This window comes from Euprymna scolopes, chromosome 1, assembly GCF_053919585.1.
Source record: "Euprymna scolopes isolate OS-2025 chromosome 1, ASM5391958v1, whole genome shotgun sequence".
Classification (NCBI taxonomy): domain Eukaryota; kingdom Metazoa; phylum Mollusca; class Cephalopoda; order Sepiida; family Sepiolidae; genus Euprymna; species Euprymna scolopes.
Window position 1 is genome coordinate 179,803,743 of NC_136482.1, and position 405,000 is coordinate 180,208,742.

Sequence of the window (405,000 nt, forward strand, 5' to 3'; positions counted from 1 at the left end):
TATTCGCCATTATTATTCACCATTATTATTCGCCGCCAGGATATGTTTTATTTATGTGAATAAAAATTTTCCTCATATGATCGTCTTTATTCTTATTATGTAATTGCAAAAAGGCTTTATAAGTAAAAAAATATTCACGTTTTGTAATAGGTGTGCCACGAAAATTTAAAGAATTCAATATCATGCTACTATGTAAAAAAGGTTTGGAACCACTATTTTATATTCCTATTCAATTCCTATGTTGGTACGTGTGCAGAATTTGAACCAGACATAACTAACTGACCGCCCGGCTTTTCTCAGAACATAATTTCATGCGCTTGGGTTTGACTGTAATTTGACGTAAGACTTCGATCAAGGCTCAGCAAAGGAGACGATCGTTGAAAAAGAAATCAACGGGACCAGATGGAAGCTTTTTGACAGTTATCTTTTCGGCGAAGACAGAAATTTGGTAATGATCCTTTTGTTCCAATCTTAAACCATATATCAGAAAGCTACCAGGTTGGGTTGGCAAAGTTTCTTCTGCGTCCACTGTCTCTTCTCACCCAACTTTGGCACCATCAGATGCAACCATAGAAAAATCTACCTAATTCTAAGGGAATATCCCGACTATCTTAATTTTATTAAATTTTTTTTTTTAATCAGTTGCCCAGCCCCACCGCCATCCTACAGGTGAAAAAATGTTTATGAAAAGAAAAAAAAATAACAAAAAGTAAAGTTTATTTTAGACTAGCATTTCAGCTCAGCGTTGCCCGGGTGTTTGGAGGTGTATGTTGAGCAAAATAAAAAAAAAAGTGGTCAATTTTTTTAACTTTGACCTCTATTATGACCCCTTAAAATTTATGATTTTGGACTCAAATCAAGTTATTAAGTTAGATCCATATCCAAGGAACCTATATCTAAAATTTTAAGTGTTTAAACCCAAAATTGACGGAGGAGTTTGGTAGAGTTCTCAAAGGTCAAATCGTTGAACTTTAACCCCTTAACAGCCGAATTTCTAGCCGAAAACGGAGTACAAAGATTTTCCCAAATCTCAGTACCCTGTATATCAAATTTCGAGTCTGTAGATTGAAAATTGAGTTATTTCGTAGGGAAATGTACACAGACACACTGACACACACACACTTTCATTTCTATAGATATACTAGCATGTGTGCCCGAGTATTTGGAGGTGTATGTTGAGTAAAAAACAAAAAAAAACGGTAAATTTTTTTTAACTTTGACCCCTATTATATGATCCCTTAAAATTTATTGTTTTGGGCTCAACTCAATTTATTAAGTTAGATCCATGCCCAAGAAACCTATATCTAAAATTTCAAGTGTTTAGACCCAAATTGGCGGAGGAGTTTGGTAGAGTTCTCAAAGGTCAAATCGTTGAACTTTGACCCCTTAACAGCCAAATTTCTGGCCGAAAACTGATCACATAGATTTTCCCAAATCTCAGTACCCTGTATATCAAATTTTGAGTCTGTAGACTTAAAATTGACAGTTATTGCGTAGGGAAATGTAAACACGCAGATACACAGACACGTTAACTTTTATAGATATATAGATAGATTAGTTACAAAATAAAGAAAAAAATGAAAAAAATATGTATATATTTGAAAAACGTATAAAAAAAAGTGCTTTTTTTTTTTTTTAAACGTTTGTTGAAAAAATATGAAAAACCAAAAGAAATTTGATTTTCTTATTAGTTTTGTTCAATGGTTTGACTAAAAACAATTGATTGCAAAAAAAATACTTGTAACAAATTTTTACACTAAAAAAATTTGTTACAAGATTAAAACAGAAATTGTTACGGTAGGTCGTTCCTTTTTTTTTTTTCATTGTATATTTGTTTTTTTTTCTAGTGATTTAATATATTTAAATTTTTTCTTCAGTATTTTCCTTGAGTAGCGTTTTTATGCTTTGATAATCGGTGAAACTCAACAAAAGCTGGTGGCTGAAGTCATGTTCCGAGATAAGCTGAGTGGACAGTTAGTCAAATTCTGGACAAATATCCTTATATTTTATGTAGTTTGTTGAAGTCAGTATGTAACGAGTTTGTGAGCAGAAAAAATCTTACATTTTTATATTTGTATTCCAGGCCTTAAAATGGAAGATCAAGCAGAACACTACCGACATCTGATGCTTTTTTACTACAGGAAAGGAAAGAAAGCAACCGAAACCTGCACAAAGATATGCCAAGTGTATGGGGAGAATGCTGTTACAGAACGAGTGTGCCAGAAATGGTTTGCTCGATTTCGAAAAGGAAATTTTTCAATGAGAGATGCTCCTCGTTCTGGCCGGCCAAAGATTATCAACAGTGACCAAGTGAAAGCTGTAGTTGAACAAGATTGCCATTTGACAACCAGACAAATTGCAGACATTCTCAAGATTTCCAAATCGAGCGTGGAAACTGAATTGCATAAACTCGGTTATGTTTCTAAACTTGACGTTTGGGTTCTTCCTTCCTAAAAAAAAAAATAAAACTTTTAGCCAATCCAATATAATGTATTAACAAAAAAATAAAAAAAACATATACATTTTTTTGTATAGAAAACAAATTCAGATTCAGAGTTTATTTAAGAATTGAGATTCCTTTGTCTTTTTACTGTTCTCATCTACATATCTGTAAAAGTGAGAATTGTGCGAGGATACCTTTATACTCAACAATTTTTTTTATCTACAGACTTGAAATTTAGTATATAGGGTATTCAGTCATGTGGAAAACTTTTTAATCTGTTTTTATCCAGAAAAAAGGGCTGCATAAGAGTCAAAATTGAAAAATTCGTACAGTAGGGGTTGGCCATCGGATTTTTATCTGTTTGTCAACAGTTTTATGGAATTTGAAAACACTTTTCAAAGATCACGACAAGTTGGTGGAATTGTTATCATACTTGACTTACTATCTTTAGGCTTTGGTCTTCACCTTAGCTCAAGTATTTTTTTTTTACTTACTAGAAGTGAACTGTTTTTTTTTACTTACTAGAAGTGAACTGTTTTTTTTTACTTACTAGAAGTGAACTGTTTTTTTTACTTACTAGAAGTGAACTGTTTTTTTTTACTTACTAGAAGTGAACTGTTTTTTTTTACTTACTAGAAGTGAACTGTTTTTTTTTTACTTACTAGAAGTGAACTGTTTTTTTTTACTTACTAGAAGTGAACTGTTTTTTTTTACTTACTAGAAGTGAACTGTTTTTTTTTACTTACTAGAAGTGAACTGTTTTTTTTTTACTTACTAGAAGTGAACTGTTTTTTTTTTTTTTTACTTACTAGAAGTGAACTGTTTTTTTTTACTTACTAGAAGTGAACTGTTTTTTTTTACTTACTAGAAGTGAACTGTTTTTTTTTTACTTACTAGAAGTGAACTGTTTTTTTTTTTACTTACTAGAAGTGAACTGTTTTTTTTTTTTTTTACTTACTAGAAGTGAACTGCTTGAAAAAAAAAAAATACTCACATGCACATGTCTCAGATTTTTCTGTTTTTTTGTTTTCATCATTTTTTTTTTTTAGGACTTTAACATTACGTTTAATACCGAGTACATCTTTTTGTATTCTTGTATCCATATAATATATCATTTTTGGTCCTATTCTCAAACTGGCTGTTATTTTCACAATATTTTGGCCGAGGTAATCTCCAGCTATCTTCAGTTGAATCTTTTTAAACTTGTGAATCTTTGACTCGAGAATAAAGATCATAAATTATGCATCCATGTTACATAAATTACAAAACAAATGCATTGATATTGCAACATTTGAAAACTGCACACGTGATATGTTTTAAGTTGTAAACCATTTTAGTTTCAAAAGAGAAATATTGTTTCAAACAAAATGGCAGCATCAATCCAGAGGAGGTTTGAATTGTAAAAACTTACAGACTGAGTGGTTAAGTCCAAAAATTAAGTAAACAAAGTTAAGACACCAGAAGTGGACTCAGTATAGATAAAATATGGAACAGAATGGAAGTCAGTAAACATAAAAGGAAATACAAAACCATGTAGAAATAATTTATTTAAAAAAATTATTTTAGTTTTAACAATTCTTGTCCTATCATGAAACAATAAAAAATAATAGACTTTGATTTCGGTTTTGTAATTCAATTGAAGTTAACTCCCTTGTTTTATGATAAATTATTTATGATAAAATTTGTGAAGTATTTTTTAAAATATATGAAAAAAAACTTTGTTTACTGAAATGTAAAAAAAAATAAAATTTAGCAAACTCTAACAGCACAAGGAAAAAATGGCTTCCTGTTTGTTTTTTTTTTGCTTTTTGTTTACATGATCATTATTTTTAAGGTGTGCATAAATTAAAATTGACTTCTTTTTACTTTTATTTTATGCACATATACTCTCTTTAACATTTGAAGAAAATTAGACAAGAGTTTTCTATTTTGGTTTTTATTTTGTTTTAATTTTATTTAACAAAAAAAAATACTATGGCATATTGAAAATTGATCGGTGTTACTGTTTTTTTGTTGTTTTTTTTTTAAGTTTGAAGAGTTGTCTCCCTTTGACTCTTATTTCAGCAATGTAAGGACTTAGGTAACTTGGAGTTGCCTCCCTTTGTCTGTTAAATGATGGCATATGTTTTTAGAGTTGGGTAATTTGGCCTTCGCGACAAGATCACAGTGTAGTATCTGTTCTTCAGATGCTGCACTTCAATTTCTTGTTCTCTGTCAATGGAGGAGAAATCCTTCACGACTGAGACAATTTTTATTTTTGTTCCTTTTCTCCGCGTTAAAAAAACCACCCTGGTGTTTAACTCAGTCCCGTGGGGATGCATTGTAAATAGGAACTTGGAGTTATCTCCTCTTTGACTGTATTTATAAAGACTTGTATGCGACATTTCTTTCCCTCTTCGTGTTGTAAATAAGTGAATAAACAGACGTGTCTTTCTGCGTATCACTGTGTGTAAAAGGCTAAAAAACGTTACATTTGTTTTCTTTTGTCATCATCAATATAGCTTCTAACATGAAGTCATTTTGTTGGAATTTTTTGTACCAATAATTATGCATATCCCTGCTTACTTTTATTATGTTTTTATTCTGGTTCTTATATTTGATTTTCTGTATTTCGTATCTTTTATGATTCTTAGTTTCGTATATTTTCGGTTCGTACGAAACTCTCTTTAATTTAAAGAAAAAGAGCCATGCTAGCTCCTTGATAACATCATGAGTCCAGCATGAAATTCAGCCTCTTTTGGATTCCAGCGACGTGGATATTGGACATCGTTTCATTGCCCGGCGCTGATACGGAACTTCCAGAGCCCTCCTTCAAAGAAGTAAACCTGGCAAAAATACCCGGACGCGACAAAAGTGAACTTCTGAAAACTTATTTACGTGGCTACAGTTTGCACGTAATTGGAAGGAGAGAAATTTTAAAGGACTTTAAATTGAGAAAAAAAGAAAAAGGCACGTGCCTGACCGCCATCAATTTGTGAGTACGTTCCTAAAATTTATTTCATATGAGAGTGTGATTAGGAACTACTATTTGAATCATAATGTATTGGTTCATTGATACGACATTTTCAATATAAGAACCAGCGGGGTTTTTTTCTTTGCATTATATGTTGTTACTTTGGCGTTCTTTGTTTTTGTATTTAATGCTCGCAAAGGGAAAAATTTGCAACCAACTTTATTGTAAATAAAATCTCCACTTAGTTTTGAAACAAGACCTTTATATTTTATTCTTTACCCCCACCCCCACCCCTGCCTTTTTATTTCATCCTTTTATTTTTTTTCTTTGCAGGCTAGTTATTTTCGCGTCGAATTTATCTGAAAGAGGATAAATTTCCAACAATTTTAGGAAGAAAAGTATGTTTTCGTAATTAACTTAACAAATTAATTAACCCAACATGGCTTTCAATTCAAAATGTATGTGTACAGTAAACATACATGAAATCTTTTCTCGTCAAACAAAGTTTTTGCTTTTGTCCATATTTATGGATTTATTCTATTACTAACGTTTACATTCTTCCTTTATTAACACGTTAGCAAAGATGATTCAGTAAAGTTATTTTTAATGTGACTTTTCACCATGCACTTCCACATCATATATTTACTTCCACAATATTAGCTGGACAATATTCACCTCGTGAAGCTCAACATTTGGACTTTATTTCACAATTTTCCAACAACATAAGGCATACGAGGTGCCTTCAGTAAGTTTCCAGACATTTTTGTACAGGCATTGAAAATTCAGTATGTTATTGCTATACATCTTATGAGATGATTGACCAATTTTTATAGCTATAGCAGGAATTGGAATACACCCTACTAAAGCCTAAATGTCACAGCTGGTGAATTTCAAAAATGCAATCTGGACCTGAGGATAATTTAGAAGAACGATATACAATAAAATTCTGTTTTAAACTTGAAAAAAATGCCACAATATGGAATGCTTCAGACTACTTTTGGGCCATCTTGTGTGAATCGAGCATCAGTTTTTGAGTGGCATAAGAGATTCAAGGAAGACAGGAGTCTGTGAGGGATGATGAGAGGTGTGGGAGGAGTAAGGAAGTTAGAATACCAGAGTTGATTGGTCAAATAAAGAATTTCATGTATAAGGACCGTCGTGTGTCTATAGAGACAATAAGATTGAAGATGCGGAAGATTTGCACAAAGTTTACCCCATGGGTGCTCCATCTTTGTCACAGACTATTTGACCAAGATGGGCATTAAGATCGTTCCTCACTCTCCCTATAGTCCAAACCTTGCTCCCTGTGACATTTGGTTATTCTCGTTATTCCCTAAGTTTAGAGGCTGTCGGTATGAAACAATTGAGAATATGAAAGAGGCTGTGACGAGGGTCATCGACACACTCATACAAAAGAACTTCCATGGGGCGTTCCAAAAGTTGTCAGAATGGTACCACAAGTGCATTGCAGCTGGAGAAGATTACTTCGAAGGAGACTAGAGTTTAATGTGTGTGCTATCAATAAAAGTTTCATGTGTGTACTTTCAATAAAAGTTTCATGTGTGTATTATCAATAAAAGTTTCATGCGTGTACTATCAATAAAAGTTTCATGCGTGTACTATCAATAAAAGTTTCATGCGTGTACTATCAATAAAAGTTTCATGCGTGTACTATCAATAAAAGTTTCATGTGTGTACTATCAATAAAAGTGACCATATGAAAAAAGTTTGGAAACTTATTTAAGGCTGCTCATATATTCAATTCACAGAATACTACAACAGACTCATTATCATACCCCGGCATCAGTGCTATTTCTTCTACCAAGGAAATTGACCATCTTTCTTCATATTTACCTTAAACATTGTTCAAATTACATTTAAATTTTTGCATGCTACAGCTGGGAAGCAGGAAACAGGGAGAGAATTCCAAAGTCTAGCAGTTTGAGATAAGAAGTTATTTAAAGTAAAAGGCATTTGAGGGCCTCTATAGTGAAGGTGTGGGATTTTTCTGCTTGTCTGGTTAGTTGGTGGTATGTACATCAAGAAGATACAAGTTCGGAGCAAAAAAAAAAAACAAGCACAAAGATGCTTGATTGATAATATGGGACCTATTAGATTGGAGACTTTTTCTTGGACCTTGTCTAAATGTGAAAAAATGATGGTAGATTGACCAGCTCTAATGTAGCAAAAACTCTATGCATAGGCAAATGATGTCTTTTTAAAATATGAGTAATTTTTTCGAGTACTTAATCATTCAAATGCAAATGCAGCAAGTGAAAAACATATCCATTTTGAAAGATTTCAGTTTTGCTAAGGGATAAATGTGTTTGGCTTACTACTCAAAGCTTGTCACATCGTACCATGGAAACGATTACATAGCAAAAGCTGGGTGGGAAAACCTTATTACTCCTACAGCGACCAATTTGTAGAATACTCTAGATGTCGTCTAAAGAACCTGCCAACAGTGATGTTTGGAGGAAACAAGTCAGAAGAGTTCGAAAGAATTCTTGACCAGATTGGGTTTAGATTTGGTTTGACAGCATTGAACGAGCCTGTCATCAACAGAATTTGTAACTTGCAAGTTTCAGGACGTTCCCATCCCGACAATGGATACACAAATCCTTTTCAAAACTTTAATGAATTTACCTTTTGTTCCTGAGACTAATGGCAAAGTTATCATGTTCATTTTTGTAAAATCAGGTACATTTCTACCATGGGAATCTCCCAAAGTATGGTTCTGCTAACAAAGCACAACTCCCTCAGCATATGCAAATTCCCAGAAAAAGGGATGATCCTTACTTGTGAAAGAGAATTCTATTCACAACAGGTGACATTATAAGATACAGAGTGCAGGCTGATTGTGACGGACATTTCCATACAAGATTTTGTGTTTTGTGTCATCGAAATTAATACTCTCAGCACCATTCAAGATAGGGTCTCTCTTTATTAGGATCTGGAAGCATTTGTCATGTGTCCAAAGCATGTGGTTTTAATAGGAGATTGGAATGCCATCCTTGATCCCAAAATTGACAAGGTCAGTGGAAGAGGGTAAGCGAGAAGGACAGAGAGGTGTGAGACAAGTCTGCTTGACCTGATGGCCAGATGTGATCATGCAGATAAATTTTGTTTCAATCATCCAGGGCAGAAGATGTGGACACGGACAAATAATATGACTTCCTACCCAAACGCTTATTTGAATATGATGCTTGTTAGAAGAGGTGGCAAAGATTTTATATCGTTCTACTTTCCAGATGATCTAGTTGAACTTAAGAAATACGCCCAAATCAGAGTACTATATGTAGCACAATGAAGAAGCTCCCTTTTGAGGGAGCTAGGGCTTCTCCATTCATAAACCTTGTAAAAAAACCTGTGCCTGACTGTGCTCATGGGGAGGTGAGAAAGAAAGGCGTTATTATTGAAAAAACATGACAGCTTCAGTAACTGTCATCAATCAGATATAATTCAAGGCCACAGTAACAGATATTTATGTAACTGGGTGCGCAATAGCAAAGATCAAATCTGGCTGCTGTCATCAGAATTTGACAATGACAATATTTAAGTGGCTTTGTTTTTAGCGTGTATGCATATTTCTCTCTTTCTCTCTTTATTTAGTTCTTCTCTCTTTCTTTCTGTTTTAAAGAGAGAAAAATTGCATTAAACAGTTGAAGTCGGAATAGTGAACGAGACGGGTCGCGTTCCAACAACGTTCATAGCAGTTTGGGTCCGATATTTTTTGCGACAGACATGGTTCTACAATCATCAAATTTCAAATGCTCTTTAAATGTAAAATAAAATAATTCTATTTTTTATGCAAAAAAAAAATGTCTTTGTTTGCTGTTTTGTACAAACATTCAACGTCAGCAAATGTTCTGCTATCAATGATGCCGATAAAGCTCTGCCATTAATAACAATAACCATGCTGACCATAATGACCAAAAAGACCAGAAACAAGATCCACTAGCAGATGTAGCCGACATCAAAGCAACCCTAGTTGATCCTATTTGATCCTTGAGATAATGAATGTTCATCATCTATATGCACACCATTTATTTCCGGGGGGAAGCTGGTTGTTGTGTCAAGGATCTAACAATCATTCCAGAGACGTCCTCACGACATGAACAAACCAAGTAAATCTCCTCAGCAAACGTTAAAAATGTTACATTGTAAGTTAAATACCGCCTTCCTGTAAATACAAGAGTTCCAAGAAAAGCTGTCATTATTTATCTAGTGGGTTTCAATGGGGGTAATTCCTGGGAGTAAGTGGTGGGTCAGCTTGAGAACTAAGTTAAGAAGCTTGTAGAATAAGTGATATTGAACATCCATTCTAACATTTAAAAGTAGTAATTTATTGATTATCTTCGTTAATAAGAATTAATAGAGGGATTTGTTGAAGACTTCCATATACTGCTACAACAATAATAATTTTATTTATAGTAAAATAACTCACTTAACGTTTAAATTTACTTGAGAATATAAGGTTATGAATATGAAACGAAATATAAGAAAAACATTTTAGTAAAATATATTTTCAATTATTATTATTTTTTTTAAGTACGCACTTACATTTTTGTTGGCAGACACATTTTCAGTCTCCATCTGTGTATTTGCGTCTGTCTTATGTGGAAATAATATAAACTTAACTGATAAAATTGCTTCAATTATAACCATGAATCATTTATTACTCCATTCAGTTTATGGCCTTTATCAGTATATTGAAAATTTGCTTTTATGACAAGTAAAAAGAAACGGTGTTGCCCAAATGTGTCTAGCGCATAAGTGTGAAAAACCTTGAGGTCCACTAATTTTTTTTTTTTTTTTTTTTTTTTTTTACATAGGCATCACCACTTATCGAGGCCAAGAGACCACTCGAGGATAAGGGTTAAAGAGTATACAATAGAAATTGGACAATATAGTAATCGATAGTAATGGAAATTCAGTAAATTTGTTAACAAGTGGAACGGCTAATCAAGAACTTGTTTATGTTAGACTTGAAGACAACCATATTGTAGTCAGCTGGAAAGCAGGAAAACTGAAGACGATTCCACAGGCGTGCAATTCTAAGAAAGAAGCTTTGTTCATGGAATCTACGTTTAGGTTTAGACACAGATAACGAGTGGGGGGAATTATTGATAGTGTTTTCAGATAGACGAGTGTTTCTTGTGAAAGTTTGGTGAGGGGGGACCATAATGAATTCTTTGTCTCCTCATCGACCCAGGGTGGTACATTAGGATTTTCTGAGGGTTTTAAAGCTAAAACTGACAGAACTATTAACAAGATATTGAAATAATTTATGAATAAACGGAAACGCGTTTTTTTTTTTTTTTTAATTGTTCCAGACAAGGCATGAAGCCACTTTTCATAATTAAACTATTTTATTAAATAGGATTCGATATGCCAGCAATTAAAAAGCTTAACTCATTGTTCGAAGAGAGGTAACTCTATTTTACTAAGAATTGTAAGAAAAGATGATTTTTTTCAAGGGAGGAGTGTGTTGTCAACAGTACTGAGAGTCAGAAAGGAAGAAGAAAGTTGTTGCCAGTATAGCGTGCTGACCAAGAAAAACAAAGTTGCTGTTTGGTTCACCATTATATAAACTTTGTCACATGCTCAGCTCGCCAGAGAGATGGCCTATAATTAGATAAACCCAAAAAAAAGTTGATTGCTAACACCTATCACCAAAGATATTCGAGATCTCAAATGATGAAGTGTCATTGCTGATACAAGATTCTCTGTTAAATATGCCCAGTATCTCGTATTAGATAAGGTTATGGCAAAGAAACATTTAGCAGAGAAACTGGCTGAGGGAATACTGTAACTATATAACTAGATAAGCAGGACATACAAGAGTGTAGAAACATTATGAGGACCAAGTAATTAGGAATGTATCCAACAAAATCATGATGCAGGTGAACATAAAAGTGGCTCGGATAAGTAGTAAATTCGAAAAGTCAAACACCTGGCTGAACATACCTTGAAATCAACTCAGGAGATTTGCAAGGAACTTGGGGAGTGTTTCAAGGAGCACTTCACCCAACTGCCCAATTTCCTGGTCCAGGAGTTTAACAACTATTTGGTTGACTCTTCCCTTCTTGATACAGCAAGAGAAGTTAGTTACATAGGCAGGGTTACAGCATGCAAGTCAGTTGCAACAAATTCCTGGACTTGCATTTGTTTGTATCTCCTCTAACATTGGTGATGAGGGTTCTATCCTGGGTCTAGTCACTAACTGAAGAAGTTGGACTGGCATGGTAGGGACGAACTAGACAATTACAGACTCATAACTTTACTAAACACAGTTCGAGATTTTTAACCAAGATCGAATAAGTTGTGAAGTTTTATCAGAAGTGTTGATTGAATTCAAACCAATCTGCAAAGAGGAAATCGATCTAGAATAACTTGTATCTGATTCATACAATCCTAGGGGGGATAGAAGATTACACAGAGGATGATCAAGTTGGATCAGTCCAAAGCTCAAAGTTGGGTGCTTGGAGCTATAATGCTACACTTTCGACTCCTTTCTGCTGTATTAACAGTTGGTATGAATCCCCAGCATGTAGTTTCTCGGCTCAAGAAAAATTAGAGTTATAATCAAAACTCGAAGCATCAGTTAAAACTTGCATTTAAAGAAACTCTTTTAAAAAAAAAAAATAGTTGCAAGTTATATGCTTCTTAGGTCTTTCCTCTCATCCTTTACCAACTTTCTGTACTTCCTCTATCTGCGAACTACCTAAACATCCTATAGCGCCTTCTATCCTCAGTTCTCTGAGACAGCGAGAAGCACTGGGCTTGTAGACAGGTTAGTATTTAACATCCTTGTGAGGAAGGCTTGGAGATGCCCAACTTGTCATCAACACAGCGAGACTGGTTTTCTTGATTCTAAGTTCTGTCCCTTGGTCAAGAGCCATCATAGGCTGAGGGGCAAATTGTAGTTCTTCAGAGAGTTTCAGACCAAACTCAAAAAAACTTCCTTAGTCCAGTGACCTTCCTCAGTCTTTGAGAAAGAAATTCCATGGAGGTTAGTTAGGGGGAGAGCTTGGAATTCATTCATTTTGTAAATCCCTGTAAGCAGTGGTCAAACAGGGCATAAATGTATCCTAATCTCTCTGTCGGGTGTGCACCCAGACAAGCACAATGTACACCCTTAGTCCCAGTAGCTACACGTTTAACTTTGTCTAGTAATGGACTCCTCAAAATGTAACCAGACACTTTTTCAATATAACCAGGTGGTCGATTTAGCAGATAATTCGGCCAAGTTCGTCCAAACTGTCATTTTCATTTAATATTGAGAGATTTACTTTTCTGATATTGAGAAATTTGGGACATCTGGAATTCTTAGCAAGCGTCAAACACACCTGACTCCTAGTTTACCAGCAAAGCAATCAGATGTCATCCGGTACTAGAAATAGTGTCTCGGATTACACCGGCATGTTGAAAATTGTGATTTTGCTGTGAAGGTTAGTTAGTACAAAAATAATTCAAGACGTAGGTCAAACTCTGTAGTTGATGTCGACGATACCACCTGAAATAGGTAATTCGGTTTGTGTGAAAGAAAGAAAGAAAGAAAAAAAGAGGGAGAGCATGAAAGAAAGAAAGAAAAAAGAAAGAGAGGTAGATATCTTTTCTTTTGCATGCAAATCAGTTGGTTTTCAATTTTGGGTGGAATGGACAAATTGAGATTGGTGCAAAAATGCGTCGGAAAAAGAAACGCAAAAAAGCTTGAGTCAATGTGGGAGGTCCCCCAGTTCACTTGTAGACGAAATAAAGTGATCTTTGCCAGAAAATCAGCGTTGCGTTTTCATCTTAGATGCTCTTTATAGCTCATCAACCAGTGATGGTAAGAATCGCATCCCAGAAGACCAAGATGACAAAAACAAGGTATGGTGGACTTTAATACGTATATATGCACATACAGACAAAGAAACACATGTGATGAGTAGGGCTATGACAACAGCATATTCTTATCATTGTTTTGACTCTCGAGTATATATCCGACACAGTTAATCAACTGAAAACCACATCACTCTGTATAAAAGCATATCATATCAATGAATATATACTCAAGAGTCAAAAAAATGAAAAGAATATACTGTCGTCCTAGTCCTAGTGAGGAGATGTATGCGCAACAGACAAAAATCCCCCCCACCGCCCCACGCTACAATACAGTTTTACAGTTGAATGGTTCAGATGATTGGAGAGAGAAATCCACTCCCAATGAAGTTGGGCACCAAAAATGAGTCATCTCAACAACCTGGTGATTAACTCGGAACATATTAGCCATCAACGCCATTTGACAATCCCAGAATGGAGGACTCGTCCGAGTATCCTTGCTGTTATATGTTCAAAGAAATAAAACAGCACATCATACTTTGTTCAAATACCCTAAACTCTGGCAGTTCTGGATGTGTGGTTCATATCGATCTCAAGCAACCTCTGCTAAGAAATGTTTTACACGTAATCGACAATGTCAGGCAGGTGTGGGACAGGATGAAGTGAATGGTGTTTCTCGCGATCCTGGCTATAACATGAATAGTATTTGAGAGAAATCAATAGGGTTTAATCTTTTGCGGATCGTGTTCTTTAAGCAACAGCTGAAGGTCAATATCAGATGTGGTAGAAAGAGATCGCATTTATTGAAATTTAAAAATGGATGGATATAAGTAGTAAACGTGTGTACGAAAAGGAGTCAAGTATGAGAATGTGTTCCTTCCCCAGCTTTTTGGATTAGTTTAGCCTTTTAACTAGTCGGGTGAATTTTTTTTTTTTTTTCTCAGACTCTCCCAAATCATATCTATCTTTAAAGGATCCCACTCATTATCCAAACTCCATCCCCAGTTATTTTTTTCTCCCACTTATATCCAACTACTATTTAGAGATTGCCTCACTTTTTTTTCGGTTCTAAACAAACTAGATAACAGTGGGCAGTCTATTATTTAGAAAATGTTGGATGGGTATTACCAAACGCGTTTTTTTTTAATATAATATTTTTAGACACAGTCTTTTCTACACATATTATAACGCCATGTGTTCCTCAGAATTGTCTCATCTATTCTGTGCTTCCTTTGTTCCAGCTCATTTGACTCGTTGGTCTAGTGGTCTCCATAAATTGTTTTAATACCTCATTTTATTATTCTTATTCCAGTAGTTTCTTCCTGCTCACTGTTTTCCTTCCACCTACAGCCTTGTTTTTTTTTGTTTTTTTTTTCAAGACTAGGCATCTCCTGTCTTTGCAATAATCAGATTTTGTTATTGTTAGCTCCTTACATCAAGTGGCTTCATGCTTTGTCTGGATCGATTTTCATTAAAAAAAAGTCTTAGATAGATCCTTAGAACAAATGTGGTATTAAAGTGACTAAGATTAGTCATAAACATTAGTCATAAAGAGGCCAGACATTTTTTTCACTTTTTAAAAAATGTTTTTTTTTTAATTCAATTTTCACCCCAAACAAGACACAGTGCCACTTTGATGCAGAGGGCTACTATCAGGGACATAAGTTGCAGGGATACTATGTAGGGAGTTGAGCAGCAAGATGTCTGTTCACATTACACTTGAACTTCTGCATGTCAGTACAATTGGGAAAGCAGGAACCCAGAAGGGAGTTCCAAAGTCTAGCAGTTCTGGGGAGGAAACTATTAGAGTAGAAGGCTTTCTTATATCTAGGAATCTCTGCGTAGGGGTGGGAAAAGTTGAGAAAGCTGTAAGACAGCTTTCTTGTGGCAAAGCTGCAGGCTCTGATGGCATCAGTTTAAGGCATTAAAATAGTCGGTTTGCATTTGCTAATGTCTAAGATGGCATTGGCATCTGGTTGTCATGAATAAAGTAAAGCTGTAAAAATTAAACAATTTTAAGAAATAAATTGCTTAACCGCAGAAAGAATGTAACTATTTTTTTTTTTATTAAGGGTTTCTACTGCTGAATATGGTGTCTGGTGTAGTGGAAATGGCACCTGGAAGGAATAAATACGAAAACGCATCTGATTGAAAGAAACAAATCTTCCAAAAATAAAATATCTAATCACTGGATAAAAAAAAAAAAAATCAGCAAAGGTCATCTCCAAAGACAAATACGACTGTCACTAAATAAAGGTCGTAGTGGTGTGGCTATATTCACAGTGAAGTTAATATCCCAGAATGGGCGGTTGCTGATGGATGCATGAGCGTTATGAATCATTGTATAAACTATCCGAAATAGAGATTGATAAAGTCTATAGGTAACCAGGTTAAAAAAATCATCAATCTTTAGCAATTCGACTTCTTCTTCCACCCTTCTCACTAGCCCAACTTGTTCATCATTGTAGTGTAATATGCATTGATTTGAATATCAATGAGGCTTTGCGTCCAAAAAGACGATATGAAAAGACTAAAATCAAGAGGGTAGAGGAGTTTAGTTCTTGGAACCGAATTGAACAGGTCAGAATTTAGAATTTTGTATGTATGCTAACAAAATCCTTTTCTTTTAATTACAATCACCACAGACAATAAAGATAAATAATTACATTTTAATTAGTGTTGGGATCGTTAATTGGAATCAGAATTGTAAAAAAAAAAATTAAAAAAAAAAAAAAAAAAAATTAATTAAAAAAAAATTTTTTTTGACTGTCAAAATTGAAAAATTTTGCGACTATTTTGCAATGCCTAAAACGATTATTTAAGTGTTTATTTATTTTTTGTTTTTGTTTAAAATAATTTTCCATTGCTCATACTAATAGAAAAAATTATAAACATTCATTGATTTTAAACTAAGACCAAAAATAAAGCTTATATAAACGTTTTATCTGAGCTGATGTTATACACCTGATAGTCAGGGACTCGAACCTTGGATTAACCGCTAAAGGGGCTGTTCTATCAGCAGGTGTAAAGTACTGGGGCTGCTGTGTTGCCATTTGGTGAATGGATTCTGGGCCATGCAGTAATTTCTGGTGGGGCTTTACCTTCTCATATGCTAAAAAAAGAATTCTTCCTTTCTTTTTCTCACTTACTTTCCCTCTCTACCCTGCTCTAACGAACTCTGTCAAGGTGTTCCACAAATCCCAAAACTTCATCATGAAAAGTCTCCAGAAAAAATACACGAATAAACCCAGAACTTCATCTTCCAATATAGACCTCCACTACCATGTCTCCTTCTCCAACATCAGGGGTCTACATTCCAACCTTCCAGAGGTTGAAATCCAATTACAGGAGACTAAACTGGACCTATTATTCCTAAGCGAAACTGGCATTAGATCGACTATTTCCCTAGATGAGTTTGTAATTAAAGGTTACTCTAACTTAACATTCAACTCTGACCCCCCACCCCCACCCCACCCCAAGATCGCCATGGGCATTGAATATGTGCCTACATTAAAGATGGCTTTCCGTGTGGTAGGAACATCTCCAGAGAAGACCTTAATTTACCTTATATGTGCTTCCCGGTTGCACTTGCTTACACCACTGTGTTTATATTTGCTCTCTATCGTCCCCACAACAGCGGAGTTACTACCTTGAGGAGAATATCTGAAAAAATTGACCAACTCCTGTCTACTCATCCTTCGGCTAACATTCATATCTATGGAGGCTTCAATGTCCACAATGTAGAATGGTTGACCCACTCAAACAAGACAGATGATGAGGGGAGGTTCGGTCACAATTTCTCCATTGCTTATGACCTAACTCAGATTGTTCATGAACCCACTCGTGTGTCCGACATTGATAGTCAGTATGCAAGTCTTCTAGACTTTTTTCTCACAACTTTCCCTGAGCTATGTTCATCTCCCATTCTGTCTCCACTGGGATTTTCTGACCACTCGGTTGTATCAATTAAGATAAAAACAAAATGTAATAAGTCCTCCGACATACCTCTCCATTGTACAGTATATCGATACTCTATGGCTGACTGAGATAGCTTCCTTATATTTATATCAGATCTACCTCTGCGTTCCATGTTTAAAAAGAATGTGTCCTTTATAATATCAGACCTGACAGAATGGTTAATTGTAGGTAGAGACCGCTTCATACCCTAAAAAAAATTCCAACAAAAACCTAACAGCCGTGGTTCTCTCCAGAATGTGCTGCTGCCATTGCACACAGAAATCACTTTTTTTCATTGCTTCCAACATAATAGATGTACTGAGATGAAATCAGTAATTGTATTGCACTAATTTTTATACATCTGTCACAAGAGGGTCAACTCATAGTGGACAAAGGTGGTTATATCTTTTTCTGGAGTGGACGTAGTGTTGGGGAATGTCAAGAGGAAGGAGTTGGGTTCGCAATTAAAAATTTGATTTCCCTATCATGATCAACATGATAATGCGCTTACCCATGGAGGTCCTAGATATGACCTTAAACTATATCCAATAGTGAGGTCTCAGCTTGCAGGCTACGGGGAGTGTGGAGCCATCCTTTAATTGCTATTGCTCCCAGGTCCACTCTGACCCGGAGTAGTAGTGCCTGTTAGGGTCCCAACTATGGGTTAAATAGAAACCGACATGAAAAAAAAAACAACAAAAAAATATATTCTATTAAAAATTAATTCAAAATCACTGGATTTGGCATTAAATAACCTGAAAAGGGTTGATATGCCATAAAACAAAACCAACCAACCAACCTTACCCATGGAAAAGACGAATCATGCCATAGTAGGCAACACATACTCCAACAATGACCAAGCTGGATCAGTTGAAAGACACGTTCTACTGAAAACTAGAAACCCTTTTGACAATAGTCTCCAAAGGAAACAAATTATTACTTCTTGGTGACTTCAATGCCAGAACTGGTGCAGACTACCAAATCTGGGAAGGAAGTATTTGTAGAGATGGAGTTGGCAAATGCAACAGTTACGGATTGCTGCTCCTAAAAAACTCCGAAACGGCTGAACAGATTTTCTTTAAAATTTACAGAACTTTAGTGTATAAATATGGGAGTAATCTTAGTTAAGTTTTGTCTCAGAATACCCCCGATAATTACTGATAATCGTTATTTTAATTTATGTATCGTTAGTAAAGCCATTTTTTTTCATGTCGTCACTTAGCAACAATAATAGAACAACAGGCCGTGAAAATTCTACTGAAGGTAAGTTGATAGCATCTTTTTTTTGTTTTTTTTTTTGCATGACGTGGTCTGTAGGTTCAAACTCTGCACGTAAATTTCTTAATTTTATTTCATTAACTGCAAATAATTTTATAAGAAAATCTACGTGCAGATAAATTATATTTTTTTTTTTTTTTCGTTAACTGGAAAGAAGTTTATATAAAAGAAACAGTATGTTCTCTAGGGTGCAATGTAGAATAACATATTTTGGACTAAGTTACTGCGTGGAGGCATATGAAACTTCCTCCCAGGTGATTTCACGGATTTTGATGACAATAAAAATATAGGAGTGTGAAATATTCGTTGATCTTCATTCAATCCTGGGCAACGTCGGGTCTCCTTGTTAGTTTGATTATATATTTTGTTACTAATTTTAATGCCATACCCCGGGGTTCTACTATACAGAAATATGCAAATATACATGGCTCAAAGAGATTCTATGATGCTCTCAAAGCAATATATGGACTGCAGGCTTCTGATATATCTCCACTGTTAAATACTGATAAGACAAGACTGATAACAGTGTGTACCAGTATATTTGAAAGATGGGATAGGCATTTCAACTCTGTACTGAACAAGTCTTTTTCAATCAATGATGCGGTGATTTCACAAATCGAAGCAAACCAGACCCTTAATGAGTCGCTCACTATCTAGAAAGTTGAGAAAGCTGTAAAATGGCTTTTTTAATGTTCCAGGATCTGATCATTTACTCTTAGAGATATATAAGACAGGTGGTCCTGCACTGACAAAAAAAAAAAAAAAAGCTATAAAAGTCCTTTATTTCATTCTTGGTGATGATAGAATGATGGCTTGTGTTATAGATGATGGAAAGGCTTTCAATAACTTTTTAGTTAACGGCATTAAAAAGGACTGCATACTGGCCCTAACGCTTTTAAGCATATTTTGATAGATACAGTCAATGCAGAAGACCCAGGAGGAAAGCATCAATTCCTGGATAGACAGAAAGTTGTTGAACTCAAAAGGACTTAATGCTGTCACCAGAGTTATAACCACCATCATACGAGATGTATTTATTGATTGTACCAACAGAGCCAAACAGGCAACATATTGCTGATCGTTTTTCTGAGGTGTGTGACATCTCTGGGCTGACTATTAACATAAAAAAGACCAAGGGTAACGTACCAGCCTGCTCTGGGAAAAGATGCTGAACCTCATATCTTATTTTGTGGAACAAATCTAAAAGCCGTGGACAAGTTCACTTACATGGACAGTACCCTGTCAAAGCTAGTACGCATAGATAATGAAGTCGATTGCAGGATAACCAAGGCGTTTGGATGTCACTGATAAACTCGAGAAAAAAAAAAAAATGCAATGATCTTTATTTTTATAAAAAGAATTTGTTAAGAATTTTAAAGCCATTTCTTATTCGGCAGTTTAAAAACTTTTGAGAAGTCACAAAGTAATTAACAAACGATTATAATTGCTTTGATCACAAAAAACAAATGAAATACGTAAAGGCTTTAAACTGTGGAATAAAAACATCATGGCTTTAAAATTCTTAGCAAATTTTCATTAAATTAGAACATTGAAAGTTTTGGGAACTTTTTATTCATTGGCCTTCGTGCCAAGATCACATAATTCTTGTTTATTATTTGTCGTGTTATTTGACCAATAACGTTGTGTTATTAATTTCTTTCATTTTCAGTGATTTTTTTTACAGGTACGCATGGAAAAAATAAAAGAATTAATAATTGTTTCATTTTAGTAAAAAAAATAATGAATTAGTAATTCGTTACTACTAAAATATTAATAGCGAAAATGCATCTATTCTGGTAATAATAAAAATAAAGTTTGTTGCATTTAGTTTTCGAGTTTCCAATTTGATGTTTAAGTTCCATGAACATGGACGATTTTTTAGTGGTGATTTGGCCAGGGTATTCCGATATCGACATTTAACCATACCTGCTAGATTTGCACTCACACGCACAATACAAAAATCCACTTCTCTCCTATTGACACTGTCACCAACCATATCATTTGCGGGTAGGTATGCTGCCTACAATTTACATGGTTAAATTTGGGTGGGGGGGATTTATTTATCTACCACCCCCAGTGTCTTCCGAAAGCCATTCTTAACATGGGGAGTTTCCATCAATCTAAACAGTCCATATACAGTGAGAATCCCTAAATTCTAAAAAATCTGGGTATATTTTCTATTTTTATGCTAATGGACCATTTTTCTAATTTTATTATTGCATACGGTTATACGCATTCCCTTATTTGCTTTTTTTTCAGATTCAAACAGTACCTGCAGGTTATCAACAATCGTAGTTTACTTTTTTTGCAAGGGAGGGGAAAGGCTTCCACCAGGCAATGCCGGTTAACAGGTCCTGCTAGTATATTATATAAAAAAAATAATTTTAGACTATCTTATTTTTGAAAGGAATAATCTTTGTGTCTACCCGTTTTTGAAAAAGCAAAAAAAAAACTTTCAAAATCTTTAAATTGTCAACAAGCCTCTTGTGTTTTCATGTGTGAAGATTATTTGTCTCAAGTACCAGAGATCAAGCCACTGGACAATCAGTGATACAAAACAGCGGCCATACCTAAGAGAAGTGATAATGCAAAGGAAATCAGACACACGTATATAGAAAGACTTTATTTAGTGGCAATAATCCACAAGTGCAGTGAGTACGTATTATTGAACACGCCAGCAGCACGTGTGTGTGTGTGTGTGTGTGAAACAAGTACATGCTACCACCATGTGTTCGCATATATTTCCTGTCATTGAACGTTGTCTCAACTGCTATGAAAATACAACACTATTTTTCACTTTCACTATTTCTTCTGCTCAATATTTCATTTTGCTTATTTAAAAGAAATTTTCACCTCATTTCCATCTACTCTCCCTGTAACTCATTTCATGGGTAGTGAATATTAAATAAGAGACATATTTTCTGTTTCACTGCTTTCAGAAAAAAAAAAAGCTTATGCCATTACAAAAACAAAAAAAATATCTAGAAGAAATATTTCATTAGTTTTTTAATTTACTTGTGTATCATCTATATCTATCTATAAAAGTGAAATTATCTGTGTGTGTGTGCGTACATTTTTCTACCAAATTACTTTGTCAAATTTCAGTCTACAAACTCAAGATTTGACATAAGGGGTATTGAGATTTGGAAAAATCTTTTTAATCGGTTTTCGGACAGAAATCAGGCTGTCAAAGGGTCAAAGTTCAACGATTTGACCTTTGAAAACTCTACCAAACTCTTCCGCCAATTTTGGGTCTAAACACTTGAAATTTATTATTTTTACAAACCTTAAAAATATGGATATCTGAATCAAGTCTCCATATGTTAGATGGATTACTGTTTGGGCCTGATAAGATATATATATATATTAGATAATCTGGAAAGAAATGTCTATGGTGATCTATAAATTACACCTACATCGTTATTAGCACACATCTCAGCATTAAAAAAGTTTTTACTGATTCATAAAATAATGTTACCACAAAAAATATACTTTGATTTCAGTATTGAAAGTATCTTTTTTTTTTACTAGCATTTCAGCCCGGCGTTGTCCGGGTGTTTGGAGGTGTATATTGAGCCAAAAAAAAAAATAAACAAAACAAAAAGCGGTCAATTTTTTTAAACTTTGACCCCTATTATGACCCCTTAAAATTTATTGGTTGGGGCTCAAATCAAGTTATTAAGTTAGATCCATGTCCAAGGAACCTATATCTAAAATTTCAAGTGTTTAGACCCAAAATTGTCGGAGGAGTTTGGTAGAGTTCTCAAAGGTCAAATCGTTGAACTTTGACCCCTTAACAGCCAAATTTCTGGCCGAAAACCGATTACAAAGATTTTCCCAAACCCCAGTACCGTGTCTATCAAATTTCGAGTCTATAGACTTAAAATTGACAGAGTTATTGCGTAGGGAAATGTACACAGACACGTTCACTTTTATAGATATATAGATATGTTTTACCAAACATTACGTTGGATGTCAAAAAACTGGAAACCATTAACGGCTTCAACAATCCGAGCATGCTGTTGACTGATCTGAACCCATACTTTGTGCCAGGATTGTTGTTTTGTATTTGTAAATGTTCGAGATGGCATTGGGAGATGCCGTTGTCATGAATAAAATAAGACCTTAAAAATATCCACATGTGAGTTAGAATGAAAAATATTTCACTCAGTATTATGATAAACAATTAAATCGCAAACTATAACATTCTCAATTTAAAATACATTTCAAGTCGAGTTGACACAAGGAAGAGTATAATTAGAGAAACGTAAAAATGGAAGCAGGAGTTTATTGGGTTCCTAAACTTTTCCAGGCAATTTCTGGACATGTGCTCTACTTGTAACCAATATTTCTCCATTTTTATTTTTATTAATATCTTATCTCGACTATTATATAAAAGTCTTGTAACCAATATTTCTCCATTTTTATTTTTATTAATATCTTATCTCGACTATTATATAAAAGTCTTGTAACCAATATTTCTCCATTTTTATTTTTATTAATATCTTATCTCGACTATTATATAAAAGTCTTGTAACCAATATTTCTCCATTTTCATTTTTATTAATATCTTATCTCGACTATTATATAAAAGTCTTGTAACCAATATTTCTCCATTTTTATTTTTATTAATATCTTATCTCGACTATTATATAAAAGTCTTGTAACCAATATTTCTCCATTTTTATTTTTATTAATATCTTATCTCGACTATTATATAAAAGTCTTGTAACCAATATTTCTCCATTTTTATTTTTATTAATATCTTATCTCGACTATTATATAAAAGTCTTGTAACCAATATTTCTCCATTTTTATTTTTATTAATATCTTATCTCGACTATTATATAAAAGTCTTGTAACCAATATTTCTCCATTTTTATTTTTATTAATATCTTATCTCGACTATTATATAAAAGTCTTGTAACCAATATTTCTCCATTTTTATTTTTATTAATATCTTATCTCGACTATTATATAAAAGTCTTGTAACCAATATTTCTCCATTTTTATTTTTATTAATATCTTATCTCGACTATTATATAAAAGTCTTGTAACCAATATTTCTCCATTTTTATTTTTATTAATATCTTATCTCGACTATTATATAAAAGTCTTGTAACCAATATTTCTCCATTTTTATTTTTATTAATATCTTATCTCGACTATTATATAAAAGTCTTGTAACCAATATTTCTCCATTTTTATTTTTATTAATATCTTATCTCGACTATTATATAAAAGTCTTGTAACCAATATTTCTCCATTTTTATTTTTATTAATATCTTATCTCGACTATTATATAAAAGTCTTGTAACCAATATTTCTCCATTTTTATTTTTATTAATATCTTATCTCGACTATTATATAAAAGTCTTGTAACCAATATTTCTCCATTTTTATTTTTATTAATATCTTATCTCGACTATTATATAAAAGTCTTGTAACCAATATTTCTCCATTTTTATTTTTATTAATATCTTATCTCGACTATTATATAAAAGTCTTGTAACCAATATTTCTCCATTTTTATTTTTATTAATATCTTATCTCGACTATTATATAAAAGTCTTGTAACCAATATTTCTCCATTTTTATTTTTATTAATATCTTATCTCGACTATTATATAAAAGTCTTGTAACCAATATTTCTCCATTTTTATTTTTATTAATATCTTATCTCGACTATTATATAAAAGTCTTGTAACCAATATTTCTCCATTTTCATTTTTATTAATATCTTATCTCGACTATTATATAAAAGTCTTGTAACCAATATTTCTCCATTTTTATTTTTATTAATATCTTATCTCGACTATTATATAAAAGTTTTGTAACCAATATTTCTCCATTTTTATTAATATCTTATCTCGACTATTATATAAAAGTCTTGTAACCAATATTTCTCCATTTTTATTTTTATTAATATCTTATCTCGACTATTATATAAAAGTCACTCGTGTGTATGGGAGTTACTTCCTCATAAGTGCCGAAACGGCTGAGCCTATCTTTTGCAAATTTCACAAAGCTAATTTATATGTCTGGCAGTGTTCTTAGATATGTTTTGTACAGAAATTCTTCCGATAAGTATTGAAAATCGAAAAATTCTCTCTTATAGATTAAAAAAAAAAAAAAAAAGAATTTTTACAGGAGAATATTTTACGTTACACCAGCAAGGGAGATAATAAAATTTTAACAAATCATTTCTTCTTAAAAAGATTTATTATAATCTGGAGATATAGCTTCGTGTTAGAACATTCAACTACAGATCGAATGATCCCCTGTTCAAGCCCAGGTGTACCTCTCACCATTTTATTTTAACTTTTGCTTATTGAGGAGTTCAATTTACGATAAAAGAGGTACCATTTAAAATCGCAGTAAACCATTTTTTCGTTTGCATATTTTAAAACTAAACATTAATCAGAAGTGACTTTTCCTGGGGAATCATCGTCAAGCCCAAATATCAGCTGACATGATATTGTAGACAAACACAGACGGAATTTGATGAACATTATTATTATTATATAAAAAATTCTTTTTGCAAATTAGTTCTCCGGGCAAATCATTCTTCATAATATATATAATAATCAATAGAGGATTGATTCTATAATAATACATACGCAATCTGCATTAATTAAAATATCATGTTTAAGCGTATTGTATGACCGGGCAATGCTGGGCTGCCAGCTAGTTTCAGCTAAAGTTTAATATGCTGTCTTTATATCGAATTACATTAACTTCTGTTCTATTCAAAAATGTGATCAAAACAAAAAAAATGGCAAATATTTCAAAATATATTCAAGCAGTTGTTTGTCTTTATTTTATTAGTAATAATTAGGGGAGAAAAAAAAGGAATAGATTTATTAAAAAAATAAAAATAATGGTTCCACAAGAGAAAAGAAAAAAAATGATGGAAAAATAATGCCAATTTTTGTATTGTAATTTCCCGCTCAATTTTTATCAGGTTGGTACAAAAGCTGATGCTGATTTGCAATTTATTTTATTCCTTATTACTTAAACATCATGATTAATTTAGAACTTTTTTCTTTAAATTTATTAAGACAGCATTCATATTCTTCTGCAATATTCTCACCCATGTTAATCCAAAAACGACTTTCTTTAGTCAACAGAAAGGGAGTCATCTCCTACGACGATAATGCCCATCCTCATACAACACTGCTGATCAAACATCTAGAAAAATTTGATTGGGAAATTTTTCCCCAATCTTGCATATTCTCCTGATCTAGCTCCCTCAGATTATCAATTATTTCGAGGACTAAAAAACCATTTAGATGACCCTAGGTTAATGTCACGATTGAACAGGAGTTAAGATTAATATTTCACATGAAAACCAAAAGAATTTTACAAGCAAGGCATTTATAAGCTCATTGACAGATGGAATTCAATTATAAAGAGCAAAGGTCGTTATTGTGATGAATAAAGATTTTCAAAAATACAATTTTTCATTTTCAAGATGAAATTTTAAATCAGCGAAAACTTTTGTACCAACCTAATGAATAGAAATTTATTAGAATTTGTTAGTGTTATATACCAGTTTAAAATGCACAATTCTCTCTGCATTCTGGGAATTACCAGGGTCATTCTAAACTCAAAACCTACTTTTTTTTAATTCAAAAAGTTGAAGAGCTATGGAGACGGGAGTGATACAATTAAAATGAGTGACCTTTTATTGTTATACATAATAAATCCCCATTCTAAATGCACTTTTGCCAGAAATTCCAGAACGCATCTCTGCTTCTGATGTACGTCCACGACAAGCCTTGTCTTCTTAGAGTCTCATACTGTCAATATCTGCAACAGAGTGATGAAACTTTCAAGTCATGAATGTACGAGTTCAGTCATCATAACAATGCAGTCTACAATCCTACTGATCCATTTAGGTGAGATAAAAAAAACTAGGAGGCATTACTTTTGGAACGCCCCTTTGTAGATTTACTTAGAATATTGTAAATTTAGGTTAGTAAAAAAAATGATGAAAAAAAAAAAAAAAGATGTTAATCTGAGCAATTTTTTTGTAGTTCAAATTTGCTTGCGACGAACAGAGGCAGATCACAACATCAACGAGGGATGGTCAAACAACATTGGTCAAAAATCTCTTTACATTATAGAGATTACAACTTTGAGAATGAGGAACGCAATATTCACCTTTCTTTACATAACGACAAATTAAAAACAGAAGTCGAAGAAGAACCACGCAAAGCTGCGAGAGAATGTAAAAGTGTTTGTCAGAAGTCAGACAGTTCTTAAGTATAAATTTAAACATCAAAGGAAACTTTATCAACGTTTCTTCTGCAGAAAAAAAATGCATTCCATTTCACAATTTTGTCATGTATGATGAAATTACTGAACATTAAGAGAGCATTATCGAAAGGAAAACCCAAAATTATCTCTTCTATTATATAAATCTCACTTGCCTGTTTAAATGTCTGCCTAAAACTTTCGACAGAGGCGACAGATTTTCACAAGATCGGCATCGTTTTGAAGCTCGACCGTTCTGACGACAAATCTAAAAAAAATTGGACCAAAACATTAATTCCTTCACTCTCAACTGGGCACTTTTCTACAGGGAGGAGCCGCTTTTTTCACCGATATTCTAGAAAGTCATCCCCTCTTTTTGATTGTCTAGCCTTAATTTAAACCTACGTCACTTCTGGTTTAGCGATGGACACAATAGCGAAGACGTCATGTTTTTTTTATTTCACATTCTTTTCCTCCTTCACGGTACAGGTTCAAGCCTGTCTGCCTGCCTACTACCACTTTTTTTTTGCGCAACATGACTTGTAGTGAAGTCAAGGTAGCACTAAGGAGCTACGAAGAAAATGATTAGAGAAAATAACAAATCCATAAGTATCATGAAATTCAAAACTACCCAACTAAAAACACAAATTCAAAAGGTTACGATCAGCTCAGCAGTCGAGCATGAAAACATTTCTTTAAAACTCCATAACATCAAAAGAATGTAAAGGTACTGGTAGTAAACATGTGGAAGGATTAATACACTACAGCTTCACTGAGTATCACAGAAATGAAGACGGCAAATGAATATTTAGAATAGAACTTTGTGAAAAACTTGAATTGAAATTTCACCTCAACTAAACAAATATTTTTTGCAGGAGAAAATCTTCAGAACTAATAAATTTTACCGAAAATTAGGGACCATTCCAATATTTTTCTCCCCGATTCCAATACAATTACTAATTCTGATTCTTTATAAAACTCTAAATATTTAATTGTAGAGTTATTTTTCCCCTCGATTACTGTAAAAACCACGGTAAATGTGCAGATATTTTGCTCAAATGTAAAATCAATCAGCTGGCAGTGCACATTGATTCCATCTGTCACCTAAAGAACTTCTTTAACTCCTTTGGAAATCATGGTCATTCAGCAGAGAGAATTTTGCAAGCATCAAAGAAAGACCTCACTCCTCTCTTTTGTGGACACTCCAGCATAGACAATCTTCATCTGAAGATGCCGACTTGTGACACACAAAGAATCTTCTTCTCTTCCTGTAGTTTCAAAACCTAGAATTTTATGCAACCTTGTGTACCTGTACCCAATACGGCATTTATCCTGGGCAGTTTGAGTATATTTCCAAAAAGGAGGAAGTTTCTAGGGAATATAATTCACAAACATTCCCTGGTAGGACATATTCCGATCAGGAGAGATAACATTAGTTTTTGCAGTTTGCGGCAGGAAGGGGCTGATGTTCTTAAACATACATCTTCTGGTATTCTCTAATGGTAATCAATAGAAGTAAACATTTTAGGGGAAATCATTGAAAAGTATAAAATCCCCCCCCCCCTCCTAATTGGCCAACTTTTATAGAAAAGCGAATATGGTTTTAAATGTAGTTTATTTGTTCAGTTTATGCAAGCAATTTTTGTCCTCGTCTAACAGTGCATATGAGTGTGTGGAAAAATATCAGCAGTGAAGTATGGCTGGCTTGCGAAGATAGCAGCAGTTGGTTGGAGGAAAGAGAAATGTGAACCAGGCTAGATGGACATGTGGCAGCGAAAAACTTTTCAAGTTGTGTTGAGATGAGAGAGTAACGTGTAATAAAAACTTTCAAAATTTTACCTTTTCTTCTCCCCATTTGCTGAAAACCAGAGAAAAAAAAGGGGATCACCTACTAGGTTTAAAAACCGGCTTTGAAACCTAGTAGGTGATCCCCTTTTTTTCCTCCCTGCAACCTCTTTTCCCACAGAAGCACTAGTCTAGCTATAACCACTATCAACAATTTCCTCCCACTATCTGTGCCAAAATCTAAACACAAATTCCATTAAAAAGTTTCTTTACTAATACTGCCTTCTTCCCAGCTAATTACAATATAGTTGTCTCCAAGTCCAATGTAAACAAGTTCTTGTTGAGCAGTCTTCTTAAATAATCAAATTTTACCCAATTTCCACCACTAACGATCACCACGCTGTTGTCTCAATAACCACTCTACATTCATTAACCCTTATCCTCGAGTAGCCTTTGAAACTAAAGAAAAAAAACCAAAAAAAATACCTGTAAATTGATCAACCCATGTGGCTGAGATCAATGACAACTGAAATCGACAATAATCAAATAAAAATAAAAATCTTTTTTTATAGTTTCTCTAAGATGTAGCACTGTGCAACTAAGTCACATAATTAAAGTAAAAGTTTATTTAATTTATGTCCTCTCAATAATTATATATGGCCCTGATTGTATCACATGGACTAAACTAGCCAATCGCATTGAGGTGTTTCAAAATAACATGATACATTTCATTATGGGTCATCACCTGATCAAAAAAAAAAAAAAAATATCCACCCTTCATCAAACTGTTTCCCTACCCTTCTGTTTCATAAAATCAAAAGTAAAACCCTTAAACTTTTTGGCCATGTCAAACGATCAACCACTGGTCTGTCAAAGTTATGCTTTGAGGGCATGTTAGAAGGCAAAAGAGGCAGAGGAAAGCCAAGGAGAAGATGGAGAGAAAATGTTTTTGATTGGAAATCTCTAAATAGTTGGGCGTCCATCAACCAACTTGCTCTGGATTTGAAGGAATGATGAAAAATAAGTCATATGGGTTCATAATCCGCATCAAGCGGAAGATGCGCCTCATGATGAAATCACATAGTATACGAGTGAGAATGTGCAACCTTTTAATTATCGCTTATCAAAATAAGACAGTTTAGTGAAATCACCAAGCAACGAGATGGAATACTCCAAGGGATGTTCGAAAAGTAATGCCTTGTATTTTTTATTCCACTCAAATGGATCATAGGAGATTGCAAGTTGCATTGCTATGATGACTGAGCTTATGCATTTATCACCTGAAAGTTTCATCTCTCTGTTGCAGATATTGGCAGTATGAGACTAAGAAAGCAACCCCTGTCATGGATGCATGTCAGAAGCAAAGATGTACTATTGAATTCCTGCATGCAGAAAAAAAAAATTGAATTGATCACCATTTCCTGGCGCCTGTTGAACGTTGATGCAGTTGATGTTAGCACGATTAGGAGATGAGTTCGTCGATCTCAGAGTGGCAACAGAGATGTGAGCGACAAAATGTGCCCCAGATTTTTAAGCCGAAGGCATCAAAAGAGGCAAAAATGTATTAAATATGGTGATGACTATGTAGAAAAATTAATTCTGGAGCACAAAATGTTATTCAGTTTAATGGTACCACTCTTGCCTTCATAGCTCTCCAACGTTTTAGTTTTTGAGCTAAAAAATAAGGAGGCCTTACTTTTGGAACGACCCTCATATAAGATGTATTACTGCACAGTTAAGTCACATACTACATTAATAGGAATGTGTTATTTTAACTTTGACTTTTATTAAAATAAAACTAGTTAAATCATGACGCAACGTGGTGAAGTATTACAAGAGACATTTCATAAGTAATTTTTTTTATTCTATCTAAAGAGGGGATTGCAAGTTGCATTGTTATGATGACTGAATTTATGCATTTATGAGCTGAAAGTTTCATCTCTTACTTGCAGATATTGGCAGTGTTAAACTCTAAAAAAGCAAGCCCTGTCATGGACATATGTCAGAAGCAAAGATGTGTCCTTGAACTCCTGGCAAAAGTGCATCAGGGCTTTACATTATAAGTGAAACAGTCGCATTTGTGGGTGATTTTTTTGCAGGTGATGACTAGAAATCATAAAATGCTTATCTTTTGGCAACTGCTTTTTTCACCAACAATCTTTCAAAGCTTATTTGCTAAGTAAAAAATATCTTTTCGACCTTTGTTTAAATAAAATGAGCAAAGTCAAATTATTTAAACAATAAAAGTTTAATAAAACAATATACAATGTTTTAAAAAAAAAACATCTGAAGAAATTCAAATGTTCATCCCTTCAAATCTTAATATAAAATTCAGTGCATATTTAGAATTACAATTATTTAAAAAAAAAAAATACAGAAAAATCTTTATAATGTACATACTTGCCATGGAACAAAGATGTCATATTCCAAAAATCACACGAGTTTCGCTAGTAACTTTTCTATTTAGCTATTAAACAAAAATCTTTAGTTGTCAAAGGTCAACTAAAGATAAATTTGTAGAGCCCTGTGCATTGAGAATGGTGGTGACTATGTAGAAAAATAAATTAGGAAAATAAGACTGTTTAGGCAAATCATCATGCAATGAGACGAAGTACTATATTGAGCTGTGAACATGTTCGAATATCTTCATAATCTCAGTAGGCCTCTGAAATTGATACAATTTTAAAAATTTCTTTGGAAGCTGAGAGCAGCTTCCCATTTATTGCTCTGACTAGAATAATAGCTATTGAGTTTAAATGACCTTTTAGATGTGTGACATTCAAACATGATTAAGTCTGGAAAATAGGGGAAAATATGTAGCAGTTACAAATCAAATAAAGATCTGTTTTTTGTCGTGTATCAATTTCCATGCTAAGTGATTCAGCCACACACTGACCAATCAGCTGGCAGTGCACATTGATTCCATCCGTCACCTAAAGAACTTCTTTAACTCCTTTGGAAATCATGGTCATTCAGCAGAGAGAATTTTGCAAGCATCAAAGAAAGACCTCACTCCTCTCTTTTGTTCCTATCTAGTGGACACTCCAGCATAGACAATCTTCATCTGAAGATGCCGACTTGCGACACACAAAGAATCTTCTACTCTTCCTTTTTCTCACAATCCAACTTTCTGCCACCGACAAAAGCCTTCCGTAGTTGTTTTTAAGAGCTCTGTTTTTTTCTACCATGCTACATTTTTAATAATTAATTTATAGAGGTGAAAACTTGCATCCTTAAAAGGAACCTGGACACAATATTTTGTTTTTATATTCACATGTTTTAGGAAGCTTCTAGATTTGTATTCATATGGCAATAAATATTAGTAGAACTTGAAAAATAATTTTTAAGTTTTTTTTTTATTTTGAAATATTTCTCATAAGAAAGCAAGTAAGATGACAAGACATAAAATCAACGTTTAACTATTTTACATTAGAATTGCAATCGTTCGCTATTGAGAAAAGGAAAATTACAAGAATTTCAACCTTTCTGCCAAACAAAGAAATCAGATTATGAAGAAACGTACAAAATCAATTTTCTTTACATCTGTTAAGATATATATATGTCACTTTGTGTGTGTGTGTGTGTGTGTGTGTGTGTGTCTGATATCCTTCCTAATATGTTCCAAAACAGATGAGCCCAGTTTTTGCACATTTCATACAAAGCTAATTTATATATCTGGCAGTGTTCTTACATAAGTTATTTTTAAGATCAGATTTTTATTGATTTTCGATAATTATCTAATAAATTTCTGTACAAAACTTCTCTCTTATAGATAAAGAATTTTTACATTTGGCTACAGATCAAATGATCCCCCTCTTCAAGCCCGGGTATACCTCACCATTTTATTTTGATAAGTTCAATTTATGATAAAAGAGGTACCATTTAAAATGGCTGTAAATCATTTCTTTGTTTGCATGTTTTAAAATTAAACATTAATCAGAAGTGACTTTTCCAAGGCATTCTTCGCCAAGCCCAAATATCAGTTGACATGATATTGTAAACAGACAGAATTTGATGAACAACATTATCATTATTTAATTTCTTTTTGCGAATTAATCCACCAGGCAAATTATTCCTCGTAATATATAATAATCAATAGAAGATTGATTCTATAATACATATGCAATTTGCATAAATTAAAATTTAATGCTTAAGCATATTGTACAACCGGGCAATGCCGGGCTGCTAGCTAGTGTGTGTGTGTGTTTAATATATATATATATATATACACATACATACATATACACACACACACAACACTCATTCCAAAAGTAAAGCCTCCTATTTTTTAAGTAAAAAACTTGAAGAGCTATGAAGATAGGAATGAATAAAATTAATAACTTTTAGAGATTAAGAATTTGTTTTTCTAAATAGTCACCACCATTTTGCAATGCACTTCTGTCAGGAATTCAATGACACATCTCTGCTTCTGGCACATGCACATGACAGGGGCTGCTTTACTTAGAGTCTCACACTATCAATATCTGCAGCAAGGAGATGAAACTTAAGTGACAGATGTGTAATTTCAGTTATCATAACAATACAATTTGTAATCTCCTCTGATCCATTCTGACAGAATAAAAAATAGGAAGTATTACTTTTGGAACACCACGTGTGTGTGTGTGTGTGTGTGTGTGTGTGTGTGTGAATAATCACAAACTTACATCGACACACTATTCAAGCATCAGAAATAGAAATGACTTGAAGTTTATGTACAGGCCAATCAACTATTTTTGTACAATGAATAATTGAAATTAATCATCACAAAATCGCTTCTCTTTATTTTACCACGTACAAATTAAACAATACGAAATTGGTGACAACCATAAACTTTCACAGCAAGAGAATGGCTTTTTGGCAAAGGCAATGAAATGCAACACATGACACTGGCACAGAATGACAAGGGTGTAAAACGTAGCTGCAGCTTCATGATGCTTATGTTTGAAGGTGCAACAGTAAAACCAGCTCATCAAATGTATATATTAGGAGTAACAACTTTTTTGTTGTTTATTTTTCTTTTAAGCATCTCAAAAAATTGTGATTATTAACTTCCATAATGCATATTATTAAAAACAGTTGATTGACCTGCGGTCAAATGGTGAATTAAATTTCAAGTTAAAAAAAAAAAATTAAATAAAAAAATTTTTTTTTTAAATTCAAGTCTAAATAAGAATTTACAAAAAGGAAAGAAAACCAGCTACAATTTTTATGTTTTCTCATTTCTTCTGTCAAAGAAATATCTCAAAATATTACATTGCTGAAAATGAATTCACTCATCCTTCGATAGGGTAAAAGCTGAAACCTGGTAACAGTTTATTATTATCATCATTATTCAATAAACATAATTAATTTGAAGAAGAAACTGACATAGGCTGTCTGTAACAGAGTTTGTGTATGGGGTTGGGAATGATGTGGCTATGGGGTTGGGGGGGTCATGTGGCTTACATCCATCAAGCAAATATGAATAAAAAACATTTTTATAAAAATAAACAATGAAAAATTACCTTTATGGAATAAAAACAATTTTTTTTTTTCACATTTTTGTTCTGGTCTTTTTGCACCTTATAATTTGTCCCTATTCAAATCCTTTGAATCAAATGTCCCTATTAAAATCAAAAGTTTTAGAAAAGGGATGAAAACTAGGTTTACTGAGTTGTGAAATCCTCTGGGCGTTTTTGAATAAAAGCGGACACATTATTCAATATTCTGTTTACTTTAAATTATCACTTCAAGACAAAGCTAGAAAACCTCAATCTTGCATAGATTTTATTAAATATACTTTCAGTTAAAGAATATTCAATTAAGACATTTATTTCTCTCTCACTGCAAGAAATGTGACAAAGGTTGGAAAGTGGGATTGAAAAGTCAGCGCCCCTGAGGAGCAGTCTGATCCTACCAAAGACGCCTGGACAGCCCTATTGGCATTCCTAGGTAAAGGCGACTCGGGTGATTAGCAATAAACTAACCCCTTCTCAAAGACACAGGCCAAAGCCTGGACCTGCGCAGGATTAGCAACATACTGTGGTCAACATGGAAAAGGTCATTACAGGAATGGTCTAAACTGTTGATTTTGGGGCCGAGGGGAAAAATTCCCAGTAAAACTGGGAAGAATATTTAATTAAGATCATTGTTCTTTTTCAGATGCCCACAGACTGACTGACAGTAAATCTAAGTTTGAAATTGCATTTTTATTGTGAAACATTGTGCAGTTTGGATGCATTTTAAATACATCATAGCATCTTGATAAAAAGGCTCATTCAGTCAATGTCAACCTGCAAGTGTCTTTCAGATGCATATGAGCAACTCTATAAAAGAAAGTGTCCACACAGAGTTACACTTAAGTTAGAAATTATATCTTCATTGCGAAATGCATAAATTGAAGAATGGATCCATGCTTTTTTAAAATTGATTTTATATAAGGAACATTTTTATTTTAGTAAAACGCCATTTAAATATCAAAAGGAAAAAATAAAAACAAAACAATTTTCAGTCTATAATGCAAATAGACCATATTTTTGAGTCCTCACTATGATCATGATAATGAATATGAAAACCAGTCAACCGAATTCCTAGATAAAAAAAAAAAAAGAACAAGGTCTATGAATACCAAACAATCAATAAAATTTAGAAGCAATAGTCAACAATTCTTAGCTGCAGAAAATAACCTGGAATTAAGAGAAAATAAAAATTCAGTTTTCAACATTTCATCAACTTGCAACTCATTTAAAATTCATACAAACATCCCTTCCTTTGTTTCCATCACAATGCTTGGATCAGTGTAGCAATCATTCATCTTAGCACATATATAGCAAAACTCATCACAAACAATTAGTTTTCTTAGAAACAATAACTGGTTCATTGATACTGCTGTATAAGTAAATTATCTCCCTTGGTCATAAACTCTCGAGTCAATGTTGGCTATACATTTGACCAGTTTTTTTGTTTTGTTTTTTCACTTTTTTTATGTTTTTTAAATATAAAAGCTATTTAATTATATTTAATCTGAGTTCTTTTGTTTAGCAGTATATATGCATTATAAAACTTGACTGTTATTCAAACTTTAATATTAGCCAGAAATAACCGACTTGCAATTTGATGACTTGAAAATTATTTTTAATTGTTTAAGATTAAAAAGTAAATACCGTTTCCAACCAGCTTTATCTCTTTATTATGGATAAAAAAAAAAAAAAAAGAAATTAGGTCATGTTGGTTTCTCCATTGGAGAAGCAATTTCCAAAGCGATTGACTTTCAATTTTATAGTAACTTTTGATTAGTATTAAAGCTTAAAAGCAAAAGTTGAATATTATGGTTCATTTGAACACGAAACAAAAGAGAAAAAAAAAGGAGATTCTCTGACCACAAATGATTTTATCAATGAACCCAGAAAACTATATTTTTACTGAAATTAATCTAATTTACTATATATATATATATATATATATATATATATATATTTTGTTTTGAAGGGACATTTTAAATAACATTGGAAAACAGAAACATTTATACGTTTTTTTTTTTTTTAACACCAAAATGAGAAAAAAATGTAAAATTCTTTCTAACACTTTTTGTAGCTTTGAAAGTTAAACACATTTTTTTTCTTGTTTTAATGAATTTAATACTTTGTTTTGGATAAGTTAACATTTATCAACATAAAAAATATTGTTTTCATACAATTCATAGCTAATTTAATTTTGTATCAAATGTCAAATGAAAGGAATTTTTTGGAAAAAATATATGTTGCTCCTTTTCAATTTAAGCTTTAAGAATAAACATCATTAATAGAAATATTTGAACATCTATAATCACAAAATCGGATTATTTGACCAATTCTTTGATTTGAAAGCTTTTTTAGTCCTAAAAAGATTGAGTTGGAAGCATTTTAAATTCTTATCAAGTTAAATTAAAATGAGTTAACAATGGCCAGAAGAAGAAAAAAATACAGAAGAATTCAATAAATTTAGAGTTATTTCCATATATTTAATGTTCAATATCCAAGATCAAAATTCTTTAGGTTTGGCTTTACAGAAGAAACGTATATTTGGATCTAAAGAATTTGCTTTTAGAAAACTTTCAACACTCATTAGATAAGTTTAATTTAAAATGCTCAAACAAAATAGGAAACTCGTTCATAACTTAAAACTAAAAATAACCAACATTCAAATGTTTTCTTTCTCTCTCAAAAATATGTAAATATATATATTTAGTAAAAAAAAAAATGTTTAGAACCTGATATACTTCATTCTTTCCATGTTCATCATCTGGCATAAAAACATTTACTATCTTGGAGACTTTTATAGCCATCAACCAGTCATATTCCATGTATAACATTTTTTTTCCAGAACTGCCTCTATATTAAAAAACAAAAATAAAGAAAAATCTTCATGGTGTACATATCTGTGACAAAACGAAAATATTATACTCCAAAAATCATGTAAATTGATCAATTAGTTTTATTTTTGAATGAAAAAATTAAATTTTATGAGTATCAGAGAAGTGACTGTCTTTCATACCATTTTGAAAAAAAAAATCTGAAAAGGGGAGATGACTCAACAATAATTCCAAACTTGCAAGATTTATGCTATGTCTATGAATTCCCATTAATTGCTTAAAAATGATTTTCTTTATAAAAATATAAACTACTTGGTCAATTTATGTGATTTTTGGAGTATGATATTTTTATTTTGTCATGTACATAATGCAGATTTTTTCCTCAAGTTTGTTTTTTAGTTTCGGGGAAATTCAGGACAAGATGCAAAACTTTTTTTTCTATGTACAATAAAATCTGCTCATGAAAAGAATTAAATATGTCAGACTCTAAAATTTAATTTGTTAAACACACACGCACACATACATATATATACATACACATAGATACATATATGTATACAAAAACACACACAGAAATGTAAAATTAGGCACTACCAAAAAATGTTATGAATTCAACAAAGATGAGGAAGTTGGCATAAATAAATCACTGAGTTGCAAGATTTTAATTACATGATTTCAGGTGAATCTATAACAATAAACCATAATAGAAAATTGTAGAGCCAATCACACTTAAAAAAAAATATATATAATAAATTGATTAAAAAACAAAAAGAAAAAAACAAAAAAAAAAATCAAGACACAAATGTTAACTTGTACCCAGGCACACTATTTTTCTGGTTTCTTGCAAAATAACAAATAGAAAAAAAAAAAAAACAATGTAACATGTGCCCCCCCCCCCCCTCCGAGTTAACATTCTCTCACGTGACCACATCAATTGAAATTAGAGGATTTTTTTTTCAAGTGATCCCCCCTCCCATCCTCCACATTTTTTTCTTCCCTATTTCTGTTCAGCTTTCTTTAAAAACCGCTATTCAATAATTGTTACATCAAACTAGTGTTCATTGAAAAATATATCATTTTAAAATCATGGAATTTTGATAGCAAAAGAAAAAAAATGTCCATTTATTTATTGTGTTAAGTCAGGTGTCTTTTTTTTTATTATTATTTTTTTTAAATTTTTTTTCTTTGTCCAATGATGACAGTAGAAGAATCCACCCCTTTAAGAAATGGGGTGAGGAAATTCATTGAGCAGCTACATGCATCAACAGTTATCCACTATCAGCGTTCATTGATTAGGGCTATAAGTCTGCCTCCAAGAAATTTCTCAAACATCTGCAACTCCGTACATTTTATGACCAATTTTTTTTTTTCTTTCTTTCTTTTCAAACAAGCTTTTTTTCTTTCCCTTACTCCAATTCCTCTCCAAGATTTTTTTTTTTTTTGCTTTTTTATGCAAGATAGCATAAAAATATTTTTGGCAGTTGCTACAAATGTCAATATGCATATTTGAAAATACTAAGCTGATATCGGAATTGCTTTTATTTATTTTTTTTAGTGTGGAATTTTCCAAGTTTGTCCGCTGTATTTTCCGATGCCAAGGAGTAATAAAAAGTCTAAAGTTATGTGAGGAACCTAGAGAGAATGATTGGATTTGTAAGAAATATGATGCGGCTGTGCATAACAATTAGGATTCTTTCCAGTGATGTATCATTTTTTATATTCGTCATTTTGAAGGGGGGGGGGCATTGATCAGAAATCATTTTTTTTTTCTTGATATCAAATCACTTTTTAAGGTGTAACAATATAAATAAATTTTTAGTAGATTTAAAAAAAAAATTTTTATTTATTTTTTTTTTTATTTAAAAAAATTTTTTTTTTTTACTACCCATTTTTATTTTCCCAACAATTCCCCAACCTTTTTTATTGTCAAGGATTGTTTTCTCCATTTTGAACAATTATGAAAGAAAAAATATATAGTGTATACATTTGTTTTGAATTCTTATTTTGACATTTTTTTTTTTTTTTTTTTTTTTTAATTCTTTCTCTCTCTCTCTCTCTATATATATATATAAATTTGAACATAAAAGGGGGTGGGAGAGAGAAAAAAAAAGGAAAAAAAAATCAAAAAGAAAGTTAAAACATTTTATTTTCTTTTTTTCTTTTCTTTGATTTTTTTTCCTTTCTTATGCTTTTTTTTTTTGGTTTTTGTTTATTAAAATTTAAAAAAAAAGAAGTTTTTTTTTTAACAATTTCCTTTTTAAGGAAAAATATTTGTTAAAGGACAGGAAATTATAACAGCTTATTGATAATATCATTATTAACATCATTTATCCAAGAATTCAGTATGAAAAGCGAGGTTGAAGAGGTGAGAAGAACTTTGTTAGGTTTTATTTTTTTAACATGTTTCCATCTGTCAGTAACAACAACGGCAAAACTGTCGGTAACAGTGACAATCAAAGTGTCAATAATAACAGCAGCTGAACTGTCGGCAGCCAGGCGGTATAACTGTCGGTAACGGTAAGAACTTATACAATGATACTGTACATCTTTGGGGAGGAGAGGTTAGATTTATATATATATATATATATATATATATATGCATGGATGTGTGTGTATGTGAAACAAAAAAATTTTAATGCAATTTTTTTTGGCATGTTTTTTTTTTCTCACTGACGAGCAACAAAAAGTTAAAGATTTTGACAATCACTCAATGGTGACTTCTTGCTGAAATGGTGGCCGTCGCTTGCCACTGTCTGTCCTTTTCAGACTGCCCGATCGTGTGACTTTGTTGGAAACATTATTGGCTGACATATGTCGTATGCGACTGCCATTATTGAGAGAAGAAGAGCCCGAGAGACTGTGGCTGTCGGCAGGGTCCTTATCTGTTGGAGAATGCATGCTACTGACACTCAGACTAGACATAGAACTGGACAAATTCAAATTTGATGCTATGCCCAAGCTGTTAGGGTAGGGGTTCTGGAGGTCAAGGTCATCGCCAGGGAGACACGTTTCAACCATCAGTTTCAAACCTTTCACGAACAACTCTGCATTGTCGCTGGGTTGTGTTGTCTATAATAGAAAGAAAGAAATTAAATTAGCCAGAAATTAAAAACAAAAAAAAAATGTAACAATCAAGAAATACTGACAATGAAGAAGGCAATAAAATATTCTGAAATGTGTTGCGAGAAATATGTTTAATCATCAAGCAACCAATACATCTGGATTCTATTATTTAGTTTGTTAGTAGCATGATTGAACATTACAATGTTAGAAATACCATTTACATCAGCAATAAGTTAGACAACCTGTTGCCTGCAATGGTATCACCCCCACCCTCCCAAGAAAAAATGCTATACAGATTTGGATAAAAGAAAATGACTGAAAGGATGTTCAAATTCCTCAAAACTTTAATTGCAGAAAAGTAATCAGTTGGACTTTGTTTCCATTTTTTGGCATCATCTCAAAAGAAAGCAACCATCCTAAACCAATATTATCTCATCCCCACAAAGATGAGACAGCATTAATCTCAAGCTCTGATTCAAACAAAATCATTTTCAATATAATTACAATGAGAAAACATTTTTTAAATAGATGTGCTTGACAGAAACAACATTTAGAAACAGATTTTGATTTAATAGAAGGCTGATTGTGTTATCGATGTGTTCAGTTGGCACATAATGGACATTGAATGTGATGACAGACGCTGAAATTATGTTAGCAGACAATTTGCAATATAAATACAAGACAAAGGCATACTATAAATATAATGAAGGGACAAGAAGCCTTATTTTACTCTCAAAGAGATAATGAATATCCCCTGTAAGAATATTGGCCTAAGCAGTTGATAGTGAAGCAAGGGTTGCACAATCATAAACCTCACCTGATCTTACATGGTATCGCTAGAGGCTTAGTGGCAAACAGAAAAAAATTATGTTATTGACATTTTCCTTCTATTAGATTAGTTGTACAACCAAAGTCATGTCTACCCTACCATATATAGAGGGAGGCTATATATGAATTCATACTTTTCTTGAGATTATTGGGGAAAATATATAGAGGGAGGCTATATATGAATTCATACTTTTCTTGAGATTATTGGGGAAAATATATAGAGGGAGGCTATATATGAATTCATACTTTTCTTGAGATTATTGGGGAAAATGAGGTAAATTTTTACATACGTTGTTCAGCATAGCTTACCCCTTAGAAAAAAAAAAATCCAATTTCTAATTTTTTTTGTTCTATATATTTAAAACAGACTGAACAAAGGATCCAGAAAAAAAGGAATTAAAAAAAGATTTTAAAATATTTGAGATATTAGTGTGGGGGGGACCACTTTTATACATAAATTAAATGCAAAATGAGCACCCACTTATAGATAAACAAAACATGCAATCGCTAGAGAGTTCCGATTGTAGGGTGGGAAGAAAGTGTTAATTTTTCTCTGTGATGTTTTAGTAATTCTGCAGGTTTTGAACCTTGCTGAAATAACATTTAGAAATCCATTCTTAACATAATAGAGCTTTGTTAAATATTCTGTACTTTAATTGACCAAAGTGTGCCAGAGCAGGGGTTGACAACTTATGGTACGCATGCTACACTTGGCACACTAAGCAATTTTCAATGGCATGCAGATGCTTCAAGTATTCTCCCTTGTGGTAAAGAGACATTACTAATTGGATGTCTCTTTATAAATGCACAAAAAATATTCTTTTTGTATTTTACAAGTTTTCTAAAAAATATATTTTCTTTTTTGAAATGAAGTCTGTGGTTTGTTCATGTTATTAGAAATTGTATTTCATAGTTAATTTATGTAAATATACTTTAATTATATGTAAATATCAGCATGAATGTTTGATTTGATATTTTCAGAAAATCAGTTTTTGTTAATCATGACTGTAAAAAAAGGAAATTTGATCTTAGACTCTTTCAAGAAAATTGAACAAAAGAATATTGATTTTGAAAACACAAAAATCGTGCTTTTTGTTGTGAACATGTGTTGCACATCTAGTGTACAAAGATACTTTCAACCGAAACACCAGTCTAAGTTTAAAACTTCGAAAAATGAAAGTGAAGCCATCAAAAAAGCTATTTCTGGTTTCAAAAATCAAACTTAGATTTTGAGGCAAGTAACCGGAATGAACAATAAAGCAACTGAGTCGAGTTGTAAAATCGCTGAATTTGTGGCTTTGAAAGGAAAACCATTTACAGATGGAGAATACATCAAACAAACTTTTTTGAGAAGTGCCGAGATTTTATTCAGTGATTTACCAAATAAGATTATATTCTCTCAAATTAGATAAATACTTGTTTCTGCAAGATCAGTTGAGAGGCACATAACTTATTTAGTTAAAAATTTAATAACTAAACAAATATTTGGATTAAAATAATCTCATGACGTTTTTGAATTTTGGAGATGAGGATTGGTTATTTGTATTATTTGGATTCATCGGACTACCGTTCTCATCTTGAGTGTGATTTTCACAACGTTTTGGTCGATGTAACCTCTAACCTTCTTCAGGTGTATCTTATCAAACTCGGGAATGTTTCTGTTGAACTCTGAAATTTAGACAGAATTTCAAGCGGAATCCTTTATTTACTTCACAGGGGTAGCGTGTGTCTTGTTCCATCAACCATGACTGGATAGGGGTAACACACTATCCCTGTAAAATAAATAAAGGGTTCCGCTGGAAATTCTGTCCAAATTCCCAAGTTCAACAGAAACATTCCTGAGTTTGACAAGATACACCTGAAGAAGGTTGGAGGTTACATCGACCAAAACATTGTGAAAATCACACTCCAGATGAGAACAGTATTCCGATGAATCCAAATAACACAAAACAATCTCAAGTATTCAGTGTTGCTCTTGAAAAAAAAAAAAGTACAGATTTAGATGATTTATCCTGCCTAGCCGTGGTTGCAATCATGAAAATAATCACATTTATGAAAAGTTGTGTTTATTATCCCTTTATAATACACTTAAAGCAGAAAACATTTTGACTGCATTTATTAGTTATTTTGCTAAACATAAGATCGGCTTAAATCATTCTGTATGACAACCGATAGTGCTGCTGTGATGATTGGCAAGAAGAAAGGATTTGTAAAATTTCTTGAAAATCATATTGGCAGCAAACTTTGGAATTCTTATTGTATTTTACAACAGTAGAGCTTATGTGTAAATCTTTGAATTTGGCCTCTGTGATGACTACTGTTGTTGGAATAGTCAACTTTATTGTTTCTCATCTTTTACTGGTGCACAGGCAGTTTAAGTCTCCTCTACAAGAAATTGAGTGCAAATCTGGAGATCTTCTGCTGCACAGCAATGTTTAGTTGAGGCGAAGTTTTAATTAGATGTATTAGCTGTCTTGAGGTTATTTAGGTGTTTCTTGAGGAGGGGGAAAAACACCTTCCTCAACTGAACGATGAAAACTGGTTGTTGAAGTTGATGTTTCTGACTAACATAAGCACACATTTAAATTAATTTAATCAGAAATTACAAGGACAGGGTCTAACAGCACTTCATCTGTTTTAGCTATTGGAATGCATTTACAATAAAAATAGAAATTTTTTTTCGATTATCAATACTTATTGGAGACATTCCAAAACAAAACCTATCTAAGAACACTCCCAGACACGAAGAACATTTATGTGAAATTTCAAGAAAATCGGTTCAGCCTTTTCAGAGTCCATAAGGAATAAACTCACACACACACAAAGTGCCTTTTATATATAGAGATGAAGATTCTCTTTCTCTTCACTGACTTCATGCAACACAAGCAGACAAAACTTTTATACTAGTAACAACCAAAAAAGGCATTTTAAAAAGCCTAAAAATGTTTCATGGTAAAAAACGAATGTAAAGAACAAATCCATTCTAAAAATGCACTCATTCAATCTGAAAATTGAAATTTTGGAAAAGTTTTTTTTTCTCCAAATTAAGTGTAACACTAACAGACTCTTCTAGACATGTTGACAAGTCAAAAATCAGGAATCAATTTTCAACAAAACAGCACTTTCCATTATTCTGAGTAAAACAAAATGAAAAATGTAGAGGGGGGGGGGGAAAGCACATCCAGTCATGTGTGACAGCTAAAATTGTGAGGTAACAACGAATGTCAAAGTAAAACTAAGATTGAATTGTAAAATTTAAAAAACAAATAAAGCTGAAGATGCAAAAGTTAAATCATTTTTTGATTAAAAAAAAACCCCTAACAAAGTCTTATTCGAAATTGAGAAAGAGAGAAGAAGAAAGAGCAACACTTGTGAAAGTATAATTTGCACGCAAATTAAAATAAAACTTTCAAATGAGCAAAGAGCACACCAGTAACAAAAATATGTAAATGTGAATTTATATTCAACAAAAACGTTACTGTTGCAACATCTGGTGAAGAGCTGTTCTGAGAACCCTTTCCTGCCTCAACAGGGTTCAAAACTGACTTCAAAACCGAGTAGGTGATGCTCTTTTTTTTCCTCGCTGCTGTCTCTTTCTCATAGAAGAGACGTTGGGAGTCTACCTTTTATTATTTTCATTGTAAGTGCTTGACTGAGCTTCAATTTACGCTCCCCCCACCCCACCCTGGTAAGACTGTCACAGCAAGCACTCGTCTAGCTACAACTACTGTCAATAATTTTCCCCCACTCTCTATCTGCTTAAATTTAAATGCAAATTCCATGATCAAAGTCTTTTCCTAGAACTGCCTGCCTGTGGAACTCTATACCATAGGGTTACTTTCCAACTGACTATAACATGGTTGTTTTCAAGTCCAATGTAAACAAGTTTTTGTTGAGCAGCCCTCTTGAATAATCAAATTCTACCCAATTTTCACCACTACCAATCACTCTGCCATTGTCTCAGCGACCACCATATACTCATTAACCCTTGAGTAGCCTTCAGGCTTTGATAAGTGGTGACTCCCATGTAAAAAAACAAGCCGAGCTTGCAAAGTTCCCCTCCACAAGTGAAAAATTTACTTTCACCATGACTAATGTTTGTGCAAAAATTTTTTATTGAGAAAAATCTGAACAAATCGAAGTGAATTACTAGATCCAATCTCTAGTAAATAATCCACTTCATGTTTCGTTACGTGATGATAATTAGACATTAAAAAAAATAAAAATTAATTTTAAGTGTTTCATAAAGTTCGAACATTGCCCCACTCAAAAGCTAAGGTTCCACATTTTTGTATTAAAAGGTTAAAAAAAGTTATTGCATTATGTTTTAAATATCTACTACATTTATAAATATGAACAGTTAGATTAGGTACTATTTGGCTTCTATTTCACTCATTTCAGCCTTATTAAAACATTTAATGAGTTGTTTTGATAGGTGTTAGAACGGATTAGACGATTTACATATACTTTCAGGATAAAAAATTTTTCAAAATACAAAAGTCGAGCCGGAACCAATTAATTTTGTATCTAGACGTTTCACAAATTTTTAATAAAAAAGGCTAATCTGCATAGCTTACTTCACCATTATATAACTTAATTTGCATAGCTAATTTCGCCATTATATAACTTAATCTGCATAGCTTATTTCACCATTATATAACTTAATCTGCATAGCTTATTTCACCATTATATAACTTAATTTGCTTCATTTTGTGTCTATCTGTTATATCTCTGCATTGTATTGCCTTCTATAAATTAAAATTTCATTTATATACATATTAAACAATGTTTCTAGCAAACTATATTAACCTTTTTAATAATGTATTATTCTTACCAATTTATAAATTTGTTTTTTAATACTTGAAAATTAGATTTACTGCAAACATTAATGGTGGTTATAATACAAATATTCTGAGCAGAAGACAGATTAGTTGTTTCTGTACATAAAAAAAAATCATCCTATCTTTTGTTAATGCTGAAAAATTTTTTAAATATCAACCCGGATAAAGCGTGTTTTGGATAGAGTTGAATTAAAATGCAACATTTCTAGCTTTTAAAAACATGGCATGATGTCCAACAGTTATTCATGTCTGAACAGAATTAAATATTGAGCTTCTATGAGCATTTACAGAGCCACAATGTTTTATGTTACTTATATATATGTAAAAGTAAGAAAGATGATGCAATTGACCTGTTCACTATTCTACTCCGTTAAAATATAAAATATAGGTCCCCACCCACCCCAAAAAACCCATAAACAAATTTTTTTAATAAAAACTTTTAATTTTTTTTTCTCCTTTCATAATAGTCAACCTAGTGCACAACATATTGGAAAAAATATTCCAACAGGTCATGGTGAACAAAGAAGAAAACGTTTTGTGTGGATACCTATTTTACCAACAAATCAGTGTAGTGCAAGCCAAATTTTGGAGAAAGTTTCAATATCACTATGTGCCATCAAAAAGCAGGAAAAAAGTTCAGACAGTTTGGAACTGCAAAATCTAGGTCTAAGAGGCACTTAATTGAGTAGAAGAATCAGTGTTAAAACATTGATGATGTATGGGCTTCAGTGGCACAGAGCCCTAAGAAATCACTTTGACAACGTAGTCAAGAGCTGAGAATCTCAAAAATTGGGTTATCATGTGTTCTTATATCAGGTGTTCATTTGTATCATTACAAGATGCGAATAAAGCAAAACCTTACGCATGCGCACATGGAAAAATGCATAACCACGTGTAAATGGTTTGTGACACAATCACAACCAATCCAAACTTTGTGGATCATGTTTGGTTCTCTGACAAAGCAGACAAGACATGTAAACAGCAAAATTATTATTTACTGGGGTACAATGATGCCAGAAGATGTAACAAAGAGGCTGTTACCTTCAAGAAAATGCAATTTGTAAGGATGGCATCATTGGTCGATATTGGTTTGAAGACGAATGTGAAAAATCTGAGACTGAATATAGAGCGCTTTGTGGCAAGTCTAGAAAAATTTTGAGCATCATTGTTACAATGCAGAGCGATTAGTCAAGATGAGCAACAAGACGGTGCCAAAACCCACACATCAAAAAAAAATTCCTTAGCCTGGCTTAGTAAGCAATTTTAGGAGAGACTAATCAGCAGGAAATGTGACATTGAGCAAGCATTACACTTACCAGACTTGAATAAGCAGATTTTTATCGTGGTTGGGGGTCACCAAAATACCCCTATCAAAGAAATCCCAAAAGAGGAATGGGTTAGAGTGATTGACAATTTTGCATGATGTGCATAAGTTTGCCTCCAACACAGCAGTACCCATCTTAAGTATAGTTTAGACAAAAAATGACTTATGAAAAGCGATCAAGTTAACTGAAACTTTGAAGAATGATCATATGAACATTAAAGCTTTTAAAATTTTGTACAATTTAATAAACCTTGATAACATTTAATAAAGTTTATGTGGTATGGGTGGGGGGTGGGGCATATCACAATTGTTTATTTCCTAAGAAATTAATGTCATTATATTCTTTCAAATTTCTTTATAATGCAATTTGAGTTTTTAGTTCTCTTATGATATGTGGATATTTTTTCTATGATATTGAAATTTTGAGTGTGTGAATCAATTAGAGGTGCGTTCCGAAAGTAACAAGATGGAACATTTGTTGACCAACGAAAGAGAAGTTTTAAAAGATATTATCCCTATTTACTTTCATGAGGTTGGTTTTTCGTGTGCAAAAATCCAGCACCCCCAATATAGTGGCACTCTGGATAGGAAGAAAAATATTGGTTCTTATTTAGAATTCCACTTATCAAAAAATAAATGCAAAAATACAGAAAAATCTTTATGATGTACGTAGCAATCACAAAACGAAATATCATATTCCAAAAATTATGTAATTTGATCAAGTAGTTTTATTTTTAACTAAGAAAATCAAATTTTCTGAGTATCTGAAAGGTGACTGAGTGACATTTTGGATTCAGGAGATAGCATTGGCAAACATAACATAACTGATTGGAATTCGATGAACCAATTCCATTATCCATTCTAGTGTAGTGATATTTAGCATGGGATGCTAGATGGCGTAAAAAGTTGATGAGTTAAGGAAATGATGTCATGAATGAGAAGCTTTTATTTGGGTTTTTGGTTTGAAAGAAAAAACTTTTTTTTTGTGAACTCTTTTTCACTCCCCACAAAGACATTACAACTTGGACATAAGGGCCTACTATATAAAATCCTATATAACAGAAGACTGTGGGGAGGTCGAGCAGCGAAATGCTTGTTTACATTACATTTAAACTTTTGTATGTTAGTGGTCATGGAAGCAGGAAACTGAGTGAATTCTGAAGTCTAGCAGTCTGAGGAAAGAAACTGTGAGAGCAGGTTTTCTACAGTGAAGCGGTGGGATTTTGTTGTCAGGTTAGTCAGGAGTATGCATGTCAAGGAACCACAAGTGCTATGAGTTCATCAGATCACATCCCATTAAAGTACTTGCAAAATGCAGAGAAATGCAACATTGCGGTGATGAGACAGAGTCTAGAGCTTGGATGATAGTGCAGGATCTGTTAGATTTGAGACTCTTTTTTGACTCTGTCTAAAAGTGAGAGACTAGTGGTAGATTCATCAGCCGAAACGTGGCAACAACACTTGATGCATAGGCAAATGATGGCTTTGTAGAAATATAGGAAACTCTCAGGTGCGAGTAATTGTTTTTTTTTTTCAGATAACTTAATCATTCAAATGCAAATGCAGCAAGTGAAAAACATATCCATTTTGAAAGATTTCAGTTTTGCTAAGGGATAAATGTGTTTGGCTTACTACTCAAAGCTTGTCACATCGTACCATGGAAACGATTACATAGCAAAAGCTGGGTGGGAAGACCTTATTACTCCTACAGCGACCAATTTGTAGAATACTCTAGATGTCGTCTAAAGAACCTGCCAACAGTGATGTTTGGAGAAGAATCCAAAATAATTTTTGACCGAGTTGATTCTTAGGATTATTTATGGAGAAGATTCATTTATTTCATAAAAATAATGATTAACAACAACAAACAAAAATTTAAAGCAATAACAAACTGCATCTTACATAGATTTATAAGAACAAAAAACCTTAAATGCTGAAAGTAAATTTCAAGTCAATTTACAAAATGAATAGGAAAATGGACAAGAATTTTCATTCAATCGACACATGAAGCAATAAAAATGCTATTTTAAAACTGAAATCGGACAAACATAACTTTTTCGTGATGTGTGACCTTATCTAAAACTTTTTTTATGGAAATTGCTCCAGACATGGTGTAAAGCCATTTGATGTAAGGAGCTAGCAAGAATGAAAGATGATTATCGCAAAGACAGGAGATGCCTATTGATCTAAAATTTGAAAAGACTAATGTTAAAAGTAGGAGGAAAACAGTTAGCAGAGCAGAGCAGAGTTTCAAAGATTGCAGTTCTTGGAAAGAAGTTACTGGAATAGGAAGCTGGATTACAATGAAATATTAAAACGGTGAATTAGTGGAGACCATTAGACCAAGGAGTCAAACAGGTTAGAACAAAAAGAAGCAGGAAATTCTGAACAACCCATGCCATAATAGTATTCATAGAAAAGACTGAGACTAGCAAGATTATGTGAAAAAAGAGAGTTGCAGAGAAGAATAAAGGGTGAGGCTAATCAAATACATTTTGAACATTACCAAGAAGCCTCAAATGAGACAGAGTTTCACCAAGTTAAATATGATGACAGCACTTCATACATGGTCTGAGAATAGATTTTGTAGAGAATAGCCAAACAGACTTTACAAGAAGAGATTAATTTTAATTCTAAATGAATCATGCAAAGAAAGAAAAGTCAATCTATTCCAACTGGCCTTGTGCATCATAAGAACAAGAATAAACTATACCAATTAGAAAATTCTAGTTATTAAATGTATTATTAATTAATAGTATTAATTTAAAATTCTATTAACATTTTATGTATGACCTTATTGAAATTGTGTTTATAACTGCCAATATACTTTCCTTTTCTCATAATAGATCCAGGCTTTTTTAAAAAAAAAAGTCTATTTTTCACCTCGATATGTTATTGTTTTGAGTTGTGTTGTTATTGTCAAATCATAGCAACTGTTCATATTGTCCAATGTCTTTAACTCATCCTCAACAACGTCTATGTTATTACCATGCACTAGATGCATGACCATTTTGTCAGGTGACGTATGTAAACTGTGGTCCCAGTGGCCTTGCAATCTGAGGGTAAACAGAACATACAGTCCTGAACCATCTGCACTGACCAAATACTGGCTGGTGACATCTAATCAAATTCAGAATTTCAATTATAAAAAAAAAATCCTGGATACGAGAAGTATTTAACATATTTTTTATGCAATAAAAAGCAGCGTTAATTGCATAACAACATGCAGTACATATTATTTTGACTACTGTTATTCTCGCAACATTTCGCTTGATACAACCTCCAATCTTCTTCTGGTGTATTGTGTCAAACTTTTGAATGGCACCATTGATTCAACCTTTTTTTGTTTTCATTCCAAACAAGGCATATTGCCACTTGGAACATAAGACGCTAGTGTTTGGGATTGTATCTAGCAAGGGACTAAGGGGAGTTGAGCAGTGATATGTTTGTTCACATTACATTAAAACTTCTGCAAATTAGTACAGTCAGGGAAGCAGGAAATGGAGGGAATTTTAAAGTCTAGCAGTCCAACGAAAGAAACTATTAGAATAGAAAGCTTTCCGGATCTAGGGACCTCAACAGTAAAAAAGGGGTGGGATTTTATCGTTTGTCAAGTTAGTCAGGAATATGTACATCAAAGAAGCACGTGCTGAGAGTTCATCAGAACACATTTCATTAAAGTACTTGTTGAACAGGTACGAGGATGTGACATTGTGGTAATGGAACAGAGGCACCAGCCCACATGTGGCAATAATACTTCACGTATGGGCGAATTGTGGCTTTGTAAATAATTTCCTTGCACGATAGGAGCTCACCTTCCTTGCAGTGGCCTTGGCAACATCCTCATTGAATTTGTTCCAATTCATGCTGTCTATCGTAAATGCATGCTCTCATTCTGTCAGCCATGACTAGTTACGAGTCCTAAATAATTTTCTATTGTATTTTAGATGTTACCTGCACGGAGGACTGAACCTTCAACTCCAGGAGAGTGCAACTTACCAAGTACTTTATTCACAGGTAATTCTAGTATGAATTTTGGAATCCTTAAACATATTTTGGTTTTTAGAAGTACAATCTTACTACTTATTGTAGACAAGCCTGGGTGACCAATGTTGCCCGGGTGTTTGGAGGTGTGTGTTGAGAAAAGAAAAAAAAAAAAAATGGTAGTAGGCAGGCAGGCTCGAACCTGTACTGCGAAGGAGGAAAAGAACATAAAAAAAAATATTGCAAACCGGAAATGGCGAAGGTTTAAATTAAGTCTAGTCAATCGAAAAGAGATGATTTTCGAAAACATTGGTGAAAAAAGCGACCCCCTCCTTGTAGAAAAGTGCCTACTTGAGGGTGAAGGAATTAATGGTTTTAGCCAATTTTTTTATATTTGTCATCAGAAATGTCGAACTTCAAAACGATACCAATCTCGTGAAAATCCATTGTCTTTATCAAAATTTTTAGGCAAACATACATACATACATTGAAACAGACAGGTGAGATTTATATTATAGACTAGCGGGGGGGGGGGTATATCCGGCATTGCCCAGGTGTTTGGAGGGGTGTTGTAGATCAAAACATGGCCGGGTGCTTGGAGGTGTAAAATAAAAAAAAGTTTTAGTAGGAAGGTAGGCTCGAACCCGAAACCTTAACGCAAAGGTGAAAACGAAAGGGAAAAAAAGCCAGACACCTAACCATCTCGGCCATCAGGGGAGAGGAATTGATAAGCATGTTAAGTTAACGTTTATAAAGTGAAATTGACAGGTGCGAGGAAGTTAAGTCGCGTAATGTTTGACCTTGAAACATGACATAAGCAATGGCTGTTCAGCAGTTAAGATTTTGTGCAGGACAGTTTTTACCGAACTTTGGGGAAGGAAAAGCAGCTCCCCCGTTTATTAGGGGAGTGTCTCGAAATGAAAGCAACTGTCTGATATGATGGTGAAAAGGCAACATTGACGAAACGTTTACATCACTTTCTGCAGACCACCAACCATGGGCCAGGGAGGTAGCTATTCAAATCGAGTTTCGCTTTTTTTTATACCGAAAAACGAAAGCAACATGCAGCGATCCAAAAATCTGAAATATTTAACTTTTAAAAGTCAGGCAAATTAAATAGACAGGCGACCCCTGTTGTTAACTCGTATATATTATGATTTAGACATGATAAAAATGTTTTAAGAACGAGGGAGCCAAGCGAGAATTGGCAGGTGCCTGTACTTGACTTAATGAGGTCAACTTTCAGTGCGGGGCAGTACTGCGGTCTGTTCGCTTCTTTTTTATACGAAAAAGTCGAATCCACATGCTGCGATCGAAAAATGTTGAATATTTAACTTTTGAAAGTTGGGCAATATAAATAGACAGGCGACCCTCGTTAACTCGTAGATATGATTTCAACATGATATAAAAAGTTTTAAGAAGTTGTGAGCCGACCGATCGCTTCTCGGAGAAAAGCCTTTCTTGGACATACACGAAAACGCACACACAAACATTTTCGCTTTTATATATATACTGGGGGGGGGGGGGTACCCAGCGATGCCCGGGTGTTTTGAGGTAAATCAAAACTCCGGGGGGTGTTAAATAATAAAAAAATGTTTTGGTAGGCGAGTATGAGAATCGAACCCGTACCCTTGAGTTGGAAATTAATGTGAAAAAAACCGTGCTACATTAACCATTGAGCCACGGTGACAGACAACGTTGGTTAGAATTTATTTATTTATTTAACTATAAAAACAGGCGTGCGCAATAAAAGTTAACTCTGCTGCTCCCATTTGACCTAATTAAGAAGGTCAAATAGAAGTCACGCAGCGTTTGGGTTTGTTTATCCAAATTTGACTGTTTCTTCCCCCAACAGATGTTGGGGAGGGGAAAGCAGCTCCCAATTGTCCGGATTGAATCTGATATACAAGATTGATCAAAGCTGATTGCTTCTGGACGTTTTTCCCGGCGCAATGCCAAGAATACGTCGTTTGAGTTTAGTTTCACTTTATACTAAAAAGCCCGATCAACACGCGAGAAGCCAAAATAGCAATAATTTTGTCAAAATCGACGTGAATAAATCTATACGCTACGCGCTTTCCTAATTCCTAGATATTATTATATAGGACCTACATAAACAGTTTTAAGCGATAGTAACGACCCCGGGAGCGTGTGCGAGAAAAGCCTTTTGAAGACATACACGAAATGGTCACACACATTTTGCCTTTTATATATATAGATAGATAGATTACTACAGATTATATACTTGTATAACTCTGCAGCAAGTTGTTATCTAGAACTGTCTAGTTGAACATGACCGAGCCCCCCCCCAAGTGTGACTAACCCCATTCTAATGCACACACGGAAAATATAAGTTATTCCTCACAAGAACAGAAACAAAAATATATACATTTAGAAAATGTCAGATCAATTTAGAGTCAGCTGAATTGCATTTGTATTAATCAAAATTGCATAATTGGAGAAACAAAATTGTTTTAATTTTCAGAGTAACAGCTTGTTTTGTGTGCTTTTTATGAAGATACATCATAACGGAAAACTTCTTAAAAAATTTATTTCAGAATAAATGTTTCAACTTAACAACTTTCCAAAGAAATAAGAAAAATTTGAACAAATGATTTAACTGGCAATCTAGTGTGGAACTTGTAGATTTCTGTTTTCAAGTGATTTTCGAATATTTTGCTTTGAAACTGTGCATAGTGAAAATAGCTAGTGTGGAAAATATTAAAATTTTAACATGTTTTTAAAGATAAGAAATGGAAAAACAAATATAGAAAGGAGAATGAGAGGAAGACTTAAAAGCCAGTTGCTAATAGAAAAGTGAATAAGGAATTCATTGAGAGAAAGAAAGAGAGCAGGGCTGCAAAGGAGACAGAGAGAGAGAGAGCAGTGCTGCAAAGGAGACAAAGAGAGAGAGGGAGAGCAGTGCTGCAAAGGAGACAAAGAGAGAGAGGGAGAGCAGTGCTGCAAAGGAGACAAAGAGAGAGAGGGAGAGCAGTGCTGCAAAGGAGACAAAGAGAGAGAGGGAGAGAAGTGCTGCAAAGGAGACAAAGAGAGAGAGGGAGAGCAGGGCTGCAAAGGAGACAAAGAGAGAGAGGGAGAGCAGGGCTGCAAAGGAGACAAAGAGAGAGAAGGAGAGCAGGGCTGCAAAGGAGACAAAGAGAGAGAGGGAGAGCAGGGCTGCAAAGGAGACAAAGAGAGAGAGGGAGAGCAGGGCTACAAAGGAGACAAAGAGAGAGAGGGAGAGCAGGGCTACAAAGGAGACAAAGAGAGAGAGAGAGAGAGAGCAGGGCTGCAAAAGAAAGCGAGAGAGAGCAGGGCTGCAAAAGAAAGAGAGAGAGACCAAGACTGCAAAAGAAAGAGAGAGAGAGAGACCAAGACTGCAAAAGAAAGAGAGAGAGAGACCAAGACTGCAAAAGAAAGAGAGAGAGAGACCAAGACTGCAAAAGAAAGAGAGAGAGAGAGACCAAGACTGCAAAAGAAAGAGAGAGAGAGACCAAGACTGCAAAAGAAAGAGAGAGAGAGACCAAGACTGCAAAAGAAAGAGAGAGAGAGACCAAGACTGCAAAAGAAAGAGAGAGAGAGACCAAGACTGCAAAAGAAAGAGAGAGAGAGAGACCAAGACTGCAAAAGAGAGAGAGAGACCAACACTGCAAAAGAAAGAGAGAGAGAGACCAAGACTGCAAAAGAAAGAGAGAGAGAGACCAAGACTGCAAAAGAAAGAGAGAGAGAGACCAAGACTGCAAAAGAAAGAGAGAGAGAGAGACCAAGACTGCAAAAGAAAGAGAGAGAGAGACCAAGACTGCAAAAGAAAGAGAGAGAAAGAGAGAGAGACCAAGACTGCAAAAGAAAGAGAGAGAGAGAGAGAGAGACAGACCAAGACTGCAAAAGAGAGAGAGAGAGAGAGAGACCAAGACTGCAAAAGAGAGAGAGAGAGAGACCAAGACTGCAACAGAGAGAAAGAGAGAGACCAAGACTGCAAGAGAGAGAAAGAGAGAGACCAAGACTGCAAGAGAGAGAAAGAGAGAGACCAAGACTGCAAGAGAGAGAGACCAAGACTGCAAGAGAGAGAGACCAAGACTGCAAAAGAAAGAGAGAGAGAGAGAGAGACCAAGACTGCAAAAGAGAGAGAGAGAGAGAGAGAGAGACCAAGACTGCAAAAGAGAGAGAGAGAGAGAGAGAGACCAAGACTGCAACAGAGAGACCAAGACTGCAACAGAGAGAGAGACCAAGACTGCAAGAGAGAGAGAGACCAAGACTGCAAGAGAGAGAGACCAAGACTGCAAGAGAGAGAGACCAAGACTGCAAGAGAGAGAGACCAAGACTGCAAGAGAGAGAGAGAGAGAGACCAAGACTGCAAGAGAGAGAGAGAGAGACCAAGACTGCAAGAGAGAGAGAGAGAGACCAAAACTGCAAGAGAGAGAGAGAGACCAAGACTGCAAGAGAGAGAGAGAGACCAAGACTGCAAGAGAGAGAGAGAGAGAGACCAAGACTGCAAGAGAGAGAGAGAGAGAGACCAAGACTGCAAGAGAGAGAGAGAGACCAAGACTGCAAGAGAGAGAGAGAGACCAAGACTGCAAGAGAGAGAGAGAGACCAAGACTGCAAGAGAGAGAGAGACCAAGACTGCAAGAGAGAGAGAGAGAGAGACCAAGACTGCAAGAGAGAGAGAGAGAGACCAAGACTGCAAGAGAGAGAGAGAGAGACCAAGACTGCAAGAGAGAGAGAGACCAAGACTGCAAGAGAGAGAGAGACCAAGACTGCAAGAGAGAGAGAGACCAAGACTGCAAGAGAGAGAGAGACCAAGACTGCAAGAGAGAGAGAGAGAGACCAAGACTGCAAGAGAGAGAGACCAAGACTGCAAGAGAGAGAGACCAAGACTGCAAGAGAGAGAGACCAAGACTGCAAGAGAGAGAGACCAAGACTGCAAGAGAGAGAGACCAAGACTGCAAGAGAGAGAGACCAAGACTGCAAGAGAGAGAGCAAGACTGCAAGAGAGAGAGCAAGACTGCAAGAGAGAGAGAGACCAAGACTGCAGGAGAGAGAGACCAAGACTGCAGGAGAGAGAGACCAAGACTGCAAGAGAGAGAGACCAAGACTGCAAGAGAGAGAGACCAAGACTGCAAGAGAGAGAGACCAAGACTGCAAGAGAGAGAGACCAAGACTGTAAGAGAGAGAGACCAAGACTGCAAGAGAGAGAGAGACCAAGACTGCAAGAGAGAGAGACCAAGACTGCAAGAGAGAGAGAGACCAAGACTGCAAGAGAGAGAGAGACCAAGACTGCAAGAGAGAGAGAGAGACCAAGACTGCAAGAGAGAGAGAGAGACCAAGACTGCAAGAGAGAGAGAGAGACCAAGACTGCAAGAGAGAGAGACCAAGACTGCAAGAGAAAGAGAGACCAAGACTGCAAAAGAAAGAGAGAGAGAGACCAAGACTGCAAAAGAAAGAGAGAGAGAGACCAAGACTGCAAAAGAAAGAGAGAGAGAGAGACCAAGACTGCAAAAGAAAGAGAGAGAGAGACCAAGACTGCAAAAGAAAGAGAGAGAGAGACCAAGACTGCAAAAGAAAGAGAGAGAGAGACCAAGACTGCAAAAGAAAGAGAGAGAGAGACCAAGACTGCAAAAGAGAGAGAGAGACCAACACTGCAAAAGAAAGAGAGAGAGAGACCAAGACTGCAAAAGAAAGAGAGAGAGAGACCAAGACTGCAAAAGAAAGAGAGAGAGAGACCAAGACTGCAAAAGAAAGAGAGAGAGAGAGACCAAGACTGCAAAAGAAAGAGAGAGAGAGACCAAGACTGCAAAAGAAAGAGAGAGAAAGAGAGAGAGACCAAGACTGCAAAAGAAAGAGAGAGAGAGAGAGAGAGACAGACCAAGACTGCAAAAGAGAGAGAGAGAGAGAGACCAAGACTGCAAAAGAGAGAGAGAGAGAGACCAAGACTGCAACAGAGAGAAAGAGAGAGACCAAGACTGCAAGAGAGAGAAAGAGAGAGACCAAGACTGCAAGAGAGAGAAAGAGAGAGACCAAGACTGCAAGAGAGAGAGACCAAGACTGCAAGAGAGAGAGACCAAGACTGCAAAAGAAAGAGAGAGAGAGAGAGACCAAGACTGCAAAAGAGAGAGAGAGAGAGAGAGAGAGACCAAGACTGCAAAAGAGAGAGAGAGAGAGAGAGAGACCAAGACTGCAACAGAGAGACCAAGACTGCAACAGAGAGAGAGACCAAGACTGCAAGAGAGAGAGAGACCAAGACTGCAAGAGAGAGAGACCAAGACTGCAAGAGAGAGAGAGAGACCAAGACTGCAAGAGAGAGAGAGAGACCAAGACTGCAAGAGAGAGAGAGAGAGACCAAGACTGCAAGAGAGAGAGAGAGACCAAGACTGCAAGAGAGAGAGAGAGACCAAGACTGCAAGAGAGAGAGAGAGAGACCAAGACTGCAAGAGAGAGAGAGAGAGACCAAGACTGCAAGAGAGAGAGAGAGAGACCAAGACTGCAAGAGAGAGAGAGAGAGACCAAGACTGCAAGAGAGAGAGAGAGACCAAAACTGCAAGAGAGAGAGAGAGACCAAGACTGCAAGAGAGAGAGAGAGACCAAGACTGCAAGAGAGAGAGAGAGAGAGACCAAGACTGCAAAAGAGAGAGAGAGAGAGAGACCAAGACTGCAAGAGAGAGAGAGAGAGAGACCAAGACTGCAAGAGAGAGAGAGAGACCAAGACTGCAAGAGAGAGAGAGAGACCAAGACTGCAAGAGAGAGAGAGAGACCAAGACTGCAAGAGAGAGAGAGAGAGAGACCAAGACTGCAAGAGAGAGAGAGAGAGAGACCAAGACTGCAAGAGAGAGAGAGAGAGAGACCAAGACTGCAAGAGAGAGAGAGAGACCAAGACTGCAAGAGAGAGAGAGACCAAGACTGCAAGAGAGAGAGAGACCAAGACTGCAAGAGAGAGAGAGACCAAGACTGCAAGAGAGAGAGAGAGACCAAGACTGCAAGAGAGAGAGAGAGAGACCAAGACTGCAAGAGAGAGAGACCAAGACTGCAAGAGAGAGAGACCAAGACTGCAAGAGAGAGAGACCAAGACTGCAAGAGAGAGAGACCAAGACTGCAAGAGAGAGAGACCAAGACTGCAAGAGAGAGAGACCAAGACTGCAAGAGAGAGAGACCAAGACTGCAAGAGAGAGAGACCAAGACTGCAAGAGAGAGAGACCAAGACTGCAAGAGAGAGAGCAAGACTGCAAGAGAGAGAGCAAGACTGCAAGAGAGAGAGAGACCAAGACTGCAGGAGAGAGAGACCAAGACTGCAAGAGAGAGAGACCAAGACTGCAAGAGAGAGAGACCAAGACTGCAAGAGAGAGAGACCAAGACTGCAAGAGAGAGAGACCAAGACTGTAAGAGAGAGAGAGACCAAGACTGCAAGAGAGAGAGAGACCAAGACTGCAAGAGAGAGAGACCAAGACTGCAAGAGAGAGAGAGACCTAGACTGCAAGAGAGAGAGAGAGACCAAGACTGCAAGAGAGAGAGAGAGACCAAGACTGCAAGAGAGAGAGAGAGACCAAGACTGCAAGAGAGAGAGAGAGACCAAGACTGCAAGAGAGAGAGAGAGACCAAGACTGCAAGAGAGAGAGAGAGACCAAGACTGCAAGAGAGAGAGAGAGACCAAGACTGCAAGAGAGAGAGATCAAGACTGCAAGAGAGAGAGATCAAGACTGCAAGAGAGAGAGACCAAGACTGCAAGAGAGAGAGACCAAGACTGCAAGAGAGAGAGACCAAGACTGCAAGAGAGAGAGACCAAGACTGCAAGAGAGAGAGAGAGAGAGAGAGACCAAGGCTGCAATAGAGAGAGAGAGAGACCAAGGCTGCAATAGAGAGAGAGAGAGAGAGAGACCAAGGCTGCAATAGAGAGACCAAGGCTGCAATAGAGAGAGAGAGAGACCAAGGCTGCGAGAAAGAGAGAGAGAAGAGATAGAGAGAGAACAAGTCTGCAAAAGGGAGAGAGAGAGAGAGAGAGAACAAGTCTGCAAAAGGGAGAGAGAGAGAGAGAGACCAAGGCTGCAATAGAGAGAGAGAGAGAGACCAAGGCTGCAATAGAGAGAGAGAGAGACCAAGGCTGCAAGAGAGAGAGAGAGAGACCAAGGCTGCAAGAGAGAGAGAGAGACCAAGGCTGCAAGAGAGAGAGAGAGAGAGACCAATACTGCAAAAGAGAGAGAGAGAGAGACCAAGGCTGCAAGAGAGAGAGGGAGAGACCAAGACTGCAAGAGAGAGAGACCAAGGCTGCAAGAGAGAGAGAGAGAGAGAGAGAGAGAGAGAGAGAGAGACCAAGGCTGCAAGAGAGAGAGAGAGAGAGACTAAGGTTGCAAGAGAGAGAGAGAGACCAAGGCTGCAAGAGAGAGAGAGAGAGAGACCAAGGCTGCAAGAGAGAGAGAGAGACCAAGGCTGCAAGAGAGAGAGAGAGACCAAGGCTGCAAGAGAGAGAGAGAGACCAAGGCTGCAAGAGAGAGAGAGAGAGACCAAGGCTGCAAGAGAGAGAGAGAGAGAGACCAAGGCTGCAAGAGAGAGAGAGAGAGACCAAGGCTGCAAGAGAGAGAGAGAGAGAGACCAAGGCTGCAAGAGAGAGAGAGAGAGAGACCAAGGCTGCAAGAGAGAGAGAGAGAGACCAAGGCTGCAAGAGAGAGAGAGAGACCAAGGCTGCAAGAGAGAGAGAGAGACCAAGGCTGCAAGAGAGAGAGAGAGACCAAGGCTGCAAGAGAGAGAGAGAGACCAAGGCTGCAAGAGAGAGAGAGAGAGACCAAGGCTGCAAGAGAGAGAGAGAGAGACCAAGGCTGCAAGAGAGAGAGAGAGAGACCAAGGCTGCAAGAGAGAGAGAGACCAAGGCTGCAAGAGAGAGAGAGAGAGACCAAGGCTGCAAGAGAGAGAGAGACCAAGGCTGCAGGAGAGAGAGAGACCAAGGCTGCAAGAGAGAGAGAGAGACCAAGGCTGCAAGAGAGAGAGAGAGAGAGACCAAGGCTGCAAGAGAGAGAGAGAGAGAGACCAAGGCTGCAAGAGAGAGAGAGAGACCAAGGCTGCAAGAGAGAGAGAGAGACCAAGGCTGCAAGAGAGAGAGAGAGAGAGACCACGGCTGCAAGAGAGAGAGAGAGAGAGGCTAGCCAGCAAAGGAGAGAGAGAGAGAGTGAATGAGACTAGCCAGCAAGGGGGAGAGAGAGAGAGAGAGAGAGAGAGAGTGAATGAGACTAGCCAGCAAGGGGGAGAGAGAGAAAGAGTGAATGAGGCTAGCAGCAAAGGAGAGAGAGAGAGAGAGTGAATGAGACTAGCCAGCAAGGGGGAGAGAGAGAGAGTGAATGAGACTAGCCAGCAAGGGGGAGAGAGAGAGAGAGAGAGTGAATGAGACTAGCCAGCAAGGGGGAGAGAGAGAGAGAGAGAGAGAGAGAGAGTGAATGAGACTAGCCAGCAAGGGGGAGAGAGAGAGAGAGAGAGTGAATGAGACTAGCCAGCAAGGGGGAGAGAGAGAGAGAGAGAGAGAGAGAGAGAGAGAGAGAGAGAGAGAGTGAATGAGACTAGCCAGCAAGGGGGAGAGAGAGAGAGAGAGAGAGAGAGAGAGAGAGAGTGAATGAGACTAGCCAGCAAGGGGGAGAGAGAGAGAGAGAGAGTGAATGAGACTAGCCAGCAAGGGAGAGAGAGAGTGAATGAGACTAGCCAGCATGGGAGAGAGAGAGTGAGTGTAACTAGCCAGCAAGGGAGAGAGAGAGTGAGTGAGACTAGCCAGCAAGGGAGAGAGAGAGTGAGTGAGACTAGCCAGCAAGGGAGAGAGAGAGTGAGTGAGACTAGTCAGCAAGGGAGAGAGAGAGTGAGTGAGACTAGCCAGCAAGGGGGAGAGAGAGAGAGAGAGAGAGAGAGAGAGAGAGAGAGAGAGAGAGAGTGAGACTAGCCAGCAAGGGAGAGAGAGAGTGAGACTAGCCAGCAAGGGAGAGAGAGAGAGAGAGAGAGAGAGAGAGAGAGTGAGACTAGCCAGCAAGGGAGAGAGAGAGAGTGAGACTAGCCAGCAAGGGAGAGAGAGAGAGTGAGACTAGCCAGCAAGGGAGAGAGAGAGAGTGAGACTAGCCAGCAAGGGAGAGAGAGAGAGTGAGACTAGCCAGCAAGGGAGAGAGAGAGAGTGAGACTAGCCAGCAAGGGAGAGAGAGAGAGAGTGAGAATAGCCAGCAAGGGAGAGAGAGAGAGTGAGAATAGCCAGCAAGGGAGAGAGAGAGAGTGAGAATAGCCAGCAAGGGAGAGAGAGAGAGTGAGAATAGCCAGCAAGGGAGAGAGAGAGAGTGAGAATAGCCAGCAAGGGAGAGAGAGAGAGTGAGACTAGCCAGCAAGGGAGAGAGAGAGAGAGAGTGAGACTAGCCAGCAAGGGGGAGAGAGAGAGTGAGACTAGCCAGCAATGGGGAGAGAGAGAGTGAGACTAGCCAGCAAGGGAGAGAGAGAGAGAGAGAGAGTGAGACTAGCCAGCAAGGGAGAGAGAGAGAGAGAGAGTGAGACTAGCCAGCAAGGGAGAGAGAGAGAGAGAGAGAGAGAGAGAGAGTGAGACTAGCCAGCAAGGGAGAGAGAGAGAGAGAGAGAGTGAGACTAGCCAGCAAGGGAGAGAGAGAGAGAGAGTGAGACTAGCCAGCAAGGGAGAGAGAGAGAGTGAGACTAGCCAGCAAGGGAGAGAGAGAGAGTGAGACTAGCCAGCAAGGGAGAGAGAGAGAGAGAGTGAGACTAGCCAGCAAGGGAGAGAGAGAGAGAGAGTGAGACTAGCCAGCAAGGGAGAGAGAGAGAGAGAGAGAGAGAGAGAGAGAGAGAGAGAGAGAGAGAGAGAGAGATTAGCCAGCAAGGGAGAGAGAGACTAGCCAGGAAGGGAGAGAGAGTGAGTGAGAATGAGACTAGCCAGCAAGGGAGAAGAGAGAGAGAGAGTGTGAGACTAGTCAGCAAGGGAGAGAGAGAGTGTGAGACTAGCCAGCAAGGGAGAGAGTGACTAGCCAGGAAGGGAGAGAGTGACTAGCCAGGAAGGGAGAGAGTGACTAGCCAGGAAGGGAGAGAGAGAGAGAGAGAGAGAGAGTGAGACTAGCCAGCAAGAGAGAAAGCGAGAGAGAGTGAGACTAGCCAGCAAGAGAGAGAGAGTGTGAGAGACAAGATAGCAAGGTAGAGAATGAGCAAGAAAACGAATAGGAGAAAAAAGATCTTGAAATCATTTAATGCACAATATATATTACATACATTTCAATGTATAATTAGCAATACCACACCATTTTTTCCTTTAGATCGAATAAACTCAAATCAAGCATTATTGAAAAAAGCATAACACACAAAGTAATATCTTTAGTTTTTTTAAAATTAGCCCATTAGAACTGGAGTTATGAACATTCAAAGTATCGAAAAATGTGTGGTTCACTGGACATTTTACGTTAAGTCAGTCCTATTCAAATGCATATAGGCTTGTGACTGAAAATGGTAAGATATTTGCACAAATTTACAGGCTAACCCATCTTTAAAATGTTGTATCTTCAGATCTTTTTAAGATATGATGAAATTTTGAACATATAATGCCACAAAGGTTCAGTTGACGCTATTTACAACCATCTCTCTTGGTAACTTGGATACTAATAAGCATATTCTAGGTTCCTTTTTATAGCTTTAAGTAGAAACATCATAAAAACAGCTAAGAAAAATGGTAAGTAAGGCTTTATCATTATAGGAAGTATTCTGATGGACATTAACATTTGCCATTATAAGATCATTAAAAATCCAAGATGGCGACCGGGAAATCCAAAATGGCCACCATGACATGATTCAAAGAAATTATTAACAAAATATGGCTTGTAGCATATCAAATTAAAGGAAATTTTGTACAAATCCAAATAGTTTTCAAGTACATTAAACTAATTAATATAATTAAGTTTCATTTTAAGGGCTTTAAGTAGAAACATCATAATAACAGTTAAAAAATAGGAGGTAAGGCTTTATCATCATGCAAAATATTATTCTGATGGACATTTGTCATCATTACACCATGAAAAATCCAAGATGGTAACCAGGAAATCCAAGATGGCTTCCACGACATGATTCAAAGAAATTATTAACAAAAAAATATGGCTTGTAGCTTATCAAATAAAAGGAAATTTGTACAGATTACAATTGTTTTCAAGTACATTAAACTAATTAGTATAATTACATTTCATTTTAACGGCTTCAAGTTAACGTGACAATTTGCGGGTGAGTTTCTACCAGTATTATTTTTTCTTTTAAAGTCATTGTCGAGACTTCAAGCAACATTGTGCCCATTTTTTTTTGTTCTCATGTAATGCTCGACACTACTTGTTTTTTTAACAGAATAAACATTTACAACACCAAAAATTTATCGAGGTAAATAGAAGAGTAACTTGCCTTTGGTAACATTTATTTGTTGTTTTTTGACCACTTTTTCATACCTCTGTGGATTGTAAAACAAACCCAATAAATGTTATTCTTTTACTTAACTGGATAAGTGGTTTGTGTGTTTTGACTCATTTAAAAGCGTGGTCATTGTCGGCCATTCTTTTTCAAACAATTTTTTTTTTTTTAAATATTCTTTTCCTTTCCATAATTAAAAAATTATATTTAAATAACAAAAAAAATGAATACTTTATGTTCATAAGTTAACAAACGATTTGTTAACAGATTTTTTGTGCACATCTTGGCACACAAAAATTCTCATGTTTACATTTATGTCACTTATCTACTTGTGCATAAAAAGTTTTTATCCAATTCTTTTCCAATTTTAGGACAAAAGAAATTAATATTTTCGCCATTAAATAGCGTTTGAACACAGTTTCTATCTTTACTTATCTTTGTACTACAAAGCGTCAACTTTGAGATATTCTAACTTTTGACTGGAAAGACGTATGTGTTTTGTTCAAATTCCATAGCAAAGACAGTTGTTTTCTCTAATTAGCTAAAACAATTAGAAACGTTGATGTGTACAACTTCTGCTTCAAGTGTTCATGTGAAGACACCCCACCTGCTAATTTGCAAAAAGTCATCTACCGCGAGCGGGCATGCTATGCTGGCATGTTTTGTCGTTAATAGTCAGATTTTAATAGCGATTTCTTCGAATATAAAAATCACAACAAAAATATTAAAATACCATTTTAAAGTAAATTTTATTGTGAATTCAGTTATATAAGTTTTATTTTGATGGAGGTAGGAGAAATGTACTTATTACTGATTTAAAGACTATGAGTGTCAAATTAAGTAGCAGTGTGCGCCTTGTCCAGCGCTGAATGTTCTGGTGTCTAGTATTGATAGTATAATTATGGCTAATTATTAACATCTGAAGAAAGAGAAATGTAGGCTCATACCTTTCCCAAGAGTTTTATTAGTTTAACAAAATAGATCTGCAAAAACTTTAAATTATCTAAACAAATTCAATGAGGAAATACATTAAACTAATTGCACGACACTTGTCATTTGTCAGTAGAGTATTATTAGCAATAACTAGATTAGCAAACAGATTGTTAATAGAACAAGTAAAATGACAAAAACATTTTATTTAATCCAACAAGTGTGTGTGGAGGGAGAGAAAGGATTAGGATTTTTGATGGTGAACATGCCTTAACCACAATGGATCTAGAGGCAAAGTCCCAAGTAATCACTTTAGTTTATCATTGAATAAAAAGCTCAAAGCAATGATCACTGCCATCATAGATGAGCATTAGAAGATCTTTTCAATAAAAATTTTACAAACAATTATAGTAAATAGTTTAACAATTTTGTACATGGCATTCTTCTTGCAATGAACATTCAATAGGGAAACATAAAAGTTTGAATATTTCTACAGTTAAACAAAATCATATTCGGAAAAAAGTTTCTATTTTTATTGGCAACCGACAAGCTGCATCAATTTGATAGTTTTATGGCAAAAGTTATAGAAATGTGAAAAATGAATAAAAAGATACACATTAAAAACATTTTTTAGCTGTTCTCACTAAATTTTATTTGAATGAATTGCATCTAATAAATTATCTGCTTTGCCATGGACCCAGGAGAGAAGAAAAATTCCCCCATGGATTAGGTTGCTAAAATTTAAATTTTTAATTTCATGGCTATATTAGGTTTCCTTCTACTGAATGCTTTTTTTTTTATGCAACATAAAACTTGTCCAGAATTCCTCCTATATTGAAAAACACAAAGAAAAATCTGTGTGATGTACATAGTTGTGACGAAATAAAAATATATTCCAAAAATCCTGTAATTGATCAAGTAGTTTCATTTTTAAATAAAATTTTATGAGAAACTGAAGAGTGACTGTCTCTTATCTGCCATTTAAAAAATAATCTTTAAAAAAGGAGATAACTCGATAATTCAAATTTACGAGATTTAATGCCTACGACTTCCCATTAATTGCTTACAAATTTTCTTTATAAAAACAATTAACTTGATTAATTTATATGAATTTTGGAATATGACATCTCCGTTTCATCACAACTATATACAGCACAAAGATTTTTCTTTATTTTTGTTTTTTTTAATGTAAGGCAAATTCTGGACAAGAATCACCACATGCAATAAATACTAAAGCATCTTTAGTCTAGATCAGAGGTTCCCAACCCCAGGGGTTATGAGCCCAAATGAGGTCAGCAAGTAATTTTCTTTAAGTTACAACATAAAAAAAATCATTTGTGTTGAAAACTATCCATTTGAATTTGAGAAGGTACAAGTCAAAAACAGAAATGAGTTAAGAGATTGCTTAAAATAAAAGTACATAACCCTTACTAGCAGTTCCACTAAATGAAAAATAGAATGGAAGGTATTTTTTTTCTTGGTGGGTAACCACTTATCAAGGCCCAGAGGCCACTCAAGGATAACGATTAAATGTTAGGTAGATGAGACAAGATAAGACACGGTGGAGCTGTGGTAGGATTAGATTATCTAAATGGATAACTCAAGAGGAATTTATTCACATTAGACTTGAAGATTATGTTATAGTCAGCCGGGAAGCAGGCAAATGGTACTGAGTTCCACAGATGGATAGCTCTGGGAAAGAAACTCTTATGGAATTTACATTCAGTTTTCAGCACAGATAGGGAGTGAGGAAAGTTGGGGGTTGTTTTAGCTAGGCAAGTATTTGTTGTGAACGTTTTATGAGGGGCCATAGATTAGAGCTCAGTCGAACACCTACCATAAAAGTATATCGTGTGCTAGTTGTACAAATTCACTTTTATCTTTTCATTTTTCTTTCAAATATAATCTACTTATTTTAGATTTGCTTATATTTTCATAGTCTTACAAGTCGTGTTCTGAGTTAAGGTTACAAAGGGTATGCTGAAATGAAAGCAGTGGGGAGGTTGAAAAAGGGAACCAGTGATCTAGATATTTAGATGGTATTTCGAACTAATGAGCCATTATTGGGGTGGGGTGGAAAGAAACCTTCACACAACTTAAAAAATAGATAAATAAATAAAAAATAGGTAAATAAATAAATAAAAAAACTCCACCCAGCAGTCACACATCTTCAAACACCACTTTCTTGTGAGTCAAATTTTTTTTTTTAATTAAAAAATAAAAATGAAAATATGAAATGAAAGAAGAAAAAAAAAAAAGACAAAAATTAATATCTTTCCTTCTTACTTTGTTCTTGTGTTTCAATCAAACTTGTGAGAGATAGTTGAAGTCAAATCAACTTACTGCTAACGTCTCCATCTTAGTCTTCTCAATTCACGCTCAAGTTTTGTCCTAAGAAAAAGAAAAACAGACGTGAGGCGTAATATTTTGGAAGTCCAAGAGGATGCTTTTGGTCATTGCATGTTCCTCAAACGTCACTAACACTTTTAGTGACATGTCGTGGAACACGCTGAATGCTTCAGGAAAAGGGGCAGAGCTGATGACAGCTGAAACTGATCAGCAGCAGCACACTGCCAAAGAAACTTATCAGACAAATAGCAGCAGCAGCAGTATAGGATGGTATTAAAAGACGTGCTAGGAGGAGGAAAATGGAGATGGAGAATATATGGACAGAAAAAAAGAAGAGCAGCGTGCAGTGACCCCCAGAAAAAGTGAGGGAAGGATTAATAGACTGGATAATAACAAAAGTGTCTTGTGAGTGAGGGGAAAAGAAAGAGCAAGAAGATAAAAAAAAAGTGCGAGGATTCAGTAGGTCGTAGTGTTATTAGACAAAAGTGCAGTGTCATGCAATTAACCAAGTATAATAATAAAATATGAAACTTCAAACTAAGAAGAATAGAAAAGTAAATGAGAATATCTTTCATGGAAACAAAGTCGACTAAAAACCATGTGGGAATAATGGAAGGGCTGTCAAAATATTAAAATATCTAGCAAGACATCACCCAGTGAGTATTAAAGATGAAAGGAAAAAAAATGAATTTTGAAAATAATTATACCAAACGAGAACTATTGAGAGATAGAGAGAGGTTGAAAGCCAAGAGAATTGTGCCAAGAAAGAGAGATAGAAAAAATAAAACAAGCTTGACAGATATCTATATCTATGTTCATAGAATTAGTGTAATTTTTGGTGGGAAAAGTGGCTATCAAGTTTTTAAAAATCGTTCTGTTGTAAAATAAGTTCTACCTAAATAATTTATTATTTATTAGGATTTTGTGATATCAGACATTGATAATAAGATGACTAAGAGTGAAACTGATAGAGATAATTTATGATAACATCCTTCCTCCTTAACATGGACACTCATCACAAATACAATTTATCCAACATTGTCAATACCAAAATAAAAAAAATAAACAAAACGTTTTACTTTCAGATTTTATCAACACTTGTTCAACCAAAGAACTGCATGGAGACGATTTTGATAAAATAAAAAGTAAATAAATAAAAACTGATTTTAGCTAATTTTTATTAAAAAAAAAAAAAAAATTAAAAAAAATGTAATAAACCAATTTAAATGGATTCTTTTTTATAAGCTTTAGATTTTATATGAAAGATAATCTATGAAGAAAAAGCTAATCCAAATATTTTTTAATTATTTGATTAAAATCGTTTCTCTTTTGGTGTCAATGTTTAAAAAATAATTTAAAAATTGCTTTAGAACTTTTTAGATGCAGATTGATAATCTGTTTGATTTGGATTATTCTGACTAGTGTTTTCATCTTGGATGTTATCCGTATGTTTTTAAACCTTCAGGTGTATTTTATTAAACTCAGAAATCTTTGTCTCTACAATCTGTACAGTATTTCAAACTGAATCCTTTATTTAAATATTTGTTCTAATTCCATCAGCAATGAACGTGTAGAAGTTTTTTCCGTAATTTCTATTCTTAGTATTGCCTGGAATGAGAATTGAACCTTCAGAAGACTGTTACTTAAAATTGATTATTACATAACATGTGTCCTTGTGTATAGATTCCAGAATTTCAAAGATTACCGAATTGAAAGAGATATTCCCAGAGATTGGAGGTTACATCAGCTGAAATGTGAGAATAATATGCTGACAAAGTTTGACGATTATATTGGTCAAAACATAATAAACGTCCAAGATGAGAACAATAGTCTGAGTAATCTAAGTACAAATTATCCTTCATCTAAAAAGAATTCCAAAATAATTTTTTTTTAAACATTGGAACAGTTTTTCATCATTAATTCTGTTGGCAGAAAAATTTTTAGTCCTTAAAAAAAAACTCAAGCATTAAAGTCTACCCTTAATAAGAAGTAGTAAATTTATGCATTAATTAACTGAATTAAACCACCAAGAGAAACAAGTGTGCACAAACAGCTGTGTGGAAGATCGAAATGATTAGAATCCAAAAATGTTAATCTAAATAAAATAAAAATAAATAAATAAAAATCCCCTTTTTTTAAAACTTGCATAATGCATAGGAATTTTTTTTATTCCATAAATATTTATATAACTTTCTGGAATAAGTTATTCTTAATAATAAAAGATCTGATAACCTCCTCCTACCTTTTTATTTAAAAAAAGAAAAAAAAAAATGCTAGGGTTTCTGAATTGATATTGTTAATTTTCATTTTTGTCTGCTTCCAATGTCATAAATAGTCAATGCCTCTAAACTTTATTAACACTTTCTAAAAAACAATGGAAACGTCCCTCTCCCATAAAAACACACACACACGCGCACATATATATATATGCATATTTTTCAGTATTAAATAAAGATTTAACACTAAACTTTTAAATTCTTCAAACACATTTTTAAAAAATACTTTATTTATTAAAAAAAACTTTTTTCAACACGTTTCATTTTGATATCGCATAATTTTATACTTTCAGTGAAATTTCCTTATATAACTGTAAAAATATTGAATTTGGCTCGAAAATCTTTATCCTTATCCCAAATACATTTACACAAGGATTTATAATGAAAATATAAAATTCAATTATATCATTGAATCAACAACTGATCCCATCAGTGTATATATCTATAAAAGTGAAATTGTCTGTATGTACATTTCCCTACAAAACTACTGTCAATTTTAAGTCTACAGACTCGAGATTTGACATAAAGGGTATTGAGATTTGGGAAAATCTTTTTAATCGGTTTTTGGCCAGAAATTTGGCTGTTGATGGGTCAAAGTTCAATGATTTGACTCTACCTAACTCCTCCACAAATTTTGGGTCTAAACACTTGAAATTTTAGATGTAAGTTACTTGGGCAGGGATCAAACTTTTTAATTTGATTCGAGCCAAAAACAATAAATATTAAGACGCCAAAACTGGGGTCAAAGTTTTAAAAAATTTGACCTCTGCAGTCTCTACCAAATTACTCAGCCAATTTTTGGTCTAAACATTAGAAATTTTACATAAAGTGTATTCAGACATAGGGCAAGCTTTTTAATTGGTTTATGGCCGAAAATTTGGCTACGAAGAGGTCAAAGTTCAAAAGATGTGACCTTTGCGGTCTCTAGCAAACTATTCAGCAAATTTTGGGTCTAAACATTTGAAATTCTACATAAAGGGTATTCAGACATGCAGCAAGCTTTTTAATCAGTTTTTGGAAGAAAATTTGGCTGCCAAGAAGTCAAAATTGAAAGAATTGACATTTGCAAACTCTACCAAACTCCTCTGCCAATTTTAGGTCAAAACACTTGAAATTTTAGATGTACGTTAGCTGGACAAGAGTCAAACTTTTTAATATATATATATATATATATATATATATATATATATAGTAAGTTATAAAATATATATGGCGATTAAGATACACTAAATATTCCGCGTTTCATTCACTCTAGGACTCTTCAGGCTTATGCGCGAATTTTGTGGTTGTCTGTTGTTTTTATATACGCACCTTCTATTGAGATTTTAGTTAGCCAATCAGCTTTCTAGTATTCAACGCGCCCTTCCTATCAGCCAATGAACATGCACTTACCGGACAAAGGCCTATTTGATCTCTATTTGACCTGTTCCTTTGTGTGTGCTCTATTTAGCCTGGATATCTAGTTTCTTGACCTGTTTTACATCTAGGTTAGGGTTTTTTTCTTTTTTATGTTAGTTTATATATAGAGATGTACATATACATACATATATATATATATACATATACGCACATAGTGTGATAGTTTATGTATATTCATGTTTATTTAATTTATTTATTTCCTATTGCTTTTGTTAGTTTTAAAATTATTTTGTATCGCTACCCTAGAGTAAATTTTATCTTGTGAACACAGTTGTTTGCTATTTCTCTTCTACAGTTTAATAGATGTTGGGGTTCTTTAAAGTAAAGGATAGCAAATTTTTCATGAAGGCATAATCTACATGGGCCGTCTAGGTCTCTACATGTGGTAGCCTGTTCTTCCATTCGACTACTGGCGAATGTCCGCTTTCCTTGAGTTCCCAGTATTTATTTGCTAGCATTGTTTTCATATGGTGTTTTTTTATTGTTCAATGTACTTTCGTGGTCATAATATCGAGTTTTGAAATCTAAGGAAGTCATACCTACGTAATATTTCTTGTTATTTGGGTTTTCTTTCGCAAATATTATGGCCTGGTAAACTACGCTTTTGGTTAGACATTTATTTTGAAGTGGGCAAAGTGTGCGGTGTCTACGGTTGCATTTATCTTGTTCGTTATTAGTATTTTTATTTCTAGTATCGTTGTTGTTGTCCGGGGTTGGTTCATTATTATTATTATTATTTCTGCTAGTGTTAGTTTTATTTTTGTCATGGTGTCTACTTTTTTATTGTTTATTTTTTTGTTGTTTACATTGTTTTTATTTTATATTTTGTTATGTGCTTTAATTATCATCTCTAAATTTTCGCAGCAGTTGTAGGATAACTTTAAGGCATTTTTATTGAAAATTTTATGTAAGGGGTTGGTTGCGGGAAAGTGTTTTTCAATAAGATCTAGAAATTTCTTGCCAAATTTTGTTTTTAACATTTGATTGCATGGGTCCGTATACCAAATTATAGTTCTTTTTCTTCTATTTTTAATTTTATTATAGTTCTTGGTGTTTTGTTGCTTATATTTGATATCAATATTTTTGTATCCACTATTTTTTAGAACTGTTTCATAGATATTGGTTGACCTGTTAAATGCATTTTCATCGCTTGAGTTATTGCTGAGTCTACTTACAATCGAGTTAGGAATCTGTTTTATAATTGATAGTGGGTGGTTGGATTTAGGGTTTACGTATATTGGAGTAGCATTATCTTTTAAGTAAGGTTCATATGTGTTTTTATCTAAGTTTAACGTGACGTCCAGGAAGTTTGTTATTTTTATGTTGGCTAGTACGTCTACTTTTAGGCCTAATTTTTTCATTTCCTTGTGTATGATTTTCTTAAAGTTATCTCCCTTGACTTTGTTGGAGTCTTTTCTTATAGCTAGTCCATCATCTCTATATAGGTCGATATGCGTAGTATCAAATATGCTTGTGAGGGTATATAGAATGAATAATCCCACAAGATCTGATGCCTCTGCAGAATCCCTGGCACCCATCGCCAAATCAAACGAATTTGTCATTTTAGTTTTTATCCATTGGTTATTATTTATTAGAACTGATTTTCTACATTTTTTAATGATGTTGATTTCTTCCGAGGATATATCAGTGTATGCCTCGGCAAATTCTAGGGCAATGTTAAAAAGTTCTTCGGATATCGAGGGATAGAAGTCTATGATGTCGGACTGTATAAACGTACATTTATCTTTGTTTTCTATATTTTTAAACCAGGTGATTGTTTCGGCAGTATTTGCCCACTGGTTTAATTCTAGGTCTTGTTTGATTTGTTTGTTTACTCTAGAAAGTATTGTTTTTCTAATTCTACCTATTTCTGGCTTAGTTGGGTTTATCAAGCGGGTGCTGGGATTATTATTAAAGTCCCATTTGTGGTCTTTCAGCAGAATGTATGCCTCTCTAGGTTTCAATTTGCCAACTTTATTGCTAATTTTTAATTTATCGGTAATTTGTTTAATTTCAGTATTTATTATATCTATGTAGCCGCATTCATTTGTATCTAGTTTTTGTGTAGTTTTTTGCAATGTTTGCTGTGATTAGTTTGTTATATTCTTGTGTATCTATTTTATAAAAGTTTCTAGTTTTATCTGCTTTTACAAAGATTTTATTAGAGTTGTTTGTTTCTAACGATTTTGTGTAGTTTCCGTTAGAAACTGTTAGGTTGATTGTGAAATTCTAAGTTTTTAATTACATTTAAAAGGTCATTGTCAAAGTTTATTAAAAAGGTCTGCTATTTTCGCATTTTTAAGGGTTTTAAAACCATAGGATTCTTTTTTGTTTACGTTTTCATTTTTAAGGAAGAAATTTGCTCGCCATCACATTTGGCGTATTAGTACATCTATTTTTTTTAAATTAATTTAATATTTATAAAGTTATAAATGAAGTAGTTATATATATATATATATATATATATATACACACATATGCACATAAAGTTATGAAAAGTACATAGGGCCCGAGCAAAGCCAGGCTGAACTGCTAGTTTGCAATAAATTAAATATATGCATTTCATGTCTAGTTTTGTTCATAAAGATTGCACAATTCCATGAACTTTACTGTGTGGTGAATAAGTAGAGCTGTATATTGTTTTAACATCAATTTTTATTTATATAAACGTTGTTATACATATGCAAATATGTTTCTATTAGAGCTAAAAATGGCTAAGTCTCAGCTGGCAAAGGATTATACTAACATAATACAAAATAAAGAAGAATTCTTCCACTAAAGGCCATCAAATGATCAAAATTATAAGTCCACCCCACTTCACTATTTTTTCTTTTTCCAGCTCAGACTCATTAAACTTTATCCCTATTTTTATTGATAGAAAATGTAGAACCAAAGTTTCGAAAGGCTATGCCTGATCCATTAAAACCCAGGCAAGCTTACAAAAAAAAACAAAAAAAAAAAAACAACAAAGTTAGGTGCTCTAATAAATATGCTCATGTGATGTTATTCTTCCAAAGAATCTGAATTTCTCCATTTTCTAACATTTTCTCAACCTACTTTGACTGTAGTAAGATATGTGTGTTAACATTAAACTATATGTTAGAGAAGACGCTTGTGTAGATATTTGATCTGATGGTCATTTTTATGATGATTGCGTTATGATAAAACACAAGAGTCCTTGATATAAATCAGTTAAGCTGCGTGTGTAAAATCGTTTATGTAGCGTAGAAAAAGGAACCCTAAATGTTATCCTTCACTAGCTGTCTGGTCATGTCATTTCCCAGCAATTTTCTTCTCGGCCTGATTTACTCTTGCCCAGTTTTAATTAATGTCTCTAAGGGGACCTACAAGCCACCAACTATCCCAAACTGGACACTATCCTCAACTATTGCAAACTTAAAACTGTAAATGGTCCCGAATTGTTGTAAACTGTTGCAAAATTCACCGCCACTCTTAAAACTTTTATCCCGGTAACACTTTAATTAACAATCCTATTTGAACTTCCTTGCCATTGTCTTTCTACGAAGCTCACTTCCTGTAACGTTTGTTCTGCTGATCAACCTTTTTTCCTCCTCTGTTATAATTTCGCTTTTATCTTCTTTATTTTGAGAAGAGGGGAGAACGTTGATCACAAATAAACTTTAGGACATTTTCAGCAACAGTGATGTACAGATGTTCCCTTCAAAATCTCCATTGCCATAATCAACCGTAAAGTAAGAAAAGCTAACAATGTATGTAATGGGTATGGAACTTTTCTGTTGCTTATTTGGAGTTTTAGGGAAATTTTGGCCGCCATATCAGCTTTTTTATTTCCACAGAAACTATAGTGACTAGAAAATTCAACAGAAGAAAGTTTTGTGTTGCATGATAAAATGGATCCTCTGTAACAGTTTGATTAGTAAGGGATTGTTTAATTTTTTATTTTTTTATGATTCTAGTACTAGTAATGAGTCTACAAATATTATGAATTTCTTGGAGTTTTGGTTGGTGATAATATCTAGAGCCAAGTTTATGGCTGTCATTTCTGCACTATAGATTGAGGAGTTATTTGGTAACCTTTTCTGATGAATAGTGTTTTCTGAAATAGCGGCATATCCCACTTTGTTTTGATCTTTGGAACCATCCGTGTAAATGTGAGTCCAATTTGGGTAAGTATCTAGAATATTGTTTAGTTTTTCTCTATAGTCTGCGGGGTGAGTATTGGATTTAGAATATATTGTCAAATCTAGTGTGACTTTAGGTTGATTTAACAGCCAGAATATGAGTTCTGTGAAATTTTCCTCGATGCTGGTTTGATCTATGAAGTTGTCTGTAAGTGGTTTTATTGTTTCTTCCATGTAAAGACCACAGGGTTTAATTGCATTTTTTTTTTTTTTAATAGATGTGTGTGGTTGGGATTGAAAGTGCACTAATAGGCAGAAGTTTTTGGGTTTGATTGGAGCTTTAGATAATATTGTAAACATTTTTTCATGTCTCAATTTTAGTGGAAATTCATAGGCTTCAGCATATAAGCTTTCTATTGGGGAGGTTTTGAATGCATCCCAAGGCAAGTTTTAATCCTGTGTGATGGATAGGATCCAGAGTTTTAAGATAACCATTTCTTATAAAGCTTCCATAGTCTAGTTTGGTTCTTACCAGGATTCTATATAATTTTAGAGGAGTGATGAGCAATCTGATCTTCATTTAGCATTTGCTATAACCCTTAATAGTTGAAGGGTTTTGAAACATTTTTGTTTTAAATATTTTAAGTGAGGGATGAAAGAGTTTTTTGTCAAAAAACAAGTCCCAGAAATTAATGTTGGTCAGCTATTTCAATTTTTTTTCCATTTAGGTTGAGCATAGGGTCATTGTGCATTTTCCTATAATTACAGAAATGGACACATTTAGTTTTGGTTGTTGAAAATTTAAAGCCATTTTCTGTAGTCCATTGTGTTAGTTTGTTTATGCACATCTCTAGTTGGTATTCTGAAGTATAAATATTTTTTGATCTATAGCAGATTACAAGGTCATCCATATATAAGGAGTGATTTATCTTATTGTTTAGATAATTTACAATATTATTAATTTTTTATATTGAAGAGCATAACTGATAAAATACATCCTTGTAGGACTCCTTCTTCCTGTATTTTTGTGTCTGATAAGATTGGTCGGATTCTTACTTTAAAACTTCTATCAGATAGAAAATCTTCTATCAGGATTGGTAGTCTGTCCTTTAATCCAAGATTGTAAGGGTCTTTTATTATACCTTGTCATCATGTATCATAAGCCTTTTCTAAATAATAAAAAAAAAAAATAGCTATTGCATGTTCTTTTTTAATGAAAACTTATTTGTTAAAAGGTCTCCAATCTAATTATATCGTCCATCGTTCCTTTTGTTTCTAAAACCACTTTGTATGTTGACAATTGAGCTGTTGGTATCCAGATACCAGTTCAGTCGTCTATTTATCATTCTTTCAAATGATTTGCAAAGACAACTTGTCAATGTAATTGGTCTAAAATTTTGTGGATTTGAACTGTCTTTCTCTGGCTTAGGGGTGGGGATCACATTAGCATGTTTCTAGTTATTGGGTGGCTTTCACTTGAACCATATTTTGTTGAGCATGTTTAAAAGGTGTTATCGATTTGGGAGGAAGTTGTTTCAGAAACTCATAGAAACTCAGAAACGCACCAGTAGCTGTATTATGTGCTTCGTTTATGGCTTTTAAGAGTTCATTTTTAGTAAAAGGATAGTTGTATTCTTCTTTGTTGTTTGAGTTGAAATTTAATTTGTTTATCTTTTTTTCTGTATCTCGTTTTGTTTTTAGAAGGATTGACTGTAATTTTTACCGGAGGAATTGTTTTGAAAAGTTTTAACAAGAAGATTTGCTATATTTTTTCTCTTATTTTTATGTTGTTTTGTAGATGATTTAAAGGTGAGGGTGAGTTTTTGCCCAAAATTTTCCTTACCACGTTCCACACATATTTGGGGTTTGTTTTTGAGTTTATTTTATTTATATAATCTTTCCATATCCTTTTTGCTTCTCAGATAACTTTACGGGCTATTTCTCTTTTTTGCTTAAAAAGGTTTAGATTGTACTTCGTTGGTTGGGAGTTGAATTTTCATAAAGCAGCTTTACATTGGCAAATTGCTTTTTGGCATTCATCGTTAAACCAGGATTTTTGTTGTTTGTTAGTTCTGCTACTTTTAAGTATACGTTCATGTGCAATGGCTAGTAATGTTTTAGAAAAGTATTCTATGGATTTATTTGGGTTTTCCTCCTCTGAGAAGTTTTGTTGGCATTTTTTTTTGTATTCCTCCCAATTCGCTTTTTTTATTTTCCATTGGGAGAGATGTTTCTTTCAGATTTGTCAAAACCATTGGGAAATGGTTGCTATCACAGTAATCTTCTGGAACCTTCCAGTTGTAGTCCATGAAGATAGTGGGGTCACACAATAATAGATCTTGTACTGAGTAGGTGCCCAAAGTAGGATGAAGGTATGTGTTGAATTTATTGTTTACTATGCACAAGTCATTGTTGTTAATTCTTTCAAGTTTTTTTCCTTTCTCATCCAAGTATGCAGATCCCCATATATGTTGTGATTATTAAAATCACCTAACAGTAAGAAGGTTTGGGTAACTGATTTATTATTTTGTCCAGCTCTGTTTCTTTTATTGGATCCTGGGGTGGAATGTAGATAGAGTATATATTTATAGTTCTGTTTAGCATGGCTTCTGTAGCAATGGCTTGAATATTAGTTTTTAGATCTATTTTGCCTTGTGGGATGGATAGGATAAGGATAGATACTCCTCCAGAGGCTCTCTGTTGGGTATTGTGGATGTGATTATACTGTTTGTAGTTTTTTATATTTACTTTATCTTTGACTTTTAAAAAAGTTTCTTCGAGATATAATGGCTGGTTGATGGTTTGTTATAAAGAAGTAATTGGTCATTTATGTAAGGTTTTAGGCCTCGGCAGTTCAATTGGATGATTTTTGGGGTTATGGTTTGATTTTATGTATTTATTTTTAACTTTTATTAGTCGTTGGTGACTAATCTTCAATCTTCCGTGTCCACTTCCTCAAATCTGTTTTGGACCGAGTCTCTTGGTTTGGAAGTTGAGCTTTATTGGTTGATGGTTCGTTTCCTTTTCCTTCATGGGAGGTTTTTGGTGTTTGTTTTTTTTCTTTTTGGTGAGGGGTTGTTTCTATGAATGTTGTAGCACTTTGGAGTTTTGTAAGTCTTGAGTTGAGTTTTGTTCAGTTTTGTAATCTTTATTTTCGATGTTGATTTGTTTTATAGTTTTTTTTTTATGCTTCCATTAGTTCCCTTATTCCATCGAGCAATTTCATAATATCTTCAGGTTTGATGTTGGATGAATTTTGCTGTTTGATTATTTAGTTTGGTGGTATGCTGTATTTTTTTTTTTTTTTTTTTTGTTATTTCAGAGTATCTTGTATTTTCAGCTAGGTTATGAGCTTCTTGGAAGTTTATGTTTTTAGTATATTTTATTTTAGTAATTCTTTTTCTTCCTTCTATTTGTTGCATTCTTCTGAGTTTGCACTATGGCCTTTTTGGCAGTTAGTACATTTTGGCTCTTTTTGGCAATTTGTATGGGTTTCATTTTCTCCACACCTCATGCACACTGGAGAGCGTGTATACTGGTCTCAATGGTGTCCCTACCTTTGGCAGTTGTAGCATCTGAGGAAATTTGGTATGTATTGGCGATGTTCATTTTTCCATATCCTATTTTGATGTTACTTGGGATTTGGTGAGTGTTAAAAAGTTAGAATGTAGGAGTTTGTAGCGATAGTTTCACCATATCTTTTAATTAAGATTCTTTTTAAATCAATAACATTTTGGTTTCTCAAGTTAGTCTTGATTTCTTCCAAGGAGCACAAGCATAATTCTGAACTCTTGATCACTCTTTACTGATATTCAGCGTTTTGTTGAAAAGTCTCCATTTGAAGATTTTTATTATGTTTTTAGCTTTATACTTCCACTAGTAGTGTGCTGTTATTTAGTTTCTTCATCATGTTTGAAAATATGATCTCTATTTTGAAGACAATTTTGATATCGGTTCTCCTTCAGTTGCTACTATAATTATAAAATTAGAAAAATTTTGATTTAGATTTCGGTTTTAGGATTCCGTTTCTGAATCTGAACTAGATTTATCTGAAACTTCAGTGGTTTCTTTTTTTATGCTTTTTATTTGACATTTACATATTTTGGATTTTTCATTTCTCCTACTCCCCACCCATTTCCGAACCCTGTGTGGAAAGTGTTTAGGAGGAGAGGGGAACCCATTTGCCACAATGCAACAAGGATACAGGAGAAATATACTCATCCTGCTGATGGACTCAAGCACCCATGTTTCCTTTGTCTTTTTTAATGGCCTCATTTCAAGAAAAGATGTTAGTTTTCCAGCCATGTTTTATACATTCTTCAGCAAGTTGATTGACCCTTCAATCACCGCTTATTAAATCAATTTATTTAGTAATGTGGGGAGCGTGAGCGTATTTTCTTGTTTTGTTTATCTGATTTAATGCTAGTTATAATCAACCAACTGAATGGATCGGGCTTATCCAACCGCCTGTCTTAGCCCAAGTGGCATGTTGCATCTCATACCTAATAGGACCTTGAACATGATCTGCTCAATCACCATGATCTTGTCAACAGGTAGCCCCACTGAGGGACTTTTACTCTCTGCGGATGGGGGGGGGGACAGATGGTGGAGTATAATGCTTCACCAACATAGCCACCTAATACTTGAGAGGAGTGAGGATAGTATCATAAAAAAACTTGAGGGCATTTTCAACAGCAGTGATGTATATTCCCTTTAAAATCTCCATCACCATAATCAACTGTAAAGCAAGAAAACCTAATGTTTAACAAGTGTAATTAATTACCAAGGAATTTAAGCAAATAATGAAATTGAATTGTTATTTTTCAAGAATAAATTCCAATCAGAGCAAAATCTAAAATGCTTTTGGATATACATGGAATTTTAAGATGAAAAATTATTATATTAAGAGATGATCTAGATATAATATTAAAAGCCTAATATTTCAAATATATGAGATTTGAAAGTGAAATTCCTAAATTTGTATGTAATTGAAAACAATTAAGTATAAACACAAAGGAATTTTGGTACATATGCAGTGAAGTTACTGTGCTGAAATAAAAACAATTATTTAGAAACCTATTCTTAACATGGGGAAGGTGTTTTGTAACTATTTTATACTTTCAGCTAACAATTTAATAAACAAAAGATAGTGTAAAAACTTGAATCAAAAAAATAAAAATAACACAGTATTTTCTTTGCATAAGTACCAGAATTTGTTATTGAGCAAATTATTGCAGAATTCAAACAATAGAATTCACTTTGAAATTAAAGACTTAAAAAAAAATTTGATAAAATAAAAATACAACTATGGTCTAAGTAATAATGTATATATTATAACATTTTGGTTTTAAGATCTGAAATTGAAAGCATTGTTTGTTTTGTTATTTAATGAAAAAAAAAAAAAAAAAAAAATAGATGAAAAATACTCCAAAAAAAATGTTAAAAACTTTAAGCTTTTTTTTTTTAAATGTTAACTTTTTATTTGATTTTATGCATTTTGCATCAAGTATAACTTTTTTCACCAACTCCTAAAACAATGTTCTTCCATTTCTGGCATTTAGTAATGAAAATATCATTTCAAACTTTATCATGACAAACTGACAAACAGCCTCTACTAGAAATACTTGGATGCATTTAAAATAAAATGCATCCATTGAATTTGCACATTTAGCAATGAAAATACTATTTTGAACTGAAGCATGACCAACAGACGAAGCCTCACAGATACAAGGATGCATATAAAAATTAGATATGGAACATTTTGTAATAAAAATTTACTCTTGAAATAACTCTAATTATTAATGTTTAAATTTAAGTAAAAAAAAAAAAAAAAAAAGATAAAAAAAACTGTTGCTATGGTTTCAGTAGAAACATTATCAGATTATTTTATAAAGAAAATATATTTACCTGGAAAATTGGATTTGTCAGTAATAAATATCCAGGTAAGAAAAAAAAAAAAAAAACACAAAAAACTTACCTCCAAAGCAATCAACACATTTGCCCAATCTTAAAATGGAGAAAACATTTAAAAAAAAATTAAAAAAAAAAAATTTATTTTCTAACCATGAAATATGTTATAGAAACTATGTGCATAAATATTGTTTGGTGTGCTTCCTGTACCCTAGAGGTCCCCTGACTTATACAAATCTAAAAGGACGTAGTAAGCTCCCTATCTCTACATTCCTAAAAACCACTTCAATTTTACCCATGAAGCGGTTCTGGGAGGGGGAAAAAATACTTTACAACTTGCCAATTTTGGTTGAAGTATTTCTAACAAAAAAGAAATAAGAGAGAAACAGAAAAGACGATACTGGAAATTTTGCAGTCTAGAAACAAAGTGACCGTTGATTTTAAGTTTTTTGTAAAAACAGAAATTGAATGAAACTGAAATAAAATACGAAACCAGCACACTCCTAAAAAACTGAGTGAAACTCCGTTTTTGAACATAAAAAAAAAGTATTTTATTCAAAATCTTTAAATTATAGGAATATTTTGAAAAATATATTAGAAAGTATGGTAATGTATTAGAGCAGTACCAATTTGTAAGACAAATTTGGGATGCTAAAATCTAGGAAAACAAAAAACAAAAAAATTGAAAAATGGTTTCCAATTCACCATTTGTGTTTGCTTTCTTTGTGCATATCATAATCATTTTTGAGAAAACAATGTTTTCTACTGTCATTGATTTTATATAAATAAAAACTAGAAAAATTATATTATAAATTAATTCCAATTAATGTATATGAAGTTGGTACCACTCTAATATATTAGTACCAATATAAACACCATACTTTTTAACATTTTCTAAAATATTTTTTATTCCAATTAAAAACTTAAATTTTGAATAATAATAACACAAGATTTGGGGGGGGGGGGGACAAAAAAAAAAAAAAAAAAAAAAAAACAATTACATAACACTTTCATTTTTTCATTTAATTTCCGTTTCATCTAGTTTCCATTTTCACATAAAACTCAAAATCAGGTGAGCATTTTCTTTTTAGGCTGCTACATCAACATCACAAAGGCATTTTTCCTAAAATTAAATCCTTTTATTTCACAGACATAAAAAACAAAATTGAATTTCAATTTATTCCAAGCTACAAATTATAAATTTAGCTCTTATAAAATTTTATTGAACGTTAAGCTTAGATTGTATACATAAACATAATTAACTTATTTCTAAACAAAAAAATTCTGATTATTTAAATATTGATTACAGTATAAAACATTGTCCAAATATAACTGCGTGTAAGTTGCACAAGCTGTCAGTGAATTTCCCCACTAACGTTAATATTTAAATTGCTCTCCGGCTTTCTCAAAATTCACTCATCTATGCAATGTTTTTTTTTTCTTCTGTAGCTTAATGATGTATGCTAAGTTTTCATTATTAGCGGTATTTCTTACATATTTAAATTACACAACAAATTACCAATATAAGTAACAGTGTGATGTTAATGACCTTAAATTTAGGTTGAGAATTGATTTTCCATTTAGACAGTTTCTTCAAAAATCAAAGAAATAATCAACTCATGAAATGTTTAGAACAAAGCATTAATCTTAGTAAAAGTTAATATTAATATATTTTTTCTTGCAAGGTAAATTCTTAGAATCTGGAGGTTGACAGTCTTGCAGCATCCTCATTTTTACCATAGTATGTTTCAGTTCTTATTTAGAATACTACTTTATATATATATATATATATATATATTATATATATATATATAGAGAGAGAGAGAGAGAGAGATAGAAAAACCCTTATGATGTACATACCCATCACAGAATGAAAATATATTCCAAAAATCAAGTAAATTGATCAAGTTAAAAAAAAAAAAAAGAAAAAAAAGAAAATCAAATTTATTATGAAGCGAGACACTATATTTTGATTCACCATTTCTTTTTATAAGAGGGAGACAACTCATTTTGAACTATCAAGGAGCCTTGTAATGGTACATATTTACTATTAAAATTGCTAAAAATCCTAAAATATTTTCTATACAAAAAAACTTAATTCACTTAATTTTTCGAATATGACATCTTTGTTATGTGATAAGTACATACCATCAGAGACTTTTCTGTATTTTCGTTTTTTAAAGTCAAATTCTTAAATAAAAACCTACGTTTTATCTAAAGGAAACTTCAGAAGAATTTGAAACACAAACTTGAACTGCGAAAGCAAAATTGCTGTAGCGATTATGACGATTATTTGTAAACCTCTAAATGTGCTTATTATAATTGATTGCCATGAACACCATGATCCAACCCCGAGAAACATGTAGTTGCAAACTGGAAGAAAAAATCTTATCATTCATCAGAAACTCAAAGTATGCCACATCTAGGCTGGTGTATCTCTCACTCTTGGAGCCAAATCTAATAGATTCCGCACTATCAGCGAAATACCAACCTCTGCCCCATCACCTAGCTGGTTTTTTTAAGCACTTTAATGGAATGTGCTCTGATGAACTATCACTTATATCACCTTGACATACATACCTCCGACTAACCCCTTCTCTGTTGAGGTCCTTAAATGCCTGAAAACCTAGTGTCTTCCTTCGACAGACTATTGACCCCCCCACCTACTGTTTCCTGCTTCCTTGACTGTACTGACAAGCAAAAGATTAAATGTAATGTGAACAGACGTCTTACTAACCAACTCCCCACAGTCCCCTATTAGACAGGATTTCAAATAGTAGCCCTTTACATTTCAAGTGACTATATACCTTATTTGGAGTAAAATAAAATTAAAAAAACGATGCCTTGCTCAGTATGTCAAGTGGTTTGATCATAAACAGTGTGCTACCTTTTGTATCAACTCCACAACGTATTGGGATATCCTGGACACAAGGGAGTATAACAGACTGACGAACACTTTGCTTGAGTACATAAGTGATACGACTACATGCACCTTGACTGATGTTAACCTTTGAGGCTCAATTGCATGGATTTTGGCTTGTGTTGCTCACTCCAGAGTCTGAAACACTCATAGCATGTTAAATACCAAAACTGGAGAAGGACTCAGTTTTTATTTATATATTTTTTTTAATAAGAACAACTAAGTTTATATTAAATTTTTCACTTTCTGACAATGCTTTTATATAGTAGACTGAGAAAATACTCCTCCCTTCCTCCTCATTTCTGTAAAAGATATGCTTTTTTTTTTTAAATTTTATTAGAATTTTATTAGAATTATATATATATATATATATATATATATATATATATATATATATATGTATGTAAAAGGCAAAACGTGCGCAAGAGTTTTTGTATGTCCAAGAAAGGCTTTTTATGCTGGGTTTACCGGGGGGGGGGGGGTAATATCGCTTTGAAGTGTTTATATACCCACTAGATAATAATTAATATCTACGATTTGTGAACGCATGTGTCGCCTAGATTTATTTACAGCGACTTTTACAAAATTATTGCTATTTTGGCTTCTAACGTGTTGATTCGGCTTTTTTGTATAAAAGCGAAACTGATGTGAAACTAACGAGCTGTTCTTGGCTAGCCAAGGAACAACGTCCAGAAAGCGATGATGTTTCGTCAATGTCGGTTTTCACCGTCATATCAGATAATTGCTTTTATTAGGACACTCCCTTAATAAACGGGGGAGCTGATTTTCCCCAAAACGTTGGGGAAACAAAACCAGACAAAGTTTGGGAAAAAAAAAAAAAAAAAAAAAAAAAAAAAAAAAAAAAAAAAAACCTCAAAAGAACTATTCCGCAGTAAAATTAAGTGCGGATTTGACCGCTTAAAAACTGCCTCGCAGAAATAGTTAACTGCGGAATAGCGCAATGTTTTACCTCAATTTGAACTCATTCACCTTTTAATCGCTAAATTTAACATCTTACATTGCTTCCGTCTGCGTAGCGCAGGTGTATGTTGTCAGCCTATTGGCCTCAAGGTTCCGGGTTCGAGCCTACCTGCTCCCCCCCCTTTTTTCTTTTATACCTAAAAAACTTTTTTTTTTATTTTTTTTTTTTTTTAAGTTTAACATCTTTTTTTTAATATTTAAACAGGGTTAAGTTTCCTTTTTGTTCTGCTTTATCGCCCCCCCCCCCTCCCAACACACACACACCTACAAACACCTGGGCAATGTCGGGTACTCCCACTAGTATAATCTATAAATATAAAAGCGAAAATGTATGCATGTTTGTATGTGTGTTCACTTTTTCTGTATGTCTACAAAAGGCTTTTTTCAGAGAAGCGGTCGTTCGCCTAACAACCTTTTCAAACTTTTTATATCACATATAAATCATAATATCTCACAGTTAACAACGAAGCTCGCCTGTCTATTTAATTTGCTCGACTTTGGGAAGATAAATATTCAACATTTGTTGCTCGCCACATGTGGGTTAGTCTTTTTCCTATAGCATCTTGGGAAGCGTTCCTGCAGTAAATGAAATACTATTCCGCAGTCAAACTTGACCTCATTAACTCATTAAAACGGGCACCTGCCAAATCCAAGTAATTAAATAAATTCAAACGTGTTTTCGTTAGCATCTCGCGGTGGGGCAATCGTTAACGTCGCACTTTTTTTTTCACACTTTAATTTACAACTTTGCCTCAAGGATTCGGGTTCGATCCTCTTACTTACCTACCAAAACATTTTTACCCCCCCAGCCCCGGAGTTTCCACACACACCTCCAAACACCCGGGCAACGCCGGGTACCCCTCGCTAGTCTATAATATAAATCTCACTGGCTGTTTAAATGTATGTAAGTATGTCTCTCAAAAACTTTTGACAGCAGCGACGGATTTTCATGAGATTAGTATCATTTTGAAGCGCGACCCTTCAGATGACAAATATCGAAAAATTGGCTAAAAACATTAATTCATTCACCCTCAACTGGACACTTTTCTACAGGGAGAGGTCGCTTTTTCGATTATATTTTCGAAAGTTATCCCCTCTTTTCGACTGACTAGCCTTAATTTAAACATTTGTCACTTCCGGTTTAGCGATGAGTGCAACAGCAAAGACGTCACATTTTTTTTTTTTTTTTACATTCTTTTCCTCCTTTATGGTATGGGTTTGAGCCTGCCTGCCTGCTAATACTACTGTTTTTTTTTTTGTGTTTTTGCTCAACACACACTTCCAAACACCTGGGCAACACCAGGCACCCAGGCTAGTAGGAAGGAAAATTCAGTGCTTGTCCACGATATTTAAATTTCAAATAAATGCATTTTAGATAAAAACACTGTTACATACTTGCATGGCATGCAGAAATTATCAACAATTCCAAAAAATACCAATTATTTTGTCAAAATAAAAATGCAGTTTCCTCCCATGGATCTTAAGTCTGCATCAATAATTATGATAAAAATATGTAATTCTATAAATTTTATTTTTACTTTATTTTTTTCTACTTAATTTTTTGTAACTTGGTGAATTTTTACTAATTTCAACAGGACACCTAAAGTATGTAATAGTGTTTTTACCTAAAATGCATTTTTTTGAAATTTAACTTCAAATCACCAAGCATTTTACTTATTCATAAAATGTTTTAGCAAAATGTTTGTTTAAATCGTGAGAAGAAATCGCAAAAAAGATGATATAAATAGAAAGAATGATAATGAATGAAATATATAAAAGCACAGTTTATGGTTTCATTAAAATAATTGTGTTTTACTACCATGTTTGGCTTTTCACTGATTACATCAATTGATTCGGAATTTACATAGTGATAAGAAAACATAGTCAAATGTAAAAATACTTGGGATAATCTTAATTTTTAATTCAAGACAAAAATATCAGTAAATATATTTTAAAGATTGGGAGGGTGTCATTTTATAAATTGTTGGTGATTATTTTTTGTTTACTTTGAAAAACTATCAATTAAAAACTAATTTTTTCAGATTATGTTTTTTTTTTTGTTGAAATGTTGGAAATCTGTTTGCCAGTGTAATTTAATATAGATAGGCGCAGCTCTTTTGACCATTTTCAGTTCATAGTTTGTGGAGAAGGAGGGTAATCTTTTTTTGAACCTCATGAAATGGCAAGAATCAAAACTGACTTTCATCTTCTTCCATTTACAAATCATAAAAGGAAAGAGTTTTATTTTCAAACATTTTTCTGGGAGTTGTCCAATGTCAGCTATGTAAAAAGAGATGTTAAACCAAATACGATGATAATGCTTATAAAAGCAATCCTTTTTTTTTTTTTTTTTTTTTTTTTTTTTTTTTTAGTTATTACATTAAACCATGAAAAAATATGCTAACTATATCTAAGAAAAGAAAACTATATAAACAGTTAAAGAAAAAAAGTCATCTCTTTTCTGCAAAATAGTTACAGCCATGGCGGTTAAGGAGATTGTAAAATTAATGATAAACAAATAAACAACTTAGACATTGAGGAAAGGGAAATAATCCTGTATAATTTACCTGGCCTCAACTAATGAATAACTCAATGTGTATGAATCAAGTGTTTACTTATGTGTTGAAGAAAACATATCTGTATTATATTAGTAACTTGTGTTAGTATTATTGGATCAATGAAATTAAAAAATATTCAGGTGTAAATATATTTCTATTATATTATCTTAAACATTGTGAAAATTATTTGCTTCTAAAATTACATGAAACTGGACCTAAAATAAAAGCTGGCCATTAAGCAGGTTATTTTTTTGCTACTATACATATATGTGTGCGTATGTTAATAGATATTTATTCAAAACAATAATAATCATACAATAAATGTGGAAGTATTTTTTTTATATTTTACCTTATAAATGAATATTATATATATATATATATATATATATATATATATATATATATATATGTATGTATGTATGATACAGCAAAAATATTTTAAATTATCCAAATCAGTTTAAGCATAGAGCATCAGCAAAATAAAATTGAGGAGGGGGGGTCATTAATTTCTAAAGTAAGGCATGTGAAATATATGAAGCAAAAATTAAATTGAAGCAAAAAAAAAAAAAAAAAAAAAAAAAAAAAAAGAAATGAAAAGTTTAATCAGAAACAAAAAGCAAGTAGTTCAGTGTGAAAAGGGCGTATTTTTACTTATGTGCTTATGAGGAAAAAATATGGTCTGTTTTATTGTATGAATATATATATATATATATATATAAAAGGCATACACGGTATGTTAATAAAATTCAAGCTGTTAAACAGAATTAAAAAACACATTTTACTCATCTCTAAAAGTCAATAAAAAGAATGCATCTACATAAAAAAAAAAAAACGTTACGCCAGGCAAAGAAGACAGCGAAGATTGGAGGCAAGCATGATTACTGTACATTTTCTTCAATGAAATAAAACTCCTCCCTCCACTAATCCATTCCTCCTACTCAATAAATAAATTAAAAAAAAAATACTATTTTTTAGCCATCTATATAATAATAATCTTGCTAGATATAATCTGTTATTCCTGATTAAACTCACCAGATTTCATTAAAATTTATCTGATGCTGCTATAGATTTTCTGTTACAGTTTTGTTTTCAAACATTTTTTGTTGGTATTAGTTTACGTTTGTCCAACATAAACCTGCGTGTAAACTGGACCTTAAACCGAATGTGATGATCATGTTTTAAAAAATAATTTTTTTAATCATTATATTAAACCATAAAAAAATATGCTACATATATCTGAGAAAAAGTAAAAACAGTTAAAGAAAAAGATCTCTTTTCTGTGAAATAGTTACGTCCATGGCGGATAAGGAGATCATAAAATTAATAATGAACAAATAAACAACTTAGACATTGAGGAAAGGGAAATAATCCTGTATAATTTATATGGCATCAGCTAATCATGATTCAATTAGTATGAATCAAGTGTTTACTGATGTGTTTAATTATATTAGTAACTTGTGTTAACGCTATCGGATCAGTGAAATTAAAAAATATTCAGGTGTAAATATATTTCTATTATATTATTATCTTAAATACAATATTATCATACATCACTTGAAATAAATTATAAAACAACAGATTACATGGACAGAAACCTATACATTATAACACAATGGTTATCCTGAAGAATAGACCTATATTTTTTCTGCCTCTAAAATAAAATTACACATTTTTTCAATGCTAAAAAATTTGGTTTACAAACATGTCCGGCACATCTAAAAACGGATCAATGTTTCTTTGCAATTCAGTAATCATATTAAAGAGCGTCACAAAATACTGCCTTGCTACAAATTCATTTATAATGATTCATATTTAACATTCGACCATTCATCAGCATTGCTTACTTAGCCATCAAAAAAGTGAGTTAATATATGAATATTTCCAGGCAGAAAGGTGGCACTTTTAAGAGATTCAATTGTAGAACTGAACATAAAAGCATCCATTTTTCACCGGATACACCAACTACAAAAGGAAGAAAACCGCCTAATTTCTTAAATTTGAAACATACTTTTGCTATTAGTAAGCACTTACTAGACAGATCTAAATGCTGAAACCTTTTGGAAAGGATTGTTTTAAAATTAACATTAACTCAAACTTCTTTTCACTTGTTGAGGAGGCCATTCGCATTAACAACTGTACGTAAGCAAACGTCTGTGCTCAAGTTACTTAGCAAACTAGCATGCCCATTTTCTTGCAGTCAAATTCTCTTGCATATTTCTTTTCAAACTTATTTTTACATATTTCAAAAGTTGACAGATGAAAATAGTTATTCCGGAATATTTCTTATTTAACTCTTATGATTTTCACACACAGAAAGACAATTTAGAACTATACTTTAACACAAAAATTGTTTTAGAAATATGTGCAAGTGTTGTACTAGTATGCATGTCATTTACTTTAAAATCATATTTAACAGTTTTGAAAATCTATTATTAATACATATTATTTGGATTTTTTGGACTGCTATTCTCATCTTAAACGATATTTTCATGTTTCGGTTAATATAACCTCTGACCTTTTTAACATGTATCTTGTTGAACTCGGGAATCTTTCTGTCGAACCTTTAGCATAGTGAATAAAGAACTTGGTAAAATTCAGTGTAAAAGTTACACTTCTGGAAGTTGAAGGTTTAATCCTCAGTGCAGGCACCACTCAAAATGCAATTGCCAAGTGCTTATGACTTCTACCCAGTTGTGGCTGACGGAAATTCTTCATTTGTTTTTTTAACACAAATCAAAATATAAAAACAGATAAAAGGTTATTTGAGCCAGAGAATCAGATACTGTTTAGTTATAATCAAATTACAATTCCACATTCATTTTTTTTCTAAAAATTTTCTAAAATATTATTAAGCACAAACATTTCAGATTACAAACATTTTTAAAAGAGAAATTTCAATTTTTAGCAGGAGAGATTCCTGGAATGGATTTTTCAACTCATCTTTACCCCCCTCCCCCCATCAACCCTTCTAAAAACTGAACAGTAAAACTTGTATTGTGAAAAACTGTGGCACTTACATACATAGACAGTTTTATTAGGCACTCTTATATCTTGTTAAACTCCTTCCGTTTTTATTATAAAATCTGTCTTTCAAGAAAATCATTTAGGATTTTGATCACCATCTTATGCAAACATTGCCTGTACAGATAAATCAAAGCCATTCTGTAGAATGAAATATAAGGGGAAAGAAAAACTTTTTAAAAGAAATCAACACAAAGAAAATGCTTAAGTTATTTTGCAATACAAAATCATCCCTACTTTTAAAAAAAAAAAACAAAAAAAAAACTATTCATCAATTAGATCAAATATGAGAATGCAATTTTCATACAATTGAAATGGGATTTTCTTTTTCAGTCCATGCAACTTTTACGCATTTGTATAGTAAAGACTGCAGAGAACAATTGTAAAAAGGAGAGCAAATAATATGTTCTGCTCCAAAAATAAATAAACATGCAACGTTGGCGAAAAGAATTTTATGGGAAGTTTCAAGCTCAGAGAGAACAGTAAGAACAACACATAAGAGAAAAACATTCACACAGATATTTGAAGGAATTTTCAAGCAAATTATCTTAATTGTTTCTTGCTAGTTTAATATTCAACACAGGGAAAAACAAATATGGCTCAATTTATTTCTGATTAATTTCACGTTTAATAAGAATTTGATGCCAATAAAATGAATGCTGTAGAGAATATAAAGGTGCTTTATTCAGCTAAGTTCTAGCACAGAATATGGCAACAGATAAGACAAATGCCTTTTAATAAATGTGTAGAGTTTAAGACATGTTTAAGATGTAATTAAGGCAGTCTTTAATAACAAAGACATTCAACCAAAAATGGGAGATATCCCCCTCACCTTAAATTAAAAAATTAAAAAAACATGGAGAATTACATTATTTTTACTCCAATCAAATTCCAATTTTCTAAAATTGCTTTCAATAAAATATGGTAACAAGCCTGAAAAAAACCCAAAAAACTACCAAATATGGATTCATGTAAAAAAAATATTTAAATAGAGAGCGTTCCATAATTTTTAGGCTAACTTCTAATAATAAAAAAAAAAATATATATATATACATATGTATATATATGAATATATATGAATGACAAATTTGTAAGGCAGATGATGTGTCTCCCATAAGGTGACATATTTCTGTGCCCACAGGATGCTGGGATCAAGGCTGGAAGTGACACATACTGAACAATGACAATAGCAGTGCTCAAGGCTAGTATCCATTCCTCACAGCTTACCTTGGAAAAGCCACCAGCAAACCTCCACAGTCCACCAAATCCTATACCTGAAATAAAAGTGAATACTGTATCTGGTGGTCAGGTAAAAAAATAAATAAAATAGAATATATTCAGAATTAAATTCACGAAGAAATGATTCTTCATCATTATTGAGATTTGAGACAAAGCGTGAAATAACTTGGTCTTTTTCTTTAATGCTTTAAAAAACAAAAAAACAAAACAAAAAAAAAAACCCTCGATAAAGTTAATGAGGTGTTTTCAGACATTGGAGTATTTATCATTACCAATTAACAAGTAATGTTTACTAATAAAATATTTTTTCTTGCATGAATAAAAACTACAATAAAATAAAAATATTAGTTATTTGTTATTTTCCTGTAAATAGAAACATCTGTGTTATGAGTCTGAAAATAAAATCTATAGAAGAACAGAACTGGATAGTAAGAAAAGACAACACCAATGACATTCATATTATTTGACTTATTATAACTGCTGTTCTCATCTTCAGTGTTATTCACACGTAGCCTGCAACCTTCTTTAAGGATCTTATTGAATTCTGGAATTTTTCTGTCAAACTTGGGAATCTGCACAGAATTTCAAACAGAACCCTTTATTTAATCTCTCGGGGTAGCATACTCTCATAGAAATCTTAATTCGTAATTGTATATTGTTTGTTGCCAACACTTAGGATTGAACCTTCAACCTCCAGAAAAGTGTAACTTACAACTGAATTTTACCAAGTATTTTATCTACTATGCCACGGATTCTTGCAGATCAATCCTTTGCAACTCTTTAAATACAATTGTGAATTACTTAGGATGTCTACCCTCTCATGGTTGATGGAACAGGAGCATACTACCCTTGTGAATTAAATAAATGGGTCCATTCAAAATTCCGTGTAGATTCCCGAATCAGACAAAGATTCCCAAGTTCGACCAGATAAACCTAAAGAAAATCAGAAGCTACATCGACCAAAACGTGTGAATAACACTCAAGATGAAAACAGTAGCCTGAATAATCCAAATGATATGAATTATCAAATTCCTCTAAAAGATTCAGAAACACCAATAACAGTTTGATTGTATAGAAATGGAGAAAAGCTTTTCTTGAAAGAACCAGAAATCCAAAATGTAGATATAGTATGCGTATACAACAGTGTTCTCAAGACCATCTGAAATAATATAACACTCGACTCAAAGATTAGATTTTGTATACATGTGAATCATGGTCCCTAACAGTAGGACCTATAAAGGATATGGGTTACAGAGATGTGTTACTTTTGTAAACACCTCAATATCTGCTACAGAAATCATGTGATCAATGAGAAAGTGTGAAACAGAGTTTGACAGACAATTAGGCTCCTACAACAACTGTTTGACCACAGAGTAAAGAGACAAACTAAAGTAATGAGTCGCATGATTGACAGGACTTGCTGAGACAATCCTGCAAGGCATAATGCAGGATGGGAAAAGAGAGCAGACAGGGAATAACATGACAGGAGAAAGATATTTAGTCAACAAACGAAGAAAAAAAAAAGGGTAAATTTGAATAAATAAATATTACCGTAGCCAATAAAAGTGACTTTTATACCTACCTGGCTCTTTGTTTTTTTTGTTTTTTTTTGTTTTGTTTTTTTAAAAGTACTTTCAAATGCTTTTTTTTTTTTTTTTACATCTGAAATATTTACTATTCACAAGGCCTAGCCAACAAAGATGGCTGCCAATACATGAAAACTGCAGCGGCCATGCCTGTTAACTTAGATCTTGTGAAAAGTAAATATTTCAAATGAAAAAGAAAAAAAGAACATTTAAAACTACTTAAGAATAAAAGAATAAAACCGAGTCAGGCAGGTAGAAAATAACTTATTAGCTATGGTAACATTTATTTATCGTATATTTGTTGGTTTTTTTTCCTTTGTCGTTTGGTTTTTCTGCTAAATCCCAGAGTAGAATATCTTGAAAATGGACTGGTCTAAAGCTGAGCGACACGCTGAGGCAATCAGAAATGAAAAGAGTGGATATCCAAGTCATCTGTAGTGTACTAACAGTCAAACTATAGGATAGATGAAAGAGTATAAAAGTAGGCAATGTTGATACTAATTTAATCTAACAAAGAATACCTGTTTGTTTCTTCTGCCGAAAAGAGAAAATTTTCTTAAAATTTCATATTAAAAAATATTTAAAAATTAACAATTTAATTTGAAACATACAAGATTATGTTGACACTCGATTTTTATATTCTTATCTAATCATGAGAGAAACCTCTACAGTGGTGAACAGAGAAGCACAAATGGTAAACTCACCATTATTTTTGTCGAACAACCTGATAAGACATAAATTAAAATGCTGATTAAAAAGACATTTCAATCTAATAAAAAATGTTAAACAGGAGAAGCTTTAGAAAAGCAGAAGCGGCCAAAAAGACAGTAACTTAATTCTATGTTAAGATTACATGCTTTGCCAATAGAGGAAAATATCAAATTGTAAATTAAATTTCATTTTTTATTGTTCAATACTTTAAAATTTTCAATGAAAATTTTAAGCTCTTAATAAATAGAAAAAAATCAGGCACTAATTGAATGTTTGATAAAAACCAATGGCTTTTAAATCATTTTTCAGTTATTGTGCCTTATATTAAAAATCAAAAATAAAGAAAAAAAACGGATGATGTACATAAGTCATGAAACAAAACTACATTCCAAATATTGTGTAAACTGATCAAGTAGTTTTATTTTTATAAAGGAAATCATTTTAAATAGAATTTGTAGGCATTACAACATAAATCTATGAATTATTGTTATCTTTCTTTGCTTCTCATCGTTTTTTCTTTTTTCTTTTTGTTGTTTTTTTGGGTTTTTTTTCAAAATGGCAGGTGAGACAGTCAGAAAATTTGATTTTCTTATTTAAAAATAAAACTACTAGATATATTTACATGATTTTTGAAATACGATATTTTCGTTTTGTCATGGGTATGTACACCATGCAGATTTTTCTTGATTTTGGCTTTTTTAATATGGGGGAATTCTGGACAAAAACCGATTGTTCTAACTTGTGTCCATATTTTTAAATTGGAATCTAAAACAGGATACATTACGAAAAAAGTGAAATATACTTAAATACAACTACAGCTTCAGTCAATGAACAAATGTTTTTGTTTAGGCAATCACAATGACAAAACCTTTGTAGGACACAGCATGAAGATCAAAATGTTGTGAAAACCAAACTGATGCTTAGCAACATCAATGGCTCAAATACTGACATCAAGAAGGTGAATGACAAAAACTGGAAAATATGAAAACCTACAATACTCTCCAGGATTTTTTTTATGAAGCCACTTGATGTAAAGAGCCAACAACAATGAAAGCTGATTATGGCAAAATCATAAAATGTTTATTAGCTCAATCTTGAAAAGAAGCTACTGGAATACGCAATATTATAATGAAGTATCAGAACTGAATTGATGAAGACAACTAAACTGATGAGTCAAATGAGTTGGAACAAAGGAAGCAGAGAATAGATCAGTTCTATTAGAATTCAGAAGAACACGTTATAATAGTATTTATAAAAAAAGTCTGAGACTAGCAACATCACATCTGTGAGAGAGGTTGCAGTAAAGAAGAAAGTGTGGGGGCCAATCAAATTACAGATACATTTCAAATGGGACATAGATTCACCAGCCCAAATATGACAATACTCCATGAATGGTGATAGTATATTTGTAGAGATCGAGAATAGTCTCAATGTGAGAAATAAACGATATAGAGAACTGATTTTATGAGAGGCAGAAAGAGCAATGGATCTAATATGAACTCCAAGAAAGATTTGATGAGGTATTAGAATCATTTTCTCATCAAAAGCAGAACTTCCTATGAGAATCTGCAGAAGAAAAGGGACACGCTTACGATCGAAAGACATGGATTAAACAAAACAAGCCATTTCCTACCTCAATCCATAACTGAACCCAAATCGACTCTTCTAGATCAGCTGCATATTTCAACAAATCCGAGAGAGTTGGGTAAATAATAATAGCAATAGCAGAATGGTGAGGGTTATCACCAGCGTGAGATGCAATTGTTGCTGGTTGTTTTCAGATTTTTTTGTTTTTGTCCGTGAATCATGGACATGAGAATACCAGATGAGATTTGTTGCTTTCGTAAACTCATTGGCATCTTCTACAGAAATTATCTTACCAATCAAGTATAGAAAAAGATATAGCAAACATTGGGTTCTACAAAAACTACACTAGACAAACTAAAATCATATTATCATGTAAAAAAAACAAAAAAAAAAAAACAGGACTTGTCAAGATAATCCAGCAAAGAAAAGAAAAGCAAATAACACAATAGACAGGTTGAGTGACCAGGTCATTTGTGTTACCCTGTATGGTCAGTCAAGTAAAAGCGAAGAAAATGAGGTACTCCAAACATTCTCCAAGATTTTCCAAATCACAAGGTGTTCACCAAACTTAATACAATCTGGAATGACAGGAACATCAACTCAGCTTAAAGATTATACCAATACACTGCCTGGTCATCTCCATATTTTTGTACACCAATGAACTGTGGGAACTGGCAGATCTGGAGGGACGGATACAGACCATAGATGTGCTACTTTCTTAGACAGGATAGAGGAAACAATTGGATGATACAGACACCTTTTAAACCACAGTGAAAAGATGTAAACTGAAGTGGTGCTGGCAGATTTGAGAAAAATCAACAGGATTTGCCAAGACAATCTAGCAAGGCACAATGGAGAAGTGATAAGCGAAGAGGCAGACAGCGAATGAGATGGAAGGATAACATATCAAAATGAATAGGACTAAAGCTGAGCGACATTCTGAAGTACTCATAGAGAGGGAGAAATGAAAAGGGTTGGTTGACAGGTTAAGGGATAGGTAAAGATGATCCCAATAAAGGATGTAAGAGAATTAAGACATATTCAAAGGATAAATCTAACCCTTACAATCTCCAAATTAAAACAGTGCCATATGATTTTGGCAAAAAAAAAAAAAAAAATCTTAATCTTATAAAAATCAGAGGACGAAAGTAAAAACAAACATCATAAAAGAAAAATGCTTAGTGAGAAAATACTTAAAAAACAAACGGTTTTATAAACAAACGAATATTCAAAAGTCATTGTTTGAAAAGGAAAATGTCCACAGTATTTAATGATTTGGAGATTTCTATATTGAATAATTCTTCATATAGCAAAACAAAAATTTAAAAAAAAAATTTGAACAAGATCCGAGTTTCAAAAATATTGCAATATTTAGATCACAAGTTTTCCCTACCATTTGAAAATTGAAAACTATTTGGCTCTTATTTAAACTTTATTACCTAATTTAAAAAATAAATAAAGTCTATGTTAATATTTTTCTTTTGTATCTACTTCGAAGATGTGATTGGTTGCCGATGATAAAATATGACTTCCATAAAAATGAGCAGAAACTCTAGTCATGTTTGTCTGTGTCGATAAGTTTAACATGCGCTAAGAATTTAGTAGGTTTAGATAGAATATGAAACAAAGAATTAAAAAAGTTAGATTTTGGAAGTTGATAGTAAAAAAAAAAATTTGTTATAGAATGTGCAGAGATTGGAAAATAAAAAAAAAAGATTAACAATGGAAAGTGTTTTATGAGTTCATTGGAAAGAAAACATGTGCAAAAGAAAAATGCTGAATCTGCCATTCATTGCTGTGTTTAGAAAAGACAACTGAAAGGATTGAATAGCTTTAATTAGTAAAGAAAATATATATAAAAATCGAAGTGGTTCAAATCAGCTAAGCTATAAAAAGATTGAAATTAGATTGCAGTTGAAAATTGAAAACAAAAAAAAATGCAGAGAAATTTTGATTACAAATAATTCTAGATGAAAATTTGGTGCTTATTTAGAATTACACACAAAAAAAAACACAGACAAATCTTCATGACATACTTACTCATCACGAAACAAAGATGTCATATTCCAAAAATCATGCAAGTTGATCAAGAAGATTTATTTTTATGCAGAAAATCATTTTTAGTTATTTTAAGATTAAAACGTATTTATTACAAGACTGATTTTAATCTCAAATTGAGTTGTCTCCCTTTATTTATAAACAATGGCTGCCAAAAATTATTAATCTTTAAAAATGGTAAAATTTGATTTTTTTTTTAAATAAAAAAAAAAATAAAAAAATAAAAAAAAAGCTACTGGATCAAATTATGTGTTTTTTGGAATATGACATCTTTTTCCGTGACAGGTATGTAAATCAAAGATCTGTCTGTATTTTTGCGTTTAAAAAAAATTTTTTTTTTTTTTAATTAAGTGTAATTCTAAATTAATACTGGAAATTGAAAATCGTTTGCTTTAAATATAAATCATTTAATCAACAAAATGATAAATATAAATTGCCTTAATTTCAGGAGTTATTTTCAAATCTTTATGAAATAAAATTCATTTCCTAAGATTATAATAAATCCATCTTTTAATCCAAAAGTTGTATAGAATGACTCAAGGAACCAATTTGCAAGATGAAAATGCCCAGCAGAGATTGAACCCATGATAGAGAAAGAAAATCAAAATGCAAGCGAATGCTTCAAATGAGCCGAGAGCAGCAATTAATATAGAATAAACTACAAGTGTAGGGGTGATGGAAGGGGTCATGCAATAAATAAAATGCTTACTTTGTAAATAAGATAACTGCTGTTGTGATGAATCTTCACAGGCTATCATATTCTGGATGATACTTTGAACTGCATTCAGGATAGCTTGGTCCTGACTTAACGATAACACAGAGTTGATTTTCGCATCTAAAAGGCTATGTCTGCAATAGAAAAGAAGAGTTTACGTAGGAATTGGTTGTTTTGTTTTACAGTATATCAACCTTTTTCAAGTGATTTTCTGTCAAATCGAGTTATTTAAAAAAATGTTTTCATGCTTTGTGTATTTTATATCTTGAAATATTTATTCATTGTGTTTGGTTTGGTTGATTTGTAAAAGATCACGTAAATTAATCAAGTAATATTTATTTTATAAAGAAAATTATTTTTAAGCCATCAATGCAACTTCATCAGCATTATAACAAATCTAAAAATTACAAATTATTATTCAGTTATCTCCCTTTCTTTCAAATACTCATATTTGATTTTTTTTTTATCTATATAATTTATTCTCCATTTTTTAATACACCTTTCTTAAAAAACATTCGTACATTTTCTTCTACATTACCAACATAAATAAATAACCCAGATGTTTTTTTTTAATTTGCGTTACAAATAATCAACGCGACAATAAAACGTAGTGTTTTACTGTGTACGTTTTCAGCATCCCAATTGTTTTTTTTTTCCGTGTTTAAATTAAAAGATATATCAAAATTTGAATTAAACTATAAGTATTATGATATCTGTTCACTGCACATTTACATATAAGTATGGTAAACCACTTATAATTCAATGGCTGTAAATTTTTTTTTCCAAAATAAACAATTATAAACAAAATGACTCATAGAAATGTTTCTATTATGTCACAAAAAACTATTTTCTTTACGTCACAAGTGTCACGCTCATACATTAATTTCATAGCTAATATAACATACTGACCCAACGGGTCATGGGTAGTCTAGTTATAAATAAAACTACTTGATCATTTTACATTATTTTTTAGAATACCACATCTTCCTTCTGTGATGGGTATATACAAAGATATTTCTGCTTTTTTTTTTTTAATTAAGTTGAATTTTAAATAAGAATCATAACATCAAATACATTTAATTAGAATCTGTCCATATTTTTAATCTTAACTTGTTATGCTGAACCTAGCATTTTGAGATCATTCATTGATACAATTCAATTTTGTTCAATTGATCAATCGATGCAAAATCATGGACGTCCGTGAGATTTACTAATGCCGATTACACATAATTTATTGTGATCGGCATAATCACGTTGACACACAAGTTCCCGTTAGATCACCGAAGTTAAGCAACATTGAACCTGGTCAGTACTAAATGGGTGACCATTTGGAAATTCCAGGTGCTTATGTGTTTATCTTGACATTATTTCCAATCGTCCTGGACTTCTTTGCCACTAGACTTGAGCAGTGCAGATTTAGGAGAGGTGCGGTTGGAGATTGTGCAACCCTTGCCTCACATTTACACATGCATGCAGCTACTTTTACAGGAAGTATCCATTGTCTTTCGAGACTGAATGGAAGCTTCCATTTTTTTTTTTATTGTGATCGGAAACTGTAGCATTTAGAAGTTAGATGAAATTTCACTGAAAATAATTCAAATTTTTGGAATGAATAATACATCTTTTACAACAGCTCTTAGTCACCAACTCTTGAAGAGGCTTGTGCCATTGCAAGGACAATCTACCCAAATCTTTATTTCTTCAACATATTTATCTACTTGAACCTTTCCTGTGACAAAAGTTCAATTTTTAATGTGGGGCAAATCCATTTCTCAAAGAAAGGATCATCTTTTGTTACAAGAGGATAAAGCAAGTACTACAATTTGCACCTAGCTCAAATGTTAGGAAAGTCTACAAAATGACACGCATAAGGTGGCTTAAAACTGTTAAGCTCATAATAGTTTTAAGTGGCTAAAATTTTTTTCTCTTTTTTACACAGGACTGTATGTATGTGTGTGAGGAGGGTAATTTATATATAGATTTTCAAAAACTTGATAAAATCTTATTGCATTGGTAACAAATCAAAGTTGTCTACTTACATCACAGGAAAGACGCGGGGAAACACTACCGAGGCCTCTGCCAAGTATTCGTATAATATTCTAGCTTCATTTTCATCCGTCGTGTTCCTCACTAATGTTGCCTGAAAAAAAAGGTAAGAAATATGAATACCAATCACCCACAACTGCAAAGAAGGTGGGCTCCTTTTACCATGCTAGAAAATTACTCACATCTGAGAGTATTCTATATGTCTACAAAGCCACCATTCGCCCATGCATAGAGTATTGTTGTCACATCTGGCCTGATGCATATACCAAAAGTTTCTAACTCTTATACAAGGCCCAAAAAAGAGTTTCAAATCTGATAGATCCCACACTATCAACCAAGTTTCAACTTCTGTCTCATAACCAGAATGCTGTATCCCCATGTCTGTTTTACAAGTATTTTAATAGAATGTGTTCTGATGAACTAGTACTTGTGCTCTCTCAATGTACCTACTCCCAACTAACCTGACAAGCAGCAAAATCATACCCCTTCACTGTTGAGGTTACTAGATGCTGGAAAAAATTCTACTCTAATAGTTTTTTTCGCTTGGATTGATAGATTTCAGAATTCCCTCCCTGTTTCCTGCTTCTGATTGTACTAATATACTGAAGTTTAAATGTAATGTGAACAGATATTTTTCTGATTAACTTCCTGCAGTCCCTTGTTAGACATGATCCAAAATAGTATTCCCTTATGTTCAAGTGTGTAGGGTGGTATGTGTGTATACGTGAATGAATCTTAAATGTTAGCACCATTTGCATCTATTAATCATTCGTTGACATCTATGCTGATGACACGGCCATTTAGAAATTATTTGTTAACATCTATGCTGATGACATGACCTTCAAAGGCCGTAAATGACATAGTTCTCTCTGGTTCTCTCTCCTCTGATCTTGAGCGTGTGGTACAATGGGGGAAGAGGTGGCTTGTTACTTTTAATGGATCTAAAACCAAGCTCCTATCTTTACATCATCAACACTTTGATCCCCATCTGGCATCAATTGAAATGGATGGCTCTCGTCTTGGGGAGGCTCCATGTTTTGACAAGCTTCTGGGATTGACCTTTACTCCCGATCTGAAATGGAACACGTACATCAAATCTGTTGCCAAGGTCACTGGGAAAATGGTGGGATCCTTCTACCGCTCCAGTAGATATCTCACTGCTGATGCAATTCTCTATCTATATAAAAAGCCAAGTATGTCCAAGGATGCAGTACTGCTGCCATATCTGGGCAGGAGCTGCTACAAACAGCCTATCCTGCCTTGACAGTACAAAATAGACTTCGTAGCCTAGTGGGGGATGCTCTTTTCTCTTCCCTGCAACCTCTCTCCCACAGAAAGGACGTTACGAGCCTGTTGTTTTATCGTTATTCCCATGGGAAGTGCTCATCTGAGTTCCAATCTCTGGTCCCCCCTCGCCAATCTTTCATGAAAAACACCTGTCTAGCTGAAACCACTGTCAGTAATTTTCCGCACTCTTTATCTGTGCCTAAATGAAAATGTAGATTCCATGAACAAAGCTTCTTTCTTAGAAATGCACGCCTGTGGAACTCTCTTCCGTTTGCCTGTTTCCCACCTGACTACAACTTTGATGTCTTCAAGTCCAACAAACAAATTCCTGATGAACCGCCCCCTTAAAGACACTTTATCAGATCTCCATTACTAACGATTAGTACGATATTGTTCCATTGATTACTGTACACGCAATAACCCTTATCCCCGAGTGGCCTCCGGGCCTTGATAAGTGGTGACTTCCATGTAAAAAAAAAAAAAAATCTTAGCAGTTCAATCCATGTACAAACTTTTCACTGTAGCTTAATCCTCTCTATTAATCAGAATATCTGAACTTTGTCTCATTAAATATAATTAGTGATGGGATGATCCTCTCCCACACCGGATTCGGATACAATAACGAATTCCAGTTTTTTTTTTTTTCTTTTTTTGCGGATTATAGTAAATAAAACGTAATATGTGGATAAATTTTCAGAAATGTAAAAAATACATTTACATGGGGAAGAGAAATCTTTAGATTTTAATTTTACTGGTAGTTTTAAAATCAATGAAAATTTATCATTTTATCTCTAGTACCAGCAATGGAAAATTAAGTTTTTAATATGAAAAAAAAAAACTAAATCATTTTTAGCATCAGAAAATAAATAGGCACAATTTTTTTTCAATTTCATTACTTCAAAAAGTTCAGATGCTTCCAGATTACAATTAATCATCCAATACTAAGAATAACCCTCCACTACATTATTCACTCCATAACCTGTCCCTCTTCCTGAACAGATCATACCCAAGTGCCACCATTCTGAACATTAGACTTTTCTTTGAGGACGCAATTCTTCAAGTGAAGATACCTCAGCTTTCTTAATACCATGCAACTTATCTTTTGTCATCCACTCCCGACAGGTGAATACTTTAGAAGTTTTTTTTAATGCTGCCATATTGTTCCTTATCAACGTTGAATAATTGTCTTGCTAGTTTTCATCATGCCTTCAGCTTGAGTCGGCACAAAGCTTTTCGACTCTTTCTTTGATTTAATAACCTCTCACAAAAATTACACGTTTATTTTTGTTATTCGGCACAAGACATTTTGTTTTCACCTGCTGCAATTACAAATGCTCTCCAAGTTTGTAAGGTAAAATGAATTGTAAACACTGAACACATCAATCTATATATCTATAAAAGTGAAAATGTGTGTGTGGACACTTCTCAGCCTATATACTTGACAAATTTTTGATCTACAGACTTGAAATTTGGTATATAGGGTATTCAGACATGTGGAAAACTTTAATCGATTTTCATCCGGAAAAAAGGCTGCTAAGGGATTAAAATTGAAAAAAAATGGTACTTGGGAGTCCTCAGATATTCATCTGTTTGTCACGTATGCGTAGCCATGAAACATAACAGCTTCTTTATGTTAAAAAAAGCACTCTGTGAAGACCACGTCAAGCTGTTCTAATGGTTATGATACCTGACTCACTTTCTTTAGATTTTGGTTTTGATCTCAGTTTGATTATTTTTTTTTTTTTTTTTTTTTTACAAATGAAGTGAAGTGTTTAGAAAAAAAAAACAATACTCACATGCACACATTTCAATTTCTGTATATAATAATTATGAATATTTACGACCGAGCAACACTGGGCAGCCTGCTAGTTTTTAATATTATTATTTTATATTTTCTGAAGTAGTAATCAACTTTTTTTCTGAAAATTCTATGTGTAGGAATAATATTCCTATAGTTCTAAAATATTAATCCATACCACATCAGGGCTGGTGCATCTACCACTAGTTTCTCCCTCTTAGACCCCCCCCCAAAAAAAAATGTTAATTCTAATAGGTTCCACACTTTCGACCAAGCTCCAATCTCTGTCCGATCCCCACAATGTTACATTCCTGTGCCTGTTTTACATAATAGCACTTGTCCCCCATGATGTCCTGACCAACCTGACAGGCATCAAAATCCCACCACTTCACTGCTGAGGTCCCTAATTGCCAGAAAACCTTCTACTCTAATAGTTTCTGCCCTCAGATTGCTAGACTTTGGAATTCTCTCCCTATTTCCTTCTCTGAATGTACTAACATGCAGTAGTTTAAATGTAATGTGAACAGACATGCTTAACTCCCAACAGTCCCCTATTAGACATGATCCCATATAGTAATCCCTTACATCCAAGGTGAAAAGAAAAAGTTCCAGTATGAATAGAGCAACCATTTCCTACCAGCTGACAAAAAATGCATGTTTTACTCAACAACTCGTTTTAGACTTGCTTTTAATACGCAAATGAAGCAAATCAACAATGCATAGCCATTATCAAAAATGCATGAAGCATACCATGCTAATGTTTCCTTAAACAGAAAATAGCATATCATATTTACAGCGGAATCATTTGTTAAGTTTTATATCTAAAAACCTTATTCCATCTGATATCTTGCAGTTTTCCAAACTAACATTATTATTACACTATAAATTCGACATAAATTTCTCTACAATTTTTAATAATTAATTTTAAAAATATTAAACACTTTGTAGATTAATATCTAAAACACATCTAAAATAATTAAGCACACATTTTCAAGGATAGGTTCATAATAATGTTATGGCAGCCTTGGTATCATTTAATAAATACACAAGGGTAAAGCCAAAAGTATGTCACAGTAATTTGGAAATTATACTGCAATAAACTAAATTCATTGAAAATAAAACTTAGACGATTGGATTTGGTAGCCAAGATGAAGTTTATAATTTTATGATGTTCAGGTGTTATTAGGTTTTTAAATGATCAAAATTTACTCAGATTTTCAGACTCAAATTATTTTCTATTTAAACTATATTTTAAACCATTAAAATCAGAAATAAAATTTCTTTTTAATTTTAGAATATTTAAAATGACCTTAAGATTTTTAATGAAAAGTTACTTCACTATTTGGTGTTGTTATAGATGAACTAGAAGAATATTCATTTCAAGATGGGTAAAATTAATTGCCCGAACAGAACAGTTTTGAACCACTTTTATCACTTTACAAAGATTAAAATGAAATGATATACTAAAGTTTTAGAATCTTTATTTCGATTTTAATCAAAATTCATCATGATTTTGATTCTAAAAAATGTTTTAGATTTAAGGTTTAAATTTAAGGGGTCAAAACTGAAATTCATGGAATCTTACAATCGACTGGTTTTCTAATGACTATGGATCAAATTTAATGCCAATCTGAAATATTTAAATTTTCAACTGGGAGCTTGTGCCTATACGCCCCCTAAATACTATTTAAAATACTCCAAAGGGACTGAAATTTGCAAAATATTAATTGATGTTAAATATCTATTATTAACAATTTCACGAAAATTGTAGGTCTGGATTTTCACAAAAGGCTTCCGACTATTTTTAATCTTTACATAAAAGTAAATTAAATAAATATAGCCCACATTATGCACCTGTATAACTAGTAGTTGTGTTCAAAAATTCATAATAATCAACTAAATAGTTTATGAATGAATTCCATAGATACACACACATAAATATATAAATGTAACTGTATATAGAGATAAATACAAACTGCATTACATATATATATAAGGTGATTAACATTTAAATGTATAAAAAACATAAGAAATTTCATGTTATGCAAAAGAAAATATTGGATTCAGAATTTTTAGTGCTGGTATAACATTAACAGTGGTCAATCCAACAAAAAACTAAAAAAAAAAAAAAAAATTAATAGAATTCCCCTACATTAAAAACAAAAATAAAAGAAAAATCTGTATGATGTATGTCCCATGATGATACAAAAATATATTCCAAAAATCACTAAATGAATCAAGTAGTTTTATTTATAAGAAAATCAAATTTCATGAATAAGGACTGTTTTATCCATTTTGAAAAAAAATCAAAAAACAAGGGAGATAATTCAACAATTCAAACTTGCATGGTTTTTTTTTTCTTTTTTCTTTTTTTTTTTTTTTTTTTTGCAATGCCAACGAATTTCAATTAATCGTTTAAAAATGATTTTCTTTATAAAATAAAACTTCATCAATTTATATAATTTTTGGAATATATTTTTGTTTAGTCACAGGTACGTTTTTTTAATATGGGTGAATTCCAGAATTCACAAGAATAATTTTTTAAAGATTGAATTGAGAAGATAATTAAATTGGCATAACAAACAGGTGTCCAAATTTCTAACAATACTCACTGAGAGCAGTACTAGAATTTATACTTTAACCTACAGAAAAGCTTATTTTAAAATAGAGAAGTACAATTTCTATTCAAATAAATGGAAAATGAAATTTCTTACCAGTACAGTTAAGACCAACACTTGTGTTGAATAATCTGTCAACACTTCAGGATCAAGTAGAACATTGTTTTCATTAGACACCGAGCCACGACCACTGCGAGGCAGATTGAGCCCTGACTTACTGTTGTCTAGTTTCTTAGAACCTGGTGTTGGCATGGAACTGCTTCTGGTCTTGAACAATGGTGGCCGAGTAGAGGAATCTGCATCAAAACTGCGCCAAACCTTTGGACTGTTCACCTAAATGGAAAAGGTAGAGAAATCTGTTAGAGATCATTTCGTCTTAGAGGTTTGAAAATAATGATAATGCTGCAATAAAAAAGTTTTAATTTTGTTTGTGTTTTTGTATTTTCGATCAAAGGATTTAGTTGAAACTAAAAAAGAAATGAAATATATACATTAGACATTACTAAGAACATGAACATACTAAAAATAAGACATTTAAAAAACAAATGAAATATTTTGTATAAGTCATGCAATTTTGAGTCAATTTGTTTTGACTTTCCTTAAAAATGAAGACATTTTCACAAAAACATTTACACACAACTTATAGGAACTATGAGTATTCTTATACAGTCAATAGAAAATGTTCAATGATTTTAATAAAAAATATTGGCTGATTTTTTGTTTCTGGTATAATAAAGAATGCATTGTATGAAGAATATTAGCAGTTTTCAAATAGTTAAAAAAAAAAAAAAAAAACTGTAGTAGGAGTTATACCAAAGTTACAAAGAAAATGTATATTGAAAATAGGATATAATTTTAAAGTTTTATTAATCTTAAAATGAGATTTTACAAGATTTTCTTTTATTTTTTTTACAGAAACAATAATGAAGAACGGCATAACAGAAATACTACACACAAGACACTTCTTTATTAAGTTTGAAACCAGTTTTTTTTTATTTAATTTTTTTAATTATATTTCATATTGAATACTTTACAGCATTTAAAAATTTTAAAGAAATTGGGAAGCATTTAACATGATGTAAAAAATCATTTCTGGCTTTACAATTCTTAGAAAATCGTCATGTATTAAAAGATTCAAAGTTTTTAAAGCCATTTAAATTCAGTAATGTTATCAATAGGGATTAAATATCACTGTAACAAAATTAGTTTCCCAAGAATTTGCTTCAATTTGTAATTAAATGACTAAATACAATAATTTAATTTGCAAAATCCTACATAATTTTTTTTTGTAAAAACTCCATCTCATCAGCAACATTGGGTAATTACAGCTAGTTTATAAAAATAAATCAAAGAATTAAAAACGAAAAAATTCTAGTAAACACAAGAAAAAACAAAATGCTTGACAACTGAATATATATTATAAAAAAATTATTTTTCCAGAATTTCTTCTATATCAAAAAACAAAAGAAAAATCTGTATGATGTATGTATCCATCACAAAATGAAAATATATTTCAAAAGTTACATTGATCCAGTAGTTTTTTTAAAATAAAATTTTAAAACAAGAAAAAAACAAAAAAATACTTTTGAAAATTTCAAATCAAGATAAAAGACCAAATAAGAAATTATTGGGGGGGGGGGGCTATGGGCAATTGATGAAAACATCAACACATAAAATTAATATTAAAAATATAAATTTAAAAATCTGTATTTGTCAGTTTCTATAAAAATATTTGTAAATAAGATGTTTGTTTTACAATCACATCAACCTAAAATCTGTAAATTATTCATGTGGCTCCTTAAATAGTAAAACTTGTAGAATCTCGATGCATTTACATAATTTGATTTTATTTCTATTTTATTCCACACATGAAAACATTACGAGTTTTTACTAAGTTTTTAAACTACATTTGGGTACTATATTTTTTTACAGATTGTTAAATTTCAATTATTATTATTTAACAAAATAAATTTAATATTTTATTTTTACTGATGATTTTCTAATTAATTTTTAAACAGATCATTTAAAACTTTCATTTGTTTTAATACTTATTTCCAAAATTGGAGAAGCCTTGAAAAAAATCAATTCACAAAGCAGCAAGATATCTATAAAAAAAAAAAAGTTACGTTTTGTAATGATGTAGCCCAATATAGGTACAAAAACTTAGCTAGAAACCTGTAATATGATATAGATAAAATTTAAATATCTATATAATACTCTGCCTGTTCCTTCCTTAGTTCGTATGTTATGCTTTGAAAAAAGCCAAATACAATTTTTGAAGGCCAAACTGCTTTAAAAAAGGCCAAATCCACAAAATTGGGCTTTAAAAAAGGCCAATCTTGCAACCTTCATTTGGAATATGAGAGTGACCTCTCTTCCATGTAGCCTCATTTTTGAATATCATAAAATATATATGATCATTGTTGTAATGGTTTGAGAAAGGAACTTAGTAATTTTGACATGCAACAATTCTTCACTAAAGAAAGAAATTGGCTGAAAAAGGAAACAGAAAAAAAAAAAACAGGATAAAAAAAAGAATGTTGTTTGCCAAAGTGTTGGACTGAAGGAGTAAATCAAAGATTATCTCTTACAATATGATTTTATTATTTGTGTTGAACTATGTAGCACAAAATTACTTTCTGATTATTATTAATTTATTTCATTTGGGTCAGTTCTACATTTAAAATACAGTGGACACTATATTCATAGAACTGTTAATAAATTCATATTTGCTGCATATTATTGGTTTTTCTGTCTAAAAAATTAATTTTTTGTGCTAATCAGAAAAATATCAGCTTTATCAAAACAGTTGTTGATTAAATACTTTCTCATTCTGTGGAGTTTCCACATGTTCTGCTAGTTTATAAATATTTGATGAAAATAAAAAGTACATTAAACAGAAGTTAATTTGTAGAAACTAATAAAGTGACTGTTTCTTTACAATCACTCCATGTAAAAATCGGATTAGTTTTTAAGATTGGATATTCCAACAATCATAGTCTCTTAGAAGTTTTGCACATTTTTTAACTAGCTGTAACTATTCTGTATTGCCTGTGAGACTTAAAATTATTTTTTTTAAAAGATTACATTTTTTTTTTACCTAGTTATTAAAAAAACGAAAAAGAAAAAACAAAAACAAAAAAAAACACAATTTTTAAGTTAAATTAAATTATTACAATGTTGTTTGTTTATAAAATTATTAATTGAACAAAATTGTTATAAAACTAATTATTGTTTATGTTTTAATCTATTTGTAAAAATACCAGAAGAATATTCGTCCCAGAATGGGTAAAATTCCTCAAACAGAAATTTGGCACCACTTTTATCTCCTTTTATAAAGATAATCTCTCAAATTTACACCTTAAAGGGTCTTAAGAAAAAAAAAAAATGTAATCCATAGAATCTAATGACTATTAATCAAATTTAACAAAAATATGAAGAGTGTGCCAATAATTAAACTTAATATTCTTGAATAAACTTGAAAATACTCTAAAAGGGACTTAAATTTGGAGACTATAATTTCTAATGTTAAAATTTCACAAAAAAATTAATGGCTGATAAAGCCTATCTTTCAATCAATGAGAAAACCCACCTCCAGGGCAGCATTTGTTAAAATCATGAAAAATACATTTATTTTCTTTTAAGTGTTTAACAAACATGCAAAAATATTTAAACAATTACTCTTAAGAACATGGAGATGCAAAACGTCATGGAAACAATTTTTTTCTATTTTTTTCAAACTTTTGTATTTTTCACTTTCAATTTACTCCAATTGTGTCAAGAATGGTTCCCATTAATGTAAATGTAGAATATATACAAGATATTAATGTAAATGCAATAGTAAACATTTGTGTGTGTGTGTGTGTATGTATATATATATATATATATACATACACACACAGTGAATGAATGATAAAATTCTATATTTTAAAATTCATGATGTTGACTATCTTATAATTTATTCCTTTAAATCAGTTGACATTTACAATTCTTGACAGTATTTGTTTCGTAGCACAAAATCAATCAATTATTATATCAATTAGTGAATCTACTTTGCCCTTATCTCATCAGAAGAAATAACAAAAATCAATACATCAAAAGGAAATAAAGTGTGTGTTGACATGATTAAAATCCAAAAATGATGAGTTACGGCAAAGTAGATTCACTAATTGATATAATAATTAAGTGATTGATTTTGTGCTATGAAACAGATACTGTCAAGAATTGTAAATGTCAACTGAATTAAAGGAATAAATTGTAAGATGGCCAACATCATGAATTTTGGCATGTAGACTTGTCATTCATTCACTATATTGTTCTGTAATTACATTGAGCTTCTTAAATAAGGATTGATATATATTATAAGGAAATAAAGTATATTTCCACAGAAATATATATATATATATATATATATATATATATATATATATATATATATATAAATGAATATATCTGAAAAGCAATATACAGTAAGAAAAGAGAAAATGGAAATCTTTGGAACTTGATACATTTCGTTCTTTTCAGACCTTCATCAAATGACAAAATGAAAAAAAATAAAAAACGTTTTATAATATGCTTTTATCTTTTTCATATGATAAACTTTTTGTTTACAAACAATGTATTAATAAATAAATTTTAATTCTAGCATAGATGATGAATGCCACTGCACTGTGACTTTAATATTCATTAGAAACTTCATTCTTTGGAGGAGGTTAATTAATGCATCTAGGCAAATAATAATGACAAGACAGATAATATAAACTTTCTAATTAAACTTATTTTTCATGAATAGTTATGAAATTATCAAAAATATACATCAATTTTTTTTTCCTTGTTAGAATCTTTCATTTTCTTCCTTACTTCTCTATCTTTTTTCTTGCATGAATTTTGTGTTGGTATTAAAAACTCTTGCCATCTTGAAGACTCGACTACTCATACATAGCCACTAATTAATCTTACCTAACCCGAACTGGTTTTACCCAGTGTAAAAGAATGAAACACACAAAGCTCTAAAGTTATCCATTTTGTCTATTACTAAAGAAACAATGATATTGGATAGTGGAAAAAATGGGTTTATGTGAAAGTGGGCCCAAAACAGGCTAGATCAGTGCATGCATGGTGCAGAAGGGAATAAAATTGAGAAATTTTGAAACATTGAGTGCAAATTAAACATGCAAAATTCTACAAAGAGTTTTTTCTGTTCAGTCAAAACGAAAAAGTTTATCCAGACGTTTTAAGAATTATATTCAACTTGAATTTGAGATTATGAAATTTCAAGCAATGTACAATTGTACATGAATACCTGATAAGGGTGAAAAATAAAATGAATGCCTGAAAATTGTCAAATATATTTCCCATTTTAAATCTTAGGGTTATTCAAGAACTTATTAATATTTATCCCTACAAGTAATTTTTTTAATGAAAATCAAACTTTTGTGAATATTAAAATTGTCCTTAATTATTATTATTAATGCAAAAGAGACAATCATGTTTCTTACTATCTTTTGTCAGTTGGAAGTAATTCCTCTAGACTTCAGGTTCTTTTGTTGTTTAAAACAAAAACACACACAAAGCAAATGTGATGCTGGTCGTAATACAAATGAAATATTTTTTATTGATTTATTTACCACCAGAAAAAAAAAAGCGTTTTCTTATATTTCATTGATTAATTACCTTTTTTTTTCAACTCCAAATCAATTCCAGCAGTCATGTGTATTAGGTGCCAGCGTTTATCTGGCTTATTTTGTGCTAGACATGTGCATCATATCCTAGAGACATGATCTTTCTGTCTTGTGTTTTCAGTGTTTATGGTACTTAACATATTATAAGGATGGAGTTATCAGAATCATCTGTGCATTTTATGGAAAGTGCCAAATGAAAGTTCCATGATTTTTTTTTTTTTTTGCACAAATGCTGGTCAATTTTTTTTTTTTTCAATAAAAAAATTATTTTCTGAGGGTACAAAGTTAATTCAATGAAAAATTAATTGAAAAATGAAAATACTCTTGAATAATTATTGGACAGTTTTTATGAAACTTTTAGAAAACTAAAATTTCATTAAAAAAAAAAAGAAAAAGAAACGTTAACTTTTATGAATATTTATTTTTGGAATAACAATAGATAGTAAACAGCTGTTGTTCAAATCACAGTAAATATTTAGATTTTTTATGATGAACAAATGATAGCAAACAAATGTTTTTTCATAATTTTTTGTGTTAGAGTTAAGGCGTTCAGTATTTTGGCACCTCCTAGCATATTTCATAAATCACTGTAAATGTTAGTTTGTTTTCAATCTTAATGCAATATTTTCAATTTAAATTACTTGACTCACTTTCAGAATTATTAAATTCATTTCATTGCCCATTGTCCAATGACTAACACTATATGAAGGAACGTTGCATATCACAATTTCTACATCCTACTGCATTTCAAATAATTTGACTTTTTATTTCCCATTACATTGTTTTGATTAGAGACACTTTTATCATCCTAAGCTGTTTGTTTCCTTATTACACTTTTATATACGACTTTTATATATGACTCCAACAAACTATAATCTTATGCATTGCTCCATCTCTTATGGACAGTAATCCAATCTAATACTAAACCAGCAGTGATAATGAGGGTATAGGCATAGAATATAAATTTAAAGAAGTAATATTAAGGGAGGCATCCACAAAAACAAATGCTTAGCTATCAGAAGAAGGAATAAAGAGAAAAACAGTATGAAAGTGAAAAGATTGAAATAAACCATTCAGTTGATATTTTTTGTCACTGTTGGTTTAATATTATTAAAATAGATTAGCGGAGAAGCATGATTACAGCCTTCCACAACAAAAATAAAAGTCTGATTTTCTTAAACGTTTGTATTGCGTCTGTGACAAGTTTTGAAATAAGACATAAGAAAAAAACCCAAAAAACTATAAGGTTTTTTTATGCTTTGCGTCCTTCAAACAGTAAATCAAACTGACTGCATTATTTAAAAACGGAGACTAATTCAAGAAATATTATTAAACAAATTTTTCTCTCAATTAAATTGAGTTTGTCTTTTATTATATAAAAGCAATTATTGCTAAAAATCTTATTTTATTTCTAATGTAAATGAGAAAAATACAAATATTCATATGAAAAAAAAAAAAAAGTACATTTAAAATTTTGTTTGGTTATTTGAAAACTTCAACTTGGAAAACAATTGCCATGATCAAAAGCAGGATACAAATTCATTAGGAATATTATCTAAGTTATCATCACTGGAATAAATATAAAAGTTATGCACCAAACCTGGGGAATTCCAGTTTGCAATAATAGATGAAAATATTTAGGCTTTCAAAAATACAGTCATTATATATTCGTTTTTACATATAATACATGATAATCAGGAATTGAAGATGAAACACAAAACTGATAAGATTTTCAAGCATCTATAATTAATAATATTAATAGTTAAATGGATACAATGTGATATCAAAGTAATAAAATCTTATGTTGAAAATATGAGTGGCGTGAGATATAAATATTTGCATGCACGAAAGATAACATGCAATGAAATTTAGAAAGCGCGCATGTCTGCAAGAAATCTACCAGAGGCCTCAACAGATTATCAGCTTTTATTAAAAATGGAGAAAGTTTTGGAGGAACAAAAAAAAAAATAAAAATAAACACAGCAAAATCTAAAAACAAACACTTAAAAGGATAATATCTAATAAACAGTCATACAAGATCTTTAAGAGAAAATGCCTTATATTTAAAAAAAAAAAATATTGACAAATATTTTTTTAAAAATCTTATATTTGAATAGACAGCTAATAATTTTCAAGAAACAGTCTATTGTATTAAAAAATGTAGAATTAAGAAATATTACTTTTAACAATGATTAAAACAAAATATCCACAAGTAAAAATATTCAATATCTAAATATTTTTAGTCTTATTTCAAATCACAAAATACCAAGATCTGGCTCTACAGCTGATGTTCTGAGCACTATTTCTGTATGTCATGCAACAAAAGGAGTATGTCCACTCTGCTGTCTTTGTATTACATAGTATTCCAAAGAACCTTATTTAGAATAAATGTGAGCAGGTCTTGGCTTCATTTAAGAGATTTCAATAAAAGCGATTTAATGCTTTAGAAATTGAGCTGAGTAAAATTGCAATTCTGATTATTTTAAAATCTCTAAATATTTAGCTATCGAGTGGTTTCCTTTTTAATTTTTGGATTACCATAAAAATCCATGTAATATGTGCAAATATTTTCGCAAATGTAAAAATACACTTGTGAGGAGATAGATTTTAGTTTTACTGTTAGTTTGAAATCAATAAATATTTACCATTAGTACCAACAAGAGAAAATTGAGTTTTAATCAAGAACAAACAAAATAAAGACGATTAAAAGATTTTTGGCATCAGAAAATAAGCAAATTTTTTTTCCGATTCCAATAACCCAAAATGTTCCAATTTTTCCAATTCTGATTAATCATCTTAACTCTAGCAGAAATGGAGTGAGATAGGATATGAAACTGTGGCAGATAGAAGATGTGGACAAAACTAGAGTTTGAACAATATAAGAATTTTCAGTTCTGACAACTGCTTTAGTTTGTAATGATAGTTTGTAGTGATTTTGCAGAGACAGAAATGAGGCGAAACTTGTAGACGTGATCCAAACGAAAATATAACAATGGTTCCCTCAATTATTGACAATCAAAATACTAAAATCTGCACTTAACATGTATCTGCCAAATTTTATATAGTGTTTTATAGTGATCATCCAACAAAGTTAGCTTCCCTGATTGCACCATAGTTATTATGCTGTGTCAATCAATGTGTATGATATATCAAAAACATTGTAAACACAAGCCTGATTTTTGGAAAAAACTTTTGGCACAAAAAATTCAAACAACATAGAATCAAAGAATTGAGTTAAAATCCGAAGAGAAATGTTTTACTTTATAAATGCATGCGTTTTGTGAAATTCTTCCAATCTAAATCAGGATTTATCAGGTATTTATTTGGAAGATCCTTTTCTATGGCTGCAACATCTGGATGATCAGATGTGGATCTCAAAAGGTTGGTAGTGTTTGACCTATACTGCCTCCACTGAATTCTACAGGTTTGTTTGTACCATTTTGTCCCTAATACACAAATCTGGATGCAATGCAGGAACCTCCCCACTTTCTGTAACCAAATGTTTTTAAAGAGTAAGCTTTGTTGGTTTGGTCACGATGCATGCCTCAATATAGGAGAGTTCATTTACAAAACAATAGCTCCAGAACCACTCCAAGATTGGCAAAGATACCCGTGAGGCTAACTGAAAACATAGTAACACACCACCAAAACTAAGATCAAACCTACATTTGGTCCACAGGTCTACAGTGTTCGCCACTGGTCTCAGTATTGGCTGGCCATAACTATCTTGGCCGCTGCACACTGTCGTGTGTGGTTTTGTTTGCATTCATCCGGGACATGGTGTATTCAATTGATAAAGTATTTTTTTTAAATTAAGAAAATCAAATTTTACAATTTTTAGCGCTTAATAATTTTTAGCAGTCATTGATATCTAACATGATCCGTAAATCTCAGTATTTGAATTTAAGTTGTCTGCCCTTGAATTTTAACAGATTCTAAAAAACATGGCGGCTCCTGGCTCACCAGTCTCACTCCTCATAAAATTTGATTTTCTTATTAAAAAAAAGAAAAAAAAGAAAAAAAGAAAAAGAAAAGGAAAAAGGAAAAAAAGGAAAAAGGAAAAAAAGGAAGAAAAAAAAGGAAAAAAAAGGGAAAAAAAAGAAAAAGGAAAAAAGAAAAAGGAAAAAAAAAGGAAAAAAAAGAAAAAGGAAAAAAAAGGAAAAAAAAGAAAAAGGAAAAAAAAGGAAAAAAAAGAAAAAGGAAAAAAAGGAAAAAAAAGAAAAAGGAAAAAAAGAAAAAAAAAGAAAAAGGAAAAAAAGAAAAAGGAAAAAAAGAAAAAGGAAAAAAAGAAAAAGGAAAAAAAGAAAAAGGAAAAAAAGAAAAAGGAAAAAAGAAAAAGGAAAAAAGAAAAAGGAAAAAAAGAAAAAGGAAAAAAAAGAAAAAGGAAAAAAAAAGAAAAAGGAAAAAAAAAGAAAAAGGAAAAAAAAAGAAAAAGGAAAAAAAAGAAAAAGGAAAAAAAAGAAAAAGGAAAAAAAAGAAAAGGAAAAAAAGAAAAAGGAAAAAAAGAAAAAGGAAAAAAGAAAAAGGAAAAAAGAAAAAGGAAAAAGGGAAAAAGAAAAAGGGAAAAAGAAAAAGGGAAAAAGAAAAAGGGGAAAAAAAGGGGAAAAAAAAGAAAACTACTTTATCAGTTTACATGATTTTTGGAATATGGCATTTTCATTCTATGACAGGTATGTATATCATAAAAATCTGTTTGAATTTTCTGTATTCTTTTTTAAATAAGTCTAATTTAAAATATCAACAACTCTAACGGAAGAGACATTAAACATCTAGTTTCAAGAAATCTGCACCTTATCAAAATAGTTTCCATGCAGATTAGCATCTGGCAAGAGAAGCAGAAGAACAGGCTCCACCAGCATCTAACACATCACCATGGTATCAAAAGATGTCGACTTCGACAATTTATAAAGACAAAGGATCCACGAGTTAAAGAAACCTCTGACGAATGCAAATCAAAATCAGCACCACTGCTTGTCCACAGAGTATCTTGACAAAAAATAAAAGTTGATTCTGACGTAAAAGTTACAAAAAAAAAAAAAAAAAAAAAATTTTACATTAGATTACAAAATATGAATTTTTCTATTTTATGTTTCCTCTAATGATGAGCTAAAATTCTATAAGAATTATAAATCAACAAGGATTGTTTAGAGCAAAGACTAGGACTAACATGCTGCTCATCACTACACTAATAGCTTTTAAATCTAAACAGTGGGCCTTTTTTTTTTTTAACTATACAAAAAATTTTTTTAATTTTTTTTGATCATTTAACAAATACTTGATTTTTCATATAAAAATTTGCAAATTTATTATACAGTTCAATTGAATGAGGAAAAAAAGTCAAAATAGAAAAAAAAAAAATGTTTGATTCTGCACAAGCCATTTATTTGCAAAATTTTCAAAACCTGTCTCAAATAAGTAGACAACATTATATTGATAACTGGGTTTTAATATTCGGAAACCTGATGTAGACGTGGGGTTGTGGAGTTGGATTTTTAATCTTCCAAGAATTACTAGACAATCTGAATATTGGAAGATTTGAAAATAAGGAGTTGGAGTCAGAAATTTTAGAATCTTAGGCATTGGACATTAAACCTTCTGACTTTTCAATCCTGCTAAACAGGTACTTCAGCTGGTTACTCACATATCACACGTGTAATACATGGGGAAGTACTCGCACATTTTAGTTTGAGCCCTAGTATAAAGAAATGATAATTTTTTTTTAAAGTATTTAAACATAATCCCAATAAATGTACCTCACTGTATTCTACCATTACCGAATTCTAACTTGAATTCTTTGCTCCATCGATTTGATTGGTTCTGTCAATATTAAGAAATTCATAAAATGAAATTTCCTTTAAGAGCAATCTCTTCTTGCTTAATTTCTCATTTAGCATAACACTATTTTTTTTTCAATTATTTTTATGGAAATTGCTCCAGACAGGCCATAAAACCACTTGATGTAGAGAACAAGAACAAAAGATAATTATCACAAAGACAGGAGATACCTTTGCCTTGAAAAGTTGAAGACAATAGGTAGGTCAGCTGGGAGAGAGCTTCACAACCTTACAGTTTTTGGAAAGAAGCTACTGGAATAGGAAGTTGTATTACAATGAGATAACAGTGAATTGATGGAGATCACTACACCAACATGTCAAATGAGCTAGAACAAAGCACTTTATTGGTTCTTTTATGTCTAATTGAAGTTTTAATAATTCAATTATCAGAATAAATAAAAATAAAAAAACAGTTGATCAATCTCAAGAATGTGACTATATTTATGGAATAGAAAATGTAATGAAATTAAAGTTGCTATCTTTGAATAAATTAGAATTACCAAGTGTTAATCAGTTTTGAAACACAACCTGGAAATTTAGATGTAAATTGTCCAGGCTTTCAGTGGTGTTTTTACCAATATATCATGGAAAAAAAAATAATGCCTAATAAAATTTAACTCAAGAAACATATAGCACATAGAAAACAAGATATGAGTTTGTTGGGTCAAATTAAGCTGAGTAATCTGGCAAAAAGTATACAATGTTAAAGACAAAATGAAAAAGGATGTCAGCACTGGGTAGACACTTTCTAGCATGAAAATGTTTTATGAATAGACAAAAATAAGTAGACTCTCTCCAAATCATAAAAACCTTATACTTGTATATTAATCATTAATTATAAATTACCTCACAAAATGCATGTTGATGAAACTGTAATAATTTTTATGATAAATTTAATCAGTTATTAAAAGATTAAGCTTTAGTTAGAATGTTCATGTAATGCTTAAAAAATAAAATAAACAAATCACCCTTGGCTAAAGAGAAATGACCGCTGACATATTGAAAGAAATTTTAGAAATTAAACAAGTGAAAAAAAAAAATTAAATACAAACAGTTCTGACCTGCAAAAATTTAATTAGAAAAATAAAGGGGGGGACAACGCTGAAATAATAGGAACGAGCTCATCCAATAAATTTCAATCACAAGTTATCAAATATTACAACTGAAACATGAAGTCGCCATGAATATAAATATAATTTTTTTAATATGAAATTAAAAGTCATTGTATGGTCACATAAAAGTAGATTAAAAACTAATATTTTCATGAGAGATCAGAAATAATATTTTATCTTTGAAATTTAAATAAGATTTTGTTACTAAAATTAGTAAATACGTTATCCAAGACTGATTCCCAACATGGCGCACAAGGAAACAATTTGAAGATTTAAGTTAATTTAAAAATTTTACTAAGAATAAACGGTTCTTATTTAGAATATGACTTAATTTAAAAAAAAAAAAAAATACACACAAAACAATCTTCATGGTGCATGTATCCGTCACGGAATGAAGATGTCATATTCCAAAAATCACATGAATTGATTAAGTACAGTAAAACCCTGGGATACGGTGGCCCTGGAATACAGTTTTTTCAGGTTACAATGTGGAACACGTTTTTCCGGCCCCTGGTTATGGTATTTGCCCCCACCTTATGGTGTTATTTATAATGTTATTTGATTATATACATCTGTATTATATACTGTAATGTATTTTGTTACTAATTTTTAATATGTACTGTATAAAATTTTGCTTAGGCCCACCATATGGCGATTTCACCTTACGATCCCAACCCTTGGAACAGATTAATGCCATATACTGGGGTTCTACTGTAGTTTTTTTTTTTTTTTTTTGCTTTTAAGCAAGAAAATCAAATTTTGAGGACTGAGATGAGACCCGCTATATTATTTTAGAATGTGTGAAAATTTAAGGGTGATAATTACATTAGATTGTTATGTACTATATTGATCACTAAAAATCATAAATTTGGATTTTCTTAAAAAGCAAAAAACTTCTTTATCAATTTATGTGATTTTTGGAATATGACATCTTCATTCCATGGCAGGTATGTATATAAAAAATATATTTTTTATTTTAAATAAAGTTGAGTTCTAAATAAGAACCGAATAAATTTGCACCTTTTACCACATTTTACACATACAAAACTTTACTTTCAGAAACACCTATTTCATGGCTGCCATGTTTTCGAACATGTGGCATCATTACAATGCCAATTTGTTTGCATTTTGACATTAATTTTATGAAAATCCTTAAAAAAAATAAAAACTAAAATAAAAATATACTCTGCATTATTTCAAAGCAACTTATTTCATAAAGCCATTATATTTAATGTTTTTTTTTTGTTTTGTCTTTAAGAGGTGATATGAAATTAGGTGTAATACCTTTATAAAGTTAGGTATGAATATATGCTCATATAGTTGTACGTAGAGGATTCATTACTGAATGAATTAACTGAAAGCTGTTAGGAATACAAGGCCCAATCGTAGGTGATATTCAGTTTTATGGAAAAGAGGTAAACGGGGTGGGATTTTTGTAAAATTTTAATGTACATTAGAACATTAATACCTTCAAATTTCAATTTTAAAAAAATATTTTAAAAGGGTTTTTAAGTGGTATAAAATTGGCTCACATTTGATAATTCAAATATCAAATCTGACCCATAATTATTAGACAATAAGCAAGATTTCATGAATTTCAACATTTTCTCAAGATGTTTGAAGCTTGAGCCTTAGATGTGAGATTTTCCAAAATCAAAATTATGTAATGGATTTTAATTGAAAATAGAATAAGGATTCTAGACATAGGATTTAGTATCATTATATTTTGATTTTCACAAGGAGATAAATGATATTCTTTTAATAATTGAATAAACGAATTACAATTCATATTGGTCACACAAAATGGGAGCCATTTTCAAAATGGAGATGTTTTGTTTATATTTTGACATACGCATTATGGGCTTGATGTTTGAATATTGATTTATTTTTGAGGACAGAACATTTTGGTTTTAGTTGCTTTTATGTGCAATAAAAATTTTAAATGTTTACTTTTTGTGCCCAGTATTTTTTTTAAGCAAAGTAAAAAATTCATGGGCATAGAGAAAACACAGCAAATCTGTGAGTAAATCTTCACAAGTCCTGCTATTCCATGGTTAATAATAGTTTTAGTTTCACCCCTTGACAAACTGTTGAGCTGGTTCTAAAATGACCATATATAATAGATAATGGGAAAGCATAGTGCCATGGACTATATACAGGTTTGACGTGCCAAATATGCAGTTATTTAGATAAAATATAATGAAGTTCAATAACAGCACAAAGAGCCTCTTCAGATTGGAGCTTCTGGCTCAATGAGTGAACAAACATTGTGATCCATAAACTTGTTGTCAAAAACAGCTGACTCCAGTCAATCAACTAGGAGGACACACAATACATCTATGAAGACCTGCTTGATGAGATGAAAGGATGAGGTGAGATGGTGAAAGGATGAGGTGAGATGGTGAAAGGATGAGGTGAGATGGTGAAAGGATGAGGTGAGATGGTGAAAGGATGAGGTGAGATGGTGAAAGGATGAGGTGAGATGGTGAAAGGATGAGGTGAGATGATGAAAGGATGAGGTGAGATGATGAAAGGATGAGGTGAGATGATGAAAGGATGAGGTGAGATGATGAAAGGATGAGGTGAGATGATGAAAGGATGAGGTGAGATGATGAAAGGATGAGGTGAGATGATGAAAGGATGAGGTGAGATGATGAAAGGATGAGGTGAGATGATGAAAGGATGAGGTGAGATGATGAAAGGATGAGGTGAAATGATGAAAGGATGAGGTGAAATGATGAAAGGATGAGGTGAAATGATGAAAGGATGAGGTGAGATGGTGTGAGAAAGTCAAAAAGATCCATGTCATTCACACATGATGCAGATGCTTATTTTTCGTCTCCAAAAAAAACAATTTTCTAGAATAGGTATTTTTGAAAGAATGCCAAGTAGGATTTTTTTAGATTCCCTTAAAATTAATATTAATCTAGTAGTTGATCGTCGCTAGTAAAGAACTCATAGGGGTAGGTTTCCAATGAATATAAATAATCTTTTTGAAATGTATTTCTGCCATACATCATATTTCTGTATAGTTTGAAAAGTGATAAAAGATAACATTTTTTAAAGCTCTTTATAATAAATGAAGCTATGTGGCTCGTGAGAGACAAAATACCCAACGTCACTGAGTTTGTCAACAAAACTATGATCACCATTCCATTTCTTATATTTGGTAGAAGGCTATTTTTTTCTTTTAGTGCAATGAGTGACTAATTAGTGAAGAGTAAGAATAGACTAGTTATCACTGAACAATGAGATGTGAGATTAAAACTGACTTAACTGTGCTTCAAATAAAACATTTTACAGTGAATCACAGGTCACTAAATTATTTTATCTTAAGCTCAAATTAAATATATTTTTATCATCTATACATATAAAGGCAAAATGGGTGCATGTGTTTTTGTATGTACATGAAAGACTTTTTGGCTGGGGTTCTCAAGTCAGATTCCGGGAGAAGTTTTCTTATACTTCCTAGATCGTAATATCTCAGATTCGCAAACAGACATCTCTATCTTTTGTTTTTGATAGCGTTTAAAAAAATTTCCACTGTGCGGTCGTCTCTGCTGTCTGTCTTTTTCATATAAATAAAACGAAACTAATCAAACGCTGGTGCCAACTCCCGGCGTTCACCCAGGTAGTATTTGTTCTGTAATTGGTCCTTGGTCAATGTAGGGAAAACCCTTCATACTGAGAAAATTACTATTTATTTGGATACTGCAAGAGTGCCCACTTTTTGGGGGAGCTGTTTTTCCTACCCCGACATTAAAAACGACCTCTATGGGAGGTTTAAAAGCAACAACATTTCTGCAAGTCATCGTTTTGATTGACTATGTTTAATTTGAATATTTTACACTTCCGGTCGCATCATGGCATAGTGGTAAGATGTCAGGTTTTCTTTCATTTTCTTTTCCGCCTTTGTGTTACAGGTTTGAGTCTGCTTACCCACTACTACTAGTTTTTTTGTTTTTTTTATCAACACACACCAACAAACACCTGGGCAATGCCGGGCACCCCTGCTAGTTTTTAATAACGCTAAGTAATTTATTAATTTTAGTTGAAGGATTTAATTTTATAATATACTTATAGAAGCTCAATTTTGTTTTCATATCAGAGTGAAAGGACATAATATTTGAGATACTGGAAGTAAGGTATGATGTACGAAACCATTTTAGATTCTGTGAAATAATGAGCTATCAAAAATAGTCTGATGAAGTCTGGGTTTTATTTGCAAATTTTAATTAAAAAAAAAAAAAAAAAACATTGCATTCAGTTATGTATACAACAAATGTCAGTCTTATTTGATTGGTGTCCAATTTCAAGTAAAAGAGATCGATACGTGATGATTGACCAGCATTTTACATTCTAATGAGAAAGGAACAAGTGGATCAAATAGGAAAAACAAATGAAACAGTGAAGACTTTGAACGGAAAGGCCAATTGGTTTTATATCACTGCATTTAATTAACAAAAAAAACTTCTCATAAATTTGTCAAAGGTAACTGATGAAAGTGTTTAAAAACACCATCAGCAATTATTTTAATATGTAAAAATTAGACCGCAAAAACTCGTTAAAATTATTCATAATCAATTTAGTTTTTGTTTTTTTATATATAATTAAGGTGAATAAATCGATTTTAAATTAAAATTTGAATTTTCTTAACTGGCAACAAAGCTGATTGCTGCAGTGTCAAACTGCATACTTTTTGAAAAACATTTAGAAGAGAGATAACTTTCTTTAATGTTGTATTTTCCGATAGGTTTTATACGTCTAGCACCAGACTCAAAACAAGTTGTTTCTATACAATAACTTCATGAAAAAATTTTATTTTGAATGTTTATTATAGAATAGCATTATGGATTTCAGCCATCTTGTTTTTTCTATAATTTACTGCAATGTCACTTTGTGAACCTATTTTCAAGCCTTCTCTAATTTTAAGAAATTATTTAAAAATCATTTTTTATTGGAGTTTGAGGAATAGAATTCAACAAAATTTGCTAAAAAAATCAATTCTCTAAGCAGCCGAATGTCAAAATGGTGTCCATTTTTGTGCTGCTGCAGTCAAATACAAACAAGCATACAAAATAGGCAGATGAGTGTAATGCGTATCACAAATTAAAAAAAATTAACTGAATTTTTTTTGGCTCTAAACATCAGATAAGTTTTTATAAACTGAAAATTTGGTGCTTATATTCCAAAGAATTGAAATGGATTTTGTTTAGAATTGGAGGGGCAAATACTGTACATTTAATCTTAGACATGGGTTCTTCAAGAATAAGCAACAGTCTTGATGATCAACAATCTTTTATAGGCATTCAAATTTACAACAGAATTTGCTTGCATTTAGCTTTGTTGCTTCAACTGATTAAGATAAAGATTGTGAAAGAAAAACAAATTCCTTGGATTAGAGTTTGACAAAAATTATTTTTCAACAACTAAATAAATGGATTTTCAATGAATTAGGCTTGACAATTGTGCAAACAAATTCACAGATGCAAAAAAGATATGGATTAAAATGTGAAACATGAATATGACGGCTGTAATAAGGCAAATAATTCAGCTGAAACCCTGGAGATTTTCATACAAATAATTCAAGCATGACCAGCCAACATGAAGAGACTAGAACTACAGCCACGACAAAAGTGTATGGAAAAAATCAGGTAGACAAAATGGTGTTGAGAAAAAAGAAAGATCCAATGTATACATGAAGGACAAATGTGCAGCTAGCTGATATGGGGCCGGGTGGTTGTGGGAGGAGTGACAAGTGGCGATAGTGGGTGGACAGGGGATCATATAACTGTGTTACCTGAAGTTGGGCCCTCTTGTTGGTCGAGCCATCAAATGAGGGTTCTCTTGGTAATAACCAAAAACTCTAAAAAGCAAATCAATAAAGCTCAATGATAGTTTCCACAGGTACACACATACTGCCCAACATTACAGTTGAGCGAATGGACAAAAAAGGGAATGAGGAGTAATTTCTCATCAAACCTTTCAGCAAACACAGGATTTTCTTTTATCATTTTGTAACATTTAATAATTAATGGCTATTACATAATTATTTCCCAATTTTAAATTCAACTTAAGAGATAATATCAAAATTGCATGATAGAAAAAGAAAAGGACCTCTAAACATGGTCACTATGTGATGTGTCACTTTAAAAAGTGATACTTCTTATGGTATCTTTCAGAGAAAGACGTCAAGGCAGAGGAAGAGAAAGAGAGAGGGTGTGAGAGAGAGAGAGAGAGAGAGAGTAAGACGGAGAGAGAGAGAGAGTAAGATGGAGAGAGAGAGAGAGTAAGACGGAGAGAGAGAGAGAGAGTAAGACGGAGAGAGAGAGAGAGAGTAAGACGGAGAGAGAGAGAGTAAGACGGAGAGAGAGAGAGTAAGACGGAGAGAGAGAGTAAGACGGAGAGAGAGAGTAAGACGGAGAGAGAGAGAGTAAGACGGAGAGAGAGAGTAAGACGGAGAGAGAGAGTAAGACGGAGAGAGTAAGACGGAGAGAGAGAGTAAGTAAGAGAGAGAGAGAGAGTAAGTAAGAGAGAGAGAGAGAGAGTAAGTAAGAGAGAGTAAGACAGAGAGAGAGAGTAAGTAAGAGAGAGAAAGTAAGAGAGAGTAAGACAGAGAGAGAGTAAGACAGAGAGAGAGTAAGACAGAGAGAGAGAGTAAGTAAGAGAGAGAGAGTAAGTAAGAGAGAGTAAGACAGAGAGAGAGTAAGTAAGAGAGAGTAAGACAGAGAGAGAGTAAGTAAGAGAGTAAGACAGAGAGAGAGAGAGTAAGACAGAGAGAGAGAGAGTAAGACAGAGAGAGAGAGAGTAAGACAGAGAGAGAGAGAGTAAGACGGAGAGAGAGAGTAAGACGGAGAGAGAGAGTAAGACGGAGAGAGAGAGTAAGACGGAGAGAGAGAGTAAGACAGAGAGAGAGAGTAAGACAGAGAGAGAGAGTAAGACAGAGAGAGAGAGTAAGACAGAGAGAGAGAGTAAGACAGAGAGAGAGAGTAAGACAGAGAGAGAGAGTAAGTAAGAGAGAGAGAGTAAGTAAGAGAGAGAAAGTAAGTAAGAGAGAGAAAGTAAGTAAGAGAGAGAAAGTAAGACAGAGAGAGAGAGTAAGTAAGAGAGAGTAAGACGGAGAGAGAAAGTAAGTAAGAGAGAGTAAGACGGAGAGAGAGAGTAAGTAAGAGAGAGTAAGACGGAGTAAGACGGAGAGATAGAGAGTAAGTAAGAGAGAATAAGACGAAGAGATAGAGCGTGTGTAAGACAGAGAGAGAGAGAGAGAGAGAGAGTGTAAGACAGAGAGAGAGAGAGAGAGAGAGAGAGTGTAAGACAGAGAGAGAGAGAGAGAGAGAGAGAGTGTAAGACAGAGAGAGAGAGTGTAAGACAGAGAGAGAGAGAGAGAGTGTAAGACAGAGAGAGAGAGAGAGAGTGTAAGACAGAGAGAGAGAGAGAGAGAGAGAGAGAGAGAGTGTAAGACAGAGAGAGAGAGAGAGAGTGTAAGACAGAGAGAGAGAGAGAGAGTGTAAGACAGAGAGAGAGAGAGAGTGTAAGACAGAGAGAGAGAGAGAGTGTAAGACAGAGAGAGAGAGAGAGTGTAAGACAGAGAGAGAGAGAGAGAGAGTGTAAGACAGAGAGAGAGAGAGAGAGAGTGTAAGACAGAGAGAGAGAGAGAGAGAGAGTGTAAGACAGAGAGAGAGAGAGAGAGTGTAAGACAGAGAGAGAGAGAGTGTAAGACAGAGAGAGAGAGAGAGTGTAAGACAGAGAGAGAGAGAGAGAGTGTAAGACAGAGAGAGAGAGAGAGAGTGTAAGACAGAGAGAGAGAGAGAGTGTAAGACAGAGAGAGAGAGAGAGAGAGAGTGTAAGACAGAGAGAGAGAGAGAGAGAGAGTGTAAGACAGAGAGAGAGAGAGAGAGAGAGAGAGAGAGTGTAAGACAGAGAGAGAGAGAGAGAGAGAGTGTAAGACAGAGAGAGAGAGAGAGAGAGAGTGTAAGACAGAGAGAGAGAGAGAGAGTGTAAGACAGAGAGAGAGAGAGAGTGTAAGACAGAGAGAGAGAGAGAGTGTAAGACAGACAGAGCGAGAGAGAGTAAGACAGACAGAGCGAGAGAGAGTAAGACAGACAGAGCGAGAGAGAGTAAGACAGACAGAGCGAGAGAGAGTAAGACAGACAGAGCGAGAGAGAGTAAGACAGACAGAGCGAGAGAGAGTAAGACAGACAGAGCGAGAGAGAGTAAGACAGACAGAGCGAGAGAGAGTAAGACAGACAGAGCGAGAGAGAGTAAGACAGACAGAGCGAGAGAGAGTAAGACAGACAGAGCGAGAGAGAGTAAGACAGACAGAGCGAGAGAGAGTAAGACAGACAGAGCGAGAGAGAGTAAGACAGACAGAGCGAGAGAGAGTAAGACAGACAGAGCGAGAGAGAGTAAGACAGACAGAGCGAGAGAGAGTAAGACAGACAGAGCGAGAGAGAGTAAGACAGACAGAGCGAGAGAGAGTAAGACAGACAGAGCGAGAGAGAGTAAGACAGACAGAGCGAGAGAGAGTAAGACAGACAGAGCGAGAGAGAGTAAGACAGACAGAGCGAGAGAGAGTAAGACAGACAGAGCGAGAGAGAGTAAGACAGACAGAGCGAGAGAGAGTAAGACAGACAGAGCGAGAGAGAGTAAGACAGACAGAGCGAGAGAGAGTAAGACAGACAGAGCGAGAGAGAGTAAGACAGACAGAGCGAGAGAGAGTAAGACAGACAGAGCGAGAGAGAGTAAGACAGACAGAGCGAGAGAGAGTAAGACAGACAGAGCGAGAGAGAGTAAGACAGACAGAGCGAGAGAGAGTAAGACAGACAGAGCGAGAGAGAGTAAGACAGACAGAGCGTAAGAGAGTAAGACAGAGAGAGCGTAAGAGAGTAAGACAGAGAGAGCGTAAGAGAGTAAGAAAGAGAGAGAGTGTAAGAGAGAGAGAGAGTGTAAGAGAGTAAGGGAGAGAGAGAGTGTAAAAGGGAGAGAGAGAGTGTAAAAGGGAGAGAGAGAGTGTAAAAGGGAGAGAGAGAGTGTAAAAGGGAGAGAGAGAGTGTAAAAGGGAGAGAGAGAGGACAAGATAGATTAGAAAAGAGGAAGCCAAGAAAAGAAACAAAATGTGAGGGAAAGCGAGATATATATTTATTTTTTCCAGATGTTCAATAAAAACTAAGGACATTAAATTTTTCAGACACTCAATGACACTATTTTGTAATATCACTATGAAAAACATTAACACTAACATTTCATAATCAGCATTTATTTGGGGTTGCCAAAATAGTTGGTGGCAGGGCTTCTGTGAGTGATGTTCTCTTATTTGGAAAACAATTTTATTTAAGAAATTTTAATACTTAAAAAAGACAAAAAAAAAAAGTGTGTGTGTGGGGGTGGGGGTCTAAAACTTTCCAAAACTTGCACAAAAAATATAATTCTGACAATAAGATATTTCTGCATAAGAAAAGCTTTTAGTGCTAATACTGATGACCTCTACATCAATAATATGGAAGACAGAAAGAGACTCCTTAGAATCTCTATAAAGGATTCCAACAATACCCTGTACGATATTACCATGTTAGAATATGGTAAATGGATTTCAATTTGACAATGACATACAATTTTAAAATATTCATATTTTCTAGATTTGTCCAATATTAAAATACTGATTACATGTACTGGTTTCATATTAATTACTTTATTTAATATATGTTTAAAAAAAAAAATAAACTTTTAAATATTGGTCTTATATTCATTACTTATTTTTTTTTCATTTGACAAAATGTTTTATCAGAAAAAAATTAGAGGCATTAAGTAATTTCTTGGAATAATTATGATTTAGATTTTTAAATGAAATTGAATTTTTATTTATTTTACTGTGGTGTAAAAATATGAACGTCTACAGCACATGATGCTATATTGGTATTCTCTTATATATGAGGAAACAGAAATCAGTGTTAGTATGAGATTTGGTTATATACGCATATGCAAGCAATGTGATGTAATAGCGACTAAAATTAAATCTGCTCAAATGCCCCCCCCCCCCATCTATACTAAAATGTTTCAAATTGTTGTTTTTATCTTGATGATTATTAATTTTATATTTTGGTTGTTACATGCTATGTTTTGGGCTTTTTTTTTTTCCAGATCCATAACCTTAAACCCCTGCAGGGGCATAGGCCATCTACAACTTTGTAGATGCTTTTGTAGTGAGCAGTTCTTTTTTCAGGGTGAGGGTGCTGGCCTCATGCCCAACCTTTCCAGAAGGTACATACAGCGCCTAGCCTCCCCAAATGGTCACCCATCTGGTACTGGCCAGACACAATGTTGCTTTAACTTTGGTGTCAACATGATTGTGCCGTACACAGATACCTTGCCATAATAACCAACTTCACATTTAGAAACTGAATTCTTTATTTAATCCACTAGATTTATTGCTTTTTAGGTATATAACATCAATTTTTGTTTCATTAAATTCCTTTACCAGAGGGTTAGCTTACAACCACTAGGTAAAATTCACTCTAGAGTATTTCTTAAAACCTTCATCCATGTGATCTATTAAAACATTTTAAAAATAGAAATCAATATAAAGAGAAATGTTTGAAAATTAATGTCAAATTCTTGTATTGTAATTCAAAGCAACAGGAAAACTTAATTTAACAAAACAATCGAATATCAATATTCCGACCATAAAGGAAGTCAGAGAAAATGATGCAAAAAGACTTGAGAGAAATCCTTATGTTGTCAAGTTATAAAACATTTAAACTGTCAAAATTATAGAAGACAAAAAAACGTCGCAAATTTTCAATCCAATGAATCAACTGTTGAATGTGAAAATATATTGTCATAAATAAGGTGTGTATCATGACATTCCTTTATGAAATTCAAATTTGTTTACAGTCTCCAATTTTTAGTCAGTCATATTCAGAGATATCTATTGTATGTGCGATTCTAACTCTACTGAAGAAAGCTTTGATCAACTTCTCTTCCAAATCTCAGTCTTTATTCTTGATTCAGCAAAATATCTAATAACCTCCATTTCAAAGCCTGTGTCAAGTTTGCGCTAGAAATCTAAAGCATTACATATCAACCCAAATTTGACATGCCGTCAGAGAATGGTGAGATTGGTGTAGCATTTTGATCAATTATTTTGATGACTATAAGGACAGAATTCCCATAAATCGTATAGAGTTATATAATATTTTAATTCATAGAATTCTGTGAAGATATCCAATCAGCATTAAATCAGCTGGATAAATTTATATAAAAACGTATTTGCTTGTCACCAACTAGCCACATGGAAGCAAAGATAACAGGAGTTAACTGTTTTTTTTTTCCAAGTCATTCAAAGGTGAGACTACAATACTAAAAACAGAATAACCTAAGTTGCCAAATGAATGAAGCCAATTAAGAACTCCTAGCACCACTACTTAAAAATTAGAGTCTAAAAATGAATGAGGAATGTTTGTTTACTATGTTAAATGGATCCCTGAATTCTGAAAAAATAAAATCCTTAATGAAGGCATCTAAGGCTTTTAATAGATTGAAATCTAAACTAAAGCGACTTTATCGGCCATTTAGTTAGACTGCAAGGTTTCAGATTATGCTGTATGTGCCATAGTCAAATTGAAAAGGCCATAACATTCATGTTAAGAATACTCCAGCAAGTGAAAGGGGATATATTATTGAAAAAGAAAAAAAAAAAAAAAGCTCTAGGGATAATAGAAATTGTACAGAAACAGAAGCATTTTTTGTTTCCACCTCAGTTCCAAACTACACACACGAGATGTTTAGCATTTATGTACAATAACAGAAAATACGAAATTAAAGAATGCAAAAATCAATGAGTGGGGAATGAAACTGAATTCTACCTTGAGTATCAACCAGGAAGAAATAATGTTTTTGTAGACCCCTTTCAAAAATAAAGTTATTTAGATCCTTTCAGTCACACTAATTGTACAATGTTAAGTTTTCAAACCATTGTCCTGGTGAAATGTCATCCAAGTGTCAAGACTTATGTTTTGTGTGTTAAAAAAGCTTTTTCAACCAAACTTGTCAAAAAACTTGATTCTATCGATCTATTGAAGTTCGGTTGATCAAAACCATTGATCAAAGGATTAGTATTGACTTTAAGAGGCCTCTATCAAAGGTTTCTTGCGATCCATATATTTTGGTCATTATTGATAAAGACTCATGATTTTTATTTTATTCATGTCTAAACAGACACTTCCAATCGCAAATTGCCTAGAACTTCTTTTTACAAAAATTCAGATTGAAGACATCATTTTATATCTAGAGAGCTAAAACAATATTTACTTAAAGAGATTGCTACAAGTTGATGCCATATTACTCGCAGCATAATGGTCAAGCTGAACAGTGTGTTAGTGTTGACCAATTCAATTCATCCTTAAATTACTCAAGGTGGCAGATAAACATTAACAACAGGTCCTACTGCAGGGTCTTCATTCTATGCAGTCCCTGTTATTTACTGAAACAAATTGTATACCACATAAGTATTTTTTTTTTTTTTTTTTTAATTTCAAATGCAACCCTGTCTCATCCTGATAGATGAACCTGGGAGTGGTGGTATTGTAGCAATTCATCTGGACTACAAAAAATGACTTGTATCAGATATTAAGAGGAGAGAGAATCAACTGTTGATACAAGACTTGGCATCATATCCTGCTGATTTCAAATCATGTTCATCTCAGCAATCCTCATGCGAGATTTCTTCTGAACTAACTATATAAAATGAGTCTTTGATAAGCCTAGAGAGATATCTTGATACAGAAGACCATGATTCATCATACATACCGATGACTTATTTCAAACATTCCCGACATATACTGATTATTTATTTAAAATATTTTTGTCAGTTAAAGGGTTTTACAGATTAAATTTCTTACCAAATATCTGAAAATGGATCTAAACTGGGAGATTATGTTAAATTGTCTGATAGACATAAAAGACAATATTCTAATAGAAAATGAAACTTTATCAAAGATTTGCTTTAAAAAACATTACATGTGCAATCTTTATTAGTTTCATTTATTGACAATATTCCTTGTTGCAAAATCAATCGTGTTCTGACTTGTATGATTGTTTATACGTAAAAGCAAGTTATAAAAACAAAGAATCTGCATGCTGAAATAGTTAATCAACTATTTCTGCAGATTAAAGTGATTTTCATGGAATCAGTTTTCAAAGATTTTTGAATTTGTATGGTTTAGAATTAGAAAACATGATTATGTTTCATGCAATAAATTGCTGAAGTAAAAATTTTATTTTTATCTGGATGACCTCTACTCAAAATTTGTTTTGCTTCAAAATCATTTAACCTCTACTCAAAATTTGTTTTGCTTCAGAATCATTTGACCTCTACTCAAAATTTGAGTTGCTACAAAATCATTTGACCTCTACTCAAAATTTGTTTTGCTTCAGAATCATTTGCAAATGTGTCATTCCCTTTTAATCTCAAACAATTTTGCCAAATTTTCATAAGATATTCAATATTTAAATTGTGATTTTTGATGATGCACTTCAGATATAGTGTAGATCTACAACTGAAAATCAACAAAAAATGAATTACAGAAAATGTTTTGGAGAGTTCCTTTTAAAACATGCCGACAAGATTATTTCAAGTTCCAGTATTTTATAAGTAAATATCTGATTTATTTTTTTTCTTCTGTTTATTCATACTTCAACAACACAAAGATTCTTAAAGTGCAGTCATTCAATCAGCACATTTGTGACAAGTATGATAGACAGAAAAAACATTTTAAAGAGATCTGTGGATGCAACTAAAAACCAGATTATTTTAAATACGAAAATGTGTACAAAAGTCTTTTACTTTAGCACTCCTTATTCTGTAAGAATTTAGCCATGTAAATACAATTTTAACAAACTTGAAAGACAACACTGACGCTAAGAAATCATCGCTTGATGCACAACAACTAAAACATCACATTAAAAATAAATTTTAAAAGTTTACTTTTAGTTCAGTATTAAAAAAACAATTATTTCCTTAGTTTTTACAATAACATAACCATTATTTGAAAATCTTTTATAAAATAGAGTTTAAAAAGTATTTGTCAGCAGAATATCCATGCAGGGAAAAGAATGGATCTCTGAAGTTTGATGGTATCAGTGAAGTGCTTGCTGAGGTAAAAAGTTTGGCAACCCCCTGTTTAGATTCATAAAAGATATTTTAAGAGCGTTAGTGAGTTAATTAAACATCGGAAAAAAAAAAAAAAAAAAAATCACCAATGCAAATTTGAAACAACAATGTAACGATGCAACTTTCTGACAAACTAACCTGATTTTGCATTAAATGTGTATTGTTCCTGGCTACAGAGATGGCACTTTTGTCTAAAATGTCACAACTCTTCTGTCGGCGGGTAACGGGGGTCATGGAGGCAGTGGCATTGGATGGAGTCTGGATGGGTGGTGATGACATGGAGTGAGCTGAAGCACTGGTGCCAATGGTAATGCCTGGGGTGTTCAATTCTGCATTGATGCTGTCTGATGATGGGGAATCTGTCATCACATATTGACTGACCCTGTGTTTTAGATGGCACCGACTGCGCACCTCTTCAGAAACAGAAACTAATGCTGCAAAACAACAGACAAGTATAACCAACAGTCATAAAAAAATATCATGACCTTAGATGAAAGGCATAAAAAAAACAAAACAATGAAAATATAACGAAACTAAGTTTATGAATTTTTTAGATGATTATTTGCATTCATTCGACTACGGTTCTCATCTTCAGTATTATGTTCACAACATTTTGGTTGATCTAACCTCAGACTTTCTTCAATTGCATTTTGTTGAACTCTGGTTTATGCACAGAATTTAAAATAGAACCCTTTATTTAAACCAAGGGGGTGGCATGCTCTCATTTCATCAACCATAGCTGATAGAAGTCCTAAGTAGTTCACAAATGTATTTTGAGTGCCACCCGCACTTAGGAATGAACCTTCAACTTCCAGAAGAATAACTTTACAACTGAATTTTACGAAATACTTTATCCACTATGCCAGTAAAGTCAGAGATTACATCAACCGAATCGTTGTGAATATAACACTCAAGATGAGAAGAGTAGTTTGAAGAATAAAAACAATATGATGAAACAGTGTTTAGAATTTTGTAAATTGCGAACAAAAAGAAAAATCAAAAGCAACAGAATTTAGCAGAAATGAAAATGAAATTAGGGAAAATTTGAGACATAAAATTAGTGTCGCTATAATGTAAGACTGTACAATAATATCGAACGATTGAAAAGTACAAGATTATTTTTTTTTATAGCAAACTTTAAATTGACAATTATTTTCTCCAATTGCATATTTTGCAACTATCATTTTTTTTTTAGTTCAGCTTAATTTGACAATTCATCATAAAGAGACTAACATTCGAGCACCATTTACAAATTGTGCAAATGTCATTTTGATGAACGAATAATTTCATGAAATGGACCTATCAACTGACCACCTTGTTTGTATGATTTAACCTCATTAAATTATTTTTTGGGGGGAGATATGTAAAGTCCTATATGTTGATAAACCAGACACAAACCATTTGGAAGAAAACACTTGACATATTACTGCCAAAATGCAGCCCAATTCAATGCATAGAGTTTGTGAAAATTGAACCTCTAGGTTACGCCATATACATGAGAGTCGGGAGGTATATGCCCAAAATTGTATTTAAATTATAAATGCAAAAAGTTAATCTTTAGAACAAACCACATATTTGTATAATAAAAATATTTTTCTGTGATTTATATTAATTTAAAGTTTGCTGCCTCTATATATATAAAAAAAAAAAGAAAGACCTTTTACAAGTCTTACCTGCCAAATATGGAACTGTTTGAGGTGTTACTTCAAATTTATCTCTGCAAATAAAAATAAAATTCATTAAAAAAAAAAAAAAAAGGGTTATTATATAAGACAAGTTAATACAGCTTTTTTATTAACAAGGACTGACAAAGAAAATTGGTTTTCATTAAAATCATTACCAACAACATTATTTTAAATTATTAAGAAACAATTACTCCAAAAATATCAAACTTCAATTTTATGTAATTAAAAATATTAAATGATAAAAAAATGTGTAGCCGAAAATTTCTATGGCTTCAATGAATAAGAAAACAATAAAATGCACATTAAGTAATAGACTGGATAGAATTATAGTGTAAAAATTTATTTACTAACCTGTTTAATGGTTTGACTGTGATGACTAACAATTGGTTGAGTACTCTGATCGTGCGAGAGACTGTTGTAGGGGAAGGATGCCGGAAACCTAATAGATAAACAGAATTTATCATTTCAAAAGCAAACACGAAATGAAAAAGTTTACATTCATTAGTACAACTGAGAGACAACCACTATTTTGGTTTAAAAAAGTATTGCATCTTATATTTTTGCATGATAGAATGGTGTGGCAGCAACAATTACCAACGCATAACTGATAGTCATAGCCTTTTTGGTTTGTTACTTCAGCAGCCATTATAATGACAAATCTAAATGCTTTTAAGATGAGTGGTCTCAGCAACGACAACAAGTACCGGTTCTGCCACACAGAAGTGTACCAGTACAATATTTAAAAATATTGTATTCTACTCTATTTTCAAATATTATGCTGGTATTTTATTTTCTTCAAGTTAATCATTCTGAGAAAGTCTTGAAATAAAGACAAAACATTCAACATATAATTTAGGTTTGTTCTTTTGTATCTCTCCATATATAACGAGTTTTGCCAAATATTTGGAAACATCATTTCATAAAGTTAATGTGAAAATATTGGAAAACTAATATTATGGAATATTTTATTGAATGATTAAAATCATTTTTTTTTCTGAGACTTTCAATGTAATACCCCTTATTCAAAGAAGATTTGTTTTGTTTTTTTTTAGTTTTTTTCATTTTTCTGGTGATATTAATATCACCAGAAAAATGAAGAGGAATAACAATCCTTAAAAATACATTTTTCTTTGAAATGTGTCTACACCAAAAGTCTCAGAAAAAAATTTTTTTTTTAATCATTTAATAAAATATTCCATAACATTTGGTTTTCCAATATTTTCTGATTTTTTGTGTGTACAATTAAGAAAACATTTTTTTTTATTAAAAATTGAAATAAGATAATTGATATGAGATGTTCAGTCACCTACAATTATTGAGAAAAAAAATTAGCAAAAACTTTTGGTAACGATTGAAGAAAAAGAGAATCTTTGTTACTTACCTTTGAGCAAATGACCAACTAATGCAAAGTTGAAGTTGTTTTTAAAGCTAAGACCCATCGAATGGTCGAGTTGTTTGAAGTGCCATTCCAACGGTTCTCTTGCTTCCATCATGATATCTTCTAAGGACTGAAATTTGAAGGAAATTAAAATCTCAATCTCATATAATGTATTAACATCAGAAAAATTTAGTTATGACTTTCTACAATGGTAAATAATATCTTTCGGCAATATTTATTCATATAAATTTTTATATGTTTAGGAAGTAGTTGTTCAATAAATATTCATCCTTTTTCTACTGTTACGCATAGTATTTATAAAGCTTATTGTAACCAATCTATATATCTATAAAAGTGAGAATATATGTGTGTGTGAGAACAATTCTCAACCTATATACTCAATAAATTTTTGATCTACAGACTCGAAATTTAGTATATAAGATATTCAAAAATGTGGAAAACTTCCAGATCTGTTTTCATCCAGGACAAAAAAAAAAAAAAAAAAAAAAAAAAAAAGAGCTGCTAAGGGGTCAAAATTTTAAAAAATGTATGTGTGTGTGTGGGGGGGGGGTCAACTGTTTTACAAATGCACATGCATGAATCGTTCACATGACAGATTCTTTATGTTAATAAATAGATTTGAAAATACTTTTTATAACCTGACTCACTATCTTTGAGTATTTTTTTCTTTTTACTTACAAGAAATGAACTGTTTAGAAAAAACAATACTCGCATGCACATCTCAGTTTCTGTATGAATTAAAATATAACATTTATGCTTATTTTATGACTGGGCAACGCCAGGCGGCCTGCTAGTATAATATGTAGTGAAAGATAAAGTATGAAATTGTGAAAGTTAACTGAAAACAAGGGAGATAAGTCAGTTTGTCAGAATTGGCTGCAACAGAAGAAACCGATAAAACTGCATTGCTCGATAAATTTTTTTTCTTTTTCTTGTAATTATTTTTCTATCTTTTTTTAAATTTTTGTAATTTTCATTTATTTGGACATGAAATGTAATTACATAATAGCATTTTTACATAAATGCATTTTTAAAAAAATCCAATTATAATGCACAAGTAGTGAATAAATTGTGATAATTAAATTCTTTAAATCAGATACTGAAGAACTGTTTCTTTTATACGGCAGAGATGTGAGAAAATTCAATTCCTTTTAATCTTTAAACAAAGGAAAGAAAATACTAAACTTCTGCCATTAAGCTCAAATTCAAGCCGTAAACTACTTTTTATTTAACAGTTTAAATTCTTCAAAAATACTTTGGAATAGACGACTGCCACGACAGTAGACAATGTCAGCCATTAATAATAAATTAAAAACGTGTCTGTCATGGAGTACTATCATGATACTTATTTATTTGAAAGTTATTTTAAAATTTTTAAACTTGAAAAGAAAGTCATTCCTGCCTTGAAGTTTATTAGTTCTGATTTTATCTGTGTAAGTGAATAACAATTTACCCCCACAATAGTCTCGTCATATAAAAAAAAGGAACAACTAAAATGGTTTTATGCATAACCATCAGCAGCAGCATTACAGAAATACTTTTATGAGGAGTAAAATAAAATCAATTCTTGAGTTGGATGGAAAGCAAATAAGAAAACTTACTGTACTGTCAAGCAGACCGAGGTTATCTAGCGTGTGGAGATTTTGCTCAAGCAGCGCTAATCCGGTGGCATATAAAGACTTGACATCCAACTGCAACACCGAGATGGCCACCCAGAACAGAAACTTGTGAATGGAAGATTCCTATGAGGAAGAAGATAAAAAGTTTTTATTTTAAAAGGAAAAGTGCTTATCAGCTAATATAAAAAGTTGGTTGTCCAACACATGCCAGCATGTAAAACAGACGTTAAACTGAAGATCATTTTTACACAATAGAAATACTAATCGGTTAATTTGAAACATTGAATAAAACAATTCTGAAAATAATCTTCACATACAAGAAAATAGCTTGTATGCAAATTAATAGAAATAATAACTGATCAGGATTTAAATATCTTTCATTTTAGTAGAGAGAAAAAATAGTTTAGACATGACAAAATGAATATTAAATGTAATTTACACTCAAACCTAAATAAACATAAGATAAAATTCTGTTCATTAGAAGCTGAACAACAATTAACTTTTTAAATGTTGCCTCTCAGAAAAAAATTTATCTGTGAAAAGGGAGTGAATTGCAGATTTCCTTTTTATAACATGAGATCTATGTAATACAGCAAATTATGAGAAGTTGATATAAGATATCAAATAGTTACTCTATTTTAAGTACACCAAAAGCTCAGTATGCTTAAAAGACGATCAGTCACTAGGTGTTATCCACAAAAATAATTAATTATTGATACAAATCATTCCTGATTTAAGAAAAATTTTATTTTTTGTAGATCGTCAGTAAGAATAAAAAGATCCTTGGCTTTAAATTCACCAAAGATGAAGAAAACATTTGCATGCACATGTCAAAAACATTCAGTGTTGAGCAAAATATGAATGAGAATTTTCGCTTGATTTTATGCTTTAAGAAATTCCATATCAGAATAGATATTAAAAAACAATCAACAGAACTAATTCACCACATTTTTTTTTTATTCAAATTATTTGGAAAATCATTCAAATTTTATATCAAAGTAACATTTCTATTAAACAGTTTAAATGCTTCATAAATATGGAATCAGTAGACTAATTACGCTATTTCTTTTGATGGATAGAGAGAAGTATAGATAAAATTAAATTTAAAGCTAATAACAAACTTAATTTGAATATTTAAAAAAAGTAAATATTTTGTAAGTGTGGAGTATATTTCAACAAAATGTTTTTATTGTGTGACGTGTACATTCACTTTTGTTTTTATTTCATCTTGGCTCGACTTTTAATAGGGTCTTTATATCTATATTGAATCAAAATTTAAAACAGCTGAAAAGTGGCTAAAAAATAATGGATAATAAAGGAAAATATTGGTAACTTAAGATATTTATTAGACAAGAACTAAGTATCAATTCCATGCAAAATATGCATTAAACTGAATAGTTGCAATAGTTTGAAATGTGTTGATTTAAAAATAAAGTTTGCTCATTATATACGATGGATTAACAGAAACATTTTTATGATGTTCTTAATAGAAGTTGTCAAAACTTTTCTATCTACAGTTGCATGTTCAAGTTTTGCAATTGTTTTGTCTGGAGTTTCACCATAAGATGTTGTGTATTGTGTGTGAGAGATCCTTCTCGATAACTTTAAACCATGTTATTGAAATCTTTCCCACATTCTTTTTGACTTAATTGCCGCTTGTATTTGTTGGCACCTTTCTCCAAACTGTTTCACTTAATATTCCTCGTGCATATAACGCTCCAAAGTTTAAACTTGTCGACATGAAACAACTGCAATACTTTTCACACGCATCTAGGGATATTCAATGTAATCTTCGCTACATCCAAAGGCATTTGCAATGATCAAGCTGCATCTTGCAGCCAGCCACACAAATGATCTGAAACATTATGTGAATAGAGAAAAAATAGAAATAAATAATAAAAAAGTACATACTGGCCGAAGGAGGGGTTGCAGCCGAGTCAGGCACATTACAACAGCTTCTATTAATTGAAAATCAGTCTCCCGGTAAGCCTCCAGAGACTAAAAAAATAAATAAATAAATTCAAATAAGTCACATGAAAACTAATAAAATTTTTAATCTATTATATAAAGGGCAGTTGTGTATGTGTGTTTGTATGTCCAACTAAAAATAAAAAGCTTAATCAGCATTGCCTAGAATGAATAATATTTAAAATTCAAATAACTATTCATTCTTTGGATGTCAATTAAACCAAGTATCATTAAGGGATGAGAAGGTGTCTTTTTTTTTCTTTTTTTTTTTTTAAGGTATTTTATGTATTATTTAGAAAAAAATATGCCAACTCATTCTCTGAGAGATCTATTATATAAAGGAGAGATATTGTCCATGTACACATGTATGTACAGAGAGGAATGGGCTGGGTGGAGAAAAAAAGAAGAACTTGAGAATGGAGTGAGGAAAACAGTGAAGGGAGAAAAATGGATGGATAGAGAGATAGAAGTTTTAATAGAAATATATTACACTTTTACCCTGGTCAATGCTGGGTAGTCCTGCTAGTTGCATAATGAACACTTGTTAGAAAAATGAATTAAAAAAAAAAGGGGGGGGAGGGGCAACCTTGCAAAGCATTCTTCTTAGTAAATAAGAATCATTAGACTGCATTCAATATCATGGATTTTTAATTCATGGATTAATTTGCTAGTTATCCAATTTGACAGCAATCAGCATTTGTTTTAAATCTAAGAGTGTCTCCAACTTAAACTTTCAAAATCACTTCAACAAAATGTAAGTTTCATCCATTTTCATTTTAAAAATTACATTTCTTTTTTAGCATTTTCGATTTTAAAATGTACAATTTCTGTAATATTAATTATCTTAATAAGATTTTTCTAATCAGAAATTAATTAACATTGCTCCATTCCTTACCAAAATAAATATTCTTGTTAAGGTCTACACATCCCAAAGGATTTTGAAATTAATTTCTTTTAAGTCTTTTGCAATTACCTTTTTAAACCTAAAATCAATTAAATATATAAAAATTGATGAATATATATTGTAAATAGAAAAAATATACAAATATTTCAATATATATTGTAAATATACAAATATTTCGATTAATATCTATATATCTATAAAAGTGAACATGTCTGTGTCTGTCTGCCTGTATGTGTGTGTACATTTCCCTACGCAATAACTGCCAATTTTTAGTCTACAGACTCGAAATTTGATATACAGGGTACTAAGATTTGGGGAAATCTATGTGATTGGTTTTCGGGCAGAAATTTCGCTGTTAAGGGGTCAAAGTTCAATGATTTGACCTTTGAAACCTCTACCAAACTCCTCCGACAATTTTGGGTCTAAAAACTTGAAATTTTAGATATAGGTTCCTTGGACATGGATCTAACTTAATAACTTGATTTGAGCCCAAAACAATAAATTTTAAGGGGTCATAATAGGGGTCAAAGTTAAAAAAATTGATCTTTTTTTTTTGCTCAGCATATACCTCCAAACACACGGGCAATGCTGGGCACCCATGCTAGCATATTATAAATGTAAATATATATATATATATATATTTTAATTATATATTGTAAATATAAAAATATATTTTGATTATATATTGTAAATATACAAAAAATATATTGATTATATGTTGTAAATATAAAAAATATATACATTTCGATAAATATATATAAATATTAAAAAATGTTTTGTTTTTTTATTCATCCACATCTTTATTAGAGAATGTTTGTAAGAGATTAAATTAGAATAAAAATAAAATTAAGTTGATAGATGCTTAGCATGATAAAATCTTTCATTTTAGTTGTAAACTTTATTGTGCAAAAATCGATATACAAGTTTTTAAAAATAATTCATGCGTAGATTTGTTTTCATTGTTTAAAACAAAATATGAAGTAAAAATTATTAGAAATTTAGCATTTATAATTGCAGAAAATATAGTTGAAAATATAAATTTAGAAATTTTGCTCTTGTAACATTTCTGTTAAAAGGCCAAGTTTGCTTCTTGGTGTCATTAGTCACGGTTGTTTGTTGCTTGCCAGCAACATTAGCTATGTATGCAACACTGTTCATATTATTTGGATTATTCTACTGTTCGCATCTTCAGTGTTATTTGCACAACATTTCAGCCGATGTAACTGCCAACCTTCTTCATGTGTATCTTGTGTCGAATTCAAGTACTTTTTTGTTAAACTTGGGAATTTGCATAAAATTTCAAACGGAGCCCTTTATTTAATCCATGGAGAGTAGTATGCTCTTGTTCTGTCAGCCATGACTGAATAAGAGTCTTAAGTAATTCGGAATTGTACTTTTAGTGTTGGCTGCACTGAAGATTGAATGTTTAACCCCTAGAAGTTCAGCCTTTAGAATTGAATTTTTACCAAGTATTTTTCGACTGTGCCACAAAATGTAAAAAAACACTTAAGATGTTTACAGTAGTTTGAAGAATCCAAATATGAATAATCAATCCTCATCTAAAAAGTTCGAAAATGTAACAATGTTGTAAAGGAAAATGACTTGTTTTGATTTTTTTATTTTTTTTTTTAATTACATTTTCATCCCAAACAAGGCACATTGCCACTATCAGGAGCAGCAACTACTGGGGCACTATGTTGGGATTTGGGCAGCAAGATGTCAGTTCACGTTACACTTGAACTTCTGCATGTCAGTACAGTTAGGGAAGCAGGGACCTGGAATGGAATTCCAGAGTCTAGCGGTTCTGGGGAAGAAACTATTGGAGTAGAAAGATCTTTTACATCTAGGGATCTCTGTGTGGGGGTGGGATTTAGCTGCCTGTCGGGTTTGTCGAGGGTGTCTACGTCGTGGGGGCACAAGTGTCTGCAGTTCGCCAGCACATTCACCATTAAAATACTTGTAGAACAGGCAGAGGGATGCAACGTTTCGTCGATGGGACAGAGGCTGAAGCTGATTAGTAGGAGTTGTAAGTTGCTACTGTTTTTTTTGTTTTTTTTTAATGTTTACTCATGTATTATGAGTGAACATTTTAAGTCCTACTAGCAAGCTCTGTGTCCAGGCAAAATTGAAGAACCCAAGAAATTCTTTCTCTCACTACTGAACTTCATATTATGCTACATTTTTGTTAATGGTCATGCAGAGGTTAGTATTAACTACGCTTCCACTGGATAAAGAACGTTATCAATATCAGCCTTAGTTAAAAATAAAAAAATGTGTATGCTGTATTTTTGCTGTCTTTAAAAAAACGACGACACACTGATATATAAAAATATATCTTTATTATTCTCGGTCATGGTTAAGGACGTGTTAGGAGATGCACACATAGGAATTTGGCGAGTTGATTCTTCTCGGTCCAAATCATCAACCAACAATATCCTTTTTGGTTGTTATATAAACATTTGTGACCACCTGGTATTGTCATTGTAACTACATCCCAAGAGTGTTTTATTTGCCCATCGCTGTTCATTGGATTGACCTGACTTTAATTACACCTGTGTACCCTTTTGCCAAAAATGACCTTTCAAACATACTTTTAACTTTTCTTTCTGACTATTTCAAATTTGTTGCTTCTTTATGCGGATGCCCATCAGGTTTTTAGTTTTTATTAAAATGACCTTTTGATACATTTGATGATTATTTTTGTTCTTACAAGTGCAAGCTTTTGTCAAAATGATCTCAGGACACACAGTCTAGGTGTCATTAGTCAAGATAACACATTCATAATTTTTCTTCAAATGAAGTTTTGGTACACTTTCGTTAAAAATTATTTTTCAGCACACACATCCTAAATATCCAACCTGTATTAAATGTGTGAAGCTAATATTCATTATTATTTCATCCATTATTTGTTTATTGTAAAAGTATAAAATATATAAAGTTCAAAACCATTTTTTTTATTCTTTTGCCAATTATGATATTCTTTAAATATTCCTGCAAGCCTGATAGTGATTTAACACAGAAATTTTATTTTAAGAAATTGTAATGATGCAATATTGTAATTGAATAGAAATGTTGTAAACCAGTATTTGTGTTTTGAAAAAGTTTGAACTTTCAATTTTTAACTAAAAGATTATATAACAAACCCTAAAAATGTTTGCTATTTTAATACTTGGAAACAATGAGAAAAGAAAAAATATCTTCACTGTTTCAATCGATATGTTATATTTATACATAGTTACATGTATTTGATGTATGAATTTAATATTGGTTCTTTGTTCTGTATTTTTTTTTCACTTTTAGCTGAACATAAAAACACACATATAGTCAATTACCCTTTATATAATAGATAAAAGGCAGATTCAAGTAGAAATCCCACTTCTAAATTAAAAAAAAAAACGTAAATCCACTTTATTGAATTACTAAAAAAAGATGAACTTCAGCTAAAAAGCAGGTCTCACATCCCTGTATTTAGTAAATTAAAAAGTAATGACTAATAAATATTTAGTGTTTGTTGAAAGTCAAATAACAAATCTTTATGCAAGAATGTGATTATTACATATTTGAACATCTAGAGTTTACAACCTGTAAAGCAAACATTTAAATGCTTAGATATTATGGTAATAATCAGTGGCTGTCATTAACGTTGTGCAAACTTTGAAAAATTAGAGATAATTCAATTTCCCTTGTTTTTAGCCATATTCTGACAATCAGTATGAAGAAAACAGCGAAATATACAATTTTCCATAAAAATTACTTTTATGTATAAAAAATTATGTTTGATCAAATTTTGTAATTTTGGGATAATATTGCTACTTTTTAAAATAACAATTATACAAGTAATATTGGCTTTGCCTAAAAAGGAATAGTTAAAAATTACCATTATAGTCTAATCATAAACAAGCACCAATATTACTAATCAAAATAAAAACTTTTGTTTGGATTAAATATCAAAAGAATTGGAAATAATTTTTTAACACAACATATGTGCACAAGCTGACATATGCTTATGCAGCTTTTGATTATGAAGCTATTCCAGTCAATTAAATAGGGGAAAATATCACTATATATAATATATTGAGAAGCGAAACAATTTCTTTTCAATCTAAAACCTTTAGAAGCCGAAAACATCACTTCTTTCAAAGAATTCTAGTTAAAACTATGCTGCCATCATTTCTTGACAGCAGAGAAACCCCAATTTCTTCTCTCAGAAATCTCAGATTTTCAACTAAATTAAAATGTTTACTCATGATACATGAGTGAATGTTTAAACCAGCAGCAGTCGTTTAAAACTTTCACCAATCAAAACGGGTTATTTTCCTTTACAACATTATATTAAGTTCAAAAACAGTTGTTGCTGCTTGTAAACTAAAAAACAACTTTGGCTAATGATAGCAAAACATTTGTTTTTGGAAAGAGTTTAAAAACAAACAGGTCAAAATAGTTTGAACTTTTACACAACGTTTTGGCTTACTTTTAAAACACCTTACAAGCTTTTTAACAAAAATATTTTTTTTTCAATATTATACAAAATCAAAAATGAAATAATAAAAATTAAAAAAAGAGAAATAAAAAATAAAAACCTTTCGTACTTTCATCATTATCCTGAGAAGTTGTTTAATTTCTGAGTCCGACACAGTTTTACTGATGCAACCAAACACAATAATGGCTCGAGGTTGAAGAGCTGGATTGTACTGGAATGCAAATCTGAAGATTAAAAAAAAAAAAGAAAAAGAAAAGTGTTTTAAAATTAAATTAACTTAGATTCAAAAATTAGAAAAAAAAAAAAAAATTCCCGTGTAAATACTGACATCATAATCACATGATATAATTTAGCAAGTTTTGATCAGATTTGAAACTACAAGATTATAAATCATTTTTTTCCTCACAAAATATTTTGCCATACATCATAATACAACACAAGTTAATATGCTTAACACACATTTTAATCTAAAATATAAAGTAAATATTGTTATAAATTGAAATCTAATAGAAATTAAAACAATGTAAAAATATGCAATCTGATAATATTTTTATCTAAAATTTTACAAAATTTCTCAAAAATTGTAAAACCCTACTGTGTGACATTTGTGTACAGGATTCTTTAATTACATTTGTCTTTTCACTCTATATTCATAAAGTTCTTATAATCATTTGAAGTGAGAGTACATTCTTTGAGATACCCTGTATTAAATTTGCAAGGACAAGTTTCAGAGTATCTTTAGATAAAAAGCGTATTTTTATTATTTTTTTTTCAATTTTTTCTTGATTGTTTATGTAAAATTAAAGCAGAAAAAAAAATTACAAACCGTTTTGCCAAATCAGTCCACTGATTAAGCCACTCACAGCTTGGAATATCTTTCATACATGCCTGAGGGAAGATGTAAAAAGTTGTGAATTAAAAATTGTCTTAAAAACAAAAAAAAAATGCATTCAATTGAAACCAACCACAGATCTGGATAATAAATAATCACAGTGCATCTGACTATATGTGACATACTCATATATGCCAGCTTGCTGCAGAACAGGTGTCTGCTTTGAGAGATTTCCATCAAATGTTCAAAAAAAATATTAAGGCAGAACCTTGATATTTCAAAAGAATACACAAGTGTAGACAAGGTACACAACTTAGTTTTCATGGTGATAGCTCTGAGTGGCCACAAACATTATTGAAGCCTGCCAAGATATACAAAGGAGTCAATCTGATCTCTACGTAAATGTTGAGTTTAACCTGTTGATATGATGAGCATTATATTAGTTTTTCCAGATTAATAGTGACTTCAACAATAGCATGAATTTAGAAAGCCTCATTATCTCTTGCATATCATTCTCAGTGAGGAAAGAGCATTTAGAAAGTTTTAAACTTCGAACATCGTGCCAGTGGTTTGGAAATGTTTTAAAACAATTCAATTACAGTTCTAAAAAACATTGGAAAGCATTATCACAAAGTATATAGAAAACAATGTTGGTCAGAGGATGCACACCATTATAAATGCTATTGGTTCAGAGTGTGTACCACCGAACAGGAAGTGTGCTTTCATATCTCAAAATTGTCTACATGTGATGAAACCTGGTAGGCATTCAGGTTTGCTAAAACGTGTCCAAAATGCTGCCTATTAATAGTTTAGAAAATTTTGGTTCTTGTCCAAAATTCCCCCTACATTAGAAGACAAAAATAAAGAAAAATCTGTATGATGTACAAACACATGACAAATCAAAAATATATTCCAAAAATGACATAAATTGATCAAGTCTGCCATTTTGAAAACAATAAAAAAAGAAAAACAAAAAACAAAGGGATATCTCAATCATTAAAACCTGCAAGATTTGTTGTAATACCTATGAATTCCCATTAATCACTTAAGAATGATTTTCTTTATAAAAATAAAACTATTTCATCAATTTACATAATTTTTGGAATATGATATATTCCTTTCGTCATGGGTGGGTACATTATACAGATTTTTCTTTGGGGGGGGGATTATGGACAAGAATTAGAACTTGTCAGCTTCATAGAAACCTGGTAGAATGCTAGTCATTGTTCAAACTTTTCCTGGAGTTGTCGGGCAGAAAATATCAATTGTGCTACACACAGATCAAATATTGCTCCAGCATAACCAAGATTTTAATTTAGTGAGCCAATTAAGCAAGAGTTTTGAAAATACCTCCATTGCTTCAACAAGGCTTATACCCCAATGCTAGAAGCTGACTGTGTTCTTCGTCTTTGTATAATAAAATCAGAATCTTGTCTACTGCATCCTGAGGAAACTCATCCAAACAGATTTCTGTGTCAGACTTGTCATCTTGATCATAGTGATATATAAACAATATATATGAGGGACATTCCAAAAGTAATGTCTATTTTTTATTCCACCTGAATGGATCAGAGAGAATTGCAAATTGCATTGTTATGACTGATTTTATGTATTCATAGCCTGAAAGTTTCATCTTTCTGGTGCAGATATTGATAGTGTGAGACTCTTAAAACAACCGCTGTCATGGATGTATGTCAGAAGCAGAGATGCATCATTGAATTCCTCCATCCAGAAAACTGATCAAAATTCACCGGTGCCTGTTAAACATTTATGAAGTCAATGCAGTTGATATTAGAACAGTTAGGAGGTGGGTTTGTCAATTTCTAAGTGGCAACAGAGTGACAAAACATGCTCCAAACTTTTATGACAGAAGCATAAAAAGAGGCAGGCAAAAGTGCATTGAGAATGATGGTAACTACATAGAAAAATAAATTCTGGAGCACAAAAGATTGTTTGTTTTAATGGTACCACCCTGCCTTCATAGTTCTTCAATATTTTAGTAACGGAGTTAGAAAATTGGAGGCCTTACTTTTGTAATGACACTTGTAATACGAATATATAGATCAAATACTCTTAAAATTTTACAATATTTTCTGCTTATTTTTAACAAATTATCTAATCAATAGTTTGTTGCAAAATTACATTACTGCTATTAGAAAAAGAAATAGAATCAGGTGATCAATTACGTTTTTGAAATTGTTGTCAATTTCAATTAAATGACCTTAGTGGAGGAAAAGAAATAGATAGGTTCACACACGTTTTTCCAAATACTTCAAGTATATTTTATTAATATTGTCACGGGGCAAATTAAGTAAGCAAAACACAATTTTATAAAAAGCAAAATAAACAAGGTTAAAATATGTAACATCTTTATATTTAAAAAAAAAAAACCCCAAAACTTCCATCTCTCTACCTCTCTAAATCCATCAATCTTTTTTCTTTCAAATCCCTCCCCTCTTTCACCTCCATCCAGCCCATTCCTATCTTTTAATGTATTAAAAATAATGTCATTTACTCTTCTTTTAAATAATAGGTAACATTGGAAATGGCTGACTAGACGAAATCTGGCATAGTTGATCTCCCAAAGAAAAAATAATATTTTTCTAAATTTTACATATTATTCAAACTGCCAATCAAGAATATACCAACTTTGTGGATGTCTGTTTGGAAATTTTTTACTTTTAGCAAGTATGTTTTGGTTAAGAAAATCATTAATTATTGTGTTATACCATCATCAGAGAAATTAAAAAAAAAATTATTCAATTTTTCAGATTTGAAATGGTATCATGTGAAATTTAAGTACAATTTAAATTGCATAAAAAGATTTCAGTGGGAGATTCAATGCTCTCCAGCGGACACGTTTATGTGCAATTTTGAAATTTAATGTGAAGGGATTATAAAATCGGTAGTTTCTGGTAACCATAAGATACCTATATAAAATTCTGGAATGTAGCATCAACAAAATGTTTAGGGTTGAAGATAGAAAAACAAAAAAATGAAGGTCACTACAAAATGGAACTCACCTCCATAATTTCTAACAATGCATCTGTGATGGTCTCCAAAGAATTGAGGGAAAGTTTCTCATGCTCGGGTGGTGATGTTGTAAATGACCGGTCGCCGAGATGGTAGCTGGTGCGAAAGGCACTCACAGCGGCAGACTTCACCTTGCTAATGCCAAAAAGTTGGTAAAACTTGGGCAACGAAAATTCAGCCAGGCTCAGCTTGAGGGCCTTTAAAGTGGCTTCTGAATTAGCAAAGCAAAAATTATTGGTGGAAAACTGTTTAGTTAAAAACAAATGAAAAACATTGCATTTATGTTTACATGTCAAAAATTTTTTTCCCAAAAAGTCACTGTATTTTCCTTTTCAAATTATAGAAAAATTTCTTATATTTTCTCATTATATTTATTGGCTGGCACAAAGATTAGATGTGATTTAAGTGCGAGCTAGGATTAACATTAATGTAAACAAAAAACAACCCTAACCTATAACTCTCCCGAACTTGTAACTGGATTCTCTTCTAGACCAGTCACTTTAGTTGATGTTTATACAATATAAGGGGGTCTCAAAAAAGGTATTTTAGGTAAAAGCACTATTACATATTTATGTGTCATATTGAGATTAGTAAAAATTCCGATAAAAGATAGAGTAGCAAATCTGCTAGAAATATTTTTTTTTTTTTTTACAACAAACAGATATTAGCAGTCTGCCATTTTCTATTTTGAAATGGCAGATTATAATTATTTTGTCAAAATCATAGGCTGCAGTTACCTCCCCCAGATTTGAAGAAATCTTCAACATTATCAAATATGATAAAACTTTATAATTCGCTAAAAAATTTATTTTTATTTGTAATTATTTTTTCTATTTGTCCATTTTCAGAATTTTTGGAATTTTTACTAATTTCAACATGACACCCAACTATGAAATAGTGTTTTCACCTGAAATGCATTTATTTGAAATCCCATTATACTGTTTTGTTATTACTCAATAGAAGTTGAGTTCTCTGGTTAATGGTTAGGATTCACTCTTCTAATTTCGGTGGATTTTTTACAATGTAAGAAACAGTTTGTAAATTCTATTTCTGAATTTTTTAGATAAGAATTGATTATTCATATTATTTTGACTAAATTATTGTTCTCATATTAAGTATTATTTTCAGAATGTTTTGGTTAACTTCCAACCCCCTTTTTTTTTCTTTTTTTTTTTTTTTTTAGACACCAGGCGCAGTGGATAGAGTGCTTGATAAAAATTCAGTTGTAAAGGTTACACTTCTAGAGTTCAATCCTCAGCATGGGCGACACTCAAAAATACAATTGCAAATTATTTAAGACTTTGAGTGCCATGAATTAAATAAAGGGTTTCATTTGAAATTCTGTGCAGATTTCCAAGTTCAATAGAAAGATTCTCAAGTTTGACAAGATATACTTGAAGATGGTTAGAGGTTACATCAATTAAAATGCTGCAAACGAAGCAGTTTTCAATGTTCAAACAAATAGTTTAACATTTTAGTTTTGTCTTAGAAAAATATGAAAGAACCAGTTAAATTAAAGAGAACTTTCGGCATTCTTACCAGAGAAATGGAGCTGTGGGCAGGTGCACAGTGAATGTATGATGTTGATGACAAGGCCATGAGTCGATGCCCGCAAAGACAAAGGTCCTGTTGATACGAGCAGGGTCACTATATGGAATAAGTATGGAAGATGACTGGCCACTAAGTAAAAGATAAAACAATTTATATAAGCAATATTATAGAATTAAAAAAGATAAATTATAAGCAACATTATAGAATTGAAATCAGAAGTGAACAGTGAATCTTACTGAAAAATACATGAAGATGTACAACTGTATATCTCTACATACCATCGAGTGAGTTGTTGAAAGACAACATGAGTAGGTAGCGAGCAAGAATGGCAATGTCATCCCACATCAAATGCTGTTCCAGGGTATGGGTGGGAGACACGCATGTCTTTTCAATGAGCTGAAATTGAGAAAAGATTATTAAAGCTTTTGTAGGCACTTACGTTTCAAAAATAAAAATTAGCAATAACTGTGGAGCATATTTACAATAATTTTCTCATTATTAACGACTTAAATACATGTGCGTATCTTATTTAGTTGTCATTTTTGTAATCAAAAGACAATTATAATGGAAATAGCCATAAAGCATTTGTGAATTGATGAGAAAATTCTTTGACTTCAAATAATATTTTTAAAATTCATTGTGTCCAGGAGTGCTTCATCCAATCAAGCTTGTTTTTTAGACATGCTGAAGCATCTCAAATAAGCTTTCTTCATTGATTGGTCAGTCACACTAAAAATTGAAATAGTATTTTTGCATGTTTGTCCAGAATCCCACCCCCCATATTAAAAAACAAGAATAAATCTGTATGATACACATACCCGTGCCAAGATGAAAATATCATATTCCAAAAATCATGTAAATCAATCAAGTAATTTCATTTTTATAAAGAAAATAATTTTTAAGTGATTAATGAAATTGTTGAGTCATTTACCTTTGTTATTTAGATTGTTTTCAATATGGTAGACAAGAAAGATGCTCTTCTGTTACTCATAAAATTTTATTTTCTTATTTAAAAACAAAACTATTTCATCAATTTATTTACGTGGTTTTCAGAATATATTTTCATTACATCATGAATATGTACTTCAGATTTTTTTTTTTTAAATATAGGTAGAATTCTGAACAAACATCTCTATAAAGGGCTCTGTATGTCAGAGTCATTTTTGTATGGCTAAAGAAGCCGTTAAATGGATTCATCTTAAAAATTATCTTTTGTTTGTATTTATGAACAAAGGAGAAATAAAATATTTGATCTTATATTTCAACAAGAATGTACAACAAATTCAGATATTATTTTGGATATATAAACTGAAGTAATATTTTGAATGCAGAACATTGACCTTCATGTAAAAATAGTGAAAGCAGTAACATTTTTAAACAAAGATATTTTAAGAGACATCTATGTCAGACATTTTTTTCAACACTTCAATAAAAATTAACAGATTTTAAATATATTTATTTTATATACTCAAAGCAGAAGTTGTCTAGAAATAAATGATGGATGAAAAATTATTCATTGATTTAATGATGTAATAATAATTTTTTTTCTTTGGTTTAAGTGCACAAATGTAATTATCCACTTTTTTTATAAAATTAAGTTTTATAAAAAAATAAAAAAAAAGAAAGAAAATATCTTCTAGCAACAAATTTGGCATCAAAATCTGTCTTTTTTCATTTATATATAAAAAAATTCAATATTTTACACACACACACACACACACATATATATATATATATATATATACATGCCACAGTGATGGTTGTGAAAAATTCAGTGATTTTTTTAGCCTTTAAAGTATCAATTAGAAACTAATTTCTGGTTAGAATTTAAATTTATATACAAAAATCAGGTGATGTTGCTTATGTTTTTAAACCAAAAAGAAAAGCATATTTCCGATTGCACCACAATTACAGCAATGGAGCAAATAACATTTGGCGTCTGTTATAGCTTACAAATCACATATCGAATGAAACCTTTTTATAAATAAAACATGAAGAAATAAAATGGAAATGATTTTAAGAGAAGGAAATAACTCACCCTGCATAAGCGTCCTATGACTTTCCGCGATACAAGTTGGACATTTGCTGAGGTCAATGCGACTGCTGTGTCCGCCATGATCTCAGCCTGGATGGAGCCAAGGCCACCTGTCACACTCCGCTAAAATAACAATTTTTACTTTATAAAACGAGCAAAAACAGCAAAAGAAATAAATCTTTCTTATTTAGTTTTTAATAGTGATATAAAATTATATTAAATGCATTTAGATTGAATTTTAATAATGATTCAGATATTAAAAATGAAAGTTGTATTTTTAAGAGAAATTATGTGAATATTTTTTTAAATTATAAATTTAATTTTCATAAACAGTAAAAACCGAGACTAAATTCTTTACTCACCTTGATGAAGCTGTCTAAGACCATGTCCAGCAACTCAGCCACTTGACCAATGTTGCCCCAGATCTTGGCCTGTATGGATGGATACATCTGAAGAGAAATAAATTGATTATTTTAAATTAAGAAATGTTAAAGAAGCAATGTTACCATCAAAATTATAACCGCCAAACTACAATTATATTAATTTTACTGACAAATTCATAAGTAATTAAATTGTAAAAAAAAGTTAAATTTATAGTCAACATTTTCTTTGCCTGGTTCTGATCCAGCAGTATAGAGAATAAAATGGACGTTTCTTCTGCCCACATTTCTTTAGTAATTTTTTCATTACCAACATTGAATTAAGCTTGCATTAGAAGGTCCAGTATTGTTATATACCAGGCTTGGCATTTTTGTGTCTTCACATCCCACACTCACAATTCCACCAGCAAAGGTGGTAGATATTAAGTACAGACACAAATTTAAAGTCCAATTTAATTAGTCACATATTCCGCGGTCATTTTTATTCAGTGGTTAGAGGTTTCAGAGCTGTCACATGAAGCAAAGTTAAGGCTTGAATATAGCACAATGAAATGACCAAATTCGGTGTTCAATGCTTGACAGTTGCTTTGTCATTTCTGTATTCTTATGAAATGAAAAAAAAAATTTTAATAAATTCATTAAGAGACAGTGCAACATATGCTCATTGTTAGATTTGTTTAAAAACATTAGTAAATGGCAGATGAAGCGTTTTTTTTTTTAAACCTTTGTTAACAGCTGACTACAGATGGTGTCTAAATAAAAACAATTATCCCATCATTCCACTTCGGTTGGCATCAGGAAAAATTTGCTTCAAGAAACCAAAGTTTGAAAGTCAATTTCTAAAAGCTGTCCAACACATGCCAACATGTAAAATGGATATTCAACTGAATATGATGCTGCTGTTGATAGTGATGATAAATATGTGGATTGTCTCTCGTCCAATTCAGTTTAAACATTTTTGTTTATGAACAAAATATTGCTATTATACAGCCAAGCATAAACTGGACTATGCATATGCATTGCATGTTTCGCCTTAAAAACTTTCACATTTCATGTTTCTTTGTTGTAAAGTAAATTTATTTGAAAAAAATCTTTCTTAAAATCTCCAGACAATGCTGTAAAGCCAAGCCCAGAAATTTATATTTAGTAAGAATTGTTATAATCTATATAATATTCTGCTTGTTATTCCTTTAGTTAGTCTGTACACTTTGAAAAAGGACACAATTTTTGAAAGCCAAACTGCTTAAAAAAAAAACCCAAATAAACAACAAATTCATGAAATTTGGCTTTATCTGGCAACCCTGAACAAGACTGAGTGGTCTCTCTTTCGAATATCATCATAATATATGATCAATGTTTCAATGGTATGACAAAGGAACTCATAATATCGATATGCAGCGGTTCTTCAAAGAAAAAGAAAAAAATCAGCAAAGCGTTATATAAAAAGAAAAATAGGAACATTCAAAAGAAATGGAGCAAAAACATAGAACATTGTCTGCCAAGAGGTGCTGGGTTGAAGGAGTAAATTAAAGATTATCTCTTACAATGTGATTTTATTATTTGTGTTGAAATATGTAGCACAATATTACTTTCTGAGTATTTTTAGTACTTATTAATTTATCCTATTTGTGCCATTTCTATATTTAAGATACAATGGACAATATTTTCATAAAAAAGTTAACTCATATTTGCTCATATTTTTATGCTCTGCAAAAAAAATCAGCTTTATCAAAACATTTTTGTTGATTAAATATATTTCTCATTTCATGGAATTTCCATGGGTCCTGTTAATTCTATATAAACATTATAATGCTAAACAAGTTCTTAAACAGGGTAAAATATTTCTCTTTGAAACATGCTTGTATTTTCAAGCAAGAATTGATTAACTTAATTGAATGATCATCTGTAACGCTGGTTTTCTCAATGCAGCCACTTTTTATATCTTCAAAAGTATCTTTATACTAAACTAGCAGGCCGCCCGGCGTTGCCCAGTCATAAAATATGCATAAATATTATATTTTAATTCATTCAGACTTATTATTATAGAGTCAATTCTTTATTGATTATCATCCAATATACAGTAAGGATTTCAAAAGCTATAAAAAAAAAATCTGACTTGTACCATCTGCTAGAATCTAAACAAGGTTTAGCGCTGCAGCCTTAATCGTTATTTATCTCCCCAGTGTTTTTACCATCTGAGCTACCAACAGATGGATAGGAAAGGTTAAAAATTAAGCAATTTTTACCGGCTAAAAACCAAATCAAAAGTGTGCTATGTCCAAATATCCTATATATTAAATTTCAACTCTGTAGACCAAATATTCAGAGAATACAATGGTAGAGAATTCTTGCACAAATTCCGACAAGATTATATATATATATATATATATATATATATATATATATAATGGTTGTACAGATTTGTTTCCTATATGTAAATCCAATAAAACTTGTGTGATTATTAAAGAATGCTCAATGTCAGACAGAGCTGGTATACAGTTTGTTTAATATACAAACATTATTGGCTACATATGTGTATACATTTTTCAGTGGAATTCCAATTCAAAGATACACTTCATCAGATCAAAAAAGGTTTCAATATTGCTTATTTTTTTGGTCTGATGAAGTATCTTTGAATTGGGATTCCACTAAAACATGTATGTATATATGTAACCAATAATGTTTGTATAATAAACAGACTGTGTGTGTGTGTGTATATATTTGTGTGCTAGAATGTTTTCATCTTAAATTCTACACAATTATGCAGAAACTATGCATAAATTGAATTCAGCATAATAGTGAAATGATAGCAATCATCTAAGAAACCATAAAAAATGAATATTCAATTTCTAAAGGAATATGCAAATTAGTTAACCTTCATGTAATCGCTCACATATCCAAGGCCAAGTATATTAAGTCTGTTTTAATAATTTTTAAATAGAAAACATAGGCTTTTAATATCTGTCAGAGCACGAAAAAAGCTCAACTTTATAAGTGTATAGATTAATTATAACAACCACCATCATCAAATCTTATCATAATGGAGATTATATCTCTACAACAAGAACTACATCATTATCCAAGTCTCAATTTGCCTAAGTTATTTAACATTTCACATGATTTTTATTTGGAAATTTTAACCAAGAAATGTGTTATTTAAAATATGCATCAAGTGTGCTTGAAATCTAAATTACAACGCAATATGTATGAAAAACAAATATTTTACTTGCTTGAAAACTCAATTTTTTTTATCTCATTAAAACAAAAAAAAAACAAAAAAAAACTGATGAAATATACAATGCATTCTTTTTTTTTTTTTTTAATTTAATTTTTTATCAATTTAGGTGAAAAGTTGAGTTTGTCTAAAACAATATTTATCGATGTTTACTATGCATAATCTATTTTACAAACAAAATAAAAATGAAATAATAAAAAAACACTCTTGAGAATATCAAAACCAGCAGAATAAGATTGTTAAACTTACAGAGCAAATTCTCTCTCCCACTTCCCCCCAATAAAAGGTGTATTAATCCGAAATTATGAAATTTAATTGATAGTATTCTGAATAATCAAAAAATAGTCAGTGCAAAATCCGCAAGATATTCAACTTTGGAGAATTTTCTTTATCAACCCATTTTCATTCAATGCATACATGAGAAGATTTAAATTCAGCATCACGTTGACAAAATTTAAGGATTTTAGCGATTTCTTACCTCCACTTCCTCGATGGTCATGGTGATCAGTTTATCCCAAATTAAAGCCACTTTCTGACGTTTATTCTCATCAGCCTGTTTGCAAAACCTAAAAAATATATATCATACACGAACAGTAATATAGTCTTAAGGTTTCACAATGAAAAACTGACATTCAGATAAACAGTATATACTTCTAATTTCATATTTTTGATAACCTAAATTAAAAATATTTCAATTTTTAAATCAAAATACAGAGTGTTTTGGATAAATTTGACACTTTTTTAAAAAGGAAAGAAAAAAAACATCTTGTCCAATATTTGGAGAATACAAAGTTTTCCCTTAGATGATCATTTGATGAATCCAATGGCTTCCAGTCAATTCATTGTCTTTTATAAGCCTTCTACTCTATTACTTTCATTCCTTAGACTGATAGACTTTGTAATTCCTTCTTGTTTCCCTGAAGTTTAAATGTAATGTGAACAGACATCTTGCTGCTCAATTCCCCAGAGTCCCCAGTTAGCCTCTTACATTTCAAGGTGAAAATATGCCTTGTTTGGGATAAAAAAAAAAAAAGTAGGAATTCTTTAATATATAATGAAACTTTTACACATATAACAGAATTCAATTTAAAAGAGTTTCATTAACCATGATGCTTGCTTGACTGATTATTTTAATCAAGAGCATATCAGTTGAGAAAGCACCAAAAATGATTTTAGAAGTCCTATTGAGCATCATATTAATTTGTAGCAAGATTTTTGAAATCTCACAATATATATATATATATATGTATAACAAATCAATATGAAAAATATATAGCCGTCTGTATCTTTCCTGTATTCATTTCCTATGTGTTTACGTGTAGGAATACAAAAAGTCTTTCGAAAAAAAAAAAAAAAAAAAAAGTTTAACTGCTCCTTTGGTCTTCTTAATGTAACCGAAGGACGAGTTGAAAATTGTGCTTTTGAAAGAAACGTTTTCATACATATTAACAATTTGCTTCGTATTTAGAATTTGACTTAAAAAACAAAAATACAAAATTTTTTTTACAATTTATATACCCATCATGGAACAAAGATGTCGTACAGTAGAACTCCAGGATACGGTGGCCCTAGGATACGTTTTTTTCGGGTTATGATGTGGAATACAATGTTTTTCCGGTCCCTGGTTACAGTATTTGTCCCACTTTACGGTTTATATTTATAATGTTATGTGTATTATATACTGTACTGTATTTGGTTAACAATTTTTAATACCGTATCCCAGGGTTCTGCTGTATTTCAAAAATCACATAAATTGATCAACTAGTTTTGTTTTTAAATAAGAAAATCAAATATTACAAGTGAGGCAGTAGAGTTGGGAACTATATTTTTAGAATAAATCAAAATTTAAGGTCAGACAATTTGACTACTGAAATTTACGAACTTTGCCATGGCTACCAAAAATTATTAATCGCTAAAGATCATAAAATTTCATTTTGTTTATAAACAAAAAAAAATTACTTGATTAATTTACATAATTTTGGGAATAAATCGTTCCATAATAAGTACGTACATCAAAGATTTTTCTATATTTTTCTTTTTTGAATTAAATGTAATTCTAAATAAGCAGCAATGATTTATTGCATAAAAGACAGATGAACTTTTATTTCTCATACCTCGTAAGGTTGGGCAGCCAAGGAGTGATGTATTCGAGGCACAAATGCTTCATTTCTATGTTGGAGTTACCAAATCCTTGAATGCATTCTTCAAGGAACTCTAACGTTAAATGCGGTTCATTGGCTGCTAATTTTTCACTGATGGATTTGATGAAAATGGTGTTGTTTGCAGGAATGCACAGCCCTAGAAGAAAAACAAAAATAATTTTCTCAAAACAATTTTATTTTTCTAGCAGGTATAGAAAACAAAATTTTAAAATGAAATATCAAATCCAAAAAATGACTGAAAAATAAATTTATATGTAGATGTAGACCAATAGGTAAAAAGTTGTTAAAAAGCTACCAAGAAGCAAATCTATCATCCTTTTCTATAAATACAAAACGTGATCAATAAGAACTGGTGATCTGTACAGGTTTGAAATCTTTGACAACGTTCACTGTATTTTGTTGCCCCCATGTGATTCGAGTATCAACTCAAGCTCTCCATCGACCATCGAATCCTCAATCCTGGCCGTTCGTCCTCCAATGAAATTTAAGATGGCTTAGGCATTCAGTTCCATATACAGAAAGTATTCATAAGTTCCATTTTGCCTTTTCTCTAGTTCTTGATGCGATGCAAACATTCTGGTGGACAGTTGAAGGTGACGACAATCAAAGGCAATCTAACAGATTTACCACGCTTACAAGTAGTTCATTTTCATCGTGGAATCATGATGCTAGGCATATCATGATTTAAGTCAAGATCGGCATGAATCAACTAATGTTCAGAATTGCTGTATTTGTTCAGAAGATAGTTGTCTTAACTTGACCACAGAAGTGTCACAAATGCAATTAAGTTTTATTAATGTTGAATGAGTGAGACAGAAAAATTATAATTTTGCTGACGTGTGCAATTCTGGTGAAAGGAAATGGATTAAAGTAAGGAAGAGTAAAATAAAAATAATGGAAGAAAGAAAAGGGTGAAACTGAAAGGAAGACAAAGAAAAAAAATAATGAAAGAGGAAAAAGAATCAAAGAAAACGAAAGGATGTGAGGAAGAAAAGTGCAAGGTATAAAGTAAGGTAGAGAGAGAAAAGAGAGATGGTGAGTGAAAAAAATGAAATAAAATGGAAGGAATAAAAGGAAAAATAGTCTAGAACAAGTCAGAAATGTTAAAAAAAAAGGAAAAATATTCAGACGTGGTGTGTAATTTTAGTCATTCATTTTCATGGTTACTTGTACCAAATGGAGCAGAAATGAGCAGTAAACTAAAAGATTTTACTGACTTAATGTCAGACGTTTTATCCCTTTGCTTAAGCCTTCTTTGTACTTGCTATATAAAAACAAAATGAAAGAAAATGCACCTCCTGACATTTTTACAAAAAAAATATTTCTTTCAAAATTAAATTTTAAAAAATTGATTCATTACAATTTTTTATATTGATATAACTTCACATAAAAAAAAATCTGATCTGAAAGGTGCCAATACTCAAATAACTTTGTTCCATTGTTTTAAGACGTAACATTTTGAAGATTAGTTAATGCTGGTAAAACAATTTTTATGTTAGAGGCTGTTAATATTTTCTTAATATAAAATAAACCCTATTTTGTATACAAACCATTTGTAAATTAACTTGTTTCACATGCATACATTTTGTAAAACAGTTAGCAATTGATAAATTCTATTTAATCTATAAAGGAGTTTAGTTTGGTTTATTGATCTCATCAATATCAGATTTTTACTATAAGCCAACTCTCTTTAAAAAAGACACTAAGTTTCACATTAATGAATAGTAGAGAACTTGAATGCCTATTAGACACTATCCTCAATTGTCTAAGGTTTCTCTGTACAAGGGTTTGTCAGGACAACCTAGCATGAGGATACTTTTCCCTTCAAGTAAATCTAATTAAATATTCAAAATAACATTCAATATTTGAAGCCCAAATAAAATCCTCTGAGTATGGCTCCCTTTCACTGGCTTATACGAGAATTGGTGCACCTTCACCAAGTGATTTTGCCTATAACAGCACTAAGCTGGATATTCCATGAGACTAGATGAATTTTTGTTCTAGAATCCAGTAAGATAGTAAGTGACAGGAAAATTATTCGTAATGTCTTTACTAACTGATTTTTTGAGAAATTCAAATGAAGTCAAATTAATTACTTTTGCAGTAAACAAATCCTAATGTTTATTGGAGGAGGGGGGGGGGCTATCAAATTACTTAAAAAAATTTTTTTTTATATAATTGAATAAATAAAGTAAACAAATGTTAAATAAACATACCTGTCGTCTCCAGCAATTGACCTTCTATCTTGAGGTCAAATGTCTGTGTGAGAGCACAAAGTAGATTGTAGGCTGCTGAACGAAGGCTGGGATCAGAGCTGCCCAAGTTGAGCAATGCCTTTAAAATTTAAAACAAGGAATTAAAGTCTCATAAATCAGAGGAACATTCAACAAAAACAAATATGTTTAACATACAATACTGGATCTAAAAAACAAAACTATTTCTAAGTATATTGAATTTTTTGTGGACTTGTCCTCATCTTCATAGTTGCTGCTGTCTTATCAGATTTTGGTCAACTAATCCTCTGGCCTGTTTTTCGTAAGAAAACCACTATTTTCAGACAAAGCAGGCCAGAGGATTAGTTGGTCAAAATGTGGTGAGACAACAATGATTACAGAAGACAGTAATTACTGGCAATACAGTTACAAGACTCAACATTCCTATCTCACACGGTTAATCACCTGAAGAAGGCCAGAGGAATAGTTGGCAGAAATGTGGTGAAACAAAAACAATTATGAAGATGAGAATAAAAAAATCAATACACAAATTCTGAAGCCTCATCTCAAGAGATTCCCCAAAATAAAATATGTAATGTTTCTATGTAATGGTGCAATATTAGGTATATTTAAATGCAAAGGTTCTTATATAATACTAGATTAAAATTATTGAGGATAAATAATTAGAGTTTCTCACCGCTAAATATTTTTATAGTTTATTTCTTTCAATAATCTAATTTGTATATCATATCAAAGTGCATTAGCATAAAACGAAGATATTGTCAAATCAGCAGGTGTTATATAGTGGGACGCTACACCAGTAAATAGAGATTATGTTAACTAGTATGAATTTGGGCAAGGGTTTCATTAAGTACATGTCAGGATAATCTGGTGGCAAATGGAAATAGACCCAGTTGCAGCTGGTGTTATTGAGCAAGGAGTCAAATTTGGGAAGCAAAACTTGCGTTCGACAATGTAAAGAAAATCTAAATGAATGTTACCTTGATACTTTGCCTGTGTGTCGTCCATTTTAAGACTATGTTCAAAAAATAAGTTCAGAAGTAATTAGAATTAAGTTTTTCGAATTAGATATTGGTCTCTCCTCCCATGAACAACCTCTTTAAATAAAATCTTTGAAAGCCAAGAAATCTCCATTGTGTTTCTATACACAAGTAGATTTGTCTTCAATTAAACAGAAGATCAACAACCACAATGAGATCACAGCTCACACATGGAAAAATGATGAGCGGAGAATGAAGACCAGCAACTGTGCAGGTATGTAAAATGACTTTTTGTTCATTTGTTTTCTTGATCGATCATGAGCGAAAATCCACATACGTAAAAGACCCTGTGCAAACTATTGTTCAATATTAAAATGTTACACAATGCTGTGCTGTTGGTAGCTTAAATGATAGGTTCGAACTTTAGAAACCTCAGTCTTTAACTAATAATAATTTAAATATTTTTGTATTCCTTTACAAATGTATGTATAGGGTGGAATGATAAAATTGTTTCCCTAGAAAAGGCGACAGGATTCCATTTCCATTTGATGAAAAACAGTTTTCTTTTTTGTTGCAAACTATCTACTAGTTGGCCAGTTGTGTAGAAATTACAAGAATGATAGGAGCCTTCTATCATGTCTGAAAGTGACACAAAGTTCAACAAGTAAGATCGGAGATGCGCCATTGTTAAACATGCTCTCTACTAATCCAAGTTATAACAGGATCCTTGCCAGCACCCTCAAAATGCAAATCCAAACAGTTCAAAATTTGAGGGAACAACTCAATGAAATTTCCGATTACGGTTATGGTTTTTGGTGTGGTTTTAAGTGAGGGCCTATTATGCCACCTCACATTTCAAAGTCGGCTTGAAAGTCAACACCAAACTGTACTTGGATGGGCTGAAGAGTGTGATGATCCTCTGATACAATCAGGTGGCCACTGGCAGATCCTGAGTGTGGCAGCAGGACTCAAAGCAAATCCAAAAAGATCCATGCTTGGCGTCAGGAATACTATCACTTTATACCCTTCTCTCACTGCCCCTAAAGCTATAATGCTGTTTTCTTTAGGGCGACAAATTTATCATTCCACCTTGTAGTGTTGCTTTTTCAAACAGAAATTTCAGCATTATTTAACACTATCATGGGTGCCCGGCATTGCCCGGGTGTTTGGAGGTGTGTGTTGAGCAAAAAAAAAAAAAAAAAAAAAAAAATGGTAGTAGGAAGGCAGGCTCGAACCTGTACCATGAAGGAGGAAAAGAACAGGAAAAAAACGTGACGTCTTTGCTGTTACGACCACCGTCAAACCGGAAGTGACGTAGGTTTAAATTAAGGCTAGACAATTGAAAAGAGGGAATGAGTTTTGAAAATATAACGAAAAAAGTGACCCCCCCCCCCGTAGAAAAGTGCCCAGTTGAGAGTGAAGAAATTAATGTTTTTTTGCCAAATTTTCGGTATTTGTCATCTGAAGGGTCGAGCTTCAAAACGATACTGATCTTGTGAAAATTTGTCGCCTCTGTCGAAAGTTTTAGGCAGACATGCAAACATACATAGATTTATATATATAGGTAGCTCAAATTTTCCACCCAAACCGATTAAAAAGCTTGCCCTATCTCTGAATACTCTTTATGTAAACTTTCAGATGTTTGGACCAGAAATTGTCTGAGTAATTTGGTAGAGACCGCAGAGGTCAAATTGTTTAAAACTTTGACCCCCATTATGACCTCTTAACATTTGTTTTGGGCTCAAATAAGTTAGATCCATGTCCAAGGAACCTATATTTAAAATTTCAATTGTTTATACCCAAAATTGGCAGAGGAGTTTGGTAGAGTTCTCAAAGGTCAAATCGTTGAACTTTGACTCTTTAGCAGCCAAATTTCTGGCCGAAAACGGATTACAAAGATTTTCCTAAATCTCCATACCCTGTATATCAAATTTCAAGTCTGTAGACTGAAAATTGACAGGGTTGTTGTGTAGGGAAATGTAGACAGACACTTTCACTTTTATAGATATATGTTAGTGTTTTTTTGTTTTTTTTGCAAGAGGGGACTTGTGAAGGAAGGATCATCTTGGGGTATTCCAAAAGTAATGTCTCCTATTTTTTTTTTATTCCACCTGAATATATCAGATTACTTTGTTATGATGACTGAACTTATGCATTCATGACCTGAAAGTTTCATCTCTCTCTTGCAGATATTGACAGTGTGAGACCTTAAGAAAACCCTTGTCATGGACATGTGTCAAATGCATATACGTGTCATTGAATTCCTGACAAAAGTTCATTGAGAATAGTGGTGAGTATTAGAAAAATAAATTCTGGAACACAAAAGGTTGCTCATTTTAATAGTAGTTCTTAAGGTTCTTTAGTAAAAATAAAATAAGAGGCGTCACTATTGGAAAAGCCATCATAGAAGACCTGATATCTCCAAATTATCATCCATTTAATACTGGCCACGCTAAACTAGATGAACATATTAATCTTACAGAAGCATTAATATTAAAATCGGTTTATGATTGTTCAAACAAAACTGAGATGTACTCCACTAGTCATGCCAATTACTGATTGATTGCAACAAACATTTCACATTGTGATCGCTGAACATAATTTTTTAATGGTGGATTCTTATTTTCCACCTGACGTTTTTTTTGGTCACCCAACAAAAGGAGGGTGGACCTATAAATTCGCCCTTATCTGTTTGTCTGCACTTTTCTCCATAACTACACCTTGGAGGTTTTTGAAATTTTGCACAAACATTAAACATGATATGAGTAAAAAAGTAACAGAACGGATTTTCTAGGAAAACTCCAGTTGCCACCTCAGGGGTATCTTTCGGGTTAAAATGACTAAAATTGAGACTTTTGTTCTTATTAAAAAAAAAAATTGATGCCTTGAATTTTTATAAAACTTTCTGAAAAGTTGTAACTAACAGATTTCTATATAATTTTGTTTGTCTCTACTTCACAATAACTCTTGGGTGTGCCCCAGGGGCTCTTTTAAAGCTAATAAAAACACTCCATTTTTGGGACTATTTTACCATATTTGTCCAAAATTTTCTGTGTATGTCTATTTAGCAATTTTGCATGGTGTAGAACTCAAATTTAAATATGTTAAGACCTTGGGGCTAAATACAGCGAATGATGAACTTAGTCATTTCTTTTGCATGGTGTAGAACTCAAATCTATTTATGTTAAGGCCTAAAACTACTCTGTTTGTTCATTTTCTACTAGGATTTGATGTGCCCTGGGGACTTTTGGGGCTAAATGGAGTGGAGAGCAAATGCTGAACTTGGTCATTTTTTTATGCCTTGTCCACTGTGCACTCATAGGGGACCATGCATGCTTCATTTGTTTTCTTGTGGCATACTCATTGACAGATTGATAAGGATTCTGACAAAGACAGAGTGAGGAGTTTGTTTTTTAAAGTAAACTGCAGACTCAATCATGTTTAAGTTACTATAAACACATAAATCTAATGTTTTAGATGTCTTTTATTCCGAAATTCATATAAAACTAATTCTTCAAAAAGAAAAAATTTATACTTATAAGCTCTATCATCAAATGAGCTTTTTATTTGCAATTGAGAATAGATTTTTTGTAGCTGATCATAATGTCTTCCTATATGAAATTTGTTTCATTATCTCATTATATATAATTGTATATAATGATATATCAATATGTTCCAGCAATTATAAAAGAGTAGAAAGTGAACCAGCCTCATGAGTCTTACTTTCCTTAATTCATCCTTTAGTTCTCACATTCCATAAGCAATGTCTAACTAAGGGAAAAGAATTGCTGTTTTCTGGGTCTGAATCTATCCATATAACACTTATCACTGAGTATATCAAATGTCTTGTATGAAGTGATTTCCATTAAAAAAAAAAAAACAAAAAGAAAAAAATGTAGATAATATAAGTAAATAAATATATTAAATAATAAAATGTATTTGATTTTAAATCATAATACTTACAACATTTAATAATGTTCCTGGAACATCTTTTGGTCGGATTTTTGTATGTACTGTAACTGTATCCTGCAATTTGAAGCATTTAAAAATATAAGTATGATTATTAATTTTTGAAAGTCTAAAAAAAAAAATCAGGAATAATTTTGATTAAATCGTGTATATTTTTTTTAATGGTGTATCAATCATTTGTGAGATATTTATTGTAGATTTCGGATTCTTAAACGTGTCATTCGTGCATCCTCATAGTTTCAGTAAACTCATGTAATTTATTTTTAAATTGTAGTTTTCCATTTTTCATCTTAAATTGTGATTCTATCATAGCCTGCAGGAGTCAGTGTCGTATTCTGGAAGAATTGGCACTAAACATAGCCCAAGGTGACAAGGATCACATGCGTTCCTACTTATTGTTTCATCAATCGTTCTATGTTCATGATGTGGTTGAAGATCCGCAGAACTTTTGTATGAATTCAGCTATCGTGAACTTAAATAGGAGGTCACTTTTGTTGGCAACCACAAAACCAGAAAAACTCGCTGTGAACAATTGTGCAACAATTCAGCATGTTTTCATTTCTTGTAAGTAGGATATGATGTCGGGTATATCAAGGTTTTCAAATGGTTTTTTTAATGTTTGATTTGTAGAAGCATTGTCTAATAAAAAGAGCCACCAAAATCAAAATTATTTTATAGTACATGACGTTTGGTATATCTGCAGGTTTGGGCTTCTTGTTTGAATATGAATAATAACTCTTATGGGACACTGCATTGTCTAGATATTAGAACCAATTTTTGCAGGATCTTATAATTTTCAGAAGTGGGTTTTAAAGATTAACAGATACAAGAGAAAATCAGGAACGAAAATGTGGAGAAGGAATCGCGTATGTACTCACGGGTTGGGATAATTCCCATCTGGTCCTGATATGAATAATGCAATTCACAATGGTATCACAGTCACTATGGATGAAAGACAACGGTCCGGTTTCATTGGCAATGGTAAGTGTGAACTGGTTGTCATCAACCAAACACACCTGAAAAAACAATCAAGTATTTATAAGATTGGCCCATTCAATTCAGAACAACAGCTCAACAAATGGACAGAAAGCTATTTATAGAAATGTGGCTGCATCTATAAATACTATTTTTAAACTTAAACATGATGATCAACAGACCAACACTTAGATATTTGGATGGAGTGAAAATAAAATAAGATTTATTTTCTCTTGTAAATTTATTATTTTAAAAGAAAATTTGTCAAAAACAATTTGGTTTTATATACTCATTTGTGATCTATTTGTGTGAAAAAAAAAATTCAAGCTTTTAATTAAATCTCATAACTAGTTTCAAAATGTAATCATTCTAGCCATAAAATAATTTATTGGTTATCAATAAATAATAATAAAGTTTGTTTAATTTGGGTGCAAATATAATAACTTGGTTTTGTAAAATATCAAAGGATCCTTTTTAAAAATAATTTGTAATATTAATCTTTTGGAATTATAAAATAGTTTGTTTTTTTTTTTTTTTTAAATTTGCAGAGTGATTAATAATGAAAAATTTCTGACAAAAAAAAAAAACATTAAAAAATCATAATCAACACTTTATGATTATTTTATTTAGAGAGCTAAATTCAAATTTTTTTTTTCTGCTGCTTCTGGAACGTATATATATATATATATATATATATATATATATATAAGTTTAGTGGTTATATTTAAATTCTGAAAAAAAAAAAAAAACAACAACATATAGACACATATATTCGAATTAAGAATTTATTGTTTGACAAAAGGAATATATAGAAGGGGGTTATGTTGATTTCCTTAATCCATGGATTTTCATTATTGAAAATCCATGGATTAAGGAAATCAAAATAACCCGCTTCTATATATTCCATTTGTCAAACAATAAATTCTTAATTCGAATATATGTGTCTATATTTTGTTTTTTTTCAGAATTTAAATATAACCATTAAACTTATATATTGCTCTATTCTTAAATATTGAGCTTCTCCTTTTTGGCTAGGATCGCCCTGAAAGTATTACTTCAAGTAATATCTATCAGGATTTTTCATCTGATTTCTAATCAGTGTTTCACCTCGATTATATATATATATATATATATACACACACATAGACCAAAGTGAAAATATTGCTTCTTGTTCGAACATCATGCAATCACATACATAGTTGTCTTAAGCCCAGATTTTATTTTGTAATCACAATCCGATCTGCCTGCACAACTGAGCTTAATCTTTATTTATTTTGTCATGTCCTGTCCGTCCACCAACCACTTTGTAAATTCACCTACATAAGATAGAAATTATATCAGCAAAGACATTTTAGTAAAACAAACTCACAAGTTGCTTGATTCTTTGTTTTTAGGTGATGTTCAAAGATTGATGAGCTCAACTTTTAGTAAAAATCATTCGCACACACACTGTATTTAAATCCATCAGCAGTTTCAACAGTTACTCTAATCAGATGTGCAGGAAGTGGTTCAAAAGCAACTTGCCTTTCTTTAAAAACATCTAATTTAACCTCAATCTTCCACAGAATGTTTTCGGACAGTGGCTTACATTTATCCACATTAATAGTCATAGTCTTGAAATCATCTTTTAAGACAGTTTTAAAAAGCTTTCGTTTGGTGAGTGTCTTATAAAATTATTACTTAGAAAATCATTCATCTTTTATGATGAAATCAGTGCAATTGACTGATGATTAATAAATGTGAATACAAGTGAAAAAAATATCTTCACTAACAGATATAAATAATAAGCTTAAAAATCAAATAACTAATTCATCAACAGATTTTGTAATGAAACCAAAGGAACTTAAGAAAAAAAAGAAAAAAATATTCTAAATTGAGTTACAAAAGCTAAAAGTAAAAAAAAAGAAAAAGAAAAACTTACCTCAACGATTTCTGAGGCATAGTAAACATCATTGAGCAAAACTTGATGACCAAGCACTTTGCTGCGCTCGGATGATGTCACCTGGATGGCATTTGGCCCAACCTAAAATATACAGTATTGTTATCAATATAGACATATAAACATAGACATGGTTAGCCTTTATAACTTACATTATCAACTGTTTAGTAATAACACAACAGAAATGCTAACAGCTTACAAGAGAGTTTTAAGAAAAAAGACTTTAAATAAGCACATACTAAAAAATATTGAATAAATAAAGGCAGTGCTTATCTAGAATTACACTTTAAAAAAATACAGAAAAGTTTTATGTACGTATTCATCATGGAACAGACGTAATATTCCCAAAATCATACATTGATTAAATTTTTTTTTTAATACAGAAAATCATTTTTTTAATCATTTTTAACAATTTTAGGAGTAAATTGTAATCAATACAAGGCTAATTTTGATCTCAATAAGTCAAATTAAGTTGTCTCCCTGTTATTTATGACCAAATATTGCCAAAAATTATTAATTGCTAAAAGTCGTAAATCTTGATTTTCTTATTAAAAAAAAAAAGAGAAAAAGAAAAACAAACTATCAATTTATGTGACTTTTGGAATATAACATTTTTGTTCCTTGATGGATACATACATACATAAAAATTTGTATTTTTTATTATCAAGTCGAATTCTAAGAACCATAAAAACATTGATATACTAAAGTTTATTGAGAATTATTTGGAACCATTTTAACCATAATGAAAAACCAATCTTTTAAAAATAGAATATTAACATTACAAAAAAAGAAAAGAAGGTAATTACCTTGAGGGCCACTTTTGTGTCCTTATGAGATAATTTTAGGGCATCTTTATAAACTTTCAAGTCTTCCTCTAGAGCCAACGTTGTTCCTGGCATCTTCCCAGAATTGTCTGTATCAATATATTCATGCAAATGCGAAGGATGTTCTATAAACTTTAACTTTCTGCTATTCTGAAAGATAAAAAATATGTTGCATCATTTTTTTTTGTCAAATTCTCAATTTCATTTCTAGCAGCGTATAATAATCACATATGCTAACATAAAAAGAGTCATCAGATTTGCTTTAACATCTGTTTACATGTTGGCATGTACAGAATTATTTTTACATCAGTTCAATTAAGAAATCACCATACTACTAAAAGATGTAACAGCAAAAACTTCCAACTAACACAAAATATTTATTATACTAATTTACATCCTAACCCGATAAAGATAAAAATTGTTTCGCTAGTGTTTCCACTAATATTCATATAAAATTATAGAAGTTTAAGCAATAATTTTATTTTTCATAACTTATCATTCCTGATGACCTATGCTACAAGTTAAACTACTTAAATATTCCCAATGATAGAAAGTAGATGAAAAAAAAAAAAAAAAAAAAAAAAGAAAACTGAACAAAAAACAAAATCATAGCCAGGTTAGTAAGATTCTGCTGCCAGATTCTCTAATGAATACAAAATAAAAAGTGTTATTGTGCGAATGATTTTGTGTTAGCAGATAAAGCAATCACAGCTGAATGGCAAATTAAATGTAGAGGAGAACCTTCCAGAACAGACAAACAAAATAAAATGGCTAATTTTATACAAAACCTTTTCCAGGTTTTAGTCACACAATTATGCATTCATTAGTGCAATATGAAAGTCAATTTTTGTTGTCATATTTGTAAGCATTCAGTACACAAGAATTGCAGTGGAATTACAGGTTGAGAGATGATAATTAGTTTGTGTGCAAAACGTATAAGATAATAGAGATGAATGAAAATATGAGGGTCATCTCAAAAGTAAAGGCTATTTTTTTAACTCAAAAATTAAAATGTTGAAGAACTACAAATACAGGAGTGGTACCATTAAATCGAGCAACCTTTTGTGCTTCAGAATTTATTTTTCCACAGTCATCAACATTCTCAATGCACTTTTGCCAGCAATGAACGATGCTTCAGTCGTAAAAGTCCGGAATGTGCTTTGTCATTCATTTCTGTCGCCACTCTGAAATCGACAAACCCATCTAATTGTGCTATGATCAACTGCATCAATTTCATAAACGTTTAACAGGTGCCAGTGAATGTTGATTGGTTCAATTTTTTTTCTGCATGGAGAAACCTTACAATCCATGACAAGGGTTTCTTTTTTAGAGTTTCGCACCATCAATATCAGCAACAAAGATGAAACTTTCAGGTCATGAATGCGCAAGTTCAATAATCATAACAATGCAAATTCTCCCTCATTCATTTGGGCAGAATTAAAAACAAAAATAGGAGGCATTACTTTTGGAACATCCCTTGGATGGCAAGGCCATTAAAGTTGTTTATATTTTGTTACCTTGTTAATACCATTGGAGCACAGGATGGAGCAGGTACTAGTGTGATTGCTAAAGTTAGGAGTTGATGAAATAAGTTCAAGGAACTTTTGTCATTACTAACAAAGCATTATGACTGTTGAATAAGCAAAGGGTCTATTAGGCATGTGTGATGAGATATGAAAGTGAAACTTAACCAGTGATGGTTGAGGATGGGAGTTGCATGGAAAGAAATGATATGAGAATGATACAATGAATGTGTAATGTGAGTCTTAAAAACAGGTTCAGATCTGATGACTTCAGAGTAAGATTGAATAGTATAGAGAGATATGTATAGAACAGAAGGCTTCATTGATATGGTCACATTGAAAGAATTGATGAGTGTTCTTTGATTAATAAATGTAGAACAGTTGAAGCAGCAAGATAATGTGGCAGGGGAAGGTCAGGAAAAGTGATAATGAAAGATTTTATAGAAAAAACGGGATGAAGATCTGATCAGAGGCTAATTTTGAAATCAATTTCTAAAAGCTGCCCAAATATGATGAATATATTTTCAGGACACAATGCAGAAGGTATGGTTAAAAAGTGGAAGAGTTTGTCCAGGTAGCATGAAACAAAGTGCAGCAAGCTTAAATATCGTTTAATAATTGCATCCATCTTGGCAGGAGGAAGACAAGCTTACTGCTACAGCTTGAAATGCATCCATTAATATTAGAAGAGAGAGAATAGCTGCTTATACGGCATTGAGCTCATTTGTTTGTAATTAATATCTTGTTGTGAGTCTTGTTTGCAATGTTAAAACAAAAATACAACTTTGTATGGAGGCGGCAAGTTTATAGAGACTTATTGAAACACTTCATTATTCAAACTTTAAAAAAAAGAAAAAAGATCTTGCTGACGTTATTATAAAACAACTTTATTATATAGTAACTAATATTTATATATATATATATTTTACAACAGTTAAGAGAACAATCAAAATGCAGATTTTTTTAAAATAAACAATTTATTTGAAATTTATATTTTCAACCCGTATAAAAGTCTTTATCAGGAAATAGTTTTTTGTTTAGTGTGGGATGTTGTTATTAAGCCGTATGAAGTCTTTGGTTTGTATTAAGGATAAATTCTTTTTTTTTGGTGCATGTCCGAGCCATTGGTTTAGGGTCTTGGCATGCATGAGTAATTAAGTTTTATAAGTGACTCCATCGTCTGCATTTTCTGATGCAGACTCTTATGTATGTCGAAAATTTGAATTTTAAATAAATACATAAATACATTTATTTAAAAAAAAAGAAATCTGTATTTTGATTGGTCTCTGAACCGTCTTTAAATATCTTCAGTTACGATGCTTTCAAACAGTGAAGATAATCATAACACTTAACATATATTTATTGACAACGAGGATAAAACAGAAGAGAAAATTAAAACAATTTACAATAACTATTATATTCAATGTTTAGGAAACAAATTGATTTGTAAAATATTTTCAAGTAAAATGATTTACATTCCATCAAGACAAGAATTTGATTAAATATACTGAATATTTTCATTTTATAAAAACTAGATAATCATTTCAATAAGATATTTGTATACCATTAAAACATTGTCACATGTATATATGAACTTCATTTTTGTATTTGAAAAATAATATATAATTACCTTTAAAGGTGCCAATATTCTGTCATGATATTTGGTGTACTCTCTGACCCATGAATTACAATTATAGATGTAGGCAGCAAATATGTTTTGGTTGACAACCTCTGGCATCACAACAAACCATTTATTTAAGAAATCAGTCTAAAAACATACAAGAAAACAGAGCCAAATTATGGCAGATGTATATCTTTCAAACTGCTTTATGTCAATGACTAAATCAACAATTTTTTTGTTTTCACAAGTGACCCAATGGTACATCTGTCAAAGCAATAAACAAAATGTTTGTTCTATAATAAGATTTTAAATATTACTTTTTATATACTAACCAACATTTTTTTATGAAGAGAAGAGTTTATGGATTCTTATTTTGAATTTGACTTAAAAAACAAACACAAATATTTGTGATGTACTTAGCCATCAGGGAACAAAGATGTCATACATTCAAAATCATGTAAATTAAAGTAGTTTTTTTACTAAGAAAATAAAATTTTATTTTGAAGCAAGACACTATTTTTTGATCAGCCATGTTTTATAAATAAGGGGGAGACAACTATTCAAAGTATTGAGATCAAAATCAGGCTTGTAATGGATACAATTTACTATTAAAAAAATTGCTAAAAATCGTAAATTTTGATTTTCTTAATTAAAAAATAAAGCTACTTAATTTACATGATTTTTGGAATATAACATCTTCCTTCTATGATGAGTACATACAAAGATATTTCTGTATTTTTAGATTTTTAAAAATTAAGTCGAATTCTAAATAAACGATTCATGAGATTGATAGATTGCGAGTTGATGAACAATATTATGAAAGAAGTGAGAACTTCTTAAGAATGTTTTATTATACCTCATTTTGGTATTTCTTATTTCAATAAAAAATCTCATTTCAACATTTAAAAATGAACATTCAAAATATATAAATATACAATTACCTACAATCTACTAAAATATATAATGGCAATATACAGATAAACTTCTAAAGGATTTTATCAGATAAACATTTGTACATTCATTCCTTTTACTATTATTTCAGAATTCATGCTGTTTATTCTTACAGTCTTCTCCACGAACACTATTTTCAACTTTATCAGGTCATTTGTTTCAAAAACATTCAATGTATAAGAAAAAAGTTTTTATTTAAAATTCAACCTAATTAAAAAATAAACCCACAGAAAAATCTTTATATAATGTGCCATGAAACAAATGTCAAAGTCCAAAAATCACATAAATTAATCAAGTAGCTTTATTTTTATAAAAAAAAATCCTTTTTAAGTGATTAATGGGAATTTGTCAACATTATAACAAACCTAGTAACTATGAATTGTTTAGTTATCTAGCTTGGATTTTTTTTATAATGGTGGGGGTGTAAGATAGTTACTTCTCAGCTACTCATAAAATTTGGTTTTCTTAGTTAAAAAAAAATACTTGATCAATTTTTGGAATAGGACATTCGTTTCATGATGGGTACACACAAAGATTTTTCTATATTTTTTTTAGGTTAAATTCTAAATAAGAACCGAAAAATATTTTAATTAATTTAGTATTGAAAATCTGGTCAATAAATCAATAGAAAACAATCTTTGTCAAGTTGAAAAAAAAAAAAAAAAATTTCTTTACAATCATACCAATTTGAATGCATTTCAGATTTTCAATGTCTCCTTTGGCTTCATCATAGCCAGGCATGGCACATCTTTCTTAGACTATGTCGCTTGCTATGCCAGAGTTGGCAGTTATAATCAAAAAGCGTAAACCAATTCAGAGGATGAAGCACCTGTAACAGCAGCAGCAGATACAGTCACAGCTTATGATTTTTAATATTTTGTTTTGTACCATTACTGATTGGTTATAGCAGTCAACTTCCTTTTTGGTTAACCCTAACCCAGACGTCATCTCTCTGGCAAGCTGGACACGTGACAAAGTGCATAAAGGTTAAACCACGGCAACTGTTCTCTTTTCTTCCTGAACCCTAGACTGACAACAACTACATGTGGCATGGACCAATCCTCATCTACTCTCTTGGGGCGTCACACAACCCACCCTGGCCTTTGGGCCCGGGGTTTGACTAAGACGTGAATACAAATAATCCAACATGGCTACCACTGCAACTGGACTTCAATACGATACATAAATGAACTTGTATCTTCCTACAGCGCTGTCGCCAATCTTTCACGCTTTTACTACCAACTTCGAAGAGACAATACATCATGGCTATGGACCGTAACTTCAACAAACACATGTACTCTTCTCTCTTTTAACAGGTCGGCCTAATCATTCATCAACATCTTTACATAGGAACTCTTCCGAATACCAACCATTTTCATACAAACCTACTAATTTTCATACAAACCTACTAATATTAATTAATGATTAATGAAGATAATCAATAAAGTTGTTTTTAAATGTCTTCGTTTTTACACACACATGCACAATGCCTAGGGTAGAAGTTGGGGCCTCACAATTCCCTAGTTTGGTCCTCTTTTTGAAGAGGGGAGAAATTACCATATGCCAACAGCAAACCTTCCCTTCACTTGAGAAAGGAAAAGTATGACATAATACGACAACAGCAAAAGATGAAACACTGCATCAACAGTATCAGGCACAGCTAGGGAGCAAGTGAAGAAAAAAAAAATGGTCAAAATTATTTCTTTACAAGTAATTTTGAAATAATTGATTAAGGATCAATATAGAGAGAAAAACAAACAAAACCTCAAAACTTACCCTAAATCTGTTTTCTGAACAAGTATGTGTAAAATCAACAACCAATTCAAAAGGGTTATTATAGAATGGTTTCAATGTAAGCAATATGTGATATATCAGCAGGTCTCCATTTATCTCACCAACTCTGAATAAAAAAGAAAAATCATTTGAATTTCATGATCAACGGACAAAAAAAAAAAAAATAGCTAAACATATCAGCTGACAGTTTTTAAGGGGCACAATTTTAATTCTGACGCGTTTCTGTTAAACAGGACAGATTTGCTTCGTCTATAATATTTTAAAAGGAATGAATTCACGAACCATGAAGTAAAAGAAAATAAAACAATCTGATGTGAATATAGAGCAACTCACACATTTTAACATTTCATTTTAAAAAGAGCAAGAAGTTTCAAAATGTAAATGTTAATAAATACAGAAATAGCATTTCCAATTTATATCATGTATAAAAAAAATACTTTTAAAACATGTTTCTTTTTTTGTTCTTAAATTTGCATGGGATTACCAATTTGGGATCTTAAAACAAATGTTTAACGAAAATACATATGGAAAAAGGGTGCAACTAAAACATCTATAGACAAACTGTATTTCTTAGTAATTATAATGTCAATGTAGTATACATGTTACTAATAGCAGATAGAAAATGTAAAAACAGAATACTATAATTGATTTTTTTTTTTTTTTTTTTTTTTTAACTGGCTAACATTTTTAAATAGTCTGCTGCACAATTTATTGCACATGTCGGAATGCATAACAAAACATTGTAGTTACTTTATTATATTAAGATCACTCATTTGATGACGATGTGAATCTCTATTATTTCTGCATCTAATTCATCTAATAATTTCTTTCTCAATCGATTACAAAAAGGGAGGATTCCAAATTCTCATCAAACAATAAATTCTTTTGAACCTTGACTTCATAATCTTCAGCTCTAAAGGTGTTCTTTCACATTGAGCTCTTGGGAAACTAATGATGTGCAATGAACTTTTCTCATCAAATCTGTTGAATGCGCCATTCCTCTTCATGACCTGCTTATTTGTCTCATTTTCTTTTACTTGCTTCTTTCAATTAAAACAGTTATATGTGTTTATTGCCTTTATATTTTATGCAGAATCAACAACTATAATAATAAAGAGATTTTAATTAATGCAATTAGTTTAGATTGTGTACATGATATGCATTAGTATTTTATTTACAATATTTTATTTATAATATAAACAATATAATTATATTTATTATTATAATTTACAATATTTGATTTATAATATAAACATTTTCTAGATAAATATCAAGAAAAAAAGAAAAAAAGAAAAAAAAGAAAAAAAAGAAAAAAAAGAAAAAGAAAAAAAAGAAAAAAAAGAAAAAAAAGAAAAAAGAAAAAGAAAAAAAAGAAAAAAGAAAAAAAGAAAAAAGAAAAAAGAGAAAAAAGAAAAAAGAAAAAAAAGAAAAAAGAAAAAAAAGAAAAAAGACCCACTTGTATCTTCGAGCAATGTAGTAAAAAACTGGAAATCCTGATTTGCTTGTCCCAGCTTGATAAAAAATGTTAAGGCTTTTCAGGGATTTGAATTCATCTTTCTCATGCATATTGTGCTTTGACATGAGTTCTTCAAATCTGGTGCTCGTCATATCCATTGTACTCCACCTAAAATTCAAGGATGATCTATATATATATATAAAACAGGAAGTTTGTATGGTTGTTCTCTAAAGAAATTAATATAGCTGCAAAAAAAATCTTTAAAATAATGAATTAAATGCAACTTTCATAGGGAATTTAACTGTGTGTATAAAAATGTTTAAATCATAAAGACTAATAAGGTTACTTGGTGTTGCATGGGATATGTCAAAATAGATAAACAATGAACATAAGAGAATTAACAAAGTTTTGGTAATTGGTTTTATTCATTGAAAACATGATGCATTTTGTATCTTTTCCCATTAAGTGCCAAAAAAAAAAGTTGCAAAGTGTTTCAAGCTGGGAGCATCCACAATTTACCCCATGGGGAAAAAACAGTTCCCACTGAAGTTGCAGACCAAAAACAGTCAATGTTTTCCCCTAAGAAATAAAGAGTAAAAAGATTTGCAATATTTTGACAAATCATTGGATTCCTTTGACAAGTGACAATAAAAACTGTCAAAAATAGAAGAAAGTAGAGGCAATTAAACCTTTTTGCCAGTTTTTATCGTATAATGCTGATACAAATTAATGTCTTAACAATCTGGATTTTGAGACCCAATAAAAACAAAAAAACATGCAACTTTGTATGAAGTGTTAACAAAAAAAAAAGAAAAGAAGACTGCTTCATGTTTTAAAATAAAAACAATTTGCAAAACTTTGTTTTTGTATTTAAGATTGAGATTATTTTGACATGATGAGGCAGCAGGAGCAGATAACTCTGCTAGTAATGAATATTTGAAATAAAATACAAATAAAATGGCGAAGGATTTAAAAATTAAGATTAAATGCTTATATATGTTAGTATAGTCAACATAAAAATAAATGTATGCGAACTGAGTTTTCCACACGCAGACACACAGACACAAATGGAGGATCTTAAGCTAAACACGATTATTGACCGTCAACTCTGGTAACACCATGCCTTGTCACCAGGGGCCAATGCAACTACGTTCACTCCTATTTTATCTGTCTTCCTCTTTTCACTGGACCTTAGAACAATGCAGATGTGACGGAAATAACTTCCCAGTTCTTGCGATAGCCAGGCCGCGTTTAAACTCTCAAAGAATATTAAGGCCTAAATGCAAGTAACATTAATCATTCACTACAAACTCTTACAAACTTGATTTGTAATTCAATGTAAATAAATCTACATTTGTTTGTTATCATATATCCGCAACTCTGTCCTCTCACAAATGGCAACAGAAATTTTATTTGCTATGATAAAGAAAAAGCAGTTGAGCATTTGAAGTCTGAAATCACTGATCTGCCAATCTTTTGATCCTATGATACTTATTCTTCAAACAGCATTTACTCAGAGTGATTTAAGCTGGTTTCATCAATCCTAGTCACTACATTCCTCACACAAGATGAGCAAGTTTGATAATTCAAAGTCAACGATTGGATTATCTTTAGCCACTCGCTATTCTAACTGCAAACTCCTTAGAGTCAGGGACCCAGGCTGGGTTCTAGCTTTAATCATCATTAGTTAGGTTTTCCATTGTCCATCATACTGCTTTTTCTAGCCCTATAGAGGAGCTAAGGAAACTGTCTCGTATATAAACTCCTAGTTGAGAGCGAAGGGCATTACTCAGCCGAGGATGACGTTCGAAGGAGTTAATTTTGACACAGAAAATAACCCATTAATGGTTTCAATATAATTAGAGAGAATGCATTATTTTGGACAGGACATTTAGAGTAGTTTATTTTTAATATTGAATATCATAATTATTCGATATTAAATACAGATTTCAGTTAAATTCATAAAAAATATAAAAACGTTAAAACAAAAAAGGTCAATGGTATGAGGGAGCGTTCCAAAAGTAATCCCTCTTATTTTTCATTCTGCCTTCATCACAGGAGACTGAAAATTGCATTATTATGATGACTGAACTTATGCATTTATGACTTGAAAGTTTCATCTCTTTGTTGCAGATATTGATGGTGTAAGACTAAAAAAGCAACCCCCTATCATTCATGTATGTCAGAAGCAGAAATGCATCATTGAAAAAGGTGCATTAAGAATGGCGGTGGCTATGTAGAAAAATAAATTCTGGAGCACAAACAGTTGCTCGTTTTAATGGTACCACTCTCGTCTTCATAAATCTCTAACTTTTTAAGTTTACAAAAAAAAAAAAAAAAAAAAAAAAAAAAAAATAGAAAGCTTTATTTTTGGAACATCACTCATAGAAAACACTGAATTATAATAAAAGTTCAAATTTTGTAGATAAATTTGTTTTAAAAAAATGATCGCATTCAAAAAAGACAAGGAAAAAAGGAAAGACAAGGAAAAAAGGAAAGACGAGGAAAAAAGGAAAGACGAGGAAAAAAAGGAAAGACGAGGAAAAAAAGGAAAGACGAGGAAAAAAAGGAAAGACGAGGAAAAAAAGGAAAGACAAGGAAAAAAGGAAAGACAAGGAAAAAAGGAAAGACAAGGAAAAAAGGAAAGACAAGGAAAAAAGAAAAAAAAGAAAAAAGAAAAAAAAGAAAAAAGGGCAGAAAAGGAAAAAAAAGGACAGAAAAGGAAAAAAAAGGACAGAAAAGGAAAAAAAAGGACAGAAAAGGAAAAAAAAGGACAGAAAAGGAAAAAAAGGACAGAAAAGAAAAAAAGGACAGAAAAGGAAAAAAAGGACAGAAAAGGAAAAAAAGGACAGAAAAGGAAAAAAAGGACAGAAAAGGAAAAAAGGACAGAAAAGGAAAAAAGGACAGAAAAGGAAAAAAAGGACAGAAAAGGAAAAAAAGGAAAGACAAGGAAAAAGGAAAGACAAGGAAAAAGGAAAGACAAGGAAAAAAGGAAAGACAAGGAAAAAAGGAAAGACAAGGAAAAAAGGAAAGACAAGGAAAAAAGGAAAGACAAGGAAAAAAGGAAAGACAAGGAAAAAAGGAAAGACAAGGAAAAAAGGAAAGACAAGGAAAAAGGAAAGACAAGGAAAAAGGAAAGACAAGGAAAAAGGAAAGACAAGGAAAAAAGAAAAGAAAAAAGGAAAAAGGAAAAAGGAAAAAAAGGAAAAAGGAGAAAAAAGGAAAAAGGACAAAAGGAAAAAGGAAAAAAAAGAAAAAAGAAAAAAGGAAAAAAAAGGACAGAAAAGGAAAAAAAAGGACAGAAAAGGAAAAAAAAGGACAGAAAAGGAAAAAAAGGACAGAAAAGGAAAAAAAGGACAGTAAAGGAAAAAAGGACAGAAAAGGAAAAAAGGACAGAAAAGGAAAGAAAAGGAAAGAAAAGGAAAAGTCAAAAAGAAAAGGAAGAGAGAAAAGGAAAAAAAGAAAAGGAAAAGAGATAAGGAAAAAAAGAAAACGAAGAGGTGAAGGGAAAAAAGTGAAGGGAAAAAAGAGAAGAGGGAAAAAGAGAAGAGGGAAAAAGAGAAGAGGGAAAAAGAGAAGAGGAAAAAAGAGAAGAGGAAAAAAGAGAAGAGGAAAAAAGAGAAGAGGAAAAAAGAGAAGAGGAAAAAAGAGAAGGAAAAAAAAGAGGAATAAAAAGAGGAAAAAAGAGAAGAGGAAAAAAGGAAAAGGAAAAAAAGGAAAAGGAAAAAAAGGAAAAGGAAAAAAAGGAAAAGGAAAAAAAGGAAAAAAGGAAAAGGAAAAAAGGAAAAGGAAAAGGAAAAAGGAAAAAAGGAAAAAAGAAAAAAAAAAGGAAAAAAGGGAAAGGAAAAAAAAGGAAAAAAGGGAAAGGAAAAAAAAGGAAAAAAGGAAAGGAAAAAAAAGGAAAAAAGGAAAGGAAAAAAAAGGAAAAAGGAAAGGAAAAAAGGAAAGGAAAAAAGGGAAAGGAAAAAAGGGAAAGGAAAAAAAGGGAAAGGAAAAAAGGGAAAGGAAAAAAGGGAAAGGAAAAAAAGGGAAAGGAAAAAAGGGAAAGGAAAAAAAGGGAAAGGAAAAAAAGGGAAAGGAAAAAAAGGGAAAGGAAAAAAAGGGAAAGGAAAAAAAGGGAAAGGAAAAGGGAAAGGAAAAAAGGGAAAGGAAAAAAAGGGAAAGGAAAAAAAAGGAAAGGAAAAAAAAGGGAAGGAAAAAAAGGGAAGGAAAAAAAGGGAAGGAAAAAAAGGGAAGGAAAAAAAGGGAAGGAAAAAAAGGGAAGGAAAAAAAGGAAAGGAAAAAAAGGAAAGGAAAAAAAGGAAAGGAAAAAAAGGAAAGGAAAAAAAGGAAAGGAAAAAAAGGAAAGGAAAAAAGAAAAAAGAAAAAAAGGAAAAAGAAAAGGAAAAAAAGGGAAATAAAAAGGAAAAAAAGGGAAATAAAAAGGAAAAAAAGGGAAATAAAAAGGAAAAAAAGGGAAATAAAAAGGAAAAAATATCCAACAGGACAAAATGACTTACTGTGAATCAAGTGGCCGATGCTCTGGAGGCCCCAAATATGCTAATAATGTTGCCAACTTGTCAAAAGGCCTCCTACCAACAGCTTTATGGTCCCTGAATATGAAATACAAAGAATCTTATGTTTAAAAATTACATCATAAAATTTCACTAATTTTATTAATTGATACAAAAATTATTTAGCATAAAACAGAAACTGAAATCTGCCCAGTACAATATAATTATTAACTGTGTATTTATACTATAAAAGTTGGAAATGGTTAATTATTATTAATAGTTAGGTGCCTCTGAATAAAACTAGATATCAAAAATATGCATTTTAAGTAAAACTGTAATTACTTGCCATGACAAAATTAGTAAAAATTCTTAATATGAAAATTGTTAGAGTAGAAAAATAATTTTAAGTAAAAATAAAATTCATTAAAGAATGCAGTTTTATATTTTAATTTTCTTCTATTGTGGCAAGTTCCAAGTGACAAACTAACTTATCTTCCTTGTTTTCAGTTAACTTTTGCTATTTCAAATTAGAAAATGGCAGATCAAGAATATATGATAACGATTTTTGTATAAAATAGTTCTATCAGATCTACACAATCGTTTTTTGTAATTTAATTTCGATGTGACAAATAATTACATATTTTGATTATTATTTTTTTTTTTTTTTTACATAAGATACATTTTTCTGATATCTAATTATAATGCAAAAACACAGGTAGTTTATTATTTTTCAAGATATTTGCAAACAATTTGATGTTTTGTACATGATTGTATTGTCAGCATATTGTTCCATATCCTTTACAGTCTACAAGAATGCGCTTCACTGTGAGCAAGTGATCAAAGGTATTTTCACCTTTACTTCACTCATCAGTTATGTTTAGATCTGAGATTCATCTTTCTTGTGCTACATTTTCTTTAAAAAAATAATCGCATGAACAAATTTCTTTCAACAATATGAAGCAGAACTTTTACATGAACACTTTCATATCATAATTGTAAAAACTAATCAGTGAAAAAATAAAATATAAAGGTTCTTATATAGAATTCAAAAAATAATATATATATACAGAAAAAATCTTTATGGTGTACATGTCCATTATGGAACGACGGTGTCATATTCTAAATATGTAAATTGATCAAGTATTTTTTAACTTAGAAAATCAAATTTTATTACGAAGCGAGATGTTACTTTTTAATCTCTCATAAATAAGGGTGAGACAACTCAATTCGATCTATCGAGATCAAAATCAACTTTGTAATGGATACAATGTATTCTTAAAATCGCTAAAAATCAAAAAAATTATTTTGTATATATAAGAAAACTTGATCAATATATGATTTTTGGAATATGACATTTTCGTTCTGTGACAAGTACATACATTATATATGTATATATATATATATATATATATATATATATTTTTAATTAAGTTGAATTCTAAATAAGTAGATTCAATTGTTTCCTATTTACGAAACAATTAGTTATTTGTTCATGTGTATTAAGCATATTTTTATATATAAATTTATATTCTTTTCTTTTTTTTTTTTCATTTGCATAATTCAGTACCATGCCTGTGTGTGGTTTTTAATCTCTATGATTAAATCATGTCATTATTTAGGCTTCTATTATTTGGATTAATTAAACTACTATTCTTATCTTGGATGTTTATTTCACGTTTTAACTGATGTAACCTTTGACCTTTCAGCAGCATTTTGTCAAACTCAAAGGAACACGCGACGCAACGTATAAAGGTGTTATGGAAAAATACTAAGTGACTGTTTCCTACAGGCAATACGAAATAAAATAAAAATTACTTAAGACTTCTACCAGACCAGGGTTGATAGAACAAGAACAATTTAGTCTTATTGATTAAATAAAGGTTTGGTTTGAAATTCCATAGTTCAACAAGATGCACCTGAAAAAAAGGTCAGCTGTTACAAACCATTATAATAATAACATTTTAAAATGATGAAATGAAAACTGATTAAGAATAAAATATCAAAAACTTTTCCAATTCATTTGGAACAAACAGACGTCATTTTACTTGCATTGCAGACAATATTTTAAGTCAACTGCTGCTTGTTTTCATTTGAAAACTAATGAAATTTATCCCTTGGTGTCACACACAAAGGAATAATTATACATATTTATATTGAAACATAGTGAATGCATATTATTTGAGATAACCAGAGAAATTTAATTATAACTTGGAATTTGGCATTTGTGAGACATTATTGTGGATAGAATGTGGCAGTTGTAAAATCACCGTCATTTAAAAAACAGTGTAAAACATCACCATATCACATTCGTATTAATGTTTGGTTGCTGGCATGTGTTGGACAACTTATAAATTAACTGTCAAACTTCAAACAATAGAAATCACAATATTGAGGACAAATGTTTGGCATGAAATTTTTGGAAAATTATGTTTTTAAGACAAATTAATTTATCGCCTGACTAGAAACAATCTTTTTTTTTTCTGCATTCATTCTTATGTACTAGAAACCATACACAGATTATAACAAGTGTACGAATACAAAAGTCATTAAGGATGAAAATTAATACCTGCTACTTGACAAATAGTCCCCGATCTTTTCCTGATTATTCCACAGCAAGCGATGCAAAGCAAGAACATTCGCATCATTGATGAAAGACAGATTGTGGTTGCCAGCATCCACAGTCTCGCAGTCTGATGCAATCTCCTTGAAGAATCTGAAACAAAACAAAAATATTTCAAAGAATTTCATCTTTCATACAATTTAAAATTATTCCAGATAATTGATCCCATATATTTTCAGGTATTATTCAAACTACTATTTTCATCTTGGTTATAATCACAACATTATCCAAACTTCTTCAGCTGCATCTTTATTGAACTTTGAAGTCTTCATCAAACTTGAGAATTTTAATTCCAAACTGAACTTTTTATTTAATCCACAAGGCTAGATTGTTCTCATTCTGTGAGCCATAACTGGATAGATGAAATAATCTATAAGTTAAAATTAAATAAAGAATTCAGTTTAAAATTTTATCCAATTTTTCAAATTTGACAAGAAAGTTTCAAAACTGAAAAAAGATATACGTGAATAAGGTCAAAGATACATTGGTTGTTTATTTGCAAAGTAAAAGTAGTAGTTTGAAGAAGGCAAAATGATTGATTCTGAAAAAATTCCAAAATGTGATAGCTTTCTTAACACTGGAAACAGGCACCAGTCTATAATATTAGATTTTTCGACAAGTCTTCATATCTCTAAAAGAGGCTTTGTTAGTTAGGCTGTGAAAGTTGGATGTGAAATGGCATTTTCATTGTTAAAAATCAAAATTGAATTAATTCATCTTACGTTAGATGCACACATCTCTCAGAGTTGATCTATTACAAATTTAAAATAGCATTTTTACCGCTCATGTTGTAAATAGCAGGTTCAGAAGAGTCTACACACCATATAAAAGGCGGTGCCTGTCGATCTGTCCTACTACGAACCTGCATGTGTGCATTCGATACACACGCTGTAATTCTCTCTTCCAACAACTTCAGATTAAAAACAAGTGTTTATTTTTCTAGAGACTACAACTGGTACTCGTTTTCTCAAGGTGAACAGCAGACTTACAAAATGAGATTTGTACCTAAGCAAACTGAAATATTAGTCCTTCAGATAAGAGCCTCAACAATTCACCTTGCTCAGAGAGGTACATCAGCCCAACTGGCTGGTCACCCTTAGAAAAAACAACTGCTTCCTCAAGCATCCAGCATCAAGTGACCCTGCTCCACCCCCTCTGGAAGGGTTAGCTCCGATTGCCTCCTCTTCTCCTCAAATTCTTTCACTCTGGATCAGAAATCTTATATGCTGTCCTTTATCAATGGTCTCCATTCGACCACCTAGAATTTGACTACTCGAGATATCCACTGGAAATGACAGCTAGACAGGGTCTATCTGAAGCCAATCTAGGATTATTACATTTTATCAAATAGGTCAGCTTCACCAACTTCATACCAACTTCAGAAACAGAAACTATTTGCAGCAAACTTTTAGAGTTTTACACATTGCAGAAATAGGTTTTTATAAGGCAAAACAACACCTTGAGATTTCTTTGAATGGAGTCACTTTTCACACAGCTGTAATAAACAGACAACTAAATTTTGAAATACTGAAGAAAAAAAAAAATCAGAAACATGAAATGGTAAAAAGAGCTTACTTGCGGCCAGCCTCAAAGTTAGTCTTCAAGAAGTCGTTAAAAGCTCGCATATGCTGCTCTTTGCTAAACAACAAATGGTTAGCAATATTCTGCATGATCTTACACATGAGAGTGAGACCGCGCTTCACTCTTAGTGTCGGTTCTTCATCGATAATTCCAGATTCAAAAGGAGACACTGAAAGCAGAGAATTTATTCAGATTTAGTAAAAAATAAAAAAATTTTTAAATAAAATAAAATATAAAATAAAAATTTTAAAAAATTAAAAACACAGAATAAAAATAGTTTGGGAAAAAAAAACATATTTGATAATTGGTTAATTGCAATTTATGATAACTTATGGCAAAGCCACTTAAAACTTTTCAAGTATAAAAAATAAAACACCAACTATGAAATGTTTCTAAATTCATTTGAAAATTTAAAAAGTATTTTGAACATTTATCAGATTACGATTAATTCATAATTAATAATTTATAGATATTAAAAAAAAAATTTTTTTAAATGTTAAAACTCTTTCTTAGATTAACAACTCGAGGCCTGGTTAATATATGTCTTGTTCTATTACTGACCTTCAAGGATTCACACCCAAAACTCTCGACAGTTGTAGGATGTTACTTTTAAAGAGAAACAGAAAGAACAGCAAATTGACATAGAATAAAAATAATTGCTTCTCTTTCAATCAACCTGCTATGAAAAAAGCACATTCAGTTTTTTTTTTTTTTTAAGTTCAATTTTTGGTATTGTTTTGCCGATAGTCAAACTAAACATTTTGATGAGAAATAGGTCATTCTTATTTTCTTTCTTTTACTTATTACTTAACAGTTAATGATTGCCTGTAATAGACAGCAACAGCACAAAAATTGACACCTTTTTGGCATTTGAGTACCTTGTGAATTTTTAATACAGTTCTTATTTCAGAAATGATAAAATGATTAGAAAAATTAAGGAGTTTAAAAGGTTATTTAAAATTTGGATTTTAATAAATTATGAAATTCTAGGAATAAAATTTAAAATTTTATTAATTACATCCATGAAGCAGCCAAATGTAATGATAGCTGTCTTTTTTTATTATTTTTGTTTCAACTAATGAATTGCCACTAATCAAATTAAAAAACCACTTGAAGATATAAAAGTTACTGAGAAGGATTGTCACTTGAATAACAAAAAAGTATACTTTAATGCAGGTGTAAAAAAAATATAACTGGCAAATTAAAATCTGCAAGCCAATAAATTTTAATAAATATACACAACATAATGTTAAAATTTGCCTCTTCAGTGACTGAATTTATGGATTTACATTTTAAGATCTGTTTTATAGTTAAGAAATGCATGCTCCATTTAGACAACTTTTCTCATCCTGTTTGTTACATTCACATGTTGGCTGTTGTAACCTACTTCAGATGCATCTTTTTGAATGTCAGAACCTAGTTAAACTTTTAAAAGTCTGTAATTTAGAACTGATTGTCAACCAATGCTATTATCCATTACACCATTAGTCTGAATGTAGGCAATACAATAACCAAGATGAGAATAGTAATCCAAATTATCAATCCTTCCTCATCTCAAAAACTATTATAGAAATACATTAAGAATCCAAAAGTTCATAACTCTCGGAATAATCAGGCCAAAAACAGAACAATTCAAAAAACGGTCATCAGGTGCTCTTTTCATAGCAGAGTGATTGTATAGACGTACTCAAAAAATGAATGAAAATGTATTGAGTGCACAATGTTAGAGAATAAAAACAACATTGCAATCAAAATGTCACCAAACCAGCCTTTGTTATCTGACTTGTCCAGAAATATTAATTTATACAGACTAGCAGTTTTATGTGTCATGTCAGATTGTAATATTGCATCAACATTTCAAATTACCCATAACAGATTTAACTACAAATTTAAAAAGTTGCATTAGTTTCAGACATACTAACTGAAATATCTTAAGTTTCTGTATTGTTTATATTTTTAATTTTTATCATGAAAAGCAATTAGACTATCTGTAAGAGAATCAGTTTTTGTGATCATAGAATCAATTTTATTTAGTAATAGAAAATAAATTTATCATTTTTTTCTTTTCTTCAAATCTAACAAATTTTAATAAATAAATATATATGGAAGTATACACAACATAATGTAATTTAATTCAAATTTGGTTTTACAAAGGTTAAATTTATCCTAAGATCATTTTTATAGTTAAGAAATGGACACCCCAGCATACAACCAATTCAAATCCTTGATTTTATTGCCTCCATTTTCACCACTCTTTATTAATTTCCATTAACAAATATCACTTTGTTTAAAAAAAAACAACTTTTTGCTGCTTTTTCATTTTAAATGAGAAGAAAATTTTTTAAATGCCTATATATCAACATTAGCAGTCTTACAATATTTTTATATGATCGAGTTAATGCCATTGGAGACAAGATGAAACATTATGTAAAGTCATTTTTAGTTTTGTTTCATTATTTTAAGAGATGCCAACCAACCTCTAGGTTATTCAATATAAAAATGCAATATGTATTGAGTACAATTTTTATTCAATCATAGATGGAGGGAAATTATGAGGTCAAAACCATTGCTAATCATTATAGCGAACATAATACAGGTGATAGAATCAAACTCGTTTAATTTTGTACCCCTTTACAGTATCCATCATGCCATGCAAACACCCCTACATATTTTTATGTGTTAGTCTGTTTAAATTGCTTCCCTAATTGTACTAACATGCAGAAGATTAAATTTTGCAGCTCAAATCCCTACATAAACTCCTGTAAACATGATTCCAATTAGCCTTGTTTGGGGGGTATAAAAAAAGAAATGAAGAAAAATAAATTCTGGAGCATAAAAGTTTACTCGTTTTAATGGTACCACTCCAGTCTTCGTAACTCTTCAAAGTTTTAGTTTTTTAGTTAAAAAAATAGGAGACCTTACTTTTAAAACGACTCTCGTACATCAAATAAAAGTTACAAATTAAAAAATAAAATACTCTCCAGGCAAAAACTGTTTGAAAAAGAAATCAGTGACATGACTAAATTTTGTTATACTAAGAAACAAAAAAATTGTTTTAAATATATCTTTTAGAATTTTTAAGCTAACAAACAAAATAAATATTTTTATTTTAAGGTTGTACTTCTTTAAGAAAATTTTATCAGAGAAATTTAAATACCATTGCTTATTCTTAATATTTTGGTTCAATTGGAAAAAATATTGAGTATTTCTATTTAGGTTAAAAGTATAACAAATTATGAAATGTTAAAAAATCACTTCATTGATTATCTCAATTCTTTTAAATCTTCTCTCATTTAATAATAATATATATATATATATATATATATATATATATATATATATATATTGTCTATTTCATTAATACAAATTTTAAGACAGAATTGCAAGATGAAATCTAAAATGTCAAAGGTAACTACAATTGCTATAATGATTGCTAACTAACTTTTAAGATATCGATATAGAATATAAAATGCTATGTATTTTCCTGCAAGAGATAAATGAAATATATGCATCTACCTCTAGTTTCTTTTAGAGTGCAAAAAGGGTAAAATCTAATAATTTATCAGTTTAACTTCTATCGCAATGTTGCATCCCTGTGCCTGTTTTACAAGTACTTTAAATGGAATGTGCTCTAATGATCTCATAACACTTGTGCCCCCCCCCCCCGTGACATACGTATCCCCAATTAACCTAACAAGCAGTAAAACTTCACCATTTGAATGTTTAGGTCTCTAGATGCCATACTCTAATAGTTTCTTTTCTCTGAATGCTAGACTTTGGAATTTCCTCCCTTTCCTGCTTCCCTCACTGTACAAATTTAAATATGTGAATAGACATCTCGCAGCTCAACTTCCTACAGTCCCCTATTAGACATAATCCCAAATAGTAGCCCTTTATGTCCAAGTGACAAGATGGCTTGTTTGAAGTGAAAAATATGCAAACAAGGCGATGCATTCTTGATCATGTAAAAATCAATTGTTGAGATATTGAACAAATTTTTATTAACCTTTTCCACTGAAGGCTATTTTGAATGATTAGTAACGTATTTGTAGGAATAGTGTTGGAGAAATATTTGTAGGAGTAACATTACGAAATAAATAAAATATTTGTGGTCATAACCATGGGAAAGGGATTAGAGCAAATGTAAAGGAAATTTTTTTAACCGAGGAAAACAGACAAGCTACACTGAATCACCAGACAAAAAAGCAGAAGATAGCAAGCAAGGAAGCTATGTTTTTTGTTTGTTTGTTTTGTAATTATTATAGAAGTTAATTTGAGTTGACCACAAAATAAAAGTAGAACAGTAATTCATTAAAACTAAAGTTGATTTTCTCAAAATTATTTACAAAACATTCAAGTAATTTATTATGTTCATATCCAAAATCCAGAAATGATAGGTGACCCTTTCATTTTTAGATGACAAAAAAAAAAAAAAAATTTGACATCTCAGTAATGCCAACACCTGAAAGAAATAAGTTAAGCTAATACCATATCTGCATCACTCAATTACATTTTCTAAAATATAAAACATTTTTTTAATCGAGTTGGAAAAAAAAAAAAAAAAAAAATCCCAAATATATATATATATATATATATATATATATAAAAAATTGCAGTTTCAAATTAACAAAATTTTTCTTCTTTTTATCATTTGGAAATATAATTTGCTAACAATAAGTAAACAAATATACTTTTTCTGCATTTTATTTTTTTTTTATTGATGGTGGGACAGTACTAATGTTTTTTTAATAGTAAACATTATTTTGAGACTTATTTTTGCATTTCTGCATTTTTTGTTTGTTTAATAATGTATAAAAATAATTCATGTTTTGATTAAATTGACTTTGTCAAATTGAAAACTGTATATTTGTTGATAAATGAAAATGGTTTGGAATTTGGCATCACTGGTGTTTCAAATTTAGATTTGATCACAAATCAGTAATTATATCTTCAGTGTTGATCACCATCCTAGCCATAGAATAACGTAGCACGGTTACTCAACATTAATCTGGTTGTGCGATAAAGCAGAAGCTGTCATTGGTATCAAAGACTATCAATGATGTAAATTATGTGAAAGGATTTCATTTGCTTGGAATTTATGAACGCTTTTGCCAGCATAATTTCTATAAATTAGTTTATGATAAAAGTTTGTTCTATGGCATATTTGCATAAGATATTTCACCCTCTTTTTTATTTAGAATTCAACTTAAAAAATAGATAAAAAAGAAGCACAGAAAAATCTTTACGATGTACATACTTGTCACGAAATGAAGATATATTTAAAAAAAAAAAAAAAAAAAAAAAAAAAAAAACCCCAGAGTCCTGCTAGGTAATAAAATTTGATTCTATTAGTTAAAAAAAGCTACTTGAACAATTTATGTTATTTTTGGAATGTGATATTTTCATTCTGTGATGGGTACATACAAAGATTTTTCTGGATGTTTTATATATATACTAGCAGGGGATACCCGGCGTTGCTCGGGTGCTTGTAGGTGTGTGCGTTTGGGGGTGGGGGGAGAACAAAAAGGAAACTTAACCCTGTTTAAATATAAAAAAAAAACGATAAAAAAAAAAAAAATAGCGATTTTAAAAATGGGGGAAAACAAATAAGGGAGGGGGCTTGGTGACAGGTCGGTTCGAACCCGGCGCCTTGAGGCCCATAGGCTAAGACTGAACACCTGTGCTATAGTGACAGTCAATGTAAGAGCGATTAAAAAGTTAATGTCAAACATCACGCTATTTCCCCAGTTTTTAATGAGGTCAAATCGTTTTACTGCAGAATAATTGACGGTGACGTTACATCCAGTTCGAATCCGGTTTCGCTGTTTTTATACTGAAAAGTGAAACCAACATGCGGCGATCCGAATATGTGGAATATTTATCTTTTGGAAGTCGGGCAAATTAAATAGACAGGCGACCCCTGTTGTTAACTCGTAGATATTATCATTTAGATGTGATATAAAGTTTTAAGAAGTGAGTTGATCGATCGCTTCTCGGAAAAATGTCTTTCTCAGACATACACAAAAAGCGAACATACATACATTTTTGCTTTTATATATATAGATATACTTTTAATTTAAGTCAAATTCTAAAGACTACCCTCCTCTTTTGCTTTCTGTCTGCATGACAGCTTTTGTTTGCATAGATATAAAGACAGCAGATGCATAAGTATTAATATAAACATGGTAGCCAGTACATACAGAGTAACAAAAACAAAAATGGACCCCAACTCTAATTAGGCCTCGTTTCTTAGTATTTTGTCCGAATGAAATGAAACTTTGGTCATCACTAGTTTATTATATTCAAAGCATCACATCAAAACACAAGGGTCTTTGGCCTTTTTTCTCCGTTCTACAGCATATGTTCTAGATGGCCTCCATTTAGCTTTTGTTTTTTTGGGTCACCCTGTATTAAGATAAAGCTAAATTTCACATGTAATCGCAGCTTTAAATGGTTACAAATAAAAAAAAAAAAAAAAACTGAATTTCCTTTCAAGCTTTCAAACCACTACTTAAAAAAAAAAAAAAAAAAAAATAGACATCTCAGCCAATGTCAAATTTAGAATTTGGATAAAATATTAAATTGAAAAATATATAGCACACGTGGTTTAAAAAATTGTCAAAAAATATGAGTAATAGTTAATTTATTTTAATACTGAAAATATTGCCAACTAATTTGTAGGTAATGGCAACTCTTTATTAAGGTGAAATTATAATATAATCACTTACATGATAATAGCAAGTTGGTAATATATTTATGAGAACTGGAGTATTTCCTGTCTTCAAGTGACTTAGATTTATTATTTTTTTGCTATTAATGAATTTATGGAAATTAAAAGCATCACATTTTTTTATTAGCATAAAATATTACAAATAAATTTTTTTAGATCATATTTAAAAAATACTTCAATCATTAAATTAAACCCACCATAATATCTTGACAGTTTTTTTGTAAACAAGTAAACCATCTTTTGTTAATAGTCAAAAAAAAAAAAAAAAAAAATTATTTTGTGATCCTTTGAAATTAAAAAAAAAAACATTTAAATTATTAAGTGGGAAGTGCCTTCTAGCTTTTAAATTAACAGTATTTAAAATACTGAATGTCTTGGAAGCTTTTGACATTAAATAATCGTAAAAATAGAGATTGGCTTTAAAAATTAGTTCCAGTTTTAATAACTTAGTTCAAAACCAGCATAGTTGAGATATTTATTGGATCAAAGAAAGTGGTCTCATTTCCTTTTCATTCACCAATCAAGATAATTAAGTAGTGGGAATAGATAAACAGATTTTCTTTTCTTCTCAAATTGATAATATATAAAAGTGATACTTCATACCAGACCTGTAAAATGGCCACTGGTACCTTTTGATTGAGGATGACATTTTTCACCTGGACAGTCAGCAGTTTAAGAAAAATAGCCAATCAAACATTTCCTAAAGAAATATTGAACTTCCACGCTTGAATTATTGCTTAGTTTTTATGAATCCTTTGAAAAATAATACATTTCTACAGTTTTAACAGCACAAGAGATCTACAGAAGCTGCACGGTTTTCTACTCTAATAGCATCTTTTCTTGAATCGAACTGCTAGCAATTGAAATTGGTTGGTGTACGAGTCCAGATGTGACAATACTTCATACATAGGAGTTTCACTTACTGTACCAACATACAAAAAAATTTCAATGTAATGTGAACAAACATCTCTCTGCACAATTCCAGACTTAGAATGCCCTCATAAATATGGCCCCCTAATTCACTATAGTCTCAGTGACAATGTGAATAAAAGTTAATTTTTTTTTTAAATAACACTTTTGTAACTTTTAATTATCCACCTACATCTGTGAATGCCATCAATTTTTGTTTGCTTCTTTCACAAACCAATTCCTTAATCTTGATATTAACAGTGGACATATGACTGGTTGGGCTGTGATGGTCAGAGATGTACTTGCTCAGGAGAAAGTCAATTCAACCCAAGCAGAGTGATAGCCGTTATACATTATAGTACCTATGCAGAATACTGACTGTGTTATTGTCAAAATTTTTTTGGCAGTTTATGTAAAGTGTTGAACAAAAGTTTTGATTTTTTTTGTGCAAACAATGGCCAATTTTTTAAGTGAAAAATATATTTGTTATTACGAAGATAATTTAGTGAAAAATTAAAACAATATTCTTTTTGTTGTTAGAAAGAAAATACAATGAATAGTTATTGGACAATTTTTACAAAACTAGGGGGGAAACACACTCATGTTAGAGTAAGTTTCATGAATAAATATTTTAATAACTGAAAGCAAAATTTTTCATTTTTTATGAATTTCTTTAATGATTTTTTGTTTGAATCAAGATTAATATTTAGTTTTTTTTTCTCATGAGCCAACGATAGCAAATAAACGTTTTCTTAAACAGCATTGACTGTTGCAATTTCATTGGTTTCAGCATCTTTCAACATTTTACATAAGCTGCCCAGAAAATTCAAATGATAAAGATAATTAAGCAGAATAAGGACCGGTATTGAGTTTCTCACAAGCAAATTTTGGAAAAGATGAGAAAAAAGATCAGAAGATTTAGAAGGATCATAGGTGCTTCTTTGTTATTAGAGCAAAATTTGAACATCAAAATATTTAATTTCAATTAAAACCAATGGTATTTACTTGTCATGTCAAAATTAGTAACATATTCAAAAAAAAAAAAAAAAAAAAAAAAAAAAAGATAAAATAGAAGGTTAAAACAATGAAAATAATTTTTTAAGAAATTCGCAAGTTTTGCTAAATAATAAAATTACAATAAGTATTATTAACATTCCAAACTGAGTTACTTCACTTGTGTTCATATCATATGTCTCAATCATGAAAATACTTGTTTTATGTAATACAGTAATATTTAACTATGAAAATTAAGTAGATGTTTTTTCTGAGATTAACACACAAAAAGTAGACATCATTGGTTTTTAGTGAAAATTCATTTTTTCGACTTAATTTTTGCTCTAATAACGAAAAAGCACTGGATCATGTAAACATTGTTATTTTTTTTCTTTTCATTAGTAATGACATATTTCTTAAGATGATAAAAACTTCTTTTTGATTTATGTTGAACAATAATGAAAATACCTCATTTGATCCAATTGTAGAGTTTTAAGTGAGAAATTTGTTTTATTGATAGTTTAGTTTATGTATGAATAAACGTTTGCCCCGCAGAATTTGAGATCTTGCATTTAAAAAAAACATGAAAATAATGCAAATCAGAAGTAGCAAATGATTAAAATTGCACCAGTCATTAAAATTAAAGGTGCTTGTTAAAAGAGTTGACAGATCGAATTTTTAAATATGTGGTTTTAAACAAAAACAACAGTACTTAATTGTCATATCGAAAATAGTAATATATAAAATATTATGAAAATTCATGGAGTGGAACAACTGTTATTGTGTTTTTAGTTAAAAAAAAAAAAAAAGTCTATTGCTTTGGCCCAAAACACATGTTGGCCATTACAGTGGTGAAAAGAGAGATAAGTATGTCCCCTGTATTCGCAACTTGCTTGTTCATATCTAGGGAAAATGCCATTTCCCCCAATTTTCAGTAAAAATACTTTTACCTGTAAATAATTTTCTACTGAACAAATTTTTGTAACTTTTTAATATACAGTAAAACTCTTGGATACAGCATTAAAAATTAGTAACAAAATACAGTGCAGTATATAATACGCACGTATATAATCAAATAACATTATAAATAACATCATAAGGCGGGGCTGGAAAAACATTGTATTCCACATCGTAACCTGAAAAAACATATCCTAGGGCCACCGTATCCTGGGGTTCTACTGTATTACTATTTTCAACATGACAAGTATTGTTTTTTTGTTTTTTTTGCACCACATTAAAAAAATTCATCTGTTGACTATCTTAACAAGCACCAAATTAAAAATACTACCTGTTTCAATATTTACCTGGCTCAGAATTTTGGCACAATAAATGCAAAATTGTCAAAGCATTTCATAGAAAAAAACTTATGAATTGATTAATTCATAAGAGTAACAAAATATTATTCTTGTGATTACTATCAGAAAAATATTGTTTGGTTGATTTAGTTGTTAAGATCTCACCAATAGATTTCCAGTGTCACGAGTTATATAAAAAAAAAAAGAAAAGAAAATACTGTTCCATTATTTAGAAATCTTGTTTTCTTTCATTCTTATGCCTAGTAAAGTAGTTCAACCTATTTTTCATAATTGAAATCCTTTATTGCTTTTTATTACTATAGTCATATTTCTTGGTATACCTAATTCTAATATTCCTTTGTCATCTATGATGTAATAATCAAAACGAATTTTGTAAATTTAAATTCTAATTTAGGGAAGTCATTTTTTTTTTTTATGTCATTGTCAGTCTCAAATATTTTTAACATTTGATAAACTGATACAAAAAACTTGTTAAAAATAAAACAGACATCTAGTACATAAACTTTGTTTGAATATTAAATTCTTACATTCAATTGCATTTTTAAGATTTCCAATGGCATTGAAAACCTAGAATGGTATTTGAAAGACCATTTTATAATATTACACAGAATCTACAATGTAAACAATTATTAGACCTTCATTTCAATATTTTTATAAAGGTGATCAATGAACTAATATCAAGTTATATTTTTAATCAATATTTTTCAATCAATTATATCATAAAAGGTTGTAAATTAAATTTTACATTTCAGATGACTATTATAGAGACTGCTAATGTTAATCCTCCTAAGGATTGAACTCGCCATGGTTGGCTAGCATTGTTTTAATTAGCGCATATTTCACTTGCTAAGTAAAATTAAGGCAACTTATTTCATGAAAATAATCTAATAATCTGTTCACAGGAACAGCAGCCCCTTTTAATAATCTATGCTGGACAACTTCACAAGTTTACATTAATGGCAACAGGAGAGTACAGTTAGCATTAAAAAAAGTAACATCTTTCTGACACTCTTTAGTAAAGAGTATAAATAAGTACATTCAAAATGCAGGGATCACCTCCATGAAGAGAGTTACAGGGAATAATAAAACAGTAGGTAATGTAGCGGTGTTTACCTATTGCTGGGTTGATGAAGCGTAAAAAAATCACAGTGCCGATCACAGTCCATAGAGCATCAAATGTGCTTTGCTGAAAGCGCTGGCCTACCACTTGGGACAAACAGTGGCACATACTTCGTAGTTTGGCTGGGAACCTGTGGACGGAGCAATAGCAGGTGGTGGACGAGGAAAAAGGAGCAGGACGACAACAACAACAACAAATGACAAGTGACACGCCAGCAACCAAACAGCGGGAGAAAAAAAAATTAAAATGAAGAGTCATAAATGTAAAGAGGATCATGCAACAACAATTAAAAAAAAAAAATGAAAGTAAACCAAACTGAAGAAATCTAAATTAAAAACAGGTTAAGAAAAAAAAGACACATCCAACAATGTAGACCACTGGATATTTTAAGAGAGAAGACATCAAAAGGAAGTGATTTAAACGTGGAAAATTTTTCACTAAAAGCTTTTCATACGTATCGTATAAATCTAAAATTTAAAAAAAGTCTGGTTATTATTTAAAATTCGACTTAATTACAAAATCAATAATACAGATAAATATTTATGTATATATCCGTCCCAAAACGAAGATGTCATATTTCAAAAACCATTAAAATTAATCAAGTATTTTTTTAGATCAAATTTTACCATTTTTAGCAATTAATAACTCAATTTGACCAAATCAAGATCAAAATCAGCCTTGTATTGGATACAATTTACTGCTAAAAATCAAAAATGATTTTCTATATAAAAAATTAATTCATGTGATTTTTGGAATATGACTTGTTTGATCCATAATGAGTACATACAAAGATTTTCTGTATTTTTTTTTTTTTTTTTAAATAAAGTGTGATTCTAAATAAGCACTTTTATATATTTTTTTTAAACTTATACATTATCATACTCCTATCATGCAACTTTCTGAGACTTAGATTTTAAATTATACATTTACAATTTTCAAATGCGTTTGCACACCTGTGGCTTACTTGGAATTCCCATGATACACAGGATGTACAGATGTGGGGTGGGGATGGGTTTTTTTTTAGACAATTTACTATTATTCTTATTGAAATTAAATGCATTTGTCTTAATTCATGAAATGCAAAATTTAATATCTTAGTATTCCTTTCTGAATGCTTCTCTTAAACCATCCAGGGTGCTTTATAGATAGTGGAAGCCATAATGAAAACTTTAAATAAAAATTCAGTTAAAAACAACAACAACAGTATGGAACCAAGAAGGAGTGCAGCAGCAGCAGCAGCAATAACAACAGTCTGAGTAAGATCAACATTGGCCAATAGCGAAGACGGAACCCCAAAATAAAGAAAAAAAAAAAGGAAAAAAAAAAAAAAAAAGGTTTATGTCAAAAGTGACCTGACAACAGCAATAACAACACCACTAGGACCAGAGGACCAGGACAATACTAGTAGTAATAGTAGTAGTGGTAGTGGTAGTAGTAATATGGTGATATTTGTGCTCAGAGTCACAGGGGGTGATCACGACGGAATGTTACCTAGTGCTGGATTGAAAAAGCGCAGGAAGATGACTGTGCCAGTGGCCAAGATGCTGTCCAGAGGAAAACGGAGACTGATGGCGCAGTGGAGACAGTTGCACATAGTGCACAGCTTAGGGGGAAATCTGAGAGAGAAGACATGAGAAAATCAAAGTACAACTGTCATTGGCTGAAAGAAAAATAAAACCACAAAAAAGAGACATTTGGTGGGGAGGGAAACAAACAAACTTCTCTTCCAGTGATTTCTGAAACAAAATTATCAAACAGGAATTTGATTGGGTGGATATGTTTCTTTACAATAACCATGCCATGAAAAACGGAATACTTTAAAAGAATTTCTATTTTGTAAAGCCCAATTTTTGGCATCACTAAATATAAACTCATAGAATGCATTGTTTGATAGCAAACAAGGTTTTATCTTAATTTTACTTAGACATAACTCTACAGGTTTACAATCAAGATTATTTTCTACTTTAAACTATAGTACTACAAAAGCATTTTAATCATCTGAGAAGATTTTTTTTCAAGCTTTTCAAATTTTTTAAATTAGAAAATAATCATGAACCCCTGTAACAAAGAAGGTATTTAAAAATTATTTATATTTTAAATAATAAAATTCTGTAAAACAATTTAAAAAAAAAAATTTTTTTTAATAAAAAAGTGAAACATTGAACTCCAGTTAGTTTGTTTGAATAAAAAAAAATGTGCTTGCACAGGCAGATAAATAAAAAAAAAAAAAAAAAAAAAAGACAAAATCCCAAATTATTTTTTTTCTGTTTACTACATCTCCCTGTTTATTTATCTCTCCATCATATTTTGTTTTATATCCATTTCACATGCTGGCATTTGTTAAATAGTTTTAAGAAATTGATTTAATTCTTTATTTCATTTTTATCACTTTCTCCCATGTTTTCCTTTGTCTTCCCTTGTGAACTGAACCTGCTATCTCTACATCTAATAACACAAGAACTTTTATCCACTCTTACAATTTGGGCACAATATCAAAGTCTCCTGTCCCGCACACATCTCCCTATATTGTCCCCAAACTTAACCTTTCTTTTAAAGTCATCCGAACTATCTTTCAGACTCACATTATACATCCATATCGTTCTCTCATTTTCCAGCCAACGTTCATCCACATTACTCATTAACCAAGTTTCCCTTCTACACATCATCACACTGTATACAAATGCCCAATAGAAACTTCCATTTGTCAACAGTGATAACACCTATGTCAGTTAGGAATGGCAGAAGTTTCCTATACTAAAAACTGAATAAAATTAAGCATTTATTTATTATTAGCTTTAAAAAAAGATGTTTCTTAAGATACAGTTGACAGACCAATTTTTTTTTAAATGTCATTTTAAGCAAAAACAATATTACATATGTCACGTCGAAAATAGCAATATATCCCAAAAGTATAAAAATTCGAGTAAAACAACTGCTATTGTGTTTTTAATAATAAAAAAGTATCTCTATAAACAAATATTACACACCATGAGCAAGTAATTTAAAATATTCGTTTCGAGTTGTGTCCCCCTCTTCACTCTGCTTTATAATGTCTAAGAAAAATGCAATTTTATCAAATTTTCTGTAAAAATTACTTTCAATTATGCATAACTTTCTACTTGAAGTTTCATAATTTTTAGATATATTACTATTTTAGACATGACAATTAAGCATGTACTATTGTTTTTACTTAAAACATATTTAAAAAAGATCGATCTGTTGACTGTCTTAACAAGCACTCAAAAAAAAAAAAAAAAAATGCAAACGAGGTAAACAAATGTGTTTTCTCCTTTGTTTATATCCAATAGTTCAAAAAACTATTGGGGTTTGTTATATTATTAATGAGAATAACCGGTTCTTATTTAGAATCCAACTTAATTCAAAATATTGATCAAGTAGTTTTATTTTTAACATAGAAAATAAAATTTATGAATATCTGAGAAATAACCGTTTTGCCTGCCATTATGAATAAAAAACGTCAAGAATCAAAGAGATAACTCCACAATTCATAACTACTAGATTTATGTTATAATGCAGATGAATTTGCATTAATAGCCTAAAAATGATTTTCTTTAGAAAAAACTACTTGATCAATTTACATGATTTTTGGAATATGATATTTCTGTTCATGATGGGTATGTTCATCATAAAAATTTTTTTCTGTATTTATTTTTTTTTTTGAAGTTGAATTCTGATTAAGAACCAAATAATCTATTTTGATGGTAATATAGTTGTTTTAAAGTTTCAAAGTTAACAAAATCTGAAAAATATCATCCAAATTGTTGAAATGACAACTGAAATATTAAAAAAAAAATATATATATATAATTATATATATATATATATATATATATATATATATATATATATATATATATATATATATATATATAGTAATAATTTTCTTTTCATGATGTAGGATTGTAAAGGAACACAGTTCTGCATGAATAATAAAATTTAAAAAATATATAATAAAGAATTAGTAGAAGAAGTTCTTTTTTTATTTGATGAGAAGATACAAAAACTATATTTTTTAAAAAGAACATAATAGTAACAAACGATAAAAAAACATCACAAACATTAAAATTCAATAAAAGCTCTTAGGACTTGTTTTATACATTAATACAAAATATTGTAAAAAAATTTTTATTTTTTAATGGAGTAGGACTGAATACTTTTGCATACTCAGCTCATTGAGTTATGGGCAGCTTTTAGCATTTATAATAATGAAATTCATTATTTAAGCTATTTTCATGAAGGATTGTCCATCTGTCATGATTATGATTGAAATAGGATTTTAATTGTTAAACATGTAGATTAAATAGACGCGTCTTAATGGAATTATTGTTGTTTATACTTAGAAATATTTTATTGTGGTTCATAGAAAGCAATACTTTCATCTCAAATCATGGAATATTTTGAAGAATCAAAACTTCAGTTAAGCAAAAAAAACCTATAATAAATTATGCAATTCATATGGTGAAAAAGTATCTTTCATCATTTCGTGTGATTCATTGGTGATAAAAATATTGAACACATGAAAAACTAATATTGAATTTTTACAAAATGAAACGGTAAAGAAATAAAAGAATATGGAGAAAAAAAAATAAGGCAGTGATATATTAAAATACAATGGCTTGTATAATTTAGCATATCTAAGGAAGAGACCATATAAGTTTTGAAAGAACAAGAGTCACACTATCATAATGACAACTAGTGACTTACAAAGACCACTGGTAACTATTGTCCATTTCACAATTACTTATAAGAGTAATCTCATTCCAAGGAAAAGATGTTATAATTTATAGCTACTACAACAATAGTGAGGGGGGGGGGGTCTAATGAAATTACGCCATTTTTTTTTACCATGCTTCGATATGAATTGATGAGAATGTTACGGTACAAACCTTATGGATTACAATGAATTCTTCTTACTATCAAGACTGAAAAAATATGCTTCTCTGTGTTATGCACACTTGACAGTCAGACGTGCAACCATTTTCTTTTATTATGCTGTATTTGTCTTTTCGATATATTTTGTTCCCACGAAATACAGAGTTGTCTTGCATATGGACTTTTATGGGTCCACAACAGAATTTTATTCATTAAAGTTTGAAATTTGACTTGTAAGCAAATACAAATATCTGACCGAAAACAAAACGGTCAACTGAAACAAAATTCATGTCTTTGAAACATTTGAAAATAAACCTATTATAACATTCCTACACCCTTTTAGAAATGTCAATAAACAGAGAGAGAAAATCATACAATTGAAGAATTCATTCAGAGATATGAAAATACATATAAAAACAGAAGAAACGCCAGTTTTAATGGATATCAGCACAAAATAGCGAAAAGCTCAACTTAGAAAAGATGTGTAAAAATAACCATTTTTACGTAATGTGAAAAATAAAAGGAAATATGTTCAAAGTAGTGAAAAGAATGGCAAATATCAAATTTCTTTTTGTTTAAGAATATTAAAAACATTCAAAAATATAGATATGAAAATGGATAAAATAGTGAAACAACATTGATCTCCAGAAAAATCTAAGCATATCTATCAGTTATTCAGAACTATGTAAGAGCCATAGAAGTTACACCAATTCAATGGATTGAGATATTTTGAAGATGCCTTAAAATTAGAAATAGGAAAAACCTAGAGCTGAAATCCTCAAGGCAGTCCGAGGCTGTCTAGAGCAACATTCTAGCCAACCCAGTGATGTATTGGTAATTGCCTTTCCAAACGACCATTTCAGCAATATTAAAAGGGAGTTCAACTGCTTACCTTCCATACTTAGCACAACTCTAGTCTTCAGAGACTGAGCGATGCTTATATATAAAATTACATTCTTACAAAAAAAATCAAGTACCTAGAATGGCACAATCACGTTGACACACCGATTCTCACCAGATCACCAAAGTTAAACAATGTTGAGCTTGGCCAATACCAAATGGGTGACCATTTGGGAAGGCAAGGCGCTGTATGTACCGCAAGGTCAAATACTAGATTGGGAAACTGGTGCGGTCTATCCTTCTCTAGAAAGATCTCTCTTAAGCTGTGGTAGACAACCAATCTAGTAATGGCATCACTATAAAAAATACCCTTGATAGTCCTGTCGGAGCATCAAGTATTCAGCTACAGACAAGATTTGAATTACACTAAAAACTTGTATAGGGAGTTCAATCTCGGCTGCAGTAGCATGTTACGTTATCTATAAAAATAATGATACATTAAAAAAATGAAATGTTCACTGGAACAACTATAATAGATCCACTTCTACTTCTATAATGGATTAGAATGTCATTAGATTTAAAAACAGCAAAACAATATTTCAGAGAGACCATCAAACAAGTTTGGGGAAATTAATGCAAGTCCAGAACTCAACTTAAAAAACAGAAACATCTTTATAATTTACATACCTAGTATAGTACAAAAATGTCGTATTTCAAAATCATGTAAATTGAAGAGTTTCTTTTTTTATGTAAAAACATTTTTTTACAATTTTTAGTGATTTTAATAGTAAATCATAGCCATTACAATGCTGATTTTGATCCATGTAGTTTTAATTAAGTTGTTTCCCTTTATTTAATATGTTAGATCAAGACAATCTTTTGAGCTTCCTCATAAATTTTAATTTTCTTAGTTTAAAAATTAAAAAAAAAAAACAAACAAAACTACTTGATCAATTTACATGATTTTTGAAATATGACATTTTTGTTCTGTGATGGGTACAGATATCAAAGATTTTTCTGTATTTTGTTTTTTTAACTAGGTTGAATTCTGAATTTGCTTCAGGAAATGATATAAAAACAGTTTGTCAAAATAATATATGCATAGGCATTATGAGGAATAGTTTTTAAGAGATGAAAACAAGAAATCCATATAATAATCTTGATCAGGTGAAGAACGATGACAAAAAAAAAAGTGTACACACTAACAAAATATTGTTTGATATTTCATTTTAAAACAAGAAATCTGAACAGATTAAGCATTAATACAAATTGCTATAAAGTTTTTGTGTCTATAAATAAAAAAAGAACTTTAATCTTTTTGAGGATTAGTAAAATTTATAGGCGATACTTACCACAGAGTTAATCAAAATGAGAGAGAAAAAAAAAGAAAAATACATGTAAAGAGAAATACAATTAAAATGTTGACAGTTAAACCTTTGGAATTAGATAATGAAAATGGTTTGAAACCAGAAAAGTGATTATGTTATGTATAAATATTCAATATTTGGAATATAAGAGCATTTAAATTTATAAAAGACAATGCAATGCAGAGGTGTAATGGATAGATACAAACTGAAGCAAATTAAGATATAATAGTGGAATAAGCTATGCAAAATCACCTTCATATATATATATATATATATATATATATATATATATATAATATTTGGTGCTTGTAAAGATAGTTGACAGATTCACTTTTAAAATATGTGATTTTAAAACAAAAACAATTACATAATTGTCATAGCAAAAATAGTAATATATCTAAAAATTACGAAAATTTGAGTAGAAAGTTATTTATATTTAGAAGTAATTTTTACGGAAAATTGGGTACAATTGCATTTTTTCTTAGACATTATAAAGTAGACTGAAGAGGGGACATAACTTGGAATGAATATTTTAGATTTCTTGTTCATGGTATGTAATATTTGTCTATAGTGATAGACTTTTTTCCCCCCCCTAAAAATACAATAGCAGTTGTTCTACTCGAATTTTCGGATATATTACTATTTTCAACATGACAATTAAGAAATATTGGTTTTGTTTAAAATGACATAAAAAAAAAAAAAATCTGTCAACTATCTTAACAAGCACCTAATATTTTACATGTATCGCGTTCTTACTTGCGTCAATATGGTCAGATGGAGGATCGGTATTGTAATATTTTGGGAAAACTTACCATCATCAGACATGTGCATACTAAGGCATATATACGAAAGTAATTTTACAGAAATTTTATTTATTTTTAAAATCCATAATTATTAAACTTAATAATGTAGGGCTTATGTTAATACTTTATTTTTTGTGTATTTATAACTAATTCTCATTTGAGCAAGTTTTTATTTTCTGCGATCTTATTAAAATGGTTAATATTTAAATTTAACTATTCAGAGAAGGACATTCTATAATGTATTTATAAAGAAGGCTGACAAATGTAAAACTTAATTTATCAGGTTCTGATTAACTTTCAACCATACTGCAATCAATTGTACTTTCATCGTTTTCACAATAAATGGTTTCAGTTGTTTCAACAGTGTCATGACCCAGTTCGAACTGGTAAAGTATAAGGTTCAGAATAAGGTTGTGCTGCAAATATTCAAACTACAGCTAGTGCAAAGCAATGCACACTGATGTATTCATATTTATGTACCTTCCCATGAGGACAGAATTAGACACAAAGTTGTTTTTTATAGGAAGGAAAAAAAGGGATACACTGGATATAAAACAAAAATTTAAATTGTCTCAGTCTAAAATAATTTCTCCTTCACTGACCAAAAAAAAAAAACAAAACAAAATGTATCTTTGCTTCTAGCCAAAAGAGTAAAGACTAATGCACAAGGAGTCAACATACCAACTATCATGATACTACCAACCACAGTGAGTACCTTCCAGTTTTAACAGCTGTAGTCACATGATATATAGGTGATGGTGGTTTTGAACATGTAGAGTATGGATAGATGGTAACAGTTAAAACCACAATGACGACTATAGCGAGGATCGACACTTAGTTAAGGAGATGAGTCCTATGAGATAACTAAAATTAAACATTAAATTAACATCTGCATTCTAATATGTGTAAACATTGTTTGAGTTAGCAGCCAATGCAGATCGCAAGCATGAGACAAACGGCCAATGACCATGTCCATGGAATGGCTAAACCAATAGCATGTTATAATAGAATCATTTAAGATAAAAACCTACCTGGAAGCGGATCCAACAATGGCATTGAATACCTTTTGTGTTATATTCATTAAATTTTTTTTGTTCTCATCAATGTTCTCCATTGGTTCAAGTCTGCACAAAAATAAGAATGCAATTCTTTGAACAGTTACAAAATGATTAAAATATGGACAGCTACTCCAATATATAGCTGGTAGGTGTTTGTTTTAACAATGTAAACAGTTTAAAATTTGGACACCTATCCAACTACACTTTGACATAAAATTATATATATATATATATATTTACATATATTATCACCTTCAAATATTTAATTTAATTTGAAATCGACTTAGAAAATATTTTAAAAATTTTAATACTATTGTCAAAATGACAAGATTTATAAATTTTATATTTATTAAATAAAAATATATAAAGACAAATTTTGTTTTTTCTTTTTTGTTTTTCATACTTTAACTTGAAGCCTTAACTTTTCACAAGATCACAAAATCTTAAAATCTGTTTTAATATTTCTATATTTCTCCTGAAATCCTTAGATAAAACAATTTGTTACACGTTTAGTTTCAAACAATTAAGGCAATTTTGTATTGCTACTCTATAGATTTGATTCCTACAAATCGTCAAAAAGTAATATTTCTACTTTTTTGGTAATAAAAAAACAAAACACTTAAAATCTGCTAGATGATACTTAAAGAAAATAAAGCTAATTCTACTGCAAGGTGCATAAAATAGATGCTTTATATATTTAGATATGCTTTATTTACAATGAAATCACGTTGGCTATTATGCTCTTATCAAATAATTTTAATATTTGTGGGAAAATTATTTTTCAAAACACTTCCTCACCTTGATGGATCAATTTCATATGACAAACTGGGATTTTGTCGTTCTGTATCCATCATTTCTCGAATGAGAGGGTTGAGCAACTCACGCAGATAGTTCTGCCCATAAAAGCGGAAACAATATGCCATGATCTTGCTTGCAAGGCTGTTTCCTCTGAACAAAGTTTGCATACAATCAGCAATTTCCACCTGAAACATTAAAAAGGAAAAACATCTTCCAACATAACATCCTTTCTTAAAAGAAAAAACTGCAGACAAATAAACTTCTACTCTCCGACCCAAAACAGAGTTCTTAAAAATGTGTAAAATCCTTATTATTGATTTTCAATGTCTTTTCTCAAGTACTGAATTTAAATACATCAATCATTATACGAGGGACGTTCCAAAAGTAATGACTTCTTTTTCTTCAACCCGAATGGATCAGAGGGGATTGCAAATTGCATTGTTACGTAAAAGTTTCATCTCTCTGTTGCAGATAATGACAGTGTGAGACTAAAAAAGCAACCACTATCATGGATGTGCACCCAAAGCAGAGATGATTCATTGAATTCTTAACAAAAGTACACTGAAAATGGTGGTGACTATGCAGAAAAATAAATTCTGGAGACCAAAAGGGCACTCATTTCAATGGTACCATTCCCATCTTCATGGCTTTTAAACGCTTTAGGTTTTGAGTTGAAAATATGATGCCTTACTTTCGGAACAGGCCTCTTAATGAAGCGTTTATCCCTTCATTAGTTAACATTATATTTTTATTTTAGGAAATTAACTACAAACAAGGCGTGAAGCCACTAGATGTAAGGAGCTAACAAGAACAAAAGATGATTATCGCAAAAACAGGAGATGCCTATTGATCTTAGTCTTGAAAACAAATAAAAAATAGAAAACAAGCTTAAAAGTAGGGAGGAAACAGTAAGCAGGAAGAGAGTTCCACAAACTTGCAGTTCATGCAAAGAAGCTACTGGAATAATAAGCTGTACTACAATGATGTATGAAAATAGTGAATTGATGAAAACCACTAGACCAATGAGTCAAACAAGCTGGAACAAAAGAAGCAGGAAATAGATCAGAAAATTCTGAAAAACACATGCCATAATAGTATTTACAGAAAAGATTGAGACCATTAACATCATATTTGTGGGAGAGAGGTTGCAAAGAAGGTTGGCACCCAATCAAATTACAGATACGATTCTACATCTTAACATCTCTCAAATGGGACAGAGATTTACCAGCTCAAATATAACAATACTCCATACATGGTCTGATAGAGTTGTAGAAATAGAAAATAGCTTTAAGTGTGAGAAAGTAGCAATACACATGGCCGATAAAACGCTTTGGACGATCACAGATTTCAAGGGGTTTCTGCTAAAATAGTCATATTTTAAAAACCAAAGCACTTTAAATCTTCAAAATACCACCGTTTTATTCAGAAATGAATATACTTTCAAATGAATTAGTAAATAATAACATATATGATATATCTTTAGAGTTTTAAGCAAATAAAGTGATAAAAATGTGAACATCATAAAACGGCATTTTCGGTAAGATTTTGTAACGACCCTCCCTGATTTGTAAACATTCGTACCGTGTTTCTGTTAAGAATTTTTTAATGAAATTTCGAAATTAGCCAAAAGAGATGTCATTTTTAATAATTTCGAGTATCCAAAATTCATTTGACTACTCGTTTTTTTTTTGTTGTGTTAAAAAAAAGATTTTAAGATGATGAGTATTGAAAATTTTGAAAAAAATTTCTTCGGACACTCACTATTAAATAAAACAATCTTTTTACCATGTTTATTCATTAAAAAGATGATTGGACAGTATTTTTTCTAGTGGTACGTAGCAATTTAAAAACATAATATCCAAAAAAATCGTTATGAATTTGAATCAAGACTTCTGTAGTATTAGCAATAGCATCAGCATCATCAGCAGCAGCAATAACATGGCGTAAACAGACGTTTTGTTTTTGTTTATTTTAATCGATTTTTTTTTTAATTGAAAATCTAGTTATAAAAAAAATTTCTTACATGTTAAGTTAGAGCTATTTTGTTATAAACCATACAAATATTTTTAAAAATTGGGTAGTAGTAAATTTTACAATATTTTAACAAGCGAAAATGTGAAATATGATTGTTTTGGTTCACGTGTACGAACGGTAACACACTTCTAATTTTCGTCCCTTAAAAAATGTTTTCAGTGAATTATTATCGAATGGAAACTAATCTATCCGATTATTAAAAAAAAAAAAATAAAATAAAAAAAAAATCAATATTTAAATATTTGTTGGAGGTGCTCAGTTAAAAAATAAAAACAGTAGAAAAAGACATGAAATGTAATTAAAAATCAAAATAATATTAATTCAAAATATTTAACAATTTCTCAGCTTTAGCAAAAACTTGTTTCTTTTTTTATATTTAAATAGAATTTAAATACTTGATATTTTTCCAAGCATCATGTTTTCTGTTAGAGGGACGTCACTTTTTTAAATAACATTTATTTTTGTCTGTTTGTCATAATTCTTGTAAAGTTTCACAATGAGTATCAAACACCCTCTTAAAAAAATTTTTTTAAAAATCGCTTAATTCTATGTCTAATCCTAGGTATCCTCCTAAAACCTTTAGCCTTAACAATAACGCTAAGTACAAGTGGCAGTTCTCCCCACTAAACAAACTTCCTCTGTGAGCTCATATAAGCGTAAAAAAATAAATAAAAATAAACCATAAAAAACGTTTAAAGAAAAGTGCACGAGTAATCCCCCCCCAAAAAAATAAATTGGTCAACTGTCCTAAAACGCTAGGATCGTCTTGAAATGATGAATTATTTTACCAATTTGTGAAACCAACCCCCACTCTAAATTCTAAAATTGTTTTTGTTTTGTTTTTATCAAGTCTTCAGGATGTTCACACACAATTTTCCTTAGCCCTATCATTAACCCAAAGTCAGAGTGGCAACCTCCCCACCTTCTCATAATTGCACAAAGACCCTCTTAAAACCACGCATAATCGCCTTTTAGAAAACAAACAAAAAAAAAACACCCAAGATTAATCTATCATAGGAAAAAGGTGAGGGGGGGGGTAACTGCCCTAAAACGCTTGAATGATTCAAAATGGGAAACCATTTTATATTAAATTCTAAAATAATTTAATGAATACATGGCATTTTTAAGCAATCGTAGCATATTTATGCGCATTTACTGCAGATTATTTGGAAACCATTAATTTTGGGAGATTTTCAATAGCATATTCTGATTCCTTGCACAAAAATACACTTATATGGCAAATTTCATTGCTTAATCTTTTGTTTTAACAAAGATATAGCATTTTTACTGAAAAAGTACTGCAAAAAAAATGTGACAAAACGCATATGGTCTTAAAGAGGGGAAAATATCCAAACATGCAGGACATAAAAATAGTCATAACTTCCTTGATTTTAATTGGATTTTAAAATTTTAAAAAGATTCTTTCTAAGCTTAACAAGCTCTTTCTATATATACCAATATTGAAATATTTTAAGCCATTTAAATTTTTTCATGTGTATTGCTAGAAAAAGTTTATTTTTATTTTATTTTTTTTTACAAGGGAGTGTTCACTACTTATCAAGGCCTGAAGGCCACGTGAGGATAAGGGTTAATGAATGTATGGTAGTTAAAGAGAGAACAGCAAAGTAATCATTAGTACTGGAATTTGGTATAATTTATTCAAGGGGGTGAGTTGTTTACATTGGACTTGAAAACGACCATATTCTAATCAGCTGGAAAGCAGACCAGAGTTCCACAGGCAGGCAATTCTAAAAAATTTCTAGGGAAGAATTCACATTTAGATTTAGGCAGAGATACAAATAGGGAGAAATTGTTAATAGTGCTTGCAGCAAGAGGACTGTTTTTTATGAAAGTTTGGCAAGGGAAGACAATACATTGAAGCTCAGACAAGCACTTGTCATGAAAATAATAGAGCAGAGAGAAACTTGCGACATCTCTTCTGTGGGAAAGAAGTTGCAGGGAAGAGAAAAGGACATCATCTGCTAGGTTTCAAAGCTGGTTTTGAACTCTGTCAAGGCAGGATAGGGCCCTCTGAGCAGATCCTGTCTAGATGTGGCAACAGCAGTCCATCCTAGGACATACTTAGTTTGTAGAGGATTGCATCGATAGTAAGATATCTACAAGAGCGGTAGAATGCATCCAACCATTTTTCAGCAACCTTGGCAATAGATTTGATGTATGTGCTCCATTTCAGATCAGGAGTGAAGGTGAGAGCCAAAGCTTGTCAAAACAGTGCTTCCAAGATGAGCTATTCATTTCAATTGGGGTCAGAGCATTGATGATGAAAAGAGAAAATTTTGTTTTTTGATGCCTTAAAATTAACTAGCCACCTTTTTTCCTCCCATTGCACCACGTTCTCAAGATCAAAAGAAAGAGATTCATAAAGACCTTGGTCATTTCCGGCCTTTGAAGTGTTGCCATAGATGGTAGTGTTGTTTGCATAAATGTCTACGAATAATCTAAGAATGTGATTTGGGAGATCATTGATGAAGATCAGGAAGAGAGTTGGGCCCAGGATGGAACCCGGGAAACATCAGTGTTGAGACTATGAGCTTTTGATTTCTGCCCATCAACTCTTACTCTTATAAACCTATCAGAAAGGACTTAATAACCGAGAGGACATTTCCAGCAATTCGGTAGATGGAAATTTTGTGAAGTAAACTTTTATGCCATACCCTATCAAAAGCCTTTGATATGTCAAGAGCAACTGCTCTAGAAACAAAGCCCCCCCCCCTCATCAAGAGATTCATTAATCCTGGGTAATATTACAGTTAGCACACCAGCTGTTGATCTAGCAGAATGGAAACCATATTACATGTCACTGAGTAGGTTATTTTTGCTTAGGTGCTTGACCATTTCTCTAACAGATTCCAGCAACTTACTCATGACGCACAGGAGACTAATTGGTCTGTACTGAGAGGGAGATGACAGATCTGAATTTTTAAATACGGGGTAGACTGATAAGGTTTTCCAAGGGGTTGGAAAGCATTTCTCTTTAAGAAAATGCTTAAACATCTTTGTAAATATGGGAGCTAATTCCGGTTTAAAATGATAGAGAAAACCTACTTCATGAGAAGCAGAAAGAGCAAGGGATGTAATACTCCTTATCTGGTATAATGGATTCATCTGCTAGAAAGAAATTTAATATCTGATGTTGCTAATCCAAATTTATTATGATCCATATCTTGACATTTTGCAGGAAAATTGAGAAAACAACGAATTACAACCTCCAGAAATAAATCGACTGAAAAAAATTCTTTTACCCAAAATGTTCTAGAAATTATCCACAATATAGAAAATCATTCATAAAAGTGTGGGTAAAATCTGGGATCAACTTAAATTCTATCAAACTTTTGAACCCCCCCCCCCCCAAAAAAACACTATGTTCAATTTAAAAGACTGCATTTCTTGTATAGATGAATACAGAGCTATTCCCTCATTTAAAATAGTAACAATTTGAAAACAATTGCAATCTAGATAAAGTATACTCTGTAAGGGATTAAATCGAATTACATTTTATTCATAACATGTTGCAATGATCAACAAGTAAAACGGTCAAACCAAAATCAAATATTTTATAGGAAAAAAGCCATCAATAAGAACCGATAAAAAGGCTAACTTTACTTTATATATTAGAAGATTAAATTAGATAAATTTAAAAAATTCCATTAAAACTGGATCATTCACTGATTTTTAGTGATTAAAACAAAACACATTGATCTTTTGATGAAAAATGTCTTCTAGTAAGGACTCCATATCATATACAAACTATTAGATGATTCAATACCTTTCTTCATCTTAAAAGAAATTTGAAAGATTTCGGATATGTACTCTTTAGAAAATTTCATATGAAATAAATTGCAGAATCCAAAATAAATACGGAATAATTACTTTGTGAATTATCAACAATTTCTTTTTTAATATTTAAATGATATGTTTCAAACATTCTTTCAATCATCTGAGCTTCAATCCATGCCCCCCCCCCTCACCCGCCTCGCCGAAAACACTATCAATAATTTCCTGCGCTCTTTATCTGAGCATAAACCTAAATGTAGATTCCATGGATAACACTTCTTTTTTAGAACTGCACACCAGTGGAACTGTCTTCCGTTTGCCTGCTTTCCAGCTGACTACAATATGATCGTCTTCAAGTCCAACATAAACAAGTTCTTGATGAGCCAGTCCTCTCAAGTAATCCAATTTACTAAATTTACACTACTAACAATTAATATGATATTGTCCCTACTGTACACTATTTAACTCTTATCCTCGAATGGCTTCCGGGCTTTGATAAGTGGTGACTGTTGTAAAAAAAAAAAAAAAATCTACCACACTAATATCAAACAAGTAAATGTAACGTTTCTTGATCCGAGGGGATGTGATAGTGTGTGCATTTGGTTTCTTGATCCAACGAGGGGATGTGATGCGTCTAGTGTGTTAGGTATAAGTTAGTGTTAAGTTCATGCTTGCATGCGTTCTCGCTTTCAGCCAACACTGCTGGCTAACCTCACGGTGAAAAGGGAGCAGCTATGCGTAAGTCTTCCCTGCCAGTACATAGCCTCTCCATCATCAAGACTCCTACAGTGCCTCCACGTTGGCCACACATGATAACTGGGTGCCTTGCGGCCCCAGGCTAAACTTGTAGGAGATCTCGGAGTAGTAGGGGACCCCAGAGGTAATGCGTTATGGCCCACCAATGTGTGGACATGCCCTGGCACACTACCAACCCCTACCCCACTGTCTTGTGGGTGCCCTTGGTGGGGGCGAAGACTAGGGGAAGCAACCCCAAAATCAAACACCACTGCCTTGTGGGCTTTATCACAGCAAAAGGCTAAGAGATAGGAACTCTGATTTCAAATCTTACTGCTGCCTTGAAGTTTTCCTTAAAAGGCTATGGAACCTTATCCAGAAAGAAAAGGCGTAGTAGCGGACACGATAGGGCAACTGTCAACCTCCTTGAGATTACTTTCGGCCAGAAGCTGCAGCCTCCTCTGCTGCCAGTCGTCGCGGGTTCGCTCCACTGTACATGAGCATTAGAGGTTCAGAGGGTGTCTATCTGATGCTCAACAGATACTACACCTAAACTGCGCAAGGAAGTTAGGAACCAAGGTGGAAAGTCCTGTGGCGATGGAGTGAGGATAATGGTGGCAGGTGTGAGAGCTGGGAGCCACTAGTCCAACCTCTATGCATAGGCGGCCATGTGTGAAGGTCGCAGGTGGATTGAGTGAACGACGAATACCCTGAGGCAGCTGCACAGATGACCAAGCAGCCCTGTTCAGGGATAGCACTGCTTGCCCTGGAAGGGGACGCCTCTATTAAAGGTGAAGTAAACAAAGCTCATCCAAAAACCATCTGACTGTCAAACCGCAGGCAGTGGATCTCCAATCGAGCGGTAACAACAACAGAACAAGAAATAACAACACTCAAGACTTGAACATCGCTACATGGAACGTCAGAACCATGCTCGATACGGACTTGGGTGACAGACCACATAGAAGAACGGAACTCGTATATCTGGAGCTCGAAAATACAAATATCGACAAAGCTGCATTGCAGGAGACAAGACTCAGCGGGGAGGGCCAACTGAGAGAAGCAAGAAGAACCTATTTCTGGAAGGGCTGTCCTGTAGATAAACCAAAAAGAGCTGGAGTCGCTTTCGCAATCAGAAATGACTTAACCCAGTAGACTCGCAGAGAGCCCCAGAGGAGTCTCTGAAAGAATAATGACACTGCGAATCACCACATCTCATAATCATAACATCACCGTCTATGCACCGACAATGACCTACCCAGACGAGGAAAAGGAGGCCTTTTACTCTCAGCCGAAAGACACCATAGGCAAACGTCCCTGCAGCGGATAAGCTAGTTCTCCTTGGTGACTTCAATGCTAGAGTGGGCCCTGTTCTCGGAAAGTTTGGAAAGGGAAATCTCAATTCAAATGGAGAACTGCTGCTCTGTTTGTGCACGGAATTTGAACTGGCAATTACGAACACTTACTTCCAACATTCGGATAACCATTACTACTCCTGGGAACATCCCAGGTCAAAGAGACGCCATCTCCTGGACTATGTTATCACAAGAAGGAAGGACTTCAAGAACACAAGAGCTATGCGAGGACCAGATTACCAAACAGACCACTACCTAATCAAGACTTCCTTCAAGTTCTTCATAAAACCAGTGTACAGCAGGGCGACAATGAAGCGCAAGAGGCTAAACACATCAAAGCTCAGAGATAGAAAATGGCAAGATAGACTACAACTTGCAATTAACTCAGTATTAGAACAAACCACCGATGATTCTGATTCACCAGAACAAATGCTAAGCAAGCTTGTATTCTCCGCTGCGGCAGAGGTACTTGGTTACACAAAAAAGTGGAATGTGGACTGGTTCAATGAGAATGACCAAGAGATTAGAGATGTAATAAATGAAAGAAACCAAGCATTAAAATCAAAGCTAAGCAACCCGACTATAGAGCAAACCAGAAGAAGCTGAAACAAGTGAGGGCAGAAGTCCAGAAAAAACTAAGAGAAATGGAAAACACCTGGTGGCTGAAAAAGGCTGAAGATATGCAGAGGCAAGCCGAGGGAAACAATTCTGCAGGTTTCTTCAGATCACTGAAGGACGTGTATGGCCCTAGAGCCCAGATGACTAACACCCTCTCATCAGAAGATGGAAACACCATACTGACCCAACCAAAACAGATAATTCAAAGATGGCAAGAGTATTTTGGTACCCTACTGAATGTGCAATCCAATATGGGTGAGGAGAAGCCACATAAGTCTTTCCCCAGCAGATGGACCTGAATGACACATCAACTCTTGGGGAAGTAAGAAAAGCAATTGACAAAACTAAAATGAACAAATCTCCAGAAATTGACGGCATACCACCTGAAGTATACAAGTTAGGTGGAGAACAACTCATGAGAAAACTCCAACTAATAACAAAATACTGGCAACAAGAAACGCTGCCACAAGAATTCAAAGATGTCATGATTATCCCAATCTACAAAAACAAAGGTGATCACAAAGACTGCAGCAATTACCGAGGTATAGCCTTGCTGACCATTGCCGGGAAAATAATGGCTAAAGTGGTGCAAGCACAGCTAGCCAGACTGGCGGAAAGGGTCCTAACCGAATCACAGTGTGGATTCAGACATGAAAGATGTACAATAGATACGATTTTCAGCTTACGGCAGATTCAAGAAAAAGCCATTGAACAGTATCGGGAGCTCTACATAGTCTTTGTAGACTTCCGTAAAGCATTTGATACAGTTGATCGAAAAATGTTGTGGAAAGTCCTTAAAGTGTTTGGATGCCCCGATCACTTTGTGGAAATTATCAAACAATTTCACGAAGGAACAAAAGGGAGAGTTGTAGTAGAGAATCTAGAAAGTGAACTCTTGGAAGTAAACCACGGCACCAAACAAGGGTGCGTACTGGCCCCAACACTGTTCACTATTTCTGACAGCCGTCCTAATGCTGCTCCATCAAAGCATCGAAGAAGGTGTCTTCATCCACACACGCTCTGATGGAAAACTGTTCAACCTTGCAAGACTGAAGGCCAAGACAAGGAAGGAACTGATAACAGAACTATTGTTTGCAGACGACACTGCTCTGAAAGCTCACAATCAAGCTCAGATGCAAAGGATAGTTGATACTTTCTCTCAAACAGCCAGGAAGATAGGCCTACAAATCAAAATAGGAAAGACTGAAGTGATGTATCAGCCCTCACCAGATAACGACCCGCAAGAGTCTATAATAACAATCAATGGCAAGGTGCTAAAAGTTGTTGAAAACTTCAAATACCTTGGAAGCACTCTAAGCACTGATAACCGTGCTGACAAAGAAATAAGCTGCCGAATTCAAAGTGAACGTGCCTCTTTTGGCAAGCTAGAAAAGAGGCTCTGGACAAGGGCTGGTATCCGGCTAGAGACGAAGTGCAGAGTTTACAAAACCATCGTCCTGCCAGCCCAGCTGTACTCAGCGGAGACCTACACTCTGTATAGAGAACACGTAAGGAGATTGGAAGCCGTCCAACAGAGACACCCGAGAAGGATCATGAAGATCAAATGGAGTGACTTTATACCAAACACGGAAGTTCTCAGGAGAGTAAACCTAAATAGTGTGGAAGCTATCCTTGCTACTATGCAACTACGATGGACCGGGCACATTACTAGAATGGAAGAAAACCGAATTCCAAAGATGATCTTCTACGGGGAACTGGAAAATGGAACCTGCAAGGTAGGAGGTCAGAAGCTTCGCTACAAAGATGTAACAAAGCGGCACCATCAATGTCGAGAGTTGGCGGAACAGTCTCCACAAAGGAAAGAAAGAAATAGAGAGAAAGATTGGAGAAGCCTCAGAGCTGAGACACTATAGACGACAACCCTGGCACCCACATATGCAGTGCCTGTGACCAGATGTTTCACACAGAAAGAGGACTATGTCAACACCAAAGGATAAAGCACTGAGGCCTCGACTAGTCATCGTCAAGACTGACGGACTGCATGATGATGAATATGCACATAGGTAACATATAAAATATGATCCATCTTAATATTAACAAGGTTAATGTTTAAAAAAACAAAACCTATCTTACCTCTTTGGAAAACATGTTCCATAACAGTTGGTACAAAAGGTGTTTAGCATCAAACAGAGTGACAAATACTCTAGCCAGCTCATCCTGAAATAGAAAATACAAAATTAATGAGAGTTAAAATATATTGTAAAAGAAAATGATAATAAAATATCCTATATTTTCCACGAGTTTTTATGTGGCTATGTATTTTGACAAAGTGCAACTATTCATCTCACAGTAACTCAAAAAATAAGATGATCGTCACACTGATGCTTTTTCAGTACAATGCTTATTATTTTACTATAAATTTCATATTTCTATCCATTTAACTTTTCTCAGAAACTACTTGGCTGATCTGGCTGAAATTTTACATAGACTTTTGTTATAAGGTATAATGAATTAAATATTATGGTATCCATTCAATGCACAGTTAGGGATTAGTATTTCGTACATAAATTAACCCAAATTTAATCATATTAAACTATCAGTTTGGCATAAAGGATTTGTTCTTAGTAAACAGGCTATAACTTTTTGTCCATTTCTCATGGCAAAAAGTCTAGTTCATTATGTTTTAGAAATTTAAATAATTATTTGAAAACATTTTATTCTATGCGAGTAAATATCAATAAAATCTAACATTCAGTCCATTGCCAAGTTTGCTATCAAATGATATACAGAAATTTTCTAGTTTCACATGGATATTTCTTAAGTTTTATATCTAAAACAAATCTACACGTTATTTAATGAAAGTTTGAAAATAGTTGTGTTTCTGAATTTTTTAGATGAGGACAAATGGTTCATTTGATTTGGATTATTAAGACTACTGTTCTCATTTTGACTTATTTTCACATTTCAGTCGATGTAATCTCCAACCTTCAAGTGTACTGTGTCTGACTCAGGGAAACTTTCTGCCAAACTCCAGAATCTGCACAGAATTTCAAACTGAGGTGACATGCCCTCATTCCATCAGCCATGATTGGCCTTAGAAGTCCTAAGTAATTCGCAATTGTATTTTAAATTTCACTAACCAAAACATTGTAAAAATAACATTTCGGATGAGAACAATAGTCCTAATAATCTAAATATGTATAGATATGTTGTATTTAGCATTATAAAAGTCATATTTGTTTCATTTAAACAGCTTGTCTAGTAGCACAAATGGTTAATACGTATTTTGTATATTAGAACAGGCCTTATTCATACACATATTTTATAATTCAAATATAAATTTCCATTTAAAATATAAATTAAAAAAAAAACAAAAAAAAAACAACGAAGTTCTATTAAAAGAATAATAGTACAAAGCTATAAATACTTAATTTTGTTAATCACTTTGAATACAGGGAACAAAACTCTTTATGAATTCATCAAAAATCCTTTATTATTCATTAGAGTAAACAATTGTTTCAACCTATAATTAAGTTTAAAGTTCACCATATATTTGCTTTTTTCCCCCCTATAATTAGGTCATCATCAGTACTCACTAAAAACAAAAATAGCAAGCTCTACAGGGAAAAACTTTGTGGCATTCTATCCTTTCAAATTTACAGTCCGTATATATATATATATATATATATTTTTAATATCCACACGTTTCCTCTTAAGACTCATCAGTGCAGCTAGATATAACCGTACAACTGGTTGCATCAACTCCCAGACTAGTCATTTTACCACTACCAAGACAGCTGTAGAACAAAAAGGAAACTATTCTCCATTCAATTAACAATAAGCTTCCCAAAAACGTTCAGCATTACCTATAGATATCTTACACACTACACATGAATCAGATTTAGAACAGGACAATTTATTTAGTTAAATAAAAAATGATTACAATTTCCATTAAAAATAAGCATTTCACCCCGTCTGATTTTGGATGATGGATCAAGTGTCATTCTTTTAAACATTCTTAGCTAAATTCTTTCACCACAATACCATATTCACTCTATGGATTTAAACCAACTTAAAAGAACCCCAATGGTTTATATTTACAAATGCAGACATGAATGCAAAGTGACTACCTACCATTTGTGTCCTTGATATGACGCTGGCCAGTGCCATAGCAATGGGCAGATCTCCTTTGTCTCCAATCATGGTGACCAATTCCACCAATCGCTCAAACCTATCAGCTAATGCTGTCTCCGCAAGTGTCTCAAACTCTGTTCCTTGTTGTAAAATTTTTGTCAAAACTTCCATGAAAGCTGCTCGAGTTTGAGGATCTTTGTGGTATCCCAAAGCTGCAAAAGATTTTAAGATCACCCATCAAACAAACTCTTATTGAATACGCAAACATGTAATAATCAAACAAAACTGCATCATTTCATTGAATCGGTTGAATCTATGAATGCAGAGAAATTCATGAAAAAAAAAAATTCATAGTAAAGCATAAATTTTAGGAAATAACAAAGAAAGTAAAATAAACAGTACCAATGGAATGCATGAGGCCACTCTCTATGTTAGCATTGAGCAGGTTAGACATGGCTTGGACAGTGCAATGTCGGAGAGCACTGAGGTTAGACATGCTCCGTTTGCGGTTTGGATCCATCGCCTTGTCCTGCTCTTCTTCTGAACAATCATTCAGCAAATTCATAAATAAAGTTAAATACCTAAAAAAAAGACAAAAATCATGTTTTAATCACTTTATTCATTATTATATACAAATATAAAATCGGGAATGTGAGTTGCCAATGGCAATAACAACTAAAATTGAATTTCCCAACTTAGGAGCCACGACACCCTAACAGTCACCCCCCCCATAATCAACCTCCATTATGCACATGAAATTTACTATAAAATGATCCCTACTTTCCAGGTTTTTCTAGCTTTTTACAGCAGTTAACAAAAATTTTTTTTTGTTATAGGAGATAAATTCTGTATAATTTTTTGGGTGAGCATACTCAAAAGTAAAAAAAATTAAATTAAATTTCCTTAAATCTACCATTTGTCAAAATGACAAGTCCAACTTATCAACTTTTCTTAAACATAACTAACCCTAAGTTTGAGTAGCAAGCCCCCAAACAAAAGCAGTCAAACCACATAAAATTTAAGTGGAAATTGCATTTTCTAAATTGGAAGTAACACATCTATATTTGCCATTCAAAGTGTTATGAAAATATTTGTTCTTGTCAGAATTCCTGCTATATTAAAAAATAATAAATCTGTATGATGTATGTACCCATGAAAAATAAAAATCACACATTCCACAAATGTAAATTGATCAAGTACTTTTATTTTTATAAAGAAAATCATTTTTAATGAGAATTTGGAAGCATTACCACAAAAATCTCAAGTTTTAATCAAGTTATTTCCCTTCTTTCCCAAGATTTTTTGTTGAAAATGGCAGACGAGCGTCATCACATCTCAGATACCAATAAAATTTTATTTTCTTGGTTAAAAATAACACTACTTGATCAATTTATCTAATTTTTGGAATCTGAGATCTTTTTTTTGTCACGAGTACAAACATCATACATATTTTTCTTTATAGGAAATTCTGAATAAGAACCAAAACAACTATTTATATTTGCTATTCTAAGTGTTGCAAAAAGTATAGCTTTACAATTTAGCATTAAAATCTTTTAAGAGAACTTATTTTATTTATTTTTCACTACGTTTCATACTAGGTTAGACATTTTGTAAATGCCTTCCAACTTTCCCTGTGCGTTGTTATTTTGATTGCGGTTGTCATGGATTGATTTTCTTTGGACCATCAACATCAACGTGGAAGCATTTTGAATGACTGATGGCAGGCGATGTGACTATACCAGTTGAGATGTCATTGTGCAACATACTTTTTCACGGAAATTGGTAAAGTGATGCTGGTAATTTTCTCCATCCTATGTGCTGCAGCAATGTCGTTCATCATGTTTCACAGCCATACAAGAGTGCAGATCGGACATGTGTATTGTATGCTGCCACTCTCTTATACAATGTGATGCTTATGTTTGATAAAATTGTTGACAGTCATCTTGAAAATTCTCCATATAGCAGATATAAATTGTCTTAAGTCAGTTTGTGCACGGGAATCAATTGTGTCAATTAAGTAGGTGAATTTATTGACTCAACGCCTAACTTTTCTTGCCATGAGAGGCAAATTTAAACAAATATTGCAAATAAAATCAACTGCATCCACAACACACAGCATCAGTTAGGTTGGTGCACCTTTTGCGACATCACTTATTGCATGTTTTGCATTTGATAGAGTTGAAACCAGTTTCATGCTTACGGATGTTGCATGAATATTTGCCTCATGGAACATGTATTGACTCTTTATCATCAGATATCTTTATCATTAACTCTCAAGTCGCATTCCAAGCATTGACTTCTACTTGTTAAATGCTGAGTGCACTGATAACAATACTATCCGCATAGAGAACATCACAGTACTATTTCTGCAGCTTGTTAAAGATGATCATAAACAATAGTCTCAGTATTGATCCTTGGTGTACTTATTATTTCTAGGGGTTCAGAAAGCATATCAACAAAGGTCACAACCATGATCGATTTACGGTAGAGGTTAGAAATCGTTTACTAATTGCTTGAGAAAAAGTTTTTGCCCGAAGGTTCAAACGATAGGCTTTTTTTGGCAACTTGTCAAAGGTCTTTTTCATTTTAATGAAGGTGTGAAAAAGCTGCTTTTTTGATGTTTTGATGCTTGAAAAAAGCTGCACTTTTGTTTGTCTATTTCAATCAAGGAGAAAGATTCGATTCTAGAGTACTCTTTCATAGCTCTTCAAAGCCATTCTCAAGGAATTTGAATAATAAATGAAAAGAAATGCTCACTTTAAGAACAGTTGGGACTTGGCTTCCATTAGATCTCCACGATCACTCTCTTCTGGTTGCAGAGGTAGACCAGCTAACAAAGCAGCAACAGCTTCCATACTTGCTTGATCCAAATCTCTATGGAAAAGAAAAAAAAAACAATGCTTATAAAACATTTAGGTTCTTATTTGGAATTCGAACAAAAAAGAATCAATACAAAAAATACAGACAAGTCTTTATGATGTATGTACCTGTTACAGAATGAATATGTCATATTCCAAAAATCACAAATTAATAAAATAGTTTTTTTTTTTTTGTTTTTAACTGAGAAAAATCTTTTTATTACGAAGCAAGGTGCTATTTTTGGATCTGCCATTGTTTATAAACAGGAGGACTACCTATTGAGATCAAAATTAACCTTGTAATGAATACAATTTACTTTTAAAATCACTAAGAATCATAAAAAATAATTTTAAGGAAAAAAACACTACTTGATGAGATCATGTGATTTTTGGACTATGACATCTTTGTTCCGTGACGAGTACATAAGATTTTTCTATATTTTTTAAAAATTAGATTGATGTCAAATTCTAAATAAGAACCAAAATTTATAATTGTAACTTTACTATGACGAAATGTATATTTATAAAACATCAATCAACTTATCAAAATTATTGTATAATTTTTTTAAATATAAGCATTTGAAGTTGTAAAAAAAAAGCAAAAAAAAAAAAGCTCCATTTTCTCTATAAATTCTTGAACAATGTATCTTCAATTGTGTTAAAACAAAAACTATTCATGATAAATTTGAAATATATATTTGTGAATATGACATCATTTAAACATCTTATGGAAATCTAATCAAACTTATTTAATTTGTAATTGATTCCACCTCATCTTTTAAATTAAAGTGTTTATTACTTTATAGTTCACAGACACAGAGAAAAGAAATTAAAACAAGTCAAACTTTAAGAATACTAAAATTTAATACTTTTAAAACAGAATCTTGGGTTTCTGACTTCAAGGTCAATTTTTTTTGTTTTTCATAGATCCACTTTTTATGGTACTTACAGCAAAAATACTGAACACACAAACATACACATACGTAGATGTGTGTGTGTCCAGAATTTTTGTTTTAATCATCTCTAATTCTCCAATTATCATGTTTATATGTTTGTATTTCATACTTAAAACGTCAACAGCCGATGAAAATTCTGATAATTTGTTTAAATTGCGTAATAAACCAGGACAAAACTGAAATAAAACCAATTTTCCTCCTCTCTTGAAGCTTGCATTTACGAACATCCGTGAGCTTAGAACTAATTTAGCTGATATTGAAGCATTTCTCCTAACAAACACCCCGGATATCTTAGCACTAAGTGAGACTAACCTACACTCCTCTATCCCCTCTAACTACTTTAACATGCCCAGATATCTCCCACTCTGCCGTAAGGAATGACAGATATATGCACGGGTTTGGAGTCTATATTCGTAACACCCTCCCCTTGACTAGAGAAACAAAACTAGAATCAGACGATCAAGCCTTTATGTGCTTTAGACTTAATATGCAACACAACATTAGTTACTTTTATTTTCTCTACCATTCTCCCTCGACCCAGGACTGTACCCTAATAAACAAAATCTCTGACAGCATAGATACAGCACTTTCCCTCGACACTAGCGCACAAGTTCATGTATTTGGTGACTTCAATGTCCACCACAGCAACTGGCTTGGATTTTCTACTTACACAGACGCAGCTGGTACCACAACACATAGCTTCTCTATATCTCACTCCCTATCTCAGACGGTTACGTTTCTGACACGTTTCCCAGATCAGCAAGATCAACATGCCTAACTTCTAGATCTATTTCTGACAACAGTTCCCGATAATTGTGTAACGAATGCCCACAGCTCACTCGGGAATGCCGATCATGCAGTGATAATGGTTGAAATCGCCCTAAACTCTAGAGCCAAAACCGAAGAGCCAGTGCTCAAAACAGCAAGATATTATAAAAAAGCTGACTGGGAAGCCATCATGGATCTCCTCAGAGATGCCCCATGGCGAAATATCTTTTCACTTCCTGCTGAACAGTGCGCCAAGGAGACCACTGAATGGTTCAAAACAGCAATTGAAGCACATGTTCCCATGCGGAAATTTTATAGCAAGTCCCACTCTCCCCAATGGTTTACTTCTACTTGTGCAGCTGCCATTGCACAAAGGCAGCATGCATACTGCAGATTTAACCGACATAAGTTCAGTTCAAACAGACAGAGGTATATAGAAGCCAGAAGTAACTGTAAGAAAGGAATAGCGACAGCTAAGAGAGAATTTACTGAAACCACCAAAAAACGCATCAAAGCACAGAAACTAGGAACCCGTGACTTCTGGAAAATCTACAACAGTGTAGTAAATAATAGGCAATCAACTATTCCCCCACTATCCAACAATCATGAGCTTGTTTGCTCAGCAACCGAGAAGGCTAACATGCTTGCCAATCGGTTTGCTTCCAACTCCACACTGGACCCTGCTAACGACCCCCTGCCTGACTTTCCTTTGCGGAAAGACGCCACACTAGACAATTTGAAAATCACCCCATCTCAGGTGTATGCTATCATAAAAAATCTTGACACTTCAAAAGCATGTGGACCTGATCTCATCCCAGCTGTGCTATTAAAAAAATGCTCCGCCGAAGTAGCTCCAGTTCTCTCCAAACTTTACAACAAATGCCTTAATGAATCTTGCTTTTCTGCCTGCTGGAAAACTGCTTCTGTGGTACGAGTTTTCAAGAATTCTGGCGAAAGAATTGACGCAGTAAATTACCGCCCCATTAGCCTCCTCCCATTTTTTGCTAAAATATTTGAGTCCATAATTAACCAAGTTCTAGTCCATCACCTTACAGATGCTAAACTTTTGACTGACCAACAATATGGATTTAGGCAGGCCCGTTCCACCGCAGACATCCTAACTGTAATCTCTGAATGTATATACCATTCACTGGATAAAGCAGGGGAAGGTAGATCAGTAGCTCTAGATATATCTAAGGCTTTTGACAGGGTATGGCACAAAGGTCTCCTCAGGAAAATCAGATCATACGGTATCACTGGAAAAATACTTAACATAATTAAATCCTTCTTAGATAAGAGAAAAATCCAGATTGTCCTTGACGGTCGTACATCTAAACAATATTATATAAATGCGGGAGTGCCTCAGGGGTCTATCCTTGGACCTCTATTATTCCTAATATTCATAAATGACCTCCCTGACAAAATTGCAACTGAGATGGGTATATATGCTGATGACACCACATTCTATAACAGACACGACAGGAAAACAAATGAACACATATCTAAAGAAATGTAGAAACACTAGAGGATGACCTTCGATCTGTAGTGGAATGGGGACAAAAATGGATGGTCACATTCAATGCTGCCAAGACTAAACTTGTTTCCTTCAATAATTACAAAAAACCTTCTCTACGCCAATAGCAATGGCCAAAGACTCTTTATCTGAGAGTACATTTTTCAAACTGCTTGGCCTAACGTTCACAGGAAACATGAGTTGGAACAATTACATTGAGAGTATTGCCCAGACCACTGCGAGGAAGGTGGGTTCTCTCTACCGTGCTAGAAAGCTACTAACACCCGAAAGTATCCTGTACCTCTATAAGGCCACCATTCGCCCATGTATGGAGTATTGTCGTCATATTTGGGCTGGTGCATCTGCTACTAGTCTCTCGCTCCCGGACAAGGTCCAAAAGAGAATCGCTAACCTAATGGGTCCTGGACTGTCATCTAAGCTTCAGCCTCTGTCCCATCGACGAAATGTTGCATCCCTCTGCCTGTTCCACAAGTACTTTAACAGTGAATGCTCCGACGAACTACAAGCACTTGTACCCCCTCGAAGTAAATACTCCCGACAGACCCAACAAGCGGCTAAATCCCACCCTTTCACAGTAGAGATCTCTAGATGTAAGAGAGCCTTTTACTCCAGTAGTTTATTCCCCAGAACCGCAAGACTTTGAAACTCCCTTCTGGGACCCTGCTTCCCCAACTGTACTGACATGCAGAAGTTCAAGTGTAATGTGAGCGACATCTTGCTGCCCAACTCCCCACATAGTACCCCTGTAGTTTATGTCCCTGATAGTAGCCCCCTACTTCAAAGTGGCAATGTGCCTTGTTTGGGGTGAAAATATTATTAAAAAAAAATACATCCCTTGATTAGAGTACAGTCCTGCATCAAGAGAGAATGGTAAACAAAATGTAAGTAATTAATGCTAAGTTGCAGGGTTAGTCCAAGGCACATGAAATTTGAATTCTCTGGTAAATAGTCAAGTCTGTGCATGTGTCTGTCCAAGTCCTTAAGGCAAAATGGGATATGTTAAAGTGGTTAGAAAGGATGAAGAAGGGCAAATTAATTTTACTTAGTGGTAAGATATCTGAGAAGTTTGCTAGAAGAAATGATTCTACATTGTCTATGTTAGTTCTAAGCTAATGGATATTAGTGAATGTGAGCCTCAAGGGAGGAAGCAAATTGGTTTTGTTTGAGTCTGTATCGGGTTTGATAGTATTTTTTGTTTGAGCTGTCATTTTATTTAATAGTTTCAGTTTTAAGATAAGAGAGGTTGGACAAAGTGGATGCGTATGATACGAAACATGCGCATACAAGTAGACCATTAGTCAACTTTTCATCTACAGGATTGTGGCCTCAGGAAAACCTACCAGAAATGAGTGCAGGGTCCCTTTCTATGCGTGACATGGCACTACAACCATTTCGATATTATTCAACTGATAGAGCAGTTGCTCTTAGTGCTACTCAATAGTTAGGGCTCCTGTATTGTCAGTCAGAAAAAAACAACCAGACAAACCAGTACCCTAAAACCTACTCGACAAGAGTGGTCCAGACTATTTCTGTGAACATATATAGCAAGCAAGCACCTTCAAGATGCTCAGTTTTAGAGGAAAGGAATAAGACAAAATGGGGAGCGGTGTTCATTTCTCTCGTCATGAAACAAGGCTAAGTATTTGGTGTCTCTGCTGAGTGCCTATGACTCCACCTCTGCACCTGGCTAAACAAAAACATGTGAAAGCCGTACAATAGGCAGAGTCTATCTACACCTTAAGCAGTTTAGGTTTGCAAGCTGGATAATTTGTTTGAATTAGGTTGTCGGCTAGAATGAAGGAGGCATCCTTCCTACATTGGTTTGGTGCCATGATGTTCAAAGTCAGTAGCACAGATTTAACATTAGTGTTCCTTCTAGATAGATAACATGAGATTGACAGATCCATCAACACCGAGAGGGGTAGCCCCACACCTGGGTTCTAAATCAAATATTTCTGCACTTCCACTTAGTAGTTAGGATTGAGTTAGTACTTAAATAATAAGTATCTACTTAATAAAGTTTCAATGCTCCACAAAAAAATTCAAAGTTGACAATACATTCCACTTTCATTGTAAGTGAAAAATGTTTTTATGCCCCATGCTCTATAGAGCATAGGGCGTAAAAACTGAATTAGTACCTATTACTTAGATTTAAAAGAGGAATAAAATATGGTTTAAAAGATTGTTAATAAACACATTAGTAAAACAAGAGGATAAAGGATTAAAGTCCGACTTAAAATAAGAATTTAAAATTTTAGTTTTTGATTGCTAACGAGATTCATGATTTCTAACGAGATTCATGATTTCTAACGAAATTCATGATTTCTAACGAGATTCATGATTTCTAACGAGATTCATGATTTCTAACGAGATTCATGATTGCTATTGAGATTCATGATTGCTATTGAGATTCATGATTGCTAACAAGATTCATGATTGCTAACAAGATTCATGATTGCTAACAAGATTCATGATTGCTAACGAGATTCATGATTGCTAACGAGATTCATGATTGCTAACAAGATTCATGATTTCTAACGAGATTCATGATTTCTAACGAGATTCATGATTGCTAACAAGATTCCTTGTGGCAAAAAAAAAATGGCTACGCTTTACAATGAATACTGAGAGATACTAGTGATTCAATCTAATTAAAGGATGATGAGGACTTCATGCAAAAAAGGGGGTGGTAATTTATTTGTTAAAAGAAAACAATGCTAAGGATGAGTGCTCAGGTATTTTAATCATTTTGGGAATACCTTAAAAGACACACGAGTCTGACAATTCTCAGGTCAATAGAGTGCAAAAAGAAAAAGATTAGACATTTTTTTTCCTTAAACAAGTTTGATAGAATATAAAATAAAGTGAAAACACATTTAAATAAGATTTAAAATGGGATTAGAATTGTAAGTTTTAGTTTTCATGTAAACAGACAATATTACTTAGCTCAGAGTCTTAATAACCATTATCGGGATTTATTCATGCCAAAAACTGGCTACGATTTACTCGCATTTATATAAATTTCTGCATGTTAGTACCGTCAGGGAAACTGAAAGCAAATTCTTAAGGCAAACAGTCCAAAGAAAAAAAATCAGCTACTGCTATTATAAAAGTGTACTTTTTAAATATTTCAAAGCGTCTGGATTTATAAAATAACTCACCGAGACATAACACAGATGTCACCTTGGATATTAACTTGATGAGAGTTTCCCATGATCCAATCAGTCAGATATTCAACGAGTTTGTTACGGAATTTCATTTCCTGACGAAAAGTCAGTTCATCTCGTCTTGACATCATCTATTTGAAAAATTAAACCATCAGTAAAATTTATAGTCTTTGTATATGGAACCATTTACTTATTTTTTTTTTATTTTTATAAAAAAAAATACTATAAGATTTAAGGACCTGATTTTAAAACAAACTACCTTCGATTATATATAAAAAAATGTTTGTATGACAGTTAAGAAAAAGTTGTATTCTGCATAAATATCGATTTTTAAGGTTTATTTGTATGGAAATAAAATTTAAAAAAATGGATGAATTTTTCATTTTAGACTCACAGTCGTTTCTTCCTAAGAGGATTCTTATCTAATAAAATCGATTTAAAATTTCATTTTACATTATTTTCCTAAAACATTTTGTGCTACCATATGCTTATTGAAATATATTTAAGTCGAAGTACTTTTAAAATATATATCTGTTTACGTTCATAATCTGTAAAAGGCACTAAATATATAATGTAAATGTACCTACAATGTACTGACTGGATTGATCCAATAGGTCATTGATCATCTAATAAAAAATCTTAAGAATGTGAAAAAATATTCAGTAATAGCAAATTATAATGATTACCAAAAAAAATTTGAAGACTAAACCATTAAGAATTGTTTCCAAAATAAAGTCAAAAAGAACTTTAAATGTATGGAAATAACATGTGAGATAAAAATTAATTTTTCATATTTTTTTTCTTATAAATAGAAAATTTTATAACAGACATTTTCTGTAATGAAAAACAGATTTGAGCTTATTTTCTTAGTTTCCTTTCACCATATTTCATTATCTTTGCTTTATTAGATCTTGTTTACATCTTTCATCTTGTCTCCACATCTTGATACATACAGATGTTGCATCATCCTTTGTTTCTTTTCATGTGTAATCATTTTTGTACCATTGTGTGCTCAAACTGATATCCTATTATTGCCCTAAATATGAATTTGCAGTTAACAGGTTTATCAAAACCCTGGTGAAGTATTCTTTTGATGCGAACCAAAGTTAAAAATTGCCATCTTTGTTTATTTTTACCAACTTTCCTCCATATCGAGAGGGGGTGGTGATGATGCTGCAACATTTGCAAAGTTATTTCAAAATGTTCTGTGGGGGAAAGCACTATAATTGTAATTGAAAAGATTTCATTATCTTTTGTGAGTAAAATCATGATCATTGTGATAGAAGTTACTTTGAAAATGGACACTGCTGGCTAACTGGGTTGATAGTGCTTTCATAAACTGAAGACAAGTTTGGCAAACTATGCTTTTACTGTAGTCATAACGTGAAATAATAGGAGGAAGCAGAGACACTAAATAAGCAATTTGACACTTAAGTAAATAAAATCTAATTTTCTTGAAAACAAGTTTTTTTAATGAGTTCTAATTGCTTTAGTGATATAAAAGTGAAGTCTGTATTTTGATGAATTTACAATTGTAGACATAGAAATAAGCCATGAATTATAAGATTTAAAATAGGATTTAAAAAGTTAAACTGCATTCTGTGCACATTGTCTTACAAATTATCCTCTCCGAAAAGATGAATTCTGTTTTAAAAAACTGAAAACAAAAAACAAACATTTCAAATAAACTTGTAAATGAAATCTTTAATAAATTTCAAGTTTCTTTTCATTCGGACTTTTATTTTAATAATGCATTTTATGTTTTAATAAAAAACAAAATAGAAAAAAAAAAAAAAACAGTACTTAAATATATATATATATATATATATATATATATATAATAGCCGAAATAAACAAAAGAATTAACATTTCATCAGATAGACCTCAAAAATGTTCTTAAAAATGAATTCTTTTTATCATTTCTGAATTCATCCAAATAATTCTAAATATCTAAAAGTAATAGTATGAAACATTTTTATATTTTGTTTCTGAATTTTTGAGATGAGGACTGATACCTTCTTCAGGTGTATCTTGTTGAACTCAAGAATCCGCACAGAATTTTGAACAGAACCTTTTAATCCATAGGGGTAGCATGCTCTTGTTTTGTCAGCTATGACTGGATAAAAGTTCTAAGTAATTTGCAATTGTATTTTAAGTTGTCGCCTGCACTAAAGATTGAACTTTCAACCCCCTAGAAGTTTAACTTTTACCAAGTACTCTACCCACTAGGCCACAAATCCATGCAAATTCCCAAAGTTTGACACGATGCATCTGCCGGTCGGAGGTTACATCAACTAAAATGTGAAAGTAATACCCAAGATGAGAACAGTAGTTCAAAGAATCCAAATAACATCAATAATCAATTCTCATCTATAAAAAAAATCCAGAAACGCAATTCAAAAATGGTCTATACTATTTTCATTTAACTAAATCATTTGTTCCAAAAAACATTACTCTATTAGAAAACAAAATACTAGTTCAAGGTCAAAAACTTGTCAACAATAAGTGTTACATAGAATAGAGTCTGACCTAAAATACAATAATTCTTCCCTCTTTGTCAGAAAGATCACTTATTGAAGTATTGAAAGACAAAATAAGGGAAGTGACAGTTACAAGGCTGTGGAAAGTAAACCCAAGATCCACATTAATAAGAGCACTACTATAAACTTATACAAACAGTGCATTACAAACTTATAAATTATATATTTCCTATATTAAAATTTCATAGTGTTCATAAAATTATCATGAAAAAATATTTTTTAAATTTGTTTATACAAAAAAAAAAAAAAAAAAAACTGACAAAAATTCTAATGATTTATCTTCATTTAGTAAAAATAAAATTAGAAATTTAACTTACGGCTTCCACAAGCTGGCACAGTTTGATCTTGATTTGTATAGCATGGACACTCGAGTCTAAATGACGGACATATCTATAGAAAGAAAAAAGTTATATTACTTGAGTTATACAATGCTTTTTGGAAATAAGGGTTTTAAATTTTATTTAACGGCTCAATGCATATTTGTACATTTGAAGACAGAATTTCATACAAATTTAGAAAAATAACCTAATAAATATTGAGAATAAAATAAGACGCTTTTTTCATTATTAGAGTGAAATTCAAAATATTAAATTTCAAGTAAAACCAATAGTATCTACTTTGCCATGTCACAGTAATGCGAATATCCAAAAATTACAAAAAAATAAGATGTAAATTAATTATTAATGAATATAGTTTTTGAAGACAATAGTGAAAATTGAATTCTGTTAAAAGAAACCAGAGATTTTGACTTGTTGTAAGGGACGTAAATACTTTCGTAAGTACTAGGCCAATCTAGCAAAACTCAATTTCCACCAACTGTCTTTGAAAATTTTTTCAATAATAATTTTTGGATATGTTCATTACTGCGTCCTAACAATTAAGTAAATATTATTGGTTTTACTTGAAATTCAATATTTTGATTTGCAGATTTCATTCTAATAACGAAGAAGCACCAATAAGATTTAGCAATAGTATATATGAATGCCTCTCGTCTTGGGGAGGCTTTTTTATGTTTTGACAAGCTTGACCTTTACTCCTGACCTGAAATGGAACACGTATATCAAATCCATTACCAAGGAAAAATGGTGGGATCCTTCTACTGTTCCAGTAGATATCTCACTCCTGATGCAATTCTCTACCTATATAAAAACCAGGTACAGCCAACGATAGAGTGCTGTTGCAACATCTGGGCAAGAGCTGCTAGAAGCAGCTTATCCTATCTTGACAGTTTAAAATAGACTTTGTAGCTTAGTGGGGGATGCCCTTTTCTCTTCCCTGCAACATTTTTTCCACAGAAGAGACGTTGTGAGCCTGTCTCTGCTTTATTGTTATTTTCATGGCAGGTGCTCATCTGAGCTTCAATCTATGGTCCCCCACTCGCCAAACTTCCACGAAAAACACTCGTCTAGCCAAAAATACTATCAATAATTTCTCACACTCTTTATCTGTACCTAAACCTAAATGTAGATTCCACGAACAAAGCTTTTCTTAGAACTGCATGCCTATGGAACTCTCTTCCGATTGCCTGCTTCCCAGCTGACTGCAATCTGATCGTCTTCAAGTCCAACATAAACAAGTTCTTGACGAACTGTCCCCTCTAAACAATCCAATTTACAAAATTCCCACTACTTATGTTTACTATGCTATAATCTAATGTATACCCATTAACCTTTATCCTCGAGTGGCCCCCGGGCCTTGATAAGTGGTGATTCCTGTATATATTTTCCTAAAAGTTGTCTGTCAATGTGTATTTTTTTTTTAAATTTATTTGTTGAACTTAGAAATAACTTCCCTTTGCATAAAGCAATACTTTTCTGTAAAGAATAGATTTATCTTGATTACTGGTAGCATGGTAAAAAATATGTAAAAGAAAATACACATACTGTCAGTGGCAACTGATCACATTTGGATGTGACCAGGTACGTTTAGTCAGATTGATGAACCATAGACAATGAAACAACCGTATGAAGATGATCATATTTGTTATAAATAGACTATCCCTGTCAATCCATATTTAAAAAGTTTTCAAAAGATATTACAAGGAATATTTACCTCACAATGGATAACATCATAGATTCAATGCTTGTCACACCAAGGTACTCGCATGGCTGGTCAGATTTCATCTCTAAAATGTTCTTCATGATAAATATAATGTTCTCAATAAATTGAGTATTTAATTCTGTGACCTCCACCTGCAAAATGAAAATAGGGATTTTTTTTTTTTTTTAATTAAATTCTATATTTTATCTGGTAAATTTCTTTTTATTCACAAAAGGTTCAAAACATTAAAATGTACAATCTGATTTTATTTATTTATTTATTTTTTTTTTTTTTAGAATTTTCTAAATCTTGCTTTTCAATTTTCAAAACTGGTTTATATTGTATTGTTTATTCAATATAATTTTCAATTTCTTTGGGTAAATATGGGTCTCAATTTAGTACAGGAATTTTGTATATGCTAGCAGACATGTATATAAATTATTTGCTAATTTAATAAATGCATAACACAAGTATATAATATTTAGAATTTGATTTAATTATAAAAACAAAAAATACAGAAGTCTTTATGATGTAAGTACTTGCCATGAAAGATATATTCCAAAAATCGTGTGAATTGATGAACTAAGAAAATGAAAATTTATGATTTTTATATATGCAAAAGTTTTAATTATTTTGAATAGTAACAAAATCTCAGTAGTCGAATTGAGTTGTTGCTGTTGAATTTTAACACATTTTACAATAACATGATGGCTCCTGGCTGGCTTCCATTTTGCTTATAAAATTTGATTTTCTTAGTTAAAAATAAATATTTGATGAATTTACATGAATTTTGGAACATGACATCGTTATTCTGTGGCAGGTACAGACATCAAACTTGTCTGCATTTTTGTTTTTTAAAATCAAATAAGAATCATAAAACAGTCATTAAAACATAAAAAATTATTTGGATACTATGATTCTACAATAGAAACTTCATAGCAAAATACAAAAACAAGGAATTACAATTTTAATCTTTTCATTATATTTTTATATGCAATGAAAGATTGTTGCATACTATGTGCACCTTCAATATTTTTATCTGATCACCAATCTCTGTCTATTTTAATCATTCGTAGCAGAAAGATGAAGAGGTAACTGGAAGAACATGAGCATACTGAATATTCACAATTTAGATTCATTTATCCTGCAAATCAATATGGCAGCCCAGATGGTTTTTTTTTTTTTTTTTTTACACAGTGATCACCACTTATCAAGGCCCGGAAGCCACTCAGGGATAAGGGTTATTGTAAGTACATTATGTTAGTGTGGAGATTTGATGAAGTGTTTACTTAAGGGGGTGGTTCATCAGGAATTTGTTAACATTGGACTTGAAGACATCCAAGTTGTAGTCTGGTTAATTGCAGATATTCCTATGAACTTTCCATTAAAATCTCACCTTGAGACTGACCTTGAAGATAGCCTCTTGATGTATAACAATGCCTAAAAACAATCCTCTTAAACAGATTAACTGAATTATTCCATATATACCTTCTCTCCTAAACCATTAACTTATTCATCTAAATCGGAATTTTCAATATTTCTCAACTGCCTATTACTAAATGGATTTTCTTGGTAACACATTTATGTAAATGGTATACAAATAAATGCTAATAAAGCAAATGTCTCAGAATGAAGATTGTTATATATTTCAATATAATCTTTGCTCACGCATTTACTCCAAGTGAATATGGATTTCATAAAATAAACATAAAAATATCAATTCAAAACTAAGTTAGAGATACAATGTTTTCATTTTATTATTATTTTTAATTGGACAATGTAAATCTAATTTACAAATGAAATTTAAATTCAAAACTCACAACTTGTAAAACAAAAATAAAAATCTCAAATATAATAATGTACTAACCTGCCCTGAAGAATCAAAAGATGACCGCTCTACACTAATCTTGATTTGATCAAAAAGGTTTGGATAGAGGGCAGGATTTAATTCATGACCCAACAATTCTTTCACATGTTTCTGTATATGAGCGCCAAACTTCTCATGCTGGCAAACCAGGAATTTGAGCAGATTTTCAATAAAACTGAAAAGCAAAAATTAAATTTTTTAAACATTCATAACTTTATTTTATGGTGATTTCCAGAATCACCTATTAATTTTTTAAGAGTAGTTTTTCAAATGTAATTTATTAATTGTAATTTCTTCTATATAATTAGAACATTTTTATATTACTTTTTTGTAATATATGCTATCAGAAATTGTCTGAATATAACATCTTGAAATTTACTCAAGGAATGGTTAAAAATATAGTATTATAGAACTAAATTTATTTTATGCACAAAAAATTCAAGAAATAACCTAAACGTGTTTTAGTTTAGTAATACTGCCAAGTTCTTTATAGTCTTCAACCATTACATGAATCACCAAGTGGCCCCATTGAAGTGTAGTTGGCATTGGCATATTATTTCACTGTTAAATATTAATTAGTTTAACATCAAAATAAAATCAAGAAAGGATTGGAAATATCATATTTGGAAAGTGGTTTGTAGCATATCAATCCTTTTAGGGATTATTTTATAAAACAACTAGCTGAAGCAGACAATATTTGCCTATCAATTATTTGTCTCCCCCCCCCTATTACTTTTAGAGAAGTTTAAAAAAAATTAATATTTAATGTTTTTGTTTTGTTTAGTTTTCATAATTAATGCAACAATAATGTGTTTTATCAATAAAAATGTCATGGGGATTTACCAAATTTTTTAAAAGAACAAAAAAATAAATGAATAGTTAACCTTTTTAAAACTAACAATTTGTTTTTTCTTTGGTTAATGAATTTTGCAATCTCTAAATTTCTAAGATTAACACCTTAGAATTATAATAAATTTATTTTTATAGATTTTTAAGTACACAAAAAAAAATCGTCTTTTTTAAAAAAGAACTGAAGTTTATATGTTGATTTTTTTTTTTTTTTTTTTTTTTAAATCAGAATATATTTTCAATCATTATACAACATAAATGGGATCATGTCAAACTCTGAAATTATAGATTCCAAAGTTTTTAATTTTATAAACTGGTTATGCAGTGATAAAATATATTTAAATATCATTTTAATTCATACAGATTTCGTATTTATTATTATAGACCAAATTCTCTTATATTGTACTTAATATTCAAAAGTTTAAAAACGACTTGGGTATAATCAGCTAGAATAAAAACCAAAACATATAGCTCTCCAGCAATATTCGGTACAATAAACCGAAGGACATGGATATAAAAAATTTAAAAATTAACACAGTTAAACATAAATGTATTTTTGCGCTTGCATAGAGGATACAAAGTGAGTCTACTTATGCCTACCTAGTTACAATTTTTTTTTTGATTTTGACCACAACAGCTATTTTTATCAGCTAAAATAAAATGCCCTATATATCAAGTTTCAAATCTGTAGATGAAAAATTTTGGTAGAGCGTTTATAATATATACAGATAAATGTTTATGAATTCATTAATAACTTACTGTGTTACCAGACAACACTGAGTATCTGTAGAAGAATTTTGCATCAGACTACTCTTACGAGAAGTACCACATCCTGGCATAGAAGGGGATCTATAATAAAAACAAACCAAAGAATAAATCAATTGAAATATAACATTAAAAAAATATTAGATGAATTTAGTGTCATCAATGATAAAAAACACTGAATAAAATGAAACTTGAAATGATCTAGCTAAACATGGATTCATTATCTGCAGCTTTTCTTAATGTTTTTTTTTATAAATAATTTTTAAATAAAAAAACGGAAGAAATTAGACTAAATTGTCTAATTTTCTTAGTTATTTAAAGTCAGAAAGTTTTGATTATAGTTTTAGGTTCATTTCATAGCAATATGTAATTACAACCAATTTTTTGTATCTCATTTCATAAACTTTTAATATTCGTATTATACTACAATAGTTGTTCCAAAACTAAGGCCTCCTATTTTTTTTTACCGCAAAAACCAAAACATTAAAGAGCTACGAATGACGGGGGTTGCTTTCTTATAGTCTTACACCATTAATATCTGCAACAGAGAGATGAAATTTTCAAGTCATGAATGCGTAAGTTCAATTCTCATAATGATGCAATTTGCAATCCACTCTGATCGATGTGGATGTAATAAAAAAAATAGGAAGCATTACTTTTGGAACATCTCTTGTAGTTACAAAATCTAAGAAAAAAAACATACTGTGCTAAACTCGATCGATGAGTCTTGTTCTGTAAAGCAACACTTCCTAAAGCACAGAGGAACCCAGTCATGTTGGCCCATACATTCAGTTGGTCCTGAAATTATAAAAGAAACATTTTGTTTAAGATATATAATCACAATTCTATGAGAGGTTTTATATAATAGTTTTAAAATAGAATGTTTAAATGAATCAACACATATTCGAGACTATAGTCTCTTATACTTCAGTTTGAAATAACATTTTCATTTTAGTGAACACTTACATTAAATATATGTACTCTATATTAGCTTTTTATAAATATATATATATATATATATAGATACATACATACATACTAATAAGAACTTTTGCACAGTTTTTAAAAATGAAAATGGCTAAAAAAATTTTCTTAACACAAAGACAAAAGTCCATTAACTTTTACCTCTAATTCATGATCAGATGTTCCATGATGAGTTGGTTTTCTTCGTAAACGAATCGTTTCTCCTAAACTACCTGAGCCACTTCCTTCTTCAGGTTTGCCTTTTGGGTAAATATCAAGAACCTTGGTAACATTGTCCCAAGCTTTGCAAGTATCCTCCCAAGCCTGTAATAAAATAATTAATATTAAAAGAGTAATATTTGTGATAGTCAGTGAGAGAGCAGGGATTGTAATTATTTTAAATTTATAAACTTTATAAATTATTTTCTATACACATTGTGAAATAAGTAGATTTTCTAATTTCAAAAGAATTGATGCATTCATAAAAAACTTAAATGCAGTCATTTTTTTTTTTTAAATTTAACTCTTTGGTTCCTATTTAGAATTTAAATGAATTAAAAAAAAAAAAAAAAAAAAAAAATCTTTAAAATGTATGTACTCGTCAGGGAACGAAAATGTCATTTGAAAAATTATGTAAATCGACTTGAGTTATTTTTTTTTATAAAAAAAATCATTTTTTTACTATTTTTAGCCATTTTAATAGAAAATTTTATTCATTACAAGGCTAATTTTGATCCTGTTGTTCAAATTAAGTTGTCGACTCTTATTTATAAAAGATAGCAGATCAAAAAAACAGTATCTCGCTTCATAATAAAATTTGATTTTCTTAGTTAAAAAAAAAAAGATCAATCTTCACTCTACAGATTTATCTGTATTTTTTTTTAAATTCATATTTTTAACACTCCCTTTCATCATTTCCTGTTTATTACCAGTTGAAGATAAAGAAAAAAATATAAAAATTGGAACAGTCTATTGTAAACAAAACGTAAAATCATTAGGCAGTAATACTATTTAACACATAATGGGAGAAGAAAACAACAGCAAACAAAAAAGGACACTTTTTGTCTGTTTTTTTATATATTTAACTGATTTAAGAAACTCGCTTTTTTCTCATTTAAACAATTTAATCCAAGCTCAATAGATGACCCAACAGTTCATATTTGGTACTTCTTTATATTGGCAAACTTTTAAACCAACATATTTTAGGTGAAAATATTATGTACTTACATGTCATGCCGAAACTAGCATAAATTCCAAAATTTTATAAAAATGATCCAGTAGCACACAGCCAGATATATTTTTACAAAAAAATAAGCCAATTATTTTCAGAAATGTGTTGATTTAAAAATGGTAGTCACTTAATTCCAATTTAAGTCAAAGATTATCTTCCTTGTTTCTTACACTGACTTAGTTTTACATTCAATAAAACTCGATAATTTGATGAACTATTTTTACTTGTAATTATTTTTCTGAGTCATTTTTCGTAATTTTTGGAATTTATACTAATTCCACCAGGATACGTAAGTATGTAATGTTTTCACCTGAAATGTGTTGGTGTGAAAAGATCACCAATATAAATAAGAACTGCATATTTTTCTAAGAAAAAAAAATAAAGATTATCTTTTGTCTTTCTAAATGTTTTTTTTTTTTTAAAGACATAAGTATTGTTTCCAACTCCTTACCTGTGTATTTCCGGGTGTTGGATGATCAATTTTCCGTAATAGTCCCATAATTTTCTTTTGCAATAAAGCTCTTCCTGAAAGCAAAAAAAAAAAAGAAAAAAAATATTTGTATAGTTTTAACATTTACTATTGTTATATCTTCATTAGCAGTCATATTCTTTTAGTGTTAAGTGTATACATATGACTGACAAAATGTGTAAGATTACTTAGGTATGAATAACAGAATATGACTTCAGGTTCATTGATTGGCTGGTCCAAGGCAGATTGTTAAATTTAATTGTATGCTATGAAAGATTTCAAGTTGAAACTTTTAAAAGTTATGACTTATTAGGATATTGAAAATCATCATGAATGATCATTTTAGATAGATACATTTAGACCCCTTCTGTCCCTATGTTGTCCATAGTTAAGTAAATAAAACATTTAAATTATTTTCACCTTCATGTATGAATATGTTCCACGTGATCCTTAAACCCTTGAGTACTCAGGTGACAAGTATAAATCTATTTACTGCTTGAAAAATACGAGACATTCCAAAAGTAATGTCTTCTATTTTTTATTCCATCCAAATGGATCAGAGGGAATTGCCAATTTCATTGCTATGATGGCTGAACTTATGCATTCATGACCTGATTGCAGATATTGATGGAGTAAGACTCGAAGAAAGCAACCACTGTCATGGGCGTCAGAAGCAGATATGCGCCACCAAATTCCTCCATGCAAAAAAAAAAAAAAAAAAAAAAAATGAACAGATCAACATTCACCAGACCTTTTTGAACGCTTACAAAGCTGATGCAGTCAATGTCAGCATAGTTAGATGGGTTGTCGATTTCAGAGTAATGACAGAGATGAGAGTGACAAAACACTCCAGACTTTTATGACCAAGCCGGACAAAAGCGCATTGAAAATGGTGATGACTATGTAGAAAAATTCTGGAGCACTAAAGATAGCTCATTTTAATGGTACCACTCCAGTCTTCATAATTTTTCAACATTTTAGTTTTTGCATAAAAAATAGGATGCCTTACTTTTAGAATGACATTCGTAGTTAAAAATCATAATTTTTCTACTTACTACAGTTTACATTCCTAAATAACATACAATAATATTTGGTTTAACATCCATCTTACATGCTGACATGTGTTGGACAGCTTTTAGAAACACTTCCAAAATTATTCTGATCAGATTTCTTTGGAAATCATTTCCTATAAAAAAATTTTAATAGATCAAATACCCTTCCCAAGAGGCATTATCTCTAGGTGATTGTCCACTAAAGTTACAGAACACTTCACCAGTGTATTATATTATTCTTAACCACCAAACTTTTGTAGAAAAAGCAGGTTCTTATTTAAAATTCAATTCAACTAAAAGTAGCAAGACACATGAAAGAATTGAAATAGCTTAAAATATTTCAATATTTTTCAATATTCGTGTCTATAGAAAGAGCTTGATGAACTAAGAAAGAATCTTTTTAAATTTTTTAAATCCAATTAAAATTAAGGAAGTTATGACTATTTTTGTGCCTCTTTAAGACCATATGCGTTTTGTCACAGGCTTTACACCTTTTCAGTAAAGCTGCTATATCTTTGTTAAACAAAAGATTACACAATGAAATTTACCATATAAGTGTATTTTTGTGCTAGGAATTAGAATATGCTACTGAAAATCTCAAAAAATTATTGGTTTCCAAATAATCTGCCGTAAATGCACATAAATATGCTGCAATTCCTTAAAAATGCCATGTATTCATTAAAAGAAAAGAAGTTAGAGAACTCAAAGCTGAATTGTAATGCATTATATGTACAAATAACTGAAATCGAAATCTAGGACTGTTTAAAAATTAATATGTTGCAATATTTCTTTGGTATTATTGTAGATTAATACCTTCTGTTAAACCCCCCCCCTACCATCTGACCACCTCTCCAAAATATGCGATTTTACCATAGTAAGCAATTACGTGTGAATACCTTAAAAAACTTTAATGAAAGATAAAGTATTATTTTAGAATTTAATGTAAAATGATTTCCCATTTTGAGCCATTCTAGCATTTTAAGGCAGTTAACCATTTTTTTTCTCTCTGTGATAAATCCTGTGCGCCTTTTTTAATTTTTTCTAAAGACAATTATGTATGGTTTTAAGAGGGTCTTTGTACAATTATGAGAGGGTGGGAAGGTTGCCACTCTGACTTTGGGTTAATGATAGAGCTAAGGAAAATTATATGTGAACACCCTGAAGATTTGATAGAAACAAAACGAAAACAATTTTAGAATTTAGAGTGGTGGTTAGTTTCACATGAATTTAATGTAAAATAATTCACAATTTCGAGACTATTCTAGCATTTTAGGACAGTTGACTAATTTATTTTTTTATGTGTGATAAATTCTGCCCTTTTCTTTAAGAATTTTTTTTTTTTTTTAGACACTTATATGTAGCTTACCAAGGAACTTTGTTTGGGGAGGAGCTTGCCACTTAGACTTAGTGTTGTTGTTAGGGCTAAAGAAGATTTTAAGAGGAGGAGGCTTGCCACTCATACCTAGGGTTAGAGGTAGGATTAAGGGAGTTTTTTGTTTTTTTTAACAAGGCATTCAACCCCCATATTTACGGTCAGTGAATCATAATTATTGGCTTTTGAAAATGTTATGCCTTAGATTTTGGACATCAAATTACTTTTAAATATGAAATTTATTTTTGTTTGTTTGTCGTAATTCTTAAGGCTGTGAAACTTAAGTATGACAAATAATAAAAAAAAAAAATTCATTTAAAACAAGTGATGTCACTAACAGAAAACGTGACGTTTGGAAAACTTAAGTATTTTTGCCCACTTATTTAAATATCGAAAAACATTTTTTGCTAAAGCTAAATTTTTGATAAATTTGGTTTTTATTTTCAATTACATTTCTTGTCCGAGTGACAAATTATTTCGTTAAACTTTCCAGTTTAAGACGTTTTTTATTTTTTTTATTTCTCTACCTGGACTTCGGGCCAAGATCACAGTGTAGTATTCTGATGTTACACTTCGCCTTTTCTGTCCTCTGTCAGTGAAGGAGAAATCCTTCATGACTGAGACAATTTTTATGTTTGTTTTAATCCAGACTGACCCTTTTTGGGAAGCTGGATTTTCCTCACATTAACTGACCTTGTGTCTAACTGTCCTCGTGGGGAGGCAAGTGAATAGGAACTTAACTAGAAACTGAGCACCTTCTACAAATATTTAAATACTGATTTTGTATTTTTTATATATATATAATTGGGTAGATTAGTGTCCAATCGATTATAATCCACTGAAAAAAAATTGTAAAAAAGACAAAAAAATATATTGAGGGTGGGGGGTACTGCTCGCACACGTGAAGCAAAAAAATCATTTCACATTTTCGTTATTTTCTTTAAAAACAAAACACTGTTTAATTCACCATTAAAAACTAATGTAATGGATAAAAGTGCACACGTTACATATTTGTTTTTCAATTATATTTTTAAAATTTGACCAAAATTAACGCCGGATTGCTTTAAAATTATATATTCTAATAACCAAATAGCTCTAGTTAAGCTAATTATGTTCTGATAATATGAGCTCCAACTAAATATGTGAGAACATTTTTTTTTTATTCATATTTTCAAATTTTTAATTCATTCTGGAATAAAAAACAGAACAAGAAAAGTTTGTTTACAGTAAAATAATTAATATCAGCGATAGTAGCTGCTGTTGCTTCTACAGATTGTTTTAAGATACTTTTTAAAAATAGAATGATTTTTCCAAGTATCATGATTTTAAATTGCTCAGTACCACAAGAGAAAGCCGGTTACATTATTATTTTTATTTCTATTTTAATGGATAAATGTAGTAAAAAGATTGATTTATTTAACAGTGGGTGTCCAAAGAAATTTTTTTCTAAATTTTCCTAACTCGTCATGTTGAAGTCTTTTTTTTTTTTTGTTTTGTTTTTTTTAACTCAACAAAAAAAAATGAGCTGTCAAAAGAATTTCGGACAATCGAATCTATTAAAAGTGATATCTCTTCTAGTTATTTTCCAAATTTCATGACGAAATTCTTGAGAAACGCGACACAACCATTTACAAGTCAGAAGGGGGGGGGGGGTCATTACAAAATCTTACCGAAAAAGCTGTTTTATGATGTTAACATTTTTATCACTTTATTTGCTTAAAACTTTTAAAATATATAATGTACATTATTTATTAATTTATTTGAAAGTATATTCATTTTCAAACAAAACGGTGGTACTTTGAGGACTTAAGGTGCTTTAGTTTTTAAAATATGATTTTAGCAGAACCCCCTTGAAATCTGTAATTATCCAAAGTGTTTCATCATCAGTGTGTATTGCTACTAAAAAAACAAAAATACAAAAAAAAATTTATGATGACTTATCATAGAACAAAGATGTCATTCAAAAAATTACATAAATTGATCAAGTAAACTTTTTTTACCAATAAAAATCAAAATTTATGATTTTTGATAATTTTAATAGGAAACTGTATCCATTATAAGGATAATTTTAATCTCAGTAGTTCGAATTAATATTTATAAAAGATAGATCCTAAAAATTTGATTTACTTCATGAAAAATACTTGATCAATTTACATAATTTTTAGAATATGGCATCTTCGTTCTGTGACAGATACATACAAAGATTTGTCTGTATTTTCTTTTTTTTTGTTTAAAAAGAGTAAAAAGGTTTTGAGTTGTATTAACACAAACTAACCCGTGGTGAGAGTCATGCTGGCAGCAGCAAGTTCTGTGTAGACATTGTAGTTGGGCAGGATTTGCGTCACTGCCACCTCATCTGCTCCACACCGAATATCTGCCTCTTCGCACAACATATGAAAGCAGGACATAGCAGTTAAAACAGCAGCAACATCAATGCTCCACAGGTAGATAAAGAAGACAACCTGGGGGGAAAAAATCATTTGCAATCCAGAAAAAGAATTTTAAATGGAACAAATCCGAAGAAAATAAAAGAACAAAATTTGAAGAAAACATGAAACTCACAAAGGTAACTTAACACTTTGGCAACATTTTTATAATTTAGATGCGTTTGTTGAGGTTGTGAAATAAATAGACAATATTTGACAAAGAAACAAAGCTTACTTGGTGTTCAGAGTGCTACGTGTCAGATTTATATTGAGGGTTTGGAATTCGATTTTAAGCCTACCTGACTATGTTTGATTGTAGAAGTTCTTCAACAACAAAAGAAAAAGCTTTGAACCATGGATCATACATGCTCTTTTACTCTTCACATTGAAGTTCAAAACATTTAGTACATTTTTCTATCATATACTTATAAATTTGATATGTTTAATCCTAATTTCATATGCAAAATAAAATTTCAGTTTTCTAATATACTCAACATGAACACACCAACTTAGTTAGCCAATCTAATTTGCATATTGTTGTACAAAATGACATCTCATTAATTCACTATTCATTATTTTTTTTTTTTTAATTCAATGGCTATCTTCATTTTAAGTATTTTAATGAAATATGCCGACAAATTTGTAGCACTTGTGCCTTTCCATGTAAATAATACTAACTTATCCCACCCCTTTACCGTTGACGTCCCTGAATGTTGGAAAGTCTTCTACTCTAATATTTGAAATTCCCTCTTGTTCTCCTGCTTCGCTGAATGAATTGACATGGAGACATTTAAATGCAATGTGAACAGAAATCTCGCTATCCAACTGACTACATATTTCCCTGTAAGGATGGTTCCAAATAGTATCCCTTTACGTTCAAGTGGTAATATGCCTTGCTCAGAGGTGAATGAAAGTATTAAAAAAAAAAAAAAAATTAAAAAAAATAAACCTAGTAAAAATAAGAAAATTCTGATGATTGGACTTTTTTTATAAGGAAGATTGAAAAAAAAAAGAGTCAACTTTCTTCTTTTAGCAATCAAAAACAGATCCAACGCACGTTTCTGAATTTTTGAGATGAGGATTGGTTATTTGTATTATTTGGATTCTTCAGACCAGTGTTTTTATCTTGAATTATGAATTACTTAGGACTTCTATTCAGTCATGGCTGACGGAACAAGAGCATGCTATCCCCATGAAGTAAATAAAGGGTTCTGTTTTAAATCTCATCCAAATTCCCGAGTTCGACAGAAACATTACCAAGTTCAATAAATTACACCTGAAGAAAGTTGAAGGTTACATCAACTGAAATGTGAAAATGACACTCAAGATGAGAACAGTAGTCTGATGAATCCAAATAAGATGAAAAGCTAACCCAGTTTTATTTTATTTGTTATTGTTTTGGACTGTAAATCAATTGAAAAATATGACAAACCTTTAAAGAAAAATAGAGTGCTTATTTAGAATTACACCAAGAAAAAAAATACAGAAAAATCTTTAATATACATACTAGTCACAGAACAAAGATGTCATATTACAAAATTCACATAAAGTAGTTTTTTATATAGAAAACGATTTCTTTATGATTTTTAGCAATTTTAAGAGTAAACTGTATTATTCAATACAAAGTTGATTTTGATCTCAATGGGTTGAATTGAGTTGTCTCCTTATCTATAAACAATGGCTGCCAAAATTTATTAATCACTAAAAATCATGAACTCTGATTTTTTTTTAATTAAAAATATACTTGATCAATATATGATTTTTGGAACATGACATCTTTGATCCGTGATAGGTACATACATTAAATATTTGTCCATATTTTCTGTATTTTTGTTTGTTTACTAAGTTGAATGTTAAGAACCAAAAAGAGAAAGAAGAAAAAATGTGTATTACGTGCCAACTTACCTCTAACAGTATATGCGAGTCTTGACAGATTGTAATGTTACTACCCAAGTTAGCATTGATGCTGTGTTTCTGTAAAAAGCTGTTGCGACAGATGAGGATCTCAAGGAGCCACTTCAGAATCTCTGTATTGCTGGCAGTTGGAACTAAATAAGGATTTAGTTGATTCTGGATCAATTTTTGTGAAACTGAAGTAAGCACTTGAGAGCTGGAAAAAATAAAAAATGTTAACATTTTTTTTGCTGACCAAAAAAACAAAAAAAAAAACAAAAGAAAAAAAATCCATTTAAGGCTATAATGTTCCACAGATTCAAATGTATATGATAAAAAAAAGATATTTATCATTTACTGGCCCTTTTTTGTTAGCTTCATCGAAGTAATTAAATGAGAAAATAAATCTACAATTATGTAACTGTGTGTGTTCGTTCCTTTTCGGCTGAACACATTTTCTTTAAAATTTACAGAATTTTAGTGTAAAAGTCTGGGAGTAATCTTAGTTAAGTTTTGTTTCAGAATCCCCCTGATGATAATCGATAATTAATCGATTTTAATTAATCTATCATCAGTAAAGCCATTTTTTCCATTTTGTCGCTTCGCAACAATGATAGAACAACAGGCAGTGAAAATTCTACTGTGGGTAAGTTGATAGCATGTTTTTTTGTTTTTTTTGTCATGATGGGGTTTGTAGGTTCAAACTCCACATAAATTTCTTAATTTTTTAATTTTTTTTTCATAGGCATCCCCACTTATCAAGGCCAAGATGCCACTCGAGGATAAGAGTTAAAGTGTGTACAGTAGAAATTGGAAATGTAGTAACCGTTATTGATGGAGATTCGGTAAATTTGTTAACTTATATGGAATGGCTCATCAAAAACTTGTTTACATTAGACTTCAAGACACCCATATTGTAGTCAGCTGGAAAGCAGAAAAACGGAAGACAATTCCATAGGCGTGCAGTTCTACGAAAGAAGCTTTGCCCATGGAATCTACGTTTAGGTTTAGGCACAGATAAAGAGTGGGGGAAATTAGTGATAGTGTTTTCTGCGAGACGAGTGTTTCTTGTGAAAGTTTGGCGAGAGGGGACCATAGAATGGAGCTCAGCTGAGCACTTGCCATGAAAATAACGATAAAGCAGAGACGAACTTTCAACATCTCTTCTGTGAGAAAGAGGTTGCAGGGAAAGGATTTTATAAAACTTGAAAATTTATGTGTTTTTTTTTTGTTTTGTTTTTTTGCATGACGTGGTCTTAAGGGTCAAAAGCCTGCACGTAAATTTATTAATGTTTTTTTTTCATTAACTGGAAAGAAGTTTATATAAAATAATTTTATAAAAGAAACTAGGTTTTCTAGAGTGCAATATAGAATAACATATTTTGGACTAAGTTACTGCATGGAGGTATGTGAAGCTTTCTTCCAGGCGGTTTCATGGATTTTGATGGAAATAAAAATATAGGAGTGTGAAATATTCATTGATGATCATTCAATGTCGGGTCACCGTGCTAGTAAAATATAAAAGACAAAAACAACTTTATCAAAACCCGAAGATGGCAATATAAGAAATAATTTTCAACCCGCTGAGCAACATTTTGTTTTGTAGAAAAATTATTTTTACACTTATTTTTAAAATGACTGCAAGCTTAACCTTTCATTTTATGCTCTATGTAATATGGTATTTATAGCATATAAGTAGGAATATAAAAATATCTTAAAATTTTACTCATTTGCATCATATGATGGTGGCCATCTTGAATTTATAATGAGGTTGATCATTTGTTCATGGAAAATTGTCATCGCCTCATGCACATATTAGTCAATTGCTGAATTTATTGTGTATATTTGTGCTACAGGTGGTAGACTGGTTACAATTTTGTGATAGCTGTGTTAAGTTTGAGTTTCATTTGAAATCTAGGTGTCATTGGTTCAATGGCAAACAAACCCTGTTGAGGGGTTATTAATGATGAAACAAACTATATTGCAAATGTTTGCTGGGGGGGGGAGGGGGGGATTCATACCTTTACCAATGGTAAAGGTGCATAATTGAACAAAAAAGGATTTGCACTTGTCATAGCTAATTCCAGTCTGCAGTGATCGATTCAGTTCACGTTAATCAAATGATCATTTAAATTTGTTTTAAAGCTGTGTAAGAACTTCCTAGGTTTTCTTAAATCTTATTCTTGCAAATTTTTTTTGTTATCTTCCATCTTTAAATTGTGATAGAGAGTGAGGTATAAATAATTGTTTTATTCTATTTTTCGACATTTTTATTAAACTATTTTAAATACATGATTAATTTCTCAGTTTACTATTTTATTCATTAAAATTTTTAAAACAAGTGGTATTAATCATCATGCACCATATATAAGGGGCACTCCAGAAGTAATGCCTCCTATTTTTTATTCTGCCTGAATGGATCAGAGAGGATTGCAAATTGTATTGTTATTCTAATTGAACTTATGCATTCAGGACCTGAAAGTTTTATCTTTCTGTTGCAGTTATTGACAGTGTGAAACTAAGTAAGCAACTTTTCTCATGGATGTGCGTCAGAAGCAGAGTTGCATCATTTTATTTCTGGAAAAGGTGCATTGAGAATGATAGTGACTATGTAGAAAAATAAATTCTGGAGCACAATAGGTTGCTTGTTTCAATGGTACAACTTCCATCTTCATAGTTCTTTAATTTTGAGATATAACTCCTTTCTTCAGGTGTATCTTGTCAAATTTGGAAATCTTTGTCGCAAGGCTTATAGTATAACAGATAAATCTATTAGATAAGTTTCAGTTGTTTGTGTGTTTGTATGTCCATTAAAAACTTTTATCACCCACATGGAACCAGGATGGATCAGTTATTGTTAAAAAGAGCGATTTCTCAGACATAATATCGAAAAATTGTCAATTATTTCATGTAGAAATGCTTTGTTCAAAAGGAGAGTCAGGTAAAAATCTTGCTTTTCATGCTGTTAATCGTACATGTACGAACAGTTATTTCGTGCTTCCATTTTAAAAAGCTAAATTTGCAACATGATGTATTGGTTCAATTGATAATGTTCACATCCACCATGCGGCATTTTTCTTTTAAAAACATAAGAGGTATCCAAGCCCCATTTTCTTTTTTTAAATTGACTCATATCATATTTAACTGTATTAGTAGCTAATATTTGACAGATAAAAATTTAATTATGAAACTTTTCAATTTGTCAACTTTAAATAACATTTATTAACAATTTGGGAAAATATGGAAGAAATTATTGCATAAATTAATATATATATATATATATATATATATACACACACACACACACACACACACACACACACACACACACACTATGGTTCACTATAAGGATTAGTTTTTAGTGTTGGTTCATTCAGCTCTCCAGGAAGAGGCACTCTAGATGGAGTAAAAGCTGCATTAGTTGATAAGGATTTATTCTCTTCTGAGGACAGATACTAGACTTTGAAAAAATTATTTATTTCTGAAGATACAAAAATAAATTAGGTACAAGGCCATTCAAAAGTGTGTGTGTGTGTGTGTGTGTGTGTGTGTGGAGGGGGGGGTCTATAATCATCCTTGACACTGTATCTTATGCATGTTTATCCTAGCACGAAGATCAGGCCTCTTTTTGAAACAGTAATTTTCTAGTTTATAGATGTCCAGAGATGTTATTGGTGTTGTGCAATAGTTCAAAGTAGCTTTTTTTTTTAAATAAAAATTATGAGTTATGTATTTATTATGTATTGTTTTTATTCAAAATAAGGGCCTCTTCACACACACACACACAAATAAATTTATAAGTTCTTTCCTTTTTTCCATTTCTCAAAAGTTATACAAAGTTACAAAATAAAATTAAATAAAAAGAAAAGATCAATCAACTAAAACATGTTGACTAATTATTCAAACCTTATTTCCCAAAAAGTGTTGATTGGAGCTTCAAGGTTCCACAACTCAATACTTTCAGGCTGATGTAGCCGGAGGAGAGCCTGAAAGTGATAGAGATTGATTGATACTTAATGAGAACTGAAATAGGCGAGAAAACAAAAAACTCTAAAAATATAATTAGTTGATCAAGAGCTTTATAGTGATTAAAAATTGTTCAATATCAATATTCATATACTAATATACCTACATATAGCATATATTAGCTTATTTAGCACAAAAACAATATTGACAAACTAGCAAGCTGCTCGGCATTGCCCAGTTGTAAAATGTGCATAAATATCATATTTTAATTCATACTGAAACCGAGACGTGCATGCGAGTATTATGTTGGGTTTTTTTCAAAACAGTTCACTTCTTTAAGTAATAAAAAAAAATAAAATACTTGGACTGAAATCAAAACCAAAACCTAAGGACAATGAGTCAAGTATGATAACCATTAGGTCTGCTTGACATGAATTACAAAAAATGTTTTAAAACCTACTTATTTTTAACAATGAATCTGTCAGGTGAATTATTCACACATGCACATTTGTGAGACAGCAAACAGATAATAATTTGATGCCCCCCCCACACCAATTTTTCAATTTTGACCCCTTAGAAGCCCGTTTTTCTGGATGAAAACCTGTTAAAAAGTTTTCCATATGTTTGAATATCTACTATACCAAAAGTCTATACCCAAAGTCTGTAGATAAAAAATCCATTGAGAATATAGGTTAAGAAGCATCCTCACATGCATCATTTTTATAGATATACTAGATGAATTTAAGTGAAGCATTTACAAAAGGACAAAATAAAATGAGATTTCCTAATTTTACAATAATTTTGTTATTGTGTTTACAAGTAATTTTATTGATATCAGATTGTTTTTTGCAGGTTAGTGCCAGAGCTACTAAACTTATCTTAATATTTAATATAAAATGTCACCCAAAAAGAAAAATAAGCATTTGGATGAAATTACGAAAAAAATGGAATGATATGAAAGAGAAGCTTCAATTTTAAACAAATTTTTACCATCTTGGACAAGGAAAAAAATCAATGCTTCCTTTTTCACAGTGAAAAAAATGGTAAACATTATAAATAAGTATATAATGTGAAAAGAAAGACAAACCGAGACCATCCCAAAATCATCAACAAAAGAGGACTCAAGTTTTCTCTTCATTACAGACAAGATACTCTTAGAAATTCGGCCAAGTAGTTAAAAACCAGAGAATGTAACAAAGGCTTCTTTTTTTTTTTTTTTGGTCACATAATCTTGATATATTGTTTTCTGTCAATCTCTTTGCTATTGTTCTTTAAGAAAGTCTTGAAGAACTATAGACAAGAGATTTAAAGAAAACGATAGCATCAATTTGATATTAAAAAAAAGCTTTTGTTATTTAAAAAGAATACCATGGATAGGATGAGCTTATTTGGTTGGATGAGTCACAATTTTTCTCTTCCAAGTTATGCTCTCGAATAATATCTTTGAAAAATCAGGTGAGAAATTCAGCATTGTTTGTAAGCAACAACTAAGCATGATTTGTGATATATTTTTATCACTTTGTATTAAAAAGTTAACTGTGTGTGGTATGAGCATCAGCACCACAACAACATTTGTATTTTAGAAAAGGGATTAATTTTGATAGATGGGGAGAAGGTTTAGTTTGATAACTCTTTTCAGGCAATGGACAAAGACCTAAACTTAACCAGATCCAGAATTTGTACATCACAACTATAAGAAAATTGGCTGAAGGGAAATGTGCAAACAAAAAGTCACAAAGAAAAGTAGTAAAGGAAGAGTGAGAAAATACCATTTTAGAACAACGTAAAAAAATGATAGATAACTTGCCCAAACTAATCACCTTGTTATGGAAGGCTCATAATGGAGCTATCTAGTATTAGTTAAATGCTAATTTAAGTTTGTGTAAATTATTTTCAAAATGAATATTCAAAATTAGCTAAGCCGATTTTTTTTTTTTTGCCTGGTAGTGTACAAGTTTGTTATTTCTATTTGTACTTATATGAGACACTCTTGTTTTTGTTTTTTTTTTTTTTTAATTTTTCTTATCAATTTGTTCAAGCTTAGGATGGGGCATCCTATCAAATACCAAACATTCACCCGCTATCTTATATATTTCAATCGAGATCTTTTTAAGATTCTGACAGTCCCTTTATGTGCAATTGTTTGAATATCTATTACACTTGGTTCACTGGGCATATTTGCCAGGTAGTATTTGAAATTCTTTTTCATGAATCCAGTTGTTCCTATAATTATTGGAATAAGTTTCTTTTCGTGGTATACATAAGCCTTTAGTATTTCATTATCTTTTCTCTCAGATCTGTTTAACCCAGCCATCATTGGGGACACTAACTTCTACCAATGTTGCTTCTTTCCCTTTGTCCCGTATCACTAGGTCAGGGTTTTTAGGTCAGTTTTCAAGATGTAGGAATTGCATAGTCATAGTGGATGGTGTATGACCAACTGTTCTTTCTAATATGTTACTAGGACTTGCTGCTGCGTTCAATAGTCAACTTTTTACAGATCATCCAATGGAGATATTTACACACTCCATTGTACTGTGTCATATAGTAGCCATCCTCAAGCATAAACTTAAGTTGGATATCAGATGATTCATACTCTCGACTTCTGTGTGGCATGTGTGTATGCAAGTATAGCATATAAAATAAACAGTAGGTTCTGTGAAAAGACGGGGATGCATTCGAAATGAAGTTTAGAGCAAAATTAAACTCTGATATTTGATTTTTGCATTTTAAACTTTAATTCAAGCTATTATATAAAAATAGCTCGATAAAATCAAAAGTAGGTTCTCTACAGTGCAACGTAGACTACAATGTATTGTGAACTAAGTCAGTATGGAGAGGCATGTAAAGTTTCCTACCGGTGTATCGTGGCGGGCTGAGCAGGCAATCAATAGATTTGATTGAAAAATGGATGATTTTTACCGATTTCAATTATAAAAATATTGGAAGTGGGGAACATTTGTTGATATTCATTCAATCAAGAAGAGAATTAACAATCAATTTGAATATTTTAAATCTAAAATTGTGTTCTTACCTCCATGGCTTCTTTAGCAATTTCAGGCATGTGTTGTACATGAACAAGCACTACAAGACCATTAATTAATTCAGATGTGCTTTTTTGCACTTCAATGCCAGATTTATCAGGATTCTATATAAAAAAAAATTTATAATTTAAAAAAAAAACAAAAACAAAACAAGATTTACAATTGAATTCAAGTGATTTTTAAACCATTTTCTATGAATATTTGAAAAAAACAAATTAATTTAAGATGATCTATATGCAATAGACAGTTAATATTAAGTTAATTTGAATATGCTGGTTAAGACTTAAAAAAACAATCAAAAACAGCAAAGATGAAATTGTTACATACTTATCAGTGTTTATCTATATCAAGAATTCCCAACCTTTTTCCAATAACCCTATTTGACCTTTGGTAAACTTTCTGTGACCTCAAACATGAGATCAAATTCACTATCTTAAACAGAAGTGAAAAAGAAAAATTAATAGTTTAAGAAAAAAAAAAAAACCTTTATGACGAGAGAGAGTGTAAAGATAGCTTTGTGTCTTAACGAGTACATACAAGCAGTGAACTTCTTGACACAGCTAGCATAAAGACTTGTCCTTCCATTATATTTTTAGTTCAATGGAGCAGAAAATGAGACAAGAAAATAACCCAGTTGTATAATTTCAATGTATGTGATGTCTTTAACCATTTCTAATTTTGCTTTTAGGTAAGAATGTATGAATTAAATGATTATTTAGCGCTTCTCTGGAATAAGAACGAAAGCCGTAAAATTGAATTTCCATTAAATACCTGTTATCTACTTAATCGTCATGTTGTAATTAATAACCTATTATTACATTATTACATAAAACATGTACATTCAAGAGCTCATCATTTTGGGGGGAACTGTAGCAGTTACCTTTCTTGCTTATTCTGTTAATTATTTAAATATGATTTGCAATTTTTCTTTGAAAACTATTTTCATTAATAATTTTCTACTCCATTTTTCATTTTTTTTTTTACATGGGCATCACCACTTATCAAGGCCAAGAGGTAACTCAAGGATAAGGGTTAAAGAGCGTACAATAGAAATTGGACAATATAGTAATCATTAGTAATGGAAATTCGGTAAATTTGTTAACTTATATGGAACAGCTCATCAAAAACTTGTTTACGTTAGATTTAAAGACAACCATATTGTAGTCAGCTGGAAAGCAGGAAAACGGAAGACAATTCCATAGGCGTGCAGTTCTAAGAAAGAAGCTTTGCTCAGGGAATCTACATTTAGGTTTAGGTAAAGAGTGGGGGAAATTATTGATAGTGATTTCTGCTAGACGGGTGTTTCTTGTGAAAGTTTGGTGAGGGGGGGGGGTATAGATTGGAGCTCAGCCGAGCACTTGCCATGAAAATAACGATAAAGCAGAGACAAATTTGCAATATTTCTTCTGTGAGAAAGAGGTTGCAGGGAAGAGAAAAGGACATCCCCTACGAGGCTACAAAGTCTATTTTGAACTCTATTAAGGGAGGATAAGTCCTTTCTAGCAGTTCCTGCCCAGATGTGGCAACAGTATTCCATCCTTGGACGTACCTGGCTCTTATATAGATAGAGTTTGTTATCTGCATCAGCAGTGAGATATCTACTGGATCGATAGAAGGAACCCACCATTTTTCCAGCGGCCTTGGCAACGGATTTAATGTATGTGTTCCACTTAAGATCAGGAGTAAAAGTCAAACCCAGAAGCTTGTCAAAACATGAGGCCTCCCCAAGATGAGAGCTATTCATTTCAATTGATGCCAGATGGGGATCAGAGTGTTGATGATGTAAAGATAAAAGCTTGGTTTTAGATGCATTAAAAGTAACCAGCCACTCCTTTCCCCATTATACCACTTGCTCAAATTCAGAGGAGAGAGAATCAAAGAAAACACCATACAATTTATGTTTTGGGATATGTTATTAATTTTCTACATAATTAAGGTACCATTGGTTTTAAATGAAATTCAATATTTTGATTTCCGTTCTAATACCAAAAAAGTGCAATTATCTTTATAGATTTACAACCCCAGGAAAATCATTTGCCAATCTCACTTGTGGTTGTGATACCACGGTCGAAAACCTGTACTGATTATTAGTTTTAGGGCAGAAAGCCATATTTGACTGCAGACATCTTAAGGGAATTAGTTTTCAAAAACAACAAAAATATTATGCTACATTTTATTGATACCTTTTTGTTATAGGATACTGTTTATTAGTATGTATTCCATTAGACTTTCTCTTTCTAGGTCACTCAAGATAATAGAAACCCTGAAGTCCTTATACTATTGTGATCTATATTAAACTCACTCAAGCCTAACTTTACAAGCCTCTGTTCTAACATGTGATCCGACTCTGCCAATAATAATTTAATAGAATGGCGTTCATTTTACAATTGTGTATTAAGCGTCAAAAGATAATTTAACTTAACTGTAAGTTAATATGAAAATTTCATATTAGCCTCAGTAGAATAAATTGGAATGGAATGAGTTTTCTTACAAGATTAACAAAAATGTGTGCCAAAATTAATTGGTAGCAATTTATCCAGCCCCCAAAAAACACCATACATCAATTTAGCCAGCTCCCCAAAAAACACCATACATCAATTTAGCCAGCTCCAAAAAAACACCATACATCAATTTAGCCTGTTCTACAGCAACATTTAGATATGTATAAAACTTTTAGAATATACTTACATGCAGCATTAAGAGAGGATCAGCATGTATAAGTTTTACTAAACCCAATAAAAAATATCTCTGCATTGTAGTTTCTTCACCAGTTCGAGCCAGCTTGAACCCAGTCATTTTGGTGATGGATGAAAACTAGAAGGAGGAAATAATGGAGAGTTAATAAACATATAGAAATTGCCTTTAAAGAAATTTTGATTTTAAAATTATTTTTAACTTCTCTATTAAGTGTTCCATCAATGGAAATTAATTAAAAATGTTAAAAATATCACTTAAACTCATTTCTGTACTTTAAAAAGTGAAACTTAAAAATAAAATAAAATGACGGTTCAATCAAATTACGATCAAACCAGGTGTAAACTCAAACAAAACCAATTTGCTTCCTCCCTTGAGGCTTGCATTCACAAATGTTCACTGGCTTAGAACTAACTTATCATTTCTCCTAGCAAACACGCCAGATATCTTGGAGCAAAGTGAAACTAGCCTACACTTCTCCATCCCTTCTAATCTCTTATACATTTGGTTATCTCCCACTTCGCCATAAGGACTCAGACAAAGATATGCACGGACTTGGAGTCTATATTCGAAACACCCACCTCTTGACTAGAGAATTAAAACTAGAATCAGATGACCAGGCCTTTATGTGTTTTGGGCTTAACCTGCAACATAGCATTAGCTACTTATATTTTCTTTTTTCTCTCTCGATCAAGGACTGTACTCTAATCAACCAAGTCTCTGACAGCATAGATACAGAGCACTCTCCCTTGATACTAGCGCACAAGTACATGTATTTGGTGATTTTAATCTCCACCACAGTAATTGGCTTGGATTCTCCGCTTGGTTTCATGACCTGAAAGTGTCATTTTTCTGCTGCAGACATTGATGGTGTGAGGCTCTAAGAAAACAATCCCTGTCATGGAGGTGTGTCAGAAGCAGAAATGCATCATTGAATTCATCCATGCAGAAAAAAAATTGAACCAATCAACATTTACTAGTGCCTGTTAAACTAGTATCAAACTGATACAGCTGATGCCAGCAAAATTACGAGATGGGTTTGTTGATTTCAGGGTGATAACAAAGCTGTGAGTGACAAAGCACACTTAAGTCGCATATGCACAATTACTATTGCATTGCTAGTAAAAGTGCATTAAAAATAGTGATGACTATATATAAAAAAAATTCTGGAGTACAAAAGGTAAGTCGGTTTAATTGTACCACTCGTCTTTGTAGCTCTTCAATTTTTTTTTTTTTTTTTTAAATAAAAAAACGGGATGCATTACTTTTGGAGTGATCCTCGTATACTTGATAAGTGTTTTATATTCCTTAATTTCAAAACCATTTGAAGTGTTTAATTACAGTGAAGTGCAATGGATAGCTGTTTCTGTGTACTATTGGTGGGATGAGAGTTGTAGACCACGAACGACTTTAAAGTATCAAAATATTATAAAAGTAGGGACTTGCATCATGATGATTTATGCTAGATTACAAAATTTTAAACTTATCTGCAGCTCAGTACTCCTTAAATACCTTGAAGGCGGTGATATGTGAGCTGAGAATTACAACAAGGATTAGCAAAAAGAATCATAACATGTTCTGACTGTGTTTACACAACAAAATTGGTTAAAATCAAATTCCATCGGTTTTTTTATTTGCATTTCTCATCAGCTGATATCTGTGTTTCACGATGAATGCCCTGGAAAAGTTACTACTGATTCATGTTTACCAATTTTAAAAACTTATTCTGAAAAGACAGTCAATTTCGTTTGCATATCTTAAAACTGGTAAACATTAATCAGAAGTGACATTTCCAGGGCATTCATGAAGTACAAATATCAGCTGACGAAGAATGTAAACAAAAAGAGACAAAACTTAATTTTAATCACAAAATTTGCTGATAAGCTGGGGGGAAAAAATCTGGCAAAATTCAAGCAAACTATCTTACAAAAGTCAAATTCCTCAACAAGATCAAACACCCAATTAAGCCATGAATTTGGGATTCTTTTCAGAACGCACTGTACATTGTGCAAAACAACAGTGGCTTGCCTACAGTTTGCATAAAGTTCTGTTCATCATGAAAACCAAATTCCCTCAAACTGAGCATCTTTGGGTATGATTCCAGTAAACGCTATATCATGCTGCCACATTTTGAAAAGGGACTTGGACTCAATTTAAATGGTCATATGAAGTTGCTGTCCACTAATGTCAGTTACCATGTGGAAATGGTGGCTGCTGAAAGGCCATGCATGTGGCAGCAGAACCAAACACTGTCACATCTCTAGGAAAATCCGTAACTATACAAAAACTTCCACAATTTCACCAGTCCCAATATCTCCCCCCTCCAACACTTTCCATGGACAGTTATATATGAGATAAAGTTGCTGAAAACACAAAAGATGAGCTGATTACGGGAATCAAATTAGTGCTGAAACTGAAAGCAGCCTTCTCCAGATTCAGATCTCACCAGGAAGCCGTTCTGGCTTCTCTGGATGAGCTCTATTCAGCAAAAGATCCTCTAAGTAATGCATTTGGAATTTTGAACAATACATCAATTATTGGTCTACATATGATGTTTATATATATATATATATATATATATATATATATATATATATATATATATAATAAAATCCATACGAAAACTGTATAGATGTTTATATCTTTTCTGTATTTATTTATGTGTTGACATGTAGGAATACAAGTCTTTTGAAAAAAGAAAAAAACAAAATTTTTCTTTCAAAAGCACATAATTTTCGACCGATCCTTCAGTCTTCTTCAGTGTGAAGGATGGAAACGTGAATGCAGGGCAAGCAAGGTTAGCAGCAGAAGGGGCACAGGTATAGCCAATGAAGTTAAGATCTATCTAAATATGACCCTCCCAATATTTTTGATTTGGAATGGTCAGCAACTTGTGTGGCCTCTATTCAAAACCAAGTCTTTCATAAAATGTTGAATTGGACACCCACACACCGCACGTACACCCGCACACTACTACATATGCTTCTACAGGTACCCGTACACACAGAATATGCGCATATATATATATATATATATAAAAATGGTTGTATATTTTTAGTTTCTTAGAACTACATTCACTGAACCTTTTGTGTTTCTCAAAAAAGTGCTTGATGTATAAACAGAACTACATAAATGTGTGTGTGTGTGTGTGTGTGTGTGTGTGTGTGTGTGTGTGTGTGCATATATATTTTTCAAGAGTCACCATTTATCAAGGCCTGGAGACCACTTGAGGATAAGAGTTAATGCATGTACAGTGGTCAATGAGCAACGAGACAAGAATGTAGTGATCAGTCGTGGTGAAAATTGCATAAAATATTATTTGAGAGGACAGCTCAAGTTTTCAAAACACCATGTATGATTTAAACTTGCAAATATTTGTATTTATAGTTTAATATTTTTATTAACGAAAAAGTAATTCAACAAACAAAACATTTTTATTGATAATGAAAATTAATTTAATGTTTCATCAATTTATTAATCTGAATATTATGAATTTAACTAATTACTTTTATTCATTTACAAGAGAAAACTAGTTCCATCTGGAAAAATCCACAAAAAAAAAAATTTATTAAACAATTTAGACAAAGAATATTAATGGACACTATCTTTATTTCTTAATAAATCATTGTATCTGATTATCTCAACCTCAACCAGGTTTAACACCAGTTAACCCTTCAATTTAAAAAAAAAAAATTAAAACCTACTTTAAAATTGAGAAATGAAAAGCAAGAAGATGAAGATTAATCAAGATAAATCAATATTGTCTTTTTCTTGTAATGATGATGTAACTATTCAACACACCTGCGTCTTTGGTCCTTGACTGGCTGTCGCTAGCATTACCTTGTGGACAGCATCTGTAAACATGCTGCGAAGTTCACCCGCCTTACTATACATGTTGCGGATTTCTGGCCACCATGCAAGACGCGGCTGCGAAAGAGAATAAGAATCATTTAAAATATAAATAGAAAATAAAAACTTTAACCAATACATTTTTATAACATATTGAAAATATACTTGAAATAAATTTTAAAATTAAATAAAATGAGGGTATACTTCATTTCATAATGAACGGTTCACCGTAAAATTATAAATTCCAGATAAAAGTAAGACTAAGCGGACATTAGAAATATTAAAAATAGTGAGGAATATACAAAAGAACAAGCATACAAATGTTATTAACAAATTGGGACTTGCCTTAATTAGAGTAACCTGGGGCATTGATCACCATGGGGTATTAGGCACTAGCAAGCAGGTGTCTTTCATAAACCTCCAAACAGCATTACTACAGCATTTGTGTGGCAATAAACACAAAGCTTGTCCAATCACTGACAAATCACTGGCTGTGTTTCTGAAGAGTAGCATTTACTGAGCCAACCAAATGTAGCCATTTTGTACCAAGCCGAGTGTTTTCTTTTTAGATCTGCAGCCATTTTGAAACCGACTTCATAACGTTTTACTCTAGAAAGTGAATTGCACAAAACTTTGTTTCTCTGTTAAATCACTAAGCCTGTAAATTGTTCCAGTGTTTCTGAAGCATTGAGATATATCAGTGTCAAAAATCTTTTCCACTTAATTTAATTCAGGTTTTCATTTTTCAGAGCTTTTAACATGTCAAGGTGATCTTCATCTATAGCCTATCAACTCTTTGGCTAGAGATCTTTATCCTGGGCCTCCAAAATCAACAGAGATTATCCATTCCTGTAATGATCCAATCCCTGTCGATTTTACGGTTGGAATTCTGTGCAGTTCTAGGAGGTTCACCCTCCAAGCCTGGCTTTCTCTCTTTGAGAAGAGGTTAGTTTATTGCTAATCACCTGAATCGCCCTCAGTGTTGAATGCCGGCAGGGCTGCCAAGGCACTTTTTGCAGGTCAGAATGCCCTCTCCTCGGGGGCGCTGACTTCTCAATCCCTCTTTCTGATCCTGGCATCAGAGTTCTTGCAGTGGGAGAGAACTAAACCGGATTATGATTTCCACACACATTTTTAAATCTGCTATAAAATTACACTTGCTATGTTTTTGTATGCTTTTAATATGTTAATTGTTCTGTACTGCCACTCATTTGATCATAATACATAATTTATTTGTTAAAAAATTATTTTGGTCTTTGCAAAAAGGTGATGCTTAATGCTCGTTTCTGTATTTTTCTGAGTGAAAAGTATTAAAAATCACTTACAGTGATGTAAATAATGAGAAACAGGATTATATTAATTCAGTTTGATTTATTTTTATGATCAATGAAGTTATATAACACCAGAAATTTGTAATAAGTCAATATTTACTGATAATAATTGAGTTCACAGGTATTTAATATTCCGTTAAAAATTAGTTTCAAGGTAGAAAGGTAAAGTTTGAACCATTTGGAGGATATGAGTTTGCCATGAAAAGCAAATGCATGTCAACAAGCAGCCAATTATTTTAAAATCAACAAAAAGTCATTGTTCAGGATAATGTATCCATATCAACGAACATGTTGGGAAGCAAACAGTGCTGTCTCTGCTCATGAAAATGAGTTTGCTGAATGCATCAAGCTGATGAAAGATGAAGACTTAATTCTGAAATGGTTTCTACTCATCAAGTTTGCCTAAATACACATACAATCAATGGGAAAGATGCTCATGGCTTACATAGATAAATCCTTCAAGCCAAAGATTGCAAAAGCAGAATTCAGTTGCACAGACATCTGTCCTTTCAATGCCCAAATGATCATTATGATCAGTCAGCCTCGGGCCCCTGCCCAAACAGAGCTCTCCACATCTTCACATCAGCTCCTCCAGTGTTTGCACTGTCCCTCACTTCAAGACCTTCATCTTCAGCCCCCTCTTCAAGATATTGATCCTCAGACATAGCTGTTTCCTGACACTGAGGAATGCTGCAGAGCTGGTCGAGGGGATGGCATTAACTGGGTTGTGGCATCTGTAATTCCTGGTATCACATAAAGTGCATCACCAGCATCCACATTTCACTTAAAGACCTCCATTATAAGGAATTACTGTGTGATTATTGTACACAGTATCTCCAGTGCTTAATGGCCTGAGAAATGGTGCCTATTGCCCAGATGACCAAAATTTGTAGAAAGCTAACCAGAGTTTTAAAAATATTCAATAAAATATATATTCTATGATGAACACAAATCAATTGCTATTTAAGATATCATACATATTTTGCATAGGATAGTCAAAACAAAACCTAAAACAAAAAAAAAAACTTAAGATGAAACCGAGTCAGTAAAAAAGATGGCGTCTAATGCTCCAGATTACTGTTTTATTTGTGGTTAAAAATGGGAAACCTGGAGAAATTTTTTATTCCCATGGTTTGAAAAGGTGCTAATCACAGAAGACTAAAAAACAAAAGCAAAGAACAACTTTGTGCTTCATCATAAGCACAAAAGAATTTATTAATGATTCAAGATAAAGTATCTGATTTATTTGCAGTCATTCTTACTAATATCATTTCATGTTATGTAATGTTAATTTATCTATATATCTATAAAAGTGAAAATGTGTGTGTGTGCGCGTGTGTGTCTATCTGTATGTACACTTCCCTACCAAATAGCTGTCAATTTCCAGTCTACAGACTCGAGATTTGACATAAGAGGTATTGAGATTTGGGAAATCTTTAATCGATTTTCGGCCAGAAATTTGGCTGTTAAGGGATCAAAGTTCAATGATTTGACTTTTGAGAACTCTACCAAACTCCTCTGCCAATTTTGGGTCTAAGCACTTGAAATATTAAATATAGATTACTTGTACATGAATCAAACTTTATAATTTGATTTGAGTCTAAAACAATAAATGTTCAGGGGTCATAATTGAGATCAAAGTTTTTTAAAAAATTGACCTCTGCGGACTCTACAAAATTACTCAGACAATTTTTGATCTAAACATTTGAAATTTTACATAAAGTGTTTGAAGACATAGGGCAAGCTTTTTAATCATTTTTTTGCTGAAAATTTGGCTTCCAAGGAGTCAAAGTTCAAAAGATTTGACTTTTGCGATCTCTAGCAAACTATTCAGCCAATTTTGGGTTTAAACATTGGAAATTTTACATAAAGCATATTCAGACATGCAGCAAGCTTTTTAATCAATTTTTGGGTGAAAATTTCGCTGCCAAGAGGTCAGTTGAAAGAATTTACCTTTGCAGACTCTACCAAACTCCTCTGCCAATTTTGGGTCTAAGCATTTGAAATTTTACATGTAACTTGGGCATGGGTAAAACATTTTAATTTAATTTGAGCTCAAAACAATAAAAATCAAAATTGGGGTCAAAATTAAAAAAAAAAATTTGACATCTGCGGTCTCTACCAACTTTTTTCTATGGTAGTTAAGGAAGCCTGTTATATAGAAAGGCATTACCATACATATTCACATTTTTTAATATATACATATGCACATAAAGTTATAATACATGGGGCCTGAGCAAAGCCGGCCGGAACTGCTAGTTGATAATAAAAATACTTTCACAATTAAATCAGAGATTTTTATTCTATAATAATCTACATTAATTTAGTAATGCTCACCAACCATAAAAACACTTTGGATATTTCAAGATTTCAAGGTAGTTCTTCTAAAATAACCCTATTTCAGAAGCCAAAGCACTTATAGTCCTCAAAATATCACTATTTTGTTCAGAAATGAATATCCTTTCACATGTTTTAATAAATAATAATCTATATGATATATTTGAAGAGTTTTTAGCAAATTAATGATTAAAATGTTAATGCTATGAAATGGCCACTTTTCATCAAATATTTTTTTAATGTCCTGTGGTATTTAGAAGCTAGATATCATTCCCCTACAAGGAATTTTGTCGTGAAATTTGAAAAAACAATTAGTAAGAAAAACATCAATTTCACTTATTGTTTACATTAAATTTATATGTAAAACTAATCTTCTCTTCTAAAATAATTGTTTTTTTTTGCCAAGTTTTCAGGGTGTTCACACATAATTGCCATTAGCCCTACTACCACCAAGTAAGTCCAGGTAGTAGCCTCCTCCTCCTACAAACACTCTTAAAACACACACAATTGTCGATAAAAAAACTCACAGGATTTATTTCCCATTAAAAAAATGGTTAACTTCCTTAAAATGTTAGAATGATCTTAAAATCTAAAATTATTTCATATTAAATATATATTTTTGTCTTTTTTTTTTTCTTTAATTATTTCTGCCAAGTTTTTCAGAGTGTTAATCTGTAATTGTCTAAAAAAAAAAAAAAAAAAAAAATTGGCGGGGGTCACATTTTGAAGAGGTAGGTTGGGGCGATTTAGCAGGTGTTAGTCTACAATAATACCAAAATAATCTGCCAATATATTCATTTTTAAACAGTCCTAGTATTAGGGTTCAGTTTCTTGTACATAAAATGCATCACAATTCAACTTTTTCTAATTTTTCTTTAATGTAAACATTTTTATAATATTGCAACATAATTATGTGCATTTACTGCAGATTACTTGGAAACCATTAATTTCTAGAAATTTTCTGTGCCATACTCAGATTCCTTGCACAAAGTACATTTATATAACAAATTTCATCACTTAATCTTGTCTTTTGACAGATATAGCATTTTTACCGAAAAAGAAGTCTAGAAAATGTGATGAAATGCATATCAAGTCAAAATACATAGATAATTGAAAAAGCTTTAAACATGTAAGACACAAAAATAGTCATCCTTATTTTGGGTCAGATTTTAAAAAATTTAAAAGATTCGTTCTTAGATCAAGCTCTTTCTGTGTATGCCATTATTGAGATATTTTAAGCAATTTCAATTCTTTCATGTGTATTGCTACTTTAATAAAATTTTGTGCACGTTACTTGACTACATGACTTGGAGATTATCCTTTTTTTTTTTTTTTTTTAATTACTAATCACTTATTCCTTGATATAAAAATACAATTGCACAAAGTACCATCCATAACGTTTTTAGAAAAGTCATTAAAAAATTTATTTAATGAGAAAATTAAATCTGCTACAATTCATTTTGGTTTCTTTGTAAATAGCTTAGCCATCTTAATTGTTGAAGAAAAAAAAAAATTATTATTTTGAGAACTTTAAAAATTAAAACAAAAAATTGGAAACATTTAAACTGCCACATAGAAAGTAATTTAAACTGGCTTTAAAATCCTTACATTGTAAGAATATAGGTGAAAGTTTTGTACAGATTTTTAAAAAATATATTTTATAAAAATAATACTTAACCCAGAGTTAGTGCTATGGAGTGTTTTGTCACCCCAATTTTGATTAAGTGCTCTCTATCAACGTACTAGTTGGCAATATTTCTTTTCTTCTTTCCAGTACTCTCCTGACTCAGTGAGGGTATAGTACAAGTGGTATGGCACAGTTGTATCTCAGTTTTCCTTGGAGGTAGATGTCACTTTGTCTTCTGGGTTGTCCAGTCACCCTAGCTAATAGGTTTTATGATTTATATATTTTTGTACTTTCTCAGTGGGAATGAAAATTTGTACATATAAGAGCATATTATCATTAGGTTACTCTGTAATATTGAATATAGAATTAATATATTTTGGTATTTTCTTTATCATAAGTTTTGATGGGACTTTTATTTACAAATTATTACTCTTTCAGTCTTGTAACTATGAGCTCAGTTAATGTAATATCTTAATTTTTCCTTAGTTTTATCATTTATTTTATTGTATTATTTTATATTAATATCAACAAGCTACAAGTGATTCAAACTGTTTAGCAAGGACTGAAAAAGCAGGATAATTCTATTTTACAAAATAACACTAGAACATTTTTGTATTCGAGTGTATAAACACTTCATGAGATTAACCATGTTTGGAACACCAAGGTAACTAACGCAGGGTTAATTATTATTATTATTATTTTTTTTTTTTTTTTTACATAAAATGATATTGATTCAATTTTTAATTTGTTTTTGGTATTATAAAAATACTAGCATGGGTGCCCGGCGTTGCCCGGGTGTTTGGAGGTGTATGCTGAGCAAAAAAAAAAATAAATAAAAAGGTGAATTTTTTTTTTTTTACTTTGACCCCTATTATGACCCCTTAACATTTGTTTTGAGCTCAAATCAAGTTATTAAGTTAGATCCATGTCCAAGGAACCTATATCTAAAATTTCAAGTGTTTAGACCCAAAATTGTCGGAGGAGTTTGGTAGAGTTCTCAAAGGTCAAATCGTTGAACTTTGAGCCAAGTTTCTGACCGAAAACCGATCACATAGATTTTCCCAAATCTCAGTACCCTGTATATCAAATTTCGAGTCTGTAGACTAAAAATTGACAGTTATTGCGTAGGGAAATGTACACAGACACACAGACACGTTCACTTTTATAGATATATAGATAGATTTGTTTAACAAAAATATATACGTATACATAAATATATATGGAAACAATTTTGTGTTTACTATAAACTTTTTTCGCAAATATTATGCAAGTATAAATCATGTAGAATATCTGCATGAATATAATTACAGGTAATAGTTAACTAAAGATGATCATCCTATTAAAAAACCGAAGCAACTAATAGGGAATTAATTAAAATGAATGTTTAAAAGAATATGCAAATTAGCTAGATCGTTTGCTAGTGAATGCAATTCTACAACCAAGATATAAGAAAATTGTATTTTCTTTTTAAATAAATAGAAAAGAGGGTTTTTAATATGAATATCAATACACACAAAAGAAAACCCAATTTATAGGAGTATAGATTACTTTATGAAATATTTATTGATTTCTTTAATTGTTTTCTAGAAAAATAGAGTAGAGCACTTATTTTTGTAAAAGATATTTTTAACAAAAAAATTGTATACAAAACGTTTATATTTTCTTTTATATCAATTTAATTACTTTTTTTTTTTTTTTTTTTACTAAAACAGGAAGTCCGGTTTAGTAAGTGGGACATTTTTTATACCAATGCAAAGTTTTTATCTGATACTACTTTCAGCAAACTTAGAGTCACCTCTTCTTCTGCATCACCAAAATCACAAACAAATAAACCCAATCGATTTTTACTTAATCTATTAAATGAATCACGAACAATATTTTATTCTTAATGTAAACAAGAACTTTTATCCAAGTTTATATATTTAAGAAATTATCTTTTAGTAGAATTTTTGGCTCTTTTAAACGTTTTTAATGAGTTTTCAGATAAAATTTAGTTACAATGAAACTCATAATTTAGGTATTTGCAATATTCATCCAATATTAATAATCCCAACCAAAATGTGATTTTTTAAAATCGATTTTGTAACTTACCTGTGTGATGATCTTGTAGAGAGCATTGACTAACACCAGGTGGTAAATGAGAGGAGAATTGGGATTAAGGCAGACCTTGGGGAGATCTCCGATGTATGGGTTGATGCGGAAAAATGATACAAAACAGTCAATGTACAAATCGATATCCTGACCAATAATGCTCTGACTGCGACTGAACTTGGTATTCGAAGGCGGGCTAAAAAGTAAGGCCTGAGGAAAAAAAAAAACAAACCATAAAAATGTAGTACAAATAAACTAAAATATTTACAAAGATTTTATTTTGGGGTTTACAAGAAAAAACATCCATGAAATAAACCATCAACTTTATGAAGATGTATTCAAAACGCAAAGATTTTCTGGTAAAAATTGATGTGTGAGATGAGACAAGCATAAGCTACCCTTTTTCTTTGTTCAGCTTACTTTTTCTTATTTTCTTTTCATTTTTTTATGGTAGTCTGATGTCGGATTATACACAGAGATGAGATTTGGATGAATGTTAAAAAGCAAATAGCTTTAATTGCTACCCTCTTCTTTCTCCAGTTTGTTGAGATTCGCTTTCTTCACTTCAAAAGTAAGCCAATTCTCACTGGAATGTGTAAACTGAAAATATTTTCCAACCAATAAAAGTCATTTCAAATTCCAAAACCAACAAGTCTGTTTGAAATTTAACAAGCCTATAAAATAGTGGCTTCACAATCAAAAATTCAGAGTTCTTCGAGGAACGTCTCTGATGCAATGTGTCTGCCTCAACTCTCGGCAGCAACAACACTCATCCTAGAAGACTGGAAGGCACCAAATTGAAATTCCGTTTAACCCTGCTGCTCTATCTCCAGTGAATACAGCCACCTAGAAGATAAAAACACCCACAATGGAACATGAATTTAAAGAGCTGTTCCTGGCACTTTCCAGAGACATACTAGCACCAAAATACACTAACTCTAGCCAGGAGTGACACAACATTTCATTAATAACTCATTTCAATGAAATGCCAGTAAATTAAATAAGTTTTAATTTCATCATCGCTATTAATAAAATTGTTACCATTTTCAATGTGCTGTAGTGTTGCTCTGCATTATATGATTTAGAAGATTTAAAATTTTATTTTTAATTATTTATTTAAATCAAAAATGCAATAGCATAAAATACTAAAACAAACTTTTTCAAAATCCTATTAAAAAAAAATCTAATTATAAAATTAAATACATTTTTGTTTCTTTGTAATCAAGTCAGCCATTTTAATCTTTTGTTGATCATTGCAAAAAGTAAAAATAAAAATGGACTACTTCGACCCTTTGAAACTTTAAAGAAATTAGGAACTATTTAAACAAGTTAAATTGAAAGGTATTTTTTACTTTAAAATTCGTAATAAATCCAAAGTATAAAAAGATTGAAATTGGATGAAGTATTACAAGGGTCGTTCCAAAAGTAAGGCCTTCTTTCTTTTTTTAACTCAAAAAAGTTGAAGAGCTACACAGATGGGAGTGGTACCATTTATATGCGCAACTTTTTGTGCTCATTAATGTTTTTTTTTGTTTTGTTTTGTTTACATAGTCACCACCATTTTCCATGCACTTTTTCCAGTTATTCAATGACACATCTCTACCTCTGATGCATGTCCATGACAGAGGTTGCTTTCTTAGAGTCTCACACCAAAACTTTCAGGTCATGGATGCATGTTACATCATCATAACAATGCAATTTGCAATCCCCTTTGATTCATTCGGGCAGAATAAAACAAAAAAACTACTTTTGGAACACTCCTTGTAGTTAGAATGATGTAATAGCTCACACAGAAGTTGGAATCAAAATGCTGTTCCCATAATTTGCAGCAATATTTTTGAACCTTCATCACTTCTGTAATATCAGTATTCTGTCGGTAAACGTGCTCACATTCTCGATTAAATGTTGCTAACAAATTGCCTCAGAAAAAATCTTTTAGAGAATTTTTTTTTAAATCATGCTTTTATTCCCTTCTATCATACCAGAGGGGGCTTCTTATGGGCATCCTCAATAAATCTTTGTCCACAACAGTCCGTGGAGAAAGAGATTCACCATTGTCAATCAACACCTTGCCTCTTCCCCTTCTCATTATACACAAGTAACAGGAATATTGTTGCACGCATTTACAATCAGATTTCACATGATTTTACTGGCAAGCTACGTACTTACACAAAGCAACAATAAACTTATATTAATTATATTAAATGTAAATTGTGTTATTCCAAACATTTCCTTAAAGACTAGTTGCTTTACTCAAATTCAAAGTCTTAAATGTGTATCAAGGGCGCTCATAAGGAGTGCCTGAATGTGGGGTTTAAATTGGTAACTTTTGCTAGATATTATGACCCTACCCTGTCGGTAGAGATTGGTTAAACTAGTATAAATTTCAAGCCTTCATTAAATGCATTTCAGCACGGCCGATGACAAACAGAAATAAACCCAATGTATAAAGTTCAGGGCTCAGCTCCCTAGAAAAAAACAGATGCAGGTGTTGATTATGTAAGAAATTCGATTGTGTATTTAGAAGATTAGAACTGAGCTGCAAGGCAGTTTTGCATTGAGGGAGCCAAAGAGCAGACATGTGCCTATTATGCAGGGCCCAAAATGAATCTTAGTAGAGCCAGTTCGACAAATTTTTAAGTTAGATAAGAATTGTAGTTTATATATTATAAGGAAGAAAATCTTAGATTATTTTTTTTCATAAAGAATAATTCTCCTGTCTCTTCTCTTTTTTTAAAAAACTTCTCTCCAAATAAACCTTTAAATCATCGAGTCTTGTGTTTCTGTGCTAGGAATTTTATTTGTCTTGAGTAACAGAAGATCAAAGCCACTTCGTTCATAATGTATTTTTATATTCTGTGCAAATATTTCAAAGCTACTGGACGATCAATGATGCAAATCAACACCCACAGAGGAAATAATAGCCCAAAGAATGAAGACAAACATGTACAAAGAGTTTATTTAATTGAATTGATTACTCACCGGCAATAGCACCCGAATGCTTATTTGAAACGCACCAGCACGTGTGGGTATGAAAGACTATGTGCGCTTATGTGTCCCTATCATGTTCCTTTTGTGTAACATGTTTGATGTTTGTTTAAATGATTGTTTATGAAAGGTTAAACTATCTCACATTAAAACGTCTGTGGCCAGTGAAAATAAAAATTTTGAATCGATTAACTTTGACCAAACGAGATGACAAGTAAAAGTGACATAATTACAGATAGCAACAGCTAGGGAAATGCAACCAACCAACCAAGTGACCATAGAAAATGAAGCCATACAAAGAATCAAAATTCAATCAAAATATTTTAAAGGAATCTTTTTTTTTTTAACTTAATTTTCTCTTAAAAAAAAATAGAAAATGTTCAGCTTATAATAACTAATATTTAATAATAAAAAATGCAAGATGCTAATCAAATAAAGATATTACCTTAAGGTCATGAGTAACTGACTGAACCAATGTAAATAAAACATTAGGTCGATCATTAATATTGATGTATGTAGATGCCTTGCACATGCGTACAAATGTAACAGCAGCCCCTTCTGTCTGTAATACAGCCTTAGAGCCACCACCATGGTGACTGGATATAGCTTTACGAGCTTCATCAACAAAATGTTTCTGTAAAACAAAAAAATTTTTAAAACACGAGTCAAAGTACATAGATAATTGAAATTAATTTACTTTGAAAATTGCATAAGAAAAATTACTAATTTATCTAAAAAAATTTATTAAACTCGTAAAACATGTAAACCTCTGGTAGAATTTAAGGCAAGGAGGTAGTGGTATGGCTGATTAATGAAATTTTTTTTAAAGATATTTGCAAACAAAATTCCTGTATATGACTGAAAATTATGAAAATTTAATAATTGGGGTGGGATGGGGTATAAAGTCAGTCTTTTCCAAGGGTCATCAGTACTTGAACCATTTATAACTGATCATTAAGCACAATTATTGCTATTTGTGGGAGAAAAACAAAGTTATTTCAGATGCGAAAATGCACAGTTTTTGTCAATTTGATGGGCATTTTTATAACTCGTTCCCAGGGAAAGGTAAACCAGAGTTTTTCTGGGGTCAACAGTAATTGATTTATTTTCTTGGAATTTGAACAAATGGCAATTTTGATTCTTTGAAAAAAATTGCTATTTTAACCATTTAAAGGATAAAACCAAAGAAGTTAAAAATTTAACTTCATTAAAAAACAAGAATACAGAAAAATATTCATAATGTATCTAGCCATTACAGAACAAAAATACCATATTTCAAAAATTATGTAAATTGATCAAGTTTTTTTTTTACCTAATAAAATAACATTTTATGACAAAGCGAAATGTTAAATTTAATAAAGGCAAATAACTCAATTCAAATTACTAAGATTTAAAAATCAATCTTGTAATGGCTACACTATAGTATCAATCGCTAAAAATCGTAAAATGATTTTTTATATATTAAAAAAAAAACAAAAAAAAAAACAAAAAAAAAATACTTTATATGACATTTTTGTTCCATGACCGGTACATACATTATAAAAGTTCTTTTGTTTGTTTGTTTTTTAATTAGGTTAAATTCTGGATAAGAACCCCAAAGGTTATCGAAAAAAAAATCCAGGTAAGATAGTTTTTTTGAACTAGTCATAATTTTGTACTAAAATTTGTAAAAAACTAAAACCAATCTGAAGAAAAACTGAAGACAAACGCATCTTCTCTGATTGACATCATGAATAAAACAAAAATCTTTGATCAATTGGAATCATAATTATGAAAAAGATGCTTCATCAAGATAGGACAAAAGTACAATTTAGAAATTATTTCTTTTAGTTTTTTTTTTTTTTTGTGAATAAATTCATAAAAAGAAGACAGTGCCATATAATCAGCAAAATGTTGTCAAATTAAAATCTTTGTGAATTATCTGAAAGTTTTTTATCCAATTTATGGATAAGATAAAAAGTGTTGTAAAATATATTTTTCAGAAGTCATTTTTTTCTATTTTTTTAAATTTTGTGCATCTACATTTTTTTGTTTTGCAACATATTTTCCATTATCAGCAGTAAAAAATATACAGATTAAAAGGTTTCAAATTGTTATGTAAAAATAGAAATGTATAAATATAATATATGAAATGATTTAAAAAGTTTCATGCATATAACATTTTAAGAGTTACCTTTTTTGTCATTTGTTGTGAACAAGGTGCCCCTGATTCAGCATTCTGGATTTCTTCTAAAATTTTCTATAAAAAGAAACGTTAAAAAAAATAAGTATTGCACAATTTCACAAAGAAAAATATTCAGATTCGATATGACAGGTTAAAAAAAAAAAACAAGTTAGAGAATAAATTCAATATTTAGAAAACTATAATTTAAACTATTATAAAGATTTTTATGAAGATTGAATACATACTGCCAATATTGTCCATGTTGGAATTATAATCTATTTGAAAACAGAGTTTAGGAAGCTTTCCACTGGGTTATTTTTAAGTTTTATTTAAATAAATTTTTTAAATGAAACTGAACACAGATAATTATCAAAATATCAGTCTAAAACATCATGTTATAAGAAAAATGTTGTCAAATTAAAAACCTTTGTAAATTATCTGAAAGTTTTTGATCCAATTTATGAATAAAATAAAGTATTGTAAAATATATTTCTCAGGAGCCATTTTTTTCCCCAAATGTTTAAAAAATTTCCTGCATCTATATTTTTTTTGTTTTGCAAGGAACATATTTTCTGTTATTTGTAGTAAAAAAAAAAAATACACAAAAGGCAATATACAGATAAAAAAGAAAACTGACTGTTTAAGAAGATTTACACCAAGATTATTTTAAAAATGAAGTATCTAAAATACATTTTAAAACAAACAACAAAAGTAAAAAAAATCTTAAATGTAAATACAGCCAATTTAAATTTTCTTATTTGCTTGTGATGATTTTAATTTTGTCACATTATTATAAATAAGATTGTGAAAAATCCTGAGTTTCTTTGAAAATATGAAAGCAGATCATTTTTAATAATCAAGTGATAAAATGTATGTTCTATTGTTATTGCAACAGTGTTAACCCTGGTCAAGTTAAACCAGTTTCTTCTGACCTGCAATATATACTGAATAATGGTAGCTCATACACAATGGTGCTGATGTGACATGAAATGGCTATTCAATTGTGATGTCACTGTTGAAGGCTGACTACAAGTGGACCTGAGAGCTCAGTCAAGTCCTCTTTGATGATCAATGAAGTCAAACCACAAAAAAAAAAAAAAAAATATCCCACTCAAGCAATCACGCGTATAAATTTTATTTTCACTCAATTTTTTCAATAACAGAAAAATATGCTTTTTGTTCCAAATTTTCCAATATTAAAACACAAATACAAAATCTGTATAATGTATGTATCCATAATAAAAAGAATGTCATTCAGAAAATCACGTAAATTGATCAAGTAGTTACATTTTTAACAAAGAAAATAAAATTTTATGAACAAGTGTGAAAAGATTGTCTCATGTTGCCATCTTGAAGAAACAAAGGGAAATAACTCCGATTTAAACTTACAAGATCAGCCTTGTAATACCTATGATTTACCATTAATCACTTAAAATCATTTAAAAGTGATTTTTAGAAAAATAAAACTACTTGATCAATTTATATGATTTTTGAAATATGAGCTTTTCATTAAGTCACATTATATAAATTTTTCTGTATTTTTGTTTTTTTTTAATGTAAGGTGAATTCTGAACCACCACCAAAAAATCTTCTGATAAAAGTTGATCATGTTCAAAACGTTTGATAATTCTAACTATTATGATGACACCAGCAGATTCAGTAGTGACTTATCTAGATGAAATGTTAAATACAATCAACCAAGGATTTATATATTTTTAACTACACTGATGAAATCTTGTCATTCAAAAAATGTTACTTACAGGACATAAAATAAGAAGCATCATTTGTAGAGGCCAAGCTGTAGCCTTCTTCTTAGAGTTTTCTGTGAAACTGTTGAACAGTTCAAACAATTTATCACAGCAATCTGGAAAAGAAAAAAAGTTAAAATAGTCATATGAAAGCAGAAGAAAGGTAAATGTTCATATTTGTTTTAATTAATCTGTTTAATACTGGAGAAAAAAGGGCATAAAATTGATCTTGGCTAAAATCAAGTATTTTACTTTGACAGGTAGCATTGGTTTTTGCAGGAAAATCATTGTTAAAAAAAAGAAGAAAAAAAAAGATATAAATGCAATAAAAATGTCATTTTCTGACCTTGCAAATCACTGTTTGGTCTCTGTTGTAGATTGTTAAATTCTAGAGGATAGTTGTCCATCCAGTTCCAAATGGCCTATCAAAAGAAAAATAAATACATAAATTAAATGGAAGCTGTTTTTAACAAAGTTTATGAAAGAGTAGAAAATGTAGGCAACTCGGTCATTATTGACATATATGAAATGAACAAACTAAATTCAAGTCCACATGCATTAATATAGGTAAAATAGCAATGTATATAAAAAGCTATTGTGTTTATGTATTTAATAAAAAGGATTGATATAAAACAAAATCCCTAAAATTTTCATTAAGGAATAGACTTTTTTTTTTTAAATATATGGAAATAGAAGCTTTAAAAGTTGTACACAATTTTTTTTTTATTTTAAGAAAAATAAAATTTATGATTTTCAGAATTTTTGAGCTAGGACACTATTTTTATCTTGGTTGTTATATTCACATTTCAACCAATATAACCTTTGACCTTCAGATTCATCTTTTTCAAACCTGGGAACATTCTAACTTGGGAATCTTTGTTAAAAATGGGAACTTGATAGAATTTCATATTGAATTCTATAAAGGTAAATTGTTTTCATTACGTTAGTCATGAGGAAGAAATAGTGTTAATTTATGTTATTCTTAGAAAATAAAAAACTTAAAAATAAATATAAAACTGTGGTAACAGTATGGATAGGTATAGAAATAAGCAGCTACAGTTGGCATGTGCATGTTGTAGGGAGGCAATAGCAAAAAAAAAACCTGGAACACTTCACATACATGAATAACGCAAGTATGCAAATTTACATGTACGAAATAAAACTTTTTTTTTTTGCTTGACAGATGTTTTAGTTTTTAAATGCCACTTCTTTTGCACATGATTTTGTTGTTGGTTAGAGAAAAAAGAAAAGGACTGCTACTGTTGCTCATATGACAACGGATTGTCTTTAACGTGTGGAAAAAAAAAAAATCCGGTTCAAGTGTTTCCTTTCAGTTTTAAATAATTTACATGACTGAAATAGGAATTAATTGCCTAAACACATCTTTCAATCACATAAATTATAAATAATCTTTCAAAAACAATTACTAAAAATCTAGACAAAATTAAGTTAAAAAAAGCTCTCAAAATTCAAACTGGTTTGACTCCAAAGCTTCAAACTAAAAAAAATTGGAATATTAATTGGGCAAAATGAAAATAGTAGTTCAAATTATACAAGATTTAAGATGAAATGTTTGAGACAAAACAAAAAAACTTACCTTTTCAATATTTTGAGCCAAAGTATAAATTACTGCTTTTTGCTTTAACGTTCGGAATTTTGTAACAATTTCTGTTGAAAAAGAGAATATTTTTTTTATATACTTTTTTAAATATAAAGTTTCCTCAATTTTTTAAAATATTAAAAAAAAGTGTTTATCAAAAAAAAAAAAAAATATTAATACTAAATGCAATTTGTTCCATTTTATTTACATTATTTAGGCCATAATTTATGAAATATGAGAAAATTAAAATAAAATAAAAAAATCAATAAAAACTTTCTTCTCATAAGGGAATCAATCTACTTTTTAAGTAATCATACTGTTAAAAAGTATGAAATATATTCAGATCTAAAAACTATCATCAAATGTTGAAAAAAAATGAGGAAATTTTAAATAGACAACTGGAAACTTAATTTTATCTCAATATTATTGTATTGTAAAAACAATGAAATAAACAATTATTTGATGGGCAAAAATACAACAATAAACATAGTCATTTGGAAAATTACTCGTATCTGAGTATATTTTGTATCTCTGCAAAATCACCATTAGCCCATGTATGGAATATTGTTGCCATATCTGAGCTGGTGAATCCACCACTAGTCTCTCCCTCTGGGACAGGGTTCAAAAAGAAGTCTCTAATCCAATATTTTAGTGGAATGTGCTCTGATTAATGCATCGCACTTCTGGCATTCTCGACATACCAGTTTAGCAATAAAATTCCACTCCTTCACTGTACAGGTCCCTAAATGCTGAAAAGCCTTCTACCCTAATAGATTCTTCCCTCGGACTGCTAGGCTTTGGAATTCCCTTTTTGCTGTTTGCTTCTGACTGTAATGACATACAGAAGTTTAAATGTAATGTAAAATAATATCTTGCTCATTTCCTTGCATAGTCCCAAATAGTAGCCCCTTACATCCAAGTGGTGATATGCCTTGTTTGGAGGGAACAGGGTAAAAAAAAAAAAATGTATTGAAGGTGTTAGTAACGTGTGGAGAGATAAGTAAAAAAAAGTGATTGAAATTAAGCTTGTAAATGAGCAAATGATGAAGTCGAGCTTAACAGTGAGAATTTTTACAGCTATATCTGTTTATGCATCATATCGTCGAACTGAAAACATCAAGGATGATATCTATGACAAGTTTATCGTAGTAGATGATCAGCATTACAAGCGTATGCTTTTCGTGGACATCGGCAATATTCAACAAGTCACCTTTTTTATTTTTGGGTCAGTTTTTAAAAGAATTATATTGATGGAAAGAGAATAAAATAAGCATTCCAATGATTTTAATTTATTTTTCTTTTATGTGTTCAATGTTTTTATGCTCAAAGTTAAAAATGAAAATGCAGTAAAACATAACAGCAAAAAGGGAACTGTTTTTTTTTTTCAATGTTCACATTGCATACGTTACGTTTAAATACACATGCGTGGGGTGAAATTTGATTGGATATGGCTGAAATTTTACAGGCTATATAAACATAGAAGTCCATCTCTACTGGACTTTGATTTATATTTTTATGACCACAGAAAACAAAGTTACAACCGAGCAGATTTAACAAAGAATATTTTAAAATAGATAAGATAAATCGGTATATATCATCCATTTTCATATAAATAGTTTCAGAATTATTTTCATGCATAATATGTAAATATTTGATAATTATTAATTGTGTGGAAATTTCTTTAAAATGCTATATTTGATAGAAATTACAGAATATAGAATTTAACGGGAAAATAGCTTGCTATGCGCCGAGTTGCCTACAGTCAGCATATTTAATGAGTTTCATTTGTATTCTCTTAAAAACAAAAAACTGTTTTTTACTGCTTTCAAAACAAAAGCAGAAAAAGGTTTCATTTTTTATTCTGAGTTCGTCAATTTAAAAAAAAAAATTATTTTCAAGTTTTTCAAATTTGATTTCCAAACAATAGCGAGCCAAAAAACTATTTTGTTGTTTTTAATGCTTTTAGTACACATGTACTAAAAGCATTAAAAAATAACAAAATGTACTAAGCACATGCATTTCTGTTATCGTGATATTTATAAACTTACTTGTACTTAAAGTAGAATTGTGTTTTTTTAGTGGTCAAAAATAAAATAAAATAAAAAATAACAAACAAAAAGGTACTTGTGCACTTATGCTACCATGGTGAAACAATAACATTTAGAAACCCATTCTTAACATGTGGAGGGAAGGGTGTTTTGTTAATTATTCTGTACTTTCAATTAATAATTAAATAAAAGATATTGTGAAACTTGAATTTGATTTGAAAATAGTATTTGAGAAAATAGCATGGTAACATAAGTGTATAAGCACCCTAATAAATATTACCAAAGGCAAGATAAGTTACTCTTCTACCTAGTTGGATAAGTTTTTAATGTATTTATTTAATGTAAAATGTTTGCTTATTTTGACAATTAGTGTCGAGAGTTGCACAAAAAAAATAGCCACATAGTATCTCATGTCTTTGAAATTTCAACAAAGACTTAAAAATATACAAAATGTTGTTAGAAGCCCAACCAATAAATATCCTCGTGACATTTATTGGGTGGGTTTCTAATAGTATTCTTTATAATTTTTTTTTTTAATTTTTAACTCATTGTCAAGACCATTTTTTCGAATCTGTAAAACAAAACCATTTTTTTTTTTTAACTGAGGATATCTAAATAATAATAATAATAATAATTAGACGGTTCGATAAAGAATTTCATTGTGATACATTTTGTACATTTTTACCTGTCTCCAACCTTAACATTTTTATTTAAAATGACTACCTCTTAGGGTTTTCGGGTATGCTGAAAACGAATATAGCATCTAAATTTTCTACAAATAAGTAGCTTTCCGGATATTAAACAATGTCATTTCTTACGTTATTGTTGGTGGCCATCTTGCTATGCGCGTTTGCGCATAGTTTCTCGTGGTTGCTCCAAGATGGCCACTAACGATAACATAAGAAATAACATTGATTAATATCCGAAAAACTACTTATTTGCAGAAAATTTAAATGCGATATTCGTTTTCAGCATACCCTAAAACCTATAAAAGTAATCATTTTAAATATTAAGGTGGAAACAAGGTAAAAAATTATCATTTTATTTCTTTGTTTACATAGTTGAATTTTCAGTAAAACAACAGAATAGAAATGACGAAAATTACCATCAACTGGTGAATATATAGTAGTTTATCAGGATTCCTGGTAACCTGGTACTGTGAAATTTACATCAAGGATTCATGTAGAGTACGATTTATGATTGGATCTCAGAAAATAGGGGTATATTTTAGGCCAGATAGAGAGGATTTACAAAATTGAAAATTGGACTGGTCCCAAAATGCATTGGTCAACTATGGGAATTTCCATCTTTTACAGAAATCCAAAATCTATATGAAAAATTTTCTTTGATTTATTTGAGATTAATTCATATCTACTCATTTTTTTCTTTTTTTGAGTAGTAAATACCGGCCATGAATGCTCTTTAGGCATTCAATAGCTACACCCAAGATTAAGATCTCCTTTGGCTGGGAAGCAGGTAAATACCTACTCTCAATAAAGCTATATTTAAATACCACTATAATACTTAGTTTTGTTCATGAATAGACACCCACTGTATGATACCATGCACCAGTTAAAAAAAAATTGAAATTTGTACATCTTAATTTATAATTCATGGCTTATGGTAAAGAGATGCACATGTTCCCGCACGGAAATTCTATAGCAAGCCCCACTCTCCCCAATGGTTTACTTCTGCTTGTGCAGCTGCCATTTGTCAAAGGCAGCATGCGTTCCGCAGATTCAACCGACATAAGTCCAGCTCAAATAAACAGAAGTTTATAGAAGCTAGAAATAATTGTAAGAGAGTGATAGAGACAGCTAAGACAGATTACTCTGAAACCACCAGAAAACGCATCGAAGCACAGAAATTAGGAACCCGGGATTTTTGGAAAATCTACAACGGCGGAGTAAATAATGGACAGTCAACTATTCCCCCACTATCAAACAATCATGAGGTTCCTTGCACGGCAACTGACAAGGCTAATCTGCTTGCCAGTCAGTTTGCCTCAAACTCCACACTGAACTCTGTACACCACTCCCTCCCTGATTTTCCTCTGCGAATAGACGCCACACTAGATGATTTGAAAATCACCCCTTCTCAGGTACATGTTATTATAAAAAACCTAGACACCTCAAAAGCATGTGGAACAGATCTCATCCCGGCTGTGCTATTAAAAAAATGCTCTGCTGAGGTTGCTCCAGTTCTCTCCAAACTTTACAATAAATGCCTTAACGAATCTTGCTTTCCCGACTGCTGGAAAACCGCATCTGTGGTACCCGTCTTCAAGAATTCTGGTGAAAGAACTGACCCACTAAATTATCGCCCCATTAGCCTCCTCCCGCTTTTCACCAAAATATTTGAGTCCTTAGTTAATCAAGCCCTAGTGCAGCACCTAACAGCTGCTAAACTCCTGACTGACAAACAATATGGATTCAGGCAAGCTCGTTCAACAGCAGATATCTTAACTCTGGTTTCTGAACGTATATACCGTTCATTGGACAAAACAGGGGAGGGTAGAGCGGTAGCCCTTGATATATCTAAGGCTTTTGACAGGGTATGGCACGATGGTCTTCTAAGGAAAATTAGATCATATGGAATCACTGGAAGAATTCATAATGTAATTAAATCCTTCTTAAGTAATAGAAAAATCAATGTTGTCCTCGATGGTCGTACATCTAAACAATATGACATAAATGCGGGAGTACCTCAGGGGTCTATCCTTGGATCTCTATTATTCCTGATATTCATAAATGACCTCCCTGATAAAATTGTTTCGGAGATGGGTATATTTGCAGATGACACCACTATCTATAACAGATATGAGGGGAAAACAAATGAACACATATCCAAGGAAATGGCAGAAACACTAGAGGATGACCTCCAATCTGTAGTGGAATGGGGACAAAAATGGATGTTCACATTCAATGCTGCTAAGACTAAGCTTGTTTCCTTCAATAACTACAAGAAACCTTCTCTACCACCAATAGAAACGGCCAAGAACACATTGCCTGAAAGTACTTCTTTTAAACTCCTCGGCCTAACGTTTACAGGGAATATGAACTGGAATAGATACATTGAGAGCACTGCCAAGGCTGCTGCAAGGAAGGTTGGCTCCCTCTACCATGCTAGAAAACTACTTATGCCTGACAGTATCCTATACCTCTATAAGGCCACCATTCGCCCATGTATGGAGTACTGTTGTCACATCTGGGCTGGTGCATCTGCTGCTTGTCTCTTGCTCCTGGACAGGGTTCAAAAGAGAGTTGCCAACCTGATAGGTCCTGAACTGTCATCTAGGCTTCAGCCTCTGTCCCATCGACGAGATGTTGTATCCCTCTGCCTGTTCTACAAATACTTTAATGGTGAATGCTCTGATGAACTGCAAACACTTGTACCTCCCCGACGTAACTACCCCCGACAAACTCGACAAGCTACTAAGTCTCGTCCTTTTACAGTAGAGATCCCTAGGTGCAAGAAAGCCTTTTACTCCAATAGCTTCTTCCCCAGAACTGCGGGTCTTTGGAACTCCCTTCCGGGATTCTGCTTTCCCAACTGCACTGATATGTAGAAGTTCAAGTGTAATGTTAACAAACATCTTTCTACTCATCTCCCTTCATAATGACCCTGCTAATTAAGTCCCTGATAGTAGCCCCCTGCTTCAAAGTGGCACTGTGCCTTGTTTGGGGTGAAAATTGAATAAAAAAAAAAAAAAAAAAAAAAAAAAAAAAGAAAAAAAAAAGATACATCAGATTTGACTGTATAATCACACAGAGCACACAATTTAAATAAGAGTGCTTTAGTTTAGAGACAGAACAAAGGAGATTTTGGTTACTAAATTGACTAAAGAAAAGTGGAAGAGATTGAAATATACACTGTTGGAGGTAACAGGGCAGATTTGTTGGTAGACTAAAAGAGCCTCCAAGACATTATGTGACATGATGGTGGAATGAACAAATGGTATCCAAGAGAAGTGAAAATGTTGGAATTAATGGAGAAAGGATTTAGTGAATAAAGAAATATATTTGTTGGCAAGAAGGAAAACAAAAGAAACCGTACAAAAAAAGGAGGTTGAGCATGTCAGATTTCTTGATTTACTGCAAAGGGATGACCAAATGACAAAGACACATGAATATTGTTGGAGAGAAGTGCATTTGAAATAATAATGGTTGGTTGGTTGTTTTTGTTTTACGGCATATCAACCTTTTTCGGGTTATTTAATGCCGAATCCAAAGATTTTGAAGAAAATTTTCTTTAATAGAATATATTTGTTGTTTTCACGTCGGTTTCTATTTAACCCATAGTTGGGACCCTAACAGGTACTACCACTCCGGGTCAGAGTGGACCTGGGAGCAATGGTAATTAAAGGGTGGCTCCACACTCCCCAAAGCCCACAAGCTGGGGCCTCACCACTGGATATAGTTTAAGGTCATATCCAGGACCCCCATTGAGGGACTTTTACCCTTTGCAGGGGGGCAGTCGGCGTATTCTAATGCCCCACCGACAGGGCCAGTAATAATAATGGAATGTTGGCAACAAATGAACAGGACCGGAGGGAAGCTTGGAAATGACATTATTATTATGGAACTGAGAAAACTAGAAATTGTGGAAGCAGTATTGGTACCAGTTATTAGAATTGAGAAATAAATTGTTCAGGAAACTATTAAAGTGACATCTCTTCTGGTTAGTTTCAAAATGTCATGACAAAATTAATATAAACGCAGTATGAGCATTTACAAATCCTACAAAATCTTTACAAAACCTTTATAAAATCTTACTGAAAACACTGTTTTATAATGTTCAGATTTTTACCACTTTATTTGCTTAAAACTCTTAAAATATATAATGTACATTCATATTTATAAATTTAAAAGTTTATTCATTTCCGAACAAAATGGTGGTATTTTGAGAACTTTAAGTGCTTTGGTTTTTAAAATATGACGATTTTAGCAGAAGCCCCTTGAAATCTGTGATTATCTAAAGCCTTTTATTGTCCATGTGGATTGCTATTAAAATGGGAGAGCACCAAGGTTCTATACCAAGTCCGTTGCTTTTCATTGGTATCTTGAAAGTATTGTCCAGATAGTTCTGCATTGGTTGTCCAAAAGAGATGCGGTATACTAATGACTTATTACTTAGCTGTGAAACAATGGACAGTTTATTTGTTAAGTTCAAAACTAAATGCTATGGAAAAGTAAAAGGTTGAAAGTGAATGTCATCAAGACAAAAAGTGTTGATTAGTGGTTGAAGTGTTGGAAATCTCACAGAAAGAGGAAAATTCTCATGCTCAATTTGACGTAAGGGATTCAGGTGCAACAATTTTTCTGTGGTACATGCAGGCATTAAATGCATAAATGCAGTGGAATTAAGTCGGTTCAGAGAGGAAAACCAATTTATGCACATGAAATATGACAACAGGAACAAATGCAAACTCAAATATGGAGAAAATGTGTGGATGGCAAAGTTAGAAGTGTTCAGAAAATTTGTTATCTTGGTGATACTAGTATGGCACAGAGTGGAGCAGGTACTAGTGTGATAGAATTAGGAGTTGATGGAGTAAGCTCAGAAAGTTGTCATTATTAACTAGCAGAGTTACCACTGTTGATCAAAGAGTCTATTAGGCATGTGTATATTGTGTGATAATGTACAAAAACAAAACATGGCCAGTGATGATTTAAGGGCATTCGTTGCATAAAGACAAATGATATGATGAATGTGTAATGCAAGTCTTAAGATCAAATCTGATGAGCTAACAGGAAGATTAAACCTGGACAGTATAGAGAGATATTTGCAAAACAGGAGACTTTGTTAGTTTGGCCACATTGAAAGAATGGATGAGAATTTCTGGGTTAGTAGATGCAAAACAAAGGAGCAGGGTCAGTACACAGGAGAAGACCAAGAATAGCGTGGGAGAAAGTGATAAAGATAAACTTGAATAAAAGAGGGATAAATATAGACCTAGTCAGAGATAGATTAGCTTGGAAGTTAATTTCTAAAAGGCATCCAATACATGCCAACATGTAAAACAGTTGTTAAACTGAATATAATAATGATGATCTCCAAGACTGATACATCAACTAATTCAGAAAGACGAACAACCATTTTCTGTCCACAACAAAACTCCAGCCAATTGTTCAAAATGAAAATCACAGAACACTCGACAGTATGCTTCACACCTATAAAACTGCTATGGTAGGAGAGTAGAGTGCTGACCCCATAAGTAGAAGTGTTATGTTTTGCTTATATTGATGATGTGAAAACAAAGGCATTGTTAGCTGTCAAGGATAGGGGAAGATTTAGAACTAAAGATTTGACTGCTTTGGCAAGTCTTTTGTTATTCTTGGTTATAAGTACAACAGTTTAGTATGCTATATTAGATTTTGCTATTTTATAATATTGAGAAAGTTCAATAAAGTAATAAGAATGAATAAAATTTCTCAAAATGTGAAAGGAATTGTAGGAAACCATATTTGCAAAGCAGCACGCTGAATATTGGCAAGTACAATTTTGCTTTTTGCAGAGTATGTGTATCAAATGGTCTACAAGACAATGTTTTCTATGTGGAATCAATTAATTGTTTAAAAAACTAGACACATTTTAATAGAGCCAAGAAATTTTGTACAAATATTATCGATCCGAAATAATTATCACGGGAAATGACAAAAACTGGAAGTTACAACAAAACAGGAAATATTAATTCCAAGTCTGAAGAATCAGATTTATAATAAAACTTATTCCATGAATTATTAATATTGATTATGACTGTAATATTGATTGTGATTATAATATTGACTATTTCCTAAAAATAATTCTTTGAATAGTAAACATCAGAAAATTTTTTCATAAATCTTTTTTCAATGAATGATAAAACCAGTTCAACTATAAAACTCCTTACCATTTAACAATTTGATAAGCCGCACGATATCCACGTTGATGTGTTGTATTAATTCTAAATCGGACATATCTGATTGATCCTCATTGCATGTGGATAGTGCCGTCAGACTTGAAAAGAAAAAGAAAATCACAATGTATCGAGTAAAATGTGCAAATAAAATTTTTTCTATAAAAAGGTTATTTTATTTTAGAAAAATTTACAATGAAAAAAAAAACTTAACATTTCATCATCAAAAATCAATCGTGAATTTTACGCATAAAAAAAAAAGAATCAGAAAAGCAGAAGATAATTTTCAATGCTTTTACACTATGAGAACAAAATTTTGGAAATCGTAAAACTGAATTTCACATGGAAACAATGGTATCTACATATTCCTCATATTTTTAAGATGATTATATCCAAAAATTACGAAAATTGATAAGGTAGAAAATTTTTTTATTAAAGAAAATAGAATTTAAAGAAAATGATTGTATTTGCTTATTATTAATTTTCAAACAAATTTTTTTGTCAAGTTTCAAATTTTTATCTTTCTAAATTTTTGAGATGAGGATTGATTGTATTATTTGAATTTTTCAGACTCCTATTTTCATCATGAGTTTTATTTTCACAACGTTTCGGTTGTTTGAATATATACTTTTTTTGTATAAAAATCATTTTACAAACCATCTTGCAATGATTCAAATTAAAAGAATTTTTAAGAAAACAAAGACAAAGAAAAAAAAATTTAAAACAAAATATACAAGAATTTTAATATAATCAAACTTACCGGGCTGAGATTCTATTAAAAACAGCAGTAAAATTGTTTTGGCTAAGAGCGTAAAGAACTTTTGAGGCCAAATTTTTTAGCTGTAGGGCAAGGGAGGTGGCATCATTAGGATAGTTTAGAAACTGAAATGGAATAAAAAAGTTTGTTTTTTTTTAAATATTTTTTTCATATTCCATTAACAATCCATTATTATACTTTTTTTTTCTACTCGCGTTCACCCCTAGCAAGGCATATCGCCATTTTAACGTAAAGAGGCTACTATTTGGGACCAGGTCTAGTCAAGATTAACAAAATGCTGGTTTACATTTAAACTTTTGCATATCAGTACAGTCAGTGACGCAGATAGCAGGAAGGAAATTCTAAAGTCTAGCTGTTCAAGGGAAGAAACTATTAGAGTAGAAAGCTTTCTGGCATTTAGGGATCTCAACAGTGAAGGGGTGAGATTTTGTTGCTAAGCAGGTTTGTTGGGGATATGTACCTAAAGGGGCAGAAGTGCAACGAGTTCATCAGAGCATATTCCATTAAAATATTTGTAACACAGGCACAGAGATGCAACATTGTGGCGATGGGACAGGGGTTGGAGCTTAGTTGACAAAGTTGAACTTATCAGATTGAAAACTAAATATAAGTTAACGTTTGTTTAAAGACTTTTTCCTCTATACTTTAATACAAAACATACTAAAATATAATTTACTTCTGAGATCCAGTTATGTTAAAAAAAAAAAAAAAAATTGTAATTGTTCTACTTAGCTGTACTTCATAATTAACTGAACAAGTTATCCATCCATCCTTTTCTAAGCTATGTATTTCTCTTCTTAATATTTCTCAAGGTCAGTGTGAATAGAGCTAGAGTGACTTGTAATTTATGTATTTCTGTATACACTATAAACATATGAAAATTACATAGCAAAATAAGTCTACTTCTTTGTAAAAATAATAAAGAATAATATTACTAATACTACTACTAATCATAATCTATTATATAAAGGGCAGTAGTGCTCTGGATGGATTCTAAATTTTGTTTGACGCTTTCAGTAGAGCCTTGAAGGTCCCTTAAATTTTTTTTTTTTTCCTCACATAAAAAGGAATCTCTCTTCTGGGGCTGTGTGAGAAACTTAGCACTATTTAACATCTATTTAATTTTCTATGGCCCTAGGCAATGCTGGGTAGCCGTGCTAGTAATAATATAAAAGTAAAGAGACATTTTAATTATGTAAGAAGAATGTCATAACATGTCACAGCATATAAATTCTTGAATTAAATCAAAGTAGAATGAATTTGGGTTGTGCTCGATTTCTACTTATGAGATTTCATTGCGGTTATTTCCTGTTCTGTTTGATTTACCGTTCCACTTATTTTCATAAGTTCTATTTCCAACATCCATCCTCTTTTAAGGATAGGTCTTTGCTTGGTCTGCAATCCTTCATATTGTTGCATGAAAGTCTGTTGATGCGTGCCATATGCTCCTTACATCTTCGGCAACATCTTTATGGGAGACTACTTTTTGTATTAGTATTCCATTACTAACCTATTTTCCTTCCTAGTCCATTCCTACTTTCTCTTTAGTTGTTGATATTTAGTAGTAGCAGTAGTAATAGTAGTAGTAGTCAAACAAAATGAAATTGTTCACAATATCTGGTTCCGTTGCCAAGGTAATCAAGTTTATTTTGTTCAATCCAAGTGCTTATATCTTTTGAGTAATGCAATGAAAATATCCTACAATTCATAATTAAAATCAAAGTTTTAGGAGTCTTTGTTTAAAGTGTTTATTGCAGTTTGGAATAAGAACCCATGAAGTAAATGTTAACGTTTGCCGATGTTAAACATACAAATACAAAGCAATTCATGTTAACAGATTCAAGATTAATTTTTAAATATAAGAGTTTTGTAATATTCTGCAAAATATAGCAAGTTTGGATGTTTTGCTAGAGTCATGAATGTGGCTAACATCACTAAATTTAGATGCAGAATTTGCCTAATACTCTGAGCGTATAATTTGCCAGCTTTTCTTCTATTGTCTGGAGCATGGACTTAAAATTTAATGCTTTATATCTACTTGGCATTGCCTGATCAAATCCTTGCGGCCACACAAAATGTATCATGCCATGTGGTTTTTATATCATGACCAACTGTGCTTTTAACTTTCACAAAACTTTGTCATTTCCACTCGGCTATCAGATCGCAACATAAAACATAAGTTCTTGAAATAGACCATGTTGCACACTCATGCGGTTTTCAAATCAAACGCACATAAATAGATCAAGCCTTTTCATCAACTACTACACCAACGTGCAAAGGGAAGGCACCAATTGTTTACTATGGTTCATTTAATCCGTACCATTTATTTTTAACATGTAAGCAATATAATTTTTAACATGTAAGCAATATAATAGATAAGGTGATTTGTAAAATTTCTGTATTTAAGTCAATATGAATTCTATAAAAATAGGAACAAAAAGAAAATTGTTAATCCTTTTTATACTATTTAAACATTTTTTTAATATTAAAATGCAGAGAATATGTGAAAAACAGATAAAAAATGTAAAAACAAAAACAGGACTTACTTTGCAGATTTCTGGTAACAATAATTTGACATACATAGCTTCGTCTAGTCGTGTTGTATCTTTTGGTTGCTGAACAAGAGAAATGGAAATGTTAGCATTAAATCAAAATATTTCATGTTTCTGACTACAATATGGTTGTCTTCAAGTCTAACGTAAACAAGTTCTTGATGAGCCGTTCCACTTGTTAACAAATTTACCGAATTTCCATTTACTAACGATTACTATATATTCCAATTTCTACTGTACACTCTTTAACCTTATCCTCGAGTGGCCTCTTGGCCTTGATAAGTGGTGATGCCTATGTAAAAAAAAAATTTCTTCTTTGTATATCACACACACACACACACACACACACATATATATATAAAATGAAATATACAAAACTGATAAAAGAAAATACAATTAAGTTCATCAATATTAACACTTTGAATAACTTTAGTTTTACAGCAACATTTTGAATATCTTATCATGGAACCAATAAGACCTATATTGATGTAAGAAATATGGAGATTTATGCATTTATTATGCTTCCTTGGGCATCTCTTATTTAAATCAATGTGAACTTTGATAAAAATTTGAATTTATATATATACAAGCAGGATCCATAAGCCAGCAATGCTTGATGGAAACCTGGCTCCCCCCCCTTCCTCATAAAAAATTAAACTATGGTTGTTGTTGGTAGCCAATCTCCGACATCCTAATGTTAAAAATGGCTTTTGGAATAGACACCCCCAACCTTGCCATGGTAAGAATGGCTTTCGGAATAGACACCCCATTTTATGAGGGAGGGGGGATGGGTTGTCAAAATATTTACCAAATTTAACTTTGATATTCGTTGTCAGCATACCCACCCACAAAGACTACCCCCCCCCAAATTGTGGGATTGGCAATGTCAAGCAGAGAGAAGTAGATTTGTTTATCGCGCTTGCATACAAATCTGGCGGCCACTGAATTACAGTGCATAATGCATGTCTTTATATCTCGAAAACTACTTGTCTCCACCAAAGTTAAAAGAGATTGTCTTTATCAGCATAGTCGAAAACATAAAAGTTGTCATTTTAAAGGAAATTGTGGGGTGGAGCTAAGGTAAAAATCTACCTAAAAAACAAAAAAAAAAAAAAAAAGTTAATGTCTGAGCAGTGTTGACGAGCCTGGAAAAGAGAAGTAAAGAAAAAAAATATATAACAAATAAGTGTTTCTTTAGGCAATGTAATTTAGGGTAAATTTGTAGTTTAGCGGCGTAAATTATTTGACAGACACAAAAATTATATTTTCATATAAAACATTAAACCCAAAAGCTGTAATAAAACCAGAAAAAATTTCATTGTTTTTATTTATTCATTTTTACGAGACTAAATGTACGACATTGGAGGCCGCCGTAGTGTTTTTAAAATTTGGCTTGTCTAAAGATTGAAAGATTGGTCTTTTTAAGGCCAAATTTGGCCTCTTTTTATGCTATTTCATGGAACCATTTTAATGAACAGCATAAAAAAGGCTAAATTTGGCCATAAAAAGGCCAATCTGTCAAACTTTAGAAAGGCCGAATATAAAAGCAATATGGTGGCCTCGACTGGCGTAAATTTAGTTAAAAAAAAAAAAAAAAAAAAACAATTATGTAAAAATAATAAAAACATTTTTTTTTTTATTTTATTTCAGCCTTTGGGTTTCGTGTTTTATATAAACAGTTATTTTTAATGATTTGTCTGTCAACAAACAAAAACAAAACAAAAAATAGCATTGTGTATGGGTTCTAAGCAGTTGACACGATAAGTAACATGCATGAGCCCTAGGTAAGTGTAGGAAAATATATAAGTAAAACATCCATAGTAATAGTAATTCTTAAAAAAAAAAAATATATATATATATAATACCTTCTCCCCCCCCAAAAAAAAAAACAAATGACCCCCCCACCAAAAAAAAAAAAAAATAGTATCATGTAAGGGTTGTAAAGACGCTCCAAAATTGAAAAATAAATAATGGTACTTGTACCTTCATTTATATGAAGAAGTGGATTATAGAATTGGCCAGTCTCAGCTAATCAGATGGGGCGGATTTTGAAAAGGAAGAATTTATTATTTTTTAATCGGTTAATGGAAAGATTATGTTATGTGTATATAGCTAATAACCAGTTACAATGGGGGCAATGTAAATCTCATAGGAAAATGTAGAATAAGTCCCGATGTCAACTGGTAGCAGTGGCAGGAATATTTATAGAGAAAAATAGGGACTCCTTCCTCTATATATGTCGCGATTGTGATGGTGTTGCTCCTAGAATGCAATGTAGCATTTTATTATAACAATTTAATGAGTCTATAATTGTGTTCGAAAATTACATAAAATAGTGGCTAAAAGCTTAGACATAATGAAAGAGTATATGACATCTGTTATTGCAAAACTACAATACTTTGGTCCAGAGGGAAATTTTTGCAGTCAAAATATTATATAGGAGATATAATACAATCAAGTTTATAAATTATGAACAGTAACAGACATAAAAAAATTTTAAATGTGATGCATTTATGAAATGAATGTCTCAAAGCAACATTATATACAATGTTTTGTTGGGATGTGGTGTAAAAATAGCTAGCCTTATTAGTTTAGAATAGTTTGGATCGTTTGTGTGACTGCAACGTTGGTGAATGTCTTTACTTGATAATATCGAAAATTACATTGAATATCCCCGGATGTGTGTGAAAACTATTGCAGCTGTTTCATGTCAACGAGTGTAAACTTTGGAGCATTGAACACACAAGGAATATCAAGTGACTCGAAAAAGAACACTGGAGAAAGACGCCAACAAATATAAGCTTGGTATTGCAGCGATTAAGCACTTCGATCAGTCAAAAAGGCAACAGGAAAGATTTGAATAAGATAACTTAACGTTATTGAGAAGGATTTCTCACATACAGTACACATCAATATCTATGATGAAACCCCAGGCATAACAATTGCAAGACTTGAACATGCAACTGGGGACAGAAACGTTTTGATAACTTCTATTAAGAACGTCATGAAGATGTGAAGATGACGATTCACATTGTTATTTTAACGCTAATAACTTATTAGCTCTCAAAGCATAATTCAAAGGAATTGGGTTTGTTTGCTTTTTTTCAAAAAGTTATTCATGATTCTCTTTCCTGGTTTAGTTTTTCTCATCTCTTGTTTAAGCGAAATATTCAATTAGTAAGCTTTACAAAATTGTGTTCATGAAGAAAGAATTCACTTTGAAAAACTACATTTTTTCATATGAAATTGGCTGATGTTTGATGGAAGATATTAGAATAAAAGCACAAAGATGTCAACAGTACTCATTATAGAAATTAATAGAAATTATTCAAACTTTAAATCAATACATTTCAAGTTATTGCAACTCTTCAGTTTAATGTATATTTTGTATTGAATTGATATTTAGTTCTTGTCTAAAAAACATTTTAAGTTACCAATTAAGATGTGAAAACGATGACGTGCTAATACACTAATTAAAGGAGATTAATCGTAGATTTGGTTAACAGCATATCAACCATTTATGAGTTATTTAATGCTGAATAAAGTTGTCAAATGGAATCCTATAGGTGGGATAATTACTTTATACTATTAGAAAACATTACTCCCAGAAGAAAATTTTGCCATGAGAGTGGGATCATTGCTCCTAGTAAACTTTACATTTTGGCAGGGGTAATTTATTTTTTTTGTACCCAACATGATGAACCCTCAGCCACCATCTTCCAGTATCTATTTGGGAGGAAAAACCAGATTGAATAATACGATTGGGGGGTGAACTTATAGATACTAGGGCATGACGTGACCAGCTAATCAATCGGATCAGGCTTCTTTGACCTTATGTGCAGTCAAAGTAGAGCATTAAAAATCATTTGACTCTTTATGCAGCCAGGCAAGACTACTTAGCCATCAGGATCCTGTCCTAAGGCATCATGAGGTGCCTACAGGTTTCCCAGTTTTCATACCTCTCCAGGAGGTTGTAGTCAGGGAATTTGTTGCTCCTGTCAACAAGAAGAGATAAATTGTAAAAGCAGTCATCTCGTTTATGAGTGCTGATTCAAGAAGTCTTCAGCACTCATTATAAACTGATAGTTAAACAATGCAATGGTTTCTACAATTTATCTCCTATAATCAGCAAACTACCCTAACCCAACCAAAAAACTTAATTTTAAATCAAGGCTAACAATTTTTACACTATATTCTCAAAAGTTTGTACATAACATTAATGAAAAAAATATGAATTTCGCTTCAAAGGTACCGCAACTATTTTGAATTCTAATATCTACATGTCTGAAAAAAAAAAAAAAATTCTTTCCACGTCAGACACAATGTATTTAAAAATTTAAACTTTATTTTTCAATTTATCTTGAGAAATATTTGGGATGAAATATTAATATAAACAATTTGTTTTTTCATTACATTGGATTATTATAAGGGTTGTTCCTAAAACCTTTTTTCTTTTAACTCCAGAAGTTGAAGAGCTATAAAGACAGGAATGGTACCATTAAAATAAGCAACCTTTTGTGTTCCAGAATTTATTTTTCTACATAGTCACCACCATGCTCAATGCACTTTTTCCAGGAATTTAATGATGCCACTCTGCTTCTGATGCACACCTCTGATGGAGGTGGCTTGCTAAGAGTCTCACACTCAATATGTGCAATAAAGATAAAATTTTCAAGTCATGGATGTGTAAGTTCAGTCATCATAATGCAATTTGCAATCCCCTCTGATCCATTCAAACGGAATAAAAAATAGAAGGTATTACTTTTGGACCACCTTTCGTACTTCCATAAACATCATCATATGCATGTATTGAGAAAATAAGTGGAATAATGAATAACTACATTAATGCAAATCAAAATGTTCATTAAGAGACCTTTTTGAAGCAATTTTGATTGCCAGGTAAGACACACATGAAATAGAATATGAAGAGTTTGTGTCAATATTGAAAACTTTGCATGTATAAATATACTTACTGAATTAAGCACTTGCTCTAAAGTGTCCAAAATAATTAACTGGGACTCATAGAAGTTGCGTTCCATTTCAGGCCCAGTTATGCGCTGGAAATAAAAATGGAGATTTAAGATAAACTTTACCAAATAAAAATATTTAAAACAAATTTTTGAATAAAAAAAATTAATTAGAAAAGAAATGTAAAATATTTTACAAAACTTTACAGACATTTATTTCAAAACATTTTTAGAAGAAATTCTTCTATAATGTAAAGCGGAGAGAATTGCTCAAATTCTACAGAAATGTGTATATAAATTCCAACATTAAATTACAGATGGAATCATTTAAGTTTTGTATTTTTTACCAAACATCAGAATGACCAAATGAAAATGTAGGTGAGAAGCAATAACTACACCTAAAAGATGTTCATTAAAGCTATATCCTTAAATTTTAATAAAACAATTAAAAATAAAATTTAATTTCAACAATTTTATAATTATTAAGAGGCATTATGGTATTGTTACTGTGAAACGATGGTTACCAATCTCAACCATTACAGTCCTTATTGGAAATGTCTACAAATTGTATACAATTACAAATGGATCATTAGTGTCACCAATCACAGCATACTGTATAATCAACCAACTTGCTGTTTTGATTAAATTATCAATTGTTAACAATTCTGCACTCTCAACTAACAACGTTCAGGGTTCAATCTGACAATGCTATCAAAACTTGCTACTCCAAAACCTGATGTACTGCTATCAAAGCTCGATACTCCAAAATGGCTGTCTCTGAAAAACAGGCGCTTTATTCAAACTGACAGCATCTCATTTGCATATGATTGACAAGAAATTGTGTTAGCTTGTGCAATTATTGAAAATAAAATTAACTGGAGGTTGCCATTTTATTTTTTTTCTGTTATTCAGCAACTAAAACATGCAAACATTTTCGAAGCAAGTAATTTTTGCACTCGTTACAATTTTCTCTACAGCTTCAAAGACCAATCTTGTACTCCACTAACGAAGTTTATTCTTAATAACTTGCAGTAGACTAAACTAAGAAATTAATAATTAAATGATCTTTTTAGTGTCTTAAAACGTCAACATTGACTGGATGTGTACGGTTTTATAACATTGCAACTTTTTTAATGTTGAAACAATACAAATTGTAAGTATTGTATACAATTCATCAATCATTACTTAATAGGTGGGGAAAAATTATGGGTTCATACCTTTCTAGATAGCATGTACACAATGCATCCAAAAGATTTTAAATTCCGCATAGTCAATTTCATAGTCTATGATTAGCGTTACAAGTTGATTTTTTCTTTTTAGATAATTGTTATTTCATCAACTTGCATGAAAAGATGTAAAAGATGCTTAAAACCGTTTGTAATCATGCAAATACCATCAGTAGTTCAAAAGTCACGAGAATCTTAAGTGCCAAAATTTATGCTTTTTCCATGGACATTTTTTTTTTTTTTAGAAAAAGTGGGCTAAATTACAGACCTCAACATTTCAAGAAATTTGGTAATTTTGCCACCATTTATTTATTTTTCAATCTATTCTCATGAAACTTGGCACTCTTATTTAAAATTGTGTGCTCTTTCTGATTATGCAGTCAAATCTGATGTATCTCTTTACCATAAGCCATGAATTATAAATTAATATGTACAAATTTCAATTTTTTTAAAACTGGCGCATGGTATCATACAGTGGGTGTCTATTCATGAACAAAACTAAGTATTATACTGGTATTTAAATATAGCTTTATTGAGAATAGAAATTTTCTTGCCTCCTCACCAAAGAAGTGCTTGATCTGGGGTGTAGCCATTGAATGCCGAAAGAGCATTCATGGCCGGTATTTCAAAGAAAAAAAAAATATTGAGTCAATATGAATTAATCTCAGAAATAAATCAAAGAAAATTTTTCATATAGATTTTGGATTTCTGTAAAATTCCCATAGTTGACCAGAACTTATGCATTTTGGGACCAGTTCAATTTTCAATTTTGTAAATCCTTTCTATCTGGCCCAAAATATACCCCTATTTTCTGAGATGCAATCATAAATCGTACTCTACATGAATCCTCAATGTAACTTTCACAGTACCAGGATACCAGGAATCCTAATAAGCAACAACTATATATTCACCAGTTGATGGTAATTTTTGTCATTTCTATTGTTTTACTGAAAATTCAATTATGTAAACAAAGAAATAAAATGGTAATTTTTTATCGTTTCGACATTAACATTTAAAATAATTACTTTTTTTTAAGTTTTAGGGTATGCTGACAATGAATATCGCATTTGAATTTTCTGCAAATAAGTAGTTTTCCAGATATTAAGCAATGTCATTTCTTATGTTATCGCTGGTGGCCATCTTGCTACGCACATGCACAACCCCGAGAAACTATGCACAAATGCGCATACAAAGATGGCCACTAGCAATAATGTAAGAAATGAAATTGCTTAATATCCGAAAAGCTACTCACTTGTGGAAAATTTAAATGCGATATTCGTTTTCAGCATACCCGAAACCTTAAAAGGTAGTTATTTTAAAGAAAAATGCTAAGGTGGAAACAAGGTGAAAATTTACATTTGCATCACAATGAAATTCTTTATCGAACCGCCTAATTATTATTATTATTATTATTATTTAGATATCCTCAGTTAAAAAAAAACAAAAAAGCGGGTTTGTTTTACGGATTCAAAAGGGTCTTGAGAATGAGTTAAAAATAAATTCAAGTTTTACAATATCTTTTTTAATTGTTAGGTGAAAGTACAGAATAGTTAACAAAACCCCCTTTCTCTCCCCCATGTTAAGAATGGGTTTCTAAATAATAACATTATTTCAGCATGGTAGCATAAGTGCACAAGTACCTTTTATTTGTTACTAGCGGGAGGATACCCGGCGTTGCCCGTGTGTTGGGGGGGGGGAATCAAAATAAAAGAATAATCTGAAAAAAAACAGCGAACACGAAAAATGGCATAAATAACCCTGTTTCAATATAGTATTGTTTGGAAATCAAATTTGGAAAACTTGAAAATTTTTTTCAATTAACAAACTCAGAATAAAAAATGACTAGTAAGATGAAAGCAGAAAAACAGTTTTATATTTTTAAGAATACTTTAGTCAGCTCAGCGCATTATGTTAGCATTAGCGAGCCGTTTTTCTGTTAATAATAAAAGATAACATTTTAAAGAAATTTCCGCACAATAATTATAAAATATTTACATATTATACATGAAAATAATTCTGAAACTATTATCTATATGAAAATGGATGATATATGCCGATTTATCTATCAATTTTGAAATATTCTTTGTCAATTTGCTCGGTCATAACTTTGCTTCCTGTGGTCATAAAAATAGAAATAAAACACCAGTAGAGATGGACTTCTTTGTTTAAATAACCTGTAAAATTTCAGCCATATCCAATCAAATTTAACCCCAGACATATGTGTCCAAACGTAACGTATAAAATGTAAACATTGAAAAAAATAGTTTCCCTTTTTGTTGCCGTCATTTTTTACCGTTTTTTTCATTTTTAACTTGGAGCATAAAAATATTGAATGCATAACAGAAAAATAAATTATCATTGGAATGCTTATTCTATTCTCTTTTCATCAATGTAATTCTTTTAAAAATTGACCCACAAATAAAAAAGATACAACTTGTAGAAGCACATTATTGCTGATGTCCACGAAAATAGAGCATACGCTTGTAATGCTACTATGATGGTATTTATCAAGTCCCCTCGCATCTCCATATGTCAGTAATGGAAGCTGTTATAGACTTGAATAATATTTTGTGCAGAAATAAGTCCAGTAAATATTGATTAGAAGAGATTGTAAAACTTGGGTAAAACTAAAATAAGATTCACCTTCTAAAGAATATCTGGAGAGCGAAAGGATGAAGTGTTATATAGTAATGGGTATATTCACGAATATATATCTGATGACTTAAATTCACAGAACACTGACATGTAAACAGAAGTCAGTCGGCCAGCATGAGCACTCAGATGTTACTTTGATTTGCTGCATGCTCTAAACAGATGCGATGTTATATGATTCAAAGAGAACGTTGCAAGTTCATCTGAAGTGTTGTGGCATCAGAGTAGTTTGCATCTACATTCGTAATACATAATCGCCTTTAGTTGTAAAAAACACATCCAGCTAACGACTAAGTGCAGCATCTAACAGACCCTTGTTCATACTATCCTTCTCTACAGGTGCAAAACTTAGCCCCTATGAGTAGCTGACATTTAAAAGCTGGAGAAATTCGATCGGTGGTGTACCAGCGCATTCTCAAGATTCGTATTTCTGACCATGTCATGAATGCCATAATTCACGCAAAATGTAAGCCTCCTAGATTTGAGGAAGTATTTATCATCAGGAGGCTCTGATAGTTCTGGCACACCTTTTATCGTCCCATAACTGACCCGATTCACAAAGCAATAGCACCAACACAGCTACTGGGAAGGTGCAAGATGATGATCAACTGAAGACGTGGCTCGTAACAGTCAAAAGTGACTTTGGACTTATGACCGGTCCTCATGACTTTAGCGTGCAGTGATGGAATCACAAATGGCTGAAGTGTTGAGGAGTTGGCAGCGGACAGGTCTGAATGGACTGCTTTGACTCGTCATGCAGCAAATTCACATTAAGCAGGCCCAGTCCTTCCTCCGGGCAAATGTTGTCACAAATACAAGTATTCAAAAAGAGCGAGTGAGACATGTGCTTTAAAATGGACAGCACGGTAAAGAAATTATTTAAGAATCGTTTAAAGCTCTAGAATACCCCTACCTCTGCAATTATTAGAAAAGGACAGCAGCTAAATAAATGGTCCTTCAACTTAGAGACATTCTTTTTCTTCTTTATACTGTGAAACCAATTCTCGAACAAGACTTCATCCTATAAATAAAGTGTCTCAGTTGCATGAGGAGTATTGCAGTTGAACACTAGAAACACAAAGTATGATTTCATTGTGCCGTTATGATTTGTTGACCTGCATTCAGTAACATGTACTTTATTTGATTGCTACATGCGGCTATTAGACCTCCCCTTAAAAAAGAGATATATACAACAGAGAGAGGCAGGATGAGAATGGGAGAGAATTAATAAAAATAAATACACAAGAATAAAAATTAAATATATTTTTTATTCTCACTCTTAGATAACAAATACCCTTTTTTTAAGTTGGTTGTAGTGTTGTTTAATAATCAATATCAGATAGTTGATCCTACACATTAGTTTTCTAATTAGTTTCTCAAATGTTATCTATGTTGGTGATGAGAAAGGAACAGTTTAACACAAGCTAATGTGCTGCCGCCATTATTGCATCGCATTCACTACACCAAACAATGAAATAGAACATCTCTGCTGATAACTTCCATGTAGCATCTCAAGAGAGTATGTTCAAAACCATAAAAGCAAACTTCTATGAAAGCTGCCACCTACATGTCTGAAGTCTATCAACCTGAACAACCTACATTTTTTCACTGGCGTTATCTTTGCATATGTGAGACGAGAAGTTGCCAGCAACTCAAAAGCTACCAGTGATGAATTTCATCTCTATCATGGACATGAACCAATGTCCAACGACTATGTCTAGTCCCTAAGAACAAAAAAATAGGCTAGACTATAGTATTGAACCTAGGAGATAGAAAATGCTCCCTTTCCCCTATTACTGAAATGTGAATCCCCCTCCCTCCTGACTCAGAAGCACCTTAGGTCCAGTGGAGGACATTCAACAATCTGAGAATGAGAATAAAGTAATCAAAAGCTATGATCCAATCATCTGCAAATGTAAAAAGAAACAGCCCAAGTTGAAACAATTTCCTGCCAACTATTCAATCAGTGCAGTTTGATAGATCTTGAAGAGTTCAATGATAATGCAAAGTTATACATAAAATGTAAACAACTGTCATATTACATGCAGAGAAGAATTAGCTTCTCAATAATATCTTCTATCCAGTTCATTTTCCATCATTGTGGCTTTTACTAGCCTTTTTAGCCCATTAAAAACGGCAAAAGTTATAGTCCATTGACTTAGAATAAGTGTTTTATGCTAAACTGATGGTTAAATGTGCTTGTTCTTTGCATTAAATACCAATCCCTAATAATCTTGCTGTGCATCAGATATTATAATGCTTAGTTTGCTGCACCTTATTATTCGAATACTACCGTGTTTGAATATATGGTTAAGTGTTAGTTTTAGTCATTTAGATTTGCTTTAAAGCTTCACCGCTCACTCATTTTGCGACCAAATATCAAACAATTTGTACAGTTCATAAGTCACCTTCTCAGCTATATTTTGAAATAAAAATTTTCATTCATTAAAACAAAAGTTATTACAAAATTACTGGTGTTTAAAAGTCCTCAGAATTAGTAAGGAATGTGAGAGATGGTTTCTTCTGATTGGCAGTTGGTTACCATAGCAACTTTTTTGTCATTGACACCGTCATAAATCATAGCAAGAATGTTGCTTGTATGCCATTTTATTTGGGTTATATAGAGTAAATTAACAAAAGTGATGCTCTTTGCTGTGCTAGGAGTAATTTCGCTTACGACGTTAATTCTGTTTCTTTTTTGTTTTTTTATCTCTTCTTTCTGTTTATTTACTTAATTATTTCTTATTTGATTTTTTTATTTAGTCAATTTAAGCAGGTGGTAATTTTTTTTATGGATTGTTGACAATGCATATGATATTGAACACAAAAAAGAAAATATTTCAAAGCAAAGCCTGGAAAAATCATGGATTACATAGAAATATGCGAACAGTACAAGGAAAAGTACAAGGACTAGTTATTAAAACTGGAAAAGAAAAAGACAAGATATTCTAGTAAAAAATATAAATTTATAACTTAAAATATTGTTTTACTAGAATATCTTGTCTTTTTTTTTTTTTCAGTTTTAACAACTAGTCCTTTTAGTTTTTTTCTAAGCTTAATCTTAACTATATTACTTTTCATACTCACATTTTTCTATGTAATCATATATGTTCATACGAAATTTTAGCCAGATCTGACCAGTAGTTTCGGAGAAAAAGCGGAACTTAAAAATACTTATCTCTAGTAATCTCTAACTGTGCATCAAACAAATCCCATGGACAAAAACAGACTAACAGAAATATAACAGAAAATCGATATTTTTGCTTAAAAGATTTTGTATCATTAGATTAAAAATAAAGTGTTTTTGTTTGGTATGAATTATCAAATACCAATCCAACCTTTCTTTCAAACAAATTCAGCTGGTGATATTCCTGCATTTGTGCTCTAAAATTATCCAATACACTCAAAGAAACCATAACATCAATTTATCTCGAGTTTCATTCCATCTGATTTTATTTACATTTGCTTAATCTATGAAACAGTCTTCCAGATGCCAAGATTGTGAATGGTACAGATTCTTTAGCTGCAAATTGAATTCCATTATCAGAAACAATTGTACTAGGAATACCAAATTTTTAAAAGATTTTGTGCAAAAACGTTTAGTGTTTTTGCACATTAGTTTTTTTTTATAATTGACCATTTCGTAAAACTATCTCCTACAATAAAAGCTAGTAACTCATTGGTTTTGCATGATCAATATATAATCTTTAATATGGTCTATCTGCTTTTTGGCCACAAGTTAATTTTTACCAACTGTGTTTTCCCCAATAGTATTCACAAAGTCTATCCTAGCCACTATTAGATTAATAAACATGATTCTTGATGTGGCCATTCATTCTAGTGATTCCAGAATGTTCCGTATGAAAATATTTAATATTTTTCTTTAGCGATGCTTGTATCTTCACACACTCAGAACATCACCAGAAAGATATTTTTGTTGACATTTTTTTTGCCAAATAAATTTATCAAATTTAATCTCTTTAAAGGGTCACTGGCAATTCTTTCAGTTTTTTTTTTTTACTGTATTGCAAAGTACATTTTTGTTTTTCATTATGTTTAATGAAGCAATCACCAGTTCCTCTAGAGGATCACCTAGCTTCAGAATAAGCCTTGACAATCAGTCTACATGGACTAATTTTTTTTTTTTTTTTGATGGAATTCCATTGTAAATGTATAGTTTAAAAGAATACGGCTTCATTTTTGTAAACAATTTACAATATCGTATGTCTTTCTTGGATCCAAATATTGATAGCAATGATTGTAGTCCATTTGCAAAATGAATCTTATTCCATGTAAAAATTGCAAAATTTTACTGAAAATATTCGACCTGTTGCCTCTTTTTCTATTTGAACGTAATCTTTTTCTGCTGACAGTAAACATTTTTGATGTGTGAATGACTATTTTTAGCTGTTATCTTTCTAATGTAGTGAAACAGTACGTAATCGTAAAGTACTAACACCAGTTGCAACATCTCTTTATTATGACCCGAATGCACAAGAGATAAGTCAAATGTTTAAGTCTTTATAATGTTTTAATAATCTTTGACTTTCAGACGATCAGTTCCATATTGAAGGAAACTTTTTTTTTTTTTTTATTGCTCTTACTTTCAACCTTTCATTGTGTTTCAAATATTTAGTAGTTGTTAAAAACAATTTACATATACCATCACCATATTCAGTTTAATGCCTGCTTTACATGCTAGCATGTGTTGGACAGTTTTTAGAAATTCACTTTCAAACTAACCTCTGACCAAGTATTTATACATATTTTCTTTCTCAAAGCCATTTTTAATCACTCCCTCCCATGCTGTGCTCCTTTGGGAACTGAACCTGCTACCTCAATTGATCTAAATCTAATCCAATAACCTCATCCATTCTTTCAACATAGCCATATCATCAACATCTCTCATTCTTCACACGTCTTACTATACTGTCTAGATTTAATCTTCTGAAGTTTTTTAGATTCACATTAGATCTCCATCACCTCATTCTCACATAATTTCTCTCCATGCAACACATGTTCTCAACTTTAACTGGTCAGGTTTCACATACACACATCACACTGTATACACGTGCCTGATGGACTCTTCCCTTCATCAGTAGCAAGGCTCTGTTGGTTACTAATGGTAGAAGTTTGCTGAACTTACAACATCCACTCTTTAAGTCTTGCAATCACACTAACATCTGCTTCACCATTTAATAGTTTTGCCATCCAGATATTTCTCCACATCAGAATTCTCATCCATTTCAACTATCTTGCATTTCTTGTACACACACTGGTTATCCTCTTTATTCTACCTATCAGTAATTCCAGTGCACTTTCATGTACCTAATGCTTACAAGTCCCACAAAATATTGAGTTGCACCCAGCACCCTTCCCACAAACTGGACAGGGGAATTTTCCACTTTCTGGAGGCTTTCCAACATTACAAGAACCAATCATGACTTTGGTTTTAAGAACATTCATTCAGACTATTACTTTCCATAGTATTCCTTAAAGTCTTCAATTTGACAAGTAGACCTTCCATTGTTTCACAGGCAAGTACTAAAGCATCATCATACAAGAGCAGTTCTGTACAAAACTTCATGGACAATAATTCTTATGGTCTGCATACACTCCCTAATGCCTACTCAGTATGGTGATGGGGACTAGTGCTTTTATCAAAACACCATCTCCAGGTGATTACCTACCAACGCTTACCAGTGCTTCATTTGCATTTTAGACTTTTAAAAAAATATTTGCTGGTTTTGTGCTTTATTATCCACCACAGAATCCAACGCGGCAGGGGATTTCAATCACCTTTCAGAGATTTCTATCACACTTCAAGTAGAGTTTCTAGCCCCTAGTCTTTTCCAGATTGGTGTCTAGAAACTAATACTGAGTAACATTAAACAGTTATCTTTAGTTTTTTAAGTGCAATTGATCTTCAGCCACCACCTTCTAGTGTTTAAAAGGATGAGTATCTGATTAAAGAAAGATCAAGTTTAACAGTACAACTAGGATTAGTTGGTGTTTTTTCCCTTTTCTTTTTGCTACGACATGTCATGACTAACCGCTTGATTAGATTGGTTAGACATAAGACGAGAAAGGCCCAAAGTAGAGTGTTGCAAATTACGTGACAATTTAAGTAATCATGAAACAGATTGCTCAGTCACCAAGATCCTTTTCTTAAGCATCACGGGTCATCACCCACAGCCAAAAGTAAGGGAATCTTACCACTCTAAAGTGAAATCAACATATTTTAGAAAGGAAAAAAAAATTTTAATTAAAAAAATAAAAAAATTCATTATATCCTGAATCATGGCAGTCTATGCACAAGGGTCTTTAGCAAGGTTACACAGATAGCTAACCCTAACCCGACTTGACCACCCAAAGATGACCACCTGTAAACCTAAGCTTTCTTCCATTGTTGTTGTCCAGGTTCTCAGCTGTCCACTGACATGCTTGTGCCACCCAGCCAGAGAGGTAAAAAGGATTACATTATAAATTAGCTCTCCCACTGGGTAATGAGCTATATGCCCAAACCATCGAAGACCTCGCTACATCAAGACACATTTAAAGTATTAACGAATAACATCAGTTGGGACATGGTCAGTTTGTCAACAATGCAAGGTTCAGTGGAGGCAATCATTATCAAAGACTTCTAGCTTCCAATGATCAACCACACTCATTGATCTCAGTCATATAGGAGGATTGACTGGATGGCAGATTCGTAGATAGAGGTGTATCTATCACTGCTGTCTGATTGATCTTCCTTGTTGATATTGAAATCTCCTGAACTGATGGAGGCACATAAAAGTGGATCTAGCACCTCAAATTTTATGATCAACCTCTGCTATACCCTGCCTGAATAAAACAATGGTGGATCCAAGATACAAATGAATTCATGTCCTCCAACAAAATGTCCTCATTCAGAGACAGCAGTCTCCAGCCCCTCTAAAGAAACCAAGAAAAAGAGGGCCTTAGTCTTCAAAGTGCTAATGCACATGCCAATGCAAAGTGCAACCTCCTGCAGCCTGTCTAGTGCAATCTGCATCTCATCTCCAGTCAACCCCAGCAATATGATGTCATTGGCATGTTAGGGCCAATACATCCATCTCCTATACAACTGCCAATCCTGATAGACTTGGAGAGCATGTTTAAGGATGTAATTAAAGCAAGTTAGGGAGAGCACAGATTCCTGTTGAATGTCAGTTTCCATCTCATCACCATAAGCTCATACCCAAACTTGTATCGGCCTGTAGTAGCACTGAAGGACTGTTGATAACGAATAAGAGATTTTCCTGGTATCACTTTTACACGAAAAGGCAGTATATTAAAACTGTACAAACTTTTGTCTGTAATTAATAATTCTGTAGAGTTTTTTTTTTTCAATCGTAATTGCAGGTATGCATTCAATAAATCAAGTTTTTAAAATATTTTTCTTCATTTAATTTTGAGAAGGTAATCATAAGAGTTTAAACAATCGTTTAGTTCAATTGAATAACTGACACAAACTGGAATTTTGTTGTTTTTTACTGCAGCAAGTGAATTATTCATCCAGTACTAGAGACTGTTCAACTTAGAATTGCATTTTTTCTAAATGACTCAGTTCTTTTTTTTTTTTTTTTTTTTTTAATTATTTTTGGAGCTACAAAGAGTACTTGTTTTTTAGTATGAAAATTGGTCATACATTATATTTTAATTCGAATATTGCTTGACCAGATTCTTAAATCTTCAGAAAAAATTTCAAAATAACCCCCCCTCCCCCATTTTTTTTTTTTTTTTTTTTTTAATTTTTGGTACTATTCGAAATTGTCTTCAAGCTAAGAAAGATATATTTAATGGTAGATTCCATTAAAAAAAAAAAAAAAAAATGACCACATCCAACCCATTCCAAATAGCCTTTGAGATTGATTCATGACAAATACTTTCAGTTTAATTTTTTTTTTTATGTGTTCAAAAATAATCCGTGTATATTTATTTTTTTTTTTATAAGTAATTAGTATTAATTTATCCAGTCGTCAGGCCTTTAGTGTCTAATAGAAATTTTACATTTGTGTCTTATTTACATTTACAAATATTTGTTTTATCATTGTAAAAGTGCTTTGTGTTTTTGTAGAGTTAATCAGATTTATAAATTTTGAATTTTTTTCTACAATGTGAGAACTTATATTGATTCTTCTTACAATTATGATACTCCTGGTTTTTAAATAGGAAATTTTTATATAAATGTCATTGATTGCATCCATAAGAATTAATTTAGAAAGAAAAAAAATCTAATCTTTGAAAAATTTTTAAGAACCTTTCTATTTATTAAAAGATTAAAATGCCTACCAAAAAATATAACTACTTAAATGTAAAATAATTATCTCTCATTAGTTTATTAAAGTTTTGTTTAAATAGTTTTATTAAAAATAATATTTAAAAATGGGAAAAAATGCAATTGACATTAAAAAAAAAATCTTGCTGTTGAAAAACTAAACTTTTTTTTTTTTCATGTTTACAGAAGATAAGGTAGACCAGCGTTGATTGAAAGTTGTTCCTCGTTTTTCCCACTCTGCTGGAGCCCTTAAACCCTAACTGATCCAGAAATTTTTTTTGCACCTTGTTCAGTTCTTTCAACTGAACATATGTAAAATCTCTTTCCTCAAGTTTTGCCATATGTGTTATGGCATAGATTTATTAGCTGCTGACATTCTTCTATTTTTTTTCTTTTTTGATTTAAAATCTTGTTTTAATTCTGATAGTAAGCATCATTTTTTTCTTTTAACTAATCAAGGCCAGTGTGCCACTTGAGGATAAAGAGATTTTCAGCTGGACAATAAACACCACCTTAAAAAGATTGAAATCAGTGGATAGAATGAGAAGATTACTTAAGAGGAATTGATTAGACACAGGAAAGGCTCAACAAGTATGTGTTTACATTATACTTGAAGTATTATATTTCACAGATGGAAGATTCTAGGAAAGAAACTATGTTCATGGCTGTGGTTACAATCAGAAGAGTTCATACTGTGAATGTTTATTTTTCTTTTTGAAGAAACATCTACCATGAACATAATACAGAAGAGAGAGGTTAGTAACATCTGTTCTGTGCGATAGAGGCTGTAGGAAAGAGAATAGCTCATCCTTCACAAGTTGATTTTGTACTCTGCCAAGAAAGAGTGCTTCAAGCAGTACTTCTCCAGATAATAACAGTACTCAATCTTCAGATGCATATGGCTTTTATATAAGTAAAGGATTGCATTAAGAGAGATACTTTTTAGGGTGGTAGAATGATTCAGCCATTTTTCCAGCAACCTTGTCAACAAATTTGATATAATTCTTCCATTTCAGGTAAAGAGTATAAATCAGTTCTAGTAGCTTATTAAAAAAGGGGAGGGGGGTCCTGACAGCAAGAGCCATTAATTCCAACTGAGGAAAAATGAAGATCTGAGCATTGATTGTTAAAATACAGAAGTTTGGTTTTTGAAACGTTAAAAGTTAACAAGCCACTTTTAATGCCCACTCTACAATATGTTCCAGGTCAGAAAAGACAGAGACGAAGATCTTTGTTGCTAATGCTCTCTGAGGTGCTGCTGTCATGTTCTCTACATAGATGTCAACAAACAATCCCAGATTATGCTTAGAAATTCGTCTATAAAGATCAGGAAGAAGGTTGGGTGCAGGATGAATCCTTAACATATACCAGCATTGATGCAATTGGCATACTTTGGACTTCTACCATGTAACAACTACTGTTGAAGAGAAAAAAATTTGATGGTTGAGAGGATATTTCCAGATATATAGATAGATAACTAACATTAAGTTTGTGTAGCAAATCTTTGTGCCAAACCCTACTGAAGCTCTTTGATATAGTACAAGAAAGTGCCCATCGATCGATTCACTTATCCAGTGTGATAGTAATGAGCACGTCAGTTGGTGATCTTGCAGGATCTTATGTCAATATGTGTTTAAACATGAACTTGTTTGCAAAACCACTTTATTAATAAAATAGTTTCCCGAAAAAAAAAAAACTATCTTTATTTTGGTAGTACCTAATGTTTAATAGTTCTAAATTTTATAAGCAATATCAAATATTTTTTTTCATTCTGTCATGGACAATAATCTTATATTTCCTTGTGTCTTTGAAAAGATGCTGTAAATGTGACCCTTACCAAAATTCTTAAATTGAGTTGATTACAGAATCAGGAAAAAAAGAATTAGTTAATTTTGCTAGGAAACTTTTATATGAGTTTTGAAAAAGATTTCCCCTCTCATTCAAAATGTTCTCGATACTGCTTTTAGAGCCTTTCTATATTAACTATATCATAGTTTAGTTTAAAACTTCCAGCAAAACTGTTGAAGTCATTAATTTTGAGAGTTTACCTGATGAGATTTCTTTGCTCGAGTTGAATTGGCTTCCTTCAAAGGAGAAAGTGTCATGGAAACAGTAAATTCACACGTGGTCCTCAATCGCATGTATATCCCCATTAGGGGAGAGGACGATGTTAGGTTTTTGCAGTTCTTGCATGGAAGTGTTGCGATGTCCCCTTACATACAGTGCCTGGTATTCTCAAGTGGTTACCCATCTGGTACTGACCAGTTTCAATGTTGCTTAACACTGGTGATCTAACAAGAATCAGTGTGTGAACATGATTTTGCCATATATGGCTTTCTTTGTGTCTTGTTCATAATTATAGTAACGCCACACAGGTCAATATAATATTCCTTGCCTGTTACTAATCTGTTGCATAGTGTTCCAACAGTTAATAGAAATAAATACACTCAGACACAGTTAAGATATGTTTTCAAATCTCCGAAACAGCTACATGGTAAGCAGCTGATGATCCCTGTTTTCTATTTACAAAATTTTAGTTAAGGTTTTCTCTTTTCATCTTTATGTAGTTAAATTCTGTTTTAAAATTGAAGACTTTTGCGAAATCAGCTTATGCAAGTGCTAAGTCTATTTCTATTTAACAATTTTAGTTAAGGCCTTTTTTTTTTTTTTTTCCATCCATATATAAATGAATTCTCTTTGGTCATTACAAACTTTTTAGAAATCGGATTATGTAGGTGCTTAGTCTGCGATAGGTTAAAATTAATATTTTTTTTTCCTTCCGGGAATTTAAACTGCATTCTTTATTTTTGCATTTTTTTATTCAAAGCTTCTTTAGACTATATATATATATATATATATATATATATATATATATATATATATATTTGTATTCTCACTCACATAACTCCATTCTATTGATAGTTCATTTCGAACTTAGTTCATTATTGTAGTAAGGAGTGTTATCACTCTAGAATAATTAGTGTCTGGCACAAAATGTAAACAATAAAATCTAAATTGTTAACATTTAAAACTAAAAACAAAAGAAATAAGAATTACTTGTACATTAAGGATTGTTCATATTTTTAACAATGGCATTTATTTTAATGTTTCAACATTCAGGAGTGATGATGAAATATAACATTACATGAAATCTTTACAACGCTTGGAAAATGTTTAGAGGAAAACAAATCCTTTTCATTTACATAAAGTTGGTCAACAGGAAATGTAAAACGCATCCAAAACTTACATGGAAACTTGAATTGCACAACTAAATTTTAAAAACAAGTCATCTGCGCAACAATTACGTTCATATATAAAGTTATATTTTTCGTAAGAAATACAAACAAAACAACCATTAGATTATACATGAGAGAAAACCTGCAAAGGTGATTACTTACCGTATTCGAAACAGACTGTAGTGTTTTGGTAAGTCCATTGATAACCAATGAAAATTTGTAACGACTAACATTGATAAGGCATTCCTTGTTCTGTTCCACATTTTGGATCGACTGATTTGTGTGCTGGCCTCTTTTTACAGGTAACTGAGAGAGAAGAAAAACAAAAAGCAAAATTAAAAACTTTTTAATTAAAGGATATAGATGAGAAAGTGGGTGTTGTCTTTTATCATTTCAGCTACATCTGACCAAAAGGTTCGTTAAGGATCAACCAAATACAAATCATATCAATTTTGATATTTGCATTTATAAAAAGTGCATAACCTTGCAGAAAGTAAATAACATCAAGAGCAGCTAATTCAAAATATTTTATAAAATACGAGAATTGTCTGCTTAATCAAAAAGCATTGAGATAAAAGCTAATTTTGATAAATATGATGTAAATAGTTGAAAGCTAAAGACTTGCTTAACATTATAATATTATAATGACTTAAGCGCGTTGAATCAGCTTTTTCTGAAGGAGAAAATTTTATGAGAATACCAAATTCACAAACAGTTCCCAGTTGTTTGTATATCCTCGTCAGGGGAGATAACATTGAGTTTTTGCAATTCTTGCAGAGAGGTGTCTGGGTTTGACCTTTACTCCTGATCTGAAATGGAACACGTACATCAAGTCTGTTGCCAAGGTCGCTGGAAAGATGGTGGGATCCTACCGCTCCAGAAGATATCTCACTACTGATGCAATTCTCTATCTAGCCAAGTACGTCCAAGGATGGAATACTGCTGCCATACCTGGGTAGGAGCTGCTAAAAACATCCTATCCTGCCTTGAGTACAAAATAGACTTCGTGGCTTAGTGGGGGATGCCCTTTTCTCTACCCTGCAACCTCTCTCCCACAGAAGAGACGCTGCAAGCCTATCCTTGTTTTATCGTTATTTCCATGGCAGGTGCTCGTCTGAACTCCAATCTCTGATCCCCCCCCCTCGCCAATCTTTCACGAAAAACACCCGTCTAGCTGAATCCACTGTGAAAAATTTCCCCCACTCTTTATCTGTGCCTAAATCAAAACGTGGATTCCATGCACAAAGTTTCTTTCTTAGAACTGCACGCCTGTGGAACTCTGTTCCGTCTGCCTGCTTCCCACCTGACTACAACTTGGATGTCTTCAAGTCCAACGTTAACAAATTCCTAATGAACCACCCACTTAAGTAAACACTTCATCAAATCTTCACACTAACGTAATGTACTTGCAATAACCCTTATCCCTGAGTAGCTTCCGGGCCTTCATAAGTGGTGACCACTGTGTAAAAAAAAAAAAAAAAAAAAAACCTTCATACAGCGTCTGGAATTCCAAAATGGTCACCCATCTGGTACTGACCAGGCTCAACTTTGTTGATATAACAAGAACCGGTGTGTCAATTATGATTACGCTGTATATATAACATTACAATGACTTGCTGTTATAACATTCCTCAAACAAGAAAAAGATATATTTTGTAAAGGTTTTTACATTATTTGAGAAATAATTTGTTTTATTTAAGTAGAACAAAAAGTGTCTAAAATGAATTTTTGAAATGATTAAAAATTTTAGCAGGATGTAAACAGCCAATAGTAAAGAAAAAACTGAAACATTAGTTTACCAACTAGGACACATCCCTTCTCCCTCTGTGTGTGTGGAGGGGTCAATTTAAAAAAGGCAACTTCATTAATGCACTAGTGGAGTAGTAAAAAACATGTTCAATTTGTTAAATATCAATTGTAAAAAAAAATAAAAAATAAAAATAAAATAAGCTGACGGCAGGTCAAATTTTCAGATTTTGGTAAGCGGGATTTGATTTTTCTAAACAACTCTAATTAGTTTCAACACAGTTAAAATTAAGAGAAAAACACAGAGTGCAAATGCACCTGTGTGAAGACAGGAAGTCATTCTTTGATGAAAAAGTCATTTGACGCCCGTCTGACTTATGTGAAGTATAATTCTTAACAGCAAAATGAACACGTTCAGATTTTCAGTAAAAACTTACAAGGAAAAGGATGACACGGGATGACAAAATGGAGAGAGAAATACAAAAAAAAAGTGAAAGCAGGGCAGAAACATAAAGATAAATAGTCAAATAATGGCATAAAAATTAAAGAGATAAAGCTCTAGCTTTGTTATATTTATAAAAAAAAATAATTTCAACAAAGACGTGGAGAACCTGCATCCATATTTTGGGAGCACTTTTTGTTAGGAGCCGAGAGTTAAGGGTTAATAATGTAAATTCTTATATAGAGGATTTACATTAACAAATAAAACTAAGATAAAAATCCAAATCAAATTTATTATTCTACAATATCGTCTATGAACAGCACAATAATTTGACTGCCATTATTATGAGAGACAGGCGGTTACTGTCAACATCACAAGATAAGAGAGACAAATCAACTCCACTACAACAGCCACAACAGTGATGACAAAGACGAAATGTGTCAACAATACAGATGTCTATGAGACAATGATGGTAATCTGTTGGGATTAAAAAACATCCTGACAGTAGTGCTACAAAATTCATCTTTGGTGACCATTAACCACATTTAACAAGTGCAGGTTTTGCCACACAGAAGTAGAGTGTATGAGCCACCTGACATCCAATTGTAAAGTACTGCTAAGGAATGGCAACTATATGATGCGATACAATAGAGTGGGTAAAGATCTCCATTGGACTATTAGTAAAAAGTTGAATATTGAATGTAGTACTAGTAGTAGCAAGTCCTGAGAACATATGCCAGAAAGAACATTTGAAAATAATTCATACAACATCCACTATTACTATGCAATTTCTACAGTTACATTCATAGAAAATGGAGTTATCAAACCTGATATAGTGATATGGGACAAGAAGGAGAAAGACAATCTTAGAAGTTAGAGTCATCAATGACACTAGGTTACGCAAAGTTGAAAGAGAAAAGATAACGAAATACCAAGGTCTTATGTACGACACAAAAAGAAATTGGAATTTTAGGAAGATCTCCATCATTCCAGTAATTATAGGAGCAACCAGACTCATGAAAAAGAATTTCAAAAACTATCTTGACCTTATGGCTAACCTTCTGATGAGAAGGTAAATAAATTATTGGCCTGTAAATTATTTCAATAGATCCACTTGGATTTGAATTCAACATAACCGGTTTCATAGTCTGCAATGGTATACACTGGGCAAATTTGTATTATTTTCAGAAGAGTCTTATTCACAGAATTAAGATTTAAAATGAAGAGGAAAATGAGAAATTTAACACTAAAAACAATCTTAATTTTTCAAAAACTTTACAATATATATTTAATAGTCAAAACAATTTTTAAGAGATAAAAGTTTAGCATAATTCAAAATTAATCCTCTCTCTCTCTCAACTTCAACACACGGACAAATCCATTAAATGAATTTGCAATGTGAAATCTGACCAAACCCAACACATTGGATTAGAAGATTTGCAGAAAGCGTTACAGTTGGTCATAATAGTTATCCTAATGACAAATTTGTTACACTTTTACAGTCATGTGAAGCATTCATTTTTCTAGTTAAACTTTTTTCTTTTTTTTTTTTTTTTTTTAGAAGGGAATCACCACTTATCAAGGCCCAAAAGCTACTTGAGGATAAGGGTTAATGAATGTAAGGTGATAGTGTAGTAATCATTAATGGTGTAAATTGAGTAGAATTTGATTATTTATGGGGACGGCTCAACAGGTACTTGTTTAAATTGGATTTGAAGGCTACCATGTTGTATTCAAGCCTTTTTCATGGAATCTGTGTTTAGATTAAGGCAGAGAGAGTGGGGGAAATCATAGTGGATGTAGCTAGTCGAGTGTTTTTGTGAAAGTTTAGCAAGGGGGAACCATAGAATGGAGTTCAGTCGAGTACTTGCCACGAAAATTACAAAAGACCAGAGACAGGCTCACAACATCTCTTCTGTGGGAAAGAGGTTGCAGAGAAGAGAAAAGAGTATCACCTACTAGGTTTCGAAGCCGGTTTTGAACTATCAAGGCTGGATAGGGCGCACCGAGCAGCTCCTGCCCATATGTGGCAACAATGCTCCATTTTAGGGCATACTTGGCTCTTAAACAGATAGGGGATGCCTTGAATTGTAGAAAGGTTGACAGACCAAGAAAAACTTGGGAGTAAGTGATTAGACAAGAACATGCAGGATGGAATTTAAAGATAGTGAAATCACTGAACTGTATGGACTGGAGAGTGGACTTGCAAAATATTAAAATATGGCTGACCCGTGAACAAGGGAAAGAAATGTAACAAAGCCACGGATATGCATATAACAGCAGCGGCATCTCAGGTATACAAATGACCAAGCCATGGTGCAAGGTGATGTCGCAGCATAGAAAGAGAAAGAGAAAAAACGCTGAGAGATTTAGAACCACGTAGTGACGGCAGTGACTTGGAAGCATGTGTTGGTGCGAGAGGAACTTTTAAAACAAGATGCAATCCGAACTTTTAAAAAAATGGTTCCATAACCATGTGCCTAGCTGCATAGGAGCTGGTTGTAGCAATGGATCAGGAAATGGGTAATTGACCAGAGAAAAATACAGGGATGCACCCATGTTGTTGCTGGCTTGAAAAATTATGTGTCCGTGGTTTGGTGATAAAATGACTTAATAAATGCCTTTTATTTCAGATGAAAAAACTTGAATCAAATTTCTTTTGTTTTGTTTTTTTTGTGAGACTTGTGTACAACATTGGGTCAGAGTTAAAATATAACAACTATGCTACAAAATTATTTGGAACTGTTAGAAAGGCTGGTGCTACATTACAGAAAGAGAGATTCTGAGCAATTGCTACAATTTTTCAAATATTAAATTAAGAACCTGAGAATGACTAACTGAACCATTCTAAGAAAACTTTGGCGTTTTGTAGAATATTTTTTGTTGTATTTCTCATTTTAAAATGTTATTTAATTGAACATCCTATGTCAAATGAAGATGTGGAAGGAATCGTTGAAAACTTCAATTAAAAAGTGAGAATTTTTCTCACTTGAGACGATATTAATAAAAACACCTTTTGAATAGCAATATAATTTCACCTCCTACAGATCAGGAATTCTCTGCTCACACCTGTGCAAAGCATAAAGCTCTTAAATGCTCTTCATTGATGGATTGTTGCTGTTGAAATTGCCATAGTTCTCAAAGATGATCTTTTGGTGTGATGCCAGTTGTAAAGCAACATGTATATGTATAACTGGAGTTAGATTAATTGTTCAGAATTTCATCTACAATTGTGCAGAGACAGCATCACAGAGTCTGCTGTTTTTAAAAATTGTGACTTCTTTTTATATATATTGTTATTCTATCCATTTAAGCTTATATTCTAATGTATTTTGTAAAATTTAAAAGTAAACTTTCAAAAAATTAATCTTTTATAAAATGCTTCATTTCCTGCTAGAAACACTAAAAATAAAAACTAATGGAAATAAATTGTTGAGATACCTTAAGATTATGAGAATTCTATGATGAGGGAACATGTTTCCATTTAATGCATTTTTTTCTGAATCATATCATTACATGAAAAACATCAACGAGAAAAGAATGAGTGAAAAAAGGAAACTCAATGAAGTAGTTTTAAGATAAAAAAAAAAAAAAAAAAAGAAAAATGCGAGACTAACAACCAATGTTTGCTACTGAATCGAATAATCTTAACAACCGAAACTAATATGGCAGATTATCTTGAATTCAATGTTGAATATTTTCTAACTACTCACACATGGAAGAAAAAGAAAAAGCATCCATTTTCATCTCATAACTAATTAATAAAAAATATAAAAAAGATAACTTGTGTGGTAAAAAGGGAGGCAATTCATGGAAGGCCATACAACTCTTACAAAGCAAATGTGAATTTATGAAGGGCAAATACAATGCAGAGGTGTAATGGATAGATACAAACTGAAGTAAATTAAGTTATAATGGTGGAATATATATATATATATAAATGAATGACAAAAGTCTATATTCCAAAGTTTATGATGTTGACCATCTTACAATTTATTCCTTTAATTCAGGTGACATTTACGATTCTTGACAGTATCTGTTTCATAGCACAAAATCAATCACTTAATCATTATATCAATCAGTGAATCTATTTTGCCCTTAACTCAAAGGAAGAAATAGCAACAATCAATCCATCAAAAGGAGATAAAGTGCATTTTGATATGATTAAAAATCCAACAATTGGAAAAGAAGCTGTAAAACAGATACTGTCAAGAATTGTAAATGTCAACTGAATTAAAGGAATAAATTGTAAGATGGTCAACATCATGAACTTTGGAATATAGACTTGTCATTCATTCATTATATTTCTCTGTAATTACATTGAGTTTCTTAAATAAGGATTGGTATGTATTATAAGAAAAAGTATATTTTCACAGAAATATATCACACACAAATATTTTACATGTATTGTGTTCTTACTTGGATCAGCATTGTTAAATGTAGAATTATTGTAATAGTTTGGGAAAGCCTTCCTTCGTCATTCCCTTAAAATCAGTTAATTTTTTTATTATTAAGTAAGGTTAGTCAATCTGCATTAAAACTATTAAAACAAGATTGGGTGTGTGTGTATTTCTCACATATACATAACTTTGATAAATATATTTTAATGCAAATTTATCATTAATCAAATATTTATTAAAATTAGGAAAAACTAAATGAATGTTTAAAAATACTATTTGAATAAAAATAATATAAAACATGACTATATTTTCTCTAAACTCTACATATGGTAACATGTCATTACCAAAGCAACACTGGATAAATGTCAAGACTAGGAAATAAAAATACATATGAAGTCTTTGAATCTAAATTTTTTTTCAAATTTTAAAACTGACTGAAAACTCTAGATTAAAAAAAAAAGTTACAAGCAAAATTCTCTTAATTTATATATCTATTAGCAGGGAGATCAAACATTACCCGGGATTGAATGAGGATCAATGCATGTTCCATTAGTACAATACTTTTGTCAGTGAAATCGACCCTTTTTCAATCAAATTGATTGTCTGCTTTAGTCAGAGACCCACCGTGGTGTACAGAGAGGAAGCTTTACATGCTTTCCCACAGTAACAGTCCACAATACAAAGTTTAAAATGCAAAAGACAAGTATCATGGTTCAATTTTGCTCTAAATAGAAACATTCATTTCAGACACACCCATCTTATAAAAGAACCTACTGCTAAGCTTGTTTGGTGATAAAACTTCTTAAATGCACTTGTGATGTTAGGCTGTATAAGAGTGTTAATTTTGGTCAAAATCTGATGGTTCCTTCTTTCATCAAATTTTTTCTATTATCAATTTAGAATACTTATCAGTAGCATTCCAATACAAAAACTAAGAACGTACAAAGACACAAAGTACATTTGTGTGAAGAAAAAAAAAAGCACCTTGGCTGTTTCTGAGTCCAAAACAAACTCACACAAAGTGCTTTTTATACAGGGTGGAATGACAAAATTATCAATCTAGAAAAGACATGATTCCATTTTCGTTTGATGAAAACTGGTTTTGTTTTTTTTTTTTGTTTTTTGTTACAGACCATCTACTAGTTGGCCAGTTGTGTACAAATCCCAACAGCGATAGGAGCTTTCTATCATGTCTGAAAATTACACAATGTTCAACGAGCAAGATTGAAGATGCAGCGCTGTACAACTAATGCTCTCTACCAATTCAAGTTATGACAACAGGACCATTGCCAGCACCCTCAAAATGCAAATCCGGATGGCTTAACACTTGAGGGTACAGTTCAAAGTTTCCGGGCATAGTTATATATTCTTCAGTGTAGTTTCAAGTGAAGGCCATATCATGCCACCTCACATCTTCAAAGTTGGCTTGAACGTCAACACCAAAGTGTATCTGGCTGTGCTGAAGAATGTGGTGATCTTCTGGTGCAATCAGATGGCCGCTGATAAACCCTGGGCATGGCAGCAGAACTTGGCACCGACCCACAAGAGACCCAGGCTTGGCTTCAGGAGTGCTACGACTTTGTACCCTTCTCTCACTGGTCCTCCCTCCTCTCCCAACCTTAACCCGTTGGACTACTTTGCTCAGTCATATGTCAAGAACATTACCAACATGATCTCCCACAACACCGAAGCCAGCCTGATCACCGTCATCTGTCAAGTATTCGCCAAGCTCCCACCTGCACGTGTGAAAAAGGCATGCTCTCAGTTCCGGACCTGTACTGAGGCAGTGATTGAGGCTGAAGGCGGCTACATTGAATAGATGTCCGCTTTACTACATAATCAAGTTACCTGAATTGATTCTTTCAGTAAAAGTTTTAAATAAAAATGTGTTGTTTTCTTTAGGGTGACAAATTTATCGTTTGACTATATAAGTAGAGATATTGACAAAAAAACTCCATATTTCTTAGGAAAAAAAAAACAAACTTTGAATGTTTTTGGAAAATGATTTTTAACTTCACAAGATATTTTCAAGCCTCTCCCTACAAAACATTTTTTTTTTCAGATGCATAGTCTTTGTAAATACACAAATATACTCATGAAATTAAAGAATGAGTAATGATTGACAAGTTATAAAGTAAAGTGAATATTTCCAATTGTATGTTAGGATCAATTGGTTTTGTTCAAAAATTCTTAAAGTCTGCACGATTGCTCATAGAATGCACATATTGGTCTTTGTTCGTTGGAAATATTAGCATTTTAGATTTTCATATTTAATCCAAACCATCTTTTTTTCATAAATAAAGAAAGGAGGAGTATTCTTTACTCCCTATTTCATATGTACTCTTTCTCTCTTCGTTTTGAAAAAAAAAATTCAAAAGTGTAACAGTATGTGTTTGGAATTGGAGTTCTTTCTAACTGCTACAAATGAAGTACTTTGTTTTTTTACAAAGGTAATTACCACTTATCAAGGCCCAAAGGCCACTCAAGAATAAGGGTCAATGAATGTAAAGTGATAGTTTATTAATTGTTAATGTGTACATTGGATAGAATTTGGATTATTTAAGGGGACAGCTCAACAAGAACTTGTTTTCATTGGACTTGAGGCTACCATTGCCAAGACCACTGCAAATAAGGTGGGCTCTCTCTACTGTATTAGAATATTACTCACACCTGACAACATCATATCTACAAAGTCACAATTCACTCATGCATGGAGTATTGTTGCCACATCTGAGCTGGTGCATCTACCACTAGTCTCTCCCCTCTTATAAAGGGTCCAAAAGAGAATCTCCAGCCTATTAGGGTCGCACTATCAACCAAACTCCAACCCCTGACCCATCGCTGAAATGTTACATCCTTGTGCTTGTTTTACAAGTATTTTAATGGAATGTACTCTGAAAAACTCCTAGCACTTGTATCCCCTCAACATAAATCGCCCTGACTGACCCAACAAACAGCAAAAGCCCACCTTTTCACTGTAGAGATCCCTAGATGCTGGAAAACCTTATACTGTAATAGTTTATTTTCTCGAACTGATAGACTTTGGAATTCCTTCAGTCTCCTGCTTCCCTGACTGTACTGACATGCTAAAGTTCAAATGTAATGCAAACAGACATCTCGCTACTCAATTCTCGACATAATAGCATCCCTGTAGATATGGCCTCAAATAGTACCCCCCTAACATCCAAGTGGCACTGTACTTTAAGTGAAGAAGAGCAAAAAGATTAGGCAAATACACTTAAAAAAAAAAAAAAAAAAAAAAAGGAAAGGCATTTTCACAAACAAACAATTTGAATATTCTGACTTTGTGAATGAGAAAGACGAATTTGAAATACCGAAATGATTTCAGAAACTACTAACTCGCTCCACTAGTAGAAATGCTATTTTAACATTTTCACTTAATAACCTGAAGTGAATGCATAAAACTTCAACCCTATTGCTGATCAACCTGATATTTTGGTTTGTGATTCCCCCCCCCCACAGGCAACACATTATCAAGGCCAAGAGGCCACTCAAGGATAAGGGTCAAAGAGTGTACAGTAGAAATTGGACAATATAGTAATCATTAGTAATGAAAATTCGGTAAATTTGATAACTTATACGGAACGGCTCATCAAGAACTTATTTACGTTAGACTTGAAGACAACCATATTGTAATCAGCCGGAAAGCAGGAAAACGGAAGACAATTCCACAGGCGTGCAGTTCTAAGAAAGAAGCTTTGTTCATGGAATCTACGTTTAGGTTTAGGCACAGATAAAGAGTGGGGGGAATTATTGATAGTGTTTTCAGCTAAACGAGTGTTTCTTGTGAAACTTAGGCGAGGGAGGACCATAGACTGAAGCTCAGTCGAACACTTTCCATGAAAATAACGATGAAGCAGAGACAAACTCGCAACATCTCTTCTGAGAGATGGAGGTTGCAGGGAAGAGAAAAGGACATCTCCTACGAGGCTACAAAGTCTATTTTGAACTGTATCAAGGCCGGACAAGTCCTTTCTAGCAGCTCCTGTGGCAGCAGTATTCCATCCTTGGACGTACCTGGCTCTTCTCAGAGGAAGATTGTGTAGCAACATCTGTTATCAAGAACTTAACCCATCTTCACCTTATACTTATCGGACTGACACTTTCTTTGCTTATTTACCCATTCATTTTAATAACTTCTACAGAAAAAGTTTTAGTATATTTTGAATTCTTTACCAACCACAGTTGATTACTCTCTGAATTGCCATAACTGAGGTACTGCAAGTTGAAACCTCTTTCTCTCAAACTGATATTATTTATATTTACTCATCAATTGAATAAATCCCTTTTCCCATATGAGATTTTGATCTTTTGTTTTATTCTTTTCCTATGTTTATGTAAATAAAGATTTTTATTTCTAAATTGGTTGTCTTTTTGCATTTGTTTGATTGCTTTCCTTTTATTTTCACTCGGCTTTTGAATTGATTTTTTTTTTAAAATTTGAATCAAGCTTGCATGTAAGAATATATATTTCCCCAAAACCTCTGGCTTTGATGTAGGGGAGACTAAAACTTGCTAGGATTTCAAATGATCTGAAATAACAGCAATAGGAGACTCGATTCCAAATATTTCTCATATGTTATATCTCCCCTTTTTATAGCCAATGTGGCCATAAACTGGGTGCTCATTTTACGTTATTAATATAGAAAAGTGATCCCTCACTTGTTTAAACAATGTGACCGTAAGTCTCATAGCCCATTACACAATTTAAGTCATTAGCGTTTCAACGAACCTTCATTTGTTAAATTCTGATCAATAGTGGCCGAGATTTCGAACTTATAAAATTACCCCCAAAAAGTAGTTTGCGTGTGTGTGTGTGTGTGCATATATATATATATACACACACACACACTCATAGCCAAATTGAATCTTGAAATCTTTGATTTTATGGGATGAAACTACAAAAAAATTTACGGGCTTTTTGAAGATTATAATACTATTCTATGGTTAAAATTTCATGACAATTGGTAAGAACCAATAAAATATGCCCAAATTTGCCTACATTCGTATATATAGTGTCCTGGCAGACCAGCTTCAGTTTTGCTGCTTCTATTGTCTCCTCTAACTTTTCCAGGCTACTAATCTAGCTAGCCGCCCAGCGTTGCCCAGTCGTACAATACGGATCTGACAATATTCAATTTAATTATAACCTGACAGTATAATGATAATTTGACATTAAAATTTATGTTTTATGACATTTTAATTTATGCAGATTGCATATGTATTATTATAGAATCAATCCTCTGTTGATTATTATATTACGAGGAATAATTTGCCCGGTGGACTAATTCGCAAAAACAATTTTTTAAATAATAATGTTGTTCATCAAATTCCGTCTGTTTACAATATCAGGTCAGCTGATATTTGGCTCGATTATCATAAAGTCTTTCTTCTCTTATAGATAAAAAAAGAATTTTACATTACACCAGCCAAGGGAAATGATAAAATGAACAAATTTCCACTACTAACGATTACTACGATATTATCCCATTGACTACTGTATACTCCTTAACCCTTATCCTCAAGTGGCCTACAGGCCTTGATATTTGGTGACTCCATAAAAAAAAGACTATTTTTAGGATCAGATTTTTTTATACTTATCAGATGAATTTCTGTACAAAACATATTTAAGAACACTGCCAGACATAAATTACCTTTGTGTGAAATTTGAAAAAGGCAGGCTCTAAAACAACTGAGTCTATGAGGAAGGAATTCACACACACAAAGTTACTTTGTGTGTGTGTATATATATATATATATATATATATATATATATATATATATATACACACACACACACACACTTAAACTGCATGAATCAGAGTACTTGGGTAAGTATATATGATTTTGATCAAAGACAGTATAATGATATTGTCAGATCTGTGTTCACACCAAACATGTATGAAAAGGAAATATTAATAGAACATTCTACCTCATTTATATCTTGAAAACTCAAATGTAGCAGAAATGGTAATATGAGGTTTTGGGGATGTTAAAGACTTAAATTACTGGAAGTTATTTCAATAAATTTAATTTTATTCACCGTTTTTTACTAAATCAACATGGAGTATATCTCAATAACGGAATTTGTGAAACTTAAAAAAAAAAAAAAAAAAAATTACATTGTGTCATCAACTAATTGCAAAAGGACATAGGGTAGTCTTCTAATAAATATATATTACACTCAAAAGTTACTTTAAACTATATATATTGGGTTTAGATTTGTATGGCTAGTTTTTTTGGGCTTTTTTTTACTTATCTGGTACCAAGGGTATTTCATCTTTTTTTTTTTTTTTTAATTTCTATATAATTTTATATGCTAACATATCACAGTAGTTCTTAAAAGATTTTAATACTTATTCATTTACTTAATATACATTTTATTTATTTTTAATTTATATATAACTGAAATTCCATATAGGTTCCCAAATTTGACAAAGATTTCCAAAAAAATGCACCTGAAAAAGGTTGGAGGTTACATCAGCCGAACGTTGTGAAAATAGGGATGAGAATAGCAGTCCAAATAATCCAAATGATCAAGCTTCACCTAAAAAAACTCCAAATCAAAATAAAGTTGTGTCTTTTAAAAGCGGGGGAAAGGGATCTAAATAATTGAATGATGAATATATAAGTTATTTTATTATTTTTTTTTGTTTTATAGAAAAATATAGAAAGGAACTTTTTTTAATAATTCAGAATTTAAAAAAATAACTCCATTATGAAATGAGAAAATTTTAAAAAGAAATGTTTTCAGAAAGTGTTATGACAAAAGATTGCAGAAACAATCTGCCACATAGTTAAGCTCATACTTAACCTGTAAATATTTCTAACAAAATATTTGTTCTGAGACATTAAAACCACTCAAAAATAATGTCAATGGCTTTGCATACTACATAAGAAAAGGCAATAACAGTTAATCTGAGGAAAGCAACATTCCCATTATATAACAGTTTCCAATCAAGACCTTAACAGTTGGGTCTGACAGAAAGTGTCTCACCATTAGCACGTAACATTTTCCACAGAGCACTATATCAAATGCTATCAGTCATCCTAAGAAGTCAGCGTACAGGGTGTTTTTTTTTTTAGAAGCAGCGAACAATTGACAACTATTTTCTTTAACTGCAAATTTGACAAAGGTTATTTTGAGTTCAGCTTAGTTTGGCAATTCATCATGAAGAGACTGGCACCTGAGCAACATTTGCAAATTACAAATGATATAATCAATTTACTGAGAGAAATATTTGATGAACAAATATTCATGAAATAGACCTGTAAATTGGCCACCTTGTTCATACGATTTAACTCAGTAGATTTTTTTTTGGGGGGGGGGTATTAAAGTCTATGTCTACGCTGATAAACCAGACAATAGACCACTTGGAAGACATGTTATTGCCAAAATACAATCTAATTTAATCCATAGAATTTTTTTTAAATTGATATATACATACAAGCTACGCGACTATATGCCCAAAATGGTATTTAATTTATAAATGCCAAAAATTATAAATTTGGAATAAATCACATTTGTATAAAAATATTTTTCTGTGATTTGTTTGAATTTAAAGTTCGCTGCCTTTTTGACAACTTAAAAAGTTTAAAGATTAAAAAAAAAAAATTAAAGTCTATTCATATTTTTTGCAAGCATATTTTATTAGATATGACGTTCTGTTTGGTCTATTGGCTATTTTTTAAGAATTTAAGATAAAGAAAAAAGAATTTCAAAAGTTTTTCTGTGGTCTTGGCTTTATCTCTTTACTCCCTGCTAGAGAAATTGTAAAATATGCCGATATAATTCACTTACATAGGAGGCAGAAAGCAGATGAGATCTTTTTAATGAACAGAAAGAGGATTTGAATTGGACAAGATTGATCTTATACAGTTCTATTCATGCATAAACATGATCATGTAAGTATGAACAGAGTCTGAAAGTATCATGGTTTTTATAAACATTTGAAAACATTAAAATTTATGTTTTAAATCTTATGAAGTGCATTCTAAAAATAATGCCTCCTATTTTTTTAAATCCGCCTATATGGATCAGAGAGGATTGCAAATTGCATCGATATGATGAGTGAACTTATGCATTTATAACCTTGAAGTTTCATGTCTCTGTTGCAGATATTGACAGTGTGAGACTAAGAAAGCAACCCCTATAATGGATGTGCGCCAGAAGCGGAGATGCGTCATTAAATTCCTGGAAAAGTGTGTTGAGAATCCTGGAGACTATGTAGGAAAATAAATTCTGGAACACAAAAGCTTGTTTGTTTTAATGGTATTATTACCGTCTTCATAACTTCAACTTTTTGAGCTAACAAAATAGTGTGGGGGGGGGGTTCTTTATTATTAGAAAAACTCTTGTATAAATTATTTACTCAACACTGACTTGCAAAAGTTTAGATTTTGTGGGGAAAAAAATTATCAATCAAATCCAATAAACACAGAGCACCTTATTCCATGGAATACGCTGTAATAAACAAATGCAGACTGACTACATAAAACTGAGGATTTGATACAAAAATCTATTCATTCCTTTTTCAAATAATTAGTCATGAAAAACATTCTTATTGGTAAATACTTGCATTTATAAACATCTAATAATATATATTTAAAAAGAAAATATCAAGAAAAACTTTCCTTCAAACAAATTTGTCGTTTTGTTTCTGACAGCATTAACAAGTACAGAAAATGTTAAATTCACAACAAAAGTATAATCAGAAAGTCTATCAACTTTAATGTGATGTCATTTCATCTATAATATAAATCGTACCTGTCTGTTCAAATGTATGCATGTACGTATGTTTGTATGTCTTGCAAAAACTTTCAACAGAGGCGACATATCCTAACAACAGGAAAATGTATAGAGAAATTTGATAAAAATTAAACTTTCTAATATACATTTGAAGTGATATTTATCACTGCACACCCTCTATCAAAAATTATGCTTCGGCAGTGTTCACACTTATTATTTATCTAGATATGATGATCTCAGAGGAAGATCAAATCAGGGCAGTATAAGAGGATGTGTGCAGCTGGAGATTTCGATGGATGGTCCCATTGAAAGAATAGGGAGTTCTTAAGTTAGTAGATGCGGAACAGTTGAGGTAACAGGTTTAGATTACAGTAGAAGGCCAAGGAAAACATGGGAAGAAATAGATTTGAAAGAGATATAGATCTGGTGAGGGATAGGTTTGTTTAGAAGTCAATTTCTAAAAGTCATCAAATGCATGTCAGCATGTAAAACTGACATCAAACCAAATATGATGATGTAAATATTCATATAAAACCATAGAATTACATTAGTATTTTCAGCTTTATAAGTAGACTAGCGAGGGTACCCGGCGTTGCTCGGGTGTTTGGAGGTGTGTGTGGTGTTAAATAAAAAAAGAAACCGGGGGTGGAGGGCAGGATCGAACCCAAAGCCCAAGTTTGAAAATAAAATCGGCCAGCCAGTATGAGTTATTGAAAGATTTTTGAATTTATTTAAGTAAGAACTAAATTGACAGGTGCGCGCACGGAAGTCGTTGAGCGTTACGATGATGTAAGCTATTCAGCAAATGAGGTAAATGACCAGGTTTGCTTATTATAAGTGAAGTAAAAAAAGAAAACAACGTTAAAACTTAAGTGGGGGGGGGGTAATCAAAACATCAAAAAAAAAAAAAAACTGACATAAGGCAAACGAACGATGAAAACAGAAAAACAAACACGTGAAAAATGGCTTGAATAAGCCTGTTTCGATATTAAAATTGAAAAAAAATTGGTGGGTAGCTGGGTGTTTTTGGATGTGTGGTTGGGGGTGGATAAGCGAAGTAAAAAAGAAAAAACAGAAAAACAAACGTTACGTGGAAAATGGCTTAAATAACACTGGTTCAATATTTAAACTTAAAAAAAAAAAAAAAAAAAAAAAAAAAAAGACGTCTCACACCACGATTTGAACCCAAAACGTTTAGATAAGGAACCTAAGCGCTAACCAACTGACCTAATGCGACGTACATGAAATTTAGTCAGTTTTTCAACTATTTAAAGTAAATCAGGTCATGACGTCATCTGACGCATGCGTAGAACCGGTCGTCGTCACGAGAGGACCGGTGGTTGCATGACTTGCTATTTATGTACACACTTCTTACAGCTTGAAATGGTTTCATCTGGATGCCAGAAAAAAAGCATTGGCTTTACTTTTGCATGATGGGATAGAAGTACATATACAGGGTGACCAAAAAAAAAAAAAAAACGGGCCCTGTGTACACTTTGTGATATCTCCATTATTTATTTACCGATTACCCTTATTTTACAGGACATGGCAGAATCAATGACCGTGAGTACACAAAGACTCCAGTGGGAGTTGGGACAAAGAATACACGGTGTTAAATTTTACTACAAGACAGACTCGTTTATGAAAACCCAGGACAGTTTCATGCGTCAGTTTGAATGTGAAAAGGCTCGATCCAAAAACAGAATTCAAAACTGGGTGGACCACTTCGAGAAGTATGGGAGTATGGAGAACCTCAACGTTGCCAGAGAGAACCGTCCAAGCCACTCGGGACGTCCCAAGAAGCGAACAGCCGAGCTGGTTGAAAGAGTGAGAGAGTCTCTCCAGCAGAGTTCGAAACGCTCTGCGCGTAAGCAAAGTCAATCCCTCGATATGTTCCGTGAGACTTGCAGAAGAGTGTTGGTGAACAATATCAGAGCTTACCCATACAGAATACAGACGCTGCAGACCCTTACAGCCTCAGACAAGAAGCAGAGGAGGGCTATGGCAGTCAAGATGCTCGAGAAGATCGAGGAGACACCAACCTCCTTTGGACCTCAGATGAAGCCCACTTTCATCTTGATGGAAAGGCGAACTCCAAGACAAATGTCTTCTGGGGGTCCTCCAGACCCAATGGAGTAGCCACCAAGCCCCTGCACTCTCCTAAGTGCACGGTGTGGGCTGCAATCTCTGCCAGAGGTATCATCGGACCAATCTTCATCGAAGAATCTGGCGCAGCAATGACAGTCACCAAGGAACAGTATGTGGAGGTCTTCAAAACCTTCAAGAGTGAGCTCCAGATCATTTACCCGTTGCTCATGAACAAGTTCTGGTTCCAGCAGGACGGAGCAAGTTCTCACACATCAAACCTGTCCCGAGATTGGCTGAAAGAGAACTTCGGAGGCCGAGTGATCAGTCTCAAGACTGATTTTGAGTGGGCACCTCATAGCCCGGACCTAAGCCCCCCAGATTTTTTTCTTTGGGGCTATCTTAAGGACGCAGGGAAACCCAGAACCATCACAGAACTCAAGGAAGCCATCAGGGAAGCAGATGAGAGCCATTACCAATTCGGTCTGTAAGAACATCATGGACAACTTCGTGCTGCGCCTCAAGAAATGCACAGAGCTAAATGGAGACCATCTAGAACATATGCTGTAGAACGGAGAAAAAAATGGCCAAAGACTCTAGTGTTTTGATGTGATGTTTTGAATATAATAAACTAGTTATGACCAAAGATTCATTTCATTCGAACAAAACACTAAGAAACGGGGCCTAATTAGAGTTGGGGCCCGTTTTCTTTGGTCACCATGTATTTACTTACATTTACTAATTAGTCTTTATTATAATGGTGAATTGTTATCAAATTTGGAAAATAATTTAATCTGGCATTGTCAGAGTGTAAAATATGCTGAAGAATTTTATCTACATTTATTTAGATCTTGTGATTATTTTAGTTTATAGTGAAAGACCAAGGAAAACATAAGAAATGATAATAGACTTGACTGGAGATAGAGGTGTCTAAAATTCATACTAAAATTGCCCGCAAGGACCCATGGTGCAGTGGATAGAGTGTTCTTGATAAAAATTTAGTTGTAAAAGTTAAACTTGTGAATTCTCAGTGTGGGTAACACTCAAAATACAATTGCGAATTACTTAGGACTTCTACTTAGTCATGGCTGCCAGAACAAAAGCATGTAAGTTAAATAAAGGATTCAAAATTTCCAAGTTTTACAAGATACATGTGAAGAAGGCTGGAGGTTATATTGCCCGAAACGTGAAAACAACACTCAAGATGAGAACAGTAGTCTGAATAATCGAAATAATAATCACGATTATCATTTACTCATTGGGAGTTCTTATACAAGGCATTGCCAGTGATAGATGAGGATAACAGGTAGTGTTTCCTAGAGCAAGTGACAACAAGTCTCTTCAAATATTCAGTATTTGTTTCTATTGATAATTGTTGCAAATCAATGTGTGTTGGCCTTTTCTTGAATTTGAGTAGAAACAAACTTCGTCGGAGTTGTAATGCTCTCAGTGTCCTTCCAGTGCATATATATTATGGTGTATAATCTTTGGTCTTCCCATCCTCTCTGATCACTCATGATTCTTGTGTTACCAGCTGATGTTGGTACCACCACTTTTTTATTATTATCATTATTTATGCACTAGGAGTTCAGTGATTGCTCGCTGGAAATAACAAGTGGTTCCTTGGAGTCTCAGTGACAACAAGTCTCCTCAGAGTTCATACATTCTTTGCCTCTTTCAAAAACTACTGCAAATCACACTATTTGCAAGCACAATTTGGTGAACAAGTAAACTCTTAGATCCATAAGAATCGTTTTTCCAAGAAATTAAAAAAAAAAGTAAAATCAATGCGAAATAGAATATGTAAGCAAAAAAATACATTTCTTCAATATAGATTATGAAGAGAATAGTCCAAAAACTAGACTATAAAGTTGAGCTGTTTATCACCCAGCAAAACCAATATTCACAGAAAAGCAAGCTTGTCATCCTTCACCTACATTAATTTCATTATGAAATTATATTCCACCATAATGCATTTCGATTTATTAATCCACAAATCAGACATTTATTCTTTTGTTAAATTGTAAATTAAACCCTACATATAAAATCTTGCCTCATTAAAAACTTTAGTAATCAAAGGATTAAAATTATTATGCAAATAAAACATCTAGATGTGTTTTGAGTGTTCCGGTCCGTATCTGTAGAGTATTTGAAAATACTTTATATTAATTAAAGGTGTTTTCATATAAATATAGTTAAGGTAAATGGAAGAAAAACTAACTTTTACAACTAAATTTTTATCAAGTACTCAAAGCAAACAAATCAGTGGGTAACCCACCCCAATCACATTTGAGCCCCCCCCCCATAAAGGCTTTTAGTTAAAAAGAGTCTTCCCTGCCTTTTGTGGTCAATTTAGTTCTAAGAGTTACAATTCTTAGTTTTCCCGATTTCCCCAGACAAATCAAGACACTAATTGTTAGTCTAAATGAATAAGCGCAAAAAGTTTTTCTCCCATTTACCTGAACTATGTTTATATGAAAACACCTTCAATTAATATAAAAATGTATTCGCCAAATACTCTACAGATACGGACCGGAATACTCAAAACACATCTAGATGTTCATTTGCATAATAATTTTAATCCTTTGATTACTTAAGTTTTTAACGAGGCTAGATTTTTTAAGTGTGGAGTTTTGATTCGTATAGTGGAGTTTCTAGTGGATCTTTTAAAAGATAAATATGACTCCATTATGGACGATCTAAATAGGTAAGGGATCATTCATAGTAGTAATTAATGGACAATGTCCATCTTTGATCAAGATAAGTATCTCCTCGGTATGCGAGTTTTCGTCTTGTTTTTGGAACCAACTGACCTAATTGAAAATTCATATTCAACATTGCAGTGACTTCATAAAAAACTGAAGCGAAAATCAATTGGAGAGCGAAAAAGTATCACTAGATATATTTACCCAAAATATCAGTTTTTAAACTGTTCTATTTTCAAGAATAGAAAAAGATTTGCTACAACATCGAAGTACAGTTTAAACCAATTTCAAGATTGGTTAAAGTTTGTCTGAAGACCAACTAACCATTTATTGAGTAAAAATAAGTTTAAAAAATGAGCAAAAAATATTACAAAATGTCTACATACTTTTGAAAATCTTTTACTCTGCTTGTAACACCTCAGTGTTCAGATACGTCAAACCAAATTTATTTCTTCAATGGTTAATTTGACTTCAAAATCAAAAGAAACTACTGTCAATATAAATTTGTATTTTACATAAAATATTTACAATTTGTATAAAAATCCTTAATATTTCTAACAAATTTTTAAGTCAAAACATCCAACTTTTATTATATTTAATAACTCAATTTGGTTTGTCTTTTACTCTTGTTAGGATTGCTTTTTTTCTTAATGTACAGCGTCTCAAGACAGTCAACCATTGGTTTATTTAGCCACAACAAGACAGTCAACCATTGGTTTATTTAGCCACAACAAGACAGTCAACCATTGGTTTATTTAGCCACAACAAGACAATCAACCATTGGTTTATTTAGCCACAACAAGACAGTCAACCATTGGTTTATTTAGCCACAACAAGACAGTCAACCATTGGTTTATTTAGCCACAACAAGACAGTCAACCATTGGTTTATTTAGCCACAACAAGACAGTCAACCATTGGTTTATTTAGCCACAACAAGACAGTCAACCATTGGTTTATTTAGCCACAACAAGACAGTCAACCATTGGTTTATTTAGCCACAACAAGACAGTCAACCATTGGTTTATTTAGCCACAACAAGACAGTCAACCATTGGTTTATTTAGCCACAACAAGACAGTCAACCATTGGTTTATTTAGCCACAACAAGACAGTCAACCATTGGTTTATTTAGCCACAACAAGGCAGTCAACCATTGGTTTATTTAGCCACAACAAGACAGTCAACCATTGGTTTATTTAGCCACAACAAGACAGTCAACCATTGGTTTATTTAGCCACAACAAGACAGTCAACCATTGGTTTATTTAGCCACAACAAGACAGTCAACCATTGGTTTATTTAGCCACAACAAGACAGTCAACCATTGGTTTATTTAGCCACAACAAGACAGTCAACCATTGGTTTATTTAGCCACAACAAGACAGTCAACCATTGGTTTATTTAGCCACAACAAGACAGTCAACCATTGGTTTATTTAGCCACAACAAGACAGTCAACCATTGGTTTATTTAGCCACAACAAGACAGTCAACCATTGGTTTATTTAGCCACAACAAGACAGTCAACCATTGGTTTATTTAGCCACAACAAGACAGTCAACCATTGGTTTATTTAGCCACAACAAGACAGTCAACCATTGGTTTATTTAGCCACAACAAGACAGTCAACCATTGGTTTATTTAGCCACAACAAGACAGTCAACCATTGGTTTATTTAGCCACAACAAGACAGTCAACCATTGGTTTATTTAGCCACAACAAGACAGTCAACCATTGGTTTATTTAGCCACAACAAGACAGTCAACCATTGGTTTATTTAGCCACAACAAGACAGTCAACCATTGGTTTATTTAACCACAACAAGACAGTCCACCATTGGTTTATTATGCCACAACAAGACCGTCAACCATTGGTTTATTTAGCCACAACAAGACAGTCAACCATTGGTTTATTTAGCCACAACAAGACAAGACCGTCAACCATTGGTTTATTTAGCCACAACAAGACCGTCAACCATTGGTTTATTTAGCCACAACAAGACCGTCAACCATTGGTTTATTTAGCCACAACAAGACCGTCAACCATTGGTTTATTTAGCCACAACAAGACCGTCAACCATTGGTTTATTTAGCCACAACAAGACAAGACCGTCAACCATTGGTTTATTTAGCCACAACAAGACAAGGCCGTCAACCATTGGTTTATTTAGCCACAACAAGACAAGGCCGTCAACCATTGGTTTATTTAGCCACAACAAGACAGTCAACCATTGGTTTATTTAGCCACAACAAGACAAGACCGTCAACCATTGGTTTATTTAGCCACAACAAGACAAGACCGTCAACCATTGGTTTATTTAGCCACAACAAGACAAGGCCGTCAACCATTGGTTTATTTAGCCACAACAAGACAAGACCGTCAACCATTGGTTTATTTAGCCACAACAAGACAAGACCGTCAACCATTGGTTTATTTAGCCACAACAAGACAAGACCGTCAACCATTGGTTTATTTAGCCACAACAAGACAGTCAACCATTGGTTTATTTAGCCACAACAAGACAGTCAACCATTGGTTTATTTAGCCACAACAAGACAAGACCGTCAACCATTGGTTTATTTAGCCACAACAAGACAAGGCCGTCAACCATTGGTTTATTTAGCCACAACAAGACAGTCAACCATTGGTTTATTTAGCCACAACAAGACAAGACCGTCAACCATTGGTTTATTTAGCCACAACAAGACAAGACCGTCAACCATTGGTTTATTTAGCCACAACAAGACAAGACCGTCAACCATTGGTTTATTTAGCCACAACAAGACAAGACCGTCAACCATTGGTTTATTTAGCCACAACAAGACAAGACCGTCAACCATTGGTTTATTTAGCCACAACAAGACAAGACCGTCAACCATTGGTTTATTTAGCCACAACAAGACAAGACCGTCAACCATTGGTTTATTTAGCCACAACAAGACAAGACCGTCAACCATTGGTTTATTTAGCCACAACAAGACAAGACCGTCAACCATTGGTTTATTTAGCCACAACAAGACAAGACCGTCAACCATTGGTTTATTTAGCCACAACAAGACAAGACCGTCAACCATTGGTTTATTTAGCCACAACAAGACAAGACCGTCAACCATTGGTTTATTTAGCCACAACAAGACAGTCAACCATTGGTTTATTTAGCCACAACAAGACCGTCAACCATTGGTTTATTTAGCCACAACAAGACAGTCAACCATTGGTTTATTTAGCCACAACAAGACAGTCAACCATTGGTTTATTTAGCCACAACAAGACCGTCAACCATTGGTTTATTTAGCCACAACAAGACAAGACCGTCAACCATTGGTTTATTTAGCCACAACAAGACAGTCAACCATTGGTTTATTTAGCCACAACAAGACAGTCAACCATTGGTTTATTTAGCCACAACAAGACAGTCAACCATTGGTTTATTTAGCCACAACAAGACAGTCAACCATTGGTTTATTTAGCCACAACAAGACCGTCAACCATTGGTTTATTTAGCCACAACAAGACAAGACCGTCAACCATTGGTTTATTTAGCCACAACAAGAAAGTCAACCATTGGTTTATTTAGCCACAACAAGACCGTCAACCATTGGTTTATTTAGCCACAACAAGACCGTCAACCATTGGTTTATTTAGCCACAACAAGACAAGACCGTCAACCATTGGTTTATTTAGCCACAACAAGACAAGACCGTCAACCATTGGTTTATTTAGCCACAACAAGACAGTCAACCATTGGTTTATTTAGCCACAACAAGACAAGACCGTCAACCATTGGTTTATTTAGCCACAACAAGACAGTCAACCATTGGTTTATTTAGCCACAACAAGACAGTCAACCATTGGTTTATTTAGCCACAACAAGACAAGACCGTCAACCATTGGTTTATTTAGCCACAACAAGACAGTCAACCATTGGTTTATTTAGCCACAACAAGACAGTCAACCATTGGTTTATTTAGCCACATAGCAATATAAAAGTAAATTTCCTTCTTGCCTATTGGACTGCCCACTCCAATTTTGGTTTTGTCATCAAAGCGACGTCATTAATTATATCACTGTTCCTGTTTTTTGTTTTTTTCTTGTTCTTTGCTTTTCTAAAGAAGTTCCTGGGCATGCAATTACCTTGGGTTTTGACTAGGAACAAAGTGTAATATCTGTTCTGATATTACATTTCATTTTCTGTACTGAGAAATATTTCTACACTAAAGTAATTTTAATTTTGTCCCAACCTTTTTGTGGGAAGGGAAGTAAATAAAAACTAGTTCCATAGAGATGTGGTCAGAAGACGTGAATATAAACATTGGTGTCAAAATTTTATAACACCAATAAAAACAAGATAACAATTTTGGTTATTCCAAGAAATTCATTCCAGTGAACTTTTCTACTAAAGACGTGGAGAGTCCCGTTTTATTTTTTATTTTCTTACTTGGATTTGTTGAATTTTATATTAAATAATTTTTTGGCTTTCATCAAGTTCTGTCTGACTTTGTTGACATTTTCCGTCAGCTGATCTGATCTATATAAATGCCCTAGAAAAGCCACTTTTGATTACTATTTACCAGTTTTAAAATATGCAAACAAACGTGGATGTCCTCCCCCCCTTAGAATAACAAAATATTTTAAAACTGGTAAGCATTAATCAGAAGGGACTTTTCCGGGGGCATTCATATATATCAGATCAGCTGACAGATATCAACAAAGAGACGGAACTTGCTGAAATTCATTTTTTTTTTTTTTTTTTTTTTTTTTTTTTTGTAATCGTTACATTTTGAATCCTTTGGTGTATTTACTTTTGACAAATGACATTGCCATATGTTCACTGCGTTAGTTACGGTAAAACGCTCAAGTTACATTTAAAATGCAATGTTAAAAAGACGCCTAAAAACGATTTTCCTATCAATAATTTTTGCAAATCGTTATTGCTCTAAAATAAGGTAATCATCATTATTATTATCGACATAAATTAGTTTAAAGGAAACGAACATCGTTGGGAAAAAATTTAAAAAAAAAAATGTTTAACATACTAATTTGTAACCATTTGCGTTAAAAATAATACGAGTTGTAAGCCTTTAAAATCCCGAAAATATTCGATAGTCAGTAAAGTATATAAAAAAAAAAAGAAAGAAAAAAATGGCTAGTTTACCCAATATTTATTCAAGTTTTTGACAATTTGGGTTTACTCTCAACAGCCTCATAATTCTTTCTCTTATTTTTTAGTCATCATTTTCCATGAGCGATTTTTCTGACAAAAGGGGAAGAATTGCTGGTTTCTGGGTCTTTGTTATAGTAGTATTTTTTTTTTTTTTTAGCTCCTTACATCAAGTGGCTTTATGCCTTGTCGGGAGCAATTTCCATAAAAATAAATGGTTGCAAATGTTTAAGTAAACTTTTAACATTTAAATATTTGTGACCTTTTACTTAGTAAAGTAAAAAATATACATTTTTTATTTACTTTTTAACTAATTGTCCAATTATTTACTTAAAATAGAGTATGTCGGTAATAGTAATGATTACCAAAAATAACATTGATCATTTTCTTATTGAACTTGTTTTCGGAAAATCGATCTGAAATTGCAAGGCGAGAAGTGCGAGTTAATAATGAGTACTTACTACCTGTTGTTACATTCGATTTGTGTCAAACGCAATTCAACAAGTTTTGTAACAGTTTTGTTTTTAATATAAACACCCACCGTTCGGCTCATTTCTGAGACAAAAATGACAACGAAACTTTATTATATTGTTGTTGCTTGAATTTTAACTGAATCGTTTGTAGCGGCCGAAATAAATGGGGTTTCTACCTGTTGGAAGGCCACGTGCAAATCAATGGCAGCGCAGAATTAAAAATTGTGACGTAATTAATGAATATTTATGAGTTAGAGCAGGGGAGGAGGAGGAGAAACGTGCGGAACAGGAAATGGAATTTTATCACATTTTTTTAACCGGAACTTCCTGTCATTTCTCCGGCCTTCCACAGCAAAAAAAAAAAAAAGGACATTACAAATATACATGTCTACATCTACTTAATATGTATATTAAATAAACAAGAACGCATGAAGTGGAATGGAATTTGTTGTTCTATGATAAATCTGTTATTTGTAAATAATAACGCTGTATTTCTATTTAAACCACAATATCTCTAGATAGAAAAATTAAATTAGGCGATTACTAAAGATTATCTTCTAAAAAAAAAAATGTTCGTTACGTCTCGTATAAGTCATCAGTTTCTAATTTTATTCATCTCGCTGTTAAAAAGTTTGTTTCAAAACGCCCACGCAACGATCAATAAGTAACAGTAGTAGTAGCAGCAGCGATAGATGGAGAAAACGTGAACGACACTCGGCTTTAACAGCAGTGTCCCCCCCCCCACCCGCAACCACCACTGCCATTCATCATTCGTGGCAATTCTGTCGTCCTCCCTACCCCACCAGTAGTAGTACTACTACAACTAAGATGCTATTACTGCTACTTACTAACGACTTCATTTATATTGCCACCACAGAGAAGTACAACAAAACATCAGTCAGTATTGGCACGCATGTAACAGTATGGAGGAGTGATACCATTGTTGATGGGTGCTGAGAGTGTAATGCACTAATGAAGTACCGACAATCCAATAAACTGCCACCCACACACTGACTGATCGATACGCGGTGGATTCCATTCATGCAACAAGACCGCCATTATCAGCAGCGGTGGCAGTCTGTTGCGTTTCTGCTCTGTCGCCAGGCGAAGGAGGAGGAGAGTTTCATTAAATGCGGCTCCTGCTGCACACACGCACACGAAAGATTCATGTCAACGAGATACGATATATATATATATATATATATATATATATATATATATATATATATATATATATATATATATATATATATATATATATATATATATATCAATTGTCCGCCCTCGGACCACAATATCAAAAGAGTTTAGGACCATTCCTTTACTGATCCGTTCCCTGTTGATTGTGGTGTAAAAGTTGGTCCTGTGCCGTCCTAGGAGGTCCAGGTTCATGCTCACAGGGCTGCTCAGGCATCTTTTGCAGAGTCAGAGTGCCCCTCCTTGGGAGCACTGACTTTTCAATCCCACTTTCTGACTCTAAACTACCTTAATTGGCACTAAACATTAGTACAGACAGCACAAACAATTGAGCATAGTTATCTCTCCTATAATACTGAATTACACAAACACGGGATATTCATATATATAAGAGGAAGAGAAAATAAATTTAATAAGTTTAAAGATGGTGCATAGTTTTGTGTATGTAAGAATCGAATAGACCCTGAAGAGATCGCATGGCGCCAAAGCTAAACTTGTCAATGGAAGCAATATATTGGAGTGAGGGGTGGGGTCTATTAAAAGAACATTAAAGGACGCTTCTCCAACTTTATGAAACTCCTTTTCTACAACTACATTCAGAGAATGACGTAGTAACAATGACATCTACCTTTTTACAACTACCAAATTGTTTTTCTCTGCTTGAAATTCTTTTAAGTCAGCAAATAAGTTTTTTTTTTTTTTTTTTTAATCATTTTTTGAAGTTAAAAAGCGACAAATATTGCATATTTCAGTTTAAAACTTAAATGGCTGTAATTAGTCCTCAGCAAACTACAATGGCTACTACTAAAATCTAAAAATTTAGGGGCAAGGACAATTTCGTTTTTATTATTATTATTTTTTTTTTTGCTCACACAATAAATTAACAATTGATAAAGATTAAACAAAAGAATGATATTTTTAATGGAATAAGTAAATAAAAGTGATTATTTGACGTGAAAAATGTGATTGCGTTTTTCAAGTTCAGATTGAGGCTAAAAAAAGATCACTTTCAAAATGTTAGTAAAATTAGGAGTTAAGTTTGGGTCAAACACAATACAGTGCATATAAAACCGTAGATAAAATTGTGACCAAAATGGTTCAATGATACGACAGAGGAGGCGCCGTCGAAAACTTATTTTTGTTTAGCCATAAACCATAATACTTGGTGTGTGCGTGTGTGTGTGTGTGATTTCTCTTGACAAAATACGTTCACTTAAGCAAAATTGTACGTCGTACAATTTTGCTTAGAATTGGACGTATTTCCTATATTGAATAAATATCGAAAATTTCAGGAAAATATGCCTATTATTTGATTTTTGCTAGATTTTTAAAACATGGGTATGTCTACGGCTTAAAAACGTCACTACCTAGGAATGTTGTTTTAAAGTGTCGATAATGTAAACACGATTTTTATCTCGCATTTTCACTATTTTTGTATGCTGTAAAAATTTAAAAATATGAGCAGTTTATTTTGAATAATTATTTTATATGCTCTAAAAATTTAAATATTAGCAGTTTATTTGAAGCTTCTTTTGAATGGTAAAAAAAGATTAGGATGATAATATTAAATTACAGTTACATCGTGTTCACATACATACAGGGAGGAGGCTTAAAACTGGCGCGATTTGTCGTTTTAAAATTATGGTTCTCATTGACCTTTCGTCTTGATGTTTATAGCCTCGTTTTTGTGTTGACGGTTTATGACGAGAAAAATTAACGATCAATATTGTGAACCGGAATCAACAAATGAAACGAAATAAAATAAAAATATTCTTAATTTGGAATACAAATATTTCTTATTGTTTCAATTTTGAATAAAGGGCACTTCGGCATTACACGGACGACGGCAGTTTTTGTGTGCGTTTCACTAAACTGTCGTCAGGTGGCGCTTTCGCTTCTGTCAAAGAACAGGGGATGACGATAAATTTATCTCTTGTAAAGTTTCAACCAGAAGTGACAATAAGTCGACCAAGTTCATTTATTTCATTCAAATTGTTTATTTTAAAAATTAAAACATATATTATTATATATATATATATATATATATATATATATATATATATATATATATATATATATATATATATACACACACACATGTACATTATATATATATATATATATATATATATACACATGTACATTATATATACATACATACATACATACATACATACAGACACACACGTATAACTTTGTTAATCCTTTAACAAGTGCCACAAAAAATAAAACTATTTTGTTACAGTGACAATTTTATTTCAATTCAAAAAATATTTCGAAAAAAAAAAAAAAAATCAAAAGAAAAAAAAAATCCAATGTTGCTTTTAATTTGAAAAATATTTCGTTTAAATTATTATATTGTTCGGGAAAAAAATCCAATTTTACTTTAATTAAAAAAATGTTTCGGGGGGAGAAAAAAAATCCAATGTTTGCTGTAATTCAAACATTGTTTTATTAAAATATTTTCTTGCGTAGATTTGTCAATAAATGGTTTTACAATTATATATGGATACATTTTTATACAATAAATGCTTTGGTTTTCAAATATTTTTCTGTTCGGAAGAAAAATTGGAATTATCGCCCCCTAACAATGGTGCCGTCCGTGTAATTCAGAAGTGCCGAATAAATTTACAATGAATTAAATTTAAAGTGATGTGAGTGTAACCATTTAAAAAAATGTTTTCTTTCGGTTGCGCTTTTATTTTTTCGATTTTGAATAATTAAACAATTATTACAAAAAAAAAAAACAAAAAAAAAAAACTGAATGTTTTAATAAAGGAAGAAAAAAGAACGAATTGGCTCTCTAATACAAAATCTGCATGAATTAGAATATATTTAAGCGCATTTTACGACGGAGCAAAGACGAACCCCTACCCCCGGGCTAGTTATTAATAAATAATTGTTTTAACTTATTTTCTTAATGAATAAATTGTTCGTGTAATCTGATTTTAATTGACTTTTTCACACTTAAAATGCACTTGTATTTTTATTTAAAAAGAATTTATCGTTATAACACATTTAAGAATAAATTGAGTGATAATGTGACGGGTACGTACATCATAAAGATTTTTTCTTCTTTTTTCTTTAGGTTGAATTCTGGAACTGCACCAAATATTCTAACGGTTTGAATTGAAACAAGGAAGCTTACAAAAATCTAACCTAAAATAAGAAAAGTCAATAAGCGATCAGCATCATCGTAGTGTTTCTGTTTCACTCAATTGTTTCACTCTCTCTTGAGATCTATCGCTGACAGTGTCCGAGGCATCCCTTAGGTTCGCATCAAAGCACGCCAGGGGACAGTCTGTGAGAATGCATGCGATAATCTGCATTTCGGCACTGCAGGGACACCAAGCGTCCTGTACATAGTCCCACGTTTTGGCAACTTTCGCTCAGGTCCAGTTGAATGTTACCCACTCTTATTCGGGCAGTTCCGAGCCTATTGGGAGTTTTTTTTTAATGTCGGAAAAGCCTTGTTGTCTTTGACCAACTCATTCCACCAACACAGGTGGAAGGACGCTAATGTTGTTTGGCTGAAGTCTGTGACAGTGCAAAGCTCTCGCGGAATGATAGTTGCTGCGGCACCTCTTGATATCCAAATAGGGGATAGCAATTGTTGCTCTGCTCGTCACTCTGTGCCTTCGCTATCACTTTTCGCTGAATCTGCAGTGGAGTGATTCCGGACATCCTGTACACAGATGGCAGGTCGCCAGTAATTTTCCTCCATGCCTTGTTAAACCTGACGTCGACCTTTGTAGCAGGAGTGGAACGAGCCCATGCCACTGCACAGTATTCTGCGATTGACTACATCATGCTAAAGCTGACAGGCAAAGCATCTGTACTTCAGCTCCCCAAAAGTTGTTAGCTGGAGTCGTAAGCAGCCGGTTGTGCATTGACAGTTTCTTACAAAGCTTCTCAACAAGAGTTCTGTATGAGAGTGTCCTTTCGAGTGTTAGACTGAGATAAATTGGGTATAGGATGTTTTCCAAGACTTCCCCAGGTGATGTTGAGCATCCTTTATGCTAGGTGGTTTATAAGATGGAATGAACACACCTTAGTTTTACCTGGGTTTGGGTTGAGATGCCACTTGTCATAGTATGATGAAAACTGCATGAGCGCTTGCATCAATCGATCTAAATTGGCTTTGAAGTCATTTGAATTGCAAGCCACATAAATATAAACATAAGATAAACATGGAAAGATATTTCAATTCTTAAAATATTAAATTCTAATCGATGTGTTGAAACATGATAAAGTAACTCGATTTTAAATATGCGTAGGTTTTTACTTTACAGAGTAGTCGTCACAATAGTCAACCTTGAAACGATACTCAATAAACCAAATTGTAATTCGCACCGCCCTCCCCCAACAGATAGACTCCAATCTTTCTAGCTTTTGTGTAAGATCAAAGTTTTGTAAATAAAATTGATTTGGTAATTACTGAAATTTCGTACCCAGACATAGTGATAGAATGTGTCGTCAGCACTTAGTGGTTGGTATTAATCTCAAGAAAGTACATTAGCTTACTAAAATCAATGAATAGTAATTTGTTTTCTGAGCTTTGCAGTAAAAAAACATAGGCGATAATAAATAAATAGATAAACATTAACAATAGCGTTGGAAATTATTTTAATATTCCGGTTAGAATAAAGTCCCATACTTTGTTGACATTTTTTGTCAGCTAATCTAATCTGATATCTATGAATGCCCTGGAAAAGTCACTTCTGATTAATGTTTACCAGTTTTAAAATAGTCTGTTATTCTGAAAAAAAAAAAAAACAGCCAAGTTTGTTTGCATATTTTAAAACTAGTAAACATTAATCAGAAGTGACTTTTCTAGAGCATTGATGTATATCAGTTCAGATCAGCTGCCGAAAAAATATCAACAGTATATTACAGAACTTGATTTTAACCAATAATCCGAAACAATTTGATAATTTCAGACAAGGTTGTTTTTTTCTTTAAGATTACACCATCTACAAAAATATCATATGAGCTAAGTTTTTCAAAGCCATAAATTTACTGCTCAAGTACATTAGTATCTGTTACAGCCATGTGGATCCTCTATAATCACTAAAAAAGAAAAAAAAAATACCGGTAGAAAATTACATTTTTGCATGATTGATGATATTTATTAGATAGGTTTTTTGTTACAACTCTGACTTCACACTACTTTTGTTCCAAAAGTAAATAAATGCATTAAAATAAGTAAAAAACACAAAACATTTATTCAGGTATGTAGACGAGTAACTTTTGGTAACAGTTGTTGTATGTTTCTTTTCCTTCTTTTTTTTCATCCTTTTGTTTTTGTTTGTTCAAGAATTTTTAAATTATTTAAATTCAATATGTTTTTAAACAGAATTAATACGTTTTTACAATTAATGAAGAAATTTTATATAAAAATGATTATTGCCATCTGCAAAACATCGAAATCAACATTAATTTTAAAATATATTATTGAAAAAATGATTTAATTGACACTAGCGCCTTTGGTTTTTAACAGCTTTTGAACCTCCAAAATATGAACGCTCATAACGGATGTTATTTATATGTTAGCATAATGTAAAACTTGTTGATACGTTAGTCATTTGAATTCACATATTGTATCACAGAAAATATTAGTCCAGTAAAAAAATAAATACAATAAATAATAAACTTGTATTTTTAATAAATATAATATTTGTGCAAATATCAAAATCTAACAAATAGTAAAAAGATGTTACTTCCATTATTCATATTTAGCGGTTTTGGCCATCCATCAAATTTACACACAATGATGACGTCACTAATTTTGCACAAAGAAATGGAGGACCCTAATTTACATCCAAAATATTATGGAGAGTAAAACATTACCTTAACAAAATTAACTGCTTCACAATTACTTCATTTATTATACATGCTTAAAATGTTTAATTATATTCATATATTTATTTATAAATTTAATGAAATAAACTTAGTAACCTGAAACTATCTGTTTTAATTTGTTTGAAAAGTCATTAAAACAAATCGTTTCAGATTATTTCATGAAACCGGAAATCAAACAATTACTATTTGCCGGCTTTATTTCAAATTAACACTGCCCTAAAAGCGTTGACGGCACATTCTACCGTCATGGCTGGGTGAAAAGTTTCAATATTACCATTGATTTTGAACAACTGATATTTTTTAGGCTAGTCCGTAATGTGGTATTGCTAGTGACTGCTCAAGTGAAAGTGATGGACAAATGAAATATGAAAGAAAACGATGCCTGTTTCATTTTACTTTAGCTAATTGTTCACTAAGAATCAAATATATATTTTTTTATATTTCAACTTAAGTTATATGCCAAATATGTTCAGAAATGTAGAAAAATCAATTTAACACATTTCAAAGGTTCTAATCTAAGCAAAAAAAAAAAAAAAAAAAAGTTTTTATATAAGTATTTGGTTGCTCTGTTTATGGCATACATAACATTTCTACCGGTCATTTAATGTCGAAAGATTGTGAACAAGTCAAACTGCTATTACTAAATTGTTGATCAAACGTTCTTATCGATGTCAAATTCTTTATTTTTTTAAAAACTCTATATAAAAATAACTTTTTTTTTTTTTTTTTTTTTTTACATAGACATCACCACTTATCAAGGCCAAGAAGCCACTCGAGGATAAGGGTTAAAGAATGTACAGTAGAAATTAGACAATATAGTAATCGTTAGTAATGAAAATTCGGTAAATTTGTTAAGTGGAACGGCTCATCAAGAACTTGTTTACGTTAAATTTGAAGACAACCATATTGTAGTCAGCTGGAAAGCAGAAAAACGGAAGACAATTCCACAGGCGTGCAGTTCTAAGAAAGAAGCTTTGTTCATGGAATCTACGTTTAGGTTTAGGCACAGATGGGGGGAATTATTGATAGTGTTTTCAGCTAGACGAGTGTTCCTTGTGACATTTGGCGAGGGGGGACCATAGATTGAAGCTCAGTCGAACACTTTCCATGAAAATAACGATACAGCAGAGACACACTCGCAACATCTCTTCTGTGAGACAGAGGTTGCAGGGAAGAGAAAAGGATATCTCCTACGAGGATACAAAGTCTATTTTGATCTCTATCAAGGTAGGACGTCCTTTCTAGCAGCTCCTTCCCAGATGTGGCAACAGTATTCCATCCTTGGGCATATCTGGTCCTTATATAAATAGAGAATTGCATCAGAAGTGAGATATCTACTGGATCGATAGAAGGATCCTACCATTTTTCCAGCGGCCTTGCCAACAGATTTGATGTACTTGTTCCATTTAAGATCAGAGGTAAAGGTCAAGCCCAGAAGCTTGTCAAAACTTGAAGCCTCCTCAAGACGAGAGCCATTCATTTCAATTGATGCAAGATGGGGATCAGAACGTTGATGATGTAAAGAGACAAGCTTGGTTTTAGATGCATTAAAAGTAATCAGCCACTCCTTTCCCCATTGTACCACGTGCTCAAGATCAGAGGAGAGAGAATCGGAGAGAACTTGGTCATTTACTGTCTTAGATGTGCTACCATAGATGGTAGTGTCATCAGCATAAATGTCTACAAATGATGTAAGGATGTGATTTGGAAGATCATTAATGTAGATCAGGAAAAGAGTTGGGCCCAGGATGGACCCGAGGGACTCCAGCATTAATACTGTGAGCTTCTGATTTTTGCCCATCAACTACTACTCTTATGAACCTGTCAGAAAGAAATGATTTAATAATTAAGACATTTCCAGCTATACCATAGCTAGAGATCTTGTGAAGTAAACCTTCATGCCATACCCTATCAAAGGCCTTAGATATGTCAAGAGCAATTGTCCTAGAAAGGTTTCCTCTGTCGAGAGATTCGCTAATCCTATGAGATATAACTGTAAGCACATCTGTAGATCTAGCATAACGGAAACCATATTGTGTGTCACTAAGAAGGTTATTTTTGCTGAGATGGTCGATTACTCCTCTATTTAACACAGATTCCAGCAACTTACTCATGACGCACAGGAGACTTATTGGCCTGTACTGAGAGGGGGGATGAGTGATCATTTGAATTCTTAAATACAGGGCATACTGATGAGATTTTCCAGGGTGATGGGAAGCAATTCTCCTTAAGACAATGTTTAAACAGTTTTGTAAGTATGGGCGCTAGAAACAAATGTTCCAACATGTTTAGAATTTTCAGTTTAATATTTTCCATTATTAAACAACTGAATATACATTTGAAGGATAAATATGCAACAGAATAGGTATAAATTAGAATAAGGATAATAAAAGAAAAATTAGAATTATGAAAGACCTGAATTCTTTCAAATCTCACCATTTTTAATATAATAACCAGGGCTATGACAACTGCATATTCTTTTCCTTGTTTTGATTCTCAGGCATATATCCATTGATATCTTATATATTTTTATGTAGAGTGACGTGGTTCTCGGTTGATTGTTTCTAGCTGTGTTGGATATATACTCGAGAGTCAAAACCATGAAAAGAAATTGCTGTTGTCATAGCCTAACAATTGTTAAAGAGCATCTCCCCCCCCTCTCTGGCTTTCTTACTCTTTCTATTTTCTCTCTCTGTGTCTCTATTAGAGAATAGAGAAAGGGAGAGGGAGGGAAAGAGAGAGAGGTGAATAACGTGGACAGTGGACACGTTTGCAGAAGAAGGGTCAGCTGACCAGATGACGTGGTGTCATGTGATGAGGTTAGCTGATTCTTTCTTGGCAGTTTGGTTTCGGGTGTTGAAGAAGACAGACGGCTTTTCAGCTGTCCCCCCCCTGGGCTGGGGAGGACGCTGACGTGTACCATCAAGCAAGCAAGGTTCACCTCCATTCTGTGTCGACCTCTGGAAGGTGAATAAAAACATAAAACCTTAATTATCATCTTGGAGTGAATTCTTCATCCAACAGGCCAGCTCCCCTCCAAGAGACGATGAACACCAGAGGAACAACCGACGACACATGAATAAAGGTATGTTAAGAAATGCATGTACACAAACACACACCCACGAAGACATGAACAATAAGATTAGAAACTAGACGATCACGTACACGAATCTCCTTCTTGACACTATTCCCTTTATGATACAATCTCCTTTATGACACCCCACGATATAACACAATGACCGAACTTCAACATGAAATAAAACTCCAGTTATTTAACTTTACATATTACATATGTTTACAGATTCTTTAAGCAAAAATTTCCAGATGAAAATAGATCAGAATAAATTAGTATAAAAAATCCATCGATTGACTGAGAATGTGACATGTAAAATCGATTAGGCAGCAAGAAAGATCAATTGTATCATTGCATGGATTCAACAATTTAAGGAGTTGAATTAAATAAATAAAAATAAACTAATTTCTATATTTAATTCAATTCACTTTGTAGAAAATTGACGTCGTTTTATCCAGTCTGTAGCGGAATGGTGCCATAAATGGATGGCAACATTTAATGCTAAATTGTCTTTGAACAATTACAAAAAATCTTTTCAACCACTGATTGTTATGACAAACAATACCCTACTTGAGAGCCCATCTTTCAAACTTCTTGCCCTAACATTCATAGGCAACATGAATTAGAACAGATACATTGAGGGCATTGCCAAGGCTGCTGCAAAGAAAATGGGCTCCTACTACCATGTTAGTAAATTACACACCAGAGAATATCCTACAAAGCACCATTCGCCCATACATGGAGTATTGTTGCTACATTTGGGTTGGTGCATCTACAACTAGTCTCTCACTCTTAGATATCATAAAAGAATCTCCAATATACTAGGTCATGCACTATTAACCAAACTGTCTTTTTATCGCTGCAATGATGCATCTCTGTTTTTGTTTTACAAGTACTTTAATGAAATACACCCTGATGAACTCCTAGTACTTGTTTCTTCCCTCAACATACATACTCTGGACTAACCCGACAAGCAGAAAAATCCCACTCCTTCACTGTTTAGATCCCTAAAATGCTGGAAAGCCTTCTACTATACTAGTTTCTTATCTCAGACTGCTAGATTTTGAAAGTCCCTCTTTCCTGCTTTGTACAAACCTGCAGAATTTTAAATGTAATGTGAACAGACATATTGCTGCTCAACTCCCCACAGTCTCCTGTTAAACATGATGCCAAATAGTCGCCCCTTACATTCCAAGTAGCAATACACCTTGCTTTTTTTTTAAATGTACACTATAAAAAAAAAAATAAAAATAAAAAAAAGACTGTCTGGCAAAGCAAACAAGTATCCACATGAAAACATTTAAAATAACAGCATATAATAAGTTATTAACTAGCATATTAACTAGCATGAAAAGGGAAAAATATTTTGTTAATCGAAAAAGATTTAAGTGAATATGTTCAGTAGATTAAAAAAATAAATTACCCTAAAAATCCATTGGTCACAACTAATGAAGGCCGCTTGCATCATATGGAATTTACTATGCAAGATAAAAGATCAACGGCTTGTATCATTGCATGTATTCAAAATTGTATCAGGTTGAAAAATTGATTTATCTACTATTGTGATACACAAATGGTTTTGTGTGTATTCTAAATAAATATACAAATGTATAATTATTTCATAAGTGGTTAGCAGTTTTTAAGGCATAAACGAATAAATGCCTTCATTCTAACAAGCTTTGGTTGGATTTTCCAAGTATCAAATAGCAATTTGTCAGATACATTGTTATACGAGTCTATATAACGATGTATCTGACAAATTGCTATTTGATTCTGACAAATACTAAAAGGGGCATTTTTACTATAAACAACAAACTGAAAAGTAGTAAAGAAACAAATATATAACAAATATTATCAAAGGCAAAATAAGTTACTCTTTTAACTATTTGAATAATGATTTTGTATTTTAAAGCGTTTTTTAAGTTTGAAACACAATTAGTATCCAGTACTAAGTTAGAACAACAGGATGGCTGATATTAGATGGTCATCTTTGGGCTCTCCATAATTGCTCAAAACTCAAAAATAAAAACTACTGATAGAAATCCACTCAATAAATGTTGCAGTAACAATTATTTGATGGAAGGTATGTAGAAGAGTAACTTATCTTGCTTTTGATAACATTTAATTGTTATATATTTGTTTCTTGAACACTTTCGGTTTATTTATAGTAAAAAACGCCTACTAATTTCTCAGTTTAAAAAAATTTATAAAATATATTTTTTGTAACTCATGACATTCAAATTTCAGTAAATTGTGAATTGTCCTTTAATAATATGTATTAGTGTGATAGCAAAAATTAGGAATGGATGGAGTAAGTTCAGGGAAATTTTGCCATTACTAACCAACAGTCTTACTATTGTCGATCAAGAGAAGAGCCTATCAGGCATGTGTACACCATCCAATGACGTATCAAAGTGAAATCTGATCAGTTAGAGTTTAGGATGTGCTGCATGGAGAGAAATGATACGAAAATGACATGATAGATGTGTAACGCAAGCATTAAAAACAGGCTTAGATCTGATTGACTCAGAAGAAGTTTAAATCTGGACAGTATAAGAAGATGGGTGCAAAACAAGATTTCTATGGTATGGCCATGTTGAAAAATGCCTAAGAGTTTGTGCCTTAGTAGATGTAGAATAATTAATTTACTAAGATTAGCCGACAGGGGATGGGCAAGGAAAACATGACGAATTAATAAGGTTTCATTTGCAAGAAGACGAATAAAGATCTGGTAAAGAAATTGGAGGTTAATTTTTAAAAGCAATTCTACATATGGCAACACATAAAATGGATGTTAAAACGAATATGGTGGTGATTAAAATTCATTATTTTAAACAAGCAAATTTAGAAAAAGCAAATCAATATAAATTAAAGTGGGGACTGACAGTTTATTTTTAAGCTTAAAGCTTTCATAAATGTTTTTATATTAAGAGTAATTCAAATTACGAGCTAGAAGATGTTGAAAAATGATACTTATGCAAATCATTTTATGATAAAGTTTGGAGAGAAGGAATCATGAGCATATGTTGACTGACAGTCTCTCAACTGGTGTTCTTCACATATGGCAAGACATTGCCAGTCACCATGCGTTGTTGATTCTTGCCCACTAAACTTAGATCAACACAAGCTCTATCATCGATATTAAGGACTTCCTATAACTACAGAAACTAACAAGCATATACTAGTTGTTAGTACCTGGCATTACCCAGGAAATTTCATATATTCATATTTGTATCTTTTTCTTTCTCTCGATTAAATCCTATTTTTGTCATGGAAATTTACAATGATACAGGTTTCCAAATTACTCTCAAAATACTTTAACAAAACAAAAAACATGACATCAAAAAATGCTAATATATTTTTAAAAGATTCCCAGACAATGCCAGGTAAAAAAAAGAAACTGAGTTTTGTTTTGTTTCTTGCCAACTGCTGAATGATGAAACTCATGATATAGAAAAATAAACCTGCAATAATATAGTGAGAATGACTTGTTTGGGAGTTGACTTGTTTGGCCAAAACCCATGTCATGCTTCTAAATTAATGTGACTAAAATAGGATTTAACCAAAACGAATTGGTGTAAAAAGAAAAATATGTCAGCTTAGAAAAAGAAAGTGATATAAAAATGAGCACGTGTGTTTAGGCAGAATGTTTTAATTTTCGGTTAAACAAACCAAAAGGTCAGAGGTTACATAAAACAAAATGAAATAATAGTTCAAATAAGCCCAAACCTTTAGTTTTTAATCTCTAAATATTAAAATGAAGTCACCATTTTATTTAGCAAATTTTTAGATATTTTTTTAATGCATCTGTAAGATCTTTATTTTCACATTTTAATTCCTGCTATGATAACAGGTTATAATTTACTAGCAGGCTGCCAAGCATTGCTCGATCATAAAATATGCATAAATATCATATTTAAATTCATACAGAAACTGAGACATGTGCATGCAAGTATTTTTTTTTCTAAAAATTTCACGTCTTGTAAGTAAAAAAAAAAATACTTGAGCTGAGATAGAAACCAAAACCTAAAGACATTGAATCAAGTACAATAGCCATTAGGCCAGCTTGACAGAATCTTTAATATGTTTTTAAACCTACTTACTCTTAACATAATGAATCTGTCACATGAATGATTCACGCATGTGCATTTGTGAAACAGTTGACAAACAGATAAAAATCAGATTACCCCATGTACCAATTTTTCCATTTTGACCTCTTAGCAGCCCATTTTTCCAAATAAAAACCCGATTAAAAAGTTTTCCACTTGTCTGAATACCTTATATACCAAATTTCAAGTCTGTAAATCGAAAATTTGTTGAGTATATAGGTTGAGAATTGTCCTCACGCACATTCTTTTATAGATATATAGATCAAATGAATTCTTCAGCTGTGACTTAATTGACAGTATTTCACAAGAACTTTAATGAATCTGATCTATTGTATCTTTCTAAAGCAACAGAAATATTTATGACATAAGGGTCATACACAGCACATGAGTCATTTGGAAAATTCTGAGCAATTCTGAAAAATGGAAAGACAAATTTATTTACATGGCAATTACTAATGAACACTGGTGTTTATTTAGAACTAGCCTGGGTGCCCGGCGTTGCCCGGGTGTTTGTAGGTGAGTGTTGAGCAAAAGAAAAAAAGGTAGTAGTAGGTAAACAGGCTCAAACTCATAGCGCAAAGGAGGAAAAGAACGTGAAAAAAAAAAAAAAATGTTTTTGCTGCCGCGCCCATCGCCCAACTGGAAGTGACGTAGGTTTAAATTAAGGCTAGATAATCGAAAAGAGGGAATAGCTTTTGAAAATATCGGGGGGGGGGGGAAAAAAAAGCAACCCCTCCCTGTAGAAAAGTGCCCAGTTAAGGGTGAAGGAATTAATGTTTTTGGCCAATTTTTTTTCTATTTATCGTCTGAAGGGTTCAGCTTCATACTGGAAGATGAAGCCCTAAGGTGTCAGTCGATATCCAGGGGATCATCCTAAGTTGTTCATCGACACCAATGAACAACCCACCTATTGTATGCTTTGCAATATGTTACTTCATTTTGGCGTTTTGTTTTTCTTTGTAACCCTTTAACAGGGCTATAACAGTGGCGACGTCAGATTCCGAACTCACAGAAGTCACTCAAATTTAAAATTACCCCAGCATTCAGAAGAACTCACAATGGAAAACTGAATTGAACCAAGCAAGTATTCAGAAAACACTGATGAAAAGAAAAAAAAAAAAAAATCACAAAAACTAAATAAGTGCGTAAACATAAAAGTTTGAATTGCAAACTCATGGAAAGTAAGAACATTTACATTTTTTTCTTCTTTTTACACCTTGGCACACCTGTAAATACAAACTATATGCGTCTTTTTTTTTCCTCGTTTCATTAAATGTGTCAGCAAACATTTTCTTTTTAGCTTACAAAAAAAAAATAAATAAATAAATAAATAAATAAGTAAAAATAAAATACAATTTCCGGTCTATTTTGTCACGGTCAACATTTTTTTCTGTTCTGGGAAAAGACATCTGCATTGAAAAAAATAAATATATATATATTTCAGTCAACATATATTTTTTTCTCGTCTATGAAAAAGGAATGCTTTTTAAAAAACATTTTTCCATGGAATTTAAAACCATGTTCAATATTTGTTTGCAAAATGATTGAAGGAAACAAAATACTGTTCCATTTTCCCTCAGTTGTTCTAAACATACTAAATCAGGTTAATCTGAACACGGTTTTGTAAAATTTTTGTAAATTCATTTTTTTTACCCATCATACAAAAATGGACCCCTTGCAAAGTACATAGAGAAAATTATTAAAACTGCAAATTAAATGACAACAATGCACAGATGAAAGACAATAACAGCTACAACCAGAACTAATGAGGCTAGAGGCCCAGCAATATGAAAATCAACATCACATGAAAGAGCTGCTTACTCAAGTCATAAAAAATAATACGTTCAGTGATAATAATATCGCGTTTTCACAAAACTCAATATAGAATGCGATTGACAATTTCTGCTACGGACCTGAAGAGAAATCATTTGAAGCTTATTTTTGTCGTTATAAAGATTTTTTTTAGTATCGACTGCAAACAGTGGTCAGACAAGAAAAAGGTTTGTTTAAAGGAAACTAGAGATGGCCGAGAATAACAAGTTTGTAGATATTATTTTACCTTGGAAAACATCAGAATTAACTTTTGTGGAGACGGTGGAACTTCTTACAGAACTATTTAGCCCGAAAGTCTCTTTATTTCAGAAGTATTAGTCATGTGTAGGCTTGCAGAAGAATGACGAAGATGATTTTGCAACGTATGCAGCCATGGTAAATAAACATTGTAATGAATGAATGAACGTGCAGACCTCAGTGCAGACAATTTTATATGTTTAGTATTTGCGTAAGGATTGACTTTTCATTGAGATGCAGAAATTAGGCGGTGTGTCCTAACAAAATTAGAAAATGAGCCAAACCTAACCCTATAAAAATTAACGGAAGACTGCCAGAAAATAGAAATTATTAAAAAAGATTTGATGGATATCAAAGCTGGAGTAGCACAGATAAAAAAAAAAGCAGACATAATTTAACACATAAAAAAATAAAACACAAATTAGGGAAAAGGATACACATATCGATACATAGCTAAGAAAGAATTTGAAGAAAGAAAAATCCCATCTGTGTAAACAATGTGGTAATTTGCATGGAGTTAAGGACTGTCCATATTTATCAAGAAAATGTTTAATATGTAAAATACAGGACACAAAGGTACTCATTGCAAAAATAAAACTAAATACAAAACCCAAGTATGTTTGGCGGATACTGCAAATAACGAAGAAGAATTGCGAAAATATGTTACTATAAAAATTCATGATAAAGAAATAAAAACGCAACTCAATTCAGGTTCAGACTTTTTGTTTTGATAGCAAATTTAAATACCTATAAGAAATTGAATAAATCCACAATGCTGAGAGCACAGAAATAGCAAAGGCCGTAACAGTATGCACATTAACTTTGAAGGTTAATTTTTAGTGAACGTCACATTATTAGGAAAGACAAAATTAAAAGCTTATGTCTTAACCTAACCTTACCACTAACCTATTCGGCTCGGACTAGATTCATGAATTTAAAGTATAGAACAGTCAAGCAATAATTTTTGCAAAACGAAAATAAAAAGTACAACAGATGCCTATGCCTTGAAAAACAAATTAAAAAGGAAATTTTTTTTTGTTCTATGCCACAAAAAGCCAAACAGAAGGTGCAACAAACCGATACTGTTGTAGACAGAACAAAAGTAGCTCTCCCCTAACGATAACATGGCCTGACCACAAACCAAGAAACCAAAATCAAGCAGGGTACTCTATTGCTAGTCCTAAAGGGATGAAACCCTCGCCAACTGATGTTTCACCAGATAAGAAAACTTCAGCTACACCGCAACAGGTACCAGTCACAACTATTTTTCCCGGTATTAGAACATTACTTACAGAGAGTCAACGTCACTCAAAGATATTACGTACAGCAAAATAATAGCACTCAAACTGTTTTTCCACAATATGGAAGAACTGCCAGACAGTTTTACTCAGCGTCTCTTCAAAATAGACAGTTTACCAGGTTAACAACACTAGTAGAAACTCCTTGGACAATATCGACCATTGTTTGATGGATTATTACAAATGGGGTCCTAGGTGAGTTTTATTGATCCTCAATTTTTTTTTTTTTTTCAAAACATTTTCATCCCAAACAAGCCACAGTGCCACTTTGATATAGGAGGCTACTATCAGGGACATGTTGAAAGGATACTATGTAGGGAGTTGAGCAGCAAGATGTCTGCGGTATACATGTTGCCTCTGAACAATGGCAGCTATGCAAGTAAATCATTAGGGAGTGTGGGGTTTGCTACAGAACTTTCGTGTGGGAACAACCCACTTATTGTATGCTTTGCAATACATGTTACTTCATCTTAGCATTCTGTTTTTCTTTGTAACCCTTTAACAGGTCTAGAACAGTTACTAACATCAAAACTGTAAACAAATACAAAAATTCACTTCAAAACATTTCTTCCACTAACAGCAATATCCCATCAATGTTGGATTGTTATAATCAGTAGTGACAAATGCGCAAGATTTCAATCCCAGGGTTTACGTGCCAACTGTACCTAGCCACATCGATGAATCTTGAAAAGATGAAGCAGCTGAGCGTGGAGAACTTTTTGATACATGTGATGATATAATTAATGGGTCATACATGAGAAAGTCATGTTTGTACAGAGGAGCATAGGTGTCACTTCAGAGTATCTTACTCTTAGACTAGTTGCCCTACAAAGGCCTCAATACAACATTCACAACAAAAAATCGCCTAGCTACAACCACTGTCAACAATTTCCCCTATTTTGTGCTTAAATCTAAATACAAATTCCATCAATAGTTTTTTCCTAAAATTACCCACATGTTGAACTGTACCACGAGTCTGCTTTCCAGCTAACTACAACATGGTCATTTTACAAGTTCTTATTTAATCGTGTTCTTAAATAATCAAATTCTAATTTTCACCATTACCAACTACTGACCACTTACACTCATTAATCCTTATCCTGAACGACCTTTATGTCTTGATAAGTGGTGACTCCCTTGTAAAAAATTAAAATGTAAACTACTATTTCATCTGTAACAGAGGGATGGGAGTCATACCTTTTTTAAGTAAAAGTGAATTCAAATATGAGAAGTCCACAGTTTGCATAGATAATCACTGCATCACACTCGTTTTATACATGTTTTTCACCAATGACAGCTGTTTAGTCATATTACAGCTCCTATGTGAGGATAGGCACAGTGTTTCAAGCTGATAATCAAAACCTAACCACTCGTACAACAGTCAGCAACGTTTCCCACAAGCCATTTCATTCATAATGAAAAAAAATTTCTTTTGTATTTGGTTACAGGACTAGCTACTGAGAGAATTATTCTAGTTACAAAGTCTTTAGCTCAACTGGAAACGATTAATTCTCAATTCATGAGTGGGGAGTAATATAAACACACAAAGCTTAATGTACAAATTGAAATATCGATTTTAAATCTGTAGGTGCATATATATATATATATATATATATATATATATATATATATACTACACACGTTTTATTTACATGCTAAAAATTTTATTAAAATGGTACTTGAGTGTCATAAATCAACTGAACTATTCCAAAGAACCAGTAGAACAAGTCAAAACAATCAACAGCCTTCGATGGGAATATACTCATGAAACGCAAATACTATTCAATATTTGTGTAGTATATAACCATCTATTTTACTTGCTTACGTCATATACATGTTGAGACAAATTTACATTTGTTTCAACTTATTCTACAATAAGCTCTATTTGATCTGAAGGTTCAATAATCGAGCTGATTTTAATACCTGCAGTATTTAAACGTGTTCAATGTCAAGATTTTATACCAGCTTCGCATTACTCAAAGTGAATCTGGTCTATTGTCCATTTATACTCCACTCAAATCTATAATCCAGATTAGGTTTGTATTCAGAGTAAAAATTCTAATCACTTTATATAATAGTAAATAGAGCTAGTTATTTATATTAATATTTTTATTCATACAACAATGTACAAGAGCAACACTTCCACAATATTTTGATTAGTAGCCATTAAAAGTTTGATCCAAAAATAAAAAAATAAATAAAAATGTGTTTTTTAAATATTTTTTATATATATATTATATATATATATCATATTGAAGACATAAACCGACTGCAAACATTCAGTATTTCTTCAATATGAACAACTAAAACCAGTTTTCTTAACCTTATAAGATTGTGGTTTTTCAATTGTCTATTAGACATGATTCCAAATGGTAACCCTTTTACGTTCAAGTGTTAATATGTCTTGTTTGGAGATGAAAAAGAGTAAAAGAAAATTTTTAAAAAAAGACATTATCAAATTAATCCTGGCAAACACAGTGAAACTGCCTTTCTCCTACAAGTAAAATTTTGATCAAAATATTTGACTTGTCATTTTAAAAACATCATTTTATAAAAATTACCAGGAAATAAATGAAAATGATGTGGTTATTACATGTTATGTTCAAGTCCTATTGAAGCAGATGCATTATTTTTCCTAATGACCCTGGAAAAGATGAACCCATCTCTTCATCTATGCATGAAATGATAAACTAGAATCTCAAGTGCAAGGAATCTCAAACACAAAAATTTGCAAAATAAAATCCTCTACCTCAACCAGTAGAAAGTAACTGAAAAATAACTTTTTTTCCAAAATAAGTCGAGCATGCGAGGTCCCCCTCCAGGAATGAAAAATTTACTTTCACCATGACTAATGATTGTGGAAAATTTAAAAAAAAAAAAAATACAAACAAATGAATGGATGAACGATTTGGGGATAATTTTACCCTTATAAGGCCCCCTAAGTTATCTTTAAAAATCTGTTCTGGCAAAAATTTACTTTCACTATGACTAATGTTTGCGCAAAAGTTTTTAAAAAATTTAAGGTGTGGTTATTGAGAAAAGTATGAACAAATGAACGAACGAAGGGAGTGAATTACTAATCCTTCCTTTGTTAGGGGACCAAAAACAATACAGATCACCAATCAGCTAGTTAAGCACTTGACTAATCACACACACAAAAAAAAAAAAAAATTCAAGAACATTTTAATCATAGAAACAATGGTTTCCATACTTTTTCATAATGAAAAAAAAAAAAATGATTTGACTGCATAAAATAAAGTTATTAAAATGAATATCTGCTTTTCTTACCATAAAATAATGGCTAGTCAAATAGAAAAATAGTCACGATTTGGCAAATTTTAAAAAAAGATTTGTTCAAGCTAAATCAAAAATCTCTTGTAAATAGTTTCATTAATACAAAATCTGTTTTTTTTTTTTTGCTTTTTTTTTAAAGAAAAATTACTTTTACTTTAATCAAAGCTGTAATAAAAATAATTTCTGGATTTGCCAAATATTTTTATCTTTTTTAATGATGCAATGATAGACAATGATCAGAAAAAAACAATCTAATTTATTTCCCCTTGAAGACACGTAAACTTATGCTTGAATTTCAATATTGGTAACTGCAAACAGCATTTCTAACAGGAAACACATCAAGTTGAAAAGTTAAGTTTTAAACAATGACATTCAAAAAAGAAAATTTAAACTGAACTTGAAAATATTAAAAATTCAACTTTTTTCAATAAAATGGCTTTACTCAAAGCATCAAATAAAATGAATCTGAAAATTTTAGTTATAAATCAGTTCATTTTTTTTTTTTTTTTTTTAAATCACAGGTGGGCACAACGAAAATATCTTTAATGTATGCAAGCAACTATAAAGATGCTCTATCAAATAGTATTTTCAGATACATCCAAACAACTATTTGTTGGTCTGTCATAGTTACAATAGCATTTCCATCATAATTTGAATATTCGTTTGTTTTGAGCAACACATTTTCTTAATGTTATTAAATAACAATGCATGCAACAAGTAAAACGGTTTCGTAAAATCTTTATATTTCAGTAAAAATAAAATTAAAAGAATGTGATTATGAGAAAGTCATAGAAGATTGGTAATGCACAGAAAATAATAAAGGGAACTGAAATCAAATGAAAAGATTTAATACTAAATTATTGTGGAATTCAAAATGGCACACGGTTATAAACGGTGAACATAAGAATGAAGTCATTTAAAATAATATAAAAATGTACGATCAGATTGATTCTAAAAATTTGAGAATCTTTATCTCTACAATTATATAAATACAACATTGCGCGCGTGTGAGTTTGTTCCTTATAGACTCCGAAACAGCTGAACAGATTTTCTTTAAAATTTACAGAACTTTAGTGTATAAGTCTGGGAGTGATCTCAGTTAAGTTTTGTCTCAGAATACCTCCAATAATTACCGATAATCAAAACCATTATTTTAATACATCTATCATCAATAAAGCCATTTTTTCCATGTCATTGCTTAGCAACAATAATAGAACAACGGGCTGTGAAAATTCTACAATGACTAAGTTGATAGCATGTTTTTTTTGTTTGTTTTTTTTTTTGCATGACATGGTCTGTAGGTTCAAACTCTGCACATAAATTTCTTAATTTTTTTTTTCATTAACTGCAAAGAATTTTATAAAACTTGAAAATTTACATGTTTTTTGTTTTTGTTTTCGGTACTAGTGCAGAGAGTGATCCGGATGTAAATAATAACATTATTTAAAAAGCCGTTCTTAACATGGGGAGGGTGTTTTGTACCTATTCTATACTTCAACCTTACAATTGAACAAAAAAAAAAAAAACATAAAACTTTAAACTTGGAAATACGATTTAAAAAATAGCACGGATCACTCTCTGTACTAGCACCATGTTTTCTTTTGCATGACGTGGTCTGCAGGTTCAAATCCTACACGTAAATTTCTTAATGTTTTTTTTTTTGTTAACTGGAAAGAAGTTTATATAAAATAATTTTATAAAAGAAACAGTAGGTTCTCTAGAATGCAATGTAGAATAACATATTTTGGGCTAAGTTACTGCATGGAGGCATGTGAAGCTTCCTCCCGGGCGATTTCATGGATTTCAATGACAATAAAAATATAGGAGTGTGAAATATTCATTGATCATCATCATCATCATTCAATCCTAGGCAACATCGGGTCTCCCTGCTAGAATCTAATAAAATGATGGAAAAAAAGAAATGTAAAGGATCAACATTTGATCACACAAAAATAAAATAGCATAAAAAATTTTTTTAAATAGAATGTTATTATAATGGAGATACAGCATTTAACCAAAACTGCTACTCCCTATATACAATTCCTGATTATTATGTCAGGTTCTTGAATTTATTTAACATTCTTAAAATTAATAATATCTTATTCATACAGTTGACTAAATTTCCACTAATTTTATTGCATGGAATTGTATTTGGAGACACTAGTAACAAAGTTCAATTATTGTTTGAAAAAAAAAAAAAAAAAAAAAAATTATTTTTTTACTATAATAATTAAATACCTATAGACACTAGTGTTTCATCCTTTCGGGAATCTTCAGTGCAGGGTGTCAAGATTAATACCAGTCGAACGATTCGAACCCCGCAACACGAGACATCTCTGGCTCGATTAGCGAAGACTTAATCAATTCGGCTGCCATTAACTGTGTGAAATAACGTTGAATTTAAACATTTTAATTTTTAAATGTTCATTTACGTCAGTCAGACAGTGATCTAATCATTATGCGATGATCTATGCATAAGAGCTAAATTGACCGACTAGATATAAGCAAATAATAGTTTAGAAATTGGATGATTTTACTAAATTGTTTAGTTTTATTTGCAGAAAATTAAGAAATCTTATAAGAAAACAGTATTAAAAAAAAATGTCTTTTTTCAAATTTCTCATTGCATTAAAATTACTGAATTCCAAAGTTGAAAACAGACACCAAGTTGTTCTAGTCTTCAGTACACAATAAACTTCAATTTCAAATAAGCTTAAATTTTTCAATCATATTCAATGTATGCTTGCTTATGAAAATAAAGAAAAAAAAGTTTAATTCTACAAATGGACAGTGATTAAATTATATAAACACCTCGGGTAAATATAAAAGATGTAAATTTTCATAAAAGTAAATAGATTGATTTTGTAAAAGAAAAAAAAAAGATTAGCTTTACTTTGACAAGTAGTGTTAATTTCAACATCAAATTCTGAGAAAAAATAAATCCAAAGGAAACTGTAAAGTTAACAATTTTTTAATTTCAAATATAAAAATGGATACAAAATATAAATCTTGAAACAAATAATCAATGGTTATAAAATGTGATTTATAGGTATCCCCAAAACAATGTGAAAAATGGAGTGCACGTTCCCGTGACATCAGAGTTGTGTTAATTATACAAACTATGGAAAAGCAGAAGCGACTTAATGATTTTTTAAAACCTTTGTTTATCTTCTTCAAACTGCAATTAATAATTAATCTTTGTTGTAATTTTGTTAGGTTTTAAGATTTACAGTTTAATGATTAATAATATTATAAACATTTGTATATTAAAAAATGAAATACGGTTTTACTGAATATTCTTTTGGTTACCTACAGGTTTCCATATTTTGTTCAGTAAAAAGAGACAAACAAAATATGAGGGGAAGGGCTACAAAATGCTTAATATTTGTGGAATAATATTTTCAAATCGGTTTTAATCTGGCAATAAAATAGCTGACAAGAGCCATGTTTATGTAAAAACTTAATGTTTAAAAAACATTTAAACACAATTAATTAAAAATCTATGTTGTAACGGAATATTTTGAAATAATGGAATTTTAATCGTTTTAATCTTTTAAAAATTAATTAATGTTTACGAAGTTTCTTTTTCTTGACAATTCAACTGATTATAGTTTTTATTTTTTTTTTTTTTTACACAGTGATCACCACTTATCAAGACCCGGAAGCCACTCAGGGATAAGGGTTATTGCAAGTATGTTACGTTTAGTATATATTAATTCGAAAAAACGCTATTTAAAAAAAAAGAAAAACAATATTAAATTTATATAATTTTTTTAATTGCAACTTCAAGGTAAATGTTTGTTCAATACGTGTATTTAAACTTTTACAAAAATAAATATTTTTTACTTATTTGAACTCTTCTATTTCATAATAGAAATTTCGATCAATTTAAATATATTTTGTTCGAATTCCAAAATGGGGGGGGCGCATTAAAAAATATTTTCCCTCATATATTTTATGGAAACTGCATTTTATTTCTAAAATGGATAAGTATCGAAAATTTCACGAAAATCTGACCATTAGTTGATTTTTGCTAGATTTATTAAACACGGGTATGTTTTCATGTTCGGAATGTCTACTACATGAGAACGTTATTTTAAAGTGCCAATTAAACAAGATTTCGTCTCGCAATCTCATTATTTTCGTTCGCTGAAAAAAATTTTTTTAATTATTACTGGTTTATTTTGCCCTTCTTTTAAATGGTACAAAAGTTATACTTATAATATTAATTTATAATAAAGTTACATTGTGTTACATATAGGGTGGGGTAATTCTGTGGTGAATTTTAGCAGTCCCTAGTGATTTACTAAGTTTATGAAGGACTAGTGGGGGGGGGGGCTTTGCCTGGGCATAAAATACGCTTAAATATTATATTCTAATTTGTTCAGATTTTGTATATATTATAAGAGTCTTGATTTCAAAAGTTAAAAAAAAAAAAAAAGTATTTTGCTAGAATCGAAACTGAACCTATAGCATTCAAATCTGGTAATGTTACACTGTACCAATTTGATACGCATATAAACTGGTTACAAATTAAAAATAAATTAAGATGAATGTACAAAATGTTTAATGATTTTTTTCAATTTTGATCCATTTTTGACCCATTAAAAACAATTTTAACGAGCTAAAAACCCATAAAAGAACGACCCGGAAAAAATCCAAACATTTCAGGCCCCTAGTGCCACTATGCAACTTTTAGTTTTGGAGGAGATAGATTTTGAAAATATGGAGACAGACGGACAGACCGACCGATTGACCGACAGACAGCCGTTTATATATTAGACTAACCAATGAAAGCATTTGTGAATTTTTCGAATCAAATTATAGAAAAATAATTCCTAATTATGATTTATAATTTGAGAGTAAAACAAAATTTAATCCATTTTCTTTTACTTAAATATTTTATATAAGTTCAAGATTGTTTGATTTTCTCCATCAAAAGACCCACAACAATTTATATAGCAATACTATACATCTAGATAAGATTAGATTTAAGCCTTCCAAAATCCATACTAGCATTCTTTTTTGGGTTTTTTCCCCTTTGTTCTCTTTAAACAAGCTATAATTTCACTCAAGCATAAGAGGCTCTTGTGATAGCGGCCAGATTTATAGGAGGCAATCCTCATCAAGATGTTCAACTTACAATTAAATTTCTGAGTGTTAGTATGGTCAAGTAAATAGGAATTTAAGAGATAAACTAGTTAGAATAGAAAATCCTATGGCACCAATTGTATGTGTTGTAACAAGTAAACATATTGCTTAACAACCAGTTCTAAGTGACAGTCTTTTGAATGATGAAGGTTCAATCCTTACAAGTACTAATAAGTAAGAATAGCACAAAAATTAACACTTTTACTCAATTATGGCTGACGTAATATCAAATAAAGAGTACAGTTGAAAATTCCGTACAAGTTCTCAAGTTCAGCTAGAATATTATAAAAGATGCAAAGGTTGGAGGTTATATCATTTGAAATGTGTATAACAATGGAGATGAGAATAGCAGTCTGAATAATCCAAATGATAAAATGTTAATACAGTAAAACCCCGATATACGGTGGCCCTAGAATACATTTTTTTCAGGCTACGTTGTGGAATATGTTTTTCTAGCCCCTGGATACGATATTTTCCCCACCTTACGGTGTCATTCATAATGTTATTTTATTATATACATGTGTATTATATACTGTAGTGTATTTTGTTACTAATTTTTAATGCCGTATCCCAGGGTTCTACTGTAGCAGTTAAATTTGAATATTCTAACACAAGAATGATTTTTTTTCGGGGGAAAAAAAAGTGAACAAAGATTGTTTTTCTTTTATTAAAATTGATTCAAACAAACCAGAATATTAATAATGTATAACATTTGGCTTTCTTGAAAAATTTTAATATTCATTCATAACTAAAAAGTGCTACTTTATTTCTTACTTCTTATAACTTTTGAATAGGCTTATTCAATCCAAAAAAACAAATAAAAAAAATTATAATCCTGAGAAATGTTTATAAGTTTCAAATAGACCTTTCTATGATTTTCAAATTCATATTTTCTAAGTTTCCAATGGCTATAAACTTTTGAACAAACATTCATATTTTATAATTGAACACTGAAACAAAGTATAACAAATACACAATTAAATTCTTAATGGTTTCAATTTAATGTAATTTTTTTCTTATTTTATTTCTAACGATAAAAGAAAACTATTTTCAAAAATTGAAAAATATTTTGGATGTAAATTAGTAACCATGCTAAAAAGTTCCATGTAAAAAGTGACCAAATAACTAATTTTGTGATTGAAAATAGAAATTGAAAATTAGTTGCTTTTAAAATAATCATTGTAAAACGTGAGATTAAAAATTTGACTGCTAAATACCAATATGTAAATTAGACAGGTGGCTGTTAATGTGTTTATACACACAATAGAAAGACGGGTGTGAGAGGAGGGATCATGTCCCATCTGCGTGAATGAAGTAAATTTAGTATGCTTATTACTTAATGGAACATTATGACAAAAAAAGTTCTAAACAAGGGAAACAATAAATCTTTTACAATGCAATGAAATTATAGTAAGGAGATGAGAAATGAATAAAAGAGAAAAAGAAGGAAACCATGAATGGAAACCAACAAAGGAGGAGTTGAAGAAGGCAGTACAATAAAAAAGAAGAGTGCTCTCTCCTCAAACAATAAAAACCATAATGTCTTCATGGGTTACTTTTTGCTTTGTAGTGGACACTTAGAGTCTACTTTAAATAGTACTTTTATAATACTCCCCCCAACCATTTCTTGCTTCCTCTGTCAAAAAAAAAAAAAAAGACACACACAACTTAAAATTCATATTTGCATACAATTTTCTTATAAAATGCTAAAAATAAATCATAGTTAAGAACATTTCCTTATAAAAACATGCCCATCTCCATAGTTGAATTAAATTTTGGAAGTATAGACTTTTTAAGAGGGTTTTAAAAATGATATTCCTAAACTACTCATCTATTATACAAAGGACAGTTGTCTGTGTTTGTATGTTCAGCTATTAAAAAAATACAAAAAAGTTGGTATGTTTTGTTTTTAATCAGTGTAACCCTGGAAAGATATTTAAAATTTATAGAAAAAAAAAATTCATTCTTCAGTTGCCAAATAACCATTTATATCGTTTAACTAATAAGGAGACCCAACGTTGTCTGGGATTGAATGAGGATCAAAAGGTTATATCCCCCTCATACTTTGTTATTGAAATCAATGAAATCGCCCATTTTTTAATCAAATCGATAGATTACTAGCTCTGGTTAGGGATCATCCCAAGTATACTGGAAGGAAGCTTCACATGCCTCCCTCCACAGTCCACAATACATTGTAGTCTACATTGCACTGTAGAGAGTCTACTGTTGATTTTATGAAATTATTTGTAAATAATGGCTTCACTTAAAGTTTAAAATACAGAAGTCAAGTATCATGGTTCAATTCATTTAAAACGTGCTCCCATCAAAGAATCCATGGTTGATTTTATAGGCTGTGCACCTTTCTGCTTGTGCAGTGATAAAACTTCTCAAATGCAATTGTAATGTTAAGTTGTATCAAAGCGCTAACTTTGGTCAAAATCAAACTTTCTTCTTTAATTGGATTTTTTGATTATCTGTTTTCAATAATTATCAGACACATGCCGATACAAAACCTACATAAGAACACTTCCAAACACATCTAGTACCTTCATGTGAAATTTCAAAAAATCGTCCCAGCAGTTTCCAAGTCCATAGGGAACAAACTCGCTCATTCACAAAGTTCATTCTATATAATAGAGATATCAAGAATTTTTTTTTTTTTTAATTTTATATAATAGAGATATCAAAAATTAAAAAAAAAAAATTCTATATAATAGAGATATCAAGAATTAAAAAAAAATTTTCTTCCGGTGGTGGGAGAGGGGAAGAAAATTAACACTAACCTCTAGTTTATTTTTTTTTTTTTTTAGCCTAAAGCAAGGCTGGGTAAGCATGCTAGTGTATTATATAAATATAGTGTATCAATATATATATTATATAGTATACGTGTCTATGTTTTATGTTTGTCTAATTAAAAGTCGAAAACTACAAAACAAAAGCCCACAAAGTTGGTATATTCTTGACCAGCATTACTCTGAAAGAATAATATCTCAACTTTGGAAAAAATTATTCACTCTCTGAGGGTCAACTGGATCAGGTTTCATCAGGGTTGGTTTTTCAGTATTATTATGTCCTAATTTAGAAAGAAAATGCAAACTTATTCCTCAAGGAATCTATTATATAAAGGAGAGTCTTCTATGCGTCCAACTAGAGAGAGAGGAATGGGCTGGGTGGGGGAGAAAAAAGGGATTGAAGAGAGGGGGAATAAACGAGTGGGAGAAAGAAGAAAATGAAGAGTGGTAGAGAGATGGAAGTTTTAACAAATGTTTTATCTTGGGCAACATCGGGTAACCATGCTAGTTTTTATATAAATAATATAAATAATTTGTTTAAAAAAAAAAAAAAAACGTTTATCATTCTTGCCTTTATGTCTTCTGAATTTGCTCTTATTTATGCTCATTCTTAACAGCATAAATTAAAATGTTGAAAGTTTTTTAACATTCAAATAATCGCCTGTGCACCAAATGGATTTTGTGGTGTGAAACAAAAATGTGAAAATACAATTCTTAAATTTTCTTATTATCTTGGACATATTTTTTTAAGAGAATTTTTTTATCTGAACTTTGTTATATTAAATATGTTCATTTACAATAAGCATTTTAACGAAAAAGGAGTTCGTTGTTTTAGTTTAATGTCTGAATAATGCTTGATAAAATTATTCATTGAGTTTGAAGCAAATTGAATTTCAAAAGTTAGTAGCAGGTTTCAAATAATTTCCAAACTATAAACTGAATGAAATAAAACCAAAAAAATGAAAAGTTAAATGAAGGTTTATAAACCTGAGAATACATAAAGGTGAATGAAATTTCAAACAGACTTTAACTATGTTCATTGAAAGATATGCAACTAGAAAAGAGTTGAATAAAATTCTATAGAAATATAAAGCATCGATTGCACTCATTTAGAAAATTCAAACTATTTTTAATTATCAAATTTCTATTTACAATGTTAATCTATAATTAATAAACTTGATTAAATATTTTTAGATGTTCATATAAAAATACTAACATAAGTGTATTTTTGTTCATATTTCATTTTACTAGAACAAATACAATAATTCAAGAAATATCTTTTATAGATGGAGTCAAAAGTTTATCAGGTTTGAATATTTGGTAAATTTGAAAATGGAAGAGTATAATACTTGTGTACAACTTATTTACAATTAAATTAGACTAACTTTCTAAATGCAATTCCATTCATAAGACACTTAAAAATCAATAAAACAAGTTATTTGATAGAGTAAGACGATCAGGCAACATTTGTAGCAAGTTGTGTCACTTGAGAAGAAAATATTGACTGTCACAGGATAATTGTAAATGGAGTTGTTTGAAAATTGAGATTTTTCTTTTTTTTAAGACAATATTTTACTCCAAGATGAGTATTGGGGTGGTATCAATAATTTTCAGGTAAATAAGCAATTGTTTGGGTTTGACATGAGGATTTGAAAATGATGTATGGAGTAGTTGAAAACTATAATGGAAGCATTTACTTAGAGGTAAAGAGTCAGATTCATGAATTTTTGCAAGAATTAAGATTTCGTATCAGAACTTTTAAAACCAACTCTGGAGCTAATTTTTTTAAGTCGATTCTCCATCTCTAGGGAAACAGTTGGAAATGTTTACACAACAAATTCAGGAGTGCTTTTATTTTCCAGTTTATTCTCTTATCTAAATTCTTTTTTTTTTTTTTTTTTTTTGCTTTAAATTATGCCAAGTAGTTAACATTGTTAAAAAAAAAAAAAATGAAAACCGATACAAATGCAATATAAATTGCTTTAACAAAATGTACATGTAAGATATTTTATAGACCTACAAATTTAAAAAGCGTAAATTTTATACTGATGAAACTATTGCTTATTCATTTTCATAAAAACTTTTTCAAGATAAATTAAAAACATTTCTGGTGGAAATAAAAGTCAAATAATTCTTCATAATTATGTTTCATTTTTATGTTTTGTAGGAGAATCATTACTGAAGAGTCACAATTAAAAGATAATTCTTCCTGGGATATTTAAAAGAAATATAACCGAAAAAAATACCAATATTTCACAAAATATTAAACTCCAATATTTATAAAAAACAAAACTATATTTTTACTTTCTATGTGGATTTTTTTAAATGTTTCAAAACTTGTTTAAATTTGAAAATAATATTTAAACAATTTGCAGAGGAAAATATATTTCAAAACATTCAAGTTGTAATTTATTTGATAACAGATATAATAGCAAAGGATTTAAACTCACCAATCCAACATTTAACTTTGTATAACTTAGTTGATAAGTAATTTTTTTTTTTAATGATGATTGAAGGAAAATGTTAAAAAGAATCTAATTTTTAATTACAATAAAAAAAATCTCATAAAAAAAGGTACAAATTACTTTTTCAGTTTATATGTGTGGGATTTTTTTTTCTAGGCAAGTTAATCATAAATGAAGTGCACACAACTGGTATTAATTTTATGTTGGTAAAAACTTTTAGACTGGTTGCAAAGAAAAAATTCTCATTGTAAACATTGGTATGAAATATTCAAGTTATTTTTACAAAATATTTTCTTTCAAATATATATCACAGTTGTAATGTGAATGGTTAACTTAAAATAAACTTTTATAGGAATTTCTAAAATATTAAACAAGTTTTAGAGCTATTTTGATTGGGAATTTTCTTGTGTAACGTTCATAGAACGAAAAAAAAAAAAAAAAAAAACTAAATTTGTAAACAGAAAAATATTATGAATTGGATTGAGACTATTGTTCTCATCTTTATTATTCTCACATTTCAGCTGATGTAACTTTTCATCTTCAAGTGCATTACTGAACTTAGAAAACTTAAAATGGACCCATGACACAATGGATGAAGCACTAAGTAATAATCAGTTCTAAGTTAAAGGTTCAATCCTTGGCACAGGTGATATTAATACAATTAGGAACTATTAAAAACTTCTGCTCGATCATGGCTGGCAGAATGAGAGCAATCAACCCTGTGGATTAAATAAAGAGTTCACTTTGAAATTCCATACAGATTTCAGAGTTCGACAAGGATTTCAGAGTTCGACATGGTTGGGAGTTACATTTGCTAAAACATGCAAATAACATCCAAGTAGTTTGAATAATCCAAATTATCAATCCTCATCTCAAAAGTTCTGAAACAAGAAAAATATTAGATGAATACATCGAGATTCATAAAGATGAAGTGAAAATAGTACATAATTCGCAATAGAAATTCCATCAAAACAATAGAGATAACGGAAGAAACGCATTAGATGGAGAATTAGTTTTCAGAATATGTAAACAAAAGAATGTTCATTATTAAAAACAAGTTTAGAAAGTGAATGAATAGAAACTAATATGGCTGTAGACATAAGTGTGCCACTTAGAGGCAGAGGAGGACAAGGTCTACAATCAGAAAAACACTAAAGTCGGTTGTACTTGAACAGGAACAACACTTGACCCACACCAAGTGACTGACCATTACGAGATTAAAAATAAAAATTGCCAGTAGAAAGAGAAAAGTATACTTTTCTCAGGAGGATAGAAATTTATAGAAATCTTTTTTAGCAATTCAAATATGAAAAGTAAAGACTCATCAATTATAGTATAGCGTGTGTGGATTTTGATATTTTATAACAACCAATTTCAGAAATAGGTATAAAAAAAAATCCCCAAATTAGTTTGATTTTCTAGCAACTAATGATCCATTGGTTATTATAGATGACAATCAAAAAAAATTGTCCGTTTGGATTGACCGAAAACATTAGAAAAAAAAAAAAAATGCCAAGTTTAATAACATTTTTTTAAAATTTATTTTAATTAAAAATAACATTTTTATAAAAGTAAGGAAGAGGATATAACAGTGAAATGAAGAAGGAAGAGAAGAGGAAAAGAGAGGGGAGGCCACATAAAATTTTTTGTATTGTCTCAGAAACAATTGTACACTGATTATTGATGTGGAGTTCTTGACACCTAAATGAACGACTTTTTCCATAAATCATTTTACCATTTGCTTATATATATATATATATATATATATATATATATATATATATATAGAGAGAGAGAGAGAGACGATTCATAATTTGGAATTAAAAATCAGTTTCAAAAGGAAAAACAAACAAAATCAACTAGATTGTACAATCGTTTCAGAAACGATGTTCATTTTATTTAAATTGACAATAAATATCAACAATAATTTGACTAAAGTTTTGTCTTTTTAAAAAAAAGTCTTCTCATCAGCAAAAATGGGGGGGGGACAGTGAAAGACACCAAAATAAAACTAGCATTTTAGTCATGTGTAAGGCAGATATTCCTTTTTTATCTCCATTATAAAATCTGTTTCAATTTGAGTCAGTCTATCTTTTGGCAGGCTGTTATATTTTATTCCCTCTTAAAAAAAAAAAAAAAAAAAAATTATATATATATATATATATATATATATATATATATATATATATATATATATATATATATATACACTAGCAGAACCTATGGACCGCCATTGCACGGTGGAAGTATACCCCTACCCCACCCCATCAGTAAAAATAAAATAAAAATTAAAAAAAAAAAAACAATAAAGCTATGGTTGTTAGTAGGAGCCATTGCCAGACCAGTAAAATAGCGGGCACTGGTGCCAGTAGTCAAAATGAATGTACCGTGCTGAAGTAACAACGTTAGTATCTATAAACCCATTTTTAACATGGGGATTTGATTATATGCTGTCTGTGATTATTCTGTGCTTTCACCTAACGTGTCAAATAAAAGTAGGGTAGTGTTGCTTATTAGATAGCAGTTGTTACCGTCCACCTGTAATTTATAATGAAAATAAAAGAATGAACTAAAATTAAAAATTAATTATAACTCAGTGCATTTATTCCGGAGGGAACATTGTGTCACGAGGAAAAGAAACCACCAAAAAACACTGCAGCGGACCTGAACAAGGATTCCTGTAGCCTTTAAATTTATCCTTTTAACTTTTCCATAATTTTTTCCAGCAATTATCGAGTACAGGCTTAATTTTCAGATTAAAAAAGAAATTCAAAGTAGTATTTTTAATGACTGTAATAGTCAGGAATCAATTTCTTGCTATGACAGTTGTTAATGCTGCCCTTAGCCGTTAAATGTTTCCTTTTTCTATTGGTAAGGTGCAGACAATTTTTTCCAAGGAAATCTAAGCATGTAATCTATAAGCACTATAGATTTGCAAAAAATTGAAAAAGAAAAATTTAAATGCTAGTGGCAGCATTAACAACGGGAGTGGCCAAAAAGTGGGTATTCACTGTAGTGGAATGTTATAATTCCAAATTTAAGCCTGTAAGTGCAAGAAAAATTTACAAATAAATGAAAAACAAAAAAGTAAAGGGTAGGGGCAGTATTGTTTAGGTCCACCAATTCTTGTTGTTTTTAATTATTTTGCAATCTAAAAGTTCAAGGTTCTAATAGGGTAAACGTGTCCAATAACTGACCTTAATTGGGTTGTCAGACTTGACTAAACATGTGAATCCAAATCTTTCAGAAAAAAGGCCAAATTGATAACTATAGCCAGATTTTCACAAACAAAAAAGCCAAATTGAAAAAACTGTGTGCGTAAATATATAAACATTTATGTATTTTATAACTAAGTACCCATCGTTGACTGGGTTCAAAAACAACCTACAGAAAATGGACTCTGATTTATGAAAGTATGATAGGTTATGAAAAGAAAGGGATGTAAAGAGATAGCTTCGAATTTGGGGGTATCAAAACCAAAGCAAAATATGATGAAAGTAAAAATAAAATAGATAAACCCCATAATTTATTATACCATACCTGTTCACACTGAAACACTTATCACAATATTCTGTGGATCTATATTAAAAAACCTTGTTAAACTTTGTGACATATTTCCATTCTATGGTGGTCAGCCACGAACGAACACCCCCATAATTTTATTATACCATATTTCTTCAAACTGAAACATAATTATCAAAGTATACTTATGCAGATAGATATGAAAAGTCTTTATTAAAGTTTGTGCCTATTTCCATTCTTTGGGGGCCAGGCATGAACGCAGACCCCACAATTTTATTATACCATCCCTATTTAAGTTAAAACATACTTATCAAAGTATTCTTATGTACATCTATATCAAAAACACTTGTAAACGTTTTTTTTTAATTTTTAAATTTTTTTTATTTCTATACTTTGTGGACCAGGCACGTACGCAGACCCCACAATTTTAATGAATCATCATTATGCCAGATCAAACATACCGATTCCTGTGTCTTGATACATTTTCTATTATTATATCTGATCAGTTTTCTATAAGTCAACCATATAGGAGCCTATTCATGACCAGAAACACACACAGACGCTCAGCTTTATATTATAGATTATTACTTTTTGTGTGCTTGTGTAGATTGGTGAGGTTTTAAACAAACACATTTCATATATATATATTTATATATTGAAGAGTTTAGCTCCCAAATAATTGTCTTTTTTATCACGATTTGTTCCCTCCCAAAATTTCATATTCTCTACATAGCATTAATAAATATTCAAGGTTCAAAATAGTTAAATTGGTTGTTTCTCACCGCCTTTCACATTCACCTTAATTTGACGACATTTTTAGATTTTCAGGTAATCTAAATGAATAACACATGTAAAATTGTCACTGACAAATAGCCTTGCCATAAGCCAAACAACGCGTGCGTTGTTTAACTGGCTGTCGGAAAGTATAACATTACATAAAAACTATTTGTTGCCGAAAATTTTACATGTGATACTCATTATCATAATACCCGAAAATCTATAAATGTCGTCAAATCGCATGAGAAAGATAAAATAATTGACAAATAAACTCCTATATTTTTATTTGTTATTTCATAGCTCAGCCAATCAGAATGGATGGAGTTTGGCAAGGAAGCCTTTATTAGTTATAAATCGGAAATTGGAAAGATTGTTAGGTCTATGCATATATAAGCCAGTTACGGTCGGTGTAATCACAGAATCTGTGGAACATGTAGAATTCATCCCGATGACAACTGGTAGCAGTGGTAGGACTAAATATTTAGGAAAAAAAAAATAGGGACTCCTTCCTATAAAGATGTTGCGATTGTGATGGTGTTGCTCATAGGATGCAATGTAGTATTTTATTATCACAACTGAATGCGTCTAAAAATGGTGTTCGAAACTACATATAATAGTGGCTATTAGGATAAATATATTGAATTTGTATGCGGCATCTGTTGTTGTAAACCTATGATACTTTGGTTCATAGGGGAATTTCTGCAGTCATTTTATTATAAAAAATTATAGATACTACTGTCGATTTGGACGTAGGAGATCCACCATAACAACTAAATTGTGTAGAAATCTACACAGATGATTTATTTATCCACACTTTTTGATACAACTGCAATGGCTTCCCCTAGGCAGAACAGACAGCTTTTTAAAAAGTTTTCCTTCTCTAAGATGTATATCTTAATGAAGACTGAGGGTGCATCTCTCCCAGCGAATTATGATACCAGTCTGAAAATTTCTACCTTCTGACATAGTACATACATAAACTAGCATTACCAAATGGTCATCCATCTCATACTGTCCTAATCAGGCTCATTATTGCTTAACTTTGGTGATTCAGAGGTGAATAGGGGCTACCTGTGAATTTAATATTCACTTGACACTTCCTTTGAAGGAAGCTTTGAAGGAAGGAGTAAATGTCATACAACTTCAGCGATCTGGCAAGAACCAATGTGTCAATATGATTATAATCTATATATATAAAAGCAAAAATGTATGTATGTATGTATGTACGCTTTTCCTCAATGTCCACAAAAGGCTTCTTTCAGAGAAGCACTCGCTCACTTCACAACTTCTTAAAACTTTTCATATCATCTATAAATTGTAATATCTCACACTTAACCACGGAGCTCGCCTGTCTATTTAATTTTATTGACTTTCAAACGTTAATTATTCCACATTTCCCGCATCGGCACGCGTTACATTCGGTTTTCGGTATAAACAAAAAGCGAAACTCGACTAATTACTGGCCGAAGGCCAGTGGTCTCTAGAGAGCTAAGTAACGTTTGATCAATGTCACTTCGTCATATCAAACGATAGCTTTCATTTCGAGACGAAACGCCTCCCCCCCAATAAACAGGGAGCGGGTTTTTAAAAACAAACAAACCGATTTATTGACCTCATTAAAAACTGTCCCGCACAAAATGCTAACTGCTGAATACCTATCACCGTCACGTCAATCAAAAACGCGCACCTGTTTTTTTTTTTCACACTTTACTATTTTCCAACTGCGCGTCAAGGCTTCGTTTTTTTTTCATGGGCACCTGCTTTTTTCACATTTCGTGTTTTTTTTCACACACACCTACAAACACCCGGGCAACACCGGGTACCCCTCGCTAATTATATATATGAGAAAGATATTTTATATATACAAACATTTCTGGATATATGTGTGCATGTGTGTGTATATATATATATATATATATATATATATATATATATATATATAATTAATGAAGCCTCGACAGGCCAAATATTCAATCAAAAATGAGTATCAACTCAAAACATATCTACAGTGTAACATGTTTTTAGTATAAAATAAATGACCAGAGTGCTCGATTACATACTTAATATATATTTTATTTTAAAAGAACATTATACATTCACTTGATCAATACCGGCATTGAAAGAAAGAAAGAAAGAAAAAAAAAATGATCAATATTTAATTTAGAGCAAGTAACTTAACTACTATTATTATTTATATTGACAGTCATTCAAGAAAAACTGAGTCAGTTTCCACCATTCATATTTACCAAATAAATGCTAAATTATTTTCAATGGTTGACTTCACCATATTTCCAGCCACTCACGATTTTTCTAACAAAGACGGTAGCTCATAGAACCAGTGATTCCCACCAAGACAGATTCCACCAGGTGTCTTCCCAGCCATGTTTTCACTGCTTTTGCCAGTGTTGAACAGAATCTAGTTCCACAGATTGGAGATTCATTAGCAAGATATGAGAGGACAAAGTCATGCAGATTTTCTAGCTTGCATGCATCTATAGTTGGAAGAGCATATTCTCAGGATTCAATGAAGGCAATAATAGTCAAACACAAATAGTCAGTGGACTAGTTACATTCCAGCATTATAGAGCAGTATGGTGAAAAAACACAATTTAGCAGAAAGCGAATGCAATATAATCTATAAAACTATAGGTTCTTATTTAAAATTTAATTTAGTTAAAAAAAAAAAATTATGGACATACCTGTTACGGAATGAAGATGTCATTATAAAAAAATCAAATTAATTACCTAACTTTTTTTTTCTACATAGATCATTTCTAGCGATTTTAGAGGTAAATTGTATCCATTAGAAAGTTGATTTTGATCTCCATAGTTCAAATTGAGTTGTCTCTCCTTTATTTTTTAAATATGGCGGATCAAAAAATAGAGTCTTGCTTCGTAACAAAATTTGATTTTCTTAGTTAAAAAAGAAAGAAAAATAATTGATCAATTTACGTAATTTCTGGAATATGACATCTTCGTTCGATGATGGATATGAACAGCATAAATATTTGTCTGTATTTTTTTATTTAAAGTCGAATTCTAAATAAAAAAAAACTAAAACTTTTTGTTATTTATATTTACACAGTATTTGTAGCATCTTTCACTCCTTATGACATTTACAATGTTCGGATCCCAAAAGCAGGGAGAACATTGCAACAATTTAATTCATTAGTATCAAGTACTTACTGGCACAGACTGGGTTTGGCACACCATGTTAGAATTCTATCAGAGATAGTCCATCATTTTCACTAAATAGCCTGAACAAGGTATACATCCATTTATTCAGTTATGAGTGAAATAATAGCACAGACTACTCAAGCCATAGCAATTAGTCTGGAAGAAAAACTCTAAAATACCACCAACTAGTAAGACTGGATTAAATAATCTTGCAAAAGACAATTCTAAACATGTGTAGATAATTTGCAGTGGAAATTATGAACAAAAAGCGTTTAAAAACAGTAGTATTCCTCAATGATCATGACGATAGTGATGATGTTTACAATCAAATGCAACCAAATGATGAATAAAAATAAAAAATCATATATATCTATTATCTTTTGATGTCGTCAATTGGGTGTTAATCTTTTATTCAAATAATATTAGGTTGGTGCAAAAATAATGTTTTTTTTTTAATTGCATGATATAACCTTTATAAGCATTTTTCTAAGTAGATTATATTTGGCTCTTTATAGCATATGCCCTTGATTTGCTGCATCATATTTTGGTTTCCTTACTTTTGTGCTAATCATATATTTAAGGTTTTTATTTGATGTCTAGTCTCAGTGCTGATGATGAGACTTTATTCAAATATAAAAAATTGTGTATTGTCTCAAATGATCGTACACTGATTAGTTGTTAGTGTTGAGTTCTTAGAGTCTAAGTGAATGCTCCACAGATCATTTTACTATTTGCTTTTTATATATATATATATATATATATATATATATATATATATGTGTGTGTGTGGCAATTGTTTGGTAGCCCTGAGGTAGAGGCTCACCAAATGGAGCAAAATGTGGCTTCATAGCTGGGTTTGAATCTCATGGCTGACAGGAATTGTTACCCTACACTGATCATTGCGTAAGCATTGAACACTAGTGTCTGTAGGTATAAATGAATAATTATTATTTAATTATATATATATACTAGCAGTTTAGCCCGGCTTTGCTCGGGCCCTATGTACTGTTCATAACTTTATGTGCATATGCATATATATTAAAAAGTTTGACTCACATCCAGGATACCTACATCTAAAATTTCAAGTGTTTAGACCCAAAATTGGTGGAGGCGTTTGGTAGAGTCTACAAAGGTCAACTCTTTCAACTTTGACCTCTTGGCAGCCAAATTTTTGCCCAAAACTGATTAAAAAGCTTGCTGCATGTCTGAATACCCTTTATGTAAAATTTTAAATGTTTAGACCCAAAATTTGCTGAATAGTTTGCAAAGGTCAAATCTTTTGAACTTTGACCCCTTGGCAGCCAAATTTTCAGCCAAAACCAATTAAAAAGCTTGCCCTATGTCTGAATACACTTTATGTAAAATTTCAAATGTTTAGACAAAAAATTGGCTGATGATTTGATAGAGACCACAGAGGTAAAATTTTTAACATCCGTTTTGGGCTCAAATCAAATTAAAAAGTTTGATCAATGTCCAAGTAACCTACATCTAAAATTTAAAGTATTTAGACTCAAAATTTACAAAGGAGTTTGGTGGAGTTTTCAAAAGGTCAAATCATTGAACTTGACAGCAAAATTTCTGGTTGAAAACCTGATTAAAAAGATTTCCCCAAATTTCAATATCCCTTATGTCAAATCTCGAGTCTGTAGATTGAAAATTGACAATAGTTTGGTAGGGAAATGTACACACAAACACACACAAATAATTTTACTTATATAGATATATGTGTGTGTGTGTGTGTGTGTGTGTGTGTGTGTGTGTGTGCTACAACCGAAACCTCAACAGGTCAAATATTCAATCAAAAATGAGTGTCAACTCAAAACACATCTATAGTTTAACATGTTTTTAGCATAAAAGAAATGAAAAATACGTACGAATATACATTTTATGTTAAAGAACATTATACATTAGTTTGATCATTTATCAATACCAGCAGTTTCACAGAAACAACGAAACTTCAGTCTGCACAGCTAAATGAAACCAGTGTAACAGTCTTTCGGTCGATGCTTATGGCAATCATTGTATTATCAGCTGTTACATTTATAAACAGAGTGCTCAATATTAGTAATAGAGCATATACAGATCAAGTTTGAAAAAATTCAACAACACATGGTGATTCGCACTTCTTTCTCTTTAAAAACTGACTGTCAGTACGCATTGTCAGGTGTCTCAAAACACCATGACTAAATTGATGATTTCTGATATCTCAATTGGAATAAAAAAACTGATCAAATAAGAATTCAACAGAAATAAACTAAAGAATATTTGAATACAATTTTTTTTCAATAGATGACACCTCATCAAGAATGCACTATTTATATATATATTTTTTGGTTTTGAAGGAAGGGGGGAATGTTGGGTTCTTGTCCAGAATTCCCCCTATATTAAGAAAGCAAAACAAAGAAAAATCTGTTTAATATAAATACCTGTGACGAAACAAAAATATTATATTCGAAAAATCAGTTTCCTTTTTAATTAAGAAAATCAAATTTTATGAGAAAAAGAAGAAACGACCATTTTGCACCGCCATCTTGAAAATAATCTCAAGAAACAAATTTAATACATCAAACTTGTGAGATTGTGGTAATGTCTACAAATTCCCATTAATCGTTTAAAAACAATTTTCTTTATTAAAATAACTACTGGATCAATTTACATAATTTTTTAAATATATTTTTGTTTCGTCATAGATACAGACAACAGATTTTTCTTTATTTTTGTTTCTTAATATAGAGGAAATTCTGGACAATCACTGAATGTTGTATTTAATTAGCAATATTTTTTGGGTTTTTTTTTTATATCATGAAATAAATTTTTGGAGAGGCTTTCTTCCTGTTTAGAGAGCTCCTAAATGTATAAACTAAATGAATAAAATCTATTATTCGTAATATTTTCGTAGTAAATTCATGCAGTCAAAAAAGTTCAATAAGGGTGTTGAAATTTGCATTGGCTAGAGAACTTCCGCTGTTGCCATCAAGTTGCTTTTTGTATATATATATATATGTGTGTGTATAAATAAATAAATAAATAAATAAATAAATAAATAAAAGGTGCGCAGTTTCAGTTTCCAGTGATTATTTGGCGTGAAAGGACGTGTAAGAATCATCTTTAATTCAAAGGAAATTTTCCCGCCTTTATCCCCACAGATAGCATTCAAGAAAACTCATGCTTCTGTGGATGAATTTCCTTTATGGGGAGCTTGAAGAAAATACTGTTTCGGCTCAATTTCTGTCATGGACTATAGAAGGCCTTTTCAATCAATTAAAGCAATAAATATAAATCGCTATTCTGCTAAATTCTTGACTTACCTCGGCCAAAGAAGATGGACTACTTGGAAGGCCACTACTAGCCCGAAAGCACACATAGGCGCATCGTTTCTGTAAACACTGAATCGAGAGGTCCATTCACGGTAGGTGCTTTAGTTTTGCGATTTTAGCGTCTTCTAGTGTCTTAACTTTGAATGTTCTTCACAAGGCTCATCCTCGCATATTTAAAAAGGACGAAGAGTGAACAGTAACACCAAGGAAGAAAGATCACAACCAGTAGCTATAACTACAATGTAGACAAAAACATTTTCTGAAAAAATTGAATACACTTTTTCATTTGGAGAGGAATAGGGGATAAAAGTACAGTTTTTCTTTGGTTCATTAATGCAAATAGAGGGTGTCTCAAAAATGTACTCACACTTCAACTTATCAGCATTGTCTAGACAATACTAATCATCAATCTGTGAACATGATTCATCAATTACATTTGTCTTCTGTATTCAAAGCTATTTCATCTCATTATTCTATATTTATAAAGTTCTATCATCATTCAATGTGGGAATATATTTTTACTTTTTTATTTGAGACACTGTAGATCATAAACTTTCACCAACTATTACTTTCTAATTGACAGATTTTATCCTTCAAAATTACTTTTGAATGTAAACAGGTTTCAACAACTACTCCCTCATTATATATTTTTTTTACCTTTATTCACCATGTTACCAATTCGACATAAGGGGTTACTATTTAGGACCATGCTTAGAGGAGAATTATGTAGGGAGTTGAGCAGACAGACGTCTGTTCACATTACACTTAAATTTTTGCATGTTAGTCAGGGAAATAGGAAGGGAATTCCAAAACATGTGAAGATTAAAAAAAAAAAAAAATTGGTAATCAAGGATTTCTTCCTTGTGTGGAAAATTTGAAGGTGATTTAAGCCTTTAAACTTGATTTTATAGAATTTTTGGCTAGAATTAACATTTATTAACAAACGTCGAGTATTGTACGTTTTTGTTTTTTTTTACACCTAAACTATATTAAGACTATTTTTCGACCATCAATATTGTATCAATTAATCCCTTTTTGAAAATTAAAAAATATACAAAGCTTAAAAGTATTTTATTGTTTTCATCAAATTACAGAAAAGGCCATGTGTATTTAGATTGGTACAGATCCAATCCAGATTTTGCACATACAAAGAGCTCGATATCCTTTCAGATTTTTATAATATAGTCATCCACAGTTTCGCTGTATCACAGCTCTTCATTGCAACTAGACTAGCAAGAGCTTCAAACTAGGACCAAAAATTGACTGCCCGGGCGATAGCAGCAGCCGAAATGGTGCCGACTAAGTAGGTAGGTGAAATTACAATAATCATGTTGGAATTTGCATCGTCTGGAACACTCCGCTGTTGCATTTTGAGAGTTACCTTTGGACAATTTTTTCCTTTTTTTTAAATAATGTGTGAAGTGCCAAATAAAGGCAGTTTCAAGTTATGTTTCAATGAGAAAGGACGTGTTACATTCATCTAATTCAAGGGAGCTTTTCTCACCATATTCTCAGAAACTCAGGTTTTCTGTGGAAGAATTTCCATAGTGAGGAGTTTAAATTAATTTCCAGTTGGGGAAAAAAAAAAAAAAAAAAAAATCACTGATATATCTCAATTCCTATCATGGACTTTGAAACAATGCGGCTATACGAATAATCAATATTCTCCTAAATCCTTGATTTGTTTCTGTCAAGAAGGATGGGCTCTTGGTGAGGCAACTACCAGTCCTGAAGACATGCAAGGCGCATCGCTTATGCAACTACAGATTTAATCGAGAATTCCATTTAAAGGTAAGTGTTTGGGCTTTACGAATTTCATTCAGGAGTCTTTCATTTGTGAATTTTCTTCACAATTAACATTGTTCAAATGCTTAAGCGCCATTTGTTTACACAAATAACACTGCATTATATAAGCTAGTGACAGATTGTTATTTCACTCACCAACATGCTAAACCCAAGATAGGGAGCATTTATAATCATTCACAGACATTGTTCTGCTGTATCACAACTCTTCAGTGTAACTAAACTAGCAACTGCCTCAAGCCAGAATTGAAACTCGACCGCCTCTATGTGTGGGTGTGTAAAATTTTTCTGGTATTTAGTTTATTATTTAGACAAGATTAAGGAATGGAAAGCGTGTAAAATCCAAATCCAAGAAAAAGTCACTTTTGAAAGAATTCAAAACGATATACAAGATTGACGCGAATTAAGGCAACGTTTTCTTAAAAAAAAAAAAAAATAATAAAAAAATAAAAAAAAAATCTTTGAAAAAAACGCAAAGAATTATTCAGATGCAATATTTTAGTTTAAAATATCACTACGGAAATTCTTAACAATACTGTTAATGGGGATTTTAAGAAATATTAAGGGAAATATAATTTCATAAAAAAAGTAAAGTTAGCTAATACATTTAAAAGAAAAATAATATGAAACTTGAATGGTTCCAACCTGTAATATTTAAGTGTTGCTTATAGGCTTATAAAATATAAATAAAGTTGGGCATTTATTAGTATAATATAGTAAACCAAAAAGTTGTTAACCCATGTGACATCTGTTATATATAACAAATGTCACGGTGATATTTATTGGGTGGATTTCTTATCAGTAATTCTTTTTCGAAACTTTAAAGATGACCGTCTCGTGTCCACCCTGTTGTCGTTCTAACTCAGCACTATTTGTGCTTCAAACTTAAACGCTTTAAAAAAAACTTATCTAGGTAGGGAGAAGAGTAACTTATCTTGCCTTTGGTAACATTTGTTATATATTTGTTTTTTTGGCCACGTTTGTTGTCAATACTAATAAATTACCTATAAAGTCAAATCAACAGCTGATAAAAGCAAGATTTCATATTACAGAAAAGGTCACAGTGCTTGTACAGATAAAGTCATATGGCGGACAATATTGGTTCTGTTAATGTGGTAACGAGTCACAATTGCCGAAAAAGGCAACCATACAAAACGGAGAAAAGCCACTGATTCTAATTGTTTTAACCAGTTTTCTTATATTTTTTTTTTTTTTTGTAATTAGTAACAGGTATAATTTTTATTTATTTATTTATTTTTTTTTTTTTACATTTTTGTAATTTCTGGCAATTAAATGTTACAAAACAAAAACAGCAACTAATTAGGTTACAAGAATGTGGAAGTGGAAGGTGAGGTGCGGTGGTAAACGGGGATATTTGTCCGACAACATACTTGACCGAATTTACGTGGCGAACCAACTCCCTTCGTCTCCTTTTATTCTCAGAGATTGTTTTCCAAAAAATAAATAAAATGCAATAACAATTAAAACAAAAATTGATTGCAATTTAATATGTACGAATTATAAAAAAAATAAATGAGTTTTCTTTTTCGGGCATTTGCAGTATAGACAAAACAAAAAGTGGTTAAAAAATAAATATCGGTTCTTATTTAGAATTCGACTTGATTAAAAAAATAAAAATACGGAAAAATCTTTAATGTACATATTCGTCATGGAACGAAGACGTCATACTCCAAAAATTACATAAATCAATCAAATAGTTTTCTTTTTATATAGAAAATCTTTTTTTTAACGATTTATAGCAATTTTAAGAATAAATTTATTACAAGGCTGATGTTGATCTCCGAGTCGAATTGTTTCTCCCTTATTTAAAAATTAAAAAAATAGCGTTTCGTTTCGAAAGAAATTTTATTTTCTCAGTTAAAAAAAACTTGATCAATTTACATGATTTTTGGAATATGACATCTTCGTTCTGTGACTGGTATGTACATCATAAATATTTGTCTGTATTTTCTGTAGTCTTGTTTAATCAAATCCAATTCTAAATGAGAATTCAATTACCGAAGGCATATTAAGTTACTTAGTCCTACCTGGATAAGGTTTTGTGTTTTAACTTATTTGGGAGCGTTTATTTAGTTGAAAACATCGGCACCACTGGTGCCGATGTTTAAGTTAGAATTGTTTAAATAGCCGACATGAGCCGGAGCCGGTCATCTGGGAAGTGCCGATAACTGCTCAAAAATCGAAAATTAAAATATTGGTAGAAATTCATCCAGTAGTAAATACCACAGTAACATTAGTTATATTTGTTTTTAGATTAGTTTTTCGTTTCCTTGTCTATTCTGTAATATGATCTCGTTTACTTTTCCAACAATGCCGTTTTCAGTTTGTGTGGTTGGCTTTGAAGTGTTGTTTGTGACTAGTTCGTGGATTTTACTCGCCATTGGTTCCACAAGCACCACAGTCACAAATGATTCGGACAGATTTTTATAAAGTGCACAAGGAATATCTTATTTTCAACGTACACAATTTAATAGGTGTTCATAAAAAATTCAATCTTAAAGCATTTTTTTCTTTTTAACAAAATATTTAGCAGTTAGAAATTTCTGAAATTGGTGCTTGTTAAAATAGAGTCGACGAATCGATTTTTTAAACATGCGGTTTTAAGCAAAAATAACTACTTAATTGTCATGTATAAAATATTAATATATCCTATATTACGAACATTACAAGTGCTATTGTTTTTTTTTTTTTTTTTTTTTTTTTTTAAACTATCGCTATGGTAAAAAAAAAAAAAAATCAGCCATTAAAGTGGCGAAAAAAAAAAGATGTCCCCTATATTCACAATCTTCAATGTGTTTACATTTACGAAAAATGACCCCCACCCCCATCCCAATTTTCCGCAAAAATTACTTTTAATTGTAAATAATTTTCTACTCGGTGAATTTTCATAAGTTTTGAATATATTACTATTTTCGACATAAGTATTGTTTTTTGCTAAAAATCACATATTTAAAAAAAAATCGACTTGTGGACTATCTTAGCAAGCATCCTGAAATCATGCCAAATCTGTTTCCATTGAAATCTTCCTTTAAAGATTTATTTCAATATTTATTTGGTTCAAATTTTAACGAAAATAAAAACTTTGGGCAACAAAACGATAAAGTGGTTAATATAAACTAATATATTTACTAAAAAAATTTCTTCCTATTTGAAGTTTTTCGTATTTTAATTTATTTTAAATAATTTTAGTTTGAAAAAAGTAGTGTCGAGTGTTACGTTAGAGCAAGAATAAAATGACGGAGAGTCATCTTTGAAGTCTCGATAATAGCTCAAAACTCGAAAATTAAATAAATGTACGTTTGGTGTCTTATGTGAAAGATCGTATACAAGTTGATAAATACGGTTCTTACTAGAATAATGGCGCGGTTGAGAAATGTCATTTATGTTTTTTTTTGTTTTTTATTTTGCTTCAGTCAAAGTTCTCAGAAACCAAGGGGCTCCTTTCCTGGGGCTAACACATAATCTTTATGAGACACATAGATATTCGAATATTCCATTAAAGTTCTTTACCTTTCAAACACAGAGTTAATAAAGTTGAGAACATAATTTTCCTCTCTCCAATCGGCCATTTTAATGTTATTTCTTGGGATCTCTTGGTTTTACTCTTCCAGGACAAGAATTCATCTTGTCTGGTGGAGTAACCAGATGCATACTGTTACTTGAAGTGACATCACTTGGAGAAGGTGCAGGTGCACCTGCACCACTGAACCATTCCTCGTATAAACCAATGTGGGTTGACCATAGCAAGATCTTATTTGGGCCGTGAATAGTGTGTGATTTTGAATATTTACTCAGGGTTTACTTGTAGGGAAAAGTATTCTCATGCCAGGTAGTCCTGACAAACCCCTGTATAGTGCGACCTTAGACACTCGAGGAGAGCGTCTAGTAAGCATTCAACAAAAATCATAAAACTTGAACTTTGCTAATAAACTTAAATTCCATCCAATTCTCTTAGTTTCTGTGTGCACCAAATTTAAACTTAAAAAATCACTTTCCTATATATTATTATCATTAATTTATTATTCAATAAAAATTTCCTCCAGTTATTTTTTCGGTGCTAGTGCACTCACTTATTGATCCGCGCTATTTTTTAATAGTATTTTCAAGTTTAATTAAAGTTTTATGATATCTGCTTTTATTAAATTGTAAGGTTAAAGGACAGAATAGCTACAAAACACCTCCCCATGTTAAGAATGGCTTCGAAATAACGTTATTATTTCAGCACCGATCAATAAGTGGCAAAGTGCACTAGTACCATATTTCGGGGTCGTAAAATTTTTTTAAAAGTATTTTAATGGTGGATGCTATGACGAACTACAAGCCCTCGTACCCCCTCGACGAAAATACCCCCGACAAACAGCGAAGTCCCGCCCCTATACAGTTGAGATCCTAGATGTAAGAAAGCCTTTTACTCTAATAGTTTCTTCCCCAGAACTGCAAAATCAAGTTCCACCCGTGTTTTGTCAGCTGATTGTGGTGCTTCTTCTTCACGATGAATTCCTGGAAAAATCACTTTTGATTAATGTTCAGTTTTAAAATATTCTGTTATTCTGAAAAACAGCCAAATTACATTGCATATCTTAAAACTGGTAATCATTAATTGAAAATGGCTTTTCCAGGACATTCATCGTGAAGCACAACGATCAGTTGACAAAAAAAATGTAATCAAAGACGGACGGAAACTAATTTTAGCCATTACTTCTCGAGAGCGCGCCACGCGCCACTATTCTACAAAAGAAATGAACATGAAATGAAAAAGAAACCTGATAAACTGAGAGTCCGGATGAAGAGGGTGACACGACAGAATAATATTAAAAATCGAAAACTTACACAGAGCAAGACGGATGATGAGATCGCCCTACCTTCAGAAAAGAAAAAAGCGTGAGCCACTGAGCCATACCATCTCATCCCCATCAAGACCAGCGTTGGTCATCCCATCCCAACCCCACATCATCAAAACCAGCATGGTCTACATGCACTCCCCCTTTCTCAAGTACGGCCACAAGGATAACAACTCCGAATTTAAAAAAAAAATGTTTTAGGGGGTAAGATTTCACTCCAACATGTAACTATTTAAAAATGTTCAATTTATCCAGAATTTCTTCCACATGATATACCAGCTGTTCGAACACATTTATTATCAAGGTTTGTGGCCAGGCATTCCACGACGAATTAAACACGAACATAACTTACAAACACTGAAAGCTGAAATCATTCACATAAGATGTGAATACAATAATTAAAAAATGGTTCTTTTAAAAACAAAAAACAGAAAAATCTTTGATGTACGTACTCGTCACGGAACGAAGAGGTCATATTTAAAAAATCACGTAAATTGATGAAGTTATAATATATATAGTTTAAACGATTTTTAGCGAAATTGTTTTCATTATAAAGTTGATTTTGATATGTCGAATCGAGTCGTCTCCCCTTATTTATAAAAAAATGGCGGATCAAAAAATAGAGTCATTTCATTTTAAAATTTGGTTTTCTTGGTTCCAAAAAACTACTTATCAATTTACGTAATTTTTGGAGTATGACATTTTTGCTCAGTGAAGACTGAAGAGTACGTACATCATAAAGATTTATTTGTATTTTCTGTAGTTTTTTAAAGTCGAATTCTCAATAAAAACAAAAACAACTTTTTCCGGTAATAATCAAGTTATAACTTTTTACTTCCAAATAATATTAAAAAGAAATATATATTCGCCACCAGAGAAACAAAAAAAAATGGTTTCTAGTTTTTAATAGTTGTCATTTCTGACAAAATATCACTTGCAAAAAAAAATAAATAATACCTAACTGGCTGTGGCTGCCTATATTTAATTTCTAATATTTAGAATTTTTTACATGAGAATAAATTGGCTATTCGGATTTTAGTCAAATTTTAACCGATGTAATCTCCGACCTTCTTGGATCCTAACTTGTGTTTCCTTTGTTCATTAACTTCTAGGATTTGCCAGATCGATCTCCTCACCATAACTAATATATAACAAATGACAAAAGTCTATATACAAGATGTTGGCCATCTTACAATTTATTCCTTTAAGTACTTTGACATGCACAAGGAGTGGCAAAATAGATTCATTGATTGATAATTAAATTAATGATTTTGCGCTACGAAACAGGTACTGTCAAGAATTGTACATAGAGGAATAAATTGTAAGATAGTCAACATCTTGAAATTTGAAATATAGACTTGCCATTTATTTGTTATAGGTTTTGTAATTACATTGAGCTTCATAAATTAAAGGATTGGTATAAATAAAAGGTGAAATATAACCATACTTCCTCACACATACACACACTCCGAGATAAGTTTTGTTTTTATTCGATTTGATTTATAAAAAAAAAAATTAGTATACTTATGCAGAGAGGGTACAGTGTTGAAATAGTATTAGAAACCCATTCTTAACATGATAGTATTTGTAACTACTTTGTACTTTAACTTTCACCTAACAATTTGATAAACAAAAAATACGGCAAAACTTGAATTTAATTTGCAAATACTATCAAATAAATAACATGGTACTTTATTAAGGATTGAAACAGGATAACACAAGAGTCGGTGTTGATTTCCGAGAAACGTCAGATACGCCTCGAAGAAATTAAAATCTCTAAATTTACCTAAATGTAATGACATTTTATTTCCACACAATCAATACTGAATAGACCCAAAATTTTAATGTTTAAAAAAAAAGGGGGGTATATAATGCTATGGATTGTGAGCGGAAAAAGAGTCCCCCCCCCCCATTAAAACTCGGGTCTTCCTGCTAGTGTATAGTTTATAGATATTAAAAAATAAATAAGGATTGTCGTTGAATAATAAAGAAAAATTAATCAATTGAAAAGAAAAAATATTTGTATCATTAATGCAAAGATCACAATAGTTTCAGAAATTCTTTTCTTTCTTTTGAATCGAGAGAAGGATATAATTCAACATAAATAGCAAATAAATAATCTAGGAAAAAACAAAAAAAAATCAATTTTAGAGGAAAACTAGCATCGCATCATACCAGATCCATTCATGACATTTTTTTTGTTTCTTTCTTTCGGGGTAGGAGGGTGTTGTATTCACAAATTCCTATAAATACGAAAATCGTCACCAAAAAAGCAACAGATTTTCTCGTCGTCCACACCTGTTTCGCCCTCTACGTTTCATTTTTCCTTCTTTTTGTGTGACTTCTTGGCGATATCGACTTGATACACATCGAAATAATATCGCACAACGCACAACACACGCACACCAGTATTATCATTATTTCTATGGAGTTTTAGAAGAAGAAGAAATGCTCATCTCATGTCTTAGAAACCCAACTATTATTAGCTCGACTTCCGAAATGCGAAAAACCACACATATGCTACATTTACGAATGATGACAGTAGTGATGAAGAGGAGAGAGCGATCCGTCCATCAACAGAACCAACACTACTCACCAAGCATAGTAACACTAGTAGCATCCACCCACCCTAATATATATATATATATATATATATATATATATATATATATATATATATTCCCTGTTTATTATCACTTCAAAAATGTTCAATAAAACCGTTAGGCCGTGGTTAGAGAAATTGATTATATATTTTTGTTTCAATATTTATTTACTTTAGCAATGCTCAATGAGTAAAGGCAAGTACTAGTAATCATAGTAAACTGTACTTATGGCAAGTGAGCTTTATAGAAACGTTAGTAACTGAATAAATTCTTCAAGCTAATTGCATCTTGGGTTTTTATTTCTACTGTTAACTATCGGTTTTTATTGCCTATATCACGAAGGCTTTGATTTGCTAGATATCTTTTGGCCAATAAAGTGTATATATAACTATAGACAATAAACAGAAAAGTATTAAAGAAACAAATATAACAAGTTACTCTACCTACCTGGATAAGAGTTTTGCGCTTTCACTTATTTTAAAACGTTTATCTATTTTGAAACAAGTAGTGCCAAGTTGCAAAGTTAGGGCGACAAGATGGCGGAAACGAGGATGCCATATCTCCAGTCTCGAGAATCGCTCAAAACTCGAAAATAAAAAATTCTAATAGAAATCCACCCAATAACTATCACCGTGGTGACACTTATTGGGTGAATTTTTTATAAATTAAATAGGTTCAAATATATTGCACTCAAAAACCAATATTTTTTGTCAAACGTGCTCAATACATATGTAGAGCTGTCATATGACACATGATGTGTCGATATAAGTAAAAACAAGAATGATAGATCAACTGACTGACAAGTAGACTTACCTGGGCATCAAATCTTGTTATGAGCGACTGTACCCATTCTCCAGGTTTCTGCGAGGCCATGGTCACACACACAAACGGCAGACGGCTTTAGGGGGTGGGGGCACCTAAGATGAGGACGTTGGGGCCAGTTGGAGGGGGGGATCTCTAGCCGACACACAGTTTCGAATTTGGGGGTGGGGGAGATCGTCCACCACCGTGTTGTGTGTGTCAAGAGAAACACGGCAGTGGTGAGAAGTGTGTGATCATCAAGTGTGTCTTGATGGTGTATGTATGGTGATGATGCGGTCGAAGGTAAGTGTGCGGGCGTGCGCACACGTCAAGTAAAAAAAAAAGGGGGGGGGGGGGTAATGATGACTACTAAAATATACAGACGTGTAGATGTTTTGTTTTTTCTTTCTTTTTCTCTTTCCTTTCGTTATAAAGTCAGGTCCAGATTGCGTTAATTAATGATCTTGTGATGGTCGATGTGGGAGCAGGGTATGTACAGATGAAGATGGAGTAGTCGGAGTCTGTACAGGAAGATGGAGATGGCTTATTGTAAATCCGAGGGAATATATTTTGAGGATACAAAAATCTCACAGCGAAAACGGCTACTGAGATATATATAGGTAGGTGTCGATAGAGGTGCGAGAAGGAGCATAATCTTGTTGAACGTTTAGTAAAAGTATACAGATACACCATGGTAGGTATAGGTAGATGTGTGTATATATATATATATATATATATATATATATATATATATATATGTCAGAGTAATTAATGTGAACGTGGTATTGGTATCTCTCTTTCTCTCTCTCTCTCTCCCTAAATGGCAGAAGAAAAAGGGTAACACCGAAAAGAGTTTAGTATGTGTTGCGTTTTTATATGGACGAAATATGAAATTAAAAATAAAAGAAATTGATAGAAAAACAGATTTGAAAAAAAAAAAAAAAAAAAAACTAAAAGGATTTTCTTTGGATAAAGAAATCAAAAATACATAAAGATGGACAAAGAATTCTATTTTTTTATATTATTATTTTTTTTTTAATAAAGCGAAATAGACTTGTGGTTGACAAAGAGAAATAACAGACTGGTAATGGCCTTATAAAACTAAACAAGTAGTAAATATACAGCCTCATTGGGTGGTTATAGACTAGATAATTACAGACAAGATACGGACAGGTACACCCTTTAAAAACAAGACAAGCAGATAGAAACCGTTTACTATTTTGTTATAGTTGGTTTCAATTAATAACGAGAAATGACAGGTTTTGTTTTTAATGTATTTCGTACGATTTGAGTGCGAGGGAGATACAGTCAACATGCAGAGTTAGTAACAAAAAAGCAGCAAGTCGTGATAAAGAGAGAGAGAGAGAAAGTTTAGTAGAATGGGTGCTTCTTTTAAACAGAGACACCAACAAGCAGTAAGAATGGTATTTTTTGTTGGCTGTGTTGCTTCATACTCAAGAGTAACAACAACAATAATAATAACAACAGTAAATAACGTTTAAATCTGCTGTTATCAGTGGTGGTAGAAATAATGGCAGGAGAGGAAGTTGTATGTCATAAAGCTGAATTCTACATTTAGTGTGACGGAGATATGCGGGTTTTATTGGGTGTAATATTGATATATTTAAAGGAGTGGTTGCGTTCTGTGTGTGGACATCATAAAGGGTAGAGTTGGTTGTTGTCGGGTTTTTTCTTTTTGAAAGGGTTGTGAAGAATTTTTTTTTGTTTTTTGTTTTTTTTACAGGGACGTGAGGAAAAACGGACAAGAAAGAATCCAACCAGAGGGGGGTATAACTTGTTGTCAATATTTATGAAGCAGTGAAAAAAAAAAACTCTAGGTAACAGGGGAGTGTGGGCTTTCTTTTCGTAATTGTTATTTGTTTCTCTCTTTTTTTTTTTAAATAATAAAAAAGATTGTCTTCAACGTATTTTTTAATATATACAAGAGACGAGGCCTTTTTTATCTACTCCTCCTCCCTCTCTGTCTTCTACTTCCACTCCTCCTTCGTTTTTTTTTTTTTTTTTTTTTTTTTTTTTTTTTTTTTACTGGTTGTCGTTTTTTTTTCCGAGGGTTCCTCGTAAGTATTAGACTTTAAAAAAAAAAAAAAAAAAGAAAAAAAAAAAGGGAGGGTGGGCTGCGGTGTGGCTAGTCGCCAATCTCCCGCAGGAGGTTCGTGTGTGGTGTCACTTTGTCTTGTCTTGTCTGTCCTTTTCGTTTTAGCAGAATCGGCAATGTCCAGTGGGAACTGGCAGCTGCGGTGGTGGAGGCATACTCGCACAGCGGCTCTCCATGGCAGCCATGACAGCGTCGGGCGCGCACGCGCATACGCTACTGACCCGAACTGAGAAGAGCGAGAGAGACAACTGCCACCACGTCACTAATCATCTACTCCCGCCGCCGCTAGTCGACACGGATACTGCGACCACGTCACTAATCACCTACTCTCACTTCGACCATTCGACACGGATACTGCCACCACCACCTTGTTGCTTCTTACTACTACTACTACTATTTCTACTTCATTCCATTATTGCAGTTGCTCCTCGGTTTCCGGCACTTCTGTGTTGGAAACCAATAATAATTAACTGAAACCTGATGCTTGGAGATCCGTCTCTTAGGCAGCACCTCTCAGTTGTTGCACTAAAGAGTCAGTGGTTACGCCCTGATGCTTGCGACCATAGCTGAGAAAATCGGACAATCTATGGATAGTCCACCATGCGACCTTGAGTAGGGTATCTCACCTCACACAGAAGAAAAAACGTTTTTTGTATCATATATTTTTATTTAATACTTATCGACTTGTTGGTATCACTTGTTAATCGTGAGTCAAATAGCCACCATTTGTAGTATTGATGCGAAATATTGCAATTTGATATATATTTCCCTAAGTGCAACAAGTCTTTATATATGTTTATATAAACATACAATTGCAACTAAGTTACCGAACCTTGTAAATGAAACTATATTGCGATATTGCTGACAGTGTCACCTTTATTACTTCACGTTTCTGTCATGAAATCGGAATAATTGCTTTTTTCAATACAGGGAGAAGTGGTCATGGTCAAGTCTCAAGTCAAAAGCTACTATTACAACTACTACTAATTTGTTTCTGCTCTATTGCTACTACTGCTTGTTCCACTCGTTCTCAGTTATTTCCAAATTACTGCTACTTGTACAAAACTTGGAGACTATGGCTCAACTGATAGAAACTGCGTTTCTTCACAAATTCAAACTGGGTTAGGATTCAAAACCTAGGAATTGGCAAGTCATTCAACTTCACTTATTTCAAGCGACTTGCATCATTTGTAAAATCCGTTACTTCTTTAATTACCGTTGGATTCTTGTATTATACTACCATTTAGTATTTTTTGCTTTTCGGCGATTATCAAGAAAAGAAATAGTCAAGGAAAAAAAAAAAAAAGGATAAAAAAACAACAAAGCAAAACAAAAAATAGTCAACACATAACTATTACCAAAGGCAATAAAAGTTGCTTTTCCGCCTACCTGCTTATTGTGTGTGTATGTGTTTTTGCTTTTTTAGTTTGCTTTTTTTGTTTTGTTTTTATTTGTTTTTTTTTTACTCGCGTTCACCACAAACAAGGCATGTCGCCACTTGGTCGTAAGAAGCTAAGATTAACAAGATGTTGGTTTACGTTACATTTAAACTTCAGGGAAGCAGGTAGCAGAAAGGGGATTCCAAAGTCTAGCTGTTTGAGAGAAGAAACTATTAGAGTAGAAAGCTTTCTGTCATTTAGGAATCTCAGTACTGAAGGGGTGTGATTTTGTTGCTAAACAGGTTTGTCGAGGATATGTACATTGACGGGGCGGGGGTAACGAAGAAGAAAGACCTTATCAAAGCTTTATTCGGCTAAATGTTACAGTAATAACCACTCAAGGCAAGAGGCCAAATACATATATATAAGAATTTAAAAAAAAAAAAAGAGTCCATTTAAATAGGAAAATCACGTACTTACGTGAGCAAGAATTATAAATTTTTCAAGAGTTTTATTTATTTATTTATTTTAATGAAAATATAACACTCTACAATTTTCATAAATCCAGTTGTTGGACCGGTTTGCGAATCTTGCCAGACTGGCAGGGAAGTAGCTCACCACTGGGAGAACCAATATATGTTTCAGATCTTTGAGAAGAATGAATCTTGGGATTCTAATTCACCACTTCATCTTCTGTAGAACTTATGTCAGGTGGAGAGGTCGGATTTGCCGAGCTTACGTCAGGTAGAACGTTTTCCACAGAATGTTGAAGTCGATCTGAGTGTGGAAAAAGTGCCAAATGTCTCAGTGCCACTGAATTCCTCAACCATTACGATGTTGAATTCTTGCATGTGTAGGGTTGGTTTTGAGGAGTTCCGCAACCTCAACAATCAGATCGTACTCACCCTTACCACCAAATTGTTTTAATAAAACTTCCCCAGGCTCATAGAGCCAAACAGTGGAAAAGTGCCTTTCAAAATTGAATATGTGCTCGTGAGGAATGACATTAATGGTGTTGCATAATAGAGAGCGCATAGTATGTAAAACATCCGTTAGAACGTCCTGCCAAGCGCTAATGGGTAACCATCACAATTCAAAAGCTAATAAAATGGCGTTCCATACAATACCATTATAGCGCTCACATTGGTTGTTACCTTTTGGGTTATAAGCAATAGTGTTGCTGGATCCAATCCTAAGCTGTAGCAGAAATTGTTTGAATTCCTTCAACGTAAACAAAGTTCCCTTGTTAGAATGGATAAATGAGGAATGTCCAAAGATAGTAAAATAGTCATCAGGAACTGGATCGCAGTTTGAGAGGAGCAATCACAACAATAAAGTAGGGGAGGGGAGGGCAGTAGCCCTTGATATAACTAAGGCTTTTGACAGAGTATGGCCCAATGGTCTTCTGATGAAAATAAAATCCTATGGTATTACTGGACGAATGCTTAGCATAATTAGATCCTTCTTAAATGAGAGAAGAATCCAGGTTGTCCTCGATGGGCGTACGTTCAAAACATTTGATATAAATGCAGGTGTGCCACAGGGATCGATTCTTGGACCTTTGTTATTTCTGATATTCATAAATGACTTACCTGACAAAATTGTCTCTGAGATGGGTATATTTGCCGACGACACCACGCTCTATAGCAGGCATGTGGGGAAAACTAATGAGCACATATCTATGATAATGGCTAAAACACTAGAGGAAGACCTTCAGTCTGTAGTGGAATGTGGTCAAAAATGGATGGGAACGTTCAACGCTGCCAAGACAAAGCTTGTTTCTTTTAATAATTACATGAAACCTTACCAGCCACCAATAGCTATGGCTAGAGATACTTTACCTGAGAGCACTTCGTTCAAGCTCCTTGGTTTAACATTCACAGAAAACATGCGTTGGAATAGATACATCGAGATTATTGCTAAGGCTGCTGCAAAGAAAGTGGGCTCCCTCTATCGTGCTAGAAAGTTACTTACGCCTGAAAGTATCCTGTACCTCTAAAAGCCACCATTCGCCCGTGTATGGAGTATTGCTGTCACATTTGGGCTGGCGCATCTGTTACTAGTCTCTCGCTCCTGGACAGGGTCCAAAAGAGAGTCGCCAACCTAATAGGTCCCGAACTGCCATCTAAACTTCAGCCCCTGTCACACCGACGAAATGTTGCATCCCTCTGCCTGTTTTACAAGTATTTTAATGGTGGATACTCTGAGGAACTACAAGCCCTTATACCCCCTCGACGAAAATACCCCTGACAAACCCGACAAGCAGCAAAATCCCACCCCTATACAGTTGAGATCCCTACATGTAAGAAAGCCTTTTACTCTAATAGCTTCTTCCCCAGAACTGCAGGACTTTGGAATTCTCTTCCGGTCTCCTACTTCCCCAACTGTACTGACATGCAGAAGTGTAATATGAACAAACATCTTGCTGCTAAACTCCCTACATAGTACCCCTGCAACTTAGGGCCCTGATAGTAGCCCCCTACATCAAAGTGGCAACATGCCTTGTTTGGGGTGAAAATGTAATCAAAAAAAAAAAAAACAAGGGTAAGCAAAAGGAAATTGACTGTATCCATCGACGACATATCAGCAATCTAATGAAGATGCCAGGATAGGTTCTTTGCAATCAACAGAAAGATGCTGAAATGTAGCAGTAGAATGGATAAAAATATTATTAGGAGAATTAAAGAATTAAAGAATTAAAGAATTAAAGAATTAGGGTTTTATTTTTGTGCAAGTTATACATTCGAATGTCACATGCTGGACCTTATCGATTGGATATGATATATTTTATGATCTCACAAAATGTCAAAAACGTTGTACTCCAGGGTGTAATAAAGAATTATGAATTGATATGAGTTCAGTAAATACATTTTTAATCATAGCAGCAGCAGCAGCAGCAGCAGCAGCAGCAGCAGCAGCAGCAGATTCAATCTGAGAGACGTATGACTTAGTATGAAGGCGGGCCTGTTCCAAAGCTCTAGCACATTGTGTAGTATTCTGGAGATTTGACAAATCATTTTCAAGCAGTCTGGCATATATCATGGAAGACCAAAGGCCATGTTTAAATGCATATTTCATCCCTGTAAGTTGCAGCAGTAACATCCTTGAAGCAATAGTCAACGGCAAGGCGATTCAATACCTGAAAACACTGGTCTATAGACTCATTTTCCTGTTGTAGACATGTGGAAAGTAAATGCCTAGCATGGATAATGTTGTGGGGCTTATCATAAATGGCTTTTAGAAATTCAATAGAATGTTCGAACCCGGAACAACACTCGATAATGTCAGCGAAGGTAGCACTAATGTTTAAGTAAAAGATTTTGAGTTTGTCTGGATTTAACGGAGCTATAGTAGACAAATAATAAGTTTTAAAAAAATTTTTTTATTACATTTTCACCCCAAACAAGGCACGTTGCCACTTTGATGTAGGGGGCTACTATCAGGGACATAAGCTACAGGGGTACTATGTAGGGAGTTGGGCAGCAAGATGTCTGTTCATGTTACACTTGAACTTCTGCATGTCAGTACAGTTGGGGAGCAGGGACCCGGAAGGGAATTCCAAAGTCTAGCAGTTCTGGGGAATAAACTACTGGAGTAGAAGGCTCTCTTACATCTAGGGATCTCTACTGTGAAGGCGTGGGATTTAGCTGCTTGTCGAGTTTGTCGGGGGTATTTACATCAAGGGGGTACAAGTGCTTGCAGTTCGTCAGAACATACACTGTTAAAGTACTTGTAGAACAGGCAGAGGGATGCTACATTTCATCGATGGGACAGAGGCTGAAGCTTGGATGACAGTTCAGGACCTATCAGATTGGTGACTCTCTTTTGAACCTTGTCTAGGAGTGAGAGACTAGTAACAGATGCACCAGCTCAAAAATGACAACAATACTCCATTCATGGGCGAATGGTGGCCTTATAGAGGTACAGGATACTTTCGGGCGTTAGTAGCTTTCTAGCGCGGTAGAGAGAACCTACCTTCTTTGCAGCGGTCCTGGCAATACTCTCAATGTAAAATAAAATTATGGTACCATAATCTCCAGAGCTTGCTAGCCTAAGAGTCTGCAGAAGCTACATCAAGCTTGCCCAGTCAAATAATCTTATTCAAGAGGACATTAATAAGTCAAATTCAGTTGAATAAATTGAAGTGTAACAAAGACAAAAGAAGAAAGATCTTATCAATGCTTTATTCAACTGAATTTTATAGTAATAACATCTCAAGGCAGGGCAATATAAATGAGAATAAAATAAGGATTTATAGGGAAATCATGTCATCGCATGAGCAAGAATAATAACAAAGATTTCTTTTCTTTTGTTTTTTCCTTGTTTCATTTTACGTCAGTCAAAGTTCTCAGGAATCAAGGGTCCCTTTGCCTGGGGCTAACAATTGATCTCCATGTGAAATACATATGATTGATTCGGATATTCCATTAAAGTTTTCCTCTATCTCTTAAACACTCTGACAAATCTAGCCCTCTCCAGAAAGGGTCACTCTAGACCGTTGCAAAAGTTGTAGGTAGAAGTGAATGCCAATGAACCAAGTCTTTCTTCCAAAGGAGGAGATAATGCCTGGGAGCACGGCCTTCTGGGACTGAACAGAACCATTCTCTCTCACACACACACACACACACAGATAATAGCTGAAAGGCCAAAAATCAGAGGTAACTTTATATAAATTATAAATTAAGGTTGATTTACACCAGAGACTAGAGAGATTCTATTTTTTAATAGTTAGATGTATCTGCAAAGTTGGATTTTTTTTTTGTATATTTTTAGGTCACCATTTATAAAGACCAAAAGCCACTTGAGGTTGAGATGGAATGATTGTAAGCCAAAAGTAACAATGGTATGAACTGAGTTTGTTTGGTTATGGGGCGGTTTATGACAAGTATTTGTTAATATTGGACTTGAAGACGACCATTTCATAGTTTGTAGGGAAGCCGTCCCATTGTAATGTGTTCTATGGATCAAAAGATCTTGTAAAAATAAAGATCTGTGCATAGAAATTGTGTTTGATGTTTGACACAGGTGTAATATGGCATGGCCATTACTTTTTAACTGTGTCGTTACAGTTCAAACCTTTCTTGGACCCCCACACGGTCTATTACGGTCGCAAAGGAACAAACAAACAAAAATAAATAAATCTGACTCAGCATTTTTTAAAAGTGCAAATGAAACGCATTTATTTGTGGTTCTTCCAAAACAACGCATTTCATTATTTTTCCAAAGGTTTTCATGCACATATGTGCTTTTCTTAAAAGTCGCTGTTGCCACCACCCCAGGCCAGCACCAGCCAGCTGTTTCTTGCCTTCAACTTTCACACGTCCATCTTGGTCAGCGTGCACTTAACTTCTTTCTTGATGTTTTCTTGTGACGCAAGCTCATGTACACTTATTAATTTGCACACATGCTTTAACAGCTGCTTCTAATACCTTCACAAGCCAGCCATTCCAAAGCTGCTGCTCATTTTCTCACATTCACTTATATGTGTCCTGTTACATACCTTCCCTTCCAAAACAAATTCTTTACAATAATTTTAATTAAACTTGCCTGAGCTAATAAAAGAGAACAAGAAAAGAAAACTCAAAAGTATACACAATAAAACATTGATAATTAAATCCAAATCAAAATGCCTTAATGTAGAGTCTGTTCAAAATTTCAATTTTATACTTTTTTTCATTAGAAATTCCTTTCCTTATTTATTCTTTCTTTTTTTATTTGTAAAAATAAAAAAATTCCAACATATTTTTCTAAATATTTAAAGGCAACGTTTTAATATGTTGAAAGGGAAAACTCAGTTAACTAAATAAATAACGAGAGTGTATGTTTTTTGTATTTTCAGATATTTCACTGAAGCAGTGTTGAAGTGTTTTGGCTTAGTTGTGTAAGAATACAATTTAAAATTTTAAAAATATTTTACAAAGCCAGTTAAATCATTGCAAGAACAAATCAGAGTTTGAATAGTCTTTGATGCTTATGGGTCTTGAGTCTGTAAATTCACCAAAACTGGAACAGGATATTTTTATTTTAGTAATAAAGTCAGTTTATTGCTTCATGACAGTCTTCATAACACATATGTTATACTGTTAATTGTGTACCAAGATAGATTTATACATATTATTTTTCGTGTGATTTAAAAAAAATTTTTTTGAGCAGTTTTTTCTTATTCTTTTACATCAACCCTCAATTCCCTCTCACCATCCTATCAGTTATAACGTTAATATCTCACCCTGCTCATTTGATAGATTTTACGCCAACTGCCCAAATAGTTTTCTTTTCATTAAAAATTGCTCTTTGAAATATTTGATTAAACTAATTATCATAATATTTTCCTAGTCGTATGACTCATTTCTCTCTTTATTGCTCAGTTACTTTTAACAAGATTATTTGAGAAAACGCTAGTTAATCTAACCCTTTGTTTAGTTCATACATCCTTTTTGTCTCTTAATGGCTCAGCCACTGTTTGACAAGATTATTCAAGACAATTTCGGCTTATTTTTGTCTCTTAAGTGCTCAGTTACTTTTGACGAGATTACTTGAGACAATTACTGTTGACACCTGACACAATGGGCCAGCACCATTATCTATGCCTGAAACTTAATCGGATATTAATATCTTATGCAACAATTATGCCATTTTTCCCCTTTTCGTGTTACAATACAGTTTTACCTTATCATTTAGCATCGGAAGATCTACTATCTAATGCAAGCACTTTTTATTCACTACTCTCTAATTTCCATTATTCTCTATGCTTCTTAGTTTGTAAGCCGACCTATCCAAAGTCCAGTCACTAACGTCTGATGGCTAGATTTCTTCCATATCCAGGAAATTTGATTCATTGTCCAAATTCTGTTGACAACTTTCGGACTGTCGACAGAAAAAAATATGTTGTCATTTACCTTCTTCATCTCAATAATCGAGAACTGCGAGCACCCCAAATGTTTAGTGGGCACTTACTTTTATCCCACAGTGGCAATGCAAGCTGCTGTGTTTTATCATCATAAAGAGTTTCAGTTTCAAAGAATAATTTCCTTCATATCAAGTGTCCTTTCTGACCATGATGCAATCTTGCGCGCCATTTATTTCCAAATTAAAATGACTTAAAATTTTAATTTTTCAGTCTTCAGTATTTATTTAAGTCCAAATAGCAAAATACAGACAAACAAAATCGTCAGACGCAGTTAAAAACCTTGCAAATAAAACAAAAGTATTTATAAGTCGCTCAGCATAGTCCTGTGCTAAGAATGAGTGTGTCTTTTCTTTTTTAGTTTCTTATTAAAAAAATTAAAAATGAAAAAATACGTCTTCATATTTAATAATCCTTTCTCACAATGGCAGGATTGATAGTCAATTTTAAATGACCCATAAGCTCAGAACAAAATTGCTACTCTTTATAGAAATAAAGACAGATATTATTTTATTTTTTGTACATACTAAACATATGCATTGTATTTACTCTTTTTCCTATGTTATAATAAGTTAAATGCCTATTTTGGTCTTGTAAAAACTCCAGCCAAGTTTTTCAACTTAAGTAATTCATAAAATAAAAATAAAACTGTAGATACCACTTAAATAGTTCAAACACAAACTTATAAAAATATGTTCAAGTCAAAATGGTTTATTCTAACTTCCTTTCTAAAACAAAAGAAACTCTTTGCTATGTTAAAATGAGTGTGAAACAATATTCCTTATAATAATACATAAACGACCTGTAAGAAAAGAACTTTCGTCTTTAACACTACTATTGTATCTACAAAACATCCTTGGACAACAAAATTATGACCTGAGAAAAATTCAAAAGTGACAATAAGCGAAAGAGTGAATAATTGACACACCAGTTAGTGCAATATCCCCCTTTTTTTTTTTTTTTTTTTCAAGTTCTCCACTATCGGCCTGGTTTTTGCGTCCCTCTTTTATGACTGCATTTTTTCATGGTAGTGTTTATTATTCTTTCTTTTTTTTTCTTCTTCATCTTGACTCTTTTTTAGTAAAACGTATGGTCACGGCATCCAAAATAAATATATGTAATGTAATATAGGCCTTACTTTTTAACTGTTACAGTTCAAACCTCTCTTGGACACCCATGCTGTCTGGTATTGTTGCAAAGGAACAAACAAACAAAAATAAATAAAAATCCGACTCAATTTTTTTTTTAAGTGCAAATGAAATGCATTTATTCATAATTCTTCCAAAACAACGCATTTCATTATTTTTCCAAAAGTCTCTTCACACACATGTTTTTTTAAAAGTCTCTGTTACTGCCATAGCACACCAGTGCCAACCAGCGGTTTCTCGCCCTCGGCTTTCACATATTCATCTTGCCTGACACATACTTTGCTTCTCTTTCGACCACGGGAAGTATATTTCTCTCCTTTTCTTGTGATGAAAGCTCACACACACTTGCTAATTTGCATACGCGCTTTAACAGCTGCTGCTGCCAATACCTTCGCAAGCCAGCGATCCCACAGCTGCTGCTGATTCTCTTGCACACACACTTATACGCACTCTGTTACACAGGTAGGAAGAAAGGAAAGTTTTTTCCCATTGTGGTACAGAGACGAGTTTCTGCTGTGAATGTCTTACAAAGGGGACTCAGAGATTGGAGTTCAGTCGAGGACCTTTTATGGAAGTAATGATTCTCTGTGAGAAAATGGTTGGAGAAAAGATATCACTATCCCCCCCTCCATCCCGTTAGATGTTATAGTAAACAAGTTGGCCATTTTAATTAATTTCAAACAGATTAATACAATGGCTGACATGTGTTCATTTTGTGATCTTTCAAAATTAGAAAGCAAGCTTTGAAGCTTTTATGTTGTTAAATGGAATTTCTGGGGAGAATTAAAATGTACATGTGAAATAAACCAAAGAAAACCTGACATTTTGAACGCACCTCTGATGTATCCAAGAACCGAATATTGTATTAAACTTGTTTAATAAAATGCAATAAAAACTAAAATAAAGAATATTTGATTTTCTTTTTACATCAAACTTATTTTGCCAGTGACTATTAAAAGATTATATATATATATATATATATATATATATATATATATATATATATATATCAGAGAGGCGGTAGCACTCTCTATATAGGGATGGCCCGTACATGCCTATATACGCCTACAAAACAAAACTATCCAAATCTCAACTAAAATCAACTTATAAGTTTCAAAAAGCACATATTCTTACAGAGAAGCGTCTTACGAATCCAGCGAGTGTCAGAACGTCGGTTAAAATGTCAAAAGAGAGCAAAAAAAAAAAGGGTACAAAAATGGCCAATTGTTCTTCTTTCTTCTTTCTTCTTTCTTCTTTATTCTTCTTCTTTCTTTTGAGACGATGTATCTCGGTGTACGAACGGTCTCTGACAACAGTTCAAGCATCAATCGACTGCTCTTTACACGGAGAAGTGCAGTGACCCATCGCTTTTTAGCTAACTCCATAATTAAATAAGATTACGTGTAATAACAAGTTTTAAACACTATATACCCAATGTAGACAGACCACTTCGAACACGGAACTTCTCTCAAAAGGGACAGCTCCAAATAATACACCGGATGCTCACAGACGTTCCAGTTTTCCAGTGGCCTATATTTCTTGGACGCTGAATATTTGAGGTGAACGTTAAGGTTTTTTCTTTAAACAGTAACCCACCAGCGTTAATGAAACCACGAAATCTTTATCTCAGTTGATCAAAATTGTTATAAGAGTAACCTATCAGCAAGTACGACGTCAAAAAACAATGTTATAAAAACAAATAATTCTTCAGATTTTGGACTGTAAAATATGTACAAAATGTCAATGCTGTGACCAGGATTCGAACTTAGGTTAGCACGGCCACAACGTGGGGTCCTAACCTCTAGACGATCACGGCTAACACTGACGTCTGTCGCTCTTAGCAGAAAGATACATGACTACTGTCAAACTATTGAAAAATAAGGAGGAAACTTGAAATTCTCACGCATGCGCAAAAATACACTATAGCAACCATTGTTAAATGCAGCTGAATCTCTTCGCTCGCTAAGAAAAGTAGATCAGACCAGTTCTTCTAAGAACTCACCAAACACCAAAGGAAATAAGTTAAATTAACCGCAAAAGAAACTGCAAGAAAGTCATCTTCTAAGAACTCACTGGAAGCTGACCAAAAAGAATCAAAATCCAAGCCCTAGCCACAAAAATAACTAGATATTGTGGCTACTATACACAATCTACTAATAAAAACAAGTAAGTTTTCTAAAATAAATTACAATAAATTAACCAAGTAACCTCACACTGTCACTGATTAGGACTTCATATAAAGATAACAACTACACTATTGGTGTATATACCGTTCCACACTTTAACTATTGGTGACGGGGCAGTATCTCAATTCTACGAGAGTTGTCTTGCTATAAGATAAGTGATATTATAGTAAGATACACATAAGTATTATATGTTTACATTTAATAAAAAATGCCAAAGTCAGCACGTAGTAAAAAAGCTCAGAAATATAGACTATGAAAAAAACAAAGTCAAGGTATTATCTGAGCAAAAAGAATACTATCAGAAAAATGCTGAAATAATAAAAATTAAGTATCATGCAAATCCTGCGGCAAAGAAGGCTGCCTCACGTGCTGACTCAAAAGCACGGTATAACAGGGATCCCGAGGGGAAAAAAACTGCCTCACGTGCTCTTTATAACAAAGAACCAGAAAAAAAGAAGGCTGCCTCACGTGCTGACTCAAAAGCACGGTATAACAGGGATTCTGAGGAGAAAAAAGCTGCCTCACGTGCTCTTTATAACAAAGAACCAGAAAAAAAGAAGGCTGCCTCACGCGTTCTTTATAACAAAGAACCAGAAAAAAAGAAGGCTGCCTCACGTGCTGACTCAAAAGCACAGTATAACAGGGATTCCGAGGGAAAAAAAGCTGCCTCACGTGCTCTTTATAACAAAAAACCAGAAAGAAAGAAGGCTGCCTCACGTGCTGACTCAAAAGCTCGGTATAACAGGGATTCCGAGGGAAAAAAAGCTGCCTCACGTGCTCTTTATAACAAAGAACCAGAAAAAAGAAGGCTGCCTCATGTGCTGACTCAAAAGCACGGTATAACAGGGATCCCAAGGGGAAAAAAGCTGCCTCATGCACAAACTATTATAAATATAAATATCAAAAACTGAATGAACCAAGAAAAATTTAATAGTGAAGGTATGAACATTTTAGAACTTTATAATACTCTAACTGTTTTATCAGAGAGGCGGTAGGAAAGAAGTTTTGTTCATGGAATTTGCATTTAGATTTAGGCACAGATAGAGAGATGGGGGAAATTATTGATAGTGGTTGTAGTTAGATGAGTGAAGTTTGGTAGGAGGGTGGGGTCAGCTTAAACAAGCACCTGCCATAAAAATAATCATAGAGCAGAGACAGGCTCCCAGCATCTCTTCTGTAGGAAAGAGGCTACAGAGAGGAGAAATGGGCATCACTTACTTGGTTTCAAAGCCAGCTTTAATTGTCAAAGCAAGATAAGGTGCTCTGAGCAGCTCCTGCCCAGATATGGTGGAAGTACTCCATTTTAGGATGTAGTTGGTTCTAATGGAGGTAGAGTATTGTGACGGGAATGAAATACCTTCTGGAGTGATAGGATGATACAACCATTTTTCCAGCAACCTTGGCAACAGATTTGACAAGTGTTATATCAAATAAGTTTTACTTTAATAAGTTTTACATGGGCACACCAACTTTTCATTATAGTAGCATAGAATATTGTAGATTGAAAGGTAATCTAAAAAGAAAGAATGACATAGTACGAGGTATTTTCAATAAGTTTACAGACTTTTTTTTTATGGGCACTTTTATTGATAGTACACATATGAAATTGTAGTTCCCTTCGAAGTAATCTCCTCTGGCTGCAATACATTTGTACGATTCCAAAAACTTCAGGTAGGACCATGGTAGTCCTCTTGTGCGAGCATGTCAATGACGCTCATCACAGCCTCTCATCTCCTTAATTATCTCATAACAACACCTCTAAGGTTTTCTTTGAGCTGAGGGAATAACCAAAAGTTACAGGGAGCAAGGTCTAGACTATAGGGAGGGTGAGGAACTCTTGATGCCCATGACAACGACTTTCTGATCTTCTCTGAGCATCCTTGGGACAAACTTTGCGCAAATCTTCTGCATCTTCAGTTCTTCATGAATAATTGTGTATACAGTTCTCACACTGACATCAAACTGTGCACTTATTGTCATTATAGATACATGACGGTCCTTATCCATGAAATTCTTTATCTGGCCAATCGCCTCTGGTGTTCTGACTTCCTTACTCCTCCCACACCTCTCATCATTCCTCACAGACTTCCTGCCTTCCTTGAATCTCTTATGCCACTTAGAAACTGATGCTCGATTCATACAAGATGATTCAAAAGCAATTTGAAGCATTCGATATGTATCTGTGGCATTTTTTTCAAGTTTAAAACAGAATTTTTATTGCATATCGTTCTTCTAAAGTGTCCTCATGTCCAGAATGCATTTTTGAAATTCACCAGCTCTGACAATCAGGCTTTGGTAGGGTGTATTCCGATTCCTGCTGTAGTTGTTCATTTGAATTTGAAATCATAAAACTTGGTCAGTCATCACATAAGATGTATAGCAATAACATACTGAATTTTCAAGAGTCTACGACAATTTTAAATACCTGTACAAAAAATTCTGGAAATTTATTGAAGGCCCCTCATATATCCATACAAAAATAATTAATTTTATTGACAATGTCGGGCTTCCCTGTTTGTATCTTATATAATTGGCGTAATTAAATTTCCATAAATATTAAAACTAGCCAGAATGATTTGTACAAATTAATTATTCCGTTGCGTTCAGAAGTTACAAATATATACCACACTGGCAAAAACTCAAGAACTGCCATCAAATCATTCGGAAATAAAACCTGATTGGCTTACAAGTTCAATTCTGGCCGTTCCTTTAAGTGCAATTATTTGAATGTGTGAAGATGTGAATATTTACAATCACATTTTAAAATTTTACAAACTCTCTTAGAATTGGTGTGCAAATAAAATAAATTATACTACTATTATTAAATCAAATGGTCAAAAAACTAAAACTATTGTATTAGATTTGGCTGAAAGTATGAGTGGAATACGAAATTATAAAAATGCCAAATATGGTGCAGTTCTACAAAATTGTTTTCATGACATAAGTATTTATCAATATAATATTCTGCACATTCTTCCTTAGTTAGTTCATTCCTTACACTTTCAAAAAGGCCAAATACAATTTTTGAAGACCAAACTGCTTTAAATAAAAGGCCAAATTCGTTAAATTTGGCTTTAAAAAAAAGGTCAGTTTGACAACCCTGGACAAGAATGTGAGAATGATCTCTCTTTGATGTAGCTTTGTTTTCGAATAGTGTTGTAATAATATATGACGATTTTTGTAATGGTGTGAGAAAGCAACTCGTAGTTTTGACATGCAGCAGTTCTTTACTGAAGAAAGATGTTAGCGAAACGTTACGTAAATAAAGGGAACATTTGAAAGAAACATGGAAAAAGAAAAAGAAAAACATTGTTTGCCAAGAGGTGTTGGACTGAACGAGTAAATTAAATATTGTCTCTTACAATGTAATTTTATTATTTGTATTGAACTAGGTAGCACAATATTACTTTCTGATTATTTCTTAGTACTTATTAATTTATCTCTTCTTTTGAGCCAGTTCTATATTTAAAATACAATGGACACTATTTTCATAGAAATGTTAATAAACTCATATTTGTTGCATGTTATTAGTTTTTCTGTTTCCAAAATTAATTTTTTGTGCTATCCAGAAAAATGTCAACTATATCAAAACATATTTGTTGATTAAATATATTTCTTCTCCCGTGGAATTTCAATGGGTCCTGCTAGTTATTATTCTCACATCAGGATAGAGTACTGATGCCACATCTGGGCAGGAGCTGCTAAAAACAGTCTATCTTGCCTTGACAGAGTGGCTTAGTGGGGGATGCTCTTTTCTCTTCCCTGCAACCTCTCTCCCACAGAAGAGACGTTTCGAGCCTGTCTTTGTTTTATCATTATTTCCATGGCACGTGCTCATCTGAGCTCCAATCTCTGGTACCCCCCCTTGGCAATCTTTCACGATAAACACTCGTCTAGCTGAAACCACTGTCATTAATTTTCCCCACTCTTTATCTGTGCCTAAATCAAAACGTAGATTCCATGAACAAAACTTCTTTCTTAGAAGTGAACGATTGTGGAACTCTCTTCCGTTTGTCTGTTTCCCACCTGACTACAACTTGGATGTCTTCAAGTCCAACATAAACAAATTCTTGATGAACTGCCCTCTTAAGTAGGACACTTTATCAAATCTCCAATACTAACAATTACTACGATACTATCCCATTGATTACTGTACACGCAATAACCCTTATCTCTGAGTGGCTTCCGGGCCTTGATAAGTGGTGACCTCCATGTAAAAAAAAAAAAGAAAAAAAAAGGCATTCCTGCTGATTTTTTGGACCAGTGGCGTTACTTGGAGTCTGAATGAATGGCAGTAAGTCTCCACAAATATTTCAGTATATTTAATCAATATTAATAGTAGTAATCAGTTGGTCATTAGCTACTGCTGTCACAAAAGCATTTTTCCGTTATGGTGATTGATACTATAAGCGTTTTAAGTACATTTATTCGTCTACAATACGTCAAATGCCGTAGCCTACATCGATGCCTCCGTTTAGTCTTGAAAGACAAAGGATACCCCCTGTAGGAGCAGCTGCGCGTGTAATTGTGAGGCAAGGGTTGTGCAATCCACAACCACACCTCTCCTGGATCGGCACTACTCGAGTCCAGTGGCAAGGAGAAATCCGGGACGACTGCAAATAATGCTGAGATATGTGGAGAGCACATACATCACTTGGAAGTCCCAAATTGTTACCCATTTATTATTGACAAGGTTCAACGTTGCTTAACTTTGGTGATCCAACGGGAACTGGTGTGTCAACATGATTATGTCATACAACAGTGTCAAAATTTAAATATCATAGACTTGATTGCTCTATGCTAAAAATGGGACACAAATAATTATAATTCCAAATTTAATTCTGTTAACAATAACAAATTAATTTTATAATATTAGTGATGGCATGATTCCAATAATATTTTTCACGATTCCGATACAATTACTGATTCTGATTCTTTTTAAATCTCTATATAGCTATAAAGTTGTTATATGTTTATTTCATTTTTGGATTAACACAAAAGCCCATGTGCATATATTTTTTGCAAATGTAAAAACACAATGATGTTGGGGTGAGGAGGGGAAAATGATCTATAGATTTTAGTTTTTCTAGTTTTAAAATCAATAAACATTTAGCATTTTATCACTAGTAGTAGCGATGGAAAATTCTGTTTTCAATAAAAAAAAAAAAAGAAAAACAATTACAAGAATCGTTTTTGGCATTGGAAATATGCATAAATTTTTCTGATTCTGATACTACAAAATGTTACAATTTTTACTGATTCCGATTAATCATTCCCAATGCTAATAATTATGCATGTTTTTTCTGCAAATTTTCTTTGAATTAAAGTGGGATTTTTAAAAATTTTAACAAATAGAACATACCTCCCCCCCCTTACAATTACAACTATTTGATTGAATAATAAAAATAAACATTAGTCACCATTTTTGGTTGACTTGGAGGAAACCATTAAAGAATGGATGTTTAAATACTTGTAAAATATTATTTTGTCATTTGCAAATTTTTTTCAGCATCCTGGAGAGCCGACCAGAATTGTCCGAAGTTCACTTGCACAATATCCAGATTGTATAAGTGTCATTCCAAAAATAAAGCCTCCTATTTTTTAATTCAAAAACTAAAACTTTAAAGAGCTACGAAGACAGGTGTGGTACCATTAAAACAAGCAACCTTTCATGCTCCAGAATTAATTTTTTTACAGTCACCACCATTGTCAATGCACTTTTGCCAGCAATGAACGATGCCTTAGTCATAAAAGTACGAAGCATGCTTTGTCACTCACATCTCTGTTGCTGCTCTGAAATCAACAAACCCATCTCCTGTGTTGACATCAACTAACTCGGCTACATAAACGTTGAGCAGTCACCGGTGAATGTAGATCGGTTCAATTTTTTATGCATGGAGGAATTCAATGATGCATCTCTGCTTCTGATGCATGTCCATGACAGGGGTTGTTTTCTTAGAATCTCACACCGTCAATATCTGCAACAAAGAGATGAAACTTTCAGGTCATGAGTGTATAAGTTCAATCATCATAACAATGTAATTTACAATCCTGACTGATCCATTCGAGCGGAATAAAAAATAGGAAGCATTACTTTTGGAATGTCACTTGTATCATAGAACTGTGATGCACGTCAGTCAGTAATTTTGTTGCTGTCAGGCTAATGTACGGTTCTAGCAGTCCTAGGAGGTCCACCCATTCAGGGTTAGTTTATTCCTAATCACTTGCACTGCCCCGACTGCGGAATGGCGACGGGGCTGCTCGAGCATTTTTGAAGGCTTATCATAGTGTGCTGGCTTCTCAAAACCACACCTGACCATGTGTCTAATCTTCTAGAAAGGAGGTAAATAATATTATCCAGAACCTGACTTAACTTTACGTCTCTGTATTTTCTGGCATGGTTATGTAAGCAGATAGAAAAAGCCAATGCAACGGCTGTAAGCGACGATAAAGTCAAAGCACTGAAAATAAAGCTGTAAAATAGAAAAATAGTTATCATAAGTGTAATTATATGAAAAAAATGATCGTTTTAGGCATCAGAAAATGGGCACAACATTTTCTGATTCTGATGCTGAGTCTGATATCCCCCAAAATTCTGAT

The 405,000-nt window shown here is 32.2% G+C and overlaps 2 protein-coding genes across 27 annotated transcripts in view; one reads left to right on the forward strand and one right to left on the reverse strand.

Annotated features, from left to right (window-relative positions):
* LOC145277789 (histone-lysine N-methyltransferase SETMAR-like) overlaps positions 1 to 5,649 on the forward strand; it is a 24,184-nt gene extending 18,535 nt beyond the window's left edge. For both annotated transcript variants that reach the window (XM_080129607.1, XM_080129617.1), the window contains exon 2: positions 2,084 to 5,649. In XM_080129607.1, coding sequence (XP_079985733.1) covers positions 2,084 to 2,454 — 371 coding nt within the window. In that variant the 3' untranslated portion in view covers positions 2,455 to 5,649. The remainder of the gene's footprint in view (positions 1 to 2,083) is intronic.
* Positions 5,650 to 39,394: 33,745 nt separating this feature from the next.
* Positions 39,395 to 384,980, reverse strand: LOC145277800 (neurofibromin-like). Of its 25 annotated transcripts, none has more exons than XR_013868216.1 (66): positions 384,680 to 384,980; positions 306,877 to 307,020; positions 291,305 to 291,388; positions 286,326 to 286,394; positions 283,762 to 283,883; positions 282,996 to 283,102; positions 274,053 to 274,123; positions 272,802 to 272,877; positions 272,468 to 272,571; positions 270,717 to 270,782; positions 268,989 to 269,177; positions 265,556 to 265,765; positions 258,122 to 258,247; positions 254,315 to 254,440; positions 251,617 to 251,730; positions 248,523 to 248,602; positions 244,629 to 244,833; positions 242,573 to 242,759; positions 237,856 to 237,929; positions 236,336 to 236,497; positions 235,914 to 236,008; positions 235,205 to 235,294; positions 233,597 to 233,771; positions 231,742 to 231,881; positions 230,007 to 230,079; positions 227,144 to 227,280; positions 220,624 to 220,740; positions 218,269 to 218,447; positions 217,867 to 218,078; positions 215,866 to 215,949; positions 205,235 to 205,425; positions 204,410 to 204,502; positions 195,470 to 195,606; positions 184,403 to 184,577; positions 182,774 to 182,920; positions 180,214 to 180,306; positions 175,715 to 175,900; positions 174,241 to 174,364; positions 171,523 to 171,660; positions 168,352 to 168,519; positions 167,528 to 167,629; positions 165,510 to 165,647; positions 164,626 to 164,688; positions 159,665 to 159,782; positions 157,401 to 157,584; positions 155,765 to 155,852; positions 152,034 to 152,120; positions 151,675 to 151,794; positions 149,915 to 150,032; positions 149,625 to 149,765; positions 148,076 to 148,296; positions 145,047 to 145,108; positions 144,330 to 144,444; positions 138,780 to 138,866; positions 136,851 to 136,991; positions 135,232 to 135,358; positions 134,202 to 134,289; positions 133,839 to 133,882; positions 132,304 to 132,599; positions 123,799 to 123,864; positions 105,468 to 105,704; positions 99,662 to 99,762; positions 97,617 to 97,756; positions 90,954 to 91,000; positions 66,476 to 66,580; positions 39,395 to 39,900 (listed from the first exon to the last, which is right to left on the reverse strand). XR_013868216.1 is itself a non-coding variant. In XM_080129786.1 (66 exons), the coding sequence occupies exons 1-65, from the start codon at positions 384,737 to 384,739 to the stop codon at positions 90,995 to 90,997; spliced, it is 8,049 nt and encodes a 2,682-aa protein (XP_079985912.1). In that variant the 5' UTR covers positions 384,740 to 384,980; the 3' UTR covers positions 66,536 to 66,580; positions 90,954 to 90,994. The 25 variants fall into 25 exon arrangements, 21 of the variants coding, with proteins under 21 accessions (XP_079985850.1, XP_079985831.1, XP_079985783.1 ...); XR_013868215.1 differs by having other exon boundaries at positions 144,321 to 144,444; XM_080129786.1 differs by lacking the exon at positions 39,395 to 39,900 and adding an exon at positions 93,256 to 93,275 and having other exon boundaries at positions 66,536 to 66,580; positions 144,321 to 144,444.
* Positions 384,981 to 405,000: the final 20,020 nt, after the last annotated feature.

What these genes read in the sequence shown, in the direction of transcription:
- LOC145277800 (XM_080129647.1), bottom strand. Translation starts at nt 384,739, where the DNA reads ATGGCCTCGCAGAAACCTGGAGAATGGGTACAGTCGCTCATAACAAGA. An exon ending in CAACACCCGGAAATACACAG is followed by an intron (nt 236,498 to 237,855) that starts GTAAGGAGTTGG and finishes ATTTTATTACAG; the next exon opens with GCTTGGGAGGATACTTGCAA. An exon ending in CCCACAGCTCCATTTCTCTG is followed by an intron (nt 148,297 to 149,624) that starts GTAAGAATGCCG and finishes TTGCTAATTCAG; the next exon opens with AAGCCACTTTAAAGGCCCTC.